The following is a 548100-nucleotide window of genomic DNA, read 5'->3' as shown; positions in this document are numbered from 1 at the left end:
CAGGCAGGAAGTATTATCCCATTGTACAGATGAGAATACTGAAGCTTAGCAAAGTTGTGACTTATTCAGGGTCACACAGCCAGGTAAGTAGGGGAGTCAGGAATCAAGGTCCAGGTTTGTCTGTAGCAAATTTGCATCAGTTCCTCCTCCTGACAAAACATTTAATCAGTGTTGATTGAATAGCTACCACGTACACTGCACTCTAAAGAGAAATATGAAACATTCCTGTTTTTACAGTCTGGGGTGGAGTGGTAAGCCTTATACACAAAAAAATTTTACAGATATACATCCATACAGACAATAATCAAGTTTTGTTGATAGTGCTGTGGGTACTGAGATGAGGAGAGATTAATGTCTTAGGGTATTTTAATGCATAAAATGGGTAAGGCTCTTAACCTAGCATTAAATATAATTCTGCACTTCACTGAGGAGAATGTTGTGTCCAGTATTAAAATGCTACAAACAATAAAAGGGACTATTTTTCAAAAGTGTCAGTGTCACCTTCTGAGCTACAACAATTGGTCTCCATCCACCTGGATTAGTAAAGGAAGGAGGAGAAGCAGGAATCAGAGGAGGAAATTGAACATGTGCCTAACTGCCTCCATGAAAAACTTCCTCCTATGTCATGAGACCAGAAGACTGGATGGTGCATGGCTACCATTACTGAACATTTTGATCAAAGATTCTATAGCAGAATCCTGATCAAAAGGAGGGAATGTGGAACAGAATTTCAAATTCTCAGTGGAATCTGATTTTCTGGAGCCATTGAGGCTGGATGAACCAGCAAAACTATTGCCCTGAGATAATCATGGGGTATTATGTACAATTCATCAATCTTGAAGCCAGAAATACCCAGATGAACAAGACAGATTTCCTTGTTTCAATGAGTTTTCAATACTCTGAGAGAGGCAGACAGTTGGTAGAAGATAGCTTCACCAGAACCAAATGTACTGAGTGGAAGATGGGTGGTCCCCAGAGGAATATTGGCATTTATTTTTCATCAGAAGAATTCACGCTAACCGAAAAAAATAGTTGTCTACTACAACTTTGATCATTGGAACAAATGAGGAGCACAAGGGAGAGAGGAAGGGTACAGTGGAAAGAGGAACAGAGTGCTGAGAATAAAAGCACCAGGAAGTTTCACCTTGGTAAGGATCAAGTCAAGGATTTGTCAGGAATTCAGCTTTTTAGTATGAAAGGATGTACAGATACAATTAGCTGTAGCATAATGGTTAGGACTGGAGCTTAGAGTCAAAAAAAGTGAAAAACCTGAGTTCAAATTCTGACTGTGTTACCTATTAGCTGTGTAGATTTGAAGAAGTTACTTAATGATCTTATTTGTAAAATAGGGATAATAATACTAATGGGATTCATGAGGTCGAATTGAGATATACTTTATGTAAAGCATAGTAGCTGGTACAATAAATGGTTAATATAAACCAAACCCATTGCCACAGAGTCACCCTATAGGACAGAGTAGAACTGTCCCACGGGGTTTCCAAGGAGGGAGTGGTGGATTTGAACTGCCAACCTTCCGGTGAGCAGCCGAACTCTCATTCTATGCAATGAAGTAAAAAGTACACATAAAATACTTCTGCATCATACCAAAGTTTGATAGTTACTTAGCCTACCACACTTTTGGACCCAGAGATTCTGCTTTTAAGAATTTAATCCAAAGGAAAGGCACACAGGGATTCAACTATCAGGATATACACATGAGGGACCATTCACTGAGTTGACCCTGGAAGAAGGAAATTCTCCAATATCCATGAGAAAAGCTACAGTGCTTATCCTTTATCTGGGTTGTTCTAGTCATATATTCTCATAATACACTTAGTAGAGTGTCAGCAGTTAAAACACTAGTTATTCACACAATACAGGAGAGGTCAGCAGAACTGGACTAAACCAAAAGCAAAGAAGTTTCCTGAATAAACCGAACACTTCAAAGGCCAGCGTAGCAGAGGTGGGGATTTGGGGACCATGGTTTCAGGGGACATCTAGGTCAATTGGCATTAATAAAATCTATTAAGAAAAAAACACTAGTTATTAATATTATTATTAGAACCCAATAAAGTTTGGGATTTGGTTGGCAGCAAATTTATGTGAGGGATAATGTGTATGTTTACAGAATGAAAGAGACAATGTAAAAAAAAGTAGGCAGAAATTCCTTTATTTTCCACATTCTTAGACATTGTAACCCCAAATCAGAATTATCATCAAAGTTGTCACTGGGAAAATGGCTAATACTATAATTAAGAAAATTATCTTTATTGCCAGAACTGATGTCTTACTTGCTGCTATAACAGAAATACCACAAGTGGATGGCTTTAACAAACAGAGTTTTATTCTCTCACAGTCTGGAAGGCCAGAAGTCTGAATTCACGGTGCTGGCTCCAGGGTAAGGCTTTTTCTGTCAGCTCTGGAAGAAGGTCCTTATCATCAATCTTCCCTGGTTGACAGCTTCTCAGGGCAGAGGCCTCCAGTCCAAAGGACACGCTATTCTTCTGGCTCTTGTTTCTTGGTGATATGAGGTTCCTGTGTCTCTCTGATCATTTCTCTCTTTTATATTTCAAAAGAGGCTGATTTAAAAACACAATCTAATCTTGTAGGTTAAGTCCTGCTTCATTAACATAACTGCCTCTAATCCTGCCTCATTAATATCATAGAGGTAGGATTTACAACACATAGAAAAATCACATCAGATGACAAAATGGTGGACAATCACACAATGCTGGGAATCATGGTCTAGCCAAGTTGACACATATTTTGGGGGGACACAATTAATACATTCCACCCTTTGGCCTCCCAAAATTCATGTCCTTGCCACATATAAAACATACTCACCCCATTATATCATAACAAAAGTCTTAAATCAACTGCAAGTCCAAAATTCAAAAATTCCTCTTCGTCTGTGAAATCCAGAATACAAGTTATCTGCTTCCAAAGTACAATGGCAGAACAGGTACAAGATAGGCTTTTCCATTACAAATGGGAGAAACTGGAGGGAAAGAAGGGATAGCAGGTACCAAGCAGGTCAGCAGAACATATTAATTACATTAGCTCTCAAGGCTTGGAAACAATCCTCTGTTCTCTGAGACCATTCAGACAATGGCCCTGCGCTCCAGACTCTGGGTAGACCACACACTCAGGATTCTGGGTGGAGGTCCCTTGCCCTGGGCTTCTGCTCTGCCTTCCAGGCCCACTGGAACAGCAACTCTGCTCCCTCACATTTGGGCAGCCTCATGCTCCTAGTCTATCTGAGTAGCGACCCTACCCCCTTTGCCCCAGCAGGCCCTGTTCTTCTGCCCCTTGGGCATGGCACCTCTACCCTCTCAGCTTTGGCCGGTGGATCCGGGCCCCATCCCACTGGCACTCATGAAGGGCAGCCCCACACTCCTGAACCGAGCTGGTGAAGACCTGACTCTTTGAAACCTAGGAGACTGTGGCCTCACCCTTGAAACCCCAGAGGCCATGGCTCTATCCTCTGAGACTGAGGCAGCTCTGCTCCCTGTCTTTCTTGTCTTTTCAGCTTCTGCTTCCTGGTTCCTTTCCCTCTCAGCCCCTTGGGCCTCACTGCCCGTGTCTGCCCTGCTGGGGCAAGTGTTTCAAACCTCTGTGACTCCACTGATAAGTGCCTGGAGGCACCTCACTCTGCTGGTAAACTTCAGCCAGAAGGCACTCAGCTCTCTCGCTCCATGGGTTGGCTCCAGCACTGTCTCTCGCTGGTCTGCTGCTGCCGTTTCTCTGCTGTGTGTTTCTCTGCTGCTGCTTCTCACCCTCTGCACCATCTCCAGTGTAACAACTCTCTTGGCTTCCTTCTGAGTCCTCACCAGAATTGTCTTTGATGTCCATAATTCCACCAACAGTCTCTTCAAGGGAATCTAGGCTTTTACTATTAGGGATTTAAAAAATCTTCCAGCCTCTATCCATTCAGTTTCAAAACCGCTTCCATGTTTTATGTATCTGTTAGAGCAGCACCCCACTCTTGGTACCAAATTCTGTCTTAGTTATCTAGTGCTTCTATAACAGTATACCACAAGTGGATGGTTTTAACAGAGAGAAATTTACTCTCTCGCAGTCTCTGAAGCTAGAAATTTGAATTCAGGCAACTAGCCCCAGGGGAAGGCTTTCTGTCTATCAGCTCTGGAAGATGGTCCTTATCATCAATCTCCCCAGGTTGAGAGCTTCTCAGTGCAGAGGCCCCCGATCCAAAGGACATGCTATTCTTCTGGCTTTTGTTTCTTGGTGATATGAAGTCCCTATGTCTCTCTGATCATTCCTTTTATATCTCAGAAGAGACTGATTTAAAACACAATCTAATCTTGTAGATTAAGTCCTGCCTCATTAACATAACTGCCTCTAATCCTGCCTCATTAATATCATAGAGGTAGGATTTACAACACATACAAAAATCACATGACAAAATGCTGGACAATCTTATAATACTGGGAATCATGTCCTAGCCAAGTTGACACACCTTTTTGGGGGACACAATTCAATCCACGATACCCGATCGTTCAGGTCTCTTAACTAAATCATGCCTGAGATAATCAGGCTCTGGCATGCAAATCTATACCAAACCAAAACCAAACCCAGTGCCGTGGAGTCAATTCTGACTGATAGTAACCCTATAGGACACACTAGAACTGCCCCATAGAGTTTCCAAGGAGCACCTGGCAGATTCAAACTGCCGACCCTTTGGTTGGCAGCCATAGCACTTAACCACTATGCCACCAGGGTTTCCATGCAAATCTGTGTTGTTGTTAGGTGACGTCGAGTCGGCTCTGACTCATAGCGACCCTATGCACAACAGAACGAAGCACTGCCTGGTCCTGAGCCATCCTTACGATCGTTGTTATGCTTGAGCTCATTGTTGCAGCCACTGTGTCAATCCACCTCGTTGAGGGTCTTCCTCTTTCCCACTGACCCTGGACTATGCCAAGCATGATGTCCTTCTCCAGGGACTGATCCCTCCTGACAACACGTTCAAAGTATGTAAGACGTGGTCTCACCATCCTTGCCTCCAAGGAGCATTCTGGTTGTACTTCTTCCAAGACAGATCTGTTCGTTCTCTTGGCAGTCCATGGCATATTCAATAATATTTGCCAACACCACAATTCAAAGGTGTAAATTCTTCTTAGGTCTTCCCTATTCACTGTCCAGCTTTCACGTGCATATGATGCGATTGAAAATACCATGGCTTGGGTCAGGCACACCTTAGTCTTCAGGGTGACATCTTTGCTCTTCAACACTTTGAAGAGGTCCTTTGCAGCAGATTTACCCAGTGCAACGCGTCTTTTGATTTCTTGACTGCTGCTTCCATGGCTGTTGATTGTGGATCCAAGTCAAATGAAATCCTTGACAACTTCAATCTTTTCTCCGTTTATCATGATGTTGCTCATTGGTCCAGTTGTGAGGATTTTTATTTTCTTTGTGTTGAGGTGCAATCCATACTGAAGGCTGTGGTCTTTGATCTTCATTAGTAAGTGCTTCAAGTCCTCCTCACCTTCAGCAAGCAAGGTTGTGTCATCTGTGTAATGCAGGTTGTTAATGAGTCTTCCTCCAATCCTGATGCCTCGTTCTTCTTCATGTAGTCCAGCTTCTCGGATTATTTGTTCAGCATACAGATTAAATAGGTATGGTGAAAGAAAACAACCCTGACGCACACCTTTCCTGACTTTAAACCAATCGGTATCCCCTTGTTCTGTCCAAACAACTGCCTCTTGATCTATGTAAAGGTTCCTGGTGAGCACAATTAAGTGTTCTGGAATTCCCATTTTTCGCAATGTTATCCATAGTTTGTGATGATCCACGCAGTTGAATGCCTTTGCATAGTCAATAAAACACAGGTAGATATCCTTCTGGTATACTCTGTTTTCAGCCAGGATCCATCTGACATCAGCAATGATATCCCTGGTTCCATGTCCTCTTCTGAAACCAGCCTGAATTTCTGGCAGTACCCTGTCGATATACTGCTGCAGCCATTTTTGAATGATCTTCAGCAAAATTTTGCTTGTGTATGATATTAATGATATTGTTCTATAATTTCCATATTCAGTTGGATCACCTTTCTTGGGAATAGGCATAAATATGGATCTCTTCCAGTCAGTTGGCCAGGAAGCTGTCTTCCATATTTCTTGGCAGAAACAAGTGAGCACCTCCAGCACTGCATCTGTTTGTTGAAACATCTCAATTGATATTTCATCAATTCCTGGAGCCTTGTTTTCCGCCAATGACTTCAGAGCAGCTTGGACTTCTTCCTTCGGTACCATCAGTTCCTGATCATATGCCACCTCTTGAAATGGTTGAATATCGACTAATTCTTTTTGGTATAATGACTCTGTGCATTCCTTCCATCTTCTTTTGATGTTTCCTACGTAGTTTAATATTTTCCCCATGGAATCCTTCACTATTGCAACTCAAGGCTGGAATTTTTTCTTCAGTTCTTTCAGCTTGAGAAATGCCGAGTGTGTTCTTCCCTTTTGGTTTTCCATCTCCAGCCCTTTGCACATGTCATTATAACACTTTACTTTGTCTGCTCAAGACGCCCTTTGAAATCTTCTGTTCCGTTCTTTCAGTTCATCAATTCCTCCTTTTGCTTTAGCTGCTCGACACTCAAGAGCAAGTTTCAGAGTCTCCTCTAACATCCATCTTGGTCTTTTCTTTCTTTCCTGTCTTTTCAATGACCTCTTGCTTTCTTCATGGATGATGTCCTTGATGTCATTCCACAACTCGTCTGGTCTTCAGTCACTAGTGTTCAGTGCGTCAAATCTATTCTTCAGATGGTGTCTAAATTCAGGTGGGATAATTCAAGGTCGTATTTTGGCTCTCATGGACTTGCTCTGATTTTCTTCAGTTTCAGCTTGAACTTGCATACGAGCAATTGATGGTCTGTTCCACAGTTGGCCCCTGGCCTTGTTCTGACTGATGATATTGAGCTTTTCCATTGTCTTTCTGCAGATGTAGTCAATTTGATTTCTGTGTGTTCCATCTGGTGAGGTCCATGTGTATAGTTGTCGTTTATGTTGGTGAAAGAAGGTATTTGCAATGAAGAAGTCGTTGGTCTTGCAAAATTCTATCATTCGATCTCTGGCATTGTTTCTATCACCAAGGCCATATTTTCCAACTACCAATCCTTCTTCTTTGTTTCCAACTTTCACATTCCAATCGCCAGTAATTATCAATGCATCTTGACTGCATGTTCGATCAATTTCAGACTGCAGTAGCTGAAAAAAATCTTCTATTTCTTCATCTTTGGCCCTAGTGGTTGGTACATAAATTTGAATAATATTTGTTTTAAGTGGTCTTCCTTGTAGGTGTATGGATATTATCCTATCACTGACAGCGTTGTACTTCAGGATAGATCTTGAAACGTTCTTTTTGACGATGAATGCAACACCATTCCTCTTCGAGTTGTCATTCTCAGCATAGGAGACTATATGATTGTCCGATTCAAAATGGCCAATACCAGTCCATTTCAGCTCACTAATGCCTAGGATATTGATGTTTATGCGTTCCATTTCATTTTTGACAATTTCCAATTTTCCTAGATTCATACTTCATACATTCCAGGTTCCGATTATTAATGGATGTTTGCAGCTGTTTCTTCTCATTTTGAGTCATGCCACATCAGCAAATGAAGGTCCCGAAAGCTTTATTCCATCCATGTCATTAAGGTTGACTCTACTTTGAGGAGGCAGCTCTTCCTCGGTCATCCTTTGAGTGCCTTCCAACCTGGGAGTGCTCATCTTCCAGCACTATATCAGACAATGTTCTGCTGCTATTCATAAGGTTTTCACTGGCTAATGCTTTTCAGAAGTAGACTGCCGGGTCCTTCTTCCTAGTCTGTCTTAGTCTGGAAGCTCAGCTGAAACCTGTCCTCCATGGGTGACCCTGCTGGTATCTGAATACCGGTGGCATAGTTTCCAGCATCACAGCAACACACAAGCCCCCACAGAACGACAAACTGACAGACACGAGGGGAATGCAAATCTATTCATGCCCTAAATCTGGAAGTGAATCTTGTGGAAATACACAACTACAATTTGTCTATAAGCCTATTAGTGCTGGAAATTTAACAGCAAAACACATTACTGAAATATAATATTTGAATGTTACTATTGAGTGATTTGGACTTCTCAATAGAAGTTCTCAGAATTCAGAGGCCTCTGAGTTATATATGAATCATAATGGAGAAATGTGTTCTATTTATGCCATCTATTTATATTATCGCCTTCTCTACTGATTTCTAGGACACTCGCTTCATCCTTCTTCATGGTCTGCTTTTACCATATTCCACATCTTCTAACATGCTTCCTTCACGTTCCTTATTAACTTTCTCAATGCCATTACTTCCATCTCTACTGCAATCAGGTACTGGTTAAATCTGGTCACGCCTGATAACTAACTTGTGATTTAAAATTCTGAAATCTCCCTCAGACCACAACCTCCCCCATTTCCTCACTCCACTGAATTTGCTGTTTGTCTACACTGTTATTTCTAGTTCCTCAACCCTGATCAGCATGAGATAAACAGGACCACCAGCGAAAGGCAAAGGAACTTGATATTTAGTTGTCCTGTTCAGACATGTCTTGATTAAATGTATAATTTTCCTTACGCTTTTAGAGATACTAAGCTTTCTAAAATAAAATTTTAAAAATAAAATTTAAAATAAAAATTTCAAAGCTGTATTAACACGGGAAAACACAAGGCAAAGTCTAGTTTCTTTAAAAACTCTAATTCCCATAATTGTTTAGGCTTTTCCATATATAAATGTACTCCTCCATAAAAAAAAAAAAAAAAAAACTTACCATCAATTCATTTTCAACCGCTTCTCCAATCTCAAGTTTTAAATTTTGATTAATATCTTCATTTGCTGGATTCACCCTCAGAAGTAGGTATTAAAAAAAAAAAAACTCTGATGCTGTATTACTAAGTTTTTCCTGTTTCATTGCCTTTCTTTTTACTTAAATCTTCTGCCTTTATCACCTTCTTTGTTCCAAATTGTACAGATTTCTTAAATTCCACCTTTTCCTAGGTACCTTCCTTAAAGTTCTCCAAAGTCCAACTCCAATGTGGATTGACTGAGCTCAAGTCTTGCTGTACAACTGTGATACTGAGACTGACATTCATTACTCTCCTCTGTTAGATTCACTATATCTTGAATCCTTGCTTTTGTTTGTTCTTTGTGTGAAAGTTCACTCTGTCATTTTGCTAGAATTTATCTTCCAGTAGACTTTCCGAGTTCTTCTGTACCTGAAAATATCATTATTCTCCCTCGCTTTTATTGACGTTTTGGGTGTATATAAAATTTTAAACATACTCATTTTCTCTCATTTATTTTAAGGCATTTCTCCATTGTCTTATGGCATTCAATGTTGCTGATGAAAATTTTGGTGCTAGTCTAATTCTCATTCTTTTATAATTGACCTTTGTTTTCACTGGAAGCCTTTAGGATCTTCCCTTTATCCTTGTTGTTCTAAAATTTCACAATATTTTTGAGATATGGGCTTTTTGTCATTAATTTTGAAGGGCACTCAGGAAACCCGTTCAACTGGAAAAGTACTTTCCTTTATCTCTAAGTTCTTTAAGGAAGCCCACTCTATTCTCTCTACCTTGAACTGCAAGATATTGGACCTTTTGGATGGAGCATATTTCTCTTATTTTTTCTCTCATATTTCCCATCTCTTTTTGTTCTGTATTCTGGGATATTTGCTCAACTTATCTTCCTAACATTCTTCTTAATATTTTATTTTGGCAACCCGTATCTTTAATCTCCAAGAGCTCTTTATTGTTTTCTGATTGCTCCTTTTTCATAACACCCTATTGTTTTATTGGTGCAGTATCTTCTCTCCATTCTTTCTGTAGATAGTAATAAATGTTGTTCACTAATCTATACTCTAAATTATAGTTTTCTTTAGGGTCTATTTTTCTGCTTGTTTATCTTGCTATCTCTCATCCTGCAAATTTTTAGTGATTGTCAGTTTGACATTCACATTTAAGAATGGCACATTTGAAAAAAAAACACTTGGGTGTACTATGTAAGGAATCAGGGTCCATTGCTTGGCAGGTTTTGCTATGAGATGGGTTGGCTGTTTTTTTGCAGGACCTCGAAATGTCAGAATGCCAAGATTCTTGCCCTAGCGCCATTCAATTTCTCCAAAAAAGAACCCTAAGATCCCTTTTCTCAGTAGATGCCTAGTTGCCTGAATCTCCATATAGGGGTGAAGGTTTGACTTTCAATTAATTCCTATTTTCAGCTCCACATTTTCTTTCCTAATTAAAACAGGTACTTCTGAGACCCAAGCCCCTTCTAGGTTCTTGGCTGTATGTGTTTTCACAAGTATTTTAGGTGTGGTCTCTGTCCTGTTTCATCTGTTCTCTCTAGCCCTGACTCCTTACTCCCACATCAATCCCGTCACTCCCCATCTTTTAAAAACTCAGATGAGAAAACTAAGACCCAGAGAGCTATGACGTTAGTCCAGGGACACACCATATTGCCTCTCTAAAAGAAGTTTTAATGCTAGATTAATAAAAAAAGAGTTGTTAAGACATGAGTAACTAATTGCCAAGTTCTCCAGTGAGAATGCAACTGCAAGGGTAAAATATATCATGTAATACTGTATTAGCATTAACAAAGACAATGTTTGGAGAATTAGAGCTGCAAAATCCAAATTCTTTAATAAAAATTCCCAGAAGTCCAGGAATTTCTGGAAAGCATATATGAATCCACAGCCTCTGGATTTAAGGATCTGGATTCCAAGTTCACATATTCGCTATGCATTGTTACTGCTGATGCTGCCTGTGGACTGTTGATTCTGGAATGCACCCTCCTTGATAAAAAGGCAAATCACAGGTTTTAAAGAGGGCACCTAATTGAGGTTTTCTCCCTGCTGTAATTCAAAAAACTGAGATAACATTTGTAGGGAACGTGGATGGCTTTCAGGATTTTTAAGACGCTATACAGAAAAAGGCCCAAAACGGAGAAAGAAAACCCCAGTTCTGATACTACTGTGTCACTAACCAGGAATGTAACCCAAGGCAAAACATTTAATTTTTGTAGCTTGTTTCCACGTCTATAAAATGAGGATAGCATAGTTGATCTCAGAGTTTCTTTCCAGGTATAAAATTCTGTGAGTCTTTCCCCACATGAAAGTGAGAGGTATCCTGTATTTCAGGCTCGGGGTAAACACCAGGTGTGAAGAGTTGGCTTTATTAACAAGCTCCTGATGCCCTTCTGTTCTCTTACCCTTCTGAGGTAAGCCTTGGGCAGAAACCTGGTATTTCTTTAGTGACCTGCTCCCTCCTTCGGCCCCCACCTTCACAGCCAATCTGTAACAAAACCCTACCGTTTATTCATTTAAGTTTCATCACTCTTTCTTCTCCATCTCACTTCCAACACTCTACTATGGGACCTTATGTCTCAACAAAAGGAACAAGCAGCTACTCTTCAAATATTCCCCTCAGAGTACAGTCAACTCTTTCAGTTCCATTGTTAAGATTTACATACCAACAGAAGTGATCCTTGATTTCTTTCTCTCACACTCCATATTCGATCTGCCATCAAATTCTCTTGGCTCTGCCTTTAAAATACATCCAAAAATCTGACACTTCTCATCATCTCCACTGCCATTACCCTGAGCTAAGTCAGCAATAACTTCTGATTGGTCTCCTTGTTTTTGTCCTTGTCCCTATTCAGTCTGTTTTCAACATAGCATCCAAAGTGATTCATATCATGTCATTTGTGTACTTAAAGTGAAATTCCTTACAATGATCTACAAGGCCCTAGGTGCTCTAGCCATTGTTTCCTCTCTAACTTCATTTCCTACTACTCTCACCCTGGCCTCCCTCTGCTCCAGCTACACAGACGTCCTTACTATTCCTCCAACTGGCCAGGAACATGACCATCTGCAGTGACTTTGGACTTGTTCTTTCTGCTTGGAACACTCTTCCTCTAGACAACTGCATAGCCAATTTCCTTAATTCCAATGTCACACTCTTACGAAGCTTTCTCTAATCAATCTATCACACTGTGAAAAACGGCAAACTCTTATTTTTACCTCTGCACTACTGTTATCTAACATACTATGTTTGTTATTTTCCTTCTTTACTATCTGTTTTCCCCATGTTAGTAAGAATTATTGTCTATTTTGTACATTGCTGTAACCCAAGCACCTATAACAGTGCCCAGCATAGGTAAAAAGTCATTTGTTTTTTTCATGACAAAACAAAATTTCTCCATTTTCCTAACCTTGTGTTACAGAAAATTTCACACCTTTTGTTAATTCTATTATAAGTTTTAGATCTCTTGTGAGATAAGTTTTGGATATCTCAGGGAAAGCGTTCTCCATCATGAAAGGCTTAATTTGGTCACTAGGGGATGTATCCCATCTTATTTTCCAAATGTTATCCTGTACTCCTGGCAGTCCTAGTCAGTCATATAGAACGAAGCAGGAGCTACTTTTTTAAGCTGAAAGTTCCAGGTCCTGACCTCTAGAGCTCAAAGCCATCCGAGTTCTAAGGCTGTAATATTTAATGTTTTCAGTTAAAAGGCATCTAGATGATTTCTTCTCAAAATAATAACAACTGCAAATAAAATGGAACACTTGAAGATAGATATCCTAGGAATTAGAGAGCTAAAATGGACCGGTATTGGCTATTTGGAATAGGACAATAATATAGTCTACTATACTAGGAATGACAAATTGAAGAAGAATGGCATCGCATTCATTTCCAAAAATAACATTTCAAGAACTATCCTGAAGCACAACATTGTCAGTGATAGGATAATATTCATACACCTACAAAGAAGACCAGTTAATACGACTATTGTTTAAATTTACTCACCAACCACTAATGCCAAAGATGACTAAATTAAAGATTTTTACCAACTTCTATGGTCTGAAATTGATCAAAAATGAACTCAAGATGTATCGATGATTACTGGTAATTGGAATGCGAAAGTAGGAAACAAGAAGAAAGATTAGTAGTTGAAAAATATGGCCTTAGTGACAGAAATGATGGCGGAGATTGCATAATAGAATTTTGCAAGACCAACCACTTATTCATTGAAAACATCTTTTTTCAACAACATAAATGGCAGCTCTACACATGGACCTCACCAGATGGAATACACAGGAATCAAATCTACTACATTTGTGGAAAGACATGATAGAGAAGCTCAGTATCATCACTCAGAACAAAACCAGGGTCTGACAGTGGGACAGATCATCAATTGCTTATAGGCAAGTTCAACTTAAAGCTGAAGAAAATTAAAACAAGTCCACAAGAACTGACGTGTGACCTTGAGTATATTCCACCTGAATTTGGAGACCATCTGAAGAATAGATTTGATGTATTAAACGCTAATAACCAAAGACCAGACAAGTTGTGGGATGACATCAAAGACATCACACATGAAGAAAGCAAAAGGTCTTTAAAACGATAGGAAAGAAAGAAAAGATCAAAATGGATGTCAGAAGAGACTGAAACTTGTTCTTGAACACGGAGTAGCTGAGGAGAAAGGAAGAAATGATGAAGTAAAAGAACTGAGCATAAAATTTCAAAGGGTAGGCTCAAAAAGACAAAGGAATGTATTATAATGAAATATGTAAAGATCTAGAGTTAGAAAACGAAAAGAGAAGAACATACTCAGTATTTCTCAAGCTGAAAGAACTGAAGAAAAAAATGAAGCCTCAAGTTACATTATTGAAGGATTCTATGGGCAAAATACTGAATGATGCAGGAAGCATCAAAAGAAGATGGAAATCCTGAGGGAGCAGGAGACCAATGGGATACAGACCCCAAATTCTCATAAAAAGACCATACTTAATGGTATGACTGCGACTAGAGGAATCCCGGAGGCAATGCTCCCCAGACCTTCTGATGGCACAGGACAGGAACCATCCCCGAAGACAACTCATCAGGCATGAAAAGGACTGGTCAGCGGGGGGGAGAGAGATGCTGATGAAGAGTGAGCTAATTAAATCAGGTGGACACTGGAGAGTGTGTTGGCAACTCTTGACTGGAGGGGGGATGGGAAGATAGAGAGAGAGGGAAGACGGCAAAATTGGCACGAAACGAGAGACTGGAAGGGCTGACTCAATAGGGGGAGAGCAAGTGGGAGAAGGGAGTAAGATGTATGTAAACTTACATGTGACAGACTGATTGGAATGGTAAATGTTCACTTGAAGCTTAATAAAAATTAATTAAAAAAAAAAAAAAGAAGATGGAAAGAACATGCAGAGTCACCGTACCAAAAAATACTGGCCAAGGTTCAACCATTTCAGGAGGAAGCATATGATCAAGAAATGATAGTATTGAAGGAAGAAGTCCAAGCTGCACTGAAAGCATTGGTGAAAAACAAGACTCCAGGAATTGACAGAATACCAATTGCGATGTTTCCACAAACTGACACAGCACTGAAAGCGCACTCATCTATGCCAAGAAATTTGGAACCAGCTACCTGACCAAATGACTAGAAAAGATCCATATTTGTGCCCATCCCAAAGAAAGGTGATCCAACCGAATTTGGAAGTTATCCAACTATATCATTAATACCACATGCAGGCAAAATTTTGGTGAAGATCATTCAAAAGTGGTTGCAGCAGTACATCAACAGGGAACTGCTAAAAATTCAAGCTGAATTCAGAAGAGGAAGTGGAACCAGGAATATCATTGCTGATGTCAGATGGATCCTGGCTGAAAGCAGACAATACCAGAAAGATGTTTACCTGTGTTTTATTAACTATGCAGACATTCAACCGTGTGGATCATAACAAATTATGGATAACACTGCAAAGAATGGGAATTCCAGAACACTCAATTATGCTCATGTGGAACCTGTACATACACCAAGAGGCAGTCATTCAAACAGAACAATGGGAGGCTGCATGGTTTGGGATCAGAAAGGGTGTGCGTCAGGTTTGTATCCTTTCATCAGATTTACACCATCGGTATGCTGAGCAAATAATCCGAGAAAGTGGGCTATATGAAGAAGGAGGCATCAGCATTGGAGAAGACTTATTAACAACTTGTGATATGCAGATAACACAATCTTGCTTGTTGAAAATTAAGAGGACTTGAAGCACTTACTGATGAAATCAAAGACTACAACCTTCAGTATGGATTACGCCTCAACATAAACAAAAAAACCTCACCAGTGGAACAATAAGCAATATCATGATGAACGAAGAAAAAACTGAAATTGCCAATGATTTCATTTTACTTGGATCCACAGTCAACACCCATGGAAGCAGCAGTCAAGAAATCAAACGATGTATTGCATTGGGCAAATCTGCTGCGAAAGACTCAAGCCATGGTTTTTTCAGTGGCTTCGTATGCATTCAACAGATGCACAATGAATAAGGAAAAGAGAAGGATTGATGCATTTGAGTTACGTTGGTGAAGAATATTTAATATACCAAAGACTGCCATAAGAACGAACGTACCTGTCTTGGAAGAACAGCCAAAATGTTCCTTAGAAGCCAGGATGGCGAGACCGTCTCTGATACTTTGCACATGTTATCAGGAGGAACCAGTCCCTGGAGAAGAGCGTTAAGTGCAGTAAACTAGAGGGCCAGAGAAAAAAAGGAAACCCGCTCCCCGCCCCAAGATGGATTGACAGTGTCTGCAACAATAGGCTCAAACATTAACAGTGATTGTGAGGATGGCACAGGACCGGGGGCAGTGATTCGCTCAGCAGTACACTGCGTTGCCATGAGCGGAGCCGAAGCCACGGCACCAAACAACAATAACAAGATTTTTGGTGTGGCACTATACTATCCTGGGACTGTGATCCGTCAACTGTATTCTTATTCTGCGTTATTGGGGACTTTACTCGTCGAAAATCATCGGAACGCGTTTAGGGGGCGTCACTGCCTTCAGGCTCCTGAGAAAAAATCTGTGGGAACCAGGACTCCACTGGATGAGCGCGCAACGGCCTCCTGCGCTCCATCAGGCCGGCTTTGTCCTCTCGTCCTCTCTTGTCCGCGGGACATGTTTCTCGCCGAAGACGTCTGAAGACGGGTAGCTCCTCCTCCGGGAAGACTGTGGGGCTGGCCCGTTAGCTAAAGCGTCAGCGTCCGGCAGTCGAAGCCGCGCCCGGGAGCTGCGGTGGGGGAGGGGCGGTGGCAGCGGCTCGCGCTGCGTCGAGTTTCCCAGAATTCCTAGCGGCTGTGGGGAAAGTTTACGGGACGTGGGCGGCAGTGGCGGCGGCGGCGGTAGCGGTAGCGGTTATTAGGCGGCCGGCGGCGGACCATGGCGCTGGCCTGGCTTCTCTCGCCTCTCCTCACGGCGTTCCCGGGCAGCGTCGTGGAGCGGGCAGACTTCCGGGAAGGAACTGACATGCGGCTGAGCGGCGACCGGCGCGCTTAGCGCCCCGAACATGCGGCAGTCCCTGCGTGCGACCCCGGGCTGCGGAGAGGCGGCATCGGCGGCGGCGGCGGCGGCGCAAGAGGGAAGGAGGCGGCGGCGCCTGGAGAGGTGGCGGCGGAGACGTCCCGGGCCCGGCGCAGAGCTCTAAGGGAGGCTGCTTGGCGCGGCCTCTGGCATCGTGGAGGAGGATGCTGTCCCGAAAGAAAACAAAAAACGAAGTGTCCAAGCCGGCCGAGGTGCAGGGGAAGTACGTGAAGAAGGAGACGTCGCCTCTGCTACGGAGTGAGTGTCGGGCTGGGCGCGCCCACCCGGCCCGGGCGGCCGCGGGGACCCGGACGGGGGCGCTGGTCGCGGTGTTAGAGACCCGCTCTTCCCTCGCGGGCCCCCATTCCTGTTGGCCTCTGTGGAGTACTGGTTTTGTTTTCTTGTGCGTGAAGTGGTGTTTTTTGTTTTCTGACAATACAACAAAATGTAGGAATAGTTTTATTTTTAAAAATGATTGTAGAAACTTTATTTCCCTGATACCGGAATGGTCAATTAATTCAGTAGTGTTATTCCAAGTTTTATATGTTAACTATTTTATTTTTTCAAATTTTATATTTTCGGTAATTTAATTAAAGAATTATACGACATTTATTAAATAGTCGAAGAGTTTTAAATGGGATTTCACGCATTCATACAAATTATCACGGCAAGTTTTAGTTAGAAAATCGTAATTACCTATAGTTTCGATGTTCTTTCCTTGAGAGGCGATAAAGAATAAGAAACTTAGGTTATTATTTATTTTTTTTTCCCTTGAGGGAAACCCCTAGAAATAACGAATCTCCCCTTCTCCGTGGCTTTGATTACTAGAAGAGGCTCTTTAAGGAACACTTAACTTGCTGATACTTTGACGTTTTAGGAGTAAAAGTGATGAGACTGGGACGCACTTTTTCCTCGTATAGGCACAGCGTGGCTTATGTTTGCAAACACTGCAGGTGTCACTGGGCGGTGCTGGCACTTGTGGGATATCTAAGGCTAAATTCTTTAGCTCTGCTTCTGGATACAGAGATGAGGTGAAAAGCAGACTGTCGTTATTGCAGCCACTACCCAAAACCTCATCACTCTTAGACCTCAGAACAGAGGAGCCAAAATCAGTTATATTTGCCTGTATTAGTGAGTTTTAAAATCTGTGCTTCCATTAAAGACTACCAGAGATGCCAAAAAGACAAAAGAATTCAAAATTATTTCTCCCTAATTTTAGGAAAATTTCTGAAAAAAAAATTTTTTTAAACTTTAATGGAGTGTTACCCCTCCTCCACTTTTCTCCTCAGTTTAAGTAGTTGACTCTGAGTTTTGAACTGAATCTTTTGAATTTTTAATTTTTGCTTGTGTGTTTATTCTGAACCTTTGTGAAGTAAAGTTGGAGCTTACATTTTGGTGCTCACACTACGTGCTAGTCCCTTTGTGTAAGTTTTCTTCTTGAAAGCAAGTAGTAGGGTATTACCTCATTTATAGTTGAGAAAGCTATTTACAGAGGTTCCTAGTACTTCCCAGGGTGCACAGAAAAGGGTGGAGAGCCTGTTTTTCCGTTACAATCACATCTTCAGATATCCAGATGTAATACTTGCAATGCTTTCTGATAGAGCAACAAAGTAGATATGATGGGGTTTATCAGTATCCTGAAACTTGATCTTTAAACCCTTTTTAACACCTTCTTTTAGGTTATACCTATGTTACATTTTTGGTTAAATTTTTAAATGATAGCTTGTAGTTTGCTGCAAAGAAAGTTTATTAAACATTACTTAAAGTTATGAAATACGTTTGCTTCACCTTTAAGCAAATAACTTGTGATACAGTATTTCGTTTTTGCTTCATCAAGTGTTGAGTCTGCACTTGCGTTAGCTTCTGAAGGTTATTATCATGAATACCCTATTAATAGTAAGTTATTAAATGAACTAATAAAATCCAGCTTTCTTTATATTTTAAAAGTACTTTTTTCCCTAACTAAGAAAAAAAAAAATAGCTAAGATATTTTCAAGTACGGTATTCAGAATGTACTATATCCTCAAAGCTATTGTTCTGCTGTTATCTTCTGTTTTGAATTATAATTACTTGCTTTAAAGGAGCCATAATCTCAGGCTTGGTGTTTTTGAATTGATTCAATACTTGTGTGCCTTTTTGAAATAAGATCTTTTTCATTTTTAATTTTTATACCTAAAATTTTAACTTGCAGGCTTTTGATTACTAGTTTTAGGTAATTTCAAGAGTAGGAAAACTAAGTTAATAATTTTAAAAAATCTTTTTAAAGGAATCCACTTTTACATGTTTAGGAGTAGCATTATGTTCTGTTTTATTTTTGGAATTGTGTTTGCTTGAAGAATTCTTAGCAGTTTATAAACAAAAGTGTCATCATATAAATTATACTGATAACTGCATTTAGATTTGTTAGGTTGTTTACTGTTGTTTCCTGTTTTTACACATTATGAGTATTTCATTCAGTACATAGTCATATTTAAATTTATTGGCATTTCATTATATTATATGGTAGCGTGTAGAATATATTTGATTCTGACTGAGCTTACATATAGCGCATTCATGCAAAGTATAAATTCAAGTGGGAAAGTATTAATCAGCCTCAATTTAAAAATACCCAAGTACTGTCTTAAATCAAGATTTAAAATGTGTTTTCTTGAGTCCATTTGAAATTTTGCATTTCAGTGGTGGTAGATGTAAATAAACAGCTTTTGAAAAATATATGTATTACTCACTGAAATGGTAATTTTACTTTTTGTTTTATTATAGATCTTATGCCTTCGTTTATCCGGCATGGTCCAACAATTCCAAGACGAACTGATATCTGTCTTCCAGATTCAAATCCTAATGCCTTTTCAGCTTCTGGAGATGGAGTAGTTTCAAGAAACCAGAGTTTCCTTAGAACTCCAGTTCAAAGAACACATCATGAAATAATGAGAAGAGAAAGCAACAGATTATCTGCACCTTCTTATCTTGCCAGGAGTCTAGCAGATGTACCTAGGGAATATGGCTCTTCTCAGTCATTTTTAACAGAAGTTAATTTTGCCGTTGAAAATGGAGACTCCAGTTCACGATTCTATTATTCAGATAGTTTTTTTGATGGTCAGAGAAGGCGGCCACTTGGAGATCGTGTACAAGAAGACTACAGATATTATGAATACAACCATGATCTCTTCCAAAGAATGCCACAGAATCAGGGGAGGCATGCTTCAGGTGACTTAAAATTATAAATACATTAGTTTATATTTAGATTTATTGACACTTCAATTAAAAAGATACTCTTCTCTGGGTTTTCTTGGGAAGCCAGCAATACTTGTAGTGAAATACTTTTTCATTCCACCAGTGTTGCTAAACCATGTTGCAAATAGTTATTAACCCACACTGTATGAAGGAATTCTTGTGTCCATTTATTTTATTAACTTGTGTTATATAAACATAGTTCTTATCTTCAGGCTTATCTGGACCCTTAACACTATGAGCTTTGAAAACATGGAGAGTTTAACATCCATAAATCCAACCCAGCACATGGCTGTCTAGTCGATTGCAACTCATAGCGACCTTATAGGACAGAATAGAATTGCCCCATAGGGTTTCCAAGGAGTGCCTGGTAGATTTGAACTGCTGTCCTTTTGGTTAGCAGCCATAGCTCTTAACCAGTACGCCACCAGGGTGCCCATAGATGGATTGAGTTTAGGTGTAGGTTTGATAGAATGGGGAAGTTTGGGCATGCTAGGTGACACCATTGACAACTACGTCATTATTTAGATAGAACCTGACCTGTTTCTGTAAACAAAACTTTTAGTAGCCCACTGATTATTTCCTGAGTTGGTCAAAAAGGCTTATTGTCAAATAGTTTATTTGGAAAAAGCTGAAAATTAAACAAGCTTTCTCATCTGATTTTTTTTCCTAGTAAGTTGTAGGCCTTAAATTTTGGCAGGATTAAAAAAAAAAAAAAAAAATACATGAAATAGATTTATCTTGTAGTCCACATAACCTCAAAAAAGCAGACTTAGAAAACAGTTTGGAGCACAAGTTTTTTGGTTGTAGAAAACATTTTAAAAATTTAGTATTAATCACTTATGTGTCTAGGGCTAGCTTTACCCTAACCTTCTTGGTCTCTGCCCTCTGATATCTTTTTTGGGGAAATGAAGCCAGCATTTCCAAAATAATCACAGAAAAATTAGTTGTTAAACTTTATGACCTATTTCAAGTCAGAACAGAGAGATGAGGGTAGGCTGGAATATCTAAAGAATGATTCATGGAAGAGATAAGACTTGAACTGGTCTTTGAAGTTGGATTTTGGATTAACAAGGGACGGAGGAAAGACATTTTAAGTGGAAAATTGAGAGTAGCATGGTGAAACTAGGAGTAGGCATGGTATAAATCCAAAGGACAGTGTATAGTTCTGCCAGGTTTTTTTTTATAGGTTAAAGGATGGAGACAATTGCATACTTCAGTCCTTACTTTGCTTATTGTAATATTGTGCAGTTCTAAAGCTTAGAAATAATGTTATCCATACAAATAGTAAGTTTTAAAAATAAAGTTCATTAATACTTTTAGAATAATATTTGCTTATTATAGGAAATTTGCAAAATACAGAAAAGTAAAGGTAAATTACCTGTTATACCAGAGATTGTCTTAGTATTTCATCTTTTTTTGTGCCAAAAATTTTTTTACATTGTTGTAATTGTATTTTGTACAGATTTGTATCCCTTTTTATTTGAATGAGTTTCTTAATGTCGCACGCTTTTTATATGTAGTTTTAATGACTCCATAATCTTTCATGTGGTAGCTGTTCAACAGTTAACATTTTAAATTCAGCCTTCCCAGGAGTTAATGAGGACTTGACTAGGTTATGGACATGTGGAAGAAGGACAAGTAGGGCAGATCTGAATTGATGGAGCTTAACCACTAATGGGGTTTGAAGGATGAGGGAGAGGGAAGAGTTGAAATTAGCACAGCACCTGGCTACATAAACCCATTGCATCAAGTCGATTTCAACTCATAGTGATCCTAAAGGACAGAATAGAGCTGTCCCATAGGGTTTCCAAGGCTGTAAATCTTAGGGAAGCAGACTGCCACATCATTGTCCCATGGAGCAACTGGTGGGTTTGAACGCTGACCATTAGGTTAGCAGTTGAGCATTTAACCTCACTACATAACCCTTTGCCTTCGAGTTGATTTCGATTCATAGCAGCCCTGTAGGACAGAGTAGAACTGCCCCATAGGATTTCCAGGCAGCAGTTAGTGGATTCAAACTGCCAGCCTTTTGTTTAGCAGGCAGACACTTAGCCACTGTGCCACCAGGTCTCCAATCTGCCTACATAAAACTAGAAAACCAAACCCTTTGCCATCGAGTCGATTGCGACTCAGTGACCCTATAGGACAGAGTAGAACTGCCCCATAGTTTCCGAAGAGTGCCTGCTGGATTCAGACTGCCAGCCTTTTGGTTAACAGCTGTAGCACTTAACCACTACACCATCAGGGATAAATGGTTGAATAAGTGAATGAATCCAGAGGTTTCAAGGCTAGAAACTCAAGACGATTTTGATAGTTGTGGGGGAGTAGGAATAATAGCTTAAAACAGTCTGTATCAGTTAAAAAAGATGATGTGTTGTTCTTTGCACTCATCTTTCCCAGGTATATTTACATCGCAAACATAATTCACTTATCATACTACTTTTCTCCCTGAGCGTGAAGCATGTAAGTATGAAGAATTGATAATACCAAGTTAAGATACTGATTCACAAAATATCATTGAGTTTTAAAAACCGAAATCTTTACCAATTCTTTCAGGAGCAATCTGACATAATTTGTGTAAGTTTAAAGACAGATTTTAAAACAATTTTCCAATTATGATTTAGAAATAAAAGTTAATTGGATACTTTTTCAAATTAAAAAATGACGTTTTTAGAAATAAGATAAAAAAAAAATCAGTGATGCATGCCCAGAAACTTCATTCAGTAACATTAATTTATATCAGGGCAGTAGAAATGTAATCTAAAGTTTTGTTGTGGTTAGTTGCCATTGAGTCAATTCGGACCTGTTACCATCTAGGAAAAAACAGTGCTTCTTTGAAAGACTCTTAAGTGGCTGGGAAGGATTAATAATTGATTATAAATGGTACAGAAAAGCCTAACAACTGTCTTTTCCAGATGGAAACAATCTGAATATGAGACAGTAGCTGGAAGTTTTTTGAAATCATCTTGAAAAGACTAGAAACTTATATTTTCAAGATTTATGGTGGATAGAGTTGAAGGAATTTTGGAAAATGGAAAGGAGAAAGTTTGTAGGATGGCAGAGGTGTGGTAAATACTCCAGTAAATGCATACATGTTTAGTTAACCAGGATCATCTTTTGATGAGGGGTTAGAGAATCATCAGAGATGTAACTGTGTGTGTAATTTTACTGCAGAGGAGAGAAGGCAGCTGGCTTGGTTCAATACCTAGATCTCTTCGTCAACCATGGCTATAATGTTTAGTACCTAAACATTATTTACAGGAGAATTAAGTTTTGATTATTTTTATTAGTGTAATAATTGGAAGAAAGATATGGAATAAAATAGTTTGCATTGACTTCTTAATGACAGTAGGAATTCCTGCCAATTAGGTATTTCTTAGATTTTCAGGAAACACCTTATCTCAAGAGTTAACATCATCTTACCTATCATGTTTAGCACAAGCATGAAAACAAGTTGCACGATACCTTACTGTTCTACTTTAGCTGTGAAATTTGACCTTCAGCATTTTTGGCCAACATACCAGTCAAGCACTTACTGTATGTGCCAAAGGAAGGAATTCTGCTGTTAACAGGAAGTCTTTATTTGGAATACTAACGGCAGATTGAGGCCCTTTGTTTTACACGTAAATATTTTAATTCTTCGCAGTTTTAAGGGAACAAATCAAGTTGTAAAAATCAAACTGAAAGTATCAGGCTTTACAAAAATATACTGGATATGTGTTTACTCCGGTAAATGCATAAATATTTAATTAACCGGGATCATCTTTTGATGAGGGGTTAGATAATCAGAGTTATAAATGTATCTGTAATTTTTTTTTGCAGAGATGGTGGGGAAGGCAGTTGGCTTAGTTAAGTACTTAGATCTCTATATCAACCATGGCTATAATTTTTACTGTTCATTACTCTGGACAAGATTGTGTAACTTCATTAGAGTTCCAGATTCCATTTTTTTCCTCCGTAGCCACCATAAAATTAGGAAACCAGAATTTTTTTGTCTTTGCGTATAAGGACAGATCTCATAGACATGTCTGGTTGTATGAGATTAAGTTCTTTGAGGGCATATCTTGAAAGCTTGGTAGAAAGGCAGAATAATACTTTATCTGTATTTTTTGAAAATCATGTATTTAGTTTATGAATGTTTTATTTTATATTAATGGAAGGTGTTTGTGCAGTTAAAATTCCTGCAAAGGGGCGTTGTTCTGAGGGTTATTTATTGAATGCCACCCATTCTTTTCTGGGACTAATTGAAATTATGGGAAAAAATTCTCCCTGTAGCTTAGAAACTGAAATTCTCATTTTCCATACCGATTTATTTAAAAAATTGGTAGCTTGCTTTTTCTTTTATTAGTGGTAGTTATGTTTTTCTTTGTAGAATTACAGTTGATCTTTTGTTGTTAAGATTACAGGGTTAGTAATAAATTTTCTATTTGACCTTAAATCATCTGTATGACGTTTGGCAAATAAATCTTTATGTCCTCATCTGTAAATTGGTAGTGATAGTACTACCTCATGGTACTGTTTTGAGTATGAAATAGGACATAAATGGAAAGGGCCAGGGACATAGTAGGCACTAGTAAGTGTCAGTGCGCATGCCTTTTGTAAGAGTGTTATTTCATCTTTACTTTTTCCAGATTTAGGATGTTTGGTTATTGAAGTTGCAACTTTTGGCCAAACTTAGAGTGGAGGTATGGTGTGTAAGAGCTTGGCCTAGCTTTTTTTTTTTTTTTAAATCTGCTAGACCTATTTTATTACTGGTAATGCTTTAACGTTTCAAACCAGTGATTTCAAATCTTTTTGTACTGTACATGTGTTTCTCAATAGGTTTTATAAAATTTCCAAAAACAGTAATTAAAAAAAAAAAATTTAGTCCGCATGGCACTTTCAGAAAGTATGGATAGGGTGTGTCATGAAATAAATTATTGTTGTGTGCTGTGGAGTGATTCCAACTCAGAGCCAGCCTATAGGACAGAGTAGAACTGTCCCATGGGGTTCCTAAGATGTAATCTTTACAGGAGCAAATCGCCAGGTCCTTTCTTCCACAGAAATAAACTGTATATCTTTAAAAACGTTGGGAATCATGGTTTTACACAGCATTGGTACAGCTGGTAAACCTATTTGGAACTTTGGGTGCTTCATGGCAGAGTTTAGTTCCTGAAAATGAGAATCCTTATAGACTGATCTTCGTGCTTCCTTTAAACATGAATTTCAAATTTATCCTAGTTCAAATCTGGTTTTTGGTATCTGTTATTGTTTAAATGTAAAAGTACGTGTATTTCTAGATTTAAGCAAGTTGAGTATATGGAAATCTGGATTTTCTAAACAGAGAAATTTTCACAAACTTTAATCCTCTCCAAGTATAGTGTTCAATTGCAATAAAAGCTTTTGATTTTTAAATACTATATTTAGAAATCTATTTATAATAGATGTTTCCAGGGGGATCTCTGTCCAGCCAAAATGTTGTGCTTCTTATGTTGTTGTTGTGTGCCGTTGAGTCAATTCAGACTCATAATGACCCTATGTGATGGAATAGAACTGCCCCATGAGAGCAGGTCACCAAGTCTTTCTCCTGTGGAGCCCCTGGTGGGTTCAAACTGCCAACCTTTCGGTTAGCAGCTAAGTGCTTAACCATTGCGCCACCAGAGCTCTGTTATGGTTGTTATAAATAATGAATTGACTATAATTTAAAAAAAAATTTGTGTTTTAGGTAAAAGTTTACACAGCAGATTAGGAGCCCTGGTAGTGCAATGGTTAAAGCACTTGGCTGCTAACCAAAAGGTTGGCGGTTCGAATTCACCGGCAGCTCCTAGGGAGATGTATCAGTCTGCTTCCATAAAGATTGCAGCCTTGGAAACCCTACAAGGCAGTTCTATTCTGTCCTGTAGGATCTCTAAGAAATGGAATCAACTTGACAGCAGTGGGTTTAATAATTTTTATACAAATTGTTCCATGCCATTGGCTACAGTTTTTATAATGTGTCAGCATTCTCATTGTTTCTATTCTGTTTGCTCTGTTTCCGTTGATCTAGCTTCCCTTCCCCTCCTTGCCTTTTCATCTTTGCTTTTGGGTAAATATTGACAGTTAGGTCTCATATAGTTGACTGTTTAAGGGAGCATATTATTTATGGATGTTATAAGCCAATCCGTTATTTGGTTGAAAGGTGATCTCCAGAAAAAACTTCAGTTCTGGGTTCAAAGGGCACTTCAGGGCAGCAGTCTTGGGGGTTCCTCTAGTCTTTCTTGATCCAGTAGGTGTGGCCTTTTTTAGAGATTTGAATTTCGTTTTGCATTTTTCTCCTATTCAATCCAGGACATTCTATCTTGTCCCTGGTAAGAATGGTTGGTAATGGCAGCTGGGTGTCATTTAGTTCTTATGGTCTCAGGTTACAAGAGGCTGTGGTTCCTGTAGGCTATTAGTTTATGGACTAGTTTCTTCTTTGAGTCTTTAGTTTCCTTCATTCTCTTTGACTACAATTTTTTAAAATTTTATTACATCGTTACATTGCTATCCCTGGTTGTGGTAATAGTACATTTTTAACTTAATAGAAATATTAGAGGGTATAAAACGATTGCACGGAGATACAACATGACTTAAAATTATTTGCTGTGTGCATGCTTTTAGAATATTGGTTTGCTTCTTTTCTTTTGAAATATCTTCCCTTTAAATATTAAAGTTGCTTAAGCTATACTTGTTAAACCTTCAGCTCCAATTTGACAGAAGCCAAGGTCAGTTTCATTGATCTAGCTTCCCTTCCCCTCCTTGCCTTGTTAGCTTTGTTCTGATCTGTAGTCACTATTTTTTTTTTTTTTTTTTTAAGGAATATATGCCTTTCTTCCCAAAGGGTACTGAGTAAGAGTGATTTTGTTTGTTTTCTTGCTTTTTTGGCCAGAATACCTTATAGGTGGTGGTATATACATCCTGTTGCATCAGTTCTAGAGGCACACAATGACTCATTTCTCCTTTTGTGATGTTAAGATTGATTATGGATTAGATGTCAGCCTGATTCATCTCAAGAAACCACTTTCTTACTCATCCATAAGAAGCATTTCCTCATGCCTTAAAGTTTTATCATAGGATTGCAGCAATTCAGTTATATCTTCAGGCTCTACTTCTAATTCTAGTTCTCTTGGTATTTCCACCACATCTGCAGTTTAGTGGAAGTTCCTCCAAAGAAGTCTTGAACCCCTCAAAGTCATCCATGGTTGTTAGAATCAACTTCTGTCAAACTCCTGTTAATGTTGATATTTAGACTTCCTTCCATGAATCATGGATGTTCTTAATGGCATCTAGAATGGTGAATCCTTTCCAGAAAGTTTTCAATTTACTTTGCCCAGATCCATCAGAGGAATTACTACCTATGGCAGCCATAGCCTTCCAAAATGTATTTCCTAAATAATAAAATTTGAAAGTCAAAATTACTCCTTGATCCATGGGCTGCAGGATGTATGTTAGTAGGCATGAAAACCATGTTAATCTCCTGGTATATCTCCATCAGAGCTCTTGGGTGATCAGGTGCATTATCAGTGAGCAGTAATATTTTGAAAGAAATCTTTTCTTCTGAGCAGTAGGTCTCAAGAATGGGCTTAAAATGTTCAGTGAACCATGTTGTAAACAGAAGTGCTGTCATCCATACTTTGTTCCATTTATAGAGCACAGGCAGATTCTTAGGGGCCCTAGGATTTTCAGAATGGTAAATGAGCATTGGCTTCAACTTAAAGTCACCAGCTGCATTGGCCCCTAATAAGAGAGTCAGCCTGTCCTTATAAGCTTTGAAATCAGGCATTGACTTCTCTCTAGCTATAAAAGTGCTAGATGGCATCTTCCAGTAGAGGGCTGTTTTGTCCACATTGAAAATCTGTTGTTTAGTGTAGCCACCTCCATCAGTGATTTTAGCTAGATCTTCTGGATAACTTGCTGCAGCTTTTACATCAGCACTTGCTGTTTCACCTTGCACTTTTGTGTTATGGAAAGGACTTCTTTCCTTAAACCTCATAAACCAACTTCTGCTAGTTTCAGACTTCTCTTCTGCAGCTTCCTCACTTCTCTTATCCTTCACAGAATTGAAAAGAGTTAGGGCCTTGCTCTGGGTTAGGCTTCGGCTTAAGGGAACGTTGTGTTGTTGGTTTGGTCTTCTATCTAGACCACTAAAACTTTCTCCATAATCAGGGAATAAAGCTGTTTCTCTTTTATCATTCGTGTGTTCCCTGGAGTAGCACTTTTAATTTCCTTCGCATTCACAATGTGGCTAACTGGCACAGAGGCCTTGCTTTCAGCCTGTCTCAGCTTTCAACATGCCTTCCTCACTAAAGAAAAAAAAAAACCATTGTCATGGAGTCAATTCCAACTCATAGTGACCCTACAGGACAGAGTAGAACTGCCCTATACGGTTTCCAAGGAGCAGCTGGTGGATTTGAACTGCCAACTTTTTTTGGTTTGCAGTCGAATGCTTAACCACTGTGCCACCAGGGCAAAACATTGATCAATTAAGTTCACCATCTTCTATGGGTGCAGTTTGTGGTGCTCAGAACCATTAAAACAGTTACATCAAAGATCACTGATCACAGATCACCATTAACAGATATAATAATAATGAAAAATTTAGAAATATTTTGAGAATTACCAAAACGTGACACAGAAACACTAAGTAAGCACGTGCTCTTGGAAGAATGGTGCCGATAGACTTGTGCTCGACGCAGGGTTGCCACAAACCTTCAATTTGTAAAAAACGCTGTATCTGCAATGCACGATAAAACAAGGTATGCCTGTATTACATTAGTTATCTATTACGGCATTACTATGACTTGAAATGACAAGCATTACCTCAGTTACTGTGAGTGTGGAATTTAGAAGTAGCTCAGCTAGGCAGTTCTAACTCAGGGTCTCTCATGAAGTTGCAGTCCAGATGCCAGCCAGGGCTGCAGTCATCTGAAGGCTTCGGTGGGGTTGTGGAACTGAAGGATCTGCTTCTAAATGTACTCAGGGGGCTCTTAGAAGGAAGCTTCAGCTCTTTGTTGACTTTTGGCTGGAGACCTCAGTTCCCTACCACATGGGTTTCTCACAACATGGCAGCGTGTTTCACCCAGAATGGGTAGTCCAAGAGAGCACATGAGCACAACTGGGACAGAAGATGCAGTCTCTCTTATATCCTAATCTTAAAAGTGACATAGCATCATTTCTGCTATAAACCTTTAGTCACACAGACATAGGGTGTCAAACAAGGGTGTGAATACTGGGAGGCAAGGATCACTGGGAGTCAGGGCCACCTTAGAGGAAGGCTACCACATCTATAAAGGAGCCCTGGTGGCACAATATTTAAGCACTTGGCTACTAACTGAAAGGTTGGCAGTTCAAACCCACCCAGTGGCTTCACAGGAGAAATAACTGGCAATCTGGCTATAAAGATTATAATCTTATAAAGATTATAGCCAAGAAAATCCTGTGAGGCAGTTCTGCTCTGTCACATGGGGTTGCTATGAGTCAGAAATGACTCAACAGCACTCAACAACAACAACCATCGCATCTATATATATAAGGTAATGTTCTTTTGAGACTGTTCTGTGTCTTGCTTTTTTCATTTAATATATCCTGGGTATTACTTCAAGGCAATAAAAAAAAAAAAAGGATATATTAACTGAAGATGACTAGAGATTTTTATTGTGATGAAAATATACACAAGAAAACATGCCAATTCAACAATTTCTGCATGTATGATTCAGTAACACTGATTACATTCTTCAAGTTGTGCAACCACTTGACTCCCAGATGTTGCCTAGGAGATAGTCAATGAACTTTACCTCTTGTCTTCATTTCTCCTTCTGTCAAGTTCCTTCATTGTCAGGGCATATACAGTTTACATTTTGTTCCATTACACTAATGAGCTCTTGTGGTGCAGTGGTTAAAGCGCTCAGCAGCTAATCAAAAAGCGGTTCGAACCCACCAGCCACTCCACAGGAGAAAGATGTGGCAGTCTGCTTCTACGAAGGGTTACAGCCTTGGAAACTCTGGGACAGCTCTACTCTGTCATTTAGGGTTACTATAAGTCGAAAGTGACTAGACAGTAGTGGGTTTTGAGATTTGGGGTCCTTTGCTATAATCCCCACATTTATTTTACTCTTGGTTCTACAATTAAATATTTGTTTCTTACCATCAGTTCATTTGCTGTATTTTCCCCACTCATTTCTTGATTGACTGATGCATGTATGTATTCTAATAGTGTTCTTAGGAAAGACTAATGTGAACAATTTTCCCTGAGTTCTCATGTTTAAAACTGTAGTAGCCTCCCTGAAGGAGAATTTGGCTGTTATAGAAAAACATTAGGTCTCCCTTTTTTTTCCCATAAGATCTTACTGGTGCTTTTTACTGTATTCTGTAATCGAATGTTACTATGGAGAAATCTGATGCCTGTTTGATCTTCCTTCCTCGTTAGTAACCTGACCCTTTTGTTCAGCTGCCCAAAGGATTCTTTTATCTTTGAAGTCTAATAACCGCACTAAAATATATCTGGTGATGACTGTACTGGTTTTTTTAAGTGGGGGTGGCATACCTTTTCAAATAGGTATATTTAGGTTATCTCTAAATACCTTACTTCAGGAAAGTTTTCTTAGATTAAATCTTTGAATATTTATTTGATAGTATTTGCCTTTCTACTTTGAGGACTCCAGTCATATATCTAAATAGATTTTCTCTCCTTGTCTTCCATACCAGTTTTGCTTGAATCCTTTTTAACTCTTTCTTTCCATTTATTTTGTTCACTTCTGCACCCTTTACTGCACTTTCTGTGTGTCAGTTCTTTCTTATGCACCTTCTAGTGTTTCTCTTCATTTTTATATGTTTCCCAAGTATACTTGTTATCTCTATGGTCTTAACCATCTCATCTTTCAGGTTCTTGCTTGTCTGCTTTGTAGTTTTCCTTCAGAGAATTGGTTGCTTCATTCTTTTTTAGTTTATGGCAGAATGTTTAGTTGCATTTTTTATGAGCTCTGGGGCAATATTTTTCTGAAATATTCCTTTTAATAAATTGAAAATTTTTTTGCCTCTTTTTTCTCTTCATTTTTACCTTTACTGTTTTCTTTTTCTTTTATGTTAAAGATATGTATAACAAAACATTTGCCAGCTCGACAATTTTCACACGTACAGTTCAGTGACATTGATTATTTTCCTTATATTGTGCAACCATTACGTTTCCCAAATTATTCCACCACGGCTAACAGAAACTCAGTGCCCCCTAAGCAATGACTCCCTTTCTCCCTCCTTCCCTCCCTTGTTAAATACTGATAAGTTTTGATGTGCAAACATTTGCCTATTTCATATTAGTGAGATCATACAATATTTGTCCTTTCGTGACTGACTTATTTCCCTCAGCATAATGCTGTCAAGGTTATCCACGTTCTAGCGTGTATCAGTACTTCATTTCTCTTTGTGGCTGAGTAATACTCTGTTGTGTGTATGTACCACATTTTTGTCTATCCATTCATCTCTTGATTGGACATTTGAATTGTTTCCACCTTTTGGTATAGATTGTGATTAAATTTTTTGCATATGGATGTCTAATTATTCTAACACCATTTGTTGAAAAAACTATCCTTTCTCCACTTTTACTGTTCCGTTATCACCTTTGCCAAAAATCAGTTGACCATATATGTGTGGATTAATTTCTGGACTCTGTTCTATTCCATTGATCTCTTTGTCTATCTTTTTGCCATTTCCACACTGTCTTGATTACTGTAGCTTTCTAGTAAGTCTTAAAATCAGGTAATATGAGTCCTCCAACTTTGTTCTTTTTCAAAATTATTTTGGCTACTCTACTTCCCTTGCCTCTCCATATGCATTTTAGAGTCTGCTTGTCTATGTTATTGAGTCGGTTCTGGCTCAGAGTGACCATATATGACAGAGTAGAACTGCCCTATAGGGTTTCCTAGACTGTAATCTTCACTGGAGCAGATCGCCAGATCTTTTTTCCCCAAGGAGCCACTGGTGAGTTCGAGCCATTGTGCCACCAGGACTTCTGGTTTATCTATATGTGTACCTACAAAAGATCCTGCTTGGATTTTGATTGGGATTACATTAAACTTGAAGATAATTTTGGGAAGAATTGGCAACTATGTTGAATCTTCTAATCCATTAACATGATGGGTCACTTTTCGTTTCTTTCACCCATGTTTCAGAGTTTTCAACATACAGATTCTGTGCATATACACATTTGATTTTTTTGGAGTTATGAGAAATGGCATTAATAGTTTCTGTTCCCATTTATTGACTGTTAATATATATTTTGATTTTTGTATGTTGACCTTGTACCTTGCTACTTAATAATTCTAGAGCACAACCACATGTTTTTAAGAAATTATAAACCTGGAATGATTTTACATGCTCATTTTTGTTTTTTTAGATGAAATGTCAAATCTTGTAGGCGAATGAGGCGAAATTTTCTTTTCCTTGCTTTTCCTTTTTTAGCAGTATATATACTTTAGTAGCTTTGTTACTAGTTAAATATTGTAACATTATGGAAATGGAGGCATCAGCCAAGAAAGAAGGTCCTCCTCTTTTTGTAATTAAATAATAGTAATACTGGCTATTTTTTTATTCATAACGACTTTTCTTTTCCTTTCTCCTCAGGCATCGGGAGAGTTGCTGCTACATCTTTAGGAAATTTAACTAACCATAGTTCTGAAGACTTACCCCTTCCTCCTGGTTGGTCTGTGGACTGGACAATGAGAGGAAGAAAATATTATATAGATCATAACACAAATACTACTCATTGGAGCCACCCTCTTGAGCGGGAGGGCCTCCCTCCAGGGTGGGAGCGAGTTGAGTCATCAGAATTTGGAACCTATTATGTAGATCACATAAATAAGAAGGCTCAATACAGACATCCCTGTGCTCCTAGGTAGAGTATAAACTTTATTTTCAGCTTTTCATTTTGAGATTGTCTAATGTTAGATTTTGGACTGAGATATTTTCATCAAAGAGAAAGGCACCGTAAAGCTTGAGATTTGAAAATCTTACAGTTCAAAGTTTATGACATTTTCCTCTGGACTTAGTAGTGTATGACTTTAGCAATTTAAAAAAGAGAAAAAAAAAGGCTTTCTTTTTAAACAGCCCCCAAAACAGGATTGTTCTTATGATCAGATTCTTTAATATTTCAGAATGTTTTTGCTGTAGATACTCACAAACTGAAATAAAATAGAACATCTGCCTGTTCACATTTAAATTCCTATAAATGATAGAGACCTACCCCCTAATGGAAACCCTGGTGGCATAGTGGTTAAGTGCCATGGCTGCTAACCAAAAGGTTGGCAGTTTAAATCCACCAGATGCTTCTTAGAAACTCTTTGGAGGCAGTTCTACTCATCTTATGGGGTCGCTATGAGTCAGAATCTACTTGACGGCAATGGGTTTTACCCCAATAGATCAAAAAATTCTTTTGAATTACAATGTCTTGTTTTTATTCAGTACCAGACATAATTTTATGTTCTATTTCTTACTGTTGCTAGGTAGAAAGGTGAAAATTGGGAGTGGACAGAGTATCCCAGATCTGTAATAAATGCAGCCAGTAATCCTTTGGGCTATTTTGTTAAGTACTGGGCTTATCAGTAGATCTAGTTAGTGACCAGACTTCTAGCCCTGTGCTATCTAATACTGTAGCCAGTTGCCACATGTGGCTGTTGAGCGCTTGCAAGATGATTAGTCAAAACTGAGATGTGCTGGAAATGTAAAACACACACCAGATTTCAAAGTACAAAAAAGGCAAATACTAATTTAGTAGCAAAGTGGTAAATATTGCAAATTAGCTACATTTTGAGCTTCAAGAACTGAGCTGTGAGATTAAAATGGGTGAAATCTCATCAGCATGTTGATAGCTATTGCTTAGTATCATCAGACATAATACAGATCTTTAGTTACACAAGTTGTAGCTTTTAGAACCATTACAATCGTCATGACAGTACGTTTTAGTATTATCACTTAGAAAATGAAGCTTTATTTTTATTGTGCTGTTTTAATCATTTTGCATATTTGTATCTGCTGATTTCAACTTTAAAAGCAGATTTTTCCTAGTGATTTCATTTTGTGGCACTCAATCAATATTTAGTGAACAACTGAGATTGTCATTTCTTCCAAACAACCAAATCTGTGGTTGTTTTTCTGTCCGAGGTGACAGAGGTTGGCATGGTCCAAATAGCCAAATTTGAAAGTATATTGAACTTACTTTTCTGTTCATCATTGTTAACCTTGCATTATTACAGAATTTTTATAGTTTACAAAGCATTTTCACAGTTTGTTAATTTGCTTCTTTTATAAACTTACCTAGGTAGAGTTAATGGCTACTTGAGAGTCTATATTATCCCAATTTTTATACCAAACTCTTGGCTTACATTAGCTCATTTAATTCTGAGAAAAACCATCTGTGGTATGAATTTATTATTCCAGTATTACTAATCAAGATACTGAGGCTTACATTAGTCAAGCAGTTTTGCGTACATTCATAAATCTACTGAGTGGCAAAACTGAGTTTAAAACCTAGGCGTTTCTGACTTTAAAGCCTCAGTCCTTCCCCATCCCTAATCAAGGATTATTTCACTTTGAACCTACCTGTGAAAGAAAAGTTGAAAATAAAATGTACTACCACCTGCACATTGATTTTTAAATTGTTAACCACAGTCTAATTTAACCCTTTTTTAAATCTCAGTGTAATATTACAATGACTGTTTCTGATTTACCCATAAATCTTTATTTTTAGAAGTAGATACTTTCCAGTTTTGTCTATAAGTCTGGAATAGACCATTTTGGCCTCCCAGAATTGAATCGTTCATCTTCAGGTGCTTTAATGCTTCCTTAGCACATTCCCATATAATGCTCCCCCTCCTCCTTTTTTTGATATTTACCCCTCCCAGCCTCTCAATATACACGGGCATGTATATTTTAATTAAGAGCATTTTGGGGGGTGGGGTTTAAGCTTCATTATGATTTAAAATAGGTTTAATCAATGCTAACTGCCATTTGCTCTCTTAAGGTAGTCAAAGTAGAAAGGAAATACTATAGTTAATGTGGATAGTTTAAGCACAATACTCACCCACACTGCTCTGCCTATACCCAACCCCCCTTTCTAGTCTAAAGGAAGAGAAAAACATCCATTCTCCTTTTAAGAGAGAAACTATCAACCTTTCCAATATGAATTGAGAGCTAATTACTAGTTATTACCGGAGCTTTTATACTACTAGTTTTAAGCCTCTGTGGTAAAGGTTACAATTTAGCCCCAACTTTTTTATAGCCTCCTTTGAAGCTATTCTTGAAAAAGAAGAAAATACTAGCCAGAAGAAGCCTCATAAAAATATGTAAAGGTTTAGCTTATGTTTATATCCATCACTAGGGACCTACCAGTTTCTAAGAGAGGGTGTATTTTACTTACTTATAGAATGTTAAAGAAAGCCGTAACCTTTAGGAATTTGTCTGTATGTGGTGGAAAGGAGTAAGTTGGGATAGGAGGCCCATTAAGCCAAGCTTAAAGATTATTTGTTCTTTATAATTTCTTGTTTATCCTAGTGAATGTCAGTTCTTTCTTCTTAGTGTACCTCGGTATGATCAACCTCCTCCTGTCACATACCAGCCACAGCAAACTGAAAGAAATCAATCCCTTCTTGTACCTGCAAATCCGTACCATACTGCGGAAATTCCTGACTGGCTTCAGGTTTATGCTCGAGCCCCTGTGAAGTAAGTGAATTTATAGTAGAACATTTTGTTGAGGGCTGAATGGAGGGCTGAATGGAGTTTCTGGTCTGTTTAACCCAAGCAGTGCCATGTTTTTCCCTTAATAAAGGACATCATATTTGGTAAAGTAGAGGGTCAGTGAAAAAGTGGAAAACCTTCAATGAGATGGATTGACACGATAGCCACAACAGTGGACTCAAGCATACCAGTAATCATGAAGATGGCACAGGACTGGTCAGCATTTCGTTCTGTTACACATAATGTCACCATGAGTTAGAGCCAACTCAGTGGCAACTAAACAACAACAAAGTAATGTTTTATTTGAAGAAATTGTATCACAATTTGGGTGGGTTTGAACTGCCAACCTTTAGGTTAGCAGCCAGTTGGAAATTGCTTGCAGCACCCATGCTCCTTTGTATACCTATGCTGATCCTATATCTTGTGTAATGTGTTTATATTTTCCTATAAGTCTGGAAGAATATGTGCCCAACTGTTAACATTGGTTATTTCTGGGAATTGGTAAGATAGAGGGTGTTATTCTTTTTGCTTTATATTATTTTTTACTGTGAAGTCATTGTTAAAAAGAAATAACCTAGTAAGCTTTCCTTTTTGGGGAAAATGTACTTACTTAAATGGAACTTCTGATTTCTTAGGAAAAAATACAGATTCCCAAAAATTATAGAACTTATGGAAACTAGCAGCTTAGTCTTCCTGGAGCTTGGAGCTTAGTCTTATCTTAGAGATGGGACCTCCCAGAATGAGCCAGATTGAAAAAAAGAGCAAGTACTTCTGTACTGCTTAAAAACTTAAGCCAGAAACTGGAAACCTGTTGCTTTTTGTTGACTATAATTTATATCTGTAGAGAGGATGGAAATAGTTAATATTGTTCTGTCAACAAAGTGTGAACTGTCAGCTACAAATTAGATAATGGAAAATCAGATATTTATCAAAAAGATAGGTTTTAGCCAAAAATTAGCTTGTGTTTTCCTTTTGCTCTCCAAACAATTGAGAAACGTCTGACTTCCAAAATTCTTCAATTTCATCTCTAGCAGTAACTTACCAACACAATTTTTGCATGTACTTCTAGTTAGAGCCTGACTTAAAACAGATTATGTTCTAAGATTTTATTCAGTTTTTATAAAGTTTCTAAGCCCCCTCACAGAAGTCTATAATGTATGGTATAACTAACCAACCTGAACTATTAGATACAATTATAAAGTGTAATCTTTAACATGAAAAAGATCATCAAGAACATACTTACTTTATATTATTTCTTATACACCTCCCCGCCCCACACACACAGTCACCACCCACCAGTCCCAAAAATTTTGCAGCAAGGACTTTTTTATGCCCGTAGCTTGGCAGTTCCACAATAAGACAACTGACCCAGCTCACTGGGTGTAGGTAGAGAGGAAGGAAGACAAGGCACAGTGATTAGAGAAGAGGGAGGGACTTAGGCTATATTATGGTACCTAGATCTAGGGATTGCAGCACCTTTGTTTCCTGAAGGCAGCATCCACTGGGGCATGGACAGGTTTTTGTTTTTTGGTAGCATTATAATATTTGCTGTTTGCATGTATGGGTCTTTTATAAGTAGTGTTTGAATAGAATGCTGCCCTAGCAAAAACAGCAAAAAGAGATGCTATAAGCATAGACTACTAGAGTTACAGGCCATTTTCTGAGTGATTCACCTGTGTATATAGAGTATAAATGGCTGAAAGTTAAACTTGGGCAAGTGTATTTCTTGACTAGTTAAAAAGAAAAGAATGGGAGTTGTATTCTTTTCCCAAAAAGGCAGGCATATTGAGATTCATTATAGACAGAAGGAAGTAACTATATAGGAATAACAGGGAAGAGTTTGAATTGGAAATAGATACTCTGCATACTTTTTGCATCTATGATCTTCCATAGAGTGGTTTTCCTTCTTCCCAAAGAATCTGCTCTAATTATTCTGATTTTGTTGCTTTTACCTACAATCCCATTCTTTATGCTAAATCCTGTGATACTCAAAACCAAACCCATTGCTGTCAAGTCGATTCTGACTCATATTGACCCTATAGGACAGAGCAGAACTGCTCCATAGGCTTCCAAAGCTCTAAATCTTTACAGAAGCAGACTACCACATCTTTCTTCTGTGGAGCAGCTGGTGGGTTCAAACCACTGACCTTTCAGTTAGCAGCCAAATGCTTTACCCACTGTGCCACCAGGGCTCCTTAAATTCTGTGATAGGGCAGTCAGAAATTATCTAAAGCTTTTTTCTTTTTTAACTTGACTGTTAGTAAAGATTGATATTCATGTCTTGCAAATAAATATGTCATTTACCCACTTAGTAGTATTCCTTCTTTTTCCTTGCTAGAAAGTACCAGGTGACAAATGAGTTCAACATTCTTATAGTTCACCTGGTATAAATATAAGCATCTTGAAATATTAGACACTGCTGAAATGCCCCTTAGCTATGGAATTCAAACTCTAGGAGATTAAGACTTTTTGTTAGAAATTATACATTTGTTTCAAACAAATTTTTTAAATCCTGCCTGACGACCACTAAAATTTTTATTTTGTTCAGACCGTGAACTGGAAAAAGGGAAGGATGTGGAGATTATCCTTTCAGTGGAATGAACTTGAAAGAGGCTGTAACATTAATAGGAAGAAAAATAAGCTACATGAGTGACAAAGGTTCTAGGAAACACAGCTGTTTCTTCAGTGATGCTCATTGAGTATTTCTTGTATGATCCCTCGATTTACAGCGGCACGTGGTTGATAAATATCTCCCACTAAAGAGAACATAAAACTTTCTACCTAGTATATCTATTAGTAAATTTGCAGTGCTCATTAAGCAATGAAATGGCAAAATTGAGAGTCCAAAGGAATACGTTTACCTTGTGGTTTTGCACAGAAACCCTGGTGGTGTGATGGTTAAGTGCTATCTATGGCTGCTAACCAAAGGGTCAGCAGTTCGAATCCGCCAGGCAGTCCTTGGAAACTATGGGGCAGTTCTACTCTGTCCTTTAGGATTGCTATGAGTTGGAGTCAACTCGATGGCACTGGGTTTTGGTTTGTGTGGTTTTGCATATTGTGTTCCTGGTGGTCCTGGAACATATAACATAGTATGTGGCTCATACTAGCTGCTCAGTATGTTTTCTGTTTCCCTTTTTTAAAACCTTTGTTTTACATTAGATGATCCTTCTGAAATAAGATGGTAAATGAATTGCTAAGCAGCAGAGGCACATTGGAGAGGAGATATTATAAATAATTATTAAAAATAAATCTACTAGGATTTACAGTCAAAGCTTTCTATTATGTATGCTCTGCAATATGATTTGAGAAGTATAACTTCAGTGTCATATGGTACATGCTTTGCTATAGTTCAAGATCTTTGCCTAGTCTTAATGGGTGTTAACATTCAGAATCACTGCTCTAAAGCATGTTCATCCATAGTTCCCTGCCGTTTGGAGCTTTTAGCCACTGAATGACTTGCTTTTTTAGGTTTTATAGCCTCTTTAGGTTTTAGTTTTTTCATCTGTAAAATGAGAAAATGGGATTAGAGGGCTGTCTTCAGGTCTCTTTCAATTCATTGTTTAAATTACTGATTTAACAGTTGATTGCATACTTCTGTCTCAGCATGTGATCCACTTACCATTGAAGAAGGACTAAAGACCTTCCAGGATATATGTAAATATAATCTTGTGTGAGTCCTTTCCCACATTGTGTAGTCTTTTGCAGTTTACTTATCCTGTGATTTTGAAAGATCATATTTTTTTCTGAGTTTTGTTTTTCTTAAATAACTGTATACCAAACTTCAGGAATACTCAACCCTATTGTTTAATTCCTTGTTTGCTGTAGTGAACAGCATTTCAGCTCAAAAAGCTCTATCAACATAGATGACTTTGTTCATCTTTGCACATTATCATTTGCTAGCACGATGTGGTCTAAGGTATTCTTAATTCCTGATAATTAACTTTGGATTAACTGATGACTAACATAGAATGTATTCTTCAAAATTAAAGAGCCACTGTGTTTTGAAATCTGTGTTAATAGCTGTCTAGTGTTAGTATTAGAATAACTGATCCAAAAACCCATTGCCATCAAGTCAATTCCAACTCATAATGACCCTATAGGACAGAGTAGAACTGCCCCATAGGATCTCCAAGGAGCGGCTGGGTGGATTTGAACTGCCGATATTTTGGTTAGCAGCCAAGCTCTTAACCACTGTACCACCAGGGCTCCAGAATAACTGATATTTAAGATTAAATGAAAGAAGTATTTTTTAACTTAAATTGAAATAATATTAGCAGTTTTTTTGTCTTCCTAAAAAATAGTATCCTCTATTTAAATAAGGGTTAATAATTCAGTTATTTTTAAAGTTTATGATTTGTTAAGTTATAGTGAAGTTGGTATTTATAAAAATAGACCATTGTATGTGTTTTGAACATATTTATGACTATGTTTTAAAACAGATATGACCACATTCTGAAGTGGGAACTCTTCCAGCTGGCTGACCTAGACACATACCAGGGAATGCTGAAGCTGCTCTTCATGAAAGAACTGGAACAGATTGTTAAAATGTATGAAGCCTACAGATATGCTCTTCTCGCAGAGCTGGAGAACCGCAAGCATAGACAGCAGTGGTATGCCCAGCAACATGGCAAGAATTTTTAAGTTAATTTTTTTTTTTAAATAAAAACTTAAGTTTTATAATGGCTTTAAAATATTTTCACAGATAAAAACAAGGACTTTGTTTAATACAGGCAGCTTACTTTTTAGAAATTATAAAGTTCTAATTTTACATGTATCTTGTTAGAAATATTATTTTACAAAAAAAAAAAAAAAAATGTCATTCTAAGAGCCAACATTGCAAGCACTTCCAAATTAGGAAACCGCTTTGAGTATTTTTGATGGAGACAAATGCACCAAGAATTGTCAGTTAACCACATATGAACTAGGAAATGATTACTTGGTAATCTCTTGCACTCGCAGTACCTTTCTTTTTTTAAAAAAGAGATCTCTTACAGTAGCAGTATCTTTTTAAAAAAGACAGAGAAACTATGCAGTATCAAAAATGTTTACTGCTTTCACGTGGAGTATTGTCTGGAATGAGATGGTTCAAGCATTAGCATGGTGTAGTTCAAAACAAAGTGGGATTTGGGGCCTTACTGTGATACCCTTTTATATGTGATGTACAGGTCCCTCCACCCCTGCCTCCCAAAAAGTAAAGAAGCATTTTAAAGTGTGTTGAGAAACTATTTTTTGTTGTAAAAGGGTGATGGGCCTGTAATCTTTCAGGACTAAATTTAGACATAAGGCTCTAGCCCACGTGGGGAAGGTGTGTGAGGTGCTCAAAGTTGCTAACTATCAGCCAGGGCTCTTAACTGCATTTAGCATGGCACTGATGAGACAGTGGAGGGATCTTGACCACAAAGTGCACCGCCACTCTGACAGACTGGGTTAAGCTGCCAAAATGACAATCAGGGATTCAATAAGAAATCTTGTTCATTAAATTGATTTTGCATTACTTTTCTGTCTTCTAAGATTTTGTCAGAGAACTTTAAAACCATTATGTTTCCCTCCCGACGTTTTTTCCTTTTGGTTTAATAACTGTCCAGATGTTCCTAATTAGTGCAGTCCATTTGATTGCAGACAAATTTATGGCATGTATAGCCTATAAATCTCTAGAATTCAGTGAATTTTAACATTAGTTGAAGTAGCTCTTCAGTTTTATTTACATATGTTATAAATATGTAAATATATTTTTAGTTTAGGTAGTCTTTGGAAATACAAAGCACTCCTAGTTAGATACCTGTGAGTTTGAATTATTGATAAAGTGTTGAAAATGTGTTTGATTTTTATATAACGAGCTTATTAAATATATTTTTGTTGAAGCTAAATGTCTGGTGTTTTAGTCCATGTTTTAGATACAGTGCTATAAATATTTAATTTTTCTGTTTAGAAAGCCCATAGGCAAAGGAAGCAATATAATGAAAAGAGTATTAAAAATGAAAAAATGGCCAGAGGAATTCTATCAGTGGGCAAAGATATTTTGGTGGGCTTGTGACCGAGCTTTTCTAAAATGTAGGTTTACATAGCTTACAAATTGAACTCTCAAACACTCTCCTATCTTAATTATTCCTTCCTATATTACTCTTTTCTTTATATTACCAGTTAATTAAGGCATAGCATTTCTAAGAAAGTTAGAAATTATTGTTACAGACCTCCCAGATAAGAGGCCTTGCTACTTTTTCCATTACCACATTTTTTTTTCCTTTAAAAGGTCTGATCAGTGAAACTTCATTAGAGATTTTATCATTAGAGATAAATACAGAATCACTGGTTTAAAAGAATGGGTAGGTACTAAAGGGATTAGCATGTGTTCCTTAAATGGAAATTTAAATTTGTGGTGGTGTCAACAACAACAACAATAAAAAAAAAGCATTTTGAATTTAAAAAGAGAGACAAAACCGTCATCAATCTATATCAACACCTCCCAAACATTTCCAAATTCAGTAAGCATTTGTTTTTAATCTTAGGAACCAAAGTAAACTTTAATAATAGCTCACATGTTAAAAGAGTAAACCTATGAAGAACACATTTTTTGTGTATCAAATGAAAAAATACACAACACAGTGAAACTCAAATACATATACAAAGTGATTTTTTGTGCATTTTTTGATCAAGAAGTTTACATTCTGTATTAAATCATAATGTAAAAGAAGCAATATGTAATTTTTGACAAATGAACAACCTTGTTTAAATGTATTTTAAAATAACTAAGAGCTAATTCTTTTTTAATGGTATATGTAAGATGATACAGATTGAATCAAGCCTGCTGGGTTATGATGTATGCTTTAACAAATGACTATATGAAATAATTTGTAAATTTTTCTGTAGAAATTAAATGAGCATATCCAAATGTGTAGTAATATCTTACTACATGGTTGAGTTATAACCCAGTAGTAGTATTTAGTCAATTCAAGCAGAACACATGTATTGTCATCATAAATAGACCAATACTTTAAATTATAACAGCATATTTGAAGGCAAAATCCAGAAACTGTACCTGTTAACAAAATGATATTACCATGCATACATACATCTGCTTATTAAACACTGAAGTAAAAGTCAACTAAACCATTATGCAGTCTTCAAAGGTGTTTGATATTTTACTCTCTTCTGATGGAAGTATTTTTAATGTTTGCAGGGAGATACAAAACTTAATATTTAACTGATAATTGGTCATGCACCTATATTTTTTAAAATTTGGATTACATTTTCTTCTTTTCTGATTCTTCAGTAGATTCTGACTTTGGTGCAGGAAAAGCATGATGATACAGATGCCTGTGAGTTGCTGCTGCACTGTAAAGCTTGTATAAAGCCTGGAAGTACAAGAATCAAGATTATGATACATTTTGTTAAATACACAGATGTAAAACTTTTCCAGTTTTAGAGTAATTAGTATATTGTATAAATTTTAGCATGCTACATTTGGGATCTATATCATTAATCTACATAAGATATAAATTAATAACTAATTTCTTATTTCAGCTCTCCAGTGTGTGCATTACCACTTTTGTGGATAGATCTTCATGGTCAGTGTTTTATTCTCAGACTGTTTCTTTTTACCTTGCATATTACTTAGGGCAGAGCTTCCCAACCAGTATGCCCCAGGGGAGTATTGAGAACCCCTACTGTGACTATTCTGGATTTCAGAGGAATTATAAGAGCTCATAACTTCTGACTGCCAGTAGCTACTTTATTATACATAGCCAGCCCACTTGCTCAGGGCTTTCAATAGATTCTCCAGAGTGTCTCATTTTCTGAGACAGTCATGGAGCTAACTAAGCAGGTATGCTGCCCTCACTCTGCCACCCTGTGCCCTCACTTTACATGCTTTTTTGCATTTTCATTAGTTCATATCATACAAAGCCTTATTCAGAAACATTTCCTTAGAAAGCCTTTCTTCATTAAAACTACCTCTATGCTTGCTCTGTGTGTCCCTTTGTGTTTGAATCATAGGAATTTTTATGTAATGCATATTGCTTTATACAAGTACCCATAAATATTTTTATGTTCTTAACTTTCCCCTCTCAACTAGTGTCTGAGAGTCATCACCGCTCCTGACTTTTTCACAGAAAGAAAACAGTGAAGACAGAGCTGTCTTTGAGTATTTTTAAGAGCTTGATATCCTTTAGCAAAAAAAACCAAACCCACTACTGTCGAGTCGATTCTGACTCATAGCGACTCCATAGGACAGAATAGAACTGCTGCCCCATAGGGTTTCCAAGGCTGTAAATCTTTATAGAGGCAGACTGCCACATCTTTCTCCCAAGGAGCAGCAGGTGGGTTCGAACTGATGACCTTTCAGTTAGCAACTGAGCACTTTAACCACTGAGCCACCAGGGATAGTTTTTAGATAGTGGGAAATTCCGTTAATTTTTATCTTTTGTGAGCCTCTATGGCTATTTTTCTTTGATTTTTCTGAGGTTAAAGCATTAAGTCTGAATGATAGCATCCAGTTCTAGGAATACATATTGGTACAACATGGTATTGTCCTACCCCAGTGCCGTCAAGTTGATTCCGACCCATAGCGACCCTATAGGACAGAGTAGAACTTCACCATAGAGTTTCCAAGGAGCGCCTGGCGGATTTGAACTGCCGACCTTTTGATTAGCAGCCGTAGCACTTAGCCACTACGCCACCAGGGTTTCCTGGTATTGTCCTAGATCTGTTATATTCTAACAATTTAGTTTAATCCCTGTTCTCTTTAAAGTTTAGATTTTTTTCTTAAGGGTTGATTTACAAAGTTGAAATTTGTTTTTACTTTATGTAAAATTCAGATATGCTTAGATTATAAAGTAACTCTTTATGGACTTATAAATGTTAAATGCATCACTGGTTTTTGATTAGAGGACATAATGCAGTTACATGTGACTCTAGCAACTGAGGAAAGAATTAGATGCTCTCTCTGTAGTTGTTCTAGATCAGCTTTGCTTCTAGAAGATAATGACTCCACAAGATCTTCCTTTTTAGTATAACAAGTGATTCCTTCGTTGAAGCTCACATTCTTTCATAATTCACAGTGGCCTGGGACCTGCTTAAAGTGATGTAGGTAACTCACTCAAACCCAAAGTTAAAAACAACTTCTAAAGCTTATGTTGTTAGCTGTTGTCGAGTTACCCCTAACTCATAGCAACCCAAGCACAAGATCAGGTCATTGTTTTCCATAGGATTGTCATTGCCTGATTTTTGGAAGTAGATCACCAGGCTTTTCTTCGTAGTCCATCTTTGTCTGGAAACTCTGCAGGCCTCCACTGACAGACAAGCAATAGCTGGGCTTGAGGCGCACTGGCCAAGAATTGAACCAAGGTCTCCCTCATGGAAGGTGAGAATTCTACCACTAAACCTCCACTGCCTTCTCTAAAGCTTATAGCTTCATTTAAATACTCTGCATTAGTTAAGTTGCCTCAAGGTTCATAACTGTACTTACTTAACTAAGCAGAACACCAGGCACCATGCCAGAGCTTAAGAATTTTGAAATTTTTTACACACTCAAGAACAAAACAGATCACTTACAGAAGCATAGTATCAATTCTTGTGTTTCACGTGCAGATCAAATCATGTATATTGAATAAACTAAACCTTAATTTAAATACATTAAAAATTCACAGTTAAATTATTAAATGTTGGAAGAACACAGAAGCAGCAGTCACTAAAGATTTTCTAATCTACATTAAGATATCCTCTAATGGCTACACAATTTATAAAGTAAGAATATCATAAAGTTTTTTAATATGTAGCTCTTAATTAAAAAAAAATAATTAACTTACCTCATTTGTACTTCCCTGTGGCAGAGGCAGTTTAAAAAGGAGGAAGAAAAAGAATATATATATCCTGCTTCATTAATAGCATTACAGTATTCAACTTTGTTTACAACATTGATTTGTAGGTATTTAGGAAACAAATATTTCTACAGATTTTTCAGCTTAGATTATGTATTTCAGCAGAATCTCCTGAAGAACCCATTTCCATGTTCCTCATAGGCTGCAGCAGCATATTCTAGGAGGGTTTTAGGATTTACCTCAAATTGCCCTTCCCCTACCTCTTGAGGGGCTATTTAAGGCAGTGATTCAGAGGATCAAATTTCTACTTCATTCTTTTTCCATAGTACCACCAACTAGACTCTTCAAAGGCACAAGGCAAATAAATCTATTAGTTATAATTCTATGATAAAGAATATATTTAAGATACTCTTAATGCTGAGAGAATTAGAGCTGTTATTTGCTACATGCAGACCATAAAAGTTCAAAAGCCTAATCTCCAGAATTTTATGAAGAATATCAACTTTAGCTTCACTAAATTCCCTTAAATTTTCCTGAGATAACTGAAGACACTTTCTGAATGACATAGTGAGCTGATCATTGTTCTTTGTGTGTTTATAAGTGTCTCCCCATCCATAATGTTACTTGGCTAATGGACTGTGACCTTGGCTCCCTAGGATATGACTGATTAGACCAGAAGGGACACCTGACCCATAAGCAGCTGATGAAGAAGTTGACCATCAGTTCACGCTATGGCCTGATGCAAAAGTCTAGCTTAAGTAGAGACAATTCAAAATAATCAGACATGATGATAGAAGGAATTATAATAGTAGTTCATATATGCTAAGAAAGCCAATGTTAGCCAAGTGATAGGTTGTCCATATGAAATACTGTTAACACAATCAGCTAAATAAAAATTCAGCTGTTTTCCTCATTTATTTTAACAGCTTTAATATTTTTAGGTTAAGAAAAAGTAAAAATACTACTTAACCCACGTATTTTTTAAAAAACATTAAAATGTTAACTGCAAAACAATCGTGTAAAACTTAACATATATAGTTAGTTGTTATTTTGCCATCTTGGCAGTTGGTAGAGCTCTTGAAGACTGGGTCGTAAGTCATGTTCTGTATATTCCCAACATCTAACTCTATGTGATGAATTGAGTTAAAGAAAATAAAAAGTATTCTTACCTGGTCCCACAAGGCTGCAGCCACCTGGTCTATTACGGCTCCCAGCTCGCGGTATTCACCAGAGTACCGGATGTATGCCCAAGTGCATAAGGTAATAAGGGTCAGTCCCATTATCATATTGCATAGGCTAGCTATGATGTCCAAACCAATGAATCCAGTCACACCAGCAATCACATATGTGATAAAGATGACAACAAACAGTGTGGCTGGAGTACGAGCTGCATGGAAGATATTTTTGCTATCATTGTGCTTGATATACTGGATGTAAAGTTCATCTATTTCACTCTCCAACTGCTGCAGGTAACGCCGGCTAAATTCTTCCCCACCCATCTTCTTTACCCCTCGGAATAGCTTCACAGATTCTTCTTTAAGCTCCAGATGTTTGGTCTGCAGGTCACTAGGGGCCAGAAATGGTTTGTCACCACCACAAATCTGTATCAGATACAGAAGTTTTTTTTTTTTTTAATGTAGTACAGAGTAAAATTAGCAACTGTATCAAAATTCTTCACTTAGCTAGTTAAATTTGTTAGGACACAGAATAATGTGAAGGGACCTGCATATTTGTTTTGTTGATCCATGTCTTTCCACCCTCCATCGGTAGGAGGAGTGACTATAAGTGGAACTCATACTTTATAGGTAACACATAAAGTCATTCTTAACTTTCTCTTTTTGACATGGGAAGTAATATCCATGACTTAATCCAAGTTCCTTAAGATGAAAAGACCAAATACAAATTGAAGTGCAAACTGAGTTCATTCCCAGAATAAATGCAAGTTCAAGAAAACTACTTACAGCCAGGTTCCTCTAGGAAAACAGTTCTAGCTACAATGAAGTAATTTTAACCAATGAAATTTAAAGCAATGAGCTGTCAAAATAAACTTGTGAAATATACTTTCTTTGGCAGTTTCACAATTTTTGTTTGAATGAAGCCCATTTAATATTCTAGACGGTAAGTGGAAGCATATTAAATGTTTTTGGACCATATTTTCCCTTTTTAAAAAAGTTACAAGAGAACTCTCTTATAACCATGGCATTTACTTTGGTTACTTGAGATTTAATTACAGTCCCTGACTCATGACAGGCTTCTATTCCGATGGCTATTCTATTATAAGTTCTGACATAAATTGAATTCCTTTTTTTTTTTAGTTTTCATTATAACTTCCTTTTTATTACAGTATCTATAAATCTGATCTTTGTCTTTCGGGGTTGGAAACATTACATCTGAGAATGGTAACATCAGCAAATTACACACTGCAACACATACTACTAATAAGATGTACCAAAAAACAGTCGTTAAGTGCAGTTGGTCATAACTTGAATACATTGTAAGTCGGGGACTACCTGTACATGCCAAATGCTCTCTAATTACCTTTTACCTGTGGTATAAACATCATTGCATATATTTCCCTTGACTCTAAAAAACCAAACCTATTGCTGTCAAGTCGATTCTGACTCATAGCAACCTTATAGACAGAGTAGAACTGCCCCCCAGAGTTTCTAAGGAGCACCTGGTGGATTTGAACTGGTGACCTTTTTTGTTAGCAGCTGTAACACTTAACCACTGTGCCACCAGGGTTTCCCCTTGACTCTAAGACTCCAACGATTTTAGATTTACTTTTTTGATTTTATATTTTGAAGGAAAAAAAGTCCCTCTATCACATTAGTAGATATGCACAACTATAAAGTGCATCCTAATTTGGAATGTAAAAACAGAAATACAGTATATAGAAATACTGGCCCATAAGGTTTAGTTTCTTTTTTCCTAAAACTTTTTGTCTATGAGAGGGAAATACTGGACCTGCGGAATGTAGGGAGGTGTAGTGGAGAGGTTAGCATATTCTATGTTAACCAAAAAATCTTACAATGGGAAGATTTGACCAAAAAAAGGGAGTAGTGATATACTATAAATAGGAACAATTCATTTAAAATGCCTTTACAATTGTACATACATAGCTTTTTTCTTTTGTTTAAAAAAAATTTTAGGAATACAATACTGTAATACACAAAAGGATGAGGAAGAAGAATAAGGCAAAGCCACCTTGTCTTCCCATGTGTATACAGTGTGAGTTGGAAAAAAATACATTCAGCAAAGAAATACTGGTTTTATTTAAAACATTATTTAAAATAGTTTATTCTTACCTCTTCCATTTTTTTGTTGTATGTATCCTTGGCAGTTGCCACAGCTGCTAAATTGTTAGCTTCTGCTGTGGCCTTTGGACAAAGTACAAAATACGATTTAAAATAGAGTTCATATTTATTAAACTTTCACAGGCAGCTCTCATTTCAAAGCAGCATGTACAAGAAATGTGCAAGAAACCAAAGTCATCAAATAATTTGAAACTGTTGAAATATTTCTACATTTCAAAAATATTAATAAAATAAAAATTTCAAAATGTATAAAAAAGAATCTTATTCAATAAGCCACAATTCTGAAATGAATTTTTATTTGAGGATTTTTTTACCTTTTACAAAATATTTTTAAGCCTTTCACCAAATGCAAATATATGGGAAAATATGGGAAACCCAAAACATGGGAAATAATAGTCAATTTTATACAGATTATGTGTGTGCGTGTATGACTTAAGCTTAAGGACTATTGTTGATGGAACAATATATCACTGATGACAAAAAGGAACTATTAAGAACTTAGTGAAATTTAAACAATATGTAAGGAAAAAATTAGTTTCTACTTTTTTAATTTTAAATGTGGAGATAACTTGTTTAAAACCTGGACCTGCTTTTTTCTTCTTGCTACATGTTTGAATCTAAATCACAGTATGAGTCTGTTTTATTAACAAATACAGTACCAAGAATGAAAACTTTCTGGTTTAAGGAATTCATATTTCAGCACAAGTGTAGCGGATATAGGTGTATGTGAAAAATACTTATTGAACACACAAAATGGGTAAAATAGGAAAATAATCTCCCAATAAATCATTCCGTCCAATATTTATATACAGCAATTCCTGACAGCCGGATTGGAGCATATATGAATACAAGCATGAAAGCTTAGCTTTAGCAACAAATATGTTTTAAAACTTTATGCCTCCTGATTAATAAATTACCTGTAACATGGATTTGGGATGTGGTAATTCTTCGCCTTGATAGATCTTGATATAAGCCTAAAAAAGAAAAAAAAAATTTATATTTACACGATTCCATCTAATATTTCTCTAATTGTGTTAAATTGTATTCTAAAGTCTTGACAATTCAAAAAATACTTTCAGGAACCTATAATTATTTCCTTTGCTCAGCTTTAATTCTTTCTTTGTTCATGTTGCTCCCTTTTTTTGAAATGCCTTTTAAAAGCTCAACTCATTGCCACTTCCTTTAAAACTATTTCAGATCTTTCTGCTGGGAGTAACCTCCCTCTTTCAGCTACCCACAGAAATTTGTCCCTTGCTGATGTCATAAGCTTTAAGGAACGGATTTGCGTCAAGGGCCTTCTCCACAGCATTATGCACAGTACGACTAGAAATTTTATGATAAATAAAATGTCATGTATTGCTGAGAGATGAAGATAAGTGGATCACACAGGAGGTCTCTGATAGCATTTTAAATAACAAAATATGAATTTTAAAAATTGATATTTTTAGTCCTTGGAGCATTGATCCCACAAATTAGGTTGGTAACTGAAATTCTCCATTACATATGCAGGTTGGTAAAAGTATTGTATTAGGTCCTACCATGATTTTCCATCTGAGGTAAACTGGTAAAAGCAAATTTAAAATAATTCTACTTCAAACTGGCCCTTGGGTCCAGAGAACAGAAAACATGGAAGAATTTTGTCCAGTAGCCAAAGTATAGCCCCTTGGGGAAAATTTTTAGATGGAGGTAAAATTCAGTATAGTTCATGACTAAGGTCTACAAGGTATGTAGGGAAAACCCAGGGCGGGGGGTGGGGGGGGCAGGAGATGTTTCCAACTCTTAGATACATTTGTCTTTCAAAGAAATATTTCCCCAAGATAAAAGGGGCAGTAAATAAAGTTACCTCTAAGGAGTTTGCTCAAAAAGTAATTTCAGAAAACAAGCTTCTCTTGGGAATCTCATAATTTTTATCATTTTTTAGAGTCTTCATACCTGTGCGCCCATATTCCAGAGTCCACATTTTTTGGTTTCATGTAGGAACTACATTGCAGTACACGTCAAACCTAAGTACTCACAAATGCTCCAGAAATGAGAGTAATACCTTGAAGTACTCCACCAGACCTCGGCAGGTGATTTTATTCCCATTGATCTCTTTAATATCTAGGTTCTCAGGACTGAGTAGCCAAGGAATCAGTATTTTCAAGTTTTTGATGAATTCATCATCTATTTCTACAAGTAAAAGCAAACTCATCATTATTTTAAAAATCCTATCCAGTCTTCCACACCATAGAATAAAACATCCCTTGGTTTCCTCCATTTTTCCCCAGTGATTGACCATGCCATCACTCATTTCCCATCATTTAAACAAATGAAACTTGCTCTACTCAGGATCAATGTTCTTGCTCATATTTCTACTGCTGGTCTCTCTTATTTCCACTGCAATTAAGTATTTATCTTGTCTTCTACCTATAAAATAGCTTCCTTGATACTAAATGTTATTTTATATAACCCATTCATGCAGCCATTTTGTGCGTTATGATGTCTTCAAGTCTTGTTTGTGGTTTTATGTATATATTGGCTCATAAATGGGGAAAAGGCCAGACAGTTACTGGCTTAAAAGGTGCATTCCTTCCAGAAAATGTATCCAGAAATTGCTTTGTCTCACATGAATGCTCACATTATGAGAAGTGTTTAGTACTCAGTGAGCTGTGGTGAGAGTTCAAAAAGATTATGGTGATGATGCTACCTCTAGTGGTGGAAGTCAGCAACACAAAATAACAGCAAGAAAAGGCCACCTAGGCCCCATATCAATCAGAGGTAGTCTGAGTTATTTACCTATCATGTTTGGCATAAATTGATTACATATAACCCATGTCATAGCATACTTGACCCTAGCATACTTAGCAAAGTAACACAGAAAAGCCTTTGGAGGAGTCTTTGAACACAGTGATAATTTCTTAAATCATATTTCAAACTTATAGAAAAATATGTATAGATATGTATATGTACAAAATATATTAAGAAGCACAATATGTCCAGTGACTTGGTTTCTAAGTAAATGCAGTAACTGCCTGTAATAATAAAAAAAACCTGGATTTCAGTAGAGGCTCTTAAGTTTTCAGGCTTTGGGGCTGGTAATTTTTGAGGTCTTAAGAAGAAAGATGAAAACCTTATGATTATATTTGTGTTTTTCCTGCTTGTTATCATAGCCATAATGCATGTGGCAATACCACAGAATTCATGTTTTATCCCTTCGCTTGCTGCTCCTACGATATCCATAAGCATAATGTTGGAGAGTCTTCAAACTTACTTTGTTTCATGTTTTGTACCACTTTAAATTTTAGTGTCCGTGTCTTATGGATACTTGTATAAGAGTTTGGGGCCCTGGTGGCACGGTGGTTAAGCATTCAGCTGCCAACCGAAAGGCTGGCAGTTTGGGTCACCAGCTGCTCCGTGGAAACCCTATGGGGGCAGTTCTGCTTTGTCCTATAGGGTAGTTATGAGTCGAAATAGACTTGATGGCAACGGGTTTTGTTTGGTTTGTATACAAGTTTATACAAATTTATTTTTGTATGTATGCTTGCATTGTACAATTTTTATGGATAATTTTGCTTTGTACTATGTATGGATATATTCTAATGTATTTATTATTATGGTTTGCTTTTTGGTTACCAACATTCACTGAAATACAATACTGGTATTTGTTTTTATATTACCACATTTCTCTGTTGTGTTGCTTGCTATGTATCTGTATTTACTGATGCCATTAAATTTTTTTACTATATGATTTTATACTTTTTTCATAGTAGATATTACTGTATATCTAGAACATTTATTCTTCCTGATATAAAACATGATGTATTACATAAACAAAAAATTTCTCCTTAAAAACTACTTTGAAACCATGTATTTACAGTATTTCTCCTGAAGTTTCCCTATAAAATTGGAATGTATCTTATACACCAAGTGCAGCAACTGTCATTAAAGTAACCATCACATAACCGTACACTTGAATTAAAAATGTGTTCTGAAGTTAATTTGCTTGTATATACCTAGTATTAGTCATTCTATAACTTTGTTCTCACTGGGACCAATGCCAGGTGTCCTGATTTTGGATTCAGAAAATATGAACAATATATTCAAAACATTCACAAGTGGTGAGCTCTTACCAACAATATTAATTTAATAGAGTAAGTACATGACCCTGAACATTTGTAAACCAGTTCAGATCAATTTGCAGAGATGAGCTCCCACCTCAGGGTCTTTGTACTTACTCTTCTCTCTGCATGGAGTGCCTTCTCCTGGAAAGCCATACAACTCAGCTACCTCTCTGCTCACCCTAGTTAAAATTACAACTCCCTTCCCACTCCACAGACCCTGTCCCTGTTCTTTGCGTTATTCTTCTCCATAGCACTTATGACCACCAAGCACACACTGCTTTACTTATTTATTGACTCCTTCCACTCGCTAGACTGGAAACTGTGTCAAGGCATGCATTTCATGTTTTGTTCACTGATACATCCTTGTCACTGGGAACAGAGCCTGACAGTAAAAACCCATCGCTGTCAAGTCGATTCCAACTCATAGCAACCCTACAGAACAGAGTAGAACTGCCCCATGGAGTTTCCAAGGAGCGCCTGATAGATTCGAACTGCCAACCTTTTGGTTAGCAGCCAGAGCACTTAACTTCCATGCCACCAGGGCTTCCTGACACATACATTTTGGCTGAATGAATATTTGGTTCAAGATTTAAGGAAATGATTCTACAAGATGAGTTCCCTTGTGAAAAAGCATTCTAGTAAAATCTCTGTGACACAAGAACAAGACACTTATACAACATATCTTGTGCCTAGACTGATTACTTGTTTCAAAAGGAAAACATGACTGAGAAGCGACTGATACTTCAATGCCACCTACAATGAAGTACCATTGGGCAGCAATTTCCTGTGCATAGCAACTTCCTATGTATATGTACATCCTCAAAGACTACATACACATATGCCATCCTTACAGGGAGTTTGGGTATTAGAAAACATCTGAGCTTTTTCAGGGGGATCAAATGGCATACCTGAATTGAGAATTACCTCTGCTGCTTTCATGCAGATTGAAAGGGCGAACTGTAATGCCAACAAGCTTTGGCCCACTGCAAGTATTCAATAAATATGTGTGGGTAGGTGATTATTCAGGGTGATGTTCTGTTTTCATCTTCAATAATTTTTGCCACAAAAGTAAAACCATGCCAGGAATTCAGGGGCTATGCTAATCTATGTATCTGTCAATAATTGGGAACATGATGCATACTTTACAAGAATTCCACAGGGCAAATGCACCAGTGTAGCGCTGCTGTGTAAATTAACCCAGCAAGATACTTTCTGGCAAGGATTACCTGATTCTGTCATTGGAAACACACGTTTTAAAACAATCACCTTGCTATGGCATTTGGTTATACTTTCTGGAGTCTAACTGGAGCTCCTAAGGAAGCAGCTTCACAGCTTCTGATGTGGTTACCTGGTCATTCCACAGAGAGTGTTATAACAAAGAGCAACCTCAAAAAAGGGTGACTCTTGGTGAATTACATCATATTTGCTATGCTAAGAGAGGTATTCAGTATAGCCACTCAACAACTGGCTGAATGTAGCAGGAATAAATGTGATTCAGCACTTTTGAGCCTTTTGACTTCCTCTGTATGTGGGAAGCTATTAAATTAATAGCAAATATAATCATAGTATAAGTTTTTAGTGACACTGGAAAGAGAAGAATAATAATTGCAATAATGTGATGAACCATGAAAAATAGTAATTATAACAAATATTACTATTGATAATGAACTACAAAGTCATTTCTATAAGGTGTGAGAGAGTATGTGAGAAATTATCATCAAAGAATTTTTATAGGATTGTTTATTCAGAGACATTTCTTCCCCCCAGTGACAGCCACTCAAATGCCAGCCCTCTGGAGAACAGCATGACCAGCTGACAAGGCATCCTGGATAGAAATTACACTAAATTATAAGATTCAGGATGGAATGGAAAAATAATGTACATAGCAGACCTCCAAAACTGCCCAAGAAAGCTGAAACAAAGTAGAACATTTCTGCACCCAAGAGGAATTTGGTAGCATTCCTCTAAGGTATATAAAGCCTCATTAAAATGGAACTTTTTATGGACAACTGAAGTGGCCTTTCATTTCTCTTTCTCCCAGGCTAGGTGCTTTGGTAAACCCACAGCTTATAAGTAAGTATAAACTAATTCTACAGGCCAAGGTATGTTTAGATATGTGAGTAAAATTTGGGGGAGAACAAATCTGTTAAAAGAGTGGGATTCCATATCCATGTGATTTTCTTAAATTTGCACTCTGAGCTCTTTCACTGCAAAATGTATCAGTTAATTTAAGAACTGTAACAGTATACTACAGTAATGGAACAAGCTAGAGTATTTTTTTGTCCCAATAAAGAACCGTTGTTGAAGGCCTGACCCTCCTCTGCCTGTTTACAGTCGCTCAACTCCAGAGAAGAAAGAGAAGCTTGTGGAAGCCCTCTATGTAACTTATTCAAAATGAATTGAATCCATTAGTTAATTGCAGAGTATTAAGAGGCCTGTGTTCACTCTAGTTGCTGTCAAGTCAATTCTGATCATGGCTATGCCATGCGTGTTAGAGTACAACTGTGCTCCATAGGAATTTGAGTGGCTGATATTTTGCAAGTAGATCACCAGGCCTTTCTTCTAAGATGCCTCTGGGTGGACTCAAACCTCCACCCTTTCAGTTAGCTGCCAATTGTTAACCATTTGCACCACCTAGGCATTCACTATCTACCCTACACACTGCCATTGAGTCGATGCCAACTCACAGTGACCCCGTAGGATGGAGTAGAACTGCACCATAGAGCTTCCAAGGAGCGGCTGGTGGATTTGAATTTCTGACCTTCTGGTCAGCAGCCAGGCTCTTTCTTAACCACTGTGCCACCAAGGCTCCGAATTCATGAGTAGTAACAGTGAAATTTTAGGATACTGTCATCCATGCATTAATATGTGCTTACGTAAGCTGTCTATTTTATTGTATAAAGGTAAGATAACTTAAAACGTGTATAAAAACACTAATGATTGAGAAATTTGGGATCATAATTATGATACCAATTGCCAAAGTTAAATAAAAGGTATCTGAGAGCATATCCAGGGATCCCAAACACCCAGTGCCGTTGAGTCATCCAGGGATACAGGGGAAAAAATAATACTTTTGTTTTTTAAATCTGCCAATTGCCATAAATTGTCTACAAGTTTTACTGCCTTTTTTTAAAAGTAATTTTAAATCCATTTTAGAGCAATCATGCTGAAAAGCTTGTTATGTTTCTGTGTCCCCCCGACACAATGCAGAAAGGCCACAGTAAATTAAGCAAATGCCTAGGCTTACCAGTAAAACAGGCCAGAAATGCCTTTGTACTACATTTTATTTAACTGCAAAGCATATATCTAAAGACCTGGTGATTATCTATTAAGAAAGATCAGTTTCCATTTCCCAAGACCCCTGCTCCCTCTTGTATTAAACGAGTTACTTCGGAATCTTAAACCATCAGTCATGCCTCTATTAAAGAGATAATTATATACTGTGGAAACTCTGGTGGCTAGTGCTTTTTGTTTTCTTTTTAAGAAACTGCTCCTAATCCAGAGCAGAATTTTCTTTTTAGTGAGGTTTTTAATAACTTATTATTAAATTCTTTAGTAACAGTTTTAAAGAGCTTGAATTCAGTACTACTATGTTTTTTTTCCAGTCTCTCTATATATTTTTTATATAACAACAACACAGCATCTCAATAAGACAGACATCTACTTTTCCCTTTTAAGGTAAATAAGGAAAATTAAAGACATTAAAGAACATTTCTTACTGCACAGAGGTGAGGGTTAGGGGTACCGCCTCCTGGGTTAATGCAAGCATTGGCCTACTTTCTCAGGCAGTGTACACCTTCAGCACCCATAGAATCCCACAGTTCATCCAGGAGGTATTCCAGCATTAGTCCAGGATTCCCAATTCTCCTGACAATTTCTAATTATCAGCCTCACATCAGTGTATAAACTAAACTAGCAGTCATAAGCCTAGTGGATAACTCTTCATAATCAGACTGATGCAAACATACTCATTAAAAGACAAACCTTTCAGTTTTCCGTCAAAGTTTGGATTGGTAGCTACTTTCAAGCCAGGATGAGGTAGCAGAAAACAGGAAATTTTGGTGAAACAGGAATGGATGTGTTTTCGAACATTCTGTAGTTCTTCATGCTGATTCCCTGAGACCTGCAGTAAGTCATTGTTATGTTTAAACTGCTTTCAACACACATTGAACTGCAAAGGAATTCTGTGGCATCTTTTATTTGCTGTCTGTCTAGCCCCACAATGATAAAAATGACATGGTGGGGCTGCTACTGAAGAAAGAATAAGGTCTCGGGTAAATTTGCTCACACAGCCATATCTAAGAATAACATTAAAAAAAAAAAAAGCTAAACCTATTGTGGTTTAATTGATTCCAATTCATAGTGACCCTATAGGACAGAGTAGAACTGCCTCATAGGGTTTCCCAGGAGTGCCTGGTGGATTTGAACTGCTGACCTTTTGGTTAGCAGCCAAGATCCTATCCACTGTACCACCAGGACTCCAAGAATAGCATGTACATGATATAATTAATTAATTAATTACAACGAATAAGTGTCTACTCTTACACTAACTCAGATAGGCCTTCCCATTTTTTAGTACAAATTAGGAGGGTTTTACTCTAGCTATATATATTATATATAGCTATATATATTACATATTGCTGTATAAAAAAAAAACTTTTTTTAATATATATTATATAGCAATATATAATATGTATTTTTCAAATTTTCTTTAATTCAAAGTACACACAGGAGACACAAATAGATCATAAGATATTCCTACCTTCTTTTCAGGAGATACTCAAGGTAGCCTCTTGTCACCTGGTTATACATCTAAATTCTCAAAAGACATCTTAATAGCTGGGTGTTTACTTAAAAGCTAAATTGGCCTTCTTTTTTTTTTTAAAGATGTATTTGACAGCATTTGGTATAGATAAACTACCTAAAAGTAACTATAAAAGGTAAGTTGAGAAATCCACGATTATCAAGGAACTTTTAATCTCAGTTTTGTTTTTTTCTGATTTCTGATTTCTCCTTAGGCATTTTTGTGATATCTGCTCAACGTAAACAACTCATACAATATTGAGCTGTCATGTGAAGGATGGAAGGCCTTCTAATTTCACTTCCTGTAAACTATTAGCAAAATATCCTAGGATTGACTTCGTGGATTTCAAAATTAAGTGTATCTGTTAAATTAACTTTTAAAACTCTACTAAGTAAAAAAACATGAATCTAGATATTTACACTGATAGTCTGGGACTGATTTAATTCCTCAAAGTTTTATCTTTAGGAGTAATTCATTTCTGGTTAATCTATCTGAATCAAAGTTATTGATAATATTTCAAATTGTAACTAATAGTATTTTATTAAATATCAATCTTAATTTGTTCATAAAGATAGTATGAGGGTTAGCTGAGATTATGGCTACTGAGTACCTATTCAGGAAATCATTCAACAAAAGTAATACACTTCAGATTTTACTGGTGAAATGTCATGCACCTAGATAGCTAACAAACCTTGAGGCGTTTTTCCAAGAATTTGGCACCACCATCAGCTCCATATGAAAATTCATATGGGAAACTCCAGTCTCGAACAAGAAATATCAGACTCTAAAAAACAATAAGAAAGGATTGATAAGGGAACTTCAAGGTGCCTCCCTCTGCTTTTTATTGAAATAAGTTAAAATGATGTTATTGTCAATAGTTTTTTTTTTTAACCACATTATGAAATTAAAAAGCAAACATAAAACCTTCTAAAGTTTCTAAGTAGTCTCTCCCCTATGAGATCATCCTATATGGTTATGCTTAGTGTTAACAGAAAGCTGCTCACAAAGTGACAAATCGAGATGAGAGACAGGGATGGCCCTCAAACTGGCTGAATGGTGCTAAGCAACTGTCTTAGTTATCTAGTGCTGCTATTTAACAGAAATACCACAAGTGGATAGCTTTAAGAAACAGAAGTTTATTCTCTCACAGTCTAGTAGGCTAGAGTCCAAATTCAAGGTGCCAACTCCAGGGGAAGGCTTTCTCTTTGTCAGCTCTAGAAGAAGGTCCTTGTCATCAATCTTCCCCTGGTTTGGGAGTGTCTCAGCACAGGGACCCTGGGTCCAAAGGACACCCTTTGCTCCTGGCACTACTTTCTGAGTAGAATGAGGTCCTTCTCCTCTCTGCTCAATTCTCTCTCTTATCTCAAAAGAGATTGAATCAAAATACAGCCTAATCCTGTAGATCGAGTCCTGCCTCATTAACCTAACTGCCTCAATCCTGCCTCATTAACATCCTAGAGGTAGGATTTACAACACATAGGAAAATCACATCAGATCACAAAATGGTGTACAACCATACAATACTGGGAATCATGGCCTAGCCAAGTGGACACACATATTTGGGGGACACAATTCAATCCATAACAGTAACCATAATCAGATTTTGTGTAGAATATGTCCTTTCTGATGGCTATAGCTGAATGTAGACATAATACACAAGACTGGCCTTTCTTAAACAAATTATTTTAATGTTTATTTGAAATGATACAAATACCTGCTCATCATAAAAAATTCAAACTATATTTATAATAAAGTTGAGAAAAGAGATTTTAAAAAGCACCCTAAATCCCATCTCTTGGATATAACCATAGTTAGCATTTGGTGAACATATTCCTATGTATTATAATAGAGGAGGGCCAAAGAGCAAAAAAAAGGAGAAAAATAATTTGATTAAAAAAGGGATCATTTTATATGTGGCATTTTAAATAAAAAGTATTTAAATGAAATATACTTGAATTTAACAAAGGAAACTGAGATATTTAAGAAATTGTTTAATTTCAATAAATGACTTCTCACCACAAGAAGTTCTAATAAATTCCTTTGAAGTTACGAAAAAATATTTGAAAAACTTAAAGGTTGCAGTCTTGTGTTAATTTTTGAAATCTTTTATTGAAATAGTCTACATAGGGAAAACTGTACATGTAAGTGTACAGTTCAATGAATTTTCACAAAGTGAATACGCCATGGAACCAGCACCTGGATCAAGAAACAGAAAATGTCCAGCAGTCCAGAAGCTCCCCTGCCCCCCATTCTGGCTTCCTTCCATTCACTTCCACCTGCGTAAGGGTAACCACTATTCTGGCTTCTATCAGCACAGATTAGTTTTTGCCTGTTTTTATAATTTATATAAATGAAATCATACACAATTTATTCTTTGCGTCCAGCTTCTCTCACTCAACGTTATGCTTGTGAGATTCATATTATTGCATAATTGTACACCATTCATAGTTATCACTGCATAATATGGCTTTATGTGAATATTCATTCTACTGTAGATAGGCATTTCATTGTTTATAGTTTTGGACTGGTATGCATAGTGCTGTCATGAACATTCTTGTGTCTTTTAATTAACGTATGTATGCATTTCTGTTGGATCTATACCTAGGAGCAGAATTACTGAGTATGTATATGTTTAGGATCACCAGATACTCCCAGTTTTCCAAAATGTGCCAATTTATAACCCCGCCAGCACTGCTGGAGGGTTCCTGGTGCTACATATCCTCACCAATACTTTGTATATTCTATCTTTTAACCATTCTGATGGGTTTGGATTGGTAACCCATTGTGGTTTCAATTTGCATTTCCCTGATGACTAATGAAACTGAGCATCTTTTCATGTGTTTATTGGCTATTTGTTTCATTCTCCTTTGTGAAGCGCCTGTTCAAGTCTTTCGTCAATATTTGCTTGTCTGTTTTTTCCTTTGGAATCATGTTTTTAAAACACATATTTCATTTTTTAACTCCCTGACATGAGAAAATTAGCACACTAATACTTCCTCTTATCATTTTCCCTTTTGTTTGCTATTTTTGTTTTTGTTAAATCATGACATTGACATGACACTAATAGCAGCTTGAGTATAAATATCTGCAAATTTTACCAAAATAATGACATGTAGAACACATTGCTAGGACCCCTCCCAGGGCCTTGGAGGGAGTTCATGCAAGCAAGAAGCCCTGAAGCTCAAACTTCATTAGAATCATGATAAATCTGTCTCTGGTGATATAGCCTCTGCATTTCTTCCATATCTGTTATCTTCTCTATAAAATTCTTTGTATCTCTTTTTTCTTTGCCATTTTGTTTTGTATGCTTTCTCAATCAAGTCTGCCTCCTCTCATCTCTCATGATTAAGTTTTCATTTTTTTTTTGTTTCGTCACTTCTAATATGCCTTTGATCTCTCTGCAATGTTAACTTTTCCCTTCCATTTCTTTCTTGATCAACCAACCAAATTTTTATCCTCTACTACTGTCTTCTCTTTATGTCTTTTTTTTTTTTTTTTAAAACGAGCTCATGTTTTCTGCTGTTTCTTTGAGGGTAATCTGTTTGAAATCTTAATCCATTTTCTTAATTACTCCAGTAATGTATGCTCTTAATCTCTTTTCCAATGATACTTTTTTCTTTTTATTTTGCAGCTTCTACACTTGAATGTCTGGTTCATTTCTAATTTTTAGCTCACCTGATTTTGAATTGGCCCGGTTATTTGTAAAAAATTAATATGCGGGAAGAGAGAAGGGAAGCAAACTAGATAGTTTGAGATTCTATTCTGATTTATTATTTCTGAGACTCCTTTACAATATTTATTTCCTTTGTTTTATGCATATTTTTCCCCACTGTTTTTGGGATTGAAGAGGATAGTACATCCCACAGCAAATCTCTGTAGGTCTTAGGTTCTTTGTATTGCTTTCTGGCACTCTTTCTCTCTCCTTTGTCTATGTTCTCCTTTACTTCCTGCAATCTCTTGTAGAAAGTAAAAATGGCATAGCATGGTTTTGCCTTCTTCACCCTTCCCATACTACTGCAGCATCCACCTATTTTTCTCCAACAATGTTCTCCATTTCTTATGTAATCTGCCCCAACACCGCCCACCCCAAGTCCAGACTGTTCTATTCTTGGCCGGCGTGCTTTTTCTCCTGCTGCTCTTGCTCCCTCCTTTTATTTTTTATTATTTTAGTTTGCTTTTCTTATTACAAAAGTAATATGTTCAATCTAGAAATTTTCTAAAATACAAATAAGCAAAAAGAAGAAAATAAAAACCACCCACTCCTGAGGCAAATCCTGATCATATGTCCTTCTAATGATTTTCAATGATTTTTTTTTTCTTACAAAAATGGAAGCAGATGTGAATGTTATCTTGTCACTTGCTTTTATTTCACTTACCAATATATTATGGACAGCTTTGTATATCATGAACTAGTTTTATATATCTTATACTATTTTATTTGAGCGCAAGCATAATGTAGTCATTAAGAACACATTTACTGCAGAATTGGACAACCAAGGTCTAATTCTTGGCATGCCACATTCCTAGGGGTGTGTCTGGGCAAATTACTCAACTATTTTTTGTCTCAGTTTCCTCATATGGAAAATAGAGGAATTAATGGTACCCACCTCTCAGGACTACTAAATAAAATAATACATAAAAACCCAAAACCAAACCTGTTGCCATTGAGCTGATTCTGACTCATTGTGACCCTATAGGACAGAGTAGAACTGCCCCATAGAGTTTGCAAGGAGCGCTTGGTGGATTTGAACTGCTGACCTTTTGGTTAGCAGCCGTAGCACTTAACCATTACACCACCAGGGTTTCCAGATAATACATGTAATAGTGCCTGGTACATAGTGCTACGTTAGTTATTACTCTGTATTTTAATGGCCACATAGTACTATAGCACCTGGATGAGCCATAATTTATTTCAACAATCTCCTGGTGTTAGAAAATTAGATATTTTTCAGTTTTCAATTATTCTAAGCAATGCATTGATAAACAACCTTGAAGCTGAACAGTTGTTCACATCTGGAAGGACCATGTTCCCCAAAATTGAACAATCAGTGGAATCATCTGGGAGGCTTTTAAAAGAACAGAATTCTTGGGCCCTACCCAAAACCTACTGAAACCAAAGTAATAGTAGCTTTCATTTATTGAGTGCCTGTTATATGCCCACTACAGTACTAGGAATTCTACACATGATATTTCATGCATCCCTGCAACAGTCCCAAAAGATAATTTATAGTTATTATTCCCTTCATATATAAAAAATAAAACCTCTACTCATTCCTCAGGCATTAAGTAACTTGCCCAAAGTCACACAGCCAGAGAGGGGAAAGCCAGCATTCAAACCTGGGTCTTACTTCAAAAATCAGTGTGTACTTCCCCAAAGGTAAGCATAAAACATGTAATTTACAATTTGATGAAAAAATCTGAGAATTGATTTAAGCATGCTTTTATAAGTTAGGTTGAGAGATACTTCAAATTCTGGCTTGTGAAAAAATGTAGGAAATTGAGGAAAAATCAGAATATTTTTAATGAAATTAGCTATCTTCAAATTATCTTTCTAAAATTTTATATCTTCTGAGTTTCCAACTGAATTTTTATTTTTTATTCTTGCTCATTAAAGTTTTTTGATATATCTTTTAAGTCTCTTTTAATCTACAGGTTACTCCTCCATCCCTTCCTTTTCCTTAAAATTTATCTGTTGAAGAATCTGGGAATTTGACCTACAGAGTTTCCTATAACCTGGACCTTGATAATTTCATATTCACAGCACGGTTCAACATGTTCTTTTATACTCTGTATTTCCTGAAAATTGGCAGCTGGACACAGAGGCTTGGTCTGACCCTGACTCAGGTTTTATTTCTTTGGCAAGGCTATTGGAAGTGTGTCTATGTTTATGTCTCCTTTTGTGAAGTTAGAAGCTGTTGGTGCTTAATGCTTAGATCTACTAACTCACTAAAAAAAAAAAATGTTGGTATTTTAATTCTTTCAATTCTTTTTCATTTATTAGTAGGAATACTTTTATAAAGAGAAGCTTCCCCTCATCCATTGTTGTTACCCAGTGATATGGTTCATATAAAAATGCTTGATTTTCCCCCTTATATTTATCAGTTTTCAAGATAATGAACTGGTTCTCTATCATTGTCAGAAGGTGGTCAACTAGGCATTATTCTAAAACATCATTGTGACTTTAGAGATTTAAGTATATTTGATGAGTTTCAGTCCACTATAATTATTATGAATTAAGTTGAAATTGTCCATTACTGGCCAGTGAGTCCTTTTGACATGGTCTAGTGGGTATGACAAGATGTTCTAAGCTGATTTCCTGTCCCGGGCTATAAAAATGGCATGGTGGGGGCATCTGACCTCCTCTAACTTCACAAGGGGGAGAGAGAATCACCATCAGCATCAGCCCAAAGCTTATTCCTGTGGAGTAGAGGTCAGACATACCTCTTCTCTCCAACCATTTTACCAATTCTGATACCAGCTCTCCTTTCCACGGCACTCTACTTCTCTGCAAGGTTTGATAATTCATTGTAGTAGCTACACAGAACCCACAGACAATACTCCTGATTATGGGGTTTATTAGGGAAGTAACAGGTTACAATTCAGAATCAGGAATGACTCAGGACACAGTTCTTTGGTCAGGAAAGCTTCTTGGCCATGCCCATAGGCAGGCATATCTCTGGCCCTTAGCTTCTTGGCCCCGTGGGCCAGGCTGGCCTTTGGCCTGCTCAGACAAGTGTTACAAAGCTCTTTAGCTCCACAGACAAGTGCCCAGAGGTACCCCACTCTGCTTTCAAGCTACCTGCCAAAAGGTTCTCAGCTTTCTTGCTCCGTGGGCTGGGAAGCCCAGTGTGCCATCTCCTACCAGTCTCCTGGTTCTGCTGCTGCTGGTTCTCTGCCATGCTTGCTGCCACTTCTTGCTGTCTTGCACTGTCTCTGGTGTTATAGCTCTCTGTCTCCTGGGTCTAGGAGGTTCTCAGCACAGGGACCCCAGGTCCAAAGGATGCACTCCGCTCTGTCTCTTCTTCTTGGTGGTAGTGAGGTCCCCCCTTTCTACCTCTGGAATGGCTCATTTTAAGCCTAGTGGGATGGTAAAACTGACCAGTCCCCTCATTAGGGTTCCATACACCTTATTTGCATGGTCCCATGCCTCAAGGGTGCCATGTACCTTATTTGCATTATTAGCAAGCTGACCAATCCCCTTGACCTTATTTGCATAGTCCCACTCAATCATTTGGTGGGGGTTACAAGACCATGGCTAGAAAGGCCATATAAAAGCGATCCATCGAAGCACACAGATCTAAAATCAGTCATTTCTCCAAGAAGCACTGGTTTCTTTTAGTAGGAAATGGTACTTCTTCATGATCACAATCTGGGGAGTGCTATTGGGTTGGTCATTGTTTCTAGGTCTTTTCAGAAGGCAGAGCTAGGATATAAGTAAATATATATGTATGTATATGATAAAATACCTCATGAATTCATATTGATACTTCCAATTAAAATTCAGGACCACAGAATTTTACTTAACTTCTACTTTACACCTGTGTTTCCTTTTTTACTCATTGAGAATCTTGGTTCTTTAAGCACAGAGGATGATTGAACTAGAATAGCCTCAGAAGAGCAATACCAATATGACTATCAACTACTAAAAGCATTTAATGAAAGCATTAAAAAGGGTTTTTTTTTTGCATATGTACTCCCCTTTCTTCCTTCCTTTCTTCACATCTTCCTTCCTAGAATATAGACATTATATATAGTGCACTCTCCCTTTTATCCTTTATACATTCCATGCTCACTCCCAGTCTTTATGTCAATGTCTTTCTAGTCATTTTGATTACCTGAAGCCCATTCTTTATTAGATTTTTCATTAAGGACTCATGGGAACAATATTCTTTGCATTCTTGCATGTTGCTAACAGTTTGTGCCCTTTATACTTAAACGTCAATTTTGCTGGATACAAAATCCTTGGGTCATATCTTCTTTCCTTGAACACATATAATTCTTAGTTTGTGATTATGGACATTTCTTGTTTCACTAAGATGGAGGCTCCCCTTCCCCTCCCCCGCCCCCTTTTTTGGTAGATTCTTGTCAGGAGAGGAGATATTCTTGTGGAGAGGAGAATTAAAAAAAAAAACTACTATCTTTAAAAAGATGCTCAATCTTGTCAAAATTTTTGTCAAAATACAAAATCTGTGTTCAGAACATTTCTACCTAAAACATTTGTTTTGGAAAATAGAGATTAGTCAGGAGAAAAAAAAAAAAAACTTTTACAAAATAGAGGTTCATGAATCAGAGTAAATGAAATTGACTATGTGAATTTGGTTATATTTTTCATTTTTCTTGGGAGACTTCTGTCTCATTTCTCAGTTGCTTTTACTGGGCATCTTCCCAAATTGACATAATGAAACCCATCTGTAGAACTGGAGATCAAGTCTTATTTTTTCAAATTAGCAATCACAAAATTAATACCAGGGTTCAAACTTCCACATCCCCTGCCTGATACTCTCAACCAGTGATATGCTGGTAAACTGTCTCTAACCAAAAAATGCCCTGATGTGTAGCATTTGCCAATTTCTGTGGTGTAAATACTCCTACGATGGCTGATGGGATAGGGCAGCTTTCTCAGATAGCTGTCTTTTTCCTCAGCTCTACCATATCTTTTCCTTCAATTTTCAGCCCAAGCAGGCAGACAACAGCCTCTCATTTTCTCAGTGAGATCATGCATTTCTCTGGTATTACTCTGCAGTTACAATCATCACAAATATTTGACCCAGAATGTTTTGCATTAGAATAGCTGAAATCCCTATCCAAGAATTTATTTTGCAAATTAACATTCTAAAATCATGGGAATAAAGGGTCTTTAAATATAATTAAACTAGAATAAAATAATTCATAATTTTCCATATGTAGGCCCAATTTGAATTAGAAATTGTGAGGAACAGAAGGCTTGTACTAATATGGTTGTATATTATATGCTCCCCTACTATTGTTTTCCCAGCAACCTTCTGTTTGGCCTTAAAACTGGTAGGACTGATCTGCTCACTAAAAATTTGAAGAACAGAATTTTTGTTTTTATCTCACAAAAAAGATTCAAATCTATTTCTAAGATCTAGGGTATTGGTGGGCTTTTAAGTATGTGAAAATGAGTACTAAGAATGCTATAGGAAAAAACTGGGATAAATTAACTAACCCAGAAGATGAAGTGCTTAATACTTAGGACATGAAAGAGAATGTAAATAGTCCTAAAATATATGCCCAAGAATGAAATAAAGCTTTCAGGAGAAGGGAATTCAAATTTTGTGAAGGCATTTTTTTAGGTTTTATCCTTATTTTCCTATTACAGGTAAACTTTAATTTACAAACTATCTGCACATATAAATGCACACAGAAATGGCACCCCATCTCTCTGCCACCAGAACCTCCCCTGCTTTAGATGCCCTCTGCCAGTGTGTGCCCAGTTGCTAAAACAGTCCTCAAACTTTATGTACTTAAGGATGACCCAGAGAGTGAAGATTCCCTCGTCCCAGCTCCAGGGATTCTGGTTCAACAGAACTGGGGTAAGGCTCAGAAATCTAAACTTTTTAATAAGTTCACCAGGTGCCTCTATTCAGGTGCTCTAAGAATCATTTTTAAGGAACCTGGCTCTAAACCTATCACCAAGGCTGCATCTCTTCTATTTTAGCCACGTAACTCAAATACTCCCAGGGTTCCAATGCCTAAGAGTTGAGAGAGTTGAGGAATAACTGGACATATCCAGGGTTCTAGGAATAATTTAAACAGACCAGGGCTCAGGACTATTGTGGCTGGTATTTAAGTTTTAAAAATCAAACACCAAAACCATTGCCCTCAAGTTGATTCCAACTCACAGCAGCCGTATAGTACGAGCAGAACTACTCCGATAGGGTTTCCAAGGCTGTAATCTTTACAGAAGCAGACTGCTACATCTTTTCCCTCTCGAGTGACTGGTGGGTTTGAACCACTGATCTTTCAGTTTATAGCTGAGTGCTTAACCACTGCACCACCAGAGCTCTTTAGCATTTAAGTTTATTATACATTAAATAGGCTTTTATAGGCTGACATATAAACATACCTAACATGTAAAAATGCCATTGAAAAATGTATTCGGGTCTAAAAAATTAACTCTAAAGTGAGTCTCCAGAATATAAAACTTTAGAAAATTGGGGAATGTTTCCATTTCTTTATGGCCTACATAATTAGAGGGCTTAAGTGGTTAAATAGTAAACTCCTGGACTGTTATAGCCAACGGGCACATTTAGTGGTATCACATAGAGGCTTCAGAGAGTCCACATTCTAGCATAATGGGGAATCTACTTTCCGACAGACCCAATAACAAACATATTGCTATCCCCACATGACAGAACAAGTAAAATCCTCTCCACCACCACAGAACAGCAGAATTGTGAGGAGATGAGTGACAAACATACACACAGAAAGCTGCAGCCATACAAATGGAAAATAAATCGTTCCTGGGGTAATCAGTAATAATAGCAAACCATTTAGCAGAGAGCATTTAAAGGAAAGCAGCCTTGCTCAGCCTTGGAAAACAGTCTATATTTAAAATGAATTTCAAATGATGACTGACGATTGGAAAAATTTCCACAATCAGTAATACAGATCCTGACCCAAAGATGCAATCATCCCAGTGCAGAGCCATGTTGGGCCAGCTGTGGCTTATACAGATCCAAACGACCAAGGAAGAAAAATTCACAGTAGACCAAAATAGACAATATCCTGCCACATGTGGCGAGATAGCTTCACCAGGCTCTTAGAGCAAACTGGAAATCATTATCCAAAGCCCTTGTAAAATATGCTAGATATTACATACAATCATGTTTAAATTAATGGAAAAGTATTGAGTCATCCTTAATTAAGCCTTCTGAAGTCTGTGAAAACGGTGTGGAGGTGGCGGCATCTGACCTCCTTTAACTTCACAAGTGGGAAGAAGAATCAAGATCAAGAGCCCAAGGCTAATTTCTATGAGGTGGAGCTCAGACACACATTCTCTCTCTGCCATCTTTACCAATTCTGACACCAATCGTCCCTCCCATGGCACTCTCTACTTCTGTGCTGGGTTCGAAAATTCACTGCAGTAGCAACACAGAACTCACAGACAATACTCACAATCATGGGACTTATTAGGGAAGTAACAGGTTACAGCTCAGGCTCAGGAATGCTTAGGATACGGTTCTTCTATCAGGACAGCCTCTTCTCAGCTGTGCCATAGGCACACCTGTCCCTGGTCCCTTGGCTTCTGCCTTGCTCTGGCAAGTGTTACAAAACTCTTTTAGCTCTACCAGTAAGTGACCCCAAGGCACCCCACTTTGCCAGTAAGCCTTCTCCCTAAAGTGCATAGCTCTAGTTCCTTGGGTCGGCAAACCTAGTTCCTTCAAGTGCCCAAAGACACCCTACTCTATGCCAGCAACCCTTCTGTCCAAAGGCACTCAGCTTTCTCGCTCTCTTGGCCAGGAAGCCCACCACACTGTTTCCTGCTGGTCTCTCCTGCCTGTTTCTTTGCCACTGTTTCTCTACCACCGCTTCTTGCTGTCTTTAGTGTTACAGCTTTCTCTCTCTCTCTGTCTCCTGGTTCCAGGGGCTTCTCAGTGCAGGCATCCCAGATCCAAAGGACACGCTCCACTCTTGGCCCTTCTTCCTTGGTGGTGGAGGGATCCTCTCCTTCCTGCCTCTGGGATGGCTCATTTCAAGCCCAACGAAATGGCAAAACTGACCAGTCCCCTTGGTGAGCCACAATTACCTTATTTGCAAAGTCCCACCCAATCACTTGGGTGGCAGTTTCAAGACCATGGCAAGAAAGGCCACACAAAATAACCATGTCACCACAAAGTCCTAAAGTAAAGAAGCTAAAAAAAAAAAAGAACGTAGTTATTATTTATAGAATAGCTATACTGATGAAGTAGCTCCTGCTGCATTACCCAGTACCCCAGTCCGTTGAGTCATTATTATATTTAAATTCAAGTGCTCTTGAGTGAACAAGTGAGTCAGTAATCTCATTTAGAGAATATGTCGCACAGAGAAGACAAGAACACATGTCTTAGTATGAATTCTACTTCCTGGGTGTGCTTAATAGTTCAGAGCAGGCACAATCAGGCTTGGAAGAAAAAATTGTTAAGATTTGAGGCAATTTAGAAGCCGGCTGACATCATGATGGTAGCTTGAAGTCCACCACAGTGGAAGTATTTACACCACAGAAATCAGCAAATGCCACAAATTAGCACCCCTCCTTACTCCTCCTCACAGGTATAAACATTTGCCAGCATACCACTTGTTCTGCATAGGGATGATTACATCCTTGGGTGAGGATCCTGACTGCTGATGTCAGAAATTTTTCAGATAGTCAGAAATTATTCAAAAATAACTTTAAATACAGACTGTTTTTCAACCCTGAGCAAGTCTGTCTTCTCTTACTATCACTTTAAACCGAATTCACTTAGCTTTTGATTCCCTTTTTAAAAACAGATCTTTAGGCTTACTCCATTGCACGGTGATGTAAACTAGCTTTTGATTTAAAGATCAAAATCATCTGTTAATTCAGCTATTCATTTTCTTGGCTAACTACCTGTTTCAACAAATGGATACAACACTGGAAGCATTCACTTGTCTATGCCAAGAATTTTGGAAGACAGCTACCTGGTCAATCAACCTGAAGAGATGCATATTTGTGCCCATTCCAAAGAGAGATGATCCAACACAATGTGGAAATTATTGAATAATATCATTTTTTATCATTAATATCACACACAAGTAAAATTTTGCTGAAGATAATTTAAAAAAATTGCAGCAGTACATTGACAGGGAACTGCCAGATATTCAAGTTGAATTCAAAAGAGGACTCGGACCAAGGGATATCACTGCCAACGTCAGATAGATCTTGTCTGAAAGCAGCCTATGCAAAAGCATTCGACTGTGTGGATCATAACGCATTATGTATTACACTGCAAAGAATGGGAATTCCAGAACACTTAACTGTGCTCATGAGAAACCTGTACATAGACCAAGAGGCAGTCATTTGAACAGAACAAGGGGATACTGCATGGTTTAAAGTCAAGAAAGATGTGCGTCAGGGTTGTATCCTTTCACCATATTTATTCAACCTGTATGCTGAGCAATAATCCAAGAAGCTGGACTATATGAAGAAGAACTCGGCAACAGGATTGGAGGAAGATGCAGATGACACAACCATGCTTGCTGAAAGTGAAGAGGACTTGAAGCACTTAATGATAAGGATTAAAGACTACAGCTTTCAGTACGGATTCCAAAACCAAACCAAACCCATTGCTCTTGAGTCGGTTCCAACTCATAGCAACCCTACAGGACAGAGTAGAACTGCCCCATACAATTTCCAAGGAGTGCCTGGTGGATTTGAACTGCCGACCTCTTGGTTAGCAGCTGTAGCACTTAACCACTACGCCACCAGGGTTTTCCAGTATGGGTTACACCTCAACATAAAACAAAAATTCCAATAACTAGACCAATAAGCAACATCATGATAAATGGAGAAAAGATTGAAGTGTCAAGGATTTCGTTTTACTTGGATCAACAATCAATGCCCATGAAAGCAGCAGTTAAGAAATCGAAAAATATATTGCACTAGGCAAATCTGCTGCAAAAGACCTCTTTAAAGTGTTAAAAGGCAAAGATGTCACTTTGAGGACTAAGGTGCACCTGATTGATCCAAGCCATAGTATTTTCAACTGCCTCATAAGTGTATGAAAGCTGGACAATGAATAAGGAAGGCCAAAGAATTGATACATTTGAGTTATAGTATTGGCAAAGAATACTGAATATACCATGGACTGCCAGAAGAATGAACAAATATGTCATGGAAGAAGTACAGCCAGAATGCCCCTTAGAAGTGAGGAGAGGGAGACTTCATCTCATGTACTTTAGACATGAGAGACCAGTCCCTGGAGAAGGACATCATGCTTGGTAGAGCGTCAGCAAAAAAGAAGAAGACCCTTAACAAGATGGATTGACACAGTGGCTACAACAATGGGCTCAAACATAGCAATGACTGTGAGGATGGTGTAGGACTGGGCAGCATATCCTTTTGTACATACGATCGCTATGAGTCGGAAGTGACTCGATGGCACCTAACAACAACAGCTGCCTTCCTTTTGCTACCTGGGCTAGACCTTATTAGTTATTTATAATTTTACTCTGTTTCAGAGTTAAGAATTCTTCTATTTTAAATTTGTTGAATTTAGGTTAGTTTTAGTTCAAAACTACTATTTCAAAAATTTTATCATCCTCCTTACTTTCTCAAGCAATGTTCAAATAAAGAGGATAGAAGAGATGACCTCCTACAAAAGCTTCATGACTTCATTGAACTTTCATTAAAAGTTTCTTGATTTTAGAATTTTCTTCTCTCTAGACCTTCTCTAATTTATTTTAATAATAAATGTTTTGAGGTTTGAATATATCTGTATTTTATCTTTTAATTTTATGACATATAGTATTTTTTTTATCGTGAATTTGTCTGCTTTAATCTAAAATATCAAATGGCTTTGATGTCACTTTTACTACTTAATGAGTTCCTCATTTCAATTTCAGATACCTAGATTTATAAGTCCAAACCTGTTTAAGAGTCGTTATTGACTCAAATTTTTTCTTTCACTGACATTTCATTATATCAACAGTTTACCAACAAGTGATAATCTATTGTTTCTATTGTTTGCTGAAAAGCTCATTGATATTTTTTACCAAAGGCAGTAGCTGAATTTATATTTTTTTCATAGCACTGGTTAGTCTCTTTTGGCTTTAGCATATCTGGTGGAGTGTAGAGGGCAGTGACACCTGCTGTCAAGACCTAAAGTTCCTTTCCAGAAATTACAATGGAGTTCTCCAGTCTGTGCCAGTGAATCCTCAAGTAACAAGTTCAGGGAAGAGAAAAATCAAAGACATACCCTAATTGCCATACTTCAACTAGATTTGAACTTCAACCTGACCAATGATTTAAAAAAAAAAGTGACATCAGATTCTAGTATGTATTTTCCATCCTTTTATATTCAAGTGAATACATTCTTATGTTTTAATATTGGCTTTTATAAATAGCATGAGGCTGGGTTTTTAATTTTTTATACAAGCTGACAATCTCCTTTAACCAGTAATTTTAATATATTTATATTTCTTGCCCAGCATTTGAAAGCTGGACAATGAAAGAGGAAGACAGAAAAAGAACTGATACTTCAAATTGTGGTGTTGGCGAAGAATATTGAATATAAGAATACTATGGACTGCCAGAAGAACCAATGTAACATCTTAGAAGAAATACAACCAGAATGCTCCTTAAATGTGAGTATGGCAAGACTTCGGCTCACTTTCTTTGGACATGTCAGCAGGAAAGACCAATTACCAGAAAAGGACATCATGTTTGGTAAAGTAGAGGGTCAACGAAAAGTAGAGAAGCCCTTCAGGAGATGGATCAACACAATAACCACAACAATGGACTCAAACATAGGAACTGTCATGAAGATGGTGAAGGACTAGGCAATGTTTTGTTCTGTTATACATAACCCATGAGTCGGAGCCAACTTGACAGCAACTAACAACATATTTCTTAAAGTTATCAATATATTTGGACTTATTTTACCACCTTGTTTTGTATTTTTGGGGGGTGGGGCGGGGAGGGGATCTTCTTTTCCTTGCTGCTGCTGCTGCTTGCCCCCCCCCCCACTTGTCTTTCTTGGATTAACTGAGGTACCTGTTTGTTCGTTCTTTAATTCTATTTTCCCCCCTCTGGATGTTATATCAGCTAGTCCTATTATTCTAGCGGCGCCCTAGTGGCCCAGTGGAAAGAGCTCGGCTGCTAACCAGAAGGCCAGCAATTCACATCCACCAGCTGCTCCCTGGAAACCCTATGGGGCAGTTCCACCCTGTCCTACCGGGTCGCTCTGAATCAGAACTGACTGGATGGCAACAGGTTTGGTTTTCTTTCTTTTCTTTTTTTTTTTATTCTAGTGGTAACCCTTGAAATTTTAGCAATCACACATAATTTTTTAAAGTGTAGCTAATTTTAGCATTCCTCCTGACTGGTAGAAGTACTAAAACTTCCATGCAGGGCTTTGAACCGGTTCCTCCCTGTTCAGTCATGGCCAAGAATGCGAAACCGGAACAGACCTGAATTTTTACAATTTGGGTGAAGCAGAACTATGAGCAGAATGGGAAAAATTACGGGTGCAAACCCTGCTAGAAACCTAATCTCCGTGTTAGAAAACAAGGGCAGTTTACATGTTACATAGCAGCCGAATCTGTCTCCTGTCAGATTTTAAGCACTGGGAAACAGTGAGTGCCCTGCTCAAAGATGTCGGCCGACCGTGCCCTTTTGAGTGTGTGTTGCACTCCACGGTCCTCTGGGTAATCCAATCTCACACACAGCCTCCTGAAAGGGATCACTACCCCTCTTCCGAGTTTCCCGTTCCAGGGCTTCGACTGGAATTTTTTCCATTCTGGTTATCGTTCGCATCACCCAAATTGAAAAATTTGGGTCTCCCGGTTTCACTTTGTAGGCCATGACTGAGCCAGTTGGAACCAGTTGGAAGCCCTGCTTACATAGTATTTTTGTCTAGTCTTTTTTAACCACTTTAAATTGGAAATTACTTAATATATATACTATGTTTGTTTAGATTTGCTTACATATTTACCAATCTGTTTACTCACAATTTTTTCTTGTATCGTTAATAACCATTTTTATTTCTAGTAATGCTTTTTCCATAGTTTACTTACATTGATATTATAGCTACATTAGCTTTCTTTTCATTGGTGTTTACATGATATCTTTCTTATCCTCTGACTTTCATCTTTCTATATTTTGTTTTAAATATGTCCCAAGTAAAAGTCTATCTTATTAATGAAGTATTTAGTTCATTTATACTTAATTATTGGCATATTTGGATTTAAATTTATCATATACTAAGTGTCTTTTTTTACCCAACTCTAGCCCCTGTTCTATATTCCTTTTTTTCTCCTTGCCTTTTTGAGGATTAATCAAGTATTTTTTAATTCTATTTTCCCCTCTCTTAATATGTAAATTACTCAACATTTTACTATTCTTTTTATGGTTACCCTAGAGATTATGATATACATTATTGAGTAACTGCAGTTTATTATTAAGTACTTAGCATATTCACAGAAAATGCATTTTACCGCATTTATCCCCCTCTTAACTTTAATGACATTTTGTATATTTTAAACATATATATATTTCCCAAAGAAAGAAGTATCATTATTGTTTTATACAGTATATATTCATTCACATTCCTTTCTGCATCTGCAGTCCTCATATGGAATAAATTCCTTCTGTCTGAAGAACACCTTTCACTATTTCCTTTCGTGCAGTTTTGTTGGTGACAAATTCTCTTAGCTTTTGTTGGTCTGATATGTGTTTATTTCACCTTTAATCTTGAAGAATACTTTCACTATGTACAAAATTCTACATTGGCAGTTATTGTAGCACTTTAAAGATATGATTAGTTTCAACTTTTTCGGTTAGTCTAATCTTACACCTTTGAAGATAATCTACATTTTTTCTGTAGACACTTGTAAGACTTTTCTCTTTGTTTTCAGTTTTCAGTAATTTTATATAATGTGCCAAGGAGTAGATTTCTTTTTATCCTGTTGGGGTTCATAAACTTCCTGAATTTGTGGCTTTTGTAAGTTTTTTAAACTTCTCAGCCCTTAACTCCTTAAGTACTGCTTCTGCCTTATTCTCTCACTCTTCTGTCCTTTTGGGACTTAAATACATGTATGGTAAACCTCACTCTATATACTATGTTTTTTGCCCTTCTATTTTTCATTCTAGGTGTTTTTATCTTACATATATTCCATTTCATTATTTTTTTTCCTCAGCTGTATGTAAACAGCTGATAAACCTATCCACTAAGTTCTTCATTTCAATTATTGTATTTCTCAGCTCTAGAATTTCCATTTGTTTCATACTGATTGATTGTGCTTTAGGTGAGGCTTACAGAGCAAATTAGTTTCCTATTCAATAGTTTATACACAAATAGTTCTATGAAATTGGTTGCACTCCCAGCAATGTGTCAGCACTTTCCCTATTACCACTCTGAGTTCCCCATTTCCATTTGTCTGATTATCCTGCTCCTTCCTGTCTTCTCATCTTTGCTTTTGGGCATATGTTGTCCTTTTGGTCTCATGTAGATGATTGTTCTAAGGAGCACCTTCCTCACATGTTATTGATGCTTCATAGGCCTGTCTACTATTTGGCTGAAAAGTGATCTCCAGGAATGGCTTCAGCTCCAAGTTAGAAGCATGTCTAAGGACTATAGTCTTGGGAGTTCCTCCAGTCTCTCTTAGACTAGTAAATCTGGTCTTTTTTGTGAAACTGAATTTTGTTCTCCATTTTTTTCCCCCATTCTAACCAGGACCTTCTGTTGTGATCCTGATCAGAGTGGTCAGTAGTGGTAGCTGGGCACTATCTAGGTCTTCAGGTCTCAGGGTGGTGGAGGCTGCGGTTCCTGTGGTCCATTAGTCCTTTGAGTTGTTTCCTTGAGTCTTAGGTTTTCTTCGCTTTCCTTTGCTCCAGGTAGAAAGAGACCAATAGCTGTATCTTAGATGGCTGCTCCCAAGCTTTTAAGGCCCCAGACACTACTCACCAAAGTAGGATGTGGAATGTTTTCTTTATGAACTATGTTATGTCAATTGATCTAGATATCCCCTGAGATTATGATCCTTAGCCTTCAAGCCTAGTAACTCAGTCCTCTGAGGTATTCGGTTATGTCTAGGCTGTTTCCATGACTGTACCACTTGGGTGCTCTATTATATATATGAATATACATGGAGCACATACAAATATGTATGTAGAAATAGCCAAAGCCAAACCTATATATGCACATGGGTGTACTCCCATACACCCTCCTACACCTATTTGGCATACATATCTACCTAGATATCCACTCAGAAAATTCTCTTTATTACTGTTGTTGCAGGATTGTGTATGTTACAGTATTTACTTTTGTTGCCTTTTATTCTTGCATACCCCTCTGTGTCTTCCCTTGACTTGGTCATGTTCTGCTGACTTCCCCCATATTGTGTACTGCCTTTCCCTTCACCAGAGTTAACACATGTCTACTCTCTAGTTAGTGATTTTCCCTGCCTCTGCCTCCCATTCCTGGTAACCATCAAAAAATGTTTCTTTCTGTGTGTAAAGCTTTCCTTGAGTATTTATAATAGTGATCTCATACAATATTTGTCCTTTGTGATGGACTTATTTTACTCAGCATAATGTCCTCTAAATTCATCCATGTTGTGAGATGTTTCACAGATTCATCATTATTCTTTTTCATTGCATAGTATATCATTGTGTATATGTACCACAGTTTATCCTTCCCCCGTTGATGGGCACTTACATTGTTTCCATCTTTTTTGCTATTGTGAATAATGCTGCAATGAACATGGGTGTACATATGTCTATTCATGTGACAGCTCATATTTCTCTAGGATATTTTCCTGGGAGTGGGATTGCTGAATCATATGATATTTCTATTTCTAGATTTTTAAGGAAGTGCCATACTGTTTTCCACAGTGGTTGTACCATTTTACATTCCCACCAGCACGGTATAAGAGTTCCAATCTCTCCACAGTCTCACCAGCATTTGTTTTCTGTTTTTTTGATCAGTGCCATTCTGCTGGGGTGAGATGGTACGCTGTAACTGATTACATTTGTGTGGCCTTTCTGGCCATAGTCTTGTAATTCCCATCCAGGTGATTGGGCAGGACTGTGTGATAGGGTAATTGTGGCCCACCAAGAGGATTAGTTGGAGCCCTGGTGGCACAGTGGTTAAGAGCTTGACTGTTAACCAAAAGGTCAGCAGTTCAAATCCACCAGCTGCTCCTTGGAAACCCTATGGGGCAGTTCTACTCTGTCCTATAGGATTGCTATGGGTCGGAATCAATTCACCAGCAACAGGTTTAAGGGGATTGGTAAGTTTTGCCTTAAAAGAGAGCCAATTCCAGAACAGAGAAGAGGATCCAACCACCACCAAGGAAGAACAGCCAGGAGTGGAGAGTGCATCCTTTGGATCCAGGATCCTCATGCTGAGAAGTTCCTGGAAGCAGGAGACTGAGAGATAGAGAAAGCTATAACCCTGAAGATAGTGAGAAGTGGTGGCAGGAGAAATCCAGCAGCATAGACTCAGCAGGCGAAGATAGCGTGGTGGGCTTCCCCACCCACAGAGAGAGAAAGCCTTTGGGCAAAGACTGAGGGCCAGGGAGAGGCATGCCTGTGAGCATGTCTGGGAAGAGGCTATCCTGATGGAAGAACTGTATCCTGAGTGTTATTGAGCCTGAATTATAACTGTTATACTTCCCTAATAAACCCAATAATTGTGAGTATCATCTGTGAGTTCTGTGTGGCCATTGCAGTGAATTATCAAACCCAGTAGAGAGTGCTGTGGGAAGGACAGTTGATGTCAGAATTTGTAAAGATGGTGGAGAGAGGAGAGAGGTGGCGTGTGTGATCACCACCTCATAGGAATCAGCCTTGGGCTGTTGATCTTGGTTCTCCTCCCCCATTGTGGGGTTGGAGGAGGTCAGACACTTCCCCCAAGCCGTTTTTACAGCTGGTGCCAGAAGTGGGATACTTTGCAATGGCTCCAGACTCGTGAAAGCATGGAACTTTGAAACAGAAAGAACAAAGGGGCTTGGGAAGTGAAATCTTTGATTCTTGGATGGTTACTTTGGTTGTTTTTACCTGTAATGGCTGAAAAGCTGCAGCTGGAGTGGCCTAGGGCAAAGGCCAGGCCGGATAAGCAGGATGACTGAAGGGGGCCAGGGTCTACCGGTTCCACCCAGCCAGAGACCCACGGCCACATGTACATGAATGTGAAGATAGTTAAGGTGTGGAGAAGACAAAAATAGAATGTTTTAAAAAGGGTTATGTGTTTAGGATTATGTGTTGATCTTGATGTACTATGGTTATTGAATGTTTTCTCCTATCTAGTGTTGTAAAGCAGACCTAAATGTATGATAGAAATGAATATTGGGTATTATAGATTACAGAGAGCATGTAACTCTGCCTTCAACCAATACTTGATTCAATATGCTAAAAGGGGAACTATGATTTGCCAGAGGGAAACACAGGCTGTTTGAATGGAGTAGCCCTGTGTATAGAGTGGGGGCCTCAGGTTGAAAACCTAAGCCTCATCCAGATTTTACATTTGAAAAGATATGCATAACCACCCAGAACTGCTGAGAGAATGGAAAATTTGCTTTTGAAGGAAGAACTTACAGAAAAAAAGTAGCTGTTTTGCTTTTTGAATTTTGAGCAAGTAGTTTGTTGTTGGGTACAAGAAAAGCCAGTGCCCATTGGAAGGAACCCTCTTCCAAGACTGGAAGTTAAAGGGAGCCGGCAAGTAGACAGCTTGGTCTGCTTGCTTGTGGTGACCACCTGGGTCTACTTAGTGAGTGGAAGTGGAGGAAGTGCAGCATTGAAGAAATGGGCTGAGTTTATAAATGTTCCATTGACACCCGTTGACCTAGCCCACAGGGGCTAGGGATGAGAGAGAGAGAGGAAGGGCTAGAAGTAAAAGGAGTTTTTGGACTCCTGAAGTTTATGGGTAGAACCAATTGACATAGCCCAAGGGGGCTAGGGATGAGAGTGTGTGAACTGGCTGTCTGAAGTGCTGGGAGGTGTGTGTGAACTCTCAACCCTGATGCTGCTACCCATTGTGACTTAGCTTGGATGGCTAGGGATGAGCTGACCAGAACCTGACCAAATGAAGAGAAAGATGATTGACACTGTGAACTGATGTAGACTGTTGCAATTTGATGGCTTGCTGTGGACCAGACTTTGCTTTTGGATGCAGATGGTCAAACTCTCAACCAGAACAGAAGCTTCTTCAAGACCAAAGAACATGTTTGTCTCTTCAGAGTACTGGTTTGATAAGTAGGGGCAATTTAAACATGGGCTATCTAAGCCAGGGAGAGAAAAAGCTGTAACCCTGAAGATGGAGAGAAGTGGTGGCAGGAGAGACCCAGCAGCAGAAGACAGCAGGGTGGGCTTCCCGGCCCACAGAGAGAGAGAAAGCTGAGTGCCTTTAGGCAGAGACTGAGGGCCAGGAAGAAGTGTTACTATAAGCACAGCTGGGAAGAAGCTATCCTGATGGAAAAACTGTATCCTGAGTGTTCTTGAGCCTGAACTGTAACTGTTACCTCCCTAGTAAACTCCATAATTGTATGTATGTATGGTCTGTGAGTTCTTTGTGGCCATTGTATGGAACTGAATTTATGGAACCCAGTAGAGTGTGCTATGGGAGGGACTTTACTAAAGACGGTGGAGAGAGGAGGTGTGTCTGATCTCCATCTCATAGGAATCAGCCTTGGGCTGTTGATCTTGGTTCTCCTTCCCCCTTGTGGGGTTGAAGGAGGTCAAACACTGCCCCCAACCCATTTTTACAGATGATATCTCATTGTCATTTTGATTTGCATCTCTCTAATGGCTAATGATTCTGAGCATCTCTTCCTGTGTTTGTTAGCTGCCTGAATGTCTTCTTCGGTGAAGTATCTGTTCATGTCCTTTGCACATTTTTTATTTGGGTTGTTTGTCTTTTTGTTATCGAGCTGTTGAAGTTTTGTATAAATTTTACAGATTAAACCCTTGCCAGATATGTCATAGCTAAAGATTTTTTCCCAGTCTGTAAGTTCTCTTTTCACTCTTTTGGTGAAGTCTTTTGATGAGCGTAAGTGTTTAATTTTTAGGAGATTCCAGTTATCTAGTTTATCTTCTGCTGTTTGTATATTTTTAGTTATGGTTGGTATTCTATTTATGCCATATATTAGGGCCCCTAGCTTTGTTCCTATTTTTTCTTCCATGATCTTTATAGTTTTAGGTTTTACAGTTAGGCCTTTGATCCATTTTGAATTAGTTTTTGTGTATGGTGTAAAGTAGGGGATATTTCAGTTCTGCAAATGGATATCTTGTTTTGCCAGCAGTATTTGTTAAAGAGACTCTCTCTTCCCCATTTAATGAACTTCAACCCTTTGTCAAAGATCAGCTGTGCACAGGTGGATGGATTCACTTCTGGGTACTCAATTCTGTTCCATTGGTCTATGTGTCTGTCATTTTACCAGTGCCAGGCTGTTTTGACTACTGTGGCTGTGTAGTAGGTTCTGAGATCAGGGAGTGTGAGGCCTCCTACTTTGTTCTTGTTCAATAATGCTTTGCTTATCTGGGGCCTCTTTGCTTTCCACATAAAGTTGGTGATTAGTTTTTCAGTCTCATTAAAGAATGATGTTGGAATTTGGATTGGGATTGCATTATATTTGTAGATCACTTTGGGTAGTATTGACATTTTCATAATGTTAAGTTTTCCTATCCATAAGCATGATATGTTTTCCATTTATGTAGGTCTCTTTTGGTTTCTTGCAGTAGTATTTTGTAGTTTTCTTTGTATAAGTCTTTTGCGTCTCTAGTTAGATTTATTCGTAAGTATTTTATCTTTTTGAGGGCTATTGTACATGGTACTGTTTTCCTGATTTCCTTTTCAGAGTTCTCTTTCTTGGTGTAGAGGAATCCAACTGATTTTTTTGTGTTGATCTTGTACCCTGCCACTTTGCTGAATTCTATTAGTACCAGTAACTTTCTTGTGGAGTCTCTGGGATTTTCTATGTATGTGATCATATCATCTGCAAACAGGGATAGTTTTACTTCTTCCTTACTAATTTGTATGTCCCTTTCTTGCCTTACTTCTAGCTAGGACTTCCAATACAATATTGAATAAGAGTGGTGATAAACGGCATCCCTGTCTGGTTCAATTCGGTTCATTTCTAATTTCCAGTTTTGTGATGGAATTCTAAATCATGTATTTTTTTTCCTTCTTAAATATATTAAGTATAACTATTTGAAACTCTATTAACTCTATTATCTGGAGCTCTTGTGGACCTGTTTCTATTGTTTGTATTTTCTGCTGGTTTTTTATTCATTTAGTCCTGTCTCCTCAGGTACATGGTTATTTTTGATAGTATGCTACAAATAGTTACAAAACTACTGTAGAAATCATTTAAGTGCTAGGATTATTTTACCTTCTACTACAGAGACTGTATAATGGCTTCTCTTAGGAACTCGAGTGCACTACTAATTCTGGACACCTGGAACCACTAGTATGCTGGAATCACTTCGATGAAATTTCAGGAATTGATATGATTCAAATCTGAGCTATGTTTCCTATGAGGGCTTTGTATTTCCTGTTTGCCTTTTTTTCTTTTTTTTTTGCAAGGTACAGCTCTTTGGGGTCTCAACCCAAAGCAAGATGAGCTATTCAGGGCCATTCCCTATTTGCATGACCTGGACTCCATTCCCTACCCCTCTAGCCCCAGGAAACTATCAAAAGTACCACCTACCTTCTCTTTCTACAGTTGGAAAACATCCCTAGACAAAAAATGGTCCCAAACTCTGAGGTCACCTCCATCCTTCTTTCATCTCAACAAGTTTTTACTATTAAGTACTATCTTAATACTAATACTAATATTAATACTATCTTTTTTTAATACTCTTACACATTAAAATAAATTTTTAATTTTCTGTCAAGATTTTCTGATTGCTGTTACAAAGAAGGTTAATTCAAATTACCTAATCTTCTGTTACTGACAGTATAAGATATTCATTCCTTATTTATTTAACAGTATTTAATATGCTACTATGATAGCCAGCCTCCAAGACAGCCCCAAGATCTCTGAATCCTGATATTCACATCCTTGTTTAGTCCTCTCCCACACTATACCAGGGTAGGTCTGTATGATGGATAACGTTCTTCCTGTTCACAGAAGAAGTGACACTTCTGAGATTGTAAAACTCTGCAGCTTCTTTCTTGGTTGCTCTCTCTCATAATTAGATCGCTTATAACTGGATCTCATGACAAGGGGAAGCCTGTCATGGGCAGCCCTATGGAAAGGCCCATGTCATGAGGAATTAAAGCCTCCTGCCATCATACAGGAAACCTTGGTGGCGTAGTGGTTAAGTGCTACGGCTGCTAACCAAGAGGTCCGCAGTTGAAATCCGCCAGGTGCTCCTTGGAAACTCTATGGGGCAGTTCTACTCTGTCCTATAGGGTCGCTACGAGTTGGAATCGACTCGACGGCAGTGGGCTTGGTTTGGTTTAGTTTGGTTTGGCCATCATAGATGGGAGTAAGTTCAGAAGCAGATCTTCCACCTCCAGTCAAGTCTTCAGGGAATGTACCCCTGGCCAACATTTTGAATGCTACCTCATGAGAGACCCTGAGCCAAAACTATTCTGATTAAGCCACTCCCAGATTCCTGACCCTCAAAAACTGTGTGAGATAATAAATGTTTGTGGTTTTGGGGTAATTTGTTACAGTGCAATATGTAACTAATATAGCTCATTTTAATTTACTTGTCATTTAATTCTGCTTTGTCCTTTATTAATTTTTCAGTTTTTCTGTATACTCACATTTCCCTAAGGATATGAACTATCTTGGCTGGTGATGTATACCTGGGGGAAAGAGCTAAATTCAAGGGCCTACCTTGGGCTCCCTCTGATAAGCTGAGGTGGAAGGAGTCATGCTTCAGGTGAGCAGTCTTTGGTGTTTAAATCTGTATCTCCTCCAGGAGATATTTGACTTAGTTATAATCTCCTTATCCATGGGATATAAAGAACGGTAGGGGCAGAAGGGAGCATTAAGGGGCCAAACAATCTGCTTACATCACCCAATCCAAGTTCAAATATTGCCCTGATGTTATCCTGCTGCCACCAGCAGGAGCTGAGCTTGTTGTGCTTCTGATTCTCAATGACAATGGAACAGGTAATGGTTCATGCAGGTCGATGTGTAAGAGAAAACAAACCCAGAACCCAGTGCCCGCGAATTGAGAAAATGGCACCTCTAAAAACACCCCCTCACCCAATAGCCTGTCTCTGTTGCTCAGCCTGCTTTTGCTGTGACTGGAAACCACCTCCTATTGTCCCAGAAGTCTTGTTTGGTTGGTTGTTGTTAGCTTTTATGCTTGACAAATTCATTAGTTTTCTTCTGACTTCTATGACAACTCCAGGGATGAGTTCAGGAAGAAAAGCTAATACTCTTGCAGGTACCAAAATGTCTTATGATCTTTTTATTTTTTCCATTTCTATTTCCTGCTTGCATCAAATAACATGAAATAAGTATTAAAAACTGGGATGTTGGGCCATCTAAGATGCATCAATTGGTCTCAACCCACCTGGAGCAAAGGAGGATAAAGAACATCAAAGCACAAGGTAATTATGAGCCCAAGAGACAGAGCCATATAAACCAGAGACTACATCAGCCTGAGACCTGAAGAACTAGATGGTGCCTGGCTACAACTGATGACTGTCCTGATAGGGAACACAACAGAGAACCCCTGAGGGAGCAGGAGAGCAGTGGGATGCAGACCTCAAATTCTCATAAAAAGACCAGACTTAATGGTCTGACTGAGACTAGAAGGACCCCAGACGTCATGGTCCCCAGACCTTCCGTTAGCCCAAGACAGGAACCATTCCCAAAGCCAACTCTTCAGACAGGGATTGGACTGGACTAAGGGACAGGAAAGGATACTGATGAAGAGTGAACTTCTTGGATCAAGTAGACACATGAGACTATGTGAGCAGCGCCTGTCTGGAGGGGAGATGATAGGGCAGAGGTTGTCAGAAGCTGGCCAAATGGACATGAAAATAGAGAGTGGAGGGAAGGAGTGTGCTGTCTCATTAGGGGGAGAGCAACTAGGAGTATATAGCAAGGTGTATATAAATTTTTGTGTGAGAGACTGACTTGATTTGTAAACTTTCACTTAAAGCACAATAAAAAATTTAAAAAAAAAAAAAAAGGGCATGTTGAAAGAAATAAAGAAAAAGAGAACGAAACATGACCCTCTCAACTAATCAATATACCTAGTTGTAGTCTTCAGGAAAATCCAGTAAAAATTTCCCATCATTTTACCTCCACTCACCTGAAATGGCTTCAGGAAGGTTTCCTCCATTGCCAGTCTGCCATACTCAGTGAAAAGCTAGAAGGCAAATCACACATGCACACATACACATATACACACACCAACAAAAACAACAAAAGAAAACTTCAGTATATGCAAAGTTTTACTTCTTGACTTCCTTCTCTTCATTTTCTTCCCCCTAGCTGAAACGGAATACTGTATTATTTAGATTAGAACAATCACTTTAAGGAAATAATTATTGTACAGATAAAGCAGAGCTACAATAATTAGACATACATAAAATTAAAGACATAAAGTACATTTTAAAAATAAAGTCTCCTACTAGCAAGCAGCCATCTAAGATGCATCAATGAGTCTCAACCCACCTGGATCAAAGCAGAATGAAGAACACCAAGGTCACAAGGTAATTATGAGCCCAAGAGACAGAAAGGGCTACATGAACTAGAGACTACATAATCCTGAGACCAGAAGAACTAGATGGTGCCTAGCCACAACCGATGACAGACCTGACAGGGAACACAACAGAAAACCCCTTAGGGAGCAGGAGAACAGTGGGATGCAGACCCCAAATTCTCATAAAAAGACCAGACTTAATGGTCTGACTGAGACTGGAAGAACCCTGGCGGTTATGATTCCCAAACTTTCTGTTGGCCCAGGACAGGAACCATTCCAGAAGACAACTCAATCAGATATGGATTAGACTGGACGATGGGTTGGAGAGAGATGCTGATGAGGAGTGAGCTACTTGCATCAGGTGGACACTTGAGACTATGTTGGCATCTCCTGTCTGGAGGGGAGATGGGAGGGTAGAGGGGGTTAGAATCTGGCAAATGGTCACAAAAGGAGAGACTGGAAGGAGGGAGCAGGCTGAATCATTAGGGGGAGAGTAAATGGGAGTATGTAGTAAGGTGTATATAAGTTTATATGTGAGAGACTGACTTGATTTGTAAACTTTCACTTAAAGCACAATAAAAATTATTTAAAAAAATCAAGTTTCCATTTTAAAGCTTATACCTTTTATATCTAGAATGTGGGACAATTGTTTTGTGGGTAAGGTGAGTGAGAAGGAAGAATATGCTAGATGATCTTTCAAAGCAGAACTTGGATAGATTAGGCCAGAGATTATCAACTATGTAGAATACATTTATAAAAGTTGTTTCCTGAGGAGATTTAATGGCATGATGGCCTGGGTAATTATAGAATCATATAGGTATTTGGCTTAAAAAGTGGAAAATCCAATACACTTTCTTCTCTTATTTTGTATTCCTCCCAATTGAGATCGTAAGGCACCATGATTTGAGTTTTTGTGTTGCCAAAAATTTAAGGTTTTGGAGAACACAGAACTGAGAGAGTGACTGGGCCTCTGCTGAGAGTTTCACCCAGACTGGCAGAGTGGGTTTCCCTATATGTCTACAGGAAATGCCGCTTTATCATACACAAAGGTGACAAGCCCCAGTGGCTTCTTGGCGCTGGGGAAGAATGCTGACACAGAGGATTACCATCCTTGGCCCTCTAGAATAGCTCCTACATCACCACACCTCCTCTCCTGTGGGAATTACGGGAGTTTAGGGAGCAAATGGTAAAACCTATTACTAAGTATTTGATTAGAGCGATTGAATGGAAGTCTGGAACGTCATGTTTAAAAGACAGCTGGTCCAGGGATCCGACAGACACTTTCGTTAGAATCATTTCATAACACGAATTCACAATTTCTTCTTCGAAGAGCTGAGTTGTTGCCATTATAGGAAATTTTTATTAATGACCTCAAAAAAAAGCTTACTCAGTATCAAACTCCAGGATTAGTCCTTTTTTAGAAACTGGTCAAAACACTGCTGTGTCATTAATCCTTATTATGAGACATGTCTAAAAATTATTCAGCATATTGCCTACTCCTATTAAATGATCAGTGTGTCTTAGAAATATATTGGAGAACAATGCTGGATGTGAATCTCAATGTCACAGATTATTACCCAACCCTTATCCTGCTCTATCATCCTTTGCTATCTATTAAACTTGCCCATTCTGCTACATGCCAAGATTTGCTGGTTACCAAGATAATATATTGAGAGTAAAATTTTCTGTAAAATAAACAGAAACTATCAAAGAAATATTAAGTTTTTCAAAAGTAACCAAGAATAACATGAATTGAAAGAGAACAGAGATTGTTACAGAGATGTGAACTATCTGTAGAAAATATCTAATCTTTTACTTCTTTGAGATTTAAATGCTGTTTTTTTTTTTTTGGAGAGTGGAAAGAGCACTGAGCCCAGTCAGATGACCCACTCTACCACTAACTGTATGAGTTTTGGCATGTCACTTATTTCCTTCAGCCTCAGTTTCCTCTTCCATAAAATGTGAAGGATAAATTAGGTGATCACCGAGGTCTCTTTCAGATCTGACTTAGAATTCTATGAGTTATCATCAGGTAGCTATTTCATAGTTCTTAGCTATAAAGTGGTTCACAGGAAAAAAAAAAAAAAAAAACCTGGCATAGTATCATTACTAACTGATGGTTACACCACACTAACTATCATTAAATCCCTGATATTAAGACTTCAGCTTCCACATTTTGGGTCATCTTTAAGCCAAAGATTCTGATTTGCCATATATTTTCAAAACACAGTGCTGGTAACAACTACTTTTACAGAAACAAATTTGAAAACTGAATTCGAGAAAACATAACTACACAGGGTCAGAACAAGAAGCTTAGAAATAGGACAGCCCCTATTGTTAGGGGTTTCTTTCTCAGTTGTTAAGATTTCCCAGAGTAGAAGAAGGCCTAACATAAACTCAGAGTTCTGCTATCTGTGCTGCAAAGATTACCAGATAAACAAAGAGTATAAACACTGTTACCTGGAGGTGCTGAAGATCATCCTCCTGGACATTTTGTGATAAGTTATATACCTGGATTAAGAAATAAGCCAAAATGAGGAAATAATTAGCATCATACTAAGCACTTATTTTGTCATTCTTTATTTTTCTAAATATATCAATTATCACAAAATCAAAATCTTACATGCATTCTTACATAATGCTATTTATAAGATCTTGACAGAGGAGTAAAGGAAGGCTGAGAGACAATGTACAATGATCATAAAACTGTTCCAGAGATACAGTAACCATCTGCTGTGCAGACAAAATATTAAAATTAATTTATAAACCAGACTTAACAGTTAGTTAGTAAAATAACCATTCTCCCAAACATACCAAAATAACAGCAGTCTGAGCCTGAACAACTCGTATAAAAAAAGTTTGTTTCGAAAACTATGTTGACTTTTTCACAAAAGAATTTTAACGTCTATAGAACATTCCTCACCACTCATCTGTTCAATTTGTTGTACTGTGGTTGTGTGTTGCTATGATGCTGGAAGCTATGCCACTAGTATTTCAAATACTAGCAGGATAACCCATAGTAGACAGGTTTCAGCGGAGCTTTCAGACTAAGACAGACTAGGAAGAAGGACCTGGAGATCTACTTCTAAAAAAACTGGCCAGTGAAAACTTTATGAATAGCAGCAGAACATTGTCTGATATACTGCTAGAAGATCAGCCCCTCAGGTTGGAAGGCACTGAAAATATGATGGGGAAGAGCTGCCTCCTCAACATATAGTCGGCCTTAATGATATGGATGGAGTCAAGCTTTCAGGACCTACATTTGCTGATGTGGCATGACTCAAAATGAGAAAAACAGCTGCCCACATCCGTTAGTAATCAGAACGTGGAAAGTACAAAGTACAAATCTAGGAAAATAGGAAACTGTCAAAATGAAACGGAACACTTGAACGTAGATATCCTAGGCATTCCTAAGCTGAAATGGACTGGTATTGGCTATTTTGAATCGGACAATCACATGGCCTACTCTGCTGGGAATGAGGTTTTTACCAGCTTCTGCAGTCTGAAATTGATCAAACATGCAATCAAGATGCATTGATAATTACTGGTGATTGGAATGTGAAAGTTGGGAACAAAGAAGGATCAGTAGTTGAAAAATATGGCCTTGGCGATAGAAATGATGCCAGAGATTGCATGACAGAATTTTGCAAGACCAACAACCTATTCATTAGAAATACCTTTTTACAACAACATAAACACTGACTATACATGTGGCCCTCACAAGATGGAATACACTGGAATCAAATTGACTACATCTGTGGAAAGAGACAATGGAGAGATACAATATCATCAGTCAGAACAAGGCCAGGAAGTGACTGTGGAACAGACCAACAATTGCTCATATGACATTTCAAGTTGAAGCTGAAGAAAATTAAAGCAAGTCCATGGGAGCCAAAATACAACCTTGAGTATATCCCATCTGAATTTAGAGACCATCTTCAAGAAGATAAGTAAAGTATTATAATGAAACATGCAAAGACCAGGAGTTAGAAAGCCAAAAGGAAAAACCACGCTCAGCATTTCTCAAGCTAAAAGAACTGAAGAAAAATATCCAAGACTCAAGTTGCAATATTGAAGAATTCTATAGGCAAAATGGAGTCCTGGTGGCTCGGTAGTTAAGAGCTCGGTTTCTAACCAAAAAGTCTGCAGTTTGAATCCACCAGCCTCTTCTTGGAAACCCTCTGAGGCAGTTCTACTCTGTCCTGTAGTGTCGCTGTAAGTCAGAATCGATTCAACGGCATTGAGTTTGGTTGTTTTTCATTTTTGTTTGTTTGGTTATACACAAAATATTGAAGGAAGCAGGAATCATCAAAAGAAGATGGAAGGAATATACAGAGTCACTGTACCAAAAAGAAATGGTTGACGTTCAGCCATTTCAGGAGGTAGCATATGATCAAGAGTCAATGGTTTTGAAGGAAGAAGTCCAAGCTGCACTGAAGGCATTAGCGAACAACAAGGCTCCAAGAATCGACAGGATACCAGTTGAGATGTTTCAACACATGGATGCAATGCTGGAAGCACTAGTCTATGCCAAGAAATTTGGAAGACAGCTACCTGACCAACCAAGTTGAAGAGATCCATATGTGTGCCCAGTAAAAAGAAAGGTGATCCAACAGAATATGGAAATTATCAAACAATATCATTAATATCACATGCAAATTTGATATTTTGCTGAAGATAATTCAAAAACAGTTGCAGCAGTACATCAATAGGGAATTGCCAGAAATTCAGGCAGGATTCAGAAGAGGACATGGAACGAGGGATATCATTGCTGATGTCAGATGGATCCTGACTAAAAGCAGAGAATACCAAAAAGATGTTTATCTGTATTTTATTGACTATGTTAAGGCATTCTACTATGTGGACCATAACAAATTATGGATAACATCGTGAAGAATGGGAATTTCAGAACACTTAATTGTGCTTATGTGGAACCTGTATAGGGTCGCTATGAGTCGGAATTGACACGACGGCACTGGGTTTTGGGTACGTGGACCAACAGGCAGTTGTTCGAACAAAACAAATGGATACTGTGTGGTTTAAAGTCAAGAAAGACGTGTGTCAGAGTTGTATCCTTTCACCATACTTAGTCTGTATGCTGAGCAAATAATCTGAGAAGTTGGACTATATGAAGAAGAATGTGGCATCAGGATTGGAGGAAGACTCATTAACAACTTGTGATATTCAGATGACACAACCTTGCTTGCTGAAAGTGAAGAGGACTTGAAGCACTTACTGATGAAGATCAAAGACTATAGCCTTCAGTATGGATTACACCTCAACGTAAAGAAAACAAAAATCCTCACAACTGGACCAATAAGCAAGATCATGATAAACGGAGAAAATATTGAAGTTGTAAAAGATTTCATTTTACTTGGATCCACAGTCAATGCTCACGGAAGCAGCAGTCAAGAAATCAAACGACATTCTGCACTGGGCAAATCTGCTGCAAAAGACTTTTTTTAAAGCGTTGAAAAGCAAAGATGTCACTTTGAGGACAGCTGCACCTGACAAGCCATGCATGCTATTTTCAATCACCTCATAAGCATGCAACAGCTGGACAATGAATAAGAAAGACTGAAAAAGAATTGATGCCTTTCAATTATGGTGTTGGCGATGAATATTTAATATACCATGGACTGCCAGAAGAACAAACAATTCTTTTTTGGAAAAAATATAGCCAGAATCCTCTCTAGAAGAGATGATGGCGAGACTTTGTTTTATTTACACTGAGCATGTTATCAGGAAGGACCAGTCCCTGGTTGGTAAAATAGAGGGTCAGCAAAAAAGAGGAAGGCCTTCAAGGAGATGGACTGACACAGCAGGTGCAACAATGGACTGAAACATAGCAACAATTGTGAGGATGGCGCAGGATCAGGCAGGGTTTCATTCTGTTTTACACAGGGTCACTATGAGCCAGAACGGATTCAACAGCACCTAACAACAGCAACAAAGAATGTTCTTCATATGGAAGTTGGGTTCTGATTATTATGCTTACATTCTTACACATATGGATTATTCCTTCATGAGTAGATTACAGCATAAAGGTGACATTGTTTTTTTGGGGGGGTAAATATTAGTAACTTCAAAGAAAATTACAGATGCTTGTATGTTTACATACTGATACAAACAGTATATTTTCTGTACTTATTTAAATGATAGGCTATTCCTCAGAAAATAGTAAAAATCATTACTAAGGACTTAGAAGATTTTCAGCAAAAATACTCAGTGACTTTAGGTCAAATATAAATAATAAATAAAAAATTTTAAAAGGCAAATCAATCAGGTCTTAATTGTCTTGTATAAATGGCTTATCCTGTTGGTTAAAAAGAAATTAGATATTAAACCAGTATTTTAAAGGCTCACTCATTAAGAAGTATATTTTTAAAAGGCTAGTGAACCATAGGTTATAGCCATGACTTTTATTATGAAGTCCTTTAGAAAAAAATCTATCTATCCTTTCTCCTTCAGTCCAGCCTCTCTTGGTTGTCCCAACCAGACTCTGCAGGCTATGATGCCCTCGTTGCTGGTTCACTAGCTCCATCCTCTCTACCTGCTTATCCCTCCTTCATAATATGAGTCTCATCTCCTGACTACTTTGCCTTAAACCCAAACCCAGTGCCATCGAGTCGATTCCGACTCATAGCAACCCTATAGGACAGAGTAGAACTGCCCCATAGCTGTTTTTTTAAGCCACCTTACATTTTCCTACTGATATGCTCTGTTTCTTGGCTACTCTCTCACTCCTTGCTCCCTCCAGTGAAGAGAAAATATCTAAAAATTGCCTTAAAATCTTTTATGCTATGTGTTCTATGGTTATAGTAAAAATCTCCAAGGACTTTCAGGATAATTTAGAAAGCCTACAATAACCTCAAAAACAATGCTTAAAAATGAGTGAAAAACAAAAAAAGAAAATTTTAAAAATTATATAAAGACATTTACTTTCCTAAATATATATTAAAGTATGTTAAAAAGCTGTGAACCTGCCTAAGTGTTTTTACATTTAGAGATGTTTCTATTGGCTATGTAAAGCAAAATTTTGCATTTCTAAATCTTGTTTCATTAAGCATAATTTATAACAGGTAATCCAAATATATCTGCATATAAGATATTATTAAGTTTATTGTAGGCTTTAAACAGAAAAAAAATTATCGATAAGACAATGTAACCTTTTCTGACTAAAGCAGGCAATTTGAAAACTGATCAATAATTAGACTATTATAACACAAACAATTATACTCTTACAGAAATCATAAGAACCAGGATGCTAATTGAGTCAAATAATATACATGATCTACCATGTTTGTTTGTCCCACTACCACATGTACATAGAAACACACATATTCATAATTTTTAATTAAAGAAACATTCATCAAAATGGATTTATTTTATTCCATACCTGTATTGAGCTGATCATTGTGCTAAGGGCAAATACCGTGGCTGAATCTCTCAAAGTTGATTGACTATCAAAGGTTCCCTGAGTATCCATCAGTAACACTGCAACCTACAAGGAAGTAGAGTACGTTATGGGTATTTTATAGAACATGTAGGGCATTAAGGTTGCCACAGGTTAATGCTGTAAGAACCAAAGCAATCTATTATCATTGAATGCTATTAATAGGTAATTTCTTACATGTACCATGAGTGCCACAGAAAATCAAATTATTAATTAGCTGCTGATTACTATAATGATTAAGTTTCACCAGTAATCCAACATAATAGAAACTTAATACAGCAACTGAAACGAAGTACAGATGTTAGCTTGCTGATCTGCTATTCTACTCTCCTGTAACCTCACCTAGCCTTATCACTAGAAAGGGAAACAGGGGACATGCAATAGGATGCCACCCTACCTAAGCTTCATGTCTAATGGCCAAAATTTGTTTTCGAAGGAGCATTTTAAAGAATCTGAAAAAATGGTAATCATTGCAAGTGAAAACTTGATTTTATTTAACAAGTTAGCATCGTACCTTTTTACCATCAGGCTTATTGATAAGGAAGATTTCACTCCATATCTGTATCCCCGTGGTCTCTCGTTCAGATCCACCTCTCCATGAAAAACCAGTCAATGGTTCATTGTAATCTCCAATCCAGTCAACTGATTCCTGTAAATTAATAAAGTCTATGATGCAGAACTGGATACATGTGTATAGTTTTTCCATTCATCCATTCCAACTCTCATCCTGCTCCCACTCTAATCAAAAGAAAACAACATATGCACATCTCTTGCATTGACACAAACATTTTATTTATTCATCCAAAAACTAATTACAGAGGAGCAACCATCTGCCACATTTTGTGCTAGGTCCTGGGGATACAAGGATGAAATGATATCATTCCAGACCAGAGGAAACTCACAGCCTAACAGAGACAGACACGCTAACAAGCCATTATGACCCAATGTACGCGTACCAAAATGGAAGTGTATATAAGGCATAAATGGAAACACAGGAAAAGGAATACCTAACTCATGGTCATGTGGTACTTCATAGAAGAGGTGCTGTTTGAGCTAAGATTTGATGGATGTTTAGGAATTTTTCCGGCGAGCAAACTGGGGGCGGACATTCCAGAAAGAAAGGTATAAGAGTACATATTATGTCAGGACACACTAAAATGCTTTGGTATTGCATAAGCATCAAGATGGAGAGGAAGGGGCCAGTAGCAGGAGAGCCTGGACAGATAGATTCTGAATAACCTTGTAAGGTGCCTAAGGGAGTTAGAGTTTATCCTGCAGGCAGTGAGGCATTATAAAGAAGCAGAGATAGAATATCATCATAGTTAGGATTAGAAAGATTATTCTGGATGCAATGAAGGGCAAATAGTAGGGAAGGAAGATAATAGCCAGGAGGAGTCAAAAACATGATTGAGGACCTGAACCAAGGCCAGGATAGGGAGGGGGAAAGGGATACTGATACGAGTGGTATTTGGGAAGCCAAAGGAAGAAAGAATAGAGGTAATGGTCAACTGCATAAAAACTATAAAAAAGTATGATAAGGACTGGAAATTACCCCTTAAATTTAGTAATTAGGCCATGGTGAGCCTTGGTTAATAGTAGTTATACTTATTTTGATATTTGGTAGAGAGAATAAGTTACTAGCTTTTGGAAGATCTCATTAGATAATCCTCAGATCTAAAACCCCATATAAAACTTTACTAAATAAGAGGAATTTTGGAATAGTCTATTTGAATTAATAAGTCTATATAGACTAGTATAAAATAATTTTTATTTACTTATATCCTGTCTTATTCTATAAAGCACTTTAGGCCCTTATAAAAAGCTCAGTTTGGGTTTTTTCATAAATTGGCTCCATTATCTCAAACCCACCTAGCGATTCTTATTTCCTCCCTGCCTCTGATACATAATTTCCACTCTAGGGTAGGTGTACCATTTGCTTAATGCATAAATCATACTCATTCCAACTGCCACACTTTTTCTATGTTCCTCCTAGTCTAGAATGTCCCTTCCTCCTCCTCCTGATCCAAATATTGCACATCTTCGAAGTCCAACTTGAGTCCCAGTATCTCCATGAGCCTTTCCCTGATAACTCTTGCCTATACACATATGTCCCTCCCCTGAACTTCTTTTTCTTTTTTAAATATTTTACTGAGTTTTCGATGAACATTTACATAACAAATTAGGTTCCCATTTAACAATTTCTATACACATTGTTCAGTGACATTGGTTACATTTTCCACATTTTGTCAGCTTCTCAATAACGTTCCCTGAATTTCTAATGTTACCTATATTCAGAAACATATGGATTAGCACTTAATGGTGATCTAAATATTTCATGTATCTTAGTTCTGTCTCCTCGGCCAAACCATGAGATACGTAACTGCAGAATCTGTCTCCTTTGGCATCTGCCATAGTGCCTAGCACAATGCAGGGCATGTAGCAGGTAATCAATAAATACTTACTGATCGATATAATAACTAAAATTAGTCTAATAAAATTTTTCCTGGAAAAAAAGTCTTGGGTCACATACTTCAATGAATAAATAATGATGATTAGGAACTGGCATAATGATAATGTTATTGTAATATCAACTTAGGTCAATGATCAACCTGAGATATTTAGAAAAACTCTAAGCCTGAAAAATGATACAAAAGACATCCACAAATAATTACTTTACAACCAAACCCGTTGCTGTTGAGTCAATTCTGACTCATAGTGACCCTATAGGACACAGGAGAATGGCTCCATAGGGTTTCTAAGGCAATAAATCTTTACAGAAGCAGGCTGCCACATCTTTCTCCCTTGGAGCTGCTGGTGGGTTCAAACTGCCAACCTTCCAGTTGGCAGCTGAGTGCTTTAACCACTGTGCCACCAGGGCTCCTAGAGTTACTTTGGGAGATCTAAAATTTAACTTGTTTCATTCATTCAGGCATGCATTCATTCATTTACTCACAAGTTTATTGGTTATTATATTCCAGGTACTATGATAGGTACAGGATAAACTTTATAGCAGCTTTCCTACTACAAAGAACACAGATTGTCACATTTTAAATCTAATTTTTCTATTTTAATATGAATTATAATTACATATGCAGAAATGAAAGTAGTATCTGGTATAAACAACGTCAACTATGCACGCCCTTCTGCAAGCAACAGCAGAACAAATGTTTGTATTTTTTCATATTTTCTGAACTCTCTACTAGGTGCATAAAAACAAAAATAAAATAAATATGGTACCCTTGAATCTAAGCGAATGTCATTTACCACAGCAAACATTACAAGTGTTACTGAGTATTTCATCCTGATGTTTATATAACAGTTAAAACTATGAACGTGCCTAAAACTGTATAATCCCAAAGAGTGGAAGCTATATTAGTTATTGTTTATTAAATTTTCCAACCTTAAAAAAAAAAAGTAGCATACTAATGTTTTTATGCTAGAAATAGGAAATTATAAGTTTTATTTGTGTTCAAAGCTGAAATTATTTTGGTAATTCTGTTGTTGATTTGTTTGAACTGAAGCTGGAGATAGAAGATGTAGACGTTAACATTGTGAAATTGTTCAGCTATGAAAGATCAATCCAAGATGGACAATTATGGTATAAATACATAATACAAAGTTTCTTTGGGTAGGGCATCTATTCTGCCTCAAAATCCATATTCGCATCAGAATTGCAATGGATAAAAGGGGGAAAAAAATATTAGTATGTTCTCCATTCCCAGTCTTCTGTTCCCCAACTCTTATCTATTTATCCTTCTGCTTTTGGTTCATCCTAAGTCTCTTAAGGTCTCTTTTCTGTGTCATGCTGTTGTCTCAGACATTATGACACTGTCAGTTGCCTCTGGTGGTGGGGTGAGAGAAAGGACTGACTGGGAAAGGGCAAGAGGGAACTTTCTGGGGTAATGGTAATGTTCTCTATCTTAATAGGAGTTTGGACTACTATATGCATTTGTCAAAAATATCTGAATGTACACTTAGGATATTTGCATTTCATTGTTTGTGGAGTTTACCTCAAAAGAAAAAAGCTTAAAAAATACTGATAAATATGACATATATATATATAGTAATGATATATATGTTCAGGTATTTAGGGGGAAGTATACTGATGTCTTCAATTCACTTTGAAATACATGAAAAAAAAAAAGATGTATTCATGGATGGATAAAGGTATGAGTGACCTATGTGATAAAGCAAGACTATTAATGTTCATGGTAGAATCTAGGTTGTAGGTACCCAAGGGTTCACTGTGAAATTCTTTTACCTTTGCTATATGCTTGAAAATTTTCAAAATGTTGAAAAAAAAGATTGCAACAAGAAGTTATAATAAAAGCTATTTGACATTTTAAACACTAACATGTAAAGTTTATATCATATCGCTATGATGTGTCTGTTTTGAAAAGAGTAAAACAGTTTAAGTTATGTTCTAGGGAAACGCAGTAAAGTGGCATCAAAGAAAAGTGGTCTGTGTAGTTTGGTGCCCAAAACACTCAGATTGGCATGGATAGACCACAGCATTTTTAACTGGTGTATATTTAGAGTACATAATAATAGAAATGGAACTACTGAACACTACTAAACAAAAACACAAGGTGAAAGACGCACAGAAACAAGAAATCTTTTTAAAACACTTCTTACATACCTGGTTGTACATGTATCTCAACATGAAGTCCATCAGAAATGATTTTCCTTTTCTAAAGGCTCCAGCAACAGATACAGCAACGACCTCCTTGTCCCTGACAGCCTCTGAGAGAAGGATCCGATTTAGTGCAGTTTCATCTAACTCAAAGGAATGATCATCTTTGACAATGAGGACTTGGACTGGTCTTGCCTTTTTCACTGGCTCTTCCTCTTCTGAGCTCCATTCATATGACTTTTCTGAAAACCCGCCTGTTGAACAAAGCAGCAACTGGGTACAGCTGACCATCTCATAATACACAGAAATAAATGTATTTTTACCTCTCAACTTTCAAACACCTGACACAGGAACAGAGCGGAATTAGAAATGCTCGTTTTAATGACATAGGTTAATGTCATTCACACCATATCCCAGGAAGACTTATATTTGGTCTTTCTGATCACGTGACTGAATCACACAGAATTTTCTTTTCAGGGAAGCTCTAAGTCAGTGCAGAGATAATGTGTTTGCTGATGAGTGAGAAAGAAAATCAAAATTAAGGACTCCACTTTTGGAGCAGATGAAATGGCTTGAGTTCACACTTTCCTCATCCCCCAGAAATAAGTTTATTTATTCACATGAAGGATCCTGGAAGCACTTCTTAAAGCTGAACATATATAGGAAGAAATATATAGAGCAGCTCAGAATTACAGATTTTCAAAACTGGAATAAACCTCTAAAGTCACTTAGTTTGGTTTCCTCCAATGCATGAATGGCATCTGTAAAACCCTAGACTCTAAATATCTAAAACTATACCTTGAAACAATGGAAGTTCTCTTTTATTTCTAATTTATTAAGATTTAAAAAATCATAAGTAGGTAATATATTTTAGCAAATGTCTTTCCTGTATCTATTGAGATAATTGTATATATTTTTTCTCTAATCTGCATTTTTTATATGAACCTAATATTTTCATTTTGTAGTGTCTTATTTATACACTGTTAGATACAGCTTGCTAAAATTTTGTTTAGAATTTGTGTTTCTTATTCATAAATGAGTATACGATTTTCCTTCCTCATTTTGTCCTTGCTGGTTTTATTATCAAAGTTACACTAGCTTTATAAAATGAATTAGCAAATTCTTCCTTTTCTTTCTTCAGGAAGAATGTGTAATAAAAGATTAAAGAATTCTTTTAAATCTTGATAGAACACTCCTGTAAATTGTCTGGGCCTGGTGTTTTCTTTATGAGATGATTTTTAACGGCTATGTTGATCTTTACAAATTATAATACTATAATTATCTTTAGTAGTAATAAAGCTTTGTATTTCTCCTTGAGACACATTTGGTATATCTTTCTAGGAATTTTTTTTCCATTTTCTAAAATTTCAGACAAAATGTCAGAAAGATGAAGGTTTGAACAACATTATTAGCCAACCTGGCCTATATGATCTATATACCTAATAAGCCCAGAACCACATTTTTTTTTTTTTTAAGTTCATATGGACCATTTATCAGATAGACCATATAACCAAAAAAAAAAAAAAAACCCATTGCCGTGGAGTCAATTCCCACTCATAGCAACTCCACAGGACAGAGTAGAATTGCCCCATAGGGTTTCCAAGGAATGCCTGGTGGATTCAAACTGCCGACCTTTTGGCTAGGAGGCAAACTCTTAACCACAGTGCCACTAGGTTTTCATATACCGATTCATAACTCAGATCTCAACAAACCTAAAACTATTTCTCTGATCCAAATGTTTGGAAATTAAGCAATAAATTTCTAAATAAACTATGTCTTAAAGAAGAAAAAATGATGAAAATTAGAAAACATGACATATCAAAAACTTGCTTAGAGGAAATTTAAATGCATACACTAGAAAAAAAGTCTGAAAAATTATAATTTAACGTTAATCTTCAGAATCAAGAAAAAGAAGAGCAAATCAAATGAAAAGAAAAAGAAAATGTAGGAAATAGTAAAGATAAGGTCATAAATCAACGCAACAGAAATGGAGATCAACAAGATTAATAATACTGATCAAAGAAAACAAGAGAAAAAAAAACCCGCATATTACCAATAACAAATGAAAAAGGTAATATCATTACAAATCCTACAAATATTTTTAAGCTAATAAAAGGATATTATGAACAATTTTATGGACATAAATTTGATAACTTTGATAAAATAGACAAATTTAAAGAACAATATCACAAAGAATGACACAGAAAGAGAAAACATAAATACTTTTGTCTCTGAAAAAGAAATTAAATTCATAATTTAAAACCTCATGTAAAGAAAACTCCAGGTTCATTTGGGTTCCCTGGTCAGTTGTGCAAACATTTAGGGAAAACATAGTGCTCTTTTAGAGATCAGAAAATGATGGATCATTATCGGCTTGTTTTCTGAGGTCAAAATAACTTGGATACCAAAAAACTGACAAGGATATTATAAAAAATGAAATTACAAGCCAACATCTCTCAGGGACATAAACTCAAAAGTCCTAAATGAAAGACAGCCAATGAAATCCAACGATAAATGAAAAAAATATATATACATCACAAGTGATTTTTATTATAAGAATTTAAGGTTAGTTTAACATTTAAAAATCAATATAATTCACCACATTAAATTAAAAAAATGATCATTTTAATAGATAAATAAATGTATGAAAATGTAATACCAATTCTTGATTAAAAAAAAAAAAAAAACCTCAGCAAATTAAGAATAGAAGAGAAATTCCTTAATCTGGTGAATGGTATCAACAAAAAACCTACGACTAGAATTATACTTAATGGTAAAATACTGAAAGCTCTCCCCTAAAATCAGGAATCAGACATGGATGTCCACTATCACCATTTTTCATCAGTACTGTACTGCAAGTCCTAGACAAGGAGATAAAGCAAGTAAAAGAAACAAAAAGTATAACTGGAAAACAAGAAATCAAACATCATTATCCACAGTTGACACAATTGTGTATGTGATTGTCGTTGTGTGCTGTTGAGTCCATTCTGACTCACAGTAACCCTAAAGAACACAGTAGAACTGCCCCATAGAGTTTCCTAGGCCATAATCTTTACAGGAGCTGACCTTGACCTTTCGATTAGCAGCCCAGCACTTAACCATTGCACCACCATGGCTCCTGTTGACTGTGTATGTAGAATACACAGAAGAATATATATGTAACTATTAACGGGTGAATTTAGCAAGGTTGCTAGACACAAGGTGGATTTAAAAATCTATTTTATTTTTATATGCTTGCAGAAAACAATTATAAAACGAAATTTAAAAAAACATGTATAGCCACATAAACCAGAGACTGCATCAGCCTGAGACTGGGAGAACTAGATGGTGCCCGGCTACAACTGATGACTGCCCTGACAGGGAACACGACGGAGAACCCCTGGGGGAGCAGGAGAGCAGTAGGGTGCAGACCCCAGATTCTTGTAAAAGGACCAGACTTGGTGGTCCCACTGGGACTCGGGGGACCCCGGAGGTCTGGTCCCCAGGCCTTCTGTTGTCTAGAACAGGAGCCGTTCCCGGGGCAGGCTCTTCGGACAGGGATTGGACTAGACTGTGGGATGAAGGGCGGTGCTGGCGGGGAGTGGGCTCCTTGGATCAGGTGGGCGTGTGGCACTGTGTGGGAGGCTCCCGTCTGGAGGGGAGATGGGAGGGCGGGGGCAGGGGCTGGCAGACTGGACGCAGGAGTGGAGGGTGGAGGGAAGGGGGTAGCAACTGGGAGTGTATATAGCAAGGTGTATGTAGGTTTTTGTATGGGAGACTGGCTTGGTTTTGGGCTTTCACTTAGAGTGTGGTAAAGATTTAAAAAGAAAAAGAGAAAAAGATTGAGAGCAACCTCAAAAAAGAAAAAACCATGTATGTAGTCAATTAATTTTTTTGGTCAATTGATTTTTTTTGGTAATAGTTTTATTGAGATATAATTCACATACCATATTATTTACCCATTTGAAGAAAAAAAATAAATTCAATAGTTTTTAGTATATTAATAGAATTGTCCACAACTAATTTAAACATTTTCATCATTCCCCCCCAAGAGCCTGCTACTCTTTAATAGTCACTCCCCATTTGCCCACAGTCACCCCAGCCCTAATCTGCTGTAAACCCGTTGCCATCAAGTCATTCCAACTCATAGGGACCCTATACTCTACAAATCTACAAATAGAGATTTGCCTATTCTGGATATTCCACATAAATGGAATAATAAAATATGTGGCGTGTTGTGACTGGCTTCTTTGATTTAGCGTAATGTTTTCAAGGTATATCCACATAATGTTTTCAAGATATATTTACTAGTAGCAAGTATCAGTACTTCATTCCTTTTCATGACCAAATAATATTCTACTGTATATAGATAGCAAATTACATTTATCCATTCACCAGTTGATGGACATTTGGGTTGTTTGCACCTTTTGGCTATTATGAATAATGATGTGATAAACATTTGTGTCCAAATTTTTGTATGGACATGTTTTCATTTCTCATGGGTGGTCAGTACTTTTTGACAAAGGTGCCAGGGTAATTCAGTGAAGAACGAACAGTGTTTTCAACAAATGGTACTGGAACAATTACATATCTTTATGCAAAAAAAATAAATAAAACAAAAACATTTATCTATGCTTGGAATGTAAGGTATTATTAAGAAAAAATGTTATGCACTTGATTCATTGTTTATAATTCTCTATTATCTAAGCCATATTATTATTATTATTAATCTAAAATGAAAGATAATCCAAAAATTCTTTACAATGCATACCAAGTTTTTTCAGCATCAGGTTTCTACCTTCTTAAATATGTTTTGCTAAACAAAATTTAGTTTCAAATCTCTGAGCACTATGCAGATGTTAAAAGGAGGGAGAGGTGAGAAACAGGTCAGAAGCAAACCAGACAGAAATTAGCATTTTACTACAGATGATACAAATGGATAGCTCACAATGAGAGAACCAACCACATGTATCATTTCCCATTTTTACATAACTTGTATTCAGTATAGCGGCTTTGTGGGACTTTTTCATTTTATGTGGTGTTCTAAATCACTGGAAGCTGGCCACACAGCAACTGAATTTAGGTATGCAGAAAAGGAGTCCTCAAAAATTTAGAACAAAGAGCACAAACATTTCAATATACTGGAAATTCTGTGGAGTATATTTATAATTTTCTTAATTGGAGGCTTTGTATAAACTCTATACTCCATATTTCCAGCAAAAATTAAACCACGTGATGAACTCTGAGTATACTGGAGTTTTTATGGAGAAAAGACATAGCACCAAGGAAACTGTCACTTGGCAACTAAAATTAAAAAGATATGTTACTTTTTCTATAACAATTATGTCTCTTTCTAAAAGTAGAACATGAAGAAAATGACAGAAAAAACATTTGTCTGAATGTGCAACCAAGTATGACTTCCGAAATAACAGCAAAAGGGAGTTTTTACAAAAAGGGACAAAACGGAGTTGAAGAAACAAAAACAAAATATTAACTCATAAAAATGAACCTTAAGCAAGAGTAGAGATAAGAATTACAACACGATGACTAGACATTCTAGGTCTCAAAACACTACCACGCAGGCTCTGATAATTCTGCTGTTAAAGATACTCTTGAGAAGAGTCCTGTAACTTCAGAGCCTTGGAAGAAATAAGCAAATGATATAACAGATTGTTTATTTTTATTAGATATAAAAGCATTCCACAGACCATCAGTGGATGCCTCCAGAAGAAAAACAGTGTTATTATGATGAGGGCACTGGCAATTATAAAAAGAAAAAACTTCAACAGAAAGATTAATAAGTGATACAAAAAAATATACATGACTAAGAGAGATATGGAAAAAAATTCATTCTTAGTAGCAATTAAAGAAATGCAAGTTAAATGGAAATAACCTTTTTGGTTATCATAACTAGGAAAGGTTAAAAATATACACTCAGAGTTAGACATTGAAAAATATTAAAAATTATACCTACTCAAGAAAAAATAGGGACAACGTTAGGAACCCTCATACATGGCATAAACAGTATACAAAACATTATAAAGAATGTAGAAGAAAAACTAGATAACTGGGAGCTCCTAAAAATCAAACACCTATGCTCATCCAAAGACTTCACCAAAAGAGTGAAAAGACTACCTACAGACTGGGAAAAAGTTTTTAGCTATGACATTTCTGATCAGCGCCTGCTCTAAAATCTACAAGATACTGCAAAAACTCGACTACAAAAAGACAAATAACCCAATTAAAAAATGGGCAAAAGATATGAAAAGATACTTCACTAAAGAAGACATTCAGGTAGCTAACAGATATATGAGGAAACATTCACGATCATTAGCCATTAGAGAAATGCGGATCAAAACTACAATGAGATTTCATCTCACTCCAACAAGGCTGGCATTAATCCAAAAAACACAAAATAATAAATGTTTAAGAGGCTGTGGAGAGACTGGAACACTTCTACACTGCTGGTGGGAATGTCAAATGGTACAACCACTTTGGAAATCAATTTGGCGCTTCCTTAAAAAGCCAGAAATAGAACTACCATACGATCCAGCAATCCCACTCCTTGGAATATATCCTAGAGAAATAAGAGCCTTTACATGAACAGATACATGCATACCCATGTTTATTGCAGCACTGTTTACAATAGCAAAAAATGGAAGCAACCAAGGTGCCCATCAACGGATGAATGGATAAATAAATTATGGTATATTCACACAATGGAATACTACGCATCGATAAAGAACAGTGACGAATCTGTGAAACATTTCATAACGTGGAGGAACCTGGAAGGCATTATGCTGAATGAAATTAGTCAGTTGCAAAAGGACAAATATTGTATAAGACCACTATTATAATAACTTGAGAAATAGTTTAAACTGAGAAGAAAATATTCTTTCGTGGTTACGAGAGGGGAGAGGGAGGGAGGATGGGAAAGGGGCATTTACTAATTAGATAGTAGATAAGAACTACTTTAGGTGAAGGGAAAGACAGCACACAATACAGCGCAGGTCAGCATAATTGGAGTAAACCAAAAGCAAAGAAGTTTCCTGAATAAACTGAACGCTTCGAAGGCCAGCGTAGCAGGGGAAGAGGTCTGGGGACTATGGTTTCAGGGGACATCTAAGTCAATTGGCATAATAAAATCTATTAAGAAAACATTCTGCATCCCATTTTGAAGAGTGGCATCTGGGATCTTAAACGCTGGCAAGCAGCCATCTAAGATGCATCAATTGGTCTCAACCCACCTGGATCAAAGGAGAATGGAGAACACCAAGGACACAAGGCGATTACAAGCCCAAGAGACAGAAAGGGCCACATGAACCAGAGACTACATCATCCTGAAACCAGAAGAACTAGATGGTGCCCGGCTACAACCGATGACTGCCCTGTCAGGGAACACAACAGAGAACCCCTGAGGAAGCAGGAGAACAGTGGGATGCAGACCCCAAATTCTCATAAGAACAGACTTAATGGTCTAACTGAGGCTGGAAGGACCCCGGTGGTCACAGCCCCCAGGCCTTCTGTTGGCCCAGGACAGGAACCATTCCCGAAGCCAACTCTTCAGAGATGGATTGGACTGGACAATGGGTTGGAGAGGGATGCTGGTGAGGAGTGAGCTTCTCGGATCAGGTGGACACTTGAGACTATGTTGGCATCTCTTGCCTGGAGGGGAGATGAGAGGGTGGAGGGGGTTAGAAGCTGGCTAAATGGACACAAAAAGAGAGAGTGGAGGGAGAGAGTGGGCTGTCTCATTAGGGGGAGAGTAATTGGGAGTATATAGCAAGGTGTATATAAGTTTTTGTGTGAGAGACTGACTTGATTTGTAAACTTTCACTTAAAGCACAATAAAAACTATTTAAAAAAATTATACCTACTCATTAATAAAACAATTCCATTTCCAGGAATTTTTCCTGAGGAAATAATAAGGACAGTACATATGTATTTATCTACATAAAGGTTGATTACAACCTTATTTATACAGTGACAAACTGGAAACAATCTAAGTACCTAACAGTGGAATATTGTAAGTAAATTTTGGTACAGCTATGCTATGCAAAAGGTGCAGCCATTTGAAATCATGTTATAGAAACATACCTAATCATAAGAAAATATGTTAACGTATTTCAATGAAAAAAGCAGATGGGAAATACAATTCCCACTAAGGAAAACACACAAATATGCATATAGTCACTGAAAAAATAGTTTTAGAAGTACTTGCTTTTTAATGAATTGTCTGGTCCTTGGAGTCCTGGTGGTACACTGGTTAACAGTTTGGCTGCTAACCAAAAGGTTGGCAGCTAGAGTCCACCAGCCACTCCTTGGAAACCCTATGGGGCAGTTCTACCCTGTGCTATAGGGTCACTATGTGTTGTAATCGACTCAGCGCCATGAGTTTGGTTTTGTTTGGTGTCTGGTCCCTAAATCCTCTTGGAGTCAGCTATTCTGAAAATGCATGGTTACTCTTTGAGCTGAATATCGTCTATTCATGTTCAGGTCTATCTTCACCATTCTAACTTCTTTATATTGCAGGGACTACAAGTATAGAAACCACAGTAGTATAATTCTTATACTCTCCTGGTAGCAGGGTTCTGGTATAGATTTTGCCAGTGAAAGGCACTCGTAACATTTAGAAGACAAAATGAAGGAAAAGTGTTTCTTATCGTCTAACAGAATGGACAGATACGTGAGCACATAACAGACACGAGGCTTCCAGCACACTGTCAAAGGTACAGAACTACACTAATTTATGGACAGTAGCTAGCACTTTGGTCAGATGATCAGGTACTTAGAAGTATGTGTGTAGACCTTTGGTTCCATGTAAATGCTTACCAAAGAACTCTAAGTGAAGAGGAAGGTCTCAATAATCAAGTGGACAAAGTGACTCATTCTGTGGATATCAGATGGCCTCCTCCCCAGCCACCCCAATGACTGCTCAGTGAGCCCACGAACTAAACAGCAAAAGATACAAAGCATCTATATTAATACAAGACAAAAAAGACTTTGGGGCAAAAAGCATTACTTGAGGTACAAAAGCTTAGTACATAAAAATAAAAGGGTCCCACCACTGATGGTTTTGACCAGGGTCACAATAGTTGGTCCCAGGTAGAATGGGAGAAAAATGTGGAGCAGATCTCAAATTCTTACTAAAAAAAAAAAGCTAGACCAACTGGAACAGTAGAGAACAGAGGACTTCCTGAGACTATCACCCTGAGACATTCTTTAAATCCAGAACTGAGCCTATCCCTTGAGATCACAAGTTAGTAAAATCACAGAACGGCACACAAAATCAAGGACATTACCTGTAAGATCAGTGCTCTACTTAAAAATCACCAGTATGAGACCAAAAGGTCAACAATTACTCAAAAGCAGAGAAGATGAGGGAAGGGATATACAACATATGTTCTGACCAGAGTACAAGTAAATATGAAATCAACAGCACAAACATAACTTAGAAAAATCATACCTTCTATACATTCATGGATAATGGAATAAATCACTATGGACACTGTGATGGTTCATATTGTGTGTCAACTTGGCTGGGCCATCATTCTCAATGTTTATATGTGATCACTCCCATGATTGTCTCTGCTGTGAGTAGACAATTAGCTGAAAGGGAGTTTCCTTGGGGGTGTGCCTTGTATCCAAATATAAGCAGACATTCAGGCTTCTTTGCTCACTCAGTATCCTGCGGCTGCCTCCTGTTGTCTGACCTCCGGCTCTTGGGACTTGAGCTATCAGCTTATCTGCAGATCTTAGAATTCAAGGATCTTCACAACCCGAGAGCCGGAGCCCCACTTTCCGACCTGCAGATCTTGGATTTGCCAGCCCCTGCAGCTACATTAATTGAGAGACGCCTCTTTCTCCATACACGGACTTGGGACGTTTCAGCCTCTACGATCACATGAGCCATTTCCTTGATATAAATCTCTCTCTATATATATTTATATGCTTTGTTGGTTTTGCTTCTCTAGAGAACCCAGCCTAAAACAGACATATATAATACTTAAAACTGAATCACCACTTCAAAGAGATTTGAATGAGGGAATTTTTTTCCTTGTTAAAATAGTTGCTGTTTCTGCAGAAACTTCATTTTAAGATTAAACTGTGATGGATGAGCTATCATAATTCAAGTACACCGTTCTTTTTTCTAACAATTATTCATTGTCAGGCAATAGTAGTAAAGGGATTAAGGATGAAGCAAGTTTATAAAGTACTATTTTCTAAAAGAAATAGGAGGTATTTTCATTATTTCTATTGTACTTTTGGCTATACAAACACTTTGATGATATGAACGTCTATGTCTCCAATAAATCTGGTCAGAAATCACTTTTATTTTGTGATTAAGTTACATGGTGTATAGTAGGATAGCATACTGGGTACAAGTGGTCCCAAGTAAGATAAAAGACTAAAATAAAATGCTAGATGTTACATGAAACTGGTTTATGCGTGAAATGTTTTGTGCCTTGGTCTAATATTAAGAAGGTGTCTGTGTAAAATAACAAAAAGGACCAGTGTTGAATTGCACTATATTTTCCATATTCTAGATTACTAAATTTTTAAATGTGTTCTTTCCAAGATCGATTGAATTAGTATATACACTTGCTATCGTATGTGACAACTGTGTCATTGTTAGAGATTTTGGTAACTAAAATGGAAACCAGAAAAAAAAACTGAAGGAGAATGAACCTACTACATAAAATAATGTATTAAAAAAACAAACCAAACGTTGCCATCATGTCAATTCTGACTCATAGTGACCCTATGGGACACAGTAGAACTGTGCTTTCCAAAGAGCAGGTAGTGGATTTGAACTGCCAACGTTTTGGTTAGCAGCCAAGCTCTTAACCATTGTACCACCAGGGCTCCATATTACATATAGGAAAAAGTAAAATTGATATTTAGAGAAAATCTACAGTCTTAGATGTATATACTAGAAAAAAGAAGAGACACTGAAAATTAGTGAGTTTGAATCCAACTTTTAAATGTAGAAATAGAATAAAGAATAAGCCCCTCAAAAAAGCACAATACGGAGATAATAGAGATATACAGAAATTAATCAAATAGAAAAGAAAAAGAAAGATTAAATGATAAAAGATATAATAAAAAGACACTAAAAATAAAGCAGAGAAACTCTTAGAAAATTAAGAATAAGCTTATGCCAAATTGTTGAAGTGAGCAGATTCCAAGAAAAACATAAATTACTGAATACCTGAAGAAGAAATAGAAAACTTTATTTTTTCTATAGCCAATATAGAAACTGAATAAACAGTTCAAAAATCTCCCTATTAAGAAAACAGCAGGTCCAGATGTTTTGATAGATCAGTTTCCAAACTACATTGTCGTAATCATATATAAATTCTTCCAGAGAATAGAAAAAAGAAAAGTGAAATATCCCCTACTCATTTTATAAAGCAAGTATAACCTCGATACCAAAGTCATATAAAGAAAGGACAAGGAAGGATAGTTAGTTACAAACACACTTGTAAAGATCTTAAACAAAAGATTAGGAAACAAATCCAGCAACGTATTTAAAAAGGTAACACAGCATGACTAACCCTTTGCCATCAAGTGGATTCCAACTCATAGCAACCCTATAGGAGAGAGCAGGACTGCCTAAGAGGGCTTCCAACGTTGTATATCTTCACAGAGCAGACTGCCACATCTTCTCCCATGGAGTGGCTGGCGGGTTTGAAGCACTGACCTTTCAGTTAGCAGCCAAGCGCTTAACTACCGCACCACCGGGGTTTCTTCACAGCATGACTGACCCCCCACCAAAAAAAAAAAAAACAAATAGGGCAGAGCAGAACTGCTCTCATGGGGTTTCCAGGGCTATAAATCTTTACAGAAGCAGAATTCCACATCTTTCTCGCTGTGAAGCAGCTTGTGGGTTTGAACTTCTGGCCTTTTCAGTTAGCAGTGAGTGCTTAACCACTGAGCCACCAGGGCTCCTCACACAACATGACAAGCCTAGGTTTATTCCAGGAATGTAAGATCACTTTCATTGAGTATCTATTAATGCAATTAAGCATATTAACAGATTAAAGAAGAAAAATCATATAATTATTTCAATAAGTACAGAAAAAGCATTTGTTAAAATTCAATATTTGGTGATGATTTTAAAAATATATATATATTACTTAGGAATAAAGAAGAACATTCTTAATCTGATGAAGACAAGAAAAAGAAATAAAATATTTTAAAGCATTTAAAAGCAACAAGCAAAGCAGTCATTATTACAGATGATATGTTTCTTTACATAAAAAATCCTAAAGAACCAGATGGCAATTTATTAGAATTAATAAGAGTTTAGCAAAGTTGCTAGATAAAAGACAAATACATAAAAATCAACTGTATTTTTATATACAATTAATAGCTAATAAAAACATAATAGGGAAAACCAATCATAGCAACAAAAAATGTAAGGAACCCTAAGAATAAATCTAACAACAGATGTGCAAGCCCTTCAAGGAAAAATTTTAAAACTCTATTGAAAGACATTAAAAAAAACAAGAATTAAATAAATTAAGGAATATACCACGTGCATGAATAGGAATATTCAATATAGTAAAAAAAAAATCTCAATTTTCTCAAATTAATCTATAAATTGGATGCAATTTCAATTAAAAAAAAATTCCAACATACTTTTTCAAAGAACTTCACAATGTGATTCTAAAATTTTATAGAACAGCAAAAAGCCAAAAATAAAGAATAGTTCAAGTTGCCCCTGAAAAGGAGTATGATGGAAAGATTTGCCCTACCATCTATAAAGACATTATGAAAATAAATTGAAACTGTGTGATATTGACAGAGAAATAGACAAATAATACTGCAACAGAATAGGGAGCCTAGAAATAGACTGACAATATTCAGAAATTATATATGACAGTACAGCTTGGAGATCAGTGGGGAAAGTATGGATTATTGAATAATGGGTCTAAAACACTTGGTTGTCTATACATATGGAAAAAATGAAAATGGAGTTCTACATCACACAATAAAATCCAAATGGATTTAGAACTTAAAATGAAGTACAAAACTTAAAATATAGGAAAATATTTTATAACTTTGAAGTAAACAAAGATTTCATAAGATACAAAAATACAATCCATAAAGGAAAACATTGGTTAAATTGGCTACATTTAAATATAAAACTTCCATTCATTAAAATGTACCAAAAAAAACAAACCCGTTGCCTTCAAGTCGATTCTGATTCATAGTGACCCTAAAGGACACAGCAGAATTGCCCCATAGGGTTTCCAGAAAGCAGCCGGTAGATTCAAACTGCCAACCTTTTGGTTAGCAGACAAGCTCTTAAACACTGTACCACCAGGGCACCAAAATATGCCAAAGAGGATGAAGTCATGTCATAAACTGACAAAAGATATCTGTAACATGAATAACTAACAAAAAACTTACATCCAAACCATGTAAAGAATTTGTCAAAGCAATAAGAAAAAGGTAACCTAATAAAAGATGGGCAAAAGGCAAATGGGCACAGAGAAAGAAATATGAATGACCAATAAATACATGAAAATATACACACAACTCGCTGGTATTCAGGAAAATACAGATTTAAACCACAACGGGATGTCATGTCACACCTGTTATAATATGAAATGTGTACGAGGATATGTAGTAAACTGAACACTGTGAAAAAAATGCATACTATTTACGATAAAAAAAAACCACTGCCGTCGAGTAGATTCTAACTCATATTTACGATATGAAGCTATTTACGATAGCTTCCTAAAAATGTAAAACTAAACAATACATTATTTAGGGATATAGACATATATAGTAAAACTATAAAAAATGATCAAGGAAATAAAAAACATCAAAGTTAAGAATTCGACAGGAAGGCAACTGGTGGTTATTTTGGAAAGGGATAAGGAGGTGTTGCCATTAAAGCGGGGCACACAAGGAGTCTCAAAATATTGGTAAAGTTCTATTTCTTCGATACAGATACTCATTATTCTTTTTAAAATTGAACATATATATTTTTGTGGTCTATTACTTACATAAAATATGTTTCATAAGAATTTTTCTATAGAAGAGGAAGGGACTCCAAATCTAAAGACACTCGAACTTCTGTATAACTAAAAGTACCTCACGGTAGATCATTTTCCTGAAGATCACAGGTTCCGCCTACAGTCCAGCCACTGGTTCTAAAGATAAAAAAGGCTGCAGGTCGAAATGCAGCCAAGGTAACCCAGGAGTCAGGGAGACAAGGAATAAGTAGATGCTAAGCATAAAATGTGAAGAATGGGAATTCTGGAACACTTAATTGTGCTTACAAAGAACCTTTACATAGACCAAGAGGCAGTTGTTTGAACAGAACAAGGAGATACTGATTGGTTTAAAGTCAAGAAAGATGTGCATCAGGGTTGTATCCTTTCACCATATTTATTCAATCCGTACGCTGATCAAATAATCTGAGAAGCTGGACTATACGAAGAAGAATGCAGCATCAGAATTGGAGGAAGACTCATTAACAACCTGCACTATGTAGATGACACAATCTTGCTTGCTGAGAGCGAAGAGGACTTGAAGCACTTATTGATCAAAATCAAAGACGACAGCCTTCAGTATGGATTACACCTCAACACAAAGAAAACAAAAATCCTCACAACTGGACCAATGAGCAACATCGTGATAAATGGAGAAAATATTGAAGTTGTCAAAGATTTCATTTTACTTGGATTCACAATCAATGTCCATGGAAGCAGCAGTCAAAAAATCAAATGACATATTGCATTAGGCAGACCTGCTGCAAAAGACCTCTTTAAAGTGTTAAAAAGCAAAAATGTCACTTTGAGGCCTAACGTGCATCTGATCTAAGCCATGGTATTCTCAACATCCTCATGTGCATGCAAAAGCTGGACAAGGAACAAGGAAGACCAAAGAAGAATTCACACATTTGAATTATGGTGTTGGCAAAGAATATTGAACAGACCATGGACTACCAGAAAAAAAAAAGGACAAATCTGCCTTGGAAGAAGTATAACCAGAACACTCCTTAGAACCAAAGATGGTGAGACTGCATCTCACATACTTTGGACATGTTATCAGGAGGGATCTGTCCCTGGAGAAGAACATCATGCTTGGTAAAGTAGGGGATCAGTGAAAAAGAGGAAGACCCTCAATAAGACAAATTGACACAGTGTCTCAACAGCGGTGTCAAACATAGCAATTATTGTGAGGATGGCGCAGAACCAGACAGTGTTTCGTTCTGTTGTACGTAGGGTCGCTGTGAGTTGGAACTGACTCAACGGCACTTAACAAGTATAAAAAAATACATAGCCATAGGAAAAAATATATTTGAAAAAGATGCAGGGAAGGTAAATAAAAGGGGGAGAGGGAGAGGAAGTGTGCAGAGGAAGTACCTATATGACCCAGGAGAAATTTTTATTTTGTTTCAGGATGAAGAGGAATTTAAAAAATGAATAAAGGGAAAAACAGTCTTATTTCAAGAAAAACAGAAGTCAGCCAATTAGAAAAGAAAGCAGATCAAGAGGTAACTATTATATCATGACTATGTTTAATCTTTCCTTAAAAAAACAAAAACAGAACCCTAAAAATTAATTTTCAACAAATGGATATTTCTTACATTTACTTGAAGCAAGGTCAGTTTTACAGAACAGGCAGGCAGAGCTGACACTTTAGTGCAAACATTTCTCTGAAGCAATGCAGAACTGTCAATTTCTGTTATACTGTAGAATACTCAAAGTCCCGTTTAATATTCCAAATTTTTAACAACTCCAATTAACAAAAGCAAACAAACCAAAAAGAAGTGTGGAGAAGGCACTTCTGTTTTGTCTCTGGTAGTACTGAAGTCCTAACCCAGCTTTGTCAGATATTGCTTTCTGGGTTACTGTCTCCGATATTCATCTGTCCCCTTTATCTTGCACACTAGCACATTCTTCGCCTACTTTTCTAGTCCAAGGTGATCAAGTTTATAGAGCATTGATTTCTTATATCAGCTTAATCCTAGATAGGCTTTCTGTGGCACCTTTTAGCATACCATTCCAGTTCTTTGTCCTCATCACAGGGACTGGAAACAATCAACCCTGAATTTAAATCCTAGATGTATAACTTGTAAATTATGGGACCTCTGGCAAGTTACTTATGCTCTCAAAGTCCTCATATATAAAGATATGGATAATAATTCCTACCTTTGAAGAATTGATTATTAAATGCTTAAATTTATTCAAACTCCTAGTGAAGTATAAGTTTAAGCACAGCACACAGGGCTTGTAGCATTCTCAGTTCTATTTACAGACCTGCTTCCCAGTTGTATTTCTGGGTATGATCCTCAAACACCACCCCCCAGCCCTGGTGGTCACCAGAGTTGCTTTTCTGTTTGCTAGCTTTCATGGCCCCTGCAGGACCTAAAAGGTCTCTGGCCATGCAAATAAAAACAATATCTATTATATGTCCCTTAACCGGTTGCTGTCAAGTTGATTCTGACTCATGGTGACTCCTTGTGTGTCACGGTAGGACTGTGCTCCACAGGGTTTTCAACGGCTGATTTTTCAGAAGTACATCGCCAGGCTTTTCTTCTTTACAAGATCCTTATCTGAATTTTAGGCCTCCTGTAGAAATCTCACAAGTATCTTTCTTTCCCTTTTTGGAGGGAAACACTATATTTTATAATTCTGGAGAATCCATAAATAACATTGCAAAGAGTGAGAATTTCAAGAAGACTTAATTGTGCCATACATAGACCAAGAGGCAGTTGTTCCAATGGAACAAGGGGATACTGTGTAGTATAAAATCCATAAAGTTGTGCATCAGGGTTGTATCCTTCCACTGTACTTATTCAATCTGTACGTTGAGCAAATAATCTCGGAAGCTGGACTATATGAAGAAGAATGCAGCATCAGGATTGGACGAAAACTTATTAACAACCTGTGATATGCAGATTACACAGCTTGCTTACTGAAGGTGAAGATGACTTGAAGCAATTACTGATCAAAATCAAAGACCACAGCCTTCAGCATGGATTATACTTTAACATAAAGAAAACAAAAATCCTCACAACTGGACCAATAAGCAACATCATGATAAATGGAGAAAATATTGAAGTTGTCAAGGATTTCATTTTACGTGGATCCACAATCAACGTCCACAGAAGCAGCAGTCAAGAAATCAAATGGTGTATTGCACTGGGCAAATCTGCTGCAAAAGACCTCTTTAAAGTGTTAAAAAACAAAGATATCACTTTGAGGACTGAGGTATGCCTGACCCAAGCCATGGTATTTTTAATCTCCTAATATGCATGGGAAAGCTGGACAATGAATAAAGGAGACTGAAGAATTTATGCATTTTAATTATGATGTTGGCAAAAAATATGGAATATACCACAGACTGCCAGAAGAACGAACAAACTTGTCTTGGAAGAAGTGCAGCCAGAAGTCTCCTTAGAAGTACAGATGGTGAGACTCTGTCTCACATACTTTGGACACGTTATCAGGAGGTACCAGTTCCTGGAGAAGGACATTATCCTTGATGAAGGAGAGGTTCAGTAAAAAAGAGGAAGAACCTCAATGAAATGGAGTGACAGTCTAGTAGGCTACAGGTCCAGATTTAGGGCAGAGCTCCAGGGGAAGGCTTTTTCTCTCTGTTGGCTCTGAAGGAAGGTCCTTGTCTTTAGGCTTTCCTTGGTCTGGGAGCATCTCAGCGCAGGAATCTCAGGTTTGTGTCCCCCAAAAACATCTGTCAATTTGGCTAGGTCACGATTCCCAGCATTGTATCTGGAACAATGGTCTCAAACCTAGCAATGACTGTGAGGATGGCACAGGACTGGGCAATATTACATTCCGTTGTACATAGGGTCGCTATCAGTAGAAACCAACTTGATGGCACCTAATGACATGGATTGAATTGTGTCCCCCAAAAACATCTGTCAATTTGGCTAGGTCACGATTCCCAGCATTGTGTGATTGTCTACCATTTTGTCAACTGATGTGATTTTCCTATGTGTGGTAAATCCTAACACAATGATATAATGAGATGGATTAGTGGCAGTTATATTGATGAGATCTACAAGATTAGTGTCTTAAGCCAAACTCTTTTGAAATATAAAAGAAAAAAATCAAGCAGACAGACATGGGGGCCTCATACCACCAAGAAAGCAGTGCCAGAAGCAGAGTGTATCCTTTGGACCTGAGGTTCCTGCGCTGAGATGCTCCCAGACCAAGGAAAGCCTAAAGACAAGGACCTTCCTTCAGAGCCAACAGAGAGAAAAAGCCTTCCCCTGGAGCTCTGCCCTAAATCTGGACTTGTAGCCTACTAGATTGTGCGAGAATAAATTTCTCTTTGTTAAAGCCAGCCACTTGTGTTATTTCTGTTATAGCAGCACTAGGCGACTAACACACCTAACAACAATGACAACTTTTGCCCTCTGCCTTTTTCTCTCTAACTTGTCTGAAAAATACTTTCTTAGCTAGATGATAAGGTCAGTTTATCAACTTCTTTTTCTAAGCTATTATCTGAGGTTTTTGTTTGTTCTCTCATCAGAGACCTCTGACTTCTAAGAGGGCCTCTTTTCTCTATCTCTGTCACGCCCCATCCTGTTTTTTAAAAAACATCCCACAGTATCATGTTATAGAAAATAAATTAGAAAACAACCCTAGGTCCTAATTCTAGTTCTCCAACTTACTAAATATGTGACCTTCACCAAGTCATTTAATCTATCTGAGACTCAATTTTTTCATCTGCAAAATAGGGAATAATATATTCTTCCAACTTCAAAGGCTGATGATCTAATTAATAACGCAGGTGCATATGCTTTGAAAATTATAGTTCTATACAATGCATAAGGTATTATCCATTCAACAAAGAGGCAGTATAGCATAGTGATAAAGATAAAAGAATCTCAAGTCGAACTGTCAGAGTATGAATCCTGGTTCTATCACTTACTAGCCCTATCTTTTAAGAGGTAAAGTGAGGATACTAGTACCTATCTTATATGATGTTACCTATTATTGTTATTACTAAACACTTAGCAGGTGTTTAGCATTGTACTAGTTGCTAGCAATAAAATGGAATAAAGACAGACATGGTTAACATCTCTGTCAAAACCTTTATCTCCTTTTCCATGTACTACATTTTCTAAGTCATTTGTCATATATACTTTACAGCAAACAAAAATCTGAATAATAAAGCACTTCTATAGAACACCAAGATAAGATTCCAGGGTTCCACTATCTTTTCTGTGGCAATTTCCAGTGAACACATGATGACTAGCACTCCTTTTCCCAATCTATTACTTGAGTTGAAAGTGTACAGATGACTTCTGGTTAAACCATCTGGGATGTGTTTCTATCAAATATAAATCTAAGACAGTGTTTCTCAAAGTGACATCCAAAGACCACCTGCTTCTGAAACACCTAAAATGCTAACCAAAAGGCAGATTCTTGGGTCCCATTTCAGATATATTGACTCAGAAACTCTGAAGACGAAGGTATCTCCACATCTAATAAGCTCCCAATGTGATTTTTATGCAAATCCCATTTGAGAACCAACCCTGGTGGTGCAGTGGTTAAGAGCTACGCTGCTAACCAAAAGGTCAGCAGTTGGAATCCACCACGTACTCCCTGGAAACCCTATGGGGCAGTTCTACTCTGTCCTGTAGGGTCATTATGAGTCAGAATCAACCCGAGGTAGCAGGTTTTATTTATTTATTTATTTGGTATCTTAAGAGAAAAAAAAAAAAAAACTCCAGTACGTAAGAAATCTGTAGCCAGCAAAAATCCTGAGGGATAATGATTCAAAGTTCCACAAAGGAGAAAAATTTTTGTCCTCAGAATAAATTTCCACACACCTGTCTCTCACAGGATGGAGTCAACAATCCACAAAGATCAAGACCAAAACTGGCTTGAACAGGTACTCTCGATTTATGACATATACATATTTGAGTTACAACAAACCCACACTTACTACTATCCTTTTTTCTGGTACATCTAATCATTAGTGGAGTCCTGGTGACCAGTGGTTAAGAGCCTGGCTGCTAACCAAAAGGTCTGCAGTTTGAATGAACCAGCCACTCCTTGGAAACCCTATGGGGCAGTTTTATCCTGTCCTATAGGGTTGCTATGAATCGATTCGATGGCAGAGGGTTTTGATAGGGTTGCTATGAGTCGTAATTGACTCAGTGCAGTGGGTAATCATTAGTAATATATACTACGCACAACACTGCAATACATAATTTGCTGATGTTATCATTCTCAGATGTTCAATGTCATGATTTATAAAGATATTGATAATAAAAGGCAATAATAATGAAAACTAACAAAAATGAGGTATTCAACTTACATTAGACTTACAAGGAGTTGTAGAAAGAGAACGCCCACCGTAAGTGGGGAACTACTTGTGTTCGAGAAATTCCTATTCTAGAGGCCAAAGGAAAGGGTGGAAAGAGGGCACTCTGAATATGCTTACCTAGGATTTCAGAAGAAGCAAAGAAAATGGAGTTATTACAACAGTCACACCTACTCAAATTGGGGTTTGGTGATTTCAGAAAATGAAACTGCTTAGGCTCTTAGCCTCAGACAGCTAATATACCTCCCTGCTCCAACTCTCCACATCTACCACAAACCTTGGATGATCTCTCAAATATAAGCCTTGGCTACTGGGGGCAAAGTTGATCCTGTGACCACCATAACTATCAGAAGCAAGAAGAAACACAGTCTTTTGATAACAGCAAACCAAAGTAACCAATTAAAATGTAAACATATGCCTCTTGGTCAGATGGACAGTTACAGGAGCGATTTCAGTGAGCCATGGAAGAGAATCAAGCTGCTCCAAACTCCTAGTAGGTGTGAGCTTTCCAAATAATAACAATTCAAAGCTAACAAACAAAATATTTCTCTAAACAAGTCACAGCGGCCTGGGGCCCGCACTGGTTTACATAATAAAATACCACGGAGGCATTAGTTCCTAAGATGCTTGTGAGTTTATCACTGTTACCTGAAGAAACTGGGCGCCCAAGGTGGAAAAAGACGCCCGGCCTGCCCACACTAAACGGCTGAACCGGTTCTAAAGCAGCAGAGCGGGCGGGGCCGCGACTTCTTCCGCATCACTGCGCTCGCTCTTCTTCGCCTGCGTGAGCACCGCCCACCCACTCGCGGCTTGAACCCACTGGGCCTAGTCTCTCCTTCCCCCTCCCCTCGGCCTGGTGCTGAATCATGAGCCCCGTGGCTCCAAAAGGTAAAATCAAAGAACAAAGCCACCCTCTGGGCTAGCCTGAATGGGGTACCAGGTCGGGTGGGGCAGAAGGCTGGAAACCATAACTTTGCTTCCCTTCTTCCCGAATTCCCCACCCAACCCCCGAATTAAAACGAGTACTGCAGCGCCTGGGGACTCCCAAGCAGCCGCCCCTTTTCCTGGGTTGCTCGGGTCCGCAACGCTCCGTCTCTGCGCGGCGCGCTCCACCTCATTGTTCCAGCGCGCTACCCGCCCGTCGGGAGCCCGCGCCCTGCCCGCCCCGCGAGCTCGCAGCTCCCGGAGAAGGGGGAGGGTTCCGCCTGCTCGAGATCCCCGACCCCTCGCCCTTCTGGGCTGGGTAACAGCAGCCCCGTGCCTACTCTCTTCACCTTCCTTTCAACCTATCCCTAGAGGGAAAACTACCGGGTCTGCAGAGGCGATCGGTGGGTGCTGTCCAAATGCTGGGGGGAGGCGGGCTGGGGGTGGGGGAGAAGCAGCTGGAGGCTATGGCCTGCGTGAAGCTGCAGCCTTAGCCCCGACAGAGCGATTCCAGTTCCGCCGGTATCGCTCGGCCATGGTCCCTCCGGCCCGACAGGGATCAGCTCGGCAGCAGCCAGTCTCCCAGCCCTGGATGCTGGCGCCTATCGGCCTTGGCTCTCCAGGTCTCCAAAAGCAGAAAGCCGAGGGCCAGTCCCTGTGCGGACGGCAGAAGTTACCATTTCCTACTCACCCCAACTGTTTCTGTCCCTGCGGTTCTTGGCCATCGTGGTCCGGGGACTGGTGGCGGTGAGGCGCTGTCACTGCGCTCGCTGTCTTCTCCGGGGCCCGCAGGTTGCTGGCGTTGGGAGGCTCTGTGCCTGCTGGGCGCAGTTCGCTCAGGCTCTGAGGATGTTGCTGTGGCGCTGGTGGGAAGGAGCGGGGAGGAGAAGGGAGGAGAAAGCGGATGAACCAAGCTCAGCATCATAAACCCGAGTTCACACAAATACCAGCGTCACACCCTCTCTACCTCAGCCCACCCCTAGGGCGTGAAGACAGTGACAGACGATGTACTGCAACATTTTTATTGGAAAACACACACATAAACAGCACCCCCCACACACACACCAGCACACACACTCAAAGAATTTAACAGCGATATCTAGAAATACACAAACCAATATACTGCATTATTTTGGATGTTGAAATACCTGTTTCCTTAGTACAAACATGCCGTCAATATTTATATAGCCAAACAGTTAAAATAATCTGCATTTAGCCACCAGGCACCATTTTTTTTTTTTTTTAAAGCAAGGTCATGTTAGTAAAGAGGGTATGACATATTTTTCTTTCTATATCCTAAACACATCTGTTTTTTAGGACTAGGATAGCAAAATTTAGATCAAGATAAATGAAATCTGGAGATTCATCATAATCTATAATTCAATGTCTAAAACAAAAAACAAAACCATTGCCATCAAGTCGATTCTGACTCACACTGACCCTGTAGGACAGAGTAGAACTGCCCCACAGGGTATCCAAGGAGTGGCTGATGTATTCAAACTGCTGACCTTTTGGTTAGCAGTAGCTCTTAACCACTGTGCCACCAAGGCTCCAACTCGATGTCTAGTGGGCAAAATTTTGTACTAGATTTGCAGAGGTAAAGTCTGTAGTTACAGTCCAGTAGCAAATATCTGAAGTAAAATCACACTACATAGTCTGGGTGGGCCTTGGCAGCCACAAAGGTTACAGACAATTCTGAATGAAAAGTAAAAGGTAAGAAATGTTCTCAGTCTTTCCCTTTCCACTGGCTTCTTTATGCCTACAAACCTAGTTGTTTTCAGTATCTTGGAAACACTGTCCGTTTATGCTGCTTGACCCTCAGAATACCATCATCTCATTCCTCACGTCCTCATTCACAGGCTTCTCCTGCATTTGGTTGCTGCCCACACACTCTACTGATCAGTTCTTCCTAGGCAACCACGCCAGCCGCTTAATTACCAGATCCATGATCTATCTCTTATTCTTCAGCCTAACCAATGCCTCATTCTACACTCTCCCAATGTAATTTGCTTCAGTGGCTTCAGACAGGACCTCCATGTTGATGATTCCCAAACAGATACTTCTAATCTTATGCTCTTTTAAGGAGAATCATCAGGTCAGAGCTGAATTTATAACTGCCCAAGGTTGCCTCCGCTTTGTTTTGCACTGGAACTTCAAAGTCAAATGTCTAAAATGAAAACAAAGCTCTCCCACCCACCACTGCCAAATTTTATGCATTCCTTATTTCAGTTAATGGTTCTAGTGACCACAGACTGTGAACACTAGAGCTTTACTGAAATTTACATTATGGTTTTAAGGCAGCTGTGTTTAAGAGTTGTGTTCCCCAATCACCAGTGAAACTGCATAGGGGGATAGCAATTATTTCCCTCCTGTACCTAAAAACCAAATCACAGGACAAAAAAGAAGTGTGCTCTGCCATTTTTTGTGTATTTCTTTACTATAATTCTTGGCTCACATTCCAATCGGAAAATCTCAGGCGAATCCCATTAAAAAAAAAAAAAAAAGACTACAGTAGTTTTCAAAAAAGATAGTTAAAAAACATTTTCAGCATCTATTCCTAATTGGAAAAGAAATTAATTTTTAAAAATCCCTTCCCCTTCTAATTAATAAGTAACCTGTGAGATAATACTCCCAGATGAGACTGTGTGAATATCCTACCAAGAACCTCCCCCTTCTCTCAGTTGGCATTCTCTCTCCCTCCTTTTTTGGTTTGCTTGTTTGTAGACCATCATTGAGCATTCACAGAATCTTAAAAAAAAGAAAAAAAAAGATTGTGTTATTACCATTACCATAATTATTCTTTTTGATGCTCAAACAACAATTATTCTTTTTGATGCTCAAATTGTACAAAATTTGGCTAATGGGAGCCCCCTTCAAGTCAATTCTTGTGTCCTTTTAACATGTTGCTATTTGTCTTCATACTTTGGATACATTATCAGGAGGGATCAGTCCCTGGTGAAGGACATCATGCTTGGTAGAGTGTCAGGGAAAAAGAGGAAGACCCTCAATGAGATGGAATGACACAGTAGCTGCAACAATGAGCTCAAGCATAACAACAGTCATGAGGACGGCGCACAACCAGGCGGTGTTTTATTCAGCTGTGCACAGGGTCACTATGAGTTGGAACCGACTTCACAGCACCGAACAACAACATTTGTCTTTGAGCATTTTCTTATATTCTGGCACGAGAAAATGTTTCCAGCTTCCCTTGTAGTTTCCCTGCCTCAGAACTAGAATTAGCCATTTCTCTGAGAAGCTCTGGCTACCTGTAATGAGAAGGATTTAGAAAACAAGATCTGGGTGCTAGTTGTGCTCACTGCTGACTGCAGTATCACTTTTTCTAGCCTCTTTAGTTGAAAACATATTTTTGTACCTCCAAGAGTACAAAAATACATATACAAGGTTATTTACTGCAGCACTGTTTGTAATTGTGAAATACTAGAAACAACCTAAATGCCCACACACAAGAGAGTAGCTGAATACACTGTAGTGTATCTACAGAATGGAGTACCATCTAGCTATATATCTTTATGAACTTGTATGTAGTGATTTCCAGAATAGACTGTTCAATGAGAAAACCAAAGTGCAAATGGCATATCCTTCCTGTAAGAAACAAAAGTATATATATGTGTGTGTGTATAATGTATCTGCTCACTTGTGCAAAAGAAATACAGGAAGGGTAAACCAGAAACCAGTGAGATTGGTTATCTACAGGATGTGAGTGGGGATAGGGTGGAAACAATGGGAGAATGGCAATGGGGTAGTAGGGATGAGGGGCAGTGACACTTCTTTCACTGTAACCTTTTGGTATAACTCTTACTCTGAGAACCATAGTAAAGCTTCACAGTCTCCAAAATAAATAAATAAAATCAGGAAGGATATGAGAGTAACTCAAAGTGGAATTACAAACAGTAAAAAAATGAACCTAACTGTATTACAGGTGAATGAAATAACTAAAGGGTGAAGAAAAGAAAAGAACAAACCTAAGGAACTTTAAAAAACAGGATTTTGACTGTATACTATAAGGCTTAAGAACAAAAGAGTACACAAATATTGTACTCACAAGACATGGGTTAGAAATTCTGAAATTTATGTGTACTCTAGGACAGAATAAATATATGGTATATAATGAAAGCCAGGTTTCTCACTGTTGGAGAATAAAGTTACAGTAAGGAAAGGGAAAAGGCTAGAATGAACCCTGTGGTGTCGAACCGGAATTTGAAGTATTAGAGTGAATATACTGTTTTATATACACACATAAACACACATACATATACATAAACACACACAAATATGTATATACATACATATACAGATGGCTAAATACAGATGAAGGTGCATATGTGTTAGTAAATGTGTTAGTTCTTAGGCCTGCTGTAACAAATTACCACAAACTGGGTAGCTTAAAACAACAGAAATTTATTTACAACAAAAATTTATACTTTTGTAGTTCTGGAGGCTAAAAGTCCAAAATGAAGCTCTCAGCAGAGCCATGTTCCCTCCGAGGGTCATGGGGAGAATCCTTCTTTGTCTCTTCCAAGCTTCTGGTGGTTGCTGGCAATCCTTGGCTTGTAGCTGCGTAACTCCAGTCTCTTCCTCCATCTTCATATTGCCTTATCTTGTTTATCTGTGCCTGTGTCCAAATTTATCTCTTCTTATAAGGACATCAGTTATATTGTATTTAAAGCCCACCCAAATCCAGTATGATCTTAACTTGATTACATCTGCAATGGTGAAGATTCAGGGTAGACATAAATTTTGGGGGGACAGTATTCAATACAATAGAGTATATTTCCTAGCTCTATCTTCTAAGAGGGCTTAGAAGCTATAGCACCCCAGTAGCAGTGAACATAGCTAGTACCCAGAGCTTGATTTCTAACTACCATTCTCCAATATAAGGAGAGATGGTTGATTCCAGGGCTGAGGCAAAGAATATCCAAGATGAACCTGATACATCTTGTGGTGCCAAAAAGTAAACAAGACTTCAAAAAATGATAAGGGCATGTCAGAAGGACACAATAGTTCTCAATAGTCATTTAATGAGTTCTCAATAGTCAAAACTATGGTAATTTGAGCAATAAAATAACAATAGTACTTGATGTAACCAAAAGATTAAATTTATTCATTGTTATAAGAAAATAAATGAGAAGAGAAAGCTCTTTCTAACAGTAATGTTCCAATTCATAAATGTTGAAGGCATAATGGAAATAAAAAATCACTGCTAGGCAGACATTACAGTAACAACTGTTGCGGGCAGGTGTCATCCATGTATGCTAAAAGTAGTGGGCAAAAGTATCATGCGAGAGAGTACATTTGTATTTGCATAGTCTCAAAGTATTTCCCTACAACATAGTTACTAATTACAAAGGGGAAAACAGTAGCTTTACACTGGAGAAATCTGGCAGATATCTCCCAAAATGAGAACCCTGATTCTGAACATCGGCATATTTATTCACTAGCTAGCCTTCAGAAGTTGTCAGGAGGGATTAGTCCCTGGAGAAGGACATCAAGCTTGGCAGAGTACAGGGTCAGTAGAAAAGAGGAAGACCCTCAACAAGGTGGATTGACACAGTGGGTGCAACAACGAGCTCAAGCATAACAACGATTGTATAAGGATGGTGCAGGACTGGGCAGTGTTTTGTTCTGTTGTGCACAGGGTCACTATGAGTCAGAACCAACTCGATGGCACCTAACAACAACAACAGCCTTGAGGAACCCTGGTGATGCAGTGGTTAAGAGTGCTGCAGCTGCAGTTTGAACCCACCAGCTGCTCCAATGGAGAAAGATTTGGCAGTCTGCTTCTGTAAAGATTACAGCCTTGGAAACCCTATGGGGCAGTTCTACTCTGTCCTGTAGGGCCACTATGAGTTGGAATCAACTTGATGACAACGGGTTTGGGTTTTTTGGTGTAGCTATATTTTTTATAGTATAAGAGCAGAACAGAAGATTTCAAAGGATGGCTCGAGAAGAAAAAGTATTAAAATAAAATGTGCAAAGACCTGCAGTTAAAAAACCAAAAGGGAAGAACACACTCAGCATTTCTCAAGCTGAAAGAACTGAAGAAAAAATTCAAGCCTCAAGTTGCAATACTGAAGGATTCTATGGGCAAAAAAATTGAATGATGCAGGAAGCATCAAAAGAAGATTGAAGGAATATACAGAGTAACTGTACCATAATGAACTGGTCAACGTTCAACCATTTCAGGAGGTAGCATATGATCAAGAACTGATAATACTGAAGGAAAAAAGTCCAAGCTGTACTGAAGACATAGGCGAAAAACAAGGCTCCAGGAATTGAAGAAATACGAATTCAGATGTTTCAACATATGGATACAACACTGGAAGCCCTCACTCGTCTATCCCAAGTAATTTGGAAGACAGCTACCTGGCCAACTAACTGAAAGAGATCCATATTCGTGCTCATTCAAAAGAAAGGTGATCCAATGAAATATGGAAATTATTGAACAATATCATTAATATCACATGCTGGCAAAATTTTCCTGAAGATAATTAAAAATGGTTGCAACAGTATATCAACAGGAAACAGTCAGAAATTCAAGCGAGATTCAGAAGAGTACATGGAACAAGGGACATCGTTGCTGATGTCAGATGGAGCTTGGCTGAAAGCAAAGAACATCAGAGTATTTACCTGTGTTTTATTGACTATACAAAGCATTCGACTGTGTGAATCATAACAAATGATGGATAACACTGTGAAGAATGTGGATTCCAGAACACTTAATTGTGCTCATAGAGAAACTGTACATAGACCAAGAGGCAGTCATTTGAACAGAATAAGGGGACAATGCATGGTTTAAAATCAGGAAAGATCTGCATCAGAGTTTTATCCTTTCACCATACTTATTCAATCTGTATGCTGAGCAAATAATCTGAGAAGCTGGACTATATGAAGAAGTAGCACCACCAGGATTAGAGGGAAGACTCATTAACAACCTGTGATATGCGGATGACACAACCTTGCTTGCCGAAAGTGAAGACGACTTGAAGCACTTATTGATGAAAATTGAAGATTAGAGCCTTCAGTATGAATTATACCTTAACATAAAGAAAACAAAAATCCTCTCAAGTGGATCAATAAGCAACATTATGATAAAGAGAAAATACTGAAATTATCAAGGATTGGATTCACAATCAACACCCATGAAAGCAGCAGTCAAGAAATCAAAAGACATTGCATTGGGCAAATCTCTTTCAAAAGACCTCTTTCAAGTGTTAAAAAGCAAAGATGTCACTTTGAGGACTAAGATGCACCTGACTCAAACCATAGTATTTTCAATCGCTTCATATGCGTGCAAAAGCTGGACAATGAATAAGGAACACTGAAGAAGAACTGATGCATATGAATTACGGTGTTGGCAAAGAATGCTGAATATACCATGGACTGCTAAAAGAACAATCAAATCTGTCTTGGAAGAAGTACTGTCAGAATGCTCCTTAGGTGAGTTTCTTGGCTCAAGTAGACACATGAGACTATGTGGGCAGCTCCTGTGTGGAGGTGAGATGAGAAGGCAGAAAGGGACAGGAGCTAGCTGAATGGACACAGGGACTACAGGGTAGAGAGAAGGAGTGTGCTGTCTCATCAGGGGGAGAGCAACTAGGAGTACATAGCAAGGTGTATGTAAGTTTTTGTATGAGAGACTGGCTTGATCTGTGAACTTTCACTTAAAGCACACACACACACACACACACACACACACACACAGAAAAGAATGCTCCTTAGAAGGAAGGATGGCAAGACTTCATATCACGTATTTTGCACCAAAAAAAAAAAAAATTTTTTTTTTTTAATCTGCAGGGACCAGTCCCTGGAGAAGGACATTATGCGTAGTAAGGTAGAGGATCGATGAAAAAGAAGAAGACCTTTCAAGAGATGGACTGACACAGTGGCTGCAACAATGGGCTCAAACATAATGACTGTGAGGATGGCACAGGACTGGGCTGAGTTTTGTTCTGTTGTACATAGGGTCACTATGAGTCGGAACCGACTCAACGGCACCTAACAGTGGTTAATTGATTTTCTTTTTTAATTGTACTTTAGATGAAGGTTTACAGGACAAACTGGTTGCTCATTAAACAGTACACATATTGTTTGATGACACTGGTTAACAACCCCACGAAACGTCAACACTCTCCCTTCTTGACCTTGGGTTCCCTATTGCCAGCTTTCCTGTCCCCTCCTGCCCTCTAGTCCCTGCCCCAGGGCTGTTGTGCCCCTTCAGTCTCATTTTAGATTTATGGGCCCGTCTAATCTCTGCTTGAAGGGTGAACCTCGGGAGTGACTTCATTACTGAGCTAAAAGTTTGTCCCGGGGCCATACTCTCAGGGTTTCTCCAGTCTCTGTCAGGCCAGTAAGTCTGGTCTCTTTTTGTGAGTTAGAATTTTGTCCTACATTTTTCTCCAGCTCTGTCCAGGACCCTCTGTTGTGATCCCTGTCAGAGCAGTCAGTGGTGGTAGCACAGCACCATTTAGTTGTACTGGACTCAGTCTGGTGGAGACTATGGTACTTGTGGTCCATTAGTCCTTTGAGCTAATCTTTCCCTTGTATCTTTAGATTTCTTCACTCTACCTTGCTCTAGAAGCAGTGAGGCCAGTGGAGTATCCTAGATGGCCACTCACAGGCTTTTAAGACCCCAGACGCTACTCACCAAAGTAGAATGTAGAACATTTTCCTTATAAATTATGTTATGCCAATTGAGCTAGATATTCCCCCAGACCGCGGTCCCCACAGCCCTCAGCCCAGCAATTCGGTCCCTCAGGGAGCTTGAACGCGTCTATGGAACTTCCATGACCTTGCCTTGTACAAGTTGTGCTGGCTTCCCCAGTACTGTGTACTGTCTCATCGTTTACCAAAGTTACCACTTATCTATTGTCTGTTTAGTGTTTTCCCATTCCTATCCCTTCCCTCCTTTGTAACTATCAAAGATTTCTTTTTGTGTGTAAACCTTTTCATGAGTTTTTATAGTAGTGGTCTCATATAGTATTTGTCCTTTTGTGATTGACTTATTTCACACAGCGTAATGCCCTCCAGATTCATCCCATGAGATGCTCTGCAGATTCATCACTGTTCTTTATTGTTGCATAGTACTCCATCGTGTGTATGTACCATAGTTTGTTTATCCATTCATCTATTGATGGGCATCTAGGTTGTGTCCATCTTTTTGCTATTGAACAATGCTGCAATGAACATGGATGTGCATATGTCTATTCATATGACAACTTTAATTTCTCTAAAATAAAAAAAATTTTTTTTTTTATATTCTTGTGAGTGGGATTGCTGGATCATATGGTATTTCCATTTCTAGCTTTCTAACGAAACACCATATCATTTTCCAAAATGGTTGTATCATTTGATTCCCACCAGCAATGCACAAGAGTTCCGTGATCCCCCTGAAGCCTCTCCAATTTTTTCTTTTTTTTTTGCCAGTAACACTGGGGTAAGATGGTATCTCACTGTGGTGGTTTTGATTTGCATTTCTCTAATGGCTAGTGATCGCAGGCATTTCCTCTTGTGTCTGTTGGCCGCTTAAAGGTCTTCTTTGGTGAAGCGTCTGCTCATTTCCTTTCCCCATTTTTTAATTGGATTATTTGTCTTTTTGTTGTAGAAGTGTTGAATTTTCTTGTAGATTTTAGAGATTAGACCTTTGTCTGATCTGTAATAGCCCAAAATTTTTTCCCAGTCTGTAGGTTCTCTTTTCACTCTTTTGGTGAAATCTTTTGATGAGCCTAAGTTTTTAGTTTTTAGAAGATCCCAGTTATCTAGCTTATCTTCCACAGTTTGTGTGTTGTTGGTTATGGTTTGTATCCTGTTAACGCCATGTATTAGGGCTTCTAGTGTTGATCCTACTTTTTCTTCTGTTAACTTCATCGTTTTTGGCTTTATATTTAGTTCTCTGATCCATTCTGAATTTGTTTTTGTACATGGAGTGAGGTATGGGTCCTATTTCATTTTTTTACAGATGCACATCCAGTTTTGCCAGGACTATTTGTTAAAAAGGCTGTCTTTTCCCCATTTGATGGACTCTGGGCCCTTGTCGAAGATCAGGGGACCGTAGGTGGATGGATTTACATCTGGTTCTCAACCATCTTCCATTGGTCAACATGTCTTTTGTTGTACCAGTACCAGCCTTTTTTTTTTTTTTTTTTTTATTGTGCTTTAGGTGAAAGTTTACAAATCAAGTCAGTCTCTCATACAAAAAGTTATACACACCTTGCTGTGTACTCCTAGCTGCTCTCCTCTTAATGAGACAGCACATTCCTCCTCTCCCCCCTGTATTCCTCGTGTCCATTCAACCAGCTCCTGTCTGCCTCTTCCTTCTCATCTCGCCACCAGACAGGAGTCGCCCACATTGTCTCATGTGTCTACTTGAGCCACAAAGTTCATTCCTCACCAGCATCATTGTCTATCTTATAGTCCAGGCCAATCCCTGTCTGTAGAATTGGTTTCGGGAATGGTTCCAAACTTGGGCTATCAAAGGGTCTGGGGACCATGACTGTCAAGGTCCCTCTAGTCTCAGTCAGACCATTAAGCCTGGTCTTTGTACAAGAATTTGAGATCTGCATTCTACTGTTCTCCTGCTCCATCAGGGATTCTCTGTTATGTTCCCTGTCAGGGCAGTGATCGGTGGTAGCTGGGCACCATCTAGTTCTTCCGGTCTCAGGCTGATGGAGTCTCTGGTTTATGTGGCCCTTTCTGTTTCTTGGGCTCATATTTACCTTGTGTCTTTGGTGTTCTTCATTCTCCTTTGCTCCAGGTGGGTTGAGAGCAACTGATGCATCTTAGACAGCTGCTTGCTAGCATTAAGACCCCAGATGTACCAGGCTGTTTTGACTACAGTAGCTGTACAGTAGGTTCTGAGGTCAGATAGTGCAAGTACTTTATTCTTCTTCTTCAACAGTGCTTTACTTTTCTGGGGCTTCTTCCCTTCCCATATAAAGTTAATGATTAGCTTTTCCATCTCTTTAAAGGATGCTGTTGGTATTTGGATCGAGATCTTGAAATATAATTCACATACCATACAATTCATTAATTTAAGTTGGGCAATTTGATGGTTTTTAGGATATTCACAGAGTTGTGCAGCCATTGTCACAATCAATTTTAGAACATTTTCACTACCCTCAAAAGAAACCCTGTATCCTTTAGCCATCACTCCAACTCCCCTACTAGCACCAGGCAACCACTAATCTACTGTCTCTATAAATTTGCCTATTTTGAATATTTCATGTAAATGAAATCATACAGTATGTGGCCTTCTGTATCTGGTTTCTTTCACTTCACATTATGTTTTCAAGGTTTGTCCATGTTGTAACATGTATCAGTCATTCATTCTTTTTGTGACTGAATAATATTCCATTGTATGCATATACCACATTTTGTTTATCTAGTCATCTTTTGATGGACATTTGGTTGTTTCCACCTTTTGGTCATTTTATGAATAAAGTTCCTATGAACATTCATGTACAAATTTTCCATCTAGGAGTGGAATCCTGGATCAAATGGTAACTCTATGTTTAACTTTTTGAGGAACTTTCAGACTATTTTCCAAATTGGCTATACCATTTTACATTTCCCCCAGCAGTTTATGAGGGTTCCATATCGACCAACACTTACTACTCTGTGTCTTTTTTATTACAACCATCCTAGTAGGTGTGAAGTGGTATCTTACTGTGATTTGAATTTGCATTTCCCTAGTGACTAATGAGGAGCCCTGGTAGTGTAGTGGCTAAGTGCTCAGCTGCTGACCCAAAGGTCAGCAGTACAAACCCGAACCCACCAGCCACTTCTCAGGAGAAAGATGTGGCAGTTTGCTTCCAAAAAGATTAAACCAAAAAACCAAACCCATTGCCACTGAGTGGATTCGGATTCATAGTGATCATACAGGACAGGGTAGAACTGCCCCATAGGGTTTCCAAGTCTGTAAAATCTTTACGGGAGCAGACTGCCACATCTTTCTCCTGCAGAGCAGCTGGTGGGTTCCAACCACCGACTTTTCAGTTGGCAGCTGAGTGCTTTAACCACTGTGCTTCTTGTGTAAAGATTACAGCCTTGGTAATCCTGTGGGGCAGTTCTACTCTGTCCTACAGGGTCACTATGAGTCGGAATGACTTGACGGCAATGGGTTTGTTTGTTTTTTATCTTTGTACATGAAAAATACTGGACTATAATTTTCTTGTAATGCTCTCATCAGGTTTTGGTATCAAGGTTATACTGGGCACATAAAATGAGCTGATAAGCGTTCTTTCTGTAGTCACTGGAGGAATTTGTATAATATTAGTATTATTTCTTTCATAAATGTTGTAGGAAATCACCAGTGGAGGTACATGAGCCTGAAGTTCATGTGGCTATGGGACTATTGTATTCCTCTGAAGGTAATGTGTCATTTTTCCCCTGGCGGTTTTACATATATGTATATATATAGTTTTCAGCAGTTTGTCTATGACACGACTAGGTGTGGTTTTCTGTGTACTTATCAGGCTTGAATTTCATTGTGCTTCATGAATCTGTAGTTAGATTTGAAAAAATCTGTTAGTTTTGAAATTTTCTTCAAATATTACTTCTATACAATTTTCTGTATTCTCTCCTTTTGAGACACTCATTTCTCTCAGAAATCTTAGACTTTTAAGTTCTGCCTATGCTGATTGCTCTCCAGTGGCTTCGAAGAGTTTTAAAAGTGTATTCTGTAAAATTTTTAAAATTGTTGCTGGAAGAAGAGTTACACCAATGTAAGATACTCATCATAGGCAGAACTGGAGGTTGAGTTTCTGAATTTAAATCCCGAACCATCAGAAAAGTGTGTTACACACAAGTGCCTTGTGTTAGCAGTATTGAAGGAAATCAAGAAAGAGAGGCTGAGTTACTTATCATGGTCAATTAAACACAAAGATAAGAGAACAGTAAATGAAATTTGAATTAATTATAGATTTAGGGAAAGGAGTAATTTAGAACCTGAAGTAGAAAGGAAAACTTCAGTCTACGGTATATTAAGAATACCTCAGCAGCAGCATTACCCTTTCCACAAAATTCAGAATAGAGAGCTTTAGTCAATATTATTTAAATCTCAAGGGACAGGGTGGCCTTAGTTGGTATCTGGGTTACCTGGCTTATCTCTCCTACAGAGTTTAAGTTCCTTTATGGCACAAATGAGCTCATGTTTATATTCACAGTGCCTAGTACAGTGATTGCATGGAATAGGAATATATATTTCACTGTTGACAGTTTAGTTGTTGAAAATTTAGGCACTAATAAGGCGAGAAAAGCTAGAAGATATAAATTTAGATATTCATGTTTGTGTCTGTAATACATTGAGATTCCTCTTTAAACGAGGTATACGCTGATGGTCTGAATTATCTGGAAAGTACTAGACTCAAGTGTAGTGTTGGGAAGTGTTAGATGGTAAAATGTGTAAACTACAAAACTGTACTGAAACGTAAGGTATTATTACAGGAAAAAAAAAAAGAGTCTGGCAAGTCAAAACTGCTACCACATCTCCAGATTTATTTATACACCCATTTATATTTAACTCCTTTCCCACCTCAGAAGAAAAGGTAAAGAAAGAAACAAAACTACCTATATTTGCAGATGACATAATCTTGTATATGGAAAATCCTAAGAAAATCTACTAAACAACAATGATTAGAACTAATAAATAAGTTTATCAAAGTTCCAGGGTACATGCAAGAAACCAAAATAGACCTACATAAGTGGAAAAACATACCTTGCTCATGGATAGGAAGACGTAACATTGTAAAAATGTCTATCCTACCAAAAGTGATCTATAAATACAATGCAATTCTGATCCAAATTCCAACATTTTTTAATGAGCTGGAGAAACAAATCACCAACTTCATATGGAAGGGAAAGAGACCCCAGATAAGTAAAGCATTAGTGAAAAAGAAAAACAAAGTGGGAGGCCTAACTCTAACTGATTTTAGAATCTATTATTCCACCACAGTAGTCAAAACAGCCTGGTACTGGTACAATAACAGATACACAGAACAAGGGAACAGAATTGAGAATCCAGACATAAATCCATCCCCATATGAGCAGCTAGTATTTGACAAAGGCCCAAAGTCAGTTAAATGGGGGAAAAGACAGTCTCTTTAACAAATGGTGCTGTCATAACTGGATATCCATCTGCAAAAAAATGAAACAAGACCCATACCTCACACCATGCACAAAAACTAACTCAAAATGGATCAAAAACCTAAATATAAAATCTAAAATGATAAAGTTCATGGAAGAAAAAATAGGGACAATGCTAGGAGTCCTAATACATGCTATAAAGAGTATACAAAACATTACTAACAATGCAGAAGAGAAACTAGATAACTGGGCGCTCCTAAAAATCAGACATCTATGCTCATCCAAAGGCTTCACCAAAAGAGTAGAAAGATTACCTACAGACTGGGAAAAAGTTTTTATCTATGACATTTCTGATGAGCATCTGATCTCTAAAATCTACACGATACTGTAAAAACTCAACTACAAAAAGACAAATAACCCAATTAAAAAATGGGAAAAGGATATGAACAGGCACTTCACTAAAGAAGACATTCAGGTAGCTAACAGAAACATGAGAAAATGCTCACGATCATTAGCCGTTACAGAAATGCAAATCAAAGCTACAATGAGATTCCATCTCGCTCCAACAAGGCTGGCATTAATCCAAAAAACACAAAATAATAAATGTTGGAGAGGTTGTGGAGAGACTAGAATACTTACACACAGCTAGTAGGAATGTCAAATGTTACAACCACTTTGGAAATCGATTTGGCGCTTCCTTAAAAAATCAGAAATAGAAATACCATATGATCCAGCAATTCCACTCCCTGAAATATATGCTAGAGAAATAAGAGCCTTTACCCGAACAGATATTTGCACACCCATGTTCACTGCAGCACTGTTTACAATAGCAAAAAGATGGAAGCAACCAAGGTGCCCATCAATGGATGAATGGATAAATTAATTACAGTATATTCGTACAATGGAATACTACACATCGATAAAGAACAATGATGAATCCATGAAACATTTCATAACATGGAGGAATCTGGAAGGCATTATGCTGAGTGAAATTAGTCAATTGCAAAAGGACAAGTATTTTCTGAGACCACGATTATAAGAACTCAGAAGATTGTATAAACAGAGAAGAAAATATTCTTTGATGGTTACGAGGGTGGGGAGGGAGGGAGGGAGGGAGGGAGAGAGGGAGGGAGAAAGTGAGGGAGAGGGGTTTTCACTAATTAGATAGTAGATAAGAACTATTTTAGGTGAAGGGAAAGACAACACAGTACAGAAGAGGTCAGCACAACTTGACTAAACCAAAAGCAAAGCAGTTTCCTAAATAAAGTGAATGCTTCGAAGGCCAGCATAGCAGGGGCAGCGGTTTGGCAACCACGGTTTCAGGGGACATCTAAGTCAATTGGCATAATAAAATCTATTAAGAAAACATCCTGCATCCCACTTCTGGGAGTGTGTCTGGGGTCTTAAACGCTAGCAAGCGGCCATCTAAGATGCGTCAGTTGGTCTCAACCCATCTGGAGCAAAGGAGAGTGAACACCAGAGACACAAGGTAATTATGAGCCAAAGAGACAGAAAGGGCCACATAAACCAGAGACGACATTAGCCTGAGACCAGAAGAACTAGATGGTGGCCAGCTACAACCGATGACTGCCCTGACAGAGAACCCCTGAGGGAGCAAGAGAGCAGTGGGATGCAGACCCCAAATTCTTGTAAAAAGACCAGACTTAATGGTCTGACTGAGACTAGACGGACCCTGGAGGTCACGGTCCCCAGACCTTCTGTTAGCCCAAGACACGAACCATTCCCAAAGCCAATTCTTCAGATAGGGATTGGACTGGACTATAGGATAGAAAATGATACTGGTGAAGACTGAGCTTCTTGGATCAAGTAGACACATGAGACTATGTCGGCAGCTACCGTCTGGAGGAGAGATGAGAGGGCAGAGGGGGTCAGAAGCTGGATGAATGGACACGAAAAGGGAGTGTGGCAAGAAGGAGTGTGCTGTTACATTAGGGGGAAAGCAATTAGAAGTATGTAGCAAGGTGTATATAAAGTTTTGTATGAGACACTGACTTGATTTGTAAACTTTCACTTAAATCACACACACACACACACACACAAAAAAAAAAAAAAACACAGTTCCAGGGTACAAAAATCAATTGCATTCACAGATAATATGATCACTTATAAGGACTCCCTGGATGATGCAAACAGATAAGCCCTGGCCATACTAACCAAAAGGTTGGTGGTTTGAATACGCCCAGAGGAGCCCCAGAAGAAAGGCCTGGTGAACCACCTCCGAAAGGTTACAGCCTTTGAAAACCCTATGCTCAGTACTACTGATACTAATTCTAAATGAAATACATCTACTGCTCTCTAAAACAAAAAGAAGAATTATCCTTTACACTGAAAACGTGGGTTTGGCTGGTTGGTTGTCTCAACAGGCCAAAATCAGCAACAGAAAGAATAGCTAAAGATGAACTATTTGAGAATCCAAATCATAATTGCAGCAGACGTCTTCCAACATTTAATTAATTTACATTTAACTAACCTATACCGCAGTCAAGGAGCCCTGGTGGGCAGTGGTTAAGCCCTTGGCTGCTAACCAAAAGGTCGGCCATTCGAGCCCACCAGTTGCTCTGCAGGAGAAAGATGTGGCAGTCTGATTCCCTAAAGATTATATACAGCCTTGTAAACTCTGAGGGGGAAGTTCTGCTCTGTCCTATAGGGTCACTATGAGTCAAATCGACTCAACAGCAGTGGGTTTTATAGGGCAGTCAACTCAATCATACAGAGTTACATTTTGCAACTAGAATATTCATCAGCACATTACTGTCCTCATGCTTGATCCTGTCATACTTTAGGGTTTAATTAGTCATTTTGTCTTCAACAGTAAGTTGTGAATCTTAGCTATGTAGAATTTTTTTAATTAAAAGAGACACTGAGAATATATAATAATCGGGTTGGGATTAAAGGTCTATTTTGCCATACTTTTTTTTTTTAGGTTATCCTTATTTCATACCTTGTCACTGTAAAACTGGGCAGTCTGTAAGAAACTCTGTTATCTACAATGGTTTATTAGTATATATAACCTTTAACCTTAAAACTATATACTTGTTTAGGATGTAAAATCAAGTTTCACACTGTATATTTAGTTGAAGAAAACTCAATTTCAATTTCTTTACCCATTATGTAATGTTTAACCCACCAGCTATGTTGATCTTGTTATAATTAACCAGTATTAATCCTTAGTTTATAAGGATTGGTGAGTAGCATCTGGGGTCTTAACAGCTTGTCAGTGGCCATCTAAGATAGGTCTCCTGGTCCTACCCCATCTGGAACAAGGGAGAATAAAGAAAATCAAAGACACAGAGGAAAGATTAGTGCAAAGGACTAATGGACCACAACTACCAAAGCCTTCATCACCTGAGTCTAGCACAGGTAGATGGTACCCAGCTCCTACCACTGACTGCTCTGACAGGGATCACAATAGAGGGTTCCCAGCAGAGCTGGAGAAAAATATAGAACAAAATTCAAACTCACACAAAAAGACCAGACTTACTGGTCTGATGGAGACTAGAAAAACCCCTAGAGTATGGCCCCTGGACTTCCTTTTAACTCAGTACTGAAGTCACTCCTGAGGTTCATCCTTCAGTCAAAGATCAGACAGACCTACAAAACAAAGAATAATACACTTAGCTTAACCATGTATACGAGACTAAATGGGCACATCAGCCTAGGGGCAAGGACGAGAAGGCAGGAGGGGACAAGAAAGCTGGATGAATGGAAATGGGGAACCCAAGGTCGAGAAGGGGAGTGTGTTGACACGTTGTGGGGTTGACAACCAATGTCACAAAACAACACGTGAATTATTTAATGAGAATCTAGTTTGCTCTGCAAACCTTCACCTAAAGCACAATTAAAAAATAATCCTTAAGATTCTTCTGGAGTTAGTATAAAGCAAATGTTTTCCTCCTTGAATCAATTGTGGTATAAGCAAAATAATGATTATAGCAGGCATATTTTTTAACCACCATGCAGAGTTTCAACTTTTTCCATGCTGTCTGCCTCTAGGTTGCTGGTAAGCCATATGGATCTGCCATTACTGGCAACATAAAATACCTGTACTACAAAGCCTTGTTGAAGCCTATGATCTCAAACTTTACTGCCTAATTCATATCAAATGTTGTGTTTCAAGAATAACATGCCTGAAGGATATTTATCCTTGTTTCAAATCGGGCATTTACTTTGTATTTTATGAAGCCTCACGAGGTAAATTTTTCTGAAGTCTTTTTTTTTTTTTTTTCATGAGGTAAATTTTTCTGAAGTTTTAGTATCAGGAAAAAAAAGTGCCCCTCTCTTGGTAAACTGCTTCATTTTGATCTCAAAAAATACTACAAAGCCCTCTGTTTTCTGCTTTCCCTGTCTTTAACTTCATATTGATTTCTTCATATATTTATTTGTATCTTACGTTATAATATGAATTTTCTGGATGGTGCCTCAAATTATTTGTGGAATGATGCCAGAATAAATAAATTTTAGACTAGAGAAAAGATCAACGCTCAGAGGGTCAGAGAAAGAAAAAAAACCAAAATAAATCTATGACAATAACAAATACTAGGCTACCAACAGAACTTTTAAAAAAATTTTGAGTCACTGAAGCCAGAAGTATGTGCCTACCAAAACACGTGCCAAGAAGCTTTGAAAGAACGAACTGTTCTTCCATTTTTTTCAACACAGCAAACACACAGGCTTTGTCCATAGAGCCTGTAACTCTGGGCTTACTTACGTTCCTTCCCTAAGTAAGTGCCCTTTGTGCATGAAGCACAAGAAACTACAATTTATTTCCTGCTCCATTAAGGTGTGAATTTAACGTCTACATTATACAATTGTAATTATTAACAATAAGGAATATTGCCCAAGAACAGAATTGGATGCTCAAAGTCACACGCCAACATCTGCAACTTGTTCTTTTGTGGCTTTCAAGTCACAAAATGCAGGGGTATGGTGTTATCTGGCTTTTCTGTTTAAGACCTCTAAAGAGCTCTAGCAATAACTTTGTCAGTATACATAAATCTGGCAACTTTATTTCCACCTTCAGAACAAGACTGGAACTGAAACTGCAAACCGCTTGTGAAATATCAGCTAAATTATTTTCCTGAACTCCTGTTTGATAACTCTGTGCCCTGTTTATTAGTATTTTAAAACCTCTTATATTTGATAACCCTCTTTATAAATCTGTAAAATGCTTTATAAACACTATTTTGGGAGTCAGATGCAAAACCTTACGCTCGTCAAGCTGCGATGAGGACACTGAGATATTGCCAAATTCGAAGTCTTGTCCCAGATGACATACTAAGGAAGTGGTACAGCCAGAACCGGGTTGTGGTTGTGGTTCCTTAGTTTTAGCTTCTGCACAACTCCAGCTCCCTGTAAAGGTGCAATACCCGTACTGAGGCACCGCTTGTGCCCAACAGGGGTAAAGACCATTGGAATTTCCTACGAATTCAGGTTTTCAGAAATGTCTCGGGAAAACCTCAGAAGACTGGTTGTGCAGGTGTGCTGTGTAGCCTCAAACTGGTACCACTGGGAATGGTTTGCAAAACAGGAAGGTGCAGTAGGGTGCGCCGAAGCTTAGCTGACCTGGACTCCCCCACCTCCTTCCTTGGCGCCCCGCTGCCAGGTTACTTCTGGCCCAGTGCCCTCACATACGTTTCTGTGTTGAACTTGGAGGGCTATTACCATAGCACTCGTGCCCACCCTCCTCCCTTCTCCCTCTACCAGTCACCCTCCAAGTTTACCTGACGAGTTTGGGGCCGGTTTGGCCGAGGCCTGTCGACCCATGAAAAACAAGAGAGGTCTAACCTTTGAGAGCGGGCAGCAGCGCCCGAGCCCTGAAAGAGTGCACCCGACTTGGGGGCGCGGCGGCGCGGCCGGGAGGATGTCGTGTCCGGACCAGGCCTCAGGGCGGCACTCTGGTCCCGTGGCCCGCGCGCTCGGGCGGGCCGCTGGGCGCCGACCCACGCTGGCCGGGAACGTGTCTGCCGGTGACGCAGCCCGGGTGGGGAACGTGGTGCGGCGGCGGCGGCGGCGGCAGCGACGGTACGCGCCTCCGCTGCCTGAGAAAGGACGCGCGGGACAGCGAGCGGGCAGCAGCGACGGCGGCGCAAGATCTAGGTCGGCGGGCGCGCGCCGGAGAGGGGAGGCGGGCGTCGGCGAGAAAGGAGGTCCGGGGCTCGACGCTCAACAAAGAGCGGGGCCGCCCCCTTCAGGTACCGAGCCAGCCCCGGGCCGGGCGAGCGAGAAGGCCAGGTCGGACGGTTCGCGGGCGGCCGGGGAGGGGAAGGGCCGTGGCCGGACCGGGGCTGCGGGGCGCCAGGGACCCTCCAAGGCCCGTGTCTCTCCCGCGGCCCTCGGCGGGGCGGAACGGAAGGGGGCGGGGGCGCGGGCCGCTTGGGGGCTTCGCCCGCGGCGCCGACCCGCCTTCGCTCGTCCCTCACGCAGGCGGAGCTGCGGGCAGAGGCTCCATGTTGGGAAGCGGCGCTGCTCGTCCTCTTTAGAGGGAATTGGGGCGCCGCGGGCAGAGCCGACGGGGGCCCGGCCCTGAGCGAAGATGGAGGCCCCGCTGCGGCCCGTCGCGGACATCCTGAGGCGGAACCCGCAGCAGGACTACGAGCTCGTCCAGAGGGTCGGCAGCGGCACCTACGGGGACGTCTATAAGGTGAGGCAGGCCGAGCCCTGGCCTCGAACCAAGTTTTTTTCCCTGCGGTCGGCTGGGTCCGGGAGTAGGGCCAGTTTGGGGCGAAGTATGGCGAGAGCGGAGGATGCCTTAATTGTGGCATCTTGGAGATGAAGCGGCCGGGGTCCTGTTTACTCCTTTCAGACTAGCCTAGATTCATTGCTTGCTCTAATCGTTACCAACAAGCAGATCTACCACACGTTTGAAAACGGTCTTGTTCATTGTGTGTGTGTGGACTTAAGGCTTATTTATCGTATTAAAGGGAGTTTGAATCTACTTACAGTTACACTTACGGATATTTTATCGTTAGCATAGAAAAGTGCTCCACGGAAGACAGAAGGGGAAGAATACTGACATTCAGACATTTGCATTTATTAGAAAAAAAACCTTGTTAAATGGGTGAATTTGACTGAAAAAAACATTTGAAACCTGCGCCTAAATTTTCACTGTAAGAAAATTAACAGTAGGTCAAAATGACGCGTGTACAAACATTATCCCATGTAGGAAAATGCTTTTCCTGGCAGAAGTTTGATCATTTGTGTCTGGTTGATGATAAAAAGGTGACATAAACGTTCGGATTCTTTTTTCTACTTCAGCATTTCCTCTATGGGTTTTGTAACATCCCCAAGTCAAAAGTGAATAACTGCCGCTGTCTTTTTATTATGCCCTTTTGTGTTATTTCAGACAAATTATTAGGGTGTGTTACTCGTAATTTAGGATTAAAGCAAACCGAATACCCTATATCCACAGAAGTCTTGAAGGGTCAATTGGAAAGAGATTGAGATTTCCTTATGCTTTTTGTTCTCTGCTCCAGAAAGATTGCTTTGATACAACTCATATGGATATAAAGGGAAATGTACTTCGAGTTTTGCCACAGCTTTGTTTATTGGATTTGATAGTGATATAGCTGAAATGGCCTTGTTTCTTATGGGTAATTAACCAGTAGACTGACTCCTCTGGAGTATGTTGTTTTGGCACGGATGGTAACACGGAAAGAAAACATCCCAACTTCCTACTTAATCTGCTTTTGTTTAAATTGCTCCCTGTTAATAGTAACAATGCAGTGTGGTGTTGTGACATCTCTACACTGTTTATTCTACTAAGATGAACCGTAATGGATAGGCTTTTTACTGGTTAAACAGATACTTGAGTCTTCTATATTAAGCACTGTACTTACCTACAGAGGTGTCATGAGCAAGGTTCCAGCAAAGCAGCTAATAATCACAGAATCCGCATCTTCTTTCTGTGGAATTAGAAGTAGTTAACTTTTAATTGTTTATTATCCATGCAATAGCCAGTTTGTAGAATGATCTTTTAAAAAATGACGTTTCTGTTTGCCTTCTCAGTCCCACTTTTCAGTCATCATTGTATTATGACTCACTCTGTGTCACACGAAGGCAGTTCAGTTCATGTTAATAATAGTAAAAATTCAGTTCTTGTATTTTTTCTCATCTACCTACATCAAGAAAATTTTAATGCAATGTTTTCCCCACAAAGCTCCCTTCCATCTCTTTTCTTTGTTCATATGGTAACTAAAACAACAAGCTGGTGCAGGATTTTATTCTTGCCAGGGAAAGCAAAGGGTTATATTAAAGGGCCAGCTAATACCTGCCTTTCACCCTAGTGCCTCCTTTTCTACATCTTCCAGGGAGAAGATGGAAGAATGTGTATTTACCACTCCCCACCCCACCCCCACACCTGTGCCCCTACACTCGTACTGCCTCACACTTGTAAATATACTCATTTCACACAAGGCCAGCCTCCAATTTCTAAATGTCCTTAAGACATTCGTGGTGCCTTGTCCTATGTTTTTCTTTGTTCTGATTACTTGGAATCACTTTCCAGCCCCATTTCTACCTGGTGCTATCATACTTGTCCATGAAAGCCTTACTCAGGTGCTCCTCCGGGAATCCCCAGCCCCTCCCCTTTACCTTTCCAACCTCATCTGCTACTACTCTCCTCCCTCCCTTATTCTGCTCTGGCCACACTGACCTGCTCCCTGTTCCCTAAGCATAATACATGTCTGACCACCTTTGAGCCTTTGTTCTTGCTATTCTCTCTATTCAGAATGTCTTTACCCGGACGGCCACGTGGCTTGCTCTCTTCCCTCTTTGCTTTTACACCCTTCCCATCTTATTTTCCTACTTTTTATTTTTTGCTCTTATCACGATCTAACATAATGTTCTATTTATTTTTTCTTGCTTATTACCTATCTTAATCCCTTAAAATACTCCACGAGGGCCAGAATTTTTATGTTTTGTTCACTGCTCTAACAGTGCCTAAAATTATACCCAGCACAAAAAACATGCTTTCTAAAACTTTAATGAATGAACAAATGACTATCAATAAGCCTGTCGCTTACTTCTCTGAGCATATACTTACGACATCACGGCACTAAGATAGCATTTAATACCCTGTATGCCTGTTATTTCTATTGTGATAGTCTGTTTGCATATGTATTTTTCCTGCAAATTTCAATTATTTTCTCTGAGAAAAACCTTTCTGGAAAAAACTATTTCATAGCATATCCATTATCAGTGAACTAAGTCCTATAGAAATTTGTCAATTCATGTTTACTCCTTAATGGGCTCAAAAACCCTGTGCATAGATCAAGACGCAGTTGTTCAGACAGAACAAGGGGATAGTGAGTGGTTTCAGGTCAGGAAAGGTGTATGTCAGCTTTCTATCCTTTCACCATACTTATTCAGTCTGTATGCTGAGCAAATAATCCAAGAAGCTTGACTGTATGATTAAGAATGGGGCATCAGGATTGGAGAAGGCTCATTAACAACCTGCATTATGCAGATTACACAACTTTGCTTGCTGAAAAGTGAAGAGGACTTGAAGCACTTACTGATGAAGATCAAAGACCACAACCTTCAGTATGGATTACACCTCAACATAAAGAAAATAAAAATCCTCACAGCTGGACCAATAAGCCACATCATGATAAACGGAGAACAGATTGACATTGTCAAGGATTTAATTTTACTTGGATCCACAATCAACACCCGTGGACGCAGCAGTCAAGAAATCAAAACACTCATTGCATTGGGAAAATCTGCAAAGGACCTCTTTAAAGTGTTGAAAAGCAAAGATGTCATCCGGAAGACTAAGGTGCACCTGACCCAAGCCATGGTATTTTCAGTTGCATCATATGCGTGTGAAAGCTGGGCAATGAATAAGGAAGACCGAAGAATTCATGCCTTTGAATGGTGGTGTTGCCGAAGAATGTTGAGTATACCACGGACTGCCAAAAGAATGAACAAATCTGTCTTGGAAGAAGTACCACCAGAAGTAAGGATGGCGAGACTGCGCCTTACACACTTTGGATGTGTTGTCAGGAGGGATCAGCCCCTGGAGAAGGACATCGTGCTTGGTAAAGTACAGGGTCAGTGGAAAAGAGGAAGACCCTCAACGAGGTGGACTGACACAGTAGTTGCAACAATGGGCTTAAGCATAACGATGATTGTAAGGATGGCGGAGGATCGGGCAGTGTTTTGTTCTGTTGTGTGTTTTGTTCTGTTGTGGGTAGGGTCGCTATGAGTTGGAACTGACTCGATGGCACCTAACAGCAAAGACAATGATATGTTTAAAAACAAGTAACATTGAAATTGTAGTGCTGAATTTTTTTTTTTTTTCTGGGGTGATTAGAGTCATTTTGCTGTTTATCACTGTGTCTTTGAGGAACCAAAAATCCAAGGAAGTTTTAGAAGTACTTTCAATTGGTGGCATAAACTAGTAAAATAATCATAGTGAAAAATAATGCTGGTAAGTTAGTTAGAGAAATCTTGTCAAATGGTAACATAAATGATCCCAACATGATAGTTTTTATTTATTATTTTATCTTAAAAGTAACACATGCTTATGGTAATTCAAACAGTAAAGTAAGGTGCAAAGTGAAGAAAAAGCCTCCCCCCTTTCTACTTTCTTCTCCCGTTCCTATTTGCCTGATTAGCCACTGTTAGTTACTTATATATCTTTCTAGAAATTTTCTGTGGGTACTCAAACATACCCATCATTTGAAATCTACCTGAGAAGACTGTATTGTACTCTTCTGAGAAGAGATACGTGCTACGACTTCTCGCTCTACCTTGCTGTCACTATTCTAGTCAGATATTATCCCCACTATTTTATACTTGGAGTGTCTTAAAAAGCAAGTCCTTCAAAACAACTACAGCTTTGAGATTGTGAGTTATTTTTATGTTTTTCAAAACCACACATTTCTTTCTGAAGCTTCTCTCTTTTCTTAGAATCCCCAAGGGGGAAAGAGCTCAACCTTCAACTACCTGTTCCCTGATTGATAAAAGAAGAGGAACATGAGATTCTTTTAGATAAATGGGATAAATTATTGAGGGCAAGAGCAGGAAATGCTGGAGGGGAAAGAAACACAAAAAAGAAAATGAATGTGGTAGAAGATGGGTGAAGAATTAAATTTCAACTTGGCAGATTTTATTTGTAATTACTGTAAATTTTAAAATCTGCTAACAGGAAAGGGGAAGCCTGGAGATTTAGTATTTCTGTTACCATCTGTTCCACTAGGAACTGGTATAATCACAAAAATTCTAAAAATGTTTTTTAAAAAAAAAAGTGTTTCCAAAAAACACTTTTATAACATTGGAATCCTGATGTATTTTTTTTTTTTTCCCTCTTGATTAGAATGACCAGCATTTTCTGTGGTCATTAAATATTATCAAAAATATAATTTTTAAAGAGTCCATTGAATGAACTTTGTATATTGTCCTTCGTCATATTTGTTGTTGTTGATTTTGTTTCTCCTGAGTCTCTGTTTTTTTCTTGTATTTTATTTTGATGAGTAGGATAGTTTGTCTCCTTTGTGGTTACCTTATTATTTACCCCTATTTTTCTAAATTTAAACCTAGCTTTTATTTCTTTGTATGGCTGTATCTTCCTCTCCATATGGAAAGTCTAGGATTACATTTCTTAGTCCTTCTTTATTATTTTAATGTTGTCTTCTTTTATATAATAACATCGCTGTTACCCTGTTTTGAGCTTTTTTTTTTTTTTTTTAAATAATCTTGCTTTGTTTTTTTGGATTTCCCTGTCTGGGTTGACTTCTGGTTGCTCTGCCTAGTGTTCTAGTCTTGGGTTGATACCTGATATTATTGATTTTCTAACCAAAGAACTCCCTTTAGTATTTCTTGTAGTTTTGTTTTGGTTTTTATGAATTCCCTCAACTTGTGTTTATCTGGAAATGTCTTAATTTCACCTTCGTATTTAAGAGACAGTTTTGATGGATATATGATTCTTGGCAGGCAATTTTTTTCCATCAGTTTTTTAAATACATCATCCCGTTGCCTTCTTGCCCGCATGGTTTCTGCCGAGTAGTCCGAGCTTATTCTTATTGGCTCTCCTTTGTAGGTGACTTTTTGTTTATCCCTCGCTGCTCTTATGATTCTCTCTTTATCTTTGGTTTTGGCAAGCTTGATTATATGTCTTGGTGACTTTCTTTTAACATCTACCTTAAGTGGAGTTCGATGAGCATCTTGGATAGATATCTTCTCATCTTTCACGATGTCAGGGAGGTTTTCTGCCAATAAATCTCTAACAATTCTCTCTGTATTTTCTGTTATCCCTCCCTATTCTGGTACTCCAATCACTTGTAGGTTATTTCTCTTGATGGAGTCCCACATGATTTTTAAGGTTTCTTCATTTTTTTTTTAATTCTTTTATCTGACTTTTCTTCAAATATATTAGTGCCAAGTGATTTATCTTTGAGTTGAGAAATTCTGCCTTCTACTTGCTCAGTTGTGGTCCTCTGACTTTCTACTGAGTTGTCTACTTCTGTAATTTTGTTGTTAATCTTCTGAATTTCTGATTGCTGTCTGTGTGTGCATTTTTTCAGCTTATTAAACTTTTCATTATGTTCCTGAATAATCTTTCTAATTTCTTCAACTGCTGTATCTGTGTGTTCCTTGGCTTGTTCTGCGTATTGCCTCATTTCCTTCCTGATGTCTTGAAGGGTTCTGTATATTAAACTTTTATATTCTGGCTCTGGTAATTCGAGGAATGCACTTTCATCTAGAAAATCCCTGGATTCTTTGTTTTGAGAGCCCGTTGAGGTGATCATGATCTGTTTCTTTATGTGACTCGTTATTGACTCTTGTCTCCGAGCCATCTATAGGTTATTGTATTAGTTTATGCTTGCTTACTGTGTTGTAGCTTCTTGCTTTGTTTTGTTTTGATATACCCAAATGGGTTGCCTGAGTGAGCTAGCTTGATTATTTTTGTGTTTGAAGCTCTGACGTCCTGTCCCCAGATGGCTAGAGCTGTTTTCAGGTGTATCAGTCTAGGAGTCCATTCACTTTTCTTGCATGAATTCAGCTCAGGTTTCCAGGTAGCTGATCATCAAGCGTGTGACACAGGCTCTGTCCTATAGTCTTAGAGGCGCAGGGGTAATCGGTGTGTATACCGGTATCTGATTGCAGCAGGGGGTCACATTCTGAACAAGGCAGGGGGCTGAGAACCGACCCCCAAGTGTCTCTGAGGAAAGTGCATCTCTGTTCCCTAGAGCGTGCAGGTGGGTCGGTTCTGCAGAGGGACAATGGGCACCCAAAGTTTTTGGTTGTAAGGACTGGGAGGTACCAGTTATCTTTGGACCACTGTCACCGGCGGTTGGGTGACCTGAGTGGAACTACCAGTCCTTAGGTCCCTGATGTGGGTAGGTGAGGACCTTGTTTAATAGGCAAAGTAATGTCACACATCAAACACCCACCTCTCCACTGCACAGCTGAAACAGTTGGAATCTGCCAACAAGGGCCTATTCTCCTGAAGTAGGCCCACACAGGTCCATGCAGATGAGAAAGGTGCTCAAAGTCCATGGACCGTTTATGCCTGGACAGGAGCTGCTTCTGTCTTGAGCTCCCTAGGTTAGTGGAGCTAGCAAATTATCTTTTCCCCCAGTTGCAAATTTTTTCCTTCTCCAAGGCCAGAAGGATGGCTCTAGGTGCTCAACAGTGCCTGTCTCAGGCCCAGGGAATTTAGCCGCTAAAGCTGGATTGGTGGAGAGTCGTGGTAAAATATACGCAAGTACTTAACTTTTGCCGAGAGTGCCTTTCTTCTCAGGTTCCGGAGGTGTGAGTAGGCTGCATGGCTGGCTGCTTCTCCCTGAGGAAACTGCGGCCGAATGCTAGTACCACCCCACCACCACTGCCACCCCGGGAATGGTGCCAGAGGGCTCCCTGCGATTCAGGACCGGTAACTCCTCCCGATTCTGAAGAGCCTCTTTCTTCCCCTGCCCCTCAGTTCGTTTTCTAAGTTTGCCTTTGAAGCTCAGGGCTACCAGCTTGTCATAAATATACTCGTTTCACTTGTTGTTTTGGGTCTTCGTTGTAATGAGGGCTCGCCAGAAGTGTCTGTCTGTTCTACCGTCTTGGCTCCGCCTCCACTGAATGAACTTTGATTTAGTTAATCATTCTAAGTTTCATGTTTATTTCCAGTTTTTTAAGTTGTTTTGCAATTACATGTAATGCTATGATTTTTGTAGAAATCTTTTTCATGTAGTCTTTTCTCCTTTTTGCAGTCGTGTAGGTGGTGGATAACTTGGTCTGCTGTAGTGAATCCCTCCTGTGGAATTCTGTGTCCTCTACCTTCTCTACTTCTAAGCCTAGAGTCACAACTGTAGAATGGCTTTAGGCACTTTAAAGTATATCCTGGGATTCCATTGTTTAGAGACAAAGGTTGATACAGCACAACACTTCTGTAAGAATGCATTCCTTTAAAAAATATTTATTGAGTGCCCTCTGTATAATAGGGTATGGGGTTGCAAACACGAGAAAGAAAGTCCACTGTTTTAATAAGGAGCATATAATTTAGTCAGGAAAACAAGACATAGTGAACAGTCATAATTTGGTAAGTGCTGTAGAAGAGAAACTACATGGAATCAAAGAGGAAGAAATGCCCAACTCTGTCTTTATTGGGGTTTGGGAAAGGGAGGAGAGGAGAGGGATTTATGACATGGACCAGGATGATTCACAGAGTAGGTGACTTTAAAAGAATACCAGGTAGTTTCCAGGTGGGTGCGATAGGGGAAGATACTCCAGGCAATGGGAATAGTTTGTGCAAATATGTGGAGACAGAAACCATGATGAGTTTGAGGGATCTGCATTTGCATTCTAGGTTGGTATGACCAAAGCCTGGGAGAGATGCCATAGATTGAGAACAGTCTATTTTGTGGTACGAAAGGTACAAATAATGGACCTTGTATGCCATGCCAAAGAATTTGGGCTTTGTCCTGTAGCCTGAGGAAACACTTTAAGGTAGACTCTCTTGTGGTGTAGAGGGTGGATTGGGTAAAGTGGCTGCAAGTATAGAGACCAATTACTGAATAATCCAGATGTGAGTTTATACAAGCCCAGATTTAGGCACAAGTGCAGGAGATGAGAGGAAGGGGGTGAATTTGAGTCATATTTAGGAGATGATCAAAAATACTTGGTGTTGATGGGTAAAAACAGGTAATTGATGGCATATATCATTTCTGGCTTGGGTAACTGTATTGGTGCCATCAACAAAGCTAGAAAACACTATATTCATGGGTTCTGGTTCTTGTGTGTGGTTTTGGACATGTGTTGCATAGATGGATATGTCTAATAAGTAGTAGGAAATACAACTATGGCTTAAGAGCTCTGGACTGGGGATGCAGGTTTGGGAGTTATCATCACTTTCTGGGGTGGTAACCAAAGTATAGGTGAGGTCACCCAGTGAGCGCTCATAGGAGAGTTGAGGAGACACTGTAGTCTCAGGGGGCTGGCATAAGACGATGATATATTGAAGATATCCGAGAAGAAACTGAGAGATATGAGGAAGTTCTTTTCACAGAAACCAAGAGTTACAAGAGTCATCTATTATCTCTTGCCTCCGTGCTTATTCCCTTCCCCTCTGACTTTGATGCGAAGAGCGGATTGACCTCCCCAAAATGTAAATCTGAGGTTTTGTGTCACTCTTTCTGTATTCCCCTTGTCCAAAGAATAAAATCTTTAGAATAACATGACTTTTAGGGCCCTGCACATCCTGACACTCACCATACTGAACTTATTTCATTTCCTCATATGCACTCTACTTTCTCTTTCAGGTATTGGCAGATACTATTTTCTTTTCCTAGCACAACCTTTGTCTTTTTCCTCTTCATCTATCTTCTGTTCTTCAGGTATCTGTTTGAACATGGCACTTTCAGGGAACCCTTTTCTATCCCTTCGATTAGATCATATCTATCTGCTGTATGTTTTTATAGTTCTTTATATTTGTCATGATACTTATCACTCATCATTGTTGCTTTTCAGTCTTTCTCCTAGAATCAATAATGAGAACAGGGACCTTGTGTTTACCATTGAATCAGCTAGGCTAGCCTAGTGCCTAGCATATAGTATGTGCTCAGTAAATGTGTTGAAGGCGTGAGCAATATAGTGATCCTGTAAGTAAGGAATAGAAAGGGTTCATTAAGATCGTAACAGTTGTGTGAATGGTGAGGAGGTAGAAGGAATACAGATTTCCTTGAAGCAGCTTAGCTGTGATGGGAACAAGAAATAAGGCACACAAAATGTTTCTTCCCGTTTCTGTTTTTCTTCCCTCGAGACTGATTACAGCATTCAGTTATCATTTTTTGAGTTTGTCTTATTACCCAAGTGACCAAAGAGGGTTGCCGAGTTTAGAGAAAGAAATCAAGAAATTCCTTAGAGAAGGAAATGAAGACAGAGAATTGGAGAGAAGTTGAGAATTTAGAAAGGAGATAAAAAGCAAAAACTTAGGATGGGATTGACTTGGTAAGGAATAAATGCAAGCCCTTCTCCCTTTCCTCCCTTCTTCCCTTCTTCCCTTCTCCTTCACTTTTCTTGTATCTAAACTGCAGCCTCTTTTATTGATTCCCAGCCCCAGTAATTCTCCTGTGACCATGGTTGAAGGACACTGATGAATGGGGAGCTGGAATAGAGAACCGGGATGACAGGACACAAAGGATTACTCAACAGTCAGTAGATACTGATTGTCTCGTATGTGCCAGGGACTGTTCTAGGGCCTTGGGATACAAGTGGACAAAGTAGGGGGGGACGGGGCAGGGGGCAGGGAGAAAGACAATAAGCAGTAAATAAGTTATGTAAAATGTTAGAAGGCAATTAAAGATACGGAAAAAAGAGGAAGTCAATCAGAATAAGGGGAGATCAGGAATGCCGGAGTGGCATGGGAGAAGCAAGTTGGGGAGTTATGTAAGAAAGGTCAAATTAGGCCTCATGGAAAGATTAGATTTGAGCAAAGACTTGAAGGAGGTGAGTTAGCCAAGTGGATAGCTGGGTAATCAGAGAAAGTCTTAATTTCTCTCTATCTTATTGAATCACCTGAACCTGACTCCACAGCCAAATTGTAAACTTACAGCAGGAATTAGAGCTAAGACACAAACGTTCTGATCAGCACATCGCATCAACTGGTGCAGGACCACAGGTTATTGTGATTTTTAATTAATTAGGCTCAGCAGTTGGATGTAGGTTACCAATTCCTCTTTTTTTTTTTTGATTTTTATTGTACTTTAAGTGAAAGTTCACAAATCAAGTCCGTCTCTCACACAAAAACCTATATACACCACGCTACACACTCCCAGTTGCTCTCACCCTAATGAGACAGCCTGCTCCCTCCCTCTAGTCCTTCCTTTCCCGTCCATTTTGATAGCTTCTAACCCCCTCTACCCTCCCATCTCCCCTCCAGGCAGGATATGCCAACACAGTCTGAAGTGTCAACCCAATCAAAGAAGCTCACTCCTCACCAGCACCCCTCTCCAACCCATTGTCCAGTCCAATCCCTATCTGAAGAGCTGGCCCCAGGAATGGTTCTTATCTGGGTCCAACTGAAGGTCCGGGGCCAATGACCACTGGGGTCCTACTAGTCTCAGTCAGACCATTAAGTCTGGTCTTATGAGAATTTGGGGCCTGCATCCCACTGCTCTCGCTCCCTCAGGGGTTCTCTGTTGTGTTTCCTGTCAGGGCAGTCATCGGATATAGCCGGACACCATCTAGTTCTTCTAGCCTCAGGCTGATGTAGTCTCTGGTTTCTGTGGTCCTTTCTGTCTGTTGGGCTTGTAATTACCTTGTGTCCCTGGTGTTCTTCATTCTCCTTTGCTCCAGGTGGGTTGAAACCAATTGATGCATCTTAGATGGCCGCTTGCTAGTATTTAAGACCCGAGACGCCACTCTCCAATGTGGGATGCAGAATGTTTTCTTAATAGATTTTATTAGGCCAATTGACTTAGATGTCCCCTGAAACCATATTCCCCAAGCCCCCACCCTTGCTACGCTGGCCTTCGAAGCATTCAGTTTATTCCGGAAACTTCTCTGCTTTTGGTTTAGTCCAGTAGTGCTGACTTCTCCTATGTTGTTCTTATCTACCATCTAATTAGTGAAAACCCCTCTCTCTCCCTCCCCACCCTCCTAACCATCAAAGAATATTTTCTTCTCTGTTTAAACTATTTCTGAAGTTCTTTTACTAGTGGCCTTATACAATATTTGTCCTTTTGCAACAGACTAATTTCACAATGCCTTCTAGATTCCTCCATGTTATAAAATGTTTCACAGATTCATTACTGTTCTTTATTGATAAGTAGTATTCCATTGTGTGAATATACCATAATTTATTTATCCATTCATCCATTGATGGGCACCTTGGTTGCTTCTATCTCTTTGCTATTGTAAACAGTGCTGCAGTGAACATGGTGTGCATATATCTGTTCATGTAAAGGCTCTTATTTCTCTAGGATATATTCCAAGGAGTAGGACTGCTGGATCATATGGTAGCTCTATTTCTAGCTTTTTAAGGAAGCGCCAAATGGATTTCCAAAGTGGTTGTACCGTTTTACATTCCAACCAGCAGTGTATAAGTGTTCCAGTTTCTCCACAACCTCTCCAACATTTATTGTGTTTTTTAGATTAATGCCAGCCTTGTTGGAGTGAAATGAAATCTCATTGTAGTTTTGATTTGCATTTCTCTAATGGCTGATGATCGTGAGCATTTCCTCATATATCTGTTAGCTACCTGAATGTCTTCTTTAGTGAAGTGCCTGTTCATAATTTTCCCCATTTTTTAACAGGGTAATTTGTCCTTTTTGTAGTTGAGTTTTTAGAGTATCATGTAAATTTTAGAGATCAGGTGCTGATCAAAAATGTCATAGCTAAAAACTTTTTCCCAATCTGTAGGTAATCTTTTTACTCTTCTGGTGAAGTCTTTGGATGAATGTAGGTGTTTGATTTTTAGGAGCTCCCAGGTATCTGCTTTCTCTTCTGCATCGTTAGTAATGTTTTGTATACTCTTTATGCCATGAATTAGGGATCCTCGTGTTGTCCCTATTTTTTCTTCCATAATCTTTATCATTTTAGATTTTATATTTCGGTCTTTGATCCATTTTGGCTTAATTTTTGTGCATGGTATGAGCTATAGGTCTCGTTTCATTTTTTTGCAGATGGATATCCAGTTATGCCAGCTCCATTTGTTAAAAGACTGTCTTTTCCTCCATTTAACTGACTCTGGGCCTTTGTCAAATATTAGCTGCTCATATGTGGACGGATTTATGTCTGGATCCTCAATTCAGTTCCCTTGTTCTGTGTATCTGTTGTTGTACCAGTACCAGGCTGTTTTGGCTACTGTGGCAGAATAATAGTTTCTAAAATCAGTTAGAGTTAGGCCTCGCACTTTGTTCTTCTTTTTCACTAATGCTTTACTTACCTGGGGCCTCTTTCCCTTCCATATGAAGTTGATAATTTGTTTCTCCATCTCATTAAAAAATGTCTTTGGAATTTGGATCGGAATTGCATTGTATCTGTAGGTCGCTTTTGATGGAATAGACGGTTTTACAACGTTGTCTTCCTGTCCCTGAGCAAGGTATGTTTTTCCACTTAGGTCTCTTTTGGTTTGTTCCAGCCGTGTTTTGTAGTTTTCTTTCTATAAGTCTTTTACATCTCCGGTAAGATTTATTCCTAAGTATTTCACCCTCTTGGAGGCTACTGTAAATGGTACTGATTTGGTGATTTCCTCTTCGATGTTCTTTTTGTTGGTGTAGAGGAATCCAACTGTTTTTTGTATGTTTATCTTGTATCCTGATAATCTGCCGAACTCTTCTATTAGTTTCAGTAGTTTTCTGGAGGATTCCTTAGTGTTTTTTTTGTGTATAAGATCATGTCATCTGCAAATAGAGATACTTTTACTTCTTCCTTATCAGTCTGGATGCCCTTTATTTCTTTATTTAGCCTAATTGCTCTCTCTAGGACCTCCAGCACGATGTTGTATACGAGTGGTAATAAAGGGCATCCTTGTCTGGTTCCCGATCTCAAGGGGAATGCTTTCAGTCTCTCTCCATTTAGGATCATGTTGGCTATCGGCTTTGTATAAATGCCCTTTATTATATCGAGGAGTTCTTCTTTTCATATTTTGGTGAGAGGTTTTTTTTTTTGTCATGAATGGGTGTTGAACTTTGTGAAATACGTTTTCTGCATCGATTGATAAAATCATGTGATTCTTGTCTTTTGTTTTGTTCATATGGTGGATTACATTAATTGTTTTTCTAATGTTGAAGCATCCCTGCATACCTGGTATGAATTCCACTTGGTCGTGGTGTATTATTTTTTTGATATGTTGTTGAACTCTATTGGCTAGAATTTTGTTGAGGATGCTTGCATCTAAGTTCACGAGGGATGTAAGTGTGTAAGTTTCTTTGTGGTGCCTTTACCTGGTTTTGGCATCAGGGGTATGGTGGCTTCATAGAATGAGTTTGGGAGTATTCTGTCCTTTTGTATGCTCTGAAATACCTTTAGTAGTAGTGGTGTTAACTCCTCTCTGAAAGTTTGGTGGAAACTCTGCAGTGAAGCCATCAGGCCAGAGCTTTTTTTCTTGGGAGTTTTTTGATTACCTCTTCAATCTCTTCTTTTGTTATGGGTCTATTTAGTTGTTCTACCTCTGTTTGTGTTAGTTTAGGTAGCTAGTGTGTTTCTTGGAATTCATCCGTTTGTTTTAGGTTTTCAAATTTGTTAGAGTACAATTTTTCATAGTAATCTGTTATGATTCTTTTAATTTCAGTTGGGTCTGTTGTAATATCGCCAGTCTCATTCCTTATTTGGGGTATTTGCTTCCTCTCCTGTTTTACTTTTGTAAGTTTGGCCAATGGTTTATCAATTTTTTTAATTTTTTCAACCAACCGACTTTTTGTCTTGTTAATTCTGTGGATTGTTTTTCTGTTTTCTATTTCACTTAATTCTGCTCTAATTTTTTTTATTTGCTTTCTTCTGGTGCCTGAGGGTTTCTTTTGTTGCTCTCTATCTATTAGTTCAAGTTATAGGGATAATTCCTTGATTTTGGCCCTTTCCTCTTTTTGTATGTCTGCATTTATTGATATAAATTGACCTCTTGAGTACTGCTTTAGCTGTGTCCCAAAGGTTCTGATAGGAAGTGTTTTCATTCTCATTGGATTCTATGAATTTCTTTATTCCATCCTTAATGTCTTTTATAACCCAGTCTTTTTTGAGCAGGGTATTGTTCAGTTTCTAAGTGTTTCATTTCTTTTCTCCGCTTTTTCTGCTTTTGATTTCTACTTTTGTGGCCTTATGGTCAGAGAAATGCTTTGTAATATTTCAGCATTTTGGATTCTGCTAAGGCTTGCTCTATGTCCTAATATGTGGTCTATTCTAGAGAATGTTCCATGTGCCCTAGAAAAGAAAGTATACTTGATTGCTGTTGGGTGGAGTGTTCTGTATATGTCTGTAAGGCCAAATTGGTTCATTGTGGCATTTAGATCTTCCATATCTTTATTGAGCTCCTTTCTGGATAGCCTGTCCTTCATTGAAAGTGGTGTATTGAAGTCTGCTACTGTAATTGTGGAACTGTCTATCTCACTTTTCAATGCTGTTAGAGTTTGTTTTATGTATCTTGCAGTCCTATGGTTGGGTGCATAAATATTTAATATGGTTATATCCTCCTGGTGTATTGTCCACTTCATCATTATATAATGTCCTTCCTTATTGTTTGTGGTGGATTTAACTTTAACGTCTATTCTGTCAGAAATTAATATTACCACTCCTGTTCTTTTTTGATTGTTGTTTGCTTGGTATATATTTTTTCCATCCTTCAAGTTTTGTTTAGTTTGTGTCTCTAAGTCTAAGGTGTGTCTCTTGTAGGCAGCATATAGACAGATCATGTTTTTTTATCCATTTTGCCACTCTCTGTCTCTTTATGGGTGCATTTAGTCCATTTACATTCATTGTAGTTATGGATAGGCATGAATAGTCCTGTCATTTTGATGTCTTTTTGTTGTAGACAGTTTCTTTTTCCCACTTAATTTTTTGACTGAGTAGTTTATCTTTATATATTATCTTTTCCTCTTATTGGTTGTTTTTGATTTTGTTTCTGCTGAGCCTCTATTTTTTTCTTGTATTTTATTTTGATGTGTAGGATAGTATGTCTCCTTTGTGGTCACTGTAATATTTACTCCTGTTTTTCTAATTTTCAACGTGGCTTTTGTTTCTTTATATCGCCTTGTCTTTCTCTCTGTACGAAAGATCTGTGACATTACTTAGTCCCTCTTTATTGTTTTGATGTTGTCTTCTTTTATATAACATCGCTGTTTCCCTGTTTTGAGCTTTTTTTTTCTCTTTTTTTGTCTTGATTTATTTTTGTGATTTCCCTTTCTTGGTTGACGTCTGATTGCTCTGTCCAGTGTTCTGGTCTTCAGTTGATACCTAATATTGATTTTCTAATCAAAGAACTCCCTTCAGTGTTTCTTTTAGCTTTGGTTTGGTTTTTATGAATTCCTTAAACTTCTGTTTATCTGGAAGTGTCCTAATTTCACATTCATATTTGAGAGATAATTTTTTTGGATATATGATTCTTGGCTTGCAATTTTTTTTCCTTGAATGCTTTATATAAGTCATCCCATTGCCTTCTTGCCTGCATGGTTTCTGCTGAGTAGTCCAAGCTTATTCTTATTGACTCTCCTTTGTAGGTGGCTTTTCATTAACCCTAGATGCTCTTAAAATTCTTTATCTTTGGTTTTGGCAAGTTTGATTATGTCTCGGTGACTTTCTATTAAAATCTACCTTACGTGGAGTTCAGTGAGCATCTTGGATAGATATCTTGTCATCTTTCACGATATCAGGGAAGTTTTCTGTCAAAAAATCTTCAAAAATTCTCTCTGTATTTTCTGTTATCCCTCCCTGTTCCGGTACCCCAATCACTCATAGGTTATGTCTCTTGATAGAGTCCCACATGATTCTTAAGGTTTCTTCATTTTTTTTTTAATTCTTTTATCTGCGTTTTCTTCAAATATATTGGTGCCAAATGCTTTATCTTCAAGTTCACTAATTCTGCCTCCCACTTGCTAAATTCTGCTCCTCTGACTTTCTGTGGTGTTGTCTACCTCTGTAATTTTATTGTTAATCTTCTGAATTTCTGATTGCTGTCTGTCTATGGATTTTTCCAGCGTATTATATTTTTCATTATGTTCATGAATAACCTTTTTAATTTCTTCAACTGCTTTATCTGTGTGTTCTTTGGTTTGTTCTGCATATTGCCTGATTTCCTTTCTAATGTCTTGAAGGGTCTGTGTATTAATCTTTTGTATTCTGCATCTGGAAATTCCAGGAAGGCAGTTTCATCTAGAAGATCCCTTGATTCATTCTTTTGAGAGCTTGTTGAATCGATCATGGTCTGTTTCTTTATGTGATTTGGTATTTACTGTTGTCTGCGAGCCATCTGTAAGTTATTGTATTTGTTTATTTTATGTTTGCTTACTGTATCCTAGCTTCTTGCTTTGCTTTGTTTTGTTTTGATATACCCAACTGGGTTACTTGAGTGAGCTAGCTTGATTATTTTCACCTTGAAGCTCTGACGTCCTGTCACCAGATGGCTAGAGCTGTTATCAGGTATATCAGTCTAGGAGTCCGTTCACTTTTCTTGTATAAATTCAGCTCAGGTTTCCAGGTAGCTGCTCATCAAGTGTGTGGCACAGGCTCTGTCCTACAGTCTTAGAGGAGCAGGGTTGATTGGTGTAGTACCAGTATCTGGTTGCAGCATGGGGTCATACCCTGAACAAGGCATGGGCTGAGAATCATCCCCCATGTGTCTCTGAAGAAAACACATCCCCTGTTCCCTACAGCATACAGATGGGTGGGTTCTGCAGACAGACCATGGGCACCCAAAGTTTTTGGTTGTAGGGACTGGACTGGGAGGTACCAGTTATCCTTGGACCCCTTTGTGGGCAGCAGGGTGACCTGAGTGGAGCCCCTAGTCCTTAGGCCCCTGATGTGGGTAGGTGAGGACCCTGCTTAACTGGCAAAGTGGTGTCAAATATCAAATACCCACCTCTCCACCACACAGCTGAAGCAGTTGTAGTCTGCCAACAAGGACATATTCTCCTGAAATAAGCCCACACAGGTCCATGCAGGGGGGAAAGGTACTCAAAATCCATGGACCGTTTATGCCTGGACAGAAGCCACTTCTGTCCTGTGCCCCCCAGGTTAGTGGAGCTGGCAAATTATCTTTTTCCCCAGCTGCAAATTTATTTCTTCTCCAAGGCCAGGAGGATGGCTCTAGGCACTCAGCAGTTCTTATCTCAGGCCCAGGGAAATCAACAGCCGCTGAAGCTGGCTTGGGGGCGGGGGACATGTTAAAATATACGCAAGTACTTAGCTTTTGCCGAGAGCACCATTCTCCTCTGGTTCTGGAGGTGTGAGTAGGCTGTGTGGCTGGCTGCTTCTCCCTGAGGAAACTGCGGCTGAAGGCTAGTACCAGCCCGCCACCCACTCCCAGGAATGGTGCCTGAGGGCTCCCGGTGATTCAGGTCTGGTAACTCCTCTCCACTTCTGAACTGTCTCTTCCTCCCCTGCTGCACAGTTCGTTTTCTAACTTTGCCTTTGATATTCAGGGCTCCTAGCTTGTCGTAAATACACTCATTTCCTTTGTTTTTCCAGGTCTTTGTTCTAAGAGGGCTTGCCAGAAGCATCTGTCTATTCTGCCATCTTGGCCCCGCCTCCCTGTGTTTAAATTTTTTCTTAAATTCTTTTAATAGTGGTCTTATACAATATTTGTACTTTTAAGTTAGCAGATATCTTACTGAAAATTTTTTCATTAGTGATTATGTTAAATATTACATGAAGTTATTGTCAATATAAAATGTTTTATTAGGATGCAGTGTTATTACCATTGTGTATGTTTACTGTTTTGTAAGTCATTTGGTTAAAATCTTATTATTTATTTTTCTTACTGTTCATAAGTAGGCTTATTTTTTGACGGCCTAGAGGGAAAAAAAAGCCTTTCTGAAAGTGAATGTGAAGCTCTGAACCATGACAGGGGAGAAATTATTTTAAAACTCATTACTACTGTCGCAGGAATGTTGTGAAAACTGTAAAAGAAGTCTTTAAAGTACTTCCAGCTTGGTGAAGATAGTCATAAAACAGTCCTTTACGCTAGTGCTGGTGGTGTAATGGTTAAGAGTTCGACTGCTAAGGAAAAGGCCGGCATATCAAATATACCAGCCACTCCTTGGAAACTCTGTGGGGCAGTTCTCCTCTGCCCTATAGGGTTGCTATGAGTCCGAACTGATTCTAGGGTACCTAGCAACAACAACATCATCACTAGTGCAGATATATAAGTTCCAGTTCTAAATTGACTTGTGGGTAGTCTCAACCTTGGGCTTGCAATGCGTCTAGTATTGTGGTTCTTTTTATTATATTTACATGAGTTCAGCATTTTCACTTTAACCATCGTTTCGAGTGTTTTTGATGAGAACGAATGGCATAGAATGTAGATTGACTTAGGATTTTTGTTTGTTAGTTTTGCTTTCAAAATTTATAAAGAGGTTTCACTACTGAACTTTAAATTGTGGTTTCAGACCAAATACACAAGAAGAGAAACAGGAAGCCTATTAACAAGTGATACTTGTGTTTTTAGGGATTCCTTATCAATTTGAAAACTTAGTCCAAGATCAGATAAGTTGTAGCAGATACTTCCACTTTGGCAGTATTGGACTACTTTGAGCAATTGTACATTTTAAAGTGTTATTAGAAGACTGTTACTGCTTTCCAGTTATGTGAAGTACTATTTAAGTTGAAGGAAAGAGATAATGCTCTGAAAAGGGCAGGATGAATTTAGGCCTAATGTAATTCTCTTTCTGTTAAATATCGTCTCCTCCTGAGATTTTGCGAAGATGATGTGGGAAGCCAGCCTGATAGCCAGGCCTGTCCTTGGAAGTGTTCAGGCTCATGGTGAGTCATATCGGCCCCCACCTTCCAACATCTTTATAAAAATGAAATAGGATTAAAATGACTAAGAGTGACTAATGTTTATATAGGCCTTTCATAATCAGTATATTACTTGTTTCTCACAATAATTCTATGAAGTAGGTAGAATAGATGACACTATAATGTCCGTTTTACCCAAGAAGAAGCTTTTTTCTCTAGGTTTTATTGTTAATAGGTGGCACCATAGGGACTGGAATCCACGCCTTGACTCCACAGTCTCAGCTTCTTGCAGTATACCAGGCCAGCTCAGGACTACGTCTTTTAATTTACCACTATACACACAGCACTTAACTCATTGCCTAGTGCCTAGTAAACGTATACAGATTACAGTCAGAATAGGCTTGGCAGCCTCACCCCTGTGCTGAGTGGTAAGAGATTTTATGGACTGATTTGTGTATGTATATAAACTTCAAGTCTCAGCACCAGTTTTCTGAGGCACTTCTTCCTGGTTATTTCCCTGGTCATTACTCTTACCTTCATTATTTTCCACATTGTAGTCCAGACTTGATTTGTCTGTACTCTAGGGAGGACTTTGCTAATAGCCACCCTCCAGTGCAAATAACTAAAAGCAGAAACACCCTTGATTTCTGGTCATTGGATACCCTTCCTGCTGTGCCTTCTCTTATCTGGAAGAACTTTAAATTTCTGGTTATCATTACCTAGATTAACTGAGTCCCTTAGACTGTGTTCTGTAACACCATTATAAATTGAAGAAAATGCTAGTACTTCTGTTTGCCTCTGTCTTATTGAAGGTAAACAGGGCTTCCTGAGAAGGATTGTGACTTCCAACTTTGTCTTCTGAACCACCGTGTTACTTCTCATACATATTCACCTCCCCCCCTTTTTTTAGATGCCTTGTACCTTCTTCTTCCCCCTTTTTAGCCCTTCCTTTTCCCAAAATTAGAAAGAATCCAGTGCAAGCATAACTTAATATATTTTAAAAGATGTAACTTTCAATGAATTACTAATAACTTCTGCATTTTAAGCTTTTTTGCTTTTAATTATAATAGAGGTTGGAGATGCTGTGTCTCTTATCAGATTTCTCCAGATCCTAATATTCTTTCTGCAGTAGCATAGATCCATGCATAGGACTCGCCGTCCTGACTTTGCCTCTCCCTTCCTTGCCTCCCTCACCATAGGTAGTCTTTTTTGCTACCTTTTACTTTTAAAATACAGTTTAAGTAATATATGTTCATTTTAGAAGACACTAATATAGGAGTAAGTGAGAAATTGCCTGTGTCTTCTTTACCAAGAGACACATATTGCTGCTTCCATGGATGTTGATTGTTGATCCAAGCAGAATGAAATTGTTGATAATTCAGTTTTTCTCCAGTTATCATGATATTGTTTATTGGTCCAGTTGTGACAATTTTTGTTTTCATGATTGAGCATAATCTGTGCTGAAGGCTGTAGTAGTCTTTGACCTCCATCAGTAAGTGCTTTAAGTCATCTCTGTTTTCAGTAAGCAAGGTTGTGTCATCTGCATATTACAGGTTGTTAATGACCCTTCATATAGCCTGGCTTCTCAGATTATTTGTTCAGCATACAGATTGAATAAAGTAAATGGATACAACCCTGCCGCACACTTTTTCCAGTTTGAAACCATGCAGCATCCCTTTGTTCTGTACAGACAACTGCCTTTGATCTATGTGCAGGCTCCACATGAGCACTTTTAAATGTTCTGAAATTCCCATTCTTCCCAATGTTATTCATAATTTGTTATGGTCCACACAGTCACATGCTTTCATGTAGTCAGTAAAGCACAGGTAAACATCTTTCTGGTATTCTCTGCTTTTAGCCAAGATCCATCTGACATCAGCAATGATAGCCCTCATTCCATGTCCTCTTTTGAGTCTGGCTTGAATGTCTGGCAGTTCCCTGTTGATGTATGGCTGCAGTCATTTTTGAATGGTATCAGGCAGAATTTTGCTAGCATGTGATATTGGTGATATTGTTTGATAATTTCTGCATTTTGTTTAATTGCCTTTCTTTGGAATGAGTGCATATACGGATCTCTTCTAGTCAGTTGGCCTCGTAGCTGTCCTTTAAATTTCTTGACAAAGATGAGTAAACACTTCCAGCATTGTCTTCGTTTGTTGAAGCATCTCAATTAGTGTTCTGCAGTGACCCTATCAATTCCAGGAGCCTTGTTTTCTGCAAGCGCCTTCAGTGAAGCTTAAACTTCTTCCTTCAGTACCAGCAGTTCTTGTTTATAAGCTACCTCCTGAAATAGTTGAACTTCAACCAGTGCTTTTTGGTACAGTGATTTGGTGTGTTCCTTCCTTCTTCTTTCTTTCTTTTTTTAAATAATTGAATCATAGGATTTTATTGCTGGAAGGGATTTTTAGTGATATTCAGTCATAGCATCATAGAATTACAGAGTTGGTAGTGACCTTGAAGACTATCTAGATGAGCTTATCATCTTGGACTTGAATTTCCTCCAGGGGTGGCAAACTCCAAGACCAAGTAGGTATTATAGATTTGCAAGGGTAGCAGTAGAGAGTGGTGGTGTCTGAGGCAAACTGGAAAGAGCATGGCAGTGCCTAAAGTCATTCAAATTCAATTTAAAAAGCAAACACTGAAAAACAGTAAATGAAAATCTATGGGCTTGATCCAGTCCTTGGTCCATCAGATAGCAATCTCTTGGCTATAATACCTTCCCACGTGTTTAGCTAGTATAACAGATATTCTTGAGTCTTCAACCCATATTCCATCACTCTTACTAGTTCAGTGTGTGCCATCCTGACTTGTAACTGCCAGCACAGCATTTCTTTGTCTACAGGCTTTCTTGAACTGATGGATATTTGTATATAAATACCCAAGCTTCCTCAGCCTTCTTTGGGGAATGACTGAGGTGCCTGTTTTATATTGGCCCCCGGAATTCCCCAGTGGGATTCCTTCCATGTTCCTTTTTTTTTTTTTTTTGATTGTGCTTAAGTGAAATTTTACAAACCAAGTCAGTCTTTCATACAAAAACTTATACATACCTTGCTATATACTCCAAGTTGCTCTCCTTCCACTCTGTGTTTTCATGTCCGTTCAGCCAGCTTCTGAGCCCCTCTGACCTCACATCTCTTTTCCAGACGGGAGCTGCCCACATAGTCTCCTGTGTCTACTTGCTCCAAGATGGCTCACTCTTCACCAGTATCATTTTCTATCCCATAGTCCAGTCCAGTCCCTATCTGAAGAGTTGGCTTTGGGAATGGCTAGGGACCATGACCTCTGGGGTCCTTCTAATCTCAGTCAGACCGTTAAGTATGGTCTGTTTACAAGAATTTGAGGTCTGCATCCCACTGTTCTGCTCCCCCAGGGGTTCTCTGTTGTGTTCCCTGTCAGGGCAGTTATCGGTTGTAGCTGGACACCATCTAATTCTTCTGCTCCCAGGCTGATGTAGTCTCTGGTTTATGTGGCTTTGTCTCTTGGGCTCATACTTACCTTGTGTCTTCGGTGTTCTTCATTCTGTTTTGCTCCACATGGGTTGAGACCAATTGATGCATCTTCAATGGCTGCTTTCCAGCATTTAAGACCCCAGACGCCACTCCCCAAAGTGGGATGCAGAATATTTTCTTAATAGATTATGCCGATTGACCTAGATGTCCCCTGAAACCATGGTCTCCAATCCTCTGCCCCTGCTACACTGGCCTTTGAAACGTTCAGTTTATTCAGGAAATTTCTTTGCTTTTGGTTTAGTCCAGTTGTGCTGACCTCTCCTGTACTGTGTGTTGTCTTTTCCTTCACCTAAAATAGTTCTTATCTACTATCTAATTAGTGAAAACCCCTCTCCCTGCCTCTTTCCCTCCCTCCCCACTCTTGTAACCATCAAAGAATATTTTCTTCTCTTGTTTAAACAATTTTTTGAGTTCTTGTAATAGTGGTGTCATACAATATTTGACCTTTTGCAACTGACTTATTTCACTCAGCATAATGCCTTCCAGGTTCTTCCATGTTATGAAATGTTTCACGGATTCATTACTGTTCTTTATTGATGCATAGTATTCCATTGTGTGAATATACCATAATTTATTTATCCATTCATCTGTTGATGGGCACCTTGGCTGCTTCGATCTTTTTGCTATTGTAAACAGTGCTGCAATGAACATGGGTGTGCATATGTCTGTTTGTGTAAAGGCCCTTATTTTTCTAGGATATATTCCAAGGAGTGGGATTGCTGGATGGTATGGTAGTTCTATTTTTAGCTTTTTAAAGACGTGCCAAATGGATTTCCATAGTGGTTGTACCATTTTACATTTCCACCAGCAGCATCTAAGTGTTCCAGTCTCTCCACAACCTCTCCAACATTTATTATTCTGTGTTTTTTGGATTAATGCTAGCCTTGTTGGAGTGAGATGTCCTTCCATGTTCTTTTGATGCTTCTTGTATCATTTTATTTTTTTGCCTGTATTATTCTTCAGTAATGCAATTCAAGGCTTGAATTTTCTCTTCAATTCTTTCACCTTGAGAAATGCTGGTTGTGTGCTTCCCTTTTGGTTTTCTAACCCAGGTCTTTGCACATTTCGTCACAATACTTTACCTTGTCATCTCAAACTGCCCTTTGAAATCTTCTGTTCAGCTCTTTTACTTTATCATTTCTTCCATAAGCTTTAGCTCCTCTGCTATTAAGAGCAAGTTTCGGAGTCTGTCTGAATCTATGTTGGTCTTTTCCTTCTTTTTAATGACTTTTCAGTTTCTTCATGTATGATGTCCTTCATGTCTTTCCACAGCTCTTCTGATCATCAGTCATTACTGTCCTAGAGATGGTCTCTGAATTCAGGCGGGATATATCCAAGTCCATAATTTGGCTCTCATAGACTTGCTTTGATATTCTTCAGCTTCAGTTGAATTTGCACAAGTAATTGATGGCTGGCTGTTCTGCAGCCAGCCGCATGCTTTGTCTTGGCTGATGATATTGAGCTTTTCCATCCTCTCTTTCAATAGATGTAGTCAATTTGATTTCAGTATAATCCATCTGGTGAGGTCCATTATATAGTTATCAATTGTGTTGTTGAAAAAACTTATTCATTTCTGATGAAGAAGTTATCCGTCTTGTAGAATTCTACCACATGATCTCCAATGACATTTTTATCACCAAGGCCCCGTTTTCCATCTACTGATCCTTCTTTCTTTCCAACTTTTGCATTCCAGTCTCCAGTAATTATCAATACATCTTGTTGCACGTTTGGTTGATTTCTTTGTAAACTTTGACATTTGTGGTTAGTGCATAAATTTAATAATAGTCATATCAGCTGGTCTTCATTGTAAGTATGTGAATATTAACCTATTACAGTATTGTACTTCAGGATACATCTCAAAATGTTCTTTTTAATGATGGATGCAATAACCATTCCTCTTCAGTGTGTCTTTTCTGGCATAGTAGACCACAGAATGACCAGTGCTAGTCCATTTTAGTTCAACAGCTAGGATATCGATCTTCGAGGGTTCCATTTCATTTTTGACAACTTCCAGTTTTTCTTGATTCATATTTTGTACATTCCACGTTTTGACTATTAATGGATGTCTGCAGCTGTTACTTCTCATTTTGAGTCCCACATTTGCAGATGGAAGTCCTGAAGGCCTTACTCCATCTGCCTCATTAAGGTCTACTCTACTTTGAGAAGGCAGCTTTTGAGTGCCTTCCAACCTGAGGGGGTCATCTTCCAGCTCTTTATCAGAGAGTGTTCTGTTGTCATCCATAAGGTTTTCATTGGCTGATTTTTGGAAGTAGATCACCAGGCCTATTTTCCTAATCTACCTTAGTCTGGAAGCTTGACCCTACTGGTATTTTAAATACCAGCGATGTAGATTCCAGCACCTTCTCGTTGTTAGGTACCGTCAAGTCGGCTCATCTCATAGCGACCCTATAGGACAGAGTAGAGCTGCCCCATAGGGTTTCCAAGGAGTGGCTGGTAGATTTGAATTGCTGACCTTTTGGTTAGCAGCAGAGTTCTTAACCACTGCGCCACCAGGGCTCCTCCAGCATCTTATGTTCCCTTAGTACAAAGTAAGTTTCCTCTCTTTAACTGCCCATGTTTTCTTCTGTCCTTACACCTTTGCCCGGAACTCTGTCACAATCCCTTACCCCGACTCATCCCAGGAAAGTCTTCCATCAAGTCACAGCTTCGATTTACATTTCCCCTCTGAAGTTTTCTCTAACCCTCCCAGATTGGGCTCAGAACCCTCCTGTCTTTTATCACCTCTGGGAGCATTTCTCACACTATATTGTATGGTCTACTGACTTGTCTTTTTCGACGACTGATGAAAGCTCTCTGAAGACAGAAACTTTTGTTTTCATTACATCCAGGCACATAGTGGGTATTCAGTAATATTTGTTGAATGAATGAACCAGTTAAAAACAGTAGTTCATGAAGAATCAGTTATAGAGTTTTTACAGCCTGTGACATAATTGACTGTTTACTTGTGGATAAGCCAACTACTGTGCATTCTTCAGGCCTCAAATGCTGTGTTGCTACTTTTGTTCTGTAATAGTTTGTGTTCTTAGATTTGGGATGCATAATTCTGACCGTGAGGAATAGTCACTGGCCACTAGAGATGACTTGTTTAATCTTGAGACATCTAGATTTTCTGTTGCAATTTTAAAGAATAATTTTGGAGAAGGAGGGCATATTTAAAACTGATGCCCTCATTTGGCTTCAAGGAAATGTTTTGTGGCCCTTAAAAATATACCGAAAGGAAGTTAACTGGGGGTAGGAGGAGGAGCCTAATGCGAGAAGAGTAAAGTGGAATTCAAGAGCTGATCTCCATTATCTTCATGGTGATCATTTTGATTGCCAGTGCTTTTAGATGACCGTCATTACTTGCCAGTCTCATACCCTGCCCCAGCTTAAAAAAATTCTCTTCCAATTTCATAGCTACAGAGGTGTACTATGTATTGAGTCATATCTTCCTTTTTTTTTTTTTTAATTGTGGGTAAATTGTTTAGACATAAGACTTCTCCTTTGTAAATTATTTTAAATCAAATAAAAATTTACATTTTTGTTCATGGTTTATAAAATCAGGACCTATATAATATTGTTGAAATAGAAATGGTTTAATTAAGAAGACCAGCGTCTTTAAATTTTTGTCTCGGTGCAGGTAGAAATTTGAGGCTAACTTTTTACCATAAATTAAAAATCCGAAGCAGGAGGGTTTGAGTTAAAAGAATTCTCTGGTAGTAACTTGGAAATATCAGCTAAGGGATGAAAGGGAAATGCATTGGCAATGAGAATAGAAACTTAATTACCTGGAGAGGTTTTTCTATGGATTTGATGGTGACGTTGATTCCATTTGTTATGGGTTTATCTTTTTCCACCTAGTAATTTCAATTCCTGCTTAATAAGAATTAAATAAGAGCTATACTCAATTAATGTATTTTATTAGACTTCTGGGGGTTTAGTATTTTCTTAAGTCTAACACTAGTTTATAGCAATGATCTATTAAAAATGAATAGGAATCAAATATGTTTAGTTCCTTTTTCTAGAGGTGCTATGACACTTTTGTTAGTTCCTTTTGTAAAAAATGCAGGATCTTCAAATTTTTGCTTAATGTTAAAAACAAAAAGGCTTGAGCATATCACAATTAACTTGTTGGAGAGAAATGTTGGATTTCAAAAACCCAGTATTATGTATGAGTCCTTTAGATTATAGTGTGAAATTGTATAGTTAAATTTCTAAAAGATCTCTTTAGTCAATTGAATCTGTAAAGTCTCTGTTTAGAAGATCTCTTACTGAAAGCCTCTTTGCCTTTCATTATAAAAGAGCCTGGTACTGCTTTCTGTCTTAAAAATCCAGCTGGAAAATTACAGAGTACAAACAGTTACCCATCGGTTCTTTATTTGGAGAGAACAGAAATGTATCGTTAAAATGGAGACTGATATTTAAGTATTTATCCTATCAGTGGGAGTTATAATTTATATTCATTTATTTTTTATTTCTGTACTACATACAATATATTTTGGCTTCTGCATGGTATGGCTGAATTTTAAAATACCAGCTTTGTTTTATGTGGTTCTGTGGTTGTTGTTTAAATACTCTTAAGATTTGATTCTTTCTGAGCCCCTCAGAATCTCTCAAAAAAAGTGAAGGTGTCCTTGTGTCTTCGTTTTGATTCTGTTGAAATAAAAATGAATATACTTAACTGAAAATAAGAACATTTAAAACTTTACATTGTCAGTTTCATAGTACTTCCTAGTTGTCGTTATTTTATTCTTATTTTTTTAAATAAAGATAGTAATAAGCTTCCTACAATCATATTTAACAAATTTATAGAGCATTTACTACATTTTGCGTGTAGCCCAGTCCTCCAAAGTATCATGCCCAGAGCTTAGAAGATACCATGCTTAATTCAGCCTTGGAATATCAGGCAAGACTCCCTGGAGGAAGTCATATCTAAACTAAATCCCTGAAGGACAAGTCTTGGTTAACTAAGCTAAAGGGGCTGGGGGTAAGAGAGGAGAATGTACCAGAATGAGGGAAATGTTTTCAAACCAGAGACAAAATCACTTGCTTCTGATTAATCTAAAACCAGAATCAGTTGTTCTAAACTCTCAGAAGAGCATTTTAGATCTTTTCACATTGTTGGCACTTGTTTGATATTCTGTACGTAGGAAGTATAGAGTCATATTTTTGTTTGATTTCTAGTGAATTGCCCTAATGGTTCAGAATGCATTACCCTGATGCCTGTGCTACTTGAAAAACTGGAATATTGAATAATCTGAAGATGTTTTCTCATCGGAGACGTGTCAGCATCTATCACTGTCATATGCGTTAAGCAGCAATGCCGAATTCTAGAACCTTGAATGATTCTGAATATATCTTCATAATCTTGAGTGTAATAAGATATTACTTTTTAAGAGTACTAGAAGTATTTTTAAACTGTCACTGATAATGAATACACATACATATTACTTTCTTGTGCCATGTCCCTTGTACTTAAGCCTTTCTTCCTAGTATAAAAACTTCCACCCTGTGCCCATGGATGTTTCTCTTCTTTTTATAGAATTCCAGTGAAATTTTAAAAATGATCACTTTGGGGTCCGGGGAAAAAAGGAATCCCAAGAAATGTGCTGACACATAGGGATAGAAGTGGATATATTTGGTAGATTATGGTAGAGGAGCGTTGAAAGAAAAATTAGTTGAGTCTTGCTATTTGGCATCTTCTTTCAGCATACTTAATAATCAATAATATTTTTCCTTGGATCAAATTCACCAGTAAAATTATGTAAGACTTAAATTTGTAATAATTCACATTCCATTGTATTGAATATCACCATAGGGAGTGACTGTTAATGAAAAAGACAATTCGTGTATTACTTTATTAATCTTTTTTCAACAAAAGTCATTACTGAAATGTGTTAAATATTAAGCAGTTAATACTTTTCTCTAGTACCTGTTGCATTTAAAGAAGAGGGAAAAGTGACATTGAGACACAAACAAAAGAGTTCTCGTATTCTGAAACAAGCAGTAAAACCTTGACATTAGAATTCAGTTTCTGCTTTCTTACTCTTAATCTTGCTTCTGCCAGCAGGATGGCCTTGGGTGAGTCGTTTAACCTGAGTCATCTTGTGTTCAAATAAATACAATTAAATAAAACATATAAAAGTTCCTGCAGACTATAAAACATCAAAAATATAATTGCTGGAGGCGGAACCAAGATTGTGGATAAGCCAGAACCTTCTGGTGATCCCTCTCACATCAAAGACCCAAAAAACACAAGTGAAACAATTATATTTATGTCAAGGTAGGAGACCTGGACATCAAAGGCAAAGTTAGAAAATGGACTGAGCAACAGGGGGAGGGAGAGAGTGTTCAGAAGCAGAGAGGAGTTGCCAGACTTGAATCGCCAGATTCCCTTAGGCACCATTCCAGGAGTGACTGCTGTGGGCTAGCGGTAGCATTCCGGCTGCAGTTTCCTCAGGGAGAAACAGCCAGCCACACAGCGTGCTTACACCTCCAGAACCAGAGAAGAATGGCGCTCTCAGCGAAACCTAAGTACTAGCATACATTTTATCACTCCCTCAGCCCCCAAGCCGGCTTCGATGGCTGTTGATTTCCCTGGGACTGAGATAGGTCCTGCTATGCGTCCTGAGCCATTCACGTGATGTTGGAAAAGGAATAGATTTACAATTGGAGGAAAAGATAATATGCCAGCTCCACTAACCTGGGGACCAGAGAACAGAAATGGCTCCTGACCGGGCATAAACGGTCCATGGACTTTGAATACCTTTCCCCCTGCATGGACCTGTGTAGGCCTATATCAGGAGAATAGGCCCTTGTTGGCAGAATATAACTGTTTCAGCTGTACGGTGGAGAGGTGCGTATTTGACATGTGATACCGCATTGCCTATTAAACAGGGTCCTCACCTACCCACATCAGGGGCCTAAGGACTGGTGGCCCCATTCAGGTCACCCAGCCAGCCATGACAGGAGTCCAGGGATAACTGGTACCTCCCAGTCCTTACAACCAAAAGCATTGGGTGCCCATGGTCCGTCTGCAGAACCCACCCACCTCTGCCCTCTAGGGAACAGGGACACGCTTCCCTTACAGACACTCAGGGAACAGTTGTCAGCACCCTGCCTTGTTCAGAGCATGACCCCCTGCTGCAACCGGATACCTATACCTACACCAATCACCCCTGCCCTTGTAAGACTATAGGACAGAGCCTGTCCCACACACTTGATAACCAGCTACCTGGACACCTGAGCTGAATCCATACAAGAAAAGCGAATGGACTCCTAGGCTGATACATCTGATAAAAGCTCTCGCCATCTGGTGACAGGACGTCACACCTTCAAAGGTGAAAATTATCAAGCTAGCTCACTCAAACAACCTATTTCAGCATCTCAAAACATAAAGCAAGAAGCTAGGATATGGTAAACAAGCATAAAATAAACTAATACAGTAACTTCTAGATGGCTCAGAGACAACAATCAATATCACATCACATAAAGAAGCAGACCATGATCGCTTCAACAAGCTCTCAAAACAAAGAATCAAAAAATCTTCTGGGGAAAGGTCCCTTCCTGAAATTACTGGATGCAGAATACAAAGATTAATATACAGAACTCTTCAGGACATTGGGAGTGAGATAAGGAGATCAGGCAATATACAGAACAAGCCAAGGAACACACAGATAAAGCAGTTGAAGAAATTAAAAAGGTTATTAAAGAACATAATGAAAAATTTAATAAGCTGCAAGAATCCACAGACAGACAGCAATCAGAAATTCAGATTAGCAATAAAATTACAGAATTAGACATCTCAATAGAAAGTCAGAGGAGCAGAATCGAGCAAGTGGAAGGCAGAATTGATGAGACTGAAGATAAAACACTTGGCACCAATATATTTGAAGAAAAATCAGATAAAAGAATTTTAAAACATGAAGAAACCCTAAAAATCATGTGGGACTCTATCAAGAGAGATAACCTACGAGCGATGGAGTACCAGAACAGGGAGGGATAGCAGAAAATACAGAGAGAATTGGTGATTTGTTGGCAGAAAACTTCCCTGATATCGTGAAAATGGGAAGATATCTATCCAAGATGCTCATCAAACACCGCATAAGGGAGACCTTAAAAGAAAGTCACCAAGACATAGTATAATCAAACTTGCCAAAACCAAAGATAACGAGAGAATTTTGAGAGCAGCTAGGGATAAATGAAAAGTCACCTACAAAGGATAGCCAATAAGAATAAGTTCAGACTACTCAGCAGAAACCACACAGTTGAAGAATATTGCCAGCCAAGAATCATATTTCAAGCAAAACTTCTCGATTATGAAGGTGAAGTTAGTACGTTTCTAGATGAACACAAGTTTAAGGAATTCGTAAAAACCAAACCAAAACTACAAGAAATACTAAAGGGAGTTCTTTGGTTAGAAAATCAATAGTATCAGGTATCAACCCAACACTAGAACACTGGACAGAGAAATCAGATGTCAACCCAGATAGGGAAATCACAGAAATAAATCCAGGTGAAAAAATGCTCAAAACAGAGCAACAGTAATGTCATTATGTAAAAGAACATAAAACTAAATAAAGAGGGACTAAGAAATGAAGTCATAGAACTTTCATATGGTGAGGAAAACAAGGTGATATAAAGAAATAAAGTTAAGTTTAAACTTAGAAAAACGGGTAAATATTAAGGTAACCACAAAGGAAACTAACAATCATACCCATCAAAATAAAATACAAGAAAAAAAGAGAGACTCAGCAGAAGAAAAATCAAAAAAGAATAAAAGGAAAAGTCTATATGAAGATAAACTACTCAGCACAAAAAATTAAGTGGGAAAAAGAAACTAACAACAACACACAAAAAAGACAACAAAATGACAGCACTAAACTCATACCTATCCATACTTACACTGAATGTCAATGGACTAAATGCACCTATAGAGAGTGGCAGAATGGATACAAAAAAAAAACATGATCCGTCTATATGCTGCCTGCAAGAGACACACATCAGACTTAAAGACACAAAATAAAACTCAAAGGATGGAAAAAATATATCAAACAACAATCAAAAAAGCAGGAGTGGCAATATTAATTTCTGACAAAATAGACTTTAAAGTTAAATCTACCACAAAGGATAAGTAAGGATACTATATAAAGATTAAAGGGACAAAACAACAAAAAGACATAACCATATTAAATATCTATGCACCCAATGACAGGGCTGCAAGATACATGAAACAAACTCTAACAGCAATGAAAAGTGAGATAGACAGCTCCACAGTAATACTAGGACACTTCAACATACCACTTTTGGTGAAGGACAGGACATCCAGAAAGAAGCTCAATGAAGACACAGAAGATCTAAATGCCACAATCAACGAACTTGACCTCCTAGACATATACAGAACACTCCACCCAACAGCAACCAAATATACTTTCTTTTCTAGTGCACATGGAACATTCTCTAGAATAGACCACATATTAGGTCATAAAGCAAGCCTTAGCAGAATCCAAAACATCAAAATATTACAAAGCATCTTCTCTGACCATAAGGCCATAAAAGTAGAAATCAGTAACAGAAAAAGCAGGGAAAATAAATCAAGCACTTGGAAACTGAACAATAACCTGCTCATAAAAGACTGGGTTATAGAAGACATTAAGAATGGAATAAAGAAATTTATTGAATCCAGTGAGAATGAAAATACTTCCTATCAGAACCTTTGGGGCACAGCTAAAGCAGTGCTCAGAGGTCAATTTATATCAGTAAATGCACATAATCAAAAAGAATAAAAGGCCAAAATCAAAGAGTTATGCCTACGACTTGAACAAGTAGAAAGAGAGCAACAAAAGAAATCCTCAGGCACCAGAAGAAAGCAAATAATAAAAATTAGAGCAGAATTAAATGTAATAGAAAACAGAAAAAACAAATGAAAGAGTTAACAAGGCCAAAAGCTAGGTCTTTGAAAAAATTAACTAAATTGATAAACCATTGGCCAAACTGACAAAAGTAAAACAGGAGAGGAAACAAATACCCCAAATAAGAAATGAGATGGACGACATTACAACAGACCCAACTGAAATTAAAAGAATCATATCAGATTACAGATTACTATGAAAAATTGTACTCATAACAAATTTGAAAACCTAGAAAAAAATGGATGAATTCCAAGAAACTCACAACCTACTTCAACTAACACAAATGGAGGTAGAACAACTAAACAGACGCATAACAAAAGAAGAAATTGAAAAGGTAATCAAAAAACTCCCAACAAAAAAAGGCCTGGCCTGATGGCTTCACTGCAGAGTACTACCAAACTTTCAGAGAAGAGTTAACACCACTATTACTAAAGGTATTTCAGAGCATAAAAAAGGACGTACTGCCAAACTCATTCTGTGAAGCCAGCTTATCCCTGATACCAAAACCAGGTAAAGATACCATAAAAAAAGAAAATCGCACACCTGTATCCCTCATGAACTTAGATGCAAACATCCTCAACAAAATTCTAGCCGATAGAATTGAACAACGTATCAAAAAAATAATTCAACATGACCAAGTGGGCTTCATACCAGGTATGCAAAGATGGCTCATCATCAGAAAAACGATTAATGTAGTCCATCATATAAATAAAACAAAAGACAAGAACCACATGTTCTTATCAATTGGTGCAGAAAAGGCATTTGACAAAGTTCAACATCCATTCAATGATTTAAAAAAACTCTCAGCAAAATAGGAATAGAAGGAAAATTCCTCAACATAATAAAGGGCGTTTATACAGAGTCAACAGCAAACATCGTCCTAAATGGAAAGAGTCTGAAAGCATTCCCCTTGAGATCAGGAACCAGACAAGGATGCCCTTTATGACCACTTTTATTCAACATTGTGCTGGAGGTCCTAGCCAGAGTGATTAGGCTAGATAAAGAAATAAAGGGAGGAAGAAGTCAAGGTATCTCTATTTGCATATGACATGATTTTATACACAGAAAACCCTAAAGAATCCTCAAGAAAACTACTGAAACTAATAGAAGAATTCAGCAGAGTATCAGGACACAGGATAAACATAGAAAAAACGGTTGGATTCCTCTCCACCAACAAAAAGAACGTTGAAGAGGAAGTCACCATATCGGTACCGTTTACAGTAGCCTCCAAAAGGGTAAAATACTTAGGAAGAAATCTTACCAGAGACGTAAAAGACCTATACAAAGAAAACTGCAAGACACTACTGCAAGAAAGCAAAAGAGACCCACATAAGTGGAAAAACATACTTTGCTCATGGATGGGAAGACTTAACATTGTAAAAATGTCTATCCTGCCAAAAGCGATCTATAGATATGATGCAATTTCGATCCAGATTCCAAAGACATTTTTTAATGAGCTGGAGAAACAAATCGCCAATGTCATATGAAAGGGAAAGAGGCCCCAGATAAGTGAAGCATTACTGAAAAAGAAGAATAAAATGGGAGGCCTCATTCTACCTGATTTTAGAACCTATTATACTGCCACAGTAGTCAGAACAGCCTGGTACTGGTACAACAACAGATACATAAGCCAAGGGAACAGAATTGAGAATCCAGACATAAATCCATCCCCATATGAGCAGCTGATATTTGACAAAGGCCCAAAGTCTTATTAAATGGGGAAAAGATAGTCTGTTTAAAAAATGGTGGTGGCATAACTGGATACCCATCTGCAAAAAAATGAAACAAGACCCATACCTCACACCATGCACAAAAACTAACTCAAAATGGATCAAAGACCCAAATATAAAATCTAGAACAATAGAGATCACGGAAGAAAAAATAGGGACGACGCTAGGAGCCCTAATACATGGCATAAACAGAATACAAAACATTACTAACAGTGCAGAAGAGAAACCAGATAACTGGGAGCTCCTAAAAATCAAATGTCTATGCTCTTCCAAAGACTTCACCAAAAGAGTAAAAAGATTACCTACAGATTGGGAAAAAGCTTTTAGCTATAGTATTTCTGATCAGCATCTGATCTCTAAAATCTACATGATACTGCAAAAACTCAATTACAAAAAGACAACCCAATTAAAAAATGGGCAAAAGATATAAACAGGCACTTCACTAAAGAAGACATTCAGGTAGCTAACAGAAACATGAGGAAATGCTCACGATCGTTAGCCATTAGAGAAATGCAAATCAAAACTACAATGAGATTTCATTTCACTCCAACAAGGCTGGCATTAATCCAAAAAACACAAAATAATAAATGTAGGAGAGGTTGTGGAGAGACCGAAACACTTATATACTGCAGGTGGAAATGTAAAATGTTACAACCACTTTGGAAATCGATTTGGTGGTTTTTTTTTAAAAGACTGGAAAGAGAACTACCATAAACCAAAAAAACCCAAACCCACTGCCGTCGAATGAATTCCAACTCGTAGCGACCCCATAGAACAGAGTAGAACTGTCCATATGATCCAGCAGTTCCACTCCTTGGACTATATCCTAAAGAAATAAGAGCCTTTACATAAACAGATACATGCACACCCATGTTCATTGCAGCACTGTTTACAATAGGAAAAATATGGACGCAACCAAGGTACTCATGAACGGATAAATGGATAAATAAATTACGGTGTATTCATAGAATGGAATACTACACATCGATAAAGAACAATGATGAATCTGTGAAACATTTCATAACATGGAGGAATCTAGAAGGCATTATGCTGAGTGAAATTAGTCAGTTGCAAAAGGACAAATATTTTATGAGACCACTATTATAAGGACTTGATAAACAGTTTAAACATAGAAGAAAATATTCCTTGATGGTTATGAGAGTGGGGAGGGAGAGAGAGGGGTTTTCACTAATTAGTAGATAAGAACTATTTTAGGTGAAGAGAAAGACAGCACACAATAAAGGAAAGGTCAGCACAACTGGACTAAACCAAAAGCAAATAAGTTTCCTGAATAAACTGAACACTTTGAAGCCCAGCATTGCAGGGTCAGGGATTGGGGACCATGGTTTCAGGGAACATCTAAGTCAATTGGCATAATAAAATCTATTAAGAAAACATCCTGCTTCCCACTTTGGACAGTGGCGTCTGGGGTCTTCAACACTGGCATTTAGACATCTATGATGCGTCAAATGGTCTCAACCCACCTGTAGCAAAAGAGTGAAGAACACCAAAGACACAAGGTAATTATGAGCCCAAGAGACAGAAAGGGCCATATCTTTATGAAGTAGAGACTACATTAGCCTGAGACCAGAAGAACTAGGTGATGCCTGGCTGCAACCTATGACTGCCCAGACAGGGAACACAACAGAGAACACCTGAGGGAGCAGGAGAGCACTGGGATGCAGACACCAAATTCTCATAAAAAGAGCAGATTTAATAGTGTGAGACTAGAAGGACCCCAGAGGTCATGGTTCCCAGACCTTCTGTTAGCCTAAGATGGGAACCATTCCCAAAGCCAACTCTTCAGACAGGGATTGGACTGGACTATGGGATAGAAAATGATTCTAATAAAGAGTGAGCTTCTTGGATCAAGTAGATATATGACACTATGTGGGCAGCTCCTGTCTGGAGGGATGATGAGAGGGCAGGGGAGTCAGAAGCTGGCTGAATGGACACGAAAAGAGAGAGTGGCAGGAAGGAGTGTGCTGTCTCATTAGAGGAAGAGCAACTAGGGGTATATCCAAAACCAAAAACCAAACCCAGTGCCGTCGAGTCGATTCCGACTCATAGCAATCTTGTAGGACAGAGTAGAACTGCCCCATAGAGTTTCCAAGGAGCGCCTGGCGGATTCAAACTGCCTACCCTTTGGTTAGCAGCGGTAGCACTTAACCACTACGCCAGCAGGGTTTCCAAGGGGTATATAGCAAGGTGTATATAAATTTTTGTATGAGAGATTGACTTGATTTGTAAACTGTCACGTAAAGCACAATAAAAATTAAATACGTATAATTGCCATCATTATTACAGAGTTTATTTTCTAACACACATAACCCACTGAACAAGGTCCACAAGAAGATCCATTATCATTGCTTATTCTATAACTTCTGGCCAAGTTCTGTCTACCTAAGTCTTCGCTGGTATTCGAAATGTTGAGAAGTGAACAGCCTAAATCCGTATGCAGATATCTTTCTGTAACCTGAGGGAGATTAAAATCCCGAAGAATTTTAGAAACTCGGGACAAGACCTGGAGCTAACAATTCTTTTGTCTCAAAGAGAGCAAAGGCAAGAAAAAGAGAGGATGGGAATGGTGTAAGGCTTCTGGCTGAACCTCTGTTCCCATGTCTCTAAATGTATGTGTTCATGGTTAGAAGAATAGTCATGGAGCAGTGGTTAAAATGCCTTTGCTGTTTTCCTGAGATGGCCTTCTTACCTTATTCGCCGCAATAAATGAGGAAAATGTAACTTTTCGTCACAAAATATTTGAGACCTCAGTAGAAAATCTTTTTCTCCTTCCTTTCCGTTTGTGTCTTTCCCTTTGTATCTGGCTACCCCATTGTATTCTGTTTTCCTCACCTTATGTCCTTTCTAAACGTATCCCTTCCATGGCTCTCTTCCCTACATTCTTTGTCATTCTTCTCTTATTTTCCCCTTTTCTCTTCCTCTTTCCTTGCTGGTTATGTAACTTGACCGGCAAATTAGTGCGAGCATAAATACTTTCCTAATTTATCATATGCTCCTTATTTCTATGTACCGTATGAAGGTTGACTTTTGAATCAATTTAGTAAATGAAAGCCATAAATTATTAAATTCCATTTCCACATATGATGTACTGTTGGGTGCGGTGAAAATTAACACTTACATTAACTGTGAGAATATAATGGTACAATACTTCTAAACTATTTTGGCAGTAAATATTGACAGCCTTAAGCATTTGTATTTCATACCCTCTGACCGAGTAATTTCATATGTGATAATTTCATTTGAAAAAGACTATAACATCTTTAATGTCTAGCAGTAAGGGGGATGATTATATGGACTGTTATATAGCCATTTAAAATAATGTATAATATGGGGAAAATACATAATTTAAAAAGTAGAATACAAATTTGTACCAACAGTAGACCTTGGCAGACATGGAGTTAACATCAAAGGTTGAATAGAACCGCCCCATAGAGTTTCCAAGGCTGTAATCTTTACGGAAGCAAAGTGTCATATCTTTGTCCCGCAGAGCGGCTGGTAGGTTCAAACAGCTGACTGTTCGGCTAGCAGCTGAGTGCTTAACCACTGTACTCCCAGGGCTCCTTTTGTTCAATGTTAAATAGTTTCTCTTCTAGGAGTTTATCTGATGGAAAATAATCAAGGCTGTGGCTAGATATAAAGCACACAACTGCATGTGACAAAATGTATATAAAATTTGGTTTTTTTCTGAGTAACAAGATAGATTTTTTTTTATTTCCTTTAGTGATCTGTGATTATGTTTGTAATATAAATAAACATGAGCTTTTTTTTTTTTTTAATTAAAAAAAAAAGAAAAACCCAAATATAAAGAAAAGACTTGAAGGAAGTACATCGAAATTTTAAATACTAGTTGTTTCCAATTCGGAGACTAATGGTAGTTTTTTTTTCATGTCTTTTCTTGATTCTTCTTTAATGAAAATATGAATACAGTTTTATTATTAGAAATAAAGATTTTGTTTTATAACTTTGTTAAAAGCATGGTTGTTAAGCAACTAATTAACATAATACCGTATAATTTTTATATAATTAACTTTTTTAAAATTTCATTTCATTTTAGGCCAGAAATGTACATACAGGAGAGTTGGCTGCGGTAAAAATTATCAAATTGGAGCCTGGTATGTATTAAAACTCTCAAGATGATTTTTGATCTATTTCTTGTGCAGTTCATAAATACAGAAATTAAAAGTATTTTCCAGATTTCCTCCTTATTTGTTTCCCTCCTCCTGAAAAGAAGTCTTCTTTGTGTGTGCTGTCAGTGCAGTAGAATATCTCCAATATGGCTCTATTAAGTTCCATTGGATGTTGTTAGTTAAAGGCTAGTTTGATGTGATAGTTTTGTGCTAAATAAAAATTGTAATGTCTGTGTCTTAGTTATCTAGTGCTGCTATAACAGAAATACCTAAGCGCATGGCTCTAACAGAAGTTTATTCTCTCACAGTTTGGGAGACTAGAAGTCCAAATTCAGGGTACCAGCTCCAGGAAAAGGCTTTCTCTCTTTGTCAGTTCTGAAGGAAGGTCCTTACCATCCATCTTCTCTGGTTTAGGAGCATCTCAGTGCATGGACCCTGGGTCCAAAGGACATGCTCTACTCCTGGCTCTGCTTTCTTGGTGATAGGAGGTCCCCATGTCTCTCTGCTCACTTCTCTCTTTTGTATCCCAAAAGAGATTGACCCAAGACACAGCCAGTCTTGTAGATTGAGCTCTGCTTCATTAACATTACTGGCTCTAATCCTGCCTCATAACATCATAAAGGCAGGATTTACAACACATAGGAAAATCACATCAGATGACAAAATGGTAGACAATCACACAATACTGGGAATCATGGCCTAGTCAAATTGACACACATTTTGGGGGTACACAATTCAATTGATAATATTCCTCTTACAACTCATTGGCTAGTCACATCAGATTACATCATGGAGGTGATCACATATATCACAAAATGGAGGGAAACAACATCATTGTATAACTGTCAAATTACATTATTACATAACTACAAACTACATCATTACATTACTGTCAAACCACTGAGAATCATGGCCCAACCAGGTTGACACACAACCCTGATGATCACAGTCCACCCCTTTTCAACTTGGCACCTGTACACATTTCCTTAAACTATACGCAGTCTTTAAATAAAGACAGTTACAAAGTCATACTTGAGCCTGATATGGTACAACTAACACATATACAGCCAAAAACACACTAGCCCTGTTTATATCTTGTTTTATAAGTGAAGAAAACAAAAATACTTGATGCACACACACAAGGAAGGAATACTAATAATAATTACAGTCCTTTACAACTACTCATGTGGCCGTAAGTGGTATTTAGAACTCCTTTGTACACCACCCTTTCCATATTTCCTTTGCCCTCAATAAGCACCTCTGCTGGTTGTGCTTCTTTGCCTGGTAGATTGACCCAAACCTTCATTCGTGAAGGGCCTGGGTCATTAGTAATCATGTTGGCATTGGATCGTGATAGTTTTCCATTGACTTTAATCACAAGGTATGGTAGTACTAAGAGATACCCTAAGGGACCTCCTGTATTCCAGACGTACTCTTTACCTCATTATGTAATATCAATCTGATTTCCCTTTGGTATTTAGAACCAATCACATCAGCCAATATGGTAAATTCCCTTCTTTGCCTATTGATCCAGGGGCATGAGGAGCCCCAAGTGGCCAAGTGACATTCTTAACTTCCAGTTCGGTTGAATCTGTGTTGTGTGGAAATATTCCTCCCTTTGGAACTAAGACCTCTAGACCTGCAGAACATAGGGTTGCAAGAACAGGAAGCAAAAATTTTACGAATGGGTCACTAAGGGTAATAATAAGTGATGCCACTCCCATTTCCACCTCTTGATTCCTGAACCCATGAATCCTGACTATGAGAGAACCAGAACCATATATTGGATTCCGGTTTAGAGCACATTCAGCCTCCTGGAGAACATTGCCCCAGCGCTGCAAGGTATTGCCACCTAGCTGGTGCTGTAATTGTGTCTTTAGAAGGACATTCCATCGTTCATCAAGCCAGCTGCTTCAGGATAATGGGGAACATGGTAAGACCAGTGAATTCCATGAACATGGGCCCATTACCATACTTCATTTCCTGTGAAGTGAGTCCCTTGACATAAGGTGTTGCTGTGTGGGATACCATGACAGTGGATAAGGTATTCTATAAGTTTAGATAGTAGTTCTGGCAGAAGCATTGCATGCAGGGAAGGCAAATCCGTATCCAGAGTGTCTATTCCAGTAAGAACAAAATGCTGCCTTTTCTATGATAGAAGCAGTTCAGTGTAATCAACCTATCATCAGGTTGCTAGCTGATCACTTTGAGCAATTCATCTGGTTGTTCACTTTGCTTGAAAGGAGACAAGGTCCTTCCCCCAGAGCCAACAGAAGGAGAAAGCCTTCCCGCAGAGCTGGCACCCTGAATTCAGACTTCTAGCCTCCTAAACTGTGAGAGAGTAAATTTCTTTTTGTTAAAACCATCCACTTGTGGTATTTCTGTTATCGCAGCACTAGATAACTAAAGACACTAACTTAATTTTCTTTTTAAATTTTAATAAAATATTTGAACTTTACTTTTAGCCTTTATGAGCATTTGATTAGGAAAGTGTTCAGTAATTTTTGAGAGGGTGGGAGAAGGGCAGATTTGTTTGGATAGGTAAGAATTTATGAATTCAAAATAAATATATTTGGGATAATGATATTTTATGTCAGCTATTTATACCCTGGCTAATTGATTTAGATTTGACAATCCTGGTCTGAACCTAATGGTTTATTTTATTAACAGTTCTGTGTCAGAAGGCTATTTGTTTTAGAACACACTAATTTCTTTTGAGAACAAAACTGTATAAAACCTGAAACAGTGTTGCAATTTTTATATCCTTACTAAAAGTTTCTAATGAGAGCAGTAGTAATTTTTAACCTCTTGGGTGAATATTGTGTGGTTTGTTCAATTTGTTGGTTCATAAGCTTAGTCATGGAGTCCCTGGGTGGTGCAGATGATTAATGTGGTTAATATAATCGGCAGCTTACTGAAAGGTTGGAAGTTCAAGTCCATCTAGAGCTGCCTCAGAAGAAAGGCCTGGTGATCGACTAAAAAATCAGCCATTGAAAACCCTATGGAACGCAGTTCTACTCTGACATACATGGAGTTGGCACAAGTTAGAATCAACTCAGTGGCAGCTGGTAAACTTAGACATATAGAGTGATTATAACCATAATTATGTATCAGTTTCTTAATTTAGCAGTTAAAATGGTTTTACATTTCAGACACAATATTTGGATTTTTATATATGTGTTAGAGAGTTGATGACATTACTGATGTAGCATATGCTGGAGCACTTTAAAAATTATATATATTTTCAGATAGAACATGGTATCCTTCTTTTCTATCAAATAGAAATTGCTGTAATTTTTTTTAGAGCACTCTTATTAAACTACGCCCAACATTAGTATAGAATGATCTCCAAAATGACACTAACACAAATAGAAGGGAATAGAACAGAACTATGCAAACAAACATTTGCCTCTCTTGGACGGGAATCACTGTAGCGAATATTCAGGCTGTGTTCAAGTGATGGTTGTGGTCAGGATAATGGCTGGGTTCTTGGAGGAAACAAAGATGTTTATTTTTTCTCTGCCTTTAATGACTGCACTGGGCTTCTTACAGCACAGTTTGATGTATTTGAGAGTATGGGTTATTTTTAATTAAAGTTATATAATGAATTAATGAATATATTTTTTAAATCCTACAATTCTGATTCCTCGATAAACTACATATTAGAATTAACATAGGGTTGCAATTTATTAAAAAATATTATGTATATGATGTTATTCATGTACAAGGATTAATTGCTGGGACCATAAATTAAGAACCTTTAAAGACTGAAATTTGTCACTGCTGTGCAAGTTACTAGTTTGTTTTAGAAGTCTTCCTTATATAAAGACCGTATATTTAAACTCTTCTTTAAAGAATAACATATAAAAGTTCAGTAAAACGATACAATTTCAGTATTTGGCCATTTTTATATTCTGTTAATTCCCTGCTCTTATACTTTTCCCCAAGAGTCCCTGGGCGGTGCAGATGGTTAAAGCGTTCCACTACTAGCTGAAAGGTTGGCTGTTTGAACTCACCCTGAGGTGCCTCAGAAGACAGGCCTGGTTATCTCTTTGCAAAAGGTCACAGCCTTGAAAACCCTATGGAGCAGTTCTAGTCTGCATACATGGGGTGGCCTTTACTCGGAACTGACTTAATGGCAACTAACAACTACATACTTTGCCCCAATTCTATCAGATTGTCTTTTATTATTGGTTTTTAGATTTTTTGCACTTTGAGAATAGTGACTCTGTATCATGTTTTAAAAGTTTCTCCAGTTTGTCTGTTTATGATACTCATCCGGAAATATTTTTTTCTCTTCAGTAAATTTGGCAGTCCTCCTTTTCCTATTTTCCTTTCCTCCATTCATAGGCATTTTCTATTAGACATTTATAAGAATATTTGACTATAATTTTTTCTCACTTTTCTATCTTTCCACATTTAAACGTTTGCTCCATCAGGAACTGTTTTTTTCTAAGGGATGAAAGTGAGCTATAAGTCTGTTTTCGAATGGCCAGACAATTTCTCCAAACTGTTCAGTACAGAATCTGTCTTTTACTCACTGGTTATCATAAGCTAAATTTCCATTTAGGCATGGGTTTTGTGTTCCGTCCTAATGATTTTCTTTCCAGTGCAGTACGGTCTTGTTTTTTATTACGAAACCTTTTCATTTTATAATTCTCATTGCTTTTATTTTTCGGATATTTCCCATCTTTTTTCTGTTTTTTTTTTTTTTTTTTCCAGGAGAACTTGAAAATCATGTTCATCAAAGAAAAAAAAAAAAACCTTGTAACATTAATTTTAAAAGATTTCGACTTTTGACAGTAGTAAGGACTTTTTCTTATTCAGGTCTTTAGGAAAGTTTTATAGTTTTTCCATGCAAATCTTCCATATTTAGATGGTATTTCTTGCTATTGTGAATGGGATCTTTCTTCCTTTCTTACATTTTCTAATTGGTTATCATTGACATTTATTTAAACTGTTGGTTTTATTTTATTTTTTTCACTGGCAGTCTTACAGAATTCATATTGTTTCTGATAGTTTTTCAGGTCTTTTTAATTTTTTTTACAACTGTATAATCCTATCATATAATGATATTTTGGCCCTGGCCTTCAAAATTTTGGGGTAATGTTTCGTAATTAAGCATGATACTTGTGTGTTCAGTTTATTCAGGAAACTTCGTTCCTTTTGGTTTAGTCCAGTTGTGCTGACCTCTCCTGTATTGTGTGTTGTCTTTCCCTTCACCTAAAATAGTTCTTGTCTACTATCTAATTAGTGAATACCCCTCTCCCTCCCTCCCTCTCCAGTCTTGTAACCATCAAAGAATATTTTCTTCTCTGTTTAAACTATTTCTCAAGTTCTTATAATAGTAGTCTCACACAATATTTGTCCTTTTGCAACTGACTTATTTCACTCAGCATAATGTTTTCCAGACATTCCATAATGTTATGAAATGTTTCACGAATTCATCATTGTTCTTTATCGATGCATAGCATTCCATTGCATGAATATACCATAATTAATTTATCCGTTAATCCATTGATGGACACCTTGGTTGCTTCCATCTTTTTGCTGTTGTAAACAGTGCTACAGTGAACATGGGTGTGCATATATCTGTTCATGTAAAGGCTCTTATTTCTCTAGGATATTCCAAGGAGTGGGATTGCTAGATCATATGTGAGTTCTAATTTTTTAAGGAAGTGCCAAATGGATTTCCAAAGTGGTTGTACCATTTTATGTTCCAACCAGCAGTGTATAAGTGTTCCAGTCTCTCCACGACCTCTCCAACATTTACTATTTTGTGTCTTTTGGATTAATGCCAGCCTTGTAGGAGTGAGATGGGATCTTATTGTACTTTTGATTTGCATTTCTGTAATGGCTAATGATCGTGAACATTTCCTCATGTGTTTGTTAGCTGCCTGAATGTCTTCTTTAGTGAAGTGCCTGTTCATATCCTTTGCCCATTTTTAATTGGGTTATTTGTCTTTTTGTAGTTTTTGCAGTAAGCTGATCGGAAATGTCATAGCTAAACGCGTTTTCCCAGTCTGTAGGTAATTTTTTTACTCTTGGTGAAGTCTTTGGATGAGCATAAGTGTTTGATTTTTAGGAGCTCCCAGTTATCTAGCTTCTCTTCTAGTGTTTGTGCATTGTTAGTAATGATCTGTAAACTGTTTATGCCATGTATTAGGGCTCCTAGCGGTCTCATTATTTTTTCTTCCATGATCTTTATCATTTTAGGTTTTATATTTAGGTATTTGATGCATTTTGAATTAGTTTTTGTGCGTGGTATGAGGTATGGGTCTTGTTTCATTTTTTTGCAGATGGATATGCAGTTATGCCAGCACCATTTGTTAAACAGACTGTCTTTTCCCCATTTAACTGACTTTGGGCCTTTGTCAAATATCAGCTGCTCATATGGGGATGGATTTATGTCTGGATTCTCAATTCTGTTCCCTTGGCCTATGTATCTGCTGTTGTACCAGTACCAGGCTGTTTTGACTACTGTGGCAGTATAATAGGTTCTAAAATTGGGTAGAGTAAGACCTCCCACTTTGTTCTTATTCACTAATGCTTTACTTATCCAGGGCCTCTTTCCCTTCCATATGAAGTTGGTGCTTTGTTTCTAGGTCTCATTAAAAAATGTCATTGGAATTTGGATCAGAATTGCATTGTATCTATAGATCGCATTTGGTAGAATAGACATTTTTACGATGTTAAGTCTTCCCGTCCATGAGCAAGGTATGTTTTTCCACTTATGTAGGTCTCTTTTGGTTTCCTGCAGTAGGTCTTATAGTTTTCTTTGTATAGGTTTCTACATCTCTGATAAGATTTATTCCTAAGTATTTTATCTTCTTGGGGGGTACCATAAATGGTATTGATTTGGTAATTACCTCTTCGATGTTCTTTTTTTTTGGTGTAGAGGAATCAAACTGATTTTTCTATGTTTATCTTGTATCCTGATAATCTGCTGAACTCTTCTATTAGTTTCAGTAGTTTTCTTGAGGATTCTTTAGGGTTTTCTGTATATAAGATCATGCCATCTGCAAATAGAGATACTTTGAGTTCTTCCCTGCCAATCTGGTTGCCCTTTATCCCTTTATCTAGCCTAATTGCTCTGGCTAGGACCTCTAGCACAGCATTGAATATGAGTGGTGATAAAGGGCATCCTTGTCTGGTTCCCTATCTTAAGGGGAATGCTTTCAGAGTCTCTCCATTTAGAATTATGTTTGCTGTTGGCTCTGTGTAAATGCCCTTTATTATGTTGAGGAATTTTCCTTCTGTTCCTATCTTGCTGAGAGTTTTGATCATGAATGGGTGTTGAATTTTGTCAAATGCTTTTTCTGCATCAATTGATAAGATCATGTGGTTTTTGTCTCTTGTTTTATTTGTATGGTAGATTACATTAATTGTTTTTCTGATGTTGAACCATCCCTGCATACCTGGTGTGAATCCAACTTGGTCATGGTGAATTATTTTTTTTGATATGTTGTTGAATTCTATTGGCTAGAATTTTGTTGAGAATTTTTGTATCTAAATTCATGAGGATTATAGGTCTGTAATTTTCTTTTTTTGTGGTGTCTTTACCTGGTTTAGGTATCAGGGATATGCTGGCTTCATAGAATGAGTTTGGGAGCATTCCATCCTTTCTGTGCTCTGAAGATACCTTTAGCAGTAGTGGTTTTAACTTTTTTCTCTAAAAGTTTGGTAGAACTCTGCAGTGAATCCTTCTGGGCCAGGGCTTTTTTTGTTGGGAGTTTTTTGATTACATTTTCAATCTCTCCTTTTGTTATGGGTTTATTCAGTTGTTCTGCCTCCCTCTGTTTATGCTAGTTTAGGTAGGTAGTGTGTTTCTAGAAATTCTTCCATTTCTTCTAGATTTTCAAATTTGCTAGAGTACAATTTTTCATAGTAATCTGATATGATTCTTTTAATTTCAGTTGGGTCTATTGTAATATCGCCCATCTCATTTCTTATTTTGGTTATTTTCTCTCATGTTTTTCTTTTGTCAGTTTGGCCAATGGTTTATCAATTTTGTTAATTTTTTCAGAGAACCAGCCTTTGGTCTTGTTAACTCTCTGTTTTTCAGCTCTCTATTTCATTTAATTCTGCTCTGATTTTTATTATTTGCTTTGTTCTGGTGCCTGAGGGTTTCTTTTATTGCTTTCTATTTGTTCAAGTTGTAGGGATAATTCTTTGATTTTGGCCATTACTTCTTTTTGTATATGTGCTTTTATTGATATAAATTGACCTCTGAGCACTGCTTTCGCTGTGTTCCAAAGTTTCTGGTAGGAAGTGTTTTCACTCTCATTGGATTCTCTGAATTTCTTTATTCCATCCTCAATGTCTTCTGTAACCCAGTCATTTTTGAGCAGGGTATTGTTCAGTTTCCAAGTGTTTGATTTCTTTTCCCTGCTTTGTCTGTTATTGATTTCTACTTTTATGGCCTTATGGTCAGAGAAGATGCTTTGTAATATTTCAGTGTTTTGGATTTTGCTAAGGCTTGCTTTATGACCTAATATGTGATCTATTCCAGAGAATGTTCCTTGAGTGCTAGAAAAGAAAGTATACTTGACTGCTGTTGGGTGGAGTGTTCAATATATGTCTGTGAGTTCAAGTTGGTTGATTGTGCCATTTAGATCTTCCTTGTCTTTATGGAGCTCGTTTCTAGATGTTCTGTTCTTCACTGTAAGTGATGTGTTGAAAGTGATGTCTCCTACTGTAATTGTGGAGCTGTCTCACTTTTCAGTGCTATTAGAGTTTGTTCTGTGTATCTTGCAGCCCTGTCATTGAGTGCATAAATATTTAATATGGTTATATCCTCCTGGTATATTGTCTCTTTAATCATTATGGAGTGTCCTTCCTTATCGTTTGTGGTGGATTTTATCTTTTAAAGTCTATTTTGTCAGAGGTTAATATTGCCATTCCTGCTCTTTTTTGATGTTGTTTGCTTGATATATTTTTTTCCATCCTTTGAGGTTTAGTTTGTGTCTCTCAGTCTAAGGTGTGTCTCCCGTAGGTAGCATATAGATGGATTGTGTTTTTTAACCCATTCTGCCACTCTCTGTCTATTAGTGCATTTATTCCATTTACATTCAGCATAATAATGGATAAGTATGAGTTCAGTGCTGCCATTCTGATGTCTTTTCGTGTGTTGTTGACAGTTTCTTCTTCCCACTTAGTTTTTTGTGCTCAGTAGTTTATATATTGTCTTTTCCTCTTATTTGTTGTTGTTGATTTTTTTTTTTATGCTGAGTCTCTTTTTTCCTTATATTTTATGTTGATGAGTAGGATAGTCAGTTTCCTTTGTGGCTACCTTAATATTTACCCCTATGTTTCTAATTTTAAACCTAACTTTTATTTCTTTATATCGCCTTGTTTTCCTCTTCATATGAAAGATTTATGACTACATTTCTTAGCCGCTCTGTATTGTTTTAATGTCATCTTCTTGTACATAATGACATCGCTGTTTCCCTGTTTTTGATCATTTTTTACCTTGTGTTTTTTTTTACTTTCTGCATCTGGGTTGACATCTGGTTGCTCTGTCCTGTGTTGTAGTCTTGGGTTCATATCTGATATTGATTTTCTAACCAGAGAAATCCCGTTAGTATTTATTGTAGTTTTGGTTTGGTTTTTATGAATTCCCTAAACTTCTGTTTTTCTGGAAATATTCTGGTTTTGCCTTCATATTTGGGAGACAGTTTTGCTGGATATATCATTCTTGACTGGCAATTTTTTTCCTTCAGTGCTGTATATAAGTCATATATATAAGCCCGAGCTTATTCTGATTGACTCTCCTTTGTAGGTGACTTTTCGTTTATCCCTAGCCAAAAAAAAAAAAGACTAAACCCATTGCCATCGAGTAGATTCCAACTCATAGCGACCCTATAGGACACAATAGAACTGCCCCATAGGGTTTCCAAGGAGCACCTGGTAGATTGAACTGCTGCACTATTGGTTAGCAGCCATAGCACTTAACCACTACGCCACCAGGGTTTCCCGTTTATCCCTAGCTGCTCTTAAAATTCTCTCTTTATCTTTGGTTTTGGCATGTTTGATTATAATATGTCTTGGTGACTTTCTTTGAAGATCTACCTTATGTGGTATTCCATGAGCGTCTTGGATAGATATCTTCCCTTCTTTCACAATATCAGGGAAGTTTTCTGCCAACAAATCTTCAACAGTTCTCTCTGTATTTTCTGTTATCCATCCCTGTTCTGGTACCCCAATCACTCGTAGGTTATTTCTCGTGATAATGTCCCACATGATTCTTAGGGTTTCTTCATTTTTTAAAATTCTTTTATCTGATTTTTCTCCAAACATATTGGTGCCAAGTGTTTTATCTTCAGTCTCACTAATTCTGCCTACCAGTTCTACAATTCTGGTCCTCTGACTTTCTGTTGAATTGTCTAATTCTGTAGTTTTATTGTTAATCTTATAAATTTCTGATTGCTGTCTCTCTATGTATTGTTGCAGCTTATTAAATTTTTCATTATGCTTTTGAATAATCTTTTTAATTTCTTCAACTGCTTTATCTGTGTGTTCCTTGGCTTGTTCTGCATCTTACCTGATCTCCTGCCTAATCTTGTTCCTGATGTCTTGAGGAGTTCTTATATTAATCTTTTGTATTCTGCATCTGGTAATTCCAGGAGGACACCTTCATCCAGAAGTTCCCTTGATTCTTTGTTTTGAGAGCTTGTTGAAGCAACCCTGGTCTGTTTCTTTATGTGATTTGATATTGACTCTTGTCTCCGAGCCATCTAGAAGTTATTGTATTAGTTTATTTTATGTTTGCTTACTGTATCCTGGCTTCTTGCTTTGTTTTGTTTTGATATGCCCAAATAGGTTGCTTGCGTGAGCTTTCTTGATTATTTTCACCTTTGAAGTGCTACTGTCCTGTCACCAGATGGCTAGAGCTGTCATCAGGTGTATGAGCCTAGGAGTCCATTCACTTTTCTTGTATGGATTCAGCTCAGGTGTCCGGGTAGATGGTTATCAAGTGTTTGGTACAGGCTGTGTCCTACAGTCTTAGAGGGGTAGGGGTGATTGGTAGAGGTACAGGTATCTGGTTGCAGCAGGAGGTCACGCCCTGAACAAGGCAGGGGGCTGACAACTGTCCCCCGAAGGTCTGTGAGGAAAGTGCTTCTCTGTTTCCTGGAGCGCAAAGGTAGGTGGGTTCTACAGATGGACCTTGGGTACCCAGTGCTTTTGGTTGTAAGGACTGCCAGGTACCAGTTATTCCTGGACCCCTGTCATGGGTGGCTGAGTGACCTGAGCGGAGCCACCAGTCCTTAGGCCCCTGATGTGGGTAGATGAGGACCCTGTTTAATAGGCAAAGTGGTGTCATACATCAAATACCCACCTCTCCACTGCACAGCTGAAACAGTTGCAATCTGCCCACAAGGGCCTATTCCCCTGAAATAGACCCACGCAGGTCCATGCAGTGGGGATAGGTATTTAACGTCCATGGACTGTTTATGCCTGGACAGGAGCTGCTTCAGTCCTGAGCTCCCCAGGTTAGTAGAGCTGGCAGATTATCTTTTCCCCCGATTGTGAATTTATTCCTTCTTCAAGGCCAGGTGTATGGCTTAGGACACTCAGGAGGGCCTATCTCAGGCCCAAGGAAATCAGCAGCTGGGCTGGTGGCACGGTAAAATATACACAAGTACTTAGCTTTTGCTGAGAGCACCGCTCTTCTCTGGTTCCAGAGGTGTGAATAGGCTGTGCGGCTGGCTCTCTCTCCCTGAGGAAACTGTGGCCAAATGCTACTACCAGCCTGCCGCAGTCACTCCCAGGAATGGTGCCTGAGGGTTTCCGGCTATGGTCCACCACACCTCTCCACTTCTGAACTGTCTCCCCCCGCCCCCCCAGTGGTAAGTCCGTTTTCTGATTTTGCCTTTGATGTTCAGGGCTCCTAGCTTGTCATAAATATAATCGTTTCACTTGTTTTTTCGGGTCTTTGTTGTAAGAGGGATCACCGGAAGCATCTGACTACTCCCCCATCTTGGCCCCCCCTCCCCGTGGCTGATTTTTTTGAAAGTAGATCTCCTGGGCTTTCTTCCGAGGCACCTCCAGTAGACTCGAACCACCAACCTTTTGATTAGCATCTGAACACTTAACGGTTTGTGCCACCTAGGGATTCCTCATAAGTGAAAGTGACCAATAATTCCCTTTTGATTGTCAGTGTTATTCAGACTTTGTCAAAATGAAAAATGGGAAGTTTTACATAATATAAGAATCATTTCAAGGACTGAAGAATTTTCACCTCTGAGATTTCGGCCTGAGATTTATAGAAATATAGTTGTATGACAGATTTTTCAAATTCTTCCATAGTTATTGTTCTGTGTATGTTTTCTGTTTCTTTTCGAATCGATTTTAGATAGTTTGTATTTTCTTAGAAATGCATTTGCTTACAGTATAAGATTCAAAATATACCCATAAATTTTGTTCTTGGGTTTCTCATTATTGTTTTGGAATTTTTGCTTTTGATTTCCACTTTGATTTAAGAGTTGTTTACAAGAGAGCATTTTCGTTTCTAAATGCTTGGTCAGGGAATGTAGCTGAACCATAACTTTTTTTTGACTTATTCTTTGTGTACTAATATATGGTCATCTTTTTAAAATATTTTGTGGGTACTTTAGTAGAACAGGTAATCTATTTGCAGAGTGCAGAATTCAATATAAGTCTATTAAATGAACCTTAATCCTGTGTTGTTTAGATCACTTACATCTTTGTTTATTTTGCTCAGTCTTATAAAGGCTGGCAGAAATATCGATTATCACTACTGTAGTGGTTCTGCCCATTTCTCCTTGCATTTGCAGCAGTTTTGGTTAATGTATTTCAGTGTTGTGCCAATTGACTTGTAAAAGTTCATGATTGTATCTTCATTTATATTAACAAATATTTCTAGAGTACCTAATATATGCAGGCTCTGTTCTAGAGGATAGGGATGTAGAAGAGAACAGAAAAGCAAAAACTCTTGTTCTCATGGAATTTGAATTCTAGTGGGGGAGATATAATAAAGAAATAAGCAAATAGATGTATAATGCATTGGTCACTCATATTGGCCAGTGGCTTTAGTCTTTCCACTGCCATTGTGACTCCTATCCTTCATTCTTAAACATTCATCCTCTTGGTGCACTTAAATACCCTTTTTACCACGAATATAACTTTGTCAAATAATGATACTGACAACTCTTCTTTTTGTTTATGTTTATGTACATGTAACAAAAGAGTCACTATGAGTTGGAATCGACCCGATGGCAACAGGTTTCGGGGTTTTTTTTTTTTTGGATACCTGTTCCTATTGTTAGGAGCCGTGGTTGCGCAGTGGTTGAATGCTTGGCTGCTAAACGAAAGGTCAGCACTTCAAATCTACGAACTGCTCCTTGGAAGCTCAATGGGGCAGTTCTATCCTGTAGGATTGCTATGTGTAGGAATCAACTCAACATTTGTAGTTTTTTTTTTAGGCCTATTATACTTTAATCCTTTCTGGGTCATTGATTTTTAGGTGTTTTTCTTGTAAAAAAGCATATTTGGGTTTTATTTTACAACCTGATCTGAGTCTTTCTCCTTTTAATAGGCAGGTTTATATTGTTGCATGGACAGATGTTTCGTCTTACTTCTGTTGGTTCATTTTTTGTTTCCGTGAGCTTTTGAAGAAAAAAAATTTGTTCTTCTTGGTAAGTTGAAAGGCATACAGTCTATAATTTTACCAGAGGATGACTTGTAAGGTATTGGATAATATACTTAAATTTGCTTTTTGATATATCAGTTTAAGAAATGAAAGAATCATCTGTTGACTTCCTACAGTGAAAAATATTGAAATTTGCATTATTTGCTTCCTCTCCTCCCCATCTCCAGATGTTTGTTAATTCATTTTGGTATTTTTAGCCCCAGAACTTATGATTATACTGGGGTATGAGTGTGTGTGTGTTTGTCTTTTAAGAGTTATAATATTTACAATATACTTGTAATTACTAATTATTTAAACAAAGTTCTATAATTCAGTAGATTCAGTGCCCGCCATTGGTCTTTTCATTCTGTACTTCGCTACTCCAACTTATTTTGTTTCATCTGTTGATAGGATGAATTATAGATGGATTACAGATTTTCCTATAAGTATTAGGAATAATATAATTTGAATCCACAAATTGATTTTTCTTCCCAAACCTGCCCTTTCCTCAGTCTTCCTCATTTTGCTAACCAGTTTCCCTCATCAAAAATACAGGCATTATCCCTCTCTCTTTTATTTGCCTTCTAGAGTTAGTCCGTCAGCAGCATTCTTCAACTCCACCTCCAAGACATCCTGAATCCATCTGCTTCTCTTTATTGCTACCTTTATCCTGGTGTCTCTGCATTATCCAGTTTCCACAAAGCCACTGGAGTGACCTTTTAAAAACATAAAGCAGATCATAGTATTCTCCTGCTTAAAACCTTTCCAAGCTTCCAGATCCACTTAGAATAATATCTAGACTTCAGCCTTGCTAATAGAACACTACCTGATCTGCTCTTCGTGCTTCCCTGAGTGCATTTTGTACCTTTCTCACTTTCCTACTCTGCCTCAACTCTTCTATTTAAACAGTCCAGATTAAACTAACCCTTCCATATCTGCCTGAAGGACTATTTTTCTTGAACTTGGCTCATAAGGCTCCTTGTCGTTCAGTTTTCAACTGAAGTGCCATGTCCTGAGGTCATTCTGGGCTACCCAATTTAAATTATTCTATTATTCTTATTTCTCTACACAGGTCATGTGACTGCCTGATATGTTTCTTTTTACTTACATATATTTGTTTATTGTCTTCTCCTTCTCCTAGAATGTAAGATCCATGAGAATTGGGATCCTCTCTCTTCACTGTTATATTTCAGCACCTGGAACAGTATAGGCACATAGTGGGCACTCAATAAATATTCATGGTACAAGTGAATATTTTAAATGCCTTTCTGTTGCCTTTGCATAAGAATTGACTAGGTATAGAATTATTGTATCACACATTTTTCTCCTCCCACCCTTATTTTCTCCCTTGAATATTGTTGGAGAGAACTGTTAACACCAGCCCAGTATTATTTTTCCCGTTGTTAGTAACTTGCTGCTTCTGCCTGATAATAGCAAAAGCTAGAGGCTCTTTGTCTTTGCAATTAGTAATTTCAACAGAATGTATCTTGGTCTTGATAAATTCTACTGATTTTTTTCCTTGAAACACAGAAAGTTGTTTCTGTTTTTTTTGTTTTTTTTTTTTTTTGCAATTTTAGTTATTTATTTCATGAAGTTTCTTTTATCATTCTTGAATTTTTAAAAATTTTATTACTTCAGGAATACCAATTATTCATGTTCTCCATTATCTGTATTCATTACCTACTTTCTCTCCATCATGTTCATGAATCTTCTTTCTGCATTATGTGTGATTTTCTTTTTTTTACCACCCATCACATCACTGACTTGTCTGTCTCCAGTGTTCTTTTACTTCTTGTTTCTAGTGCGTTATTAGTTGTGTACAGATATTATTTTTCCTCAGTTTCCCCTCCCCTCATGTAATTGCACTGGGGTTCTTTTTACTTCATTTTGTTACCTTACTCACCAGTATTCCTCTTTTTTCCTTAATTTCCTTGAGAGTTTGAAACACTATTGTCTTAAGTTTTCTTTTGAAATGAATTATCCATGTCTTCTGCATCATGTATTTATTTACTTCCTAGGGAGGAGGGGAGATTAGAATTTTTGTGGGAGAACCATGTTAAGTTTTTCTTGCTGTACTTATTTTCGATCAAGTTCTGTCTGGAACTCATTACATGCCCCAAAGCCCTATAGAGGGTTCTATTTGACTTCTCTCCTCCTTTGTCTGTACATTGTTTGAATTCTTTCCCCAAAGCATAAACTTTTCTTAGGAATATCAGTGAGTCTTTATGTTTGGTCCAGATTATTCAGTACCTGAATGACACTTCTGCAAGTAGAATGAGTTTGAAACCCTTTCTTTTTCAGTGCTCTTTGATAGCATGTTCTTTATTATCCTCTCTCTCTGTTAATTTTGGGTGGTTTTTATTATGTGTACCATGTTTCCTAGAAGTCCTAATAAATATACTGGAAACCAAACCCATTGCCGTCCAGTTCATTCCAACTCATAGCAACTGTATAGGACAGAGTAGAACTGCCCTGTATGGTTACTAAGGAGTACCTCGTAGATTCGAACTGCTGACCTTTTGTTGAGCAGCCGTAGCTCTATTCTGACTCATGGTGACCCGATGTGTATCAGAATAGAACTGTACTCTATAGGGTTTTCAATGGCTGATTTTTGGAAGTTAATTGCCAGGCCTTTTTTTTTTTTTTTTTTTTCTGAAGCACTTGAACTGCCAACCTTTCAGTTAGCAGCCAAGCACTGAAACATTTGAGCCACCCAGGGACCCCCCTGATAAATATACTTTGTTAAAAATCCCATTTTCCCCCTGAGATTTGGTTTTGATGATTATATTTAAAGGTTTTCAGTTCTGGTAGACTTTTTGATGATAAATTAGGGTGGGTAAAGGAGGATCATTATGAAAACCAGCCCAGGAATTGAAGCAGGTTTATGCCATATTCAGGAAGTAAACATTTACTGTGTTTCATCAACTCTGAGAAGCTCATTTCTCCCCACATTTAAAAATCTCTGAGATTTGCCTTGTAATAGATGGTGTCTTCATAGTTCAGCTGGCAGGTTTTTGGGTTTTTTTTCTTAGTGTCTCATAAAGTAGTAAAATAAATGTTTGTGTTTTAAATTAGTGGTATGTTAGAAAATAAAGTATTTTTCAGTTATTAAAACTCAGTGATGCTTCTTTTTAATTCTAGGATTATTTTCAATTTAGGAAACTAAAACCACATCAAAATTGACTCCGAACTAATCCCCCCCCACTCCCCCCATGTCATGGTTTTGTTTTTTTTTAATTGTGCTGTAGGTGAAAGTTTACAGCTCTAGTTAGTTTCTCATTCAAAAATTTATACGCATACTGTTTTGTGATCCAACTAATATTTAAAATAATGGCAACTATTGAACCACTTGAAACTGCCAGCTCTTATTACTGCTTCACGGACAGTGTAGCGAAGAATTTAATACTAAGGAGAGTTCACGCCATAGACAATTATAAATTGATGTTCTGGCTTTGATTTTTATAATGATCTATTTACATTGTAGTTTGGTTCCTTTGTTTCTTTCGGTTTTATTTTGGTTTGGTTTTGGTAGTATAAACTAATTTATTTTAATCCTACACTAATACTGAATATCTTCTATAGTCTGTGATATCAAGAAAATTAGATCTTAATATTTAACGTATCTTCTGGTTTTGATTCATTGCTGATACTGATTAATAACTGTTAAGTTAGTGACCTGAGAAATAAAACATTTTCTCAAACTTTAAATGTATATACTTTTTTCATAAGTAGTTTTATATAATTTCATTATCTGTGCTTTAGAATTTAAAGAATTTATCCTCTTTGTAACAGTGATTTTATTCATTTGGGTTCTTTCATTATGTTATATATGTGAGTTTTTTCTTTTTTTTTTCTTCTTTTTTTAAATGTTTTCTGTATGAACCATAGGTTTTATACCATTTTTTTTTTTTTATAGCATTGTTAGTAAAGCCTAAGTAGTTGGTGCTTTTCCACATTTTTGGGACAGACTCAAGGGAATGTTTAGGGCAAAAATATGACATGCTAATTAATTTTCCCAACACTCAGGTCAGATAGTTCAAATAATTCTGGAGCCAGCTGCATTTCAGAAATGAACTCTTAACTGTGCTTTTTAAAAATTTTCACTAAAGGCAGTGTAATACAAAAGCACTTCCTTGTATGGATTTAACAGATGAGCTGGTTTAGAATTGTATTTAGACATGAAAAGATAATTATTTGCCAGTATGACTTAGAAAAAGCCTTATGTCTGATAAAACTTGAGCAACACTTTTTTGCTTTTAAGTAAATGAAATTCCAGCTGTACACTCGATAATACTCTCTCCCTCCTCCCTCCAGTTAAAAATAGGTCATTAAAGTTTGTAATAATTTTAGAGTCCTAAATTTGATTACAAATTTACAGACTTGCCCCTGGCAGATTAATTTTATAGTATTATGTTTACAATTTTACTGAAACAGATTGCTTGTGAGACTCATCCTAGGCCTTAGAGTTAAGAATAAAAATAGATTGGTACAGAAAATTGGATTTTTTAATTAGCCACAAAAATAATTATAAAAAAAAGTTAAGTCAGCATTATTTCCTGTGTTCCTTTATTCTTGTTGCTTCCTGTGTACACAGGCAAGTGATTATTTTCAGGAATGATTTAATCATTTCTGTGTCTCATTTTCATAGTAGATAATTATTAAATATAGTCACCATCTTACAAATGGTGATTATTCAAATAGACTTTGCCTTACCTGTGATTAGCATTGAAAATATATAATACCAACAGTACCATTTTGAGTTTTAGTTGCGTTTCCCATCTCTTTGGTCAGGCATCAGGACTGCTTTAGGAAAGCAAGCAGATAATGATGGTGCATGCCACCATGTTTTCCTGTCTTATGTTTGAATTCCAGCCTACTCTTGAAGGCATTTTATAGGTGTTCATTTTGTTCAACAATATAGTCTGTAGTTAGTGATAGCCAACAGCCTCAGCAAAACAAGATTCCTAGAAACATGGATAGGCAGAATCATACTTTCCATTCCTTCTTCTGTCTCCCCGCATTATCTCTCTTTTATGATGAAACTACAAGGTAGTATTTTAAAGTTACACACCTGTGGTTTGGTAAATTATGTGAGCCTTGCTTCTTCTTGTTAGGTGCCACGCATAGCAACCCCATGTGACAGAGTAGAACTGCCCCACAGGGCTTTCAAGGCTATAATCTTTATGAGGAAACCCTGGTGGTGTAGTGGTTAAGTGCTATGGCTGCTAACCAAGAGGTCAGCAGTTTGAATCCGCCAGGCGCTCCTTGGAAACTCTATCGGGGGCAGTTCTAATCTGTCCTATAGGGTCGCTATGAGTCGGAATCAACTCGATGGCAGTGTGTTTGGTGCGTAATCTTTATGAAAACAGGTAAGCAGGTCCTTCTCCTGGGGAGCCGCTAAGTAGTTCAAACCACCAACCTCTCAGTTAGCAGCCAAGTGCTTAATCGTTGCACCACCAGGGCTCCTTGATTACAGGGCTGGAATTTAATAAAATCATTGCCCAGAGTAATTAATGCAATACATTCTTTTTAGCCTTTTTAAACATTGTTTTAAAAATATGAATAACACAGTGATACCAATTTAACATCTTTCACGTATACAATTCAGTGAGATCAATCATGTTGTGCAAACATCACCAATATACTTCGTTTGCTTGCGTGCTTTTAAAATAATAAATTGGAAATAGTCGTGAAATAGTCCATTATTTTTAAATAAAATAGCAAGTTAAATTTGTTTCTTTAGACAATTTTTAAAATAAGTAGAAATCTTTAAAGATGTTTGAAAAGATGTTTAAAACTTTCCTCAGTTTTTAATACTTTGTTTGCTGGAAGTAAAAACAAAGAAAATAGAATAAATTGAAAAAAAGGCAAGAAGTATACAAAGTGGGTTTGGTTTTTTGGTTTATCTTCACTATTTGGAAAGTTGAAATGTGAATTGGTGGAAAATGTTAATTTGAGGGTGCAAATAGAGGCCAAAAATGTTCTTTCATTGATTTTAAATAACAGAAAACTAATTAAGGCTAAATAGAAATATTGTGACATTTAATAAAAAAACATTTAATAGGTAAAAACCAATTTTAATGCTAGGGTAGTCTGTTTCAATTAGATCTGAATTTGCTTTTGAATACAAGATAAAATAGAGCTGAAGATATTTTTTGAGTACTATTGTTGTTAAACCCAATTAGATACCGTTAAGTCAATTCCAACTCACAGCAACCCTATGTACAACAGAAGGAAACACTACCTAGTCCGGCACCATCCTCACAATCATTGTTATGTTTAAGTCCATTGTTGCAGCCACTGTGTCAATCCATCACCTCCAGGGTCTTCCTCTTTTTCACTGACTCTCTACCTTACCGGGAAACCCTGGTGGCGTACTGGTTAAGTGCTACGGCTGTTAACCAAAAGGTCTGCAGTTCGAATCCACCAGGTGCTCCTTGGAAATTCTGTGGGGCAGTCCTCTTCTGTCCTGTAGGGTCACTATGAGTTGGAATGGACTCGATGGCAACAAGCTTGCCTTTTTTTTTCTTTTGGTCTACTTTACCAAGCAAGATATCCTTTTCCAGAGACTGGTCCCTCCTGGTAACACATCCAAAGTATATGAGGCAAAGTCTCACCATCCTTGCTTCTCAGGAGCATTCTGGCAGTACTTCCTCTAAGACAGATTTGTTCATTCTTCTGGCACTCTGTGGTTTATTCAGTATTCTTCACCAACACCGTAATTCATAAGTATCAGTTCTTTGGTCTTCCTTATTCATTGTCCAGCTTTCACGTGCATATGAGGCAATTTGTAAAAACCACGGCTTGGGTCCGGCTACCTTAGTCCTTAAAGTGACATCTTTGCTTTTTAACACTTTAAAGAGGTCGTTTGCAGCAAATTTGCCCAATGCAGCGCATCGTTTGGTTTCTTGACTGCTGCTTCCATGGGCGTTGTTTGTGGATCCAAGTAAAATGAAATCCTTGACAACTTCAGTCTTTTCTCTGTTTATCATGATGTTCGTTATTGATCCAGTTGTGAGGACTTGTGTTTTCTTTATGTTGAGGTGTAAGCCATACCGATGGCTGTTGTCTTTCATCTTCATCAGTAAGTGCTTCAAGTTCTCTTTGCTTTCAGCAAGCATGGTTTTATCATTTGCATATCAGAGGTTGTTAATAAGACTTCCTCCAATCCTGATGCCCCGTTCTTCTTCACATAGTCCAGCTTCTCGTATTACTTGCTCAGCACACGGGGTGAAAGGATATACCCCTGACTTTAAACTATGCAGTATTCCGTTTTGTTTCAATGACTGCCTCTTAGTCTGTGTACAGGTTCCTCACGAGCACAATTAAGTGTTCTGGAATTCCCATTCTTCGCAGTGTTATCCATAACTTGTTATGATCCACACAGTCGAATGCCTGTGCATAATCAATAAACTCCTGGCCTAGTAGACCATATTATTGTCCAATTCAAAATGGCCAATACCAATCCATTTCAGCTCACTAATGGCTAGGACCTTGATCTTTATGCACTTTGTTTCATTTTTCACAACTCCAGGTTTCCTAGCTTCATACTTTGTACATTCCACATGCGTATTATTAATGGACGTTTGCAGCTGTTTCTTCTTTTTGAGCCATGCCACATCAGCAAATGAAGGTCCTGAAGGCTTTACTCCACCCACTTCATTAAAAGCAATTGTACTTTGAGGAGACAGCTTTTCCCCAGTCATATTTTGACTACCTTCCAACTTGAGAGCTCATCTTCTGGCATGGTATCATCAAGTTCCACTGCTGTTCATAAGGTTTTCAGTGGTCCTTCTTCCTAGTCTGTCTTAATCTGGAAGCTCTGCTAAAACCTGTCCACCACGGTTGACCCTGCTGACATTTGAAATACTGGTGGCATAGCTTCCAGCATCACAGCAATATACAAGCCACCACAGTACAGCAAACTGACAGACGCGTGGTGGACTAGGTAGTTTAAAAAGGTGACCTTTGATGTCACATTCTAAGTCAGTGTTTAAGATTCTAAAGTGGTGAATTTTAAACTGACAGAGATTTTCTTTCTAAGTGAGTTTTCAGAATTTAAGATAGGCTTCCCAAAGAAAATGTATTGTTAGAAATGGCCATTCTATCTGTTAACTTCTATGTTCAGTTGCTCATTGAAAAACAAAAATATATTTCCTTATTCCAAAATATCATAGTTACCTAGTGCTGCTCTAACAGAAATAGCACAGGTGGGTGGCTTTAACAAACAGAAGTTTATTTTCTCACAGTTTAGGAGGTTAGAAGTCCAAATTCAGTGTGCCGGCTTTGGAAGAAGGCTTTCTCTCTCTTGACTCTAGAGGTAAGGTCCTTCCTTGTCTCTTCTGAGCTTCTCCTCCTGGGCAGTCTTCCTTGTAGCTTGCATCTCTCTTCCCTGTCTGTGCCCCCTATCTTGCTTATTTAATTTCTTTTATATGTCAAAAGAGGTTGACTCAAGATACACCCTACACTAATCCTGCCTTGTTAACATGACAGAGACAACCCATTCCCAAATGGGATTGTAACCACAGGCATAGAGGTTAGGATTTACAACAAATATTTTGGGGGGACATAATCAATAACACAAGCTAAAACAATGAAATTGACCAGATGCCCACCATCTTGTCTACTGTATTTTTTGCAGATGGTAAAATATCTGATGGGTTACTCAACATTGGATTAATTGGCTTTATGAAAATAATATTTCTGATTTATTAGTTGTATAGTAAGCTATCACTAAAATGTTTTCCCTTTGGTCTCTTTTGTTGGTTCATTTCATAAACTTCAGAAATATATTTAGTACTTAATAGCTATTGCCATCAAGTACTGTGGCCATTGCTTGATATTTCAAACATTAATTAAAAGATCTAATTTTTGGAGTGAATGGTATCAAAATGTTTGGGCTACTAGATATTTACTTTGTAAATATATGTTTAAAATGAGTATTTTTTAACTTAAATAGCCAACCCTAGGGAAATGATGAAATAGATTATATTCCTATAATCCTAAATTATTCTTAATGACATAGGAATGCTCACAAAATATTAAGTGAAAATAGCAGGCTTTGAAACTATACCGTATGAGTCCAATTTGTATACATGGTGGGAGGAACCTCATAATCATATACTTATTGGACTGGAAGAAAACATGCTAATGGTGGATGTGTCTGGATAATATGGGTGATTTTTTATTCTTTTTTTTTTTTAACATTGGCTGACTTTTCTAAAATAGGAATATTAGTGTGATACAGTAATAAGAAATAAAACATAGATGATAGTTTTAGCTTTAAAAAAGTTAGTTTTCATTATTGATGTCCATATAGAGCTAGATATGTTTCTGACATATTTCTGTGAATATTTATAAATAATGAGAGGATTAAAATAGGAAATGCAACTCAGAAGCATTAAGATTAATAATTTTATTATTGGATAATGAAATAGCAATACTTACATAGATATGAAAAGGATAAACCAGTTAATACTTCATGAAATAACAAATGGAAACTCTTGTTTAGTAATATATTTTTTTGGTGGAAATATTAAAATATATTGACTTTTTAAACTTTTTTAAAAAAAACTTTTTAAAAAGTTTTTAAAAGTTAGTAATTGGGGATATATTGCTGTATTAGTTAAGCTTATAGCCTTCCCCAAAACATTATCACATAAGTGGAATGTAATTTTACAGGTCTCAGAGACAGAATAGATTTTGGGCTCAGAAGACCAACTGACTGGGTCCTAAACAAGCTCTACCACTTACTAACTGTATAACCTTAGACAAGTTGCTTAGTCTTTCTATGTGTCAGGGTCCTTATCTATAAAATGGAAGCAATGTAATACCTGCCTAACAGGATTGTTGTGAGGATTCATTAAGAAAATGTGTGTGAAGTACTTATGAAAAGTGTCTGTAACTTCGGGTGCACGGCCAAGATGCGGTAGTAGTCAGATGCTTCTGGTAATCCCTCTTAAAACAAAGACCTGAAAAAACAAGTGAAATGATTATATTTCAGACAAGCTAGGAGCCCTGAACATCAAAGAGAAAATTAGAAAACCAACTGAACAGCAAGGGGAGGGAGAGACAGTTCAGAAGCAGAGAGGAGTTTCTGAACCTGAATCACTGGGAACTCTCAGGCACCATTCCCAGGAGCGCCTACGGCGGGCTGGTGGCAGCGTTCAGCCACAATTTCCCCAGGGAGAAACAGCCAGCTGCACAGCCAACTCACACCTCCAGAACCAGAGAAGAACAGCGCTCTCAGCAAAAGCTAAGTACTTGCATATATTTTACCATGCCCCCAGCCCCCAAGCCAGATTCAGTGGCTGTTGATTTCCCTGGGCCTGAGATACGTCCTGCTGAGGGTCCTGAGCCATTCTCCCGGCCTTGGAGAAGGAATAAATTCTCAATTGGGGGAAGAGATAATCTGCCAACTCTACTAACCTTGGGAGCTCAGGATGGAAGTGGCTTCTGTCCAGGCATAAACGGTCCATGGACTTTGAATACTTTTCCCTTCCGCATGGACCTGGACCCGTATGGGCCTATTTCAGGAGAACAGGCCCTTGTTGGCAGACTGCATCTGTTTCAGCTATGCACTGGAGAGGTGGGTATTTGATGTTTCACACCGCATTGCCTATTAAACAGGGTCCTCACCTCCCCACATCGGGGGCCTAAGGACTGGTGGCTCCACTCAGGTCACCCAGCCACCCACAACAGCGGTCCAAGGACAACTGGTACCTCCCAGTCCTTACAACCAAAAACTTTGGGTGCCCATTGTCCCTCTGCAGAACCCACCCACCAGCACGCTGTAGGGAACAGAGATGTGTTTTCCTCAGAGACATTTGGGGGTCAGTTGTCAGCCCCCTGCCTTGTTCAGGGCATGACCTCCTGCTGCAATCAGATATCGGTATATACGCCAATCACCCCTGCCCCTCTAAGACTGTAGGAGAGAGCCTGTACCACACACTTGATGATCAGCTACCTGGAAACCAGAGCTGAATTCATACAACAAAACTGAAAGGACTCCTAGACTGATGTACCTGATAACAGCTCTAGCCAGCTGGGACAGGACACCAGAGCTCCAAAGACAAAAAATAATTGAGCTACCTCACTCAAGCAACCCTTAGGGGTATACCAAAACAAAACAAAGCAAGCACCTACAACACAGTAAGCAAGCATAAACTAATACAATAACTTATAGACGGCCCGGAGACAACAGTCAATATCAAGTCACATAAAGAAACAGACCATGATCACCTCAACGGGCTCTCAAAGAATCCAGGAATCTTCTAGATGAAAGTGCACTCCTGGAATTACCAGATGCAGAATACAAAAGTTTAATATACAGAACTCTTCAAGACATCAGGAAGGAAATGAGGCGATACGCAGAACAAGCCAAGGAACACACAGATAAAGCAACTGAAGAACTCAGAAAGATTATTCAGGAACATAATGAAAAGTTTAATAAGCTGGAAAAATCCATAGACAGCAATCAGAAATTCAGAAGATTAACAATAAAATTACAAAATTAGACAACTCAATAGAAAGTCAGAGGAGCTGAATTGAGCAAATAGAAGGTAGAATTTCTCAACTCGAAGATAAATCAGTTGGCACTAACGTATTTGAAGAAAAGCCAGATAAAAGAATTAAAAAAAATGAAGAAACCTTAAGAATCATGTGGGACTCTATCAAGAGAAATACCTACGAGTGATTGGAGTACCAGAACAGGGAGGGATAACAGAAAATACAGAGAAAATTGTTGAGGATTTGTTGGCAGAAAACTTCCCTGATGTTGTGAAAGATGAGAAGATATCTATCCAAGATACTCATCGAACTCCACAGAAGGTAGGTCTTAAAAGAAAGTCACCAAGACATATTATAATCAAGCTTGCCAAAATCAAAGATAAGGAGACAATTACAAGAGCAGTAAAGGATAAAAGAAAAGTCACCTACAAGGGAGAGCCAATAAGAGTAAGCTCGGATTACTTGGCAGAAACCATGCAGGCGAGGAGGCAATGGGATGACGTATTTAAAAAATCGAAGGAAAAAAATTGCCTGCCAAGAATCATATATCCATCAAAATTGTCTCTTAAATACGAAGGTGAAATTAAGACATTTCCAGATAAACACAAGTTGAGGGAATTCGTAAAAACCAAACCAAAACTACAAGAAATACTAAAGGGAGTTCTTTGGTTAGAAAATCAATAATATCAGGTATTGACCCAAGACTAGAACACTAGGCAGAGAAACCAGAAGTCAACCCAGACAGGGAAATCCAAAAGAAACAAAGAAAGATTATTTAAAAAAAAAAAAAAAAAAGCTCAAAACAGAGTAACAGCGATGTTATTATATAAAAGAAAACAACATTAAAATAATACAGAGGGACTAAGAAATGTAATCATACACCTTTCACATGGAGAGGAAGATATGGTAATACAAAGAAATAAAAGTTAGTTTTCAGTTTAGAAAAACAGGGGTAAACAATGAGGTAACCACAAAGGAGAAAAACTATCCTACTCATCAAAATAAAATACAAGGGAAAAATACAGACTCAGCAGAAACAAAATCAACATGAACAAATATGAGGAAAGGACAATATATAAAGAAAACCTACTCAGCACATAAAATCAAATGGGAAAAAGAAACTGTCAGGACACACACACACAAAAAAAATCAAAATGGTAGCACTAAATTCATACCTATCCATAATTACCCTGAATGTAAATGGACTAAATGCACCAATAAAGAGACAGAGAGTGGTAGAATGGATTAAAAAACAAGATCCGTCTATATGCTGCCTACAAGAGACACACCTTAGACACAAACAAACTAAAACTCAAAGGATGGAAAAAAATACATCAAGCAAACAGAAATCAAAAAAGAGCAGGAGTGGCAATATTAATTTCTGACAAAATAGACTTTAAAGTTAAATCCATCATAAAGGATAAGGAAGGACACTATAAAGATTAAAGGGACAAAACAACAAGAAGACATAACCATATTAAATATTTATGCACCCAATGATAGGGCTGCAAGATACATAAAATAAACTCTAACAGCATTGAAAAGTGAGATAGAAAGCTCCACAATAATACTAGGACACTTCAGCACACCACTTTCGGTGAAGGACAGGATATCCAGAAAGAAGCTCCATGAAGACACGGAAGATCTAAATGCCACAATCAAACAACTTGGCCTCGTAGACATGTACAGAACACTTCACCCAACAGCAACCAAATATACTTTCTTTTCTAGTGCACATGGAACATTCTCTGGAATAGACCACATATTAGGTCATAAAGCAAGCCTTAGCAGAATCCAAAACACTGAAATATTACAAAGCGTCTTCTCTGACCACAAGGCCATAAAAGTGGAAATCAATAACGGGAAAAGAAATCAAACACTTGGGAACTGAACAATACCCTGCTCAAAAAAGACTGAATTATAGAAGACATTAGGGACGGACTAAAGAAATTCATAGAATCCAATAAGTATGAAAACACTTCTTATCAGAACCTTTGGGACACAGTAAAAGCTGTGCTCAGAGGTCAATTTATATCAATAAATACATACATCCATAAAGAAGAAGGGGTAAAAATCAAAGAATTATCCCTACAACTTGAACAAATAGAGAGCAGCAAAAGAAACCCACAGGCACCAGAAGAAAACAAATAATAAAAATTAGAGTGGAACTAAATGAAATAGAAAACAGAAAAACAATTGAAAGAATTAACAAGACCAAAAGCTGGTTTTTTGAAAAAATCAACAAAATTGATAAACCACTGGCCAAACTGACAAAAGAAAAACAGGAGAGGAAGCAAATAACCCAAATAAGAAATGAGAGGAGCAATATTACAACAGACCCAACTGAAATTAAAAGAATCATATGACATTACTATGAAAAACTATACTAAATTTTGAAAACCTGGAAGAAATGGATGAATTCCTAGAAACACACTACTTACCTAAACTAACACAAACAGAGGTAGAACAACTAAATAGACCCATAACAAAAGAAGAGATTGAAAAGGTAATCAAAAAACTCCCAACAACAAAAAGGTCTGGCCCAGGATGGCTTTCTTGCAGAGTTCTACCAAACTTTCATAGAAGAGTTAACACCACTACTACTAAAGGTATTTCAGAGCGTAGAAAAGGACGGAATACTACCAAGCGCATTCTATGAAGCCGTCCTATCCCAGATACCAAAAACCAGGTAAAGACACCACAAGAAAAGAAAAATACAGACCTATATCCCTCATGAATGTAGATGCAAAAATCCTTAACAAAATTCTAGACAATAGAATTCACCAACAAATCAAAAAAATAATTCACCGTGACCAAGTGGGATTCATACCAGGTATGCAGGGATGGTTCAACATTGGCAAAACAATTAATGTAATCCTCCACATAAATAAAAGACAAGAATTACATGATTTTATCAATTGATGCAGAAAAGGCATTTGACAAAGTTCAACACTCATTCATGATAAAAACTCTAAGCAAAATAGGAATACAAGGAAAATTCCTCAACATAATAAAGGGTATTTATACAAAGCCAACAGCCAACATCACCCTAAATGGAGAGAGCCTGAAAACATTCCCATTGAGATGGGAGACCAGAAAAGGATGCCCTTTATCAATCACTTCTCTTATTCAACACTTTGGCTGGAAGTCCTAGCCAAAGCGACTAGGCTAGATAAAGAAATAAAGGGAATCCAGGTTGGCAAGGAAGAAGTAAAAGTATCTCTATTTGCAGATGACATGATCTTATACAGAGAAAACCCTAAGGAATCCTCCAGAAAACTACTGAAACTAATAGAAGAGTTCAGCAGAGTATCAGGATACAAGATCAATTTACAAAAATCACTTGGATTCCTCTACACCAACAAATAGAACATTGAAGAGGAAATCACCAAAGCAATGCCATTTACACTAGCCCCCAAGAAGATAGTATACTTAGGAGTAAATCTTGCCAGAGATGTAAAAGACTTATACAAGGAAAACTACAGTACACTTCTGCAGGAAACCAAAAGAGACTTACATAAGTGGAAGAACATACCTTGCTCACGGATAGGTAGATGAACATTATAAAAATGTCTATTCTACCAAAGCAATCTATACATTTAATGCAATTCCAATCCAAATCCCAAAGACATTCTTTAATGAGATGGAGAAACAAATCAACAACTTCATATGGAAGGGAAAGATGCCCCGGATAAGTAAGGCATTACTGAAAAAGAAGAACAAAGTGGGAGGCCTCACTCTACCTGATTTTAGAACCTATTATACCGCCACAGTAGTCAAAACAGCCTGGTACTGGTGCAACAACAGATATACGAACCAGTGCAACAGAATTGAGAATCGAGACAGAAATCCAACCACATATAAGTGGTTGATATTTCACAAAGACCCCAAAACAGTTAAATGGGGAGAAGACAGTCTTTTTAACAAATGCTGCTGGCATAACTGGATATCCATCTGCAAAAAAATGAAACGAGACCTATAGCTCATACCATGCACAAAAATTAAGCCAAAATGGATCAAAGACCTAAATATAAAATCTAAAATGATAAAGATCATGGAAGAAAAAATAGGAACAACGTTAGGAGCCCTAATGCATGGCATAAATGGTATACAAAACATTATAAAGAACGTAGAAGAAAAACTAGGTAACTGGGAGCACCTAAAAATCAAACACCTATGCTCATCCAAAGACTTCAGCAAAAGAGTAAAAAGACTACCTACAGACTGGAAAAAAGTTTTTAGCTATGACATTTCTGATCAACACCTGATCTCAGAAATCGACATGATACTGCAAAAACTCAACTGCAAAAAGACAAATAACCCAGTTAAAAAATGGGCGAAAGATATTACTAGATACTTCACTAAAGAAGACGTTCAGGTCGCTAACAGATATATGAGGAAATGTTCACGACCATTAGCCATTAGAGAAATGTGGATCAAAACTACAGTGAGATTTCATCTCACTCCAACAAGGCTGGCGTTAATCTAAAAAACACAAAATAATAAATGTTGGAGAGGCTGTGGAGAGCTTGGAACACTTATACACTGCTGGTTGGAATGTAAAATGGTACAACCACTTTGGAAATAGATTTGGTGCTTCCTTAAAAAGCTAGAAATAGAACTACCATATGACCTAGCAGTCCCACTGCTTGGAATATATCCTAGAGAAATAAGAGCGTTTACACAAACAGAAATATGCACACCCATGTTTATTGCAACACTGTTTACAATAGCAAAAAGATGGAAGCAACCGAGGTGCCTATCAGCGGATAAATGGATAAATAAATTATGGTATATTCACACAATGGAATACTACGCATCAATAAAGAACAGTGAGGAATCTGTGAACCATTTCATAACATGAGGAACCTGGAAGGCATTATGCTGAGTGAAATTAGTCAGTTGCTAAAGGACAAATATTGTATAAGACCACTATTATAAGAACTTGAGAAATAGTTTAAACTGAGAAGAAAACATTCTTTTGTGGTTACAAGGGGGTGGAGAGAGGGAGGGTGGGAGGGGGCATTTACTAATTAGATATTAGATAAGAACTACTTCAGGTGAAGGGAAAGACAGCACACAATACAGGGGAGGTCAACACAATTGGACTAAACCAAAAGCAAAGAAGTTTCCTGAATAAACTGAATGCTTCGAAGGCCGGCATAGCAAGGGCAAGGGTTTGGGGACCATGGTTTCAGGGGACGTCCAAGTCAATTGGCATAATAAAAGCTATTAAGAAAACATTCTGCATCCCACTTTGAAGAGTGGCATCTGGGATCTTAAACACTAGCAAGCAGCCGTCTAGGATGCATCAATTGGTCTCAACCCACCTGGAATAAAGGAAAATGAAGAACACCAAGGACACAAGGCGATTACGAGCCCAAGAGACAGAAAGGGCCACATGAACTAGAGACTACATCATCCGGAGACCAGAAGAACTAGATGGTGCCTGTCTACAACCGATGACTGCCCTGACAGGGAACACAAAAGAGAACCCCTGAGGGAGCAGGAGTGCAGTGGGATGCAGACCCCAAATTCTCATAAAAAGACCAGACCGAATGGTCTGACTGAGACTAGAAGGACCCTGGTGGTCATGGTCCCCAGACCTTCTGTTGGCCCAGGACAGGGACAATTCCTGAAGCCAACTCTTCAGACATGGATTGGACTGGACAAAATTGGAGAGGGATGCTGGTGAGGAGTGAGCTTCTTGGATCAGGTGGACACTTCAGAGTATGTTGGCATCTCCTGTCTGGAGGGGAGATGAGAAGGTAGAGGGGGTTAGAAGCTGAAGAAATGCATACAAAAAGAGAGAGTGGGGGGAGGGAGCGGGCTGTCTCATTAGGGGGAGGGTAATTGGGAGTATGTAGCAACGTGTATATGGGTTTTTGTGTGAGAGACTGACTTGATTTGTAAACTTTCACTTAAAGCACAATAAAAATTATTTTAAAAAATTAATATACAAAACTTTTCAAGACATCAGGAAGAAGATCAGGCAATATGCAGAACAAGCCAAGGAACACACCGATAAAGCAGCTGAAGAAATAAAAAAGGTTAGTCAAAAACATAATGAAAAATTTAATAAGCTGCAAGGATCCGTAGAGCGACAGCAATCAGAAGCTCAGCAGATTAACAATAAAATTACAGAATTAGACAACTCAGTAGAAAGTCAGAGGAGCAGAATTCAGCAAGTAGAAGGCAGAATTGGTGAGGTTGAAGATAAAGCACTTGGCACTAATATATTTGAAGAAAAATAAGATAAAGGAATTAAGAAAAATGAAGAAACCCTAAGAATCATGTGGGACTCTATCATGAGAAATAACCTACGAGTGATTGGAGTACCAGAACAGGGAGGGATAACAGAAAATACAGAGAGAATTGTTGAAGATTTGTTGGCAGAAAACTTCCCTGATATTGTGAAAGATGAAAAGGTATCCATCCACAATGCTTATCGAATTCCACGTAAGGTAGATCTTAAAAGTCACCAAGACATATTATAATCAAACTTGCAAAAACCAAAGATAAAGAGAATTTTTAGAGCAGTTTCAGATAAGCAAAAACTCACTTACCAAGGAGAGTCAACAAGAATAAGCTCCGACTACCCTGCAGAAATTGTGCAGGCAAGAAGGCAATGGGATAACTTACGTAAAGCATTGAAGGAAAAAAATTGCCAGCCAAGAATCATATATCTAACAAAACTGTCTTTCAAATATGAAGGTGAAATAGGACATTTCCAGATAAACAGAAGTTTAGGGAATTTGTAAAAAACCAAAGCACAGCTACAAGAAATACTAAACAGAGTTCTCTGGTTAGGAAATCAATAATATCAGATACCAACCCAATAGAAGAGTAGTGGACAGAGCAATCAGTTGTCAACCCAGATAGGGAAATCACAAAAATAAATCCAGATTAAAAAATGCTCAAACAAGGAAACAGCAACGTTATTAAAAGAAGACAACATTAAAACAATAAAGAGGGACAAAGAAGTGTACTCATAGATCTTTCATATGTAGAAGAAGAAATAAAAGTTAGGTTTCAATTTAGAAAAATGGGGGTAAATATTAAGGTAACCACAAAGGAGACCTAGTAATCATACTCATCAAAATAAAATACAAGAAAAAAATACTCGGCAAAAACAAAATCAACAACGAATAGGAGGAAAAGACAACATATGAAGATAAACTACCCAGCACAAAAAATTCAGTGGGATAAAGAAACTGTCAACAACACACACAGAATGACATCAAAATGACAGTACTAAACTCATACGTATCCATAATTATGCTGAGTTTAAATGGACTAAATGCACCAATAAAGAGGCAGAGAGTGGCAGAATGAATATAAAAAACATGATTCGTCTATATGCTCCCTATAAGAGACATGCCTTAGACTTAGAGACACAAACTAAAACTCGAAGGATTAAAAAAAATATATTAAGCAAACAACAATCAAGAAAGAGCAGCATTGGCAATATTTATTTCTGAAGGAATAGACTTTAAAGTTAAATCCACCACAAAGGATAAGGGAGGATGCTCTATAGTGATTAAAGGGACAGAATACCAGGAGGATATAACCATATTAAAGGTTGATGCACCCAAGGACAGGGCTGCAAGATACATAAAACAAACTCCATCAGCATTGAAAAGTGAGATAGACAGCTCCACAATTATAGTAGGAGACTTCAGCACACCACTTTCAGTGAAGTACAGAACATCTAGAAAGAAGCTCAGGAAAGACACGAAAGATCTAAATGCCACAGTCAACCAACTTGAGCTCATAGACATATACAAAACACTCCACCCAACAATAGCCAGGTATACTTTCTTTTCTAGTGCGCATGGAACATTCTCTAGAATAGACCACATATTAGGTCATAAAGCAAGCCTTAGCAGAATCCAAAACATTGAGATACTACAAAGCATCTTCTCTGACCATAAGACCTTAAAAGTAGAAATCAATAATGGGAAAAGAGCAAAGGAAAATGAAGAACAACAAGGCCACACGACAACTAAGAGCCCAAGAGACACAAAGGGCCACATGAACCAGAGACCTACATCATCCTGAGACCAGAAGAACTAGTTGGTGCCCGGCCACAATCGATAACTGCCCTGACAGGGAGCACAGCAGAGGACCCCTGAGGGAACAGGAGATCAGTGGGATGCAGACCCCAAATTCTCATAAAAAGACCAAACTTAATGGTCTGACTGAGACTGGAGGAATCCCGGCAGCCATGCTCCCCAGACCTTCAGTTGACACAGGACAGGAACCATCCCCGAAGACAACTCATCAGAAATGAAAGGGACTGGTCAGCGGGTGGGAGAGAGATGCTGATGAAGAGTGAGCTAATTATATCAGGTGGATACTTGAGATTGTGTTGGCAACTCTTGTCTGGAGGGGGGATGGGAGGATAGAGAGAGAGGGAAGCCGGCAAAATTGTCAAGAAAGGAGAGACTGAAAGGGCTGACTCAAGAGGGGGAGAGCAAGTGGAAGTAGGGAGTGAGATGTATGTAAACTTGTATGTGACAGACTGATTGGATTTGTAAACGTTCACTTGAAGCTTAATAAAATTATTAAAAAAAAAAAAAAAAAAAGGAGGGAAAAGAAATCAAACACTTGGAAACTGAACAATATCCTGCTCAAGAAAGACTGGGTAATAGAAGGACATTAGGGATGGAATAAAGAAATTCAGAGGATCCAATGCGAATGAAAACACTTCCTATTAGAACCTTTGGGACACAGCTAAAGCAGTGCTCAGAGGCTAATTTATATCAATAAATACTAACATACAAAAATGAATTACCCCTACAACTTGAACAAATAGAGAGCAACAGAAGAAACCCACAGGCACCAGAAAAAAGCAGATAATAAAAATAGGAGCAGAATTAAATGGAGATCAGAAAAACAATTCAAAGACTTAACCAGACCAAAAGCCGGGTCTTTGAAAAAATGAACAAAATTGATAAACCATTGGCCAAACTGACAAAAGAAAAACAGGAGAGGAAGCAGATAACCAGAATAAGAAATGAGATGGGCAGTATCACAAAAGACCCAACTGAAACTAAAAGAATCATATCAGATTTCTACGAAAAACTGTACTCTAACAAATTTGAAAACCTAGAAGAAATGGATGAATCCCTAGAAACACACTATCTACCTAAACTAACACAGAAGTAGAACAATTAAATAGATCCATAACAAAAGAAGAGATTGAAAAGGTAATCAGAAAACTCCCAAGAAACAAAGGCCTGGCCCGGGACAGCTTCACTGCAGAGTTCCACCAAACTTTCAGAGAAGAGTTAACACCAGTACTACTAAAGGTATTTCAGAGCATAGAAAAGGACACAATACCCCCGAACTCGTTCCATGAAAGTTACAGACCTATATCCCTCATGAACTTAGATGCAAACATCCTCAACAAAATTCTGGCCAATAGAATTCACCAACATATCAAAAAAATAATTCACCATGACCAAGTGGGATTCATACCAGGTATGCAGGGATGGTTCAACATTAGAAAAACAATTAATGTAATGCATCATATAAATAAAACATAAGAGCCACATGATCTTATCAATTGACGTAGGAAAGGCACTTGACAAAGTTCAACACCCGTTCATGAAAAAACTCTCAGCAGAATAGGAACAGAAGGAAAATTCCTCAGCATAATAAAGGGTATTTACACAGAGCCAACAGCAAACATCGTTCTAAATGGAGAGAGTCTGAAAGCATTCCCCTTGAGATCGGGAACCAGACAAGGGTGCCCTTTATCACCACTCTTATTCAACATTGTGTATTGTGCTGGAGGTCCTAGCCAGAGCAATTAGGCTAGGTAAAGAAATAGATCGCATCCAGATTGGTAAAGAAGAAATCAGAGAATCTCTATTTGCAGATGACATGACTTTATACACAGAAAACCCTAAAGAATCCTCAAGAAAACTACTGAAACTAATAGAAGAGTTCAGCAGATTATCAGGATACAAGATAAACATACAAAAATCAGTTGGATTCCTCTCCACCAACAAAAAGAACATTGAAGAGGAAATCACCAAATCAAAAGCATTTACGGTAGCCCCCAAGAAGACAAAATACTTAGGAATAAATCTTACCAGGGATGTAAAAGACCTATACAAAGAAAACTACAAGACACTACTGTAGGAAACCAAAAGAGACCTACATAAGTGGAAAAACATGCCTTGCTCATGGATACAAAGACTTAACATTGTAAAAATGTGTATTCTACCAAAATTGATCTATAGATACAATACAATTCCAATCCAAATTCCCATGACATTTTTTAATGAGATGGAGGAAAAAACACCAACTTCATATGGAAGGGAAAGAGGTCCCAGATATGTAAAGCATTAGTGAAAAAGAGGGACAAAGTGGGAGGCCTCACTCTACCTGATTTTAGAACCTGTTATACCACCACAGTAATCAAAACAGCCTGGTACTGGTACAACAACAGATACATAGACCAAGGGAACAGAATTGAGAATCCAGACATAAATCCATCCATGTATGAGCAGCTAGTATTTGACAAAGGCCGAAAGTCAGTTAAATGGGGAAAAGACAGTCTTTTTAACAAATGGTGCTGGCATAACTGGATACCCAGCTGCAAAAAAATGGAACAAGAGCTATACCTCACAGCATGCACAAAAACTAACTCAAAATGGATCAAAGACCTAAACATAAAATCTAAAATGATAAAGATCATGGAAGAAAAAAATAGGGACAACGCTAGGAGGTCTAATACATGACATAAACAGTATACAAAACATTACTAACAAGGCACAAACACCAGAAAAGAAACTAGAGAACTGGGAGCTCCTAAAAATCAAACACTTATGCTCATCCAAAAATTTCACCAAAAGAGTAAAGTGATTACCTACAGACTGGGAAAAAGTTTTCAGCTGTGACGTTTTTGGTCAGCGTCTGATCTCTAAAATTCACGTGATACTGCAAAAACTCAACTACAAAAAGACAAATAACCAGATTAAAAAATGGGCAAACTATATGAACAGGCACTTCACTAATGAAGACATTCAGACAGCTAACAGATACCTGAGCAAATGCTCACCATCATTAGGCATTAGAGAAATGCAAATCAAAACTACAGTGAGATTCCATCTCACTCCTACAAGGCTGGCATTAATCTGAAACACAATAAATGTTGCAGAGGTTGTGGAGAGACTGAAATACTTCTATACTGCTGGTGGGAATGTAAAATGGTATAGCCACTTTGGAAATCAATTTGGCACTTCCTTAAAAAACTAGAAATAGAACTACCATACAATCCAGCAATCCCACTCCTTGGAATGTGCCCTAAAGAAATAAGAGCCTTTTCATGAACAGATACACACACACTCTTGTTCATTGCAGGTACTGTTTACAATAGCAAAAACATGGAAGCAACCAAGGTATCCATCAACAGATGAATGGATAAATAAATTATGGTGTATTCACACAATATAATACTACGCATCAATAAAGAACAACAGTGAATCCATGAAACATTTCATAACATGGAAGAATCTGGAAGGCATCATGCTGGTTGAAATAAGTCAGTTGCAAAAGGACAAATATTTTCTGAGACCACTATTACAAGAACTCAGAAGATTGTTTAAACAGAGAAGAAGATATTCTTTGATGGTTACGAGGGTGGGGAGGGATGGAGGGAGGGGGAGGGGTTTTCACTAATTAGATAGTAGATAAGAGCTATTTTAGGTGAAGGGAAAGACAACACACAGTACAGAAGAGGTCAACACAACTGGACTAAACCAAAAGCAGTTTCCTGAATAAACTGAACGCTTCAAAGGCCGGTATAGCTGGGGCGGGGGCTTGGGGACCATGGTTTCAGGGGACATCTAAATCAGTTGGCATAATAAAATCTATTAAGAAAACATTCTACATCCTACTTTGGAGAGTGGCGTCTGGGGTCTTAAATGCTAGCAAGCAGCCATCTAAGATGCATCAATTGGTCTCATCCCACCTGGAGCAAAGGAGAAGGAAGAGTACCAAAGACACAAGGTAATTATGAGCCCAAGAGACAGAGACACATAAACCAGAGACTACATCAGCCTGAGAGCAGAACTAGATGGTACCCAGCTACAACCGATGACTGCCCTAACAGGGAACACACAGATAACTCCTGAGGGCGCAGGAGAGCAGTGGGATGCAGACCTCAAATTCTCGTAAAAAGACCAGACTTGATGGTCTGACAGAGACTGAAACGACCCCGTGGATCATGGCCCCCAGACCTTCTATTAGCCCAAGACAGGAACCATTCCCAAAGCCAGCTCTTCAGGCAGGAATTGGTCTGGACAATGGAATAGAAAATGATACTGGTGTATAGTGAGCTTCTTGGATCACATAGACACAGGAGACTAAGTGGGCAGCTCCTGCCTGGAGGGGAGATGATAGGGCAGAGGGGGTCAGAAGCTGACCGAATGGACACGAAAATAGAGAATGGAGGAAAGGAGTGTGCTGTGTCATTCGGGAGAGTGCAAACCAAAAACCATGCCCACTGCTGTCAAGTCGATTCCAAGTCATAGCGACCCTATAGGACAGAGTAGAACTGCCCCATAGAGTTTCCAAGGAGCCCCTGGCAGATTTGAACTGCCGACCTCTTGGTAAGCAGCCATAACACTTAAACACTATGCCACCAGGGTTCCCGTGGAGTATATAGCAAGGTGTATGTAAATTTTTGCATGAGAGACTGACTTGATTTGTAACCTTTCACTTAAAGCACAATTAAAAAAAAAATGTCTGGCATTTAGTAAGTGCTTTGGCTGCAACTATGGCCTCAAACATAGCAATGATTGTGAAGATGGAGCAGGAATAAGCAAAGTTTCATCCTATCATATAGAAGGTTTCTATGAGTCAGAGCCACCTTGACTGAACTATCTTAGTTATCTAGTGCTGCTATAACAGAAATGCCACAAGTGGAATGCTTCAACACACAGGGATTTTTTTCCCTTACAGTTTAGGAGGCTGGAAGCCCGAATTCAGGGCTCCAGCTCCAGGGAAAGGCTTTGTCTCATGGTTTGCACTGGGGGAAGGTCATTGTCACCCATCTTCCCCTGGTCTATGAACTTCTCAGCGCAGGGACTTGGGATCCAAAGGACATGCAGCGTTCTTGGCTCTTATGGTTGTAATTAGGTCCCTCTCCTCTCTGCTCGATTCTCTCTTTTATATCTCAAGAGAGATTGACTCAAAATACAACCTAACCCTGTAGATTGAGTACTGCCTCAATAACATAACTGCCTCTGATCCTGTGTTATTAACGTCATAGAGGTTAGGTGTTACAACACATAGTATAACCACATCAGATCATAAAATGGTGGACAGCCACACAATACTTGGAATCATGGCCTAGCCAAGTTGACACGCACTTTGGGGGGACACAGTTCAATCGATAGCAAGTATCAAACAACAGCAATTTTGATTTTTAGTTATTGTTGTCATCTTAACACTCTCCAATTCCTAGAATAAATACTAATAAAAAGAAAATTAGAAGAAAGCTTTGGAACAGAGGAAGTTAAAACAACTTTTTTAAGGGCATAACATTTTGAAATACAGTTTGGCAAACGTTCATAGGTATGTGATCTTAGGTAAATTTTGTTCTTTCTCATTAGTTATTCATCTGTAAAATTAGGAGAAAATTATTGGGAGAACAGGGTGGGTAAAATCACTTATGGAACTTTTTAAAAGTAAGTAGAGTAGTATTTACCTTAAGGTGGAAATGACAAGTTGTAGTTGTAGAGGAGTATCATACGCCAGGCATTGTTCTAGGTACTTGAGGTAGATGAGTGAACAAAACAGGTAGGTTTCCCTCTCTTGGAACTTAATTTTTACTTGGGGAAGGGGAGGAGAGACAGACAATAAAGGAAAAACATAAATAAGTAAAATATCTAAAGTATACAATTGGCATAATAAAATCTATAAAGAAAACATTCTGCATCCCACTTTGAAGAGTGGCGTCTGAGGTCTTAAATGCTAGCAAGCAGCCATCTAAGATGCATCAATGAGTTTCAATCCATCTGGATCAAAGGAGAATGAAGAACACCAATGACACAAGGTAATTATGAACCCAAGAGACAGAAAGGGCCACATGAACCAGAGACTACATCATCCTGAGACCAGAAGAACTAGATGGTACCTGGCTACAACCGATGACTGCCCAGTCAGGGAACACAACAGAGAACCCCTGAGGGCGCAGGAGAGCAGTGGGATGCAGACCCCAACTTCTCATAAGACCAGACTGAATGGTCTGACTGAGACTAGAAGGACCCCGGTGGTGACGGCCCCCAGACCTTCTGTTGCCCCAGGACAGGAACCATTCCCAAAGCCAACTCTTCAGACATGGATTGGACTGGACAATGGGTTGGAGAGGGATGCTGCTGAGGAGTGAGATTCTTGGATCAGGTGGACACTTCAGACTATGTTGGCATCTTTTGCCTGGAGGGGAGATGAGAAGGTAGAGGGGGTTAGAACCTGAGGAAATGGATATGAAAAGAGAGAGTGGGTGGAGGGAGCGGGCTGTCTCATTAGGGGGAGAGTAATTGGGAGTATGTAGCGAGGGTATATAAGTTTTTGTGTGAGAGACTGACTTGATTTGTAAACTTTTACTTAAAGCACAATGAAAACTATAAAAAATAAAATAGAAAGCAGCAAAGAGCAGTAAGAATACCTACCCACATTAGAGCCAGTGTTGTGAAGTCTGTGAGAGAAAAAGCTACCACTTCAGAAAACTGCCGAGGAATCATTTTCAAGGGAAGAGCTAGATTTCTGTGTGAGCCAGAAAATGAAGGGAATGTTCAGAGAAGAGTTGACTGGTAATTGATTGGTCTTTTATTCCAGAAAGAATGGTTTCAGATGTTTGGAGAGCAAGAACAGAACAGAGCAGAGAATGTGTAAAGCTCTATAGGGATTAAAGATGAGGAGTGGCCTGGGGGTATGCATGACATTGCTGTTGTAAGGTACGCGTTGAGTTTAGACCTGGCAAAGCTGTGAGTGTTGTGGGTAGGGCTGAGGGGGGCTCCGTCTTTGTTTTTTAATGATGGGGGTAGAAGGCCTTCAGAAAGACTTTGGTCTTAATCCTGATGCATGGGCTCCATTTTGACTTCCACGAAAGACAGAGTTTATTTTGATGTGTGCATGCATTGTCTTGACCTGAGTATTGATCATTCATATATATATATATGTATATATATATATATATACACACACACACACACACACACACCTTTGCGGGGGCAAGAAGTAGATATACCGATGTTTGTTATATCTTCCCCCTATATGTTTTCTGTATGTTTGAAATGTCTGATTTTTTTCAGGTTGCCTGTCTATGAAGGGAAGGGATGGGAACAGTTAGGGCAAATGCTCTTTCTTTGATGATAAGGGCTCCAAATTCTCAGAGAATTGTGGGTAGTTTCAGGGAGCCCTAAAAGATAAAGATTTTAATTAGCCAGTCTTACAACAAGGATCGTACTGTGGAGTAGTTATTTTCAGGTCAGATGCCCACCCCAGTGCCTTCAGCAAGGAGCACTAAATCAGAGCCTAGTCTCGATCAGACACTTGAAATTAGTAGCTTTGCCCCACACTTTTTGCTACTGCTCCAGGGCCTAAGTAGAATGCTGAGATTAAGCTTTTCTTGGCTTAAAATTAGCATGCATTTTCATGGACATCTACAGTTTGGGGTAGTGGTACACCCTGGGCCATTTACCACACAAGAAAGCTCTGTCTCTTGATAAAAGTCAGTTGGTTGTTCACACAGTATTTTTTTCCCTTGCTTTTCCGAAGAAAAGCGCATAACAAAGTAAGCCCTATATAGTCCTCTAAATTAGGAGTCAGGGTGGAACACTCAATAGGCAGCAGCAATTTGACCCCACAGTGACCTCTGAGGCCTGTCATTGCCGTTTGAGATATGTGCCTTCATTCAAAAACAGCCTTGTGATTGCTTTGCCTTTTTAAAAAATCATTCTCATTCTGGGCCCTCATTCTGTTTTTGCTGTGTTTTGTTAAAGTAATGCTTATGGTTAAAAAAAAATACATAATGTTGCGAAGTAGAAAATAAGTTCTTCTGACCACATGTCCTTATTTCCACTTGCCAGAGGTAACCACTATTTTTTTGAGTTTCCTTCCAGACATTTTTTATATATTGCATTCCAAATGTCTTTTTTATCCCCGTTTAATAAGTATTGAACATCTTTCCATGTCAGCATATATTGCTATAATTTGTTCTTGTTAATAGCTGCAGAGTATTCCACTATATACATGTACCATAATTTGTTGAACTAATCCCTTCCTAATGTACTTTTAGAATATTTTCACTTTTTTGCTATTGAAATTCATGCTGCAGTGAAATATTTGTGTTGTTGGTTATATACACCTTAAAGCGTGATTAATATTGCCGAATTACTTCTGAAAAGGTCAGTCAGTTTTTCATCTCCATAAATTGGATTTGAAAACATGTTTCCCAATACTGTCTCCAAACTGGGTATTTATTATCAGACTTAGTGTTTTTGCCAATCTCATCAGATAAAAAATAGCTTTGATTTGCATTTCTTTAATTTGAGGACAAACATACTTGTATAACTCTGTTGAAATTTATATTTTCTTTACTATGAAAGGCCTGTTCATACTCTTTTCTTGGTCAACTTTTGAAGGGATGCATGTGAGGGAGATATTTGTGAAATATTTTTTGAAAATTGATTTTGAAATTCCAAGATTCCTCTTTATCTCAGGGTAATCTTTTGATTTTTTTTATTTTTGTATGGTATATTAGAAATGTCAGATCTAGAACATTAGTCAAATGATGGTAGAAATTACCCTTCAGCCAAAGATTAGACAGGCCCATAAAACAAACAATAATACACATAGCGCAACCACGTATACTGGGGTAAATGGGCACACAGCCCAGGGGGCAAGGACGAGAAGACAGGAGGGGACAGGAAAGCTGGACAAATGGAAATGGGGAACCCAAGGTCAAGAAGGGTAGAGTGTTGACACATTGTGAGATTGGTAACCAGTGTCACAAAACAATAGGTATATTGTTGAATGAGAAACTGATTTGCTCCGTAAACCTTCATCTAAAGCACAATAAAGAAAAAAAGATGGTAAAAATTAGTTGGTGTAGTACAGAAGATTCCTTTCTAAGAATTATAGCAAAGTTCAGGGGTGGGGAACATGACATTGATATCAATTCAGAGATCTCTTATGTTTGGTTCTTCTTGGCCTAAGGCCCATAAAATTGACATCCATATAATCATCCCCAGCTGTTGACTGACTTAGGCCAGTTCATACCCACAGTGTCAAGGCTTAAGCCCTTATGTCAGCCTGCAGAGTCCCTGACCCTTCCAAAGCTTCAACTCTTATATGTTTAATGTTTTCCTAGGACAATGAGGCTCAGTTCCATAACACACACACCTACATTTCTTAATAAGCTCCTGGCCTTAGTGATTTTCAGTTGCTTTTGCCGATGCTGTGGTGAGGAGCCCTGGTGTCACAGTGGTTAAGAGCTCGCTGCTAACCAAAAGGTTGTCTGTTCAGTTCCACTAACCGCTCCTTGGAAACCCTATGGGGCAGTTCTACTCTGTCCTATAGGGTCACTATGAGTGGGAATCGATTCCATGGCAATGGGTTTATGCTGTGGTGCATCCGGCAACTGACCTTATTAGAGAGGAAGGAAAAAAATACCCACACATTGACTGTCTAGCGAGTTTCTCCCTTCCTGTGTACGGACATACTCAACAGCCATGTTTTTAGTAGGACATCTCTAGGAACTTTAGCCATAGTCATTCATGGACTCTTGTTCTAATATTCGATTTTTAATATGACTTTGTTGACAACTGACATAGTATCTATGGTGAGAATTCTCAAGAGACCAAATGTGATTTTCTTATCTCAGGCTGTTGATTAATTCTTTTCAGGTCAGGTGTTCACTTGATGCTATCTGCAAGTGGCACAAACGGCAGGAGCTGTAGATGGAGGTGAATTCTCTTATGAGGGCTTTGGATAAGCTGGCACTGGTTAGTCCTTTAGAATAAAATGCCATTAACATAAACAGGAAAGTCTGGAGGGGAAAATGGTTTTTAAGAGAAGATATTGCTACCTTATTGACTGTAGTTAATTCAAGGTGCTAGCAAGACATTCAAATGGAAATAACAGGGGGTCTTTGTTTCTCAGTTCATTTAATCCTTACATTGCCAGAGTAAGAAGAGTGGAATTTCTCTTCGTGTCTCAAAACTCATTTATACATGAGCAACAGAGTTGGGACCTAGAGGACTGAGGCCTCTGAACTAGTTGACTTTCTCCTGTATCTCACTGAGGGGTGACATTTATCTGATATCACCCAATCATAAGAATAAAGTGGATTATCCAAATTTCAGATCATTTTGATGAGGCTGATGTTGGCTATCATAAACTAGTTAGATCTGTGCTGGATATGGTGTTTGGCTTATCTGCCTCTCAGGATGAACTACAAAAACACTGCCTTTATATAAATCAGAGCCCAGGTGGTGCACTGGTTGGCAGTTTGAACCCACTCAGCCGCTCCTTGGAAACCCTGTGGAGAAGTTCTTCTCTGCCCTCTAGGGTCGCTATGAGTCAGAATTGACTCAACGGCAACGAGTTTGGCTTTTTTGGCTTATGTAAATCTGTTCCATGGTAAAATTTCAGTTCATAGAAGATTCTGCCCCTTTTGCATAAGCTTAAAGCAGTGGTGAGAGAGATGTATGAAGAATATACCCAAAATTGGAGTTTACTCAATAAGTTACATATATTAAATAAGGCACAGTCTCCAGACATCTCAGTTATTAATGACTTTGTGCTTGTGAACTCCTGCTTCCACCTAAAAATCTTGCCCATGCACCACAGCCACAACTTCCCTGGCAGAAACCTCACTAGCTGCTGCTGAGAGCAGTCTTGGGATGGAACTCAGAACTAATTTTCCTGAAGAAGTAGTGGTTTGTTACTTGTTGTATTAATTCAGCCATATTATTGACTTTTACAGGTCAGATTAAGAATTTAGGCATTATTAAGAACTTAGGCACCATTTGTGAAATTATTCCTGTGAGAAAATCTGTTCTAAGTTCCAGACTTAATCTGAAGTATTTTTCAGCACAGCTCAGCTATGACTTCTGTGCACATTTAAAAGGGAGTAGGTGGGACTCCAAATAATAGCATATATTAATGAAGTTAGGTGATTCTTTCTTTTGTAATTCAGAGCTTCTTCATAAAATGAAGAATTCGGCTAGAATCTAGCCTGCTTGTTGGGAATTAGCATGCACAAAGAATGAGTTTTAATGCTATAATGGAAAAGAATCAGCTGGAGGAATGAGATGAAAGGAGAAAAAACATCCTGGTACCCATGGATTGTCAAGAAAAGCAGTACCTTTTCTCTACACCTAGGTGGACAGCTGTTTTTACTATATAACTTTCAGAGGGTACTTAACCACTTCCGCCTGAATTGAGAACGGGGAACATGAGATCATCTTCTATTTTGGGTATCTTCATTGATCTCCTTCCATTTGCTGACCATTAAGAAATAAATCTTTAATATAAAAGTTTGCCATTGAAGACTTAGGTTTAAGGTATATGTAACAGTTTATGCGATACTTACTTGGCTTCTCAACTTAACAAATAAAAGCTTGAAGTTTTACTCAGACTTTTATCCGTTTAGAAGATTGTACCCTCATTTGGTTTACCAAATCCTTTAAAATTGCTAGCATTAAATCCTTTAACTGTGTTACCAGTTACCATTTACATAAAGCAACTGTTGAAAAGAGTGTCTTAATGATTATAAATAAATTTAGTATATAGTAGCTAAACTACATGTACGTATAAACCACATCAGTAGTGGTTGGTTCTTAAAAGGATATTTATGGCATGGAAAAAATAGTTAAAAATTTGCTTTGGCTCTGAATTAAAAGAATTGGAATTATAAAAGGGACAATATCTCTGACTTGTGTGAGGATTTTATTTGTTTATCTAAGGCTTAATTTCTGAGTTTTTGCTTCTTAGCCTTGTAGTTTTTCTAAGATGACTTTATGTTTGAGCCAGAGCCAATCTGCCATTTGCCCAGGGTTAAAACCCTGGTGGCGTAGTGGTTAAGGGCTACAGCTGCTAACCAAAAGATCAGCAGTTCGAATCCACTAGGCACTCCTTGGAAACTCTATAGGGTAGTTACTTCTACGCTGTCCTGTAGCATCACTACGAGTCAAAATCTACTCAAGAGCAATGGATTTGGTTTTTGGTTTTGGACATAGCAGTAGTAGCCCTGGTGGCACAGTGGTTAAGTACTTAACTGCTGATTGAAAGGTCAGTGATTTGAACCCACCAGCCACCTCTGTGGGAGAAAGATGTGGCAGTCTGCTTCTGCAAAGATTTACAGCCTTGGGAATCCTACGGGGCAGTTCCATTCTCTCTTCTAGGGTCACCGTGAGTCCTAAGCAACTCAATGGTAACAGGTATATATAGACAGTAAATAGCTGAGACAGGATCTGAATTTAGAGATGACTGATCCAGAGCTCAAGCTCTATCTTCTACATTATACTGCCTTTATATAATATGCATGCAATCATTTTATCAACTCATAAATTTCTTTTACTGAAACAAAAACACAGTTTCCATGCAAAATGGACTTGCATGGTGACAGTACCATTCTAGGCAGTATACTATATATATACATGTGTATGTATGTATATGTATGTATATATATGTGTATATATGTGTATATATATGTGTATATATGTGTATATATGTTTATATATGTATATATATACACACACACACACAGAGTCATGTGCCACATAGTATCTGGGCAACATCTGACCACGTATACATCCATGGTCCCATAAGGTTATAATAGAGTTCAGAAATCCCCATCAGAGAACGGGACTTAGCAGATGCAACAGCTTCCCTCATGCAACATGTGTATCTCATATGTGTATGTCATGTCTCTTGTATACAAAGCTGTTACGCTACCAGGTGTATAATGGTACAGTACGTATATAACCCATAATGCATATGTCTTGATAGTCATAATAAACGCTTATGCTATTGGCTTATGTATGTACCGTACTTTCTATCGTTACATTAATGTGAACTTTCTCTACTTACAAATAAAAAGTTTATCTTATAACATTATATGCTTTCACTCGTATGCAGCAGCATCCAATCTTGTGTATGGTACATCTCTTGAGTGTTGTAGCGTTATGTCTCCATTTAATTTTCTTTTGAAAATATTGCCATGAAGTGCATCATGGCTCCCAAATACAGCAAAACAAATGCTAGTGATAGTAACAGTATCCCATATGGCTTTGCTAAGTATATAACATGGTATTCACACAACATCCAAATCAAATAATGTCCTATTTCACGGTCTGTATTGTGGATGTTAAGTGACGCATAAAATATGTAAAATCTCCTTTCTTCGCTTCCTGTATCATGAACATCTTTTCCAATCAAAACTTGTTTTTAACTATATTGTATTATCTATTTTTTTTTATATCCATACCATAATTTATTAAACCCTTATTTCGTTACTAAACCATGCTGTAGTGAACATCCGTCTCTGCGTATCTTCTTAAGGAAACAAAATCTTTAAGTGAAATTGTGACTTAAAAAATTTTATACATATATAAGGCTTCTGACTTTACAGGAAGAGTGTACAGTTTGCATGCCCATTGAAGTATTGAGAATGCCCAATTCCTCATCTCTATCTAGTATTTACTATAAAGCTTTCTTTCCTTCTTTCCAGTATAGAAATATTGAGTAACGTGATGAACAAGTTATTATCATTTTGTTTTTCAGGAGATGATTTTTCTTTGATTCAACAAGAAATATTTATGGTTAAAGAATGTAAACATTGCAACATTGTTGCCTACTTTGGGAGCTATCTCAGGTAAAAACAACAGAAACAACTGCATTCTCTTTGTATTTTACATTTTTTTTTTTTTACCACTCTTCCTCCCTTTTATGAAAGTACTGTTGTGTATGTGAATTTTAAAACTGGTATTACTCAAAGTTCTTAAATTTCTGGGATTTCTTATTGTCTCCCCTTTTATATTAATAGTGACACCTCCATTTAAACAGTCTTACTGTATCTGGCAACTTTAGTGAAATGTTATGAATGATTACAGCCAAGTGTTTTAACTTAGAAAGACTTTGATCATATTCGAAACCATTTGAGATGGGAACAAAGCTGAAATTAATGTGTTTCTGTAATTTGAAGAGGATCTACCAGAACAATTTCCTGTTGCAACCTGCAATCCATCCTGAACCTTGTTGTGCTGAAGAGTGAGTGTCTTAGAGTATTTCAGTGATTGAGAATTACTATAAGCTAATATAATTTTCTTTTTCTTACATATTAGTCGGGAGAAACTGTGGATTTGTATGGAATACTGTGGTGGTGGATCACTTCAGGATATTTACCATGGTACTGTGAACCTGACTTTACATTTTAAAACTACTTTGACTTTAGTAGGTTGTTGTTTGACACTTCCAGTTAACCAGGAGTATTAACCTGAACTCCCTAGATTTACTGTTTTATATTCTGAGTACTGTATAAAAGAAACCTGAATCTTATTTTTTGTTGGTTATTACTGTTAATTAGATTTACCTGGGCCTGAGCTGAGAAAGCCAAGAGTACATGTATGATCCAAATTTTTCTTTTCACATGCAATCTTATATAGCCTCTAGGAAAGTGTTTTATCTACAAGTGAAATAGCCTAACCTTCCTTGTAAATAAATTTTGAAATGCAAAGGGTAGCTCCAATAAAGGAAATTATATGTCTGTCTTAATAATAATTTGCTAACCAGGAAGACAATTCAGTTGATACTGTAATGTTTTAATATTAAAAATTCATAAGTTTTTTTTTTAATTTGGGATATTTTATGTAGCCTTCTGTTAATTTAGACAGTTTTTTTAGTTGAATATGACTTTATTTCAGTAATATTTTAGAAATAGTTTTAGTTTTGGCTCTACAGTTTAGTTTCCAATTTGCTGTTGAAAATTTCCTGAATTTCTAGAAGTTGAGACTAAACGTGAATTCTTATATGATAATTTTTCTTTTCCTTATTTAATATGGAAAGTATAGAATAGTAAAAACTCCCATTGCAGCTATGCATTGTGTATTTTATTATTAAGAAATGTGAGGGTTTTTTTTTTTTACTTTATTTATTGTGCTTTAAGTGAAAGTTTACAGATCAAATCAGTCTCTCATATAAAAAGTTATACACACCTTGCTATGTACTCCTGGCTGCTCTCCCCCCTAATGAGAGCACATTCCTCCTCTCTTCCCTGTATTCCCTGTGTCCATTCAGCTAGCTCCTGGCCCCCTCTTCCTTCTCGTCTCACCTCCAGACAGGAGTTGCCCACATAGTCTTGTGTGTCTACTTGAGCCAAGAAGCTCATTCCTCGAAATGTGAGATATTTTTGAACATTTCTATGCCGAAATCTTTATTTAAGAAGCCTTATCAAATTTCGGTCATGGCAGTTTACAAATGCAGTCACAGTAGATGTAAAAACAGAAGTGCTGTTCTAGTTTAAATAGTGTTTTGTAAGCTTTAGAGGTCAGTTTTTTAAAAAAAAATACGGATCAATAGAGCAATGGTTAAGTAAATTACACTCTACCCATAATATGAAATACTATGCAGCATTTAAAAAGATGAAGTAGCCCCATATATAGTGACTTGTCTATATCAGCCCAAGGCCTGTTTTTAAATGGAAAAAGTAAATCATGAAAGGATATAACACAATCGATCACACTTAGGTTTTAAAAAATTGTGTTTTATAAGTATACTCATAAATACACATGCCTAGAAAAATAAAAGAATACATAGCAAATTTATAAGTCATTATCTCTGGAGAATAAGGAATGAATAAGGAAGATCACAGAAGAATCAATGCCGTTGAATTATGGTGTTGGCAAAGAATGTTGAATATACTATGGATTGCCAGAAAAATGAACAAATAGGTCTTGGAAGAAGTACAGCCAGAATGCTCATTAGAAACGAGGATGGCAAGACTTTGTCTCACATGCTTTGGACATGTTATCAGGAGGGACCAGTCAGTCCCTGGGGAAGGACATCATGCTTGGTAGAGTAGAGGGCCAGCAAAGAAGAGGAAGATCCCCAACAAGATGGATTGACAGAGGGGCTGCAACAGTAGGCTCAAGCATAACAACAATTGTGAGGATGGCACAGGACCAGGCAATGTTGCGTTCTGTTGTACCTAGATTTGCTATGAGTCAGAACAACTCAACGGCACCTAACAACAACAACAACTCTAGAGAAGGAGGAAGAAGGATTTAGGAATACAATGCTTGAATTATTACAATAAAAATCTATTGATAAATATTGCAGTTATCTAACTGTGTCACAACAAATAACAAAAAAAAGTCTTGGTTGATGCCTAAGCTCCAGCTACTGACTGTTTAGCGCCACAGAAATATGACAAAGTACACAAAATACTAAGATTTAGACTGTCTCTTTAAGTTTTTTTTAAACAAGAGCTAGTTCCATTTTAAAAAAGAAAAAAGTTTGACTTCCTTTTTAAGTAGTCTTTCATTTTCTTATATATTATATCATACTAAAGTTTCCCAGTGTGGAAAATTTTATATGATATGGAAGTCCTTATTAGCTTAGAATGGGTCTTCAAAATTGAGGATTTTTATCCCGGCTTACAAGAAAACTCTGACTGTACTCTCTTATTATACCCAGTTGTTGATTTTAAAGTATCATTTATAGAAAACAGCTTTGTGTCACTGGATTTAAATTCTTCTCCATGATTTTATGAAGAATGATATATGAAGAATTTTTATTCCATAATTATAATTTTTATCTAGTCAGACTCTTACAAAATGAAAACTCTTAAGAATGTGGGAAAAATCAAACTATATAGCTGACATTTTTTACTATTCCTTTTACATTTAAAGAAGTGTTTTGAGATACTAATTTTATTTTTCATGAAATTTCTATTTCCATTTTTGAAACCTGATATTGAATTAAATTGGATCTAAAAAGTATACATCTTTGTAAATAGTATTTCACATAGCGTAGTAATCAGGAACACTTACACTTATAGGTTAATTGCTATTAATAAAGTTGCTTTTCTTTTATTCCATCAAGTTACTAAGAAATTTATGTTTCTGAGTAGGTGAAAAGAGCCAATGATCAAAATTATTTCCGTAAGTAAAGATTACTTGTCCTGACTTGGTTTCACTGTCAGCAAATACCATCCCAGATTTCAAATATTCTCTCATGGCGTTAGAAGACATACTTCCAAATATTATGGCTGGCTACTTGCATAACGAGCATTTTATATTTAATAACAGGGAGAGATCTGGTTGCCAGAAGTGACTTGGCTACTTTTAAAATTCTTAGATAAGGCCCTGGATCAAGCTTCTCTGTTTTGATAGGTCTGGTAAAGAATTATACTAAAAAAAAAAAGTATGCTGATTTAAATAAATATGTATATTTTATGTGTTGCTTTTTCAGTATGTTTTAGCAGTAAATCTCTTTATGATTCTCTGTAGAACTATAGCTAATTATAAATGTTTATATGGTTTCTTTTATTTTTGATAAATTGTTGAAAATTGAGATAATTTCTGTGTCTTTTTATAGAACTTTTTGTGATACCTCTTACCATGCCTTGCAAATAATGGATGCTTAATATTTTCACTGACCAGAGTTGTTGTTAGAGTCAATCTCTTACTTTTAAAGTACATTTAAAAATTCTCAGTGTTACTTTTTGTTGTTGTTTTTTGATTACAAAAATAATATATATTCATGTTCAGAAGTGAAGTCCAAATATATATCCAAAGATACATATGGAAGTTTTAGAATAGTTTGAATTTCTAAAGAAGACTTTTTAGTCTGTTGTGTTCAAATTATAACACTGTGATCTCTTTTTTTTATTCATATCTAGTTACTGGACCATTATCAGAATTGCAAATTGCCTATGTATGCAGAGAAACTTTACAGGTATGAATGACATTTGCTTATGTAGGTAGAAAAACAGTTCTTGTTTCACAATTGAAGACTCTAAAATGATGATCTGTCCAAAACAAAAAGGAGAAACCAAAGGATTTTTCTGTTACCCTCTTCTAGTTTTATAAACGTATTTCTTTTGTGAATGAGCAGACAGAATTTATTTAAACTGAGGCTGATGCACACAATGGTCATGTGTGGTATTCTGTTTTGTAGCACTTCACCCTCGATTGCAACAAAGCTAAGGAAAACCATGGGTGTGTATTGGTTATCATGAATAAAGTCACTAAACCTATCAATTGTAACAATTGTCTAAACTTTCCCCTTCAAGTTCTTTTAACTTGAATCTTCCCTTAAAGTTTTATGTCTGCAAAAGGAATCTTGTACACAATACGTGAGGGCTTTTTACCCTTTCTCCTGAAATGAGAATAAAGTAACACAATAATAACAAGCTTGTGAGCAGAAATCCTAATTCTATGTGTTACTAATAAATGTCATTGATAGCAGAATCTCTTTTTCTCAGTTTGAAAAACACTGTATTAAACAGGTTTCTTCAGTGCATGTGAGTGCTTTTAGTGTGATAAAGTGGTTGTGAATCCTCAACAGGGATATAAAGTGTGCAGCATATAGCTCAATTTATTTGACCATAGAATCTTTGGTCACAGCCTTAAAAGCCCTGTATTCAGTTCTGCTGTGCAATATATGAGTTTGCCATGAGTCAAAATCAACTTGATGACAGCTGGTCTTTTTTGGGTTTTTCCATTCAATCAAAGACTATTAGGCATGCAAAGAAGTATAATAAGGAGAAAAATTGATGAAGCAAAATCAACCCAGAACTGAAACCGATGTTAGAATTAGCAGACAAAGACATTAGAGCATTGAGGCCACCAAACACACAAAAATGTGCTGAACATCATTAGCCATTACAGAGATGCAAATCAGATCTACAGTGAGATACCATTTTACTCCCACGTGGAGCCCTGGTGGCACAGTGGTTAAGAGCTTAGCTGCTAACCAAAAGGTCAGCAATTCAAATCCACCAGCCGCTCCTAGAAAACCTATGGGACAGTACTACTCTGTCTTACAGGTCGCTATGAGTCAGAATGTACTCGATGGCAACGGTTATGGTAACAGGTAGGATGGCTAAGACAAATAAATAACAAATGTTGGCGAGATGTGGGGAAATTGGAACCTTTACCCATTGCTGGTGGGAATGCAAAATGTACAGCCATTATGGAAAACAATGTGGCAGTTCCTCAAAAAAATAAAAATTGAAGTACCATATGACCTAGCAATTCCACTCCTAGGTATATATAGCCAAAAGACTTAAAAGCAGAAACTTGTAGACCAGTGTTTATTGCGGCATTATTCACAGTAGCCAAAAGGTGGAAACAGCCTAAACGTCCATCAGCAGATGAATGGATAAACAAATGTGGTACACAGTACTACTCAGCCAGTAAGAGAAATGAAGTCTTGACATGTGCTGCAGTATGGATGGGGCTTGAAGACATTATGCTGAATGAAATAAGTCAACCACAAAAGGACAAATATTGTATAATCTCACTTATAAAAGACAAGAACAGGCAGATGAATAGAGACCAAAGTTTATTAGTGGTTACCACGGGCAGGAGGGAGGAGAAAGGGAAGAGTTATTGCTTACGGAGTACTGAGTTTCGATTTACAGTGATGGAAGAATCTCATTGAATAAGGGTAGGACTGCACAGCTGATTAATGTAATTGCTGTCAATAAGTTGTACACCTGTAAAAAGTTGAATTGGCAAAAGTTGTGTGATAGATACATTTACAACAATGACAAAAAAAAAAAAAGAGTAGCTGCTAAGGCCACTCATGCAACCAGACACCTCCTGGGATTTGGTTCCTTGGTTTAGAGGTTTAGGGTCATGGTGACATCTCAGTTACCATATTTTTATGCAACAAAAATACCTCAGTCGGGGGATTTGGTGGCAAAAAATATATATTTGCGTAACAATATGGTAATTGGCCTCCTAATCTATCTCCTGGTTCACTTCATAGTTCCTAGAGTCTTAAAAGCTTGCAAGCAGCCGTCCAAGGTATAACTGTTGGCCTCTATTTGTCTGGATCAACAGAGAAAGGAGAAAAATCAGGAATAGGAGGAAGATATGGAATGTGTGGCTAATTGCCTCGTGAACAACTGCCTCCTTTGCCATGAGACCAGAACAACTGGATGGTACTTGACTACCATTAGTGAACATTTTGATCAAAGATTCTGTATCAGAATCCTGATCAAAAAGGGAGAAAATGCAAAATAGAATTTCAGATTTTCACAGAATCCAGATTTTCTTGAGCCATGGAGGCAGGATGACCCTGAAACTATTGCTGTGAGATAATCTTTAAACTTTAAACCAAAAATATCCCCTGAAGTTTTCCTAAAACCAAACAATAGTTTAATTATTAAAGAATGTCTGCCTTGAGCATTGTGCTCTTTAAGCTCTGTCTATGTGGGATCAAATTGACATCGGCAACTCAAAAATTAGATAGGAAACTTAGGGGGCAATGAGTATAAACTCATTTCTTTTAATGGGGGAGGAACAACTTGGAAAAGGAGTGTGAGAATGGTTGCATAACTCAAAGAATGTAATCGATGTCACTGAATTGTACATGAAGAAATTGTTAAATTGGTGTATGTTCTGCTGTGTATATTCTCAACAAAAATATGAAAAAGAAAATTTATTTACAGGCAGTAGATTCAAGGGCTTCTCCAGCCTCAATGTGTCCAGTGAGTCTGGTTTCCAATACGAATTTGTAGTTCCTTTCCACAGTCTTCCTCCTTTCGATCAAGATCTATCTACTGGGTCCCTGATCAAAATGTTCAGTAATGGTAGCACCATCCATTTAGAAGAATGAACTATTTCTGCACATATTAACGTGAAGGAATCTCAGATTAATTATGGTGAATGAAAGAAACCAGACAGAAAAGAATGCATACAATATGATTTCACTTACATAAAATTCTAGAAAATGGAAATTGATCTATAATGACATAAAGCAGATCAGCGTTTGTTGGAGGTGGGGGTGAGGAGAGAACGGAGGAATTATAAAAAGGTATAATGAAACTTTGGGGGGCTAAGGGTTATGTTCATTGTCTTGATTATGGTGTTTTTCACCGTGTATACATATGCCAGACTTTTTAATAGTGTACTTTAAATATGTGTGGTTTTATTGTATGTCATTTATTCCTCAATAAAGCTATTAAAAAAAAATCTAAGAGTTTTGTGTTGCTCTAAGAGTCTTTGCTTTAATTAATCACTATTCCAGATTGCAGCTTTGTTAATGATACTTCTGTTTTTTTGTAATTTTAGGGTCTTGCCTATTTACACACTAAAGGCAAAATGCATAGAGATATCAAAGTAAGTTCATTTAGCATGTTTAATTTTCTAATTCTATTTGAAGAAATTTTTCTTTTTTTTTTAAGTGACTAGTGTTTGTATTTTTGTTTTAGGGTGCAAATATTTTATTGACAGACCATGGTGATGTAAAATTAGGTATGTTATCTCAGGATCCTAAAATGTTCTTCAAAATATTTTACTAAACTTTAAAATGATAACATTATATGAGTATAGTATACATTTAATATTCATATCAAGAGCAGCGGTAATGTTCATCTTTTGACCCATTAATTCTACTCATGAGACTCAACTGTAAGGAAATTAATCCTAAAGCTGAAAAATCCATATTTACAGAGGTATTAATGATTGCATTATTTATAATAGAAAATAAAATGCAAACGTAGATCTAACAGTAGAAGAACCATTAAACTGTGATAAATTCACTTATATTATTCAGTCATCCAAATTAATACTGATGAAGAATATGAAAGAGGAAAATCCCCTGATATGTTAAATGACAAAAAATGAACTATGTGTATTTAATTCTTTTACAGCCTTATTTTAAAAACAGCCACAAAAAAGTTATACATAAAAGCTAACTTGGGTTGCGATAAAAAGAATCAGGTGGATGTTTCACCCATGTGTGTTGTTTGTATTTTGCTTTTTCCCCCAAATTAACTTCAATATGGTTGTAATAAAAATATTTTTAAGAATTTTGCTCTTAATAAAGTACATTTTCATTCTAGTAAAATGCCAATAAATTCTTTTCTTTTAATAAGTATGTCATGAACAAGCAAGAGGAGATTTAGATAATTTATGTACATTTTGATAGCTTTAATATCTGAATTATCAATAATGTGACTAAAGGAGGCACTTAGAAATGTTAGTTGTTTCACTGACAAGAACTAAAATTTTGTTTTATTTTTTTCCTACCAGCTGACTTTGGTGTGGCCGCAAAAATAACAGCAACCATTGCAAAGAGAAAATCTTTCATTGGTACCCCTTATTGGTAAGACATTACTATTATTTAATTTAGTGCGTTATTTCTTCAGTGTTACTAATCAACGTGGAGACTTGATAATACAAGTGATACCTAAGTGCAAATCAGGAGACTTGAAAATATACCATAGTTCTGACTTGGTTAGGGAGCTTGCATATTCATTTTCATCATCCAGCTGTCCTTGTGTTAAAGTACAGATAATTTCTTTTGCCCTGGAATCTTTTTTTAGATTTTACAAAAGACTTATATTACATCTCGTAATTTCCTTCTATTGTTGCTTGTATTTTAATCTGTAACTTCACTTCCTGGTTGTTAAAACTCTTGTTTCCTGCTCTGCTATTAATCCTCACAAAATCCATTGCCACTGAGTCAGTTTCAACTCATAGCGACCTTGTAGGACAGAGTAGAACTTCCCCATAGGGTTTCCAAGGCTGTAAATCATGACGGAAACAGACTGCCACATCTTTCTCCCGTGGCTGGTGGGTTCAAACTGCCGACCTTTCAGTTCACAGCCGAGCGCTTTAACCACTGTGCCACCAGGGCTCTGTTTTTAATAACTGGTAGGAAAAAAACCCCAACAAATACCACTTAAATAAAAGTTAAAACAGGTAAGTTAAATTGCCTATGGAATTTTATTCATCTCAGGCCTCTTTCTCTCTTCAATCAGTCCTCACTGATGAATACTCTTTTCTACTCAAAGCTGTCTGTTTTTTTGTACCCTGACTATACCAGATAAAATAATACCGCTTTAGTTTTGCTCATTACCTACCTAGAATACCCTTTTCCTGTGTTTATCTTCATCTCTGCCTATGTGTAAGAGTGGCACACACTTCACCTTTCTTCACCCATGGCAGATTGATTCATCACAGCCCTCCTTCCCACCGTGCCAAGAAGTACAACTGTCCTGGTCAGCCACACTCCTAGCTGCCACTAACTGATTCCAGTGGGCAGAGGAGATGACAACCGTTTGTTTTCCCTTGGCTCCAGCTAAACCTCTTTTCCTCCATGAAACTTGCCTTCAGTTATCTTTCTCCATGGTGATTGTTTTCTTTTACTCCTATACCCATATCTGTCCATCAGCTCTACCCTTCCCATTTCTGGAGAATTTAGAGATGCTAGTCATTGTAACACCCTTAGAGTTTCTCCACAATTTCCTAGAAGGATATTATCTTGATCCCTTTTCCCCAATATAAGAAAACATCATATATTCTTTTAAATATATACCCTGAAGTTTTACTTTAAATATTTTACTGACTAGTATAGATTTCTGTTTTCTAATTTCTTTTGTTCAGCTATAAAAAGTAGAATGAATATAACAAGAAATAGTAAATTTCATATCATTTTTTAAAAATAAAAATATTATAATCATTGATTCCTTCTAGGATGGCCCCAGAAGTTGCAGCGGTGGAAAAGAATGGTGGCTACAACCAGCTCTGTGATATCTGGGCGGTAGGAATAACAGCAATTGAACTTGGAGAACTTCAGCCACCTATGTTTGATCTTCATCCAATGAGGTGTTCTCATTATTTACAATTATGTAGTTATTAATAAAATCTTTGGGAGAGTGTTACATACTGTTGAACTAGGTATTCCAAGCTCATTCTCCAGTGTGTCAACATAATAAAGATGTGTGTGAGGGACTTAGAGGTAATCTTATCTAAAACTTTTCCTCTGGTCTTGCTATTCCTAAAACAGCATATAGGGAGTTGTCTATTCTGTTTGAAGATTTTCCATGAAAGAAACTTTCCTTAATAGTCATGCTAGGCGATAGCAGTTATCATTAAAAAGGTCTTTTTTGAGTCTTTAGGTGTATTCTCTCATCAATTGAACTTGTTTCTTTTTTGTCCTAATTAGAATTTTAAACAAATGCAGATGAGATTTTTTTATATTCTCATTTCTTTCTTTTTTCTTTGCCTAGGGATAATGAAGAGATAGCTGTGCTTTTTATAATTATCATTTACATTTTAGCATATGTTGTCTCAAATATTTGAGGGCCTTTGGAAAGGTTTTTCAATATTTTGAAGGTAAACATTAATTGGGCTAAGATTTAAACTTTGGTATAAAATTAAAAAGAAAACCAATAGCTTGGGGAAAATGTTCCCCTTAGATATGCTAGAGAAAGGACTAATATTGTGTACAATGTAAGGAACTCATTCAAAGACATCCCCCCCCAACAAAGAGGCAAAAGGTACATTGTTTATGAGCAAGTACCAGATACTAAAGAAACATGTGGAAAACCTTTGACCCCACAAGCAACTGATTAAAAAAATACCTTTACCTGGAATGCAGATAAGTATAAACCTTTAGGAAAATAGCTTGATGTTATTTGTTAAGGGCATACAAATGTTTTCAGTGATTCCACTATTTAGAAATTATATTTAGGAAATAATCCAAGAAGAGAAAGTCTAAATGTCTAACAGTAGGTGAATTGTTCAGTATAAATTATTATAGCAGTTAAAGCAGCTATTACATATGTATAAATCAAAGCAGTATGGAAAATTGATTATTAGTAAAAAAGCAGAATGCAGTATTATGATTATAAAAATGTAATTGGTAAGCACTTAGATAAAATCTAAGAAGAACAACAGAACATTTTAAATAGTTAATATCTTACAGTGGCGGGATTATAGGTCTTTTTCAATTTTCCTTCATATGAATCATTTAATAACTTAAAAACAAAAAATAACTTTGATATAATAAAAAAAAAAGGCTAAAGAATCTTCTTAGAAACCTGAAAGGAGTTTTATAGGAAAAGCTAAAATAGAGCATTTTAGAACTTCCTTCTTACATCCTCCATTGTTCTACCTACATAATCCATGGCAAAATGGGTCAAAAGTGAATTCACGGAGAAAGAAAGTGTTCTTTCAGGTTGACCTCTGTATCATTCATGTAATATACCAGAGAAAGGGGAATATGGAAAATTACTGTCTAAAAAGAGAAACATCAGGAAATGGGTAGAATATGCTTATACACACAAAATAGTGGTAGAGACCAATCTTTGCGTAAACATACAACCTAATGTTAGAGTAACATATTATCTCAGTGTTACAGAATGATAATACAATTATATAGACATGTGCTTAAGATGCAATACTAGTTATATTTGTAACAGTATGGTAATAAAACCCCTCTCTAACATTTGGTAGCATTTCCTTGTGAATACAGGCTTCTTTGAAATTTAAAGATCTTCTCTATAGCCAGGAGCAGTTTTCCATGAACTGTCCAAGATACGGAAAACTCAGTTTCTGTATTTATACCAGTTTTCATCAATGCCTACATATGTAGTCATCTTGTATAAATCCCTTACAGAGTGTTCATTCTGATTACTAGATGTAGTAATACAAGTATTTTGGTATTGATCTTATTTAACTGAAATTTTTATTTCAGGGCCCTCTTCTTAATGTCAAAAAGTAATTTTCAGCCTCCAAAACTAAAGGACAAAACAAAATGGTGAGTTAAAGAATATATGGATTTATACAGTTTTACAATTGGAAGGAACACGGGTTCAGTTCTCTTATTTTATAGATGATAAAATTGAAGTCTAGAGGCATTAAGCAGTTTGCCCGAGGTTACCCAGGTAATTTACTTGCAGAGCTATGGCAAGGATCTAGATTTATTTTTTGGTCCAACACCCCTTTCTGACCTGCTGCCTCTCGTAAGAACTCAAAATCATGTTCTTAGCTTTTTGGCAGCTAGGGTAAGATGTATGGTAAGGAAAGGATTTGAAATATATACAAATGGATATCCAAAAAAACGTATACATTAAGATTTTGGAGATTTATTTATTTTTTGCCCTGCATTCATTTACTCCCATTTACATGCTGACTCTCATGGGCGATGATATGAAGAGGTTTCCCAGATACCATGACACTTAATCAGTCTCTATTGGGTTTCCCTTCCTTCTTTCATAATATTCAAAGGTTATTTTCATCTTGTACAAAGTAAAGCATTGTGCCTATCCCGATGGTCCGTAAGGATGTCTTCAATTGGATGATAAAAATTAAAAGTTATTTTTCTGGTGATATCTTCCTTATACCTTTAATGAAAGAAACTATATAAATAAAAATTTCCAAGTTCCTAAATTTAGGAATTCTTAATCTACATTATATGAATTTCTTGGTGGTCCATGAGCCCCCACAATTCTGTGTGTATATCCATTTCTTCTGGGGAGGGAGTCCCTAGCTTATTTCAGATTCTAAGAGGCCCCTCCCCTAGAAAAAAAAAGAGAAGGTTCTAAATCACTTGCTTTATGCTTCGTTAGCCTGCCTGTGCATAGTGTTATTAGGAGCCTGACTGTTCTGGGTGGTGCCAGGAGTGAAAGACAAATTACACTGTGGAAGTCAAGGAATTTATATACTGTTGTTAGCTGTATTCTTTTGTATTGATGCTGGTTGCTTTCTGTTTCTGTACCCTAAGTTCCTAGGCATCTGAACTGGAAGACTTTATGGCAGGAATTACTGAACATTCAGGAATGAGTAACTATAAGCTGTTAACAGTAAATTCACAGTCAGATTCTCTGCAGTCGTTAGCATTGAAGAACCTTTGCCAGTCTCAGATACTATCTGACTCCATGCTGTCTTTGCCAAATGAGCCACCAAATACAATGCAGTAATTTGATTCCTCTACAGAGAAGTGCCGTGTGGTTGCCTTCATTGCTAATCACTCGGATTATTCCATCTCTTTGGTTCTTGCACAGTCCCTCCTCCAGTGGAATTTTGGCAATGGTGGAAATACACCTCTTTGTCATTAATTAATAATCAAAACATGATTTCTTTAATTACGTTATATCTTCTCCCTTTCCCCACCTCATGCATGCAGGTGGTTAGAAAACCCTTCTGATTGCTAAAATTGCTCTCTTTGTCCTCTTTCATAAGAAATTCAGTAGCCTTTTTAGGATTTAAATAGTCTCTTACACTACCTCCATGCCATCCGATTCTTGGTATAGCAACAACACTTATTTGTTTTATAAATTATGAAATGAGAAAAGATCATTTTAATTCCTAAGTAGTACCTAGAACACAGGATTATAAATCATATGACACAATCTGCCTTGTTTGATTTTTTATGTATTTTTTAGAGGTTTTATATTACTATTCTTTGTCCTAATTGTATTTTGCTTAAGAAATAAAAAACTGACACAGATGTTTCCAAGTAATCTACTTTGCTTTGGGGTTTAATATTTTGGCTTGTATAGAGCTAAGAGGCATAAGGAAAAAACTGTGCATTTCAGATTTGCTAACTGCTTGTAAGTTAATTTTATTTAGTAACACCAAATAACTAATATTAGTGAAATATTTTTGTACGTGTCTCTTTTTATTTGAAGGTCATCAACATTCCATAATTTTGTCAAAATAGCACTAACCAAAAACCCCAAAAAAAGACCAACTGCTGAAAGACTTCTGACTGTAAGTCATTGAAATTTTAGGGGCATTTTCTGTAGTCAGACAACGATTAGCCTATCATTAGAACAAAAGTATTTAGTTTTTAATATAAAAATGTTAATGATCTTTTAGAGCGGGAGTTGGTGAACTCTGTAAAGGGCTAAAATGCTAAATATTTTAGGCTTTATGAGCCATACGGCCTCTGTTGCAGCTACTCACTTCTGCCGTTGTAGTGTAAAAACAGCCATAGGCAATACATATAAATGAATATGGCTGTGTTCCAATAAAACTTTATTTGCAAAAAGAGGTAGTGTACCACATTTTGTCCATGGACCATAGTATGCCAACCCCTGCCTTAGAGAAAGCTCTTAAAAATGTTCCGTCATCTAAAATTGCTTTTCTTGGCTTCCTGTGTAAATTTACAGGATGCCCTGTGTGTATTTGTATGTTTAAAATACTTTTGTATTAGAAAAAGTCAGTGATTACAACAACCCGAGTTTTATTGAAATGTTACAGTATTTAATTATGTACATTTCTTTGTATGTTAACAAAATTTTACAGAATCAAATGTAATAGAATACAAGTGATTTGTATTTTTTTTCCTGTTGTAATAACGGACTGTTCGCAATATTTATTTGCTTATCAGTATAATGACATGGGTAATGAATGTCATTGGTATAGACATGGTTAAAATTTTACCTGTAATGTAGATGAAATAACTATATGGAGAAATTACCCATGTTACAGATTTACCCCACAAAGGTTCTTTAGTTATATAATATATAATTCTGGATTCTCCGTTAATATTTTTAATACATTTTCTGATTTATTTGTATTAGTAGGTTCCCATATGCGTGTCTCTGATAGTTACTAGGAGCTATGGTTAATTAAGAGGTCAGGCTGCTAACCAAAAGGTCAGCAGTTCAGATCTGCCAACTGCTCACCCTATGGGGCAGTTTTCCTCTGTCCTATAGGGTCGCTATGAGTTGGAATCAACTCAAGGGCAACAAGTTTGGGTTTTTTTGGATATTTACTAATTGTAAACCACAAATAACATTTTATGTATGTCATAGATGTAAAGACATATTCATGAAATCTTGTTTTGTTTTGTTTTTGCTTAGCATACTTTTGTTGGGCAGCCTGGTCTTTCTAGGGCCCTAGCGGTTGAACTGTTGGACAAAGTGAACAATCCAGACAACCATGCACATTACACTGAAGGAGATGATGATGACTTTGAGGTAAGGAAGTGTTTACAGCTTAATTTTTAAAAACAAATATTTAATATGGCCTTAGAATTTGTTTTCTAATTGAAGTTTTCAAGTTGATTAAGATAGGTGTAGTACAAAGATTAACAGTGTTCCACTCCTTATCACTGTCTCTGCCCCTCCCCCCCCCCGCCACTTAGTTTGCCTAAAAATTTGAAGAGGTAGCTGAGATTAGAATCAGGTCTGCCCCTTTCTCCCCCAGAAATCTAGAAGTGGTTGTTATTTATCTCTTCCATGCTTTTAGTGTTGTCCGTTCTTCTCAGACCTCAGCTTCTCAAGTGAAAGTTTGAATTTTCTACAGGACATACATAAAGCACGTTTTTTCCAAGGAATAAAAGTTTTAAGAACATTGCATTGGACTAAGAGAACAAAAATTTAGCCAAAGCACAACATGTATGTATTATTTTTAATGAAAGAGACTTCCTGGATCATTTTTGTAGTTCCTCTGTTACACAAGGAAACCCTGGTGGCAAAGTGGTTAAGTGCTACAGCTGCTAACCAAGAGATCGGCAGTTCAGATCTGCCAGGTGCTCCTTGGAAACTCCATGGGGCAGTTCTACTTTGTCCTGTAGGGTCGCTACGAGTCGGAACTGACTTGACAGCAGTGGGTTTTGGGTCTATTATACAAATTATTACCCTTGTCAGCAAGTCGATTCTGACTCATAGCGATCCTATAAGGCAGAGTGCCATACGTCTTTCTCTTGTGGAGCGGCTGGTGGATTAGAACTACTGACCTTTCAGTTAGGATCCGAGCACTTAACCACTGTACCACCGGGGCTCATTCACATACAGATTATTAACAGAATACAAATAATTTTAAAGATTGAAGTTGAAATTCTTATATAATTTCCTCCTTTCCCATATTTTTGGGAAACTATTTTTTCTATAATTACATGTAGGGCTATTCAAAACTATGGTTTCTTTCTCAGAAAATACTGTAGAATTATTTTGAATATATTACATTTAACAGCGCAACTTGTAAATCAAGAGTGAGGGACTTCCTGCTCGTTGGCAGGTACCTGTTTATGCCTGTTTATAACACAACTGTTTTTTTCACCAGCATCTCTTCCTCTTCTCTTGTGCTTCCTTTTTACATCTGTTTCTCTGCATCTGTCTATTCATTTTCTTTATGCCTTTATTTTCCTTTTTATCTCTACTTTTATTTCTAGCCAGAGTACAGAACTAAAGTTTACATGTTATTAATTGAATAGCATTTTCTGCTTCATGTTCTTTAGTTTTTTAAATTATACCTAATTCATATCATAATAGATACTAACAGTGAGTATCCATTGTGTGCCAAGCATTATGCCAAATAATTTCCATGTTGATTCATCTAATACACAAAACAGTCCTTTGAGGTAGGTATTATTAATATCCTCATTTTACAAATAAGGAAATGAGGGACAAAGAACAAAAATAATTTACCTGAGGTCACACAGCTAGTAAGTGGTAGAGCCAGGATTTGGATCCAGGCAAACCGACTTCAGAGTCTACTCCCTTAGTTAATAACACCGTCATTTCTGTATACACACTTAATAAAAATAGTATTTGGAAGATCTTTAAAAGCTAATCTTTTGTTTCCTCATTGCCTAGTATGTAGCATAGTCCTGGCACGTAGTAGCGTACTCAGTGGATCTTTGGTTGAATATCAAATGAACTTTAATAGAAAATATTAAATAAACCAGCCATGCGTAGAATTTTTTCCTACTTAAGCCATCATTTTCAGATTTGGGATTGATAAATAATATCATTAATATTCAAAAATTATTACAGCTTAAAGGTAGAATTGTTTGTTACTTGATTCTCCAATAACTGTTCACTGGTTATATTAATAAGTGTTTCTTTTATTCCTCACACCATTTTGCTGGACTTCCCAAATCCACTTTACCTTCTAAGTTCTCTAATTTTGTTTAAGCATATCACCATACTTTTTCTTCCTTTAAATGCAAAACCTTGTACCAGGCAGTTGAGAACACATTGGTGGATGAGACTGCTGCTGTCCCTGCCTTCAAAGAGCTTATAGTCTCAAAGGAAGTTCAAAAACACATACAAGTAATTTACAAGTATGATAACTGTTATGGAATGGAGTGCTTTAGAGACATAGGGAGAGGAAAGGACTCATTGTAGAAGTAATATTTAAGCTTAAACTCTGAAGAATAAATTGGAATTAGAAGAGTGCAGGCATATGTGTTGTGAGCAGAGGGAATATAGTATGTTTGAAAGCCAAGTGATGAAAGAAAGGGTGGTGCTTGAGGAACTAAAGAAAAGTCAGTCTGGCTAGAGCGGAAAATAAGGAAGGAAGTGGTGGGAGATGAGGTTACAGAGCTAGATACTAGCCAATGCAAACCATAATTAAAATGTTGCGTTTTAAAAGCGTAAGGGCATTCTCCCAGTCAGTAGCTTGTTGTGATGGCTAAGGTTGTGTCAATTTGGTTGGGCTATGATTCTCAGTGGTTTGGCAGTTATGTAGTGATATAGTTTGGGGCTTATATAATGATACAGTTTGGCAGTTATGTAATGATATAGTCATCCTCCATGTTGTGATCAGCCAATCAGTTGTAAGGGAAGTTTCCTCAGAGGTGTGGCCTGCATCCAATATGTATATGGATGTCTGGTAAAACCCACACACTTGCTTTGGATCCTGTATCCGGCTCGTCATCGTCTGACCTCTGGTTCTTGGCACTTGAGCCAGTGGCTTGCCGTATTACCTGCTGATCTTGGGATTCGTCAGCCTCCACAGCCTGTGAGCCAGCAGCCTACTGTCTTACCTGCTGATATTAGATTCATCAACCTCCGTAGCCCATGAGCCAGTGGCCTGGCGTCTGACCTGCTGGTCTTAGGTTTGTCAGCCCCTGCAGATACATGAGTCAGGAGAAGCTTCCAGCATGAAGCCTTGACCCATGGACTTGGGACTTGCCAGGCTCTACAACTCCTTGAGCCATTTCCTTGGAATAAATCTTTCTCTCTCTCTCTCCCCCTCTACATGTATGCGTGTGTGTGTGTATACACATACATACATGTATGTATATATGTGTGTGTGCGTGTATATATATATACACGCACACACACGTACACATACATGGGGAGCCCTGGTGGCGCAGTGGTTAAGAGACTGGCTGCTAACTGAAGGGTTGGCGGTTAGAATCTACCAGCTGCTCCTTGGAAACCTTAGGGGCAGTTAGACTGTTCTACAGGGTCACTGTGAATCAGAATTGACTCAACAACAATGATATATATATATACACACACACGTGTGCTTTGCTGGTCTTGCTTCTCTAGAGAACCCAGAGTAAAACACTTGCCTTTTCACTTTTTTGGTAAAGTCTTTTGATGAACAAAAGTTTTTAATTTTTATGAGGTGCCATTTATTTATTTTGTTTCTTGCTGTCTGTACTTTTTTTATTAGATAATCCATTGTTAAAAGCTAGACCTGACAGCGTTGCACCTGCTTTTTCTTCTAAGAATATCTTTGTAAACCATATATCCAAAAAGAATCTAATAACCAAAATATTTATGAAACTTTAGTCACGAAATCAAACAATGCACTGCATTGGGCAAATGTGCTGCAAAATAACTCTTTTTAAAGTGTTAAAAAGTAAAGATGTCACTCTAAGGACTAAGATGTGCCTGAACCAAGCCATGGTGTTTTCAATCGCCTCATATGCATGCAGAAGCTGAACAGTAAAAAAGGAAGACCGAAGAAGAATTGATGCATTTGAATTATGGTGTTGGTGAAGAATATTGAATATACTATGGCCTGCCAGCAGAACAAACAAATCTGTCTTGGAAGAAATAAGCCAGAATGTTCCTTGGAAGCAAGGATGGTGAGACTTCTTCTCGCATACTTTGGACACATTATCTGAAGAGACCAGTCCCTGGAGAAGGATATCATGCTTGGTAAAGTAGATGGCGAAAAAAAGGAAGACTCTCAACAAGATAGATTGACACAGTGGCTGCAACTATGGGCTCAAGCATAACAGCGATTGTGAGGGTGGTGCAGGACTGAGCAATGTTTCATTCTGTACCTAGGGTCACTATGAGTCAGAACTAACTTGACAGCACGTAACAACAACATACAAAACTTTGACAGCTTAACAACAGAAAGACAAATAACCTAATTATAAAATGGGCAAAAGATTTGAATAGACTTTTCACCAAGGATTTTCAGATAGCCACCAAACACATGAAAAGATGGCTCAGCATCATTAGCTATCTGAGAGATGCAAATCAAAACCACAGTGATGGATGGTGACTTGCTACCACCTCTGAAAGTACACTGACAAGGATCATAATAGAGGGTCCTGCACAGGACTGGAGAGAAATGTAGAACAAAATTCTAACTCAAAAAGAAAGACTAGACTTGCTGACCTGACAGAGATTGGAGAAACCCTGAGTATGGCCCCCGGACACCCTTTCAGCTCAGTAATGAAGTCACTCCTGAGGTTCACCCTTCAGCCAAAGATTGGACCACCCCATAAAACAAAATGAGACTAAAGGGGTACACCAGCCCAGAGGCAGGGACAAGGAGGCAAGAGGAAACAGGGAAGCTGGTAATAGGGAGCCCAGGGTTGAGAAGGGAGAGTATTGACATGTTCTTAACCAGTGTCATAGAACAGTGTGTGCTGACTGTTTAATGAGAAACTAGTTCTCTAAACCTTCATCTAAAGTACAATAAAAAATTAAAAAAAAAACCATAATGAGATTCATTTCACTCCCACTAGGATGGCTAAGATTTAAAAAACAGAAAATAACAAATGTTGACAAGGATGTGGGGAAATTACCCTTTGCTGGTGGGAATGCAAAAAGGTTGTGGGAAACACTGTTGCAGTTCCTCAAAAAACTAAAAATAGAGTGTCTAAAGCTGGGTTCTCTAGAGAAGCAAAACCAGTAATGCATGTAAATATATGTAGAGAGAGATTTATATTAAGGAAACAGCTCACACGATTGTAGGCATTGGACGTCCCAAGTCCTTGAATCAGGATAGAGTCCTTTCCCAATTCACAGAGCCACAGAAGCTGGTGAACCCAAGACGAGCAGGTTGGAGAGCAGGGATCCCGCCCACAGGTTGTGACAGTCCAGGAATCCCCAAGGTCAGCAGGCAAGATCTCAAGATTTCTCCTGAGTCACTTAGCTGCAGAGATTGGTGAACCCAAGATAGGCAGGTCAGGGAGCAGGACTCTTGCTTGCGGGCTGTGAAGATCAGCGAATCCCAAAATGGACAGGTAAGCTGTTAACTCAAGTCCCAAGAACCAGAGGTCAGTCAAGAGACAGCTGCTGGATCTAGAACAAGCCAACAACCTTTCCAAGGCGAGCAGGAAGGAAGTAGGCAGTGGAAGATGGAGAGATGAAGGCTGAGGGTGTAGTGAGCCGCCATAGGCTCCACCCCTACTGGTACCACTCAGCAGAATCCATCATGGGGGTGATCCCATATCACATTTCAACAGGAAAGTGATCACAACATTATACACCTGCCAAAACACTGAGGATCATGGCCCAGCCAAGTTGACACACAATCTTGACCATCACATAGAGCTACCATCAAAAACCAAACCTATTGCCATCAAGTTGATTCTGACTCATAGCAACCATGTAGATAGAGTAGAACTGCTCCATGGAGTTTCCAAGGTTGAAATCTTTATGGAAGCAGATTACTACATCTTTTTCCGGCAGAGTGGCTAGTGGGTTCAAACCACCAACCTTTCAATTAGCGGCAGAGCTCTTAACCGCTGCATCACCAGGGCTCCTCAGAACTACCATATGACCCAGCAGTTGCACCCCTAGATATATACTGAAAAGACCTTAAAGCAGAGACTTGTACACCAGTGTTCGTTGCAGCACTATTCACAATGGCCAAAAGGGGGAAACAACATAAATGCCCATCAACAGATGAACAGATAAAAAGAGTGTTGTACATAGGAATAATGGAATACTACTCAGCCAGTAGGATGGATGTAGCTTGAAGATATGCTGAATGAAATAAGTCAATCACAAAAGGACAAATATTTTATGACCTCACTTATATAAAAAAAAAAAAGAAAAGAAAAGGCGAATGTATAGACAACAGTTTATCAGTGGTTACCAGAGGCAAGAGGGAGGGGGAAAGGAGTGTTTAACAGTGATGGAAATAATCACATTGATTAAGAGAAGGGTTGCACAGCCAATTATTTTAATTGCTGTCAATAAGTTGTACACCTGTAACACATTGAATTGGCAAAAATTGTGTGATAGATAATATTTACAACAACAACAAAAAAAGAGTATTTCTTCCAAAAGTTAAGGATCAAGGAAAAGGAACTGGCAAATGAGATTGGTAACATTGAAATAAAAAAGAATTTCAACAAGGATACTGCCTGGAAGTTACGTTAAGGTAGTCTTGGTATTTAAGTGTTATTGTTTGATGATTTTAACAAGGGTAGTTTTCAGATAGTGGAGGAGAAACTAGATTGGACTGTTTTGATAACACTCCAATCTAGCAATTCATTTATATCCAATCTAGTAATTCATTTATGAAATTTTGTTGTGAAAGGGAGGTGTAGGATAGAGCAGTAAGTAGAGGAGAATGAATTGAAGAGAGGGTGTTTATTCATTTATTTTTTAGGTGGGTGGGGAGCTTGAACAGGTTTAAATTCTTGTCAGAAGGGTCCAGTAGATAGATGATTCAAGAGAGGCAAGATAAATAGGCAAAGTCCCTAAAAAGGAAGGAGAAATGGATCTAGAGTATGATGAGTGAGTTGGTTTTAGACTTCTTCCCTTGCATTAGTGAGGAAGATGGTTGAGAGGACAGCTAGAAGTTGAGTAAGTCCTGTGTGATAGCTTCTGTTTTCTCTGTGAAGTAAGTGGCAAGTTCATCTGAAAGTGAAGGAAATGGTGGGTTTAAGGAGTGTGGAGAAAGTATGAAATAGCAATTAAAGAAAATGGATGGGTAAAATGACTAGGGAAGTGTTTGTGGGCAAACTTGAGGGCTCAGATGAGGTGAGTTTTCTATGTTTTCTGCTTTATAATTTTTCTCCAGCATTGATTGATAGCTCAGATGTGAACACAAAAGTAGCTAGTTGAGTTCATCCATGGTTGCCATTTTGCCATGCCAGTGTACTGAAGGACGGTGGGGCAAAGGAAACTTAAGATATTGGCAAGAGATTGCTTAAAATTGGGGACCACTAGATCTAAACCAGAGTTCGGAACCAGTTCATTCTGGTTCTAACCACTGCTGAGAATTTGCATTTCCACCTCAGATGTACTGAACAGAATCTGCAGTTTAACAAGATCCCCAGGTGATTCTTATGTGTAATAAATTTTGAGAACCACTGCTCTAGTATAGGTTCTCAGAATTGGTCCCTAATCAGCAGCATTAGCATCACCTCAGAACTTGTTAGAAATGCACATTCTCAGCAGGGGTTTGAACCAGAACAAACTGGTTCAAAACCCTGATCTAAAATTGGATAGAGAGAAAAGTGAAGACAGGAGAGATGCTGATGGAAAGTGAGAAAGTACTGGATTCACGGACTTGAGCTTCTCAGTGGAAACATTAAAGAAGTGCAGTGGGAGTAATTGCAAGCTCAGAGGGTCTGACATTTAGAGTATAGCATGAATTTGTGATATCAGAGTTGATAACAGAATCCAGGATGTGATCCTAGGAGTAGAGAATGCGTTGAAGTACGGGAGAATGTCTTTAGAGATGACATCATAGAACTTAAGTTGAGAGCAATGGATAGTGAGTGCATCTACCTGGGCCTTTGAAGTCCTTTGGTATGATGGTGAGTCCTGAGCTGGAAGGGAAAAAACGTGAGCCACTTTCCGAGTCATCAGTCAGTGAGAAACAGTCATCAGAAATTTGGTGCATAGAGGTTGAGCTAAAGATTTAGCTTCAAAGAAGCAGGAGCTTATAAAAGAGAGTGGAGGTATGAAAGTAGTAAGCCTCTCACTTGGCTTACTACATTCAGTATTCTTACCTGACCTCCCAGTATCCAATATTTCTCTCCTCTGTGCTCTCTTACACACTTACCAGATTACACGTAAAGCCTGACTTGTGATGCCTCTCCCTTGCTTTAAAATCTCCAAGAATTCCTTTTTTAGACAAGAAAATAAAACTGAGAGCTCTAGCTTGGCATTTAGAGCCCATCATAATCTGGTTTACCACAGTCTTTTCAGTTTTATCATTTCTTTACCTAATCATCACTGTAGTCAAAGAAAAACACACCCCTAGTCCATATAAACACAATTTCTTTTTCTTTCTTGTGTCAGTTCAAATTTCTGCTGTCTAGAATTCTTCTCCCACATAGCTACATAGCCAAAGCGTACTTGTCTTTCAGGGCCCCATATCAGATTACAGTTCTTTCATGAAGAACTCTATACCCCTCCAGGTAGAAGTCCTTTCTTCTGCTCTGGGCATTAAGAGTAATCAGTTTATCTTCTTAGTGACATTTATTTTCTTCTTGGGTTTGTGTCTGTGTCTCATCTTCCTAGACTATAAGCTCTTTGAGTACAGGATCCCTGTCTAACATGTCTTTGAACTTCTTTAATATTTTACACAGTATAAACGTGCAACAAATAAGCTTTTAAATTATCTTTCTCTTTGTTGTTTTATATTTATCCTATATTTTATTAGTAAATAATCATATTTGTCCGTAAATTACCACTTAATTAAAAAGAGAAAGTTTGACCTTTTCACTTTATCATTGAAATTTGTTTGTGTATATTATGCTTATATTTACAGCCCCATGCAATCATTCGTCATACCATTAGATCTACAAACAGGAATACCAGAGCTGAACGGACAGCTTCAGAAATAAATTGTATGTGTTTGGTATATATTTTCAGTTGGTGTTTTTGGAGAATTAAATTAGATGGATGTTCTTGTATTTCTTATGAAATAATAAAATCTCAGACTAATTGAGGCTACGTACTTTAACATATCCGAATACCTGGATCTTCCAGGCAAGGGTGAGATTGTTCATTCTAACTAATCTGATTTCATACACCCAACTCTGACAGTCTAGCTATATTAGCTGTAATGTTGTAGAGACAGGAATTGGAGGCAATATTCCCAAATGTGTGAGATGCTCAGGTTTTGATTCACCAGAAGAGAGTTAATGAGCTCCTAAGGGAATTAAAGCAAAAAAAACAACAATACACTTTAGGTTAAAGAAGTTTAAGAATTTTGGAAAGTTTGGCCAACTTAAGTTTGAAAATTCCATTTGCCCTTTTTATTTAACCTAAGACTGAGGATAATAAATAATGAAGGCAATGGAAATTTTTAGTATAAATGAAATCTCTCATTTCAGTTGCTGATACTGGTGAACATATTTGGATGTAGTTCATATTTCAGTATAACGTTAATCCTACGAATTTATGACACATTTTCTCTAGGAATTGTTTTAAGTCTTTAAATTTTCTGGGTATATAAATTTTATTACTAAAAAATGGTATTTGATTTCTTTCTTTATGTCTTTTGGAGTTAATCTCTATACCCGCTTGCAAGTATTTCTAGTTGTGAGAAAAACAAGCCTTATCTCTATTTCAGGAGTGAAGTGGTTCTTCATGAATTATATTATGGCCCTTGAACTAAAAAATTTTTAATTATGTTAAAAAAAAAGTCATTAATGGCTAGGTCTTTTTATTTTAGGTTATTAATAAAAATTAGGTATTATATTTTATGGGATGTCTTCCAAGCTATTATTGAAAATCTTATTTTTAATGTGATAAATGAGTCGTCAGTACTTTGTACTGCTTAACAAATCTTGTTTTTAGTGATAAGGACAACTGAATCCTGTTTGAGAGTGCTTTCTTTAATATCTGCTAAGATTGTATTTAGGAGTCTTACACTGCTATGATCCAAGCATGAATGTTTTATAATTTTGGGGGGGCTTTTTTTTTTCACATTGGATTTTAGAATTTCAAAATTCTGTGTACTTTTTATGAGTAGATAATAAACTATCCTTTTCTCTGCTTTAGAATATTTCATATAATAGAAATTATTTTTTGAATATTTGGAATAATTGTGAAAATACTCTGGGCCAAATAAAATACACATTTAGCAAAATACAATGTTATGTTCCTGAATACCATTGTAACATTTAACTTGACAAAAATTACTTCCTCTTTTAGTAGTTTATAGGTAATATTTCTTAGTTCACGTCTTCTCTGAAATTATAGTTTAGTTTCAAAATAGTCTATAGACTAGATAGAGAAAATCTTTCATTTTTCCCTTAATCATCTACTTTTAATTCTTTTTTTAATCTCTTTATATAAAATGTGTTATATAATTTTCTGAGTTCAATCAAGAACTAAGTAGAGATGTTAGCAGGTTCCCGGACTGTTACTTTGTTTTGGGTGAGCATAAAGAAAAAGGGGTAGTCGTCTGGTAAACAAATAAGAGATCTCATCTTTTCTTCTTACCCCTTTTCTCTTGACTCCCTCCCCCCGACCCCCTGCTTGTTCACATACTTCTCATTACATTTCTGAGGTTAGCCCTTTAAGACGTTGAATTGTAAATATCTATTCTATATTTTTCAGTTGATAAATTACAGTTTGAGCCTCCTCTGAGAAAAGAAACAGAAGCACGGGATGAAATGGTAGGAATTGTGACTTTTAAATTATTTTACACATTAGAATATGAGAAAATATATACTGAGGTGTACTTTGAGAAGAGTGCAAAGTAATACAGTCATTCAAGCATTAGTTTTGACCCCTCCTGAGTCTTTCGAAGAATTTACATGAAGTTATTAAATATATGGAATTTGAAGCTTATTTAGCTCGCAGGATCTTTGTTTTTATTGATCTGTTAGGTTTTGTAATAGATTCTACATTTTATGTTGCTTTACTGTTTTTTTAAACTATTTTGTTTTATTTGTTAATACAGCTTTTTTTTTTTTTTAACCATTATTCTTATTTTGAGATTACTCTTTGGTTGGTCTTTTCCCTATTAAAAGGAAAGAAGTAATAGATAAATCATTGTAGGTAGATTGTATGTATTTGTACCATCATAGTTTTTGTTTCTGTTTTCATTTTTAAACAATAGATTTCAACTACTAGTATTTCATTTTAAAATGTAATTTTTGCAGATAGTTTAATTTTTTTAGTAAGAATTTTGCTGTGTTCATTGTATACTGCTTCTTGACATTATGTTACCATCTTGTTTCTTTTAAGCTTTAGTGAAAGCATAGTTTCTAGAGTAATTGTCTTCTGTTAAGTGATCTCTTCATCCTTGATATTTAGAATTAGTACTTGTCTTACTGTATATATGAGAGTCTAATAAATTCTCAGTTTCTATGCTAGTAGGAAAAATTAGTAGCACTAATACATTAATGATAAAATTTAATAATATGATGTATATTTCTCCATGCTAATGGAGTAGTGAGGTTTTATCTGTTTAGCTTTGGAATATACTAGCATATTGATAAAGAGGACTTGTCACATTTGACACTTTATTTAGTATGTTTATGGAATTTTTTGAGTTGAAGTCAACTAATAAGGAGTCATTGACCTAAGTATGTCAAATGATTGAGTGCCAGGATGATTAACAGTCACGATACTAGAATGTTTCATTGAATCAAGTAGAATGGTTAATATCTGCTACAAGGTAGCATTTTAAACTATATACACATTTTTTATCATCACAGGGAGTGTCATCAGGCCCAAACTTTGTATTTCAGTGGAATCCTTTTGTTGATGGTGCAAATACTGGCAAGTAAGTTTTCTAACTCAAGAACCATATTTCACATGATTACATAAGAACAGTATGGGGGGAGTTATTCTAATAAACTTCCATTTATGTTCTTTAAAAAATTGTACTGTGCCTTTTGTCCATGTAAAACTTCTGACTTTTTATAACCAAAAATCATCATGTATTGATCATTAAGGTTTTTTATTTTTAAATCAGAATATACTATGTATAATGATAATATACCAAAAGATGAATCACATGATGTTGTGGGAAAAATACTGTATCAGAGTCAAAAGCCCAAATTCCATCTCCAGTGTAGTTATTTCATTTCTCTACAATTGTCTTCCTCAGTAATTAAAGAGGGCTGACCTGGATAAGTTGTCCAAATCTATTTCTGCATTGCAGTTGTCTAGAGAAAAAAAAAAACCACCTTTTGATTAGCAGCTGTAGCTTGTAACCGCTGCGCCACCAGGGTTTCCATTGTCTAGAGAGCCTTCGAAAAGACAGATTTCTGGGCCCCCACATTAGGCCTATAGATCAGAGATTTGCAAACTACTACCTGTAGACCAAATCCAGCCTGCTGCCTATTTTTATATGGCCTGCAAGCTAAGAATGGTGTTTACATTTTTTAATGGTTGAAAAAAGTCAAAGGATAATAATATTCTGTGACACATGGAAATTATGTGAAATTCAGATTTCAGTACCCATAAATAAAGGTTCATTAAAATTCATTTTTTATATATTATCTATGCCTGCTTTCATACTACGGTAGCAGAGTTAAGCAGTTGCAACCACTGTATGGCTACAAAGACTATAATATTTACTATCTATCCTTTCACAGGAAAAGTTTGCCAATCCGTGCTACAGAATACAATCTTTGAAACTGGAATCTAAGAATCTAGATGGCTTCCCACCTGATTGCAGTGACTGGATTAGTGATTGGGACCAGAGGGCTAGATCAGTGCTTCTCAAATTTTAATGTGTCTGTTGATCACCTAGAGATCTTGTTAAAATGTAGACTCTGACTCAGTAGGTCTAGAGGTTGCATTTATAAAAGTTCCCAGGTGATGCCAGTATTGCTGGTTTGAGGGCCACACTTTGTTGCCTAGCAAATATTTGATAATATTTAAGGCTGTTAGCCACTGTGATTCCCTGTGGATTCCAACTCTAAAATTCTGAATCGGTTTTTATTACTAGTAAGCTTAGGTTTCCTTAAAGGTTTTATACTCTATACCATGATCTATTTTGTCTTTTATGTCCTCTGAATATAAACAGATTTTAATGCACATTTAATAGTGTCCTGTGTTTTATGTTATGATCATTTATCACCATCTAAATTGCGTTATTCTCTTTGTGTTAGATCAACCTCAGAACATGCAATACCACCTCCCCTACCTCCTAAGGTGAGCTACTTAAGGATTTGACAGTTTCCAAATAGTTTTGTTAAACTTGTTCAAATTTCTCTTAAATGTATTTTAGATGAATACAGTTTTCTTCTGGCAGGGAGTACAAAGATGTAAAATTATTAAAGTACTTTTTTTGTGTTATCATTAATAGCCAAGGATAAACAGTTACCCTGAAGATAACCTCCCAGATGAAGAAAAATCATCAACCATAAAATGCTGTCCTGATTCAGAGAGCAGAGCTCCCCAGCTTCTCAGAAGACAGAGTAGCCCAAGTTGTGGTCCTGCAGTAGAGACTTCCTCGATTGGTATGGCTAGCAGTATCAGCAGTCTTGGAGTGCATACAGCTAGATACTGTGACCTTGGTAAATAAAACAAAGTAAACATTGAAAAGAAAGCCAATTTGTTCCTATTTAAGAAATCTTTTTTTTTTTTTTAAGTCAGTCTTACTATTGTTGAAATCTTTGTGAAGGTTCTTTAATTGCACATAAATGGGCTATAAATACATTCAGACTAATTCAGCCTTGATTTGATACCTTACTAAAAATTAGAAGATCTAAAAAGAATAGATGTTCCTATTCACCAGAACTTAGGGTCTATAGCATGAGTATACCGATACACACATAACATTAGACAAGACAGCTTTTCTCCTACAATAATTAACTACATTTAATAGAAAACCAGAGATTTCCGGGGGAGGTAGGATAGGGACTAAAGGAGGTGGGCCTCTTGCAGGATTTTATAGGGCTTGGGCAGCGTTCAGTAGATGGAGCCACTCTGAAAGGCATTCTTGGAGAACAGCAAAGAATGAGCAAATGTACTAAAGCAGGCAAGTCTGAATTGTGTTTGAAGTACAGGCTTGTATGGTGAAGTTTGAGCTTTGGAAGGGTATATACTGAAAGTCAAGACTAAAAAGGTAGATTGAAGTTCAGTTATACAAGACCTTGAGTATCAGCGTCAGTAAATCACATTTCATTCTTCTCACAATACAGAAAGACAGTTATTTTCATGGATCGAGACCACTGCTTAAGATGCAGTGCTACTTCTACAAAAGTAAAGAAAGGCACCAAAGGCAAATTAACTCATCTGAGGTTATTGCCCAGTAAAGGATTACTCGAGAGGAAAACAAGTAATAGGAGTAAGGGGAAATTATTTTTTTCAAGAAAAATATACTTATTTGTATAGTCATGTGACTTTTAAACATGATTCTTTTCAGGAAATGGTGATGGTATTTCAAAACTAATGAGTGAAAATACAGAAGGATCAGCACAAGCACCACAGTTACCACGAAAAAAGGACAAGCAAGACTTCCCTGTAGGTATAACAGGCATTTGGTGATTAAAAAAAAAATTGGTGTATTTATCATGTAAGGGGAATAATCTATTTAGGAATTTGAATAACAGTTTCTAAATGTATACAGATTTTTTTTTAAGGCGTAGGAGGTCTCACAGTATTAAAAACTACTTTTCCCACAGAAACCCGTCATCAATGGCCTTCCACCCACCCCAAAAGTACTGGTAAGAAATATTTTTATGTGAACCATTTGCCATTTTTTATTTCTTTAGAAGCATCATAGTTTTGTTTTTTTACTAATAAGTATCTTGAACCATTGAAAGGAAGGGTATCATTAAAATACAAACTAAAACAGTAGACAGTGATATAAGGCAGTAGATGCGTTTAGATATACATGTACCCTAATTTGAATGTGTTGGTTAAATTTGGAGATTCTGTTTTACTTTTTATAAATAATGGCAGTTAGCGTCCCAGATTAGCCCACAAAGACCAATTTAATTTTAATATGATGATGCTTATAGCACTGTGCTATCTTCATTATGTGAGTTAAATATCTTTCTGCCCATAAAACCATCTTCACATTGGACTACGCACAGTGAAAAGGAGCAGGGAAGCTTATGTTAATACTTGTTCACTGGCCTAGTGCTACCCATCTGTGAAGTGGTTCAGCCAATCCTGTGAATGGGGCACTTTATAAATTGTCTTTTTTTATTCAGTGAAAGTCTAATATATGTTATAAATACTAGTCTTTTTGTCTCCTGTCACTGAGGGAGTTATACCACAGTTACAATCACTATAATGTTATTGAATAAAATCATCCATTGTTTCACATCAATATATGTTAGTCCTAATGAAAAGCAGTAACTTAAAAGTCCTAGAATGTATCATTGAAATATGTAGATGTTTTGGTATATTTGATATTTTCTCCCAAAAATAGTGACCTACAAAGGAAGGAATATGAGACTCCCTTGATTTAAGGGGTTAAATTATATCAAAATATTTTAATTTTATTTTTGGATAAAACCACAAGCACATGCAAATAAGTTTGACATTTCATAATCTTAACTATTTTCTAATAATATATAAAATTAATAAAATAAGTCATCATTTCTGTTTTTATAAATAAGATGGGAGCGTGTTTTTCAAAAGTTTTTGATGGCTGCCCTTTGAAAATTAATTGTGCAACATCCTGGATACATCCGGATACAAAAGGTAAAATTACCAAAATAATAAAGTATTTCTCATGGCAAAGGATGTTTATGATCAGTGAACTGAGATGTTTACTTTAAAAATATGGCTTTGGAGACTAATGGTGTAGGTTCCTGCAACAACCTGAACAGATAAGTAGGGCTTTGATTTAAAGGCATTAGAATTTAAAATATAATAACTGATTAAAGGAAACTAAAGAGACAACACAATTGATAACAGTCATAGTTTTGGATATTCTTGTACCGTTAAAGGACATTACTGGGACAATCGACAGTTTCAACCAGTAAGGTCTGTAGATTAGATAATAGTATTATTCAGTGTTAATTTCCTGATTTTGGTCATTGTACTGTGATTATATTAGCCTTTCTTTTTCTTTGTTAGGAGAAACACACTGAAATGTTTAAGAGTATAGGGGCATCATGCCTATAACTTAAACAGTTCAGGAAAAAATGTGCATGTGGAGAGAGAAGGATGAAGCACAAGGAGTCAGTGTTAATATTTGTGCAATCTGTATTAAGGGTATTCAGGAATTCTTTGTACTTTTTTAACTTTTCCCTAAGTCTGAAATGATTTCAAAATAATAACATTTGTTTTTAAAATCTAGACTGAATCATTTTAAAGCGAGGAGGCATACCTAGAGGCAAAACTTTGGAACCAAATAAGTCTGGGTTTGAATTATAGTTCTGTCATTACTATGTGACATGGAAAACATAACACCTCTGATCCTTACTGCAATGATTTGTAATAGGAGAACCCTTAGTACTTACCTTGTTACAAGGAAGAGAGAAGCCTATTTGAGTGTCCGACAATTAGCAAACAAAGGTTTGGCAATAGAGAGTGTTCAGGAAATGTTTGTTTCCTCTTCAATATGGTAATAAAAACAGGACATAAAATGATCTATTTTAAATGCCCCTGTTGTTAGGTGCTGTGGAATCAGTTCCGACTCATAGCTACCCTATAGAAAGAGTAGAACTGCCCCATAGGGTTTCCAAGGAGCGGCTGGTGGATTCAAACTGCCAGCCTTTTGGTTAGCAGCCATAGCTCTTAACCACTGTGCCACGAGGGCTCCAAAATGCCCCTATTAGGAAGTATAAACAGAAAAAAAAATGTATTTTAAAAGTAAGAAGATGGCTTATTTTTTGCTTGTAACTTTTATTTTTTATATAATTTCAGAGTTACAGAAAAGTTACAAAAATAGTACAAGGAACTCCAGTACACCCTCTTCTCAGATCCACCAATTATTGCTACTTTGCCCCCCACCCCCTTTTTTTTTTTTTTTAATCATTATCTGTCTATGCATTTTTTTCTGAATCACAGAAGAATGAATTGGAGACATCATGTTCTTTCTCTTATACTTCAACGTGTATTTTTCTAGGAACAAGAATGGTCTCATACATAACCATAGTATATTTATAAAGATAGGGAAATTTGACATTGATATAATACTATTTTCTAATCCATAGTCCATATTCAAATTTTATTAATTGTCCCAATAATGTCATTTATAGTCTCCCAACCCTTTCCCCCAGTCCAACATCCAATTTAGGGTCATATGTTGCCTTTAGCTGCCATGTCTCTTTAGTCTCCTTTAATCTGAAATAATTTTCTTCAGTCTTTCTCTGTCCTGTCTTGATCTTGGCATTTGTGGGGCCATTTATTTTGTATAATGTCCTTCAATTTGTGTTTGTCTGATGTGTTCTCATGCTCAGATCAGGTTTTGCATTTTGGGCCAAAATATCACAGAAGTGTATTGCGTCCTTCTCACTGCATCATATCAAGAGGCACATGATAGCAGCTTGTCCAGATACTGGTGATACTAACGTTGATCAGTTGGTTAAGGCAGTGCTTGCTAGCTTTCTCTGCTGTAAGCTTACTATTTTCCCCTCTAATTAATAAGTAACTAGTGTGGAGATAAATTGAGACTGTATAAATATTTTCTTGCTCAACAGACTTTCACCCATTAGTTTTAGTATCCATTGGCAATTTTTAACTCCATCATTGCTTCTATATTTACTGAAGGAGAGCTTTCCCTTCTCTATTTATTCACTTATATACTACATCAGTTTGAATTTATTAGTTCTTATTTTATTCAGTAGGATATAATTCATTACTATTATTATTTATTTTAATGCTTAAGTTGTTCCAGAGTTTTTGACCAGTGGGCCTGCGTGTGTTTTTTGTTTGCTATGTCTTCATTTTTTGAGCCCTTCCTTAATTCGTGGCACAACAAGATTTCTAGGCTCGTCTTGTACTTCCTTGCCCCAGAATCAGGGTCATTCTTTTCTCCAAGAAGCCTTGGTTCATTTCAGTGGAAATTGTTACCAAGATCTGGGTACTAGATGTGCTCTTTGTTACTGGTGGTGTCATGATTTATAATTTATATTTACTATATAATTGCTTTGTTCAAATGAGCATTCGAAGTATATTGCAAAATATATATAACTATAATAAAAAAGTTAAAATATAGAAATGTTGAAGGGGGGATCGATAGTAAGATAGAGTTAGTGTAACAGAATATATTTGCCTTTAGAAGATAAGAATTGGGGAAAGAGGTAAAGAAGGTAGCATGAATTTTAGAAAATAACTTCATTGGATGAGTGGGTAGCTAACTCTTAATACCATTAAAACATAAAACCATTATTTTAGTGAATGATTTCAGAAAATAATAGTGTATTCTGGTAATTTATCTCAACTGTTTTAGATCAGTACATTATTTTTGGAACTGAAGATGGTATTTATACATTGAATCTCAATGAGCTACATGAGGCAACAATGGAACAGGTAATTAGGAGTTTTAATTCAAGGGATTAGTTTGAACAAATTTAATAAAAGGCATATCTTAATTTTATGTGGGTCCCAATTTTAATTTTTATGATTTTAATATATAAAGGGGTAAAATCATATTCTTCATAATGTTAATGTTGAGAGATGTTTTTTCTAAGGTCTTGATAATTTACTAAAAGATAAAAAATAGTTATTTTTATACCATTTCAAAATATTGGAATTTGGAGGTTAAGGAATAAGAGAATGATAATTGGAGGGTTTTAATTATCATCTTTTTTTTTTTTTTTTTAAGTTATTTCCTCGGAAGTGTACTTGGCTGTACGTTATCAATAATACTTTAATGTCATTATCAGGTATGTATACTATGATTAAAGATAAACCATGAACCAGCAGAGAAGTATAATTTTCATATGCATTATTTTTAGTGTTATTTGTATTCTGGGTAAGTATAGTCCAGGGCTTCGAATGGGTTCGTTCTGGTTTGAACCCATGCTGAGAATTTTGCATTTCTACTCCCAAATATACTAGATCAGAATCTACATTTTAACTAGATCCTCAGTGGATTCTTTTTCTTTTTTCAATTGTGCTTTAGAGGAAGGCTTACAGAGCAAATCAGTTTCTCTTTAAACAGTTAATAACACATATTGTTTTGTGACATTGGTTTCCAGCCCCGTAGCATGTCAACACTCTCTCCTTCTCGACCTTGGGTTCCTCAATTCCATTTGTCTAGCTTTCCTATTCCCTCCTGTCTTCTCGTCGTTGCCCCTGGGCTGGTGTGCCCATTTAGTCTTGTATATGTGGTTGAGTTACCTGTATTATTGTTTGTCTTATGGGCCTATCTAATCCCAGTTGGAGCCCTTGTGGCACAGTGGTTAAGAGCTCTGGCGAGCTATGGCTGCTAACCAAAAGGTCAACAGCTCGAATGCACCAGCCAGTCCTTGGAAACCCTATAGGGCAGTTCTACTCTGTCCTATTGGGTCACTATGAGGCGGAATCAACTCGGCGGCATTGGGCTTCTTAATCCCAGTCGATTCTTATGTATAATAAATTTTGAGAACCACTGCTATATTAGAAGCAAGCCCTGGTAGCACAGTGGGTTAAGTGCTCAGCCACTAACCAAAAGGTTGGCGGTTGAACCCATCAGCCACTGTGCAGGAGAAAGATGTGGCAATCTACTTCCGTAAAGATTTACAGCCTTAGTAACCCTATGGGGCAGTTCTGCTCTGTCCTGTAGGGTCACTATGACTTGGAATCGACTTGGCAGTGAGTTCTGGGTTTGCTCTACTAGTGGTTCTCAGAATTGGTCCCTGACCAATAGCAGATAGTATTCTTACAAGTATGAGAATTTGTTAAAAGTCCAGATTCCCAGCAAGAATTCGAACCAGACCTAACTGGTTCAAAGCCCTGCTGTAATGTAGTATAGAAACTATGGGACTTCCAGATGTTTTCTATCAACTTAAAGCATGAAGAAACTTTGAGAACAGACCCTGTCTTCAGTTAGGGCAACACTTCCCAAACCCACCCAGCATCTAAACACCTCAGGGACATCACAGTGATTATTTTGACCTTTAACTCAGTCTCTTCCCCCATTGTCCCTGCCCTTCATTGAGAATTACCAGTTAAAGGGAAAGAATCAGATAATTAGACTGCTTCCTAGATAAAGTCTCTTACCCTCTTTAACCCTGCAGTTTTCTTAATTGTAAGATGAGGATTATGGTGATAACAGCATCACACGGTTGTTGTGAGGATTAAATGAGATGGTATCCAAGAATGCTTAGTAAACTGTGAAGCCTTTTACAGATGTTTCCTGGTGGGGTTCATGTTGTTCTCGGCCCCATATTAACCATCTTAGACTGGTGCTCTAAAGTCTTCTAAACAAGGAATTCCAGAACAACCTATTCTAGTTGTGTTTTTTGTGTTTTCTTTTTCTGGTTGTGGTGGTTGGTTGGGAGGTGTTTTAGGCTTTTTTTTTTTTTAATTCTTACCTACAAAAAAATATATTCTTACATTTTAGGTTTAAGTGGCTACCTAAAGACTTGCTGTTTGCTTTTGTTCTGATAGTAGAGTACAAGATAGTTATTATTTCTCTGTGTCCCTTAATAAATCCTAGTGCTGTCAGCTATTAAAATAGTATTCACCCCTTTCTCCATCTTAAATAATTATTTTGGTATTCTTTATATTTTCATTTCTTTTGTTTGGTACCTTCTTGTGCTTTACATCTCATTAGATTTGTAAGGATTCTTTTCTGGCTCTTAGTTAACCACGTTGTTATGCTTTCCAGTACTGAGTACCTTTTCATCTATTTATGCTCCAGAGCACCAGTGCTGTCATGCAGTTATACTTACTGATCATTATGAATTAAAGTCTGATTTAAGAAATGTCATTTTATTTCATAATTTTAAGTGTGTATGCATATAAATAACTTGAACCCTACCACTAACCATTACCCGGTATAAATTCTTCAGAAATTAGTGTATTTGAGCTGATGACGGTATTTATACCAAAAAAAAAAAAAAAAAAGCCCCTTGCCATCAAGTCTATTCTGACTCATAACAACCCAGTAGTTTAGCTTAACTAGTAAAAATGTCTGCCTTGAACATTATGCTATTTTAAGAACTGTCTATATGGGATCAAAGTGACAACAGCAACTTGAAAGATTAGATAGGCATCTTAGGGGACAGTGCATTTATGTTACTTGGTGAGGAACAACTTGGACAAAGAGGGTAAGAATGGTATTTTAAAAAATTTATTATTCTTTAAAAAAGCATATTATTTGTGTATAAATGACTCCTAAAAAGCAGGGGTCCTCAAAAAAATACTTAATCTGTTTGATTTTAATTATGCTTCCCCCACGTTTTTTTCTTTTGTTTAGTAAAACATTAGTACATTGTATTGCTATTATGAAAATAAACCTATTTCTATTTAATAAGCTTAAAAACCACACAGGGTTCATGTTATGTATTTATAAAATAACCATGGGAAAAGCTAGCCTGTGAATAAATTCTTTCTGTACGCTAGTTAAGATGACCTGTGAAACTGGAAGGAGAAAAATAGCAGAGCTCAATAGAAAACTTTGTTCTCCTTAAGGGTGTGTGTACGTGTGCGCATTTGCATGCATGTGTGTCCGCTTGCACACATGCACTCACATGAATGCACATATGTGTTTGGCGCTAGCAAGCAATCTATATATCTAGGGGAGAGGAAAGGTGGTGCTTTATTAGGCAGAATGTTTATAACCTGAGAAAACATAGAGAATCTTGATGAGGCTAAGATACTGTGTTTGTGTGTTTTTTAATAATGATACACTTTTGTGTGTTATATTACTGTACCATAATAATAAGGAATCAAAAGATGTTTACCATATCTTCCCCTGCTTAGCATGGCTATATTTTTAAATATATGAAAATTGTAGCCCAATTATGTTTGTATTATGGCATATAATATTGGTTTTCTTTAGTTTTCTTGGTATTTCAGCCTTTTATATTTAAAACTTTATTCATAATCAGTTTTAATCTAAGGAAATTGGTATAGCTATTGATAAATAGCTCTGTCCCAGAGTTTTTAGAAATTTCCCATGCTTCACTAAAAGCCACGTATGCATAATTGTAACTCAGTGCCTGATGTAGGATTTTTATAACAGTATTTAACAATTTCTCTTTCCATGCTAGCATTATTAAAGTTTACATATATTCTGCCTAGATCACTTATTAAAGTCAGAATATACCTAATTTGTGGTTTATGGAACAAAATTATCTACTCTCTTAAAAAATCATTTTACCTATTTTTATCTTTCAAAATAGTATTAACTGGGTTTTTTGTATGTGTTTTTCTGTTTTACTTGGCTTTTTGAACATTTCTGGACTCCTCATTTTAGAAGGTAATTATATTTGCTTTTACTCGAGAATTGTATTTCTCTGCTGTAAATGATTCTAATAAAAGTAACGTGTTTCTTTTTTATAGGAAAAACCTTTCAACTCTACTCTCATAATCTTATAGCTTTGTTTGAACAAGCCAAAAAACCAGGATTAGCTGCCCATATTCAAACTCACAGGTTTCCAGACCGCATACTACCAAGGTACAAAATAATATTTTGATTCTACTGGGAATGAGGGGAATAGTGTCTGTTTTTAAAATGGCCAATATTCTTTACCCAGTAAAAATACTACTTTAATCTTAATTTTTGAGAAGTAGTTTACAGTAAAATATACGTCATCTAGCATGCAAAAGAACAATGGTTCCTAACTTGGCTATCCCTGGGAATCACCTATAGAACTTTTAAAATACAAATTCCTAAGCCTCACCCCAGTCCTGTAAAACCAGATACTCTGAATTCAGAGTCCAAGACTGATTTTTTTTTTTTTTTTAAAGCTCCTTGGATTATTCTGATATATCTGATTCACAGATCACTATTTGGCAGCCACTATTTTTTTTATAGTCGGGGAAAAAAAAAAAATTTTTTTTTTTTTTTTTATAGTCGGAATCGACTCGAGGACACTGGGTTTTTATAGTAGAGTACATTTATATTGTCTTATGTTTTCAGAAAGTTTGCTTTAACAACCAAGATTCCAGATACAAAAGGCTGTCACAAATGTTGTATAGGTGAGTAAATGGTATTTATCAAACTGAATAGTTAGAACTTTTGACATCTTTAAAATTATCTGAAACGTCTTACAGCATTAAATAGGAAGGAGGGAAAGTTTTTTATTTGTTTTTAGTTAGAGGTTAGGGGACCATGGGAGCACAAGAATATATAGAGAGGGACATGGAATAAAAGTGCTTGGAGACAATAGCCTTAGTGTTTTCCCTAAGTGTAGCTTTCCTAAAGCTTTTTAACCATAGCCACTGAGGCTGTATCTCTCTTAATATCCTGGCTTTCAGTTTTCAGCCGTTGTTGGTGTTGTGTGCTGTGGAATCGATTCCAACTAATAGCAACCCAGTATGACCGAGTAGAAGTGCCCCTTAGGGTTTCCTAGACTGTATTCTTTATGGAAGCAGTTCACCAGGTCTTTTCTCCTGCAGAGCTGCTGGTGAGTTCGAACTGCTGACCTTTAGTTAGCAGCCGACCGCTTAACCATTGCACCACTGGCACTCCTTATTCAGCCCTTACCATGTACCAGTTATTGCTTTAGTGCTTATGAACATTATCTTATTTAATCTTCAGAGCAACTTGTCATGTTACTAGTAAATAACAGAGCCTAGAGTCAGACCCAAGACCTGTGACTTCAGATCCTGTGCTCTTAACTTCCTATTTATCCTTTTTGTTTAATATTTAAGAGCTTACACATTGATCTCCGTGCTGCATAGTAGTTTCATATTCACTAGAACAGAAACATTTAACCATGTACCTCCTACAATTGTAAGTAGATTTTGTGAGTACTTTCCTAGGGAGAAATTGGTTTATATCTCTGTCCAAGATCTATGACTCAAAAAAGGTCTGGAAACTTACAGTGTAAGATGTAAACTCATAAATGAGAGAATGCTTATTTTAAATTCCTACTCTTTTAACCAGTATTTTTTATTTTTTGTTCCAAGTCAAGTTGGGGAAAACGAAAGACCAAAATGAGTTTTTGTAGATTTAAGTAAAGGAAGTTATATCTTTAGTGAGATGTAATTATTTTTATCTTTAAATATAAACTACTACACCAAAAAATGAGATCATAGATTTTAATTCTTACCAAGATTCACACTTTCAGTCAGTTTACTCAATTAGCAGACTCTTTAGAGTGTTTTTAGTGACTAAAGTATTGTTCTTGTGTTTAAGAACCTGGTTTATAAAAGGTTTTTAGAAATAAGATGTATATAACCTAAAATAGAGATAAGCAAGTTAAAAATGAAAGGATAACAAAGCCAAAAGAAAAAGACATCCTTCTTTAATTTCTGCCCATTCACTCTTGTCATCCTAGTGAACAGAAACAATATTTTTTCCTGTATCAGCTAAACAGCCACGTCAAATAGTTTCTTCTATCCATATTTTTGGAAACCCTGGTGGCGTAGTGGTGAAGTGCTATGGCTGCTAACCAAAAGCTCAACAATTCAAATCCAACAGGCACTCCTTGGAAACTCTATGGGGCAATTCTCGTGTGTCCTATAGCGTCACTATGAGTGGGAATTGACTCGATGGCAACAGGTTTTTGGTGTCCAGATTTTGGTATCAGTGTCAGGCCATATTTCATTGTTTTTTTTCCTCCTATCAGCACTAAATTTATAAAGAAAGCTAGGGTAGCTTTTAGGTGAGTATAGCTCATTTGTTACTTTTAACTAATTATGTTTTTCCTATAAAGGTATTCAGCGTTTTGGGTCTGTATGTTTGTTTCTTTTCAGTCAGAAACCCTTACACAGGACATAAATACCTCTGTGGAGCTTTACAGTCTGGAATTGTTTTACTTCAGTGGTATGAGCCAATGCAGAAATTCATGTTGATAAAGGTATATATTACGTAGACTTACGTTTTTCTTTGGTAGAAAATACTAGTTTGTACCTGCAGCTAAAAAAATTATAAGAACTACAATTTAGGGTCAGCACATTTATACTTACTTATAGGTGTTTGTTTGAATTAGGGATTTTTGTGTTCTTTTTAAGAGTTCCTCTTTAACTTCTAGTTAATAAACTTATAGAAGCATTACAGCCATAAAGATAATATGGCCAGTTCTCTGAAACACTCATCCTTATTATTATCTTAAAGGTAGTCCATTTTAGAGTTAGATACATTTAAAAAAAAAAAAAAAGGAGCCTTTCTGTTGATTTTATTCAACAACACTATGAATGGGGAAATTGTTTCTCAATTACAGTTCTGTCACTTCTTTTTTGCAGCACTTTGATTTTCCTTTGCCAAGTCCTTTGAATGTTTTTGAAATGCTGGTGATACCAGAACAGGAATATCCCATGGTCTGTGTCGCTATTAGCAAGGGCACAGAATCAAATCAGGTAGTTCAGTTTGAGACAATCAACTTAAACTCTGCGTCTTCATGGTTTACAGAAATTGGTACAGGTAAGTATTTTTTTCCTTATGTTAGAATATTGATGCTTTTGCATACAAAAGAACAAATTCAGCCCCCTTGAGCTCTTTTATTTTTTAATTGTGCTTTAAGTGAAAGTTTACAGTCTCTCATACAAAAATTTATATACACCTTGCTACATACTCCTAGTTGCTCTCCCCCTAATGAGACAGCACCCTCCTTCTCACTACCCTCTATTTCCGTGTCCATTCAGCCAGCTTCTGTCCCCCTCTGCCTTCTCATCTCCTCTCCACACAGGAGCTGCCCACGTAGTCTCATGTGTCTACTTGATCCAGGGAGCTCACTCCTCACCGGTATCATTTTCTATCCCATAGTCCAGTCCAATCCCTGCCTGAAGAGTTGGCTTTGGGAATGGCTCTTGTCTTGGGCTAACAGAAGGTCTGGGGACCATGACCTCGAAGGTCCTTCTAGTCTCAGTCAGACCATTAAGTCTAGTCTTTTTACAAAATTTGAGGTCTGCATCCCACTGCTGTCCTGCTCCTTCAGTGATTTTGTGTTGTGTTCCCTGTCAGGGCAGTCATCGGTTGTAGCCAGGCACTGTCTAGCTCTTCTGGTCTCAGGCTGATGGAGTCTCTGATTTATGTGGCCCTTTCTGTCTCTTGGGCTCATAATTACTTTGTGTCTTTGGTGTTCCTCATTCTCCTTTGCTCCAGGTGGGTTGAGACTAATTGATGCATCTTAGATGGCTGCTCGCTCAGCTTGAGCTCTTTTAAATAAAGATTCAGTGCATAGTTTCCCAAGTAAGAATCATGTACATGTAGTGTATGAATCTCTATTTACCAGAGATGATTTTATACAAATTATTTTACCAAAGAAAATTTTAATGATTCCTGACATTTGAAGGTCTTAGTTGTTATCAGTTCCTCTTTGGGCTTGCTAAATAAGTTTTTTAAAGTTTTTTTTTTTTTTTTTTATCAGCTTCTCAAGCAAGGAGATTTACCTTTTTTCTTATCACTGCTTTCTTATTTCCCTCACTTTGAATCACTGAGTGTGCTTTTCAGACTTGAACAGAAAGAAGTTTCTCAGGTGTGGCCTCCAAGCCTTACCATTTAAGGATGCAAAGAAATGTCTTCTGGACTTTGCAAATGAGAATGATTGGTTAGCCTAGGATTTTATCAAATATGTCTCAGTGAAGCCTCAGGAAAGGTTGGAAAGTTTATTCTCAAATTTAAAATTAGAACAAGTCAATCAAGAATTTGCTTTTAAAAAGGGAAAGGGGGAGGTTTCACTTAACAGGTTCCTGCTTGTTGCGCTGGTGTTTGATCATTTCCAATTCCAGGTTTATCAGGCCAGTTTTACATATGAAATCAAGCAAGCATTAGTTGTGGCTATTTCATTGCTGACCACTGTTACATTCTTTGCCATCTTGTGAAGAAATCCCTGATAAGTATCTTTTTATTAAATGTCTTTTGACTTTTGATCAAATAGGCTGTTTTGTTTCTTAGTGCTGCTGTAACAGAAATACCACAAGTGAGTGGCTTTAACAATCAGAAATCTATTTTCTTACTGTATAGGAGGCCAGAAGTACAAATTCAAGGCAGTGCTCTAGGGGAAGTCTCTGTCTGCTCTGAGGGAAAATCCTTGTCTAGCTTTTCTAGCATTTTTTTTCAGCGTTTCTTGGGTATATCCTCAGGGCATCTGCCTTTCCCCCGTTAGTGCTTGCTTGCTTCGGTGCCAGTCTGCTTTTTTATACCTCGGAAATGATTGGCTCAAGATACGCACTACACTGATATGTAAGAAAAAAAACCCTATTTCCAAATGGGATTATACCAAACCCACTGCCTTCCAGTTGATTCTGACATACACTGACCCTACAGAACAGAGTAGAACTGCCCCATAGGGTTTCCAAGGCTGTAAATCTTTTCGGAAGCAGATTGTCTCATCTTTCTCCCTCAGAGCAGCTGGAGGGTTTGAGCCACTGAGCTTTCAATTCACAGCTGAGCGCTTTAACTGCTGCACTACCAGGGCTCTCTATCCACAGGTATATGGGTTAGGATTTATAATACATATCTTTAGGGGACACAATTCAACCCGTAACATAGGCTAAATTATAAGAATTCCTTATGGAACCCAGCTATGGACAATAATGTAGAATTCACACTAATGTCACTTTCAGAATAAGTATGAACCATTGGGGTCCTACTAAATGTTTAATAACAGGCTATTGAGGTGCACAGATGGCTGGTTTGTAGCAGTTGCCTATCTCTGTGGTATAAATACTCCCACCATGGCCAGTTTGAAGACACCAACCTGACATCAACTAGTTCACAAAATTCCTGAACATTTAACAACTCAAAACAAGCCAGCTTCAGCATTCACTGGACTGTGAACACTCTTTATGGACCAAGTCATAATTTCCAGTAGAGTTAAATGGGAATGTATTTTGTACCTTCCCACCTCCACTGACACCGTGGCCTTTTTAATTTATTGTTTAATGCTTTTGGGTGCATGCATTCCTGCTACAGCAAACTGGTGCAAATGACATACTTTTATTATCACGAAATGTCAGCAGCCCAAATAGAAACATATCCCTGTTAAATAGTTACTGCTAAAAAGAAAGGTTATAGATAAATTTATTTAAAACCAAGATCATTTTTAACAAACAGCCCCAAAGTTCTTTTTGACGGTTAGTATATACTATTGCTGAAGATCATTTAAAATTGGCTGCAGCAGTGTATCGACAGGGAACGGCCAGAAATTCAAGCTGGATTCAGAAGAGGACGTAGAACCAGGAATATCATTGCTGATGTCAGATGGATCCTGGCTAAAAGCAGAGAATACCAGAAGGATGTTTACCTGTGTTTTATTGACTATGCAAAGGCATTCAACTGTGTGGGTCATAACAAGTTATGGATAACATTGCGAAGAATGGGAATTCCAGAACACTTAATTGTGCTCATGAGGAACCTGTGTATAGATCAAGAGACAGTCATTCCAGCAGAACAGGGGGATACTTCGTGGTTTAAAGTCAGGAAAGGTGTGTGTCAGGGTTGTATCCTTTCATCATACCTATTCAATCTGTATGCTGAGCAGATAATTGGAGAAACTGAACTACATGAAGAAGAATGGGTCATCAGGATTGGAGGAAGACTCATTAACAGCCTTGTTATGTAAATGACACAACTTTGCTCGCTGAAAGTGAAGAGGACTTGAAGCACTTACTGATGAAGATCAAAGACCACAGCCTTCAATATGGATTACACCTCAACATAAACAAAAATGCCCATAACTGGGCCAATAAGCGACATGATAAACGGTGAAAAGATTGAAGTTGCCAAGGATTTCATTTTACTTGGATCCACAATCAACACCCCTGGAAGTGTAGCAGTTAAGAAATCAAAAGACACACTGCATTGGGTAAATCTGCTGCAAAAGACCTCTTTAAAGTGTTGAAAAGCAAAGGTGTCACCTTGAAGACTAAGGTGAGCCTGACCCAAGCCATGGTGTCTTCAGTCGCTTTCCATGCATCTGAAAGCTGAACAATGAATAAGAAAAACCAAAGAAAAATTGATGCCTTTGAATTGTGGTGTAGAAGAATATTGAATATACCATGGACTGCCAAAGGAATGAACAATCTGTCTTGGAAGAAGTGCAGCCAGAATGCTCCTTAGAAGCAAGAATGGCGAAACTAAATATTTCATACTTCGGACATATTATCAGGAGGGACAAGTCACCGGATAAGGACATCATGCTTGGTAAAGTAGAGGGTCAGCGAAAAAAAAGAAGACCTTCAATGAGATGGATTGTCACAGTGGCTGCAATAATGGACCTTAAGCATAACAACAATTGTGAGGATGGTGCAGGACCGGGCAGCATTTCATTCTGTCGTACATAAGGTCGTTACGTGTCAGAACTGACTTGATGGCACCTAATGACACAACATATAATATTATAGAGCAAGTCATTTCATACAATTACCTAATGTGTGTTTTCAGCCACTTTCTTCTGGATTATATGTTAGGAGGTTACATGCACGAAGTTAGATATTTGAAGTCTTCTTTTGAATTTTGGGCTTTTTGGCGGGGGGGTTGTTGTTTGCTTTTTCGACTTGATGCACTGGGTTTGGTTTTTGTTTGGTTTTGCTTTTTTAGTTTTTCAATGCCTGAAGTATTCTATTCCCCACTTTTAAAATTGACTAGGCTAAAATTAAAACAGACCCAAAATAACTTCCTGAGGAGGGCCAGGAGGTAATCATTCCAATCACCCTAAAATAGAGGTGCAGCAGCCTTTCTAGTCCAGCGCTTTGCCCCATTAGGCTTCTCAGTTTTCACAAGTGGTTGCAAATGCAACCCCCACTGTGTTCTCTGTTTAGGAACATGGCTATGCCTTGAACTGGCAACAGTAACAGCTAAAATGTGCTCCTACTCCAGGACTCTGCTTGTCTTAATCTGATCTATTATAGCTGTAGACTGTGTTCTCATCTCCTAGGATGGTGTTGAACATATCGTGAGCTCCCAGTAAATATTTGTGAATTAATGCATGAACATAGATTAGCTGAGAAGTACTATATTGTTCTAGAGAGTTGCCTGAGGGACAGTTGAGGGATTCTGTAGATCTGAATTCTTCACATAGTAGGCTTTGGAAGATCCACATACACCGTGAAATAATATTGTTGAGCCAGGTCCAAGGTCACCAAGAGAGACAAGATTCACAGGCACTGGTTGAAACATTGCTTTTCTCACGCAGAGAAAAGTCAGAGCAAGGTCAGTTTTAATAGAGGGTATCAGTCCCCCGTGGCTGGCAGGCCGGCCCCTACAGGCAGTGCAGGGCTGATTGTCCGCACGTACTCTTCTTGTGCTGCAGATGACAGATACTATTCCCTCCCCGAAAGATCAGATATAGAAATGGGGTTGGCCAGGTGCCATATGATGTGCATACATAAGCAGAGCAGAGTTTTCTGTGTGCTCAGAACAGGGAGCAAGTTTCCCACTAAGAAAAAGAAATTGGGAGAGGGAGATGGGCTGAGTTACCAGCCTCCATAGTTATCAGGGAATATTTGGGGCCCAAGCCTTCTGATAAGGCATACCAGGTGGGAGTCAGAGGCTGTGTGATAGACTGCTTTCCTATTTTTCCAATATATAAAATTTTAAGTTTACGTTCAAATGTGCGTTTTTCGAGGTAGAGGATCCATGGACTTCCCAAAGGAAGCACTGCCCTAAATTAAAATCTTTTTAGATTTAGTCAGACCATTCACTAGATCTGAGTGCCTAGAATGAGTGTTCTGCAAAGATATCATAACATCTTTTAGCAGATGTTAAAATAAGCAGCCCTTATGAATATCAGCAAAATGATAAGAATTCTTACAAAGATGTCGTTAGCAATATTCTTTATGTTACTCAGCATCCTCTTTGTAAAGGACCCTCTCATCAGCACCTCACCTCCCCCTACCACAAACACACACCTCAATACTAGGAAAAATTTCTCTCTGACCATAGTATCATTAATCCTTTTGCTTTTCCGAATCACTGGATTTTCTTTATCTAAGGGACACCGTAACTTACCCAATTGATCTTGCTTCCATCTTCCCGTTGGCAGTGTAAAGTGCAGAGCAAAATCTAGCCATTGTATAGCATGCGTACTTTCCTCCCCATATTTACTCTTTGCCTTATTTTATCTTTGTAACTCACCTTTCTAGGATTAGCTGAGATAATAATTAAATGAAATATTGAGCTCTTCTTAGCACAGTTAGGGCTTAAGTTGTTCTTCCTAATATGACTGGTATTTAATTTATGAAAATATAACCCTCCTTACAGAATATAATTTCTGAGTTAGATTTCAAAGTCAGAATTGTGTTTATTTCCTAGGTTTTAGTTTTTGAAGCAGTGTTGTATAACTGTAACCTTATTTTTCCCCTAGGCAGCCAACAGTTAGATTCCATTCATGTAACGCAGTTGGAGAGAGATACAGTTTTAGTGTGTTTAGACAGTAAGTACTATTTTAAGGTTTATTCGGGGTAGATACTTGATATAATAATTCTTTTAATGGCATTGATTCTATTAAACTGTAATTAAAGATTGTCACTTTTCCACCTTAAATGGCCTTGTTCTACTGAAGTTGTAACTCTTAACCACTGCGCCGCCAGAGTTTCCGTAATTAACCAAATAATCAGATAGTCTGAATTTATTTTAATAATGCTGAACATTTAATGTTAAGTCCTTAAATACCTTTGAGTCATCAAAGAGAAATAAATTGTGCATAGTTTTCATCTGAGTAATTTATAGATTTATCAAAATTCTTTCAAAACCTTTAACTAGGCCCTTTCTCCCAATTATTCAAGGTAAATGGAATATTGACTTTCTTGAGGTTTTTGTTTTTTAAGGAGGCAGAGGACGACTTCAGTTGTTGTCAGCTATACTATTTATAAATCAGTTTCAGTAAGCAACGGTAGAGATAGGCCTGTAATCACAAATCATGGTAGTAGATAAAGGAGAAACCAGTGCAGAAGAGAAAGCATCTTCAAGTCAGAGAGAAGATGGCGAAATTAAACAAACGGATAAAGGGAAATGGAATTATTTGTGTACACTCCTTATCTTCGGGTTTACTTCTAGAGAAATTGTGACCCATGAGGTACTATTCCTTGCCTCTGTGGACCTTTGTAGAATAGTACTCATATTAATTAATTAGTTACTGTATTACTCATCATACATTGTATAATTTGTAAGGGTAAAATCAATTCTTATTGCTAAATATCTGGGCACCAAGGCAGCCAGTTTTAAAGAACTGTACTTTTAAAAAATGAGAATGTAAATGTTTAATAATATGCTATATAAAAAAGAAAATAATAGCAGTAGAACTGCCATTTACCAAAGGAGTCACTTTTATAGTACATTTTTTTAAGATATATAAATAGCAATTTTTCACCGGCCATACTTGGTTCAAGAAAATAGTTGAACTTTATTAAGAATGTTGTTTGATATCCATGTAGTAGCCATATACCAAGTTACATTTATTTTAACAGATTGGTATTTCCGTTCTTGATTTGTATTTTTTGTTTTGTTTTTTTTTTTGCTTTCTTAAAGAATTTGTAAAAATTGTAAATCTGCAAGGAAAGCTAAAATCAAGTAAGAAACTGGCCTCTGAGCTAAGTTTTGATTTTCGCATCGAATCTGTAGGTAAGCCTCCTTTTTTTTTATTAATGAGTTTGGAATACCTGTTTTATTGTTCATTCTATATTTAGATTTGTCTGGACCAGCACTGTCTAATAGAAGTTTCTGTTCTGATAGAAATGTTCTGTATTTATGTTTTACAGTACAGTAGCCATTAACTGCATGTGGCTATTGAGCACTTGAAATGTGGATAGTGCTAAATTTTAGTTTTTTTAATTTTAATTTAAATAGCCACATGTGGCTAGCGGCTACTATATTGGACAGAGTAGGTCTAAACCATAATAAATATTTTATTATAGTTTCCTAAATATTTAAAACTTGAAATCATTTTTTAAAATTTCTGTTCATTAATCCCTTTGCTGCATCAAGTGAATTATACTTCTCCCAGTTCTTCCCAAATCATGAAGGTATTTGTGTGATGTGAGTAACAGTGTTAGGTGTATTATTCTTTGTTATGTAAGGCAGCGGTTGGTATGTTGTTGGTTATTGCTTTTTAGGTCTATTTTTTATATATAATTATATGTAGTTTCCACAGGACTTGGAGATTAATGTGCCCTTTTAGTTTGTTTCTTTGTCAATGAGTGTTTTACTGTGTAATATTCATTGGTTTTGTGATAAAAAGATCATTACATATTATCATTGTTTACATCTCATTGATTATATGTCAGTAAGTACTTTTCCCAGGGGTACAGAGCTTGTGAAAAAAATATCTTGGCTAGAAACACTTTGAACAATTTATGATATGATTCTACTGTAAGTCAAAGAACAGAGTTAAAACAAAGTTGGCCATTTTTATTTGGATCATAAAAATGTATGGATTTTATAACTAAATGTATATATTTTTTAAAACCATGTGTCTCACTAGTTAGAAATTTTACATATATATATTTAATATTATTTTCTCAACTAGAGCTTTGTCCTTATCACAAAGTATGCCTCTATATAATATCTTAAATAAAAATAATTTGCTGATGACTGGGAAATTTAACTTATTGAAGCAGAAAACCTAAATGTTCTGTAGATGCCAACTCAACAGGTATTTTGGAACTAGTTCCTTTTACTCTATGTGCTGGATATTGCATGCCAGTTTCTAAGATTTAATATTTTTATTTAAGATTTATAATATGTAAAAGAGCTACTGACATATAGTCACAGAAACACACTGAAAAACAACGTAGCTTTTTCATATGTGCCCAATTATTTAGGCAATTTTAATTGCTACACAAAAGTTTGTTCCTCTCAGGCTACCATTCGTCCTTGCCAGTGAACCTTGAAATAATAACAAGGAACCTCCTGAGTAGAAAAATCCATTTAAATCACCACTTAAAAAAAAAATAAAACCAGTAACTTTTTTTTATTTGTAGCAGTTAGTGAAACTTATGTGATTTGTCATTATAAAATATTTTTATTGAGCTAAATTGTGTTTCCAGAACATTCTTAGATTAGCTTTTTATAGATTTACTGTAAGAATTGGCTCACAAATCGTAAGTATTCAGTGTGTGGTTAAATTGTAGACTGTGGGACAGTTTTATTTTTAAAAATTAATTTTGTAATAGTTAAAATGTGGACATAAATAATTCTTCCTTAATAGATAACCCCTGAATATATGCCAGTATTTAAATAGCCGTGTTTTTTATCCAGAAAACAATTACATATGTTTTTATAATTTCACCTATGTAAAAAAAAAGATTAAGCATATGAAAGAAATTAAAATGCTGATATGCAGCCCATCGGAAGTTAGCACATGTTTAAATGAACAACTGTTATATATATCTTTGAAAACTTGGATAACCTTCAGTAGATTACTTAAGCTTAGGCATGGCTTTGCCACAAAACTATATAGGGGAACTAATGGTTTAGACAGTGGAATTTAGCATTAAGCACTATTCAAGTGCTAAATTCAAGCATTACAGTATTTATAATTTAGTAAAATGGGCAATTTATGGTAATTTCTCTGTGCTTTATTTTAGTTCACTTTTCCCTTATCATTTTAGTATGCCTTCAAGACAGTGTGTTGGCCTTCTGGAAACATGGGATGCAGGGTAAAAGCTTCAAGTCAAATGAGGTACGTTTTTTCAGCCTCCAGTGTTTTCTGATAAAGTTTTTTTTTTTTCCTTGTACTTTAGATGAAGGCATACAGAATAAACTAGTTTCTCATTAAACAGTTAGTACACATACTGTTTTATGACATTGGTTAATAACCCGATGGCATGTCAACACTCTCTTTCTCAACCTTGGGTTTCCTATTACCAGCTTTCCTGTTCCCTCCTGGCTTCTAGTCCCTGCCCCAGGGCTAGTGTGCCCCTTAGTCTTGTTTTGTTTCATGGGCCTGACTAATCTTTGGCTGAAGGGTGAACCTAGGGAGTTACATCATTACTGAGCTAAAAGGGTGTCCCGGGGCCATACTCTCAGGGTTTCTCCAGTCTCTGTCAGGCCAGTGAGCCTGCTCCCTTTTTTGTGAGTTAGAATTTTGTTCTACATTTTTCTCCAGCTCTATCTGGGACTCTCTATTGTGATCCCTGTCATAGCAGCCAGTGGTGGTAGCTGGGCACTATCTAGCTGTACTGGACTCAGTCTGGCGGAGGCGGTGGTAGATGTGGTCCATTAGTCCTTTGGACTAATCTTTTCCTTGTATGTTTAGTTTTCTTCATTCTACCTTACTTCTGAAGGGGTGGGACCAGTGGGGTATCTTACCTTAGATGGCTGCTCACAGGCTTTTAAGACCCCAGACACTACTCACCAAAGTAAGAGTGTAGAACATTTTCTTTATAAACTATGTTATGCCAGTTGAGCTAGATGTTCCCGGAGACCATGGTCCCCACAGCCCTCAGCCCAGCAATTTGGATGTGTTTGTGGAGCTTCCATGACCTTGCCTTGTACAAGTTGTACTGGCTTCCCCAGTATTGTGTATTGTCTTACTCTTCACCAGTTACCACTTATCTATTATCTATTTAGTGTTTTTCCCTCTCCACCCCTCCCCTCCCTCATAACCATCAAAAATTATTTCTTTTTGTGTGTAAACCTTTTCATGAGTTTTTACAGTAGTGGTCTCACAATATTTGTCCTCTCGTGATTGACTTATTTCACGCATCTGTTAAAGATTTTAAATACTGAAATGTTCATTTTATGCATTTTCTCTAGGAACCTACATTACTATGTTTAGTGCCCTTAATGCTGTGAACTGGTAGAACAAAAGAACCAGTATTTTCCTTCAAATATGTTTTGTATTGTATTTTTAAATTTTCACTGCCACAAGGAATTACAAAATATGAGCTTATACAATTTCAGTCCTCTAATTTGTAGTTTGTAAATATTGCTAAGCTTGCTGAACATAAAGAAAAAACATAGATGCAGATTATTGTTTCTAAATTTCATGGCCTCTTCCATAAGCTACAAGTATGTAGCTTTTTTAATATTTTAATTAAAATTATAAATACGTATTAGATCACAGGACTAAGGAAACATCTAAGACAATTAATTTAATAAATATTTATTGAATACTAACTACATGCAAGATACTACTATAACACTGTGGGACATAACGAAGTATAATTATAAATGATATAAACACCTACTGTGTTCCAGGCACTTTGCATATATTTGCTCATGTAAGGCTCAAAACAATCCTATGAGGTAGGTACAATTTGTATCCCCGTTTTTACTGGCATAGAGTGGTTAAGTAGTTTGCCATAGTTGCACAACTAGTTATATGGCAGTGCCTGGATTTAAAGGATCTCCAAAAGTCACCTCCAGCTTAGGTAATCAGAATATATTTCATACAGGAGATGGGATTTAGGTTCAGCCTTGAGTGATGAATTCTAATAGTTGAAGAGAGTACTAACAGAAAAATTTCCCATTTGTGTACCTGTGTAATTCTTGTAGACTGCATATTTGTGAACGTATTTTAAAGTTCAAAATCTTCTGTTTGAATCTGCCTTTAGTTTTAGCTACACTTTTATTTATATATAAATGAGTATTACCACCTCTTAGATGAATGCAGAAGTAGAATGTTTCCAGGAGAAAATAAATCACCTGTCTTGGAATATATCAGTTTATCTAGTTACTGACCCATATACCTAAATGGTACCAGGTCTCTGCACTTGAGGAATCTTATAGTCCTACTTATTGCCATACGATTAATTGTGCTTAAGTACTGCTTCTATCGTGTCATTCTGTGGTTAGAATTCTACAGAAGATACCTGTTGCTCACCATATCAAGTCAAATTCTGTATCCTAACCAAATATTTTAATTCATCTTGCTTAGCTCCTCCTTTCTGATTATGTTCTCATCCTCCATCTTAGGTCTTGCTAAAGTTTTAACCTCTTTCGTAAAGTAACAGCCAGCTACTCCAGTCCACAGTGATTGAAACTTACTACTCCAAAAATCAGCTCCATGTATTATAGCACTGAATTACTCTCTGATTCAAATTTATTAATTCTGCCTTCCCAGTTAGGCTGTAAATTCCTTGATATTGGACTATTTTTGTACTTTTTATAGTGTTATTGTTTTAGTTTGGGTTCCTCCAAAAGCAGATCCTAAGACAGGCACTCAACTGCAGGCAGTTTATTTGGTAGTAGATTCTAGAAAACAAGTGATGGCATGAGAAATTTAAAACAAGAAAAATAAAGTGTGCGTTAATAAGCTAGTTCCCACTCTGAGCAACTGGAGCTTAACCCCATGGGGACCGCTAAGCAGCGGTGCCGACCGCACCTCAGGGTGGACTCACTTGAAGATGAGAGGTGGGCATTTAAGTGCCAACTGCAGTCCTGTATTTGTTATGGGTTGCCCCCTGGCATATAAACCCTCCACATTTTGGGGAAGCACCTGCACATGGCTGAGTACCTTCTGTAGCTTTAGAGAAAACAGCAGAAGGACCCTGCAGTGTACACTTGAGGGACATTTGTGCATGGGTGTGTCCACCATGGCTGCACTGAAATCAGGTGGGCTATAGGGTGCAGTGCAGAGCACTCAGGCATCTGCACTGTGATACAAAGGAACGAGCAGGGTTCTGCAGTCAAGCAAAACCTGTATTCAAATCTTGGGTCTACCAAATTACTCAGCCTCTCTGAGCCTTGGTTTCTTCTTCAACAATATGGGAATTATAATACATAGCCCAAAGCTTCTTCTAAGGAAAGTACCTGACCCATACTAGATGTTCCATAAATGTTGGTTCATTTCTAATAGGTAATCAGAAAAAAAACTTATGAAATTTTTTTCATTTGAGGAGTTGAATCTATCAGAATTATTCATTCTGTTTAATAATTGGTATATCTAAATGGATATTTAAATTGTTATTTAAGCAATATAGGAGAGAAGCTGTTACTAACATGTATTTTCTTTCATAGGTTACCCAGGAGATTTCAGACGAAACAAGAGTTTTCCGCTTATTAGGATCAGACAGGTAATAGTTTGGTTGTTTTAGGTTAATTACCAAAAGAATTCAAAGGTTGTGTGTCAGTTGTGACTGTGTTTCAAACAAACTCTTACAGGGCTCAGCAACTTAGAGAAATTCCCGAGTATCTTTATTGAGAGAGAGAATAATACTTTAGTCAATTAAACAGTCTTTTTTCAGTGTGAGGATCGTGATTCTAGAGACATTTATAGTCAATCAAGACAAATGTGTTAATGTAGGCCTTTATGTCCCAAATAACATGACAGATATTTCAGGCCCCTTTGTTTTCATCCTTTCTTCCTGCTGTGTTATTTTCTGTTAACTTACTATATAAATCCAACAGAATATGTACCTCCTGACATTTGCTTTTTTATCAGAAAATGTTCAACTCTGTTTTTGAGGTCAATCTAATTAGAAAGAATTATGTGTCTCTTTGTTCAGAATGAAAGACAAGTTACAAATTGTACCTTCTTATGAAACAGAAAAACAATGCATTCTCCAAATCTATATTATTATGAGTAATAAAGAAGCCCTGGTGGCACAGTGGTAAAGCACTCGGCTACTATCCGAAAGGTTGGTGGTTTGAACCTACTCGCTCTGGGGAAGAAAGATGTGGTAGTCTGCTTGCATTAAGATTTACAGCCTTGGAAACCCTGTGGAGCAGTTCTCCTCTGTCCTATAGGGCTGCAATGGGTCAGAATCAACTCGACAGTAGTGGGTTTGGTTTTTTGTGTGTGTGTGTGACTGATATAAGGAGCTTTGGTGGCACAAATACTTAAACACTCAGCCACTAATGAAAAGGTTGGTGGTTCCAACCTACCCAGTGGCTCCAAGGAAGAAAGACCTAGCAGTCTGCCCCGGTAAAGATTACAGGCTAGAAAACCCGATGGGGCAGTGCTCCTCTGTCACATGGGTCGATGTAAGTCAAAATTGACTCAGTACCACCTAGTAACAACAGTGACTGATAAAATTACCCATTCCTTCCTGTTTTCCTTCCAAACGTTACTACAGCAAAATTGGCTATATAGTATTCATAGTCCTCAGGCAAGGATTGAGAACCTCTGGTCTTCAATTCAGCCGAGTTGCAAAATCATTGCTTAAATATTATATACTTGAGGAAAGGTGGGGGGAAAAGTAGAGTTTTGACTCCATGAAAATTTTACAGACTTGGGTAAAGAGAAAAGGATTTTTTGAAAATGGCAACTACCTTAGTGAGTTAGAAAGGGACATTGCAACTTAGTAACTAGAGTCCAACAACAACAACAACAACAAAAGCAATTTGAGACCACCTGGTAAAGTACTCTAGAACTAAACTGGGAGGCTCTTTGCTTCTGCAGGAAGGGCTGACAAAAGAATTGTGTCCAGTCATGCAGTTGGCACTTTAAAGAGACACGTAGCGTGAAACAATTCTGCTTGGTGTGGAGGGTGAATTGGTAGCTATCAGAAACCATTTCTCTGTTCCTGTTTTATTCTATTCCCTTTCCCCAGAGTTTTCTCCTCCTTCCCTGCTTTTCTGTATTGTCTCTCCATTCTCTCTCATGATTTGCCCTAAAAAACTGCTTTTTTCAGACCATGGATGGCCCTGTTCTGGTTACCTTCTATCTTGGGCATCTTCTTGATTTGAGAGATATATCATAACTAAAGTATTTGATTTATTTTAATTTTAAAAGTGGTTAAATAATTGTTTAAATATAGATATTTATGCCTAGAAAAAAAACCCTAAATATGACAAAATATTAACTGGCTAAGGAGTCCTTGTGGCTCAATGGTTAAGTGCTTGGCTGTTAACCCAAAGGTCAGTAGTTCAGACCCACTAGAGGCTTCTCGGGAGAAAAGACCAAAGATCTGGCAGTCTGCTCCCATAAGGATTACAGCCTAGGAAACCCCATGAGTCAGTTCTACTCTGTCCTATAGGGCACTATAAGTCAGAATGGACTCGACAGTACACGACAACAACAGCAACCCTAGTTGATTAGATTAGATGATAGGTAATTTTATTTCCCTTTTTTTTCTGTAATGCATAATATAAAATATATATTACTTTTTTATTATTTTCATTACAAAAGTAATACATGCTAGTTGTGGAAAATTCATGAAGTATATATGCTCTTTTCCTCCCATTCCCCCCTCTAGACTTTTTTCTCTGCATGCATATTTTATTTTGTTCTCAAACCCCTCCCCACCCTCCACAATTTAAATGCTGTGGTATGCCACTTGATTGATTTTTTTTTTCTTCCTATCAGTCGTTCGATTGGACTCTTTCCCTGCCCTTGTTCCAGGGACAAGGGGGAGGGACCCTATTTGGTAATTTTTTTTGTTAACCATTTATTTTCAAACACCTGGAAAAGAGAACATTGGATGGGTATCTTATTCTCTCAGCCCCTTTGTTCACCCCCTTCCTGTTAGTATAAATTCCTAACATGTTGTTATACCTTTTGTTGGTAAAATGAGGGGGCAAATAGTTTTGTTTTAGAGTTGTAATGAGGTAATCAGACTGTCCTGAAATGTTTAGATTTATAAATTCCATAATTCTTAATCAGTTGTTTTTTTAGGCTATAAAATGTAAAGCTGAATTTGACTATACGTCTATGATCCCTTAAATAGTGTTACAAGAATGTGAACAATGATATTCTTTCCTGGTTTGATGTTAGTATTCAAAGCATGCAATTTCTGTTTTTACCCTTAAACAAGCCTTTTGTTTTTGTTTAATTGCAGGGTTGTCGTTTTGGAAAGTAGGCCAACAGAAAATCCTACTGCACACAGCAATCTCTACATCTTGGCTGGACATGAAAATAGTTACTAAGCAACAGAAACTGATCTCAAATGACAGGAAAATGAATATGTTTCATATGAATGCAAAATATTTTAAGGACATTTAGTACAAACTGAACTATGGTTTGCTTTAACTGTTGTGGGTTATCTCAATGATCTGTACTTTAGGTAGAATTCAATATTTTCTGTAGCTGGAGACAGCTCTTCTATCTCTTGCCACTGTGTGGTGGTTATATCAAGTTTGCTTAATAAAAGCTATGAGACAGATAGTCTTCTATTTAGTTCCAGGATATAGTCTTTTTTTAAAAAAAAATGTTTGTAACAAGGGTGCCATATTTTTAGATAACAACTTGTGATTACTGCAGAGAGATAAATTTAGTGAACCGGTAAACCTGACCCATTGACGTCGAGTTGATTCCGACTCATAGCGACCCCATAGGACAGAGTAGAACTGCCCCATAGGGTTTCCAAGGAGCAGGCAGTGGATTTGAACTGCTGACCTCTTGGTTTGCAGCTGAGCTCTTAACCACTACGCCACCAGGGCTCCAATTTAGTAACAGTTTTCTCATTTTATACCATGTCCTATTCCTCCTTAATGAACATAATTTGATTAAAAAAAAAAAAATATCAAACAAGCCTTTCATTTTTACATTGGCCATTCCGTATGTTTTTTTTTTGTAAAATACAATATTTAATCCTTATTTATTAATCTCTTGCTGGAGTGGTGTAATGTATCTAACTTTTAGCAAAGGAGCATTGCAGAGCAGCTTAAATTTTTTTATAATGTATAAAAAGTTTGTTTACCTTTTAGGAGTAGTACTTCGGAAGGGCTGAAGACAGTGTGTTTGGAGGTTCAATACATACATGCAATTTTGTTTAACGAAAGTATCTTGTAATTTCATGCAGAATTGCCTTAAAAGGGAGTTTCATGTTTTCAACTACATATAGTTGTAGGGGGTCACACAGAAGATATTGATGATGGTTGAAATATTGGAAAGAATGTATATGTCTAGGTGTGACTACCATGTGTATGTACTCTTGACAAGCGGTATAATATACCTGTGATTTTTTTTCCATTAGGGATAATGCAAAAGAAATTAATCTTATATATATTATCATCCCTAATGTAGGAGAAAAAGTATTTAACTGTCCGTGCTATGTATTTTACTTATACTATACCAGAGGAGATAACTGTAAAGCAACTACGCATGTAATCATGGGGTTTTCACATAAGTTGTTACTCATTTTGAGTAGGTGTAAGAAAAAAAATGTTTAAATGAAATTGAATTCCTGAAAGGGTAATATAAATATTATAAAAACCAGTATTCAAAAAATAGGAGCGGATAGGGCCATCATTGGGTTTGTTTTACTTCTGCTATTGTTACGTTAGTATTGAAAATTCAAGTGTCACATTGGTACCTGCTGCTTAATGAGTTTATTGAGTATAGTTAGCATTAAGATGATGAACAAGGGATTAGCAATAGCAATCTACAGATTTTTTATGACCAGTTACTTGAGGGAAAAACAGTATAACTATCTTATTCTGTCTTTAGCAGTTTTATAAAAATGGGTATTATCATCCTCTCCATTTTTCAGATGAAGAAATAAAGGTTTAGCAAGGTTAAGAGACCTAACCCAATTCACACAGAAAGTTACTGGTTGAGCCAGACTTTGAGTCTTCTGACTCTGTTCTTTTCACTATGCAATATGCAAACAATAAAATGTACAAATGCAATATTAAGTATTTGTCCTTAAAAATGCACATATGATTTCAGTAAGTGTGTGGCTGTTTATTCTGGGTATGTTAAATGGGGCCTCCAGATTGAGGGACACTGGCTATAGTCGATGTCAGGGGGGCCATACACAAAACAGGAAACATTTACATACCAGATAACGAAGAACAACAGCCTCCTCTCACTGAATCTTGGCAGACAGATCTTTACAATCCTGTAAGAATATTGGAAGGCTCTTTTCTGTGAAATCTGACCAAATGCAAGTGGAAATACCTAAGATACTGATGTCAGAGGTGTCCTGGCTGGACAGCCTAGCTACATAACTGTACAATGAAAGTCACAGTCTATATGCTCACTGCCCCATGTGTCCAGGGCTTATAGTTAGTCTCTTAATCGTATGCTGTTAAAAATGAGCAAACAGTCAAGTGCTACAAGACATCTGAGAGAGCTGCTAACGTGAAAGAGAAAAAAGCAGAGGAAACAGATTACACAGGGTAAAGAAAAGTGTCAAAAAAAAATTTTTTTTTTCCAAAAAATGTTGCTACTATGAATCAGGATAGTAAAAAAGGATTATTCAAAAGTAAAAGTGTTCTTGAGAAAAAAATGTGATAGCATAACTGAGTAATTTGATAGAAGCTTCAGAATATAAAGTTGAGGAAATTTCTCAGAAAATAGAACAAAAAAGACAAAGAAATGGAAATATTGAAGGAAAAGTTAAGAAAATCAACAGTCCAGGAGGCCCAATATCCAATCTCCCAGAGTTCCAAAGAGAAAGAACAGAAAGCAGAGGGGAACAAATCAACAGTATTTCAAGAAGCTTTTCTAGAACTGAAGAACATCTGATCCTAGATTGAAAGAACACAGTGAATGTAGCAGACCTATACCAAAGCACATCATTATGAAATTTCAAGAACAGCGGGGTCAAAGAGAAAATCTGCTGTTTCCAGAGAAAATGGGCAGGTCAGTACCAAGGAATAAGAATCAGAAGAGCTTCAGATTTCAACAGAAATAATGCCTTCAAAATTTTGGAAGAATTATTTCCAACCTAAAATTCTGTATCCAGCTAAACTAATAAATAAATATAAGGGTAGAAACCAAGTAAAATGAAGGCATAGGATACAGAAAATGGAATTCAGCACAGTAGAGAGATAAAGGAAATCCCCAGATGATGGTGGGATATCCAAGGATGAGCACTACACCAGACATAGAGAACATATTGAGAAGCATATCAGAAGCTCCTAGAGAAAGTTTTTCGGAAAAATTCAACTAGTAAAATACCTGATGCATCTCAGTATTTTAAGAGACAACTACCAAAGAGTGAGAGATTCTTTCTAAATCAGAGCCTGAGGCAAGAACATGGGTACAGGTAGTTTATTTGAGAGACCCCAGAAAATAGGGACACCTGAGAATGGGAAGGAGGAAAAGTCAGTGTAAGAGTACATTATCAAAGCCATTGCTATGTAGACAATAAGAGCTTGATTTTACCAGGTCCTTTAAGAAGCTGTATGATAACTTCTCAGAATTGTCTCCTGATAAGACAGGTCTGGAGCGTTTATCCACAGACTCCCCCTCTCCCCAGTTGAGAGTTGCTGCCAGGGGCATTATCTCCTGAACTACCAAGCTGCAGCTTGCATGTGAGACAGGTAGACTCCTTCAGTGTCAGAGAAGGCCCTGAGGCAGAACACAGAAAAATAGTATGAGATGAATCTGAGCTTACATTGAACTGTCTGCTGCCTTTGTGGCTAAAATCAGAGGTGGGCGGAGGGGATGTTATTCAAGGCACCAGGGTTTGGTCACTGTTGATACTGATTCTAAGCATATACTTATCTAAGATTTAAATCTAATAAAACCGGCAGTAACTCCAGGGAAGCAAAATGTTAGGAAAAAAAGAAAAAGTAAGCTATGACCGTGGTTGAATGGCATAATGATGTTAACATTAAATATTAATCTGATCAAAATTACAACAATTATATTGGAAGAGGGCATGGTGTTGTGGAGGTGAGGTAGAAAAGTGACCTAAGTCTTTATCTTCCGTAGTGGGAAATCAATGGATAATACCTAATTTCTCCAGCTAGCAACCTGAAGAAAGCTTGTCCAGTGGCAAGTGAATTCCAAACTAATCCTAGCAGAAGGAATTGTTCTAGATTTTACAAAGAATTTCAGACTGCTCCAAATGAATCTTACTTAGAAGAAAAGCAAGAAATACTTATTAAGAATTTACTATGTTGACATCAAGAATGAGTCAAATATGCTCACCCCCACTGCTTGTTAGTCATTGTACTAAGGGCCCTAGAGCCAGTTCAGTAAGCCAGGAAAACTAAGAAAAAAGATAAAAGGATTTGGAAAGGAATAAAACTACCATTTTTACTAGAATTTATAAGTGAATTTAGAAAAGCAGCTAGATGCCCTGTCAATGTAAAAAATAATTATGCATCTGTACACCTGCAATAAACAAAATAAAAATTTGCAAGTATACAGTTCATAATATAGAGAACCATTAAACACCTAAGAAAAAATATAATGAAAGATGCAAGATCTCTATGCTGAGAACAATAAAATGTCAATGATTGAAATTAAAGAAGGCCTAGATGTAGATTATGCCATGTTAATGAATTAGAAGATATAATATTGTAAAAATGTCAATTTAAAGATTCGACGTGATCCCCAGCAGATATTTTCATTGAAATTGATTCTAAAACATTAAAGGTAAAGGGCCAGGAATAGTCAGGAAATCTTGAAGAAAAACAAACCGGGGGACTTAGACTATCATATCAGTATATGCAATACCACTACAAAATAAAACCACAGTGCAATTCTATTATATGCCCACCAGCATGGCTAAAATGAAATAAAAGGGGGGAAAAAGGACAATATGAAATGTTGGTGAGTATATGGAGCAACTGTAACTCTTATACACTGCTTCTAGTGGTATAAATTGGTTACAGTCACTTCAGAGAACTAAACATACACATACCCTCAGCCCAGCAATTCCACCCAAAAAACATATTCAACAAAAGTCGTAAACAAGATTCTTCATAGGAGCATTATTCACACTCAACAAGAATTGAAAACAACCCAAAAGTCCACCTACAGTAAAAAAAAACAGTAGAATGGATAAATTGTGGTGTGTTCACAACTCAAAATACTGAAGAATAATGAGAATGAACTTCCCACAATAACACGGATTTAAATCTCATATAAATGATATGATCCAGACATTAAGAGTACACTGTATAATTTCATTTATATGAAGTTCAAAAATAGGCAAGCTGATCTGTGGTGTAAGCCATGAGAATAGTGGTTACCTTTGGGGAGAAGTGGGGGGAGTAATGTTTGAGAAGGGAATAAGAGAGTGCTTTGGGGATGCTGGAAATGTTCCATTTTGTATCACGTTGTGATAACTGAGCAAGGTGTATCCTCATGATTTATGCATTTTTCTTATGTGCTTGTACCTCAATAAAAATATTTATTTAAAAAAACTGTGCCAAGTAACTGTACTGGGGGGAAATATATCAGTTTTCACATTAACCCTTCCATATGGGTATTGGGGTTCTTATTTTATAAATGAGAAAACCAAAGAGATTAGTTGTTGTCACAGATTGAGTTCTCCAGAAGCGGGCATCAGGGTGGAATCACAGGTACAAAAGAGTTATTAGGGAAAACACTTGTGAAGAATAAAAAGGAGAAGCAGCAGGAGCATGTGGGGAGACCTGAAGCGTCATACTCTGACACATAGGAAATGAGAAGGGGAGGAGGGAGGATTTAGTAGAGTCTCAGACTGCAGTGCCCCTCTGAGAACATCTTAGCCAGGTTAATGGGAATCTAGTATTTGAAAAAAATGTTTCGGCTTTCAAATGGCTTAGTTTTCAAATCCCTATGCAGCTCAGTCATTAGTTGGGAGCAGCCTGGCAAGAGCTTGGTCAATGCTGAGGTGAATTTGAAAGTTAATTTCTTACAGCAGGTTCTTTGTTGAAGAGAGATCCAATCAGCACACATCCATAGCTGCCACAATCATACATTAAGTTAGGTGGAAAGTTGGGAATCAATCCCATCTGTCCAGGACCTACCAAATGTAGCTCAGATATCTAAGAAAAACATTAAACCATATCTCTAAAGCAAACAGTATTTGGAAACAGATGAGAGTGAAAGGCATTCTGGCAGAGGGAATTGTATCTGAAATAAGCATAATTGAGAATTAAACTCCTGTATCAGAGTTCTTTGGTTGCATGCAACAGAAATCAAAGAAAAAACTGAGGAACTGGCCTCAGAAAAGATATAGGCAGCAGGAGCCAGGGATGGTCCTTTTAGGCCCTCTGGAAGAATCCACTCCAAAAGCTGCCTGCTGTGTGTCCTTCCATTCAAGATTCGGATTCCTTGTGAAGAAAATCTGCTTGGTTTGACTTTGGTTACATGTCTATCCCTTAGCCATGGGTAGTCCCACCAAGACAGCCAAAACAGAAGGAACGGATGTTGGGATCTCTACAGAAGGAGAGATGGTAAAAGCAACAGTTGTCCTCTGTAGCTATAAGCTACCACTCTGTAGCTATCAACACTCCTCATATGGGTGAAATGGCTTATTAAATCATAATCTTCAACCACAAGTCCTTTCCTGAGTAATTTTGGTAAGTGTAAGATTTACCGCTTTCTAACTGACATTTAATTTTGGATATGTGACTTCATCCTGGTCATGTTTCTCAAATCTAAGTCTTACTGGATTAGTTATTTCATTGTGGTTATGGTCTGATGACTAAAGGACACAAGAGAATCTAGCGACCTGTGTTAGTAATTGAGCACCTGCCGGGGCATCTGAGCCACTTGACATGTAAATGCTCTATATAAAGCTTTGACTGTGTGTCAAGCTTTAGAGTGTATAATTATTTCCCAGTTTTTGGTTTCTGAAAACCCACAGTGGACACCAGTGTCCTCTGAAATTCTTGAAAGCCCAGTTCCAAAGTCTCCAGGATCCCACAACTTATTAAGCATCCTTTATTAAAGCATCTATTATATAATTGGAAATTTTTTTTTCTTAAGGACAAAAAACGACACGTATATTTGAATCTCCAGAACCTATCAGTTCCTGACACATTGTAGATGTTTAGTAAATGTTTACTGTATTAAACTATGACAGAATGAACATTTTGAGTCAGTAATGAAGTAAGTCATTCATGGGTATAACTCTAAGACAATTTTCTTTGACTCTTAGAGTCTAGCTTCTGTAAAATGTAGATAAATTGCAAACACCTGCCAGTTTTCTGAAAATGAGGAAAGTTGTGAGTAAATTATTTAAAAATTTATATATGACAGGTATATCAGCATCTGGGCGAGAACACAGTCGTCACACTAGGTATTTCAATAGAGGGGGTAGTTAGAGGGAATTGTTACCTCCATGTATTGGAGGACTGAAAAGGCAAAAATGGGACACTAACTCAGATAACAATTGGAGGAGGCAGTTACCACCCATAGGGTTGAGGGACAAAGGGTAAAGATTGAGATTACTAGAGCCTGGAAACTCAGAGAAGACCCACAGAATCAGGGCTTTGACTTTTGAGGAGGGGCTGCTGCCCCATTGGGGCTCAGGAGAGGGAGCTGCCTGGCTGCTGCTAGTACCTCTAAGGGGCTATAATAAAGCTGGTTCTGGAAGGGATGAAAGAATCTAGAACTATAGGGAACTTCCACTATTAAACAGGAAGATTTTTCCTCCTCCTACTTTCCATTCTATTGTCTCTAATTGGTAAAACCTAACAAAGTCAGATGGCAATGCATTTTTGGGAAATATCGTTTGCAGCGTTCCAGCCCCAGCATCACAGAACATCATATAGAAGCATCAGTTTGGAGCTAAAAGACATTAAATAGGTAAATAACATCATAATCTCTGGGGACAATATTTTACCTAGATTGTTACTCAGCATGCCACCTAGAACAAGGCAAATGGCAAGAATGTCACCTGTTAAATTATATCTGTTATTTTCCCTTAACTTATTTTCTAATGTATGTGAAATAAGCTTAGACTCAAAGGCACTAAACGGAGGTATAATTGCTTTATGGCCATTTTACTGTGATCTTGCATCAAAGCAGTGATTTTTAGGAAGACTGAATAAGACTCATCATACTTATTGACAGATAATGTCTAAATTTTGTTTTTTCTGTAGTTTTTTTTTTGTATTTTTTACATAATTCTTAGTTTTAATGAGCATTTTTCGGTTTTAACCAAAAATTTCAGAACCTGGTATAACAACAAAAAACTAATATTCTTGGTATATTTCTTGAAATTAACAAAATTAATCAATTGTGATTAGCCAAAATGTTACTGGGTGGAAACCCCAGGTTCTTGCTTGGCATGGCTCCTATTGGCCAATAAAAGACCCAGGTGGGAGGACAGGAAAGGCACTTTTGTTGTACAAGGAAAAAGAGTCAGAGCTGCTGCTGCCAAGGCTACTCACCAAGGGTGAGCAGGCAAGTTATTTTAAGGGGTTTACATATAGGGATGTCATACAAGTTATGTCAGCAACATTCTTAATCACAATACACAGGTGCAATGGGGTTTACATAAAACCTCCAAGCAAAAAAAGCAAAAGCAGGATTCAAATGCAAGGCTGAGCGGTGCGGGGAGGGAGGGGGGAAACCTCAGCAAAGGAAACAGAATTTTTAATACAACACTGTGGGGGGCTTTGTCTCAAAAATATGGCTACTCAGGCAGTATCTTTTCATTGCAATTCCATATTTACCTTAGTTGTGGGACTTTTAAGGGACCAATGTTCCTATTAAAAAAAAAAGATTCAGGTATCACTTAAAGCACCTATTATAATTTCTGAACATTCCTTTTGGAATAAATCAGGGAGATGAATACCAGTGAGTGAACAATGCACTAAAGCCCTCTCCTAGTGGCAAGATTTAGTTCCATCAGTGCCAGAACTGGTATTTTTATTCAAATTTTAACCAGGTATCTACTATGTGCCGGAGCCCTGGTGGCACAGTGGTTGAGTGTTCAGCTGCTAACCAAAAGACTGGCAGTTCGAATCCTCCATCTGCTCCTTGGAAACCCTATGGTACAGTTCTGCTTTGCCCTATAGGGTCGCTATGAGTCAGAATCAACTTGATGGCAATGGGTTTGGGTTTTGTTTTTTACTATGTGCTGGACAGTATATTGTTAGACTCTTTCTGTCATGTTGTTGTTGTTAGGTGCCATGGAGTTGGTTTTAACTCATAGTAACCCTGTGTACAACAGAATGAGACACTGCCTGGTCCTGTGCCATCCTCATGATCATTGCTATATGCTTGAACTATAATGCTTGCATATATGCTATATGCTTGCAGCCACTATGTCAATCCATCTTGTTGGGGGTCTTCCTCTTTTTCTCTTTACCAAGCATGATGTCCTTCTCCAGGGACTGGTCCCTTCTGATGACAAGTCTAAAGTACTTGAGATGAAGTCTTCCTATCCTCACTTCTAAAGAGCATTCTGGCTGTACTTCTGCCAAGACAAATGTGTTTGTTCTTCTGGCAGTCCTTGGTATATTCAATATTCTTTGCCAACACCGTAATTCAAGTGCATCAGTTCTTTTTCAGTCTTCCTTATTCATTGTCCAGCTTTCGCATGCATATGAGGTGATAGAGAATACCATGGCTTGGGTCAGGCGAACCTGAGTCCTCAAGGTGACATCTTTGCTTTTTAACACTTAAAAGAGGTCGTTTGCAGCAGATTTCCCCAATGCAATACTTTGATTCCTTGCTTGCTACTTCTATGGACGTGGATTGTGGATCCAAGTAAAATTAAATCTTTGCCAACTTCATTATTCTCTCCATTTATCATGCTCATTGGTCCAGTTGTGAGGATTTTTGTTTTCTTTATCTTGCGGTGTAATCCATACTGAAGGCTGTAGTCTGTGATCTTCATCAGTAAGTGCTTCAAGTCCTCTTCTCTTTCGGTAAGCAAGGTTGTGTCATCTGCATATCACAGGTTGTTAATGAATCCTCCTCTAATCCTCATGCCATGTTCTTCATGTACTCCAGCTTCTCGGATTATTTGCTCAGCATACAGATTGAATAAATATGGTGAAAAAATACAACGCTGATGGACACTTTTCCTGATTTTAAACCACGCAGTATCCCCTTGTTCTGTTTGAACGAATGCCTGTGGATCTATATGTACAGGTTGCTCATGAGCACAATTAAGTGTTTTGGAATTCCCATTCTTTGAAATGTTATCCATAATTATGATCCACACATTCAAATGCCTTTGCATAGTCAATAAAATACAGGTAAACATTTCCGGTATTCTTTGCTTTCAGCCAAGATCCATCTGACATCAGCAATGATATCCCTCCATCCGCATCCTCGTCTGAATCCAGCTCGGATTTCTGGCAGTTCCCTGTCGATGTACTGCTGCAACTGCTTTTTGAGTTATCTTCAGCAAAATTTTACTTGTGTGTGATATTAACAATATTATTTGATAATTTCCACATTGGATATTATCACCTTTCTTTGTAAAAACCCAGTGCCATTGAGTCAATTCTGACTCATAGCGACCTTACAGGACAGAGTAGAACTGCCCCATAGAGTTTCCAAGGAGCACCTGGCGGATTCAAACTGCTGACCCTTTGCTTAGCAGTGATAGCACTGAACCACTACGCCACCAGGGTTTCCACCTTTCTTTGTAGGCGACATAAATATGGATCTCTTCCAGTCAGTTGGCCAGGTAGCTCTATTCCAAATTTCTTGGCATAGATGACTGAGCACTTCCAGCACTACATCTGCTTGTTGAAACATCTCAGTTGGTATTCCCTCAATTCCTGGAGTCTTGTTTTTCAACAATGCCTTCAGTGCAGCTTGAACTTATTCCTTCAGCACCTTCGGTTCTTGATCATATGCTACCTCCTGAAATGACTGAATGTTAACCAATTCTTTTTGGTGCTGTGTCTCTGTGTTCTTTCCATTTTCTTTTGATGCTGCCTGCACCATTCGATTTTTGCCCATAGAATCTTTCAATATGCAACTCGAAGTTTGAATATTTTCTTCAGTTCTTTCAGCTTTAGAAATGCTGAGTGTGTTCTTCTCTTTTGGTTTTCTAACTCCAGGTCTTTGCACATTTCATTATAATACTTTACTTTGTCTTCTTGAGCCACCCTTTGAAATCTTCTGTTCAGCTCTTTTCCTTCATCATTTCTTTTGTTCGCTTTAGCTACTTTACGTTCAAGAGCAAGTTTCAGAGTCTCTATTTGTCATACTTGGGTAAAATAAAGCTATGGTACTCATGGTAGATCAAAGATAAGAGTAGACTGTAAAATAATGGAATATAGAAAGAAAATGATAATTCAGTTAGCAGTGTGAGTGCATTTAAGCCCATCCTGTCCATCCTAGGAGAGTATTTCAAGGTAGTTAAATACAATCCATAAAACTGTAACTTTTCTGTTTTTTATTTTTTTGTATTTTTTACTTAGTTCCATCTTATACCAGCCATCGTGGTACCGGGAAGAGGACCCCAGCCCCCATCACTTCATCCCTAGACCTGGCATGAAATACAATTATGTCCTTTTCCTTCTGAGAGTTCTTTTCTCTCCTTCAAGGGCCCAGGGCATTCTGGCTTTCTCCTTTCTGCTGCATAGCTAAACCACAAGAGCCTTCATTCATAGTACATGTTACTTGAATGGTGAGCGAGTACCTCATCCTCCTGTTACATAAAGCAGAATGTCTGAGAGAGAGTAACCAATTGCTCAGTATCATACAGTTAGTTATAAGAAGATGGGATTTTAACTTGAGCCTCTTAGTGTCCAGGGGAGTACTCTTTCTAGCATATGATGGCCTCAAATGGCACTCCTTTTTTTAGATATTTGCATTTTGCTGAAGATCAGAACTTAAGCTAAATTAATAACGTGGAACTTTATGTTAGGCAGGATATTAGAAGGCTATAGAATGCTTCTGAGGTCTCCAAAATTACATCATATAGCTGCCTACACTAATAGCCATATGCCACACCAGCCACAACTTAACATTTTATTGAGAGAAAGGAAAATAACATTACTGACAACTGCTATGTACCAAGCGCTGTTAGACATTTTACATGTAAGATCTTCATTTCATCTTCAAAACAAGTCAATGAGGTAGCTTTTTTTATCCCTACTTATGAATAGGGTAGAAAAGTACAGTAGATAATTTTCATGCTTTGTGGCTACCTTCGAAAACCCTTCCTACATTAGGGTTTTCCCAGCACCTTAGCAGCCAGGGTGCAAGTTTTCCCAACCAAGTGACACGCATAAGGCTTCGATAGGGATGAGAGCAGCGTGAGGAAGCAGATAGCGCCCTGAATCCATTTTTCTTGTTTGGATGTGGAGAGGAATCTGGTCTCCAGGGCAGGAACGATGGAGGTTGTTGGGTGCAGTGTCCAGCAGTAGCAGCACCATGTGCAGCACCAGCAGCAGCAGCAGCATGAAGGTCTGGCTGAGGTAGTCCTGCAGAGTGGTTTTGGTATTGGTTCTGGCTGTGTAGCCTCCCAGATCTGACTCTCTGACTGCCCTGGGGGCTCCACAAGCTATTTAATACCCCTTGATAAATTCCTCTCTGCTTATACTCGCTAATGTGGCTTCTGTGGTTGGCAACTAAATTCTTAGACCAATACACAAAGTAATTTCCCTGGTTTCACACAGCCAGTAAAGGGTAGAATCCAGATATGAACCTGGGTCTGTTGGGCTCACAAGCCTTTGCTCTTCCTCCATCATGTGCTGTCTCCTTTCTTAGAGATTACCTCATGAGCAAGAAGCATGGTGTGATAGAAAGAGTATAGCTTTGGCAATGGGAAGCATTGAGTTCCTCAAATAGAATCCCTAGGATTATTGATTATGACTAGGTGACTAAAAAGATGGTTTTCGTTGATTGGTAAGCCCTAAATTAATCCATGAATTTACATGCATTTTCAGTAACACATGGAATATATATTAGTAGTAAATGAAATTCCCACATGAACAGAAAATAGTATACAGAGATTATAACCATCATGATAATGATAATAGCTAACCTGGACATAACCAGCTGCCATGGAGTCAGTTCTGACTCATAGCAAACCCATGTGTGTCAGAATAGAACTGTGCTCCATAGGGTTTTCAATGGCTGATTTTTCAGAAATAAGATTGCCAGACCTTTCTTCCAAGGCTCCTCTGGGTAGACTAGCGCACAAACCTTTGCATTAACCTTCTGTACCACCCAGGAGGCAGTACCCATTTAATCCCCATAACTACTTTAAGAGGTAGCTAATTTCTATGTCGCAGATGACACAGATGAAGCATAAGGCAGTTAAGAAACTTGCCCAAGTTCTCACAGACAAGCAGGCAGCTTGGCTCCAGATCTGAGCTCTTACTGAGAAAATCAGATCAGATGATACTGCAGAAAAATAAATATGTTGCTGTTTAAGGTATAGGATTTCTTATTATTTGGGAGGAATGTTGTTTAAATACTTTTTTTTTTAACAAGAACCTACAAGTGGATTAATTTTAGATGCCTCACACTATTATCTCACTATAAATGTTGACAATGAACCAGCCCCATGAAAACTACTTACAATAAAAAGATTTCTTCATGTGGTTGTCACTACGATCCCCATTCAATCCTTGGCATTGTGCAGCTTAAAGATGATCTTGTGAAACTATTTAGATCTTTTGGATCAATAGACACCTGACATATTCAATGGTTGACATGGAAAATGTATCTAGGATGCCAGAGGTTTCTGTTTGTACAAAGCTATTTAGACATCAATGAATATGCATCACAAAGTTTCCACAAGGAAGGGGAAAATCAATAGGGCTTATTCTTATAATATTAACTCCATTTAAGAAATGGATGCATTTCTAAAACAATCTGTACTGAAAGAAATCCTGCCAGTAAATTATTATGTAAAGTGAGAAATATTTTTCAAATGCAAATCATTCATATTGCCTGCCCTCTAGTCCCCTCCTCCTACACGTTGTCACATACACATGAATATTTGTGTACAAATATTGAGTTTTCTTAAGACAGATTTATATTTCTTTAACCACATGCTGTTGTTAGTTGCCATCAAGCCAATTCCGACTCATGGAGACCCCATGTGTGTAGAAAAGAACTGTTCTATAGGATTTTCAAGGCTGTGACCTTTCAGAAGATCACAAAGCCTGTTTTCTGAGATGCTTCTGGGTGGGTTCGAACCACCAGCCTTTCAGCTAGTTGTGGGGTGTTTAACTTGTTTATGTCACTCAAGAACTCTCAAGCACCTAATTAAACCCAAAACCAAACAAACCCGTTGCCCTGGAATTGAATTCTGACTCACAGTGACCTTACAGAACAAAATAGAATTGCCCCATAGGGTTTCCAAGGCTGTAAATCTTTATGGAAGCAGACTGCCACATCTTTCTCCCAAAAAGCAGCTGGCGGTTTCAAACTGCTGACCTTTCAGTTAGCAGCCGAGTGCTTAACCACTGCACCACCAGGGTACCTTAACCATCTAATTAAAAAAAAAAAAATTGAAGCCACACCGTGGTACAGCAAAGTGGAAAGAATACAACTCAGAATTGACACCCAGGTTCTATGCTTATTCCAAAATCAAAAACCAAACCCATTGCCGTCGAGTCAATTCTGGCTCATAGTGACACTATAGCACAGAGACTTGCCCCATAGAGTTTCCAAGGAGCGCCTGGTGGATTTGAACTGCCAACCTTTTGGTTAGCAGCGATAGCACTTAACCACTATACCACCAGCGTTTCCCTATGGTTCTTTTTGACTCAGAACAACTTACTTTAAAAAGTTTTTTTTATCTGTCTCTTCAAATGTCAGACACGCCAGACCCTTGTGAAATACTTTGAAGAACAAAAAGTACAACACAAACACAAGCCCTCAAGCTCTCCTATCTAGTTTCCTTCCTGAAGGAAAACCACTGGGGGAGGAGGCAGTGAGCTTGCCCTGCACACTGACAGGTGTTTGATCTTGGGAAAATCTCTTCTTAGTCTCCAGTGTCCGACGTGGTGTCAGCGCTTGGTAAAGGTCTGGTATCCAAACAGCTATTTTCTGTGTCACAGCTATAAGCTGAAGTTCAAAAAGTAATTATTTGTGTCATTTTCTATTTATTCAGCTGCATACATTTACCTTTTGAAAGACTTTTCCCTAGAATATGTTGATTCCAAATTTATAACAGCACAGAAATAGATGTACATTTGTCTTATGAATAAGTAAGCTTATAATCAACCATCCAGAGTGGTAAACTGATACACAGATTGAGGTTTTGAGACCTGTTTCCTGAAGGAGGGTCATCATATACACTGACTCTCCTACTTGCAGCCCAAAGCTAGCAACACAAACCCTCCAGGGTTTTAGTGGTAATATTGCTGAGCTCACAAAGGCATCTGAGCTCATTGATGGTATTGGGCAATTGTTTTAAAATCAGGAAGTGTAAAAACTATTGAGTTGTTAGAGGAAGACACAGAAACAAAGAAAGCTTTTAGAAAATTAGAGCTGATTGAAAAGGACCGGCTTGCCACATATAAAGTCCAATACGTATTTAAAGGGAAAACACACACAAAATAACCAAAATTATGTTAACTGGAAATGAAAATACTTTATCATTGCCTAAGCTGCCTGTAAAGTCAGGTTATAGGCTCCTTTCTTTTTTTTAATTGATTTTCTAATATTCATATTGATTCACCAGTTTTACCATCTCCAGATAATGGGAAAAGTTATTTTCATGCCTGGTTTTATACTGTTTTACAGTGACTGATCAGGAAGCAGGGGAGGATTATCCGGTAAGCAAGGTAAGCACGGTGCTTACTCTGTTTATCAGATCATCTGTAGTGAACAGTTTTGCATTTTTTTTACTACATCAAAGATTAAGCCTCTGGGTATGGCTGACACCTGTCTCTCTCCCAACCCCACAGAACCTTCCTACAGAATCAAAGCCTCTCTTCAAATTTACAATCCCTGACAGGGACAGATGACCCAGTAAGCAAGGTGAGCATGGGCTTCCTTGTGCTTACTTACTAATCTGTAATGAGTAATGTGTCAGGAAGAACTTGGCTGACATTCAGCTTCTTTTTAGACTGTTGTGTATCAGGACTGAGCAGCAGGTCTACCAAACTGTTAGCTCTCTTGGGTGACCAAAGCCAGGGGACCTTTCTTAAGGTGTTGACCAAACTCCATTCACCACCGCTGCCAGAGTGTGGGCTTTGGAGACAGGTAGAGTAGGATTTGAAACCTGCCTTCAGCCCGTGATAGCAGGGTGGTCTTGTCTAAGTTGACCAACCCATCAGAACCTCAGCTTCTTCTTTTATAAAATGGGGCTGATAATTATTACAAACCGATAGGATTGTTGTAGAGATTAGAGATAAATGTGGATATTGAGCCTGAGACATAATAAAAAAAAAATCACCCTCAAATGGTAGTTATTAACTGTTTTCTTTATGTGCTCTGGAAACAATTTCCTTTCCAAAACCACTTACAGCAAGGGAAGTAAATTCGAGTATTTCCTCAAGCTGCTGCATAGTATCATTTTAAGATTAAGACAGGGATCAGAGCCCCCCCACCCCCAAATCTGCAAACAGTGTAACAGGAAATGGGCCAGGGCAAAGAAACAAAGCCATTCGCTGGAACAATGGGGCAGGATATCAGAAAATAGCCCGCAAACTTCTTTAAACTTGTCCTTCAGAAGCAGCTGGAGAAAACCAGCCCCAGGGACATGCGCAGAAGGTCCACCTGTGACCCCTGTGTGACCTTCCACCAGGGGCAGTGAAGGGTTGCAGCAGCAGCCAGGGAATCGAACCTGGGGAGCAAGAGTCTGCGCAGGCACACCACCCATAATAAGTCCTACTACAAATCCCAGAGGCCTCCAGGACAGGAGCCATCTTAGAAAGCTGCTGCTGCATGCACCTTAGTTAATGTATCTCCGCCTATGCCTATGAATAAACATGAATCTTTTCCTGCCCAAGAACATTTAAAAACCCAGGCCCGTCTTTTGTTCTGTGAGACTAGGGTAAGATTTGCTTTAGGACCCTCCTTGTCTCCGCCTGCAAGCCTCTTCAATAAAGCTTTGCTCATGTGGAAAACTACGTGCCTTACCTGCTTTCATTCTTCACTAGTGAGAAGCAAAAACCTTATTCCGGTAACAAGATCACAGTGCTCAACTCATTTTTTCCTTACAGGAAACATAATTGGAGAAGGAGCAGCTTCAAGCATTGCCCCTGGGTTCAGCACTCAGATGAGGGGTGAGTGTTCTGCCCAGCCTCATGGAGGTTTGCTCTCCTGAGTGGTGGAGCTGGGTGGCAGAGCCGAGAGGTGGAGCTGTGCACATTGTAAGTTGTAGAACTTTGGGCCAACTCCCAATGTCTTATATATTAAATCAAAAATCCTGGCAACCACCCCTCTGTGTTAGATAGCATTAGCAAAATGATTAGGAGGAAAGATTTTGGAGACAGATTGCCTGGGTTCCCAGTCCATCTCCACAACTCACTAGCTCTGTGTCATTAGGCAATTACCTCATCTGGAAATGTGAAATAATATTAATACTTATATTCTAGGGTTGTTGCGAAGATTATGTATATTATTCCCTTAGCATAATACCTGCCACTAAGTAAAACCACACTCGCTGCTGTCAAGTCAATTCTGACTCATAGCAACCCTATAGGACATACTAGAACTGTCCCATAGGTTTTCCAAGGAGCGGCTGGTGGATTTGAACTACCGACCTTTTGGTTAGCAGCCAAGCTCTTAACCACTGCACCACCACTAAGTAAAAGCAGTCATTAAATAGTTGTTGTTATTGCATTAGTGGTAATAATCAACTTGTACAAGATCAAACACCAGTAAGAGGGTAGCAATCCTGGTCTTCTGACTCCAGATTCCATGTTCTTTCTGTTACTATGTATGGATCTATGAATGTTTATTTTTTCCTTAATTGGTTAAAATACCACAGTACTGTTCGTGCTATTCCAGGGACACTGAAGTATTTGCTCTTATTTACTATGCAGACCTGCAAATAAAAGATCACATCAGACCATTTCTCAGCTTTCCAAGAGCTATACTTCTTAGGATTTATAATTCTTTGAGATCAAAACAGATTTCGGACCTGCTAATTGAAAGGAGTGCCTGTGATTTGACAGTACAGAGGCCATAGTATCTTCTCTATTTTATGCTAAATGATGATATCAACTGTTTGTCTCCCTTTCAAAGTTGTTCTCTAATGATTTTGCTCCAACTTCCTCCAAACAAAACAAGAATGCAGCTGCTAGTCATGCTTCTTTCTGGTTCACTGGCTGCTTAGACATGAATAACTAATGTATTTGCTTCTACTTTAACTACCACTGTGCTTGGCACAGTTCCAGGCACCCTGGGTACTGAACCCTGTAGAGTCCATAAAGTTAGTTTTTCAGACTAACTTTGGCCTGGAATGAACTTCACACAAGGTAACTCTGGAGAAATTCACGCCGCCTGTCTCACCCACCCATTTAAAAATAATATATATATTATTATATAGATAATATATATTACTACATTGATAATACAAATATTATATGGATAATATATTTATAAACACACCACCCATTGCCATTGAGTCAATTCCAACTCACAGTGACCCTGTAGGACAGAGTAGAACTGCCCCATAGGGTTTCCAAGGCTGTAATCTTTATGGAAACAGCCACATCTTTTTCCTACGGAGCGGCTGGTGGGTTCAAACTGCCAACCTTTTGGTTAGCAGCTGAATGCTTAACCACTGCACGACCAGGACTCCGTGTGTGTGTGTGTGTGTGTGTGTGTGTGTATCCCATCCCCATTGCCATCGAGCTGATTCTAACTCATGGAAACCCTATAGGACAGCGTAGAGTTGCCCCATAGGGTTTCCAAGGAGTGGCTCGTGGATTCAAACTGCCAACCTTTTGGTTAGCAGCCAAACTCTTAACCACTACACCACCAGGGCTCCTATACACAAACACACGTATATATAGACACACAAATGTATATATATATATCAAGAAGAAACATTTGCCAATATAGACCATATTATTTTGGGCCATAAAACAAACCTCAACACATTTCAGAGAAATGCAATCATATAATTTGAGTTCTCTGACAACAGAGCAGTTAAACTTGAAATTAATAACAAAAAAATATGGAAAATCCCCAAGTAGTTGGAAATGAAACAATGCACTTCAAAATAACCCATGGGTCAAATAGGAAGTCACAAGGGAAATTAGAAAATATTTTTAATGGAATGAAAATAAAGCATATCAAGATTTTTGGGATGCATTAAAGTAGTACTCAGAGGAAATTTTATGGAATTAAAGGCTTAGCTTAGAAAAGAATAAAGGTCTATAATCAATGATCTAAGTTTCTACCTTAAAAAATTAGAAAAAGAGCAAATTAAGCCCAAAGCAAGCAGAAGGAAGAAATTCATGAAAACAGATGAAATCAATAAAATTAAAAAACAGAAAATCAATAGAGAAAATCAAAAGCTGGCTCTTTTAAAAGAGCAATAAAACTGATAACGCTCTAGGTAGAGGGGGGCAAAAGCTGGCCAAATGGACACAAAAAGAGTGGAAGGAAGGAGTGTGCTGTCTCATTAAAAAAAAAAAAAAAAATTAGGGGGAGAGCAATTAGGAGTATATAGCAAGGTGTTTATAAATTTTTGTATGAGAGTCCAACTTGATTTGTAAACTTTCACTTAAAGCACAATAAAAATTAAAAAAACACTGATAGCCCTCTAGCAAACTGATCAGGAAAAAAAAAAAAACTATAAATTACCAATATCAAGAATGAAATAGGGGATACCACTATAGATCCTACAGGCATTAAAGGATAATAATGTACTATTATGAATAACTTAATGGCCATAAATTCAACAACCTAGATAAAATAGACAAATTCCTTAAAAGGCAAAAACTACCAAAGTTCAATCAAGAAGAAATCAATACCCTGACTGGTCCTGTATTTTATTTTAAAAATTTAATTTGTAATTAAAAGCCTTTCAACAACGAAAGAAAGCCAAAAAACTCCAGGTTCAGGTAGCTATACTGGCAAATGCTACCATTTAAGGAAAAAATAATACCAATTAAATGTAAACTCCAGAAAACAGAGGAGAAAGAAACACTTCCCAACTAATCTTTGTGATAAGCATACCAAAACTCTGATATCAAAACCAGACAAAGACATTACAAGAAAAGTAAATGATAGATCAGTGTCTCTCAGAAACACGAATGTAAAAATCTTCAATAAAATATTAGTAAATTAAATCCAGAAATACATCAAAATTATAGAACATAACAACCAAGTTGGTTTATCCTCAGAATGCAAAATTGGTTCAACATTTGAAAATCAATTAATGTAATTCACTATCTTAATAGACTAAACAAGAAAAACCATGTGATCATCTCAATAGATGCAGAAAAGCATTTGACAAAATTGCACAACCATTCATGATTTAAAAAACAAAACCCTTCTCAGCAAACTAAGAATTAAAGAAACCTTTCTCAACGTGACAAAGGAAATCTATGTTTAGTTATGGGAACACTGGTGGCACAGTCATTAAGCGCTCTGCTGCTAAGTGAAAGATTGGCAGTTCAAACCCGCCAGCTGCTCTGCAGGAGAAAGATGTGGCAGCCTGCTTCTGTAAAGAGATTTACAGCCTTGGAAACCCTGTGGAGAATCTGCTCTACTCTGTCCTACAGGGTTGCTGAGTCAGAATCCACTTGATGGCAATGGGTGTGGTTTGGGTTTGCTTATGTTAGTTATATATTGTCGCATGATACATTACTCCAAAACAAACATTTATTGTCTTACAGTTTCTAGAGACCAGGAATCTGGGTACAACTGAGCTGGCTGCCTCTGGCTCGAGGTGTCTCACAGGATTGAACTTATGTTGTCTCCTGGATATACAGTCTCACCTGAAGGCTCAGGGAAGGGTGGGTGGGGGGAGAGCGAGGATTCACTTCTGCATTCATTCACATGAGTGTTGGCAGGAGTCACTTCCTCATGGACAGCGGACTGAGCCCCTTGGTTCTTCTCTGGCTGTTGGTCACCCTTGGTTCCTTCCCTGCTCACAGTATGCTATCAATCTCCCCTCAGAGCAACTGAATGAGAGAGCACGAGAAAGTGCACAATGTGGATGTCACAATCTTTTTGTAACCTAATCTTGGAAGTGACATTCTATCAATTTTGTCACATTCTATTCCTTAGAAGCAAGTCACTAGGTCAAGCCCACACTCAAAGGGAGAAGATCACACAAGGGCATGAATACATGTCAGGGGAGAGCCCCAGCAAGGAAAGACCCTCACTGTGCATCCTGGCAGATAATCCAAAGAACTGACAAGTAGTCCTTTCCAGATTGATGAGTTCAGGGAAACTTACTGACACGGACAAGCAGCTGCTCTTCAGTGGCGGCCGGCTGGAGTATTTCTGCAACTACCTAGCAATGGACTCAAGCTTATATACCATTCCGGTTGGGATCAAGGCTCGTTGTTTTTCTCCCACATCCTTGGGCAGTCTGTGTTCCCAGGGACTTCATATCCAGTCCCAGATGTTTTCCGTCTTGTTGCTAAGGCATTCCTCGGCCTTGGCCACTGGCCCAGTCATGCCACTCCCGGCCTTGTGCCTTAGCCCGAGTCCCTCCCGAATTCATCCCCAGCATGCTTTGGGGAAGAGCAAAGCTGATTCCATTAGGAGGGGATGCATATAGCTGAATAGCATTACCCTACAATACAGGAGGCAGGGATCATTAGGAGGTTATCCTAGAAACTGCATTTACAAAATACAACTAGCATCATACTTAACGGTGCAAGACTGAATGGTTTCCTCCTAAGATCTGGAATAAGACAAAGATGTCTGCTCCTACTACTCCTATTGAATTTCACACTGGAGGTCCTAGCCAGTGCAATAAAGCAAGAATAAGAAATAGAAGGCATAATAGTTAGGAAGAACTAAAACTGCTCCTATTTGCAAATGACATAAAAATCCCAAAGAAGCTCCAAAAATACTCCTAGAACTCATAAAGAGAAGACCTACAGATGGCAAATAAGCACATGAACAACAGTTAAGCATTAATCATTAAAAAAAAAAAAAAAAACCCATTGCCACAGAGTTGATTCTGACTCACAGGGACCCTATAGAACAGAGTGGAACTGCCCCATAGAGTTAATAATTGTTGTTGTTGTTAGGTGCCATCGAGTCAGTTCCGACTCATTGCGACCCAATGCACAACAGAACGAAACACTGCCCGGTCCTGCGCCATCCTTACAATCGTTGTTATGCTTGAGCTCATTGTTGCAGCCACTGTGTCAATCCACCTCGTTGAGGGTCTTCCTCTTTTCCACTGACCCTGTTCTCTGCCAAGCATGATGTCCTTCTCCAGGGACTGATCCCTCCTGACAACACGTCCAAAGTATGTAAGACACAGTCTCGCCATCCTTGCTTCTAAGGAGCATTCGGATTGTACTCTTCTAAGACAGATTTGTTCATTTTTTGGCAGTCCATGGTATATTCAATATTCTTCACCAACGCCACAATTCAAAGGTGTCATTTCTTCTTCAGTCTTCCTTATTCATTGTCCAGCTTTCACATGCATATGATGTGATGGAAAATACCATGGCTTGGGTCAGGCACACCTGAGTCTTCAGGGTGACATCTTTGCTCTTCAACATTTTGAAGAGGTCCTTTGCAGCAGATTTGCCCAATGCAATGCGTCTTTTGATTTCTTGACTGCTGCTCCCATGGCTGTTGATTGTGGATCTAAGTACAATGAAATCCTTGACAACTTCAATCTTTTCTCCGTTTATCATGATGTTGCTCATTGGTCCAGTTGTGAGGACTTTTGTTTTCTTTATGTTGAGGTGTAATCCATACTGAAGGCTGTGGTCTCTGATCTTCATTAGTAAATGCTTCAAGTCCTTTCACTTTCAGCAAGCAAGGTTGTGTCATCTGCGTAACGCAGGTTGTTAGTGAGTCTTCCTCCAATCTTGATGCTCCATTCTTCTTCATATAGTCCACCTTCTTGTATTATTTGTTCAGCATACAGATTGGATAGGTATGGTGAAAGAATACAACCCGGACGCACACCTTTCCTGACGTCAAACCAATCAGTATCCCCTTGTTCTGTCCAAACAACTGCCTCTTGATCTATGTAAAGGCTCCTCATGAGCACAATTAAGTATTCTGGAATTCCCATTCTTCGCAGTGTTATCCATAGTTTGTTATGAGCCACACAGTTAAATGCCTTTGCATAATCAATAAAACACAGGTAAACATCCTTCTGGTATTCTCTGTTTTCAGCCAGGATCCATCTGACATCAGCAATGATATCCCTGGTTCCATGTCCTCTTCTGAAACCGGCCTGAATATCTGGTAGTTCCCTGTCAATACACTGCTGCAGCCATTTTTGAATGATCTTCAGCAAAATTTTGCTTGTGTGTGATATTAATGATATTGTTCTATAATTTTCACATTCGGTTAGAACACCTTTCTTGGGACTAGGCATAAATATGGATCTCTTCCAGTCAGTGGGCCAGGAAGCTGTCTTCCATATTTCTTGGCATAGACGAGTGAGCATCTCCAGCGCTGCATCTGTTTGTTGAAACATCTCAACTGATATTCCATCAATTCCTGGAGCCTTGTTTTTCGCCGATGACTTCAGAGCAGCTTGGACTTCTTCCTTCAGTGCCATCGGTTCCTGATCATATGCCACCTCTTGAAATGGTTGAATATCAACTAATTCTTCTTGGTATAATGACTCTGTGTATTCCTTCCATCTTCTTTTGATGATTCCTGCATCATTTAATATTTTCCCCATGGAATCCTTTACTATTGCAACTCGAGGCTTGAATTTGTCTTTCAGTTCTTCCAGCTTGAGAAACGCTGAGCGTGTTCTTCCGTTTTGGTTTCCCATCTCCAGCTCTTTGCACGTATTATAATACTTTATTTTGTCTTAGAGGCCCTTTGAAATCTTCTGTTCGGTTCTTTTACTTCATCAATTCTTCCTTTTGCTTTAGCTGCTTCACGCTCAAGAGCAAGTTTCAAAGTCTCCTCTGACATCCATCTTGGTCTTTTCTTTCTTTCCTGTCTTTTCAGTGGCCTCTTGCTTTCTTCATGGATGATGTCCTTGATGTCATTCCACAACTCGTCTGGTCTTCGGTCACTAGTGTTCAATGCGTCAAATCTATTCTTCAGATGGTCTCTAAATTCAGGTGGGATATACTCAAGGTCATATTTTGGCTCTCGTGGACTTGCTCTGATTTTCTTCATTTTCAGCTTGAACTTGCATAAGAGCAATTGACGGTCTGTTCCACAGTCAGCCCCTGGCCTTGTTCTGACTGATGATATTGAGCTTTTTCCATTGTCTCTTTCCACAGATGTAGTCGATTTGATTTCTGTGTGTTCCATCTGGCGAGGTCCATGTGTATAGTTGTCGTTTATGTTGGTGAAAGAAGGTATTTGCAGTGAAGAAGTCGTTGGTCTTGCAAAATTCTATCATTTGATCTCCAGCATTGTTTCTATCACCAAGGCCATATTTTCCAACTACGGATGCTTCTTCTTTGTTTCCAACTTTTGCATTCCAATCACCAGTAATTATCAGTGCATCTTGATTGCATGTTCGATCAATTTCAGACTGCAGCAGCTGATAAAAATCTTCTATTTCTTCGTCTTTGGCCCTAGTTGTTGGTGTGTAAATTTGAATAATAGTGTCTTAACTGGTCTTCCTTGTAGGCATATGGATCTTATCCTATCACTGACAGCGTTGTACTTCAGGATAGATCTTGAAACGTTCTTTCTGATGATGAATGCAACACCATTCCTCTTGGAGTTGTCATTCCCAGCATAGTAGACTATATGATTGTCTGATTCAAAATGGCCAATACCAGTCCATTTCAGCTCACTAATGCCTAGGATATCGATGTTTATGCGTTCCATTTAATTTTTGATGATTTCCAATTTTCCTAGATTCATACTTCGTACATTCCAGATTCCGATTATTAATGGATGTTTGCAGCTGTTTCTTCTCATTTTGAGTCGTGCCACATCAGCAAATGAAGGTTCCAAAAGCTTTACTCCATCCATGTCATTAAGGTTGACTCTACTTTCAGGAGGCAGCTTTTCCCCAGTCATCTTTTGAGTGCCTTCCAACCTGGGGGGCTCATCTTCCAGCACTATATCAGACAATGTTCCGCTGCTATTCATAAGGTTTTCACTAGCTAATGCTTTTCATAAGTAGACTGCCGGGTCCTTTCCTAGTCTGTCTTTGTCTGGAAGCTCAGCTGAAACCTGTCCTCCATGGTGAGCCTGCTGGTATCTGAATACCGGTGGCATAGCTTCCAGCATCACGGTAACATGCAAGCCCCCACAGTACGACAAACTGACAGACATGTGGGGGAATTAATCATTAGGGAAATGGAAATTAAAACTGTGAGAGACCTTTACACACCTACTGGAATGGCTAAAAAACAAAACAAAAAAACCTGACAATATCAAGTGCTGGAAAGTAATTGGAACTCTCGTACATTGCTAGTTAAATGCAAAATGTCACTTGAGAAATTTTTTGACAGTTGCTTACAATGACATACTTATTGTACGACCCAGTAGTTCGCTTTGTAAGTATTTAACCAACAGTAATGAAAACAAACATTCCTACAAAAGGCCAAGCATGAATGTTTATAGCAGCTTGATTTATAATCCTCAAAAACAGGAAACAACTCAAATGTTCGTCAACTGGGAATGGATAAACAAACTATGGCACATCCATACAATGCAATACTACTCAACAATAAAAAGAAATAGACTACTGACAAACACCAACAACATGGATGAAGTTCAAATGTATTATAAGTAAAAGAAGCCAGACACAAAAGGCTATATACATAATGTATGATTTCATTTATTTAACATTCTGGAAAATGCAAAACTACAGAGACAGAAAACACAGCAGTGGTTGCCATTTGCAAACAATTTCTGGAAGGTTCACAGACTACCTCTAGCCCATCCATGGACCCCATCTATATGCTACTCAGTTTTCAAGGTAGCTGCCAACTGCTTTCCGTCCAGCTCCAGTTCCTTCCTTAATCCCACTTATATTTACGTCTAGTGGCATGCTGCTTGTCACGGAATAGGTCCTTGTTTCACAGAAAACGCGTTAATTCTCTCTCTTCAGGTATTTCTTGCAATCAAACATCCACCTCAGCACTAACATATGGAATTGGGTGGATGATAAGTGTTGAGGCAGACTGCCAGTGACAAATTACTTTATCTCATAATTTCCCCGGATCCAACAACTTCCCATCATTGTGCTTAGACTTGAGAGAGTAGGAGCCAACTGGGAGAAGAATGGGAATAAGGAACCTGAAACAATTAAGGCAGGACCCTGTAAGCCTCCACCTCCTCCATCAGAAGGCCCGGACTGGACTGCTTGCCTCAGAAATCAGTGGTCAAGGAGCCTCACCACCACCACTCCTGCAAGCTAGTAGAGGGAAGTGCTGGTTTCAACCAAATTCAGCCATCCTATGCTCCTCCTCTTCCATTTTTCCTCTCTCCCTTCCTACCACTCATTCATTTGTTCTTTCATTCATTCACGGGATGCTACAGCGCTGATCAGGGCAGAGACAGAAACTTCAGGGAATACATTTGAGAAAATACAGTTGTTACAAACTGTAGAAAGGCCTACGCCCGGGAAAGTGCAGACTGCACAGGAGGAGCTCCCAGCACCCGCGTCTTCCCAGGTGATGCTGTTATAGCTGCTTTTTTTCACCACCTGCGGGAGTTTGCAATCCTGAAGGCCTCCTCTCCTGGTGGGGGAGACGTGCAGGGGCCGGGCCGCTCTCTGAACGGCCTTTCTATGGCCCGAAGGCGGCCCATCATGGCCCTTCCCGGCAACAAGGACGGTGGCCCGGGCCCGCGCTGGAAGTCGGGGCGCGGCGGCCCCGCCCAGGCCGGCCCAGGGCGGGGGCTGGTTCCCATAGGGACCGAAGACCTGGCGGGCGGCGAGCAGAGCCGAGCCAGAGACGCCAGGCAGGAGCAAGGCCGGCCTCGGCAGCTGCTGCGCCGTGAGTTCCGGGCCGGGAAGGAGGCCGGGCCGGGAACCCGAGGGCCGGGCTGCCACGTGGCGCCGCTCTGTGCGCAGCGCTGGCCCAGCGCTGGCGGCGTCTTCCTGCCGCCGAGCGGCAGCAGCAGAGCGGGAGCCTGGTCCGGCGGCTCCGGGAAGGCGCTGTCCCGCTGCCTGCACTGCCCGGGTGCGCGCCCCTGGAGCGGGCGGCAGGGGCAGAGGGCACAGGGCGCCGGGCGGCTCTCTTGGGGCTGGGCCGCCGCCCCCGCGGAGTGCCGGGCGGTGTCTTCTTGCCGAAAGGAAATGAGACCCGAAGTTAGAACCGGGGAAGCCCTTAGCCTTCCCGGTCCTCTAGCCAGCTCGTGTGTCTTGGATCGGTTGAACTATAACATTAAAAAGATTATTTTACAACTCGGCTGGTTTTAGGATGAGAGGTTTTATTTTAAATTGCGGGATATGTCACAGGCGATTAAAATTGGGTTCCCAGAGGCAGCTAACTCTAGGCTGTCATCCTTGATCGCGTTGCCATTGCCGAAGGGATGAGTTTAAAGACATGGGTCCATTCCTAATTCTTTCTTAAACCGTAATTCTTTAACAAGTGCCTCGTTCTGTTCCAGGCCCTTAACAAAGACCCGTCGTGGACTGGGGCTCTGATGCAGTCTGCTCACTCCCATATTTTATAAGCGACATTTTCAAACTATGTGAAGACCCATCTTAGGAAGATTTATTCCTTTGTGATGGAGAAATATGAAAAAATTGGGAAAATTGGCGAAGGATCCTATGGAGCTGTTTTCAAATGCAGAAACAGGGACACGGGTCAGATTGTGGCCATCAAGAGGTTTCTGGAATCAGAAGACGACCCTGTCATAAAGAAAATCGCCCTTCGTGAAATCCGCATGCTCAAGGTAATTCACTTGTTCTTTTAAGGGAATTTCCAAGGATTAAAGCAATACATTAAAGTGAGTCGTGTTATGTTAAATGCATGCCTTGGGAAGTGGTTACATCTCCTTCCTTCAGGGACTTTTGCCCTCAGTGACACACATGGTATGTCTGTGCACAAGCCACTCATTATATAATGAACTAGGGAGCAGATACATATAACCATAATGTGAGAGGTGCAAACATAAAGGTATTCACTTTGAATATTCTGATTTGCATATTCACTGAATATTCTAATTCTCTTCCCAATAACTTCTCTCTGGAGTTTGAAGAGTCATCATACTTTAATAGTACAGGGACTTAAAACAACTCAAGTTTGCTAGCACACATGCGTTTTAAACTTCTAGGCTGTTTTCTATTGAGGTCACAGTCCTTTAAGAGAATTAATCATTCACCTGTCTTCAAACTGGAGGAAGCAGATAGGTTTTCATTACACCTCTTATTTATCTACTCCTGAGCATCCTGTCTCTTTAAAAGAAGGGTTCTTCTTAAAGACGTGAAATTAAATTGCCACTTTTAAAATGCTTATCAGTTAACGCTAGGGGAAATCTCAGAAGGGAAAAAAGTCGTTTTTTACAAGTTGTGTTTTTTGTTCCTCCCTAATGGAAAGAGACTTTTTAATTCCGTGAAGATGAAATTCAAATTGCAATGTAGAATATGACATGTAATGAATACAGTGGGGGCTAACTTTTTCCCAACAGTTATGGCCCCTGTGTTCTGACAAGCATGACTGAATTCTCTGATAAGGGAAGGAAAACTTAATGAGAGATGAGTAAACACCCAGAGGATTACTCTTATCCTTGCCACCTCCATTTTCTCCAGGTTTGTCTAAAAACTTTCTTTTTCCTGTGAACTAAGTTTGTGGGGTCATCTCTGGATAAGCACCCCAAGTAGGAAGTAGCACTTTGAATAAATTCAAATGGGCGAAAAATGGGACAACTTTGAGTTGAGAATGTTCTTTACTAGTGAGGGTGTTACTTATTCTGAGAGGGCACTTCCAAAGCCCCCAAGTGAAGTCCTAACCTGGGAAGGTGATTAGTTATCTAGTGCTGCCATAACAGAAATACCACCAGTGGGTGGCTTTAACAAACAGAAGTTTATTCTCTCAAAGTTTTGGAGGCTCTAAGTCCGGATTCAGGGTACCAGCTATAGGGGAAGTCTTTCTCTTTCTGTCCGTTCTGGGGGAAGGTTCTTGTCATCAATCTTCCCATGGCCTAGGAGCTTCTCAGAGCAGGGACCCAGGGACCAAAGGACACGCACTGCTCCTGGCACTACTTTCTTAGCGGTATGAGGTCCCCCTGTCTCTCTGCTTGCTTCTCTCTTTTATATCTCAACAGACTCAAGATGCAGCCTAATCTTGTAGATTGAGTCCTGCATCATTAATATAACTGCCTCTGATCCTGCCTCATTAACAGCATAGAGGTAGGATTTACAATACATAGGAAGATCACATCAGATGACAAGATGGTGGACAACCACACAATACTGGGAATCATGGCTTAGCCAAGTTGACACACATTTTGGGGGGACATAATTCAATCCGTAACAAAAGAGATGAGACCGGTGTTGTTTGCCCATCCCACTGCCTGGGCAACTCTTGCCTACCACCAGCTCTACACTGGGAGGGTGTATCACCATTTCTTTTGGGCTGATGGATATTTTTTCACTTTCTCAGATTTTCCCTACAGGAGGTGATACTTGCATTTCAAAGGGTTTATTTGCTCCAAAGAAAAGAAAATCTGTTTCTGGCAGATACTCTTTCTCTGATGATTCCAAAGGTCACCTGTGAATGCCTCTCTAGGTCCGCTCACCAGTCCAGCAATACTACCTTTACAGGTGTATCTCCTTGAATTAATTAGGCCCCTCCAGGATGAGAAGCTTGCCTCTCTCTGTACCCCCAAAGCATACTACTTGGCACATAGTGATCCTCTAGTAGTGTTATTGTGGGATTGGATAAGTTCTTAGGAAATATAGGTATTGCCAATAAATTAGGAAGTCAAATATGTTCTTTTGAATAACTGACTATTGATGTACTCCAAAGGATAGAGCCATGTGCACAAGAGCCTAATTTCAAAGCACACAGCACCTGACTCCATAACTGGATGTACTGCTGTAGACATCACTGATCTCTGTGAGATGGTGGGACTCAGTGATCAGTAGAGTTTGTCCCTTCAAGCTCTGACTTTTCAGAACTCTGTGATATTCCTAACACTTAATAAATATTTGTTGAATAAGTGAATTGAGAGTATGTTAAGTGAGGTCATAATTTCTCCATTTATATATTCAGTAAGTACTTATGGAGCCCCAGTTGTGCCTAAAACAAAGTTATGCAAAGTTGTATGCCCTGTCTCTCAGAGCCTTACCTCTTGGAAGGGAAGTAAGATGAGTTTCCCAACGCTCTCACTCCTGATGGCCTGGATTCCTAGTGGACAGGGCCTGCGTCATTCACCTTGTGTTCCCCATGCTTGGCAAGAAATCCCTAAATGTTTATTGAATAATGAAAATAAATTGTTTGGAGGCACCTTTGAGCTAGACCTTAAAGGGTTCAGGGAAGCACAAATGAGAAGATAAGGCATGCAGAGCTATCCAAACCAAACCCAAACCCGTTGCCATCGAGTCTATATAAAAAAAAAAAAAGTCTATAGGCTATCCTAAAAAAAGATGCGTAAATAGAAAGCACAACATATTGAGGGAACACAGGCAATAACCCAAAGTCTGGGCCAAAATGCCTGCTGTGTGCTAATAGGCCAGGAAGAGAAGAAAGCCAGGGTCTGGTAGGAGAGAATATGAAGAACTTCCTGGAATACAAGTCTGGCCCTGGAATAAGGGGTGGTTAACACAAGAAACACATAGCTATGGAAACCCTGGTGGTGTAGTGGTTAAGTGCTACAGCTGCTAACCAAAGGGTCAGCAGTTGGAATCTGCCAGGCGCTCCTTGGAAACTACGGGGCAGTTCTATTCTGTCCTATAGGATCGCTATGAGTTGGAATCGATTCGACGGCAATGGGTTTGGTTTTTTTTTTTTTAACACATAGCTAAAGAGCCCTAGTGTAACAGTGGTTAAATACTCGGCTGCTAACCAAAAGGTTGATGGTTTGAACCCACCAGTTGCTCAACGGGAAAAAGATGTGGCAGTCTGCTTCTGTAAAGATTTACAGCCTTGGAAACCCTATGGGACAGTTCTCTGTCCTATTGGGTTGCTATGAAATGGAATCAACTCCACAGCAATGGGTACTGTACTGTAGCACTTAGCTAAGGAGCCCTGGTGGCACAGTGGTTAAGCACCCGGCTGCTAACCAAAAGGTTAGTGGTTCAAACCCACCAGCGGCTTTGTGGGAGAAAAGACCTGGAGATCTGCTCCTATAGAGATTAAAGCCTAGGAAACCCTATGGCAGTGGCATCACTAGGGTTGGTGTTACCCAGTGTGGTAATTCATGGTGTCACCCTCCCCCCTGGACCGTCTCCAGTACTAACCTCACAGAACCCTTAGTAATGTTTTTGTACTAATGTTACTTATAAGTCAGAATTCCCATGTATCACTCTTTCTTTTCCTTTAATTACTACTTCATTCTCAAAAAAGTGATTGATATAGGTTCACAAATACTAATTAACAATATTGTAGCTAAAACACCAGAAAATTTGACAAAATCAGTGACTATAAAAGATTCAAGAAGCAAATTAACATAGAGTTTTAGCCTTGTAGGTATATTGATAGACGAAGTTGGACTTATAACTAATTGGAGGGATATTTTTATTAAAAAATAATGAATTTCTGTGGAAACACTGCACAGAAATTTTATAGACAGTCATTTTGATGTCACCCCCTCTGACAGTGTCACCTGGTTCAGTCTGTACTCCCTACATCCACTAATGATGCCACTGCCCTAGGGGTCAGTTCTACCCTGTCCTATAGGGTTAAAAAAAAAAGGTTGCTGAGTAGGAATCAACTCGATGGCACACAACAACAGCACATAGCTGGATTCCCTGGGTGGTACAAACATTTATTGCACTCAGCTGCTAACCAAAAGGTTGGAGATTTAAGTCCACCCAGAGGCACCTTGGAAGAAAGGCCTGGTAAACCTACTTCCAAAAAATCAGCTATTGAAGACCCTATGGCACACAGTTCTACTCTGACACACATGAGGTCTCCATGAGTTAGAATTGACCCAATAACAACCGGTACTTGCAAGCACATAGCTGTAGTTTGGTTCTGGGTTCTATAGGGTTTGGAGCCTGACTCCAGGAGATATGTTGTAGTCCCTGGGAACAGGAAACTGGTGAGGCCTGGGAAGTGTTTGGGGTCTTACCTGACAGAGCTTCGGCACCCATGGGATGAAGGAATACTAACCTGTGAGAGAAGCACAGTTAGACAGGCCTAGGGGAAGGTTGCAGCGTAGTGGTTCAGTGAGTTTTTTGGGTTTATCACACAGCTTGGGCTCTTAACTAATCCTGCTAAGATCAGGAAAAACACAGGAACTAGGAGGTCTGAGACTGAAGGTGCTTTAGTGACCTTAGCCAAGCCAGGTGAGGGTGGGTGGGGGCTGACTCGCTTTGTGAAAGAATTCAACCCTTTTCCATAATTAAAGTTAAAACATATGAAGATATATTGGATGGTATTGGGAGGTGGGGTGGTCATGACAGAAGCCAGATTCCAGGGAGAGACAAAGTCTCTGAAAGAAAATCGTCTTAAATCAAGAAGTGTGACATGATAGGTGAGAGTCATCATCAAGCCCTGTGGTAGGAAGCTGAACTGGTTCTGCATAAGGCAGGTGGCTGTACTTAAACCCAACCCAGGCCCCTGGGGAATATCTATGTGCCCAAGAAGGAAAGGGCTGTGTGGTTCAAAACAAAACAAACACAAACCAACAAACCCAGAATAACTATTACTAAGATCCCAAGCCTCTATGCTGCTTGACCCTCTCTTGTGCAAAGAAAATGGTAGAACTATTAGAAGGGGAAGGACAGAATTCCAGGCAGAAGTGGCAGAAAGAGTTAGTGCTCCCAGAAGAGCTGGAGGTCAAGGTCAGGTCATGAGTTGCCTGGGCAGACCTTTGGTGTGTGGCAGATGGTCCCTGGGTCATTAGAGTAGATCAGAGCAACATCAGTCAAGGGCTGACAACAGCAGCTTGGTCGTCGTCTGTGACAACTCTCTCGAGACAAAAAAACAAGACAGAAGCAAAAAGGAGTCAAGTATTACCATTTGGCAGGTAGGGCTGATGAACCGGTAGACTCAGGCAAACTGCCAAGTATTGTTACCTAGGATGCACAAATTATGCTTATAACAACCTTGGAAGGTAGGTATTGTTATCCCCAGCTTACAAGTGGATTCGGAACGGTTAATGATTTGCCGAGGTCTCCTAGTTAGTGAACTAGACTACAGATGCAGTTCCATCTGTCCCCAAGTCCATGCCTAGCTGCTCCCACACACCACAACCATTGTGTTACCCCAAGCGCCATTCTTCCCAACTTGGGCTGGTCTTCAGAATTTCTCCTACCTGTGCTCCCAGCAGGGCCCTTAGCTGTGAGACTCATGGCTTCCTTGGAAACATTGGTGCACATTCTCACTGGAATGGCACTTCTTTCCAAATCCAACCCCATCACCCTGTCGAGTATTTTAGAGAGTTAAAAGTTATGGTTTGCCACCAACAAAAATGAAAATAAATATGGGGAAAATGTCCATTTGAAACTTAGCATATAGTTGTAAACATTGCAATATGGTGGATGCAGCCTCAGTGGGAATAATTTTCCCCACTAAGGGGGTAAAAATTGGTTCCCGGGAGGGGGCAAAAAGTTTGATTCTGTTTATGTATAAAGCATAGATGTACATGCAGTAGCTATACAGGTAAGGAGCCCTGGTGGCACAGGGGTTAATAGCTCAGCTGCTAACTGAAAGGTCAGTGATTCGAACCTACCAGTCACTCTGCAACCTACCAGTCACTCTGCAACCTACCAGTTGTCACTCTGGGGGAGGAAGATGTGGCAATCTGCTTCCATAAAGATTTACAGCTTGGCAACCCTATGAGGTAAAGTTCTATGAGTTGGAATTGGCGTGACGGCAATGTGTATCTATACAGATATACAGTATATCTGTGGTATTAAAATTTCACCAAGAGATGATTAGAAAAAAATGCCTAAAAAGACTCCTTGAAAACAAAAAAAACCTAACCTGTTGCCTTTGACTGGATTCCAACTCATGCATAAGGTTTTCAGTGGATGTGAACTTGCAGAAGTAGATCACCAGGTTTTTCTTCTGAGGTGCGTCGGAGAGGATTCAAACTGCCAGTCTTTTCAGTTAGTAGCCAAGCTCTTAATCACTTGCGCTACCCAGGGACTCCAGAAAGACTCCTTAGGGGGACAAAAATGAAAAAGAGGTGCATGTTGGGTGGGCTGGGTAAGAATGTTGAATGTGTACCATGTGCCAGAAACATGCTTTTGTTGTATTTTAACAATCACCTATAGTAATAACACACAGATGTTGGGAGCATCCTCTTTGCCATTACTGTCTCCTCACTTTGAAGAGCCTTTCAAGGGGAATGTGGGTTTGTGTGACCGCCTGGGGCAGGAACAGCAGTTAGGAATTGCAGAGTCTAATCCTGCTCAAAGCTGTTGGCTGACTTTGGCAAGCTTTAATGCCTCCTGGAACCTGGCCCACCTTATCTCCGTGATTTATGCCTCTGTTTGGAATGCTGACTTTTTGCTTAGGGGAGCAGAGTGCTCTCGGGCTAACCATCTGACAGCGGACAAGCAGCCTCAGGGAGTGCAAAGGCAGGGAAGCAGGAGGGCCAACAGAGCAGCAGCATAGCAGAGAGGAGAGCACTGGTGGAGAGGCAGGAACGTGGGGTTTAAACAGGGCGCGTGTACCCAGGGAGCGACTGAAGGCAAAGCACTTCACACGGTCTCCTCCGGAAGTTTAAAATATCAGACCAGAAATCCTACTGGGCAAATTACCACCATGATGACGATAACACACTGTGGGAATATGATTGCCAAGGCTCCCTGTGATCCAAAGCATTTCATAAGTGCGTAATTGCATGTGCTCTTGTGCCAGGACCCATCCCACTAAATGCTAACAGAGAACCATGTCCATACTGCCTAGCCTTAGAATTTATTAGAACTTCCATAATTTTTAAAGGCTTTCGCTCTCCACCCTTGATATTAGTTGAAGGAATATTTTCCAACTCTTGAACAAAGCCTCAGTGGGAAAGCCTGTAACATATTTAAGAATTTAACCATACTGTATAAGTTGCTAGTAGTGGCCACTTCTAATTAATAAAAAAAATTAATAGGGGCCATCAATTAGTTTGTTGAAATGGATTAGTAATCTATTTCTTTAAATTGGTTTAGCCACATCCAGCATTCTCTGTTATGGATTATATGGGATTACAAACTCAAATGTCTAAGGGGATCTCACACACTCACACAAAACCAAGCTCATTGCTGTTGAGTCAGTTCCGATTCATAGTGACCCTATAGGACAGAGTAGAACTGCCCCCATAGGGTTTCCAGGGAGTGGCTGGAGGATTTGAACTACTGACTTTTGTTGGCAGCCAAGCTCTTAACCACTGCCCCATCAGGGCCCCATGGGGATCACAGAGGTAACAAATTAGTGAAACAGACTGAAGGTAGGATAAAAGGGAGAGGTAGAGACTGGAGCAAACTGGACATTTGTGTCTCATATAAACCAGAGCTTCGAACTGGTTTGTTCCGGTCCAAACCGCTGCTAAGAGTTTGCATTTCTTAAATCAGTCCCTGGAGAAGGACATCATGCTTGGCAAAGTAGAGGGTCAGGGAAAGAGAGGAAGATCCTCAACGGGATGGATTGACACAGTGGCTGCAACAGTGGGCTCAAACATAACAATTGTGAGGGTGGCACAGTACTGGTCAGTGTTTCTTTCTATTGTGCATAGGATCGCTATGAGTTAGAGCTGACTCCACAGCACCTAACAACAACAAGAAAAGTTCCCTGCCAAGAATTTGCATTTCTGACAAGTTCTCAGGAAGTTATATGTAAGACTCACCTGGGGATCTTCTTATGTAGAGTCAGTTTCAGTATATCTGGGGATGACATGCAAATTCCCAGCAGAGAACTTGTTAGAAATACAAATTCCCAGCAGGGGTTCAAACCAGAACAAACTAGTTCTGAAGCCCTGGTTTAACGTGAGTAACTCCGCTCAAAACCAAAAACCGTTGCCGAGTGCATGCCCAGGGAACCAAGTTTTTATATTTTTTAAAAGCGAGTAATCAAAATGTTATGTAAAATCCCCTGCATTCCCCCCCCACACACAACTTTTTATTTTGAAAAAGTTTTAAAATACATAACAGTTGAAAGACTAGTTCAGTGAACACCTGCATTCCTTTAACTTGATTCACCAGTTGTTAGAATTTTGCTGCATTTCCTTCCCCCTTCCCCTCCACCACCCCCTACCCCCACTTTTTTGGCTGAACTGAGAGTAAGTTGTAGACATTATGCCACTTCTCCCTAAGTATTCAGCATGAATCTCCCAGAACAAAGACTTTCTTCTGTATAACCACAATGTGATTTCTGCACTCAAGAAATTTATCACTGACTCAGTACTATCATCTAATATACAGTCCACGTTCAAGTTTCTCATGTCCCAATAATAGTTATATAACTATACATAACTATGTATCTATACACATACATTATTTTTTTAAATCCAGGGTCTAATCCATGATCACAGTTTGCATTTAGTTGCCATGCGTTTTTAGACTCCTTTAATCTAGAACAGTTTCCTAACCTTTACTATTATTTTCTGTCTTTCACGGTATTGGCATTTTTGAAGAGCTCGTCTCTTCAGAATTTGCAGCATGTCCCTCAATTTAGATTGTCTGGTGGTTTCCACATCATACGATGCAGGTTAAGTGTTTTCAGCAAGAACGCTGCGTAGGTGAGGCTGTGTCCATTGCACTGGTTCCCGTCAGGCAGTGCATAGTGTCAGTTTGACCCATAATCGGTCTGTCAGGTTTAATCTCTTGGTTAAGGCGGGTCTGCTGTATTTCTCAATAGTAAAGAAACGTTTTCCTTTTTATAATGAATAAGTAAATCTGTGGGGTGACTTTTAAACTATGTGACTACCTTGTTCCTCAACAACTTTCACCCAATGGTTTTAATATCCGTTGATGATCCTTGCCTGAATCAATTATAAGAGTTCTTGGAAAATGGTGAGTTTTCTATGAGTTTTTCTATGTTCATTAGTTATCATATTTTTGTAACAAAGAGCTCACCCCCCCACACACAATTTTTAGTATTGCAATGAATTCATGGATTTTTAAAAATTTAATGTATTACAAAACGGCATCATTCTTTTTGATTCTCAAATTGTCCCATATTTGGCCTGATAGGTGTCCATCATTCTTGGAGTGTTTCTTTACTTTGTGGCACCAGCCCTTTCTCCAGGGAGCCCTGGTTCCTTTTAGTGAGAATGAAATCGCCTGACTTTACTGGTTAACAATTAAAAACAATTTTAAACACCGTTCAGGCCTCACAAAATACATCTGCACACCGTGTTTGGCTTGCAGGCTGCCGGTTTGGAGCCTTTGGATTATAGAGCCCTCATTATGTGTTCTCATTAGAGACTACTTGGTATGTAGATAGATTCTGGGAGTTTCGGTAGCCTGGAAGACAAAGCAGAGAATGCCTTTGCCCACAATAATAGAAACCAAACAAATCCCCCTTATCATCTCTCTATTTGTTCAGCAAGTGGAGACCTGCTTAAGTTTTTTTTTTTTTTAACAAGATAACATGCTAACTGCAAATAGTAACAGACTGGTTTGTTTATTAGAAGATTTTTTTAGCTTAGCTCACAATGTGTTTATCTAGAAAGATTGTATTCCTGCCCTTCAGAGAACTCCTAAGTAATAAAGCTGTCAGGCAAATACTTTTAGAACAAAAGAAGCAGAAATCAACAAACTGGGCATTACCTTCTGAAAGGCACTCAGTTCGTAATGAGACTAAGCCCCTACTACCATCTGTCGGAATCAACTTGATGGCAGTGGATTTTTTTTGTTGTTTTTTTGTTTTTTTTTACCATCTGTCAGTGTCCTAAATAAACCTACACATTTTACCACACACCTTAAACCCATTACTCTCAGCCAACTCCAACTCTTAACAACCCTGTAGGACACAACTTAGACTTTAGGAAATAAAATATCACAGAGCAGGAGACAAAAAAAAGCCCACTGCCATCAGCAGGAGGAGGGAGGGTAATTGATGTTATAATTCACATTAATAAAAAAATACAATTATGCCTTTTAAATTTTGCTATTTAAATTATTTGTATTTCCAGCAGATAAAATTTCTGGGTAGACAACTTATATTACATATAGCAGTTGCTGTAGAGCCGATACCAATTCCTGGTGACCCCAAGAATTGCAGAGGAGAACTGTGCTCCGTAGAGGTTTTCTTTTTTTTTTTTTTAATAATTTTTATTGTGCTTTAAGTGAAAGTTACAAATCAAGTCAGTCTGTCACATATAAGCTTATATACACCTTACTCCATACTCCCACTTACTCTCCCCCTAATCAGTCAGCCCGCTCCCTTCTTCCAGTCTCTCCTTTCATGACCGTTTTGCCAGTTTCTAACCCTCTCTACCCTCCTGTCTCCCCTCCAGACAGGAGATGTCAATACAGTCTCAAGTGTCCACCTGATACAAGTAGCTCACTTTTCATCAGCATCTCTCTCCTACCCACTGTCCAGTCCCTTCCATGTCTGATGAGTTGTCTTCGGGAATGGTTCCTGTCCTGGGCCAACAGAAGGTTTGGGGACCATGATCACCGGGATTCTTCTAGTCTCAGTCAGACCATTAAGTCTGGTCTTTTTATGAGAATTTGGGGTCTGCATCCCACTGTTCTCCTGCTCCCTCAGGGGTTCTCTGTTGTGCTCCCTGTCAGGGCAGTCATCGGTTGTAGCCGGGCACCACCTAGTTCTTCTGGTCTCAGGATGATGTAGGTCTCTGGTTCATGTGGCCCTTTCTGTCTCTTGGGCTCTTAGTTGTCGTGTGACCTTGGTGTTCTTCATTCTCCTTTGATCCAGGTGGGTTGAGACCAACTGATGCATCTTAGATGGCCCCTTGTTAGCATTTGCCACCACAGTTCAAAGTGGGATGCAGAATGTTTTCATAATAGAGTTTATTATGCCAATTGACTTAGAAGTCCCCTTAAGCCATAGTCCCCAAACCCCCGCCCTTGCTCCGCTGACCTTTGAAGCATTCAGTTTATCCCGGAAACTTCTTTGCTTTTGGTCCAGACCAGTTGAGCTGACCTTCCGCAATAGGGTTTTCAAGGCTGTGACCTTTCAGAAGTAGGTCACCAGGCCTTTCTTCCAAGGCACCTCTGGGTTGATTCAGACCACCAACCTTGTGGTTAGTAGCTGAGCATTCAATCACTTATGCCAGCCAGGGACTCCGTATTACATGTAGTCATTATAAAATATACATCCCAGACTACATGAATAGTACTTTTATATGGAATGGAAACAATTTTTAAATGGGCCAGGCTTGTGTCCTTACACTTCATATACATATTTTTAATTTTATTGTGTTTTAGGTGAAAGTTTACAGTGCAAATTAGTTTTTCATTCAAAAACTTACATACAAATTGTCTTGTGACATTGGTTGTAATTCCCACACCGCTCCATATTTTTATCATGTTTTAATGCACCTTTTTATTTGGCAGGAGTCATGTTTTAGTCCACAAATTTGCTTTCAACAGGCATATTATATTGCTAATTATTAACCTTCTTTATTGATTATTAACTTTAATAGTCTTCTAGTAAAAATACTTTTGGTGAAAATTGCCAGGTAGAAAATCCTGAACTCAAGCTCTCCTTGTTGGACTCATGAAAGGTAAGTTTCCATACGGACTGATGCTGTCAATCACACATTAAAACAAATAATTTGCTTTATAACTATCAGAACACTGCTGAGGAATAGGCATTATAAATATTGGGTGTCAGTATTAATTTTTACTTTGATCACATTTGTATTACTTGTCTCATAGTACTTTTCGTATATTTTATTAGTCAATAAAATGTACCGAAAACCCACTGTACACATTGTTAGCCTGTCCTGGGCCCTGAGAGGAATCCAAGAGAGACCTCAGCCCATCTCTGTTTGGAAGACCAGCTTGCCACATTCTATTCCCTCTATCTGGTCTACCAACCAAAAAACCAAACCTGTTGCCATTGAGTCAATTCCAACTCATAGCAACCCTATAGGATGAGTAGAACTGCCCCATAGGGTTTCCAAGGCTGTAAATCTTTACCGAAGCAGACTGCCACATCTTTCTCCTTTTGAACATCCGGTGGTTTCAAACCGCAGACCTTTTGGTTAGCAGCTGAGTGCTTAATCACTGCACCACCAGGGCTTCTTAAGTGGTCTACAACAAGCTCAGCTCCCCAACCTCCCCACCACCAGTCATCCCAGCTTTTTCCATACTCCTCTGCCCCATATTGTTGTTGTTAGGTGCCATAGAGTAGGTTCCCACTCATAGTGACCCTGTGTACAATAGAACGGAACACTGGTCCTGCACCATCCTCACAATTGTCATTCTGCTTGAGCCCATTGTTGTAGCCACTGTATCAATCCATGTTGTTGAGGGACTTCCTCAATGACCCTCTACCAAACATGGAAACCCTGGTGGAATAGTGGTTAAGTGCTACGGCGGCTAACCAAAGGGTCGGCAGTTAGAATCCTCCAGGCGTAGCTTAGAAGCTCTATGGGGCAGTTCTACTCTGTCCTATAGGGTCGCTATGAGTTGGAATCGACTCAACAGCACTGGGTTTGGTTTCTTTTTTGGTTTTCTACCAAATATGATGTCCTTCTCCAGGGACTGATCCCACCTAGTAACATGTCCAAAGTACGTGAGACGAAGTCTCGCCATCCTTGCTTCTAAGGAGCATTTTGATTGTACTTCTTCCAACGTAGGTTTGTTCATTCTTTTAGCAGCCATGGTACATTCAATATTTTTCACCAACACTACAATTCAAAGGCTTCAGTTCTTCTTTGGTCTTCCTTATTCATCATCCAGCTTTCACAGGCATATGAGGCGATTGAAAGCACCGTGGCTTGGGTCAGGCGCGCCTTAATCTTTGAGGTGAAATCTTTGCTTTTTAACATCTCTTTTTCTTCTCCAGCCATCCTAGAAACAAGACAAGAGGCAAGTGACTACTTGGGGTGCTTGGCATTCAGAGGAAGTATGAGATCAAGGCAGCCTCCCTTTATCAAAGGAGAGTGTCACAGAAGGATTCCTCATAGCAACCCTGTAGGGCCGAGAATAACTGCACCATCGGGTTTCCAAGGAATGGCTGGTGGATTCGAACTGCTGACCTTTTGGTTAGCAGCCAAGCTCTTAACCACTCAGCCATCAGGGCTTCCTGTAAGGTACAGAGGAATGTAAAGTGTAAAGGAAGTCGTTTTTCATTCCCCAATCTTATTTCCCCCCAAAAGTCAGTTTGTCATTTATCTTCCAGATTTCCATGTTGTACAAGGACATGTATTTCCTTTTAAAATCTAGATAACAATGCTATCATATTATGTATACTGTTCTGTAATTTCCTTTTTACACTTAAAAATATATCTTGATTGTTTTTCTAAGTCAAAAGATACAGATGTGCCTCATTCGTTTTAAAAGCTGCATTTGAATAAAGCCCTGTAATTTATTAACTACTTACTTACTAATGGACATTTACATTTTCAACTCATTTGGGTTAACACCTAAGAGCACAGTTGCTGGATTATATGGTTAGACTATGTTTAGCTTTGTAAGAAACTGCCAGACTCTCTTCTAGAGTCCCTGTACCATTCTGCATCCCCACTAACAATTAATGAGAGTTCTTGTATATTAGCCATTCTAATAGGTGTGTAGTAGTATCGCATTGTTTTAATTTGAAATTCCCTAATGACAAAGGGAAACTCTGGTGGCGTAGTGGTTACGAGTTGGGCTGCTACCAAAAGGTCAGCAGTTCGAATCCACCAGGCACTCCTTGGAAACCCTATGAGGCATTTCTACTTTGTTACAGGGTTGCTATGAGTCCGAATTGACTCAACAGCAATGGGTTGCTTTTTTTAAGGACAAAAGATGTTAAGCATCTTTGCACGTGCTTATTGCCACCTGTATATCTTCTTTGGTGAGGTGCCTTTTCAGATCTTTTGCCCCCTTTTTAATTGTGGTATGTATATTTTAAATTTAATAAATATTGCTAATAACATTCCCCAGAAGCTATAGCAGTTAGCACACTAACCCGCCATGTGTGAGAAGACCCATTTTCCTATATCCTTGTCAGCACTAGATGCTATCCATCTCTTGAATGTTTGACTACTGTTAGGAAAAACAGTGGCATCACATCGTTACTCTGGTTTGACTTTCTCTTAATACTAGTGAGACCGAGTATCTTTTTCATGTGTTGTTTGCTCATTTATATTTCTTCTTCTGTGTATTTTCACCCATTTTTTCATTGGGTTGACTGTTTTTAATAAAGACTTAACAGAAGACTTATAATTAACCCTTTATTTGTCATAACTTTAACAGATATTTCTCAGCCAATTGTTTGTCTTTTGTCATTGTTTATAGTATCTTTTGCCATACCAACATTATTATTATTTTTATGTAATCAAGCTTATCTATCCTACCTTTTTGGCTGTGAACCTCCTGCATTGTTTTGGATATTCTCTCCCATCCTAAGGCCGTGAAAAGGTTCTCCTAATTTTTTTCCCAATATTTATATTGCTTATATTTTCTATTTAAAATTTTAATATATCCATAATTTATTCTTGTATATCATGTGGTAAGGCCTGGTCCTAACTTATGGGAAACTTACTAAATTATTTAAAAAGCCACATTTTTCAACTACGTTGAAATTCTACCTTTGTCATATGTTAATTTCCTTTGGAGCTAACTATAGACTTCGTACTGCTTCTGTGGAAACCCTTGTGGCTTAGGGGTTAAGAACTACAGCTGCTAACAAGAAGGTTGACAGTTTGAATCCACCAGGTGCTCCTTGGAAACCCTATGGGGCAGTTCTACTCTGTCCTATAGGGTCGCTATGAGTCAGAATCGACTCAAGGGCAGCAGGTTTGGTTTTTGGTTGGTACTGCTTCTGTTTGTCTACTTCTGTATCAATAACCTGCAGGCCTACTGACAGTGATGACAATGATGATGTTTACAGGCGCTTTACTGAAGGTTTTATCTTCTGGTAAAGCAAGTTGTCCCTACTGCCCCCCCCCCCCAGCTATTTTTAGACAGTTACAGTTTTATAAAACTCAAATCCAGTGCCCTCGAGTTGATTACGACTCATAGTGACCCTACAGGATGGAGTAGAACTGCCCCTTGGGGCTTCCAAGGCTACAAATTTTTATGGAAGCAGACTGCCACATCTTTCTCCCACCAAGCAGCTGGTGGGTTCGAACCGCTGACTTTTGGTTAGTGGCCGAGCACTTTAACCACTGCATCGCCAAGACTTCCTTATAGTTCTATATGAACATTGAAGTCATTGTATCTGGAACCCCCCCCCCCCCCCCCACCGCAAGGAAGAAACAAAATCTCTTTTGGATTCCGATTGGAATTCATTACATCTACTATTTTTAGAAGAACTGACCTTTTTATGATGTGAATTCTTCAGTGGTATCATTTCTATCAGGACCATACCTGTACTTCTGAAGTCCTAAAGTGAGGTAAAGGAGAACTTTAGAGCTTTCTTTCTGGGTCAAAAGCAAAACTGGGTACTGCTGCCATTATCCATTACGTTGATGTAGTTGAGAGAGTTCATTCTGGTGGGAAGGAAAAATGGCAAATATGAACCTTGATTCTCTCTCGGCTCCTTAGACAAGCTCTAAACATTGTTCAGCCTCAAGTCCTTGAGAGTGTTAAAATATGCTGATCTGTGGGAATCCTTGGGAAATATCCAGGATTTATTATTATAAAGGTGGGGACCTCTCTCGAATCCATGGTGAATGTTAACTGCTAAAGGATTCATACAAAGGTGTCTACGTAGCTAAGACCTAGTGTCAAGTTCAAAAATTTTAAAGGCTTATAAATATCATTGCACTGGGATAATATTGGTTTTAATTGTTATTGTTAGGTGCCATTGAGTTGGCTCTGACTTACAGCAACCTAATGTACAACAGAATGAAACACTGCCCGGTACTGTGTCATCCTCACAGTCATTGCTATGTTTGAGCCCATTGTTATAGCCACTGTGTCAGTCCATCTCACTGAGGGTCTTTCTCTTTTTCCCTGACCTTTTCCTTTACCAAGCATGATGTCCTTTACCAAGGTCTGGTCCTTCATGATAATATGTCCAAAGTACATAAGATGAAGTCTCGCCATCCTCACTTCTAAGGAGCATTCTAGCTGTACTTCTTCCAAGACAGATTTGTTTGTTCTTCTGGCAGTCCATGGTAGATTCAATATTCTTTGCCAACACCATAATTCAAATCCATCAATTCTTCTTTAGTCTTCTTTATTCATTGTCCAGCTTTCATATGCATATGAGGTGATAGTCACCTTCGTCCTCAAAGTCACATCTTTGCTTTTTAACACTTTAAAGAAGTCTTTTGCAGCAGATTTGCCCAATGCAATACATCATTTGATTCCTTGACTGCTGCTTCCATATATGTGTTGATTGTAGATCGAAGTAAAATGAAATCCTTAACGACTTCAGTGTTTCTCTGTTTATCATGATGTTGCTTATTGGTCCAGTTGTGAAGATTTTTGTTTCCTTTATGTTGAGGTGTAATCCATACTGAAGGTTGTAGTCTTTGATCTTCATCAGTAAGTACTTCAAGTCCTCTTCACTTTCAGCAAGCAATGTTGTGTCATCGGCATATCGCAGGTTGCTGATGAGCCTTCCTCCAACCCTGATGCCTCATTCTTTTTCATATAGTCCAGCTTCTTGGATTATTTGCTCAGCATAACAGACTGAGTAAGTATGGTGAAGGTACACAACCCTGACATACACTGTTTTAGTCATCTAGTGCTGCTACAACAGAAATACCACAAGTAGACGGCTTTAACAAAGAGAAATTTATTCTCTCACAGTCTAGTAGATTACAAGTCCAAATTCAGGGCGTCGGCTCCAGGGGAAGGCTTTCTCTCTCTGTCGGCTCTGTTGGAAAGTCCTTGTCCTCAATCTTCCCCTGGTTAAGGAGCTTCTCAGGTGCAGGGACCCGAGGTCCAAACGATGTGCTCTGCTCCCAGCACTGCTTCCTTGGTGATATGAGGTCCCCAACTGTCTGCTTGCTTCTCTTTCCTTTTATCTCTTGAGAGATAACAGGTGGTGCAGGCCACACCCCAGGGAAACTCCCTTTACATTGGCTCAGGGATGTGACCTGGTAAGGGTGTTACAATCCCATCGTAATCCTTTTAACATAATATTACAATCACAAAATGGAGGACCACCACAGAATACTGGGAATCATAGCCTAACCAAGTTGATACACACATTTTGGGGGGACATTAATTCAGTCCATGACATACACCTTTCCTGATTTTAAACAACGCAGTATCCTGTTGTTCTGTTCGAATGACTGACTGCTTCTTGATCTGTGTATGGGTTCTGCATGAGCACAATTAAGTGTTCTTAATTTTAATAGGAATTCCCATTTTCTAAACTTTATTCTCAGTCCTTTTGTTATTTACCACACTTGTGGTAGGAGAAGAATGCTTTCGAAAGGAAAAGAGGAAATGACCATTGAGAAAATGGTCTGTTTTTCCTCCCAGCTACAGACACAGGATAAATATTCTCCTCTCCCCTGCAAAGAACACAGACCAGAGAATTCTTGACACTCGAGAGATAGGAAGAGTCACAGATGAAATGATCTATCCTGTTTAGAAACAAGTGACCGCTGAGAACCCCTAAAGTAGAAGTCACAAACCCAATACCTACAGGGGCCAGGCAGGTGTGTGAGAAACGCTTTACTTCTGCAAATAAATGCATTTTTTCTTACCTGTCATAAAATGCAGTTGTCTCAGTTGCTTGTACATTTTCTCCACTTTGGATAGAAACATAGTACATTAAATATTGTACTTTTAACTCTAATATAAGAAAAACAATAATGGAAGAGTGATAATAAAAGGCAACTCTCATTTGGTATCAGAAAACAAGAAGTAGTGGTAGTAAACTAAAGTGTGCAGGCCTCGTCTAAAGTGGACTGTTGCTTCTCAGCCCTAGCTTATTACTGCCACAGCAGCTGTAGGCCCAGTGTTGCTAGAGCTCCAGCAATTTCAAGAGAAGCCCAGTAACTAGACTTTTAAAGTAACGTTTCCTGATTTTGAAGATTTGGCAACTAATACAAAATCATTCAGTACTGTAAGCTGAACAGATCAAACAATTGGCCTTAAAAGATGTAGGTCCTGAGCTTTATAAGAGATGGGTGGCCGGTGATGACATAGGGCCGATGTCAAGATGGCAGAAGCTGCCCAAGAAGGATATGTAGCATTCTCAGCTCTTCAGGGGAAACCAAGTAGAACACAGATTAAGTTCATTTTTCATAAGTGGATCTTTTTTAATGTCAGAGAAAATGCTTCACTAAGCATTCATAATGTGAAACATCAATATTCAAAGCACAGAGAGAAAATAAAAGGGAGCCCAAAAGGAAATAACTGTGGCAAAGTTTGGAAACTTTACATGGGAAACTGAATCTGAGTCTGAGCAGGCCCATGCTTCTAGGCCTAGTATAACTGCAAGGTGATGCTGACTAGCCTGGCAAGAACCACTGAGACCCTCAAGATTGGGCCAGCACAGAACAGAATGCTGAGAAATAAGACCAGGACTGAGGCTTTGGCTTCATATACACACAAACCCCATACCTACAGGGGCCAGGCAGGTGTGTGAGAAATGCTTTACTTCCACAAATAAATGCATTTTTTCTTATTTGTCGTAAAATGCAGTTGTCTCAGTTGCTTGTACATTTTCTCCACTTTGGGTAGAAACATAGTACCTGTGTAAATTTTTTACTATTCTGTATATTAAGATTACTTATACATGTAATAAACATGCTGAGTAAGCCTGTAAACAGTTCATTCATCAAGTTGTTTGGTTCTTCTCATTTAGTTTCTTTGTCCCTAAAGAAGTTCATTCAGTATTGAAGGAGAAACATACAAATCCTTGTGAATCCAAACGTTTATGATACTGGAGCTATATTGACATCTCCAGGCTACCAACTGCAAAACTGCTTTCAGAACCAGTTATCTGTCTGTGTCCTGCTCATGAGGTCAGGGTTGTCAATAGAGAGGAGTAAGGTGGTTTGAGTCGCCAAATCCATGTAGTCTGGCTTCTGTTCTCACCACTGTTCTGATCGTGCTTCCAACGAGGTCACCGTGACCCTGGCCTAAGGAAGTCTGGTGCGTGCCTCTTGGTCCTCTTCCCACTTGACCCTTCAGTAGCATCGGACACCAATGACCACTTCCTCCTTCCATAATATGTCTGTGTCACAGTGCTCTGCTCTCTTCTCTCTTATCTCTGGGGACCTCCTTTCCTTTCTCCTTTCTACTTCCTCCTTATCCACCATACATCTGTGCTAGATACCTTGGGCCTCTTCCTAGGCCTTCTTCCCTTCTCTGTCTTGCTCTTCCTGGGCAAACTCATCTATCTGTGGCTTCAGTTACACACACGCTAATGTTAGCTTTTATCTTCAGCGCAATTCCAGCCAACCTGACAACTCCATTTTGGTATCTCAGTGTCCCCTCCAACTCAGTGTTCCAAAAACAATAGTCTCTTCCCTCCAGAACCTGCTCCCTCTCTCAGTGGAAGCTCCACCATCCACGTGGTTGTGTACACGTTTATGTCATTCTTGACACCGCCCAAGCCCTCATCCCTCACATCCAGTCCATCACCATGTTCTGACTCTTCTAATAACAAAATGTATCTCAAAACAGTGTCTGTCTCCCCATCTAGCCTGCCACTGCCTTGGTCCAAGCCACTCTCCTCCAAACCATCAGTGCTCTTCACTGGTCTCCACTCCTGTTTTTGCCCTACTCCAAACCATTCTCTACCCTGCAGCCATAGGAGGCTTTTAAAAATCAATCATATTGTATCACATTTTGCTAAAAATCCTCCAGTGACTTCCTGTTGGGGCCATGCTAAGAATGCCCTAAGTGCAAGCCTCTTAGCGTGGCCCGCAGGGCCCTGCAGGATGTGCCTTCTGACTGTCTCACTGGCCTTGGTTCTGCGTGCTTGACCTTCAACCCACACTCTCTTTCAGTTGCTTAAGTGGCCTAAGTTCCCAGCCCTCTGCCTGGAAAGCTACTGTCCCTCCACCACCGCTTCTGCCCTTGTTCTAGTCAGGCTCTTACTATCTAGGACTCAGCTCAAGGTTACTTCCTCAGGAACGGTTTCTCTGAGGCACCTAATCTCTTATATATAGAGGACTTCTTCGTCTAATGCCAGAGTCCTCTGTCTCGTTCACTCATGTGTCTCTAGCGCCTAGAACAGTGCCTGAGGCAGAGCAGGCACTCTGCAGATATTTGTTAAACAGATGAGCACAATCAGGACAGGGACTGGCTTCTTGGGGTTGTTATGCCAGACCAGATACCTGCTGCTCTGGAGTGTTTCTAGGTTACCTAGAATCCTGCCATCCCTAGAGAGAATTTATAATTTAACATATTTATAATTTAATTTTTAACTTCTAATTAGGATTTAGGAGTCCCTGGGTGGTACAAGGAGCCCTGGTGATGCAGTAGTTAAGAGCTTGGCTGCTAACCAAAAGGACTGTACTTTGAATCCACCAGCCATTCCTTGGACGCTCTATGGGACACTTCTACTCTGACCTATAGGGTCTCTGTGAGTCAGAATCTACTTGATGGCAATGGGTTTTGGTTTGGGTGGTACAAATGGTTAATGTGCCTGGCTGCTAATTGAAAGGTTGTAGATTGGAGTGCACCCAGAGGCCCCTCAGAAGAAAGAGCTGGAGATCTACTGCTGAAAAATCAGGCATTGAAAACTCTGTGGAGCACAGTTCTACTCTGACACACAGGGCAGTCTCCATGAATTGGAATTGACTGGGTGACAGCTGGCTTGGTTTTTGGTTTTCATAGTGATCAATTTTTCTAAATTAAAATTATCCTGAAAAAAGGTTGAGAAATAACTTATTAGATATTTGTAATTATGTGAAAGTTATCCCATGGAGGAATGTAGGAGAAACATGGTTTAAAAACCATGTTTGCGATACCGTCCTATGTTGCTGGAGGCATGGTAAGCCCTCACGGGAAGCAATCTGACAATATACATCAAAAACTTAAATGTTTATGTCTTCCTCAAAGCTGGCCATGGTTTGGTAGAAGGTACCCTGATACTCCTGGGAGAGGGTAATTACATATAATCCTTTGGAAAGCAATTTGGCTATATCTATTCGGAGCCATAAAGCCAGATTTCTGAGGCTCTAGACTGCTCAGCTAATTTTAGTTCACCCTCAGGTCTTACCACAGTGGTCACTTCCTCAAGGAGATCTTCCCTGGACCACCTGCTACCTTCAAACCAGGATCAGCTCCTCCTGTTCCCCATTCCTTTACCTTGCTTTTTATAGCTTTTACCATGTCTGTAATTACTTGTTCAACATCTGTCTCCCCTCCTAGGTTCATGAGGGTAGGTACAGTATTTGCTTTATTTCTCTGTATATCCTTTGGGTTAGCACAGTGCCTTATGCATATTAAAATAAATAAATATTGTTTAATAAAATGAATAAATAAAATCATCATAAATAAAAATAGATTTAACACAAAGATGACAACCTCAACAGTTGACCTTTATGGAGAGCTTAATATGTGCCTGACACTGTCCTACTTGCTTTCTGTATGTCACAGCAGCCCTTGTACTTCCTGATTTTATAGATGAAAAACTGGGGCCTAGAGAAGTGAACTGATAGTCAATGTTAGGGTCAACCAGCTAGATGGTTGTTCATCAAAACCTTATTTAAAAATAGCCCCAAATTGGAAATAACTTAAATGTTACTTGAATAGAATGTTATGCAGTAATTAGAATCTAGGTTTTCAACAAGTGTGTGATAACAGAGAAAGGTGGGTGTCATATAATATTTACTGATCCCACTCAGCCCAATGGATATGGCTGTGACATGCCCCTCACCAATCACAGTGGTACCCTGTGCATGGGTTCCAAAGCCGTAGCTCTTATAGTTCATACCAGCTGTGTCAGGGTGGGGGCAGGGGAGGCGGGACAGACAAAATGACATCTGGAGGGGCGGGGAGTGTTTCAGGCAGAGAATGGGGTGAACAAGTTCTGAAATGAGAGGGAGTTTGTGCTTCAAGGAAGTGCAAGAAATTCAGTGTGTCTGGGAGGAAGTTATGATAGATGAGGCTGGAGACATGAGAGGCCAAATCAAGAGGACCTGTGGGTTTTACTGGGGGCAGAAGTGCCCTGGGGTGATCACTGGATGTTTCGGCATGGCAAATTCAAGGTTTTTAGTCTTGGCATTCAGAGAACATCAAGGAGATTCGTTTTGGTAGAACTGATACATTTGTACTTTTGCCAAAAAACGGGGTGAGCACTAGATATGTAACATGGAAAATCAAAAGATTCTAAGATCTGAGATTTGGGCCTCAATACCATGTCCTATCAAAGGAGCAAATGGTGTGAAAATGAAAAGTAAAGCTTAAGGACAGTGACTTTTCAGAGCCTGAAACAAACTTCTGTTTTCCACTAGTTCTGTCAAAAAGTTGTTCAGCACCCATTTTAACTTGGTTGTTTGCTCTCTGTTTGAGGCATTCCAGCCAATGCAATTCAGTGGTCAAAGACGGCAGTCAATATTTCTAGTCCCAATAAAATAAACAGATTAAAACAAAAGACAGTAGTCAATTCTATCCCTATGTCTGGAAAATGTTAGCTCAGGCTAAAAGCTTCCAGGTAAATAAAATACCTAAATGTGAGGTTTTATAGGTTGGAGTGAGTGCCCTCTGTTCTAAGGCCCAAATGTGACTAATGGGCTTTAGAGGCTCTTAGGTGTTCTGTGCTTGTTTCATGAAGTATAATGTCTGGAGCAGGAATTTCACATCTCAAAGATACAGAGAGACTTTGCAAAGAAAACGAGAACACAAATTGTCTCCTTTAGCATCTTCCTTGTTGGTTGCTTCTCTTCTCACTGCCCAGCTGATCACAGCTGTGGTACAGCATGTAATTGAAGAACTTTGATTTTTCTCCTTCTACCTTTTATTACTTACAAAATATCTGCCTGCCCGTGATTAATACTTCTGGGTACACATTAGAACTACTTGAGGAGTTTTGGAAAAATTAAGCACACAGATACCTTTGCCCCTACCTAAGACTAACTCAGGATCTCTGAGGATGGAACCTGGTTATCTGTGGTTTTCAGAAGCTCGCCTAGTGCCCGAATGGACACGAGGAGAGAGAGTGGAGGGAAGGAGTGTGCTGTCTCATCAACGGGAGAGCAATTAGGAGTGTATAGCAAGCTGTGTATAAATTTTTGTATGAGAGACTGACTTGATTTGTAAACTTTCACTTAAAGCACAATAAAAATTAATTTTAAAAAAAAGTTCCCCTAGTAATTTTAATACAGGTTGAGAATTCTTTCAGTTACCTCTGCTGCATAACAAACATCCCCAACACTTAGCAGCTTAAAACAACAAAGATTTATTATTTCTCACTAGTTTGCAAGTTGGCTAGGTGATTCTTCAACTGGTCTTGCCTGGGTCCACTCATGTCAGTTGGTGGATCTGCTGGGGTGGGGCTCAGCTACAACATTGGGCCTCTCTGTCCACATAGTATTTCATCCTGGGCTTCATCAGGACACAAAGTTCTCAGGGCAGTAGTCTCAAAGAGCAAAAGAAGAAGGTGCAAGTCTTCTTAAGGCCTAGTCTCAGAAGTCAGGCAGCATTGCTTCTGCCTTATTCCATTGCTCAGAACAAATCACAGGACCAGCCCAGATTCAGGGAGTGGGGAAATGACTCTATCTTTGATGGGAGCAGTGGTAAATTCAAATTGCATTTGAAGTGCATAGACAGGGACAGGAGGAGTTGTTAGTCAACTTACTTTTGATTCTCAGTCGAGACTATCCATAGATTGCATCCCTTCTGTGTCCCCTAAAAAGAAACATGGGAAGTCTAGATGTCCTTCCTCCCTGACACTAAGACTCCTCATTCCTGTTAGCAATTCCGTCATCCTTCTAGCTATTCATGCTCATAACCTTGGAAGTAATCTTTGGTCCACTGTCTTCTATAATAAACAGATTCAATATAGCTCTACTTATCCCAGGAAGCCCTTTAACTTCTCTGTCCTTCGTTGTTCAACCCTCCACAGATGAATTCACATTGTGTATGCAGTAGCCTGGTATATATGTGTGTGAGTTTAGTATTGGCTATTTCTGTTTTTCTAGGCAGGTACAGGCAGAGCTATCTTAGATATAAACTATCTTATTGAAGAAGCACACTTCAAATTAATTAAACACACAGTCAAAATGAACTAAGAAAAATTGCTATTCTTTAGTGACTTCTTTGAAAGACATTAAAGGGGCTCAGATGTAAATCCCAAAGCCTCACGTGTTAAAATCTTAGATCCGGCACCTTGAAGCTGCTCGCCTCAAACCCGAGTCCACTCCTCCTTTATCTCCAGCCCTGTGGCCTTTCTTCCATCTCCTTCTTTTCCCTCCATATCACCACCTTCAGGATTTTATTAGGTATATTGACTCAGTCTCTATCCCAGCAAGAAAGAATTTTTCTTTTTAGGAGAGAGAGGGAGGGGAAACCGGGCTGGCAATGATGGGATTCTCTTTGGTAGGCTAGGGGATGAAGGAAGTCTGTGAACACTCCCAAGTTAACCATTTTTGCCTCTTCCCAGTCAGGGTGTATCAGTTACCAGTTTGGCCTCACATGAAACAAAAATGAAAATAATAATGGCATCAACAAGGTAGAAAACAAGTGTGTAGCAGAGCAAGGCTGGTTAGTTAGGAGGCTTCCCAGTGCCAGGCGCCAGCTCCTCCCTCTTGGTGCTCCACCATCCCTAGGACATGCTTCCTTCCTCTTGTTCCAGAATGGCTGCTTACATCTGTATTCCAGCCAGCAATAAGAAGGAAGAAAAAGAAGTATCCCTTTTCTCTGAGAACACTTCCTGTGGTTGTATATAACACCTCTATTTAAATTCCCACGGCCAATACTTAATCACAAGGCTAGCTGGAAGGGAAAGTGGGTAATGTGGTCTTTATTCTAGAGGGCCATGTGACAGCTAACTAAGAGGAAGAGAGAGACGTTGGGAGACCACAGCAAGCTCTACCCTGTGGGTAGCCCTCTGGTAAAATGAGAGAGTCCATGTGCTTTGTTCTGCTCAAACCCAGCAGTCTCTATTTTTCCACATGGAAAAATTGTTCACAGTTGTCAAGGAATACTTTCATCTGAACTGGCTTCTATGAATTAAAAATACTTTCTTTTACTAAAATTTTTAATATGGGAAGGCAGTGTTATTTGTTGATGGAAAAAGTTAATATTGCAAAGCAGCACTTGATTGTAAAACTCTTATGGAAAGTTATCTGGTGGAACTATCAAAGAATATTTGGAAAAAGAGGAGCAGTATACCCACTGTTAAAATAGTGCAACAATATTGTAGTGCTAATGCTTATAAGGTGCATGGAACCCTTGTTGGGGGGTGGGGGTGGGTGGGACTATGCAAATAAGGTGTATGGAACCCTCGTAGGGGATTGGTCAGTTTTACCATCTCACTAGTCTTAAAGGGAGCCAATCCCAAAGGCTGGAGGAGGGACATCACTACCATCAAGAAAAAGAGTGTGTCTTTTGGGCCCAGAGTCCCTGCACTGAGAACCTTCTAGACTCAGGAGAAAGAACAATAATGCTGTAGGTAGCAGTGGCACAAGATGGCAGGAACCAGGAGACCATCACAAGATGGTGCGGTGGGCTTCCCAGCACACAGAGCAAGGTGGCTACAGTGGGCATCCCAGCCCACAGAGCACAAAAGCTGAGAGCCTTCAGGCAGGAGGCTTGCTGGCAGAGTGGGATGCCTCTGGGCATTTATCAGCTGAGCGAAAGAGCTTTGTAACACTTGCCCAAGCAGGGCAGAGGCCAGGTGTCATGGATTGAATTATGTCCCCCCAAAAATGGGTGTATCAATTTGGCTGGACCATGATCACTGGTACTGTGTGATTTTCCTGTATGTTGTAAATCCTGCCTCTGTGATGTTAATGAGGGAGGATGGGTAGCAGTTGGGTTCCTGAGGCAAGACTCAATCTACAAGATTGGATTGTGTCTTGAGGCAATCTCTTGAGAGATGAAAAAAAGAAGCAAGCAGAGAGACAAGGGGACCTCATACCACCAACAAAGCAGCACCAGGGTAGCACAGTGGGTACTTTGGACCTGGGGTCCCTGCACCTGAGAAGCTCCTCAATTGAGGACAGAGACCTTCCTCCAGACCTGACAGAGAGAAAGCCTTCCCTTGGAGCTAACACCCTGAATTTGGACTTCAGCCTACTTTACTGTGAAGAAATAAATTTCTCTTTGTTAAAGCCATCAACTTGTGGTATTCTGTTATAGCAGCAGTAGATGACTAAAACACCAGGCCAAAGGCTAAGGGCTGAGAGAGAGGCCTGCCTGTGGGCTCAGCTGAGAAGAAGCTGTCCTGATTGAAGAACTATATCCAAGTTGTTCCTGTTACCTCCAAGGTGATCCTTAATTGTAACCTGTTACTTACCTAATAAACCCCATAATCGTATGGTCTGTTGGTTCTGTGTGGCCATTGCAAAGAATTATCAAATCCAGAAGAGAAGAATTATCGAACCCAGCAGAGAAGTGGAGGGCACATAGGAGGGACAGCAGGTGTCAGAACTGTAAAAAGATTGGAGAGTGGAGATATGTCTGACCTCCACACCATAAGGATCAGCTTTGGGCTGATGCTGATTCTCTCTCCTCCTCTGGAAGTGAGATGAGGTCTGACCACACATCATTTTTACAAATATGCAGACTGTAATCAATGTTACTGAATAAAAATGTAGAAATTGTTGAATCGGTGTATATTCTGATGTATATATTTTCAACAAAAAATTAATAAAGTAAATTATTTAAAAAATAGTGCAACAATAAAGCAGACACCAAAGGTGATCTGTTCGATCAGTGAAACAAGAATGAACACTGCAGAGAGGGAACTCATCATTGATACATTTTTCTGTGGAGTTTTGTCTTCCCAAGCACAAAGCTCTTACTTTCTTTCACAGAAAAGGAGATCAGTACCTGGTTATAATATTTCTGATAGGATTATGTGCAGAGGGCCCAGGAAGCTGTGTAAAATATTTATCTTTGCCAAAGCCAACATATCTTCCTGTCCCTTTTTTCTAGACACATGCCTCAGGCACGTTAGATTGGAGAGCCTTCTTTATATTCCCATTTTAAAATGTTTCATCAAGCTATGAAACGTGATTTACACATTCATTCACAAACAACTATTGGACGGCTGTTACATGCAAGGCCCTTGCTGGGGATACAGCAACATAATTTTGAGTAAACAAGAGAGCACAGACCCTGACATCGTGTTTCTTACAGTCTATTGAAGGTGAAGGATATTAAATAGTTGGCAAGTAATTACTAAATAAGAATTGCGATAGATGTTCTGAAGGAGACATACAGGGGGCAACGAGAGCATTAACAATGCTGAACCAATCTGGGAGGTCAGGGGTGATAGTGGCATCACTCGGGGTTACGGGGGATTCAGACTGCCCAGGTGACACTGTCAGAGGGGTGACACCAAAATGACAGTCTATAAAAATAAACATTTTTTGTAAGTCCAGCTTACATTCATCAATATACCTAAAAGGCTAAAACTTTGTTCTAATTTACTTTGGAACTTTCTAATGCCATATCCGTCATTATTACCCAATAACACTGACTCTTGGAATCTGTGGTTTCATCTGTGCACTACAAGCATGTGCTATTGTTTTCATTGTTGCTGGTGTTTTAATAGTCACTGATATGGTCAAGATTTCTGGTGTTCTAGCTACAGTATACTGGTAATTAGTATTTGTGAACCTGTATCAATCACTATTTGAGAATGAAGTAGTAATTAAAGGAAAAGAGTGATATACGAGCATTACGATTTGCGAGCGACATTAGTACAAAGACATTACTAAGAATTCTGTATGGTCTGGTTTGGGAAGAGGTCCATGGGGGAGGGTAACTCCATGAGTTACTCTCTGGGTAACACCAACCTTGATGCCACTGAGGGGCAAACTCCTTAGGAAGGGACATTTGATCTGAGCCTTGAGGTGTGAGTTTGTGTTCAATTAGGAAGGGGCATTTGATCTGAGCCTTGAAGTATGAGTTTGTGTTCACTAAAACTACCTACCCTTCTGAGGGCTGTGGGGACGATGATCTTGGGGAATACCTAGCTCAGTTGGCATAGTTTATAAAGTGTATGTTCTGCATTCTACTTTGGTGAGTGGTGTCTGGGGTCTTAAAAGCCTGTGAGTGGCCATCTGGGATACTCCACTGGTCTCACCCCTTTGGGAGCAAGGAAGAATGAAGAAAACTAAAGATAAAGATAGACCACATCTACCATGGCCTCCACTAGACTGAGTCTGGTACAACTAGATGGTGCCCGCCTACCACCACTAACTGCTCTGACAGGGATCATAATAGAGGGTCCCCGACAGAACTCGAGATAAATGTGGAACAAAATTCTAACTCAAAAAGAAAGATCAGACTGCTGGCCTGACAGAGACTGGAGAAACCCTGAGAGTATGGCCCCTGACACCCTTTCAGCTCAGTAATGAGGTCACTCCTGAGGTTCACCCTTCAGCTAAAGATTGAACAGGCCCATGGAACAAAACAAGACTAAAGGGGCACACCAGCCCTGGGACAGGGGCTATAAGGTAGGAGAGAACAGGAAAGCTGGTAATAGGGAACCCAAGGTTGAGAAGGGAGAGTGTTGACATGTTGCGGGGTTGTTAGCCAACGTAGTAACTGTTTGATGAGAAACTAGTTGGTTCTGTAAACCTTCATCTAAAGTACAGTTAAAAAAAAAAAAAACCTACCCTTCTTATTCTCCTTTCTTTTCTAACCTTCTTATATCTCTCTTTGCCTTCACCGGCCACCTGGATTATAAATAATCATTTTTCACTTGCAAGCTATTAGCAAATAGTTTGTAAAGAGATGTAAAATAACACCATTTACAGCCCCCTTTTTTTCAGTCCAAGAAATTAAACTTCCTGAAGAGCAAATAGCTTTGTCTTCATTGGACCAAAACTAGAGGAAGCAGATCTTCCATGACTCAAACTTAGCACCTTGCTTTTTGTGTTTTCAGCAACTCAAGCACCCCAACCTTGTCAACCTCCTTGAGGTCTTCAGGAGGAAACGGAAGCTTCACTTGGTGTTTGAGTACTGTGACCACACAGTTCTCCATGAGTTGGACAGATACCAAAGAGGGTGAGTGATCTGTCCCTTACTTTCTGCAGGAAGAAGTTTAAAGCTAATGAAACAAAAACCAGAATTTGTGAGGGGAAATTAGCAATGACCCTTTTTAACATTAGGCAAGAACAGTCAGTGTTTTTACACATCTTTGCTACCAGAATTGACAGCAGAGCAATTTACCAAACACTTTGGGAATGATTTCAAAAATAATCATTTTCATGAAGAAACCAGTAGCAGCATTATTGGATTGAACTTGATCTCGGTGTATTATTTTTGCATAGAAGCTATCTTATACTCTAATAAAGAAAAGGAGAGCTATTAGTTATTTCTTGCCTGGCTAGAGAACCATAAGGACTTGCAAATTGAAAGAATGTCCAAAGGCAATGGCTAACAGGAAGTTTAGGCCTAAAACAATTGTGGTATTTTATCTAAAGCAACCTGGGTGTCCGGTCTGCTGTGTTTGTCAGGACTTCTTTGGTTGCAAGTGACAAAAAGCCAACTGAAGTAAGTGTAGGTGAAAAAAGTATGTTGGTGGCTGTAACTGAAAAGGATGCAAGTGACACCCGGGGCTTCTTTGATCTTGTCACGTGTATCTACCATATGTAACACATTTGTGTGAGTTAGAAGAAGGCTAGGTGAGCTGACAGAGCCTATGTCTGAAGAAATAGGGGTTCCTCAGTCTGGTTGAGGGTTGTCCTTCATCACCGTGAGTGAAACAGAGGCAGGATTTTGGCTCCCACTCAACTCCTGAGCAGAGCACCTTTGGGCAGGGCATCATAGGTGGTAGCTGTTCTCTTTCTCTCTCAACTTTTCTGTGTGTTGGCTTTATTCTATCCTGCAGATGAGCCTCCCCATATGATGAGGTTTGGAGAGACAGAAGGGGTTAGGAAGGGAAAAATACGAAATAGAAAGCATGGCCACAGACAACTCTAGGCTTGTATCAATCTATGTAGCAGCTCGAGGAGAAAATAAATTCTAGAAGAATGGAGCATCTACATATGAAGTCCAGGGAAGGACTCTTATTGGCTCAGCTTAGGTGATGCAACTATCCATCGGGCCAATCCCTGAGGTCATTGAGAGTAGAATATTAACAGGTCCCAGATTTGCTTATCTCTGTGGCTGGAGTAATAGTCCATTAAAAAAAAAAAGCCAAACCCAGTGCCGTCAAGTCGATTCTGACTCACAGCGACCCTATAGGACAGAGTAGAACTGTCCCATGGAGTTTCCAAGGAGCACCTGGCGGATTCGAACAGCTGACCCTTTGGTTCACAGCCATAGCACTTAACCACTACGCCACCAGGGTTTCTGTAATAGTCCATAGGTAGCACAAATGAGTAAGTGCTAGGCTGCTAACCTAAAGGTTCACAATTTGAACCCACCCAGTGGTGCGATGACAAAAAAGGCCTAGCAATCTGCTTTCATAAAGATTACCGAAACAAAAAAAGAAAAACCCAAACCCATTGCCAATGAGTCGATTCCAACTCATATCGACTCAATGGGACAGAGTAGAACTGCCCTGTAGGGTTACCAAGGAGTGGCTGATGGATTCAAACTGCAGACTTTTTTGGTTAGTAGCCGGGCTCTTAACGACTGTACCACCAGATTACAGCTGAGAAAATCCTATGGAGCGATTCTACTCTGTGACACATGAGGTTGCCATGAGTTAGAGTCAACTCAACAGCAACAGGTTTGGTTTGGGGTTTTGTGACTAGAGTCGAGCTGCAGAACTGTGGAGGGCAGCCTCTCCAGACCAATAGACTGGGAAGGAATGAATCCCAAATGAGAGGAGTGGGAGTGCTATTACAAGAAGAGAAAGAAGGAGTCTATTGAGCCATACCTCACAGAGAGTAACTGGTATTAAATCCACTCATACCAAGTGAAATACAGCTTTTCTTGTCTCAAATTGTTCCCTCTTTAGATTTGCGTTTTACATCTTTATCTTAAAGGCACAGGACAGTGTGTACAACCTCCATCATAGCATTAAACAAATAATATTGAACTTATCTCTTTAGAATCTCACTTTCCCCTTAGACTATAAATGAGGGCAGGGACCATGAATAACTCATCTTTGTACTCAGTAAATGCTTACTGAGTTCTTAAAGTACTTTCTTAGTAGCCACTATATCCACTGAGGCACCTTCCTTCAGGAAGCTGGAGAGACCCCTCCTGGGTCCCTCTTAGTTCCGATAGCAACGTTTCAGCTGAGAATTCATCAGGGACACTTCTGGATTTAGAATATTGACTAAAAAAACTTGTGTTAGGTTAGTAACTGTGTTTCTATCAAAAGGAAGGAACATAACTACCTTACTACCATGGTACATTCTTCTGCTGTAAATGATGATGTATATAAAAAGGCTTTGTGGTTTACCTAGTGTTGTGGATTGAAATGTGGCCCCAAAAATGTGTCAATTTAGCCAGGCTGTGATTCCTAGTATTATGTGATTGTCCACCATTTTGTCATCTGATGTGATTATCCTACTGTCATAATCCTACTTCTATGATGTTAATGAGGCAGGATTGCAGGCAGTTATGTTAATAAGGCAGGACTCAATCTATAAGATCTGGTTCTGCCTTAAGTCAATCTCTTTTGAGATATAAAAGAGAAAAGTTAACAGACGGGGGACCTTATATCATCAAGAAAGCAGTACTGGTGAATCAAAAAAATAGAAAATAAATGTTGGAGAAGCTGTGGGGAGATTGGAACACTTATGCACTGCTGATGGGAATGCAAAATGATACAACCATTTTGGAAAATGATAAGGTGCTTCCTTAGAAAGCTAGAAATAGAAATATCGTATGATCTAGCAATCCCACTTCTAGGAATATATCCTAGAGAAACAAGAGTCATCACATGAATAGACATGTGCACGCCCATGTTCACTGCAGCATTGTTCACAATAGCAAAAAGATGGAAACAACCTAGATGCCAATCAACAGATGAATGGATAAACAAACTATGGTACATACACACAATGGAGTACTATGCAACGATAAAGAACAATGGTGAATCTGTGAAGCATCTCATAATATGGATGAATCTGGAGGGCATCAAGCCGAGTGAAATAAGTTAATCACAAAAGGACAAATATTGTAGGAGACCACTACTATAAAAATTCATGAAAAGTTTTACACAAAGAAACAACCTTTGATGGTTACGAGGGAGGGGAGGGGTGGATATGGAAAAACACTAAATAGACAATAGATAAATGGTAACTTTGGTGGAGGGTATGACAGTAAAAAATACCAGGAAAGCTAGGATATAGACTTGTATAAGGCAAGGTCATGGAAGCTCCATAGACACATCCAAACTCCCTGAGGGACCAAATTGCTGGGCTGAGGCCTGTGGGGACCATGGTCTCCGGGAACATCTAACTCAATTGGCGTAACATAGTTTATAAACAAAATGTTCTACATTCTACTTTGGTGAGTAGCGTCTGGGGTCTAAAAGCCTGTGAATGGCCATCTAGGATACTCCACTGGTCTCATCCCTTTGGGAGCAAGGGAGAATGGAGAAAACCAAAGACAGAAGGGAAAGATTAGTCCAAAGGACTAATGGACCACAACTGCCATGGCCTCCACCAGACTAAGTCTGGTACAAATAGGTGGTATCCGGATACCACCACTGCCTGCTCTGACAAGAATCACAATAGAGGGTCCTGGACAGAGCTGGAGAAAAATGTAGAACAAAATTCTAACTCACACTCAACCCACCCGGATCAAAGGAGAATGAAGAACACCAAGAACACAAGATAATAACGAGCCCAAGAGACAGAAAGGGCTACATGAACCAGAGACTACATCATACTGAGACTAGAAGAACTAAATGGTCGCCGGCCACAACCAATGACTGCCCTGACAGGGAACACAACAGAGAACCCCCGAGGGATCAGGAGAACAGTAGGATGCAGACCCCAAATTCTCATAAAAAGACCAGACTTAATGGTCTCACTGAGAGTGGAAGGACCCCTGTGATCATGTCCCCCAGACCTTCTGTTGGCCCACTACAGGAACCATCCCCGAAGCCAGCTCGTCAGACATGGATTGGACTGGACAATGGGTTGGAGAGGGTTGCTGCTTGGTTCGGGTGGACATTTGAGGCAATGTTGGCATCTTCTGCCTGGAGGGGAGATGAGAGGGTAGAGGGGCTTAGAAGCTGACAAAACAGTCACAAAAAGAGAGAGTGGAAGGAGGGAGCGGGCTGTCTCATGGCGGGGGGGGGGGAAGTAATTGGGAATATGTAGCAAGTTGTGTATAAGTTTTTATGTGAGAGACTGACTTGATTTGCAAACGTTCACTTAAAGCACAATAAAATTTTTTTTTTTTTTTTAAATTCTAACTCACAAAAAAGGACCAGACTGACTGGCCTGACAGAGACTGAAGAAACCCTAAGAGTATGGCCCCCGGTCACCCTTTTACCTCAGTAATGAAGTCACTCCTGAGGTTTACCCTTCATCCAAAGACTAGACAGGCCCACAAAACAAAGTGAGACTAAAGGGGCACATCAGACCAGGGACAAAGACTAGAAGGCAGGAGGGGACAGGAAAGCTGGTATTAGGGAACACTAGGTCGAAAAAGGAGAGTGCTGACATGTCGTTGGGTTGTTAAGCCGTGTCATAAAACAATATATGTACTGTTTAATTAGAAGCTAGTTTATTCTGTAAACCTTCATCTGAAGTACAATAAAAAAAAAAAAAAAGAGAGAGACAAAAGGGCCACAGAAACTAGAGATTCCATCAGCCTGGCACCAGAATGACTAGGTGGTGCCCAGGTACCACCAGTGACCACCCTGACAGGGAACACAACAGAGTCCCTGACAGCAGGAGAAAACTTTGGAGCAGAAATCAAATTCACATAAAAAGACTGGACTTAATGGTCTGACTGAGACTGGAGGAACCCTCGAAGCCATGGCTCCCGGATGCTCTGTTAACCCAGAACTAAAACCACTCCCAAAGCCCACTCTTCAGAAAAAGATTAGACTGGACTATAAAACATAACACTCGTAAAGAGTGTGCTTCTTAGTTCAAGCAGATACGAGAGACCAACTGGGCGGCTCCTGTCTGGAGGCTGGATAAGAAGGCAGGAATGGACAGGGGCTGGTTGGATGGATATGGGAAACCTGGGGTGGAAAGGAGGAGTGTGCTGTCATGTTATATTGCAACTTGGGTCACATAACAATATGTGCATAAATCTTTGTATGAGAAATTAAGTTGAGCTGTAAACTTTCCCTAAAGCACAGTTAAAAAAAAGAAAGAAAGCAGTGCTGGGAGCAAAGCACGTCCTTTGGACCTGAGGTCCCTGTGCCTGAGAAGCTCCTAGACCAGGGGAAGATTGATGACAAGAACCTTCCTCCAGAGCCGACAGAGAGAGAAAGCCTTCCCCTGGAGCTGACACCCTGAATTCAGACTTCTAGCCTCCTAGACTGTGAGAAAATGTATTTCTCTTTTGTAAAGCCATGCATTTGAAGCATTTCTGTTATAGTAGCACAAGATAACTAAGACACCTAGTCTTGTGCTTATATATTTATTTAAAGGCATTGGAGATTATATCAGTTTCTCATAAAAGTATACAGGAAATTTTTGATAAATTTTAACCTGAGCCGTATTTTGAGTGATAGATCCTTAATTACTAGAATCTGAGTAGCTAGAGTTTGTGATTCTCCTAAGTTGAATAACTGAGTGAATGGTGACTTTTTCTTTTTTGCCCTCTGGTAAACATATTTATTGAACAGAGGACATGCTGAAGCCAGAGGAAGAAGTAGGGTAGCAAGCTGATGCCCAATTGACTTTACCGTCACGTACATAACATGGTCCTGATTCCCTGCCTCTAAAAAAATTACGCTGACAGCACATATGCATGGTAGGTTCTTTTTAACCTCAGGAATTGGGAGCTAAAAGTGAGATATGTCTGTCATGTGAGAGTAGATGATACCTTCTCTGCCTTCTCCCTCTCCCCTTTCGCCATATGATTTATGCCGGGGCTGTTGAGGAAGTTCTTGAAAAAGAACTTGAACTTTGTTCATCATTGAGGTTAGACATAGCACACTATGTATAACAAATTTGAAGGAGGGTGAAAGGTTGTACAGCGCTGAGGCCCCAGGGAGAGACTTCTTCTCAAGGGAAAGGAAGATCTGGTCAAACTCAGAAACAGGATCAAGAACCAGAGAGGAAAGTGGTTGCAGGTACAGCATGGTGGCTCTTACATGGACTCATGACTTAGCCCCTGGCGGTATGTCTGCAGCATAGGAACAAAGGCTGTGTGTGTGACTATAATCAAAAAAGCTGTTTTCCTAAACTGAAGCACTCTGGTTTCCAGGCCACCTTACTATGGGACCTTTCCAAAAGAAAACATAGGAAGGACCTTTCGCCTGCTTGCTTTGGAGGAGGAAGTTTAAAATGAGCGTTCTGGGCCCAAATAGTTGCATTTTGGACCACAGACCAAGTAGGGGGTTGAGGTCCTGTACGCCCTAACCTCCCCCGCCCAAGTAGGCTGGCAGTTACTTGAACAGTAGCAGGATCAGAGACTCCCTGGGGTGGAGGTAGAGGGCACTGGTGCCAAGCAGTGGCCTAGCCTGGAACCCATGGGAGCCTCCTGAGAAATGAGCCAGACCAATGGCCTAGGAATCACCTGGGCTCTAATTAAAATGAAGACTGAATCAGGAGGTATGGGTGGGGACTGAGTCTGCATATCATACAAGTTCCCAGGTGATCTCCATCCTCCTGGTCCTCGGATCACACTTTGAGAAACAGGAGGCTAGATTGACTTGTGAACACACACTGGACAGCTCGTATGAGCTCCCAGGGATAATGTGAGGGAAAAAAAAATCTTTAAAAAAGATCTGTCCTACATTTATGCAAATAGAGCTTTTAAGATGTCAAGATTTAGATCTGTCCTGGGGACATGGATTACACATAAATCAAAGAAGTTAAATTATGTTTAAACTCTATGCTTACCCAGACCCAACCCAGTGCCACCGAGTCTCTTATATCTGTATATATCTGAGTAGTATTTATCTACTTCTTGTGGTTCACCTAGGCTGTGGCGAAAGTTGTGTCTGCCAGCATATGTCTTGGACCTTATTCAAGAAGCCAGGAAAGTGGGGTGCTTTAGAAATAGAGTCCTGGACAAGGGGGCTTGTAACTGAGATTCCATGAATTGGGGGGAGAACTTGGTAAGCAAGAAGCAGAAGGAAAAGGGAATGTGAGGAAACATGAGACAGAGGGTGTTGGGGACCAGGTGAGAGCTTTTTAGACTGGCTGCAAAGGATGGCAAGAACCATTAGATGGCTTTGAGGCGGGATGTTAAGAGACCTGCATCCTAGAAATGATTTGAGATGAACTGTGAAGGAGAAAGGGTGGGAAAACAGAAGCATGTATGATTAGCATGATTCAGTTGTTAAGGTTTGGTGGAAGGAGAAAAAAAGAGCTGTGATAGGAGGAGAGAAAACCATAAGAATATAGTCAGCTTGGAAATAGTCTTTTCCAAATACAGACTCTTGGGAAGAGTATACTGGATTACTACTATTTTGCTATGTTTGGACTTGGAGACATAAGATATGAGGGACAGCACTTAACATCAAGTAAGTGATTAAAACCAGTCCCTCCAGATGCCTAGGGATCTCTGCCCCATGCACTTCCACCATTCCCCTACAGAAGACGGATAGAAGGAAAAGAAGGCTGAGAGATTAACCTCTTGGGGATGACCTGAAAAAGGCAGAAAGGCAATACACCATGAATCATGTGACACCATGAATCATGTGACACCATGGATCATGTGACACACTTCTGGTGCTCTGATCAGACCCCCTGGTAAGGTGTCTCTTGTCTAGAAGATGGAAATGGAGGACATAGTTTCATAGAATCACTTAACAGGCAACGTAAAGGGCTATAGCATATACTTTCCAAATGGATAGCTTCCAAGCTTCTGCAGAGCCCCTTAGCTTCCACCATAGGTAGCCACTTTGGTGTTTGAAACAGCCTGTGTCTCATTTTCTGAATTAGAGAACTATGTGGTATGTCTGCCCTACCCAGGTTACAACTGTGACTTCCCAAAAAGATAGAATTAGGATCACACTGCCTAGATAACCTAGGAGAACACTCCTGCTAACAGGGTTTGGCAGGAATTCTCAGACAGCCTGACAGATGAAGTCTGTCAGGGAAGGATGATCTGTTGGGGCGATGTCACAGTAATCAGAGAGTCATTTGAATGTTAGCCCTGACTTCTGCATTTCTTTCACATTATATTTCCTCTGTCTCCTGACTTCTAGTTTTCCAGTCACTTTTCCATATTAAAAATTTCCCCTTCCAAAAGTACCTTTCCCTTCGTTTTTACTTCATGTTTTGATACTTTATCATGAATTCACCCACTAGGCATTTTTTGATGAGCAGAGAGCTTTGTAAGGTAATTCAGAGAAGAACAAAACACAGGGCTAGATCTTCACAGATTTTAAGGTAAGACATAAATCAAACAAGGCCAAAGGTGGTACTTTGCATAAAATACAAACCTCTGCAAAGTTCAGAGAGGGGAAATATTATTCCCTTGTAATATATAAATATATACAATGGGCCAATCAAAGAAGCCTTCCTGGAGGATGTGGGCTTTGAGAATTGAAAGATGGGGAGGATTTAGAGAAGTCCAGCTGAGGAGAAGGATATCCCATTTTCTCCTTTTGTTACCTTCTTGGGATCCCAACTTTGGCTGGGTACAAAATGAGGAGTACCCTGGGGGAAGGGGGCTTCTAGAGCAGAGCCATAGAATGACACCTATCATGGCTCACTTTCACACTCCAGTGACTGGAGGCTGAGGCTGTTCTTCCACCTCCTTCAGGCCTTGGCCAAGGGCTTGCTCTTCCATGTGGTGGTGGTTACATAGGATCTGCCACGCCTCCTAGCAAATGGGATTAAAGTGGCCTGTGGTTTGTTACTGATCATGTCACAGGCTTTTCATGTTCCAGAATGTTAACATACACAGAGAGAGCCAAGAGGATACCTCCCTTTGGAAAGTCATTGATACAGAGGAATGACATGTTTCAAGGGAGGAAACATTTAGTGGGTTGATATTTGCTCTTTTCACAGCTTGCAAGTGACACCAGTTAAATTCATTACTGTAAATTACTCATGGCTACATGGTGCTATGGAGATGGTGAATGGAGTTTGATCAGTCCTGTTAGGCTGGATGACTTGGACACTGCTTAGTGAGGGTTGAAACCAGTTGGCAGTCAGTTCTCTTTTTGGCATATAATTCTGAACAGAAGAATAGGACAGGCCAGTGGGTGATTAGGGTTTTGAAAGTGGGTTTTTTAAAACTCCACTGGCTAAAATATGTTATATCTGTTCCAAGAAATAGAATATGCTTTTTAATATGGGATGGGGAGAGAAGGGAGAAGCTAGTAGATAAGTGTGTGGTTATCATTTCCAAATGATGAAATGCCATGGTTTGTCAAATATACAATTTACTTGAGGAACACTATTGAATGAGTGAGTTTGAAAATTAAGATTTATTCTTAGATCATATCCATTTATATTGAAGTTTAAGGACTTGCGTATTTTAATTGTTTTTAAAAGTCACTTTCTATTATACTGAATACTTGGCAATTCTCCAATCTATTTTAAATGCCATTTCAAAATTTTTTTGTTATCATTAAGTAGATTATCCTTAAACTATGTCAACCAAAGATTTTGAAATTCATAGAAAAAAATTTTTTCCCCTTAATTTAGAGATCTCATACTATAAAATAAAACTTTGTATGTACATTCCCAGTAAATGTGAGTCAGCTTGGGTAAGCTATGTGATCTTGGGTAAGTTGCTTATAGGTGTTCTCACCTATAGTGATGACAGTATAGGATCAGGTAAGATTTAAAGGGCCTTCCAGCTTTCTAGTGCTATGAATTGGTGATATAGTACCCTACGGGCCAGAAGACTTTCTTTCTCCTTCAGTTTCATGTTTGATCTATTAGATAATATCAACAAAGGATAATGTGCTACTGTAGGTATTTTCCCTGCCCGGTGCCAGGTGGGGTCCTCCTTAGGTTTGTACACTTACGCAAGTGTCCTGTGATTACTTATTATAATTCTAAGTTACTGTTGTTGTGTGGCATTGAGTTGATTCAGACTCATAGCAACCCTGAAACCCGTAGACTGTCAGCTGAGTGCTTAACCACTGCGCCACCAGGGCTTCTATGTATTTCTAAATATAAATTTCAAAAATACAAAGCTGCTTGTGTCACTTCCTTATGTAAAATCCTTTAATACCTTTACAAAGCTTACCAAAACCAAACTCAAACCCATTGATGTTGAGTCGATTCTGACTTATAGTGACCCTATAGGACAGGGTAGAACTTCCTCATGGAGTTTCCAAGTAGCAGCTGGTGGATTCAAACAGCCGATCTTTTGGTTAGCAGGTAATAGCTTTTAACCACTGTGCCATCGGGGCTCCACAAAACTTACAGGTGTGGTGAAAACTCTTAGCATGCCATACAAGCTTTCAGTCACTTTATAGCCCCATTTCCCACCAGTCTGGCATAAAATATGACCCACTGACACCAAATCATTTGCTTTCTAGACTTTGGTACACACTGCTTACTCAGCCTGTATTGCTACACCTTCTCTACTCTGTAGCAACCTCCTACTTGTCCTTCAGCTGTAGCTAAAATATGACTTCCTTATGATGCCTATCTTAATATTGCTAATTTTTCCCATTCTTTTTAATAGTCTTTCAATATACTTTTCTACAAAGATAATTACGTCAGGTAGCCCATCAGTTCCATTCTTTTTCTTAGTGATGTCCTACCTTTAGACCCCATCGTCCTTCTGTCTGGCATGTTGTACTCTGGGCTTGTTGTCCAGCTATCATTTGGAGACTTCTTGGCTCTCATCCTTGGAATTCCCTCTCCATATCTTTATGGTTGGATTCATTGCTTCTGGGCCTTCTGTATTCCTCTTTCTGGGTTTAGTTACTTATTTTGATGGAGCACATCTCTTGATAAAAGGAGAAAAGATTGAAGTTGTCAAGGATTTCATTTTACTTGGATCCACAATCATACCCATGTAAGCAGCAGTCAGGGAATCAAATGACATATTGCATTGGGCAAATCTGCTGCAAAAGACCTCTTTGAAGTGTTAAAAAGCAAAGATACCACCTTGAGGACTAAGGTGCACCTGACCCAAGCTGGTATTTTCAATCGCCTCATATCCATGTGAAAGTTGGACCATGAACAAGGAAGACTGAAGAAAAATTGGTGCGTTTGAATTATGCTGTTGGCGAAGAATATTGAATATACCATGGACTGCCAAAAGAATGAACAAACCTGTCATGGAAAAAGTATAGCCAGAATGCTTCTTGGAAGGGGGGATGGGAGGGCTTCCTCTTATGTACTTTGGACATGTTATCAGGAGAGACAGTCCCTGGAGAAGGACATCATGCTTAGTAAAGTAGTGGGTTAGGAAAAAAGAGGCACACCCTCAATGAGATGGATTGACACAGTGCCTGCAACAACAGGCTCATACATAGCAATGAGAGCGAGAATGGCACAGTATAGGACAGTGTTTTATTCTGTTGTGCATGGGGTTGCTATGAGTCTGAATGATTGGAAGGCACCTAACAACATATCAACAACAGCATCTCAAATTGGTTAAAATGGTAGTACAGTCTAATCTCTGAAATCTACAAGATACTGCAACACCTCAACAACAAAAAGACAAATAATCCAATGAAAAAAAGGGGAAAGGATATGAACAGACACTTCACCAAAGAAGACTTTCAAGCTGCTAACGGACACATGAGGAAATACTCATGATCATTAGCCATTAGAGAAATGGAAATCAAAACAACAATGAAATACCATCTCACCCCAACACTACTTGAGAAAAAACAAAATAGTAAATATTGTAGAGGTTGTGGAGAGATTGGAACACTTATATGCACTGCTGGTGGAAATGTAAAATGGTACAAACACTTTGGAAAACAATTTGGCGTTTTCTTAAGAAGCTACAAATAAAAATATCATATGATCCAGCAATCCCATTCCTAGGAATATATCCTAGAGAAATAAGAGCTGTCACAAGAATAGACATTTGCATACCTGTGTTCATTGCAGCAATGTTCACAATACCAAAAAGATGGAAACAACCTAGATGCCCATCAACAGACAAATGGATAAACAAATTATGGTAATACACACAATGGAATACTGTGCAACAATAAAGAACAATGATGAATCCACAACACATCTCACAGCATGGATGAATCTGGAGGGCATTATGCTGAGTGAAATTAGTCGGTCACAAAAGGACAAATATTGTATGAGACCACTATTATAAGAACTCAAGAAAAAGGTTTAAACACAAATAAAAGCATTCTTTGGGGGTGGAGAGGGGAGGGAAATCACTAACCAGATAGTAGACAAGAATCATCTTAGGTGAAGGGAAGGACAACATGCAGTGTAGGGAATTCAGCACAACTGGACCAAAGCCAAAGCTAAGAATTTTCCTGGACACATCCAAACACTTTGAGGGACAGAGTAGCTGGGGCTGAGGCATGGAGACCATAGTTTTGGGGGACATATAGGTCAATTGGCATAACAAAGTTTGTTAAGAAAATGTTCTGCAACCCACTTTGGTGAGTTGTGTCTGGGGTCTTAAGAGCTTGTAAGCAACCATCTAAGATGCATCAATTGGTCCCATCCCACTTGGAGCAAAGGAGAATGAAGAAAACCAAAGACATAAGGAAAATATTAGCCCAAGAGACTAAAAACCAAAAAAAACCTGGCACTGTCGAGTCGATTCCGACTCATAGCGACCCTACAGGACCACATAAACCAGAGACTCCACTAGCCTGAGACCAGAATAACTATCTAGTTGGTGCCCAGCTACCACCAATGACTGCCCTGACAGGGAGCACAACAGAGAGTCCCTGATGGAGAGGGAGAAAAGTATGGAGCAGAACTCAAATTCACATAAAAAGACCAGATTTAATGGTTTGACAGAGACTGGAGGAACTCCTGAAACTATGGCCCCTGGACACTCTGTTAACCCAGAACTGAAACTATTCCCAAAGCTCACTCTTCAGACAAAGATTAGACAGGACCGTAAAACAAAAAATAATACATGTAAAAACACTTAGTAGACAAAAGATAAGCGATAACTTTGGTGAAGGATAATACAGTACACAATACTGGGGAAGCCAGCACAACCTGTACAAGGCAAGACCATGGTAGCTCCATAAACCAAAACCAAACCAAACCCACTGCCATCGAGTTGATTAGCTCCATAGACATATCCAAACTCCCTGAGGGACCGAATTGCTGGGCTGAGGGCTGTGGGGACCATGGTCTCCGGGAACATCTAACTCAATTGACATAACATAGTTTATAAAGAATGTGTTCTACATTCTACTTTGGTGAGTAGCGTCTGGGGTCTTAAAAGCCTTTGAGCAGCCATCTAGGATATTCCACTGGTCTCACCCCTTTGGGAGCAAGGAAGAATGAAGAAAACTAAAGACACAAGGGAAAGATTAGTCCAAAGAACTAATGGACCACATCTACCACAGCCTCCACAAGACTGAGTCCAGTACAAGATGGTGCCCAGCCACCACCGCTGCCTGCTCTGACAGGGATCACAATAGAGGGTGGCAGACAGAGCTGGAGAAAAATGTAGAACAAAATCCTAACTCAAAAAGAAAGACCAGACTTGAGAAACCCTGAGAGTATGGCCCCCAGACACCCTTTCAGCTCAGTAATGAGGCCACTCCTGAGGTTCACTCTTCAGCCAAAGATTAACAGACCTGTCATGGATTGAATTATGATCTCCCAAAAATGTGTGTATCAACTTGGTTAGGCCATGATTCCCAGTATTCTGTGGTTGTACTCCGTTCTGTGATTGTAATTTTATGTTAAAGAGGATTAGGGTGGGATTGTAACACCACCCTTACCCAGGTCTCATCCCTGATCCAATGTAAAGGGAGTTTCCCTGGGGTGTGGCCTGCACTACCTTTTATCTCTCAAGAGATAAAAGGAAAGGGAAGCAAGCACAGAGTTGGGGACCTCATACCACTAAGACAGCAGCACAAGGAGCAGAGCATGTCCTCTGGACACAGGGTCCCTGCACCTGAGAAGCTCATCGACCAGGGGAAGATTGAAGACTAGGACCTTCCTCCAAAGCCGACAGAGAGAGAAAGACTTCCCCTGGAGCTGATGCCCTGAATTTGGACTTGTAACCTACTAGACTGTGAAAAAATAAATTTCTCTTTGTTAAAACCGTCCACTTGTGATATTTCTGTTATGGCAGCACCAGATGACTAAGAAAAGGCCCAGGGAACAAAACAAGACTAAAGGGGCACACCAGCCCTGGGGCAGGGACTGAAGGCAGGAGGGAACAGGAAAGCTGGCAATAGGCAACCCAAGGTTGAGAAGGGAGAGTGTTGACATGTCATGGGGTTGTTAACCAATGTCATACAACAATGTGTGTACTAATTGTTTGATGAGAAACTAGTTTGTTCTGTAAACCTTCGTTTAAAGTTCAATTAAGAAAAAAAAACATACCTGCGAGGAGTGTGCTTCTTAGTTCAGTCAGATACAGGAGACCAAATGGGCAGCTCCTCTCTGGAGGCAGGATGAGAAGGCAGGAAGGGACAGGAACTGGTTGAATGGACACAGGGAACCTGGGGTGGAAAAGGGAGCGTATGCTATCACATTGTGGGGGTTGCAACTAATGTCACAAAACAATACGTGTAAATTTTTGTATGAGAAATTAACTTGAGCTGTAAACTTTCACCTAAAGCACAAAAAAAAAAAAAAGAAAAAAAAAATAGTCACACAGAAATGTGAGCCACAGGCATTTCTATACACAGCTCCCCCCCGCCCCTCCGGCCCCACCATCCTCACCCTCCTTTGCAGTCGAGCTTAACTTGCAAGTTGGGAGCTCTTTATGTTCCTGAGGATGGAACGAAATTCCCAAAGCGAGCAAAAAGAATGCCATGAGGTCACACTGGTGGAGGATTTGGGAGTGTGCCCCACCCCCACCCATTCTCACTAGCAGAAGGAGGATTCCAATCCACCCTTCTTCTAGAGACTGCCACTGAGGAGCTGACAGCAGCCCATTGGGCTTTGAAGGAACAATTGTAGCTCTCAGAGAGGCAACTGAATTTAGAAGGACCCCGAGGAAGACCCCCTGACAACCCATGGAATGACGGCATGCCTTCCTGAGTCCCTACCACCGTGGTTTGGGATAGGAAGTAAAACAGGTATCCTTGCTTGATTTTCTCATGCCTTAGCTAGACCCTCTGTCTTTGGGAATACAAATCCCCCCAGACCTGACCCAGCAGGCTGGGAGCCCAAAAGGCTCAGGCTGGATCTTATCCAGCTCCTTCTTAGCAAACTATCTGCTAGGAAGAGGAGCTGGGCGTGTGGCTTATCTAAAATTCAGCCCTGTAACCTCAGGGCCTCAGGGCCAGGGAAAGATCCAGGCTTTAGAGAAAAGCTCAAGCCACTTCTTCCTTTTTTACCATAATTTCTCGAGTTAGAGCATAATTTCGTGAGTTAGAGCCGCCTGTCGCAGAGAGCCAATTCTTGAGACGGGGGAGAGGTGGGTAGCAAGAGCTTTATTCTATATATTGGTATATGGAGACAGAGGGGAATGGTTTCCTCCTAAAGCTGTCTGTCTCGAGGAACTGCAGTCCAGCTGGGGTTTTATAGGGAAAGGGGGACATGGGTTTTAGGAACATGTGGAATGTCCATTCTCTTTCTGTTTGGTTTCAGTAGTCATATTTCAAACATGTTGATTTTTTCTTGCCATTATCTCAACAGCCCAGGGGGTGGCTGGTGCCATCCTTTGTCCTGTTTAACAGGCTTAGATTGATACCACTTGTTTTTCAAGGTCCTAGGGGAAACATTAGTTAACATTTAACTTTTAGGGGAGTTAACAGCAAAATCATACTTAGAGACAGAAACAGGCTAGGGAAAGGAAAAATGGCGCGGGTTCTGTTCAAGATATGGCTGAGCAGCCTGTTTCACCTTCACAGGTTAAGGTTGACCTTAGGTATGATTCCTTTAAGGGAGAGCTGGTCTTTGAGCTAGAATTCTAATCTGGTTCTTAAAGGCAGTAAAGAGTGTGAGGAAATTGGGCTCCTTCCCTTCATCACGGAAACCCTGGTGGCGGAGTGGTTAAGAGCTATGATTATTAACCGAAAAGTCAGGTCGGCAGTTTAAATCCACCAAGCACTCCTTGGAAACCCTATGGGGCAGTTCTGCGCTGTCCTGTAGGGTCACTATGAGCTGGAATGGACTCATTGGCAATGGGTTTGGTTTTTGGTTTCCCTTCATCACTGTCGTAGCCCTTCTCCACCCTGCCCTAGAGCTCAGTCAGAACCACCATTTACCACACTTCCAAGTGACTGAGTTCCTTAGCCTTGCCAGCATAGGCTTTAGCTTTAAGCAGACTCTAGAATGTCTGGCTTAGCCTAACGGGTTTGGCCAGTTACCCAGACTCTTCTTAAGCTTTTAAGCTTGTTTATTAAATATTTTCATATTTTTAATATGGTATGAAGCAAAGGGCACGGTGATGACAACCCTAAACATGCCTGGCTCTGGAGTCACACTGTTCTAATCTGGACTGGTTGTTTTCTATGCCTGGAATGCAGTTGTCAAGCTATCATCTTTCTTCACCATCTTCCCAGAGATTTCCATTACCTCCCTCTTGTGTTTGCTCTTCAGTTTTCTTTATCTTGTGTCGTCTTCTTTTTTTAGTTTATTTCTTTTTGATGGAGTACTTTCTCTGGTGGCTTCTTGGCAAAGGGTGTATGAAAGGTAACCATGCTGAGCCCTTGCATCTTTAGAAAGTCTTTATTCTGTCCTCACACTTGATTAATATTTTGTTTAGATATAGGTTTTGTTCTTTTGGTTTTGTTTTAAACACTATTTTATTATGTTTTTGATGAAGGTTTACACAGCAGTTTAGGTTCCCATTCAACAATTTCTACACAAGTTGTTCAGTGACATTTGTTACATTCTTCACAATATATGAAAATTCTTATTATTTCTGTTCTGGTTGTTCCGTTTCCGTTAGTTTCCCTGCCCCCTTATATTCGCATCTTTATTTTAAAATAATTGCTGACCATTTGGTCTCATATAAGAGATTTTTTAAAAGGGGTACAGTACTTATGGGTGATATTTATTGTCTTTTGAGCCACAAGGTATTTGGCTAAAAGGTGACCCTAGGGGTTAGTTTTAGTTAAAGGTAGAAAATTATTTCAGGGCAGTAGTCTCAAGGAGTCCCCTTGTCTCAACCAGTCCAGTAGGTCTGGCTTTTTTTTTTTCCCCCAGGAATTTGAGCTATTCCACATTTTCTCACATTCTATCCGGGTCCATCTGATGTGGCCCTGATTGTTATTTTGTTTTTAAATAATTTTTCTTCAAAAATTTGAAGGCATTGTTTTAGTGCGTTCTATCTTCTACTGCTGTTAAAAAGTATAAACCATATTAATTCCTGCTCATTTGTACATGTCCTGTTCCTTTCTCCCCCTCCCACCCCTCAGAACCTTCAGAATCTTTGCTCCTGGCATTCTGAATTATGACAATTAGGGGCATTCCCATGGGTTTGTTTTCATCCATTATGCTGGGCATTTGCTGGGCCCTTTCTGCCTGAGGCATTTTTTTTTTTTTAATTTCTTGGTTACTGACTTCCTATCTTTTGTTTTCTCTATTTTCCTTTTCTGGACCTCCTGTCATTTAGAGATTGGACTCTTGGGCTTGTCCTTTCATTTTCTTACAGTGTCCTGATCTTATTTCATGGGTGCAACACCACTTTTCTGTCTGAAGATATTCATCACCCTCCATAGCCTGTTCCACTTTTTTTTATTATTATCATTTTTATTGTGCTTCAAGCAAAAGTTTACCAATAAAGTCGAACTCTCATACAAAAATTTATCAATACCTTGCTATGTATATACTCCTAATTGCTCTTGCCCTAATGAGAAAGCACAGTCCTTCCCTCCACTCTCTCTTTTCGTATCCATTTGGACAGCTTCTGACCCTCTCTACCCTCTCATCTCCCCTTCAGACAGGAGATGCCAACATAGTCTTCTGTGTCTACTTGATCCAAAAAGCTCATTCTTCACCAGTTTTTTTTTTTTTTTAACATTGCCTATCCCATAAAAAAAAAAAAACAAAACGGTCTAATCCCTGTCTGAAGAGTTAGCTTTAGGAATGGTTCCTGTCTTGTGCTAACAGAAGGTCTGAGGACCTGACCTCCAGAGTCATTCTAGTCTCAGTCAGACCATTAAGTCTAGTCCTTTCAACGAGAATTTGAGGTCTGCATCCCACTGTTCTCCAGCTCCCTCGGGTTCTCTGTTGTGTTCCCTGTCAGGGCAGCCATTGGTTGTAGCTGGGCACCATCTAGTTCTTCTGGTCTCAGGGTGATGTAGTTTCTGGTTTATGTGGACCTCTGTGTCTCTTGGGCTCATAATTACCTTGTGTCTTTGGTATTCTTCATTCTCCTTTGCTCCAGGTAGGATGAGACCAATTGATGCATCTTAGATGGCTGCTTGCTAGCATTTAAGACCCCAGATGCCACTCTCCAAAGCGGGTTGCAAAATGGTTTCTTAATAGATTTTATTATGCCAATTGACTTAGATGTCCCCTAAAACCGTGGTCCCCAAACCCCCACCCCTGCTACGCTGGTCTTTGAAGTCTTCAGTTTATTCAAAACTTCTTTGCTTTTGGTTTAGTCCAGTTCTGCTGGCCTCTCGTGTATTGTGTGTTGTCTTTCCCTTCACTTAAAATAGTTCTTATCTACTATCTAATTAGTGAAAACCCCTCTCCCTCACTCTCTACCCCCTCTCGTAACCATCAAAGAATATTCTCTGTTTAAACTATTATAATAGTGGTGTTATACAATATTTGTCCTTTTGCAGCTGACAAATTTCACTCAGCATAATGCCTTCCAGATTCCTCCATGTTATGAAATGTTTCACGGATTTATCATTATTCTTTATCAATACATAATATTCCATTGTGCGAATATACCATAATTTATTTATCCATTCATTGCTTGATGGGCACCTTGGTGGCTTCCATCCTTTTGCTATTGTAAACAGTGCTGCAGTGAACATAGGTGTGCGTATGTCTGTTTGTGTAAAGGCTCTTATTTCTCTAGGATATTTTCCGAGAAGTGGGATCACTGGATCGTATGGTAGTTCTATTTCTAGTTATTTAAGGAAGAGCCAAATGGATTTCCAAAGTGGTTGTACCATTTTACATTCCTACCAGCAGTGTATAAGTGTTCCAGTTTCTCCACAACCTCTCTAACATTTATTATTTTGTGTTTTTTGGATTAATGTCAGCCATATTGGAGTGAGATGGAATCTCATTGTAGTTTTGATTTGCATTTCTCTAATGGCTAATGATCCTGTGCATTTCCTCGTGTATCTGTTAGCCACCTGAATGTCTTCTTTAGTGAAATGTCTGTTCATTTCCTTTACCCATTTTTTGATTGGGTTATTTGTCTTTTTATGGTTGAGTTTTTGCAGTATCATGTAGATTTTAGAGATCAGATGCAGATCGGAAATGTCATAGCTAATTACTTTTTCCCATCCTGTAGGTAATCTTTTCACTCTTTTGGTGAAGTCTTTGGATGAGCATAGATGTTTGATTTTTAGGAGCTCCCAGTTATCTAATTTTTCTTCTGCTTCGTTAGTAATCATTTGTATACTGTTTATGCCATGTATTAGGGCTTCTAGCATTGTCCCTATTTTTTCTTCCATGATCTTTATCATTTTAGATTTTTAGCATTGTCCCTATTTTTTCTTCCATGATCTTTATCATTTTAGATTTTATATTTAGGTCTTTGATCCATTTTGAGTTAGTTCTTGTGCATGGTATGAGGTATGGGTCTTGTTTCATTTTTTTTAGATGGATATCCAGTTATGCCAGCACCATTTGTTAAACAGACTCTCTTTTCCTCATTAAACTGACTTTGGGCCTTTGTCAACTATCAGCTGCTCATATGTGGATGGGTTTATGTCTGGATTCTCAATTCTGTTCCCTTGATCTATGTATCTGTTGTTGTACCAGTACCAGGCTGTTTTGACTACCGTGGCGATATAGTAGGTTCTAAAATCAGGTAGAGTGAGGCCTCTCACTTTGTTCTTCTTTTTCAGTAATGCTTTACTTATCCGGGGCCTCTTTCCCTTCCGTTGAAGTTGGTGATTTGTTTCTCCGTCTCATTAAAAAACGTCGTTAGAATTTTGATCGGAATTGCATTGTATCTATAGATCGCTTTTGGTAGAATAGACATTTTCACAATGTTAAAGTCTTCTATCCATGAGCAAGGTATGTTTTTCCACTTATGTAGGTCTCTTTTGGTTTCTTGCAGTACTGTCTTGTAGTTTTCTGTGTATAGGTCTTTTACATCTCTGGTAAGATTTATTCCTAAGTATTTTGTCTTCTTGGGGGCTACTGTAAACACTATTGATTTTATGATTTCCTCTTTGACGTTCTTTTTGTTGGTGTAGGGGAATCCAACTGATATTTGTATGTTTATCTTGTATCCTGATAATCTGCTGAACTATTAGTTTTCAGTAGTTTTCTTGAAATTCTTTAGGGTTTTCTGTGTGATCATGTCATCTGCAAATAGAGATACTTTTACTTCTTCCTTGCCAATCTGGATGCCCTTTATTTCTTTATCTAGCCTAATTGCTGTGGCTAGGACTTCTAGCACAGTGTTGAATAAGAGTGGTGATAAAGGGCATCCATGTCTGGTTCTCGATTTCAAGGGGAATGCTTTCAGACTCTCTCCATTTAGGATGATGTTGGCTGTTGGCTTTGTATAAATGCCCTTTATTATGTTGAGGAATTTTCCTTCTATTCCTGTTTTCCTGAGAGTTTTTATCATGAATGGGTATTGAATTTTGTCAAATGCCTCTTCTGCATCAATATCATGTGGTTCTTGTCTTTTGTTTTATTTATATGATGGATTACATTGGTTATTTTTCTAATGTTGAACCATCCCTGCATACCTGATATGAATCCCACTTGGTCATGGTGAATTATTTTTTTGATATGTTGTTGAATTCTGTTGGCTAGAATTTTGTTGAGGATTTTTGCATTTAAGTTCATAAGGAATATAGGTCTGTAATTTTCTTTTTTTGTGGTGTCTTTACCTGGTTTTGGTATCAGGGATATGCTGGCTTCATAAAATGAGTTTGGGAGTATTCCATCCTTTTCTATGCTCTGAAATACCTTTAGTAGTAGTGGTGTTAACTCTTCTCTGAAAGTTTGGTAGAACTCTGCAGTGAAGCCGTCTGGACCAGGGCTTTTTTTTGTTGGGAGTTTTTTGATTACCTTTTCAATCTCTTCTTTTGTTTTGGGTCTAATTAGTTGTTCTGCCTCTGTTTGTGTTAGTTTAGGTAGGTAGTGTGTTTCTAGGAATTCATCCATTTCTTCTAGGTTTTCAAATTTGTTAGAGTACAGTTTTTCATAGTGATCTGATATGATTCCCTTAATTTCAGTTGGGTCTTGTAATATCACCCATCTCAGTTCTTATTTGGGTTATTTGCTTCCTCTCCTGTTTTTCTTTTGTCAGTTTCACCAGTGGTTTACCAATTTTGTTAATTTTTTCAAAGAACCAGCTTTTGGTCTTGTTAACTCTTTCAATTGTTTTTTCTGTTTTCTATTTCATTTAATTCTGCTCTAATTTTAATTATTTCCTTTCTTCTAGTGTGTGAAGGTTTCTTTTGTTGCCCTCTTTCTATTTGTTCAAGTTGTAGGGATAATTCTTTGGTTATGGCCCTTTCTTCTTTTTGTATGTATACATTTATTGATATAAATTGACCTCTGAGCACTGCTTTCACTGTGTCCCAAAGGTTCTGATAGGAAGCGTTTTCATTCTCATTGGAATCGATGAATTTCTGTATTCCATTCTTGATGTCTTCTGAGCAGGGTATTGTTCAGTTTCTAAGTGTTTGATTTCTTTTCCCTACTTTTTCTTTTATTGATTTCTACTTTTATGGCCTTATGGTCAGAGAAGATGCTTTGTAATATTTTGATGTTTTGGATTCTGCTAAGACTTGCTTTATGACCTAATATGTGGTCTATTCTAGAGAATGTTCCATGTGCACTAGAAAAGAAAGTATACTTGGCAGTTGTTGGGTGGAGTGTTCTGTATATGTCTGTGAGGTCAAGTTGGTTGATTATGGCATTTAGATCTTCCGTCTTTATTGAGCTTCTTTCTGGATATCCTGTCCTTCACCAAAAGTGGTGTGTTAAAGTCTCCTACTATAATTGTAGAGCTGTCTCACTTTTCAATGCTGTTAGAGTTTGTTTTATGTATCTTGCAGCCCTGTCGCTGCGTAAATATTTAATATGGTTATATCCTCCTCATATATTATCCCTTTAACCAATATATAGTATCCTTTCTTCTCCTTTGTGGTGGATTTAACTTTAAAGTCTATTTTGTCAGAAATTAATATTGCCACTTCTGCTCTTTTTTGATTGTTGTTTGCTTGATATATTTTTTTTCATCCTTTGACTTTTCATTTGTTTGTGTCTGTAAGTCTAAGGCGTGTCTCTTGTAGTCAGCATATACATGGATCGTGTTTTTTTTGTACATTCTGCCACTCTCTGTCTCTTTATTGGTACACTTAGTCCATTCATATTCAGTGCAATTGTGGATAGGTATGAGTTTAGTGCTATCATTTTGATTTTTGTGTGTGTGTGTTGTTGACAGTTTCTTTTTCCCTTTTTTTTTTTGTGCTGAGTAGTTTATATTTTCCTCTTCTTCATTGTTGTTGATTTTGCTTCTGCTGAGTCTCTATTTTTTTCTGGTATTTTATTTTGATGAGTAGGATAGTTAGTCTCTTTTGTGGTTACCTTAATATTTACCCCTGTTTTTCTAAGTTTAAACCTAATTTTATTTCTTCATATCACCTTGTCTTCATCTCCATTTGAAAGATCTATGACTATGACTACATTTCTTAGTCCCTCTTTATTATCTTAATGTGGCCTTCTTTTATGTAATGACACGGCTGTTTCCGTTTTGAATGTTTTTTTATCTTGATTTATTTTTATGATTTCCCTGTCTGGATTTACATCTGATCGTCCTGTCCAGTGTTCTGGTCTTAGGTTGATATCTGATATTATTGATTTCCCTAAACTTCTGTTTATCTGGAAATGTCCTAATTTCACATTCATATTTGAGAGATGGTTTTGCTGGACATGTGGTTTTTGGCTGCCAATTTTTTTCCTTCAGTGCTTTATATAAGTCATTCCATTTCCTTCCTGTCTGCATGGTTTCTGCCGGGTAGTCCAAGCTTATTCTTATCGACTCTCCTTTGTAGGTGACTTCGTTTACCCGTAGATGTTCTTAAAATTCTCTATCTTTGGTTTTGGCAAGTTTGATTATAATATGTCTTGGTGACTTTTTTTAAAAAATCTACCTTATGTGGAGTTCTATGATCATCTTGGATTGATACCTTCTTATCTTTCATGATATTAGGGAGGTTTTCTGCCAACAAATCTTCAACAGTTTTCTCTGTGTATTCTGTTATCCTTCCCTGTTCTGGTACTCCAGTCACTCATATGTTATTTCTCTTGATAGAGCCCTACAAGATTCTTAAGGTTTCTTCAGTTTTTTAAATTCTTTTATCTGATTTTTCTTCAAATATATTGGCTCCAAGTGCTTTATCTTCAAGGTCGCCAATTCTACCTTTCACTTGCTTGATTCTGCTCCTCTGACTTTCTATTGAGTTGTCTACTTCTGTCATTTATTGTTAATCTTCTGAACTTCTGATTGCTGTCTCTCTATGGATTTTTGCAGGTTATTAAGTTTTTCATTATGTTCTTGAAGAACCTTTTTATTTCTTCAGCTGTTTTATCTGTGTGTTCCTTGCCATGTTCTGCATATTGCCTGGCCTCCTTCCTTATGTCTTTATGAGTTCTGTATATTAATCTTTTGAATTCTGCATCCAGTAATTCCAGGAAGTCACCTTCACGCAGAAGATTCTTTGATTCTCTGTTTTGAGAGCTTGTTGAAACGATCGTGATCTGTTTCTTTATGTGGTTTGATATTGACTGTCGTTTTCAAGCCATGTATAAGTTATTGTGTTAGTTTATTTTATGTTTGCTTACTGTATCCTAGTTTCTTGCTTTGTTTTGTTTTGATATGCCCAAATGGGTTGCTTGAGTGAGCTAGCTTATTTTCACCTTCGGGGCTCTGATGTCCTGTCACCAGATGGCTAGAGCTGTTATCAGGCATATGAGCTTATGAGTCCATTCACTTTTCTTGTGTGGATACAGTTCAGGTGTCCAGGTAGCTGGTCATCAAGTGTGTGGTACAGGTTCTGTCGTACAGTCTTAGAGGGGCAGGGGTGTTTGGTGTAGGTACCAGTATCTGGTTGCAGCAGGAGGTCACGCTCTGAACAAGGCAGGGGGCTGAGAACTGTCCCCCAAATGTCTCTGAGGAAAGCGCACCCTTGTTCCCTCGAGCGTACAGGTGGGTGGGTTCTGCAGATGGACCATGGGCACCCAGTGTTTTTGGTTTTAAGAACTGGGAGGTATCAGTTATCCTTGGGCCCCTGTCGCAGGTGTCTGGGTGACCTGAGAGGAACCACCAGTCCTTAAGCCCCCGATGGAGGTAGGTGAGTTCCCTGTTTAATAGGCAAAGTGGTGTCAAATATCAAACGCCCATCTGTCCACTGCACAGCTAAAACGGTCGCAGTCTGCCAGCAAGGGCCTATTCTGCTGGAATAGGCCCACACAGGTCCACGCAGGGGGGAAAGGTATTCAACTTCCATGGACCATTTATGCCTGGACAGGAGCTGCTTCTGTCCTGAGCCTCCCAGGTTAGTGGAGCTGGCAGATGATCTTTTCCCCCTGTTGTAAATTCATTCCTTCTCCAAGTGCAGGAGTATGGCTCAGGGAGCTCAGCATCATAGGCCTAGAAAAATCAGTAGCCTCTGAAACCTACTTGGGGTGGGGGGCATGGTAAAATATACACAAGTTCTTAGCTTTTGCCAAAAGCATCGTTCTTTTCTGGTTCCGGAGGTGTGGGTAGTCTGTGCAGCTGGCTGCTTCTCCCTGAGAAAACTGCAGCCGAGTGCTACCACCAGCCTGCTGCAGCCGCTTCTGGGAATGGTGCCTGAGGGAACCCAGCGATTCAGGTCTGGCAACTCCTGTCCACTTCTGAATGGTCTCTCTCTCCTGCCACTCAGTACGTTTTCTAACTTTGCCTTTGATGTTCAGGGCTCCTAGCTTGTCATAAATATAATCGTTTCACTTGATTTTTCGGGTCTTTGTTGTAAGAGGGGATTGCTGGAAGCATCTGGCTATTCTGCCATCTTGGCCCTGCCTCTCACTCTCTGTTTCTTTAAAGTTGTTTTCATCTGTTTCTTCTTGTCTTTCTTTTTAGAGGCTTTTCTCGGTTCTATGCTCATGGTTAAGAGTAGGGAACTATTGGGAGCCGTGAGTTTGTTGATAGGATTTGTCAACTCTGAGCTTCATTGTGGGATGATCTGGCTGGGCCATACGTTGAGGGAACACCAACGTCAGAATCTTTAGATCCTTTCCTCCTAAGCTTCTCCCAAAAAGTTTTCCAGTATTTTGCCTGCATTGTGAAGGTCTGGCCCACCAGCTTCCTGAGAACCTAGTGAGGGAAGCAGACTGGGGAATCTCAGGCTTAAACATTTAGTATATATACAGTCTCTTAATCTCCTGTTTTGGAAACAGCATCCACAACCTCAACTGTGCCAAATATCCTCAATTTTATCCTCTCCAGAAAAAAAAAAAAAAAAAAAACTCCAGAATTCTACCAGGTGCGGGAAAGAGAGTTCCCTATTGTCATAGAACAGAGGAGGGCATGTAGGGATTTAATTGCTTCCCAGACAAGTTTTACCCATTCCTCCTTCACACCAAGATCCATAGGTATCTTGATAGCCAGTTCCTGAGCATTTTGAGGACTCTTTGGGTTAAATTGGTTTATTCTCAGCTTTCCCCTAGGTTCACTTAGACTTCAGCTTTCCTGGATCTGCTAAGTCAGGTATCACCCATTCAAATGCTTTCCAGATTCCAGAATGTGTTGTTACTGTCTCTTCTCTTGTTCTCCTTAATCTTGTGGGTTTTTTTTCCTTAAAAACCCTCTTCAGTGTAGGTTTTGAGAGGGAGTGGAATTAGATGGATCTGTTCAATCCACCGTCATAATCCAGAAGTCTTTTGACTTCTTCAGTTGGCTTCTGTGACAGCATATTCACCTGCGTGTCATCTTCATTGCTCGCTCAATGCTCGTTGCTGTGTCCTGCTCCTCTTTCTGAACTCTAAATATTGAAGGACTTCTGGGCTTACGTCTGACCTGTTCTCTTCTCCTGCATTCACTCCTTGAGTGACTCCATCCAGTCCTAGGGCTCTAAATACCATCAGTATGATTATGCTTCCCAAATTTATTTCCAGCCCTGACCTTTCTTCTGAATTCAAAACTGCCTACTCAGTCTTCACTTGGAAATCCAAAAACCATCTCAAATTACCCATCTTCCCCACCTCAAAACCAATTCCTCTCCCAGTGCTCTTCTTAGTAAAAGGTACCTTCAGGTATCAGTTACTCAAGCTAAAACTTGAGCGTAATTTCTTAATTGTACTCTTTCTCTCACATCCAATTCTTCAGAAAGCCTTAGGGCTCTATTTTTTTGTTGTTATAAAAATATGTATAACATAACGTTTGTCAACTCATGTTTTTTACATGTACAATTTAGTTATAACAATTATAATTAATCATGTTTTATAATCATCACCAATATCTGTTGCCACATTTTCTATCACTGTAAACAGAAACTTAATATTTCCCCCTCCCTCCTACCCTGGTAACCACTAGAAAATCTTAGAGACTCTATTTTTAAAATAGAGCACAAATCTGACCATTTCTCACAACCTTAACGACTACCTCGGATGTCTCCTTAATCAGAGAAGTTTTCTGGATGATCTTGTATCACATAGCACTTCTTTTGTCATCCTCTGTGTGTATGTACATACATACATTCATATCTCATATATATGTGTGTGTATATGTATACACACACACACACACATATGTACCAAACCAAATCGATTCCAACTCATAGCAGTCCTATAGGACAGAGTAGAACTGCCCCATAGGGTTTCTAAGGCAGTACATCTTTATAGAAGCAGACCGCTATATCTTTCTCCCACAGAGCAGCTGGTGGGTTTGAACCACCAACCTTTCAGTTAGCAGCTAAGTGCTTAATCGCTGTGCCACCAGGGCTCCTCATATATATATATATATATGTGTATATATATATATATATATACGTATACATGAGAAAGAGAAAACAGTGTGTTAAATGTTAACAATAGGTGTTCTTTGTACCATTCTTGCAACTTTTCTAAAAATTTGAAATTATTTCCAAATTAACAGTTAAAATATATTGAGTTAGTAATGTTGTTGTAGAAATTCAGCTAGTATTTACAAGGATCTTAAAATTATGTTAATATTGCTAAGATATACCTTACAGTTGTGGGGTGAGAAATTTTTTCTATTTTTAAACAATCTCAAACTTTGAAAAAACCAGCAAGTGCAGTATGAAAAACGTTTTTCCCTGACCTATTTGAAAGTATGTCGCCAACATTCATACCCCATTACTCCTCCATGCATTAGTGTGCATACATTATTATTATTTTTTATTGTGTTTTAGGTGAAAATATACAATGCAAATTAGCTTCTCACTTGAAAATTTATACGCAAACTGTTTTGTGACGTTGATTGCAATCCCCACGATGTGTCAGCACTCTCCCCCTTTTCCTTTCCACCCTGGGTTCTCTGTGTCCATTTGTCTAGTTTTCCTGTCCCCTCCTGCCTTTTGGGCAGGTGTTGCCCACTTGGTTTTGTATACCAGATTGATCTAAGAAGCATGTTCCTTACATGTGCTATTGTTTGTTTTAGAGGACTGTATAATCTTTGGATGAAAGGTAGACTTCCAGTAAAGGCTTCAATTCTGAGTTAGAAGGGTGTCCAGGTGTCATAGCCTTGGGGGTTCCATCAGTCTCTGTCAGACCAGTAAGTCTGGTCTTTTTTGTGTTTTGAATTTTGTCCTATATTTTATTCCCGCTCTGTCGAGACCCTCTATTGTGATCCAGTACTGGTAGCCAGGTACCATCTAGTTCATCTGGGCTCAGGCTGGTGGAGGCTGTGGTTCATGTGGTCCTGTGAACTAATATTTTCCTTGTGTCTTTGGTTTTCTTCATTCTCCTTTGCTCCAGGTGGGATGAGACCAATAGATGTACCTTAGATGGCTGCTCACAGGCTTTTAGGACCCCAGATGCTACTCACCAACTGGAATGTAGAACATTTTCTTTATGAACTGTGTTATGCCAGTTGACCTAGATGTCCCCAGAGACCATTGTCCCCAGCCCTCAGCCCCAGTAACTTGGTCCCTCAAGGTGTTTGGATGTGTCTAGGAAGCTTCAATAGCTTTGCCTTGGTCAAATTGTGCTGACTTTCCCTATATTGTGTGTTACCTTTTCCTTCACCAAAGTTAACACTTGTCTACTATCCAGTTAGTGATTTCCCCTACCCAACCCTCTCCTCCATTGTACCATCAAAGACTGTTTTTTTCTGTGTGTAAACCTTTCCTTGGGTTTTTATAATAGTGGTCTCATATAATATTTGTCATTTTGTTATTGACTTATTTCACTCAGCATAATGCCCTCAAGATTCATCCATGTTGTGAGATGTTTCACGGGTTCATCATTGTTCTTTATTGTTGCGTAGTATTCCATTGTGTGTATATACCATAGTTTGTTTATCCATTGATGGCACTTAAGTTGTTTCCATCTTTTTGCTACTGTGAATAATGCTACAGTGAACATGGGTGTCCATCTGTGTGATAGATCTTATTTCTCTAGGATATATTCCTAGGAGTGGGATTGTTGGACCATATAGTATTTCTATTTCTAGCTTTTTAAGGAGGTGCCATATCATTTTCCATTTTACATTTCCCCCAGCAGTGCATAAGAGTTCCAATCTTCCTGCAACCTCTCCAACATTTGTTATTTTTCTGTTTAGTGCCAGTAATGTAGGGGTGAGAATCTATCTCCTTGGAGTTTTGATTTGCATTTCTGTAATGGCTAATGATCACGAGAATTTCCTCATGTGTCTGTTAGCCACCTAAATGTCTTCTTTGATGAAGTATCTGTTCATATCCTTTAACCATTTTTTAATTGGATTATTTGTGTTTTTGTTGTTGATTATTATTAACTTCAATCCTCATATTGTCCTCAGTTTGACTAGTAGGGGTCTTTCAAACTGGTTCTTGAATCCTTTTGATATCTCCCTATCACTTTTTGAGCATTTTCTTTACTTTCTTGCACAACAATATATTCCACACTCATCTTGTTTCTTCTCTAACCCAATGCTAGAATCAGGTTTTTCTCCAAAGAGCTCTTGTTCCTTTTAGTAGAAAATGGTATTTAGAAACCAAGATATCAGCTGTAGGTGTACTGATTGCTATTAGGGTGTTACTGCTCCAATGTCTTCTCAGTGGACTGAGCTGGAGAATATTATGTATGTATAGCCAATTCCAGTCCAATACCACAGGATATATTTTGTTTTCTTCCTTTTCTATATTTGTAACTCCCTTCTCCAGCAGTGAAAAATCTGGCTTGTATTCTCATGTCAGAGTGCAGCAGCTAAAAGGGATCTTTGAGAGAATCTGAGGCTTCTTCATTCTAGACGAAAAAAGCTGAGTAATAAAGAGTTGAAGTGAGTAGCTGGTCCAAGATACTAGGAAGTTAGTACAGAGTTTTTGCATTTCAGAATTGTGTGACAGTGTACGCAGAATTAGAGGAGCGTTAATGATATGCTAGTCCTATAGGGTTGCTATGAGTTGTAATCGACTCAATGGCAAGGGGTTTGATTTTGGGTTTTTAGTGCAATTTACTTTAAAACTTTCCTTTTGTATAATTTCTTTTAGAAAATGTTTTTAGAGACTACAGTGCCGGGCATGATAGCCTTGTATTGTTTTATTCATTGAATGATCAAAATGTATCCCCCCCTTTTTTTCTGGATAAACAGTGGAGGCTGTGGAAAAATTTTCCTTCTAAAATGTCCCCTTTTTAGTTGAAATTTTCTAGGGCTTTCTAGACAGGTGAGTTTTTCCAGCATTTGTGCCTGAGTCCCCTAGAACAACGAAAAGACATTGGAAAGAAGTTACTTCAAACCCAGAGACATAACTCTGGTCCAGAAAAGTCCCAGCTAATCCTCCTTGTGGTGGCCTCTGCGTTTCCTCACATTGTCTCCCTCTCTGCTCAAGCATCCTCTGGTCTGCTTGAAAGGATTTCCTTCCCGGATGTCTGGCCTGTAACAGCAGTGGCCTCAAAGCCTCTCCTAGAAGCTGGAAATGATGTTTTTTGATCACTTTAAATTAACACAACTACTCAAGTGTTTCCTCCCTGGCTTACTTATTACTTCTGCCTGAGGAGCACAACGAGGTTGTTTAATGGTTTCATTCACAAAAACAGTAAATCCACTGGTATATGGGACATTTCTGAAAATAAATGTACTATTCCTGTAATGCACTTTACTCATTGTCTGATATTCTTAAAAGGGTTACCTAAACCTTCCAGAAAAGTGATCTTTTTCAAATTCACATGGAGGACTTGCTGGGACCACTTACACTGGTCATACAAGGTTAGAGCCAGGGAAGAAGTGCTGGGAACAATGGCATCGAGCTTAGATGCTCTGATAGAGGACAGGGTGGGAAGCTGTGAGCAGATGCAGCAAGCCCCCAGACAGGAGCATTGTGGGGAAAGAACCAAGATGCCTATCAGGTTATTAATTATTGTTAATTTTTGTTACATGGTGTGCAATATAATCCTCTTCTCTATTGTCTTAGTCAGGGTTTCTCTAGAGAAATAGAAGCAGTGACACAGAGAGAGAGAAACAGTTCTGCCAAAATATCTATTTATAGTCTGGGGGCAGACTACGCCATAAGGAAATGCTCCTTTGAACTAATTGATTGCTTATATTAGATTATATTACGGAAGGTCATTATATCACATTACATCACATCACATTAAGGAACAGCAATTAGTCTAGTGTTTGACCAAACCGCTGGGAATCATAGCCTAGCCAAGTTGACACATAAAATTAAACGTCGCACTTATCTTCATTACCTAAAAAAACAAACACAACAACAACAAAAAAACATGTGTAGCAGTTGTGCCCACACATGGAAGATGAGTCCTGTGCAAGGCTGTCAGTTGGTAACTTGGAGAAATAGGCATCTTTTATGCTGTATGTTAACTAACTTTATATCAACAAAAAGTAGAAATGGAGATCAGATTGCCAGGCAGTTTCCCAGAGGTGTCACAGATGTTTGAGGTAGGTGGTCATTAATACTTGATCCTGTGGAAGTAAACATTAGCCTTTGTGTTACCTTGCTGTGCCCAGAATTCAGCAGTGTGCTGAGTGTGTGTTCTTTACACTTTGGGTCCATGCATGACTGAAATGACATTATAGGGTACCTAGAATTTTTCACTGCTTATGCTTGCCTGGGTTTAATCCTTTTCTTTTCTTGAGCTGAATTCCATAGCCACACTAAAGAATGTGTTTGTGCTGCTTCTCTGTTTTTATTAGGGTACCAGAACAACTCGTGAGGAGCATAACTTGGCAGATACTGCAAGCTGTAAATTTCTGCCATAAACACAAAGTAAGTCTCATGATCTCCCTTAAAAAATCAGAAGGCTGCTTTTAAGCTGAGGTGGGGCCTTTGTACAGTTTATATCATGCTTTTGTGATATAATTTTTACCTAAATCTTCATAAGCCTGGTTGAGATAAGTGGAGGCTAAAAATGCCAGCCTACCTATTCCTCCTTGCTCAGGTTGTATAAAAAATGCTTTTTTATGATTTTAAGAAACTATATGTATAAACGAATTAGAAACTACTCCCATTTAAGGTACAATTCCATCCCCTTAGAGGCTGTATTGGTCCGGTACCACCAAAGGCTTTGAAGTTGAGCAGGGGGATCCCAGGTGGTGACTCAAGTCCATTTAGTTGTAGTAGGTGGAGTCCCATGCGTGCTGCAGAAGTGCTAGCGTCTGTTTTAGTGAGGTCCGAGTGCCAAGTCTGGACCAAAGCAGCCCAGTGGAAACCTCTGAGACCCCCCGGGCTACAGATGAGCTGGCGAGAGGCACAGTGGACTGCCATCCAGGTACTGTGATTTCACAGGTGCTGGGAAGTCTGCTGCTTCCTGAAGTTCAACATGGCCCACTACCTGCACATAGAAACCAGCTTCTAATGTTAGAGCTTCATTTTGGCCACCAGGGCAGTTTGACTGCAACATGTCATCCTGTCGACTGCCTGGGCAGAGTTAGCTGGTAGTGCTGAGTCCCCTTCTGTGCACTGTTGCAGATGATTTCTCTGGAAGCTGTGTTCCCAGAGGGAGAAGCCCTGAGAGCAGCCAGCAGTTCTCTCCACTGAGCCTCTAGTTAGCTGGAGGCTGCAATCCTTGTGAAAGCACTTGTGTATCAGGGAGGGAGGATGCGTTATGTTGCTATTAAATGTAAGTGAGGGGGGCGAGCACGTTCCAGACAGCAGGTTTTAGGTCAGGCCAGCGGGAGAGGGAGAGATAGCACAAGGCCCTGGTTCAGAGACAAATATGCATACCACAGTCCCCTGGAGAGCCCTGGAAGTTCTGTTTGTCTCCATGTGCTAGTGCTGATGGGGGAAGGGTGCAGAGACTCTGGAAGAATTTGCATATCAGAGCGGGAGCACATTCTTACGTACAAGTCCTTCTGACCATGTCATCAGGATATTCACAAGTGTACCCATTTATGGCAATATATGAAACCTGCAGTAAAGGAGTAGAGCTCTCAGAGCCATTAATTACTGACAACCAGATAGATTTATAATAATTCAGAAATTGCCTTGCAGAAGATTTGCCAGAGTAATAAATACCCATGGGGAAACGTTGACCCTAATCTCTCAGCTCAGGGCCCTTTGGAGTGAGAACTACGCCCAAGAAGAACCCTGCCCTCTCCCCTTCCCATATTTTAAAAGTCAAAAATAACCCCAGGGCTTCAGGCTGAAGGCCAAAGAGGATTTCCTCAGGCTGCAAAAGGCTCCAACATTCCCCTCAAGAATGGAGGACTCTTGGGAGAGAGGAAGATTGTTAAAAACCCTGACTGGTATTTTGACCCATTATGGTATTTTGTTTTCCTGTAATTGTTCATTAGGTTGTTGATTTGAACTTTGCCAAGGAAATTGTCATATAATAAGAAAATCATGTGAAGATTCTTTTCTTTTCCTTCTTTTAAATTTTGCCTTAGGTAAACGTTTATAGAGCAAGTTAGTTTCTCATTCAACAATGAATACACAAATTGTTTTGTGACATTGGTTGCAATCCCCGCGACATGTCAACACTCTACCCTTCTCCACCCTGGGTTCCCCATTTCCATTCGTCCAGTTGTCCTGTCCCTTCCTACCTTCTCCTCTTTCCTTTTGGGCAGGTGTGCCCATTTGGTCTCTCGTATTATGTGGTGATTCTTAAACTTTCTTCTCTCTAATATCACCCTGTTAAAGAATGTCGCATGCAGTTTGGAAACCACGGGTAATTTGAGTTTGAATTATTGTGTGGGGGCCACATCCTGAGGGGGAGATACAGCTCTAAGAACACTTGTGTATGGGACAGAGCTGACATCTAGCGACTCTCCCCAGAGTGTGAGGGTAGCCTACTCATGTTTATCTTGACAGGACGAATGTCAGAGTTGAAAGGGAGATCTCTTGGCAAGCTGATGGTTCCTGCCCTTCCCTTCCCCAGCTTATCTCAGCAGGCTCAGGGCTTGTCCTGTTTACTGTGTTCTGTTCTCAGTTAAACAACCCAGTTGTGAATTCTGTCTATGCACCAATTTGCAGCTCCTGTAACTCTGATAAAAGGCTCACCCAGAGCTTTTTAATGTTTTCTCTTTCACCTAGGGTTGCCAGGTTAAATACATGACTCCCAGAGAAATTTGAATTGCAGATAAACAGTAATTTTTTTTTTTAGTGTAAGCATGTCCCAAATACTTGCATGGTACATACTTCTAATAAAAAATTTGTTGTTTACTTGAAATTCAAATTTAACAGGGTAGTCTGTATTTGATTTGTTAAATCTGGCAACCTTACTTCACCTTTCACCCTCCTTGGTCCTTTTGGGCCCATCAGGAATTTGGGGTGATTCAGGACATGAGAAGTATGGTACTAGATTTATTTTAGGTTGCAATTTACTCTCCACCACTCATCTGTCAGTTTGCCATACTGTGGTGGCTTATGTGTTGCTGTGATGCTGGAAGCTATGCTACTGGCATTTCAAATACCAGTAGACTCACCCATGGTAGACATGTTTCAGCAGAGATTCCAGGCTAAGACAGATTGGGAAGGACCTGGCAGTCTACTTCTGAAAAAACTGGCCAATGAAAACCTTAGGGTTAGCAGCGGAACATTGTCTGATACAGTGCTGGAAGGTGAGCCCCTCAGGTTGGAAAGCGCTCAAAATACAACTGGTGAAGAGCTGCCTACTCAAAGTAGAGTCAACCTTAATGATGTGGATGGAGTAAAGTTTTCGAGACCTTCATTTGCTGATGTGGCGCATCTCAAAATGAGAGGAAACAGCTGTAAACATCCATTAATAATGGGAACATGGAATGTACGAAGTATGAATTGAGGAAAATTGGAAGTTGTCAAAAATGAAATGGAATACTTAAAGATCAGTATCCAAGGCATTAGTGAGCTGAAATGGACTGGTATTAGCCATTTCGAATCAAACCATCATATGGTCTACTATGCCAGGAATAACAAATCAAACAGGAATGGTGTCACATTTGTCAAAAAGAATATTTCAAGATCTATCCTGAAATATAGTTCTGTCAGTGATAGGATGATATCCATATGCCTACAAGGAAGACTAATCCCTGGAGAAGGACATCATGCTTGGTAAAGTAGAGGGTCGGCGAAAAAGAGAAAGACCTTAATGAGATGGATTGACAGTGGATGCAACAATGGGCTCAAGGATAACAAGATCGTGAGGGTGGCATAGGACCAGGCAGTGTTTTGTTCTGTTGTACATAGGGTTGCTATGAGTCAGAACCAACTCAACAGCACAACAACAACACAAGGAAGACCAGTTAATATAACTGTTATTCAAATTTATGCACCAACCACCAAGGCCAAAGTTGAAGAAATTGAAGATTTTTATAAACTTGTGCGGTCTGAAATTGATCAAACAATGCAATCAAGATGTAGTGATAGTTACTGGTGATTGGATTGCAAAAGTTGGAAACAAAGAAGAAGGCGTAGTAGTTGGAAAATATGGCCTCAGTGATACAAGTGATGCCAGAGATCACATGTTAGAATTTTGAAAGACCAATGACTTATTCATTGCAAATACCTTTTTTCAAAAACTATACACATGGACCTCTTTGGATGGACTACACAGGAATCAAACTGACTACAGCTGTGGAAAGAGACAATGGAGAAGCTCAATATCATTAGTCAGAACAAGGCCAGGAGTGCAGAACAGATCATCAGTTGCTCATATGCAGGTTCAACTGAAGCTGAAGAAAATTAAAGCAAGTCCATGAGAGCCAAAGTATGTCCTTGAGTACATCCCACCTGAATTTAGAGACCATATTAAGAATAGATTTGATGCATAGAACACTAACAACTGATGACCAGTTCTGTTGTGGAATGACATCAAGGGCATCATACATGAAGAAAGCACAATGTCATTAAAAAGACAGAAAAGAAAAAAGTAGACCAAGATGGATGTCAGAAGAGACTTAGAAATTTGCTCTTGAACATCAAGTAGCTAGAGTGAAAGGAAGAAATGATGACATAAAAGAGCTGAACAGAAAATTTCAAAGGGAGGCTCAAGGAGACAGAATAAAGTATTACAATGACATGTGCAAAGGCCTAGAGTTAGAAAACCAAAAGAGAAGAACACCCTCAGCCTTTCTTAAACTGAAAGAGCTGAAGAAAATATTCAAGCCTGGAGTATTGAAGGACTTTATGGACAAAAAACTGAACAACACAGGAAGCATCAAAAGAAAATGGAAAGAATACAGAGTCACTGCACTGAAAAGAATTGGTCAATGTTCAGCCATCTCAGGAGATAGCATATGATCAAGAACCGATGGTACTGAAAGAAGAAGTCCAAACTTCACTGAAGGCATTGGTGAGAAACAGGGCTCCAGGAATTGATGGAATACCAGTTCAACAAGTGGATGCAATGCTGGAAGCGCTCACTCATCTATGCCAAGAAATTTGGAAAACAGCTACCTGGCCAGCTGACTGGTAAACATCCATATATGTGCCTATTTCGAAGAAAGGCAATTCATCGAAATATGGAAATTATTGAAAGTATCATTAGTAGCACACACAAGTAATATTGGAAACCCTGGTGATGTAGTGGTTAAGTGCTACAGCTGCTAACCAAAGGGTCGGAAGCTCAAATCTGCCAGGCGCTCCTTGGAAACTCTGTGGGGCAGTTCCACTCTGTCCTATAGCGTTGCTATGAGTTGGAATCGACTCAACAGCACTGGGTTTTTTTTTTTTTTTTTTTTGGACAAGTAATATTATGCTGAAGATAATTAAAAATCAGTATTGTATACTGACAGCAGTACATCGACAAGGTATTGCCAGAAATTCAAGCTGGATTCAGAAGAGGACATGAAAAAAGGGTTATCATTGCTAGTATCAGATAGATCTTGGCTGAAAGCAGAAAATAACCAGAAGGATGTTTACCTGTGTTTTATTGACTATGCAAAGGTATTGGATTGTGTGGATCATAACAAATTATGGGAATTCCAAAACACTTAATTATACTCATGCAGAACCTGTGTGTAGATCAAGAGGCAGTTGTTCGAACAGGACAAGGGAATACTGTGTGTATTACATGGCTTAAAGTCACAAAGGTGTGTGTCAAGGTTGTATCCTTTCACCATACTTACTCAATCTCTGTGCTGAGCAAATAATCCAAGAAGTAGGACTATATGAAGAAGAACGGGGCATCAGGGTTGGCGGAAGACTCATTACCAACCTGCAGTATGCAGATGACACAACCTTGCTTGCTGAAAGTGAAGAGGACTTGAAACACTTTGATGAAAATTGAAGACTACAGCCTTCAGTATGAATTACACTTCAACATAAAGAAAACAAAAATCCTTACAACAGGACCGATAAACAACATCATAATAAATGGAGAAAATAATTGAAGTTGTAAAGGATTTCGTTTTACTTGGATCCTTAATCAATGCGCATGGAAGCAGCGGTCAAGAAATCAAACAGTGTATCGCATTGGGCAAATCTGTTGCAGAAGACCCTGTTAAAGTATTAAAAAGCAAAGATGTCACTTTGAGGAATAAGGTGCACCTGACCCAAGCCATGGTATTTTCAATTGCCTCATATGCATGTGAAAGCTGGACAGTAAATAAGGAAGGCTGAGGAAAAATTGACACATTTGAATTATGGTGTGCTGGCAGAGAATACTGAAAATACCATGGGCAGCCAGAAGAACGGACAAATCTGTCTTTGAAGAAGCACAGCCTTCATCTTATGCACTTTGGCGGTGTTATCAGGAGGGACCAGTCCCTGGAGGAGGACATCATGCTTGGTAAAGTAGAGGGTCAGCAAAAAGGAGGAAGACCCTCAATGAGTTGGATTGACACAGTGGTTGCAACAACAGTCTCAAACATAGCAACGATTGTGAGGACGCACAGGACCGGGCAGTGTTTTGTTCTGTTGTACACAGGGTCACTATGAGTCAGAACCTACTCTATAGCACCTAACGACAGCATTTTACTCTTATCCAAAATGCCAAAGATTCAAACAGTTTCTCAAATATTTGTTAATTATTCGTGTTTTCTTATCTCCTATTTTATGGATGCTCCTTACTAATCTTTTTTGCTTTTTTTGTTTATTTGTGACTAGTGCATCCATAGAGATATAAAGCCAGAAAATATCCTCATTACAAAACGCTCAGTGATTAAACTGTGTGACTTTGGCTTTGCTCGGCTTTTGAGTGAGTATTGAAGGTTTCTTTAGCTAAGTATAAAAGATGGAAAGGTTATTTACGTGATAAATGAGCTAAATGATACAGAAAGCCAGTTCTTTTGTATTTAGGGCATAAGGTTATACTTTTGTAATTACTGAAAATGTGTAGACACATGCTGGGGTTTAAAAATGTATGTGTAAGTTATACCGCGATAAACCCACCACTGCTGAGTCAATTCCGACTCATAGCAACCCTATAGGACAGAGTAGAATGCCCCATATGGTTTCCAAGGAGCGCCTGGTGGATTCGAACTGCCAACCTCTTGGTTAGCAGCTGTAACTCTTAACAACTACGCCACCAGGGTTTCTATACCATGATAAAATTGATATTGAAAAGTATGTTACTTGCCTTCTTTATACCATTTTTTGGTAGAGTAGTACTTTTCAGAATATTTAAAGGAGTGGTTCTCAGCCTTGGCTGCAGATTAGAATCATCTGGAGAACTTTAAAACTGTATCGATATGCTCCCAGCCCTCCCTAGGGATTCTGGTTTAATTGAATTGGGATTCAGTCCAAACATCACTATTTTTTAAAGTACCATACTCTGGAGTCCCTGAGTGGTGCAAACTGTTAACACGCTCAACTACAGCATGTTGGAAGGTTGGAAGATCAAGTCTACCCAGAGCCACCTCAGAAGATAAAGCCTGATGATCTACTTCTGAAAAATCAACCATTGAAAACCCTATGGAGCACAGCCCTACTCTGACACACATGGGGTCTCCAGGAGTTGGGGGTGATGGATGACAACTGAGAAAAAAAATTTCCAAGTGATTTTAATGTGCAACTAGTAATGAGAACTACTGATTTAGAAAAACAAGCTTGATTTTTTTTAGGTTTTCCCCTCTCAGCTTTGACTCAGGGCTTCCCCTGCTCTTTCTGTTTTTCATGTTCCATCACTGGCCAGCTGGACCGAGTGACTACTACACAGATTATGTTGCTACCAGGTGGTACCGCTCCCCTGAGCTGTTAGTGGGGGACACACAGTACGGCTCCCCAGTAGATGTTTGGGCAATTGGCTGTGTCTTCGCTGAGCTGCTGTCAGGTGTGCCTCTGTGGCCAGGAAAATCAGATGTGGATCAGCTCTATCTGATTAGGAAGACCCTGGGTAAGTGGTGTTTTGTCCCACCTTTTGGGAAGCTGGATGTTTTTACCCATGTCCGTGCACAGCAGAGCACAAGTTCTCACTTTCATCTTCTGCCCTTTGCACTTTGGAAAGCCTTCATGAGTGTCAATAAAAACAAGATGCTCTCAAAGCCTTATTTAAATGACTCCTTTAATTTTTTTTTTAAGGATGTCCGTATTTGTTTTAATAAAAATAAGTAACAATTACCCTGGTCTTACTAAGTGCCCAAAAAGACACATGATTCTCACTTCAGCATAGTTTGAATCAAGTTAAAAGCTGAATAATGATCACAGCAGCAGTAAAATCTTGGATTTCTTTAAGGGCTTAACAGTTTACAGAATGTGTTCATGTTTTATTTCATTTATATGGTAATTCATTCTTTGGATGTCCTTAACTCCAGCCTGCCAGGCTACTTTGGATTATACAGACTCCAAGTGTCAGGGAGAAAAGCTGGTTTCTCCTAAGGTCACTCTACTTGCCTTACTTCCCACCACAATGCTCTTTCCCCTCTTGGTACCTGCCTGATGGGAGAGAAGGAAAGGGAGAGGAGGGGAGGGGAGAGACAGTAAAAGATCCATATGCAGAGATTACGGTCTTCAAAAGTCAGAGAGTTTACATGCTACCCCTTTGAGTATCCCAATTTAAAGCATACTTTTCTCCCTCTAAACTCTCGTGGCACCTGCGTCATCACGTCTTCCCAAAGGTACTGTAGGCTGCCTGAGGGTGAAATCACGTCCGCTGTTTCTGTTTATGCTGCACTGACATTTGCACACGTTGTTGTTAGTTGCCATATAGTCAGCTCGGACTCATGGTGACCCTGTGCACAATAGAAAGAAACTTTGCACCATTCCCATGATCAGTTGCCGACTGGACTGTTGTGATCCATTGGATTCTTATTGGCTGAATTTCAAAAGTAGACCTCCAGGCCTTTCTTCCTTTTCCATCTTAGTCTGGAGGCTCCACTGAAACTTGTTAAGAATCATAGCAACACGTAAGCTCCACTGATAGATGGGTGGTGGCTGCGCTTGAGGTTTAGTGGCCAGGAATCGAGAATTCTACCACTGAACACAGTAGGCAGCAAATATTTGCTGATAGTTTGATTTTGTACAGTTACTTGTAAGGGACCTTGTAGCCCTTCTAGGGACATTCAGCCTCCCTTCTGTGTTTCCTCTGGTGATTTTAGGGCACTCCCCGTACTCTTCCTCTGGCTCTGTGATGGAAGAAGGTTATTTGGGTACAGGAAATTGCGTTCACGAAGAAGCTCCCTGAGAACCAGGGCAAGGCATTGTTGTTAGGTGCCATTGAGTCGGTTCAGACTCATAGCGATCCCATGCACAACAGAACAAAACACTGCCCAGTCCTGTACCATCCTCGTGATCATAGTTATGCTTGAGCCCATTGTTGCAGCCACTGAGACAATCCATCTCTTGAGGGTCGTCCTCTTTTTCCCTGACCCTCTACTTTACCAAGCATGATGTCCTTCTCCAGGGACTGGTCCCTCCTGATAACATGTCCAAAGTATGTGAGACAAAGTCTTGTCATCCTCACTTCTAAGGAGCGTTCTGGCTGTACTTTTTCCTGGACAGACTTGTTCGTTCTCTTGACAGTCCATGATATGTTCGATATTCTTCATCAACACCACAACTCAGAGGCATCAGTTCTTTGGTCTTATGCATTGTCCAGCTTTTGCATGCATATGAGGCAATCAAAAACACCATGGCTTAGGTCAGGCGCACCTTAGTCCTCAAGGTGACATCTTTGCTTTTTTAACACTTTAAAAAGGTCTTTTGCAGCAGATTTGCCCAATGCAATGTGTTGTTTGATTTCTTGACTGCTGCTTCCATGGGCATTGATTGTGGATCCCAGTAAAATGAAATCCTTGATGACTTCAATCTTTTCTGTTTATCATGATGTTGCTTATTGGTCCAGTTGTGAGGATTTTTGTTTTCTTTATGTTGAGGTGTAATCCATACTGAAGGCTGTGGTCTTTGATCTTCATCAAAGTGCTTCAAGTCCTCTTCGCTTTCAGCAAGCAAAATTGTGTCATCTGTATAACGCAGGTTGTTAAGAATCTTCCTCCGATCCCGATGCCTTGTTCTTCTTCATATAGTCCTGCTTCTCAGATTCTTTGCTTAGCATACAGATTGAATAATATAATATTTTTGTTGCTCACCCAAAATGGGGTGTGGCAAGTTTCTGGATCTGAGTGAGAGGTAGTTCCAAAACAAATTGGTAAGATTAGGCAAGTTGATACGCTGGGGTAGGAACTCCAGTTCAGTCCAATGGCGGCAGGTCCAGGGCCCATGGATGGCTGGTTTTTATTTTTCACTCTCCTCTGGAAAGGGGAGTGCTTCTGAGCATCTCCTTACATTCGTCTTCAGGTGTGGTGTCCCTAGCATTTTACATGAGAGTGATTTTACCTATTTGCCTGAAATGGGGGCAGGATGAGCTTCACATAATCCCCCCGGGATATAGAAATGCTCCTTTTGTTGCATCGCTTCACGTCGTAAGTACTACTAAGCAGTAGATGAAATGGAATTCCCAGGCGATCTCTAATATGTGCAAACAAGGAAAGATAGTTCCAATTTGGAAATGTACTCTTTCTAGCTAGAAAATCTTTCATGATTTGTTCCCTTCCTCTTCAAATATTTATCGAGTGCTAGGTATGTGTCAGGCCAGGCCCTGCTCTAAGTGCTAGGCCAATGCATTCTGCTTATCTCAGCCATCAGGCTTCAGTTAACATGATTTTGATTTGTAATCGTTGAGCTTTTGCTAAGAAAAAAAGTTTTTTTTTTTTTTTTTTTTTAATGTGTGTTTCCAGCTCAGTCCAGTGGCAACAGGTCAGGGTTTGGATCAGTTGTCTGGGTTCCTCAAACACCTTATAAGTCCTAGAGGGGCAAGACCATTCCAGCCTTCTGTCTCTGTTGCATACCTCCACTGTACCTAACAGGGTGCTTTGTTCACTGTAGGACTCAGTAAAGGCTGTTGATGGCTGCCTGAATGCTGTTCCTTCTGACTAGATAACCAGACTACAGCATTTATAGGTGTATGCACAGACCCACACAGCATCTACAGAGGGAAACCAGAGATCAGTGTTTGCTGCCATTCTCACTTTACCTTCTTTTTTGTTCTTGCCCAAAGGGGATCTCATTCCTAGACACCAGCAAGTATTTAGCACAAATCAGTATTTCACTGGTGTGAAAATCCCAGACCCTGAAGATATGGTGAGTAACTCATTTTAGAGGGAGCTGTGCATGTCAGGGCTAAGATTACTAGGGTGCTTAAGTGGTGAATGGTCTGTTTACTTGGTGAGTGGCAGAGCTGGCCTGGCCAGACTGGTTGGGGCTTGATAGTTGCTCACCTGCCTGAGCCTGAGGGCCCACCCTGCACTAGCTGGTCAGTCTAAAGATAAAAAAAGAAAATTGATGCAAGTTGGCCAGCAGGACCCTGGCCTTCAGGGCTAATTTAGAGACTGCTGGGAAGGGCTCAGCCAGCAGAGTGGACAGGAAGGCAGAGCTGCCTGCCTGTTGGAGCAACACCTGCCCTTTGTCATTGTCGACTATTGAACTGTGAGATAGCTCAGAATCAGTCAACTATGAGACAGTGACCTACGGAGAAAAAGTTTACTATTCCCTAGAATCATCCCAGTCCTCTACTCCAACATGCTCTCACCATAAGGAGACCATAACCCGTTGCCATTGAGTCAATTCCGACTCATAGTGGCCCTATAGGGTTTCCAAGGAGCACCTGGTGGATTTGAACTGCCAGCCTTTTGGTTAGCAGCCATAGCTCTTAACTGCTGTGCCACCAGGGCTCCATGAGACCACAGGGAAAACCGTTTTGAATTTGCTTAGCCAGCCTCATTCTGGTGCCTGTCCTTTATGCCGATGTGGAGAAAACACTCATGTAAAAAAGCTGAAGAACTAAAAATCTGCCTGCCTTAACTCATCCCAGTGAAACCATTAGACATGGGTATTATTTAATAGAAATAATTTGCTTTAGTGTTCCACCAGTAGGGGATTAATTAAATAAGTTATGGTATATACTTACAATAGAAATACCACAGAACCACTAAAAACAGTTAGATTTATATGTATTGACTTGAAAAAAAAAGTCCACAACATATTGTTAAATGAATAGTCATGAAACATAGGACAAAATTTTAATAAACAGACAAATGCATACATATACTTACATATATAAATTCATAATAAATAATATCACAACCTCTGAGAATTCATGCAACACTCCTTACGTTTGTGAAATAAATGGCTGCAAGGATATATACCAAAATATTAACAGCAGATGTCTCTTTGTGGTGGGATTTGGAGGTGCTTTATTATTTCTGTATGGTTGTCTGTATTTTCTGAATGTCTTCCAATGAGCATGCGTTATAATAAAATCCACTTATAGCAAAATTAAAGTTTGTGAAATTCTGAGAATGGTACTTTCAAATTGAAACCAGCCCTCTGGTTGCTCACGGTTCCCAGGTGGAAGTTCTGTCTGTCCCTCCCGCTGTGCCTGCTGGGTCCCTCTCCCTCTTGGCTTTCCCCACTGTGAAGGCTTCCACTTCCCCTACTACTTCCTCCCTCCCTGCAGCACCAGGAAGAGGAAAAGTGGGTCCTGCTGGGATGAAGCGCCAGGAATGACCCCTGGCATATGGGAGGTGACCCATCAGGCTCCCTTGTGACCTAGACATTCACAGTTCCACATTACATGTTCCTGAGCGATTTCCTGTTCCTTCATCTACCAGTGAAGCATCAGAAGCAACCAGGCTTTCATAAATGTAAAAAGCTTCCCATGGTTTCCCAGAGGTTTTCCCACAGGACAGAAACACAGGAAGAAGCGGCGCGGGGGCTTCACTGGTTGAACATCTGTGCCCAGAATCTGCGGGTTAGTAACCCTAACAGAGGGAGGCCTGCTTGCTTCTGGGACTGGGAAACTGGCTAAGCAGGCAGGATGAGCCCCAGAGTATCTCAGCCAACTAGCTGGCCTCAACCCAGCAGTTGTTGCTGAGACAGCAGAGCCCAGTATCAGCAATGTCATGTCAATTCCCAGAAGTGCTCAGATTGAACACACAGAAATAGCAAGAGAAATATTTAAGCTAGGGGGAGGGGGTCTATTCTCAAGGGCTAATACAAATCTACTTAAGGAATTTTTTTTTTTCCGTTGAATTTAGGGAGTTCTAAAACAGAGGCTCTTATCTCTTACCAGTGATTATGTGCGTAATCACGAGTTGGTTGTAGAGGGCTGGTTTCCACGTTCAAAACAACAAGGTGCCCTTAAGCTTGACCACAGCATGGGATTGAGTTTCATTAGATGAGCCTGGCCAGTACTCTAGCCTCCAGCTCACACACTGCAGTCTTTATCCCAATAATGCACCATGGTCATTTATTTCATTCATCTTGGCTGGCTGTATTTTTTTCAACTTCCCTTCTCAATTGCCCCTTTGTTAGTGGTGTATCTCTTTAACTGGTCTGTTTGTCTCCCTGACATTTGACATTCCTCCCACTTTATAGTATTCGTTGTTCCTGATTGTATCCAGCATGTGACTGGAGCAAAATAGCCTTATATGGCCAAAGGGAGATTGATGAATGTCTGCTTAGGAGACTCTTGAAACAGCAGGCTGATGAGGCAAACAGCAGGCTCTTGTGGGAGCAGACAACAGTGTTTATTCCAGAAAACCAAGAAACATCTGGAGATTACCTAGGTAGGGGGAAAAAAAAAACTATTTTGAGCTCCCTTTATGTAATGCTAATTAATGCAATAATTATGGCTCCCTTTATATAAATGCCAAAAATTATGCTGAGAAAATCGAGTTATATAAATTGAGGCATTAAAAAAAATGAAATAGCAATTTCTCAGTAAGCTTTTTTTTTTTTTTAATCTGTGCTTTCGCATAATTTGCTGCCTTCAGTGGTTCTTTAGGAAGTGAATGCAATGGTTAGGAAGTAAATTTGGAAAAGCGGTTTGGAGGTGGGGAGAGGAGCTTGTGACACAGGCGTAGGAATGTTGTTTCAGTCGGAGGTGGGATGGGCAAAGGGTGGAGGAGGCAAGGAAGATGCCAGAAGAGGCTTCTCTCACGGAAAAGAAGTTTAATTGGAGGTAATTCTATACTTGAATACATGATGTAAATAAAAACCACCTTTTCTTCTTTTTATTTTTTTACAGGAGCCACTTGAATTAAAGTTTCCAAACATCCCTTATTCTGCCCTGGGGCTCTTGAAGGTACAAGTATGGCTTCCAACAGAGCAGGGAGAGTCATCGTTGGGGAATCTGAATTACTTACGTCAATCTATGAATTGAAATGAAAATTGTTCCTTTTAGATTTCTTCTCTTTAAACAAGTATAAGTACATGTATTTTCAATTTTTAAAATGGCTCAAGTTCTATTGCAGTGAAAACATCTTAAACACTTCTCACTTTAAACCTAACATTATATTTGAAATCTAAATTTATACAGAATAGAAATTTAAGGGAGGTGGTGTTTGTATTACAAAGAGATCCTTTTGTTCAAAAAATGCTTAGCTGCAGGATCCTTTTAAATAGCCAAATTCCTTAGTATACTTGAAGTACATTTTGATTTTAAAACTCGATTTGTATATACATTTTTAGAAATATAGCTCTTATGTAAAATGAGGTACCAATTATAATTAAAATATTTGCAAATTACAGTCAATGTCTCACCCATTTCTGAAAGTATTTATTTAGTACCTTTACTGATACATTCAGAGCAAAACAGAGTGAGAGTTCCTTGGGGTGTGAAGTTCTGAGATTTAATCCGTCCAAGTATGAGCCCTATGGGCTACTAAACAGCAAAGAAAATAGTTGAGAATAACTATGTACTATGTAAAATGTACTATAAAAGCATGTATATTATGCCCTCCTTACATACAGACATATATATGCTTGTAAATGCATAGACTCTTCCTGGACATAAATACCAAAAAAAAAAGGGCGGGGTGGGGGGGCGCTGATCCTAGCAGGGTTTTGAACCAGTTCATTCCAGTTCAAGCCCCTGCCAAGAATTTGCATTTCCACCCCCAGATATACTGAATCAGAATCTTGTTTAAATGTAGGTTCTGATTCAGTATATCTGGAGGGGGGTGCAAATTCTCGGCAAGGGTTCGAACCAGAAGGAACTGGTTTGAAGTCCCAGATTCTAGGACAGAGAATGGAAGAATTAGGTTGGCAGAGAAACTTTGCTATATGATGTATGATCCTTTTTTTAAACCATGTGTGGGTATTATTTTTTAAATAAAAACACTGGTGTTTACAATGTATATGCAGAGGACCAAACTGCCTAAGAAGATTATCCCAGTTGGCCACCGAGGTGAACTCAAAAATTATATCCTATTCCCTCAGGGTGGAGCACCAACTGCCTCAAGAACAGAACAAGGCGGAGAAAACGTTAACAATTTTTGTTACTACTAGAAAGTATGATTTATTTATTATTGGGGCACCTATTTGAATGGCAGTGGCCAGAACTAAAATCATGTTGAGTATCTTTTTCCTATTTTTTTTTCTCTTTTCCCAGCTAGAGTTTAATCCATCATAGAAGAAATAAAAATGACATTAATCAGTTAATACAATTTTAAAGAAGTAAAAAGAAGGAATGTTCTTTTCCTTTAGGGCTGTCTCCACATGGACCCTGCTGAGAGACTGACGTGTGAGCAGCTGTTGGAGCATGCATATTTTGACAGCATCAGAGAAATAGGAGTTTTGGCAAAAGAACATGAAAAACCGACCAGAAAGACCCTAAGACAGAGCCAAAAGCACTTGCCTGGGGTAAAAATGGTACATTGTTTTACAGAAGCAGCCAAGGTTACAGTTTCAAATGATCTTTATCTGCCCTTGGCTTGGCACAGAAAGTCTGAACCAGGAGACTTGAGGGTGGTTAAGTGTGGCCTGTAGCTACAGCATCCTCATTCCAGCGCTAGGAGACAGGCCACATAATCTATCAACCTGGGCTCCAGAGAGAGCTACGTGCTCCCTGAATCCTAAAGGTATCCTTGTCTTGTAGTTTCCTGCTGCCACACAAGGACCAGGGCTTCTGGCATGTATGGGTACAGGTCTCAGTCAGGTACACAAGTGTGAGTCTAGCTGAGTGTGCATCTTGTGCTTTGGAAAATAAGATTTATCCCAGGCAGCTTCTTCTCGTCTGTGACTCCCCATCATGTTTGCCTTCAGTATTGACATTCCAGTTTTTGCCAAAAAACGAACTTGTTTTCCTCCCTGATCATTTAAAAATAACCTTCAGAGCTGGCTTAGGAAAATACAGTGATGAGTTCTCTCAGCGATATCAGCAGAATGGCACATTTAACTGGAGAATAGCATCCACACTGCACCCTGGGGGCCTGTGAAGAATCATGGTTGGCATAAAGTGGCAAAAAGGCCTTACATTTTGGCTTATCCATTCTTGTCCATAAGCCAAATCAAACCAAAACCAAACCCAGTGCTGTCAATTCCGACTCACAGTGACCGTATAGGACAGGGTAGAACTGCCCCATAGAGTTTCGAAGGAGCACCTAGCAGATTCGAACTGCCGACCCTTGGATTAGCAGCCGTAGCACTTAACCACTATGCCACCAGGGTTTCCCATATGCCACCAGGGTTTCCCCACAAGCCAAAAAAAAAAAAGCTGTAATAATTTAGAGTGCGCTGTAGTTGGAACCACAGCTAAAATGGGCTGGCTACTCCTGGTTACTTCTAGATTTGCCTAGGTACCCTTTTAGCTATGACTCATCTCGCTCTAACCTTTCCCTTTGCAGAGCTGACCCCATGAGCAGCTTCCACTGCTCAGCATTCCATGACATCTGGGTGGTGTGAGTGCAGTGTGGAGAAGGGAAGGGTAGGGAGTCCACTAGGGACAGGAACGGCCTTCAGGTAGACCAGAGTTAAGAAATTCAGGATTTTTAAAATTTTATTCTCCATGTAACTCAAGTAGCAAAACAGGCTGGAAATAGACTTTTCTTCAGAGTTACCCCTTATCTTGCTGTTACTGTGTGTTTAAAAGCGTCTTGATGAAAATCTCTCTGCTTGAAAGAGTAGGGGAACTGCACTAATTGGTGTATTGCTTTTAGGTCTTGAAGGAGTCCACTGTTTGATTTAAAAGTACCCTCCTTTTCAGATACCAGGAAACCCTGGTGGCTTAGTGGTTAAGTGCTACGGCAGCTAACCAAATGGTCGGCAGTTGAACCTGCCAGGTGTTCCTTGGAAACTATGGGGCAGTTCTACTCTGTCCTATGGGGTCGCTGTGAGTCGGAATCGACTTGATGGCACTGTGTTTGGTTTGGGTTTTTTTCAGATACCTAAAGCAATACAGTGTGCTCTCCTTTCATTTGGCACTGACAATAAAGTCAAACATTTTCTGGCAGCACAGACGGAACCGTTTTGCCTTTTTAAACTAAGTAAACAAATCCCCTACATACGTGAACATCAGTTTTCTCTGCTGTAAGTCACGGAGTTGGGTTAGATGCCTGCAAACTCTCCACTCTGATGAATCGATGCTTTTTCTAAAAATGTTTACATGCAGATTTTTCCTTTTTCATATTCTCTAAATTTTCTTTAATGTGCATGTTTTGCTTTTTAATACAAAAAAGCAATATAAAATAACCATTTAAAAGGAAAAGCAGAGACCAAATATAAACATTTTTGTCCTCACTCAGGTCCTAGGCTCTGCAGAAAAAGATATTTCTGTGCAGAAAACATTATTTAATTACCTCTTCCGTGATGTACTCTCAGTAATGAAATAAATCGCATGACGCAGTTTTGAGTTTAATTCTGTGTTTTGTATTTTCAGTTGCAGTGCTTACCCCAGCTAACCAGCAGCAGCATCCTTCCAGCTTTGGATAATAAAAAGTACTACTCTAATACCAAGAAACTTAACTACCGCTTTCCAAATATTTAAGGTTGATAATAGAGGGACTTGATAAATAACCTTAATGGATTTTTTTTTTTTAAGTATACATTTGAAAATGATGGTTTTGATTGAAAATGACAACAATGTACATCAGGAGAAAACACAAGCAACTAAGTGGGGTGGGGTGGGGGGCCACTTGGCAAGGTATGACGAGAACTTCCAGATCCAGCCTTCCATGCTTGATGCTAGTGTCCTAGACAGAAAGGAAAGTTTGTTTGAAGTTTCACCTGTATTTCTGTTATATCCAAGCAGCCAAGCTTATGGACAGAACATAAACCATATTATTGCACGTACCTCTGGCAAAATTAGATGATGTCAGAAAGATTCTTGCTTCAATTTGTACCATACTCAACAAGTTGAAAATATGACAAAACACCCTTATGTCTTTCCTTTTATCTCTGTTGGCTTGAATCCTATTTCCTACGTCTAGATTGTCTCAGCATCATATTAAAGGGGACTTTTAGTTCTTGAAATCAAAATGTTTAAAGTTCTATTTCCTACTTGCTCTATCTCCTGATTGGTATATTCTAAAACATTTTTTGGAATATTTAAGAGATGTGAAAAATATTTAAAATAATATGATTATGAAAATACTTTGTAATACATATGCTTATATAGTTAATGCTTATAGACATTTCTTACATATACTTTTGTCTTTACCTTCACTAAAGCATGCTAACAAGATGGAGTTACAAAAATCCATCTGTACATGTGCACCCAATTCCCCTTATAACCCATGACATGAAGCTTGGCAGCTGACCGAGGTGGTCAAGGGGTAGAACAAGAATTACAATCTTCACAGGAACTGAACCCACCACCCTGAAAATGATTAGTACTGCATTCTCTCCAGCTCAGCCTCAGGCCTGGAGACTGATCTACAGGCAGGACTGTAAATAGTGATCTGGGTTTTGGAAGGAACTGCTTGTGAGATTTTCCTTTAGTCATGAAAAATGTTAGGTTGTAAACTTGTTTCCCCTGAAACATCTATTTACATGATATGAATGTATGTGTTTACATACACACTGTGTGTATATTAACCTATTCACTAATATATGAGGCAGTTCTACTCTGTCCTATAGGGTTGCTGAGACAGAATCGATTCCACAGCAATGAGAATAATTAGTCCAAAATGATATAACTGAAGACTCCTATCTTTGTACAGTGAGACTTAAAATGATGACATACAGTTTGTTCTGACTTGGCCTATTGCTCTTATGCAAAAAGCTTTTTCATCCTTGTCCCTTGTAGACAAGAGCATTGTGAAGCCTGTGCCTGTTTCTTGCAGCTCAACACCATTTTTGGTTGATAATGCTGCCACTGTTTTCTAGCAATTCTCAGCCACAATTTTCAAAGGGGTATTTTACTGTATTTTCAAAACATTTCTTCTGCACTCACAGTTTTATTGCTATGTGAATTTTCTTCATGACAGCATTTTATCCCATTCACCTACTGCTAAGTAATCCACTAAATTCTGGCATCTGCTCTATAATTTTAGCTACCCTGGCCAGTTTAATGACATCCTAAGGCTTCCTGATGTATGTAGCTTCTTGCATAGAGCTGATAGCAGGCTATTTAAGTTCCAGTATCATCCAATTCTTGTTATGCAGCCTTGATTCCAATGGCAAGGAAGAATATCCAATTTCTGTGAAGTTTTATGTGTGTGTGTGTTTTGCCTTAACCTAAGAAAATGCACTTGATGGAGGCAGAAGACTATAACTGCCTAGTTCACCAAATAGTTGTACAGAAAACTATTTGGAATAGAAGAGTAGCTCCAAACTGAATTGTGGTGAGCCAGTTGCCTGGCCACACAGGAATGAAACAGAAACTTGAGAAAAAGGGCTCATCTTTTTCTAATGAGTTCTATTAAATTTATGCTTATATTTAATTTAACCCTATCTGTAACCCTTTCCGTCAGCATGGGATCACCACTGTGTCATGTGAAACTGTTCTACATCCTTTATGTCTTGTTTTTTTTCAATTTACTAATTTCTGAAATTTCTGATTTTTTCCTAGTGAAAGACATTAGCAATTTCATCAGTAAAAAGTAAACCATTTGTTATGTGCTATTTACATAAATTGGTTTTTAAATGCACCTACGGTTTGTTTTTCTACCAGAAAGCTGCATCAAAGAGTGTTTATTTTAAAAGCATTTCCAGTCAAAGTTATATTCAACACCTTAATATTTTCAAACCAAACATACAGACATCCACAAAGCAAGCTAGCATATAACTAACAACAATAAAATCCAGACCACTTCAAGCAGGTCAAAATAAAGACCTGTTTTACCCATTTGTAATATTCTTTATTCTTGTATTCTACATATAAACTATGTGTTTACATTCATTTTGATGTCTCTTGAGCTCATAGGAGGCAGTATCCAGGAGTCTATGAAGGAAGAAAAATTAGTTTCTAATTGACATGTTAAAGTTTCCTAGGTTTAAAGCAGTTTTTTAATTTAAGAAAGTACGTGTAGCTGTGCTGGTCTTTATCTTTACGATTGTTTCCTTCATTCCCTTGTTCAGTCAGCAAAACTATTTGAATTCAGTCAAGTATCTACATCCAGTTTTAATAAAACTCTAGCCTAAGCTTACAAAATAGACAAATTAACCAGAAATTATTCATTCTGAGAAAGAGTGTATGTTATAAAGACAATGAGACATACATGCAAATCCCTGAACGCAGTATGAAGCCCATGCCTCAGTAACCACTAACAGCTCCACAGAATTGATTCCGTCATCAATGGATCTGTAATTTAGCTTTACATTTTCACAATTGTGCATTTATAGTAACATGCTTTAGTAACTTTGAAGTTATAGTAAAATCTAAAGTAAATTACAGTTACATATAACATAATAAAGAATATCTGTGTCGGACATTCAGATCACTTTGAAGACTTCTATATTACTATCAACATCAAGAAATACCTATATTATTATCTGAGGAATATATCAGAATTTAAATGCCACCTGCTGTGCATTTTGCTTAAAATGATTTAATGTATATAAATTGTCATTTCCAACTTAGTAACTATCGTAAGTCACGTCTATTTTCTACATATGGACTCAGCATGCCCTTTCCCCTATTAAAATGTCATGATCCGACATCCTTATAGTTCTGTTAATAATTAAGATATTTGCTGCTGTTTAGAATCAACAATTTCAAATGATTCTTTACAATGAAATAACACACTTGTTAATTATTATTATTTTACTTCAAGTCTAATTTTAGCTTCAGAGAAGGCAGTGATATCTGAAAGGCTTGAATGATCTTTTCTTTTTCTCTTACTCCAGGAAGATCACATAACAACAAATACTTGAGGTTTCTGCAAGTAGAGAAAGAAAAAAAAATAATAATTTCATCTGGCCTTACTGTTATGGCATTAAAAATAAATGATGCATAGATTTTTAGGGACAATCATACCCAGAATGTCCCTAACTGAATATTTGAACAGTGCTCTTCGAGTACTACTTTAAAGGAAGTTCATGCTAGGAACTAAGCCAGGCTTTGGCAAGTTTAGTTGTTCTGAATTACATCAGTATTTCTAGCGGAATCTTTCTAAATACTATATGTATATTATGGCATAAAAAAATAGAACTCCTTTATATGTGAATTTATAACTCTGCATCTTAACCCAAAAAGGGAAAAACGAGGAAGGTTCTTAAGGAACTCATTTCTATTAGAAGGTGAAGCTACAAAGCCTCAACTAATGTAAGATGAACAATCAAGTACTTTTGGTCCTCATGTGTAAAACTTCTCAAACTTTCTGTGATACTAAAGTTATTGGCAGATCCATTAAAGATTAAAGTACATTAACTAGATTCAGAATTTGAATGATGGGATCTCTAAAATAGGGGTTTGGTTAAACAAATTTTCATTCTCTCTTCATCATTCTGATAAGACTCAGAATTTGGCAATTTTAGAATTAAAAATACCTTGCTAATAGCATCTGGGTTTATATTTAGGATTAGGTGACTTGCTCCAGGCTATTGCATGTGTCTGGTTGGTAGCAGAAGCAGGCCCAGAACAGCTTTTCTGACCAATGGATGCGTGCTTTTGATAGGTATTATAGTGTCAGACAGTGTTCTAGGCCACAGGGACAGAAAGGTGAATAGTTCGAGGTTTTTGCCCTCAAACAACTGCAGTGTTAAATACTAATGAGTATATACCAAAATTCACATGAATACAAAGAACACTAGAAAAATTGCTTTAAAAAGCGGAGTTGTTGCTGTTGTTAGGTGCTGTCCAGTCGATTCTGACTCATAGCCACCCTACATACAACAGAACGAAATGCTGCCTGGTCCTGTGCCATCCTCACGGTCATTGCTGTTTGAACCCATTGTTGCAGCCACTGTGTCAATCCGTCTCATTGAGGGTCTTCTTTTTCGCTGACCCTCTACCATGCATGACATTCTTCAGCAGGGACTGGTCCCTCCTGATAACATGTACAAAGTACATGAGATGAAGTCTTGCCATCCTTGTTTATAAGGAGCATTCTGTCTGTACTTCCTTCAAGACAGATTTGTTCACTCTTCTGGCAGTCCATGGTATAGTCAATATATTCACCAACACCATAATTCAAATGCATCAATTCTTTTTCAGTCTTCCTTATTCATTGTCCAGCTTTCACATGCATATGAAGCAATTGGAAATATCATGGTGTCACTGACTGAATTGTGTCCCCCCAAAATATCTGTCAACTTGGGTAGGAAATGATTCCCAGTATTATATGCTTGTCCACCATTTTGTCATCTGATGTGATTTCCGTGCTGTGGATCCTATTACTATGATGTAATGAAATGGATTAGTGGCAGTTATATTGATGAGATCTACAAGATTAGATAGTATCTTAAGCCAATCTCTCTTGAGATAAAAAAGCAGTGCCAGGAGTAAAGTGTGTCCTTTGGACCTGAGGTTCCTACACTGAGAAGCTTCCAGACCAAGGGAAGACTGATGACAAAGACCTTCTTCCAGAGCTGACAGAGAAAGCCTTCCCCTGGAGCCAGCACCCTGAATTTGAACTTCTAGGCTACTGGACTATAAGAAAATAAACTTCTCTTTGTTGAGGCCATCCATTTGTGATATTTCTGTTATAGCAGCACTAAATGACTAACACACATGGCTTGGGTCAGGCACACCTTAGTCCTCAAGGTGACATCTTTGCCTTTTAACATTTTAAAGAGGTATTTTGCAGTAGATTTACCCAGTGCAATATATATATATATTTTTTAATACTGTGTTTTAGGTGATAGTTTACATAGCAAATTAGGTTCCCCTTTTACAATTTTTTTTCCCCTTTATTTTTATCGTGCTTTAAGTGAAAGTTTGCAAACCAAGTCAGTCTCTGATACAAAAACTTCTATACACCTTGCTATATACTCCTAGTTGCTCTCCCTCTAATGAGACAGCACACTCCTTCCCTCTGCTCTCTGTTTTCATGTCCATTTGGCCAGCTTCTGACCCCTTCACATCTCTCCTCCAGACAGGAGCTGCCCACATAGTCTCATGTGTCTACTTGATCCAAGAAGCTCACTCTTCACCAGTATCATTTTCTGTCCCAAAGTCCAGTCTAATCTCTATCTGAAGAGTTGGCTTTGGGAATGGTTCCTGTCTTGTGCTAACAGAAGGTCTGAGGACCATGACCTCTGGGGTCCTAGTCTCAGACCATTAAATCTGGTCTTTTTAGGAGAATTTGAGGTCTGCATTCCACTGCTCTCCAGCTCCCTCAGGGGTTCTCTGTTGTGTTCCCTGTCAGGGCAGTCAGTTGTAGCCAGGCACCATCTAGGTCTTCTGGTCTCAGGCTGATGTAGTCTAGGGATTATGTGGCCCTTTCTGTCTCTTGGGGTCATAATTACCTTGTGTCTTTGGTGTTCTTCATTCTCCTTTGATCCAGGTGGGTTGAGACCAACTGATGCATCCTAGATGGCCACTTGCTAGCATTTAAGACCCCAGACGCCACTCTCCAAAGTGGGATGTAGAATGTTTTCTTAATAGATTTTATTATGCCAATTGACTTAGATGTCCCCTGAAACCATGGCCCCCAAACCCCCGCCCCTGCTACGCTGGCCTTCAAAGTGTTCAGTTTATTCAGGAAACTTCTTTGCTTTTGGTTTAGTCGAGTTCTGCTGACCTCTCCTGTACTGTGTGTTGTCTTTCCCTTCACCTAAAATAGTTCTTATTTACTATCTAATTAGTGAAAACCCCTCTCCCTCACTCTCTCTCCCGTCTCGTAACCATCAAAGAATATTCTCTTCTCTGTTTAAACTATTATAATAGTGGTCTCATACAATATTTGTCCTTTTGCAACTGACTAATTTCACTCACCATAATGCCTTCCAGGTTCCTCCATGTTATGAAATGTTTCACGGATTCATCAGTGTTCTTTATCGATACATAATATTCCATTGTGCGAATATACCATAATTTATTTACCCATTCATTGCTTGATGGGCACCTTGGTTGCTTCCATCCTTTTGCTATTGTAAACAGTGCTGCAGTGAACATGGGTGTGTATATGTCTGTTTGCGTAAAGGCTCTTATTTCTCTAGGATATATTCCAAGGAGTGCAATTGCTGGATCATGTGGTACTTCTATTTCTAGTTTTTTAAGGAAGAGCCAAATGGATTTCCAAAGTGGTTGTACCATTTTACTTTCCCACCAGCAGTATATAAGTGTTCCAGTCTCTCCACAACCTCTCCAACATTTATTATTTTGTGTTTTTTGGATTAATGCCAGCCTTATTGGAGCAAGATGGAATCTCATTGTAGTTTTGATTTGCATTTCTCTAATGGCTAATGATTGTGAGCATTTCCTCATCTATCTGTTGGCTACCTGAATGTCTTTAGTGAAGTGCCTATTCATATCCTTTGCCCATTTTTTAATTGGGTTGTCTGTATTTCTGTAGTTGAGTTTTTGCAGTATCATATAGATTTTAGACATCAGACGCTGATCAGAAATGTCATAGCTAAAAACTTTTTCCTAGTCTGTAGGTAATCTTTTTACTCTTTTGGTGAAGTCTTTGGATGAGCATAGGTGTCTGATTTTTCAGAGTGTTTGATTTCTTGAAGCTGTTTCCATGGACGTTAATTTTGGATCCAGGGAAAATGAAATTGTTGACTTCAGTGTTTTCTCCATTTATCATGATGTTGCTTATTGGTCCAGTTGTGAGGATTTTTGTTTTCTTTATGTGTAATCCATACTGAAGGCTGGAGAGGAACCATATAGCTAATACTTACTGAGAGTTTACTATGGCAGCACTGTGCTAGATGCTTTATGTGGATTTAGTTTTTTTTTTAAATGCTCCCTAAAAATGCAATAGCACCTTAACTTATTAAGGCTGATAAATTTAGCTGTCTTAAGGTGTTATAGATGAAAGTTAAGTCATCTTCTTAAATCATATTTTTTAAAAGTATTAAAATGATACCACCCTCAACTGTTTTAAATTCTAATTATTTATTCACCTTAACATCATTATCAGGTTTCCATTTTGGCTGTGACCACCTACCTTAAGGGATGCAAAGCAATGATGCCTTTGTCTGTGACATTCCCACAGGAAATTATTTCCATTTCCAAGATGCTTTTTTGTAAATTTTCAATTTGACCAAGCCTCTTTAAACAGCCATCCTGGATATAATGACACTTGCATAGTTTTATTTTTTCAACATGCTGTAGGCCCTCTGAAGGAAAAAAGGTACAGTTTAAGAATCTGCTTTACCCGTAGGATCACTGACTGCCTTGGTTTGCCCAGGACAGTCCTGGTTTTAGCACTGAAAGTCCCATGTCCCAGGAAAACTGGGACCACTGGTCACCCTACTCACCATACAAGGTATTTACTATACAGGTTGTGCTGATGGACAGAGCCATTCTGCAGTCAGATGTTCACGCATCAGAGGAAAGAAGTGCCCACCCAAGGGGAAGCTGTGCAGATATAATTATCCCTATAATATTGAGGGTTTCTCAGTGGCAGAAGTTTGAAAAAAAAATCAAAGGCCTTGAATTTCAAGTTGATAAACCACAAAATAAAGCTCTGTAGAGACAAGCTTAGTGAGGGAAGGAAGAAGGTGTTTGTAACCTCTAATCTGAAAATAAATATCAAACACAGGAAGAAACAAACTGGACTGTACCAAAATGGGTAAAAATGGGCCTAGGGACTATAACAGTGAGCAAAATGGTCAATGCAAATCACATAAACAAAATGATAGGGTAGTTACCCATGTGATCAAACCCAATTTCCATGATACAAGAGTTGGTAGCGTCGATTGCCTGAATCTTATATTTGTCCAGAGGGCCTGTTGGAAGGTGGTTGTAGTCCTTCTGCCACCTCTCCTGGCCATGGTACCGCACCATGGCCCCACAGCGCAGCAGCCACTCAGACGCCGCCCTATCTGGGCCAACATCCCTGATGCGTTCATGATCCACTCTGTTGGCAAGAGAACAAAAGTAGATTCGCTTTTCGTATAATCGTTAGCTTCTTATCTTAACTATATTCGCTAACATAAATACAGAACAGCAACATTTTATTTCAAGATGCTAAGAAGGATGATAAGTATATTAGTGATATCCATGCCAAAAAATACTACATAGCGCTACCTGTTTTGCTTTTGTTTCCATATGAACTCTATCAAAGCATATTATTTTTATATGAGGTTATCGGGTACACATGAGTCTTCAATGATTCCTACAGTTAATGACAGCCGAAGTGCTCAATTAACTATGTATTGAATAAATGACTACACTTGGTTATCTTTTTAAATTATTGATAAAAGATTAAAGAGGGAATAATTTTGAACCTAAATTCAAATTAATCTCACCAAGTAATATTTATTAATTTCTCCATATTCCTTTTTCTCTAGTTAATGGTCATAAAATTACATTAAGCAACAATGAGAGGTTAGTTTCATCAGTTCCAAGCTATTATTTCTAAACATGCTACCCACTTTTTAAAAAAAATTTCAATTGACTTGATGTTATTCAAACAGCTTCTATATTCCTTAAGAAGCCATAGAAACTTCTACAACAATGTTCATAGCAGCACTATTCCCAATAGTCAAGATGTGGAAACAACCTAAATGTCCACCAACTGATGAATGGATACACAAAATATGGTATATACATACAATGGAATATTATTCAGCCATAAAGAGAAATGAAGTCCTGATAAATGATACAACATGGATAAACCTTGAAAACATTATGCTTATGACATAAAAAGGCAAATATTTTATGATGCCACTTATATGAAATATCTAGAATAGGCAAGTACATAGAGATCAAGGTTTATTAGTGGTTATACCAGGCGTGGGGAACGAGGTCATTGTTTGGGGCACTGAGTTTCTGTTAATGGTGGTGGAATAACTTAGAAAAGGATAACGGTGATGGCTGCACATGATGAATGTAATCAAAGTCACTGAATTGTACAAGTAAAAATGGTGCATTGGCAAATGTTTTGTTATATATGTTTTTACTACAATAAAAAATTTTTAAAAAATATATTGAGATAAAAAGAAACCAGAGAATAAAATATTTTAAAATTACACTTATTGAGCTTTTCTGGTTGTAAATGTATTCACTGTTCATTTTAGAAAACTTAAAAATCATTGAAAAGGAAAAGAAAAATCACTGAAATTTGCAACCCAAACAGCCACAGGTAATATTTTGGAATCTATTTTTCTAGTCTTTTTTCCATGTTTGTAGTATGTTTTATTTGTTTTTAAACAAAATTAGGATCATACTGCAATACTATTCAAAAATATTTAAAGTACAAGAAAAAATCAAATTAGCTATCTCATCTAGCTGTAATAATCCCCACAGTTCTTCACTTTAGTTAGAGTAACTTACTTATTAAATACTGCATTCAACCAGCCCCAGAAGGACCTGGAGTCACATGACCATGGGAGTGTCTTTAAACTGCAGAACTGCTGGGAGATTTTTCCAAACAGCGTCATTTGATCTAAACATACAAAACAGTACTCAGATTATCAGCTGGCAATTAGAGTCCCATACATTTAGTAACTTACTTCACGACTTCAGAGTCAATGCTTTCAAGCCAATAAAGCTGATGACTCACTTGTCACTCAACAATTATTGGGCAAGTTATTCCCATCTCTGGTTCTTGGTTTCTTTTGCTGCAAAAAGGAGGGGTTGGACTGCATAGTCTCTAAAGCTCAGTTAAGCCTTGGACTACTACTAGACGGAAGGTTGGTGGTTCAAACCCACCCAGAGGTACCTTCAAAGACAGGCCTGGCGATCTGCTTCTGAGAAGTCACAGCCTTGAAAACCTTATGGAGCAGTTCTACTCTGCACACATGGGGGTCGCCATGACTGAGAATCAAGTCTATGGCAACTACCAACAAGGTCCTTTCCTGCCTTAACATTAAGTTCCACTGTCCATTGCCCAACTGGAGCCTTCTGCTGTGTTGCCACCTAGTGTCCATTCAAGCAGTGCAACTACAAATTTTCTAAAATCAGCTCCACTCGCAATCCTAACTTCCAGTATCAAAATACAAACTAAAATCAGCCAAGAAGAAATGTGTTGAGGTCTGCTCTATCCCTAAGTTTCTCCCTCTCTCTGACCCTCCACAAAGCTGCACACCATGGTCATAGAGGTTACAGATTTGGAGTTACTCCTTCAGTAACTGAATTCTTTCCCATCTCTAATAAATATCCTAAGCTGACCTTAAACATCATTTTCAACTTAGCAAGCACTTTATGAACACCCAGTGATACAGATATCAACAAGCCATAGTTCGGGTCTTAAGATGCTTACTCTCAGGAAGGGAGATGAGACATGAAAACAACTATGACAAGGCTGCAAGCAGCGTCACCAGAGAAGCGTAAAGAATGAACTATGCAGAAGCTGACAAAACACTGGACAAGTAACTTAATCCCTCTAGCCCTTGGTTTTCTCATTTGTTATATGAAGTGATTCACTCAGATGGTTTCCAGCTCTAACAATCAATGAGTTGAGAGAGTGATTTTTGAACTGTGTCCCAATCTGATTTATCTAAACTCATGTTTCTCTAGTAGTGTGCCAGGTTGGGGGGGAAAACAAAAATAAATGAAATTTGGTCTCTGCTTTCAAGGCACTGACAATCTAATGCAGGGTGGTCTGAATTAATACCAGTTATGAAAAAGTGAAAATAAACAACAAAACCTGAAAAGCCTCAAAAGAGTTACAAATAAGGACAGAGAGGATTTTAACAGACAAAGATGTCGAGAAAGGGTATCTCAGGTTACGGGCTGAGCCAGAAACCTTCAAGGCATGTTGTAGTTCAGTTTGGTTAGCACATGTGAGTCATGCGAAGAGAGGCAGATAATTTGGAGTCAGGTCGGGTCTCACATGCTCAGACCAGGAATGTGGACTGTATTCTGCAGGCAACTGGGAGTCACTGAGGTTTTAGAACCGTATTGTCACTGTTAAAACTATGCTTTAAGAATATTACCCATACAGCAGAGTTACAACTGAGGACCAATGGAACGGAGCAGACAAAGTCAACAAGTGTTTGAACTACCTGTGGCCATATAAAAGGGGCCAAGGGGGGGAGGGGATGAGAGTGACACTATGTTAGATTTCATATGACTCTGAGGCATAGGGGCAAGGGCCTGTGGAGTTGAAGATGACACTAAGTTTTTGGCCCTGAATCATTGGTGATGTCATTAATAGAAATCAAGGCCAAGAGGGCAGGGTTGCGTGTTCCATTTTTCATATTCTGAAAATGAAGTGTTAACAGGACTTTTAAGTGGAGATGACAAATCACTGGAATCACTGACAAATCAAGCAAGTCACAAAATGATAGAGCTGGGAGGGACTCGGATCACCTAGACCAATCTCTCATTTAGAAACGAGGAAACTGAAGCCCTGGTATTAAGTAACTTGCCGACACCCTAAATCCTTTCTGGAACAAGGAGGGGTATTAATATGCATTTGTTTAAATGTTTCATGGTTAATTAGTGGCAGCACTGAAACCTGAACCCAGTTCTCTTACTAGTCCATGGCTCTTTCCTCAATCATTGGATGTTTCTAGTACTCAACAAAGAGATGAGGACTAGAAAGAGGACTCAGTGGAAACTACCTGAGAGCTGAGGAAGTGCCTGAGGATGGTGAGGTCATGGAACAGTAAGAGTTGAGCCTGAGGACAGATCTCCAGGATCACCTACTACCCTCTTCATCCCTTTTCCACCATCACTCCCCCTTCATTACTGCAAACGTCTTCCCCTGCTACCGCCTCTCCTGTTCTCAACCCTTTCCAGCTTTTCCCTAAATCTCTTTCCATCTGTACCCACCTCTATTAACTCCAAACTCATTGCTGTAGAGTTGACATAGCGACCCTAAAGGACTGCCCCATTGAGTTTCCAAGACTGCAAATCTTGACAGAAGCAGACTGCCACATCTTTCTCCTGAGGAGCGGCTGGCACGTTCAAACCATCGGCCTTTCGACTAGCAGCCAAGCACTTTAACCACTGCACCACCAGGGCTCCTTCTATTAACTCCCAAACCAAACCCACTGCCGTTGAGTCGATTTCGACTTAAAGAGACCCTGTAGGGTTTCCAAGGCTGTAAATCTCCACAGAAGCAGAATGCCACATCTTTCTCCATGGAGCAGCTGGTGGTTTTAAACTGCCAACCTTTCAGTTAGCAGCTGATAATTTTTTAACCACTGCACCACCAGGGCTCCTTCTATTAACTCCAAACCAAAAAAACCAAACCCATTGCCGTCAATTCCAACTCAACAGTCGGACCCTACACGACAGAGCAGAACTGCCCCGTAGAGTTTCCAAGGAGCGCCTGGCAGATTTGAACTGCTGACCTCTTGGTTAGCAGTGGTAGCACTTAACCACTACGCCCCCAGGGTTTCCTCTATTAACTCCAGTGGTTGCCAAATCTGGGCTTTCTTGTGCCTTCTCAGGCTTTTCCATCTACTTGCTCTCCTCCTGCAATTCTGTCTGTGAAAATCTTACCCAACATCAAGACCTCACTCAGATGCCACCTCCATTCACTCACTCACTCACTCAATATTTATTGAATGTCTGCTACACTTAATGTAGGAGATACAACGGACAGACAAAAAACAAGACAACAAAGGAGAGAGACAGACACGGTTCCTGCCTCATCAAATGTATAATGAAGACAGACAACATATAAACAGATAAATAACTGTGTAATGTGGTATCTAAACTGAGGTATGAACAAGTTTCTCAAGAATTTAGAGAAGGGAGTGAGAGGAAGGCTTCCCCCCTACCCCAGGTGTCTTTTGTGACGGGTCTTAAAGGATGATTAAAAGTTTCCAGTTAGGAAGTTAAAAGTATGCAGAGAAAAGGTAAGAACAAGGATCATATTTCACTCATTTCCATTTTTCTAAACACCAACCCCCCCCCAAAAAAAACACAAACCCATTGCCGTCAATTCCTACTCATAGGTTTAATAAATATTTAACTAGTAGTCTTCAATTGTTTACATATTTTCATGAAGAAAAACAAAACCGGAGGAAATGTTATTAAGCACATAAATTAGGGGGGTCTGATAAAACTGAAGTACTTTTACTTGATTCATTTTGGCCCACCTCACAATTCAGCGAAAAGGAAAGGCCTAATTTACTTCAGCTGTGACCTCTAAAATCACTAAAAAAAAAAAAAAAAAAAGCTGTGACCTCTAAAATCACTAGATATTATATTTTAAGTAATTTCAACATGGAAATTAAATTTATATTTGGCAATAAAGGTAAAAAAATAAATTGGTGCGTTTTTACATTCTCAACTGCCACTTTGCTAATTGATTTTTTGGGAATTATTTCTAGAGTTCAAGCAGCTCTGGGCTTGCTTTCTATAGGGAAACAGGAGACCTCTAGTGGTAAATCTGTGAATTTAGCTTGAACGAATTAAAAGAAACCAGTTAAAAGCAGGTTGAAAAATTAAGAAAAACCCCACTGCCATCAAATCGATTCCAACTCATAGAGCCCCTGCAGGACAGAGTAAAACTGCCCCATAGGGTTTGCAAAGCTGTGGTCTTTATGGAAGCTGACTGCCACATCCTTCTCTCACCAAGCGGTCGGTGTGGTAAGTTTGAACCAACGACCTCTTGGTTAGCAGCCAAGGGCTTTAACCACTGAGCCACCAGGGCTGCCTGGTTGAAAAACAGCCACTACTAATTTACTGCTGCCATAAATAATCCAGTAATTAACATTATTTTAAAGAAATAGCAAAAACTTCTTATGTCAGAACATGGCTTAGATGCATAAGTTTGTAACAAACTTCCTAAAAGTCTGTTATGTTTGTGGCATCAAGAAGTCTAGACCACTAAAGTATTATTCAAAATAGGATTTTACACAAAGTGTTTTCTGAATAGGTTTGATTAACAGTTTTTCTGTTTGCATATAAACAATTAGTCTTTTAAAGTGGAAGCTCCAGTTTTACACATTAAATGCAATTACTTCAGTGGTTAATTCAGAGTGATGGCTATGTGAAGTGTGTACCATGTAAACTTGGTGGTTGTCAAAAAAGAGTGAATTAGTGCACTATTCTTGAGGGCACTAAAATGTGGGGAGAGGAGTGGGCCGGCATCAGAATAGGGCTGGCATCAGAGAGTTTTTTCTTTTTTCCAAATTACTACGCCACCCAGCCACAAATCACCCATCATTGATACCAGTTCTTATTCCTAAGGTGTGTAGGATGCATTCAGTCTAGTGAAATAGGCCAATAGACCTAGTCATTAGGAATTGGAAGCAAAGATTCCAAAAGTCGTGCCTAGGCCAAGGTCACATTGGCACTCATTGAACTAATTTCTCATATATTCTGTCCTAGATGGAAAAGGGTAAACATGAATTCTTAGCTGAGGAGGGTGGTGTCAGGAGTACAAATGTCTCTAACCACAAGGCAGGACACAGGGTATGAAAGCAAGATGAACTCTTGATTTGAAACTCCTTAATTTAATTTAAACAACCCAACGTATTTTTTTTTTTTTTTTAATAATATAGCCAAATGGGGGTGGGGTGGGGTAGGACTGTAAACAGAAAAATGTGCACAAAAACTTATGTACTGAGAGTTTTTTCATCCTTCCTAAACTAAGAAACACAAGCTCAAAACCACATCTTCACGAAAAAAAATCACTACTATGGGCCTAGCTGACCCATGAAACTCTGACCACAGTCCTTTAAGATGTATAATTCTGTATTCAATCTAGCAACAAATTATCTACATTCTGTGCAGAGTAAAAAACAAATATCTCCACTGCACACCTACCAGAACGGTTGAAATAAAAAATAATGACAATCTCAAATGCTAGTGAGGATAAGAAACTGGATCACTCATAGACTGCTAGTGGCAATGTGACACGGCACAGCCATTCTGGAAGCTAAACATGTGCTTACCATGTGACCCACAACAATGGCACTCTTCGGCATTTATCCCAGAGAAATGAAAACATAGCTTCACATAAAAACCTGCACATGAATGTTCACAGTAGCTTTATTCCTAAGAGCCAAAAACTAAAAACTGGAAACAACCCAGATATCCTTTAATACGTGAATGGTTAGACAAACTTTGAATAGTACTCAGCAATACAAAGGAACGAACTACTGACACAACCACCTGGATGTATCGCCAGAGAATTACTCAGAGTGGAAAAAACCAACCCCTAAATGTTACATACTGTATGAACCCACTTATATAACATTCTTGCCATTACAAAACTTTAGGAATGGGGGCCAGCAGTTGCCAGTGCCGGAGAGGAGGGGGAGCGCTTGAGAGGGGGGTGGGTGTGGCTACAAAGGGTGAAGAGGGAATTCTTACAGTGACGGGACTTCGCAGAATCTTACTGTGGCAGTGGATGCCCAAACCTATACGTGATAAAAACTGTGTAGAACTCAATATACACACGAGTACAAGTAAAACTGGAAAAATCGAAATAAGATCAGTGGATTGTATAGGATTCTGGTTGTGATATTGTATTACTGCATGATGTTATCACTGGGAAGATTGGGTAGAGGGTACAGGAATAATCTCTATTATTTCTTACAGCTGGATGTGAATCTAAAATTGTCTCAAAATAAAAGCTTAATTTAAAAAATAGCCCCCTCTATTTTCTCATTTGTAATGGAACAAGCAGGTAACATTTTACATGGTTTCCACAAATAAAGCAAAATTTGTACAGTTCTCCAGGCTGTAGAACCATTTAAACAACACAGAAGCCATCATTTACCGAGTGCTTCACTGTGCTAAACACCGGACAAGCCTTATCTCATGAACTCTAGCTCAACAGCCCTGTGAGGAAGACACTGCCACTGCTCTTAGTTCAGAGGCGAGTCTGCGGGAGAGGTGAAATGACTTCCCCAAGTGGCCAAGCGAATGCGTGCCAAGATTCAAACAGGCGAGTAGTCCTTCCAGCGATAAAGTTATATCATTCTATTGCTCTAGAAATTAAAGACTGCCTTCGAGCGCAGACAGCGGGTAAGGGTTAGAATTAAACTGGCACGGGGATAGAGAATCACACAACTTTATAGTTAAAAGGTCCCTTCGAGATTACTGAGCTCACCTCCCTCATTTTACAGAAAAGGAAGCAGAGGTGAGGTGACTTGGTCATGGGAGTCGCTGGTCACACGCTCATACAGCATAACTAAAAGTGTATCTCGGTCCACTATTTAAGGACACAGATTGCTAAAAGATGGCGGAGACCCAGCTGTCCGGTCCACCCCGTACCCCGGTACCCAGTGCAGAAGAGTAGGGCTTGATATTTATAGGACGAATAAATGACTGAATGAATGCCACCCTTAGGAACCCAGTCAAAAGAAGCCCAGAAGACTTCAGAGAGCAGGCGTTGCCACGACAAAAGAAGCGCCTCCGCTCTGAGCCACATCAAGGGCCGGACAGGGGGCGCCCCTTCGGAGGAGGCTGGGTTGGAGCGGACCGGGACCTATAGTGAGGAAAGGACCGGCGGCCGCGGGGCCCGCCCAAACGAGACTTTCTCCCGCGGCCCTAAATCCGCTCTGCGGTGAAAGTCAAAGACGGGCGACTTGGCAGACCAGGCTTTCAGTCAGCCCAGCAGTGGGAGAGGGGAAAGGGCAGAGCATAAGCACTACCCAAGCCCCGCCTAGCTTCGGGGCCTAGCTCGCCTACTCACAGCGTCTGAGGGAACAAGAGAGGGAGCGAGCGAGCGGCCCCCACATCTACGACGGCGCCGGCCTCCCTTCCGCCCTCTGCTGCGCGAGTCCATTGGTCGTCGCCTACCTCTCCCACGTGAGGCAAAGGCGCGCGCCTCATTGGCCCCGACGTGGGTGGGCGGGGCTAGGGCGCGCCGACCCGGTCAGTGTCGGGCTCAAGTGGCCTCCTCTGGTGGCTGAGGCAGGGCAGGGGGTGCGGGCAATGCTGGCGGCGCTGCGCTACCTGGGCGGTGCCTGCGGGCGGGCCGGCGGGGACTTCCCCGCGCCTTGCGGGCCAGCGCGACTGAGGCCCTGGCTGCTGCGCGGAGGTTGCTGCTATGGCCGTAGCGCCAGCACTAGGTGAGTGGCCGCTGGCCCGCCCCCGCCACCTTCCCTGCTTCTACGCTCAGAGGTGCCCTGTGTAGGACCGATGGTCTTGCTCGTACTTCCCTGTCCCGTCAATCAGAGGTCAGTGTCCTGTGGAGCCCAGGAATACCTGCAGGTTGCATTCCGTGTATTTGCGGGCCAAAAGAAAAGAATAGAGGCAATGTTGAGTAGAGGTAAAGAAGAATTCTGGGTTTGAATACACACCCTGCACATGAATTAACTTTGAGCGAGCTACTTTAACCTCCTTAAAGGCTCAGCAGTGAATAGGATCCTAGTCTCTCCCGTAGGTGGTTGTTTTGAGAATGAAATGACTTAGCACACTGCAAGCAATTAATAAATATGTTGTTTATTAGCTGGCATCCCGGTGTTTCTTGGGAGATCTGGAACCGGTCTTAAATCAGCCACTTCTTAGTGCACACCGCATACGGTTGACCCTGTGAGAAGCAACTGCAGAATTCGGTGTCCTGTGGTGTGAAGTTAGAGGTCACATTTGAAACCACTGTTTGCCTTCTTTAGAGAAATGATCTGTGCGAGGGCGCTAAGGCTAGAAAGCTCTCTGCTAATATGAGGACTAGAAGATGGGCAATGTGAATGTGGCTAGAGCTTAGTGTAAGAGATGATGTGGAATGAGGCTGAAGAGGGGCTGCATCACAGCAGAGTTTTTATTCTGTTTTAACCAGACATTGAATTTTATTCCAAGAGCAATGGAAGCTATTAAAGGGCAAAGGGAATGTTTAAATGTTGATGTTTCAAAAGTCGATTCTGCTTGCTGTGTGTTAGTGGATTGGAGGGGCATTGGAGTGAGATACTAGTAATAGGATTTGTGATTAATCGTGGTTTATGTAGACAGCTCTTTTGAAAGATTTCTTAAGAGTAGGGTTAGTAAAGGGTTTTGCTTTTACTTTTTATTTAGAAATAATTATAGATCCATAAAAAAACCCAAACCCATTGCTGTCAAGTCGATTCCAACTCATGGTGACCCTACAGGACAGAGCGGAACTGCTCCATAGGGTTTCCAAGGAGCGCCTGGTGGATTCGAACTGCTGACCTTTTGGTTAGCAGCCAAACTCTTAACCACTACGCCGCCAGGGTTTCTAATAGATCCACAGGAATCTGCAAAAAAAAGTACAGAGAAGTCCCCTGTATCCTTCACCCAGTTTTCCCCAATGGTAATAGTTTACGTTACTATAGTACAATATCAAAACCACGAAACTGACATTGGTGCAATGTTTAGATTTCACTAGTTTTACATGTACTCATTTCTGTGTGTGTGTGTGTGTAGTTCTATGCAGTTTAATCATATGTGTAGATTTGTGTAACTGCCTCACAATTAAGATACAAAAGTGTTCCATCAGTACAGAGATATCCCATGTGCTACCCCTTTATGGAAACCTGGGTGGCGTAGTAGTTAAGCACTACAGCTACTAACCAAAAGGTCTATAGTTTGAATCCACCAGGTGCTGGAAACTATGGAGCAGTTCTCCTCAGTCCTGTAGGGTTGCTATAGAATCACTATGAGTTGGAATCGACTCTTTGGCAACAGGTTTGACCCCTTTATAGTCACACTCACCTCTTCACAATCTCTAATGTGTTCACCATCTCTATTCTTTTGTCATTTTGAGAATAAGTAGAATCACACAATATGTTACCTCTTAAGATGGGCTTTTTTTTTTTCATTTAGTATAATGTCCTTGAGATTCATCCAGGTGGTTGTGTGTATCAGTGGTATGGATGTACCAAAGTTTAACCATTCACCCATTGAAGGACATGTGAATTATTTCCAGTTTTTGGCTATTATGAATAAAGCTACTATGAACATTGGGCTACAGGTTTTTGTGTAAACGTAGTTTCCTTTTCTCTGGAATAAATGCCCAAGAGAGCAATTGGTGGGTCATATGGAAACCCTGGTGTTGTAGTAGTTAAGAGCTACGGCTGCTAACCTTTAAAAGGCCGGCAGTTCAGATCCATCAGATGCTCGTCGGAAATTCTATGGAGCGGTTCTACTCTGTCCTATAGGGTCACTATGAGTCGGAATTGACTCGACAGCAACAGGTTTGGTTTTTTTTTTTTTTTTTTTTTATGGTAAGCACATGGTTAGTTTAGTTAGAAAATGCCATATTCTTTTTCCAGAGTGGCTGTACTATTTTATAGCAATGTATTGGAGCCCTGGTGGGACAGCGGTTAAGAGATTGGCTGCTAACCAAAAGGTCTGCAGTTCGAATCCACCGGCCGCTCCTCGGAAACCCTATGGGGCAACTCTATTCTGTGCTATAGGGTCACCATGAGTCGGAATTGACTCAACGGCAGCGGGTTTGGTTTGGGCTTATTAGTGATCCAGTTTCTCCTTATCCTCACTGACATTTGGTGTTATCATTTTAGCTATTTTGATAGCCAATTTGCATTTCCTTAATGCCTAATGATGTTGAACATTTTTCCATGTAGTTCTTTGCCATCCACATATCCTCTTTCGAGAAATGTCTATCTTTTGCCTTCTTTCTAATTGGGTTGTTAGTCTTCAGAATCTTTATATATTCCAGATATGAGTCATTTGTTAGGTATGTGATTTGTAAATATTTTCTCCCAATAGGTTGGTTGTGTTTTCATGCTTTTAACAGAGTCTTTTGAAGATCGTAAGTTTTAACTTTTAATGAAATCCAATTTACCTTTTTTTTTTCCTTTCATGGGTATCGCTTTTAGTGTCAACCCTCCACCTAACCTTAGATCCTGAAGATTTTCTCTTGAAAATTTTGTAGTATTTGATGATTTAAAAATTTATTGTTAATTTTTTAGTTATGGTAACAGTATTATGGTCATGTGTGTTTTTGAAGAGGTCTTTTGGAGATGTTATTGTTAGGTACCATCAAATCAGTTCTGACTCATAGTGACCTTGTGTACAACAGAAGGAAGCGCTGCTTGGTCCTGCGCCATCCTCACAATTGTTGCTATGCTTGAGCCCATTGTTGCAGCCACTGTGTCAATCCATCTCATTGAGGGTCTTCCTCTTTTGCATTGACCCTATACTTTACCAAGCATGATGTCCTTCTCCAGGGACTGGTCCCTCCTGATAACATGTCCAAAGTGTGTGAGAAGAAATCTCCCCATCCTTGCTTCTAAGGAGCATTCTGGGTATACTTCTTTCTTCCGTGACAGATTTGTTCGTTCTTTCATTCTTTCGACAGTCCTTAGTATATTCAATATTCTTTACCAACACCATAATTCAAAGGCATCAATTCTTTGGTCTTCCTTATTCATTGCCCAGCTTTCACATGCATATGAGGCAATTGAAAACACCATGGCTTGGGTCAGGCACACCTTAGTCCTTAAGGTGACATCTTTGCTTTTTAACACTTTAAAGAGGTCTTTTGGAGCAGATTTGCCGGATACAATGCGCTATTTGATTTCTTGACTGCCCGCTTACCAGGGAGTTGACCCTGGACCCAAGTGAAATGAAATCTTTGACAACTTAAGCCTTTTCTCCATTTGTCATCATGTCACTCGTTGGTCCTGTTGTGAGGATTTTTGTTTTATGTTGAGGTGTAATCCATACTGAAGGCTGTAGTCTTTGATCTTCATCCCAAAAGCCCATTGCCATCGAGTTGATTCTGACTCATAACGACCCGGTAGGACAGAACTGCCTCATAGGGTTTCCAAGGAGTAGCTGGTGGATTTGAACTGCCGAACTTTTGGTTAGCAGCTGAACGGTTAACCACTGTGCCACTAAGTGCTTCAAGTCCTCTTGACTTTCAGCAAGCAAGGTTGTGTCATTTGCATTTCTCAGGTTATTATTGAGTCTTCCTCCAGTCCTGATGCCCCATTCTTCATATAGTCTAGCTTCTTGGATTATTTGCCCAGCATGCAGATTGAATAAGTATGGTGAAAGGATACAGCCCTGATGCATACCTTTCCTGATATTAAATCATGCGGTATCCCCTTGTTCTGTTTGAAGGACTGCCTTTTGATCTATGTACAGGTTCCTCATCAGAACAATTAAGTGTTCTGGAATTCCCATTCTTTGTAGTGTTATCCATAATTTGTTATGATCCCCACAGTCGAAAGCCTTTGCATAGTCAATAAAACACAGGTAAACATCTTCCTGGTATTCTTTGCTTTCAGCCAAGATCCATCTGACATCAGCAGTGATATCCCTTGTTCCACGTCCTCTTCTGAGTCCAGCTTGGATCTCTGGCAGTTCCCTGTTGACGTACTGCTGCAACCACTTTTGAATGATCTTCAGCGACATTTTACTTGCATGTGATATTAATAATACTGTTCAATAATTTCTACATTCTGTTGGATCACCTTTCTCTGGAATAGGCATAAATATGGATCTCTTCCAGTTGGTTGACCAGGTAGCTGTCTTCTAAATTTTTGGCAAAGACGAGTGAGCACTTCCAGTGCTGCATCCGCTAGAGATAACATGTGGAAATATTTATGGATAAAACAATGTGATGTTCGGGTTTTGCATCAGAATAATATAGGAGAGAGTAAGATATATATAGATGAAGCAAGGTGGCCCATGAGTTGGTAATTATTGAAACTAGTTGATGGGTACATGGGGTTCATTGTACCATTCTGTCTACTTTTCCCTATCTGTCCAACTATTGCGTTTGAACATTTCTATGATAAAAGCTTTAAAAAACAAAAGAGTTATCTGTTAAACTGCTCATTAGTGTTGACTTGAGATTGAGTTTTGGAGAAAAATATCCCCTTCAGCGTCCATGATTAACTTGGCCCATGAATGTCCTCCAGTGATCTTCCGTGACTGTTACTCTGGGCACTTTTCCCCATTGTGGACACTTGGGAGTCTGTGCTTTAGTTTGTGAAGCGTATTTCAATGATTGATGAGGTGTAGGCTCCCTGAATAGAGTAGTGGTTCTCCAGGTTTGGCAGAAGGGAGTGAAAGGTGGCATGTGTAATTGGAAAAAGCATTTTTAGTATTATAGCTTTATGTTTGAAAATCAAGCATTTATTGATGGTTGTAATAAAATCTGTGAAAACAAGAGCCAAGAGAACTTTTTGGCTAGGAGGCTGTGCCAAAACAGTGACTCTCAGTGGAAGGAACGCCTCACCAAAGGGTTTTATGTTTTATTTATCAAAAGGCAGCAATGATGAGAAACAATTACAGAAGTCAAAACTACCCCTGCAAAATCATGCCACCTTTTACAGAAATGCAAGGCTTGAAGGCAAAGCAAGGCATTATATAGCTTATCTTGAAGACGAGAAAGTAAGAAAAAAACATTATGAAAAACCACGCGCACACACACATTCACAAACATCTTCCTTTCGTTGGTCCTTGTAGGTAATTTACAGTTCATTGATTGATATAGATATCACCTTGCTATGGAAAAGAGAAAAGCACATAAAATATAGCTAAGTCATAAACTTAGCAGTATCTTAAGTATTTGTAAATGCTTTGAACACCTCCTTAGCAGAAGATATTGGCAGTTTTGGGAAAATATGAAGCCCATTTTAAACACAATAGTTCAGTTATTTTTCTGAAATTCTTAAAAGCCAGTTTTTTTGTTTCGTTTTTTAGACTTCATAAAAGATCTACTTACATGTTTAAGTTACATAATGGGTCAATAGGTGCAAATGAGTATAAATAACTATAGTGGAATATGAGAACTGTACCTTTAATCTAGTGAAATTTATGTTAAAAAAAAGTTTTTAAAGTCTTGGACTTCATGTACACTCTGATCATAGGAATTTTTAAGTTGACCACTGCAAGCATTTACCAGTAACCCTTATTGACCCAGTGGACCCAGAATCTTGTTTACTTGTGCTGTTCTTTTTATATCCTCTCTTCTTAAGTGGGAGCCTCGATGGCACAGTAGTTAAGAACTTGGCTGCTAACTAAAAGGTCACCGTTCCAATCCACAGGCCGCTCTTTGGAAACCCCATGAGGTAGTTCTACCCTGTCTTATAGGGTTGCTGTGAGTTGGAATTAACTCGATGCAACGGGTTTGATTTGGTCCTCTTAAATGTGGGCCTGTTCACCAGCACATGCATGCCTTGGCAACCATTTCACCCAACTAGCTAAAGGTGCTGAAGTGAGAACCACCTGTCAAGTACCACCTGGAAGCATTCCTAGTCCAAGTTATGAGGCTCGTGCACTGAAGGAGTGAGTGTTAGTCTCTTACAACTTCCAAACTAAGCTGCAGATTTTGATTTATCAGGCACACATGGCTGTGTCCCTGGTTGTACAGTAGCTGTTTCTGTAGCCACAGGTATAGTAACAAATGTAATGACATTGATGCACTTCTGCCAATAATTTTGAAATTGAAACCTCAGATCATTTTTCAAAGAAAGGGCTTTAACTTGAAATTTCCTCACCCTATTGTACTATGAAATCTAGATTTGTTGTCCATAAATTCTCATTGCAAAGTTAGATATATTGTACATAGCCTTTCAAATTTTTTCAGTGATTGCATAATCAGTGTTTGTCATGGTGAAAATTGTGTTTCTGAGCCTGTTCCTAGGCCACTTATTTCTCTAAGGTTTGATGTATTCACTGGCCGTTTCCTGCACTTGAATTTTAAAAGGTCAGGTGGTAGAGAAGTATGGTGCCTAACACAAAGGAATCACTGATGTAACTAACCCCGGGTGGCTACTGTGGAGCCTTAGAGTGGCTTGGGCAGCTGGTCACCTTGCCTAATGGTAGGACATAGGGTATCGCTGATGATACTACTGACCAGCAATATATGTAACTTGGAGAGGTTTGTTCCTGAGTATAGAGACAAATAGCACAAAGCCCAATAAATATGTGATTTTAATGATCTCAAATTAATAATGTAATTGTCCACTGATGATGGAAATTATGTATGTGAAATTTGGTGAGATCTGCTGTAAACAGGCATTACTTTAAAGGTGATTTTCTCTTAAAGCTCATTTGATGTAGTCATTGTCGGTGGCGGAATTGTGGGGCTTGCCTCTGCCAGAGCGCTGATCCAGCGGCATTCAGCCCTTTCCATTGGTCTTCTGGAAAAAGAGAAAGATTTAGGTATGTATGTTACCAGTGTTCTTCTGGACTACCTAAGCACCTGCTCATTTTGTCAGTGCTGCATCTTTCATGCTGAATGTCGGTGTTAGTATCTTAATATGGATTCTGCTGAAAGCAGAATCCGAGGCAAGAACTTGGATGTAGATGATTTATTTGAAAGGCTATCCCAGGAGGCAGGGATGAGAGAGTAGGAAAGTAAGATAGGGAAGGAAGAAAAGCCACGTGAGGGCACTTTATCAGTCTTGATTCCACGTTGACCTCTGAGGAGACACCTGATGTTTCCCAGAATTGTATCCATTTATCCATCAACTCCTATCCCTCTTGGTTGAGGATTGCCCCTAAGGGTGTTGAAGTTTCCTGAGCCCCCTAAGACACATTAGAAAAGGCCCTGGGGCAGTATGCAGAGCCATAGGGGCCCTCAAAGTGATTCGTTGGTAGCAAGAAGTGAGTCTGCACCAAAGTTGTAGCTGAAATCAGAGATGAACTGGGGGAATATGACGTGAACACCAAGGGGCAGTTGCTGTAGAAAATTACCAGTACTCTGATTCTAAAAACAAATTCAGGCAGAATTTTAAATGATATGGTCTCTAATAACTTCAAATATATGTTTGTCCCCCCACTTCTTAGGTTCTGTGTAAGTGATGTACTTTTTCTTATCCAGTTTCTCTTGTTCTGTAGCTCTTCACCAGACTGGACATAACAGTGGTGTCATACATAGTGGAATTTATTATAAACCTGCATCTCTGAAAGCTAAATTATGTGTACAAGGCGCAGCCCTCATCTATGAGTACTGTAACAAAAAGGGAATTTCCTACAAGCAATGTGGCAAGGTATGGCAATATACTTGGGCCTAGACTCATTTATAACTAGTATTTTCTTAGTGATGTTTGATATTGAATAATAATAATAAAAACCTTGGCTTTTTCTCCCTCTGTATCTATATAAAACCCACTGCCATCGAGTTAATTCTGACTCATAGCGACCCTACAGGACAGGGTACAACTGCCCCACAGGGTTTCCAAGGAGCCCCTGGGGGATTCAAACTACTGACCTTTTGGTTAGCAGCCGTAACACTTAACCACTATGCTACCAGGGTTTCCTTGTATCTATATAAAAAAAAAAATAAATGTCTAATTTATAAACTGTAATATTAGGGAATAATTTAAAGACATTATGGTATGACTAACTGATTTTTAAATAACTGCTTCACTGAGGTTTAATTTACATACCATATTATTCACCTTTTTAAAGTACACAATTTAGTTTTTCGTCTATTCACAGAGTTGTACCACCATCACCACTATCTAATTTTAGGACATTTTCACCACCCCCAAAGGAATCTCATACCCATAAGCAGTCATTCCCCACTCTCCTTTCCCCAGCTCCTGGAAAACACTAATCTACTTTCTGTTTCTATGGATTTGCCTGTTGGGGACATTTCATATAAATGGAATCATATAATGTGTGGTCTTTTGTGACTGGCTTATTTTACTTAGCATAATGTTTTCAAGATTCATTTCTATTGTAGCATGTATCAGTACTTCATGTCTTTTTATTGTCGAATAATGTTCCATTGTACGGATATATCATATTTTGTTTATCCATTCATCAGTTGACGGGCATTTTGGTTGCTTCCACTTTTTGGAGCTTGTCATGGATTGAATTGTGTCCCGCCAAAAATGTGTGTATCAGTTTGGCTGGTCCATGATTCCTGGTATTGTGTGATTTTCCTCTATGTTGTAAATCCTGCTTCTATGATGTTAATGAGGGAGGATGGGCAGCTGTTGTGTTACTGAGGCAGGATTCAGTTAATGAGACTGGATTGTGTCTTGAGGCGATCTCTTGAGATATAAAAGAGAGAAGTGAGCAGAGAGGCAGGGGGACTTCAAATCACCAAGAAAGCAGTGCCGGGAGCAGAGTGCGCCTCGCCCTCTGGACCCAGGGTCCCTTCATGGAGAAGCTTCTAGTCCAGGGGAAGATTGATGAGAAGGCTGACAGAGAAAGCATTCCCCTGGAGCTGACAACCTGAATTTGGACTTTTTGTCTACTTTACTGTGAGGAAATAAACTTCTCTTTGCTTAAGCCGTTCAGTTGTGGTACTTATCTTATAGCAACACTAGATGACTAAGAATTATGAATAATGCTGCTATGAACATTAGTGTACAGGTTTTTGTTTGGACATGTGTTTTTAATTATCTTGGTTGTACACCTAGAAGTACAATTGCTGGGTCAAGTGTTAACTCTGTGTTTAACGCTTTGAGGAACTGCCAAACTGTTTTCTAAAGTGCTACACCATTTTACATTTCCATCAGCAATGAATGAGGATTCCAGTTTCTCCACATCTTTGCTAAACTTATAATTGTCTATCTTTTTTATTTTTTTTAGTGGATGTGAAGTATCTCGTTGTGGCTTTGATTTACAATTCCTCATTGATTAATGATGTTGAGCATCTTTTCATATGCTTATTTGCCATTTGTATATCTTCTTTGAAAAAATGTCTCTTCAAATCCTTCGCCCATTTTTTAATTAGTTATTGTCTTTTTACTATTGAATTGTAAGAGTTCTTTTTGTATTCTGAATATAAGTCTTATATCAGATATACATGATTTGCAAATATTGTCTCTCATTCTATAGATTTTCTTTTCACTTCCTTTTTTATTTTAATGAGTAGGTTTGTTAACTTTCTTTGTGGATATGTTGAAATTCACACTTATTTCCATATTACTTGATATCGCCAGGACTTCCTTTGTTTGAAAGTTCTATACCTACACCATTTATTCCCTCTTTTATTGTTTTGATGTTGTCATTATTTACAGATTGATGTCCCTTTCCCTGTTTTAAGTCTTTTAGCTTCTTTTTATCATTGAGAGTTCTTTACCTAGGTTGGTATCTGTCTGATGCCATCATGTATCCTAGACCCCTGTTGTTTTCTCATGTTGGTTCTCTAACTGAAGGACTCTCTTTAATATTTCTTGTAAGTTTGGTTTTTATGAATTCTCTTAATTTTTGCTTATCTGGAAATGTCCTAATTTAGCCATTGTATCTGAGAGAGTGAGCGAGAGAGAGAGACCCACATGTCTGTCAGTTTGTTTTACTCTGGGGCTTGTGTGTTGCTGTGATGCTGGAAACTATGCCACTGATATTCAGATACCAGCAGGGTCACCCATGGAGGACAGGTTTTAGCTGAGCTTCCAGACTAAGACAGACTAGGAAGAAGGACCCGGCAGTCTCCTTCTGAAAAGCATTAGCTAGTGAAAACCTTATGAATAGCAGTGGAACATTGATATAGTGCTGGAAGATGAGCCCCCCAGGTTGGAAGGCACTCAAAAGATGACTGGGGAAAAGTTGCCTCCTCAAAGTAGAGTCGACCTTAATGATGTGGATGGAGTAAAGATTTCGGGACCTTCATTTGCTGATGTGGCACGACTCAAAATGAGAAGAAACAGCTGCAAACATCCATTAATAATCAGAACCTAGAATGTATGAAGTATGAATCTAGGAAAATTGGAAATTGTCAAAAATGAAATGGAACGCATAAACATCGATGTCCTAGGCATTAGTGAGCTGAAATGGACTGGTATTGGCCATTTTGAATCAATCATATAGTCTACTATGCTGGGAATGACAACTCGAAGAGGAATGGTGTTGCATTCATTGTCAAAAAGAATGTTTCAAGATCTATCCTGAAGTACAGCGCTGTCAGTGATAGGATAAGATCCATACGCCTACAAGGAAGACCAGTTAAGATGACTATTATTCAAATTTACGCACCAACTGCTAGGGCCAAAGATGAAGAAATAGAAGATTTTTATCAGCTGCTGCAGTCTGAAATTGATGGCACATGCAATCAAGATGCACTGATAATTACTGGCAATTGGAATGCAAAAGTTGGAAACACAGAAGAAGGACCAGTAATTGGAAAATATGGCCTTGGTGATAGAAACAATGCCAGAGATCGAATGATAGAATTTTGCAAGACCAACAACTACTTCATTGCAAATACCTTCTTTCACCAGCATAAACGACGACTATACACATGGACCTCGCCAGATGGAACACACAGAAATCAAATTGACTACATCTGTGGAAAGAGACAATGGAAAACCTCAATATCATCGGTCAGAACAAGGCCAGAGGCCAACAGTGGAACAGACCATCAATTGCTCTTATGCAAGTTCAAGCTGAAACTGAAGAAAATCAGAGCAAGTCTACAAGAGCCAAAATATGACCTTGAGTATATCCCACCTGAATTTAAAGACCACCTGAAGAATATAATTGACGTATTGAACACTAGTGACCGAAGACCAGGCGAGTTGTGGAATGACATCAAGGACATCATCCATGAAGAAAGCAAGAGGTCATTGAAAAGACGGGAAAGACAGAAAAGACCAAGATGGATGTCAGAGGAGACTCTGAAACTTGCTCTTGGGTGTCAAGCAGCTAAAGCAAAAGGAAGAATTGATGAAGTAAAAGAACCGAACAGAAAATTTCAAAGGGCCTCTTGAGAAGACAAAGTAAAGTATTATAATGATATGTGCAAAGAGCTGGAGATGGAAAACCAAAACGGAAGAACACACTCGGCGTTTCTCAAGCTGAAAGAACTGAAGAAAAAATTCCAGCCTCGAGTTGCAATAGTGAAGGATTCCATGGGGAAAATATTAAACGATGCAAGAAGCATCAAAAGAAGATGGGAGGAATACACAGAGTCATTATACCAAAAAGAATTAGTCGATATTCAGCCATTTCAAGAGGTGGCATATGATCAGGAACCGATGGTACTGAAGGAAGAAGTCCAAGCTGCTCTGAAGGCACTGGCGAAAAACAAGGCTCCAGGAATTGATGGAATATCAATTGAGATGTTTCAACAGACAGATGCAGCGCTGGAGGTGCTCACTTGTCTATGCCAAGAAATATGGAAGACAGCTTCCTGGCCAACTGACTGGAAGAGATCCATATTTATGCCTATTCCCAAGAAAGATGATCCTACCAAATGTGGAAATTATAGAACAATATCATTAATATCACACGCAAGCAAAATTTTGCTGAAGATCATTCAAAAATGGCTACAGCAGCATATCGTCAGGGAACTGCCAGAAATTCAGGCTGGATTCAGAAGAGGACGTGAAACCAGGGATATCATTGCTGATGTCAGATGGATCCGGACTGAACGCAGAGAATACCAGAAGGATGTTTACCTGTGTTTTATTGACTACGCAAAGGCATTTGACTGGGGGATCATAACAAACTGTGGATAACACTGCGAAGAATGGGAGCTCCAGAACACTTAATTGTGCTCATGAGGAACCTTGCATAGATCAAGAGGCAGTTGTTCAGACAGAACAAGGGGATACTGTTTGGTTTAAAGTCAGGAAAGGTGTGCGTCAGGGTTGTATTCTTTCACCATACCTATTTAATCTGTATGCTCAACAAATAATCCGAGAAGCTGGACTACATGAAGAAGAACGGGGCATCAGGATTGGAGGAAGACTTATTAACCTGGGTTATGCAGATGACACAACCTTGCTTACTGAAAGTGAAGAGGACTTGAAGCACTTATTAATGAAGATCAAAGACCACAGCCTTCAGTATGAATTACACCTCAACATAAAGAAAACAAAAATCCTCACAGGTGGACCAATGTGCAACATCATGATAAACGGAGAAAAGATTGAAGTTGTCAAGGATTTCATTTTACTTGATTCCACAATCAACAGCAGTGGAAGCAGCAGTGAAAAAATCAGAAGATGCATTGCACTGGGTAAATCTGCTACAAAGGACCTCTTCAAAGCGTTGAGGAGCAAAGATGTCACCCTGAAGACTAAGGTTCGCCTGACCCAAGCCATGGTATTTTCAATCACATCATACACATGTGAAAGCTGGACAGTGAATAAGGAAGACCGAAGAAGAAATGACACCTTTGAATTGTGGTGTTGGTGAAGAATATTGAATATACCATGGACTGCCAAAAGAACGAACAAATCTGTCTTGGAAGAAGTGCGGCCAGAATGCTCCTTAGAGGCAAGGATGGTGAGACCATGTGTTACATACTTTTGACATGTTATCAGGAGGGATCAGTCCCTGGAGAAGGACATCGTGCTTGGCCGAGGACAGGGTCAGCAGAAGAGAGGAAGACCCTTAGTGAGGTGGATTGACACAGTGGCTGCAACAATGAGCTCAAGCATAATGATTGTAAGGATGGCTCAGGACCGGGCAGTGTTTCGTTCTGTTGTGCATAGGGTCAGTATGAGTCGGAACCGATGCGACGGCATCTAACAACAACAACAACATCTGAGAGAGAGTTTCGCGTGATATATTATTCTTTTTTGGCAGTTTTTTTTGTTTGTTTGTTTTCACTTTCTTGATGGTGTTCTTTGAAGCACAAGATTTTAAATTTTTGATGTAATCTAATTTATCTATTATTTCCTTTTGTTGTTTGCTCTTTTGGTATCTTATCTAAAACCATTGCCTAACTCTAGATCACGTAGATTTACTCCTGTGTACTCGTAACAGTTTTGTAGTTTTAGCTCTTATATATGTAGATCTATGATCACTTTTGATTTAATTTTTGTGTATGGTGTGAGAAAGGGGTCTAATGTCATTCTTTTGCATGTAGATATCCAGTTGGGTCATCACCATTTGTGGGAGAGACTATTCTTCCCCCATTAATTGTTTTGGCACACTTGCTGAAAACCAGTTGAGCATAAATGTAGGAGGGTTTGTTTCTGAACTGTCAATTCTGTTGCATTGGTGTGTATGTCTTTCCTTACACCAGTACCACACTATCTTGCTTTCTATAAGTTTGTTTTGAAATCAGGAAGTGTGAGTTCTCCAATTCTGTTCTTTTTCACAATTTTTTTGTTTTTGGCTCTTTTGGGTCCCTTGTATTTCCATATATAAGTTTTAAGATAAGCCTGTTAGTTTCTGCAAAAAAGGAAGCTGAAATTTTGATAGGGGATTTCATTGAATTTGTAGATCAATTTAGGGAGTATTGCCATTTTAGCTATATTAAATCCTCCAGTCCATGAACATGGGATGTCTTTCTATTTAAGTCTTCTTTAATTTCTTTCAATTATGCTTTGTAGTTTTCAGTGTACAAATTTTTGCACTTCTTTGGTTAAATTCATTCCTAAGTAATTTATTATTTCTGATGCTATTATAAGTGAAATTGTTTTCTTAATTTCATTTTTGGGTTATTCATTGCTGATAAATAGACATATGATTGATTTTTGTATATTGATCTCTTACCTACCAACATTGCTGAACTCATTTATCAGTTCTAATAGTTTTTTTGTGGATTCCTTTTTTTTTGTGGATTTCTTTATGATCCTGCATATAGAAAATCCTAAGGAATCCACAAAAAAAAACTGTTAGAACTAATCTGCAAATAAGACATTTTTACCTTTTTTCCAATTTGGATGCATTTTTGTATCTTGCCTAATTGCTCTGAGTAGAACCTCTAGTTCAATGTTGAATAGAGGTGGCAAAAGCCAATATCCTTGTGTTGTTCCTGATCTTAGGGGTAAAGCATTCAGTCTTTCAGCATTAAATATAATGTTAGCTGTGGGTTTTTTGTAGATGCCTTTTATCAGGTTGAAGAAGTGTCTTTCTATTCCTAGTTTATTGATTGTTTTTATCATGAAAGCATCTTGGCTTTTCTCTAATGCCTTTTCTGCTTTTATTGAGGTAATCATGTGGTTTTTGTCCTTTTTTAATATAGTATATTACATTAATTGACTATTGGATAGTAAATTGATCTTGCATTCCTGTGATAAATCCCACTTGGTCATGATGTATAATCCTTTTTATATACTGCTGAGTTCAGTTTGCTAGTATTTTATTGAGGATTTTTGTATCAATATTCATAAGGGATTTTGGGCTGCAGTTTTATTTTCTTGTGATGTCTTTGTTTGGTTTTAGTATCAGGCTAATAATACTGGCCCAATAGGATAAGCTGAGAAGTGTTCCCTGTTCTATATTTTGGAAGAATTTATGAAGAATTGGTAATAAGTCTCCTTTAAGCATTTGGTGGCATTCATTAGTGAAGCCTGCTAGGCCTGGGTTTTCCTTTGTAAGAAGTTTTTAAGTTATAGTCATGGCATGACTTAATGTCTACGATATGTTCTGTAAAATAAGACGTTATGTGATTTGGTCATTGTGCAGACACTGTATTACGTGTAGGCAGTCTTTGGGTTATAAACATCCAGCTTACATACAACCCGTAGTTATAAACTGTGACGGTTAAAGTTGTGTGTCAACTTGGCTGGGTCATGATTCTCAGTGTTTTGGCAGTTATTTAATGATGTAATTTGGCAGTTATGTAATGATATAGTCATTCTGCATGGTGGGATCTGATGTGATCAGCCAATCACTTGTAAGGGGGATTTCCTCAGGGGTGTGGCCTGCACCCAATATATATGGACGTTCTGGCAAAGCTTGCTTCCTTGCCCTGGCTACTGCATTGGGCTTATCATCTGGCCTTTGGTTCTTGGGTCTTGAGCCAGCTGCCTACCGCATTGCCTGCTGATCTTGGGATTCATCAGCCTCCTCAGCCTGTGAGCCAGCTGCTTGCTGTCTGACCTGCTGATCTTGGGTTCGTCAGCCCCTACAGCTACATGAGTCATAAGAAGCCTCCGTGGACTTGGGACTTGCCAGACTCTATAACTGCGTGAGCCATTTCCTTGGGATCTCTGTCTATGTATATACAGTTCACTGGTTTTGCTTCTCTAGAGAACCCAGCCTAAGATGTGAACCAAGCCCATAAAGCCTATTATATTAAAACCTTATAGGAGCCCACTTCCAGTCATCCTCATCAAAGCTGGGTGCCCTTGGTTTATTGATTTCCACCTGATCATTCTAGAAAGGATTCAAGAGGGAGGGGGGCTCCAGCATCTCCCACTGCTCAGATAGAGCACACATGTTAAGGCATGGCCGCCATCTCCTGGGTAGGGACTTCGCAGGTGTGGGCTGTAGGATGGGACCTCCAGGGCCCCGTCTGGGGCTGGTCAGAAGTCATGGAGCTACAGCTGCCTCCCCAAGCCAGCTGAGGTAGCTGCGTCTGCACAGACTGTGACCTAGGGTTCAGGGATTCACCTCTTATAGATAGAGGTTGGGGCCATGCTGTTGGCCTGCTTCCCCAGTGGGTCATGAACAATCAGTGCTCTGGTGGGACTGGAAAGGCTTAACTGGAGCAAATCATACAGTGACCAGGGCTGGAGCAGCTGGCCAGGTACTGTGTCTGTTCTCTGCTTATTCTGTGTCTGCTCACACAGCTTGGAGGGTTGGCATGGGCCTTGGCCTGGGGCAGAGCCCCTCTGGAACTTGGATCCCACAGAGGTAAGCTCAGACAGGCAGGGAGGGGCAGCCAAGCTGAGGACAGAAGCTGGGGGTGTGATACTGTTCAAGATGTGCTAATCCCAGAGTCCCATCCTCCAGATGCTAAGGACAAGACGAGCCACCACTTGGCTCCATCCTGGCACAGAGGGGTGTTGGACATCAGGAAACACCTGCTTGTGACCCTGCTGTTCCAGCATCTGTCCTGCCCTACCGCGCCGTTGCCATCCGCACATCAGTGGGCTCCAGTTCCAACAAAGGATGGCCAGAGTGTGGTCAATGAGTGTGGCTGCTGGTGGGGGCGGGGGGTGTGTGGGCTGCCCACTTACTTCCCCTGGGAGGCAGAAGTTTTTTTGCCATAAGGGGTGAACTTCCGCAAGCTGCTAAATATTCAGGATTGGGACTGCCCACGCTTGGCGCCGTCATCACCGAGGAAGAAGAGCGAGAAGAAGTGAGCAAAGAGGGAGCAGGACACACCCAGCCCAGCTCGCTGTTCTGCGTACCTGAGGAGCAGGAGCAGCCTGGGCCCTGCTGTTCCTAGTGCCACTGCTGCCGCCAGGCCTGCCCACCAGAAAAAGCCCAAGAGCATGTACCCAAAGCCATGCCTTCTGCCTCACTTGCCTGTATCCCACCCATGGTCTAGTGCTGCAAGAGTCTGGATTTGGGGTCTTTAAAACCGTTAGGGGGAAATAATAAACAAAAGGAGAGCTCCTTAAAAAAAAAAAAAAAAACCCATGGGACCACAGATGTATATGCAGTTGGACACTGCCTGAATGGATGTTTTGTGGCACATGACTAGTAATTTAATTTCTTTACTTGTTATTAGTATTTTCTACTTCTTCTTGAGTCGGTATCAGAAGTTTAAGTTTTTATAGGAATTTGTCCATTTGATCTACGTTATCTAAGTTGTTGGCATACAGTTGTTCATAGTATTCTCTTGTAATTCTATTTCTGTAAGGTCAATAGTAATGTCCCTTCTCCATGTAATTTTAAGAAAAAAAGTTTATTGTGTGTAGCCATTAAAATGCTGTGAAGATTTTTTTTTTTTTTTTTTTTTTACTGATGTGGGGAAATGGTCCTAACAGTGTTAAATAGAAAAAGGAAAATATAAAATTTTATTTACAGTTTTTATTGTGGACCTGTAACAAGTAAAGAAATTAAATTAGTATGGTCATGTACTGCGTAATGTCCATTCAGGCAATGTCCAACTGCATATACATCCATGGCCCCATAAGGCTTTTTTTTTTTTTGGTATGAATGTTTTGTATATTCTGGATATAGACCCTTATCAGCTATATGATTTGCAAATATTTTCTCCCATTCTGTGGGTTTTCTTTCACTTTCTTGATTGTGTCCTTTGAGTCTACTTCTATTTTTAAGGTTATTTGCTGACATAAATGACCTTTACACCTTGATTAGAAGATCTGCGTCATGAAATCCTGTTGAATCCTTGCTATGAAATAGTGACTTGTAAATTTTAATGTACCAGTGAATGTACGACGGTGCCTTTCTTTGCTGGTAGCCATTAAGTTAGGAAGAAATTCTACCTCAGACAGATACTTTGCCCAGTAGTTAAAAAAGAGGCAAGTAAAGTTGATTAATTTACTACTGTTTTCATACGCAGCGGAATGTATTAGTAAATATTTTGTAATGTGCTTTGTTCCAGGAAATAAAATGAATAATTTTCTGTCAGTGATATCCTGTTATACTGAATACGGGCTTTTTTTTTTTTTTTTGATGTAGTGGTATTTCATGTTCTCTTGTAGAAATAAGCAGGCCATTCTGTTTTGAAGGAAAAGAAAAAATGTTAAAGACTAAGTAACCTGTGCTTTTCAACTCCTCTGAAATTGAGGGGTGGTAGCGCTAAGAATTGCTTATGGCCAAAATGCATATAGGGACTATGATAGCAGAAGTAAAAATTGAGGCTACCTCTGATCTTCGGGGAAGATTTTTTTTTTTAAATAATTTTTATTGTGCTTTAAGTGAAAGGTTACAGATCAAGTCAGTCTCACACAAAACCCATTAACACCTTGCTACACACTCCCAATTACTCTCTACCTAATGAGACAGCCCACTGTCTCTCTCCACTCTCTCTTTTCATGTCCACTTCACCAGCTTCTAACCCCCTCCACCCTCTCATCTCCCCTTCAGGCAGGAGATACCAGCATAGTCTCAAGTGTCCACCTGATCCAAGAAGCTCACTCCTCACCAGCATCCCTCTCCAACCCATTGTCCAGTCCAATCCATGTCTGAAGAGTTGGCTTCGGGAATGGTTCCTGTCCTGGGCCAACAGAAGGTCTGGGGGCCATGACCACCGGGGTTCTTCTAGTCTCAGACTGTTAAGTCTGGTCTTATGAGAATTTGGGGTCTGCATCCCACTGCTCTCCTGCTCCCTCAGGGTGGGGAAGATTTTTTTAAATGGAGGTTTTTTTTAAGACAACAGTTTTTGATGGAGGAATAAAATGAGGTAAAGAAGAAAAGGAGAAGTAGATACATGAAGGAAAAAAATAATTAAAAAAAATCAATCCAACTTGTCACTTCATAATTTTCTATTGACTTATCTTTTATAGCTGATTATATGTTTAACTGCATCCATGCATTTCATCTCCTTTTTGAAGCTTATAGTAGCTGTTGAACAAGAAGAAATTCCCAGGCTTCAGGCCCTATATGAAAGAGGCCTTCAGAATGGTGTCCAGGGCCTGAGGCTGATCCAGAAGGAAGATATAAAAAAGAAGGAGCCATATTGTAGGGTAAGTGATTCTCCAGCCCCACACACATGTTCAAAGGGATAGTTTCACTTAGGGCACTGTCCTGTGACATGGAGACGAAGGTGAGTTTACAGGAGGCAAGAGTCATTTAGAATCAATTAGAAGATCCTGTTGTGGAACCCATGAGTTGGCAGACAAAAGAGGACGTTTCCATAAACTCTGTGAGAAAAGACCAGGTTTACCCAATGTAAGCAAAGGCAAGAGGAAGTATGAAACTGTATGGCACATTTGGAAAGCAATGCGCAGTAAGGTGTGGTTGCAGAAATTATACATGAGACTGGAAAGGCAAGATTAGGCCTGTGCAGAGGGCCTGGCATTCACGCTAATGACTTTGAAGTTTATCCAGTAGGCCACTGAGATTTTTTTGAGGAGTTTAGCTACGATATGTGACCTGTATTTTCGGAAGATAAGACTGGCATGCATGTGAAGGGTAGTGGTAGAATAGAATATCCTGCTTAAAACATGCTGTTTTGGTTAAGGTTGTGTGTCGACTTGGCTGGGCCATGATTCTCAGTGTTGGCAGTTACGTAATGATGCAGTTTGCAGTTACATAATGATGTAGTTTGTAGTTGTAGAATGATTTAGTTTGGCAGTTATGTAACGATGTAATCATCCTCTTCTTGAACACAGCTGGCTTGTTTTTATATTATGAACACTGAATCGTTTAACTGATTGAAATGCCTGTTTGCCTAGGCTGTAAGGAAGCTGTGGGACACATTTGTGCCCCACTCCTGCCAGATATTTAGGGCCTTAAGCATACATTTTTATTTTTAGTGTACTTCTCTCTGCATTTCATCTTTTCACCCTCATTTTGTGTCTGCCCAAACTTTTTATTGAAGTATAACATAAAACTCATAAATGTACAGCCTGATGAATGCTCAAGAAGTATTATCAGTACCCAGTTCTACAAACAGAACGTTACCAGCCTCCCAGAACTTCTGTATGTCCCCTCCCAGTCACTACCTTTTCCTTAAGGGTAACCACTATCCTGACTTCTTACTTGTAGATTGGCACATTTTTCATGCTGGAGGGTTTCTTCCAGTCTTCCAGAAAGAAAAGTCTCAGGGAAGCTCTGGAGGGCTTCTTGAACCAGATCCCTTTTACATGAAAACTAAGTACCCCCAGAGGGTACTACCTCTAACCTTGAGGGTACTGATCCTCTGCCTTTTCTTTAACACTCTTGGTCAGCCTCACATTTGTCTTTTATTCTCCTGACTGAGTTCCAACTTTCCTGCCCTGTTTACCTGCCTCTTTTCTAGCCACTCGGCCTGACATGACCTTGCATTTCAAGCTCTGACCTGCCGACTTGGACAGTGCATGCCCAGCCTCCTGGCTGACAGACACAGCCAGCCTATCCACCAGCCCTATCCTGTCTTGGCAGCCTGTGCCCTGCAGGCAGTCCTGGGCGTGGCATTGGATTACTTGGCAGTGGTGGCTCTCTCCACCTTACTTCAACATCCACATGTAGTGGGGCATACCAGTGTCTCATGGGGAGGGGCCCAGCCACACTAGAAAGAGAAAGAAAGGAAGGGAAACCTTTAGGGGAAGGTCTTAAGGGCAAAAAAAAATCTAGTATTATAAGGACAGCCCTCAAAAGTTTATTCATTCAGTAAATATTTGAGCGCCTTCTGTGTTTCAGGCATTGTGCTGGGTAATAAGGGGTATAAGATGAATTTGGGATTCAAAAAAATCATTGATCCAGCATTTTTTTATAGCACAGTTTTATTCCTCTGTTATCATACTTATCACATAGCTTTCTGCTAGGTAAAGCAGTTTTTGTGGACTAAACTCGGTATTATCCCAGGTTAGTTTCCAAGGTTATTGTATCCACAATACTATTGATAGGCTGAAGTTGAGTTACAGCCCTTGACCTGTGAATTTAGGAGCTGTCAGGCAGGCAGTGACTGGGTGTCATATCAAGTCCACTGTTTCCAAATTATCCACTTCTATCCAAACAAAAGGAATACCTGGCAAATGCTTACATATTCTAGAAGGATGACAATGAAGTTTGCCAAATGTTGCTTTCAGTTTGTGAAAAGAGACTGGTATTTTGTGAGCTTTACCCTTTGTGTGAAGGGGTCCTGGTTGTACAATGGTTAAGCACTTCGCTGCTAACCAAGAGGTCGATGGGTAGAACCCACCAGCAGCTTCACAGGAGAAAAGACCTGGCAATCTGCTCCTGTAAAGATTACAGCCTTTAGAGGAAACCCTATGGGACAGTTCTCCTCTGTCCTGTAGGGTCGCTATGAGTCAGAATCAATGTAGCGGCATACTACAACAACCCTTAGTGTGATCTGGTCATTTGGAAGCATTGGTCAGGAGTGGGTAACAAGTCAAAAGCTCTTAAGATCTAAGCAGGTAAATGAGTGAGTGATAAATACAGGAATGAGATATTTAAAAATAATATTAGCAAAATGGTTCAGCCATTGTGGAAAACAGTTTGGCATTTTTCAAGAAGTTGAACATGGAATTACTATATGACCCAGCAATCCTAGTTCTACATATATACCCAGAAGAAGTGAAGAAGGCAGGAACACAAAAAACCTGTAACCAGTGTTCATTGCAGCATTTTTCAAAATAGTGAAAAGGTGGAAATGATCAAAATGTTCATCAACAGATGAATGGATAAACAAAATGTGGCAAATACGTACAGTGGAATATTATGCAGCTGTAAAGAGAAATAAAGTTCTGATGCATGCTTCAACACGGATGAACCTTGAAAACATGCTGAATGAAATAAGTCAGTTGCAAAAGGACAAATACTGTATAATCTCATTTATAGGAAACAAATATATAGAAGCCAAAGATTATTAATGGTTACCAGGGGTGGTAGGAAGGGGAATAGGGGGAGTTTTTGTTTGGGAGGTATTGCGTTTATATTAATGGTGGTGGAATTTTTTGGAAAAGGATAACAGTAATGGTGGCACACATGAAATATGTGATCAGTGTTAGTGAATTGTAAAATTGTACAAGTTGTGTTGGTGAATATTTTCACTACAATAAAAAAAAAATAATAGTAGATATTTATTTTAAAATTGCAATGGAACTGCTGTGCTGGCCAAACAAGAAGGCAGCTTTTGCCAGTGGCACTCAGCTTCTGAGCATTAGTCATCCTGGGAACCAGACTGCTCTTATTGGAGATATTGGTCAGAAGAATTGATACACTCATATACACACTAAGGCAACAGAAAAAAGCGCTATTACCAAGGATTTGCCAAAATGCAGTTAATTCTTAGTGTGTGAAATTCTAATCTTATCTTTTTCTTCAGATTTAGAAAAGGCTAATAGCACATTCAACATTTACTACAAAAAATAAAACAAGCATTGGTTGTATATCTGTTCATCTACAGAGTTTGAACATGTCTTGGGTGATAAAAAATATATATGTATATATGTGTATATATGCACGTATGTATGTATATATATAAAAAAATTTTTTTTATGTATATATATGTACATAAGCTGTTTATCATATCACCTGAAGACAAACTTCAAGGTAACTACATAAAATCTCCATTCCATATTTGTAGCCTTAAAAACAAGGTCTGCAACAAATCAAAGCAGTGCGGTGTAGACACCGCAAATAACTAGAACACTTAAGTTCTCACTGAGTGTGGATGATGTATAATATAAACCCATTACTGTCGAGTTGATTCCAACTCATAGCGACTCTATAGACAGAGTAGAGTTTCCAAGGAGCAGCTGGTGGATGATTAAAACTGCTGACCTTTTGGTTAACAGCCATAACACTTAACCATTGTGCCTCCAGGGCTCCAATATATAATATGCTACTGGGAAAATCTCAGTGAATCTTATTTAAAATGTAATTGGTGATACAGAATTAGACTCAGAATTAAATATGATTCAGATCAGGATCAGTTATGGCGATCAGTTAAAACTGAAGAAGCCCGCTGTAGTAGCCAGAACGCCTCGAAGAGGGGATATTGTTTCCTGATTATAAACAGAAATGTTCTTATTTAGTTAGAAATATTTTTTTTTATCTGTTGGACACATTATACATGTACCCAGCATCATTTTTAGGCACTTAAAGGAACAAGGTTTTATTTAATTTTTGCTTTAAGACTATCAGGCTATTGCCAAGAAAGGATAATGTATGCTATCTATCAAAATAAACGAGTAGAAAAATTCAGTCCAAATAAAATTTATTGAACAAACCTATTCTCAGTGATTCTTAACTGTATTCTCCTGATGTTTTCACAATCCTGCCCCAGGGTCTGATGGCTATTGATTGCCCATATACTGGCATTGTGGACTATCGGCAGGTGGCCTTGTCATTTGCCCAGGATTTCCAAGATGCAGGTGGCTCTGTTTTGACAAATTTCGAAGTAAGAGATATTGAAATGGCTAAAGAAAGTCCTTCAGGAAGTCAAGATGGTAAGCAATTCTTGCTGTCTTTTCTACTGAATACTTGTATTGACCTTTTGAAAAGCTTGGATCTGTGGATTTGGATTTATGGCAGGCCCATCACTGTGGGCCTCACATAGTGCCCATGCCAGAGCAAACTGTAGCCCCAAACCATTGCCTGGCCTCCTTGCCCATAGGCTGTGGGCACTGAAGCAGGTTGCACAGTGGAGAAAAAAAAAAAAAAGCTTGGATAGCACTGGCGAGGCCACCAGGAGCTGGGCTAGAGTAGGGCATAGAGCTGAAGGGAGATGCAGATGGGGCAAGGGTGGGAGAACCAGGACTCCTGGAGAGCCTTGTGCTGTTAGAACTGGGCACTGACTGAACACTTCTGACTGGTGCTGGAACCTGAACTACCGAGGCTGTTTGTAGGAAATGAGCCCTCAAACACTTCTGTACCCTGCAGGTTAGAGTCAGCGTCTCTTGGGATGCTTGTTAAGAATGGCAAGCATTACCCAGACTTACTGAATCAGTTTGCCTGGGGATCAGGGCTAGGAATAATAAACACTTCAAGATTCTTAGACACAGCCAAGTTTCAGAATGACAGCCCAGGGTCATAAAATGATTCAGCCGCTCTGAACACCACCCTTCTCATCCCCGCCTCGTTTTAGGCTTTGCTTAGAGTTTGTTTTTATTTTGCTTTCGGAATGGACTCAACAGCAGCGGGTTAGCAGGTTTGGGGGCATTAATAGTTTATTTATTTATTTTAACTAATGAATGAATGATTTGTAAGCCTTCTACTTGCTATTGGGAAATTTGAAGGAGAAAAAAAGTATGCTTGGTTTAGTCTTCCTGGACAAGTTTTTTAGGAGACCTGGACTGTCTGAATCATTCTTCCAGTATCTTTCGAAATTCTAAGATGATGAGCAATATTGTTAGCTAAATAGTTAAAGTTCTTATAGGTAGTATAATAAATCAGATTTATGACATGGGTGTATAGTACTGTTTACCTAGAGTATATATGCTTTATAAGACTGCGATCCTGTGTGTTTGACTGGGAACTATTTTATAAGTAGTTTCTTATTGAGAGTTTTTGTATTGTGATGACTCTGACTCTTGCTTCCCTGTACAACCTAGAATCTGCAAGGACTCAGGCAACCAATATTTAGACAACAAAATTTCTCATGTCATAGCATTAGTCTTTGAAAAGAGCTGATTTATGATGATCCATTTTACAACATGATTTTCAGGATTGTATTTCAGGGAAATGCTGGGGCTGCCTATGTTGGAGTTGAAGTGGGGGATTGTTTTATAAGCATGAATCAAATTAATTAAAATAAAATGGGCTTAAAAAGCATGCCAGAATTTTAGAAATTATCAAGCATCAACTAGTTTAATCTTGTTACTTGGTAAGATGCTTCAGTATGAAAAGTATGGTACAGTCATTGTTAAGACAAAAAAAATCATTTAAATTTGTCACTAGTATAATATTTCAAATAGTGTGGGATTTCTTTTGTAAAAATAAATCTTTCACTACGTCTTTTTTTTTTTTTCAGGGATGAAATATCCAATTGTTATTAGGAATACAAAGGTAAAGACTCCTGAGCAAAAACTGTTGTCTGCTTTCATCCTCTCCCCTTTCTTAAAAAGTTAAATTCGCTGACAGTTCTGATTATAAGTCATTGAATGAAATTTATCTAATATGAAAGTTACTCCAGTAGTTCTTTGAGAGCAATATAATAGCTTTCATTCTAACAAAAGTTTCAACTTGAGAAGTCTCCATAACATAACTCAGCTGACAGAGAATAGAATTATAAGCACATGGAATGTTTAATTTTAAGGCAAAATTGGTAGATATTTTAATGATCTGTCTTCCGATCATCATTAACTTATTAGCTCTCTACTAATTCGAAGATTTTTAGGTGGGAGGAGTGCAGAGAGAGATGGACTGCTTTCCTGCATCTCCACATAGTCTGAAACAAGAGCCATCGACTAGCATAGAACATTGCATTTACTGTATGTCCACTGAGTCATCAGGGTTCAGTCAGGGAAGCTGAGTCATTAATGGGTATTTTGGGATTGATTATAGGAATTAGACCTTAGACAATTATGAAAGGATCTGAGGAAGTGAAGGTGCAGAATGGGATTTGGCAAATCAGAGGAGTCTCCAGCCAGTGTGAGAAGCAAAGTGTGTCCAGCTGCCATAGTGAGAAAGGGGAAGCTCATGGGGAGATTTGTGGGAGACTGTTGCCCCTGTATCTGTATCTAAGTAGGAAGCCTGAGGCTTCTCTTGGTCAGTAGGATCAATAGTTGGGATGCAGAGCTAGATATGGAGCTAGAACTTGCTGGGCAGCAGGTGTCTGTCTGTCACCACGTCAGAGTAGGGTGACCTTCAGAGAATAGTGGCTGCTGCTTTACTTCTGGCTGCCAAATGGTATGTACTTTCTCTTTTGGTCAACTTCAAGTTGGAACCAAATAGGGGAGGGGATTCTGTCAAGCATAGTTCCCAGCTTAACCAAGTTGACACAGTACAAACCCCCCACAGTCTGCCCTTTCTCAACTTGGGATCGCTACACACCACTTATAACCATATTTAATTTCCAAATACAGTAGCAAATTATGTTTCCACCTAACAAGATGCCACTATCCCTCATACAACAAAGACATACCAACCCTCTCCTCAAAAAAGAAACAAAGGCTACTTTATCCATCTCTGGGTGATGTTTGTTCATTTTCTAGCTGAGTCACGTTCACCCTCTGAGTCTCTGTGATTTATATACAGAGATACAAGATTAACCTTATATTAGATCAGTGGTTCTCAGATGGAGGCACTTTGCTCCCCCAGGGAATATTTGGTAACAGCTGAAGACATTTTTGGTTGTCACCACTGGGGGTGGGTGGGGAACGCAACTGGCATCTAATGGATAGAAGCCAGGGAATCTGCCAAACTTCCTATAATGCACACCAGGCCCCCACAATAAAGAATTGTCTGGCTCCCAGTGTCAATAGTGCTGAAGCTGAGATGTTAGATAGTAGGGGGGTGATGGGGGAGGGGAAGAATTGGGATGAATAAAATGTGGTACATATATAAAACACAACATTATTCAGCCATAGAGAGAGATGAAGTCCTGATACACGGTACAACATGGATGAACCTCTAAAACATTATACTGAGTGAAATAAGTCAGTCACAAAAGGACAAATATTTTATAACCCCACTTATATAAAATGTCCAGAATAGACAGAGTTTATTAGTGGTTACCAGGGGTGGACAGGAGGGAAGGGAAAAGGAGGACTCGTTCTTTAGGGGACACTGAGCTTCTGCTAAGGGTGATGGAAAATTTTGGAAGTGGATAATAATGATGGCCAAACAACATGATAAACATAATGTCACTGAATTGTACATTAATTACAAGACTATTGAAATGGCAAATCTTCTGTTACATGTATATTTACCATAATAAAAAAAGAGAGAAAGAATTGGGTAATATATAAACAAATACATTTATTTCAAAGTAAGAAATGTTCATAACTACTACATTCCTCATTTTTGTAATTGGTCACAAGGTCATAACCTACTTCCCGCTACTATCAAGTCGATTCCAACTCGTAGCAACCCCATAGGACAGAGTAGAACTGCCCTATAGGGTTTCCAAGGAGCAGTTGGTAGACTTGAACTGCCAGCCTTTTGGTTAGCAGCTGAAGACTTAACCACTGTGCTACCAGGGCTTCCATATGGTCATAGCTGGTATTTATAATTTCCTTCTTCCACTACCCATTTCATATTCCCTTTGCCCTTGGCTAACCTAAACTTTAATTCCTGAATTATCTGTGCCACTAGCAGGCCTGCCTATTTTGGGTTGTTGTAGGCTTCCTTAGCTTTTATAATAATACAGAGGAGTACTAAGAGGCGCCCCAGGAAATCTGTATTCCAGACATACTCCTCTTTATTATCCCCAACCCTTCTGTGTAGTAGCAACTCCCATTTCTCCTTGAGAATCAGATCAATTACTGACTGAGCACTCAGTCTCAACTTCCGGTTTAATGGAACCATTGCTTATTCTCTAATGGAAGCATTTATTCCTTAGGAACTAAGACTTCTAGATCATCAGAGCCCAAAGTTCTAGGAATAGGAAGCAAAAAGTTCACCAGTAGGTCATTGAGGTAATAGTAAAGAGCTACTCCCACTTCTAACTTTTGATTCCCAGACCTGTAAATTCTCCTAGAGGAGAAACAGCATCATACGTTGATCACTGCTTTAGAACACATACAGCACCCTGGAGGACATTGCACTAGCCCTGTTAGATGTTGCCAGCCAGCTGGTGCTGTAACTGAATCTTCGAAAAGCCATTCCAACTTTCTGTCACTCAGCTGCTTCAGGGTGATGACAAAGATGGTAAAATCAGTGAATTCCATGAGCAAGAGCCCATTTTTGTACTTTATTTGCTTTAAAATGAGTTTACTGGTCAGAAGTAATGCTTCTGTGTGAAATACCCTGATGGTAAATAAGGCATTTTGTAAGTTTATAGTTGGTAGTTTCAGCAGAAGTATTATAGTCAGGGAAGACAAATCTATATCCAGAGCAAGTGTCTATTTGTCTATTCCACTGAGAACTAACTGCTGCCCCTTCCATGATGAAGTGGTCCAGGGGCCATATCAGTGGCTCAGTTGGTTTCTGCTCTTGGCAGATTAAGCACTCAGCAGTGGTTATAGACAGATCAGTCCTGGGGAGTAAGTCCATGTTCCTGAGCCCATGCATCACCTCCAGCCTTGCGGTCATAACCATTTAGTTTATGAAACCATCGGGCAAGGATGGGGTGTCTAGGGAAAGAGGCTAACTGATGTCCACAGGACAAGTCTTCTTGTCTACCGATTATTAAAATTTTCCTCTGCCAAGATTACTCTTAAATGCTAATTTGTACGAGACTCAAATATCTTTACCCTTTGGGCCCGTTGAAAAGATCCATTCTTGTCACCAATTTCCCTGGCCATCCAGCCAAACCGTTAGTTGTTGCGCATGAAACAGTGTAGGTCCATACCTCTAGCCTTCTCTCCTTCTGGGCAAGATGGACAACCAGATGTCGTGCTCAGTGTTCTGCCCACTGAGAAGATTTCCCTTCACCACAAACCTTCAGACCACTCCTGAGTGGGGTTCTGGTGCTGTAGCTGTTTACTTTCAAGTGGTGCCAGAATGTTGTGTAGAATCATTTGTAAACCGGGCCTGTATTTTCTTTTCCTTGGTCAGCTGATTATAGAGAACTCCCCATGGTGTCACAGGGGCAGGTTGAGAGGGAGGAGGCAATTTAGCAGGAGTAGGGGCCGTGAGAATTTGAGTCACTTGCCTCTGTATCTTACTTGTGCATGTAGGACCTGTGTAGCCCTGATCTTGAATATTCTACTTCCCCTTAATGGTGGAGGACCACTGGTGGTGCAGTGGTTGAGCACTCAGCTGCTAAAGAGAAGGTCAGATGTTTGAACCCACCACCTGCTTCTTTGGAGAAAGATGTGGCAGTCTGCATCTGTAAAGATTACAGCCTTGAAAACCCTATGAGGCAGTTCTACTCTGTTCTACAGGGCCACTATGAATTGGAATTGGCTCGACAGCAATGGGTTTTGTTTTTTTTTGGTCTTAGTGGTAGAGTGCTGCTGTACACACCCGACATTGTGACTTGGTTCGTCAGACAACACCCAGTTAATAATGAGTAGCTCATTTCACATGGTAACTTGGCGGCCCGTAGTCAAGTGTTCCGGTCAAAGCCAAAAAGTCTCAAAGAAGGATAATTATCTGCAGAGGAGGGTATGACTTTCTTCCAAAATACTAAAGTTCTGCACTGCGATTCACCTATGGGGTCCTGCCAAAGACTCCATGAAATATCCTTATCTGCCACAGTCACTTTAATTACCATCAGCTCTGCTGGGTCATGTGGCCCAAGTAATAGAGCAACCGTGGACTCTATTTAAAGAAAGATTAAAAGTGTTTCTGTTTGTGCCCTCATCTAAGGGACATTTTCACTAGAGTGTGGCCTCATGTGGTGCCATATGGCATATGCAGAGCCTTATGGGTTACCAAACCAAACCAAACCCATTGCTGTCGAGTCAATTCTGACTCACAGCGACTCTATAGGAGGGAGGAGAATGACCCCTTAAAGTTTCCAAGGAGTGGCTGGTGGACTCAAGCTGCTGCCCTTTTGGTTAGCAGTCAAGCTCTTAACCACTATGCTACCAGGGCTCTTACGGGATACCGGTGGATATGTATTTCACCCAGAGTTGCTATATTTGCTTTTTGACATCCTTTAGTATAACTTCTGGGTTTAAAATAAAATATTTGGATACATTTATCAGGAAATATGCTTTTACAAGAGCTTAAAAGAAAAGGAATTTTTAAAATAACTTTCAGGGGAAGGATTTGCAAGCCAAAAATTTATAGATTGAATATGGGGGCTGTCATGGATGAATTATATCCTCCAAAAATGTCTGTCAACATGGCTAAGCCAGATTCCCAGTATTGTATGATTGTCTACCATTTTGTCATCTGATGTGATTTCCCTATGTGTTGTAAATCCTGTCACTATGATGTTAATGAGATGGATTAGCAGCAGTTTATATTGATGAGATCTATAAACTAGATAGTCTCTCAAGCCAATCTCTTTTAAGATATAAAAGGGAGAAGCAGCAGAGAGACGGGGGGTGGCGGGGGGGGGGGGCCGTATACCACCAAGAAAGCAATGTTGGGAGCAGAGCATGTCCTTTGGATCCAAATTTCCTTCACAGAGAAGCTCCTAGACCAAGGGAAGACTGATGACAAGGACCTTCTTCTAGAGCTGACAGAGAACGAAAGGCTTCTCCTGGAGCCGATGCCCTAAATCTGGACTTGTAGCCTACTAGACTGTGAGAAAATAAAATTCTCTTTGTTAAGGCTATCCGCTTGTGGTATTTGTTATAGCAGCACTAGATGACTAAGACGAGGGCAAAGGGCAGTATTTCACTTATGAAATAACAATAGAGTTGCATAGCTTATTTTTTAAAAGAAATTTATGTTTGAACAAATGTATTATTCAATGTTTACCTAAATTTCATTTTGGGAAGTAAAATTAATGTTACTGAATTTAATAACTCTTTAATGTAAAGAGTAACATGATTTCAGAGATCTATAATAGTTTTTAATCATTTCTTTCTTTGGAATTATTGCTTGAGTTAAAAAAAATTAGATTATTTTATGTGGGTGCCATTGTACAAATTTCATTATCTTTATATTATTTATCATTAGTCTTATCTGCATTTTATGTTCCAGGAACAAAATAATTGCTGACTTTTCAAGTGGGAACTGGTAGATTTATATCACAAAAAATATTTCTTGTACTTCTGGTATATAATTATAGATGAACAGGAAACACACAAACCTGTTTAGAAGAAGGTACTATTTTGTTGCTGACATAGCTCTTTTGACTTCGAGTGTCTTAGAACTGCCATCATTTCTTAGCTCATTTGGATTCACTATGGTGAAGTTCCATCTGATTTTTGTTAAAAATGTGACTTATATAACTCTTGAAAAGAGGCTTAACTTCCTAGCAATGGCATCATAAGATGCAAACAGAGATAAAAATACAAGTCCATCGGAATAAAGCTGAATCAGTGAGGGCTGGAAAGAAAGAGCATATTGAGACATGTGAGAACTCTGAGGCTTCAAAAACAGATCTGCTTGAAAAGGAAATCTAGGAGCAGGAAGTTATTAGGAGTAAGGAGTTGCTGGTTGTTTATTCTGTAAGAAGCAAAGACATGGGAACCAGACGGTGGTGGTGAATGGGGGCTAAGTGAAATCATTTAGGAAATATGGTGGCAAAATGCCCAAATCTGGCAGGGTGAAGCTAAAATTATGCAGATGATAATCACAAAATAAAAGTGGTAGGAAATCACAACAGCCAAATAGTAGCAGTCTCGTAGTCAGGGAGGCAAACCGTGATCGTTGTGTGTCTTCTCAGTAAATGTGGTTTGAATGAATGAAGTTTCTAAAGTAGCCTCAGTTTGCAAAGTAGATACTGGTCAGAAAGGAGAAGTTGGTTGGTGAGTTGACTGTAGTTGGAATTGAGCAGAATTCTTCAGTGTAAAACAGCCTAAGAGTAACAGGATGATTACCCTATAAATAATGCAGGAGACTCAGGGGGACCCCATGAGTCTTCGCCAATGTCACAGAAACTAACAAGAAGAAGAAGGCAGGAGAACCAAACCAACTAGTGGCCATCGAATTGATTCCGATTTTTTTTTTTTTTTATGGTAACCCCGTGTGTGTTAGGGTAGAATGGTGTTCCATAGGGTTTTTGTTTTGTTTGTCAATTTTTTTTATTGTGGTGAAAACATACACCCCCAAATATCTGCCAGCACAACAGCTTCTGCGTTTACAGTTCAATGACATTGACTTCCACAGGGTTTCCGTGGCCGATTTTTTGGTAGTAGAGTACCGGGACTTTCTTCTGAGGCAACTTTAGGTACACTTGAACCTGCACCCTTGTGGTTAACAGCAAAGCACATTAACCATTTGTACCACCCAGGAACTCTAAGTCTTCTTCATGTGACAAATAGTTAAATTCCTTGCTAGGTCCTGGTGAAAAAGGGTTTGTGTATGTGGCTGGTTGAGTTAGTATCCATGTTAGGTCAAAGATATATCTGTAATTCTATCATATCTAAATCAGTTTAAGAACAAAATTAAAGGTGAAATCCTCTTACATACCACCATCCTAACTTTCTAGCTACTTCCTAAATGCTAAAGAACTTATTTTGCTGATACTTATGTTTAATTTCATCTTTTTAAAAGAAAAAACTCCAGTTTTCATACTCTGTCTTTTCTCTGATCCGTTTTTCTCCCCTTGACCTATTTTACTCCTCTCCTCTTAATAAAAATCACTGTTTTTATTTTGCACTAGGGAGAGGAGGTTCGGTGTCAGTATGTCGTGACATGTGCAGGACTTTACTCAGACCGTATTTCAGAGATGAGTGGCTGCAGTCCTGATCCTCGAATTGTACCCTTCCGGGGAGATTATCTGCTCTTGAAGCCAGAAAAATGCTATCTTGTGAAAGGAAATATTTACCCAGTAAGTAATGATGCTTCTGCCTTCTCACTCTTCTCAAGATGGTTGTTGGCATGTTGTTGTTGTTAGGTGCCGTCAAGTCGGTTCCGACTCATAGCAACCCTATGCACAACAGAATGAAACACTGCCCGGGGTCCTGAGCCATCCTTACAATCGTTGTTATGCTTGAGCTCAATGTTGCAGCCACTGTGTCGATCCACCTCGTTGAGGGTCTTCCTCTTTTCTGCTGACCCTGTACTCTGCCAAGCATGATGTCCTTCTCCAGGGACTGATTCCTCCTGACAACATGTCCAAAGTGTGTAAGACACAGTCTTGCCACCCTTGCTTCTAAGGAGCATTCTGGTTGTACTTCTTCTAAGACAGATTTGCTCGTTCTTTTGGGAGTCCATGGTATATTCAATATTCTTCACCAACACCATGATTCAACGGTGTCAATTCTTCGGTCTTCCTTATTCATTGTCCAGCTTTCACGCGCATATGATGCGATTGAAAATACCATGGCTTGGGTCAGGCACACCTTAGTCTTCAGGGTGACACCTTTGCTCTTCGACACTTTGAAGAGGTCCTTTGCAGCAGATTTACCCAGTGCAATGCGTCTTTTGATTCCTTGACTGCTGCTTCCATGGCTGTTGATTGTGGATGCAGGTCAAATGAAATCCTTGACAACTTCAGTCTTTTCTCCGTTTATCATGATGTTGCTCATTAGTCCAGTTGTGAGGATTTTTGTTTTCTTTATGTTGAGGTGTAATCCATACTGAAGGCTGTGGTCTTTGATCTTCATTAGTAAGTGCTTCAAGCCCTTTTCACTTTCAGCAAGCAAAGTTATGTCACCTGCATAACGCAGGTTGTTAATGAGTCTTCCTCCAATCTTGATGCCCCATTCTTCTTCATACAGTCCAGCTTCTCAGATTATTTGCTCAGCATACAAATTGAATAGGTATGATGAAAGAATACAACCCTGACGCACACCTCTTCTGACTTTAAACCCATCAGTATCCCCTTGTTCTGTCTGAACAACTGCCTCTTGATCTATGTAAAGGTTCCTCATGAGCACAATTAATGTTCTGGAATTCCCATTCTTCTCAATGTTATCCATAATTTGTTAGGACCCACACAGTTGAATGCCTTTGCATAGTGAATAAAACACAGGTAAACACCCTTCTGGCACTCTCTGCTTTTAGCCAGGATTCATCTGACATCAGCAGCGATACCCCTGGTTCCACGTCCTCTTCTGAAATGGGCCTGAATTTCTGGCAGTTCCCTGTCGATATACTGCTGCAGCTGTTTTTGAATGATCTTCAGCAAAATTTTGCTTGCGTGTGATATTAATGATATTGTTCTATAATTTCCACATTGGGTTGGATCACCTTTCTTGGGAATAGGCATAAATATGGATCTCTTGCAGTCAGTTGGCCAGGAAGCTGTCTTCCATATTTCTTGGCATAGACGAGTGAGCACCTCCAGCGCTGCGTCTGTTTGCTGAAATATCTCAATTGATATTCCATCAATTCCTGGATGTTTTTCGCCAAGGTGATGTTTTTCGTTCAGTGTAGCTTGGACTTATTCCTTTAGTACCATCGGTTCCTGATCCTATGCCACCTCTTGAAATGGTTGAACATTGGCTAATTCTTTTTGGTATAATGACTCTGTGTGTTCCTTCCATCTTCTTTTGATGCTTCCTGCGTCGTTTAATATTATCCCCATAGAATCCTTCGCTATTGCAACTCGAGGCTTGAACTTTTTCTACAGTTCTTTGAGCTTGAGAAACACCAAGCGTGTTCTTCTCTTTTGGTTTTCCATCTCCAGCTCTTTGCACATATCATTATAATACTTTACTTTGTCTTCTTGAGACGCCCTTTGAAATCTTCTGTTCGGTTCTTTTACTTCATCAATTCTTCCTTTTGCCTTTGCAGCTCAATGTTCGAGAGCAAGTTTCAGAGTCTCCTCTGACATCCATCTTGGTCTTTTCTTTCTTTCCTGTCTTTTCAATGACCGTTTGCTTTCTTCATGGATGATGTCCTTGATGTCATTCCACAACTCGTCTGGTCTTCGTTCACTAGTGTTCAATGCGTCAAATCTATTCTTCAGATGGTCTCTAGATTCAGGTGGGATATGCTCAAGGTCATATTTTGGCTCTCGTGGACTTCCTCTGATTTTCTTCAGAAAGAAAATCAGAGCAAGTCCACAAGAGGTTCTTGGCATAGAGGGAATAAAAACAAAAACTTTTACCTGCGTCAGAAGTAAGAGAGATTTTGACAGCCTGTTTGTGCGTTCGTTTTATCTTTCTCTTGAGGTTAAATCCCTACTGATCTTATGGTCATTCCATTGTAATTAGTTGCCCACAAGTACGAGTATTCAGAAAGCATCAGTGCACCACGAAAAGTGCTATCAAGAAAAACCTGATTCTTCCTCCTCTGTGCTGGAGGGAGCATCCTAAGACAACTTTCCCTTATGGCAGTCCCAGATACCCAGCCCTCTTTTCTCTATTCACGTTCCGTGCAGGTATAAAAAAGGAGATGAGGCCAACCTGTAGTTGTTGTTTTTTTTTTTTTTTAAGCTGTGGTTTAGGTGAAAGTTTACAGCTCAAGCTAATTTTTCATACAAAAATGTATACACACATTGTTATGTGACTCTAGTTGCAATCCCTTTAATGTGACAGCACACTCCTCCTTTCCATCTCGGGTTTCCTGTGTCCATTCAACCAGCTCCCATCCCTTTCTGCCTTCTCATCCCATCCCCAGACAGGATCTGCCCATTTAGTCTCATGTATCTACTTGAAGTAAGAAGCATACTCTTCACGAGTACTATTTTATGTTTTATAGTCCAGGCTAATCTTTGTCTGAAGAGTTGCTTTCAGGAATGGTTTTAGTTCTGGGTTAACAGAGAGAGTCCAGAGGCCATCTCTTCTGGGGTTTCTCTAGTCTGTCAGGCCATTAACCCCAAACTGTAGTTTTAAAGGATAGAAGGAAGACAGAGCTATTTAAATGATTTCATTCCTTGTGTCTGGAACAACCTAGAAATGAAATCCCCTGAAATATATTAGGTTGAATTTGGCTATTTGATATTTTTGACTTTGCCAAAACATCAAATTCAACTTAATACATTCCCACATTACAAAAGCATGTGGTATGAATGTGGTTTTTTGGGGCTTTTTATGTTTTTTGTTTTTCTGGCAGCTCTGATTTTACTTACCAGCCATATACATCCCTAGCTGAAGTAGGACAGTTCATCTTTTTTTTACTGCAGGAAGATGAGATAGGACAGTGCACGCTAGTGTCAGTAGCGTCAGTGTTTCCTATGTGCTATTTCTAAGCAGAAGCGTGTTAATAGGAAAGAACATCTGAGTACAGATCATAAACAATACAGATTAAATGTATAGGAAGAAAGTGTCCCATATTACCAATTGAATGCTTGTATCTGTAGGAAAATGGATAACGAAATGGAGTTTATCGTTCTTTGCTGTGTTAAATCCGTAGGTCCCAGATAGCCGGTTTCCTTTCCTAGGAGTTCACTTCACACCAAGAATGGATGGCAATATTTGGCTAGGACCTAATGCAATTCTTGCCTTCAAACGTGAGGGTTACAAACCCTTTGACTTCAGTGCCAGAGATGTTATGGATGTAATTGTCAATAGGTAAAGACTTTATTTACTTATAAATGATTTTAGGTGCTTATGTTTTTAACGTGGGAAATGTTGTTTTTCTTGGTATCCTACTTATTGGGTAAGTCTTTGTATTTGTGATTAGTATATTAAATTTTTTATTGGTAAAAATGAAGAGTTTTGTGAAAAAAGTGTAATGTCTTAACTACTTCAAGAAAATTCTGATGAGCCAGGGCAATGGCTTAGCTAAAAAGCATAAGACCAAGAACCTATCACGCATCTGACAATCCAAATCTTACATTGCTAACCTCCTAGTTGAAAAAAAGTATGAAATGGCTTACTTTGATAACATCATTTCAAGTCAGTCACCATCATTTTGTTAGCTACTGAATAAATTGCTGGTAACCAACGTTGTTTTCTTTTGTGGAAAACTAACAATACTGTTGTGTTGGCTTGGAATGCAAGTCATTATAAGAAATAATGAGGTATTTTGTTTGGTTATTCTAGTAGTGTTTCTCTCCTGAGGGTTTCACATCAAAATCACTGGAAAGTTTTTTAAGCTATACTTGGGTTTCACCCTCCAGAGATTCTGAACAGAAGATTAAGGGAGGGGCTTCCCAGCGTGTATGCTTGTAAAAATACATACATACCAGTTGTCAAATTGATTCTGACTCATGGTGACCCCATGTGTGTCAGAGTAGAACGGTGCTCAATAGGGTTTTCTGTGGCTGATTTTTCAGAAGTAGATCCCAGGGCCTTTCTTTTGACAAGCCTCTGGGTGGACTAAACCTCCAACCCTTTGGTTAGCAGCTGAGCACATTAACCATTGGCACCACCCAGGAACTCCACATACGTACATACACATATGTAAATAGGCTCCAGTAGGCTGTCCAGATTCTCACTTTAGGCAAACTGCTAGAGTATTTTATCCCTGGCTGGCTAAAGAAAAGGAAGGTGAATGTCCTTACTTGTTTAATGCTCTGACTTGATGATTTGTTAATGCCTTCTAGGTGTTTTGAAAACACTTAATATTTGCATTAGAAAGCCTAAATGTTGGCAGGGTTAAAGAATCCAGTCTGAAGCTAGCACTCCATGGGAATGCTTTCAAATTTGAGTTTGGAAGACATTGTTTACCTCTTGATTGGCCTTGTTTACCCCTCTCTTATTGGCTAAAAGTTTATTTTCTTTTTGTATATAGTTTTTCTAAGTTTGCCTAGATTTCTTTCAAGCCCTCCACCACCCCCAAATAAATAAATAATGGTTGTGAAAATGTCTTCTGGTGGCAAAAATTTATTTTCTCTTATCAAGATTTTTTTCTTGATTTTCAGTGGATTGGTTAAGCTGGTGTTGGAGAATTTCTCCTATGGAGTTAATGAAATGTACAAGGCCTGTTTTCTCAGTGCAACAGTGAAGCACCTCCAGAAGTTCATCCCTGAAATTACTGTCAGGGATATACTTAGGTAAGGAAGAAGCGGTAAGGATTGTAAATACAGGCCTGACCTAGGTGAATGTGAAAGGTCAGTCTGACTTGGTTATTGGGAAACAATACTTTTGGAGTCAACCAGTGTGTCCACTAAATTTTTGCTCCTTTTTCTTCCCCAACAAATTGTTGAGTTCCCATTGCAGCACATGTATTGCTATATCATGGCCCTTTTAGTGCATAAACTAGGTTTATTTATAATTGGGAAACCCTGGTGGCCTATTGGTTAAGAGCTACAGCTGCTAACCAAAAGGTCAGCAGTTCGAATCCACCAGGTGCTCCTTGGAAACCCTGTGGAGCAGTTCTACTCTGTCCTATAGGGTTGCTATGAGTTAGAATTGACTTGACAGCAACGGGTTTGGTTTATTATTATTATTTATAATTAGACGACCTTACTGTGTTAAACTGAAATCTTCATTTGCAACTTTACTGCAGTGATGTTAGGTCTTTACCTTTTTTTCTCTTACGTTAAAAACATCTTACCTAAATTTTTTTTTTTTATTAACCTTTATTGAGCTTCAAGTGAACGTTTACAAATCAAGTCAGACTGTCACATATAAGTTTGTATACACCTTACTCCGTACTCCCACTTGCTCTCCCCCTAATGAGTCAGCCCTTCCATTCTCTCCTTTCGTGACAATTTTGCCAGCTTCCAACTCTCTCTATCCTCCCACCCCTCCTCCAGACAGGAGATGCCAACACAGTCTCAAGTGTCCACCTGATATAATTAGCTCACTCTTCATCAGCATCTCTCTCCTACCCACTGTCCAGTCCCTTTCATGTCTGATGAGGTGTCTTCAGGAATGGTTCCTGTCCTGTGCCAACAGAAGGTTTGGGGACCATGACCGCCGGGATTCCTCTAGTCTCAGTCAGACCACTAAGTATGGTCTTTTTATGAGAATTTGGGGTCTGCATCCCACTGATCTCCTGCTCCCTCAGGGGTTCTCTGTTGTGCTCCCTGTCAGGACAGTCATCGATTGTGGCCGGGCACCAACTAGTTCTTCTGGTCTCAGGATGATGTAGGTCTCTGGTTCATGTGGCCCTTTCTGTCTCTTGGGCTCTTAGTTATCATGTGACCTTGGTGTTCTTCATTCTCCTTTGCTTCTTGCCTAAAATTAAAAAAAATTTCTCCTTGACCACTTACTCTGTGATTCCAAAGACTTTCGACTTTAATTCTGTATAAGTTAATTGATATACTGTTAACTAATTAGGTAATAAACATATTAAAACATTATTACATTTTGATTCATTCTTAAAACCTCTTAGAACTGCCTCCTTTGCCATGAGACCAGAAGAACTGTTTGGTGCTCAGCTACCATTATTACTGAACATATTGATCAAAGAGTCTATAGGAAAATCCTGATCAAAAGGGGGAAAATGTAGAACAGAATTTCAAATTATCATTGACTCCAGACTTCCTGGAGCCATGAAGTTTGTATGAACCTCTGAAACTATTTAATAATCTTTAAATTTTAAACCAAAAATATCCCCTGAAGTCTTCTTACAACCAAACAATAGTTTAGCTTAACTAGTAAAAAATATCTGCCTTGATCATAATGCTCTTTTAAGAACTATCTATATGGGATGAAATTGATAACAGCAACTTGAAACATTATATAGGAACCTTAGAGGGCAGTGAATTTATGTTAATGGGGGAGGAGCAGCTCAGAAAAGGAGGGTGAGAATGGCTGTACAACTCTAACGGTGTAATCAGTGTCACTGAATAGTACACATAGGAACCGCCGAACTGGTATATGTTTTACTGTGTGTACTTTCAACAATAACAACAAAATAAATCTTAAAAAAAAAAAACTCCTGGAAACATTCCTAAGCCTGGCGTCTTAACCTTGTTTCCTGTCTGCATTTTTTCTTCTTTTTTTTTTGGCCCTAGTTGGCTCAGGGACTCTACCTGTAGGATAGAAGTGGAAAGTAGTGTGGTAACAAGCTAAGCCCTTGCTACAAAGGTATGGGGCAAAGAAAGGGAACTTATTTATTTTTTCTTTAAGATAAAAGACTTTTTGGACTTGATCTATAGATTGTCCTAAATACTACCCAACCCTATTTTCTTTCCTCTTTGGTGATTTTTTAGGGTGTTCATCTTCCCTAAACCAGTCACTTATTAAGCCTAATTAGCAGTGGACTTTGAGGTACTCTCCCTGCATCTATAGTCCATCTCCCCCTGACTCTCCAGAACACCAAATGTCTGTCCTCTGTAACAGCTGCTGGACTTGCTAGTGTAAAATGTCAGCAGGCTTGACTCTGTGTCTGGGAAGAGAGCAGTAATCACCTGAGCTGTCTCCCTTAGGGGAGCTTCCTGGTGTAAATCTGACTCTAATGTATCATTCTGAGACCAGCCTCTTTGAATGCTTAGAAAAACTGTTAAAACCCAGCTAAATGTTTTTACTCTTAGCTCCCTCACCCCTTTCTACTCACCTTCTGAAATGGAAGAGAGATAAATATCTAGGTTTTATTTTCTTTTACTAGCCTATAAATCTCCTGGGTGGCCCAAACGGTTAAGCACTTGGCTACTAACCAAAACGTTGGCAGTTGAAACCCACCCAGAAGTGCTTCTGTCTGGCGATCTGCTTCTGAAAGGTCACAGCCTTGAAAACCCTATGGAAGCTTGAAGGCATTATGCTGAGTAAAATAAGTCAGTCACAAAAGGGCAAATATTGTATGCCCTCACTTATATTAAAAGACAAGAAGAGGCAAATGTATACAGACCAAAGTTTATTTGTGGGTACCAGGGGCAGGAGGAGGGGGGTTATTGCTTATGGAGCACTGAGTTTTGATTTACAGTGATGAAAGAATTGCTTTGGTGAACGGTAGGGTTACACAGCCAGTTAATGTAATTGCTGTCAATATGTGTACTGTAAAAACTTAAAGTGGCAAGAGTGTGATAGATATATTTTCAACAACAACAGTAAAAAAGAACAGCTGCTGAGGCTGCTTACATACAACCGAACACCTCATGGGTTTTGGTTTCTTGGTTTGAAGGCTTAGAGACATGATATCATGGGACATCCCAGCTAATTGGCCTAATATTGTATTTAGTGCTTCTGTTTAATCATGTAGCTCATTGTATAGTTCCTGGGGTCTTAAAAGCTGGCAAGCTGCCATCCAGGGCACAACAATTGACCTCTATTTGCCTGGAGCAACAGAGGAAGAAGGAGAGTCAGGAATGGGAGGAAGATGGAAATGGAATGGAATGAAGTGGAATGTTTGGCTATTTAAGTACATGACAACTGCCTCCTTTGCCATGAGGCCAGAAGAACTGGATGGTACCCAGCTACCATTACTGAACATTTTGATCAAAGATTCTAGAGAAGGATCCTGGTCAAAAGGGGGAAAACATAGAAAAGAATTTCAGATTCTCATGGACTGCAGACTTCCTGGAGCCATGAAGGTTGGATGAACCCCTGAAGCTATTGCCCTGAGATAATCTTAAAACCTTAAACCAAAAATATTCCCTGAAGTCTTCTTAAAACCAGACACTAGTTTAGTATTGTGCTATTTTAAGAACCCTAACCGTATGGGATCAAATTGACAACAGCAACTCGAAAGATTAGATAGGAATCTTAGCAGGCAGTGAGTTTATGTTAATGCAGGAGGAACAATTCAGAAAAGGAGGGTGAGAATGGTTGCACAACTTGAAGATTGTAATCAGTGTCAGTAAATTGTACATATAGAAATTGTTGAATTGGTGTATGTTCAGTTTATATTCTCAACAATGAAAAATAGAAAAAATTTAAAAAGAAAACCCAACGGAGCAGTTCTCTTCTGCGCACATGGTGTCACCTTGAGTCAGAATCGACTCAACAGCAACTAACAGCAACAGCCTATAAATAAAGGCTTTTGTGTTTCCAGCGTTGGTGACCACTCCAGTGTAAGGATATAAGGGTGTGAAGCCCAGTTACTGGTTTCATTGGCATGTATTAGAAAAGGGTAGAGTGCACTGCAGGCGGGTACATTTGGGAGTGAATTCAGTCACAGATGGGTTTCTTTTTAGAGGTAGAGGAGCTGAATATGTTCAGCAATTAAATCCATTTACTCCTTCCCATGATTCCTGTTGCTGTTAAATGTGGGAAATATCAGTAACAAAAAGGAAGTTGTAGAAGATGTACAGTTTAAAAACAAAGATGATAATATATACAGTTTATGGATCACACGTGTAACAGAATAAAAACAAGTGTGAGAATGATAAACACCTAGTTCGGGAGACCGACTACCTTTGGGAAGAGAAGGAAATGGAGTCCGGAGAGTTCCACGGGGAGCCTTGATCATATCTGTAATGCTTTATTTCTTAAGCTGTTTGGTAAGAAAGTGATGTTCATTCTCTGTACCTTTTCGTATGCCTGAAATATTACATAATACTAATTTAAAAATAAGATCAACAGACTTTCCCACACTTCGAAGCCAAAATCCTACATTGTCTTATTCATCTTGCAAGCCAATATAATAAAGCAACAAATGCTGTATCATTGGTATCAAGGTGGGAGCATATCCTGCAGCTGCAGTTACTAAAAGAGAAATGAAGCAGCACTTTCAGTGGAATACGTTGCCCAAGATGGCGTCCTTAAATTGCAGTAACCACCACAGGGAATCCAACTTGACTTCTCATTGCCTATGCTCATTTTGAGCAATGTCCGTTGGAAGAAATCATTTATTCATTCATGTTTGAAAACACTAGATTGGAATGTAAAGCTGTAACCTGTCAAATATATGCACTGTTGTTGTTGTTAGGTGCTGTCGAGTTGGTTCCGACTCATAGCGACCCTATAAGACAGAGTAGAACTGCTCCATAAGGAGCAACTGGTGGATTCAAACTGCCGACCTTTTGGTTAGCAGCCGAGCTCTTAACCACTACGCCACCAGGGCTCTATATATGCACCAGGCATACAAATTTCTCATTGTTAAATGATAATCCCTAAGGTCCACAATTCTAGCTTTAAACTCATTTGATTTGTTCTGTGATTAATTTTGACATATTAGTCTTAACAGCAGGTTGTTATCTGTTAGCACTGTGTGGATATAGAAGATGAAGGCATATATGCCAGGATCCCCCTTTTCTCCCACATGTCATTTTGGAAAACGTCTTATTTGGGGAATTCTAGAGTTAATTTTCAGGCAAGATGTCTTTTATCATGAATAATAGCTAAAGACTATATTATGGATGTCATTGTGAAACACAAAGGCAAAAGCCAAAAATTCCTGCAATAAAGTTCTAATGGAGACTTTAGTTTAAGGTGGTCTAGACCAGGATTTCTTAATCTTGACACTGCTGACACATTAGACCAATAATTCTTTGTTGTTGGGGACTTCCCAGTTCACCGTAGGATGTTTAGCAGCATCCCTAGCCTCTCCCCACTAGATTGCTGTAGAGCCCCCTAGTGGTAACAACCATCAGTTTCTGCAGACATTGCCAAATGTCCCCTGGGGGCAAAATCTTCCTTGATTGAGAACCACTGGTGTAGATAACTTGGTAACCCTCACACTACAAAATACCAAATTTGAAGAAAATATAATCAACCTCCTTTGAAATGCATATAGCTGAGAGTGCAAGAAAGTAACCAGCATCCTCAGAGACAAAATGCAAAGAGGACATTGAAAACTCAGGTACTAAGAGGAGATGTGCTACTGCTGTCCTGGGAGGGGTGGAGAGGATTTGCTGATTTTGGTAACTGAGGCACTTAGGGTTTTTTTTGTTGTTGTTTTGTTTTTTATTGATGTGTGATTTACATACAATAAAATACACAGATTTTAAGTGCTCAATGAATTTTGACTATTACGTAAACTCATGCCTCCATCACACAAAACAAAAGATAGAACTTTAAGGACTTTCAGTTGTCATTTGAGGGCTGGAAAAGAGGCCTTGGGTCTGCACAAGGTAGAAAGTTGGAACTGAGACCCCTGTATGAGGCAGGGACTATTGAAAGGATGCATCTCAATGGAAAGGTAGTTGTGGGGTAAAGATTTTCTGTACCTCAAGTAATGTGGCCTTTGGTTCCTGAAATATAACTCTAAACTCTTTGGATTTCCTGAGTGTTTAAAGTGCTTTTGTTACCTAGACCTCTAGACCACTCCTGAGGGTTTATGCTAATAGCTGGGGAGTTAATGGGAGGAGAACCCTCATTAAATTTAGCTACAGATATAAGTAAACATGTGGCTACAGCTAACACTAAACCATTAAAGGTAGCTGAATTCAGATATGGAATCTGCTAATTTGGTCTTTCAGTTGTTAAGAGTTATAGGTTTGTGTTGTATTTGATCAGATTCTAGCCCTATTGAATATCTACTATGTACAAGGCATGAATCTAGAGATGAGAGTGTTTTACACTACAGTTGTCCTTGCTCTTAAACTTATGGTGAATAGTTATCTTGAGATTTCAAATTATAATACTCATCTCAAGCTGAGATGTTCTGAGTGGCCAAAACCAAACCAAACCTATTGCAGTCGATTCCGACTCTTAGCGACCCTGTAGGACAGAGTAGAACTGCCCCCATAGAGTTTCCAAGGATCAGCTGGTGGATTCAAACTGCTGACTTTTGGTTAGCAGCCGAGCTCTTCACCACTACTCCACCAGAGCTCTGTTCTGAGGGGAGATACCTCTATATAATCATCCAAAGAAAAACCCTGAAATTGCATTAAGTGCTTAATAGGGAACATGAGAAATTTAGTAGTTAAATATTTCATGTTAAATAGTTACTTTCGTTTGAACTAAAGCAAGATCCTAAGAAAGACTTAATATTTTATATTTTTCAATTCAGATTGTAGGCTTTGAACACTTGGACAAGAGTGTAGAGAACATTGAGAATATACGTAATTGGTGTTTACAAGAGAAATACATATACATGTGTATTTTTATCAGTAATTTATCCGTATTAACTTCTATGTGCTTGTAAGGAGGAAGATAAATGTAGTAACTGATCATCTGTGCAGAGGAAAGTTTTACATTGTAAATGAACATCAGTGGCGAGGTATGCCACTCTGTGTCCCCAACAACACTTTGGCCTTCTGCCAGATGCAAGAAGAGGAACAGGAAAACTCAAAACACAGATGTCCTGAAGAATTTTATCTTAAGAATAAATAAAGAAGTGCTCAAGGTTATCATGTATAAACTCCTTTAGTTTATTGCAGGGTAGTCATGGCAAGGCACACAAGTAAGACCTCTAGACATTCATTTAGCATTCGAGAATCAGAACTAACAGTTACAACGTTAGAGTCCAAATCTTTAGACTTCAGGCCTTTTACCTTTAATGCGCGGCGTAGGGGAGGAGAACGTATCTGTCAATTTGTCATACTGTGGGGGCTTGTGTGTTGCCATGATGCTGGAAGCTATGCCACCGGTATTCAGATACCAGCAGGGTCACCTGTGGAGGACAGGTTTCAGCTGAGCTTCCACATTAAGACAGACTAGGAAGAAGGACCCAGCAGTCTACTTCTGAAAAGCATTAGCTAGTGAAAACCTTATGAACAGCAGCGGAACATTGTCAGATATATTGCTGGAAGAGGAGCCCCCCGGATTGGAAGACACTCAAAAGATGACTGGGGAAGAGCTGCCTCCTCAAAGTAGAGTCGACCTTAATGACATGGATGGAGTAAAGCTTTCAGGACCTTCATTTGCTGATGTGGCATGACTCAAAATGAGAAGAAACAGCTGCAAACATCCATTAATAATTGGAACTTGGAATGTACGAAGTATGAATCTAGGAAAATTGGAAATCATCAAAAATGAAATGGAACACATAAACATCAATATCCTAGGTGTTAGTGAGCTGAAATGGACTGGTATTGGCCATTTTGAATCAGACAATCATATAGTCTACTACACTGGGAATGACAACTCGGAAGAGGAATGGTGTTCCTCGTCAGAAAGAATGTTTCAAGATCTATCCTGAAGTACAATGCTGTCAGTGATAGATAAGATCCATATGCCTACAAGGAAGACCAGTTAAGACGACTATTATTAAAATTTAGACACCAACCACTAGGGCCAAAGATGAAGAAATAGAAGATTTTTATCAGCTGCTGCAGTCTGAAATTGATCGAACATGCAATCAAGATGCATTGATAATTACTGGCGATTGGAATGCAAAAGTTGGAAACAAAGAAGAAGGATCAGTAGTTGGAAAATATGGCCTTGGTGATAGAAATAACACCGGAGATCAAATGATAGAATTTTGCAAGACCAACAACTACTTCATTGCAAATACCTTTTTTCACCAACGTGAGTGGTAACTATACACATGGACCTCACCAGATGGAACACACAGAAATCAAATTGACCACATCTGTGGAAAGAGATGATGGAAAAGCTCAATATTATCAGTCAGAAGGCCAGGGCCCCACTGTGGAACAGATCATCAATTGCTCACATGCAAGTTCAAGCTGAAACTGAAGAAAATCAGAGCAAGTCCACAAGAGCCAGAATATGACCTTGAGTATATCCCACCTGAATTTAGAGACGATCTGAAGCATAGATTTAACACATTGAACACTAGTGACCGAAGACCAGATGAGTTGTGAATGACGTCAAGGACATCATACATGAGGAAAACAAGAGGTCATTGAAAAGAAAGGAAAGGAAAGATCAAGATGGTTGTCAGAGGAGACTCTGAAACTTGCTCTTGAGTGTCGAGCAGCTAAAGCAAAAGGAAGAATTAATGAAGTAAAAGAACTGAACAGAAGATTTCAAAGGACGTCTCGAGAAGACAAAGTACTATAATGACATGTGCAAAGAGCTGGAGATGGAAAACAAAAAGAGAAGAACACGCTTGGCGTTTCTCCAGCTGAAAGAACTGAAGAAAAAATTCAAGCCTCGAGTTGCAATAGTGAAGGATTCTATGGGGAAAATATTAAACGACACAGGAAGCATCAAAAGAAGATGGAAGAAATACATAGAGTCATTATACCAAAAAGAATTAGCCAATGTTCAACCATTTCAAGAGGTGGCATATGATCAGGAACCGATGGCACTGAAGGAAGAAGTCCAAGTTGCCTTGAAGGCACTGGCGAAAAACAAGGCTCCAGGAATTGATGGAATATCAATTGAGATGTTTCAACAGACAGATGCAGCGCTGGAGGTGCTCACTCGTCTATGCCAAGAAATATGGAAGACAGCTTCCTGGCCAACTGACTGGAAGAGATCCATATTTATGCCTGTTCCCAAGAAAGGTGATCCAACCGAATGTGGAAATTACAAAACAATATCATCAGTATCGGAAACCCTGGTGGCGTAGTGGTTAAGTGCTGTGACTGCTCACTAAGAGGCTGGCAGTTGAGATCTACCAGGTGCTCCTTGGAAACTCTATGGGGCAGCTTTACTCTGTCCTATAGGGTCGCTATGAGTCGGAATCAACTCGGCGGCAGTGGGTTTGGTTTGGTTTTGGTTATCATTATCACACGCAAGCAAAATTTTGCTGAAGACCATTCAAAAACGGTTGCAGCAGTATATCGACAGGGAACTGCCAGAAATTCAGGCCCATTTCAGAAGAGGACGTGGAGCCAGGGATATTATTGCTGATGTCAGATGGATCCTGGCTGAAAGCAGAGAATACCAGAAGGATGTTTACCTGTGTTTTATTGACTATGCAAAGGCATTTGACTGTGTGGATCATAACAAATTATGGATAACATTGAAAAGAATGGGAATTCCAGAACACTTAATTGTGCTCATGAGGAACCTTTACATAGATCAAGAGGCAGTTGTTCAGACAAAACAAGAGGATACTGATTGGTTTAAAGTCAGGAAAGGTGTGCATCAGGGTTGTATTCTTTCACCATACCTATTCAATCTGTATGCTGAGCGAATAATCCGAGAAGCTGGACTATATGAAGAAGAACGGGGCATCAAGATTGGAGGAAGACTCATTAACAACCTGCGTTATGCAGATGACACAACCTTGCTTGCTGAAAGTGAAGAGGACTTGGAGCACTTACTAATGAAGATTGAAGACCACAGCATTCAATATGGATTACACCTCAACATGAAACAAAAATCCTCACAACTGGACCAATGAGCAACATCATGATAAACGGAGAAAAGATTGAAGTTGTCAAGGATTTCATTTGACTTGGATCCACAATCAACAGCCATGGAAGCAGCAGTCAAGAAATCAAAAGACGCGTTGCACTGGGTAAATCTGCTGCAAAGGACCTCTTCAAAGTGTCGAAGAGCAAAGGTGTCACCCAAGTGGTGTGCCTAACCCAAGCCATGGTATTTTCAATCGCATCATATGCATGTGAAAGCTGGACAACAAATTAAGGAAGACCGAAGAAGAAATGACGCCTTTGAATTGTGGTGTTGGCGAAGAATATTGAATATACCACGGACTACCAAAAGAACGAGCAAATCTGTCTAAGAAGAAGTACAACCAGAATGCTCCTTAGAAGCAAGGATGGCGAGACTGTGTCTTGCATACTTTGGACATGTTGTCAGGAGGGATCAGCCCCTGGAGAAGGACATCATGCTTGGCAGAGTACAGGGTCAGCGGAAAAGAGGAAGACCCTCAACAAGGTGGACACAGTGGCTGCAACAGTGAGCTCAAGCATAACAAGGATTGTAAGGATGGCTCAGGACCAGGCAGTGTTTTGTTCTCTTGTGCATAGGGTCACTATGAGTCAGAACTTACTTGACGCCACCTAATACAACAGCAACAGGGAGGAGACTTGACCACCCCTCGAACTCAGAGGAGGTCTCCTGCAGATAGGGTCCAGGGTTGGTTGTGGCAAGCTGTATCTCAGTGGGCTCTCAGTCTTCAGACAGAGAGCCAGAGAGACCTTTTGCGTCTGTCTTTTCGCAAAAAATGGGCAAAAATCTATGGGCCTGTATACTATGTGTGCTATCATGTTTAACTATAAATTGGTATGTTTTATTGCCAATTAGGAAATTGTTGTATTTTGCTAATTTACAGAGATTTGAATTATTACCAGTTAGGGAATTGTTGTATGACTCTTCATGTTCTTGTTTACTACATATGTGCAAGACCAAGTTGGTTAATTAAAAATGATGGAAATTGTTTAGTGACATATTTATGTTTTATTAATTTATAGGGATTTGATTAATATTACCTTCCATAATTACAGAGTACAGGTACAAACTCCATTTAGGGAAGTTATTTATGACCTCCTTTACATGCTCCTGGTGGCCCAGTGGTTAAGAATTATGGCTGCTAACCAAAAAGTCAGCAATTCGAATCCACCAGCCGTTCCGTGGAAACCCTATTGGGGCAATTCTGTTCTGTCCCATAGGGTCACTATGAGTTGGAGTAGACTAGATGGCAATGGGTTTGATTTGGTTACATGCTTCTATTATTTTTTTCAAGGTTAGAACAACTTTCTAAGGACTTATAGTTAATGGTTAAAGACTATTCTAGAAGTATATATGTTTCTATTTCTAAGTTCAGAAATTGTTTTCAATTTCACATTATAAATGACTTATGCGTAGGTGTTTCAGAGGATTATAAATACATCATAACAAGCCACAGAGGCTAGATGAACCCCCAAAACTACTGCCCTGAATAATCTTTAAACCTTAAAAAATATCCCCTGAAGCCGTTTCAAAACCAAACAATAGATTAGCTTAAGTAGTAAAAAATATCTGCCTTGGGCATTAGGCTGTTTTAAGAACTGTCTATATGGGATAAGATTGACCCAGCAATTTGAAAGATAAGAACCTCAGGAGGCAGTGAATTTATGTTAATGGGGGAGGAACATCTCAGAGATGGAGGATGAGAGTGGTTGTACAACTTGAAGATTGTAATCTATGTCACTGAATTGTACACGTAGAAACTGTTGAATTGGTGTATGTTTTCCTGAGTATATTCTTGACAACAAAATAAATAACATTAAAAAAATTATAACAGTGTAAAAAACATTATTGAAGCATACATAACAGTGATGTGATTTAAGAATATTACAAAAAGCATATATAACAAAGATGCTGTTAACAGCAACAAAAGCATTTTCCAAGAAAAGAGAGAAATGCTGCTCTGATGAGTTAATATAAGCGACAAATATGGAATGCACCAAATGGACCACACACTGGCTGATACACTGACATGCATCCTTCCCCTAAGAAAATTTAGCTTTCAGTTCAGTTCTGTCTTTTTGTGTTCTAACTTTATATCTGATCCTTACTTGGAAATATCTCCTGCCCAGATTCCCTGCAGGCATCTACAGGGCAGAATACTTAACCTTTACCATAGAACCTTTCCCACATGTCATTTTTATTTACCTGTCAATGAACAGTATAGCTGTGTGACTTCAGTCAAGTTACTTAATCTCACTGAACTTCTTTGATGTTAAATATAAATGGTATTAGTTTCTTAGAATTGTTTTGAGAATTAAATGCACTTGGAAAACCCACTGCATGGAGTCCATTCTGACTCATAGGAACCCTATAAGACAGGGTAGAATTTCCCCATAGGGTTTCCAAGGCTTCAGGGAAGCAATAAACACTTCGTAAACAGCGTCTTATTATCATTATCTCTTCTTGTAAACACTGGTGTCTTAGTGGTTAAGTGCTACGGCTGCTAACCAAAGGGGCAGCAGTTTGAATTCACCAGGCGATCCTTGGAAACTCTATGGGGCAGTTCTACTCTGTCCTATAGGGTCGCTGTGAGTTGGAATCGACTCCATGGCACTGGGTTTGGTTTTGGTTTGGTATCTCTTCTTAGCTAGGCTGAGGTCATAGAGAGCAATGCCCTCATGTTGTTCTTTGTATCCTCCTCAAGTACTTATCTGAGTTGGCCCAGAATCACTCAAAATTGTTCAATATTGTTCCTGGTTTCTTCGGTCCTGGTGGTGTGATACGGCAGCCATTTTAAAACTAGATTTCCTTGAACAGTTTCAAAGGAGGTGCTTTTGGGTTCCAGAACCATTTGATTTTAATTACATCTGTAAAGTATACTTTAACTCTTTTAAAAACTTACAGAAATGTAGTATGGGAACTCAAGTGTTATAAAACAGAGCTTTAAATAGCAAAGACACAATAGCATGCTGCCAAGTTAATTCATTTTTATATTTTTCTTGTCATCTCTGTTTAATTGAAGGTTATTCTGGTATAGAATGATAAACTGTAAATAATTAAAAACAAATTACAAAGCAAGAACTTGTTGCTATTTGCAAATACTTTTCTCTGTAAGTTTTAATAGTGTGTAATCAAAACAAAATAAAAACAGAATACTGTAGCTGATAAGGATCACAACTGAAATCCATAACCTTTGCTTTCCTAACTTTGTATTAATCAAGAGAGCTGTATTGTTCCCATTGTTGATTTTATAATAAATTCATTTGTAAATTTAAATTAAGAATACATCTGTTATAATTGAATGTAAATTTATCTGCTTCTTTTGGAAAGGACAGATTTTTATACAGTAAAACCTGTAAAAGCTGAAACCTGTGTAAGATGGAAACCTGTCAGAGAAGGAAAATTAAAATATTTTCCACTAAAACAAGCGATAGAAAAGTCGTAATACTAAACCCTGTCAAAGGCAGAAAGTTTGCGAGACCCAGAAAAACAAGTTAGTCCCTTAAAGTTCTGACTGTCACAGGTGTCACTGTTACTGACTAACCTATATGTTTATTCACTGACAAACATTCAGTGACTATTATCATGTGGTGGACTTTAGGCTCTAGGCTGAGGATATAGGCTTGACAGTCTACAACTGGACACCCTTTGGCTTACCACTAACCTACATATTGAGTTCCTACGTAATTTGCATTTGGAAGAGTAAAGACTATATTGCTTTAAGAGTGGGTTTCAAAACCACTAATTGTAAAGTGTCCTATCTCTTCCTGCCTCTCTTTTGCTTTTACAGAGGTCCCGCTGGAGTACGAGCCCAAGCCCTGGATAGAGATGGAAATCTGGTAGAAGATTTTGTATTCGATGGAGGGGTTGGGGACATTGGAAGTCACATTCTTCATGTGAGAAATGCACCTTCCCCTGCTGCCACTTCTTCCCTTGCAATTTCTGGAATGATTGCAGATGAAGTACAACAAAGATTTGAATTGTAAATAATGAAAGGAGCTAGGTGTGCATTTTAACCTCCACATTCAGCAAGAAGAACCTATTAATTGCATTCTTCAATTTTAAGAAAATTATTTGAAAATCTCATTTTTAAGTCACAGATAACCACTGAATTATTAAAAGTATGTAACATAGAATTAATCATTTTTATAAGGCTAAAGCCCATGTTTTGTGAATAAAGAGGTTCCCGTGCCTGGCAGGATACGGTTACATCCATCCTGAATCCCTGGCTTTGTTAATGACCTGTCCTCACCGACTGTGAGCTAGAGAAGAGTTGGCCCTTTTAGAATTGCAGGGAAAGATGGATTAAAAAATTGATGATTCCCTTAACTTTTTGACTTTGTAGTGTCTAAACTTTTTTGTCTCTCCCAGACAAGAAAATATAGTTTATTGTAGGCTACAAACCTCCTCTTAATTTTGAGGAATCACAGGGAAACTCACATTATTTAGAACAACGAAATTTGTGTTTGTGGATTAAAAATTCTTGATTTGAAGAAAATACATGAATTTTACATTTTAAGTAGTTTGGATGAGATTTTGTCTTAGCTGTAATATTTGTAAGAACGAACTTTGCCAAACAAAGTCAAAACTTTATAATCGACTTGGTGTGTTGTCATCACAAAATCTAAACAGCATACACTGTGAGTAGTTGTTGCCTACTCTTCAGTATTCTGTGATTGAAAAACAAAAAGAACGTGGAGCTAATCTTTTTTTAGGAGAGTAATTTTAGAGTCCTGATGCTGATTGATAGAATTCTGTGATTTAAAAAATTGTTTACCTTTTCTATCTCTGTTCTTCAGTCACGTTAAGGTTCTCAAAACATTGGCCAAGGTTGCTAATGATTCATGCCTACTTGGTTTTTCAGGGATCCTGTGAAATTTTATGAAGATATTTCTCCTTTTTTGGTAAATACCTAAATTTGAGGCATTCACTTTTGTAACCGCAAAAGTGCCTTACATTCATGTGTACTTCATGACTATTTTAAATTGTTGCATACTGCTCTGCTGTATACTGTATATATGTCTGTGGTATTTGTTGAAATGACTCTTATAATTCAGAAAGTTGGAAAATAGAAATATAAATGAAAATGCGGCAACCGACTGACTGGGGAAACTTGTATTACAGAGCCATCATTTAGGTGGGACATTTTCATCCTTTCCCTCACATATGTTTTCTCAGGATTGATCTTCCAACCTTCATATTTTCTTTCCTCTTATTTCTCCAAAACTGTGTTAGTGGAAAGGATGTGAATTTTGGCTAATAGTAAGAATGTTTTTGTTTTCTTCCTTTTCCCTTCACTTCAAACCTCGGTGATTACATTGATTGAGCTACCTCATCCATTAATGTGAAAGGCAACATACATGTTACCAGCTCATGTTTCAGAAATAGCACATCACGGATAAATAGACTAGACACTTATTTGACACTTGGGATGAAAATATTGAAAGCATTCAGAAACCATTCACAGAAGAAACAAGCCCTAATGGCACTTCATAACAACTAATTTCTCCAAGAAATGTAACACACAGATACTTTTCTGTTCCATTACAAGATTATTAAGGTATGGAAAATACTTAAATCCTCTATTTTATCAACAGTGAGATTACATACACACTAAGCTGTGAAAGACTGAAATTATAAAAATAACATTCTTGATTGAAGTACCCTCACCAGATTTATGTTTGTACTATACCCTGAAAAAATGTGTGAAAATTTTGTTGAAAATGTTTTGAATATGTAGATTATTCTATTTGTAAAACATTTTGTACTCACATCAGTAGCATTCATTGTTTACTACTGATATATTTAAGAGTTTCGTGTATTTCTGAGTGAGAAGAAAATGTATATTAAAAATATTTTAATGAGCCTTGTGTGGGAAACATAATTTTTAGTTTCATAAAACTTTTCACTCAGATTTTCTGTATGTAAAGCATGAACTATCATAGCTTTAGGTAGCAGCCAATCTTAAAAAACAATACCAAAACTTCTGTATTTGTGTATAATGTAAAAATGAGGTAGTTTATATTTGGGGTAAAAAGTGAAACATTTTAGGTTACCTTCAGAGTGTTTAGTTTGTGAGGAACTCTTAGTATACCAGCAAATATATTTCTGGTGCTTCATGTTATATAACTTAACATCCTTTATCCATGCGTCTTTGGGAAACCCTGGTGGCATAGTGGTTAAGTGCTACAGCTGCTAACCAAGAAGTCAGCAGTTCAGATCCACCAGGCCCTCCTTGGAAACTCTATGGGAACCTATAGGGTCACTATGAGTCGGAATTGGCAGTGGGTGGGTATATATCAAAGCCCCTCCCTTGATCCTCCACCATTTGGGAAGTTGTCTTTCTTACTGGTAGAGTTCAGTTTCCCCTGAGGCTAGTTGGGAATTTGCCTACTAGCCTGTGGGATAACCTTAACTCTTAGAAGTTTCCTCAAGGCATGGTAATGGAGTAGTGTGTACTGCAGGGTCCTGACTTGGGAGTTTGTTGGACTTCCTTTTGGAGGCTGTCCAACCCTGATGGCTGTGCCTGGAGCCATCCCTGTGTGAACCTAGGAGGGAGGGTGTCTTTTGTTTAAAAGCTGGCTGTGCCCTGCTGGGCCCTTGAACTGTATCCAGGCTTCTTGGTCAGATGTTTCTTCATCTTTCTGAGCATACACTATTATCTAAAAATCTTCTTGTATATAAATTTTTGAGGAGCAATTGTGAGGTCAGTTACGTACTAAGTTTTTCCTAATATAGGAAGCCATGAAATATCTTCATTATATTTAAGGTGGAAGAGTGGGTGCAAGGACAGGTTAAGTGGTTAGAGAAAGAGAGGGTGCCTAGAAATGTTTTCAAATAGTTCGTACCTGTTGTTATATTGTTAGGTGCAGTCGAGTTAGTTGTGACTCATAGCAACCCCATGTACAACAGAACGAAACACTGCCTGGTACTTCACCATCCTCACAATCCTTGCTATGTTTAAACCCATTGTTGCAGCCACTGTGTCAATCCCATCTTCCTCTTTTTCATTGACTCCAGCATGATGTCCTCCAGGGACTGATCCCTCCTGATAACAATAGAAATAATGCCCCGAAGGGAAGAACAGAGGTGAAGTCTACTGACTCTTTTTATTCCTTTTGTGAAGTGTTACTATTTTCTGCAAAGGGAAGGGTCTCACATCAAAGTTATCTCATTTTAAGTTTCTTTTGTCCCTTGATAAAATGAGAGAATTTAACTTTAAATTTGGCTGAAGGAGTGTGTGAAGGCATGCCCTGATTTGGCCAGGGAGCCATACTTTGAATTTAGGGAGAGACTCCAGGGACAGTGATAACAAAGGGACCTTTCTGACCAGAGAACCTTGGATTTCAACCAACTTGTGCTTAAAACTGTATCTTCAGAATAACCTCTTATTTATTTTGTTGCTATGAAACAGTAATAGAGTAGAATGAAAGGGGCTACAACAGTGACTATTTCTATGCCTCCCAGATTTAATTTTACTTAAATTTGTCCACTGGAAATATAAAAGGTATCATTTAAGGATATCACTTTATGGACAATGGGCTTTTTTCGGTATCTGAGTACAATTGGGGACAGACTCTCCAAACCACACTGTCCATATATCCATTGCTGTTTTCCAGAATGTTCAGACCTTCCAACCTTTGATTTCCTATCTTTTTCTTAGGTTCTTAATAAATCATTCCAGCTGGAACATGTGCAAAGTTCAAATTGCCTGGATCCTTCTAGATACACAGAACCAAGACTGTTGGTTATGTTATATAGGCCAATAAAAAAAAAAAGATTGGTCACCTGATACTCAGTCTTGTGCTTTGGTACTTAAGGATATAAAAATGCTTTTTGCTCTTACTCTATGTTAGAATGTGTGGTTGGTAGTAAATTTCTGAAAGTATTTTCAATTTAGATAGACCTCTCCAAAAGTGCTTAGTTCTCTGGAATTAAAGGGGGTGGGGGAAGCCTAGTATTAAGTATATTATCTTAGAAAAGTTGACATGGTAAAAGAGGATTTAAAAGCTCTACCAGCATTTCCGTTTGAGAGAATGGCGGTTCCCTATGTAAGGAGCATGTAGCGAATGATGACACTTATTCTAAGAATGGGTATGGTATGTGAGAACCACAAAGCTGAAGGGAATCTGGAGAGTCATTCCAAGCTCTTCAGCCTCCAGGAATACCAACAAGAGTTTTCAAGAGGATCACACCAATGGATCACACCAAAGGATTACACTCTTGTCTCCTAAGTAGAGAGTAAATTTGGTCAAAAAACTGAAGTTCGTATATCCATGAATGTAGTATTGTAATCATAAAATACCATATCTGAACAAATAAACACCAAAAGAACACTAACTTGGACTCGGGATATAAACATAACCCACGTTTTCTACTCTTGAGGGAGTGAGCTTGTGTTGCTTGGTACATTAGTTTGGGTTCAGTTGCAGAGAAAAGAATCCCTTCTAGCTAGGTAAACAAGAAGGAATTTATTCAAAGGTATATAGAATCATTAAAAGGGTGATGAAGTAGACTCTAGGTGGAGCTTTCAGGAATAAGTCCCAAAGCCACCCAACAGAACTAAGAAACCGAGGGATAATCTCCAAAACTTTTATGCTCCATGAACAGGGAACTGACACACAGTCTAGCCATTACAGCTGCTGCACAAAACTAGTGTCTGAATGGTGCTTGCCAGCAGAAATATCAGAATTGCTGCCTCCAATTCACTACCACCTCTTAGATCTCACTGCAGTGCATCTGTTAGGCTCAACCTAAATCACATTCAGAAACTTGGCTGCAAGGAATCTAGGGAATGCTGCTTTCGGCTAAGTTCTAAGATGCTGCTAGAAGGAGCAGACTACACATTAACTGTCGTGTATTATATCCATCACACTTAGCGATTAGGCACAAATAGTTAGCAGCTTAAATAAATTACTATAATTATTAACACTTTTAGGCAAATAAATCAACATTCATTTTGTCTTTATTAAGTTCTCTGTTCTGTAATCAAAATCCATATACATATATGATTACTGACAAACCCCTGCCTGGGAGTTGTACTGAACAATGAATACATTCATTGATGACAGCTCAACTTTATAACTCTCAGGACTTGGAAGGATTTTATTGTGAAATATCATAAATAGCAAGAACTTGGTGTCTCCTCTTCACCTTCATCATAGGAATTGGTATCTGAGACAGCCACTTCCCCACTTACAAAAATGGCTTTCCATGTGGTAGTGGTGGCACTATCTGGATGACCTCAGTGTCATACCCCAAAGCACTAAAGAACATTATTTTTGTTCCATAGTGGACTGTATGTAACATATAAACACACGGTGCCTTTTTTATTTCTTTGTATACATGTGTGTGGGCAATAAATCAATCTTTTAATTTCACAAAAAATAGTAGTTACTCTTTGGAAGACATTTTCAGTATGCTTTCTCTTGCAGGGGTTAGGGTTTCTGGGTATGGGTATCCCATAAGAGGCATAGGCAAAGGATCATCAATCTGAGTGACTGTGCCAACTATTTTCAAGCAGGTGGACCGTAAGAGAACTAGAGCTAGCTATGGCAGTGAACCATGAAAGTGAATGACAAAGACATTTATTGTTTCCTGTGGCATTGTTTTGGTTTGCTAGTGACTGGCAGCACTTGTAGCTTTAAATAAATTGAAGAAGTGGGAGAGAGACCATGGGAAAAATGTTGAGTAAGTCCTTCTTGAAAAATATTAGTGATAAAAAATTTTTGAGTACCTCCTTGAATGCAGCTTTGAAAGCTAATGAAAATTTAAATTCCTTTAATCATTGTTAAGAGAAAAAAAAAGTCATCAGTTCAATCATCCTTGGGCAGTTCTTTTTGGTTCTTTTTTTTTTTTTTTTTTTAACTTGGTTCTTTTTAAATTACTTTACAGGCTCCACTAGATAGGTTTACTATTATTTATTGAACCAGTCCCCTACTCCTCCTAATGGTTATTTAAATTGTTTCTAGGTTATGTTTGTTTGATGTTGTTGCTGTTTGCTATAACAAACAACTATGCAAGGAATAAACTCCTCACTCAACGGCACTGGGTTATAGATTATTTCACATTTGAACAAGCATACCTTTAGGACAAGTTGCTGGAAGTGGACTTGTTGAATCAAAGGGTAGATGCCTTTGCAAACTTAATAAAGTCAAGTTGCCCTTGGTGGAGGTTAAACCAATTTACACGGAGTGCCTATTTCCCAACACCCTCCCCAGCATAGTGTGTAATCAAACTTTTTGATCTGTTCTAATAGCTGAAAAATGACAGCTTAGTACACCTTAAAACTGCAAAAATATGAGCAAGAAAAAATATGAGTGAAGTTGAGCATATTTTTAATATATATGAGACGTAGATTTCCTTTTCTGTGAATTATCTTTTTATATCCTTTACCTTCCCCCCGCCCTTATTGAGTTGTTTGTCTTTTTTATTCTTATTAATTTGTATGATCTCTTTTATACATTGGGGAAATTAACTATGAAATGAGATGCAAATTTTTTTTCCAGTTTGTCATTTGCCTTTTCCTTTAGCTTGTGGTGGCTTTTTGCCATACAATATTTTTTAATTTGAATTTATCAATTTTCTCAATTTTGTGTCATATTAAAAAGGTTTTTCATGTTATAAACACTTTATTTTGTCATTTTATTTTTTGCAGTTAAATCTTTGATACCTCTGGAGTTTATCCTAGTATAGGCTGTATGGTATAGATCTAACATTTTTTTCTAGATGGCGCATTTGTCTGGTTGGGAAAAATTTGTTATGGTGTCATTCTCGGATTATCTTCTACACACACAGATCTAGTTTCTGTTTGCCTAGCCCAGAGATCACGACTCAGATACCTGTAGAGACTAGGCAGGTTACATAAAAGGGTGAAGAGAGCCAGGTGAGGCATATAAACCCGCTGCCAACCGGATATGGGATGGCACACTTTTCTAAAGAGGGCAGCCACTGCTTGTTGCCTACTGATCATTCCCTTGCAGGAATGTGGCAGGGTCCCCTGTTGCCAGATCTTGGTCAAGAGAAGCTGGAGACTCAGATTTTTATGTCAAATCTCTTGGTTTTAAAATGTTGACAATTAAAAAAAAATCAAATACAGCCTTAGCTAAACAAAATATGTCTTCAAGCCAGATTTGGCCCAGAGAAAGCTTGCAGTATCCTTGACCAAGAATAAAACTTCCCAGTTGGAACTTTCCTGTGAGTAAATACAATCAGCCTAGTAGTTTAAAAACAGTCTAGTAGTTTATACTTGGGGTTCGGGAATAGGAAAGAAAAGTGAGGACCTGTGGGATAAGCCGAAGTCTTTGCTCTTACAGACTGAAAGACTAGTTGGAGAAATATAAGCATTTCAGGATCCTGTATTTTAACCCAAGTACATGGAAATGTGGATGTGGTGGTCATTTATTAGAGGACATTGTTAACTCAGTGTATACTTGGAATAGAAAAATGATTTCTTAAGTTTTCTGACTCTTCCATTCTGATTCTGCCAGTATGACAAAATGGTGCATATCTTGGGGGAGGATAATTGGCTAGCTGCTGATCCTGGAACTAAGTTGTGGCGCAGATTTTTTTTTTTTTTTTTTTGGGCATCCTCTTCTTCCTTTCCCTTCACTGCTGGTGGCTGGGGACAGGGAGTAAAGGACAACCTTCTTTATCACCTGTTACATTTTATGTGTTCAGCATCTTTAGTGGGATGAAATTTATGCTAGTGATAAAGATTCTAGAATTTGTACCGCTTCAACTAGGAAAGCTTAAGGTGCGGGGGTTCTTTTCTGAGTTGCTCTTGATGTACCTGGAGCACAGCCACCGCCGTCAGGGCAGGCTTTTGCCTTGCTCTGATGCTGAACAGGTTTCAGTGGAGCTTCCAGACTAAGACAGACCAGGAGAAAAGGCTTGGTGATCTGCTTCCGAAAACCAGCCAGTGAAAATCCTGTGAATCACAACCAGCCGATCGAGAAGTGGTGTTTGTGCACTGGGTTGCCATGAGTTGGGGGCAACTAGCAGCAACAACAAAGATTCAGGTTTTGTGGGACCTGAAGTTTACACAATTTTGAGGACACCATTAAGAAAAAAATTCAAAAATATTTTGAAGTTTTCATAAAAATGACCCGATCTTGTGAACACACAGGGGCAAGTTAAGGACCCTGAAGTTCAAGCTTGATTGACGTCATTGTCATCTGTCTCTGCTGGTCCTTTCTGCTAAGGGCTTTCCACGTCTCATCTCCTTTAATCCTTACAACAGCGCGTTCTGTTAAATAGTTTCTATTTCATATACGGTGGAGTCACGGAGGACTCAAATACATGTCCATGCTTGAATGGCCCTTTCTCTCTACAACCGTATACTGCCTCCGAGGACTGCAATTCTGGGGCTCGAGGCATCCCAAGAGCGGCATCGAGTCCGGATTGTCTTAGGGAGGTCAAGAGGAAGAACCTTGTGAACAAAACGCAGTCAGTAAGCCAGGGAGTTTGGCTGGAACAGGCTCCCCTGCACGTCCCCGGACTAAGCAGACTCCGGCAGCCGGGACCGGCTGCCCTGCGCTCGGCCGGCTGGCGCCTCTACCCTCTCCGCGACGCGCATGCTCCGTGCGGGGCGTCTTGGGCGATTTGGGATAACGAGCGCCGGGCGAAGGGGTAGGGGTCGAGCCGCGACTGCGAGAGCTCGGCGGCGGCCCGGGGGCTCCCTGCGTGGCCGCTGAATGGGCGGCGGCGGCGGTGGCCAGAGCTGTGCGCTCCGGAGTGTGGCTCCCTCGCCGGACGGTCCCCCGGGCCCTCTGGAGGTGACTCGGGCGGGCCGGGCCGGGCGGTGCTGTCGGTTAGGAGGGCGGGGATGAGGTGATGAGAAGACAAGCCGTCGCCGCCGCTCTCCGCCCGCTGCTGCAGTAGCGGGAGTCGGGGCGGGGGCCAGGCCAGCTGTACCCCCGCCGGGTTGCGAACCCAGACAAAAGAGGAGGAGCTGCTCGAGAAAGTGGGCTACAGCTGCTGGGAAAAGAGGACGCTGCTCGGTCGCCGCCGGGGGTCGCCCGGGCTCGCGGGCAGTCGCGCTTCCGCTGCGGTCGCTGCGCGAGGCAAGGGCCGCGCCGGCCGAGGAAGCCGCCCTCGGGGCCCCCGCCCGCCCGCCCGGCGCCGCCTCCGAGCCGCCTCGGCCGTAGTTGCGGCCCAGGCGGGAGGCGGCGGCCGCGGGCGAGGCGAGGCGTCTCGCGCCTTGCTTGTCAGGCCACCGGCCCGCGGGCTGCCCCCGATGCGGAGGCGCTGCCGCCGGGGCCATGCAGCAGGCGCCGCAGCCGTACGAGTTCTTCAGCGAAGAGAATAGCCCGAAATGGCGGGGACTGTTGGTCTCGGCCCTGCGAAAGGTCAGTGCTGGGGCCGGGGCCGGGGTCGGGGCCGGGGCCGGGGCAGCCGCAGGGGCCGGGGCAGGAACCAGGGGACCGAGTCGGTTGAGCCGGGCGGGGTGCCCCGCGCGCTTTCCCTCCAAGGGCTAACGGGGAGCTGCACGTCCACCGAGTTTTCGGGTCGCGGGCCAAGGGCCGAGCTGTTTTTCTTTGCCTGGCGTGGGGGCCTAGGGGCCTCATACCTGCCTGTTGTAATTAGGAGGACGCTTTTGCAAGTTTTGCCTGGCCCCAGAAGGAGGGTTTTGTTATGATCATAAAACTGGATTTCATGTTGCAGTCATTTCGTCAGGCGACTTCCGCCGTTGACCAATTTGTTGTCCTCAGGCTGAATTCCGGCAAGAGAAAGTCCCACTGGTGTTTAGACGATTTCTAAAATAAAAGTACATTTTCAGCCCGGGTAATTGGTGTTCCCCGTAGGCAATTTGTCAAGGTTGTCCACTCACTTATGAGGCAATGCTTTTTGTAACATGAATGTGTTTCACATGTGTGAAATAAATGTCAGTGAGTCATAATATTCTGATTATTTTACTGCTCTTAAGGTAAATTTAAAGCACCTCCCCACTTCCTGCAAAAGGTGTCTCACCTATTTACAAGAAATTTCCTGTATAAAACTGGATGTGATTTAGAACTTGGAGTCATTTTAAGGAAGAAAAAAGGGACAGCACATAAAAAAAAATCCTTTCAAGTTTGGGTACATACCTTGCTAGGGTGCATTTCTCCTGTAGATGGTGTCAGTCTTCCTCTGTGAATTTAGATAATAATCATACTAGCATTTCTATAATAAACACTTTCTTAAGGTCAAGACAAACTTATAAGACTGTAAATGGATGAAAGATTAGCTATCATGCTTGTTGAACATGGATTTCCCTTGTCACTGATGCAGACTTAGTCCCCTCCATCTTTTGTGTAGAATAACCAAGAATAAATTTTGAAATAATAAAGGAAAAATAAGCATTAACTTAAAAGACTGCATTTGGAAAATAAGTCTTCGTACTTTAAGTTTCTAAAAATGAAATGTAGTGTATTTTCAAGTTAAAAATATTTTCCTCATGCATTCAGATTTCAAATTTTTTATTATTTTCATAATTCTTACAAGGAGGTGTTGCCTCTCTTGGGGCAGGCGCCAAGTCATGGTATTTTAAAGAACTTGGTGGACGTGACCAGGGGCATCTAGATAGTTATGATTTCACTGATGTGCCAGGTGCTAAAGTATTAACTTCCTTTCATGTACAGACTATGTAATTCTACAAGGAGAGGGAAAGAAATGGAAAGTATGCTGACTGGTGAGAACGAACCCAGGCCTGAATTAAAAGCAAAGGGGGAAATGGTTATGCAGTAATTGCCTTCCACCCCACTGAAGTGTGAGTGCTGTTATCAGGCCTGTATTGTTGGCAGTGTGATGCAGGTGTCTATCCACTAGTTTCTTCTCATAGCAAATGCTACTTGAGCTTGAGCGTGCGATGCACAACTTATTCTATAGGTAACTTTAATGATTCTTCATGAACGGATATAGATTTATTTCTTCAGGTTAAGATGAAAACAAAGCCCTGACTGGCGTTCAGCCATAGTCCATTCATTGCTTTGGGACTTGTTGCTTTGCATTTGTGTGTTGTGCTTGTTTTCCTGGAACTCAGGTGCCTTGTAGATACTGTATTGCTTTAATCCACAGTTCTGGTATATATCCTTTGTTTAGAATAAATAAATACATGTAAGAAAATTTGGTCTTGACATAAGTTTTTGAAAAGCAATTTCTTTTAATTTATTAACTTACTAAAAAAAGAAATTTTTTTTTTTTACTTACTCATATTGCAAAATTGAGGTGCATTGCCATGGAAAACTTTTCATATTTTTTAAAATTTTTGGTGAAAGTAAATGGGATTATGTAATTTTGTGGTATATGGAACGTTGTAAAATGTAGATTTGTAGTGCCTGACAAGAGTTGTAGCCCTTAAGGAGCTCAAGACTTACTCTTTGTTACATGTGTTCGTTTCTGGTATCTATTTGTCAACCATGTTTTTGTACAATGAGAATTTCTTCCATTTCTACGGAGGGTCTGTCTTCACATTCAAAGCATTCAGAACTTGGTTTCCTTCCTTCAGCTGACCAGATACAGAGACTGCTAGAATTAGACTGTAATATTTCCCTCTTCCAGTTGGTGTTGTCATTGAACATGGTATATACTCTAGCTTCATCCATTCATTTAACATTTATGGAACACATTTTAGGTACTTTGCACTGCACTAAGTCCTAGGAATACAAAGATGAATGAAAACAAAAACCCTGTTCTGAAGGAGTTTACAGTTTAGATAAAAAATTCTTTTTAAGTTTTGGTTTTTGTAAATAAGATAACAGTTCTGACCTCACAGTTCTGTAAGGGATTTTTTTTATGTGTATGAAAGCAGCAGTGTCATTTATTGTCAGATTAGTCCACTTGGCCATCTTAGTGGAACCTCAAAAACTTTTAAAATGTAATTTTCAGAAAATAAAATCATGTCGTACAAAATGATTTATGCAATTGATGTCACTAAGTTATACATTTGAAAAATGTTAAATTGGCAGATGTTGTGTTACGTGTTTTTTACAACAATAGAAAGGAAGATAAAATCACGGCTCATGCAAATATAAAGGAACATTTATGTATAATTTTTATAGCTCATTATTTAATAAGGAAACTAGTAATAAGATGTTAAAACCACTTTAAATGAAAATGTGAAGAGCTAGCTATTTATAGACAATTTAGTAAAGGAATATTAAGATTGTTGGGTTAAATACAAAATTAGTTTAAATCCTACAGGACTATAAATTGTAACTTTTGGGTTATCTTTTCCATGGGACAGAAATTATTTGCATCTGTACCAGACAGAAATCTATAAACTAATTTTATAGATTTGTAAAATATCCCAGTCAGTAGAAAATAATCAAAGATGCAGACACATCACTGTACTGAAGAATATCTAGTAATCTCCTTTCCTTATTTTCAAGTTTCGGCTAATTTTTATGAAAAAATATATGTGTATATATTTGTCAAGGCCACCATTGTCAGCATGGAAAATGCAAGGGATTTTTTTTAACCATCTGCAGTGCAGCGGATCACTTTTATATGGCCTTTCTCACTATAGTCTTGTAACTTCCATCAAATGATTGGGTGGGAGTATGCAAATAAGGTATTGTTGCCCCCTACGGGATTGGATAGCATGCTAATAATACAAATAAAATAGATGGCATCCTTGTGGGGGTGGGGCCATGCAAATAAAGTGTATGGAAGCCTAATGAGGGGATTGATCAGTTTTGACATCCCCCTTGGCTTAAAATGAGCCATCTCGGGCAGAAAGGGGGGACCTCACTACCACCAAGAAGAAGAGCTAGGAGAAGAGTGCATCCTTTGGACCTGGGGTTCCTGCAGTGAGGGCCTCCTAGTCCTGGGCAGGACACAGAGGGAACTCTCACACAAGAGATGGGGAGAGGCAGTGGGAGAAAGCGGCAGCAGCAGAACCAGCAGACCGGTGTGAGATGGTGCAGTGGGCTACCCAGTTACGGAGCAAGGTGGTTACAATGGGCATGCCAACCCAGAGAGCTGAGCACCTTCTGGCAGGAGGCTTCCTGGCAGAATGGGGTGCCTTTGGACACTTGTAGGTGGAGCTTGGCTTGCTGACCCATAGTGTGAGAGAGCTGAGTGCCTTTGGACCAAGGCTTGCTGTTGGAGTGGTGCCTGTGGGCACTTAGTGGTAGAGCTAAAGAGCTTTATAACACTTGCCCGATAGGGTGGTAGGGCAGGGGCCCAGCCAAGGGGCCTAGGGCCAGAGAGAGGCCTGCCTGCAGGCACATCTAAGAATTGTATCCTGAATTGTAACCGGTTACTTTCCTAGTGGAGCCCTGGTCTCATAGTGGTTAGGAACTCCGCTGTTAAACAAAGTGTCGGCAGTTTGAATCCACCATCCGCTACTTGGAAACTCTGTGGGGAAGCTCTACTCTGTCCTCCAGGGTAGCTGTGAGTTGGAATTGACTTGATGACTTTTTTTTTTTTTTTACTTCCATAATAAACCCCGTAACTTTAAGTACTGTTTGTGAGTTCTGTGTGGCCATTGCAATTAATTATTGAACCCATCAAAAAGTAGAGTGCTGTGGGAGAGACAGCTGGTGTCAGAATTGGTAACAACAAAAAAAAAGGTTAGAAAGCGAAGGCATGTCTGACCTCTGCCTCATAGGAATCAGCCTTGGGCTGTTGATCTTGATTCCCCTTCCCCCTTGTGAAGTTAGAAGAGGTAAGATGCCTCCACTAAGCAATTGTTATGGGAATTAAATATTCATTTCACTATGGAGAAGCACAAACATTGAAAAATAAATTTGTGGGAAAAAAATTTTGGAAATAGAAATGTAGTGTTCTTTAACTTTTTAAACAAAATCTCACCCAGAGCATTAAAGTATATCCAGAACTACAAAGGGTAAAGAAGAATGAAGTGACAATACTAATGGATAATACGTGGATTGTTAACATTACTGCTAAATTATGTATCTTCCTAAAAGAGCCAGAAACATAAATGCCTTCACCACTACTCCCCAAGAACATTGAAGCTATCATATTACTTGAGGGGTGGGGAGGGGAAGAACATGGGATATTTGTAAATGCGGTTTATTACCTGTGTATTTGAAATGCTTTTGGTACTTGTGCATGTGCTATTTGATAAATTAGTGTATGGTAAGCGTTTTACACATGGCAAACATGCTTTAAAATAATCTTATCAGGTTTTTTAGTCTCTGATATTTCTGTTGGGGTTACCTTTCCTGTAAGGTGTTCTTCACCAGGCAAGCCATAGAAAAGAAAATGTCTATGTTGTCTTACCATCTGTAGTTACAAATGCTATGGATAGCTGAACTGGAAAGAATTAGTTCAATTACTTTGATCTTGAGTTTAATTTTATTCAGGTTAAATACTGCCACCCTCCCCAGCCCAGTTATCACAATTTGATTTTAGATATTTAACATACAAGAAGTATGGGAGAATGTGTTAATTAATGTCCGTCTGAGTTCCATAAGCAGTTAAGCACTAAACTACTAGCTGGATTACTAGCTGAGAGTTTGGCAGTTTGAACCCGCCCGGAGATGCCTTGGGAGACAGGTGTGGTGATCTGCTTCTGAAAGGTCACAGCCTTGAAAACACTATGGAACAGTTCTACTTTGCACACATGGGGTTGCCATGCGTTGGAATTGACTTGATGGCAACTAACAATAACATGGCAAAAAAAAGAGGGTAGGGATTTTTGTGTGTGTGTGTGCTTTAAATGTATAGGGATTTTAATTCAAAGATGTTTTTGTGTAATCTGAAAGACTCTAGTGTTTGTACCAACATCTCTTATGGCTTTGTTTAATAAGATTGCACTGGAACGTTCCTGGGGCCCACAAGAAAAGTATAGGGTACTTTGAGAAAATGAAATTGGTGTTACTGACCTATTGGAGAGCCAAGAAAGGCTTCTTCAAGGATGTAACACTTGTGTTGAGTTCTGAAGGGTATATTCAAATATTTATTAAGTACCTCCTGTGTGTCAGGCACTGTTTTTGATGCTGAGGATGTAGCAACGCCTTCCCCTCCCCGGCTGCCCCACCCCAAAGCTTACTTTCTAAGTGGATGTTGGCCAGAGGCCTGGGAGAGACAGACAATAAAGCAGTAAACAATTATCTGAAAGGTCAGTACGAATTAACAAAACAAAGAAAAGTGGAGAAAGGATTTGAGGCAACGGGAAAGGTAGGAGCATGGCTTGTTTTCAAGGACTAAGAAAAGGAGATGACGCTGTTGGTGGTAGACTGTAGGTAGACGAAGTTAAAGTCCCTTTTCAAGAACAGTGGGAACCCACGTAGGATTATTTATGCAATAAAGTAACTAGATTAACTTGATGAGAGTTTCTTTTTGAAAAGATCACTCCAAGTAAATTCAGAAATTAATAATGGATCTTATGATTTTTGTGACATGAAATGATTAAGGCCTGTTCTGGATTTCCTAAAGCCACTGAATATAACAGTAGAACTCCAGGGAGTCATTTGAAATTATTCCAAACTAATAGTGACCCCAAACTGACCCAAGGGGTTTCAGCCAAAACTGGATGAGCGTAAGGAATGCATTTTAACTTGCTGCATTTGGCTCCCTGTCAACCATGCTTAGTAGCCTTTTTCTGTTTTCAGTTTAATTTTGGTCTGGTATATTTGGAGCAATAACATTCCATTAAAGTGTTTTATGCTAAGTATTCAAAGCATTACCTGTATTACCACTTGACGTAAATCAGATATACGTCTTTTATATTAACCATGGCCTTTCTTTCAAGGGAGCAGTAGTTTGATTATATCCTCTGTTAGCCTGCATATTTGAATCCGCAAGGAATTTTAATGGAACTAATGGATTTAGCATTATCTCATGTAGTCATGTTAAAAATTAACAACTTAAAATTCTTTTCTTCTTTTTACATATGAACGTGATAGTAAGTAGGAAGTTTTTCGAAATATGTAAAGTGCTATATACTTCACATTTTAGTGCGTAGAGATGCAGCAACTCAATGAAAACAACGTTAAGATCTAGATATGAGTACTAATCTTAGCTCTGCCAAGCGATGTTTTCTGTACCCCAGTTTTCTTCATTAAATCAACCAGTAAACTCAAATACGGTCTTTTACTTACATAGCACTTTGTAGTTCTTTCCTAATCAACCCGTTAGCAGCATTTGACAATTGATTTCTTTCTCCTTCTTGAAATCCTTTCCTTATTTGGCTCCCAGGACACCAGACTCTACACTGGTTTTCTCCTTCTCTAGCTGTTCCCTCTAGGTCTCCTTTGTTGATTCCTCCTCATCTCCCTGACTCTACCATCTTTACCTCCCCAGAGGTTAACCCATTTAAACCCACTGCTGTCAAGTTGATTCCGACTCATAGCGACCCTAGTCCTACTTATAGCGACCCTATAGGACAGAGTAGAACTGCCCCGCAGAAATTTCCAAGGACCACCTGGTAGATTTGACCTGCCGACCTTTTGGTTAGCAGCTGTAGCTCTTAACTCCTGTGCCACCAGAGTTTCCACCAGAGCTTAAGTCTTTGGAATTCTATTTCTATTTATGTTAATTCCCTTGGAGATCTCATCCAGCCTCATTGCTTCCCATATTATCTATATCTGATGATTTTCAAGTTTATCTCTCTTATTGCCCCCACGTCTGTTTGTCGTATTGTGGGGGCTTGTGTGTTGCTGTGGTATTGTGATATATGTGAATGCCACTGGTATTCAAATACCAGCAGGGCCACCCATGGTGGACAAGTTTCAGCTGAGCTTCCAGAATAAGGCAGACAAGGAAGAAGGACCTGACAGTCTACTTCTGAAAAGATTTAGCCAGTGAAAACCTTGTGAATAACAGCGGGACATTGTTCGATATAGTACCGGAAGATGAGCCCCTCAGGTTGGAAGGCACTCAAAAGACGACTGGGGAAGAACTGCCTCCTCAAAGCAGAGTTAACCTTAATGACATGGATGGAGTCGAGCTTTCGGAACCTTCGGTGGTACCGAAAGAAGAAGTCCATGCTGCCCTGAAGGCATTGGCAAAAAACAAGTCTCCAGGAATTCATGGAATACCAATCGAGATGTTTCAACAAACAGATGCAGCGCTGGAAGTACTCATCTATGCTAAGAAATTTGAAAGACGGCTACCTGGCCAACCAACTGGAAGAGATCTGTATTTATGCCTATTTCCAAGAAAGGTTATCCCACTTAATGGGGAAATTATCCAACAATATCATTAATATCATATGCAAGGAAAATTTTGCTGAAGATCATTCAAAAGTGGCTACAGCAGCGTATCAACAGGAAACTGCCAGAAATTCAAGCCAGATTCATAAGAGGACACAGAACCAGGGATATCATTGCTGATGTCAGATGGATCCTGGCTAAATACAGAGAATACCAGAAAGATGTTTACCTGTGTTTTATTGACTATGCAAAGGCATTTGACTGTGTGGATCATAACAAATTATGGATAACATTGAGAAGAATGGGAATTCAGAACACTTAATTGTGCTCATGAGGAACCTGTACATAGATGAAGAGGCAATCGTTTGAACAGAACAAGGGAATGCTGTGTGGCTTAAAGTCAGGAAAGGTGTGTGTCAGGGTTGTATCCTTTCACCATACCTGTTCAGTCTGTATGCTGAGCGGATAATCTGAGAAGCTGGACTGTATGAAGAACAGGGCATCAAGATTGGAGGAAGATTTCTTAACAACCCGTGTTATGCAGATAACACAACCTTGCTTGCTGAAAGTGAAGAGGACTTGAAGCATTTACTGATGAAGATAAAAGACCACAGCCTTCAGTAGGATTGCACCACAACATAAAACAAAAATCCTTACAACTGGACCAATGAGCAATATCATGATAAACGGGAAAAAGATTGCAGTAGTCAAGGATTTCTTTTTACTTGGATCCATAATGAACACCTATGGAAGGAGCAGTCAGGAAATCAGAAGACATATTGCATTGGGCAGATCAGCTGCAGAAGACTTCTTTAAAGTGTTGAAAAGCAAAGATGTCACCTTGAAGGTTAAGATGCGCCTGACCCAAGCCATGGTGTTTCCAGTCGCCTCCTATGCATGTGAAAGCTGAATGATGAATAAAAAAGACCGAAGAAGAATTGACATCTTTGAATCGTGGTGTTGAAGAAGAATATTGAATATACCACGGACTGCCAAAAGAACGAACAAATCTGTCTTGGAAGAAGAACAACCAGGACGTTCCTTGGAAGCAAGGATGGCGAGACTACTTCTCACATACTTTGGACATGTTGTCAGGAGAGATTGATCCCTGGAGAAGGCCATCATGCTTGGTATAGTAGAGAGTCAATGAAAAAGAGGAAGACCCTCAAGGAGATGGATTGACACAGTGGCTGCAACAATGGGCTCAAGCATAACAACAATTGTGAGGATGGCGCAGGGTTGGGCAGCGTTCGTTTTGTTGTATACAGGGTCGGTATGAGTTGGAAGTGACTTGATGGCACCTAACAACAATCATTTACTCATTTACTACTACCCCTTGTGTGCAGTGCTCCAGCCCCACGCTGGTTTCCTTGTTCCTACAACACATAGACATATTTTAGCTTCAGGGATTTTGCATTTGTTGTTTCTTCTGCCTGAAATACCCTTCCCTCAGATAATCACATGGCTGGCCCTTTTACCTCCTTTTAGGTCTTTGTTCAAACTTCATTTTCTCTGAGAAGCCTTTCCTTGCAGCCTTTCTAAAACTGTTTCATCCCCTACTTCTTACACATTTCCATGTAGATGTTCACAGATATCTAAACTCAGCATAACCCAGATCAAGCTTGTCTTCTCCCATAAACCAGCATCTCCAGTGTGAATGGTATATGCATTTCTCAAGCCAGAAACCTGGGAGCTTTCTCTCTCTCTCTCACCAGGCTCATATCTAATCCACATGGAGTCGTCTTGATTCTTTCTCCTAAATCAGTAGTTTTTCTAACTTTTTTGCTCATGTATCCCCAAAAGAATATATAAGAATTTGTACATTTTAATATTAATAATCTGAAATATTTCATCTTAAATTCACATAGTTGCAGCGAATATAATTTTATATGTGTTATAAATACTACTGTTTTAAAGTAAATCAGTTTCATCAGTCTTTTAAATGTATGCAATGGAATGTAAATACTGCACCATAATTATTTGATACCCACCATCATCCTTTTAAAATATATGTGACAGTGCTTCTTTAACAGTTGGAGATACTACATTGCTCTTTTTTCTCTGTGAACTTAAATTTTCATTCTACTTTCCTCATATATTTATTTGCAACAACAAAGAAGTCTATATTTGAAATAAAAATTTTTCTTTTCTCTGTTTTAGGTTAGGTTTATGACCAAATAGGGAGCCCTGGTGGTGTAGTGGTTAAGTGCTATAGCTACTAACCAAAAAGGTCAGCAGTTCAAATCCACCAGCTGCTCCTTGGAAACCCTTTGGGGGCAGTTCTGCTCTGTCCTCTAGGATAGCTATGAGTTGGAATTGACTCAGTGACAGTGGAATTGGTTTTTTGTTCATGACCAAATAGGTTTAAAACCTTTGTTCTGGTTTGACTTATTAGTAGAACATAGTTGATCAAAGCAATGTAAATGTCATAAATTTTGAAAAATACTTTGTAACCATAAAATTTTACTGAATATGCATTTCTCAGTGATATCACTGTGGCTGTTGCTGTTATTTTTAAATTAGTTCATATTTTATGGGTGGATATTACTTACTGCTAGAATGAGACATTGTCTTACTGGAGTGAGTCAAGATACAGCATTAATTCTATTCCTATTCTCCATTTTTATAGATTTAAGCACTGAGAACCCTTGTTAACATAAATAGAAGGAAAATTTAAAGTAATGAAACTCAATTTCTTTTATATCTTTCAAGTTATATGCTAAAAATTACGTAGTGATTTATCATCAAAAATATTTGTAATGATCTAAAAGCAATTCACTTAGGTTTTACTTTAATTTTGTTAAAAGCAAGAAGTTGGAGATCACTTAACTCACGAAATGATTTGTTTCCTGGTCTTCAGAGTCATTCCTGTATTAATTTTCTAGCTTTGCCAGGCCTTATCAAATGACTAATAATTACAATTGTTACTTTTTCACTTGGGGTACTTTGTTTAATACAGTATACCTGGGAAAGATTGGAAACAAAGAAACAGTATTGATTTCAGTACTCCTTATCCAAGACAATATTTACGGGTAAAATACATTTTATCTTATTATTTAAATATATTTTCATTGAAATCTTGGAGCTACAGATCCAACTCATTGTATTAGTCTGCTATTGCTGCATAATAAATTACCACAAACTTAATGGACTAATATAATACTCATTTCTCATCTCACGGTTTCTGTAGGTCAGAAGTCCAGGCATGACTTAGCTGTGTTCACTGCTCAGGGTCTTACAGGCTGAAATCAAGGTGTTAGCTAGGGCTGTAGTCTGATCCTGAGGCTTGGGGTTTTTTGGCAGAATTCAGTTCCCTTCGGTTGCAGGACTGAGGGCCTTAGCTCCTAGAGGCCACCCACCATTCCCTACCACCTGACCTTCTTCACATCCTATCAGTTTGCCTTTGCATGGGCTATAAGAGTGCATCTGCTGCTGCTGGTTTTTTATTTTTTGTTGTGCTTTAGATGAAGGTTTACAGAGCAAATTAGTTTCTCATTAAACAATTAATACACGTATTGTTTTGTGACATTGGTTGCCAACACTGCAACATGTCAACACACTCCCCTTCTCGACCTTGTGTTCCCCATTGCCAGCTTTCCTGTCCCCTCCTGCTTTCTTGTTCTTGCCTCTGGGTTGGTGTGCCCGTTTAGTCTCATTTTGTTTTATGGGCCTGTCTAATCTTTGGCTGAGGAGTGAACCTCAGGAGTGACTTCATTGTTGAGTTAAAAGGGTGTCTGGGGGCCATACTCTTCGGGTTTCTCTAGCCTCTGTCAGACCAGTAAGTCTGGTCTTTTTTTGTGAGTTAGAATTTTGTTCTACATTTTTCTCCAGCTCTGTCCAGAGCCCTGTATTGTGATCCCTGTCAGAGCAGTCAGTGGTGGTAGCTGGACACCATCTAGTTGTGCTGGACTCAGCCTGATGGAGGCTGTGGTAGTTGTGGTCCACTAGTCCTTTGGACTAATCTTTCCCTTCTGTCTTTGGTTCTCTTCATTCTCCCTTGTTCCAGATGGGATGGCAGCTCTGCTGCTGCTTTTTTTTTTTTGCACACTTCTAGACCCTCTTAAAGGGCTCACCTGTTTAGGTGGGACCTATTTTTATTTAGGATAATTTCCCTTTTGATTAACTGAATGTCAGTTGATTAAGAACCTTAATCACCTTTGCCATATACAGTAACCTAATCACAAGAGTGATAGCCCATAATATTCACAGGTACCAGTAACACTCAAGGGGAAAGGACACTACAGAGGGTAGAAATGTTGCGGCCATTTTAGAATTCTGCCTACCACATTCATACATTTTATGGAAAATTCCACCATATTAAAACCTAATTGGTAAGTAAGGTCAATTTTCTTTTTAAATTTTTATTGTGCTTTAAAAGAAAGTTTACAAACCAAGTCAGTCTCTCATACAAAAATTTATATACACCTTGCTATATACTCCTAGCTGCTCTCCCTCTAATGAGACAGCACACTTCTTCCTTCCACTCTCTATTTTCGTGTCCATTCGGCCAGCTTCTGACCCCGTCTGCCCTCTCATCTCCTCTCCAGACAGGAGCTGCCCACATAGTCTCATGTGTCTACCCGATCCAAGAAGCTCACTCTTCACCAGTATCATTTTCTATCCCATAGTTCAGTCCAATCCCTGTCTGAAGAGTTGGTTTTGGGAATAGTTCCTGTCTTGGGTTAACAGAAGGTCTGGGGACCATGACCTCTGGGGTACTTCTAGTCTCAGTCGGACCATTAAGTCTGGTCTTTTTACAAGAATTTGAGATCTGCATCCCACTGCTCTCCTGCTCCCTCAGGGGTTCTCTGTTGTGTTTCCTGTCAGGGCAGTCATAGGTTGTAGCTGGGCACCGTCTAGTTCTTCTGGTCTCAGGCTGATGTAGTCTCTGGATTATGTGGCCCTTTCTGTCTCTTGGGCTCATAATTAGGTAACGTCAATTTTCATTGTCAAGCCAGCCAGCCAGCCTAATAATATTTATCTTCTATATGCACACCCATGTTTATTGCAGCACTGTTTAAAATAGCAAAAAGATAGAAGCAATCAAGGTGCCCATGAATGGATAAATGGATAAACAAATTATGGTATAGTCACACAATGGAATACTACGCATTGATAAAGAACAATGATGAATCTGTGAAACATTTCATAACATGCAGGAATCTGGAAGGCATTATGCTGAGTGAAATTAGTCAATTGCAAAAGGACAAGTATTGTATAAGACCACTATTATAAGAACTCAAGAAATAGTTTAAACAGAGAAGAAAATATTCTTTGATGGTTACGAGAGGGAGGAGGGAGGGAGGATGGGAGAGGGGTGTTCACTAATTAGATAGTAGATAACAACTACTACTTTAGGTGATGGGAAGGATGACACACAATACAGGTGAGGTCAGCACAACTGGACTAAACCAAAAGCAAAGAAGTCCAGAATAAATTGAATGCTTCGAAGTCCAGCATAGCAGGGGTGGGGTCTGGGGACTATGGTTTCAGGGGACATCTAAGTCAATTGGCATAATAAAATCTATTGAGAAAACATTCTGCATCCCACCTTGGAGAGAAGCGTCTGGGGTCTTAAACACTAGCAAGCGGCCATCTAAGATGCATCAATTGGTTTCAACCCACCTGGATCAAAGGAGAATGAAGAACACCAAGGACACAACGTAATTAAGAACCCAAGAGACAGAAAGGGCCACATAAAACAGAGACTAACATGAGCTTGAGACCAGAAGAGCTAGATGGTGCCCGGCTACAACCGATGACTGCCCTGACAGGGAACAAAACAGAGAACCCCTGAGGGAGCAGGAGAGCAGTGGGATGCAGACCCCAAATTCTCATAAAAAGAACAGATTGAATGGTCTGACTAAGACTAGAAGGACCCCAGTGGTTATGGCCCCCAGACCTTCTGTTGGCCCAGGACAGGAACCATTCCCAAAGCCAACTCTTCAGACAGGGATTGGACTGGACAATGGGTTGGAGAGGGATGCTGGGGAGGAGTGAGCTTCTTGGATCAGGTGGACACTTAAGACTATGTTGGCATCTTCTGCCTGGAGGGGAGATGAGAGGTAGAGGGGGTTAGAAGCTGGTGAAATGGACACGAAAAGAGAGAGTGGATGGAGGGAGCGGGCTGTCTCATTAGGGGGAGAGCAATTGGGAGTATGTAGCAAGGTGTATTTAAGTTTTTGTGTGAGAGACTGACTTGATTTGTAAACTTTCACTTAAAGCACAATAAAAATTAAAAAAAAATTTATCTTCTGTCAGACAAGGTCTGACTTAATTTTCAATTCAAATGAATATGTTAGTACATGTCACATGACAACCATCTCACTCGAATTCAGTAAGATAGAAAGGTAAGAGTGTGGAAGTGGGCTTTTAATTTTTCTCCTGAATGAAATAATGTTGCCTTTAGTGTTCCTTAAAAATGCTTTCTTTTCTTTGTTCTCATGGGCCTTTCCCCCCAGGAGGATGTATTCTTTGACAGTAGGCCAGGGAATGGAAGAGGAAAGGTACTTAAGTGAAAAATATTTATAACTGTCCTTTTGTTTAGTGTCCTAGAATTTATTTTGATACATCCCAGGGCAAAATCCCATAGTGAGATTTAGAATGAGTAAGAGAGCTTCCTTTCTATGGTAAAGTAGGAGGATGCCAGCTGTGAGAGGGGAGGTAGGAGAGGAGAACCTGCATTACTCCTTGAGTGCAGGCACCTTCTCAGGCAGGTCTTTAGGAAAGAGTGCATGTGGTAGTTTTGGTAGTATCTTGAAGGACATGGGGATTTTTGGCCCAGGGATCCCTAAACTTTAACAAAGCAAATTTATTAATAGCAATCTTTTCCCTGCCTATGAGGGCAGGGGGGAAGTCAGTATTAAATTTTTAAAAACCCATGAGTTTTTTTAATCTTTAGTGCCAACTGCAGTTTATTTGCCAGTGAGTACTGGGAGATTATAAAATAAATGAACGAGAGATGTAGAGGCTTTAAAGGAAAAGTACTTATATTTTATATACATTTTTTTTCTCACAAACATGTGCCCATAGTTGTGATTTTAAGTTTTGTATTTATAGTCATTTTTACTAATATTGTTCCAACTTACCCTGATGAAATATAAATGTCTTAATGTTTCATATTCTGCCAGAGCACTGTGACTTCCAAGTGCCCTGCTGCTGAAACAAGTTGGGAACCATTAAACTAACCTACCTGTAGTTTATTGGTTTAACAGGCTAATCACCCACCTGTGTGGTAAAATGCTTACAGATCATATGCCTTTCATTCCATTATTTTATTCCAGTCAAGGAAAATTTTGATGACAAAAATTTTAGATTCAACTAATAATCTTTGTTACATATTTTGATTATTTTATGGTAAGCCCTCATCTACTATTAAACTAAGTAAAATGAGATCCCTGGCCTGTATTTACCTGTGCTTTAAGTAAGCCTACATTGAAAACCTATCAGCAAAGCAGGTAATTAAGAGCCCTGAATCTAAGTGAGAAGTGAATAATAATTGATAATGGGAATAGAGGAACGTAGAGTGGGAATCCCCGCGTTTATAATGTTATGTGGTATAACTTAGTCTCCAGGTACGTATCCAGTGAGCTAAAAACAAATTTCATGGAGCTCTTAACTTTTCTCAGTCTCCAGATGATTTCATTGAGACCAAGACATCTATTTGCTGCCATGTATCTTCTTATTTAATAAGCATTTATTGAGTTTTTTCTTTATGTAAGGCTTACGTTGTGGTTTCAGTTGTGTTTCCCAGAAAGATAAGTTGAAGCCCTAACCCCCAGTTCCTATGAATATGACCTAATTTAGAAATAGGGTCTTTGCAGATGTAATTAGTTAATAGGAGATCATACTGGAGTAGGGTGGACCGTAATCCACTATGACTGATATCATAAGAAGAGGAGAAGAGACACAGACACAGGAGGGAAGATAGCTATGTAAAGCTAGAAGCAGAGATTGCTTAGGGCTACCAGAAGCAGGAAGGCCTTGCCCTAGAGCCTCCAGAGAGAGGTTGGACCTTGCCAACACCCTCAACTTGGACTTGTAGCCTCCAGGACTGTGAGAGAATAAATTTCTGTTTTGTGGTAGTTTGTTATGGCAGCCCAAGGGCACTAATACAAGCATGGTACTAGGTTACCTGTGCACTAGGAATAAAATATAAGACATGGTTCCTGACCTTACTGAGTTTATTAAGTACACAAATGTGGTTTTGATTCTTAATTATATACCCTGATCAGAAAAAATGCTACTTTAGAGTATTATATTTTTTGTATTACTTTTTAACAGCTGTATTGAAGGATAATTGTCATACATTAAACTGTACATATTTAAAGTATACAATTTGATATTTTGATGTATATACACACTGGTGAAACAATTACAATAAAGATAGTGAGCGTATCCTTCACACTTGTAAGTTTCCTCTTGACTCTTTGTAATCCTCCCATCCCCATCCCTCCTTCCAAAGCAACCACTGATCTACTTTCCATCACTATAGATTGCATTTTCTAGAGTTTTATATTAATGGGCTCATACAATATATGTTTTTTTGTCTGCCTTTTTTCACTCACATAATTATTTTGAGATTCATCCATATTGTTGCATTTATCAGTAGTTATTCCTTTTTATTGCTTAGTAATATTCTGTTGTGTGGCTACACCACAATTTGTTTATCCATTCACCTGTTGATATACATTTGAGTTTTCAATTCTTGGCTATTAGAAATAAAGCTGCTGTAAACATTCATGTATAAGTCTTTGTATGGCCATATATTTCCTTTCTGCTTGGGTAAATAACTAGGAGTGGAATAGCTGGATCAGATAGTAGGTGTATGTTTAACTTCTTAAGAAGTCATCAAATTGTCTTCCAGAGTGATTGTACAGCTTTATATTTCCACCAGCAGTGTAGGAGAGTTCCAGTTTCTCTTGTCAGCATTTCGTATTTAATTTAGCTATTCTAATACGTGTGGGAGCCCTGGTCGCACAGTGGTTAAGAATTCTGCAGCTAATCAAAAGATCAGCAGTTTAAATCCACCAGCCACTCCTTGGAAATCCTATGGGACAGTTCTGCTCCATCCTCTAGGGTCGCTATGAGTCTGAATCGACTCAGTGGCAGCAGGTTTTCGGTTTTACTGTGTGTGTGAAGTCCCTGGGTGGTGCAGAGACCTAACGAGCTAGGTTGCTAACTGAAAGGTTGGAGATTCGAGTCCACTCAGAGGCCCCTCGGAAGAAAGGTCTGGCTATCTACTTCCAGAAAATCAGCCATTGAAAACTGTGGAGCACCGTTCTTCTCTCACACACATGGGTTCACATGAGTTGGAGTCTACTAAATGGCAACTGGTTTAATAGGTATGTCATGGTATCTCTTAGTTTTTTTTAGTACATATATTGTTTTATGACATTGGTTAACAACCCCACAACATGTCAGCACTTTCCCTTCTCAATGCTAGGTTCCGTGTTACCAGCTTTGCTGTCCCCTCCTGCCTTCTAGTCCTTGCCCCAGGGCTGGTGTGCCCCTTTAGTCTTGTTCTGTTTCATGGGTCTGTCCAGTCTTTGGCTGAAGAGTGAACCTCAGGAGTGACTTCATTACTGAGCTGATAGAGTGTCTGGGGGCCATACTCAGGGTTTCTCCAGTCTATCAGGCCAGCAAGTCTGGTCTTTCTTTTTGAGTTAGAATTTTGTTCTACATTTTTCTCTAGCTCTGTTTGGGACCCTCTATTGTGATCCCTCTCAGAGCAGTCAGTGGTGGTAGCTGGGTACCATCTAGTTGTACTGGACTCAGTCTGGTGGAGGCCATGGTAGATGTGATCCATTAGTCCTTTGGACTAATCTTTCCCTTGAATCTTTAGTTGTTTTCATTCTTCCTTGCTCCTGAAGCAGTGAGACTATAGAGTATTCTGTGTGGCCGCTCACAGGCTTTTAAGATCCCAGACGCTACCCACCATGGTGGAATGAAGAACATTGCCTTTATAAACCATGTTACGCCAATTGAGCTAGATGTTCCCCGAGACCACGGTCCCTACAGCCCTCAGCCAGGCAATTTGATCCCTCAGGGAGTTTGGATGTGTCTATGGAGCTTCTATGACCTTGGCTTGTACAAGTTGTGCTGGTTTCCCCAGTATTATGTCCTGTCTTACCCTTCGCCAAAGTTACCACTTACTGTTGTCTGTTTAATGTTTTTCCATCCCTACCCCTCCCCTACCTCATAACCATCAAGGATTGTTTCTTTTTGTGTGTAAACCTTTTCATGAGTTTTTACAGTAGTGGTCTCATATGATATTTGTCCTTTTGTGATTGACTTACAGTTCACTCATCATAATGCCCTCCAGATTCATCCTGTTACGAGATGCTTCACAGATTCATCGTTGTTCTTTATCGTTGCTTAATACTCCGTCGTGTGCATGTACCACAGTTTGTTGATCAGTTCATCTGTTGATGGGCATCTAGGTTGTTTCCATCTTTTTGCTATTGTGAACAGTGCTACAGTGAACATGGGTGTGCATATGTCTATTCGTATGACGACTTTAATTTCTCTAGGATACATTCCTAGGAGTGGGATTGCTGGATCATACGGTATTTCTGTTTCTTTCTAAGGGAGCATCATATTGTTTTCCAAAATGGTTGTATCATTTTGCATTCCCACCAGCAGTGCGTAAAAGTTCCAATCTCCCCATGGTCTCTTCAACATTTATTTCCTGTTTTTCTGATTGATGCCAGTAATGCCAGGGTGAGATGGTATCTCATTGTGGTTTTGATTTGCATTTCTCTAATGGCTGATGATCGCTAGCATTTCCTCATGTGTCTTTTGGCCACTTGAATGTCTTCTGTGGTGAACTGTCTGTTCATTTGCCCATTTTTTTATTGCTGTAGAGGTGTTGGATTTTCTTATAGATTTTAGAGATTAGACCTTTGTCTGATTTGTAATAGCCAAAAATTTTTTCCTAGTCCGTAGGTTCTCTTTTTATTCTCTTGGTGAAGTCTTTTGATGACCGTGTTTAATTTTTAGAAGATTCCAGTTATCTAGCTTATCTTCTGGAGTTTGTATGTTGTTGGTTGTGGTTTGTATACTGTTAATGCTGTGTATTAGGGCCTCTAGTGTTGATCCCATTTTTCCTCCTATGAACTTTCACTTTGTAGTTTTAATTTGTCTTTCCCTAATGAGTAATGTTGTTGAGCATTTTTATGTTCTTATTTTCCATCTGTATATCTTTGATGAATTGTCTGTTCAGATCTTTTGCTCATTTTTGGTTGAGTTGCTTGTTTTCTTACTCTTGCATTTTAAAAGTTCTTTATATGTCTGGTTACAAGTCCTTTATCAGATGTATATTCTGCAGTGGGTTGTTTTTTTATTCTGCAAAGATTGTCTTCCAGACTGCAGCTTATCTTTTCATTCTGTTAATAGTGTCTTTTAAAGAGCAGAGTTTTAAATTTTCATGAACTTCATTTTTTCTTTATGGACTGTGCCTTCATTGTTATAGCTAAGAAATCTTTGCTTAATGCAGAGTTAGAAATGTTTTCTTCTAATTTTTTTGTTTTAGAAGTTTTATAGTTTTAGGTTCTACATTTAGGTCTATGATTCATTTTGAGTTAATTTTTTGTATATGGTGAGATAATTTTTGTATAATTTTGTATATGTTACATTTGTTTTTTTTGCATATGGATATCCAGTTGTTTCACCACTGTGTGCTGAAAACGCTATCCTTTCTCCATTGCATTGCCTTTGCACCTTTATTAAAAATCAGTTGTTCATATATGTGTGGGCTTATATCTGGATTTTCTCTTCTGTTTCACTGATATATTTGCTTATCTTCCCACCAGTACTACACTATTTTGATTATCATAACTTTATAGAAATTCTTGAAATCAAGTAGTGTTAGCCCTTCGATTTTGTTCTTTTTCAGAGCTGTTTTGGTTGTTTTAGGGCATTTGCATTTCCATAAGAATTTTAGATCCAGTTTATCAATTTCTACAAAAAAGTCTGCTAGAATTTTGTTTGGAATTGTATTGAATGTATAGGTCAATTTTAGAGGAATTGACATCTTAACGATTTTGAGTCTTCCGACCCATAGATAAGATTTACCTCTTAATTTATTCAGGTCTGCTTTAATTCCTCTCAGCAGTAGTTTGTAGTATTAGTGTGTATCTTTAGAATGAATTTTTTTTTTCTTTTGAAATTGAATTTTAACTCCTTCATAATGAAAAATCTTCAGTATTCTTATTTGGTGTTTTAGACATTTGCATGCTTGCAAAAATCCTTGGCAGTGTAGTGGAGAATTTGGCATAAACATATGTTAATCAGACTGTGTAACCAGGGACTTTTATTTCTTAGTTGTACCAGAAACTTGAATGAGTTGATTGAACAAATGCAGTAGCAAAGATTTTTTGATTATGAAGATAGAGGACTGAAAAACATAAATTTGGAAATAATATTTCTGTAACTTGTCAAATCTAGTGTTTATCAGCATAAACAATAATCTAAAGCTTGAACACTTATGTGTGTCTGTACGCGGATCTATAATATGACGGTTCTATTTGCAGTGTATGTGTAAGGAAATATCTTTTGGCAATTTGAAGATAAGGTGTAACAAAAATACAGGTCTGACTTTGTTAATCTACTCTTAAAGACTGAAGATTATTTTAATTGCTCTTTTTCTGACTAATCTTTCAGAAAAATATGATAGGTGAGTTTGTTCTGATGTGGCAATTTTGTCAACTGTTAAGGTGGTAAGATAGTAAATACTGTGGAAATGCCAAGTATGATTATCTTTTATTGTCATCTTGATATCCTATTAGAGTATTTATGGGTGGGATTTTAACCTTTTATATTTGTTTTTATGACTGCTTTCATATATGAAATTAATTTAGGAAGTTTGGCATAAGAAACTTTGCTCAATGTTAAAATCTCTTTTTAGGTTATTTACCAAAATCATAATGACGGAAAAAAAAATCTCTACCAATTAGACATTATCCTAATTCTCATGCACAATCATTTTCACCCAGTAGTTTTTAATACTTTAACCTCAGCTTTTATGAAGACTATTACAAGAAACATGAAGTCCACTGTTATATTTCCAATACAAATGTTTATTTTAAGAAAATCTTTTTTTATTCCATTGATGTGATAGAAATGTATACAAACCCATTGCCATCGAGTTGACTCCGACTCATAGCAACCCTATAGGACAGAGTGGAACTGCTTCATGGGGTTTCCAAGGAGCGCCTGGTGGATTTGAACTGCTGCTCTTTGGTTTAGCACCCATAGCTTTTAACCACTGTGCCACCAGGGTTTCCTTTCAAAGGGTGGGAGTTCCAAAAAAGTTTAAGACCCATTGTTCTGTGGGTTAAGAAAAGTTTACAAAGACCAACAAATACAATTTTTATTCTCCAGTTTTGTATTTTATGTCTGCATTCTCGTAACAATTATATTAAAATATTATTGATTATGTATAAAATTCTCTTTAGTTTTTTTTTAGTACATGTTATTTTGCCAGTACTTTAACTAAAACTTTATTTTTAAAGGTTCAGGAGCAAGTACATCCCAATCTCTCAGCTAATGAAGAGTCTCTCTATTATATTGAAGACCTGATTTTTCAACTGCTTAATAAATTATGCATGGCCCAACCAAGGACAGTTCAAGATGTGGAGGTAAAAATTATTTTGTTATTTTAAAAAGTCCCTGAACCACTATTCAAATTAATTTTTATATCTAAATCTGTGTCATTCTAAAATTATTATGTAAACAAAAACTTAAATTATGTGTGATATATTTTATATGTATATGTGTGTATATATTTATAACATTTGATATTTTGGCAGTTCAATGGCAGAAAGGAAAGTTTTCAAGCAAAAAGAGTGCTAGAGCTGGATAAGTTTATGGAAAAAAATAAATCTTGGAACCTATCTCACACCACACACAAAAACTAATTTGAGATGGATCACAGCCTTAAATATAAAAGCTAAATCTAAAATTTCTACAAGAAAACATAGGGGGATGTCTTCATGACCACCTGGGATTAGGCAAAGTTTTAGGGAAAATTCAAAACACAAAACCTATTAAAGAATAAAATAGACAAGAAAATAAAAAGGTGTCAGTCACAGACTAGCAGCAGATGTTCACAATACATACTCCTGACAAAGGACCTGTGTCCAGAATGTGTTAAAAACTCCTACAAATTAATAACAAAAAGACACCCTCCTCCCCAAAAACAGGCAATGTCTTGAATGAACACTTCACAAAAAGAAGATATACTAATGGCCAATAAGCATATGAAAAGATGCTCAAGCTCCTAAATCATCAAGGAAATAGAAATTAAAACCATAATGAAATAACATTTCATACCCAATAAAAGAACTAAAATTAAAAGATTGACAACAGCAAGTGTTGGTGAGAATGTAGAGCAACTAGGACTGTTATACATTTCTAGTGGGAGTGTAAAATTGTATAACTGCTTTGGAAAATTGTTTGGCAGTTTCTTATAAAATTAAATATATATCTAGCCTATGACCCAGAAATTCTAGTCATTTAACGCAAGAGAAATGAAAATAAACACTCACAGAGACTTATACATGAATGTTAGCAGCTTTATTTTTAATAGCCCAAAATTGAAAACACCCAAATTTCATCAACAAGAGAATGGGTAAACAAATTGTGGTATATTCATAAAATGGGATACTACACAGTAATAAAACGCTCACATGCCCCCAAACTATTGATATATGTAATGACATAACTACAACTCCACGGACATTGTATAGAGCAAAAAAAGCCAGACACAAAAGAGTACATATTGTGTGATTGATTTCTCCTTAAATGTTAAGTTCAGAATCAGCTAAAACCAATGGTGTAGAAATCAGGATGGTGGTTGTCTATGGTGGAGTTCTAATGGAATGGGGTGAGGGGACTTTCCAAGGTGATGGAAATGACCTATATCTTGATGGGCATGGTGGTTACACGGATGTAAGCATATATCAAAATTCACCAAATTGTACGCTTAAGATGTGTGCATTTCACTGCACAGAAATATTACTGCAATAAAAAAATTATTGTAAACCTTAAAGGATATTTGCTCATTGATTTAAAAAAGATACATATTTGAAGGAATATGTGTGAATTAGTACTCAGATATTTGCTTTGGTTCTGTTACATGGAAGTGTTTCAGAACAGCTTTAAAAAATTACTTTTTTGAGGATTGTTTCTGTAATAAGACAGTAACTTCCAGTGTAAAAGAAATCTTAATTTGGAGTAATTCAACTATTAAGATTTTCAGAGACTCTTAGAATTAAAACATTTGTTTCTCTGTTCTGTGGTTTAAGATTTGAACATTAAATATGCTAAAAATATACTTTTCAATAACTAAATGTGCTAAAAGCTGAGAATATAACTTGAAAAATAGGGAACCCTGCTAAATTAGGGTTTGATTGCATTATTAGTAGTCTTCCTTATTCATGCCAATCACTAGTTAAATTTAAGATTAGATGAACCGCAATGGTAACACAAAAGGCTTGGATTGTTTTTGCCAAGAGATGTTTTTCCTTAAGTCATTCTGAGCTCCTCCACCCAGTTGATCCTCCAAGAGGTACATAATATCTGTTCTTCTAAATCCTTCTCTATATTTGAGCATCTAAGATTAATAAAAGGAGAGTGACTGTATAATAATTATTACTAATGAGTTAACAAGTTTGGCTAAGTAAATAATTTTAACCTAAGAAACCTTACTGGTAAATCACTGATACACTATTTCATATTAGGTTTAACCTCTCCTCTATATTATTATTTTTTCCAGTTCCATCTTAGTTGTGCATACTCTTAAGCTTTCTTTTACTTTACCTTTCTCTTTACTCACAGGAATTATATGGAAAATCTTTTTGATAGCTGTTTGTTTTTTCAAACCAAAAAAATAATTTATTGTAAGAATCAGAACATACTATGTCACTATTATCGGCTAGCATTAAGGACAGTGCTAAAGTTTAATTTTATATTAACTTTCCACTTATGAGGACTTCTATAAAAATTAATACTGCAATGGTACTGTTATGATCTGAACAGGAACGAGTTCAAAAGACCTTTCCCCATCCGATTGATAAATGGGCTATTGCTGATGCACAATCTGCCATAGAAAAACGAAAACGAAGAAATCCTCTCTTACTGCCTGTGGACAAAATCCATCCTTCATTAAAGGTAATAACAAAATGAAACATTGGGGAAGTGTTTTATAACAAAGGATACTTGATACATGTAGTATTGGTGTATTTAAGGAGCACTGGTAGCACAGTGATTGAAAGTGCTTGACTGCTAACTAAAAGGTTGGCAGTTTGAAGCCACCAGTGGGTCTGCAGGAGAAAGATATGGCAGTCTGCTTCCATGAAGATTTTAGCTTTGGCAACGGTATAGGGCAGCCCTAGTCTGTCCTGTAGAGTTGCTATTAGACAGAATCAACTTGATGGGAACAGATTTTGATTGGTGTATTTACATAGTATTTATATAGCATTATCTATGTATGTATGTAGGTGTATATGTGTATTCGTATACATACACATGTATACATGTATGTATATATTTCTTAATGTATACACAAAATAAGGATAAATATATTCTGATAAAATCAGGTTGCCTTTCAAATAATATTAAAAGTTCATGATAGTAATAATGTATCTTTGTGGCAACTTCCAATGACTGCTACCTCAGACCGGTTCCATTGTAGTAGACCATGATTCTTAATCCTTTTGTTAAGAAAGTGCATGTAAAAAAACTACTGTGAGTTCAGAACTATTTTAAAATTAATCCATATTTACCATGGATACCTTTAAACACATTTGAAAAGTAAGCTAAGGATATTTAATCTACAGAAAATACTTGATGTACATGGATTTGAAGACCAACATTTGTAGCAAGTTTAAGAACACGCTGTCCTATGCATACATCTTCCCCTGAATAGAAACCACTATAGTTAAGGAATACTGGTTAAAGAAATGTCCGTTTAAGATAGCAGATACCTGTCAAATGGGTTTTGGATAATGTATTATGTTGTTTTCAGTGAAGTTCACCCAAGATTTCTATGTTAGAATCAATTAACTATTTTTGTGTCATATCAAAGGCAGATTGGCTAGCTTAGCAGCTGCATTAAAAAAAAAGCCCCTGATGCTGGGACCAGGAGCTCATTTTATATCCTATGGTGTATCCATAAGTTTTGACATTTGATTTATAGAAAGTTCTTTATAAGCAAAAATATTAAGTAGAGATTTTTAAGTATTTAACTGATACTTCAGAGTGCCATTGTCTGGAATTAAATGATTTATTTTTCCACAGGAAGTTTTAGGATACAAAGTAGACTACCATGTCTCCTTATATATTGTGGCTGTACTAGAGTATATCTCAGCTGATATTTTGAAACTGGCTGGTAATTATGTTTTTAATATCCGGCATTATGAGATATCTCAGCAGGACATTAAAGTGTCAATGTGTGCAGACAAGGTAAGTGTTAAAAGTTAAGCTTACTTAAATAATAGTAACTAGATGTCAGTTCTGCTGCCACCTTTTTTATACATGATTATATTAGTAATTTTTATAATTCCTGGTATTGGAAGAAGAAAAAACACTGGCTTTGCAGACAAACCGCAGGGGATGAGGGTGGTGTTATTCAAGGGCAAGTGGGTAGATTGAATGGAGTAGGCAATGAGAAAGAGAAGGGTTTGAGAGTGTGACAGGAGATGAAGCTAAGGAAATAGATTGGAGTCAGTTTGTGAATGGCCTTCAAGGAAATTAGAATTTTTATGCTGAAAATCTGGCATCAATTTTCATATAGGATATGACACACTTGTATTTAGGAACATAATTTTGGAGATGGGACTGGTGGCAGGGTATCAAATTACAAAACTAGCATACCCGTTTAAGAGATGGTGATTGTTTAATAATCTAAAGTGTGGAGTAGAATGGTTGGTTAGAACTGACGAGATTTAAGAAATACTTCTGAGAGTCAACAAGATTTGATGACTGATGTGTTATAGGGGAGAAGGTGGAGAAGCAGTAAGTTTAAGGTAATGACAAGCATTTTAGTTATGAAGACTACTTGAGAAGATAATGCTGTTATTAGTGGGTGGAACATACATTTATAGGTGTGTTTAGACAGGGAAATATCTAACAAGCCTTGGATAAAACTTGCCTGCAGTCCAGAGAGATGCTGAGACTAGAGATAAACATTCAGGAGTCATTATCATATAGATAGTTGGAAGTCATCCAAGTGGATGAGCTCACATGAGGAGAAAGTATAGCAGATGTTTCATATTAGTGACCTGCTAGAGCATAGGGTCTCCAGGTTTGTTTCTTCGTATTTTTAATTATTTGCCTTTTATTTATGTTTATAAATCCAAAAATTTCACTTAAAAAACCTAGATTCCAGATCTTCTTTGAAAAAAGAAATTCAAAAGGCCTGAGAGAAATTTCCTGGCATTGAACAGTGCCTTTTCTCTTTAGATGACACAGTCCTCACTACTTCTTATTATATTACCATACTTTTGGTATTGTGTGACCAGAAGCCCAAAAAGGGAACCCTGGGGCAGGTAGTAGAGGAGAAAGCACCACTGACAGAATGGTATTTCAGAAGCCTGTGGAAGAGAAAGTTTTAAGAAGTAGAGAATGGTCAGCTGTGTCAAAAATTAGAGAAAACAAGAAGGCTTAAGTAAACCATTCTACTTTGCATTAGGGAAACATTAGTGACAGCAGTTCTAATAAAGTAATGGGCTTAAGAAGTGAATGAAAATATAAAGTTAGAGATAGAAAATATAGCCTTATATCTCTTATTGGGAAGAGAGGACAGTAGCACTTCTGTGTACTTTTATGATCTTGCCTTCCATTCTTTTCCATCTGTTTAAAATAATATTTTATCAGCTAATTTCTTGTTCAGCTATATTAGCTTCTTTACATGTCTTCTCCTTTTCTTGATTATTTAGAAGATCAGGAGGGCAGGGTTGTCTGTTCTGTTCATTACTGTATTTTACCAACATCTGTACCATTTCTGGTGACCAATAGATGTTTTTCAGAATTAATGATTGTTACCATCCCTTATGTTGTCAGAATTTCCTCTCATGTCTCTAAAGTTTTACTTCTTGGAGCTTCTTTTTTTGAATTATACTTATCTTTTTTCCCAAACTCTAAGAAAGTAGTTTTCAGTACTCCTTGGATATATAATTAACTAGGCCTAATTTTTCTTTTTTTTAACTGTTATTAATTCTAAAATCTGTGGTCACCTTTTTCCCATTGCTTTTGATTTACAGCTCGTACTTGCCTGTAGGTTGACTTAAATCCAAAGTAGGAGTTCTTTCCTATTTTGTAAAAGGAGAAATTGTCACTATAATTTAAGAATCTGTAGGATGCTTGGTTTTAGCAAATGAACATAATAGCAGTTGTCGGTAGAGTGAATATGCATCAGAAAGCATCACGCTGCCATCAGTCACCTGCCTGTAGAGTAGTGTCACTTCTTTTTCTCCTTTTAACTCTACCCAAGTGTGTATTACCGTCCATATGATTGGATGTAAGGAACTACCATGTTGAAACCTCATATTTGTCAGACATAGTAGTATGTGCCTTACGTACCTTGCCTCATTGAATTCTTCCATCAGTTACATGTTCCACAAGGAACTTGAATTTCAAAAAGGTAATTTGTCCATAGTCACAGGTGAGTAAGTAGCTGAGCTGGGATTTTGGTTTAGATTTTTTTTTCCAAAGGTATGTTCTTTTTTACATGTATATATGTTATACAGACACACATATATGTGTGTGTACACATATACGTGTGTGTGCAGCCATACACACATACATATATTTCACAATTAGGTTTATCTTATTCCTGAAATATTTATTTTGCCATATCCAATTTTATTTGAACATTTTTTCCCCTTCAACTTTTTATTTTTCTCTTATTCTGAATTTTCTCATACAAATTAACCTATATTATTTTTTGGGATAAGCAGCTCTCCTTGTTTAAAAATGTATTAATTACAAGTACTTTGAGACAGATTTAAAAAAGTAAGGAAGATGTTACACAGAACTGAATTTTGTATTTCTTAGGTTTTGATGGACATGTTCGATCAGGAGGATGACATAGGTTTGGTTTCTCTCTGTGAAGATGAACCTAGTTCCTCAGGTGAATTAAACTACTATGACCTTGTCAGAGCTGAAATTGCAGAAGAAAGACAGTATTTACGGGAACTAAATATGATCATAAAAGTATTTCGAGAAGCCTTCCTTTCTGACAGAAAGCTGTTTAAACCTTCTGTAAGTACCTTTTGGAGCTTGACATTTTATGTACCCCAAAAGATACATAACTGAGAAAAACCAAACCCGTTGCCGTCAAGCAATTCTGACTCATAGTGACCCTATAGGACAGAGTAGAACTGCCCCATAGGGTTTCCAAGGAGTTCATGGTGGATTTGAACTGCCGACCTTTGGTTAGCAGCTGTAGCTCTTAACCACTGCACCACCAGTGTTTCCTTGTATACAGTATGATTATGTAAAAAAAGAAATTTTTATGTAGTATTTGTGGGTTTTAAAAAATGTAATAAATGTAATGACAGTGAAAATTACACGAAATTAGAAAGGGAGATTATACTGTCATGAAGTCTGCTACGTAGTACCTGAGAGTTATAGTCATTGATTTGGAGGTGTTGAAAATGATGTATAGTCTAAAGAAGAAAGTCCTATACTTTTTTCTTGTCTTTTGGTAAGTGATTTAAGATAATAGTTTTAAAGCTTTAACAGTGGAACTTTTTAAAAATAAAAATTTATTCAGAAAGCCAGAAAAACAAAAGCAGAGCTGCTCTTTATGGAGAGGGAATGGGCTTGAGATGAGTAGGATGGGGATCCAGAGAGCCTTGTCCATTACATCAGCATGTAACTTCCAGAGTCTTTTAGGAATCCAACTAGACAGATACTGTCTTTAAAAAAGATTTTTTTTCTTTCTTTTATCACATAATTTATTTTTCCTTAGATGTTTGTGTGTCAGTCCCTCACTTTTTAAATACTCAGCCTTTAGCATATTTGATCTTCTACCTCTTGGTTTCTTTGCCGGAATAACTATTACATGAGTGAATAGGACTGATGCTCAAACACAGCTGGCTCAGTGCTTCAGATCAGGAACTGATTTAGCTTTCTCGTTCTTTTCCAAAAGAATGAGTAAGCAATAATTTAAGGTATTTTAATTGGCCCTTGTCCTTTTTCTTTTTACATACATTTAGGTTAACAATGTTGATAAATGACTCCCACGATATGCTACATTAAGCAGTTAGCATTTTATGTTTTACAAAGTGTGTCCTATTTTATTTGGTGCTCATATCAATCCTATGAGATAGGTAAAACCAGTTGTCGTTGAGTTGATTCAAACTCATGGCAACCCCATATATGTTGAGGTAGGACTGTGCTCCATGGGTTTTTCAATGACTGATTTTTCAAAAGTAGATTGCCAGGCCTTTCTTGTGAGGCATCTCTGGGTATACTCAGACCCCAACCTTTTGATTAGTAGCCAAGTGCATTAACCATTTGTATCACCCAGGGACTGTGAGATAGGTAGGGCAGGTATTACCATCTCTACCTTATTGGTGAGGAAGTTGACACAATGGTTATTAATTAACCAAGTTAGTTTTAGAGTTTGAGCTTGAAATTGGGTACTTTTCTACCACTGTATAATTGAGTTTTTGGTTTTATCTGCGGTGGTATGAAGAATACAAACCTAACAAATGCTGGTAGCTAATATTATCTTTTTTGCCTTTTTGGTGTCCCATCAGTTTACATTCTTCAGGAATTAATTTTTATAAGTTCCTTTTCACTGAATTAGTGCTGTTTCGACAGAACATTTCTATTATAATACTGAAGGGTCGAGAGAGATAAAGAATGAGAGAGAGAATTCTTTTTTCTCATGTCAATAGCTATAGTTTTTTTGGTATAGACAAGACTAAACTTTGAGGTAAAGACCATCTGATATCAGAGCATAGTGCTCAGCAAATATTGGATGGAGGAATGAATGACTTAAGATTAATCTTAATTTACTCCTATAGGCCCTACTCCTATGTCTTCAAAAAAGTTCACATTTGTGGAGGGCCTAATATGTGCCAGGAACATTTTGTAGAAATCATCTCATTTAATCCTCATAAGAACCCTATGAGGTAGGTATTAGTATACCAGCAGTATGACCCTGAGCAAGATTACTTAACTGTTCTACTGGGATGGTTATACTGGTAGGTACCTAAGGCTGTTATGAGGCTACACTGTAAATGCTTAGAATAGTGCCTGAAATATAATAATAATCATAAAAATAAGCTGTTATTTTCATCATCATCCTAACCCAGGGTCATTCATCTAGCAAACGTTAGAGCCAGAATTCAAATTCAGGTCTTTCAGAATCCGAAGGCTGTGATGTTTCCATTATAAGATGCTAGGGTAAATAATAGTTGGCTGTAACCTGGATCGTTAGATGGTCTGTTTGTGAGAACTTGAACCTAGTTCCTAGATGTAATCCATACATGGAAGCTTTATTAAAAGTTTTAATTCTGCCTCAAATTCAGGAGGCCAACCAAAAATTGTGAAACCAGATTTTATTTGGGATTAGGAGTCATCTTTATCCTCATCCCAGCTCTTGTCATTAACTAGCTGTGTAAGACTTTGGTCGAGTCTTTTAGCATCTTAGCCAGTTCTCAAACACTCAGATGCCATGATTTTTTTATGTGAAGAGTTGCCTAGAATTATCCACAGTATAAGACTTTAGAATTATTAGACAAAACTATCTAGAATCTATATTTTCCAGTATTTTACTGTCTGTAGTCCAAGGGATTTTTAATTTCCCTTAGTTATTCATGATTGACTTTATGTCTTGGAATATATTGGTATGAAATTGGTGAAGATACACTCTTAACACTTGTGTTTCTTCTTATACTTAAAATAATTTTATTGTGGTAAACTATAACAAAATATTTGCCATTTTAAGTGTATAATTCAGTGATATTAACTACATTTGCAATGCTGTACAACCATCATCACTATTAATTTCCAAGGTTACATCACCCAAAACAGAAATTTAGTACCTGTTAAGCAATAACTTCCCATTCTCCCCTTCCTCTAGCCTCTGGTAGCCACTAATAAACATTGGTTTCTATGCATTTACCTATTACAGATATTTCATATAAAACCATTAAAAAACAAAACCAAACCCATTGCTGTCGAGTTGATTGCAACTCTTAGTGAACCTATAGGACAGAGTAGAACTGCCCCGTAGAGTTTCCAAGGAGTGTGGTGGATTCAAACTGCCAGCCTTTTGGTTAGCAGCCATAGATCTTAACCACTGCACCACCAGGGCTTCATTTCATGTAAGTTGGATCATATAATATTTGTTCTTTTGTCTCTGACTTATTTCACTTGGCATGTTGTTAGGTTCCATCCATGTTGCAGCATGTGTCAGAACTTCGCTTTTCTTTATGGCTGAAAAGTATTCCATGACCACATTTTGTTTATCCAGTCATCTGTTGATGGACACTTGGGTTGTTTTTACCCTTTGGCTATTGTGAATAATGAACATTGGTGCACAAGTATCTGTTTGAGTCCCTGCTTTCAGTATATACCTAGGAGTGAAACTGTTGAGTCATGTGGTGATTCTATGTTTATCTTTTTGAGGAACCCCTAAACTTGTTTTCCACAGTGGCTGCCCAATTTTACATTCCCACCAGTAGTACCAAAGTTTCCAATTTGTCTACATTCTCCCTGGCACTTGTTATTTTCTGTTTTTCTGACTATAGCCACCCCAGTGGGTGTGAAGGTGGCAGCTCATTGTGATTTTGATTTACATTTCCGTAATGACTAATGACGTTGAGCGTTTTGCCTGCGTGGGCTTATTGGCCATTTGTATATCTTCTTTGGAGATATATACCCATTTTTGAATTGGGTTGTTTTTGTTGTTGAGTTGTAGGAATTCTTTATATATTTAATAAATTGCAAGCAAAATTCTCAACCTCATATGCCTTAACCTTTTTATTTATTTATTTTCCAGGATATTGAAAAGATTTTCAGTAACATTTCAGATATCCATGAATTGACCGTGAAACTTTTAGGCTTGATTGAAGACGCAGTTGAGATGACTGACGAAAGCAGTCCACATCCCTTAGCTGGCAGCTGTTTTGAAGATTTGGCAGAAGTAAGTTTACAAATCTGCTTTATATTCTCATCGTAGTACTAAGTAATATATTAAGATATCCAGTAAGATATTCTGTGTGAAAATTAGAAGACACTGCAGGCTAGTATGGGGGCAGAGGCAGTTCAGTGTTAGAATTCTCCCCTTCTATGCAGGAGACTTCCGTTGGATTTCCACCCAATGCATTTCAAACACAGCTACCACCTCTCTGTCAGTGGAGGCTTGCTTGTATGTTGCTTTGATGCTGAACAGGTTTCAATGGAGCTTCCAGACTGAAAGGACTAGGAAGAAAGGCCTGGCAATCTGCTTCTGAAAATCAGCCAGTGAAATCTCTATGGATCACAACGGTCCATTGTGTATGGGGCTGACTTAGCCAACAACAACAAACAGGCTGCTATAAGAAATACTCTAAACGCCAAGGTCGAGGGTTCTATCCCTGTACAGGCCACGTAAAGAAGCTTAACCAGTAGCAAACTAAAATTACCTTGTATTTACAGTGACGGTCCCTGGGTGGTGCAGTTTGCACTTGACTACTAACTTAAAGTTTGGCAGTTTGAACTTGCCCAGCAGTGCTGCAGAAGAAAGGCCTGGTCTGTCACTAACTGAATATTATCCTATTCATTTTTGCCAGTCTAACGGTAAAAAAAAAAGCATCTCATTGTTCCTTAGTTTTGCCTTTTTTTAAAAAAAAAAAAAAAAAAAACTAATAATGTTGAATATCTTTCATACACATTGGCCGTTTTAATTTTTTTGGAAAACAGTTTCAGTTTAATCTTGGTAAGCCTAACTAAAATTTCAAATCCCAGCCTTGTTTTTATTAATATATACGCTTTTCATATACTGGGAGTAAATACGCATAAGCATTAAATGGTTTCATACTTGGTGACTACAAAGTCATCGACCTATTTTAAGAACAGTAGTCTCATGTCATCTGTTGTCAAGGTCACTACTTACATTTTTAAAACTTTTCTAGTTGTATCCGTAGTTATTATTTGTCCCTGAAAAGCCAGAAGCAAAATGTTCCAAAATCTAGTTGAGGACTTGGATAAAAACTTGCTATTAAATAATCTGTACTGCATTAATATAAAAGTCGTTCTTTTAAACTTAACACACTTTCCTTTTTTAAAAAATAGGAGCAAGCATTTGATCCTTATGAAACATTATCACAGGACATCCTTTCACCCAAGTTTAATGAACATTTCAGTAAGTTGATGGCTAGACCGGCAGTTGTTGTACACTTTCAGGTAAGCTTAAATAGAATGCCATTTTTTTTTTTTTTGTTAAGCAAGTAGAAAGATACTCTATCATCTTATCCTTCAAATATTTGTAATTCTAGACTTCCTTTTTGAAGCAAGTGGAGTAATTCACCATATAATCCTTCAAATTCTGTTAACTCTAAGCTTATTTTTAGGTTGTCTTCTGTTTTCTGTTCTTTCAATTTGTCCATAATGTAGAAATCTTTTGTAGTACAGCATCACAAATTCTGATTGACCAGAAGAATATGGCATATTCTAGATCTAGGATATAGAGATGAATATGGAGAGCTGTTTTAGGATCTTATTTTCTACAGGAGAAAGAACTGGAGAAATTATAAGGAATGGAGAGAATAGCCTTATGTATACTCATACTGATTTCTCTATTAGGCCTACAATTTCAAGGAGATAATACTGCGTTGAGGGGAGTATGCAAGTTAATTGGTTCAGTAATACAGTTAGATAAAACGAAAATAAGTGGAAAGAGACAAATGAAATTATATTTGTACCGTCTCAGCACTTAAAACAAAGGTTACATTGGCGTAGCTGAAGCTTGACCACTGTATAAACTTCCTGGCTCTTCCCCCTCAGCGTATGAGTGTGCTCAAATTTTTACTCTCCTCAAACAAACAAGTGTTTCCTCACTAGCAAGTCACCCCTTTCATTTTTTCCCTTTGCAGCCAGTTATCTTTAGATTCTTTTTATCGTTCTTCATCAAACTGCTACTATCTGTATTCTATCCAGGATATAACACTAAAAACTGCCCTTGACAATTAACCTAATTTCCAAATCCAGTGGATATTTTTATTTCATATTTGTGTCTGTAGCATTTGTTAGTCTTCCTCTTGTCCCTTGACTTTCATGATACTGTTTTCTCCTAATTTTCATCTTTTCTTTCTTCTTCCCAGCCTCTTTAATTGTAGGTATTTTTCAACTTCTGTTATCAGCCCCTGCTTTTCTGTCCCTCTGTGCCATCCCTAGGTGACTTTTTCCATACCCTTTGTTTAAGCTACTGCCTGTGTGCTGGTGACTTCATATTTGTATCTCCAGGCCATAACTTTTTTTTTTTAATTTTTTATTGGGCTTTAAGTTAAAGTTTACAATCAAGCAGGTCTCTCACGCAAAAATTTATATACACCTTGCTGTATACTCCTAGTTGCTCTCCCACTAATGAGACAGCACATTCCTTCTCGCTACTCTCTATTTTCATGTCCATTTGGCCAGCTTCTTACCTCCTCTGCACTCTCACCTTCTCTCCAGACAGGAGTTGCCCACATAGTTTCATGTGGCTACTTGATCCAAGAAGCTCACTATTCACCAGTATCATTTTCTATCCCATAGTCCAGTCCAATCCCTGTCTGAAGAGTTGGCTTTGGGAATGGTTCCTGTTTTGGGCTAACAGAAGGTCTGGGGACCGTGACTTCCCAGGTCCTTCTAGCCTCAGTCAGACCATTCAGTCTGGTCTTTTTATGAAAATTTGAGGTCTACATCCCACTGCCCTCCTGCTCCCTCAGGGGTTCTCTGTTGTGTTCCCTGTCAGGGCAGTCATTGGTTATAGCCAGGTATCATCTAGTTCTTCTGGTCTCAGGGTGATGAAGTCTCTGGTTTATTTGGCCCTTTCTGTTTCTTGGGCTCATAATTACTTTGTGTCTTTGGTGTTCTTCATTTTCCTTTGGTCCAGGTGGGTTGAGACCAATTGATGCAACTTAGATGGCTGCATGCTAGCGTTTAAGACCCCAGCTGTCACTCTCCAAAGTGGGATGTAGAATGTCTTCTTAATAGATTTTATTATACCAGTTGACTTAAATGTCCCCTGCAACCATGGTCCCCAAACCCCCACACCTGCTACACTGGCCTTCGAAGTGTTCAGTTTATTCAGGAAACTTCTTTGCTTTTGGTTTAGTCCAGTTGTGCTGACCTCTCCTGTATTGTGTGTTGTCTTTTCCTTCACCTAAAATAGTTATCTACTATTTTATTATTAGTGAAAACCCCTCTCCTTCCTTACCTCCCCGCTCTTGTAACCATCAAAAAATATTTTCTTCTCTGTGCCTATAACATCTTTGGGTACTCATTAAAAGCACTCACAACAAATTTTTTGCTTTATTTCTATTTTAGTAGGAATTCTGGCTGCGGAATTTAAATATTTATAGCCCAGTTGTTTAAGCTCTTGCCTTAGATATTTCAGTGAAATGAGAGATAAAATTTCTTCAGGCAAAACTCACTTGTACTATACTAAAAAAAAAATTAAGGTGACGAAGTAATGGTTCATTAAAAAAAAACCTTTTTGGCAGCTGTGTGCTCGTGACTTCATATTTGTATCTCCAGGCCATAACTCTTTTTGTGTGTGTGTGTGTGTGTGTTTAAGGGAAAGTTTACAAATCAAGTCAGTCTCTCATACAAAAATTTATCTATACCTTGCTATATACTCCATCACAATGGTGATGATAATAAAGAATATCTCTTACAGTTATTGTAGAAATTTAAACAGTAGTACGTGTACAGTACTAGGAATGGTATTTGGCATGTATTAAATACTGGTAAATGTGAACTCATGTTTTTATTAGAGGAATCCTTATACGATAAATACACATTGCATAAAATTTTAGAGTACATTTTAGTAGCCATTTCAGTGCTAATTAACAATACAGATGATCTTTGAAGACTTATAATTTTATCTTGGTTCCACTTAAAGCACTGTATATAAACTATCCAGGGGAGTAATTCAAGTCGTTATATTAATTAAATGCTAAAATGAATTCATCTTAAGGTAGGAAAATATGTTATCTCTTTGTGCATAACTGGTCTGTTGAACAAATTATGATTTAACTTCGCTTAAAAAATATGAGAATTATGGATGTGTTCAGCTCTGAGGATTGGTTTTTTTTTAAAGCAGCGTATCAGATTCTTTCTGTACATTATATGTGATCATAATCTGCATTTATTTTATGGAGAGAAATACCAGTTCAAATAAGCCAGCCTTAAAGACATTTAAAAGCAACATAAGTTACTTTTAAATCCTTTTTAAAATCTAGAAAATTATTTATTTTGTAGAGTAGTAATTTTCACACTGGGGTACACCTATTTCTAGGCATACACTAAGATTTTTTTAGGGTATATAATGTCTAACCAAAGTGTCGGCAGTTTGATTCCGCCAGGCGCTCCTTGGAAACTCTATGGGGCAGTTCTACTCTGTCCTATAGGGTCACTATGGGTCAGAATCGACTCGAGGGCACTGGGTCTGTGTAATGTCATAAATATCTTTAAGGAAATCATTTTCTAGTCTGCTTGAGAACTTGTTTGTATTCTTCTCATTTTCTTACCCAGCATCTTCTATACTTTACCCCTTACCATATTGGGTTTCCCATTATTCCTTGTTCCAAGGTATAAAAACCACCAGAGTACCAACCAGAAAAACATAAAGGCAGTTTCAGAATTAGGAACAGGTTCTGTTCCTAAGTCTGTCTTTTAAGTTGAATTTGTACATTAAGTCAGAACAGTTCAGTACGATTCATATCTAGCATCAGTTAGTGAAATGTTTGTCTTAGTTTACGGTATGAAGTGTACCTTTCTGTGCATAAAAAACATTAAAGAAACACTTCCAGATATGCTAAAATATCTTTAACATAATAACACAGTAGTAATAATAATAATGTTTTGATGCATGTTGCAAAGTAGCACTCGTTTCTTATTATGAACCATTGTATGTACCTAGAGTTTTTAATGTAATAGTCTTTATGGGGGTTGGTTTGCAACTACAGGTTGTACTAAGTTCAATGTTTCTATTCCAGAGACTGCCTGTGTATATATATACATATATGTTCATGTGTGTGTGTGTGTGTATATGTGTTTATATACACACACACAATGAAACCCTTTTTGCTTTGCACGCAGTGAACTCTCCCTCAGAAGCAATATTGGATGCAATATTGAGTTAATTGTGTGCAAAGCAAGAGTTTCCAAAACAAGGGGGTGGGTTGATGGTGCTAAAAACTCTTGGCTAGCCAAAATGTTATGACATATCATGTCTATCTCATTATCTAACTGTCTAAAAATTAAGAAGTGATATATTCATATATATAATAAAGCACATAGTGGGCACAGTTACACAGACAGTTACACTGTCTTTATGAACTATGTTATGCCAATTGACTGAGTTATCCCACAGGACTATGGTCTCAAGTCTTTTAACCCAGTAAACCAATCCCTAGAGGGCCACAGGACTTAGAGCCCACATGAACCATGGCCTCTTCTAGCCTGAGACCAGAAGAATTAGATGGTGCCGGGTTACCATTATGACCGTTCTGACTACTAGGTATACACAGTAGGAGTTTCTGGATAGAATGGGAGAAAAATGTAAAAGAAAATTCAGATTCCTAAAAAAGACCAGACTTACCGGAGTGATCGAGCCTAGAGGAACCCCCAAGACTGTTGCCCTAAGATACCATTTTAACTTAGAACTGAAGCTGCTCCTGGAGGCCTCCTTTCAACCAAATAATAGACTGGCGTATAAAATAAGCAGTATCCCCTCTGAGGAATGTGCTCCCTTAAACAATCAACTATATGAGACCAAAAGGTCAACAATAACCAAGAAGCAAAGATGAGAAGGCACAGAAGGACAGCAAAGCTAGATCAATGAAATCAGAACAAACAGAATGGAAAGGAATCTGACATGTTATAAAAATTGTAACCAACGTCATGAAACAATTTGTATAAAAAATTACTTAATGGGAACCCAATTTACTGTGTAAACTTTCACCTAAAACTCAGTAAAATATTTTTAAAATATATCATTTTGATGGAGAGGGAAAATAAGTAAGAATTAGGAAGTGAGATGGTCACAGGGTGAATTTTTTTGTTTTTAAATACTTCATTTTTCACTAGACCTGGGGATAAAGGAGAGAAGACTTGTAAAGTTCTGATACTAGGATGTACTGTGTTAGAAGCAGTTGCAGGTTCTTCCAGAGGCTTACATTCCTTGAGACTGTGACATTAATATGTTTGTTTGAATTTAAAAATGAAGTCACACTTTCTGACAGAAATTAAGTCTGATTTGGCTCTTTGTTTTGACAATGGGGATTAACTTTGTCAATTAACTTATATGACAGACATTTTCTATAAATTAAATGAACTAAATCTGTAATTTATTTCATCAGTATTTTGATGAAATACGTTTAAGTCACATCTACGATATACAACATCACAAAAAATACATCCTTTGAAACTAAACTTAAAACAGTTCAGATCGACAATGAAAAAATGTGTGAAGGAGTACACAGTTTTTAAAAATTAATTTAGGTAGTGGAAGCCAAAATGTATGGAAGCAGCTGTTTTAGAGGACTATGGTGAAAGTTATTTTAGCGCTATAAGAAATGGAGAAATGTATATATTTATCTAGCTAGAGGAGGAAAGGGAGGGGGAAAAAAAAACTTGATTTATAGTGCTTCAGTTTCAACATAGAGCGTGCTTCCCATTATAGTTTTGGTAAATCTGTATCTTGTATTTTTCAAAGCTATTTCTGTTAGGTACTGCTGTTATATATCCTTGATATCAGAAATATGCTATTCTTTTTTTTTTTTTTGCAGTCTATTTCTGATGGGTTTAAAGAGGCAGTTCGTTATGTCCTTCCACGCCTTATGCTGGTGCCGGTGTACCATTGTTGGCACTATTTTGAATTATTAAAGGTAAGATGAAAGCTTCCTGGGCCAAACGTACTGCATTTGAGAGGCATAAAAACTAGTTTTTGACCTGATCGTATTACTTTTTAATACTTTTTATTCATAAAAATAAAGTATCCTAAAGTGTCTAACTTCTTCCCAGAGACCTTGGGAAAAAAACCTTTATTTCTTAATCTTTACATCTTTTCCATGTGTTAGATAGAGGAAAATGTATCTTATTTATTATTCCATAATATAGATTCCCAAAGTACTAACCTTATAGAAAACAGTTTCATATTTTTCATTAATTTTTGGAGACACACAAACAATAGTGTTTTAACTGTTCTTTTACATAATAAATTAATAACTTAAATTGCATTATACTGCTTTAATTTTTATCTTGTTTCAACTTATCAAGAAAAGCACTTTTAAACTATTTTTATGTATCTGGAAAATGCAAAATGGTTTTTACAGTTGCTTTTTTGCCTTCTGATTGTAACGCTAGCAGTACTTTATACTATATTATATTTATTTACATATGTAGGGGCAGAGTTGGTTTGGGGGTCAGAAGATATACATATATTTATATAAATTATATAATTATTACTACACAACATAATATAAATTAGGGAATTTATATTAATTTATGAAATTATAGCTATTTTGATAAAGTATATTTAAAATTAGAATTTATAATATTTTTTGCTTTGCTTCCCCATTATGCAAAAAGTGGGGGCAGAATCAAATAATGCAGGTTTAATTTTTCTTTCTGGTTTTTGTTAGCAATTGAAAGCGTGTAGTGAAGAGCAAGAAGATGGAGAATGTTTGAACCAAGCTATTACTGCTCTCATGAATCTCCAAGGTAGTATGGACCGAATTTACAAGCAGTATTCACCTAGACGCCGACCTGGGTAATTCCACACTGTTGAAAATATAAATATTCTACATACTTCACTTATATCTGATGCCTTGTTTTCTAAAGTGTCATTATAGTGATAGTTACATTCTTGAAAATTACTTTTGTTTCACATATTTCTTTTAGTCTTTTAAAATTAGCATTGTCATGTTAAGTTATATTTAATAAACTTTAAAAATGTGTGTTTAATAATTTTTTACATAATCTATGTATGAAATTTAGGATTTTTTGTAATTTCAGTTCTTAGGGCACCAGGAATGAATTGTCCAGTCATTTATGGCAAAGTTAATAGAATAAAGTATAGGCAGTCACTGCATTACAAACGAGTTCAGTTCCTAAATCTGTCTTTAAGTCGAAACAGGTATAGTTCATATTTAACATCACTTAGTCAAATGTTTGTTTTATTATAGTGTAGCTTTCTATGCATAAAAAACACTTCCAGAAAAACTAAAGCATTTTAACATAATACTGTAATAATAATAATAATGTTTTGATGCATGTTGCAAAATAGTACCTGGTTGTTATTACAAACCACCGTATATACTTCGAATTTTTATGAGGGTGGTTTGTAACTACGAGTTGTACGTAAGTTGGACGTTCATAACCTGGGGACTGCCTGTAATCGCTGTGCGAAAAATCTAGTGTTAGGTTATTTAATATTTTCATTACTTGATTTGAGGTAGTTTACACTTAAGGCAATTAAGATTGTCTAGGTGGCACAGTGATTAAGAGCTTGGCTGCTAAGCAAAAGGTCGGCAGCTTGAATCCACCAGCCGCTCCTTAGAAAGCCTATGGGCAGTTCTACTCTGTCCTATAGGGTCGCTTTGAGTCGGAACCGACTCTATGGCAACGGGTTTGGTTGTATTTTTTTTTTTTTTTTGATTTAGTCATTGAATAAGCTAAATTTGTCTTGGTATGTTTTTTAGGGATCCTGTTTGCCCATTTTATAATCGTCAATTAAGAAGCAAGCACCTGGCTATCAAAAAAATGAATGAAATTCAGAAAAACATAGATGGATGGGAAGGCAAAGATATTGGACAGTGTTGTAATGAATTCATAATGGAAGGTCCATTGACAAGAATTGGTGCTAAACATGAACGCCATGTTTTTCTCTTTGATGGCTTAATGATTAGCTGTAAACCTAATCATGGCCAGTCCAGGCTTCCAGGTTATAATAATGCAGAATACAGATTAAAAGAAAAATTTGTCATGAGGAAAACACAAGTTTGTGATAAAGAAGATACTTGTGAGTGCAAACATGCTTTTGAATTAATATCCAAAGATGAAAACAGCATAATATTTGCTGCTAAGTCTGCTGAAGAGAAAAATAATTGGATGGCAGCACTTATTTCTCTTCAGTATCGTAGTACTCTAGATCGAATGCTAGATTCAGTTTTATTGAAAGAAGAAAATGAGCAACCACTGAGATTGCCAAGTCCGGAAGTATATCGTTTTGTGGTAAAAGACTCTGAGGAAAATATTGTTTTTGAAGACAACTTGCAGAGTAGAAGTGGAATCCCCATTATTAAAGGCGGAACTGTGGTGAAATTAATTGAAAGGTTAACATATCATATGTATGCAGGTATGTGAAACCTACTCAGATGCTTACTCTAGGTCCTGGGACCTAAAAACTTTTCAAAAATGTTTGAGACCTGGACAAAAAAGTGGATTGACTCTAAAATATAAAATAAAATATAAAAAGAATACTGCAAGATAAAAAGGAACAATTAAACGTCTTTGAAATGTAGTATTGTCAGCTTCATTAATTATTAAATTAATATTCATAAAAATTGAATATTCATAAATTTTGCATTTGAGAACAATCTGTATTTATCAGGAAACACCATGACTGGTGGGAGGAGCCAGAGTAAAAAAGAAAAATGAAGGAAAGCATCCAAAAGTACTATGAGCTGCTTAAACTGAGTAAATAGAATATGCAAATTGTTTTATGCTCTACCTTTTCAGATCCCTATAGGGTCACTGTGAGTCGGAATTGACCGCAGCGAAATTGTTTTGTTTTTTTTTTTTCAGATCCTAATTTTGTTCGTACTTTTCTTACTACATACCGCTCGTTTTGTAAACCACAGGAATTGCTAAGCTTACTGATTGAACGGTAAGGAAAATATGTATTTTGTTTATATTAACATTTTGTATGAAGTTTCCTGTTTGCTTTGTAGCTTGTACAGTGCCTAGCACCTAGTAAGCACTCAGGTAGTTCTTGTACATACTTACTTGGCATTGAATTAGCAGTATTGCTGTTCTCTCCAAATAGAGGGCTCACTGAAATCCCTGTTTACAACAGAGAGGTCTTTTCAGATCTTAGCAATATTTGGAGGAGTAATCAGAACAACTCAATTTTAGAGGATAAAAAAGTTATGTAATTTATGAAATTTGAGCTGTATAATAAGTTGGTACTTCTTAAAAGAGACTTCTCTATTTTTCACTTAAAAAAACACTATTACAGAAAAACTTTAAACATATACAAGAGTAGAGAGAATAATAATAAACCATATTTATACATCATCCAGCTTTAATAATTATCAGCTTCATGGATAATCTCATTGCATGTCTTTCCCTACCCACTTAAACATTACTCCCAGGATTATTTTGAAGTAAATACCAGGCATATATCATTTCATGTATAAATACTTCCATATGTATCTCTAAAAGATAAGGGCTTTTACATAATGACAGTATCATTAGATCTAAAAAGTTAACAATTCCTTTATTGTGATTAATTAAAAAAATTAAGTTTTGGGTTGCATTTTAGTATTATAGTGGTTATTTTAAATGTTAGATTAAAATATATTTGGACTCCAAAATTATTTTTGTTTTGCATTTAAAAATATATTATCAGAATTTTATCATGCCCTGTATCATCCTGTGAAACTAAACTTACCAGACTGAGTGATTGTAATATGCTCTGAAGGTCTACATAATTGTGTTCCCATGTGCAAACCAAGGAAAGCATACTTACTTGTTAGACTTATATTTTAGCTATATTTCCAATGGCTGAGCAAGTTTTTGGTTTTGCTTTTTTTTTTTTTTAACTTTGATTTTTACTATACCTCTTAGATATGTTCTTTAAACATTGCTAAAATTTCAGTTTGAGCCTTCTCATTTATTTAAGGAAACTTATTAGTCTACTTGCATTTTAATAATACAAATTTTAAGGAGAGATTACTACATGCGCCACTTCTGTTGTATTCTTTAAAGAGGTTATACTCATGGATTCTTTTTGGGGGTCTTTTCCAATGACCTTTTCTTTGTTGATCACTGTTAAGTATAAAACTTTTTTTAAAAATAAAAGCAAGAATATGAAATCTTAGCACTATATAGGTGAAGGGCAATTTTTTCTGTAGTATGTTATACATTCAGGGAAATTGAACAGCAATTGTACTTTGCATGTAACTGGTGGGAAAGAAGGTTGCTTAGTCAAAGCATTTTTTCTGCTGTATTTGAAACCCTTTCCATTTATGTAGGAACAAGAAATTTTCTACCATTTTGCCTTTCTTCTTAGGTTTGAAATTCCGGAGCCAGAACCTACTGAAGCAGACAAATTAGCAATAGAAAAAGGCGAGCAGCCAATCAGTGCAGACCTTAAAAGGTTTCGAAAGGAATACATCCAGCCAGTACAACTTAGGTTTGGGCTCAATGTTATATCTCTTATGTACAATTCAATTTTCAATTTATAGTTAGAACAAAAGGTCTTACCTCTTAATTCAGATGCTGTTACTGTTGTTAATGTCATAGTAGTAAAGTGAAACTTCCAAAGTTCTTTCTATGTGAAGCTACTCTTAAATACTCTGAAGAAATTTAGTTTTTAAAATACGCTGTGTTACCTGCATCATTATGCTTATGTGTATGTAATGTATTATGCTTATAGACCAGAATACCTATTTGTCACTGTAAGAAAAATTTCCTTCTTTTTTTCTCTCTCTGTCCCATTAAGATGATCTGGTAATCTGGGTTTTTTTTTTTTTACAGTTTATAGTATTTATAGACATTTTAGTTCTTTTTCTACTGTTCACCTTAAAGCATATAGACATTTGTTATTTTATCTAAGAAATAATTTCAATAACTTCTAAAAATGCAGTTGATAATAGCAGCTGCCAGTTTTCAGGTACTTACTGTGTGCCAGGCATTTCACAAAATGCTGTATCTTTTTTGTCTCATCCTCACAACACAATTATTATTCCCACTTTATAGATGAGGAAATAGAAATCTAGCAAGATTAAATAACTTGAGGTAGATCATCTAAATTAAATGGCAGGACCAGAATTCAAACATATGTCTTGTCTGACTCTCCAATCCATTGCCATTGAGTCAATTCCAACTCATAGCCACCTTATAATACAGGGTAGAACTGCCCCATAGGGTTTCCAAGGAGCAGCTGGTGAATTTGGACTGCTGACCTTTTGGTTAGCAACCAAGCTCTTAACTGCTGTGCCACCAGGGCTCGTCTGACTGCCAAAATCAGTGTTTTTTTTTTTTTTTTTTTACCGCTAAGCATTGACATTTGGAAGCACCTTTGATTAGCCTTCTTTACAGTCCATGTGAGAACCAGAGTATCATCTGCCCCTTTCTCTCCATGAGAAAACTTTTATCTTATTAGTTATATATGATCTAAACATTTTTTTTTCTCACTAAATGTTAAGGTGACCTTAATAACTGTTGACCAATAAATTGCAGTTTTAGAACTGAGTATTTTAATTAATTATTTTCAAGGATAATTGCCACAAATAAATGCAGCTTTAGAGAAATGACAGTGCTCCCAGCTACATGTCTTTCAGCTAAAACTGTTAACATGTCATTCTTAGTTTAAGAAGATGAGATTAGTTTTCTATCAGCAATAAAGAATATGTTTTCTTCAGCTATGATGAGTTTTTACTAAATTATTTGCATACTAATCCACCTCAAATAAGTAAAGCCCCTTTTGACATGAGACATGTATTTATGAAGTTGCTATAAAAGGGCAAAAGGATAATTTGAGACTCTAAGTCATGTCGGTTTTTCAGGTATTTATTTTTCAGTATTTTCTGTGTTCTGAGTCCTATACTTGTAACTCTGGTGAGAACACAATTAACATAGGATGTCATCTTTGATACCATTGTATTTTATTGGGGAGAATGGATACATGAAACAGTTACGTGCTATTACACTGTGAATGCTTAAGTGTCAAAATTAGGGACTTAGAAAAATACAGCCTTATAAAATTTCAAGAATAGCTGACATTACCAACAAAAAAACCAAATCCGTTGCCATCTAGTTGATTCCAACTCATAGCGACCCTATAGGGCAGAGAGAACTGCCCCCATATGGTTTCTAAGGAGTGCCTGGTGGACTTGAACTGCCGACCTTTTGGTTAGCAGCCATAGCTCTTAACTGCTGTACCACCAGGGTTTCCAGCTGATGTTAGGCTAGAATAATTAGGGAAGACATCATGGAAGAGGTAAAATATTCAAGGTCATGTAAAATAGTATGAGCAAAGGCAAGAAGGCGGAAATAAGAATGTTATGCAGAAGAAATAGGTAGGAAATTGACCTGAGAGGAATGAAGGCACTGCATTAACGTAGTAGTAGATAAGATTAACTATATGGAATGGGTCGAGTTGAAGATGGCCTTGAAATCCAAGCTAAATTGTTAAACCTGCCCTGTAAGCGTTTAAAGGAGTTTTAGCAAAGATACATTATAGTAATTTTTTCCAACATTTTATTTTAAAATGTAACAAAGTTGAAAGAATTTTACAGTGAACACTCATAAACCTATCACCTAGATTCTATTAACATTTTACTATACTTATTTTATCACATAATCTGTTCATTTATCAATCTTCTATTGATTCATTAATCATCTCCTTTCTTAAATGCATTTCAAAGTACACTTCTTAAATACTTCATGATGCATATTAACAATTCAATATTTTACAGTTTTTTTCTTTTGTTGTAAAATTTATGTATGATGAAACCTTAGGAGAACTTTGGCTGAATTGTAACAAATGTATACATCTATATAATCCAAACTTTTTTAAAGATAGAGACTATTACCATCACCCTCAGAAAGTTCCCTCATGCCCCTTCACTCAGTTTTTGTTCCCACTGCCCAAAAGTGGTATTCTGATTTTTTTTTCTTGCGTAGATTAGTTTTGCCTGTTTTAGAATTTCATATAAATGGAATTTTATATTATATGCTCTTTTGTGTCTGACTGTTTTCAGTCAACATGTTTTTGAGATTTATCCATGTTGTTCATGTATCAGTTGATTGTTACATTTTATTGCTGAGTGTTGTCGTTAGGTGCTGTCAAGTTGATTCTGACTGATAGCGACCCTATATACAACAAAGCAAAATACTGTCTGGTCTTGTGCCATCCTCACTTGAGCTCATTGCTGCAGCGACTGTGTCAGTCTATCCTGTTGAGGTCTTCCTCTTTTTTGTTGACCCTCTACTTTACCAAGCATGATGTCCTTCTTCAGGGACTGGTCTCTCCTGATAACATGTCAAAAGTACGCGAGATGCTTCTAATGTGCATTCTGGCTGTACTTCCTAAAAGACAGATTTGTTTGTTCTGCTGGCAGTCCATGGTAGATTCAGTATCCTTCACCAACACCGTAATTCAAAGGCATCAATTCTTCTTCAGTCTTCCTTGTTCATTGTCCAGCTTTCACATGCATATGAGGCTGAGTAGTAGTCTATTATATGCATATATCACAGTTTGTTTATCCATTTTCCCATTGAAGGACACCTGGGCTGTTTCTAGTTTTTTACTATGATGAATAATGCTGCTATGAACATTCTTTTACAAGTCTTTATAAATGAATATGTTTTCATTTATCTTGGGCAAATAACCCAGAGTGAAATAGCTGGGTCACAGGGCAAGTATATATACTCAGTTTTAAAAGACACTGCCATACCTATTTCCAGAGCGATTATTACTGTTTTACATTCCTACCCACAATGTTGAAGTTGCTCCATGTTCACACCATCATTTAGTGGTGTCAATCTTTATTCCCTACTCATACTGGTAGATATATTTCCCTGTTGATTTATAATGCTGGAAACTTTTTATTTTGGTTTAGTAGCCATTTATACTTTTTCTTTTTTTAATGAAGAATACGTTCAAATCTTTTGCCCATTTTTTATTGTTTTTTTGTCTTTTTATTACTGAATTATAGGAGTTCTTTATATATTCAGGTCGCCAGTCTTTTGTCAAATATATATGTTTTATGAGTATTTTCTGTCTGTGGCTTGCCTAGTAATTTTCTTAATTATGTCTTTTGTTAGCCTGTTGCCCCGTCAAGTCAATTCCAGGTCAATAGCAACCCTGTATGACAGAGTAGAACTGCCCCATAGGGTTTCCAAGGAGCAGCTGGTGGATTTGAACTGTTGACCTTTTGGTTAGTAGCTGAGCTCTTAACCACTATGCCACCAAGGCTCCCTGTCTTTTGTTACCAGAACCCAGTGACATCAAAAGCAGCTTTTAATGAAGACTGATTCATCAAATTTGTTCTTTTACATGATAATAATTTTTAAATTAGCTTGGATGTTATCGAAACTAGGAAGGAGAGAAAATGGAAGCAGAGCTGTTTGCATTGAACTGAGTGTAAACTGGAACCTAACAATTTTGTGACCTCTTGACACATTCTCTAAGCCACTGAACTAACCAGGCACACTTAATCTTGAAAAAAAAAAAGCTCAAACCCACTGCCATCGAGTTGATTCCAATTCATAGTGACCCTATAGGACAGAGTAGAACTGCCCCATAGAGTTTCCTAGGCTGTAAATCTTTACGGAACAGACTGCCACATCGTTCTACATGGAGCAGCTGGTGGATTTGAACCAGACTACATTTTGGTTAACAGTGAGGCTTAACCACTGTACCACCAGCATTCCCTGAAGCTTGAAAGAGATTGGGCATCAAAAGTATTTCTCTCAGCCTGATAGAAAAGCCATTGCTTGGCAGTTAGGCGGTGATAAAGGTGGCTTGGAAGTAGTTATTTGTTAAATATTTGTCAGAAAAAAAAATGCTAGCGTGATTAATATACACTACTATGCCTCTGTGGTGGAGAGTGGAATGTTATACTTAAATAAGTTGGTTAAATATCTGTTTGCAAGGTTCTAAGTGATCATTTTTGTGGTTCTGTAGAACAGAATTGGTATTCTCTCTGAAATAATATTTTTATCTTTTTGATATAAAATCGGAGAGTGTGGGTACATCTGTACCACTTGAATTTACAACCGAGTATGGTAAATCTTGGAGCCCTGGTGGCCCAGTGGTTCAGAGCTTGGCTGCTAACCAAAATGCCCATGGTTCAAATCCACTAGCTGCTCCTTGGAAACCCTATGGTGCAGTTCTGCGCTGTCCTATATGGTCTCTCTGAGTTGCAGTTGACTTGTCGGCAATGGGTTTGGTTTTTTTTTCATACTAAATCTCAGTTGGCTTTCCATTTTACGTAAAAAATACATCAAAATTTGTTTCTTAAAAGATATCTTTTTTCAATTTAAGAGCTTAAACATAGCTGTAGTACTGTATAGAGAATAAATTTTAAGTACAAGTTAGTGACTCTTTGGGTGTTACATAGAGCTACCACCCTGGCATTAGAGAAGTAAAGAAGTGTAATTGAACACTTGGGTTTTACTGAAGTATGTTTATTTCCATTTTAACAGGGTCTTAAATGTGTTCCGGCATTGGGTTGAACATCATTTTTATGACTTTGAAAGAGATTTGGAGTTGCTTGAAAGACTAGAATCCTTCATTTCAAGTGTAAGAGGTATATTATTTAAAGGTTTGATTGAATCTTCTGTTGCACATGAGTTTATTTTCAAGTATGCATGACTCTTAAGAAGCTAAGATTTTTCATTTTCAAAAAGTGAAAATAACATTTGGAATCATTTTTATAGACTCTGATGAGCTCACATGTTTAGGACCATCTGAAGTCTTAGAGCTTTGCCTTTTCAAGTTTTTTAGGAAAATTTTTTTTAAAAGAATGTCAGGAATGCTACTCTTTGTAATTTAAGCCTTTTAATTTTATCTCATCTAATGTTTGTCTTTCCTTCAGCTAAATAAAAATATGTTAAATTTGACTGTTTTCTTAATCTTATTTTTTAGTTTTGGGTGACTAACAGCTCGTTTGTAATATTCCCCTGGAGAAGTTTTTGATATATTTTTGGCACCTGAAAAAAAGGAGTTAGGAATTTTTATGATTTCCCATTTGAAGTTTCAGAACACAGCCCATGAAATGAAACTCTAGGCTGTGAGCATTTCGACAGATATATGTGTCGTCAAGTATATATTATTAAATGAAAAAATCTATGTTTTATTCAACAGTACAAAGCATTAATTAAGAATATCATAACTAAAACTAGTGTATTTTATCTCCTACTTGCTATTTAAGAGTAATTTTGTTTAAAGTAGGAAATGTGATTCATTCATTTCAACTTGGAGATGTTTAAGATGCATTTTTATTATTTGTGCCTTGACATTGTTCATAATAAATTAAATTTTAAGTTAAATTCTTAACAAAAACATTAGATAATATATAACTTAATAAGCCTTTAGAAATAGATTATACATATTAGAATAAAGCAAGTAAATAGTAATAAAGCAAGTAAATAGTTACAAAGCAAGTAGTCATGTTCATGTCTTAGAACAGCAAATTAACTTTGTCTACCTATAAAGATCAGATTTTGTAGCTAATGTCTATAGAACTAAGATTTTAGGCATAAGAAGAGATACAAATGTAAAATCAAAGAAGTGAAAATCTTACAATCCGAAATTTGAATTGGAAATATTAGTGGAACTTACATATTTTTTCTTAAAAATAGACAGAACATTATAATGACACTTGGCCAGGTACTGTCACTTAGGTAATTATCAACTCACCGGCCATTGGATTAGATGAAATTAAAGTGACCATGAGCTGATAATTACCTAAGTGATAGTACTTGGCGAAGTATCTTTATAATGTTGTCTACTTTTCCATATGTTTGAAATTTTCCATAATAAAAAGTTAAGAATTATATGAGGATTTGCATTTATTTCTGTCAAGTAAAAGGCTTTCTGTATATGTATTCTTTTTCCAGGGAAATCTATGAAGAAATGGGTGGAATCAATTGCTAAGATCATCAAGAGAAAGAAACAGGCTCAGGCAAATGGAATAAGCCATAATATTACCTTTGAAAGTCCACCTCCACCAATTGAATGGCATATCAGCAGACCAGGACAGTCTGAAACATTTGATCTTATGACACTTCATCCAATAGAAATTGCACGCCAGCTAACACTTCTGGAATCTGATCTTTATCGGTAGAAAAAGTTAATTTGCTGTTCTGTTTTTAAGAATCTTGAATTTACCTTTAGGTGTTTTTAAAACATTTCGCAAATTACTCATGAGTACTTTTAAAAACCTCAGTTACTATTGTGGGCTTGAAGAAAAGCTCATAGCAGAGTTTTTAACTACAGTTTGTCCTGTAGGGAAAAGTTTTATAACATTATCGCTGTTCAGGTCTAGATCAGGTATTAGCAACCATTCACTAGAGGAGTGGCAGGGAAAGGCTGATGCAATAAAATAAAACCACTTTCAAGTCAGTCACCTCTCTACTGCCTATATTTTCTCAGATTAGTTTGAAGTGGTCCAGCCAAGTTAGTCAGTATTGATGTTAGACTCTTGGCAGCCAAGTGAATAGGATATTGAATGAGACATACTTTCTTCTTTCATTTACAACCCAGGCTCCTGTGACGTACTACTACAGGCCTTATAAGGAGCTGTCAGTCCCCCTCAAAAAGTAAACCCACTACTATCATTCTAACAAAAACTTTTTTGCCTTCAGGAGCCCCCTTTAAAATACCAATCAATACCCTTGAGAGGTTATCCTAACTAGTAGTCAGTTTTTTTTTTTCACAGAAATTATACAGGGAAAAACAAGAATGTATACAGCCATTAGCTTAGTGCTAATGGAGACTATAGGAAAACATCAGAGATAAACTTAGCCTTCTTTAGAACTGGGCCTCTGTTTTGACATGGCTGTGCCATTTAAGGATCAGACCTTTAGCACACACATCAGAGATTGTGAACATCTGATTCATAGCTTCATGTTATATTTTAAATAACTGGATTACGGGTGGTTTTTGTTCATGTTGTGGATTTGTGATAGGTAGGGATGAAGGCACTTGTTACTTGTGGTAGGTAGTGATGAAGAGACTTGTCACTTGAGATAACAAAGCAGATAGTACCAAATCAAATTTTTCTTCATAGAGTGACTGTTACATGAATGGACATCAGGACAAAAACAACACATTTGGTGCTATGTAGATCTGCTTTCAGGACATGGAAATGGCCTTTGTTAGGTGATAAGTGTATTATGAAGAAAGGGTAACGTATAGGGTAATGTTTTCAATAAACTAAATTTCTGGGGAAATAATAGAGCCACTTAAGAACTTATTTCAAAAACTGTTAGCAAGTACCTGTTTGTATTCAGTCTACTGGTTGAAATTTTTTTTTTTTTTAATGAAGAGCCAAATTTGTAGAGCACTGATTTAGTTATGTAATCCTGACTCACCAGATTTAATCGGTCTTCTGTTTCACTGATTTTTTTAATTAAATATTTTAGTTAAATATTTTAATTAAATATTTTAGTCATTCCAAAATATAGAAAATAATATAATGAGTGCTTACAAACAAGAGAAACATTAAAAATAAAATTGAAGTCCTTTTTGCGAATCTCCCCAATCACATTCTCCTTTTTTCCAAGGAATAACCACTATCCTAAATTTGGTGTTTACTTACTATGTATGCCTTTATTTTACATGCACACACACAAACAATATACAACATTGTTTTGCGCATTTTAAAACATACGTATTCTGCAGCTTGTTTTTTGCTTAAATTGTTTCTGACATTTGTTTACATTGATGAATATAGCTCTAGTTTGCTTATTTTAATTGCTGTGTGCTATTCCATTGTATGAATATTCCACAGTTTAGCCAGTCTTTTTATGACAGTCCTCTAGGTTGTTTGGGACAGTTCTTGCAAAGTAAATGTTGCCTTGTAAACTTGTGTAAGAGTTTATCTGGGACGTATACCTAGGAGTAGAATTGCTGGGTCATCTCCTATTTGTATCTTTAGTATTACTAGGTATTGCCAAATTGTTTTACAAAGTGGTTGTATCAGTTTTTACTGCAACGTCAGTGTTGGAGAGCAGCACCTGTTTATTCACATCTTTACCAACTTGACATTATCAAATTTTTTTTTCAGTTTGACAAGGCTAAAAGGGGATCTCATTGTGGTTTAATGTTCCTTTCCCTGAGTGAGAGAGTATTTTTTCATGTTTGGTTCTCTTCCTCTGTGAATTACCCAGAATTATCTTTGGGCTCATTTTCTTAAGTTGTAGGAGATGTTTAAATAATTTGGAGGTTAATCCTTTGTAGGTTAAATAGCATTGATTTTTGGTTCCACAGGAAAGTCCAACCTTCTGAACTTGTGGGAAGTGTATGGACCAAAGAAGATAAGGAAATAAATTCTCCAAACTTATTAAAAATGATTCGCCATACCACAAATCTCACTCTCTGGTTTGAAAAGTAAGTTTTTATTTTATTTTATTATTTTTAATAATCATAATATTAAATCATATTCAAGCTAAAATTCTGGCTATAGATTTCTTATTTTCTAAGTGAGGTGAAGAAATTGCTTTCTAAGCCATGAAATCTTATTTTTGTGTGTGTGTTAGGTGCATTGTGGAAGCAGAAAATTTTGAAGAACGGGTGGCAGTACTAAGTAGAATTATTGAAGTTCTGCAAGTTTTTCAAGATTTGAATAATTTCAATGGTGTATTGGAGATAGTCAGTGCAGTAAATTCAGTGTCAGTGTACAGACTAGACCATACGTTTGAGGTAAGTTTTGGACTGTAAATATTTCATCCTTTGGAGGGAGATGAAATTAATGTAAAAGAGATAGGTGTTCTACCACTTATCTTTTTGAATAAATAATTTGTAAACCCATTTTATGCTTCTAAATATTATAACATGAAGATATTAGAAGATACATGATTATATACTAGTAAGCTTGGATTCATCAAAGAATATGAGTTATGACTATGTTTAATATACTTACCTAATGTAATGAAGGAAACCCTGGTGGCGTAGGGGTTAAGTGCTATGGCTGCTAACCAAAGGGTCAGCAGTTCCAATCCACCAGGCGCTCCTTGGAAACTCTATGGACCAGTTCTATTCTGTCCTACGGGTTGCTATAAGTCGGAATCGACTTGATGGCAACAGGTTTGGTTTTTTTTGTTTGTAACATAATGAAGTTCCAAATAATTTTTTTCAGTGGCACATTGATTGATAGTCTCAAATAAAGGTCAAAGGACAAGCATAAATATGTAACTAATTTCTTAATCATCTTTACTGTGTGGTCAAAGAAAGATTAACATGAAGAGAACCCTTTCTAAAACTTAAATTTAGTTTGAATTTTCAATTATAAAATAGTATGTGTTTAATCATTTATCATAGAAAATTTTGGAAATACAGAAATGTATGACAATATATAAAATTATTTTTAATAAACAAAATTGAGATCCTATTATACATAGATTTTATGACCTAGAAACAACTTGGATATCCCTCAGCAGGAGAATGATTAAGTTATTATACACCTAAAGTTGGAAATACTGTTCAGCCATTAGAAAAAAAGTGAATTGGATCTGTATGTATTGTCTTTGAAGATTATTTGTGATATTTTAGGGGGGAAACAATAAGAAAACTTCAGGGTAATGAGTATAATATGATTCTATTTCAATAAAACAAAACAGAACAGCCCTAAACATGTATGTAGAGCATTGAGAAGACTTTGGAAGACTAAATTGCTTTTTTTCAGTGGGTTGCAATTAGAGGGAAGTGGAGGAAAAACTGCTTTTATGTATTCTACTTAATAAATTAATAAATTCATTTCTTCTGATTTTGAAAAATACTGGAATGCATTCATTTTGAGAGATTTAAGTTTTACATATTTTTGGTTTGTTTTCATAAAATATTGAGTACAGAACAATATTATGTATGAAGTATAAGGAATAAAAATACAAAGAACACCTGTATACCTGGCATCCGGTTAAAGTGCTTCTAATTCCAGCTCCTTCCTTACCCCTTCAGAGCCAGCCTCCATTCTGAATATCGTGCTGCTTATTCTCTTGCTTTTTTGTATAATTTTACTATTTGTATCTCTGAAATATTATTTCATTCTGTGTGTTTCTTAGTTTTATATGAACATAATTCTTCATTGACTTTTTCCACTTAACATGTTTGTGAGGTTCATCCATGTTGTTTCTTGTAGCAGAAATAGTTGACTCTTTTTTATAGCTGTATAATATTATAGGAATAAATTTACAAAAAGTTATTTATCCTTTAGTCAGTGGTCATTTGTGGTGTTTCCATTGTGGGGGGTATATTATCAGCAATACTGCTGTGAAATTTTTTTTTCCCACATATATCCTGGTGTGCACATGCACAAATTTCTCTAAGTTATTTACTTAGAAATGGAATTGCTGAATTATAGAATACGGATGTCTTCAATTTTACTAGATGATGCTGAATTATTTTACCAAGTTGTTGTACCAATTTACACTCCCAGCAGAAATGTATGAGTTCCAGTTATTCTACATTTTCACCAACACTTGATATTGTCAGTTCTTTTGATTTTATCAGTTTTGTGATCTTGGTTTATATTTCCCTGATTTCTAAAGAGTTTGAACACCTTTTCAAGTGTTTATTTTCTTTGGGTTTTTTCTTGTGGAAAACTTTCGACTATGTTTTCTGTGGGGTTTTTCTTACCGATTTGTATGAGTTCTCTGTATATTCTGGATTCTAATTCTTTGTCAGTTATGTGTGTTGAAAATATCATTTCCCAGGTTGAGGCTTCCCTTTTCACCTTTTTTTGATACCTTTTGATGAATAAAAGTTCTTTTTCTTTTTTTAATTTTTATTGTGCTTTAAGTGAAAGTTTTCACATTAAGTCAGTCTCTCATACAAAACCTTATATACACCTTGCTGGTTTTACTGGGTTATACACTCCTAGTTGCTCTCGCCTTAATGAGACAGCACATTCCTTCTCTCCACCCTGTGTTTCCGTGTCCATTCAGGCAGCTTCTGTACCCCTCAGCCTTCACATCTCCTCTCTAGACAGGAGCTGCCCAGATAGTCTCATGTGTCTACTTGATCCAAGAAGTCCACTCCTCATCAGTATCATTTTCTGTCTTGTAGTCTAGTCCAATCCCTGTCTGAAGACTTGGCTTTCAGAATGGTTCCTGTCTTGGGCTAACAGAAGGTCTGGGGAACCATGACTTCTGGGATCCCTCTGGTCTCAGTCAGACCATTAAGCCTGGTCTTTTTACTGGAATTTGGGGTCTACATCCCACTGCTCTCTTGCTCCTTCAGGGATTCTCTGTTGTGCTCCCTGTCATGGCAGTCATCGGTTATAGCTGGGCACCATCTAGTTCTTCTGGTCTCAGACTGATGTAGTCTTTGATTTATGTGGCCCATTCTGACTCTTGGGCTCATACTTTCCTTGTGTCTTTGGTGTTCTTCATTCTCCTTTGCTCCAGGTAGGTTGAGACCAATTGTTGCATCTTAGATGGCCACTTGCTAGCATTTAAGACCCCAGATGCCACTCTCCAAAATGGGATGTAGAATGTTTTCTTAATAGTTTTGTTAAAGTTCTTAATGTAGCCAAATTTACTTATTTTTTCCTTTCTGATTTGTGCGTCTTGGTGTCCTGTTTAACAGATTCTTTTCTATTGTCTTAATGCTTTGTCTCTTATGTGAAGTCTTTAATCCAGCTGAAAATGACTTCTGAGTATCGGGTAAGGTTGGAGTCTAATTTCTTTTTTTCTTTTGTTCCATATATATACCAGTTGCTCCCACACATTTATTGAGAAGTTTATTCTTTTCCCCACTGACCTGCAGTCCAGCTGTGTTATGAGTCCATATGTGTGGACCTGTTTTTGGTCTTTCTAGTCTGTTCCTTTCATCTATTTGATTATCCCCATGCTGGTGGCACTTGTCTAAATTACCATGAATTTTATACTAATTCTTGATAAACTATAGTGGGGCAAGTCTTCACCAGTCTTATACTTACTTTCAAAGGTATCTTGCCTATTCATGGCCCTTTGCTCTTCCATATAATTTTTAGAATGAGTTTAAGCTTCATTTTTAAAAAGCCTGGCATTTTGATAGAAATTGCATTGGATCTATAAATCAATTAGTGAAGAACTTACATTTTTACAATAATGAGTCTTCCCAACCATGAACATGATATATCTCTCCATGTAGTTACATTGTAAAGCTTTTTGGTTTACTTGACAGAGATCTTACTCTTCTTTTATTATATTATTTTAAAAACTCATGTTTTTTCTAATTGGTATTTAGAAACATAGCTGTTTTTACATATTGGCTTTATATCTAGCAACATTGCTAAGTTCTCTCATTAGCATCTGTATGTAGATTCATTAGGGTTTCTTCAAAGACAGTAATATCTTCTGTGAACACTGTTAGGATTTTTTTTTTTTTTAATCCTAATTGTTTCTTTTTCTTATCTATGCTATTTAGGCCCTCTGTACAGTATTGAATAAACATTACAATATAGTCAACCTCTGTTGTTGTTGTTGTTGTTCTTTTGTTAAGGAAATGTTTTCAGTGGTTCTTCATTAAATACAATGTTTCTTTTTTTTTATGTATACTTTTTACAGGGTTAAAAATAAAGTAATTTTCAGTAAGAAAAATGAATACCACATAATAGTGTTTATAATAATGAAGCATAAAAAAAATGACTGTTTACTTGGTTGACTAGATTTTTGTTCAGGTCTTCTCTCCCTTACCCAGAGGCCTACCCTTAGCCTTAAAATGCATTTCAGTGGGAAAATATTTGAATGCTGGGAGATTACAACTCCTTTTCTTACATCTATTAGCAGTAGCTAATTGTAACTAACAAGGTTCTGAGGAAGAATTTTTTTTATTGTTTAACCCTCTAATTTATATATAAAAAAACTAAGGTTTTATTTTTCATTTTTGTATTTATAGAAAAGGGAGGAGAAATCACTTCAGGTGCAGGTGTACAAAGGAATATCACTCATTTTTCAGTAAAAGTTTTCAAATATTTGCAAAATTTGTAAAATTCAAAGTTGTACATCTGTAAAATATGGTTGAATTATATATACATAATATATCTCCAATTATATATTTTAAAGGCATTGCAGGAAAGAAAGCGGAGAATTTTGGATGAAGCTGTGGAATTAAGTCAAGATCACTTTAAAAAATACTTAGCAAAACTTAAGTCAATCAATCCACCTTGCGTGCCTTTTTTTGGTAAGCTACTAAATATGGATGTCATATTTTGAGGGAGAGTGTGTTGTAGCCAAAAGAGGACAGTCTTGAGAGGCAGATTATCCTGATTTCATACCGGAGCTCATCTATGCTCTTAACTGTCTGCATTGATAAATAAAATATCTATTTCTTTATCTATAAAATGAATATTATGACAATTACCTCATAGGTTTGTAGTAAAGATTGAAATATTTATCTCCATACTACCTAGTACAAAGCCTGGCATATAGTAAGCACTCATGAAGTAATAACTGGTATTTTTATTGTATCTCTTTATGTCACATCTATAGTATTTGTTTTCTTTTTAATTTATTAAAGGCATTTAAATGATTTTTTTAATCCAGAAGTAAAACATTATTATGTATTTTATTAAGCAAGGTTTTTACAATGTGAACTTTTTAAAAAATACTTTTGAAATTGAAATGTTTAAATTAGGGTTTCTCAACTTTGTCACTATAGACACTTTGGACAAAAGATTCTTTGCTGTGGGGGGCTGTCCCATGCATTGTACAATGTTTAACAGCATCCCTGGCCACTACTCACTAGATGCCAGCTGTTCCTTCTAGTTATGACAATTAGGAATGCCTCCATACGTTGTCACATATCCTCTAGAGAGCAAAATTGACCCTACTTGAGAACCACTGGTTTAAATGAATCAGTAATTATGCGTGAAAAAAGAACTGAAAACTTTCTTACTCTCCAAGAGTGAGGAGTAATTATTTTTCTGTCTAAATTATGGGCTTCAACATTTACAATTTAGACTTTGTGAATGAGTCTCCTTTGTCTGTTGTCTATTAGTCTAAGAAATGTCAAATTAAGCTTTTCTGAATTCTAATTTTTTTATTTTAAATCCTTTCCATGCAAAAAAGTTCTTAATGGAGAATTAGTGTTTAAGTATATCAGAAATCTATCTACATTTTAGGAGTAGAGTTGATGGATTATAGGATATGGATGTCTTCAGCCCAACCAACTGTATTAGATAAATTGTTTCCCAAGCAGTTGATTAAATAACCAATTTTTAAATACTTTTCTCGCTAGGAATATATTTAACAAATATTCTGAAAACTGAAGAAGGGAATAATGATTTTTTAAAAAAGGGAGGAAAAGATTTAATCAATTTCAGTAAGAGGCGGAAAGTAGCTGAAATAACTGGAGAAATTCAGCAGTATCAGAATCAACCTTACTGTTTACGGATAGAACCAGAAATAAGGGTAAATATTTTCTTTGCTTACCTTTTAAAGAGAATATGTTAAATAACCACAACCACACATTATACTATTTATTTTGCTATGAAAATAATAATCAGTAGGTTGTTATTATGTGCCATTGAGTTGATTCTGACTCAGCAACTGTATAGGACAGAGTGGAACTACCCTGTAGGCTTTCCAAGGGCAGCTGGAGGATTTGAAATGCTGACCTTTTGGTTAGCAGCTCAGCTTTTAACCATTATGCCACCAGGGCTCCAATCAGTACGTAGCAGTGTTAAATATTAGATATTCTGCGCTACCAGTCTAGAGCTATTAATATTATAGGTACTTTCTCTTGAAAGTACTGCTTTTTTGTACAATAGGTTCAAGTAACATTCACGAAACTAAAGGACAGAATGGAATGGAAGAAGTCTTTTGATGTCCCTTCAGTGAAAAGAAAATCTACTACTATTCTATCATTGATTGATAGCCATTTTAGATATTTCACATGTGCCTATGTAATATTAAATAATCTCTTCATAAGAACACTGTGTTTAAATAAGGGAAAAGTGGAAAGGTATATATGCATAGCAAAAGAAGATTTTTTTTAGCATTCTATCAACTGATGCTATGTTTTGAGCAACAGTTCATAATGATTCAGTAGTAAGATTGTAGGATACCTTCTAAATCAGTTAGTTGTATTATATTTATGTTAAATGTATTTTATCGTGTTATACTTATTTGAAATTCAAAACATGTAATAAGTATCAATCAGAATAAGATCAACTTGTCAAATTAAAAATTGTGCCAAATTTTCAGACATAATCTGCAGATTGGCCACCATCATTACCACCCTCCTAAATTGTGAGCTGGTAGCGATTAAGCAAAATAACCCTAAGTTCAAAACAAAGCACCCTAAAGTCCAAAGAAAGAATGAACTAAAGCACACCATTTATGAAAATGTAAATACGTGCTCTAAAGAAAGTGGTGATAAACTCATGGTAGCCACCTATTTCATCCTACTCCCTCACCATTGGGCCAGCCTTCTGTGATGTTTAGCCTGCGCAATGCTAATGTGTTCTTTTTTTTAAAAAATTTGTTTTGTTGTTGTTGTTGAGAATTATACAGGAAAACATACACCAATTCGACAGTTTGTACATATACCACTTAGTGACACTGATTATGTTCTTTGAGTTATGCGACCATTCTCACTCTCCTTTTCTGAGGTCTTCCTCCCTTATTTATATAAATTCACTGCCCCTAAGGTTTCTGTCTAATCTTTTGAGTTGCTGTTGTCAATTTGATCCCAGATGGATAGTTTTCAAAAGAGCATGATGCTCAAAGAAGACATTTTTTACCCTTTAAGCTAAACTATTATTTTAAGAAAACTTTATGGGATATTTTTGTTTAAGGGTTAAAGATTATCTCAGGGCAGTAGTTTCAGGAGTTCATCTGACCTTCACGGCTCCAGGAAGTCTGGAGTCCATGACAATTTGAAATTCTATTCTGCATTTTCCTCTTTTGATCAGGATTCTTTTATAGAATCTTTAATCAAAATGTTCAGTAATCGTAGCTGGGCACTATGCAGTTGTGGTCTCATGGCAAAGGAAGCAATTGTCGAGGCAATTAACCACACATTCCATATCCTGCTCCTGTTCCTGACTCTCCTTCTTCCTCTGATGCTCTAGGTGAATAGAGACCACTTGTTATGCCATGGATGGCAGCTTGCAAGCTTTTAAGACCCCATGAACTTTTAAGACTTAATGAACTAGGAGGTAGAACAGAAGCACTAAAACATGTTGATAGGCCAGTTAACTGGGATGTCCCCTGAAACCATGACCTTAAGCCTGCAAACCAAGAAGAAAAATCCTATGAGGTTTATGGTTGTACATAAACAGCCTCAGGTACTGCTCTTGTCATTGTTGTAAATACACCTATCATTCAGCTTTTTACAGGTGTACAACTTAGTGACAGCAGTTAAAATAATTGGCTGTGCAGCCCTTTCCTTAACCAATGCGATATTTCCATCATCATTAACTCCTTCTTCTAATATGTTCTTGAAGCCCAAATTAGAGTTCACAACATATTTTCTTGTAAAAGTAATGTTAAATTGTAGCTGTGGTGGCACAATGGCTAAAGCGCTCAACTACTAACTGAATTATCAGTGTTTTGAACCTACCATCCACTCCGTGGGAGAAAAGACCTGGTGATCTGCTCCCATAAAGATTACAGATTAAACCCTATGGGGGAGCTCTGCTCTGTCCTGTAGGGTCGCTACGGGTTGGAATCAGCTCAACAGCATACAACAACAACATATTTGAAATAGCACTTTTAGAATTCTTATCTCAGAAACATATCTGGTAATAGGTTTTTGTGACATGGTCCAGGCTTCCTACCATCATTTAAAGCAATGTTTCTTTAGGAAATGCCTTCTTTATGATTGAGTTAAAATATAAGTTTAAAATGTAGACAAGCAGTCATTCACTTTTCAAATCATGGTTAGCCAAGCTAAACAGTACTGTTACAGCTTTATAAAAATCTTTAGATTGCTATAAACCCGTTGCCGTCAATTTGATTCTGATTCACAGTGACCCTACAGGACAGAGTAGAACTGCCCCCTAGGGTTTCCAAGGAGTGCCTGGTGGATTCGAACTGCCAGTCTTTTGGTTAGCATCCAAACTCTTAACCTCTGTGCCACCAGGGTTTCCAAGATTGCTGTAAACCAGAAAACCAACCCATTGCTGTCGAGTCAGTTCCGACTCAGAGCAACCCTGTAGGACAGAGTTTCCGACATTGCTATAGGATCATATAATCTAATTTAGTTAACCAGAATATAAGAACAGGTTGTTTTAGTAGTGTTAGGGGAGTAGTACAATTTTCTGACATTATGAGAATACCTAAAATATGAGAAGAATTTTATACTAGACTTTCTAAAGCTCCTTTTACCGACTGCTAAAGCCCAGTACCTATTTTTATATATGCTTCTAAACCACTTCAGAATTAAATGAAATTAAATCTAGTAATTCTCTTCTAAGCAGTGTTTCCAAGGAAATTATCAGAAATGTACAGAAATATTTATGCACTGCTACCTATCTGGGGATTGATTAAATAAATTCTAAAATATCCATCTGATGTCTCTACTGTAACATTAATATTAGTATTTTACAAACAACATGGGAAAAAAATAATAGAATATAAAGTAAAAAAAAAGTTAAAAATGATTATAGTATCATCCCAACTTTGTAAAAAAAGAGGCAATGTATGTATAGATGCATGTATTCACAAACACATGTACACACAGTAAAAACATGAGTGGAAGGATATTCTAACACGACAGTGTTAGTGAAATCTCTGGATAGTGAAATTACTGTTTCTTTTTCTCTTTTTGCACTTTGCTAAATTTTCTGTTAAAAACTTTAAGCTTAGAAAATATTTTTGATAAAGACAAAGTTACTAGAGGTTAGCACAGATAAGTTTTATAATTGTTTGAAATTACTTTTCCATAGACCTTAATCCAGTTTTTATCTCCACTTCTTTTTCTAACTATCATAGTTTCATTGTGGATTATACCTATTATTCTGTTCCAAACACTTCGGGTAGCTCACTGGTGATCATTATGTTATTATAATGAGTAGGGATAATGTTAACTAAGGGATAAGGAATGCTAACTACTCAGTCATTAACATGGTAGTAAAATGAAAGTCTGTACATCTTAATAAAATCCTAAAAGCAGAATATACAACTTTTTCAAAAAGTGGGGAGACTGGAGTCAGCCTTCCTTGTGGACTTTTTAAAAAATGATCCCTTAATTTGTTAAATTTTTTTATAGTAAACTGATGAACTAATGTTTCAATAAGATCTAAAAATAATACTTATGGGTATTTATTGAATTCCAGAGGTACTTTGAAAACCTTAACCCCATGGGAAGTGCATCTGAAAAAGAGTTTACTGATTATTTGTTCAACAAGTCATTAGAAATTGAGCCTCGAAACTGCAAACAGCCAACTCGATTTGTAAGTCCTTTACTTATGTTTTACAGCTAGATAATAAAAAGTGTTAAGTCATAATAAAATTTCTTTTAAACAAATTTTAGAAAAAATTGTTTCGCTTTTAAAAATACTATTTTCAATGCTTAACAACCTATTCTTTTAAAATTATAATTTAATTGAATAGCTGATTTTTAGGTGCTTTGCTATACTGTGCTATTTCTAAAATTATATTACTGTGGGTGGAAATGTCAGCCTTTTGATAAAAGCTGGTTTATCTTCTCTTTGGGGGGCAGTGGTGGTTTCGTGGTAGAATTCTTGCCTTGCATGCAGGAAACCTGGGCTCGACACCTGGCCAGTGCACCTCATGTTGCAGGTACTACCCATCTGTCAGTGGGGGGTTTTACGATGCTATGATGTTGAGCAGGTTTCAGTGGAGCTTCCAAAGTAAGATGAACTAGGAAGGAAGGAGTAGCAATCTACTTTGGAAGATCAGACAGTGAAAACCCTGTGGCTAATAATAATTTGATCAGCAACCCATCATGGAGATAGCGCAGGACCAGGCAGAGTTTTGTTCCATTGTGAGTGGGAGTCAGGGGCCTGCTCAGCGGCAGCTAGCAGCAACATCAATCCTGTCTCTCAATTCCACTTATTAATCTGCCACTTTTGATCTTTCCTAGTAAAAAAGGGAAAAGCTATGAGAGATTATAACAGGTAATGACAGCTGAATTGACAGGTAGCTGGATGGAACAAAGGAAATGAAAAAACCTGAAAAGGAGTAAGCAGATGTACCATGACTCTTCTGACTTGAAAATGACTCTGGCCATTAGGGCGCCATGATCCATGGTTGCCACTGGAACTCACCTCTCCCTCTAGAATTTGCTGCTATAGTTCCGAGTTATTTTTGCGCTTTGCAGTGTCAACAATGGAAGACCATTTCTAAGAAGCTGAAAAAAGCAAGGTGTGGAAGGAAGTAAAAACATTTATAAAATACCAACTTTGGATCAAACAGTGAGCTCTAGGTAGTTTTACGCAGTCTTATCTTCACAGCAATTGTGTGATAAAGATTTTATCCTCATTTTACAAAAAAAACAAAAACCAAAAAATTGGGGCTCAAAGGGGTTAAGTAGCTTTTTCAAGGCTGCATAACAGTAGAGATTTTTAACTCAAGTTTTCTGAATGGGATTTCCGTGGTTTTTTTTTTCATTAAGTTATTGCTGCCTGAATTTTAAAGAAAAGGAGGGGGTTGGGGGAATGATAGCAATTTTCTCCAAAGACTTTCAGGCACTGTTACCAAGGTCATCCATTTAGTATAAAGAAGGGGCGGGGGGGAAGGAAATTTTTAAATTTCTGAAGCACCTAATACAGGCATACCTTGGAGATATTGTGGGTTCAGTTCCAGACATCACAATAAAGTGAATATCTCAATAAAACAAGTCACACGAGTTTTTTTGGTTTCCTAGTACATATAAACGTTCTGTTTATACTATACTGTAGTCTATTAAATGTGCAGTAGCATTATGTCTAAAAAAATGTACATAATTAAAAAAATACTTCATTGCTAAAAAATGCTAACCATCATCTGAGCCTTCAACAAGTCGTAAGTCTTTTTGCTAGTGGAGAGTCTTGCTTTGATGTTGGTGGCTGCTGACTACTCAGGGTGGTGGTTGCTGAAAGTTGGGGTGGCTGTGGCAATTTCTTAAAATAAGACAACAGTGATACTTGCCACATCAATTGACTGTTTCACATAAGATTTCTCTGTAGCATGCAGTGCTGTTCGATAGCATTTTACCCACTGTAGAACTTCTTTCAAAATTGGAGTCAGCCCTCTCAAACCCTTCCACTGCTTTATAGACCCAGTTTATGTAATATTCTAAGTCCTTTGTGGTTATTTCAACAATGTTCACAGCATCTTCGCCAGGAGTAGATTCTATCTCAAGCAACCACTTTGCTCATTCATAAGAAGCAACTCTTCATCCGTTAAAGTTTTATCAGGAGATTGTAGCAATTCAGTCGTATCTTCAGGCTCCTCTTCTAATTCTTTCTCTTGGTATTTCCACCACATCTACAGTTACTTCCTCCAGTGAAGTCTTGAACCCCTCAAAGTCATCCACGAAGGTTGGAATCAAAATGTTGATATTTTGACCTCCTCCCATGAATCATGAATTTCTTAATGGCATCTAGAATGGTGAATCCTTTCCAGAAAGTTTTCAATTTACTTTGCCCAGATCCATCAGAGGAATCACTATCTATGGCAGCTATAGCCTTACAAAATGTATTTCTTAAATAATAAGACTTGAAAATCAAAATTACTCCTTGATCCATGGGCTGCAGAAGAAATGTTATGTTAGCAGCCATGAAAACAACATTAGTCTCCTTATACATCTCCATCAGAGCTCTTCGGTGACCAGGTGCATTATCAGTGAGTGGTAATATTTTGAAAGGAATCTTTTTTTCTGAGCAGTAGGTCTCAACAGCGGGCTGAAGATATTCAGTGAACCATGTTGTCAACAGATGTGCTCTGTTTTCCATTTATAGAGCACAGGCAGAGTAGATTTAGCACAATTCTTAAGGGCCCTAAGATTTTTGGAATGGTAAATGAGTGTAGGCTTCAACTTAAAATCACCAGCTGCATTAGCCCCTAACAAGAGAGTCAGCCTGTCCTTTGAAGCTTTGAAGCCAGGCTATGAAGTCCTAGATGGCATCTTCTTCCAGTATAAGGCTGTTTCATCTACATTGAAAATCTGTTGTTTACTGTAGCCGCCTTCACCAAGTATCTTAGCTAGATCTTCTGGATAACTTTCTGCAGCCTCTACATTAGCACTCGCTGCTTCACCTCGCACTTTTATGTCATGGAGATGGCGTCTTTCCTTAAACCTCATGAACTAACTTCTCCTAGCTTCCAGCGTTTCTTCTGCAGCTTCCTGAACTCTCTCAACCTTCATAGAATTGAAGAGAGTTAGGGCTTTGCTCTAGATTAGGGTTTGGCTTAAGGGAATGTTGTGGCTGATTTGATCTTCTATCCCGACCACTAAAACTTTCTCCGTATCAGCAATAGGCCGTCTTGCTTTCTTATCATTTGTGTGTTCACTGGAAGTAGCACTCTTAATTTCCTTCAAGAACTTTTCCTTTGCATTCACAACTTGACTAACAGTTTGGCAAAAGAGACCTATCTCGGCTTTTGACATGCCTTCCTCACGAAGCTTGGTCATTTCTAGCTTTTGATTTAAAGTGAGAGATGTGCGACTCTTCCTTTCATGTGAACACTTAGAGGCCATTGTAGGGTTATTAATTGGCCTGATTTCAATATTGTCGTGTCTCAGGGAATAGGGAGGCCTGAGGAGAGAGATTGGGGGAGGAGGGGAACAGATGGTCAGTGGAGCAGTCAGAACACACACAGCATTTATTGATTATGTTCTCCATCTTATATGGGTGCGGTTCATGGCGCCCCAAAACAATGACAATAGTTACATTAAAGATCACTGATCACAGATCACCATAACAGATATAATAATAATGAAAAGTTTGAAATATTGCAAGAATTACCAAAATGTGACATAGAAACATGAAGTGAGCACGTGCTGTTGGAAAAATGGCACGGATAGACTTGGCTTGACGCAGGGTTGCTACAAACCTTCAATTTGTAAAAAACTCTGCGAATCGCAACAAAGTGAGGTGCGATAAAATTTGGCATGCCTGATATGTTGTATATATTATATCCCCAGTAAATATTTGTAAAACTGTGACAATTTGAAGAAGTTTATATTCAAATGTTTTAGGAGCATTCTATAGTTGTTTTTACAAAGATTTTCAAGAATTTTACTTTAATACTGTGAAAGGTTTACTTATATTCTCATCCATCTTAAACTTAAACCAACTAAATCCAGAGGTGTTCTACATAGAATGTTAGAAGCTGTGCTTATGATTGAGATTTTACTGTACCTCTCTTAACTGTATGCTTAAGATAGCTCTAAGACATAAAAAGAAAAGAGATACAAATATTAGTAATGTTAATTATGTTTGCTTTTCCTAGCCTAGGAAATCAACTTTCTCCTTAAAATCTCCTGGAATAAGGCCAAATGCAGGCCGACATGGCTCTACCTCAGGCACTTTACGAGGTCATCCAACACCATTAGAAAGAGAACCATGCAAAATAAGCTTTAGTCGCATTGCTGAAACCGAGCTTGAATCAACAATGTCGGCACCAACCTCTCCAAATACACCATCTACTCCACCAGTATCTGCTTCTTCAGAACTTAGTGTGTTTTTAGATGTGGATCTCAACAGTTCCTGTGGTAAGTACTCCAGATACAAACCATTTGGTAAAAAAAGGAATCTTCTGTTTTGGAAAATTGTCCTCATCTTTTTAATTAGTGAACCACAGAGTCCTTTGCAAACTATATTAGTGTGAAAAGTGACATCTAAATGTGAAAATAGTGATCAACCTAAGAGAGTGAAACATCATTTGTAAATTGTTTATCCATATTAGTTTTTAATTTATTCAACAGATATTTTAGTACCTTTTGGGTCACACTACCATGCTAAAGGGAACAATAGGCAGTGAAAAAGAAAATAAACAGGTAAGTTCTATGAGGGAAATTAAAAAGAGACTATGATAGAGAGGAAACCACTTAGGCTAAGAAAGGAAGAACATTCCAGGTACAAAGAGCAGCAGGCTCATTTTTTTAAAAATTAACATGGCAAAAGATGATAAAATTCTGTGCTCTGTGTGTGTTATTACATAAGTTACTTTATGCAAACATATTTTAAAAATAAAACCGTACATGTTACCTTCCTTTTCATATTGTTCTCATTCCAACAGGCAGCAATAGCATCTTTGCTCCAGTCCTCTTGCCACATTCAAGTAAGTAATAATTTTGAGTTGATTCTGATGAAGTAACTGTAAAGATAATATCTGGTTGATTAGATTTACATTTCAGTATTTGTATTTTAACATTTAAAGAATAAGAAGTAGAAGAAATTCTCATAAATTGAATTATTTGCATACAATTGTGTATCATTTAAACTTTACTATATATATATATTTTTTTTTTTTCTTTTTTCCATCATCTTACAACCTGTCTGTGTTCTAGGGTTGTGTGATCCTGATCAGATTACTTAACATCTCCAACCTGGTTTACCAAATGAGATAACCATGTAGAACACCTAGCACATTGCTTGGCACAGAGCAAGCAATGATTTCATGTCATTTCCCTCTCCCCTTCCCCACCCTTTCCAATTCATTTTCCCATAGGATTAAAATGCTAAATGTTTCCCATAGGGATAAAAAGCTAGCCATCTATCACTTATTTCTCACATCATTTTATTAATAAAGGCGGTATTTAAGTAAAGCACTATTCTACCGTTTTTTATTTGATCGTAATTTATTACATAAGCACTGTTAACTTTTTCTCTATGGTCATTTGTTTAAAACAAAACGATCCAAAAAGTAACCCAGCAGCCTCAGGAATAATTCCCCTTATTTGGAGAAAGTCTGCATCTTGCATAGTAAATTATATATACATTAGCTAATAGCAAGAGAATGCTTGTCTTATAAGAAAAATAAGTTTAGTCTTTTAAATGCTTAATTCTAGACTTTCTTTTAATTATTTAACAATTTTATCACAGTGATGTGTGGATAGAGTTTAAAAGGCAGATAGTACTAAAACACCTAAAATGAAATTAACTGCAGTTCTGTGACCCATGTCTTCTACCCACTTATCGTATTCTCCAATTACAAACTTCCACATTTCTAAATGATGTGTTTATATTCAACGCGGCTCCCCAAGATTATTGAGCTGGCAGGGCAATTCAGAGTTCTCAATCTGTGGCTTCCATCTCTGGGTCTTGAGCAGCTATTTCATTTTCTAGCTAGCAGGAAGGTGGTGAAGGGCAAGGAGCTTTGTTATAAAAAACATGATCTGGGAGTTGTACACATCATTCCTGCTCTCATCCCATTGACCAGAACTTAATCACATGGACATACCTAGCTCCAAGGGAGGCTAAAAAATGTCTCTAACTAGGCAGCCATTTGTCTTGCTAAAAGTCATGAACAAAAGAAAAGGTTTACTGGGGGACAGTTAGAATTCTCTATCATAATATGTTCAAAAAACTTTTAGGATATTCTCTTTATTCCTGATCTATAAATTCACAGTGACCTGCTTCGATGTGGGTCTTTTTTCCTTTCATTTTGCTGTCTACTTAGTGAGCCTTTTAAATTTGGAGATACGTGTCTTTGATTTCTGGAAGATATTCCTTGTATTGGTTTGTTAATAATTTCTTCCCCATGATTTTCTCTGACCCCTTTTTGAAACTCCTTTCCCTTATCTTGTGTATCCTGGATTGATCCTCTAATTTTCTTTTATCTTCTGTTGCCCATCTCTTTTGTTCTTGTTTTGTTTCCTTATTTGTTAGGGGCACATTCTGTAGTAGATAGCTACCTGAGAAAGGATTCATGGGATATAAAGTTTTTGAGTTCTTGCATTTCTTCATTTTGTCTTCCAGTGCTGCTTCTTTTTTTTTTTTAATCTATCACGATTTTGAATTTTCAAGAATTCTTTCTAGTTCCCTCTAATTATTCCTTTTTTATAGCATCCTATTCTGGTTTCATGGTTCAACTGTGTTATCTCTCTTAGAATATTAATTATAGTATTTTTGAAAATTTTTGTTTGCTTCTGGTATTGCCTCTTTTCTCTGAGCTCCTTCAGAGTTGTAGTGCCTTGTCTTTCATATTGGAGGCTTTCCTTTCTTTTTTGATATCCTTAGCTTTTTGTTAATATTTTAGAGTGAGACAATATAAAACTGATGGGAAGCCCTATATCTGGAAGCAGAATATGTTGACTCATAGATTTCACTGTAAAGTGATGGAGTGGTGAGATTTTTTTACTGAGGGAATCCCCAAATGTCAGTATCTCTAGGACTGTTTTAGTTTTTCCAGAGCCTTCTCCTTGAATCTCCTGTCTGGGGTTCTCAACATTTACTATGAATCTCTTGCATTTTCAGCACAGCATCCTACTAGTGTTACCCAGGTTTGGGGTTTAGATTCTTCAGAAATAAAACCTCCAGTCTCCTGTCGGGGTAAGAATGAGATACTTGCCTGGCTCTTGTCTGGCCTCACTGAGTGGGAGATAGGGGATGGGCTTCTAATTGCTGCTTATACAGATCTATCCATGTCCTCTGTTTTCATGCCCATGCTGTCCATTGTACCAAGTGCCTTTAACACTTGGTCTCTCCTTTGTTCAGGGTGACAATTTTGCCTCTGCCTGTCAGTATCTCCATCTATAAGACTTTAGGTTTCATCTTCCTCCATTTGTGTCTGCCATATACATTGTAGTTTCAGGATTTAGATGTTCTTGGCTCTATTGAAGTTTATGTTTGTTTCTCACTTCTCTTGTTGTCTTATGGTAGAAATGTCTTTACTATGTCATTTTAGAACCAGCAGTTCTAAACATTGTGTTGAATGATAGTAAAATACATGTTCCGTAAGAAAACTTCATGCTTTAAAATTTAATAAAAAATATTGAGAATAATGATATAAAATTTTGAATGTCCTAAACCAAATCACTAAAAAAAAAGTATTTATGGTAAGTATTAAAAGTACTCACACACAATGGGAAAAAGCAACATTTCATTAACAACGGGCATTAATAGATAGTTCACATGAAAGAAAATTCATCTTGTAAAGAAACATGGGTAACTGAGATAATCATTTTGAGCTGCTATTCTCAGTCTTTAGAGTTAACTTTTTTTTCCCCATCAGTCGCTGGGGTTACTAGGAAGTATGAGAAAGCCTGTGTTAAAAGGTACCTTCATACATTACCTATTCCAGATAAATTGGTATGTTAGTATGACCCTTTTGTAAAGTAATCTGAAAATACAGTATTGGGCACCATATTAGGTGTTGGGGGTACAAAAACTAATATACACACTCCCCTTAAAGAGCATATGGTTTAATGGACAGAATAGATAAACTAATGGTAACACAAATGCCATAGCAAAGGTAATCACAGGCTCAATATGGCTGTCTTTTGATAAAAATTTGGTCTTACTATTGCTCTGTGAATTCTGGCTAAATTAATCTTTTCCCCCCTTAGAGTCTTTCTTCAGTTCATGCGGTAGTTTACATAAACTAAGTGAAGAGCCACTGGTTCCTCCTCCTCTTCCTCCTCGAAAAAAGTTTGACCACGATGCTTCAAATTCCAAGGTAGCCTATAGGACTTAGGTTTGCCTTAGCTTAATCAAAGTTCTGAATCTTTCAAATAGTGTTCTTTCTTATAAAGACTCTGTTGAAAAAGTACTTTTTTTAAATAAATGTTTAATCCTCTTAGTACCTTTTCTAAGAAAGAGGCTGGGTAGATTTCACTGATACTTAGAAGTACTCAGTACTCTGAAAACCTTTAATATTCAAAGTATTCTTCAAACTTTCAAATCCCAAAAACCCCATTGCTGCTGAGTCGATTCCAACTCCACAGTGACCCTATAGGACAGAGTAGAACTATCCCATAGGGTTTCCAAGGCTGTAATCTTTATGGAAGTAGACGGCCACATCTTTCTCCTGTGGAGCCACTGTTGGGTTGGAACTGCCAACCTTTCGGTTAGTAGCCGAGTACTTAACCACTGCACAGCAGGGCTCCTTAAACTTCCAAACAGGACTTCTCAAACTTTATGGTGCATCAGAATCACTCAGAGGGCTTATTGGGATCAGATTGTTGGGCCCTACCCCGAGAGTTTCTGATTCAGTAGGTCTGGCGTGGGACCTGAGAATTTGAATTTCTAACAAGTTCCCTAGTGGTGATTGTTCTTGAGTCACAGTTTGAGAACCACTGCTTTAAGCTTCCGTGGGAAAAGCAGAAGTACGTGCCCAGGAAGCAGAAGCTGGACAGTAAGCTCTCTTGACATACTCTTCTTTTGTGTCTAGAAAGCTTTGTATTAGTTTTACTTGCTTGTCTATTATTATAAATAATAATTCATACATTTACGAACTGTATACACAAAGCCTTGAGCTTAGATGTTCTACAATAGAACATTTCATATATAAAAATATTAAACTGGGCCCTGAGTTAAGCTGGGAGGAAATTTACTCATAAACCTGATAATTAAACCAGATTAGTCTGTTTCGACCCTCTGAATTTAACTTGGTGTACATAATTATTTTTTGATCTTTAAATTTTTTTTTTCTTACAAATTTCTCAGGAAAACAGAGGTATAGTTAAATTTTATTTTTATTTTTGAGGGAAATATGAAATCTGATGATGACCCCCCTGCTATTCCACCAAGACAGCCGCCTCCTCCAAAGGTAAAACCTAGAGTTCCTGCTCCTAGTGGTGCATTTGATGGGCCTCTACATAGTCCACCTCCACCGCCGCCAAGAGATCCTCTTCCTGATACTCCTCCACCAGTTCCCCTTCGGCCTCCAGAACACTTCATAAACTGTCCATTTAATCTTCAGCCACCTCCAATGGGACACCTTCACAGAGATGTCAGAGACGCTAGTACGAGTCCAAATTCACCAAACACTCCTCCTAGCACACCCTCTCCGAGGGTACCACGTCGATGCCATGTGCTCAGTTCTAATCACAATAATCTTCCTCATCCTCCAGCTCCCCCTGTTCCACCAAGGCAGAATTCAGGCCCTCACCTACCCAAACTGCCACCAAAGACTTACAAACGGGAGCTGTCGCACCCCCCATTGTACAGATTACCTTTGCTGGAAAATGCGGAAACTCCTCAGTGACCTTAGCCATATGTAGTCATTGACACTGGAATGGTATTTGTAAAGTTCTCTTTTTTATTTATTCAAAAAAAGGCATAGTATTTTAGTACTTTTTACAAAAAAAATGCTCTTACAAAAATGCTACTGATCAAATAAGCTTTTAAAAATTGGAAAAATAAAAATACAAAAGTTTTTCACCATTATCCTCAGGTGATCAGTGGCATTGCCTTGTCTTAGATCCTCAGTGCTGCCTAAAGGCCAGTATAAAGAATTTATATTTGCACTGTAGACTCTGCTAAAATACGGTTTAAAGTGACATTGATTGCACTGAAAGGGGCTAGCGCATTTGTGGAATTTTTCAAATTTGAGTAATAAAGGCCTTTTTAAGGCAATGAATTTACACAGATATAGGGGGTGTATAGTGTTACTGCTTTTTAAACCTCTTTGGCCATCTTCTAGTTTTTCCTACATCTAGGAGAATTATGAATAACACCTACTCTTCTTAAACTCTTTAATGCCATGTCTTAAATGCCAGTATTTGCTGCTGAAGACAAAAATGAAAAGTAGAATGAAAACAGTAGAGTGCACTGTGTTTATTACTTTGTCAAAATGTAAAGAAACACTACCTAACTCAGTTATTCACAGGAAAAAAGGGCCCATTATATAGCATGTATCTCATTCAATTGTGCCTTTTGTTTTTGCAGACTAAGGTATCTTTAGCTAATGAGTTGCCTGTTGTTTTGGAAAAACAAATATGCCATGTATGTACAGTTTTGTTTATATTGTATATTTAAAGATAATGCTAATAACCTATATGAATTTAAGTGACTTGAGGCTTATAATACAATCTGCTACTTTACTAATTCATAAATTCAAATGAAAAGCTTCTTGTGGCATAGGAACCAAATCTGCCTTGCCTTCAACAAGTAACTTTATAAATCTCATGTTAACTGAAAATTTTAAAATACCTATTTTTTAGATTGATAATATTTAAACCAGCAAATACCTAAAGCTTTATTAAACTTTTTTTTATCAGAGAAGTGAGTAAAACTTTTATTTGCCATTCAGACATCTTCATTCAGAGTAATGAAAGCATGTTTTGATGGAAGTGCCGTAGCAGCAGTTGTAAAGTAGCCAAAAGCCACGTTGTTTTATTTACTGGTCTGTGGCCTTTTACTGTGCTTTGTATCAGAGTTCTTAACAAGATTAATAAATCACCCCAGTCTTAATTTTTAAAAGACTTTTAAAATGCGTTTTCCCTATAAGGAGCAAAAAGGGGGAGGTTGGCGAGTTTTGTAGAGATAATATACTCACACATTATTTTCAATATTTTGTGCAATTTAAATTACATATCTCAGAGAATTTAAGGGATGTACATTTTAAGGGATAGGTTTGCCTTCACTGTTAAATGAAAGCGGCAAGCTTCCGGCAACCTTTATTATGCATCATAGGATTTTATAGTCATCCTTTGGTAGGATCTTGGAAGCTGCCAATAACAACTGTGGAATAAATCTCCCATCAGGTAAAAACACTCAAATTGATTTTGTTTCTCAAAAGAGCAGAGTATAACACTCGCCTTGTGTGGAAAAGTGATTTAAATTGCCTGTTTGTTAAGCCAAACTTGTAATTTGGGGTAGAGGAAGGTGGACAAAAGTGTACGAGATGCGGCTGTTCCCGGGCTCGGCCACGCCCCGGAAACGCTGCCTTCCAGGCTTTGCGCGTTTGCGCGCGCGCAGTGGCGCCAATGCCCGCCACTAGGAGGCGCCGGGCCGTGGGCGGTGTGGGTGTGACGTCACAGTGTTCGTCTCTTCGGGGTGCCGGGCAGTCATGGCGGCTAATGCGGGGTACTCGGAGGAGTCGCTGCGAAGCTTTGTGAGGACTTTGGAGAAGCGGGATGGCACGGTGTTACGACTGCAGCAGTATGGGTCTGGCGGCGTGGGCTGCGTGGTTTGGGACGCTGCCATTGTCCTTTCTAAATATTTAGAAACGCCTGGGTTTTCTGGCGACGGGGCCCACGCGCTGGCCCAGCGGTCGGTGCTGGAACTGGGCTCCGGCACCGGGGCGGTGGGGCTTATGGCCGCTACTCTCGGGTAAGTTGGGAGTAGGGATGCCGCTTTGTCTCGGGAAACCATGATTACTGGTTTCCCACCCTTCTGCTTCCACTGTCAATCGTCGTTATTTTATAGGGCAGATGTTGTGGTCACCGACCTTGAGGAATTGCAAGACTTGCTGAAAATCAATATTAATATGAACAAGGAACTTGTCACTGGTTCTGTTCAAGCCAAGGTACTGAAATGGTTTGTATGGCCTTTCAGCTTGTTTTAAGATACCGATTTGTCGTTTGCTGTAAATTGCGTTTCATTAAGAGCATGGTTAATACGACTTTCCAGTTCTTTTTATAAACACAAGAGCATTTAAAAGTATTAAAGCAAAGTTAAAATGTTTATCTTAAATTTTTAAGGGGGGAAGAAACAGAAGACTTCCCTTCTCCACCAGACTACATACTGATGGCCGACTGCATATACTATGAGGAGGTAATTCAACAACTGAAGGCTCTTTCTTTAAAAGACACACCACATTTCCTGTATTCTAAAATACACATTTTCCCACGTTATTAGTTTCCATGGAGTATCTATAACCCACGGCCGTCAAGTCGACTCATAGCGACCCTATAAAAGTACAATTGTCCCCATAAGGTTTCCAAGGAGCGGCTGGTGGATTCATTTAGCAGCTGAGCTCTTAACCACTTAGCCACTGGGCACACAGTTGATGACTTTTGGTGTTCGTTGAGCCTTTGTTTAAGTAACGCTGGTTTCATGGCAAAATCTAAGACAAGGTCTATGCCCTGCAGTCAGTCCTAGTTATGAAGACTAGTTACAAAGGGGCTGTAAGGACAGGAGGAGTAAAGAGAAAGATGAAGATAACTGAGGACTACATACATATACTGATGATTAACATATAGGCCTATGGCATATGTTAAGATGTTACTTGTGTTTTCCTGGAGGCTTCAGTAAAAATTTTAAAGGATTTTGCAATTTGGAACTATTACGAAAGGCTAAGATTGTCTTCTTTGCTTTTTTTTTTTTCAAACATTAGCTGTCCCAGTGAATATTTTAACCAAGACATTGAGAATTAGGTTGTATTATAAAGAATTCATTTTCTGTGACAAGATTTATTAGACTCATGGAACAATTTTTCATTAAATACCAGTTTGTATAACGTGGGCATCACTCATTTTTAAATAGTGAGCATTAAGTCAGCCTGTGTTCAAGTTAGTATCGGACTTGGTCTGGTAGGGTAAATTGTTGGTTGTTTGAATTTCAAGTTAAATTAGATTAAATAAAGTTAAAATTGAGAATGTAGCTGACTCCATTTGTTTTACCAACCATTAGGTACTGAGCTTAACTTAAGCATACTTCGTTGGATTGGTTCAAGGCGAATGAAAATGTAGGGGAATTACAATTACTCCCTCCACTTCCCCATACCTCTTTTATAGTAGAAAAATTTTGAAATTATAAGAAATATATTCTTTTTTGGACAGTCTTTGGAGCCACTGCTGAAAACCCTAAAAGATCTCAGTGGATCTGAAACTTGTATTATATGTTGTTACGAACAACGAACGATGGGAAAAAATCCAGAAATTGAGAAAAAGTATTTTGAGGTAAGTACTAGCTTTTTCTTTGTAGTGATTGTCTTTCAGGGAGGCTGTTAGTTGACTGTTCAAGTATATGATGGTCATGTTGGGTGGAAAAAGTATTTTGCTAATATGAACCCAAGGAGACGATCCTTCACATCCTACCATTCTATCAAATCTCTTGCCCTTTTCTTTTTCTCTCCATCTTTTCTGACAGTTCTTTTTTCTTTTCTAATAATTTAATCTATTATTTCCAAGATAGTATACAGCGATAATACTCTTGTCTGTATTTTTTTGGAAAATTTTCAGTGTTTTTTTAATTAAACATGATTCTGGGTTTTGGGAATATGTTAACGATACATATATTTTGGAGAATACGTCTTAGAAATACACAAGTGATAAATTTTTACTTCTGTGTTTTCCTCTACATTTTTATGAAACTTCTAACCTAGGTATCCTATGTATTTTCAGCTTTTTTCCCCCCTACTTTTTATTTTGAAAGAATTACAGATTCATGGGAAGTTGCAAAAGTAGTACATACAGTTCCATGTATCTTTCCCCCAGCACTGACCTAAACCCTATTCATGGACAAAAATCCATCACATTACAAGTGACTCTTCTGTAGGGTGCATCTATAACCAGTTACTGTTGAGTCAGTTCTGACTTACGTCGACCCCATGTGTTTCAGAGTAGAATTGTGCTACGTAGAATTTTCATTGGCTGATTTTTTGCAAGTAGATCACCAAGCCTTTCTTTCAAGGTGCCCTGGGGTAGATTCAGACCTCCAACCTTTCAGTTAACAGCTGAGTGTGTTAACCATTTGTACCAACCAAGGTATCTATATAGCCCTGCAGTTTCGTTAACTAAAAGGGCTATTTTAGTTTCATGAGAGAGTAGGTAGATTACTCTGCCTCAGATAAAAAACAAAAAAAATAACCAAACCCAGTGCTGTCGAGTCGATTCCGACTCATAGCGACCCTACAGGACAGAGTAGAACTGCCCCATAGAGTTTCCAAGGAGTGCCTGGCAGATTCGAACTGCCAACCCTTTGGTTAGCAGCCGTAGCACTTAACCACTACGCCACCAGGGTTTCCTGCCTCAGATAACGTGTGTTAAAATTTTTTTTATGTATTTCTTGAATATGAAGGCTGTAATTGAACTTGTAATATCTTAAACATTTTGTTGAGATAAAATATATGTTAAAAAGCACATGTTTCAAGTGCTCAGCTCAGTTTTTCCTGTGTATACACCCAAGTAACTGCCACCCAAGATCAAGCTATAGATCATATTCAGGGTCAGTAGGCTCCCACGTGCCCCTTTCCAGTCAGTACTCCCCCAAAGGTAATCACCGTTCTGACTTCAGTCACTATAGATCAGTTTCTATGAATGAATTTGAAATATTCTCTTTTAAATTTATAGCTCCTTCAGCAGGACTTTGACTTTGAAAAAATTCCTTTGGAAAAACATGACGAAGAATATCGAAGTGAAGATATTCATATTTTATACATCAGGAAAAAAAAATCGGTAAATAGATTCCTGGCTCTTCATCCTCTGAGGAGATTTCATCAGCTAGAAACTGTCTCTGGGCTGAGGTGTGGTGTAGGGATTAGTTTGATGTGGATAAACAGCTATGATTTGCTGGACCCGGGCACTGACTCTCAGTGTTCGGATCACTTAACCTATCTGGCCTTGGAGTCTTCCTCTAAAATAAGGCTCTTTTGTAAAGATCCTTTTCAACTCTAAGTTTTTTAAAACATTGGGCATCGCCTCTGACAAATGATTTAGCTACTTAAAAACTTCTGTTATTTCTGAGAAATTTTAAAATACCAGTTCTAACCTTTTTGAACTTTAATCATTCAGACTGTTAATAGGGCTGATCTGCCCATTATGTGGCCTTTAATTAAGTAGACTTTATGTATGTTCCCCCTTTTTGGTGCTACCTTTGACTGTTAAACACTTACCACACAATATGCAAGTGGCCTGTATGACTACCTTGAATTTGAGCCTGTGTTATTAGGTGCCGTCAGGTTGATTCTGACTCATAGTAACCCTAGGTACAACAGGATAAAACTGCCCAGTTCTTGACCATCCTCACAGTTGTTGTTATGCTTGAGCCCATTGTTGCAGCCACTGTGTCAATCCATCTGGTTGAGAGTCTTCCACTTTTTTGTTGACCCTGTACCAAGTGTGATGTCCTATCTCCAGGGACTGGTCCCTTCTGATAACGTGTCCAAAGTATGTGAAATGAGGTCTTGCCATCCTTGCTTCTGAGGAGCATTCGGCTGACGGGAGGAATTACATGTCATCCATTTTTGTATCCCCAGCATCTTTTGTATATGTGACTGATACAAGGGCAGCAACGTGATGAATGTTATGAATTAAGGATGCTAAATTTAATAAGCCCCACTTGTTACTGTTATCTTTGCATTGATGGAATTTGTTGGTGTCGCTTTCAGAAGCAAATATAACTAGTTGTTTTAGAGGGTAGGGATAGGTGTTAGGACTATAAGGGAAAGGGGGCGGTGAAATTAGTAATTCAGATCAACCAACATTTAAATGCCAGGTTTCTGGAGACACAAAGATAAAAAATGTTTTGTACCTTGAGAAATCCAGTTTTAGTTGAAGCAGTTGTGCAGTTTTATAAATAGAAACTTTTAAGGCATAAGGATTTTGAGTTTCATTAATATAAAGTCTTTTTTGATTTGTAGAGAACTGAGATATACTTCACATACCATAAAATTGGCCCTTGTAATGCATACAATTCAGTAGTTCACAGAGTTGTGTAACCATCACCACTATCTAATTTTAGGACATTTTCATTGCCCAAAAAAAAAATCCCATACCCTTTAGCAGTCATTACCGTTTCCTCATGGCAGTCACCAATCTATTCTCTTTTTTTTCTAGATTTTCCTATTCTGGGTGTTTCATTTAAATGACATCACACAGTATATGGCCTCCTGTGTCTGGCTTTCGCTCAGCACCATTTTCAGGGTTCATCCATGTTGTGACAAGCAGCAGCTCTTCACTCCTTTTTGTGGCTGAATAATATTCCTTTATATGGATATGTCATACTACCGATCCATTCATCAGTTGATGGACATTTGGGTTGTCTCCACTTTTAGGCTATTCTGAATAATACTGCTGTGCACATTCATGTAAAAGTTTTTGTGTGAATATAGGTTTTCAGTTCTTTTGGGTATATACCTCTGAGTGGAATTGATGGTAACTCTTCGTTTAACTTTTTGACAAACTGCCAAACAGCTGCACCAGTTTACAGCCCCATCAGAAGTGGATGAGGGTTCCAGTTGTCCACATCCTCACCAAAGCTTGTTATTGTCTTTTTTTTTTTTCTTATAGGCATCTTAAAAAAAAAAATCATTGCAATTCCAACTCATAGCAACCCTATAGGACAGAGTAGAACTGCCCCAAAGGGTTTCCAAGGAGCGCCTGGTGGATTGAAACTGCTGAGGTTTTGGTTAGCAGCCGTAGCTCTTAACCACTACCACTAGGGTTTCCAATAGCCATCTTAGTGGGTATGAAATGGTTTCATTGTAGTTTTGATTTGCATTTCTCTAGTGGCCAATAATGAAGAAAAAAAAAAAAATTTTTTTTTTTAATCATAAGCACCATTTTATGTGCTTATTGTAGAAATATTTTGCCTGTTTTTAAATTGGGTTGTCTCTTTATGGTTGAGTTGTAGGAGTTCTTTATGTATTCTGGATATTAGATCCTTATCTAACATATGATATGCAAATACTTTCTCCCATTCTGTGTGTTGTCTTCGCTGTCTGTAGTGTGTCCCTGTGAAGCACAAAATATTTTAATTTTGGTAATGACCAATTTCTTTGTTGTTTCTTTGATTGCCTGTTCTTTAGGTGTTAGCAGAGAACCATCTCTAAACGTGTATACATGGTTGTTCATTTGAATTGCCTTTAGCACACTACGCATAATACCTAGTATTAGTATCTAGTAAATACTTCACTGGTAATGAGAAATCAATCTTTAAAGTTTCTCTTTTTCTGTTTCAGAAATTTCAGTCGTGAATCCTTTACCTATCTTATCCAAGCCTCATGACAACCTGGATAACTTAAGGTTGTATGAAGCATGTGAATACAGCATGAGAGGATTGTGTTCACAGATTTTTCCCAGCATGACCTTAAAGAGCCAATGCACAGATGGCAACCACCATGAACTGCCTGAAATGAAAAAAAAAAAATAACTGCCTGTCTTCCAGTGGGCCTGAAATCCAACATAGGTTACTTAGTTCAGCATGAAGCTCTTCTTAGAAGAAACATTGTGAATCATTTGCTCCTCAAATAAAGACTGATACCGAGGTTAGCCTAAAATCTGCCAAAAATAAACAGTGAAGCAGCACTGTTGACTTTGCATATTTTCAGGAAACTTGAGATAAATTAATCAGATTTCTAAATAGAGATATTTATTACTGTAGTATGCTGTTTTAAATGTAAGCCAGTGAATTTTAGTTTGTATTCATGATAAATTTTTAAGTTTTTGATTTTATACATAATTATGCAGTTTTTATCTTGTCTTTCATTTCATTGCTTCTAAGATAATGTTAATCCTTTTAAAAAGCTGAGAATATTGTCTTGTGTACCTGTATCAGCCAAAGTATGTCTTATTTTCCTCTACCATACATTTCTATGTGATTTAGATAGTGAATTATACTGTGGTGCGTTACTGAGAAGAAAGTAAGAGAAACCTGGAGATTTGGGGGGAGGGGAGGCAATTATATAGATTTGTTCGTTTGAAAATGATATAAGAATAGAAAGCCCAGTTTCAGGCTTATACACTTTCCCTACATGTATGCTAAAAACACTGGTGTTAAGCTAACTTGTGTATGTGAAACAGTAGAATAACTACCAGTGTAGTTCTAAAGAAATGTACAAAATGATTTTGACTCTGTAGTCTCTGTGTTATCATGATAGTTACCTGTTCATATAGACTAATCTGTCAAGGACTTCAGTTACCCCTTTTCCAAAGGATAATAGTAAGGAGATGAAATTCGGTACTTATAAGCATTGGTGCTAGATGGCTTTGAAGAAAATGAAAATCTAAAGCAGGTGACTTTTCAAGAAAGCAAAAGTAGCCCTTTTTGGAGAAATGAAGGATCAAACAGTTCTTTGCTTCATGCTTGCTTCAATATTGAAAGTTCTTTGCTTAGCTTCATAATACTTTGTTTCAAAATATTTTATTCATTCTGCCCTTAGCATTTCCTTAAGCGGCTTACCAAGCAGTTGTGTTGTTGGTACTGCAGAGTTAGTGTAATCTAAGTATATATAATACTTTAATAGATATTGACACCACTAGCTGTTTATCAGCGGAGTCTTAGGATAAATGACCACTTTCTAGTTTTTCCCATGACATTATGGAACTTGTGAGTTTGACATTGACTAGCTATAGTAGTCCACCCAGATTCCTCGGCCCCTTCTCACCATTTTTCATGCCCCCCCTTTCAATGTCCTTCTAATACCTGTGGGTCTTTGGCGTGAAGTTCCCATTGGCATAACTATAAAAACCTAGCTCCTTTACCTCAGACTGCTGCAACTTAACACTCCAAAGGTTCCCGGAGGAATCAGTGGGACTTTGTAGGAGATTACACCCTTGCTTGATTTTCTTCCTTCCCTGTCCTGCTATTCCTACTCCCTTACTGGCCTCTGGCATTACCTCAGTAAGGGCACACACTCATCTGAGTTTGCATATGCTAAAGTTTCTTCTGGGGTACTGACCTGGAATTTTGTATGTAAGTATACAGTAGTTTTAGCATATGAAAGAAAAAGCAAAAGTCACATAGCTGGCCTAAGCTTACAGGAGTGAAGTATAGACTAAGACTGCTTTAGTCTTATAAATGCTACAACTCCAGTGATTGGAAGGAACACTGATTAGAAAAATTAAAATTAGAAGTTTTAAGTACCTCAGATGTAACAGAATGTCCAGTAGGATTTTTTTACTGTTCTGAGATAAGCTGGATAGCCAAAGCTGAGGTCGAAAGGTATGATGTCTCCCACATTCTAAGATCAAAGTCCTACCCTGGTGGATAGGACCAGTAAACACTGCAGGCCTTACTGAGGGTGCCAGTTCAGAGAACAAGCTCTACCACCAACCAACAGGAAGGAGGCCTGAGAGAGGTCCCCTTTTGGAGGAGTGTGGTGTAGGGGAATGGGGGTTAGTCCTTCAGCCCCTCCCTATGGAGGAGGGAACGATGCATCACCACTGAAGCCACAGGAGAGAGGTCTGAGGGAATGTGTCAAGATTCAGGACAGCTGCAAGAAAAGACAACCAGTATATTTCCCTGGTCCCATGTTTAACCAGTAGATTAGTGTATCTCTTGTTTTACTACCAGAGCATGGGAATGTGGTGTCGGGGGGTTGTCAGGCAGGAAGATGTTGAAGACGGGTCCTGCCAGTCTCAGAATTGGAATAAGACTTGGGGGCTAAGAGACTTCTGCAACAACATAGGGTGGGGGGAGGTAGAAGGCAGGTGTAGCAGATGAGTGAAGTGTGATGCCACTTGGTGGGGGTCAGCCAGAATATAGCCAACTTTCAAATCTCAAGGGACTGCCAGAACCTGGGGAAACAACTCAGAATGAGCCCCTGGTCTGCCAGGTAAGTGGGAGTGACCACTGTGCAAGATGAAACCCATGGACCAGGAATAACTGTTATGGCCGATTAAGGAAAGGATTGCAACCCTACAGTAAGGCAGTTATTTCTCAAAGTAGCTGCATGTTGGTTGCCTGGGAAATTAACAGCAAGCAAAAGCCATGCTCAGGCCCTATCTGAGTCCAATTCAATCAGAGAGATGGGTATTTTTTATCAAAGGACCCCAGGTGACTTAAAAAAAAATTAATGTGAAAGATATACAGAACATTTGCCATTTCAACCATCCATGTGTATAACCCAGTGACATTAAGTAAGTTCACCATGTGGTGCAACTATCACCATTATTTCCCAATTCTTTAATCACCCTTCAGAAACTTAGCTGCATGGTTAAGCACTCGGCTGCTAGTCAAGAGGTTGGTGGTTTGAACCCACCCGGTGGTTCTGTGAGAGACCTGGTGATCTGTCCCGTTAAAATTACGGACTAGAAAACCATATGGGGCAGATCAACTCTGTCATGTAAGGTTGCTATGAGTCGAAAATGGAGTTGACAGCACCTAAAAACAAACTTAGCAATATCCTCCTCTCCATTTCCCCTTCTCATCTGCCCCTGATAACAACTAATAAACTTTTGTCCTTATCCATTTGCCTAGTCTAGATATTTCATACAAGTTGGGATCAGGCATGCAGTATTTGTCCTTTTGTGTATGAATAATTTTACTCAGCATGTTTTCAAGGTTAATCCATGTTGTAGCATGTTTCAGAACTTCATTTCTCTTTAAGGCTGAATGATAACTCAGTTGTATGTATATATCACATTTTGTTTATCCAGTCATTTGGGTTTCTTCCACCTTTTGATTATTGTGAATAATTCTGCAGTGAACACTGGTGTACATGTATCTGAGTTCCTGCTTTCAAGTCTTTTGGGTGTATACCTAGGAGTGAAATTACTGGGTCATATGGTAATTATAGGCCCTTGGGTGGTACAAACTGT

The 548100-nt window shown here is 38.5% G+C and overlaps 9 protein-coding genes, 2 long non-coding RNA genes and 1 other non-coding gene across 27 annotated transcripts; 8 read left to right on the top strand and 4 right to left on the bottom strand.

Annotated features, from left to right (window-relative positions):
* Window positions 1-16083: 16083 nt before the first annotated feature.
* SAV1 (salvador family WW domain containing protein 1) lies at window positions 16084-42708 on the top strand. 5 transcript variants are annotated; one of them, XM_049899024.1, is made up of 6 exons: window positions 16084-16656; window positions 19159-19602; window positions 32242-32512; window positions 35191-35334; window positions 39789-39976; window positions 42620-42708. In XM_049899024.1, the coding sequence occupies exons 1-6, from the start codon at window positions 16563-16565 to the stop codon at window positions 42649-42651; spliced, it is 1173 nt and encodes a 390-aa protein (XP_049754981.1). In that variant the 5' UTR covers window positions 16084-16562; the 3' UTR covers window positions 42652-42708. The 5 variants fall into 5 exon arrangements, with proteins under 5 accessions (XP_049754981.1, XP_049754982.1, XP_049754984.1 ...); XM_049899025.1 differs by having other exon boundaries at window positions 42623-42698; XM_049899027.1 differs by having other exon boundaries at window positions 16086-16656; window positions 39789-39959.
* ATL1 (atlastin GTPase 1) lies at window positions 42438-118878 on the bottom strand. 2 transcript variants are annotated; one of them, XM_049899023.1, is made up of 13 exons: window positions 118752-118878; window positions 96839-97086; window positions 92714-92848; window positions 92143-92247; window positions 87204-87254; window positions 84351-84407; window positions 58077-58169; window positions 56566-56704; window positions 50523-50650; window positions 49399-49455; window positions 48473-48544; window positions 46334-46765; window positions 42438-42701 (listed from the first exon to the last, which is right to left on the bottom strand). In XM_049899023.1, the coding sequence occupies exons 1-13, from the start codon at window positions 118783-118785 to the stop codon at window positions 42591-42593; spliced, it is 1662 nt and encodes a 553-aa protein (XP_049754980.1). In that variant the 5' UTR covers window positions 118786-118878; the 3' UTR covers window positions 42438-42590. The 2 variants fall into 2 exon arrangements, with proteins under 2 accessions (XP_049754980.1, XP_049754978.1); XM_049899021.1 differs by lacking the exon at window positions 42438-42701 and having other exon boundaries at window positions 46009-46765.
* Window positions 118879-137404: 18526 nt separating this feature from the next.
* LOC126083690 (uncharacterized) lies at window positions 137405-138707 on the top strand. Its single transcript, XM_049897532.1, has 3 exons — window positions 137405-137466; window positions 137885-138412; window positions 138605-138707. The coding sequence occupies exons 1-3, from the start codon at window positions 137405-137407 to the stop codon at window positions 138705-138707; spliced, it is 693 nt and encodes a 230-aa protein (XP_049753489.1).
* Window positions 138619-285339, top strand: MAP4K5 (mitogen-activated protein kinase kinase kinase kinase 5). Of its 6 annotated transcripts, XM_049899020.1 has the most exons (32): window positions 177282-177339; window positions 189039-189203; window positions 190913-191012; window positions 224324-224414; window positions 224884-224948; window positions 228441-228496; window positions 231844-231891; window positions 231984-232026; window positions 232807-232879; window positions 234253-234384; window positions 236258-236320; window positions 238194-238275; window positions 239373-239489; window positions 248230-248308; window positions 250029-250087; window positions 251135-251202; window positions 252539-252581; window positions 252736-252946; window positions 253798-253895; window positions 254057-254098; window positions 255002-255086; window positions 257785-257864; window positions 258160-258220; window positions 261828-261942; window positions 262408-262466; window positions 264189-264292; window positions 264678-264855; window positions 270740-270808; window positions 271903-271995; window positions 273984-274054; window positions 277336-277391; window positions 280098-285339. In XM_049899020.1, exons 4-32 carry the CDS (start codon window positions 224359-224361, stop codon window positions 280183-280185), a joined length of 2394 nt encoding a protein of 797 aa, XP_049754977.1. In that variant the 5' UTR covers window positions 177282-177339; window positions 189039-189203; window positions 190913-191012; window positions 224324-224358; the 3' UTR covers window positions 280186-285339. The 6 variants fall into 6 exon arrangements, with proteins under 6 accessions (XP_049754973.1, XP_049754972.1, XP_049754977.1 ...); XM_049899016.1 differs by lacking the exons at window positions 189039-189203; window positions 190913-191012 and adding an exon at window positions 138619-138821 and having other exon boundaries at window positions 252736-252889; XM_049899015.1 differs by lacking the exons at window positions 189039-189203; window positions 190913-191012 and adding an exon at window positions 138619-138821.
* Window positions 285340-306801: 21462 nt separating this feature from the next.
* On the top strand, window positions 306802-386802 carry CDKL1 (cyclin dependent kinase like 1). Of its 5 annotated transcripts, XM_049897368.1 has the most exons (10): window positions 306802-306909; window positions 307526-307813; window positions 337126-337247; window positions 368856-368928; window positions 375184-375274; window positions 376211-376411; window positions 379571-379653; window positions 382601-382657; window positions 384061-384216; window positions 386231-386800. In XM_049897368.1, the coding sequence occupies exons 2-10, from the start codon at window positions 307646-307648 to the stop codon at window positions 386336-386338; spliced, it is 1059 nt and encodes a 352-aa protein (XP_049753325.1). In that variant the 5' UTR covers window positions 306802-306909; window positions 307526-307645; the 3' UTR covers window positions 386339-386800. The 5 variants fall into 5 exon arrangements, with proteins under 5 accessions (XP_049753325.1, XP_049753322.1, XP_049753324.1 ...); XM_049897365.1 differs by lacking the exon at window positions 386231-386800 and having other exon boundaries at window positions 384061-386220; XM_049897367.1 differs by lacking the exons at window positions 306802-306909; window positions 386231-386800 and adding an exon at window positions 307007-307095 and having other exon boundaries at window positions 384061-386220.
* Window positions 310158-313025, bottom strand: LOC126083538 (uncharacterized). Its single transcript, XR_007518853.1, has 3 exons — window positions 312897-313025; window positions 312155-312195; window positions 310158-310326 (listed from the first exon to the last, which is right to left on the bottom strand). It is a non-coding gene; the product is annotated as an uncharacterized LOC126083538 (long non-coding RNA).
* Window positions 313478-315949, bottom strand: LOC126083537 (uncharacterized). Its single transcript, XR_007518852.1, has 3 exons — window positions 315866-315949; window positions 314014-314192; window positions 313478-313863 (listed from the first exon to the last, which is right to left on the bottom strand). It is a non-coding gene; the product is annotated as an uncharacterized LOC126083537 (long non-coding RNA).
* A 1721-nt stretch (window positions 386803-388523) lies between the features above and the next one.
* DMAC2L (distal membrane arm assembly component 2 like) lies at window positions 388524-403560 on the bottom strand. Its single transcript, XM_049897371.1, has 5 exons — window positions 403458-403560; window positions 396185-396296; window positions 394558-394766; window positions 393852-394023; window positions 388524-389672 (listed from the first exon to the last, which is right to left on the bottom strand). Exons 1-5 carry the CDS (start codon window positions 403501-403503, stop codon window positions 389558-389560), a joined length of 654 nt encoding a protein of 217 aa, XP_049753328.1. The 5' UTR covers window positions 403504-403560; the 3' UTR covers window positions 388524-389557.
* A 75-nt stretch (window positions 403561-403635) lies between these two features.
* Window positions 403636-457332, top strand: L2HGDH (L-2-hydroxyglutarate dehydrogenase). Its single transcript, XM_049897364.1, has 10 exons — window positions 403636-403836; window positions 410748-410863; window positions 411542-411693; window positions 422812-422943; window positions 427194-427356; window positions 428880-428914; window positions 436242-436409; window positions 439883-440040; window positions 441336-441467; window positions 455309-457332. The coding sequence occupies exons 1-10, from the start codon at window positions 403700-403702 to the stop codon at window positions 455502-455504; spliced, it is 1389 nt and encodes a 462-aa protein (XP_049753321.1). The 5' UTR covers window positions 403636-403699; the 3' UTR covers window positions 455505-457332.
* On the top strand, window positions 427421-427553 carry LOC126084863 (small nucleolar RNA SNORA42/SNORA80 family). The gene has a single exon (XR_007519097.1). It is a non-coding gene; the product is annotated as a small nucleolar RNA SNORA42/SNORA80 family (small nucleolar RNA).
* Window positions 457333-464633: 7301 nt separating the features above from the next.
* Window positions 464634-536879, top strand: SOS2 (SOS Ras/Rho guanine nucleotide exchange factor 2). The gene is made up of 23 exons (XM_049897660.1): window positions 464634-464867; window positions 486137-486262; window positions 488664-488795; window positions 489924-490088; window positions 492681-492887; window positions 496645-496788; window positions 497919-498029; window positions 503621-503719; window positions 504476-504603; window positions 505535-506190; window positions 506640-506721; window positions 508129-508251; window positions 513273-513376; window positions 514689-514911; window positions 517063-517182; window positions 517332-517494; window positions 521838-521955; window positions 523012-523184; window positions 527057-527173; window positions 531180-531441; window positions 531969-532010; window positions 535240-535349; window positions 536379-536879. Exons 1-23 carry the CDS (start codon window positions 464781-464783, stop codon window positions 536877-536879), a joined length of 3993 nt encoding a protein of 1330 aa, XP_049753617.1. The 5' UTR covers window positions 464634-464780.
* A 1805-nt stretch (window positions 536880-538684) lies between these two features.
* VCPKMT (valosin containing protein lysine methyltransferase) lies at window positions 538685-545404 on the top strand. Of its 2 annotated transcripts, XM_049897662.1 has the most exons (6): window positions 538685-538948; window positions 539045-539155; window positions 539320-539392; window positions 540400-540519; window positions 541912-542016; window positions 544521-545404. In XM_049897662.1, exons 1-6 carry the CDS (start codon window positions 538686-538688, stop codon window positions 544533-544535), a joined length of 687 nt encoding a protein of 228 aa, XP_049753619.1. In that variant the 5' UTR covers window position 538685; the 3' UTR covers window positions 544536-545404. The 2 variants fall into 2 exon arrangements, with proteins under 2 accessions (XP_049753619.1, XP_049753618.1); XM_049897661.1 differs by having other exon boundaries at window positions 541912-545404.
* The last annotated feature ends 2696 nt before the right edge of the window (window positions 545405-548100 follow it).

Source organism: Elephas maximus, chromosome 10, assembly GCF_024166365.1.
Source record: "Elephas maximus indicus isolate mEleMax1 chromosome 10, mEleMax1 primary haplotype, whole genome shotgun sequence".
Classification (NCBI taxonomy): domain Eukaryota; kingdom Metazoa; phylum Chordata; class Mammalia; order Proboscidea; family Elephantidae; genus Elephas; species Elephas maximus.
This window is presented reverse-complemented; position numbering and strand designations above follow the sequence as displayed.

Coding starts and splice junctions, on each gene's coding strand:
- DMAC2L (XM_049897371.1), bottom strand. CDS start 403,503: ATGTGGGGGCCGCTCGCTCGCTCCCTCTCTTGTTCCCTCAGACGCT. Junction 396,297..403,457: donor CTCTTGTTCCCTCAGACGCT/GTGAGTAGGCGA, acceptor TTGTATGTTTAG/ATCAAATGACGCTGTTTGGA. Junction 394,767..396,184: donor TTGAATGCAGTATTTAATAA/GTAAGTTACTCT, acceptor TCTTGCCAACAG/AGTGGATCATGAACGCATCA.
- L2HGDH (XM_049897364.1), top strand. CDS start 403,700: ATGCTGGCGGCGCTGCGCTACCTGGGCGGTGCCTGCGGGCGGGCCGGC. Junction 427,357..428,879: donor TCCTTCAGGAAGTCAAGATG/GTAAGCAATTCT, acceptor TTTTTTTTTCAG/GGATGAAATATCCAATTGTT. Junction 441,468..455,308: donor ACTGTCAGGGATATACTTAG/GTAAGGAAGAAG, acceptor TTGCTTTTACAG/AGGTCCCGCTGGAGTACGAG.
- VCPKMT (XM_049897661.1), top strand. CDS start 538,686: ATGGCGGCTAATGCGGGGTACTCGGAGGAGTCGCTGCGAAGCTTTGTG. Junction 539,156..539,319: donor CAAGCCAAGGTACTGAAATG/GTTTGTATGGCC, acceptor TAAATTTTTAAG/GGGGGAAGAAACAGAAGACT. Junction 539,393..540,399: donor ACTGCATATACTATGAGGAG/GTAATTCAACAA, acceptor TTTTTTGGACAG/TCTTTGGAGCCACTGCTGAA.
- CDKL1 (XM_049897370.1), top strand. CDS start 307,646: ATGGAGAAATATGAAAAAATTGGGAAAATTGGCGAAGGATCCTATGGA. Junction 379,654..382,600: donor TCCCAGACCCTGAAGATATG/GTGAGTAACTCA, acceptor ATTTTTTTACAG/GAGCCACTTGAATTAAAGTT. Junction 384,253..386,230: donor GTTTTACAGAAGCAGCCAAG/GTTACAGTTTCA, acceptor TTGTATTTTCAG/TTGCAGTGCTTACCCCAGCT.
- LOC126083690 (XM_049897532.1), top strand. CDS start 137,405: ATGAGGACACTGAGATATTGCCAAATTCGAAGTCTTGTCCCAGATGAC. Junction 137,467..137,884: donor GATGACATACTAAGGAAGTG/GTACAGCCAGAA, acceptor TCCCTCTACCAG/TCACCCTCCAAGTTTACCTG. Junction 138,413..138,604: donor CGGGCGAGCGAGAAGGCCAG/GTCGGACGGTTC, acceptor TCCCTCACGCAG/GCGGAGCTGCGGGCAGAGGC.
- ATL1 (XM_049899021.1), bottom strand. CDS start 118,785: ATGGCCAAGAACCGCAGGGACAGAAACAGTTGGG. Junction 92,849..96,838: donor TGAGATACATGTACAACCAG/GTATGTAAGAAG, acceptor ATTAATTTACAG/GAATCAGTTGACTGGATTGG. Junction 56,705..58,076: donor TCTTGGAAAAACGCCTCAAG/GTTTGTTAGCTA, acceptor GACTTACTGCAG/GTCTCAGGGAATCAGCATGA.
- MAP4K5 (XM_049899015.1), top strand. CDS start 138,714: ATGGAGGCCCCGCTGCGGCCCGTCGCGGACATCCTGAGGCGGAACCCG. Junction 251,203..252,538: donor GATGGTGCAAATACTGGCAA/GTAAGTTTTCTA, acceptor TCTTTGTGTTAG/ATCAACCTCAGAACATGCAA. Junction 277,392..280,097: donor CGCTTATTAGGATCAGACAG/GTAATAGTTTGG, acceptor GTTTAATTGCAG/GGTTGTCGTTTTGGAAAGTA.
- SOS2 (XM_049897660.1), top strand. CDS start 464,781: ATGCAGCAGGCGCCGCAGCCGTACGAGTTCTTCAGCGAAGAGAATAGC. Junction 517,495..521,837: donor GACTAGACCATACGTTTGAG/GTAAGTTTTGGA, acceptor TATATTTTAAAG/GCATTGCAGGAAAGAAAGCG. Junction 531,442..531,968: donor GGATCTCAACAGTTCCTGTG/GTAAGTACTCCA, acceptor TCATTCCAACAG/GCAGCAATAGCATCTTTGCT.
- SAV1 (XM_049899024.1), top strand. CDS start 16,563: ATGCTGTCCCGAAAGAAAACAAAAAACGAAGTGTCCAAGCCGGCCGAG. Junction 16,657..19,158: donor GACGTCGCCTCTGCTACGGA/GTGAGTGTCGGG, acceptor GTTTTATTATAG/ATCTTATGCCTTCGTTTATC. Junction 19,603..32,241: donor TCAGGGGAGGCATGCTTCAG/GTGACTTAAAAT, acceptor CTTTCTCCTCAG/GCATCGGGAGAGTTGCTGCT.